Genomic DNA, 496,317 nt, shown 5'->3' with positions numbered 1-496,317 from the left:
TGAGAGGCCGCAGGTTTGGGTCCCTCGTCAGCGGCCGCCGCCCTCCGCCCCTCCCTGCGGGGGGGAGCTGCCCCATCCCGTTCCCTGCTGGTAGGGGAAGGGGCTCGGGCCCTGAGGAAGAGCGGAGCGGAGGCGGGGAGGGGGCGGCTGCTGGCTGTCGCTGTGGGGCAGGGGGTTGTGCGGCCCCGGGGTCTTCTAGGTCAGTGAGGAGAAGGAGAGCGGGGAGCGGCGGGGATAGATGCTGGGAGGCCCGTGTGTCCGCGCGGGAGGGCGGCGGGCGGGCGGGCGGTGCTCCGTGCCCGGCAGCGTCCGAGCCGGCGGCCGGGGAAGAGCTAGCGGCGGGGCGGGGGGGGCCGGGCCCTCTGGCGCCCTGCGGGGGGGCCTGTCCGCAGCCCTCGCTGCGGGGGTGAAGCTGGCTGAGCGGGGCTTGGGAATTCCTACGGAGACTCTGCTTAAAGCACCCTGTGCTGTTTTTTAAACCGTCCTCCACTGTGTTCGAGCCTTAATAACGCATCCAGTTAAATGCCCAGATTATGTAAAATAGCTCATTAAGCCTTTCAGAGGTCGCCTTTTTAACCAACGTGGTAAAAGAGTTTGAAGAACGTTACATCAATGGATGAAGTCTCCACAAGCTTTTTTTTGAGGCTTTATAAACATACTTAAAATAGCCTGTGACAAAATAATCCTCTTTATCAATCACAGGATTTCAGGATGCTTCTTGTTACTCAGTGGTACGGATAGAGAATTACTTGAGTGGCAGCTTGGCATAGCAGTAAAAGTCTGAAACAAAAAAGCAAAACCCAGCTGTGAACTCTGATTGTAAATACAGTGTTTCAGGTAAAAATAAATAATTTCAGAAATAGGAGCTTTTGCAAATGCATTTGTGGAGAAAGAGCTCTGGCTTTTCCCAAAACAAAGGTAGGCACTGTGTTTTGAACAGAGTAATGCAATGAAGCTAACCAGAAATAGTAATTTACCGAGGAGTGTTAATCAGTAATTTTGAAAGTGATTTGAACTTAAGTGCTTAGTCAAGTAACAGGTTGACACTGTAGGTACGTAAGCCGTAGAAGTAAAAAACAACTAGTTTTGTGAACACCAAAGCTAGTGAAGCATACTTCTTGGTATCTCTTACATGAATTAATTGGTGTCTAGTACAGTTGGGTACTTGAACTTTTCACTTGGTTATGGCATTCTACTGAAGTCTTACTTTCACAAAATATGTAAGTAATAATAAATCAGTATTTCTGAAATGTTCTCCTTTTGTCTAGTGTGGCTGGAACTGCCAAACAAGTTCAAAAGTTGCTGGGGAGGAGCAGACATACCCATGGCCATGTACAATTTAGCACAGAAAAGCTAACAGGATAAATTATTAACATTTCAGCAAATTGGGAAGTACAGCGTAAGGAACAAATAGTCCTAAGGAAAGCAAGAAAAAAATTATAGTCGGTGATTACTGAAACTATAATGATTAGTAGAAGATGATTGCCTGTGTGACTACATTCTTGTGAGTAGTAGTTGCTGTCAAGTAAGACAACAGCTTTTTGTGATTAATGTGGAATACAGTTTCCTGAAACTGTGCTGTGGGAAGTGGCAGTTTGATAAGAAGTTAAGCATGTCGAAACAACTGGGTGAGCAGTGACACTTGGAAGAATTTTGCTAATGATTTACTGTGAATAGAATTTCTGACTAAATGGACTGTAAAATTCCTTACGTCTGTTTTCAATGACACACAGCTGCCAGAATTTTGTATTTGGTGTATCCAGTACCTGCTTGTATACTCTTGTGTCCAAGAAAACTTGCAGGATGAAAACATACACACAGAGGTAGAGCTTATAGCAAAATTGTATCTTTATGCTGATCACTAGCCTTCTGCATGATCTTGTTATTCAGAGGTTTCTGTTGATCTATAGCATCAGGAAGACTTTTTCTAAACGGAAGGAGAATTTAGATAAGAGGGACTGTTGTCTTTTAATGGTCAGAGAATATTTTTCTATATTCCTGCCTGATATCTCTGATCATGTACTTAAAATCATGCATAGTTTTGGACTAAACAGCCTTTCAGATGTACTTCCCAGAAAGCAGTAGCCCTGGTTTTCCTGCTGGGATCACCTGAAGACAATTCTGGTGCAGGCTGTGTAATCTGTGTTGTGCCACTGAAGAAGCTGGGACAGCTTGGTGTGATTTACTCTTGACAGGGTGACTGTTGCAGCAAATGATATGATGATCCCTTCTGATCTGAAACATTGTGAAAACCTAAACAAAGTTTAAAAATGTCATTTTGGGAAAGACGATGGAGAGAAAAGCAAACAGCATGGGAAGGTGAATCTATATGGGAATGGCTTGTCATTTTTTAATCTGCTCAGTTGTTTTAGAGCTACATTTGGTACATTGTGAGGCTATGCAGTAATCCACAAGAAGACAAATATCACTGGTTTTGTTTGCAGGAGGAAAAGAAACAGGGCAGATAATATAACAATGAGAAAGGAGCAAGTTTGTTAAGCAAAAGCAAAGAAGAAAAATCAGGAGGACTAAAAATTGACTTACGTAATAAAGCCAAGAGGTATGAGACAGCCCACAACAGTCAGTTGGAGTCTTTCCACTTGGATCATGCTTATTTAAAACAGAAAATAAAAAATCCTTCCTCTTGGCAAGAATCATGTTTACCTCTACTCCAAACTGTCCTAATTGACTGCTTGTTGAGACTACAGCTAAACTAAAGTTAAATTGTACCACATATCAAATTATTGTATTAGAAGAATGCTACCGATTAATGAACCCTGCTTGGAAAATGAATGCGTGGTTTTACTGTGCGTTTTGTTTCCATAAATACCTATGCATTAGTGCAGTTACAGCTATTTTGCTGCCCTGATTAATTCAATAGCACAGTAACTGCTATTCGACAGAAACATATCAAAGGTGATAAGCTGAAGCAGCAATGAAGCAATTACACAAGAGGAGGATTCAGCTTCTAGTCTCCTAATTTCTAAAAGAACTGCAAATACATGACCTGTCTGTAGCAAGAAGGGATGCTGAGTAAAAGAGGCATTATTACTATGAAAGAACGTGTGACATCTACTTAAAGTAATTCAGCCTTATATTTTTCACTTCCTGTATCATCGCTGTATAAGCTATTTTAAATCACCCTTCACCTGTGCCAAATTCAGTGCTATAGTTTTTTGAGTTTAAGCTGTGTGTTCCATTGACAAATATATTTCCGTTCACAGTTTTTATCTGCGTTTGTCATAAAGTCATCTGTTACACTGCTAATAGACCATGACATTTCTTGCATGAAAAAAGTGTAACTAATAATTGAAGGCTCAGAGGCCTTAACATTATACTGTTGGTGTTCCTGAGCTATGTTATTCACATTTTGATCATTCTAACTGAATTACAGCTGTCCATTAGATTATGTCCATTTTTTATAAGTAAGTGAGTTTCAATTGATCATTAATGGAAAGCCCATTCTCTTAACTAGAGAAGAGTATTTTTTTGACTTAATACATTGCAATGAAGAGAGGTATGGAATTCTCGGGATATGATAAACATAATATATTACAAACACTAAGATAGTCTAAGATTTTTCAATAGAAAACTTTGATATTTAGAATGTTAAGGTTTTTTATTGTCCAGATGATACTTTTTTCATGCATGGTGAGTGAACTAAGAACCCTGCTAGCCAGCTGAAGAAGATGTTTCCACCAGCAGACTTCATGTTCAAAAACGTGCTTTGGGTGAACTGAGGACAAAGAGGGTGGTGAACAGGTTTTGCTGTTTTTCTGGATTATCATGTTGATACTTGAACTGCTGATCAGCTTTCTGTTTCTAATGGGGTTACAGGCAGTACAGAGGATCAACATCTAGCCATTTGCATTTGTCAGCCAGAGTTCACTAACTACTGATGGAAAACCAGATCAGATGTTTTAGGAAGAGCGGGAGAAAAGAGAAGGTAAACAGTATTTCAGTTATCCAAATGTAAAAAGCAGCATTCTCTGTGGTGGTGGTCCACTTACAGCTAGCTGACTCTGCAGCAAAGAAAGGTGTCTTTGAGTTGGTTATTCTTAAGGAGGAATGATGTCTCATTTATTTATTTTAACAATACTTTTATGGTAATAGACACCTGTTACTAAATTTATGCATTCTTATATAAACTTAGAACATCTTCTAAATAGTTGGTGGTAGTGACAAATGGAAAGCAGCCATTTGTTGGAGAGGAGTTCCAAGGATCTAACTATCCAGAATATAAGGAACGCAAAGAACTTCAGCCAGGCAAAGCATGTCTAATTCTGGCAAAGCTAAAGTTGAAGTGAAGTTTGGTTTGAAATTGCTAAAGTAGAATGTAGGCTATCTATTATAAAGTCTAAGATCAAAAGCTTGTTCTTCTTTCTCTCAGCTGATTTGTATTGACCTCCCCAGTGAGTAATGCAAATAGCATTTGGCCTTTGGATCAGTAGCGTGGCCTGGTAGTCTGGGATTTGTTACGGTATTGCTTGGATTCTGTGGGTCTTACTGCAGATTTCGCCAGTTCTGATTCAGCTAAATTGATCCCTGTGAGTGTAATTACAGCTGAGAATGAAGCATGCTTCTCAGAGCAAGTTTTTGTATCTGGTGATTAGGTTTTGCATAACCTGTGAAGATTATTTGGAATTTAATTGAGGCCATTTGTCATGTTACTATGCACCAGCACAGGAATATGTGGATTTATGTCCTACAGCATGAGAGGCTCAGAAGAAAAGAACAAACATTTCTTTGTGCACTTGTAACAGTTGTTTGTAATGTGTATTCTTGAAAGGACAATCAGAAACTAGCCTTGAAAGATCTTTAAACTGGAAGGCATACCTTCCAGATGGATTGAGAACAATTGATGGGACTCAAATAGTTCAAAACACAAGCTGACTACAGTTAGACTAGAACAAACCAGGATCAGTACTATTTCAGTTATCTTGGATAGAAAAAAAAGTCCTCATTAGAGTGGCAGCAAGAGAATGAGGCTTAATCAGCCATTCCCAGTGCTTGCCATCATAACTGCTACTAAATAAGTAAGGTAAATAAGAAAATAAGAAGGTACTTTCCTACCAATGTACTGCCTGCTCTTTCCCAGAGACTTTTACTTATTAATTTATTATAATAGTTTAGCAAAAGGGGGAAAGCATCAAAATGGTCTCTAGCCTGCAGTTGCATTTGGTAAAACTGTTGTACAGGTTGCAGCAAAAGTACTGATATTACATAAGCTCTCTGAATTGCAAAAATTGCTCATTGGAAGTTCTAGACTTTTCGTTTGTTTAAAAAAGAAAAACCTGTGTTGGTCATAAATTAGGATGTTCTTAAGTTTAGTGAATGTGCAGGTATGAACAGAAGTAGCAATGCACTTAATAGGTTGTCGTGATGAATCGTACTTTACTGTGAGTAACTTAGCAGCTTTCCAGAATCAGCCTGGAATATTTTTATCAAATCAGCCACCACCCATAGCTGCTTACCCCAAATACCATGTCTGAACTAGTCTTTCTTTACCTTCACACTTTCTAATAATTTTGTGAATTTTCCACATTAGAAAAGGAAACAAATTGTCCAAGCAGCAGGAGAATATGCAGTGCTCTTGGAACTAAATTCCTGGAGATTTGTTTCCTTTGTCTCCCAAAACTCTCTGCCTGTTTCAGTAGCCTCCCATCTTACACTGAGTATTGTGATCATCCCCATGGGTTGTTCAGATAACATGTACTGTCTGGGTAGTGCAGAGCTGTAAGGTTAGCATGTTTTGGCATGGCTGGCTACCACATGTTTGCTGATTAGTCATCCTGTTGGCAAATTAAAGAACTGAATCCTCTCTAATGAACTTTGTATCTTCAGTTATAAATAAATACCACTGAAGTTCCTTTAACATACGAAATGTACTGCAGCCTTCAGAGGCTTTTACATACTCAATCATTCCAGAAAAAAGGAGGAAGTTTTGCTTAGCTGTATTTAAATTAATTCAAAACCTGAAAGCACCTGCAGGAAATAGGTAAACAGTAGCTAGTATTGTTAGAAAAACCCCATAAGTGCTAGACCTTTCCTTGTAGAGGACCTTTTCAGTGCAGAACACTTGTTTAGGGAGCTCTTACAGCTAGTTTCAGTCTGGCTGTAGTATAGGGGCAAGGAAACAAATAAGATGAGTAGTATTCTCTTAAAAATTACAGATTTCAGTAAACCAGACCATACAAGATGACAACAGAACTTGCTGATGCTCATGTCTTTGCAAGTTACTCTGAGGCATATTCAACATGAGCTCGCACACCTACTGAGACTTTTTCCCAGCCTCTGGAGACTATTTCTGCTGAGGCTACACACACACACACACACCAAAAAAAAAGACATAGGACTTCTTAGTATAGAGACAAATTCTTAGATATATCAGCTAGTGCTAGTGTTTCCAGCACCCTCACTTGCTCCTTGGTCTTACAAGGTGAAAGAGAGTAACCTAAGGTTGCTGTTTTCATGAAGTGAACTGTTTCTCTCTGAGCCCATTTGACTTGTCAGTGATACATGTAGCAGTTGAAGAAATGTAACTTAATGATAGAATTGTGGCTCGCTCACTACCCTATATTCTTTAGGCAACTGAATTTCAGAGCTGAAATGCTTTGTGTTTTATTTGTTAATCTCCGATGCTTGATATTAGTAGGACATGAACAGATTTGAGTGGAGTTGACTTAAAACTCACTGTATTTAGTAACTCCTTTGAGATAGATGATGAACATTCTTCTGTGTGTTTTCTGTCCGGTTAGCTTTTTGTGCATGAGTGTAAATAGTGTATTGGAATACTTCTTTTTAAAGTTGTGGATTTTCAAAGTGTTCTGCAGTAAGCATTTTCTGCCAGCTGTATGCTTCTGTTAGCTCCGCTTCCATTTCCCACAGGTATGTCTTCCCATCTACTGGAGCAGAACACTTTAGAGAGTAGTTCATTTTACCATTCGTTTAAATAACCCTTAGTTTTTTTGTTTAGTTTGGTTTTAATTCTTCTGTGTATTTCACTGTAATAGTTTCAGAAATGTCTGTTAAAAAAATCTCACATTACACCGGACAGATAAGGTTTATACCTGGTTGCACTTACTGCCAAGTAAAACCCAATTTCTTGCCAAACTTTTCAAACTGAGAGAAGGATTGCTTCATTTATTTGAGGTAGCTAGACATAGTAACTCTTGTTTATGTGCGGCCTAACTCAAGAAAATATTTGGCTGTACTAAACATTCAGTACAGCAATATATACGCTTACTGTATTATTAATCTTGTCCCCCTCAGTGAGGGGATGAGGATACATATTCAGTAATTGAAAGAATAAAGCCTCTGACATAGAAATGTGTGATTTCTTTTCCCAAAGCAGGTGGAGCAGGCACCTTTTGCCCAGCAAAAAGGGTGCTTTATCTGTTATTCTCTATCATGGTATTTCAAGAGAGGACATTTATTGCCACTTTTGAAATTTGCCAACAAACTGAAAGGAATGTCTTCAACTAAATGCATGTAATTACTATTTGCTGTGATTAAATATGTAAATATTCTTTTATGACTAAGACTAAGTCCAAAAGTGAACCAAGGTGGGGAGTGAAACGAGACGTGTTTGCTTTGGATGAAATGGGAACAGGAAGCCAAAAGAAACATTTTTGTTTAAGAGCCCATTTGCAGGAGGTCTTCTGGGGGCATTGAGTTGCCAGCTGTCAGTTCCATCTGGCAGATATAAGCCAGTGCCTTCCTCTGGGGAGCAGGTAGTAATAATTCACCTTATATTTTTAGCATCTTGTGGGTGTGGTGGTCATGATAGTGTATCCCATAGATTTTGAGGAGAGACATTGCTTTGCAGTGGAAGTGCGCCATCATTCTGATGAAGTTTTCTGCTTTGTGGATATAGAAAATCAATTGTATTGAAGGGTTGCCATTCACTTAGTAATTCATATGACTGCCAAGTTCAAGACAGATCCTTTTTTCATCTGATTAGTCAACCTGGTCAAGTTTAAGACGCAATCCAGAAAGACTGACATTTAAAATAGCAAGTTAAAAAAACATAAAAAGGACTTCAATAGAATTTACCAATGTTACACATGCTAAAGTTACTTCATTTTTGAGAGCCTTCAGCTTCCCTTCCCTCACTTTCTGTAGAATGGAGGCAGGGTGCCAAGTTCTGTATATTTACACAGTCAAGAATAGAAGGCTGCCATTCAGAGCATGAGCGGGTTCCAGCTCCACAAGCCTGTCATTTGTCTAACATCTGACTTTCCATATCAGGATTAAAGTTATTGTTTCTCATCAGTTAAGACGCTGACTTCATTTGCCCATATGTTAAATTTTATAATAAGCACTGGTGTACTTTCTTCCACGTTCTCCTTCACATTCCACCTTCTTTGCCCACAAAAAAAAAAATAGATAAAAATTTAAAAAAAAGCTCATGGTGAGGACTGGTGCACTGCAATTAACAGGACGGTACTGTTTCCTAGGACTCCTTAACTGTCCATATGTGGTCCTCCATACTGCCTTACAGTATGAGTTCGTTTGGGGAGGGGAACCCGTCTTTAATTGTGATTGTATAGTTCCTGTTGTTCTTAGCTGCTACAGCAATATGAGAAATAACTGAATGGAGTAATGCCAGCAACGGAATCTGGACTGTGATGTTGTTTCTCTGTTTCGTACATGAAATTCATAAGCCTAGTTCCTGTAATGGCTCCAAGATAGTATCAAATGGTACATAGAACTGGATCATACTAACTGTAACTTTCTTGGTTTCAGTAAAACCTTACAGATTTACCTCTGTAAAGTCTCTGGCCATAGGTTTGCAGCCTTCAAATTATAATAGCTGTTTTGGAACGTACTTTCCTGTGGAGTCTAAGAGAAAACTACTATTAAATCTTCCTTTAGGGTAAAGATTTATAATTCTGATGCTTTTTCCTCAAAGTCCTTACTATGTGTGTGTCTAATGCAAACTCAGACAAACTCATGTGTTCGTGGTAAAATTTCCACTAACTTCCATTTGCAAAGCTGTTCTTTGTATTTCCGATTTTATCAGGCCATGACTTTGTTTGTAATAGGCTGTTTTGCAAATTGTGCCATGATCAGTTACCAGTAGGTGGAAGGTTATTTTGTGAAGGTCCAATTACAATGCGTTGTGAGACTTAAATGCAGATGTACAGGAAGATGGTAATATGAACCTACAACACCTATCATGACACATCAACTGAATTAGTGAAGTGTTAAGCCTGATGTTGAAAAGAAGAGATCTTATTTCAAGGACCTGTTTGCTTTACTCATGACTGGGTACTAAAACGGCATGAATGTTAATTTAGAAAAACAGCCTGTGAACCTTTTGCATGCTGGTACATTTGGAACAAAGTGCTTTATTATTGCAAAGATATTTGGACTTTGGGATGGAGTAGGGAAGGATGGGGATGCAGGGAATAGGCAAGGAAAAGTGGTAAGAATAGAGTTAGGGGATTTTATGTGCTGAGGTGGGTGAACATGTTCCAAACAAAATTTTCTTTGCTCACACCCAAATCAAAACCGAATATACATTGCTAAATTGATTTAGTTGTTCTTTAGTACATTTTTAAAAAATCTAAGGGTAAGTTGGAATGTGGGCATGATGTGGAAGTTACCAGAAGAATACAAGGTATCAGGGAGTTCTTAACTCCAAGAGCTTGCTCTGCATGGGGAAGATAAGTGGTAAGAACTAAGAAAAGAAGTAGAACATCCCCTCATCTGAGATAAATGTGATGCTAGCAAACATGGTGCATACAACAGGATGTTGGGGGAGAGTTGTTCTTTGAAAGGGGGAAATACTGGGTCGTTAACAGGAGTGTGGGAGCCAAAGTAGTGGCATCTGACAAGTTCACATGCAGTGAAGCTGAGGAGAAACTTAAACTGATGCACTGTGTTTAGTTCACACAAGAAAAGTATTAGTGAGCTTTTAATATTCCATTAGATAAAGAGAGCCATCAGTGGCCTGGCTGGAGAGTATTGCTATGACAACAAGGTAAAACCGATATTTGCCTACTCCAGAAATACATGGTGTTTCTCATCATAATTTCATGTCACAAATTAGAGCAGCCTACAGGTGGTGGGTTAGCCCCACAAGCAGAGTGGAGTCCATGTTTTGAATCCCTATTTATGTAGATCCTGCATTTGTAGGACCCAAGTATAGACCAGCTAAGGCTGTTTCTCTTCTTCATAGTAGGCTGCCATTTCCATTTGGATTAATGACAAACAGAAGAGTAAGATAGAGCAGCATGACTGTAATGCAGTAACAGTAATGGGCTGAGGAATCCCATCAGGGAAGGTGTAGGATCTCTGTCTCTATGAAAGCAGGTAAGGCTCTGAAATTGTATTTCTGCAAAAGGGGAAATGATGTTTGCGTCTCCACCTGGAAGACCATTCCATTCTTGCCCTATGGGGAAAAATAGCACAGAGGTCAAGTCAACCCAAACAACTCCTCTGCATGTTTGAAGTGTCTTTCTTCAGATGGGTCTGCCCACTTTTAGCTTTGCTTCGTCTCAGTATCCTGTAGTGAAGGAGGAGTATCTTAAGACATACCGAACCTTGCCTTCAGTGATCAAATGATTCCCAGCATGTTGATAGTCTGTGCTGCCACCTTCACATCTTTCAATGCAGTCCACTCCAGGCTCTCATTTTAGTCCTCACCTGCCCTCTTCCCTGAGTTTTATCAATATTTTCTGTTATTACAGAATGCAGTTACTCTTCTGCTAAATAAGCAGACAAAAGTTGGCTAATACCATTTAATTGAATCCATCTATTTGACAGTTAACCTGCCTGGCTGACACTGAGCTGACACAGGTTGGTTGTCAAAAAGAGCTGGTACGCTCCAACTGTATCAACCACATTTAATTTGCCTGTTCAGTGAATGTGAGCACGCCTTTGTAAGAACTGTTGTTACTGATGAGGAACGCTGCATTTGCAGTGGTTTTTAGTCTTGTTGTAGGAGTAGCACTGTACCTGTTAGGAGGACTTTGGGAGTGTTCCTCTTCGATTCTGCTCCTTCCTACTTTAGTGGACCACTACCAAAATTGATTCACCTGTTGGTTGTGGCCACTTTCTCTTTCCAAAACAGGGCATGTGTTTGTTTATTTCAGGTCCTCTCTGTAATTTGATTTAAATGCTCTATTGAGGAAAAAGGAAAAAGGAGGGAAAACCTGTCACTGATACATCCACTTTGTTGTCAGCAGAGCCCAGCATTGTTCAGAGTGTAGTCTTAAAAATTATTCTTCTTCCTTTCTCTAGCTAGCCATAGCCATTTTGTTCACATCACTCAAAAGGCAATGTATAAATACCATCTCTGAATTTGTCCTTTATAGAATAGCTCAGGCTCAAACATAGTTTGTGTGTAATCCTAATGTATGATTTTGTATGTGGTGGTTTTGTGTGTATGTACGTGTGTGTATATATATTTGTGTATTAAAGTCTTTCTATAAACAGACTGTTAATGAAATTTTCTCATAGATATTCACAAGTTTTTAAACTGATGGTGTTCATTATGATCTACAAATAAATTCATATCCCAAGGTGTGTCTGGTAATGCTTCCCGTCCTATGCTAGCATATACTGCCAAAGGAGGAACTTGACTTAAGGCATTACTGGGACAAGAAGAGAAAGTGGCAGGTGAAGTAGTTTCCTTTTCTTTTTCTGTAAAATATCTGAGCATCCTGAACTGATTGCAAAGCTGGCTGTTCTGCTTATCCCCATGATTGTGAGTAGCTGGATTTTTTGTGGGGATTAACAGTGACAATATGGAAGCTACGGGGTGTAGCAGAGTCCGTTTACTTTATGTTGTTAGTGAATTATCTGATTCGGTTTGAGGCATATTTATTACCTTTTTTATGTATTATGGGTAGCTTCTAAAAGATTATCAATGATGCCTACAGCATTGAAGGATGACTTCTAAGTCATGTTATCTAGTAAGGAAAATCCAATTAAATTGTATAAGAAATATAAAAGACTTCCTTGATCATAACTTGGATATTTTTTTATATATTTGAATAATTTTTTGATGCTGAGCTTATTTGCCTGAGTGTAAGCCTAGGCATTTTTATTTTGTATAATGTGTTCATTTACATTGTCTGGTGAACAATGAAAAAAAATTGGAAGCAAAATATGTAATGTAAATTAAATGACCTTGGAAGACACCTCCATATTGAAGTATCTAATAGGACTTTTCTTTTTCTCCAAAGAAGTATATGAGTAAAATGATAAGAGAATACATTTTGGTATACAGAGTCAGTTCTATCGTATACCTAACCTAGAAATGCTGATAAACTTCTGCTCAAGGAAAAGGTTAAAAACCAAGCATCAAGATCTGTGATACACAGGGCCAGCTGCTCAGGACTACACATGTGAGGAACATTCCTTTCTAATCTTTGTAGGTGATCAGGTTATGCCCTGAGATGGGACCCTGGAGTGCTCATATTACCTTAAGCTGGCTCAGCAAGTTCTGGAGTTGCCAACTAATCATCTAGTCCCTTAAAAATCTTGCAATCCATATGTGGTATATTCATATTGTAGGGAATGCAGTGTTATTAATATGAGTCCCTCTTACGTTAAATTGGATGTCCTTCAGTTTGAAAGGTGATACATTACTTCTAATTCCACAAAACAGAAGTCTCCATTAGGAACTTCATAATTTTCTGGAAATGTAACTTTTTTTCCCCAGACAGAGATTCTGCTGTTCATTATTTTATACTGTAGGAAAATCTTGGTATTCCACTGGCTTTACATTTGGTCTTTGCTCCTGTCAAGCATTTATTTATTTTAAACTGAAATAACCAAAAGAACTCTAAATGTTTTCAACAGGCTTGCATATTAATGTTTAATCCTTTTGGACAGAAACATGAGAGCTGGGAGGGAAGATTCACTGTTTGGCACCAAAGGCAGAGGGGAACAACTTACCATGTCTAACATAATTTACAGAAATCATGGTGTTACTTCTTCCTGGTTCCACACAATCCTAGGTTAATATTTTGTACTAATGACAGGAAAAATACAAATTTTGTGTGTTGTTTCAGGGTTAGAGAATCATCATGACTTAACAGGCAGGGAACTGAGAATGGTATTTGTTTGATAGAATGACCTTCGAAGTTCCCTTCCAGCCAAAATTTTTCTGTCATTTTGAGGGAAGAGTGTATGGAGTTTTGTCCAAGAAATCATGAAAGCCTCTGAATAAGTAAGAGCAGCCCAATGGTAGCAGTCTAGTGTAGCATGTGTGTTCTGTGGACAGAAGTTGCCGCCTGGAGGATCTGTTTTGGTCCATGGGATCCTATGGGCTTGGACTGGTTTGGGGCCAGCGTGAGCTAGTGGCAGTTAATGCAGCACAGAAGGGACTTCTATTGTCAGGCTCAGGAAGATGAGTTGCCCGGTAGCAATATTGAGCTGATTTGCAGGAAGGGTAGTCTGAAACGTAGTTGTACTGCAGTGCAGAGAGCTAATGCTTTCTTTTACCTGACTAGGCAGTACAAACCTGAACACCACACACCAGGCAGCAATGGCAGAGTTCATGTCACAGAAATTAATCATGTCAGAGCACACTGGAGCAGAACTGTGTGATACATATGTTGCTGGACTGAAAGCTGAAAAAAAGAGGCAACTTGAGATAATGCCTCAGTGGACCCATGGACACAATTCTTTTTTGGCTAAATTGTAGCTCAGTAAAGCAGATAGCATTAGAAATGCTGTTACGACCATACTTCTGTTACACAGTAGATTTTGCTCCTTTTATTGAGTATACGGCTCGTAAATGTGCACATTTAATAAAATAAGATTGTGTGCCTTCTTTCTTCCTCTTTTCTTTAAGTATTACCAGGTCTCAATTTTTCAGGGGCTGGATAAGGCAGAAATGTGGTAAGTGTGATTAATAGACAAGCTATCCTAGCAAACTAATGCAAGATATGATAGGGAAAAGGAGAAAACTTCATTGGCCATGAAATACAGAGATTATCTGGCTGAGCCAAACTGGTAGGTGTGGGTAGCAAACATGTGACTGTATGCTTTTAGACTAAAGTTGGCCTGCTTGAGACACTTCAGATGACTGTCTCCAACAATGTGGTTGACCCACAACCTAGATAAAGTTACCAGAGACGTTCTGAACAGCTGGCTGTCAAGCAAATGTGTGGGTCTCTGCTCACAAAGATTCCCAGGATTTGTCAGTAAAGAAAAGGTGAACGGAAAGCCTTAAATCCAGAAGGACAATTCTAAGTGGGGACTCCAGTCTTTTTTCTTTTAGAAGAGAAGCTCTAGCAAATTGCACCTCATCTTTATTGTTCTAGCACTTGTATAAACAATATTTATTTACTGTATCTTTTGTTCACCCAAGAATCTTGTTTGTATTTTTAATTGATGTTGTGTGGCTGGGATAGATGAAGGAATTTCTGAGAAAAAGTTTTATCATCTGTCCTGCATAGGGATTAGAGTACGGTCATCATGATTATGATGGGCACAGACTTTCACTGAGCTTCTGATGTATCTTGTGTTTCTTCCCCCTGAAGGTACAAAGGAGACTATTGTGTAAGATGTGACACGGTAGTGTTATAGAGAGTGTGCAATCACAATAGGATTGGCTTTCTGAAGTGCTTTGTGACCGTAGCACCCATATAAACAGAGTAGCTTCAGGAAGACAGATACTACAACAATATCAAGATTTGGGGCTGCCCCAACCTGTAAAAGCAGCCTGTAGGCAATGCTCAGAAGGCTGTCTGTCATCAATGAGAATGGTTCCCAGGTGACTGCCAGTGTAACTAAGCACCAAAGAGTGATGTCTGGTTTTGTGCCAAAATAAAGTAGGTACAGATTCAGATCAGGCAAGGGAGTGTGATCTGAATCTGAAGGGAAAGGCCTCCATCACAGAAGATCTGTACAGTAATACCTGCACATATCCTTCCGCACTCAGCCATTGTGTTTAAAACGTTTCATCTTTTTTTGAGAGACTATACTTTAGTCTAACGGTCTTTTCTAAGACACTCTTCTGAGTACCTATACTGTCCCAAAAAAGACCAAAAAAAAAAAAAAAAAGACTACTGTTGTAGTAACAAGTTTTGTATTAGTAGAAAGATTTTAAACGGGGCTGTTGTATGCATAGGGATAAAAGGTCAGGTTCTTTTCTAAGGTATAACTGTCTATGTGATGCTTAGATTGGAGAGTCGTTTTGCACTTCCTCAGACCCTGGCTGAGATCAGAGGCGACATCTGCTTACTGTGAAGTGGCTTAAAGAGCAGAGATGCAGTCTGACCTAGTGGGTTCACAAATACAGTTCAGCATTTGACAGACTTAGCAGCTCGGTTTTGAACACAGCATGTGTATTCCTGATCTAATGAGCTCTGACTCTTGCTACTGCACAGTAACTGGGGCACAGAGCTGCACTAATGCAGCTTTGTTGCTCCATGGCCTGGAGCTGGCTCATCGTTCTTGGATTTTTATGTGACATGCTGGCCCCACACCATGTTCAGCACAGTCAGAGCCTGTTGAGATCTGTCTGCACCCATCAGTGCAGAGTGACTTTGGAGGTTGTTTTCAATGTCCTTTGAATGAGTCCTGGATGAGTCTGATTGTTCTGCTCTTCAGAGCTCCTCTGGTAACTTTTTGGACAATAAGTAAAGTGTTCTTCAGGCTTGTGATTTACTAGCATTTGGTATAGAATAAAATGCTTTGTTCTAGAGAAAGTTGAGTTGAAAACACCTTACTGGACTCTGAAACAGTGACAAAAGCTGCTTTAGACTACTGGGGTTAATTTGGGGGTTGGTTTGGGTGGTTTGTTGGTTGGTTTTGTGGGTTTTCTTTTTTGTCTTTCAACTCTATTATCAGATGTGTGAATGTGCTATTTTGGCAAGGTATCATTTTTCCAGTTCATCTCTTTGGAATGCAAGAAATTTGCATTCACATTACAAACTGCTTTAATGGGTAATTGGATAAGTGCAATTTAATGAGAGAAATGAAATTTTTTAAATCAATGTTTATGTAATTCATTTGTCAAGAAAGTACCCTTATGCTATAACATAACATTAAGGGAGACAACATAAAATAATGAGATGAATACTTTATCAAGTACCAAACATTTGTGTTAGATATGCTCTTTGTTTTTTCTGGTCGTGGCTGTTAGTAATGCTTTTGCAAGAAAAGAAAATCACGATTTGGCAAATGAAGGTTTAATCGAGACTTCCATTTTGCTTCTGTCCAGATTTTTACAATGGCTTCTTTGCTAGGTGTGGCCAAGTTGTCTCCTGTCTGGGACTCCAAACAGCAATGCTCAGATGCCCAAGTCCTGGTGTACGCAACGTGGCTCAACAGCAGTCTCCTGAGGACTTCTGTTGCTGCTAACACAGTTGTTATGCTGATACATTCAGGTTTCTGCTTAAGAATGATCTCTGTGGTTCTCTTAAGAAACACAAAATATTATTTGACTTCCTGGGGATTAGAAGGAGGAGGAGGAGGCTTGGATTCATTTTGCCTGACTTTGGTGATCTGGGCTGCTTACATTCAGAGAGCGCAAAAAGGCTCTTGTCGGAAGGCAGAAGGTTTTATCTGAGGCTGTGATGAGTGGAGCTGCTTGCTTCTGTGGACTGGCCATGGGGAGGCTCTGGTAAAGGAAGGTATTTGTCAGTCTGCATGATCACTTTGGCACTCAAAATTAGAGGATGTCTTATGTTTCTGTTTGATCCTAAGAATGTTCTGTCGCTGCTTTTAATTAAACGTTAACTCACCTCTTTTCCTGAAGCAGTATATCCAAATTTATTTCTGTTTTGTATAATGGCAGTCCTTTTGGCCAGTGTTTTGGGATTTGTACAAGGGACTATTAGATGGAAAAGTGTGAACAAAAAGCCAGATTTCATACCTTAGAAATGGAAACAGACTTGTATCTATGACAGGCTGAGAGCAGAGCAGGTTTTGCAACAGCATTGCTAGGGACTGATACACTACCCCACTATATAGGAGACTGTTGACAGTGTTCAGGTTGTACCCTGTAACTCTGTCCTAGGGTGAAACTCTCTTTTATGTGATTACTGGTTGCAGTTCCCACAACTAGTAACTTAGATCTGATGTATCTAAGTAAGAGCTTTAACGGACTGCATGCACTCTTCACAAGGCAGGCACTGAAATCCCGAAGTTGCATTTGCATTCACAGATGCATTCTCTGTCATTCTGCAATAAAAACCTATAGGTAATATAAAAGTGTTTAATCTGTCACCTTTTTTTTTCTCCTCTCCAAGAAATTTTAATATCTCATCTACTCTCAAGCATGTCACTGAGACCTGAGTCACTAGCTAGTGAATTAGTCTATCTTTTGACTCTATGGCAACAAGTAAGTCCTATTTATTCTAGCTGAGCATGTGTTTACATTTTAAGACACCTACATAGCACTGCTTACTTTTTTAATAAAAGTAGGTTTTATATGTTATTTATTTTGGAAAAAACAAAAGTATCTTGCTCAAGACTACTGATCAAGAGCTTTTTTGATATATTAGTGAGAATGCCTTTAGGACTGGTTAACATAAATATTCACCTTTTCTGCTGGCAATATGTGGAGCTTTGGAGAAATACGTTAAAACATTATATCACTATTAAACTGTCTTTGAAAACAAAAGGGGAATTAACTTTTGTTTTTCATGGTCTATTTAGAAAAACGTCAAAACGCTGTAACGCAAATTATTTCTCCATACAGAGCTGTTATTTGTAGTAAGGGCAGAATGATTTTTTGTTATTTTAAAAAAAACATTTTAGAAGGCATTGTCCTTTTTGTATGCTAATTACTAGATATGTTGCACATATCCAACACTTCTTTTGTGTTCATTTTTCAGTGTATACTAGTTAACTTGATTTTAAAGATTTGAAGGTAATTATAACCATGGTGGTTTTCTGCTGTGAATATGATTTTTTGTCTCTGAGGAAGAGAAATAATTCAGATTTTAGAAGTTGCTCATTTTGTTTTCTATCCAAACTATTCCATAGTAAGGGTTAGAAAACTTCCTGAAGTTTCTCTGAAAAGATTTATACCCAACAGTAATACGCAAGTCAAGGTTGAGGAAAGATGTAATTCCTTGCCAGTTTAAGCTCCTGCCGAGCACAGTGAGGTTGCAGACTCAGTAGCTCTCAAAGCTGGCTCCAGAAGCATAATTGTGACCCAGTTTTCCTGCCCAGGTTCAGTGGATGGGTAGGATTCTCCCACCACCTTGGGGATGAAGCACTGAATGAAGTGTTGGTGATGCCTTGCTGATGAAGCACAGAGACCTTAAATACCATGACAAGTGTACTGCTGCAGTCATGTAGTGCAATACTGCAGCATTAATGGGAAGACATTCATTTCAGTGATAGTTCTGATAAACGTGTCCATCCAGGATCTCCTTGATAGATCTCCTAAACAGGCAGCACCAAGGGGAAAGAGTGCTCCTGGCTCCGCTGAGTGATTCAACTTTTTTCAGTGTCTGTCCTCAGGGCTATGTAGGCAGAGAGCTCGTTAATACGTGTCTTTTTGTAGTGTTGTTTGTCCCTTTCCCGGTGGTATAGGTAACATGCTGCTGCTTCCTTGACTTTTACCAATTCTCAAAGCGTGCATACGTTCAAACTGCCTATGCCTCTTCAATAGGGGGAAATGCAGTGGCATAATGAAATTAAAATTCGGTAGCACTTCTGGAACAATACCGTGTTAGAATGGCATACTCCAGAATACAAATACATTCTTTGGTTCAGTGTTTGGTAACTTCAGAAAAGGCCATGCAGAGCTGTTCTGTGCTAGCTGTTGTGGAATGGCTTTTAATGCAGCATCTGGTTTTGGCTGAGCTTGCTGTGTGTTGCTGGGCCAAAGGGACTGTGGCCTTAGCCCTCTGGGAGGGAGCGCATCTTTACCCTCATTTCAGAATATTTTCTTTGGCAGTTCATAGCACCCAACTGACCCAGTTGTTCACTGGCAGTCGTTCTCCTGTCCCTGCTTAAAGAAGATCTTCTTGTTCTACTAATCATTACCAGTCTATTTTGGGAAATATTATGTTCTCCTTTCATTTTTTTGATGGCAGTTGAAACTGTTAAAACTTTCTATATTCTTTCTTTCTTTCTTTCTCTTTCTGTCTGTCTGTCTTTCTTGTCATTGTTGTCACAGATGAAGACAGTAATTTAGGAAATACCTTGTAGCAATTTTTACATGTACAGTATTCTTCCTGGTCATTGAATTGCTCGTTCACTAGAAACAGAAATTTGGTATTAGACTGACTACAAAGGACTAGAGCTAAGAAATTCTCCTGGCTTCTGGCAGCCTGGATGAAAGGATGTGGGAGTCCTGGACAAATGTCCATAATTACACAGCGTCACCAGTTACTGGATATTTGAAGTTGTTTGGGACATGGAAACATTTCTGCTTTATTCTTACTCTTGAATGGAAGTTCTTTCAGTATCATGTAAAGGTAGTTACATAGTGCAAAAGTATGAGAACCTTAATAGACTGTTTAAGGATGGAAGGACTGTAATTGTAAGAGCTGTTAACGTAGGCATTTTTACAAGACTGTCAAATTATACAGTAACAACTGTGTTATGAATTAGGAGGAGAGGTAAACAGCTAAAATGTACATTTAAAATAAATATTAAAAGTGAAAATGTTAACCATCTGAAGTCTGTGTAATGCTTTGAAAATGTAATAAGGTTTTCAATGTCATGTGCTGACTCCTCAGGATCAAAATGCCTGACCAGTCAAGTACATACCAAGGGAGAGATGTGTGAGACTATTTCAATGGTGTGCTATTTTTGCAATATACTACAAAGCTGCTTCTCACAAACTGTCAGGTTTCACTGTATTCACATGAGGTTTGCAAAACTGATTCTAGGAGCACTCCGGACTCCGAGTGTCATGTCTTGTTTGCAAATTTGACTTTAATGTGCTAGTATCTTTCAAATTTTACTAATTCACAGTGGCTGAAAAATACCATCTCCCAGCTGGATTGTTTGTTCCTCTGGAAAGCAGTTTCTTAGGGAGAATAACACAGCATCTAACCTAGCAACTCTTGCAAGCTTTCCTACTTACTCTGAAAGGGTAAACCTGTATGAGGAAGAACTTGTGTTACTACCAATTTTCTTCTCTGTAAAGAGGTAAGGGATTCAGGCAATATGCTTACTGCTCATTAGAGGTCAGTAGTGAAGCACGACAGAAAGAGTTGAGCGGTCATTTAGAGAACGTTCTCTTCTGCTTGAAAATTATTCTACTCTATTTGAGACAGGAAAAAAATAATCTGGTTTCCAGATGTGGAATTTAAATATATTCTATTAAAAGAGATTTCAGGTTAAAATGCATGAGGATATAGTTTCTGAACATTGGATTCAACATAAAAAGTAATTCCTTTGTAATATTTATGTTACAGTAGTGTATCCATCACTTGAAAGCAAGCTAGATGATTTTGCAGGCAAAACCAACAGGTTTAAATTACAAATTAAAGGTGTAATAATTATCTCAGTATGCCTCCAAACAGAGAAAGACTACATGAGAGAAAGTCACATTACTGCCTTAAGGGCAGGGTGGGTGACTGTCGTCATCAGTTCTGACAAATCAGTGCTACAGAGATGTGGTGAGTACAATCTAAAAGTTTTCAGTTTTATGACCTCAGTTGTATTTGAATGTGGATGACAAATGCGAAAATGCATGCAGTAATAATAATAATAAAAAAGTAAAGCTCACTTGATCATCAGTGTCCCAAATGCACATCTGATCTTCTAGTTTTGATATGCATCGTTAAGACCTGGCTCCTCTAAGGCCCATTATGGCCCCAATCCAAACCTCACTATCGTTAAGGCTCCACTGCCTCCTACCGACTTTCTGTCAGCACCCTAAAAATAGTACTCCCCAAGAGACTAACAGTTCGTATCGGTGGAAATGGGGAAGCAGTCTTAACAGTTTAAAACCAGTGCTTTTTAATATTCTTGAATAATTTACATAATCTGAACAAATTAATTCCTGTGCAGACATCTAATTCTGGAGTGAAGAATTGCTGCGGTTTTCATTTTGGTCTTAGGAACAGAATTATTAACGTGCTGAATCAAGTAAATTGGATATCATGCAAAGCTGGGTTATTTTTCAGGATTTAATAATGCAAAATCAATAGAAGCATTTACTACATTCTGGTGCTTTCTGAACATGTTCTGATACGGTTTTTCAAGAAACAGTTTTTCAGCACTCAGGGTACTGTGTTCCTCACAAACTATGCCCAGAGACCTCTACAGCTGAACATCCTCCTTTCCCGCTCCCCTTTTAGGTTTTGACCAAACCTTCAACTAAACATTTCAGCCTTTACCTGTAAGAATCAAAATCAGCCAGTCAGCACAAATATGTGCCTCTCTTTTATGAAAGTTCAGGGCCTCATTTTATATTTTGAAAAGTTTCTATGAGCTTTGAGTCAAAGATAGAAAGGAAGCCCTTAATCCAAAAATCCAGTCCTTGTCTTCTCCACCCTATTCTCTCAGCTTGGCAAGGTGCTGAGCTTTTTCCTATTGAAATCAAACAAATCTTTCTTGATGGCCTTTTCTGGAAGTTAGAATTACCTTTATAAAGGGAATATTCCATCAGTCAATATCAGGATATATATCCATCTCCATCTACTGTCCTTTCCAAGCTATCTGGCTGCCATCGCGTTAATCTCAAGAGTAAAATTAATGCAATACCTTACTGTCATTTTTGTTTTTGAGAAAAGCATGGCTTGTGTTAAACACAGTACATAAAATACTTACTGAAATCAGCTACTCAAAACTGAATCTTGCTCTGATGGGCCAGACAGAGTTAACTGTTTATATTGAAGTACTAGGAAATCCATTAGCATGTTCTGTTTACTATTCTCATAGGAAATAGTTTTGTGTACCAATTCCAGGGACATCAACATTTTAAAAGTGAGGTAGTAAATGTCAATGAGGTAAGTCAAGATCAACTGCATTTTTTTAAAGCATCTCAGGGATTGTCTATGTATATTTGGATGCTGGAGTTGGTCCTGTTCAGTGGAAGACAGCTCAAGGTGAAGGTCTGAGTGTGGAAGCATCCTAGCAGGGAGCTAGCTGTATAAAACAGAGAAGTGTTTGGGATTCGACCCAACAGATGGGCCTCAAAGGTGGGAAGTAACTATATATGTTTCTGGGGAAGCAGAGACATACCCACACACCTTGGAAAAATAGCTAGAATAACATTCTTCAATTTTCTACGCTATGTAATGCAATCATAACATGTATTCTGAGGCAGTAAGAAAGGAAACACTTTCAGTTACCATGCGATTCTGTCTTCTCCTCTCCTCCTCTCTTCCTTTCAGCTGGATGATGGCATAGTTCTGAGACTTTGTAGACTTTGCCTAGCTGGTCATTCCTGAACTGCGTGACATATATGAAGTGCACTTAAATACTGAAAGGGCTTAACCTCTGCTGTTCTGTTAGCCTCTGTGTACATTTGGGCACAATGACATATAGGTATCTACCTACCTGACTGCCCTAGCGTGCCTCAAATTTTGTGGGCAGAACCTCTATGTGGTGCATGTGGAGGAATGATGGGGCATCATGTTCTGATTCCAGGCTGCTTTGGCTATGCAGTCTTAACTGTTTCTAGGTTAATTCAGCAAATACAAGGCCAGGTTTTCTGCTCCACTATATGTGACCTGCATAGCCAGGTAGATTTAAATTGGTTTGAATTGGCACTTGGGTTTCCCTTGTCTAGGGCTGCTGTGAGGAAGAGAAAGGAGAAGAGCAGGTATAGCAGGGGAGGTGTTTTGTCCTGCCCATCAGTCTCCTTGAATTAGTCTTTTTTTCTTTCTTCTCATTAGTACCTAGAAAGAGAAGCAGAAAGGCACAAAGACAGTTTAATATTGTTCCCCAGTCTCTATCATGTCATGCTTCTATTGCATATGCAAGAGAAGTGACTACAGTGTAGTGTAGAGATTTCCAATATTGCTTTCATCTAGCTAACAAGGGCAGTCCTAGCGCTTCACTGTGGCAGCATGGAGCTGCATTTGTTTAAATTGTGGAGGACATATATTCTGTATCTACCCTTTTTTCCTAGTTTGAAGCATGGGGAAAAAATTCCTATGCTAGATTTCAATTTTCAGCATATTACAATATAATTTGGTATTTTATCCTTATTTCTCCTTCAGTGAAGCAGCAGGGAAAACATGCTGGTCTTCCAGAGAATTTCAACTTTCAAGTACTGCTGCAAGTCACACTAAAACCCACTCTGGCTTCCCAGGCAGTCTGTGTTTCCCTCAGTGCAATTGTGCTGCTGTTCTCTTCAGCAAATGTTCTAGAGTGATGATATAACGTAGCAGGTGTGTTGTGGGCCTAACTTGTCCTTGTCCTGTATTTTGCTGGCACTTTCATCTATGTAAAAAGGTATAAAATGCACCAATGTGTTAAAAATCCTTTTGTATAAACCCTCTGCACCCATGTCAGGATAGTTTTTCCCAAGGCATTTCACAATGTAAGACCCAACCCAGAGGCAAAACAGACCTCATGCAGAACAGGAACAGATGGAAACCAGAAAGTCAGTTCAGGTATGTTCCTATTTGCATTAGCATGTAACTGTCTATAGGGAGATAAGATGTCTGAATAAAAGACCACTGAATATTTTTTCCACTCTACATTCTTTGCTTGATTATTTTTGTATTTTCAGCACCTAACACGGGAAAACAGTAAACACCAACACTTCAAGTTTTGTAAGACACCATAGGTTTATCAAATATTGTTTCTGTCTCTAGTTATATTTATAAAAACCTGTCCAGATCTGTCCTAATTCCATTGACACTTTTTCATCTGTTTTCAGGAAGGGAGGGAGTCGGGATATAATACAGATTAATACTTCTGGGAGGATGATAAAATGGTTGTGGCGTGAATTCTTTTCTTTCATAAACACTGTACTGAACATGAAGATAGCATTTCCCTTGTGTATATTATCAGACTGTACTCAGGCCTATGGTCAGTAAGAGCATTTTGAGGAACCAAACACATTTGCCAAACTACGGTGGAATTTGTTCCATTAATTATTTCAGTAATTTTTTTTATTTAGTATTTATATTTCAAAATACACCGATTTCGCACCATTGCTTGTCAGTCTTCTATACTGTAGCCCTGAAAAGTTTCGTTAAAACATCTGCTATATTATCAGTGAAGCAGAGCATTTATCTTGCTTATCCATACCATCAGCATCTCGCAGCACAGTGATTACTGAATGATGATACCTTAGAATTAGGCCAAATTTCATTGTTTCCTAAATCTCTGAATTCTGTTCCTGGAGTCTTTCCTCAGGGATTTGGGGACAGAGGCTTTTTGAAAATGAAACTGTGGGGTGTTGAGAACCCACACGCTGGCCAGAAATATGGAGCAGTGAAAAGTAATAGGCAGTTTTTGGTTCAAAATACTTTGTTAGAAAACGATCAGGAACATAGTAGAAATATAATTGTAATTTAATAGCCTTGCAAGTTTTATTTGTAACATTTACATTGCTAATAACTGCAAAGGGTTTGGGGGCATAGTTATTTTTAGTTGACATGCTCATAATACAACTTAGATGTTACCGTGGCCTTTTGCTGAACAAGGATTGCCGTATCAGGCCTTTGGTTCAAGTAAATGCAACATTAAATGTAAGTCTTGAGAAGCTGGTAAGTGATTATGTGAATTCTAAATAGCCAAAGTGATTATAAGTGTACTTTAATGTCTACCACAGCCATAGTAATAACGTCCCCCCCCCCAGTTTCAGAACTGCTCATAATTTTCATTTGTTATTTCATTCAACAGAGATAAATTGTAGAGAGACCAGAAAAGTGAATCTCAGCCATCTGACTGATTTCTGCAAAGCCAAAGCAGCTGGAGCGCTGCTACCACGTAACTCATCGAGAGGGCCCATTACCATTAGTCACACTAATGTCTGATCACACCATTAGCTTAAGCGAACTCTCAATGACTATCCATTTAATTTTTCTTTCATGAATAATCGTTTCTGTGAAGGACAGGTGGCTGGCTCTAGCCTTGACACAAATCTGAGGGGGATGCTCCTTCCCCATTTAAGCTTCTGATATAAGATTAAAGACATTTTGCATATTCTGCTCTGTGTTAGAGACAGGTTGTACAAAAGTGGAGCAAAATTAGTTTGTTGAATATTAGCTTGAAAATCCCAAGTAATCAATAGTAATTTATTGTGGGCCAAACTGTGCATAGTCTTTTCATATAACGTATGAAAGGACATGTCTGTAACATGTAGAGGGTCTCTTCTATGGCTGTTGCACGACCATCCTGACCTCAAAGAAGGAAGCTGTAGAAAAGACAGAAAGGCCTAAGTACTGCAAAGCATTCCTTGACAGGCCACACAGCAAAGGCTGGATGGTGTTTTGGTGAACACAGCAGGCTACTGCCTATGGAGTAACACAAATGCATCAGGCATGCTATGCTGGGTCTAATACTGGAGCAGGACAGTTCTGACTGAATCCTACCTCTAAGTGTATTTTTTGAAGTAGCTTGTTCCAGGATGCACAACCAAAGTGTTAACCAACAAGCCAGACGGACAGTTTCTGATCCGTCCTGGGGGACTGTAATTGTTAGGTGATTTCACAGTTTCAGCAGTGCAAAAAGAAACAGCATTTGACTCATCAAACATGAATAAAGTCACATTACTACCAAACTATGATGATGTCAGCCCAGATACACTGGAACATCCAACCACAAGGACCCATATATGAACTGCAACAGTTGGAAGTCCTTTGAGGATTTCCTCTTGAACTATTGCTCAGTTATGTGTGGGATAGTGGTAGGCAATATAACTCCATATTTTTGAGAAAGCAAGAAATTAATTAATGCTGGTATTCTTGCCCATTTCCATTTAAGCTGATCCTTCTGGTCTTGGGACTTCACAGAGTTTCTGGGATTGAGGAAGAAGGGAGTGGTGCTAACAGAAACATTTCACAGATGCAAAATTCCACCCTTCAGAGGGAAAATATGTTGGATTATGGATGATGACAGTGTCCCAGGGTCATAAGTAGGGAGTGTGAACACATCATAGCAATAATAAAGTAACTTAATACTATCAAATGAACAAGATCTTTTTATTAAGAAATGTACACAGAATATCAGTCACCCTTATGCCAAGTATCCTGCAGTCATCTGGACAAAGTTTTAGTTCTTAGCTCTGCTTTATAGGTCTCTGCTCCTGTGAGTTGTGATCTAAACTTTTTTTGAAACCAACCTTTGTGTTTTGAAAAATCAAACCGGTGCCAGTTTAGAACACTAGGAGAACTGGGTAACTGTTTTCATTTAAAAGTAAGTTAACTGAATAATGCAGTTCGGGGTGGGACGAAATAGTTCATGATGAATGTCAGGTTTGGAGAAGAGGATTATGAAAACATTTGAGAAAGCTGAAAAGCTTAATTTTGAAACATTTAGAAGTTTGAGACTGTTTCTCAAAATGGTGGTTTTGCACAAACACTTCTTTTAAATTCCTATATGAAAAAGTAAAATATATATTCTGTTCTTCCTGACAATATTTATGTCAGGAAGAATGTCAGAAATATTTATAATTCAGTGACTGAGCTGAACTCTCTACCCACACTGGGGGTTCTAAAGAATACTTAATGGGATTAAAACATACTCTTACAGCTAAGCGTATGTTTTAAGGACCTTATGCAGCATCTTTATTCAGTTGGAGCTTTGACATTGATTTTAATGAGCGAGTCTAAAAAATTAAGATTCAGCCTGTGTCAGACTGAGTTCATGAATAAGCTTCAATGTGTGTCATTGTACACGCTAAGTGGTGTAAGTTGTTACTCACTACCAGTGCATATATGCTTTCTAAATAACTTCTCCCACATTGCTGACACATGGTGTTTCTGTGACTGAACCCTTTCTTTCGGGAATCTCCTTGTTGGAGAGAAGCCCTCTTAAAAGAAATATTGTGTTAAAATACTGTCTATCTATTGTGAAGTAGATTTTGAAGTGAAATTTGAGCTGTTTCTTTGGGCTCTGGGTTTACATCCAAGCATTCAAAAACTGCATTGGCTGTGCTTTCTGTTAGAAGACACCTATGGAAATAGTTAAGAGGGCGAAAACTTTCAAGTCAGAATTCATTTACCTTTCACAATCTTTGTAACAAACTTACAGAGACAATACAAACACTTTTGGGATCTTATTTTTCTGCTCTGTGATTTTATTACTAGCCATAGAAATCTTTCAAATTCATGAAGGTAACAGATGACTGATTACTCAATGATGCACAGAAGAAATCTGTTGTAGCCATAATTAAAGACCAAATGTGTTCCACACTGCCCATGCAGTGGGCATTAAACATGTTACACAGAGGAAGCAGGCACCTTATTGATTACCAGCAGTTCCCTAATAAATTGAGCTAATTAATTTCCCCTGAGCATCTCACATATAGATGTAAGTTTAAATCAAGCAAAAATATTTTTAGAGTTCATCAGAAATTGCTAGCTTCTGTTGCTAACATTTTCAAAGTCCTTTTTGACTATGTTCTTATTCTGTCTTTTTCAAAGCCACTCCCAATCACAATAGCCTTGAAAAAAATCAATTTCCACAACTGAATATGTGTATTTCTCTTATAGCTACATAAAAGGTTTTCACTGGAATCACAGCCTCCTCAAGTAAGACCCATTGGGAGCAAGCAGTGAAAAATAAATCTCTCTCTGTCTCTGCTTTACAGGTTTCCTGATCTGTTTAACATTGCAGTGATGAGGACACTAAAGGAGGCAAAAGTTCTCCCACCCACACCGTGACTTAGGGATGGAAAGCTCTGTCAGTATTGGTGGAGCAGCATTATTTGGGATGATATCCAGCACTCCTCTCAGCACCTGGTATTCTCTCCAGCCCTTGGAAATAAGATCCCTGGGACACTACCAGCATGGCTTGCCTAACCCACGCGGTTCCTGCATAGGGAAAGCACAACTTCATGCTGAGGTATGCTGAAAAGCCATAGGTTCTGGGGCTGTTTTATTATTTTGGTGGACTCCTCCCAGGCTGGCAGCAGTAGATGGTGTGGACATTTTTTGTCTTGATTTTGGTTTGCTTCTCCTAGCTGTAGGAATCCAGATCCATGAGGAGGATCCGTGTGCTGTGTGGTCAAGGACCCTGGCGAGAAGGGCACCATGATGACATGTAGTATCTCTTTACCCTAGTGCAAGAGAGATGAGCTCTCTGCAATTCCAGGACATGAGATTTTCTTTTGCTCTCACCATTTCTAATATTGTCACCATCAAATGCTGGGCAGATAGATTTTTATGTCCACAGGCTCCTTTGCCCTGGGACATTGTAATAACAGCCTTGACTTTCTTATCTAGAACAGCTTCCTTGAACTTATCTCTCCAGGCTTTTTTAAATCGTGATCCCTACAAGAACTTAGACAGCTAATCAGGAAATAATGACCTGACAATGAGGCAGCTAAAAATAAATTACCTGCTTTCAGATATTTTTTACATTATTTTTCTCTTAAGGTAGCTAACTTAGAAATTTGACAGTATATTTTGCTTCTTTCCTTTTATATAATGCTTGTAGCAGTACTGTAGGAGGTTGCTGCTTTTGCTGCTTCCTAACTACATTTGTTCATAAAATGAAGTGGTCAGATCAATATAAACACAGCAATGTGCTTGTGTACAGGTATCTTTATCAATAGAACTTTTATTAATGAGGTTGTTTGCTGTCATAAGAGCTTTCTATACAGTTGTTCAGCAATTGAGCTGATATATGTAAGTACACATTGCAGTTATATTTTGTGGGAAAGTTTATTCTATAAAAATGAATTTGTTTGGGAAAATTCCTACTTTGGGAGGAAGCTTTGGTTCTGTAAGATAACTGGTATCAGATCAGTGATTCACCTGTGATTTTAACATTTTACTGTCATTGACTGTGCTCTGAACACCTCCAATGTGGGTACCTCAGAGGCATTTCCAGGAGATGGCAGTGAATGTCACTGTACCTGCTCAAAACATAATTCGTCTCTGCAGAAAAAGTTAGAAGTTTGTTCCTTAGAATAAATGTTTGCAGTCTGCTAAATCAAGAAATCAGGTGTCAGTCAGCTTCCAGAAGCCTGACTTCTAGATTAGCCTTCAATTAGAAAAAACTTGGCACACAACTTGTACTTCCCTTTCCATTTGGCCGGCATTTACCAAAAATTGGTCAAAAGACACCAGCAGTGATGATGTTCACTTTCAGACCGTGTTATCCTCTGAGTCTGATCACGAGTAAAGCTGTGGAACTTCAAGACAAGAGAGAGTAAGGTAAAACTGTAATCTGTCAGCATAATTATGGTAACAAATCATATTTATAGTATATCTTGGCCTAAAAGTGCCAGACCTTAATTAATCAACAGTTGTGGTTTCTGTTTAGATTTAATGACTTTCCTGAATTGCTGACTTGAAAAATGATCCAGAGGCATTTCCCCACACTTTCTTGAGGTGCTACTAACCTGATTTTGAAGAGAATTTAACATTTTGACCATCATCTCATAGTCCTTGCATCTTTGCTTGCTTTTTGAATTTGTTTCACAGGGACCTAAAAATATACAACAGCTCAAGTCAGTGTTTTAACCTCTGAAGTCTGCTTCCTGATAGTTTTGTTTGTGCCCTTTCAGGCCAGCAGGAATGGATTCGCATCCCGCAGTGACACCTGAAATACTCCTTAGAACTGGACTGTCTTGTGGTAGGTGCTGTGCAAGCAGAGTCTGGAGAACTAGATACACCGAGGTAGGTGACCAGAGAAATAACGTCAGAGTTGGGTTCAAGTAGGGAGGATGAGCAGTATGTATTTGAATGGATTTATTTCTAGAAACAAGCTCCCCCCTCCCTCCCGCGCCTAATTATCGGTATTATAGATTTTAGTTCATATTTAAAATGTTTTGTTGTAATTTTTGTTACTTGAATTTTCAGTACGATTGACTTAGTTGTGTCGTTGGTCTGTTGCATTTGACGGGTCTGTAAAGTACTTGTTGCTGACACTAGGTGTCACGCTGAGAATGTGTCTGTTTCTGGGAAGACGCAAAACCCCTTGCCAGTGAATGAGAATATACTCTCCCCAGAATGTCCTCAGTCCAAACTACTTGAAGTCAGTAGGAATGTTCGTATTGATTTTGGTGCAGTTGCATTTGTGCCCTTGATGCTCAGCTTAATTCACTCTGTGCAAGCCATGGATGCAAACTGCCAATTTGGCAGCCGCTTGGATTTGGTGTTCCCTTTCAGTGTCTGAGGAGCAAAGGGAAATGAGATTTACCTCTAAATGTTGCCCAGGCTTTTCCAGGATTTGGATATGGAGTTCATTAGGCTTTCCAATGCGGTATTCCAGCTCCATGAATAAAAGTACAAATGAGCCATCACATTCAGTAGGATAGATTCCGTCCAGATTTGCATGCTTTAAAACCCAAAGTCAGTGAACCAGTTCCTGGACTTTGGTTGGAGAATGTGCATTATTCCATGCTTCATGCCAAGACCTCAGCCCCACTGTGAATCTATGGTGGCTGCCTCTTTCCTCTGCAGTGAGTTTCATGAGGACACGTCTATGGCACATACATGCATAGGAGGGCAGTGAGAGAGGTGGAAGAACTAGCCCAGCGATAGCAGGAAGGATTATTGTGCAATAAGTGTGCAGAGCCAAAGCTTCCAAATATTTTGTCGGGAGCTTCTCTTTATATAGCTGTTTATGCAAGGTCTAAAGCTTGTTGAAGTACAGAAGCCTGCAGCAATGGTGGTGTACTTTGGATTAGGCACTTAGTGTGGACGTGAAAAGACAGGTCTGTGTCTGAAGTGTTTCCAATTGTGAACAGAGGGTGTAGACGCAAAGGTGGATGCAACAGAGAACTTTTTAAACTCTTGTATTTATTTTTGTTTGAGCTTTTCTCATTTGAGTGACCAATTTGTTCACCAGGTGTCTTATGCCAGCTTGTACTGATAAATACAAGAACTTTGTTTTGGAAGGTTCTGAAAGATTGTAGAGATAAAGCCTTTATTCATTCTTCCAGCCTGATATTCTAAGAAAAGTGTTTAAATCCTAAACACTTGCAGTTCTCCAGCAACATGCAATAGGCTCAAGTTAAAAGCACTACAACACTTGTTTACAAGGACTCAGAGAGTGAAAAATTGTTTCATTTTAAATGCTGCAGAGCAAGTAGGATCTGGCAGCTCCAGAGCCTGATTGTTCCCTGTCTCACAGCAGGGATAATGCACCAGCATAGGCATTCCTGTCACCTCAGAAAGTCCTTACACAAGCTATGCATGTGTGGGCCAGATAACATAAGAGGGATATAAGGCAATGGACAATTCTATTTCCATTCCATTCACTTGCTTCTTCCTGAGTTTTGTGGGTTTAAATATCTCAAGGGAAGATCTGCTCTAGTTTCTTTCCCATCGCTGTCTGTCTTGATGGTAGGAACAGCAGGCAGAGCTATATCTTGTATTCCCCCTCCTAAGGTAAGAGAGGTAGCAAAGACAGTGAGATGGATCTCATAGGTCTGTTAATATTGCGGGGCTGTGATACCTCTTCGCTTTGTCTTGTACCGCTCTGATACATGGAAAAAGCAAAAGAGCTGTTGATGATGGAAAATGCTCAATGTCAGGTTAAAGACATTTGAAATTCTCGATGCTTGTCTCGCCCTGCTGTCAGTTGGCATGAATTTGGTCTGTGAATTGTGTTTGCACTATCACAGATTAGATAAACAGATTCTATGGAGCAAACCCTTCCCGGCAACAAGTAGAACATGAGGACAGGTGTTGAGTTCTGGGATCAGGGCTCGCTGTTATGCCTATTAGACCAACCTTTGGTTGTATTTAATAAAAAGATAATGTTGTGCACAAATGGTCAGGCTAGTGTTCCAGACCCTGGCTCTGCCCACAGGTGTACGTTGTTCTGTCACTTGCTTACATTGAATCAGACCTAGACAGAACATGGGTTTGCAGTGCTCTGCATCCCGAACGCTGGAAGATAATGCTTAAGAGAGTCAGTCTCTCACAAATATTAAAGCAAAACAAAAACTTTCACTGTCCAGTTTTGTTCTGCATGCAGGATGCATAATGAATGTATACAACAGGCTATTTGCATGCTTGCAAGTAATGCAGGTATCACAAACTGTAGTACGTTCAGCATGTTGTGCTTCAGATATTGTAGGAAAAATGCAGAAAGTTGCATAAAATGTAACTGCAGCCTGAAGTAAGGAAGGGGGGAAATGGTCCTGGGAGAGACAGCCCAACAGCAGCATTAGTACTGATGCTGCTGCTAAACTGGCTGATGGTGTCATCACGTAGGCTTAGTGCTTTTGTGTTAGGGATGGGGGTTGCTTTTTTTTTTTTTTTTTTCCTAGTGCAGTCCTATCAGCTGTGAGACAGGAAACAGGAAAAATCATGCGCTTTTTCTCCTCAGCAGATCACACTATCCTAGATAGGTGAGGACAGCAATTCTGCAGGCCATCTGTGTGTTTGAGACCATGGTTCAGCTGGAGAAAATTTTGACAGAGTTGCCAGAGCAGGATATGAAGTGGGATATCCGATGCCTGCTAGTACTCGTGCCTTACGCTATTTTCTAGTTTGAATAAAGAACAAAAAAATAAATGGACACAATAGTATTGTGCATCGAAGACTGTTTCAGTTTTAGCCTTGCAGTTTCAATAACTGTACAGATCATAATCTGCTTTAGGATATGTCAGACGTGCTCTCATCTCTCCTACGCCTTTTATGCTATACTGGGACTTTGCTGACCATCACCATTATTCATACCATCCCAAATTTTAAATCTTTCAAAATCCACCAAACCCTACTGTGACAGAGTAGAGGATCATTATTATGCATCTGCTCATATGCCCTTGGAAAAAGAAGAGCCTCATTAAAGGAAACAATGTTTTGTGTATGTCCAAGATCTTGCTTCCTTGTTCAGTCTGTTTCTTTCACATGTATGAGCACTGTCTATCCTCAGGGCAGCTTCACTAAATTCATCACAGACCAGTTTCTTCTTGATGATTTGGTTTCCTTCTAGTAGCCATCTAGGGGCAAATGCTTCTCAAACAACTGAGTCTGAACAAAAGTCCTATGTTTGGAGCAATCTGGATTCAGAATGTTTGGTTTGGATCCACTTCCGTATTTCGCTCTAGAGCCCTTCCTCTTCACTAGTAATGCGTTAGTTGTAATGTTTTCCTTGTGCCACTTCTGGTACCTACTCTTGCCTGTATAAAAGCTCTAAGAAATTGTGTGATACTCTGAGCATCATTACTGTGACCAGTGCAGAGCGGAAACCCAATCTCAGCTGATCAGCTTCTTTCTGCTGATCCATTCTGACTGCTTTTAGACTGTTTTCTGAGGTGTTAAATTCTCATTTAGAAAGGCATTTAGAAAAATTAAATTTTACCTAAGGAGCAGCTCCTGGGAGCAGCTCTGAGTTCTGAAAACAATGTTTACCAACAATTTAAATCAGCAGTGCAGCAGGTAATGAAAGCTAAACGTGGTATGCTCTCATGTGGCCCTCTGCAGAGGTGACTCAACTCTGTTTCTCTGTGTGTTTCTACCGGCACAGTTCCAGTGTAGTTTGGTGGCTGGTGCTGCAGGTCCTTGTTACTTGTTTCCCTTTGCTCAGTTTGGGACTCAACATCTGCATTGTGAAACCATTCAAACTTAGGAATTAAAGTTTCCCTGCAGAACGCTCAGGAGCAATGCAAGTCTGCTGCATGGCTCTCATATAGGAGATTGACTCAATCAGGCTTCTGCCTTCTGTCACGCTTCCAGGCTATTTCCATTATATGGAAGACAGTAATCTGATAATAAATACAATTCTATCATGTCTGTTTCCCTGGGTAGCAGCACAGGACAGACCCGTAAGTATTACCTCACATAATGCTGTATAATTTCAACACCAGCTGATCTACACTACTAAGATAGGCAGAATTAGCACATCCGTGTTGTTATCCGTTTCATATTCTCTAACATGTCTGTAAAGTCCTGAAGAGTGTGTGGTGACTTTACGTGTGGGCTGACATCCAGATTCCAGGAGGGGGAGGACTCTGAAAGGATATCTGTATGTAGAAGCTGCTGGATATTGCTGTGGGACCATAACTTGCAGCTTTACAATTGAAATGAAAGCTAGAGAAAGGAGATGTGAGGGAACCTTCTCAGAATGTATTAAATTTTAACTGACTGCTAATTATGAAACCAACTGTTGTCTCCCTAAGAAAGTATTTGGGTGAGATTATCCTCAGTGCAGAGCATAGCAAGCAGTATGTGAAAGATGGAACAGGCACAGTATTCCAAATATATGAAAATTTGCTAGCTAGCAGGTTTTCAAGCCTGGATTAAAGTTCAACATTCAAATTTATTTGGGGCTCAGTTTTCTAATTAGAATGCAAGAACAAAAAGCAGTGCAAATCATGCTTACATAAACATCTTTTCTTAAACATCACTTCATTCCATCTGCAGATACCTTACAATACCTTGAATTGAAAACAAGAATTATCCCTTGCAGATTTCTATTAAATTCTCCCTAACTCTTTTTTACTTTTTTTTCCCCAGCTGTATAGCTGTTTCTTTCTATAACTCTTCTCTTTTAGCAGGATTCCCTTTCTGCTGCTTATAGTACAGTAATTTCCCTACCAAATATTTCCTTCTGCTTTCTGACCCCCCGAGGACCCTTTTTGCTTCTCATTTAGCTGGAAAGTCAATGCTTCTGTTTGATCAACCAGTTTTGTGGCCCCTGACCTACTGCATGTTATATCGTAAGCAGCATCTTAGAAATGCATTTCTGTTTTGATCACCTGAGAAATGTTCAGAACTACGTACGCTCAGTCTTTAGAAACACTTTGATGTGTGGGTACATGAATGTTTTCCCTTCTGGCATGAAACATTTCCAGACTGCCAATTTTTAAAGTACTCAACAAACCAGTTGGAAGAAACAGATGATCTTTTTTGCCATTAACTTTCTCCTGTGATTTGGCAGAGTTGCCATCAATGAAAAGGAAGTGTAGAAACAGGAGGACAGATTGCATCCATTTTAGAGTCCCAGGATTGTGGCTTAAGAAGATATCAACCGCAATCTCCTTTTCTTTGTTTATTATTTCTCCTCCCCTACTTATACGTGCCTAGAAGAGTGTTCCCATTTTGGTGTCTTTCACAATCTTTCTTTAATTATGCACATAAGTGCCCATAAAAACCTTGTAGAAAACCCAAAGCACAGAGCAGCACTTTTATGTAACCCTACTGCTGGATGGCAAGCTGCCACCTCCTGCCCCCACTCATCTCCTCTGACTGATCATTTTGGCATTGCCTTACTTTGACATGAGACTGACTTACTTGAAAGATAACATTTTGGGCTTTTTGAGTTTAATTTTCTCTAATCTTTCCACAGATGCTTCCATTAACTCTGCTTAGGATGTATGCTGATCACGTCTGTACCTGTTACTTATTGGTTGGCATAACACTCTTTGCTGGCTCCGTATGTTGTGTGTAGTTGTTCTGTTGCTTTGACCTTGAAGTCTGGCATTTCAGAGGTTTCCAGATTCCACTTCTCCACATACTCAGTATGAATCTGTGGATGCCTCGCTACATTTTTGTGTCAAGTTCTGCTATGGCAAGACTTACACAAACCAATCCTGTTGCATAGATAACAGGAACACACACATTTCAAAGACAGACATGACCTAGTGTTATGTGTTGTAATATCATACTAATGATATTTCTGAAAGAAAAGAGGAGAAAGGTTTTGAAGGTGATGGCATTCTAGAATACTCCTTCGAGCATAAGATCACAAATAGCTACACCTGCACTGCCCTGTAAGCACACCTACTTTGCTGTCTTGAGGCCATCTTTCCCGACCTTCCTACATACTGATGTATTTGGAATGCCAGAAGAAAAACAGAGGACAACGTGGTCTTCACAGAACCCTCTGCTGTGCCCTTTCAGGTCATCCAGATGACATTCCTTTAGGAGCACCCAGAACCTTCCTGGAAGGAAACATGGCAATGCCAGCATCAGTGCACCCCTTCTTCCATGATACGAGTTAGAGTGCATAGCTCCCTTCAACGTTAGATCGATTGCACAGCCACACAGAAAAGGTGTGCCAGGCAGGATGATTTTTCTCTGTCCCACAGAATAATCCTGCCTGAAACTCTTGCTAAAGAGCCTGTTTCATCTTCTTCATAGGTCAGCACTTAACTAATGCTTCTCAAGACCCTTGGCTTTCTAAAGCAATATAAGCCCCTTTCTCTACCCATTCCTGTAGCTACATATTTGTTCTCGTCTATACTTCAAAAGTCATTCATAGATACTCCACTTCTGAGCTGGAGCATACACATCTGTGAGTTTAGTTATTGGCAGGCACGAAGATTGAAATTCTGTGTTTATTCAGCTAATGGGTGGAACATAAACATGTATTCTGGTAGGGGTTGAAATGTTCTCCAGACTTGATAGGGTATTTTACTCGTAGTGTCTTTGCAAGTGCCTGCTAACAGACTGACATAACACAGTTTTCTTTTTTCAGCTGCTTAATTAGGCATAGTTCTGTGTCTAGTACAGGAGCAATGGATGTTGTCACAGATGAAGCAAAACTGGTACACCAGTGTCAGCCTTACTTGGTTTTGTTTTGAATGATCCAGGATGCTTAAGTTTCCAATGATAGTTCTTCCTACTTACACTGAATTTGCGGACCATTTTTTTCTAAAGTAATTAGAGAATGTGACTCTAATTCTAGTTTTCATAGTTTTGAATACCTACTTATTCTCCAGTGACTTTGGCTTCAATTAGTTTTATTGATTCAAATTCATTAATATAGAACCGTGTTAGAAGCAACTTCAAAACAAAGATTGCCTTATTGAAATTACATTAGTTTCAATGTGGATTTCAACAAGTAGATTCTTTCCTATGCTATCAGTTTATAGGCACAGGTGAATACAGCAAATTTATATATGGCTTGAGCTAATGGTAAATGCAGTTTGTATTTTCTAGTGAATCTTCCAGCTTATGAATCTGATGAACCTTGTATTCATTGGTTTTACTTTGGTAACTGGTAGTGCATTTGTTGCAGGTGTGATATCCAAAATGGATCATGGGGATTTTCTCATTCAGAGGTATATTTTTGTGTTTCCACAAACTAGTATTGTATTTGTATTCCACAAACTAGTCTAATCTTTTTGCGACCACTTTTGGCATCTGTGATGTCCTGCAAGAATTTCAACTATACATAATGTCCAAAAGTCTCTTTTCTGGGGTTGGGGTACAGGGTTTGCACCTTCTCTGTACCTCTTATGGTTTCATAAAACCATATGAAAAGGTTTTAGGAATAAGAAAAGGAATTAAAAAGGAGACAACAGGGACAATGTTATTCGTTTTCTTTTGTTTTTATGCAGCAGAACCCTGTCATGGTCCCCTCAATTACCTTCTTTTCAGTTTGAGGGATCCATGTTGGCTGACAGCTGTTGCCTAATTTTCATCATCACTGTTGCCAGTGATGCCACTTTTCCAGTTCCACTATGCTGTCTTCGGGTCCCAGATTACTGCTTACCATATTAGTGCATCGCTACATCTTTTTGCTTTCTTTCCTATTTCCTTCCAAACTATTGGTCATTTTCCTTGGTTTTGTTTTTACTGCTGTGAGGCACTGAGTTGACATTTTTATAGAACAATTTACTATAACTCTGAGATTCTGTTCCTGAGTGGTAATAGCTAGCTGAGAGCTTCTCATTCACTTTATAAAGTTAGAATTGTTCCATTTTTTTCCTGGCATTACTTCACATTTGTCTTTATTGAATTTCATTTGGCATTTTATTGCACAGTATTGTGAAGTCCTTCTGCAACTCTGTCATTTTACTTCTGTGAATGATTTAAACTTTGTTACTTTGATATTCATGATCATTTATGAATATGCCAAGTCATGTAAGGTTGAGTACGTGTCCCCTGTGGGGCCTCCATTGGTGACTCCTCTCTTTTCTGAAAATAACCTTTAGTCAGTCGGTTAGCTATATGAAGGCTTTTCCTCTTATTCCAAGGTAGCTTTTTTCTCTAGGACCTCTTCAAGGGGGCCTTTATGGATGACTTCTGGAGATCTAAGTAGCTATATCCACAAGATTCACATACCTTTCCTTGACTCCTTTGCAGAACTGGCAGAGATGTGAAACATCGCTTCCCTTCACAAAAATAATAGCTTTTCTTAAATATGTCATAGTATTAACTCCCAAACATATGTGGTAACCCACATCCTGAGAACCAAAGCACTCCAAAGAAAATGTGCTGAAAATAATGTAATGATAATGTCATGATACTATATATTGTAATGTTTTTAAACTTAACAGAAGGGAAGAAATTGTAACATTAAATTTGCAACACGTTTTAAAATTTTAAGAAACCATAACATGTGGTGAGTGCTAAATATTATTCAAGAATCGGAGGTAAGCTGCAAGGAAATGAGGCTCTCGCATCTACAGATAGGCACTTCAGTATGAGTCAGGGCCAGAGGAATGCTGCCTGGGGCATCTCATCACCAGTGTAAGACTACTTTAATACAGATAAGGCAAGCAGATGCAATGTCTTACAGATACTCTTCTTGCCAATGCCTGTCTCCTTTTGATTCTTCTTCCCCTGGCTTTTCTATTTTTGCCTCTGTGTGCTAAAGACTTAATTTATAAGCCATAATACGAGCATTCAGAAATCCAACTGAAAGGTCTACAAAAGCCTATCAGTGTTACTTTATCTCCATTAGCAGCCTTTGTGTACTTTTCCTGCTTGTTGTTTCGGCTAGAAGCAATCTGCTCTGTGCTTTTGCAGTACTTGGCATAATGGGGTCATGGTCTTTGAGCAGGGTTCCTGGGTACTACTGAAAGTTTTTCAGGGTTTATCCAGGTGCCCGCTAATTCTATTCACTGTTACAGCATTTTGCGCAGTACAGTATTATTCCTCTGATGTTCCCTGGATACCTTCTGGAAGCACATAATGTTTGCTGACACTGAGGCAATTATAAGTGAGAGGTTACACCCTGCAATGCATAAGCATTCAGCTGCTTTATAATTGCGTTCCTTCAGCATCGGTCCTGGAGTTTTGTTACTACCCATTATGTCACTGATGAAAAACTTTTTCTACTGACGCTTCAGTTTGAGACAATACTGTGGTGCATCTGCTGTTGTGTTTCGGTGTGGGACTCCACCTGAGCTCCTACATATTGAAGAGTCCTGCATGCCAAAGATGCATGTGAAATCTTCATCAACCTTTTCCGCTGTGGCCTTATCTCATGTGCTCCATTATGCCTTCATCACCTGCTAGCCTTACAGACTATCTGGTCAGCTTCCTCTTCCTTGTATATTTGAACAAGTTTTATTATTTGTTTTGAAGCTTTTTGAGAGTTGTTCCTCAGACTTCTATTGGCCTGCCTCATAGGGTTTTTGCATTTACCCTGTCAGAATTTGTTATTTTGTTTTCCTTGCTTGGAAGTAACATCAACTCTTTTAAAGAACACCTTCTTAATCTAATAGGCTTCCCTGGTAAAATGTTTAATCCTACTAGTCTTTCCTGGGTATTTGAGGAGTCAAAAGAGAAGGAAGGTTTCGGTAGATGCTGAAAGGGCTGTATGGTATCTCTTCATACTTACTGCTTTAAAAATGCAGAACTTGTTCTGTGTCATCATTAAGCAACATTTTGAATACAGATTCTTAGCGAAGAGGGAAAAAAATGATACTGGACTTTCTGAGCACGTATTATGGTTTTAGCCCTTATCCCCATGGATGAATATTATGTAGATAATGCCATTTAAAGTTTTTAGTTTAGGATCCAATGGGCTAGAAGACAACAGCCTAGAAAATCCCCAGCACTTCTTCTGGATATGAAAGGAGGAGGCAAAGAGACCCTTCCAGGCAGCCAGTGCAATATCTGGTTTTCACTATAGTAGCTGTGTCCTGTAGTGTTGTGACAATCTGCCAAGCAGTACCAGATGTCCAAGCTTCTTCTTCAGTTTCCCAGTGAAGAAAGAATCCATGATGCAAATGGGCAGTTATTTACATGCCTACTTCACACCTGAAAGCTGGCCAAATGAGATGAAAGCCAATTCCTCTTTCTAGACACTGCTTGAAATGTGTATCTGGTTTGCAAGAAGCAACTTTGCAACAAGTATTTGCTATTTTACCTCAAGTGCAAACACGCTGGGAGGGGAATTTACTTTTGCTGGGTCTGTGTACAGTAGCTAGCATAGTAGAGTCCTGATTTATGGCTGGTGTTGTTAAGGTACTGTTGGGGGCTAAATAATGATATAAATAATTTATTGTAGCAGGAACTATGGCAGGGGGGCATTCACAACTGCTTGTATAATTTCTCCCACTTGTAACCACATATAACTACAAAGAATAGTAAGACTGAAGGCTCGTTTACAAGTAAGGATAGTAAGTGAGAGTACACTGTACCCTCTCATCACAGCTGTTTTGCCACTGGCTGTAATATTTCTGTGCCTCTCACTCTCCCATTTCTCTTCACTTATCTTTCAATTCACCTTGAAAGGCACCAAGGATTATGTATGGCAAATTCTACAAGCACTCTAAATTGGAGTTACAATGCTAGCACTGTTACAGCCGGTGCTACCCACAACAAAAATCTGTGTTTTGGTTTTCTGAAGTCTTCTACATTCCCACAACACTACTTCACACGGAAGTATAGCCTGATTTGATTTTTCTTATCTGCACCTGTTTATATTCCTGATATGTAGCAGGGGATAGGAGTGAGAAATGATCCTCATTACTGTTTGAGAACAGAGGCCCCCGTCAACAGAATTTTTTGCTAGTTAAATGCTGGTACATTTACCTAAATGGGAAGAATTTTCCCATCAGTTGACAGTTTCAGAGCCGATACATACTGAAATTCAACCATCAAATGTGGAACGATAACTATCATACAGTTACTGCAGCTTGTCATGATTTTCATTGCTCCCATAATCTACAGAAGGATTTTGTTACCTGCCCAAGAGAAAATGGTGAGTCGTTACTCAAGATGCTGCATGTGCAAAAGGGAGAGGAAATTGAATAAGTAAATAACTGGCTTTTAAGGAAGCTGTTGAAAACAGGAAAATAAAGAATTGAGAATGTTGTATGGAAAATAGTTGATATGAAAATAGGTTTGCAACAGGGAGAAGATAAGAAACTAATTGTGCAAAGATTAAATTTGTTAATCTGTAAATAAAGTACATAAACATGATTTTTCATTGATTGTACGAAAGTGTTTAGAATTTTTAGATTTCTGCTACTTAGCTCACTGCATTAATTTAATAAATACAGACGTTTTCCGATTTCATGTTGAGGAACCACTTCTTTTTACCAGAAAATAGTTTCTGGCCCTTAGTTGCTCTCTCACACTGACTGTTTTTGTCAGAATGTGGCCTGGTAAATTTGAACAGCTGTGAGTGTAAGAATTCCCCCTTGTTTGTCCATGCAAGTCTTGACAACTTTTAATTAAATATGTTTGTGTATCAGCTCTTATAATGGACCTCTGATACATGATTGGGGCCCCTGGGTGCTCCGGTAATAAACTCAGAAATGTTTGAGGGGGTTTAACAATTTCAGGAGATACACCATAACCATTGCCAGAGCACAACTGTGGCCTGTCCCCTGCCATGCCCATGCTCAGCATTTCTAGTCTTGAAAATCAAGGTTGGATTTCTGTGTCCCTCTTACAAATCTTGGGCACAGCAGTGAGGTTTTTTTACTGGCTGCTAATGCAATCTGCAAAAGATTAGGATGCTGTGACACGGACCAGTTAAGACAAACCTTCAGGAAGTGATGCAGCCATAGGCGGAAGGTATGCCTGCCTGACTTTTCCTGGTGGAACTGGGTGGGTGGGGAGCTCCAGAGCCCTTTTCACAGAAAGTATCCCTCAGCTGTCCTTGTACAGCGAACTGTGATCAGTTTGGGGTGCTCCCACAGTGCCCGTGGCTCTGCAAGAGGAGGCTGTGACTTGCAGTAGTTATGCTACTTGCTACTGTTATAAATCTAAAACAGCCAATTTAGCATCTTCTGCTAATGAGGCAATTGAGTACCGACTGCAGACGTTGCAGTGTGGTGTAAGTTCTGTGGGTTTTTTTTATTAAAAGTGCAACTCCAGGTATGGCTTGAAGCAGGTCAGTGTTTAAGTCTGGCTGTGGACTAGCTAATTTGACTCCTTCATGAATAGGAGAAGAAAATAACAATTTCATGTAACTTTCACACTTGCACAACTTTTACAACGTTTTATCATGCGCAATTTACGCGGGACACAACCACTTTCAAAAGAGTGCCATCACTGATACACATCTTCAGTGTTGCAGTCCTGTGGCTCTAGGCTCACCTGCAGCTTTATTTCCAGGTGTAGCGGCCAGAGACAAACCGTTAGGAATATGGATACCCCTAGTAACTGTACCGGGAGAAGCGCTATAAAGAATAGCAACTGCAGAACCAAACATACTTACTGGTACCCAAGAGGAAGCACAAGGGCCAAGCTTGTTGAGGTATGTTAAGCAGAATGTGCTTGCAGGTAAATCCAAAGCTATATGGGATATAACATTTCCCTTTCTAATTTAAATATTTTGTTTTCATTGCTATAAAACCTGACACTATCATTGTTATTCATCATTATTCAAGACTGTCTCTAAAACAGGACAAGAATCATACCAAGTTATAAGGGACCAAAATGATGGATGCTTTAGAGTCTTCAGAGGATGTGTGTTAGAAGGTAAAGATGGAGATATGTAAAAACAGATAGTGTGAATTCATTTAATCATTAAACCCAGAAACATGTTATTAGAAACCATAGTCTAGGTGCAATTTACAGCCCTTCCTTGCCGCTGCTTGTCTGTTTTGTGCTACTGTTCACTATATTATTATGCTACTACATGATGTTTCTGGTTATGACTTTTTTTGTCTTAAGGAGAGAGAGAAGCAAAGAGATGGAGTAGCTATAGAACTAATGTATTGCCCTTTGAAATCAGACTATCTGTGTAGGGTTTTCTGGAATATCCCCATCTCTCATGATACTTTATTGCGAAGTAGTTTTATGAGACAAACCACTTACTAGGTTTGGGTTTGGGTTTTTTTTCATTTCAAAATGCAGTCCCAGAAAATGCCTGTACGGGTGTTACAATTGTAATTTAGTCATTCTCTGTTTCTAGCTAGACAATGTTCAGGTGTAAAGCTTGGTGTAATTCATCATTCTCACTTTGAAACAAATTAATACCCCAGTTGAGTCACTACAGTTTCTTTCCCAGACCCTTTATTCTTCCCTGTGTGCCATCTGTTGAATATTGCTTTGTTATAAAATCAGTCTCATATTTCTTGTTACAGCATTATCTTTTGCCTCTTTCACATATACTTCTTCCTTCTGACAAACCTCTTTCTTCTGTGAATTATTCCTGCCTTGCTCTTCTCGACTGTCATCTTTCTTCATCCGTCTGCACCAGATTCAGTCTGTGTCTTGTGCAGGGACTTAAGCATCTTAGATTTTGAGCCATTTAGGGATAGAAAGATGTCACTTTAAACTAAGTTAGTCAAGCTTCCTCAGTTGAGGTCCCTCTCACGAAAGCAATTCTATATAAATGAGTAATAATACATCATTATTGACCACATAATAAACCCACAAGCACAGTAAAGAGATGGACTTGATGACCAATAGATCTTTTCTATCTCTAACTTTTATTAATGAGCTCTAAAAATATGCACTGCTCATTAAGTCTTAATGCTTAATCATGCTAGTGTCGCTAAATAGAAAATGTATATGCTCCATCTGGATTATTACAGAATGCAAGAGAAAGGCTAAACAAATAATACATTTAATTCACTCTTTTGTTTAGCACAATAAAGTAAATTAAAATCAGTGATTGATTGTCTTTGGGAACATTATCATCACTGCTGAATACATAAACAGTGCACCAAATGAAAAGCTATTTAATCACATTCTTTCCTGTGTGTGTCTCAGTCAGTATATCATAAGCAACTAGATGCCATTTATTTTATTCAAAAGAGGAAAAGAAATGTACTTATTCAGTTTCACTGTTTCTCCCACTTCAGAAATGCTTGATTTTCTTTGAAGTATCTTTATTTAAGAAAATGTATAAAAATATTTTTAAATGTTTAAAAACATCTGGCATTGTATACAACTTCTAGCAATATCTTAACTAGGCTTAGTGCAGTGCAGGGCATCTGTCTTCATACAACGAAACAGAGAGTCCCGGGGAGTCTGAAACACTCTTCCTCAGTGCCCTAGAGTGTACAACTAGTTAGTCCTTACACCAGATGCTTGGTCAGGTTTTGGGTTCTTTTCAGTTGGAATGGGAATTTCTTTTGACTGTTATTTTGCAATGGTCTTTGTCTTTTTTTAATGCTATTAGTGCCTTTACATTAGCTATGTCAAGGCCCTCTAGTCATGTGTCTTATGATTTTCAGCTTGCATAGTTTTACATGCCTGTACAAGGCTGCTGGTAATTCAGAACTGAGGCGTGTGCGGGAATTAGTGGTGTGAAATGCTATTCCACGTGTGGTTTTTAGGAAATTTTATATATTGATTTTTGCATGTGCATTTCATACAGTAATTAAAAAAAAAGTGATATCTGCATTACAAAAATGCACAGAAGAGACATGATTTATTCTCCTGAAATAAAATTATTTGGAAATGGAGAAGTAAATTTTACATTGGTAAAATTGGTTTTGTGAATTTTAACTTGTTGGTCTAGGAAAAGCACTTTTAATCGATCAGGCATTTGCTGATATGCAGGTCAGAAGTTTGAGCTTTTCTCCTTAGCCAACTAGTACTGAATCTGTTCCAAAGTTTGACAGTAGGATCCATCCGTCAAGGTTCAGTTTATTTCTTTTCATCTGTAGGAACAGAAAGGTAATTGTACGTCAACACTGAATAGTATGGGAAGGAGTCTCCAAGAGCTCAATGGAGTTTGCAAAGCTGGTAACATCTGATCACTCATCTTTATTGTCCCTCCCAACACAAACAAAGAGGATGTGGAATCTCTGAAATTTACATTTTGTGCATTTGGTATTTCAGTGGTTATTAACTGACCAAATACCTCTTTCCCTCTTTAATCACATTGCTTCTTGTCTGTGTGAGGAAGTGGTGGAAGTCTTCTCTGGTTAAAACCCATTAGGCCATTTTGTTATCCTCAGACAGAGACACCTTGAGAGTCATTTCTTTTATGGTGCCTCCAGAAAATTGCCATCTGGTAACAGGAAAGCTAGCTACCTTTATGGATATTAGCTTGTTTGCAACATAGAAACATTTTTGAGGCAAGAAACTTTTTCAGACCTATGTGTGATCACTACTTAGCACACAGGGTCTTGAAACTGTCTGGGAGCTTTGTAATACATGACTGTAATGCAAACAAAAAATAACAACTTCTTTTCACCTGACGTCTCTTAAATGGGAGACAGACTGCATGGTCAGGTCAGGTTGTACATCCAGCTGAGGGTTTGCCCCACTGTGGCTGCAGCTACAGGATGGCTGTTTCTAGGAAGAACCTGCCCCCCACTCCCCAAATTTTACCACCAACCGCTTTATGCAGCACCCACTTTACCTGTGGTTCTTTGATACCCATTCTTGCTAGCCAACCACCACAAATGGTCTGTTACTGCAGAGTGCTCCAAGAGTTAGTTTGAATGCGGTCCGTGATGCCATCCAATCAGAAGGTAAAAAGCTTTTAGAAGGCATGGAGACTAAACTCCTGACATCTTCTGAAGTGTGTCTGGCTGAGAATTTCCCCCCTCCCACCCTATATAAATATGGGCCAGGTAAGAAGAAGGGCAACTGACTACTGGGGTGTCCTGGCACACAGTGACTTGAAAGGACTGGAACCTAAATGTCCTTCCAGAACAAAATGATCCTAGGGGAAAAAAATCAGATAATAGGGAAGTGGGAATACAGACACTATGAAATCAAAGCTACATAGGATTTACGTTTGATGGTGTATTTGGGCATGTAGGTAGTGAATGCTTTTTACTTTTTTTTTTCCAGTTGCTTGATAACCTTTTCTGGCAGTATAAAGATATGCTCTGATGTGATTTCTGAGGCTGATCTGGGCCTGCAGCTGTCATTAGTGAGGCTGGAGGGCCTGTCTGATTCTTTTCAGTTGGAATATATTGTGGCACATTAATACATTGTGAAATTGGTCATATGTAAAGAAAGGAAGGGTAGAAAAGGGGATGGAGTCAGCCATTGGGAGTAGTCAAAGTTTAACTAATAGCTAGGTTTTGACTGTCATATCTTTGAGATGTGCTAGTTTTGTAGAAATTCAATATCCCGTATTGCAGCTTCTGTTTCAGAATATCGAAACATTTTCCACTATGAAGTTATATGCACACAGTTATCCTCAACAGTCCTGTCACATAATGTGCTTCATTTCTTTGCACTTCCTGGAAACTAATGCAAAGTTGATTTTCCAGCCTCATAACAAGAAGTGAGCTCTAAGAAAGCTGAGGACTTAGAGGCCACAGCTCAACTAGGTCCCCTTGTGCCGCAGCAATCACTAAAATTCAGTGCAAGTGAGAGCAGTCTGAAACATTCTCATTTGCTCTGCAGTCAAATCTGAATTTAGCTTTCTCAGGCTAGTGGTGGGAAGGCAGCAGAGAAGCGGTTGAGAACTGCTCCTCCTTTCCTCTTAACTGTTCATCACAGAGCTGACAATACATTTCCAAGCACGCTGCCTCCTAGTCCTGTGCATATAAAGTTGGGTTCCTGAGATTTCAAACATCCGTAATTATGCACTTAAAATGTATTGTTTCCAGATGGTAATGCAACCAGTTATTTCAAACAATGAAAAATCCAGTGATTTAATTGTTTGTGACAGATGAGTAGGAAAGCTGAAGGAACAGAAACATGTAAAAGGAATGCTATATAAGGCCACTGGTAAATCTTACAAAGAATTTTGGTAGAAATGTGGATCCATAGCCTTAAAAAAAGCCTTTCCTGCAAGTACAGATTTGAGCTAATCAAAAGGAAGAAGTTTGGAATAATTTCAAACACTTTTCACATGCACAGATATGATTAAAAGTTGTACAAACAAAGGAAACGGCACATTTTTCTTCTTGAGTGCAGAATTTGGTTCTAAGGCTGGAACAGGGGATGAGCAGAATTTTTTTCAGTTTCATTGTTCCCTGCAGCATGTTGATTACAGCAGGAGCACCTTGAACTTTCTACGTATTTCATGAACCCAGAGTCTTCATCAGTATGAACAAACACATACAGAACACATGTCTTCATCAGGTCTTGTCAGTAAAGTCTTTTGGACAGATGCAACAGTTCAACAATATGATTTTACAAGTGTAAAGAATGCTGCTCAGTTCTGTGGACCAGTAGTACGCTACATCCTTATGATCTACAGGTCACAGTGTTAAGCTGCCTCCAAGAAATATCCTCTTAATATGATGCAGTGGTATTTAAGTCAGCAAGGTCATCCTGCATTATGAGTTCTCATTTTTCCTTAGCGCTGGTCACCCACAGAAGCAGTAAGGACAGTTCACCAGTCTCAGTCCTTCTCCCTGTTTTCCACTTTCCCGAAAACACAGTGAGGTGAACAGGCTATAGGTCAGTGCACCATCCCAGGGGTCCCTTGGAAAATCCTCTTGCAGCCTAGTGACCTTTCCCTCATGACACCACAGCAGCGTCACTGTCAAAGCAGTGGGCTTCCTGCCAGGGCACTGGCTCAGGTGAGCACACAGCTCATCCCATCACTGACCATGCAAGAAACTGTCAGTCGTGTAATTCCTGTACTCTTGACTGAAGAAGCATCTGTCACATCATGGGGGTGACCTTTTGATCATGTGAAAGATCCTTGATGTTCGTGGAAAAAGATGGGGTAATTTTGTGCTTTAAATGCTTGCCTAACACGCGATGTGGCTTGTCCTGCCCGGAGAGCCCTAGGGAGTGAACTTTCTGTGCACTGTAACATTATCACACAGCTATTGAGTGCTTTGTATATTCCAGAACACAAGCCATTTCTCATTTTCATCAAATACACGTTTTAAGCTCTCACTTAGCAAGTGTTCCAGTGTACCTAAACAATAAAGAGAATAATTTGCTTTTCTTGAAAAGTATTTACTTTTCTTATTTTTCTTTGTTAGTGGGCATATTTGTGAAACACAAACAGTCACGCAGCCAAACAGCACACACCTCACTCAGCGCAGAAGCAGCCTGGAGGTATGCACATTCCCTCCTATTCTGTTCTTATGGCATTTTAAAGTGAAATATACAGCCTCAGGATTGTACCAACAAATAAAGTCCACTGGGACAGTTAAGATAAGTCATAGATCAGGGACAGTCTGACTATACTCCCTTTCCAGGCGGGGAAAACCAGCTGCCAGGAGGGTGACGGTGTAAGACATGCTGTGCCAGTTCTCTGCATTAATTGACTACCCCATCTTTAGAGCTGCTTTGTGTTGGCAGCACAGTGCTAACCAGCTGCAACACAAATCTGGGTTTGCTCTCCACATCTCTTCACAAAAGCTGCACTACTGATTGCACCACTACTGGCTTTTAAACTGTCTATTTACTACTTGAGACCTCATTACCAATGAACACTCTAGCCACTGTAAGAGTGCGGGTTTTGATTGCCTTGTCCAAGCCTCCCACTCAGTGTGGCTTGATCTGCTTTGGTTCGGTTAGCATAAGCAGAAATAACCTAACGCAGTTGGGATGGGATGCTTTAACACTGCAATTCTGCAAGCAGTATAGCATTGCTGCCAAAAAGAACAGCCCTGCCCTTTCCCTGTTCCCAAATGCTTGTTCTCATCTCTGTGTAGCTCCCTGCCTGCTGCCAGTGTAAGTATCTACATTGCCAAGCAATGAACTAATGGGAGAATGGGTCCACTTCAAAGCTAACTTGAAAGAAAAGATAAGAATGATTAATTTTAATACAGATTAATTCAAATTGTTTTGCTGTTCAGCAATGAGAATGCCTTTGTCAGCCTAGAGAAGAGGGCAACTGGGAAGGCAGCAGTTTGTATTTAGAGGCAGATGAAGGGTGACGCTGCTGTTCTTGGATTACACTTCATAGAGATGCGGTATAATGTGATCCTGTTCTCAAATGCCCTTAAAATGACACTATTATTCTGTTGTTGTTGCTCTTTATCTCACAATCCTCACTTGAGGTCTTTTTAAAAGCATTCGTTAAGGTGTTTTTCTTGGCCCTTGTCATCTGAAGCACAACTTGGAGTATGTTCTTCCTGGTTTGCTCATATACGTGTTCAACAATTGAAACAGGTTTATTGACAGTACATAACAAAGAAAACATACTTTGCACGGGACTTTCTTTTCAGAGGAACAGTCATCACATAAATTCCTTTTACATATGAACAGAATATCTTTTGCATGTGCAGTGATACTAGTTTCCAGGTAAGGGATACATAACCAAAAACCAGGGACAACTTGGGTTTTTTGGCTTCCAGAGATGCACCTGGTTAGAAAGAGTGTGGTATTACTGGAATCAGGAAGAACGTGGATGTGCAGACATGAAAAAAAACACCCAGATGTTAAGTACTTTGCTTCAAATCCTATTCCGAAAGCCTAATGAGCATAGTCCCTCACCCAGGGGAGCAGAACCTGTTGAATGAAAAGATGCTGTCTTTTACACAGCTACTTCTCTCTTACCACTTGCTTAGTAATTCTTCTACTGCCAGAAAAGAGCTGGTAACATGTTTACATAACACCAAACATTTAATCTTAAATTACAGGTTTATTTCAGTTTTCAATATTTACTGTAACTTTTGAACTACAAGAGTTCCCTCACAGCCAAAAAACTGGAGCTGCATGTGAGGAGTCCCTGTGAGTCCGCAGCCTGACTCGTATTACCTTTCTGGTCCTTTGGGCTAACAAAATCCTTCACAGGCATGAAAAATGAACCAGAGGTAGGTCAAATTCACATGCAGAAGTCACTGCAGTTTCATTATGATATTGTTAAGTTCTGTGTTCCTGCTGAAAAGATGACATTTTCTATTGAACAGTGACATTTGAAAATATAAAACTAACATACTACATTTCTTCTGAAATATTTGATTTAGCAAACATGTGACAGACACATATGTCTGGTTTCATTGGCTTTCACAGAAACATTACACAAATTGTTACTTGCTCCCAAGTTTTAACCCCTTTTTTTCCTTTACATAGGCGAGTGGATAAAAAAGCAGCAGTATGAGCTGTTTGAGACAACAGCCCAAAAACCTTTTCTGGAGTTTAGTGTCTTACGTTTACCACAGAAACATTCTTTGAGACATTAATTAAGAGCCAAACAGGGATTAGTTAGTGGAGCACGGTCTCGGCCTTGAAATATTATATGAATATATCAAGACATATCAGAAAACTTTCTTAAGGAGAAATAGTAGACTCTGATAATAGACATGTCAATGCAAACATGGCCTGCATTTCAGATTGCCAGTTTTAAAACATCATATGAAAATGCACCGCAAAAGGCAATCTCAGACAAAAGCACTTAAACATTTCAACGTCTATAGCAATCAGTGCATCTGTATACAGCTTTGTTAACTGTGGTATTAAAAACGAACTGGGACTCCAGTTAACAGTCACAGCACTGTAAATTGTGGTGCATTAGAGAATCTGGCCCAGTGTGTGTCACGGTTTTTTAATTCATCTAAGGTTGGCAGGGTTTCTTTTTTACTTACATGTATTCACACCATGCAAGCTGTCAAATTGGAATTGCATGTAAGGGCTTAGACTGAGCTGCAGCTGCAGCGGTGGTGGGGACAGGGAGAGGAGTTCGCACCCCTCCTGCCCTCTCCTGCTGCCCGGGACTAAAAAGGATGCCCCATTAGCTGTTGGCCTGGTCCCGTCTTCCCTGCGTGTCAATTGAAGGTCTGCTTGATAGCTGACTTTTGTCTGGACTTTACGTTTCGTGTAATCTTAAATGACTTAGAGATACCAGTTTAATTTAGCTATGGGTAAAAGTCAGGTATTGAAGGGAATCTCCTTGCAGCATTAAATGATCAAATACCATATATCATCACAGCCCTATTTTGTTTGCCACTAGAGCAAACTCTCTTCATTAAAGCTGGGAGAAGTATTTGCAGTAAAGCATTTATTCAGAGAAATCAGCCTTTTATTTTTTTTGTTTTTTCTTATTGAAATTTATCTGCAAAAAGTCTGATTTTTATGTGCTGGCCTATTATTCAGAGTTATTCAGTGAGTTCTCTATGTAGCTGTATTAGAGTTTATGCATTACTCCTGAATTGCTCACTCTGGCCATTTTTGTCAAGTATGAGCCGGTCATAATTTGCTGTTTTTTCATTCAAATAAGTTTCCTATGTTGCTTTCATTTTCTTCCAAGTATCCTGGAGCACTGCCTAACTTAGGACAGGATCTGTTGCCTAGAGGCATCCATGCTGTCCAGAGTCTTTGTAAAACTATCCTGGGTAACATGATGGCTTTCTGTCTCTGACACAGCTCCTTCCCTTCACTCCTCATCCTGTCTTTGTGTTAGAATTTTTGAAGGCTTTCTATAATTCAAAAGGACATCCTAGTATCCTATAGGGTCCTGGTATTGCAGGTAGCTATGTGTCATCCATTTCCCTTCATTAATTTGTCAAATCCATCTCAAAATTAATTGGCTTAATTTGTTTCTCCCAATACCCTTGGGAAAGTTGCTGCAGAACCTTATTCCTGTGTTGGCTGGAGTCCTCCTAATGCCCAGCATAAGCTCATCATCAAAGTACTGCCTGCTACATTCATCTTTGAATCCTGGGACTGAGGTTTTTTTTATTTAAGAGCTCATTTAAAGCAAGTACAGAGCTTGATGCAGCAGTGAAAATTTCCAACAACATACTTAACTTTAAGCATACTAAGCATATACAACTTTCAGGAGTGTCAAATGGATGCAAAATCTATAACTACATTATCTGTATTAAAATAATTAACTAGTACCCAATTTCTCAGACAGTATTGGTCATTCAGGCTGAAAATTCATCAGTACTGCCTTCTTGACCAGTATACAGTATGCATGATAATGTTTAACAGTCAGAGTGTGTGCTATCAGATTCTGGAACTGATTTAGCTTCAATTCAACTGATGTTTTACTGTTATCCTTACACACTTAACAGCTGTACTTTGTCGTGGAGAAGACTCAGTTTATTTTTCTTTATGCAAACTAAGTTTCCTGTGTAATCACTTGACTTCTGGAGTTGGCCTTATACAACTAAAAAATATTAGCAACCACAATAAAATCATCATACTTGGTAACGTGTTGCCAGTATGTATGGACATTGAACAGTGTACTTACATACCGGTAATTCAAGTTCTACAACAGAATTAGTAGGTTGTAGAAGAATGAAGCTGGGTTAGTTAACATTGATAACATACAGCTCTGGGCTGGCCTCAGGGGCGGTGGGTTGGCTGACATAGATGAGGTGCAGCTGTGGCTGGTTCTGTTAAGAGGTTGGGCAGCCAAGGGAGAGAGAGCAGCCGAGAAAGAGAGAGGAGGAAGAAGCAGAGAGAAGAGAGTGTCCAGGGTGGGGAGAGACCAGGAGAAGGCAGCAGAGGGACTGGTGTGAAGAGTGTGTTGGTATGAGATGGTGAAAGACCTTGTTGCAGCCTGGTAGTTTGGAGAGTGCTGTGACAGTAAGTTATGGAAATATATCCACACTGTGTAGGAGATTGATAGAGAAAACCAAGGAGTGTATTTACCACACCATACATGGATTGCTATCGTTCACATTCACAAACTCTGAACTGTCTGTGAAGAATTGTTACAATCTCTAAAATTAGCGTCATAAATTGGTCTCAGACAAACAGCAAGCCTGAAGAAAAAGTTCATTTTGAAGGTTAGGGAGATACTTACGTTGTAGACTTTAGACTATTACAAGCATCAAATCTCAATACAATTTAGAGAACCAACATTATGGCCTAAGCTCTCTACACTGGAAGTGGTAGAGATCTTGATCAGCAAAAGCCACTGTAGTGGTTTAATAAACTAGACTGAAGAGTGCCTTTCAACTTCCTCCTTTCTCCCAGCTCCTAGAAAAGGATCATTTCAATGTTATCAAGGTTTACTTGCCCCACAGGTAACGCAGTAAGTATAACAAAGGAGACCCTATCTGTAAATTCCATGTAACTACATATAGACAGTGGAATACTGACATTTTATTAATAATTCAGATATTCAGAGGCTAAATTACGTTCCAGTGAGCTCAGCTATGGAAATTGAAAACTGAAAATGTATTTATTTCAGAGCGACACGTAATTATATACTTCTAGTTTGCCCTGTCTATTTTAAATTACTTTATGCAAATCTCATTTTCAAGGATTATGTATAGAGTAAAATTAGATGAGCCCTTAAATAGCTAATATAATATAATTGTGGAATTATTGTGTGTGTGCATAGCGTGCACAAAAGATCCAGATGTTAATTAGTAGATCAGGTTGATTTAGCAAACAGAAATTTGTTTTGATAAAAAACTGAGAGACAATTACTTCCTAGAAAGTTATTGTTTCTACTATGAGCTCACTGAAAGCAAAAAATTTACATGGCAAAAAATACTTTTACAAAAAAAGAAAACACCAATTAAGTCGTAGAAGTAGGAATGCATTGCTCCTAGAATCTAGTCTGATGGCTTTGTACAGAAAGGCATGAGATGTTTAACATGCACATGGATTGCGTAGTGGTAAGGCAGCTTTGTGTAGTCCAATCTTCCACTTGTGTATAGCACTGCATTTCACCTGGTGCTAATGGAGTTAGGGTAGTTTGCATTAGATGCAGATCTAGTTCCTTAATCCATCTTTTGAGGGATACAGCCAGCTCCAGAGGGTTAAAAATTCAGTTGGAAAGCATATATTTTCCCTGAAGCTAAATTCCTCTGGTGCATCTTCTTGGATGGACGCTGTTCACAGGCTTTACCCAAATGGCAACCTTGCATTCTGGAAAATAAAAACTTGAGTTAAAATATTTTAGCTTTGTAGACGTAACAAAACAAGTTTTTTTAAACTACAAATATAATAACTGTAATTTAGGTAAATGTTGTTATTTGGCATCAAGCAGACAAGTCAGTTTTGCCTTTCTTATGAAAAGCTGACATTTAATGCCTGAAAATAGCTGGAAAATGAGTGTGAATTACTCAGAGAAAAATATTGCCTCTACTGAAGTCGGCAACAGAAACTTTAAAATAATTGCATGGAACAACCCGTCACCTCAGCCTACAAGCCCTATTCAGGCCTTAGCAATGTGTTCTTTGCTTCCCAAACTCCTATTGATTTCAGTGGGAGTTCTGAATGTATGCAGAACAGGAGGTACTGCCCACATCTCCTACTGTGGCAAAACCTCTGCCGTGACCTGTGATGGTTTATCACTGATCCCCAGACCCAAAATCTCATTCAGTGGGTCACAAACACTGAGCAGAGCATGAGTGCAGCAAGTGTCACAAGAACATTGCAGACCACCCTAGCATCTAAAACCCTTTGGTTGTGAATAACACAGCTGGTGTGAGTGCCATCTTTCAAAAAGCTAATGCAAGAGCCTCAGCAAGCAAAAGAAAACAATCCATTCTGTAATCCGTTTCAGATTATATAAATTCAGCTTTGCATTTTGAAGGACTTTTTAATATAAACATGTACATGGTAAGAGAGCTGAAACATTTTTAAACCATGATGAATGGGGTCATTGAAAATGTTTGTCATCACACATCTACACCTGGATACTGTTCATGGTTTCAGTGGGAAAAAAATGTGTGTTCTCCTTTGAGTTCATTCTCATCAGGGAAATGTCAGTAAAAATAGTATTAGCATTATCTGCATGTGTCTAAAGAAATGCTTCACCAAAAAGTATCTTTTATTACCAAGAAATACTCTGAGGACAGAAAAAACTTGGCTTATTGTGTAAACACCCTTTTTCCAGCTTTCAATACTTGTTTACAACAAGATTTGTTGTAAACTCCATTCTTGTAAACTCCGCTGTACCTCCAGTCAAGTTTTTCCATACTAAATTGAGGGCTGTAGCAATGTTTGTTTACACTGAATGGTTCAAAACAAATCACTAACTGACCTGCAAACAAGAAGAAAGCCTTATTTATCAGCTTTTTGTTCCTGTAATTAATATGAGAAAGAGTTGCAAAGATCTTGTGCTTTATTCTAATCTGGCTGTTCCTGCCTATAGGGGCATGGAAGCATGTGTTATACCAACAATTAAAAAACAAACCCACAAAAAATAAAAGAAAAAAGAAGAGGGAAAGCCAGAAAAAACCAAACCCATAGCTGAGCTGGTGTCTACCGCTGACAAACCAGAGTGAGCTACAGGGAGTCAGTTGGGGTACTTAAGGCACTCATGTCTTCAAAACTGCTTTCACATTGCCAGGGCCCTGAGGGCACCACCAGCCCTGCCTGTCCTTGCCCACCCGCCGGGGCTCCCCTCATTGCCCATGGCCCAGGACCCCATTTCAGCCCGCCATGGGCCATCAGTCCCAGCCAGAAGGACACCTCAGCAGGGTGTCTCCAGCTCCCCCCAGCCCCACATTCCCAGCCGTGAGCCCTGCATGTGGGCTGGTGTCCTGTCCTGGCACTGAGCCATCCCCATGGACCTGCCCAGCCACTGAACGGCTGTGCCTGACCCTGGTCTCCCACATTGCGCCTGATCATTTAAACCACTATTTTTAAAACAGAAAACATCATTCACAATGAATATATATTTCCATTCTATAAAGTACTTGAATTTTAATGAAGAATACAGTTTCCTAGCAGCAGGTGTTAACATCGAAATGAAAAATTAGATCATTATATTGTGTATCTGCCTTCAGAAGGATAAATTGAAAGTAGGATTTACTAAAAACACTGATAATATCTTGAAACGTTCATTTGTCTTTAAAGGTATATTAAATTTCATGGGGTTTCTTGTTTGCTTGAGGTATTTCAAGACTGCTTAGGGAATACAGAGTGGAATGTTTTTCTAAGCTATTACAACTGTATATGTGCCTAAAGTGTGACTTGTTGATAGTCATATGGAGGTGTATTTTGATCCCTATATCCTCTCTTATTCTTGGAAAGCTTTAAAAATAATTGCAAAGCTTCTGATTCCCAGTCTTTCTGTATTAAATGCCAAAATTAAAGGTGAAATCTGAGGCCACAAGAATCAGTTCTTAAGCTCTGATTCTGCAGACCCTGAATGTACTTAGCTAATCTCTTGTACAACACCTAGGGCTACTCAGTGTTTAAAATCAACCAAATAGGGAAATCTTTCCAGGATTAGTGTATGACACTGTCATACATTTTTATCAGTAATTTCCTCTGAATAATATTCATGACCAAAGATGGCAATGTCAGGCTATGAAGGAAGTGTTTCTGCTACCATCTGTGATTATTGCTGTAGTCCAATGGGCATAGTTAACAAAACACAACTTCTTAAACCCAGGTCAGTGACCAGATAAGTTTGGTGCAGGTTGAGGAAAACTCCAGCACAGGCAGACGAGTAAATGGCCCATTAGATGAATAGTATACAGCGTTCAAGAGCTACAAGGACAGTCAAATACTATGAGTTTCATTTTGTCCTCTTGAGATGAGAACTTTTACTGATTGTTTTAGTTCTTAAAAACTAAAATCTTTGTGTCTTCGGTTCTGAAGAATATAACCTACCAAGGAATAAACCTATAGGAAGCAGAAGTCTCTACTACATAGTTGTAATATCTCTTATAGATATTTGTGATGCTATTTTTCTGCAAATGTGAACAACCTTGGCTTTCTGCTTTGAATGCAGTGACATTAAAAGCACAAGCTCTGACGGCCTACAGTTATGGCTGTAGCATAAAGAATCATACCATTATGTCAGGGTATGGCCATGTCTACGTGAACGTATCATAAAGCTTTTGAGTACATGCTTTCTTTTCAAGCTCACTACATTTTCATCCATATAACACATCTTGTTAGGCTTTAAGCTAGTCCACAGGGCTTTTTAGTGCTCACACCACTTTTGTACCTACTTGGCATGCACAGTGCTGTATTAGGGCTGTCTTCATTATGAAGCTGAAAATGAATTTCTATGGTTATTTGACTATCAGCTTCTCTACCCAATTCATGGCTAGAGAAATCTATAAAATACAGTTGTTCCCCTTTGCTTTGTACATTATGTTATTCTTCTATTGCATCCTCCGATATGTTCTAGAAATCCTATGCCTTCTTGTAGCCACACTTCATTTTTAACCTCCTCCTGACCCAGGTTTTCTCCCCTGTATCTCTCCTATGCCCAGAGCTTTCAGCTGCAGAGCAACTGCATTTTAATAGCTTAGATCCTATCCTTGTGCTCCTGTGGAAGTCACGTTCTACAGCATTCTCTTGTTAATTAACATTTTTTACTGCTTTGCTGACCAGGTAACATTTTTTTGTTTGTGGAACCTTATACTCAGGAATAAATATGCTTTACACAACTGTCCTTTTCATTTTGGGATCAGTTTTGGCTAGCTAGAGGACAGAAATTGCAAAATACCTCAGCAACACAAGAAAGCAAACAGCAAAACATTAGAGATTCATAGGGCTCTATGAAACTTCTCTCAGTTGCCGTGGTTTAACCCCAGCCAGCATCTAAGCATCACACATCCGCTCACTCACACGCACACACACACACACATGGTGGGATGGGGGAGAGAATCAGAAGGGTAAAAGTGAGAAATCTCATGGGTTGAGATAAAAGGCAGTTTTAACAGGTAAAATAAAAGCTGTATACGCAAGCAAAGCAAAACAAGGAATTCATTAACCTGTTCCCATCAACAGGAAAGTGCTCAGCCATCTCCAGGAAAGCAGGGCTCCATCATACGTAATGGTTACTTGGGAAGACAAACACCACAACTCCAAATTTCCCCCTCCTTCCTTCTTCTTCCCCCAGCTTTATATGCTGAGCATGACATCATATGGCATGGAATATTTCTCTAGTCAGCTGGGGTCAGCTGTACCGGCCATGTTCCCTCCCAGCTTCTTGTGCACCTCCAGCCTTCCTGCTGGTGGGGTGGGGTGAGAAGCAGAAAAGGCCTGGGCTCTGTGTAAGCACTTCCCAGCAATAACAAAAGCACCCCTGAATTATCAACACTGTTTTCAGCACAAATCCAAATCATAGCCCCATACCAACTGCTATGAAGAACATTAACTCTATCCCAGCTAAAACCAGCACATTCTCCACCCCTTAATCCACACCATTTATGTCATGCTTAGGTACAACACTATGCAATACAACCTCATTACCTCCCCCTCCCCATCCTTTGATACAATACACAGATATCATTCCTGTAGTCTATGAACCACCCCTGTATCATGTCCATAAAATGTCCACTGAGTTCATTTAATTTAGTCAGCGACTTTGGCCTCCATCTGTTATGGTGGTCACCCAGGGCCAGAGAGGTGGTGTGCTGTGTGGAGTTACTGGGCACCAAAGCCAGCTCAGGCTGGGTCACTGCTGTGCTTGCACTGCTTGTAAGGCTTGTTCTCCACTGATTCGGGTGGTGCTTGCTACAGTAATTCCTATGACATGCGACTCACATCCTGGCTTACAACAATTTAAAGGTATTTCCATTACAATCTCCACCCCTGGTCCCTTTGGAGCAGACCACAGGTTTGAACATTGCAATGGACTCCTCCCCTTGCCCCTGCTCCCACTTGGATGTACCTACAGACCGCAGTCCCTTAAGGGTGTACCTGCTCCAAGTGCAGCCTTATCTATGAGCCACAGCCTCTCCAGGGGTATACCTGCTGCGGCACAGACTTATCTGCAGTCACAGATGCTTTGAGGTGCACGTGTTCCAGTGTGGCCTAATCCATGGGCCACAATGCCTTCAGAGATATACCTGCTCCAGGTGGCCTTACGCACAGCCACAGGAGTACCTGCTCCAATGTGGTCTTACTCATGGCTGCAGTCCCTCCAAGGGTGTACCTGCCCTGTCATGGGTTTATCCACGGCCACATGCTTTGAGGTGCTCCAGCACAATCTCATGCACATCCACTGATGCTTCAAGGTTTACTTGTTGCAGCATGGAGTTACCCGCAGCCACAGATGCTTCAAGGTGTACCTTCTCCAGCACGGACTTGTCCTTGAGCCACAGTCCCTTCAGAGGTGTACCTGCTGCGGCACAGGCATAACCACGGCCACAGACACTGCAGTACCTGCTCTGGCATGGGCTTATCCATGACCCCAGAGGCTTCGGGGTGTCCTGCTGCCGCACGGACTCATACACAGGTGACAGTCCCTCTGACTGGAGTTCCAGCCTGTCCAGGACAGCAGCACAGACACACCAGCGATGCCCTGGCCACCTGCCAGCCCCAGCGCATGGCCATTGCTGTTATCAAAATGTCCCCGGGCACAGCAGAGTAAGACGATAGGTGGCACGGCCGTACAGCAAGCAGCGGAAGCAAAAAGCAGCCACTAACAAGCACTGAACTCTAATATACAGTAAGGGCAGCAAGCCCCATGGCAAGCATAGAAGTCTGCCAATTAATATCTAAACAGCAATAACAGTTATAAATTCAATCTAGCACATTCCAAACAAAACTGTCAGTGTCTCGAACCCTTCAAGACCCATACTGGGCACTCCAACTTCCAGCCCAGGCCCATAAGGCTTGCTTGCCACGGGTGGAGAATGTGCTGGTTTTAACTGGGACAGAGTTAGTGTTCTTCATAGCAGTTGGTATGGGGCTATATTTTGGATTTGTGCTGAAAACAGTGTTGATAATTCAGGGGTGCTTTTGTTATTGCTGGGAAGTGCTTCCACAGAGCCCACATTGTAACCACTATTGGCTTTATCTTTTTGTTTTGTTTGGGTTTTGTTTGTTTGTTTGTTTTTTGTTAAAAAGAAATTTTCTGCCTTTTGTAGTCTGGAAGACAGCTTGAACACTGCTGGTCTCTGAAACAGCAATACCCACTAGGTTCTGCAGGTCGCTGAAACAATAGCTTAAATAGGTGAAAAGTGCCTTGTGTATTACCCAGGTCTTCAGACAGTTCTGCCTTAACAAAGAGCACGGACTAATGTCAGCTACTATCCTAGTACCAGAAGGTATCTGCTTTCTTGTGAGAAGGAAAGGTAAGGATTTAGCTACTTCTCAGAGGAGCACTACCCCTTGGGAGAAATAGAGGGAGAAGAGTTATGGATCTCATCCCACTGATGTACAAGCAGGGGCTGAATATGGTGAGTACAATTAAAATCTTTTCAGCACTAGCTCTTGGCATTTCATTTATCTGGTCCCTTACCCATCCTGCAAGTCTTATTATTAATCTCTGTATTACTGGGTTTAACTAAAAAGATCTTGTAGTGTATTCAATACTTCAGTGAAGTCCAGAGAGATGATGCCTGCTCTGTATAGAAAACCAATTACCCATAAAATTTACCAGTTCAGGCTGGCACAATGTATTTTTGGCAACTATCACCTTTTCAATTTACTTTCATATCTTCCAAGTATTCATTCTTCAAAATATGTGTGTTCTCAGAACATGTAACTTTAGTAACGTTTAGCCCCAGGTAGAATTTTATCTTGAAAGCCATACATAGAAATATAAATCGCAGGCTGTTTTATTGAAGTTTTGTATATTGTGCAATGTGGGTCACATACATAGCTAGTCAAATACATATCCTGGATGAGCAGAATCTGCTTCTTACTTGCCTGTCTTTTGTTCCTTCAGTTTGGTATAGAAAACTATCTTAATGCTTTTCTACTTAAGAGGGAAGTGATAGAAGAAAGCAGCTTTCCAAATCTAATCTGACACAGTAGTATTTTGCAGTAGTTCTGTAATTGACTATTGTCACTACCATTTAATGCATAAATTAAAAGTTGTATGCGGTTTGGGGACACAGTACTGTGTATTTCATACATTAATCAGGTATCTCGCTAGGATGCCTTGCAGAAGGTAGGTGTGTTTTTTTCCCTCAGGGTAAGCTTCAATGTTCTTTGGCAGAAGTCTGTGTATCATGCAACAGCAGCTGGTAACAGGCTGTAGGAAAGCACTGTCTGCTGAGTGGAACATGCCTTAACGCCTGTACAAAATAATCTGATTTATCCACTCTGTTGGGGAGGGAGGGTAGTCAACACTTTACCCATGTATAAAATTTTTTTAAGAGACAGTGTGCATATTTGTATCTATGAGTCCTCTGCAAACATGTCGACAACAACGTGCATACACCGATGTAGGGACCTGTGTATCTCCACTGAACCTACTTCTCTCGGCTGCCCGTGGAGAGGCTTCTGGAGAGCAGTGGTTGTTCATCCGTCTCCTGGCACGCAGGAATTCTCCGCAACTCCGTCAGCCCATTTACCTCTGCCGAGAAAGATTATGGCCGGGGCCGAGCCGCTCCCCCGGAGGCCCTTCCCAGCTCACGCCCGCAAGGGACGGCAGCAGCCAGCGGACTCTCGTGGCACAGTGCCGTTACGGGGGAAGGAAACTCCCTCCCCCAGCACCGCCTGTCAGCGGCCGGGAAGGGGATTCACCAGCCGAGCGCCGGGCTCGGACGCCCAGGCCCCTCACCGCCCGCCGTGCAGCCCGCCGGCGGGCCCGCGCTCCCGCGCCGCGGGGAGAGGGAGGGAGGGAAACGGCCGCCCTGAGGCACCTCCCGTCACCCGCCGGCCCCCGCTCTGGCGGCCGGCACCCAGCCCGAGGGACTCCGTGGAACGGGGGCACGGTGACCTCCGCCGCCGCCTCCCGCCCACCCTGGGACCCCCCTCCGCCCCCGGCGCACCGCCGGCCGCGAACAATGGCCCGCCGCCAGCCCCCGGGCTTCCCCGGCCGCCGCACGGGCGGGCCGCTCCGGGGCCGGCCCCGCCCCGCCCCGCCGCTGGGCGGCCGCCGCTCCCCCGCCCCTCCCCGCCTCGGCCGCCCAAGTCCCTTGAACTTTCCCCGGGCGCTCGCAACAAGCGGCCCGCGCGGGGCTGCCTGCGCCCCCGCCGCCCGCACAGACCCCGCGCCTCCCGCCGAGCCCCCCCCAAGCACCGGCTGCCCTCGGAGCCTCCGGAATCCCCGCACACCGCCCGCCCAGGCGCCCTCCGAGCCCCCTCCCCCGGCGCGGCGCCCCCGGCAGAGCCCGCCGCCGCCTCCTCTCCTCTCCCTGGGCACCCGGCACAGCCCCCCGCCCTCCCTCGCACGCCCACGCGCGGCACCCCTCCACCCCACCCCCAGCCCCCCGCCTCCCCACACGCGTTCCGTCCGCCCACGCCCGCCCCGGTCCGCACACGCCCACCCCGTCCCCGTCCCCTTCCCCAGAGCCAGACCCGCGCCGCGCCGGGCGGAGCCCCCCGCCCTCGCCGCCGGCTGCCCCCCGGGGCCGCGCTGACCTCCGCGCGCTCCTTCCCGCCGCCGGGGAGGGCCCCCCTCAACAAAGGGGGCGAGCAGCGACAGGCGGGACGCGCGCACAGACACGCGCGCCCGGGCGCTCCGTCCGGATGCGGTGAGCCCCCCGCTTCGCCTCCGGGGCCGCGTCAGCGCGGGCGGCAAGAAGAGGAGAAGCGGCGGCTCTCCGGCGGCGCGGCGCGGCCGGCTGCCACCATGGGCTGCTGCACGGGGCGCTGCACGCTGATCTTCCTCTGCTCGCTGCAGCTGGTGAGTGCCCCGCCGCCCGCCACGGGGCACGCTTCGGCTTCGCGGGGGCGGGCAGGGACGGGCGCTCTCCCCCTCCCAGGGCGCGGCCCCCGGGGGCGCGGCGCGGCGCGGAGCCGGCCGCGGAGCTGTCCGCGCCCGGTGCCGAGTGCGGGCGGCCGGCCCCGCTCCCTCCGCCCCCACGGGCCGCCCGCGCCCGCTGCTCGCCCCCAGCCCCCGGCCCGTAAGTTTTGCGGTGCGGCGCGGGGAGGAGGCGGCGCGGGGCGAGAGCGGCCCCGCGGCCGGGGCGGGGGGAGGCGGCGGGCCGGGGCGGGTGCCGCGGCGCCTCAGCCCGGCCGGCTGTCAGCGCTCCCTGCCTGAGGGAGGGGGAGAGACTCCGCCGCCCCGGCGGCGCTTCGAGGCGGTCTCGCTCCCCGCGGGTGCCGGGCAGGGGCTTCCCCCGTCCGCTGAAAGCCGGCCCGGGGGCGGCACGAGGGGGACGCTGCCCCCGCTCGGCCGGCAGCCGGTGCCCGCGGGGCGGGCGGCGACCGGGGTCTGCGGCGCCGGGGCCGGGGCCGGGCCGGGCATTGCTGGGCGCTGCCGCCGCGGGCCGCCCGCCGCCCCTGGCAGCGCGGCGGGGGGTGCGGGAGAAGGGCCGTCGCCGCTTTTCTTTTTCTGTTTTTCTAAACCTTTGTAAGAGCGGCTTGTGCCGGCCCTCTCCTGTGACTTTACTTGGGATTGCTTTCCTCTGATTAAATATTCCTCAGCGTGCAATTGAAGCAACAGAACGGTGCATCTTCTCGTCTTTGTTTACTGAAGTTGGCATATTTGTTTCAGAGAAAGAGTTGTTGAGACAAAACCATCGCCGAACAATAATAATCCTTTCTCTGGCTCATTAGCTGGATGATAAAATAATGCTCTTCCTTTAACAGCAGTCCCTGGTCCCAAGGGTATTTTAAAAGATTTTTCTCTTTTTCTAGTGACTCAGAGTCATCATTTTGCCACATGATCTTTTTTAAGATGAGTGCTGTTCCTTGTGTGTGTGTCTGTAAAGAAGAAAAGTGGGATGCATTTGCTGTTGCTTGGGTGTCCGTCCCCCCGCCCCCCCCCCCCCCAGTCCTTTGCTAATCTAGTTTTCTGTTACAGCACTTTGAAATCGCTTCTGTTTCAGGGGTAATACACTTAAATGCAGAATGTACAATTACTTCAGTTGAAGGCCCTCGTTCATTTCCAGGGCTTTATGCCAGATTCTCCGCCTGTGTAAACTGGTCTACCTCCATTGTTTCCAGTGTGAGTCTCAACCTTCCTCAGATGTGCTTTAATGTGGTGGAGCTAAGCGTGGTATAAGTACTTCAACAGCACAACCTTGTCAAAAAGCAGGGAAGATGCGTGATTTGTACTTGAGCGTGAGGAAAGCTTTGTTTATACATTTTTGGCCTTTTTTACTCTTGTTTTGCATCAGTTTTGCAGATACTGTCCTATCGGCTGCAGCAGGATCACTCCTGATTTACTTCAGTGTATGTGGGAGGGGAAATGAACCCTTTTTCTTCAAATATATCTCTCTGCCAGTTATGAAGGTTATAATAACTGTATTTGCTATTGTGTAGAGTTACTTGGAGGGTATAAAAATTGAAGTGAAGTGTGAATAGCCACCATAATCTCCAGAGAAATGCATATAAAGTCTTTCAGGAACAGATTCGTATTTTATAAAAGACCTATCAGATGATACAACAACTTTCAAAAATTACTTTAATACATAGTTTTTTCTGCTGTGCTTACCTGTTTTATGATAATGTTCCACTGTCATATCCGTGTATTTCAGACACTGATAAATGTCTGTATGGAAAAATGCTTTCATTTTGATTTATTTTCATTTTAAAATAGAAGTCATACTTTGGAAAGTAATCTAGTAGATGTGAACTTAAAGCTCAGGTACTTTCCATGATCTCAGTGACGGTAGTGTTCAGTTTATGTCTGTAGAAGTTGTGGCCGCGGGCGGTTTTAGATCTTTTTCTAACATCTCAGGGGTCATACGTATAAAGCATGCACAACAAAACTGCATCCCCAGACATTACTGTCATTAAGCGAGATTTATTGTACCTTGCATCCATTTATAGAGGGTTGAAAGAAGTATTACTGACTGTGGACAACATTTAGATTAAATGTTACAAAAACTAAAGCCCTTGAAATACTTATTTGTAGCATTTCAGAAGTACAAATGATTTATGTGACTTGAGGAAATACTTAAGAAGAGACAGATGGGCACGTTTTTTAGAAAAGGAAGTTGTTTACCTTAGTCATAATAAAGATTAACCTTTAGATATCACCTGAGAAAGAGGTCTCTTACAAAACACAGCTGGCAATACCTTTCATAGCATACATATACTATGTAGGTTGTCTTTGGTATAAGGTGATGTGAAGTAAAAAAGCCAAATTCCTGGAAACATACTAATACCAAAGAACTGGTTCTTGTTCTGAAGAAGGATGCAGTGTTTAGTGGCCTCAAAGCACAGTTTCTTGCTTCCTTATATGGCTGCATGTTTCTATGTTGCTGGGATGAAGAACTGTAAGGTGAAAACAGTTACTGCGTGCCAGTCAATAAATATCTTTTCTTTAATGATAATACGTTAAATGTATTACGTTCAAGATTTGTTTGTAGTTTCCAGTTCTGTTTGTCAGTTGAAGAATTTGACATAAAAATGACAATACCAGTTTTCAGTTATGTTTTGATTCATGAAAGTGTTTATTTCTGACTGACAGCTTTTACACTTTATAATAAACACATTCTAATGTTGAGTTCCAGTAATCCCAAGGACAGTCTGTAGTTAGTCCTCTATCGTTTCATGATAGCCTTATTTTTAAATGTGAACCCATATCATTATGTGTAATACAGGATTCTGGGAAAAATCACCGAGATAGGGGGCTAGGCGGCACCAGCTCAGGAAAAGCTGTTAGGTACAGGGTTTCCTTGAACCTCTACAGGTGGATTCTGCTTCTGAAAACTAAGGGAATTTTGTGAAAGGAGAGCTGTGTTGTGTCCGTGTCCCCCCAGCCCCCTACCTGGCCCCATCAAAACCCTGTGATCTTCCACTGTTTTGCGCTTCCTGACTGAAGCATTGTCATATGCCATTCTGAAGTTGACAAGCTAAGAACTCAGAAGTGTATGTATATCTTTTTTGTGCATAAATCTGTCATTAAGATTATTAGGACCTGTGTATACATCAGGAAAGTATATCATGAGGATATATGAATCCTTTGGATTACAGCCATAATTCTTAGTGGTGCCACTAGAAGTCTCAGATGTTGGCCTTGTCTGTACTAGAAAATTAAAGCAGCTGCCAGAGATGGTGCCTGCGCTAGTGTTGCCACCAAGCCATACAGTACTGCAACATGAAAATATTTGCAAAGTAAAACAAGTTCAAAAAATACTAAATTCTGGAAGGGGTAAATTGACAACAAATTGCAGGGAGATTTAGCTGTGTGAATCCAATTGATGTTAATACGTGTCACACAGTGAAAACCTTCATGCTGCTTTGAAAATGTGTTTTTTAGAAACTTCCATTGCAGGGTAATTTTGTTTCAATATTTATAGTAAGTGGAAGTTTTTGGTACCTAGGAATATACAGATATACAAACACAGAGAACTCTAAATAACAGAGATGGTGAATGAGATTTTTCAAAGCAGTGAAGGGAAGATTAATGGAAAGTGTATGGCTAAGTCCCCTTCACTGCTTTGACAATCTCATTTCATGTGTTTATCCTTGGACTTCCCTGCACTGTGTTCACTGTATAGATCTTGATTTAGAAGTGTATGTTTTATCCAGTACAGTTAGTGTAAAATAGGCTGTTCCCTGTTTAACCTGTTACTTTCCAAATAATTTAAGTGTCAGCCGACCACACTGGGAAATTTTTCCAGTGGAAACACAGCTTCTGCTTGTTACTGTTTTGACTAGCGATTATTTGGGGAGTGCAGTGGTTCATTTTAACAGACTTAATTCATCTCAATATTCAGAAGATTTATGTTTGTGATTGCCATTAACATTAATTATAATGATGAATGTAAATCCTTACACTTGGAGATGAGACTGTATCCATTAGACTGAATGATAACATTTCATCATTTGTTACTGTACATAGTGGAATTTCAGCAGTTATGTGGCAAAGTGATATATGTCACGCATAGATTTTAATCTCATTTTTAAATGCTTTATAAAGCTGGAAACTAACTTATGATTTTGGCTGTCGGTGCTTGTATGTTAGAACTGACAACAGTTAGACAGTTAACAGCTCAGGGAGTAAAGGGATTTGACAAATTTGAGAAAGTAAAATCTTTGAACCGGTAAATTGCTGCATCTTTTTATGTTGGTTAAGGTATTACTAACCCATTGATCTGGAGATGAAGCGTCTGTCCACTGATAAAGCAGGAGGAAGTATGAGGGGGTGCCTATTGTACTAGCAGGGGTGGAGGAGGCTTGGGATTGTAGCCCCAAACAATGCACTGGTTGCAGGATGTTGCCCTTTCTGTTAAGGCAGCTGACATGGGAATGGTGTTTTGCTCCCATAACTCAAATGACACCCCCAAAACATGTAATCGTTGCTGGTGGCTGTGCCTAAGAGGCTGATACGCTTGTGTACTGGTGTGTAATTGAGTTTAACATTAAGATTGGAAGTAATACATTGCTTCCAGTAGAACTGCTTGAGTTAAATCTTTGCAATCCAAAAATGTATGAGACTATATAATTGGTAGGATCTCTCTTATGAGGGACAAGAGAGTAACAACTAGCAATAAGTGTTTTTCACTTTGTGTTTTTGGTTTATTTTACAGGATTTTGGGGAGATACCTGTTAGTAAAACACACATTCCCAGTGCATCAGTACTATAGCGTTTAACCACTCCATGCACCAGCAGTATAGCCTCAGTAGTGAAATCCCCTCCTGCCAGAGCTGCATATAATATTTCTTTCAGTTCAGTGATCCAAAGTTGGGAATTCAAAACTTGAGGAAACCTGAACTTTCAGAGCTCTCGGAAATTTCTGAACTGGGTCAATTTCTTAAAGATGCTGTTTAGCTCTTCCTTAGTTTTAGGCTCTGTTCATCACAGCAGGGTGTTTTTCTGCAGTTCCTTGCTGCTCTGTGACTGATGATCAACTGTTATAAACACCTAAGTGATAAACACTTATTATTTTTAAAGTGATGAAGTGAAAGTGTTGAGATTTCAATGATAATAATGGCAATTGATTCTCTGAAATTTGGGAATTGCATAGCTATCTTTCCTGTGTATAAGATCAGTAGGTTTTGGAAATAATTATTTTAAGAACACTGGAATATGCTGCTGATCTGCTTCTGTTTTGAGATCTGCTACATTCTGCCAAGAAACAATTCTTGGGACTAGGAAACAAGGGCTGTGTTTTTTGGAAATCATTGAAATTCAGAAGGATTGTATTCTTGGATTCAAATGGAATTTGGGTAGGACTTACAGAACTTGAACACAATAGGTTTATTTTTGGACATCATATGGGATCGACTGCACTTGCAGTTAATTATGTGGTGTTTAAATCTTGCTGATTTTGTGAAGTTTGGATCTGAAACAAAAACTTGTAAGACTAGGTAATCTTAGGTCATGTTTTCAATCTGTATGTATCTTACACGCAACTTAGACCCTTTTAGTTTTGGGGGTTTTAGTTCTAGTTCTGATAAGTTGACAAATAAGTGATAAAATCACAATTCTTTAATTTTTCAGGTAAAAGGTTGCATTTTGGCTCCTCTACGATATCCAATGCTTAGTCTCCACAATCAAATAAGTGCATTTAATTGGCTAGGTGAGCAGAGAGAGGATCAAACCAGTCACACAGATCATTGGCCCTGATACTGCACAAGAAAGGTGAATGGAGGTTTTACACTTCACTTGAATAGGGCTGGAATCAATTCATGCATTCAGTACAAATACTGGTAAGGTGGTCTCTTCTTGGATGTGCTCAGTGAAAAGAGGAGAGGCAGTGGACTAGGATGCAACAAGGGGGAAATTATGATTAAATATTAGGAAAGAAAAATTTACAGTGAAAACAGTCATGCATTGGATCATGTTTTCCAGAGAAGTTGTGGAAACTTGAATTAATTCAAACCCCAGCTGAACATAGCTGTGAAATACCTGATCTAACAGAATTGTATCTGATGTTGAATTTGGCCCTGCTATGAGTAAAGGTTTTACCAGATGACCTCCAGAGATTCCTTTCAACTTAGGTTATCCCATGATTACATGATCTTTCCAAAGCATAAGGAGTAAAGGCTTTTAATTCCTTGTTGGGAGAGTATTTAAAGTACACAGTAATTTGAGTTGTTTCAAAATAATTAGTTTCTTAATTTGTTGTGGGCATAATGCTGTGGAAATAGGCTTGATACGGCAACAACAATCCTGGTATTCAGTTTTACCTCTTGGTATCAAACTTTGGTGTTAAATTAAATGAGAAGTACCTGTAATAGCCTTGTCATCTATTATTTCACAAATAATAATTCTGTGATACAGTGTAGTATGTCAGATCTTTTAACTTATTAGTATTGAAGCAAAATATATTTTATTCAGTCCTATAATTAATTGCTTAGCAGTCATTTTGGGGCAAAGAGCTGTTATTTCTATCTGTACAGGGAAATGAGCTGCACATTTTTGGTTCTAGATGAGTAAAGGAGCAGTAATAAGTGACTGCGTTGTTCATGAAACTGATACTATGACACAGAGTTTTTCACCTCTAGGTCACATTTTGAAATTCACTGCAAGTTAGATGAAGGCAAATGTCATTATGAAATGTTTATACAAAATGTTAGTGGTCTTGATATAAAAATACCATCTCCATATTGGTCCTAATTTCCACTTCTTATGTTACACTCGGAGAGTTGAGGTTGGTGGCCATGGTTCTGTGAAGACTATGCTTTCTTCAGATCATCTTTTCAGGGGTGCTAGCAGGACAGCGTAATGAAATTTGCACTATCTTTGCTCATACTGGACATGGTATCCTTGCTAGGGATGTCAGCATAGGGAGACATTTGTAAGCTTTATGAGTCACATTAAGTCAAAATGAAAAATAATGCTGATTGCATTGATTTTGTGTAAATTTCATCTTTTTCACTGGTCAGAAAGAACATTCCTTATCTTTTTATTTAGTGCATTTTGCCTTGAAAATAGAATTCGGGCAATAACAAATTGAAAACGTCTCACTTTGAATCTTAAAGCAGCTCAGATTTGTCTCAGGTGAAAGAGTTTTGTCCTCATCTATCAAGAGCAGTTAATGCATACCTTCCTAAAGGGTATGCCAGCAAGTTTCAGATCACACATTACTACACCTAGTGAGACCTGCAATTCCTTAACAGAGCAGTGCCAGCAGCACTATTACAAATTTTATTATGTTATGGGCTTCCCCCCTCCCCCCGCCATGTGCAACCAGTGAAATCCTTGTAATCTCGCTATGGATCTGTGCGTTTGGTAGGTCTGTAAAAGACAGTAGTAAGCTGGATTTAATCACTGTTCTCTGATCTTAGGAATATACAGAGTACTTAAGACTCTGGTAATAAAAATGTAGTAAAAGATTTTATTTTAGTCTTTTTACCTTTTACTATACTTCCTTATCATCTCTTCAAACACAGTCATACCTTGCATGTAATCTCAGCTCAGATGGACTTTTTAATGCTGTGGTGATGTGGGACTTGTTCTTACGAGTTGCTGAATGCCCTCCAGCTCTCATTAAAGTTGCTGAAAGTCATTCTTTTACGTATAAGGTTTTTATAACGATAGGTTCCATCAAAAGCAGCAGTGAATCCCTTCCACATGGTGAATGCCAGCCTTATGGTAAAAGAAAAGGAAAAAGGAAAGTTTTCTACTTAATAGAACAACCAGTTTCTTCCAGACAAATATCCTTTACAGAAGTTAACATCACAAAGTAGTAAGTTTGAGAATTTTCTGAAATTAAAAAGGAAGATAATTGTAAAACAATTATTTATGTCGAGAATGACTCGCTTGAATAATTACAGTTGGTCTTTCCAGAGATATCTCCAAAGGGGGTTGAGTGAAAGTTTTTCTTTATTTCATCATACAGAAGTTTTGTCTGAGAAGAAGTATAAATATATATAAAGAGCATATGTTTGACAACGAACCAAATGGAACTTCCCCAAGGAGACTTTTGACACACTCCAAAGAAGCTACAGATAAAGCAAAGCAAGAATAATAATTAGGAAATGAACCATGAGCAGAAAGAGCCTGAAATGCTTTTATAGTGAGGGAGATTATGTGGGAACATGGGATGAAAAGTATAGAAAGGCACATTCAGATGAGTGTGAAGAAAGTGGGACATGGAGGCCCTTTTCGGCAGACAGATGAAAGTTGGCTCTATGTGTGGGAGGAATTCCTGTCCAAGGTTTCACTGAAAACAAGATCTTACAGAAAAAAAAAAATATCTTTTTTTAACATGCCACTGCTGATGAGCCAGTTTCTCACTATTCTGTTGTAAAGCAGCTATGTTAGTGTCAAACCTTTTGAATAAAGAGAGCCAAGGAAGTGAAACCATATGATGATATTTTTTAGGGAGATAGGAATTAATGAAAGTCTGTCTCATCCAACTTTAGTTTTTGCCTTTGGTTGAACCTTGAATACTCTGTGCTGTTCTGGGAATGCTGCAGCCTCCCTGCCTGTTGGCAGTTCCCGGAACATGTGAGCGGAGTGCTCCTGGAGCTTAGGAGCGTGCAGCTGAAGCTCAGCACAACCCACACTGGAAATGAGTAGACACATAAATCCCTGTCAGCCTTATGCATCCATACAAAAGGAAAAAAACCCACAGTTAAATGCAGATTTTTAGATGGATTGAAAAGAGCTCATAATATGTCTAAATGCATTTTGGAAACAGGATTCTGTTAAAATGGATTACATGGAGAAAAATCCTTTCAGAAGTTTAGTCTCCACAATCAAAGAATGAAAAGCCGAAGAATTCTAGAGCTGGAAAGAGTAGTGCATTATAATGGAAGAATAAGATCACAAAAATATATAGTTCTGCTTTGCTTATGATCTATTTATTTTTTCCTGCTAAAAGCTTGCTGTATCTTTTCCATTACAGAGTGAGAAGGGTGTTTCATTTCTCTAATACGTATTTTTTTAATGAACTAAGTAGACCTCATCAAGGTAAGTGTGTTTAGATTTTAACTGGAACAGAAACCTTGCTGCTCCTATAGATTGTATGTATAGTTTACATCACAGAAACCTGAAAAGCCTCTCTGCCTTCTAATGCAGATGGAGCTACTCTGAAAACTGAAAAGACGTGGTCTCTTCAAAGAGATCCTCTGACCTACTGAAGATTCTTTAAATCAGTCTTAGTTAGTTACTTGTACATTTGTAAGATGCCTGTTTTAGTGTACCCACTAACATGTGCATTCAGGAAGCCTTAAAAATGCCCAGATTTGGAAGATATTATCACCAGTTCCCACTGTTTCCAGTTAATTCATATATTATGGAAGATTGCAGACTGGTGCTCAGCGTCATCTTTCTTCTGATAAACAATCCCTATTCTCATCTACAGGTAACTGTTGGCTGTAATGCCTAGCCGTGAAATGATACACGATTTCCATTTTCCTGCTTTTGAGCCTGCTGATTTGTTCTCAACTCTCCTCCCAACTATTTCAAAACAAGTTCCAATTTCTGATCTTCGTCTGTTTTATCAAAGTAGGATTCAGACCCTGTCCCCCCCAACCTCAAACCAGTCAAGACTGTTGGAATTTACTTGTGGCTGTAAATGAGCCTAGTGAACATTTTAAGGAGTTTAAGGTTCTCCCCATCCTGAAAATATCCTTCACTTCTGTGGTTGAGTTCTCCTATTACCCGTGCCTAAAAATACTGCATCATTCTAGAGAACTGGAAGAAATGGTAAATGTGTTTGCAGTTACAAATGACAGAATTCCTCGGTTAAAACAGATGGAGTAATTAATGCTGTTTGGCAGTGCACTTTCAAAAACAAGGATGACTCTCCAGTCTTGGAGAAATACACGTGTAGGTCCTTAACTTCTCTTCCAGCATTATTACGAAAAAGCAAAGGCATGCGGAAATGCATTTATGCTACTGTGGTCCATTTCTCTTCACTTGTAGGAAGATCAAGTGTGTTGTATGTATGACAGTAGCCAAAATCCAAACTTCATGCAAATGTCACAAATTAGTTGAAGTATATTAGATACCATGAATGGCTTTATGTTGTATTATTAATGTATAATTTAATCATAGTGGTTTGATGAAAGCCAAAGCTGACAGAGTTGTGCCAGAAGTAACCACAAAGTGCCAAAGATTATTTAAATTACATTAAGTAATTTAATTACTTAAGTAATTAAATAACCCCTTAATTTCTCTAATACGTATTTTTTTCATGAGTTAAGTTGACATCGTGAAGATAAGTGTGTTTAGATTTTAATCAGCTGGAATCAGTTGAATGCACTGATGACTCTTCCAAAATGTAGCCTGTGCAGCTGAGATGCAGTGTGCTGCCTTGCACAGCAGTGATGGGAGGTGCCTGAAGCCTTGTCCTTAACTGCAGTGTGGAGCAGCCACACCAGGATGTTGCTGAGTACCGTCACATAGATATGTGTACCTTGTTGCTTGTTCCCGTTGTTCTAAACCTGTATCCACTCTGATGTGCTGAAATTTTTTACACAGGCTGTGTTTAAAAGAAGTGTATTGCATGATGTCTGAAGAAAAATACTACCTATAAACTCTTTTGGTCCCGTTTAACATGCCTGGATTATCTAGAAAGTGTGTGGGAGAAACTGATGTCAAATAGTTTTTGTATCCATGAAGGGTTCCAGGTTTCAGTGTTCAGCCAGTATGTGATACTTACTTCACTGAAAGCTGAAGAACTGTTTCTGCAGAGGCTGGTGGCCAAGAGAGTGTCCAGGTTAATCAGAAGTCTCACTGAGCAACAGAGATTCTGGCCTTTTCTTTGTACAGGTAATAATTTAATTATTTGTTGTTTAGCTTTTTTATGTATTTGGTTCCTTTGGATGGTCTGACCCTTGAAATTCTTGGCCAGATGAATCTCTTAGCTTTCTGTGGGATTTCTGGGCTGTAGTTAAGATTTCTAGGCTGAACTATAGCCAGTGCACATGCCAGACATGCTGGAGTGCTCCAGTACTGCTGGGGTTTCACTGTGCTTATTAACATAGTGAGAAGATGAAGTAATTAGTGCCTCAAATCCAGTGCTAGGTTTTTAAAGATCATTTGAAGCTGAGGTTGGCTGGACTAGGACATGTATCTGAGATACACCTTGCCCCAAGTGCTGACAAACCAAAACAGGGGATGGAGTTAGAAAAGGAAGCATGCAAATATTTTGCTTTAGGCCCTACAGAAAGTCTCTGGAGTCCTAGTTGAGGCTGTTCTTCTACTTGGTGCTTCTTCATGTTTCTGCATATGGTTACCATAATTGGCCACAAGTTACTATAAGCATATTAACATTTCAATAGGCAAGTTCTCTGTATTTGAGTGTGCTCTAATTTGGAGAACAAGTTTCTTTTTTTAATTCTGTACTTTTTGAGAAGTCGTTTAGAGGTGCTAAAATTCATTGCAAAGACAAAAATCTCTTTCTGTTTGAGGAGGAATGTAGTAACTATGGGTTCTTTTTTGGAAAGATTATTTTCAGGTGTTGACAGGTTTGAATTGATCCTGACATGATTAGCTCTCCTGCAAAATGAGACTTGCAAATATCTACACCTGCACTGACTGCATGCTTAGTTGGGGATTTCCCCTCGCATTGCCACCTGTGGACACAAGGTTTTGGAGAAGGCAGGAGTCAGTCTTTTAAGGGTGTTTTGAAGAACAGGAAAATAAAAAAAATGTCTCTAAAATGCTGGAACTGACCATCTGCATATGAGGAAAGGACAATTTTGAGTCAGGGAAGAGTTTTTTTTTAATTATTTTCTGGTGATAGATAGAAGCAATGTTTAATTTGCACTAAAAGAACCATGAGTTCATTGTTTTCTTGATATGTTACCTTTGTCAACCCATTTGTTCAGTTTTTGGTAACTGGAATTGGTTAAAAAATTACAGCATGTTTACTGCAATAGGAAGAAGAATTCCTAAGCTCTTGGGAGGCAAACCTTCATTTTTGCAAGTACCTTTTTCTCTGAATGACAAAAGCACATCTGACAGTGAATCCCAACTATCTAGGCAGAAGAGCAATTTCCAAGGCAACCCATTCACATTCAATTCCCTTCCTCTAAAACCAAAGCAATAAATTATGCTGGTGTTTAAGGGGTAATCTCTGTGGCTTTAAAGAACATAAACTATCAGAGACATACAGTCTTGACTGTGCTAAGTGTTGAGCACCTCCTTTGCTGGAGTGAGTAACCTCATCTCCCACCGAGGACATCAAGAGTTACACATACTTGTGCCCTTCCGCTCGCGCATCCCTATCCTGAGGGACTGAGCTGTAACCAAGGCAGCTCTGCCACTGACTGGCCTCAGTAAGTGCAGGCACTGTTAGAGGGTGCCATTAGATGAAGTCATTGAACCATTAGGAAGCCTGCAAAAATGAGTACCTTCTTTAATCTGAAAAGCGTTGTGGTTGAGAATATACCCATTGGACATCCTCGAGGGAAGATTTCTTTCACACATACTGATTCTGTCAGTGTTACCAGCCAGCATTTCACTAGGATGAGACTTAGCTTTGTAACATTGCATGGATCCTACATCATGCTGAGTAGTACTGGTCATCTATTATTAATGTGCTCACATTTTTGCTAGACTAAAAGTATCTCATTATCCATTTTCTTATTAAATCTTCCATTACTTTAAGGTGTTTTCAGGTCCTGCTCTGCTCTCATTTTATTAGTTGGGAACAAAGGCTTTTCAAATGTCAGAAGCTAGTATATGCTGATTTCTGGATAAGCAAGAAAATACCTCAGATTTTGTGGCCATTTTTTATATAATGATGTCTTTGAGCCTTATACACAGTTCTTATAAAGTTATTTCCCTTTTTCCTGTTTGAATACATATCTACATGCAATTACATTTTTGCATTAGAAGTACTGGCTGTATGGCAAAGTGAGACTTCATCCAGTCATCATAACCAGTTATTCTTTGGCACATATATAGAGTTAAAAGAACTCCTAAGTTAGAGAAGTAACTTTGTGTTTGCTTACACAAGTTGATGGAGACAGTCACATGTTTTCTGCTTTGAGACGGCCAGAAGTAAGCCAGTTTGCGTCTGGGAAATGTGGAGTTAGCATGGAGTTAGTAGGCACAGTACAGTGCTGATCCATCCACAAGGCATCTGGACAGAAGCTGGCTTGTATCTGGACAGGCTGGAGTATAGACAAAGCAGTGTCAGACCCACTGTGGGAAAGACATGCACCTTGCTGAGTTTAATACTGTTAGATAGATACTTATTCTTTAAATGTCGTTACCTGAGTTTCTTAGCTACTGACATTGAGGTATTTCATGTTAATTCTGATTGAAGAATTGCTACCAGAGCACCAAAGTATCGAGATGATGTTGCCAGTGAACAGCCTTTGGATTCCAGTGATTTCCATCTGCTAGATCCCCTATCAGGATGCTTAAACCAACCAAATCAGAGACTGGGAAGTTACTGATCAGCATGCGGAAGAGGGAAAGAAAAAAAACTGTAAAAGAACAAAAAAAGAGTAAGAAAGAAACTCTAACTATATTGAAACGGAATGGTTACACCAGATACACTCATTTGAACCCATTTTAAAAGTGCTGTGAGCAAAGAAACCTGACTGAGTTTTTTCAGACTTAAGTCAAAACTAAGGCCTGATTCTGTAGTGTAGGCTGGGGTCACAGCCACCCATTGACCAGCTCAGAGATGTAGCTGGTGTACATGCAACACAGGTCCCTTTTTGGACTGCATGCTTCATTCCATTCTCATGGGGGAGGGTAACGGGGCCTTTGTGTGTGGGTCTGGGGTATTATCAGGGTATTCACCTAAACATGGGAGTTAGGTCAGTGACCTGTCAACCAGCCTCATTGAGATTTTTGCATTGATCAGAGTAATATCAATATTAGTTACTTACCCCATTGCCATAAACAGAGAAGAGTTAGCAGAATGTGAGGACACACATTCTTTGACATGTGCAGGATGTGGGGCAGCTGTTGCAAAGGGGTACACTGGGAGAGCAGGCTGGGTCCACCCATTACTGCTTTGTTGGATTTCATTTTATTGCTTTGGTGAGAACCTGATTTATCATAGAATCATAATCACAGGTTGGAAAAGACCTTTAAGATCATGAAGTCCAACCGTTAACGCAGGACTGCCAAGTCCATCACTAAATCATGTCACTAAGCACTGCATCCCCACATTTTTTTTAACACTTTCAGGGATGGTGATTCCACTACCTTCCTGGGCAGCCTGTTCCAATGCTTGACCACCCTTCTATTGAAAAAAATTTTCCTCCTTCCTGCCCTTGTAGATGGGCGTCACATTTGTTCATCTGAGTCAGGTTTCTCACTTGTATTGGTTATTCTTGGCAAGCAGAATGGAATTTGCCATCTTAATCCATAATGCTGTTGTAATGTGGTTTTAGGATTAGGGAAACAGTAGGAATGAAGAGGAGTTCCGTGACAGAGGAGAAGCACGCCAGCAGAATATCAGGACTGCTGCATTAATACCCTGCTGTTGATGGCTGGGTTTATCTGGAGTGGTTTTGCCTTTGTACCACTGTGGCAGAAGCTCAGCAGAGGGGCAGATTCTTGGAACCTGGTAGGGAATTGCATCATGCTTTGTAGAGTTCCCCTGCAAATCTCTTGCTATTTTGATTTCTGAGTTCTGTTTTCTAAAACGCTATACGGGAGCTGTTAGAAGAATAAACCTTCCCCTTATTATTTAGCTGTTGTAGGCCTAATTTTAAGTGCACCACTTTTGCTCTGTTAATTTCTAGATTCATTCTCACCTTGAGTCATAAGCCTAACACAGACATTGAATGTTACCAATAGCCCTTCCTGCTTTGGTGATCTATTTTTTTCCTGTTCTCTTAGCAAACTATTTTTAATCTTTTGGGAACTGTGAACTGTTTCCCACAGCTATGCTCCAAACTGGATATGTAGCCTTTTACTGCCATTGCTGCTAGTAGACCTTGCTTGAGGCCATAGGGAAGTTGGGACAAAGCCAGGGAAAGAACCCAGACTCATGTGTCCCAGGCTGTGTCTTAAGAAGCACAAGATCACCATTTGTCTTTTATAAGGCTTTCTTGTCTGGTGCTTTCAATTTTTCAGAAAAGTTGGCCTTGAGATTGAAGCATTCATGCTTTTTCATAGCGCACAGATAGTTTTCCTTGAGAAAGTTTGGTCGTGTCACGCTTGTCTGTTTATGAGCAACAAGGTGTGTGGTGATGATGCAACTGAGATCATTATCACTTGCTTTTTCTATTACTTGATCATTCAAAACTCAATTTTTCTGGTTCTCTAGCCTTTATAAATCCATTAACACCAATGGAGTGATGGTAATTTATACTTGCTGAATATCAGTTTTAAGAGATGACAACTGAATACTTGACAGTAAGTGTCCTTCACATATTTGAAAAAAATTGCTTTGACAATGAGTGTATATTTTTAGATATTTCTTACCTCCACATTTATTGAAATGCTCAGTAGAGTCTGAGATTATAGTGGTGTCACTGGTTTGAAACATATATTTTAGTAGTTTCTCATGTCAGTATCTTCATTAGGGAGTTTGTCTCTGTCCACTCTGCCTCCTTCATCCTTGTCCTATTTTGGAAACTGTAAAGATACTTAATCAGCAGGACCCTCATGTTTTTTAGCAGAAGACTGTTGTTACAGGGAAGACTGAGAATAGTTTTTTTACCTTCTGACCTTTCCAGAACATGTTTTTATGTCTCCTTTGAAGGAGCATGGAGGGATGATGGTAACAAAGTAGAAGATAGGCCAGCAGAACTACAGTTATGTTCAGGAAATAGTTTCCTTTACTAATACTGAAAGAAAAAAAAAACACCTTTCAAAAAATAAGGACATAATGAAAAACCTATTGGAAATCGGTGGAACAGAACTCACTGATCTCAGGTTTTGGAGACAGCTTTGCACATAGTTTTCCGCAATGCTTTTTGCGTTTTCCTTTTGTGTTTTATTTTTTTCAGACACTTACATGCACTTTATGCGAGAGGCAAAATCTAGGCTTCCCTTGCCGTGATTTATTGAAAATCTCAACCGTAACATTGCATTAATGGAATCCTTTGGATTTAGCACTCTTACTTGGCAGGGTAGAAACTTACCTGTGTCTGGAATTGTTGTCTAAAGACTTTCCAGAGGTGTCAGAAGTACATTAATTACGCATTCTTCACCTTTCAGGAGAAAGCTGTAAGGCAAACCTGCAGCTCAGGGCTGGAACCAATACATGCCACAGCATCATGCTGAAATAGTGGTAGAAAGTAAGAAGCCATAATAAATAGTTGCTTTTCTGAAAATGTAAGACATTTTTGAAACACACATAATTTCATTTCTTATCTCAAGGAGTGGTAAGAACTGGGGCAGTGGGAATATCAACAAGAAAGGCAAAACCTTGTTTTAACAATCTTTTCAGACACAGGTGCACTTTTCCATTTATGCAGGTGAAGAAAGCTTTGGCTTGGTTGTCCTTCTTTTGAAAAATAAGAGAAATATACTCACCAAATTTAATGGGAAAAGGATTATGATTCCGGTTTGAATGGTGCACATTTTCCCCTGTCCCATCTTCTGAATTCCATTTTTGCTTGCGAAGTATAGATATTATATAGGTTAAACACTGCTTCATCTTTACTTTTTCATGAAAACAATAAATTTCTTAGGGACTAGGGGTTCTGTTACAGGGCTGTTTGATCAACAATGTATTGTTTGAACAGTTGATTCTGTCTTGAGGCAGATGATCTCTTGTGACTGCTTCTGACCCTAATTTCGGAAACAACTGAAAGGAAATGTGTACAAGGTGAAGAAAAACTCGTGAGGACTTGCAACATAAATAATATAGACCTTGGAACATGCAGATACTGTAGTGATACATATTGGTTAGGTTTTGCCTAAATTGCAGTCTGCAGTCTTAGCAATTAGAATTATAATTATATCTCAGAATTATATCTTAGAATTATAGAATATCTCAAGTTGGAAGTGGCCCATAAGGATCATCAAGTCCAACTCCTTGCTCCTCACAGGACTAACTAAAACTAAACCATATGACTAAGAGTGTCATCCAGATGCTCCTTTAACTGGCATAGCTTCATTACAAGAGCCTTTTGGTGTAGATGTGATACATGCCAACAGGATTTTCTTTTTTCCTACAGGCTGTTATACCACCTTTTCAAATGTATAAGCTTAGTAAGACAGCTCTTACCTACTGATGCAGCCATGTCCATATCAAGGACGTTGCCATCCTAGAGCTGTGGTTTTGTAGTTTTCATGTGGGCTAATAAAAGCACAGGGCGGTTATGGCACAACTTTATGATGTAAACTGAATAGTGCCTGCCTGTGCAAAAAAGAGCAACGTATTCAGCTTTTATCAGTTCTAACAGACGAATGTGAAAGCTGTCTGTGCTACTTCTATTCCATACAAAGTTATAAGGCAACTCTTTCTTCTTTTAAAATAGTGAATTAAATGGCATGTTTTGAAGAGTGAGAATCTCATTAATGACAAACAGAAAATTGTGCACACCATTTGAACACTAAATCAGGAAGGCCTTTTGTTAATTAAGAATCAGGTCAGATTTGTTTTGTTTTATGCATGTATTAATGTTGCTGTAGAAAGTAAGTATCATGCATTCTAATAATGGCAGAAGGTAAGCAGCTGAAATAATGGGATGGCAAGGCAAAGGTGAAAACAATATGGGCCTGCTTTTGCATGTGAGGATTTTGTTTCTGTTGCTGTGTCATTCCAGCCTTACTCTTTTGAAGTATCACCTGACCTCTGATAGACTTATGAATCCAGGAGCAGTCCCTGTTGCTCAGACTCTTAAGTAAAACAAGTGAATGTGCAGGGGTCAACTTCTCAGCTTCTATGTCTTTAGTCTGGAGAGCTCACAGTTTCTCACAAACTTGATAAAAGGCCCGTTTCTCCTAAATGTCTGGTGATGACTTAGAAACCTATTTTCTCAGTCTTGGATTTTAGGATAGTTTTCTTCCATATACATGTGGTTCTGTTAGTATTAACCAAATGTACAAAGATGGCCATGGATTAGACTACTCAAAGCCATTTACTAAGTGGGTATTTTTCATATTGAATCATATTTTATTTTGAATCATTCCTGTCAGCATGGGTTTATGAAGGGCAGGTCCTGCTTGATGGACCTGATCTCCTTCCGTGAAATGTCACCTCCTCAGTGGACCTGCTCTCCTTCCATGAAATGTCACCTCCTCAGTGGATGAGGGAAAAGCTGTGGATGTTGTGTACCTGGACCTTAGTAAAATCTTCGACACTGTCTCCCACAGCATACCCCTAAAGAATCTGGCTGCTCATGGCTTGTATGGGTGTACTCTTCACTGAGTGAAAAGCTGGCTGGATGGCCAAGCCCAGAGAGTGGTGGTGAATGGAGTTACGTCCAGCTGGTGGCTGGTCACAAGTGGCATTCCCCAGGGCTCAGTACTGGGGCCGTCCTGTTTAATATCTTTTATCAACAATCTGGATGAGGGGACTGAGTGCATCTTCAGTAACTTTGCTGGCAACACCACGCTTTCAGGGGAGTGTTGATCTCCTTGAGGGCAGGAGGCTCAGCAGAGGGATCTGGACAGGCTGGACCGATGGGCCAAGGCCAGTTGTGTGAGGTTCAACAAGGCTCAGTGCCGGGTCCTGCACTTGGGTCACACCAACCCCACGCAGCGCTACAGGCTGGGGCAGAGCGGCTGGGAAGCTGCCCAGAGGAAAAGGACCTGGGGGTGCTGGTCGGCAGCCGGCTGAACGTGAGCCAGCAGTGTGCCCAGGTGGCCAGGAAGGCCAACAGCCCCCTGGCTTGTGTCAGAAACCGTGTGGCCAGCAGGACCAGGGCAGTGACCGTCCCCCTGCACTGGGCACTGGTGAGGCCGCCCCTCGAATGCCGTGTTCAGGTTTGGGCCCCTCACTGCAGGAGGGACATTGAGGGGCTGGAGCGTGTCCAGAGACGGGCAGCGAAGCTGGTGGAGGGGCTGGAGCACAAGGCTTATGAGGAGCGGCCGAGGGAACTGGGGGTGTTTAGCCTGGAGAAAGGGAGGCTCAGGGGAGACCTGAGTACTCTGTACAAATACCTGAAAGGAGCTTGTAGCAAGGTGGGTGCCAGTCTCTTTTTCTAAGTAACAAGTGATATTAGGAAAAATCTCTTCACTGAAGGGTTTTTCAAGCATTGGAACAGGCTGCCCAGAGAAGTGGTTGAATCACCGCCCCTGGAGTTACTTAAAAGCCATGTAGATGTGGCACTTAAGCATTTTATGATCTTAAAGGTCTTTTCCAACCTAAATAATTCTATGATTCTATAAAAAGTCAAAGTTAGATGAACTATCGAGACTCAAGTAAGCCATTACTGAGGCCTCAGGACAGTGTCAGCCGATCTTTGTCTAACCTATTGATAAATACCATCTAGTTATGGAAGTCTTGTCATTCTGCTGCTTAAGTTTCCTTACAACTAGAAAATGTGACCCAGTGCCTCTCTCAGACACAGATTTACTTGGGAATGGTGGGGCAAGTATCCCTTTCTCTCATTAGAAGCGTCTGGATGCATGGTGTGGCTATGCTGCTCATTCATACTGCCATTAGATTCAGTCCTGGTGTATGTTAAGTCTCTTCTGTTGTAATTTAAGACAATTATTTCCACTTTTCCGTATTGATGAGCAGCTTCTCTACAGGAGTCATTGATGTTTGTTGTTATTATAAATACCTGTTACCACAGTTTTCTTCAGACAGAACAGTTCAAATTCCTCTTTGGTTATGCTTCCTTGTTTCTGATTTCTCCTGTTGCCCTCTGGATTTTTACCAGTTGATCCACACTGTTCTTGGAATATGGCTCCCAAATCTGAAGTCAGGCCTCCAGCTGAGGCCTTTTCATTGACTACAGAGAAAGACTTACTATGTCTATTTTGCAATTCTTACTCGTTGGTACATCTCTCTTTTTTGGGGGTTTGTTTGAAGTGGTGTGACACTGATTACTTATTTGGTTTATCTACTGTAAACTGCAGTCCTTTTCTTCAGAGCAGCTATCTAGCCAGCTGTTTCCAGTGTGGTATTTACGTATGTAGTGGTTTACACTGTATTCATACGTAATTACCATGCTGAATTTCATTATTCATTTTAGACCATTTCCCCATTTCATCAAAAGAATTTTAAGTACAATATTCACTTCTAACATGACTACAATGGTTCCTGCTTTCATGTCATCCATAAACTTAGTCAGTATATGTTTTATTGTAGCAACCATGTCATTAATGAATCTTCAAGATAATTTGCTCTGTGGAACCAAGACAAACCCTCCAGCAAGCCCAGTTAATCCATCTGTCAGTGACCATTGGTTGAAATTCTGTTGTTGCTGCTTTGGCTTTGGCTTTTACAGCTTCTTTGAGGACCTATTCTGCTGATGGATCCTGAGACATCATCTGTCTGAGAAAGTCTAGCAAGAACATCTTTGCTAACCTGGAAAGGGCGGCTTCAGGTTATGCTCTGAACATGAGCTGGCAATGTGCTTACAGCTCAGAAAACCAGCTGTGTCCTGTGCCCCATCAAAAGAAGTGTCACCAGCAGGTCGAGGGAGGTGATTCTCCCCGACTACCTCAGACATTAATTTGTGGAGTGTCTCCATTACTACATTGGTTTAAGAAGAAACTACTCACCTATTTCTAACAGTTGGTAAGATGTGTTCCCTGTGGGAGAGCTTCAATATTAACGATAGCGCATTGTTCAGCCAGATGTTTTAACAGCTAGAAAAGCAGCAGGATTTTTGGTAACTACTGATAAAAGATCTGTCAATATTTTTCTTTTTAATCTTGTCTTTAATGCAGACTTTAAAAGTCCTGATGCTGTTGCCATACAAAGTGAAATATTACATATTCCTCTACTGTGTGATGGTATTGGTTTACTTAAAATTAGAACTAGTAAAGAAACAAAAGCAAAGAAAAGGTGCTTTTTTAATACACAAAAATATCTTCAATAAGAAATTTTTGACAGAGAACATTACCTTTATTTAGAAATTTGATTGTGGTGCCTCTCTGAGAGTCTTCACCGTGGATGTAGATGACTTCTGCTTTGTGTAAAGTGACATATTTTCCTCTGTTGTCATATGATGTGAATCTCTGGTCTTGATGCATCACGACAGATACAGTACAGGTGAAGAGCACCTAGAAGAAAGAGGACAAAGCTGCACAAAAATTGCAAAGAAGCATTAAAAAGCACTGTCAAATTCAGTTTGTTTGAATTTTATGCAGCATATTTTAAACTGAAAAGTCAAATTTTCACATGATGCAAAAATTGTAGTTTATTCCAAAGTGTGTCTGTGGTTTAACAGTTATTACAGAGAAACTCCAGCCACCCCTGTAAAAGATACAAGCACATACATGTGTGGAACAGGAAAACGGAAGTATTTTAGAAGAATGTCACTAAAGCTAAAGAAGTTACTGTGTGTGTGTTTGTGTGTAAACAGTTTTTCATTGCTTTCTGCTGCCTACCTCCCCATCTGGTTGACTCTTGGGAAGGAGTTGCTACTTGAGGAATTGTTCAGTCAATCCCGAAAAGCATTGGCACAAGGAATTGTCTGGTCTGGGCTTGTAGAAAGCCCACCTATTTTGTTTCTGATAAGATTTTAACAGTTAATGGTTTTTCATGGAATAGCTTTATTACTGTTGAATCCGTATTTTTGGGTACAAAGTCTTCCGCTGTAAGATTTTTCAATCGGTTCATTATTCATGTGCAACATTTAGACTGCGTCACTGCAACTGTCTCCATAATTCCTTAACAGTCAGCATGTACTTAAGCACAAGCCTGTGAGTAGCGTCTTTCATAATAATGAATGCAAAGTTCAAACATGAATTTCAGCAGTCACTGATTAGGTTGCTATTAATTCTGGGTAGGTTCAGGGAAAAGAGGTATGTACAGAAAAACAAACTAGTATTTGTTATTTTGTGTAGGTTGCCAGGCACAAAAGTCAGGAGATTCATGTAGCTGAAGTTAAATGAATACAAGTGGGTGTCTAAGACTGGGCTTTAATCTATGAGTAATTCTGCCTTACCAGTTCTATCAGGGCTTTTTTTTTTTAGTATAAAACTGTATATTTCCTGAAAGGGATTGATAAGCAAATTGTGGATGTGACATAGGGGCTAAATACTTCGTACTTAATGTATCAATCTTATCATAAATTGTCTGGAGACTAATGTCTGCAGGAAAATTACAGTAGGCACCAAAAAAAGCTGGCAACTGCATTTTCATATTTATGGATGGAAATAAAAAATAAGTAATTGTTGGAATTCTATGTTGTGTGATATATTCTTGCCTAGTCTTCCTCTTCTTTCTGCAAAGGGATTAATTTATAAGTATATGAAAAAAGACAATTTTTGTGGTTTTGAGCTCATAAACAATTTTTCATACACCTCTTATTTCTTAATGTTTTCTTTAGGACTTGCAAATATTTAAGAGGTTTCATAGATTATTCTCTACTATATGTGGCTCTCATTCTTTCCGTCTCCTGTTAAAAGTAATGTGGAAGGTCAGACTCTCAGGTTGCAGCAATAGCAAGGAGATGTATTTCAGTCAGTGTTGGATGTAGTTTCTTTTTGATGTGAATGTGATTTACTAGGTTTCATATATCCCATAAAAAAACTCATGACAAACATATGATAGAAGCAATGGCTTTTCTTCCCTAAACCTTTGACGGGGCTGTTCTCTCCACTGCCTTTCACTAAATACAAAATTTATGCTAACACTTGCCCAATAGATGTTCAGAAGTATGTTTTAAATGTGTCAGAAACCTGTGAAAATATTTTTTGGGGTTAGTTCTGTTCATGCTGACAGACACGGAGATGATTTGTGTGAAGTTTTGTTCCTTCTGGGGGCAGGGCCAATAGTTATTTCAGCATAGGTGAAATGTCTTCCACCCTGACCAAACCTTTGCTAGCCTTTTTTCCCCGATCACCTTAGCAAGTAGTTCAATGTTTCCCTACTTTTTTTTTAATCAAAGGACTGTGTATCCTTTCTGAAGAGGCTGGAAGGTGTAGAAGGTTACCACAGTTCTCATGATTCAAAATCATTCTGAATACCTTTTTTTTTTTAATCTTTTGCCTAGTTTTGCTTGTTTGTGTGCTTTTGTGTAGAAGATCATGTCTATATAATTAAAATAAAAATTCCTAATTATTTTGTAGGCAATTTTGAACCACCAGTTCTGCAGCAACTCTCTAGACTGCTAACAGTTTTGACAGAGCAAAAAAGGTCACTTTGGAGATGATGATGAACAATATTAACAATAGCAGCGTTATAACAGAGTTGTTTTAACTTTACACTACTTTTTAGTGAAGTTTCCGGAGTGGCTAGCTGTGGCAGAACTGCAACATTAGAAGATTATAAACTTGAAACTATGAATCAAATCAAAACAAAGAATGCTGGATACCTTTGTAAAGCTGAAACTATTCAGAAAATCGCAGTCAAATTGGGTTCCCCTTGCTCTGTGGCATGTATTCCCAGCAATAATTTTCATTTGTGGAAACTGGAAGCCTAAGGAGTACAAATGCACTATATATCCTCTTTAGTGAGAGAAAATTTGAATGAGCGATGCACGATTTGGTCAAACATGAGGACAGAGTGGAGACAAAAGGTATAGTTCTGCACTGCTGACCTGACTTCTATGTAACTAGTTGGTACTAAAGCAGGCTCCAAACCCTGTTGGTTTATACATTGCTTTCTTCTGGTTTAGTTAAGCGTGTGCAAACTATTTTTCAGAACTGTGTTTTCAGGAACTATTTTTCAGGGAGCATTTATGATAGGTGAAAACCTGCAGGTATTTCCAGTAATGATTTTTTTGCAGTAAAGCAGGTTTATCCGTGACTGCTCTTGATTGGATATTGCTTGTTTAGTACCTTCTTCTTGAAGACAAGCAGACAGGTTACTTGGGCAGTAGCATGGAGAAAGCAGGTGTTATGTGTTGTACTTCAATAATCAGATTCCCTGTAGTAAAGCCAGAAGAGTTAAAAATGTAGTAATTAAATCTAACAGGAATAGATTCACCATAATGGTTAAACATTAGAACGTATGAAAAGAGCTGGAGGCTGTAATTGGGTCTTTAGTCTTTGCTGGTATTATATCTGATCTACAGCTGTGTCAAGTAAGCAGTGCTGCATCTGTGTATGTTAACATCCAACCATGGCCAAATTCTGCTCATTTGCAAAAGAATTTAAATCAGTTATCTTTATGATGACGTTATATTTGATGCACCTACTATTTTGGATATTAGTTACTAAATTTCTGTTCCACTGTTGCAAACAAGTAACTCAAGACTATTTCTTGGTAATTTGAAGTTATATGTACAGTCCAGGTCGTGCTAAGGAGGAGTTAATGTTCTTGCTTTTGCTGTAAGTTTTCTCTGAAAATATTATAAAAATTAAAAATAAAAACCTGTTTTTCCATGTTTTCTAATTGTTTGAACTGACAACAGCAGAGTTAGCAGTGAGCTGTCATTTTAATGTGGTACTGGAGTTCTCTTTGAGCAGAAGTACTGTATCTTAATGAAAATGGCATGATGTAACGTGAATTACTCCATGAAAACATTTCTCATGGGTGTTAACAATTTTAGTTTTATTTCTTTCCAAAGCTGATTTTAATAAGTGAATAAGATAAATATGTAGTTTCTTATTCTTTTCTGCCAAATATACACATACACATATATGTGTATGTATTTCTGTACTTCCTGGCTCATAACATTACTTGCTGTCATGTAGGCACTGGCTAGCACACGCAGAATTTCCTGTTCATGTGTTCCTGTTAGTTTGTAGTAGTGCCAAACTGTTTGGGAAGGTGTGGGCAATATAGAAGGTTAATGTAGCCCCTGTAAATGTCACAGTTTTTGACAGGCAGGTAATATTTGTGTCTGGATCAAGCTGGTAGGGTCAGGTCCAGAAAACAGTTGCAGTAATGCTTATTGTCTTCAAGAACACTGATAATGCTAGCTGGAAAGCTCAGGTGAATGCTGGAGCTTTTTGATTTGGGGCTGGCTTTTGGTGGTGTTTTTTTTTTGTTTTTGTTTTTTTGTAAACGGTTGTTTTTTGGGGGGGATTGAGTTGTTTTGTTGTTTGGATTTTTTTTTGTTTGTTTTTTGTTTTTTTTTTTATACTTGCATGCATCTCCTGAAACTCTGGCACTGAAATTCAATGCAGTGACTATCAAGCTCAAAGATGCAGGAGCTATAAGTGGCAACTTCTTTTAAGAAAAACAAACAGACAAAACCAAAAGAAAAACCAAGAAAAAGAAAAAGTTCAAATAAGTGTGTTTGGGGTTTTTTTTGTTTGCATGATAAACGCCACATTCTCTTGCTTTCTGTCCTGAGATGTACATATATTTTTCTATGAAGTGGGGATGGGTCTGCAAGGTTTAAAATACCTGGAAAGTAAGACAAATATTCTGAATTAATAATCACATGACTACTCTCTTGTATAACATGCTTTACTGAGTCCCTACAGTTTTCACATGCCAAATATTGGTGGGATATATTTCCTTAAGGGGGGTTAAATTTTGACCTCCTTACCATGAAGCGGTGGGTATTTGAAGATTCAAGTGCATTGGATAGAGATGTTCATAAAATGCCGATTAATATAGCTAGCCCCCTGTTATTCTGCACAGACTCCTGCGTGGAAGAGTCTCTCCACAACTGGTCTCATGCTGTTGTACTAGTAAAGAACTGGCCACTTCTTTTGAGCTGATCTCTTCCCTAAAATCTAGTAAGACAGATGGATTTGGATATGGGAATGCAAGGTGGGCATAGGGCATATATACTTCACATTGGTCTACTGGAAAACTTGGAAATTCAGTATTAATGGATTGTTAACTGGCAAGCCAAGTTTTCACCTCTGGAACAGGTACGAGTATTTCTGCACTCCCAGGCTGCTGAAGTTGGAAATGTTTTGGGGTAAACATCCAATCATTGACTAAACCCACAGAAATACGGATTCTCAGTCCAGAGGATATCCAAAATATGGAAAAGAAGATGGATAAGAGGGATGTCTTTATGGATGAAAAGTATAAATTTTTAGGCTAGTGTATGTTTACATGTCCTGAATCTTCTATAGTTCTCCAATTACAGCTTTTATTGCTTCTTAGCAGCTTGGTATGACTTAGGCAGAAAGTAGTTGATGATGCATGAGAGAAAATGGTATCCACTAGGGTTTTTTTTTTCCCTCTTCATTTTAACACAGTGCATATGGGATATCTTCAGTGTCCCATTTTATGTATTTTTACTATCCATGCAGAGAAGTGGAGCAAATGCGAGCAAGAATGTATTTCATTTGCTATTCCACTACCATTATCCTGTTAGTACTTTATTACTTACTGAAAACCTATCTTGAAGTAATGATATGGTGCTGCTTAAGAGCAAAGATGTGATTAATGGCAAGGTTTTGATCTTTTTTCTGTTGTAATGGGGGAATGCTAACTTAAAGTAGAAGTTATGTCATTTACCTTATTCACTGAGAGTTTAATGTAAGCAGCATGGAAGATGCCTGCTGTTTGCAGTAGAGCTCATGACATTACTCATTAGATGTATTTTCTTCCAGTGGATGGAGGCAAATTCTGCACTTAGAGATCTCAGTTTTTATATCTATGCATTATTCAGGATAAGTGATTAAACAATTTACATGGATGTCGGCTGTTTGGAAACCACTCACAGTGGTTGTTCTAGGTATCAGAGTTACATGATCAGTTGCCTAAATCACACGGGATTCTCTCTATTTCCCAACTGGATGAGCAAACCTTACTGGGCATGCAACAGAGACAAAGCAATGTGATAAGGACAACGTTGCCCTTTCCTTTTCTTGTCAACCACTGTCTGACCGTTCCGATTTCCTGAGAGAGTGGATGGCCATGGTTAGGGCAGCATTGCCAGAAGCTCTTTGGGGAGGTTCTTCTTGCACCTGCTGAAGTGGTCACTTTACACTGAGGCATTCACTGTGCTGGAGAGATACAAAGAACTGCTTGAAAGTACATGACCCTGTCACTTGTGATTGAGGCTGTTAACACTGGAAGGGGTTATGGATGTTGTCAGGGCTGCTTATACATTTCAGTAATTGCCCAAAATACAGCAATCAGCCTGGAGAAGAGCCTGAACTTCAGGTGGCCTGATAAGCTCTGAAATACGGATTTATGTTCTCTGTCCCCAGCAAAATGAATGAAGGATACCTCTGCTTCCCTATCCTCTTTTAATCCTTCTTTTCTTCCCCATTCATAGTCGCTGTCAGATTCAGACTAGTTGACAACCTAGTGTTTAGAATCATGGGTTTAACGTTTTGAATGCTGAAGAAGGAATTCAGCTTGATTCCCATAATCTAGGCGAGCACTACTACTGCTCTGGAGAGAAAGCAGGGAACTCCTCAGGATGCTTTTAAAGAAGTGAGTGATGGATGCTGCTCTGAAAAAGTGTCTCTAGTAAGTGTGAAAGCTCCAGAGTGAACATCCAACTCTGAAGTGCCCAAATTAGGATGTTTCAGATCCCCTTAATTTCTGGAGTCAACTTGATTTAGGCATGAATTAGATGTGAAACACTTCCTCCCTCTTTTAAGAAAATTTGGTATAAAGCAGAAAATTACATTTTAAAGAGCTGAGAGAGATCTAAGGAAGCAGCTGTGGCTGACAGTGATGTTGAGAATAGTCATTAACTGTTACCAACAATGGAGAGTTTATCAGGTTCAGAGATAGGCATCAAAATCCTCACAGAACTTTTCGTCTGCAATCTTAGAATTGCTGATGTAGCTTGTTTTGTATTCTTAATATACTTCCTTTGCAGGCAGCAGATCTTTAGGGGATCATAGGATCACAGGTCCTGTATCAGGCTTAACACTCAGTTCATAAAAATTGTTTGTTGAAATCTGTTTTGGCATTAAATACTTCCACAGTGCTCACAGGGAAAAAGAGTTCATCAACAGAAATGTTGCAGAAGCAATGAAAAGGTGGTGCAAACCTGACCAAAAGGAAATGTAGTTCAGAATCTGTGGGAAGAACTGTGGGTGGTTTTGCTTCTCTGTCTGACCAAACTGATCCCAGGACCCTCTCTAGTACTTTGAACTGCCTGCTGATATCTTTGTACTTTCCTCCCATGCTTCTCTGTCATTTCTGGAGTGCTCTTCCATAGCATCTAACATCCTTGCATTGTCCTGTCAAAAACTCACTTTGGCTTAAGAAAACCTGTAAGCCATAACTTAATTCCTACCCACAAGGATGTATGTATGCCTGGTGTAAGGAGCTGAGAAATTGCCTTTCCTTCCTTTCTTAGCCATACTTGTACAAAACACCAACTGCTTAGTTCTTAATCCTTAAAATACCATGTAAACTGCTTTACTGAAGTCCATGGTATACTTACTTGTGCAATTACTTGTATGTTTATATACAAAAGCAAATTCCATATCAAGTTACTTGCATACCAGAGTGAATGTAGAGAACAGGGCCAACAATTCTTTACTGATTTCCAGCTGTGTTTCCTGTCGTAAGCTTAAAGCAATTACGGGATGGATAAAATAAGACCTAAAAATCAAAGCAGATTTACATCTTAGCAGAATTAAATAGTCCAAGAGCGGCAGCACAAAACTCAGCTATCTTCTTCATCATTTGTGGCATCTATGTGGTCCATACATGAGATCAGGTGAGAATGTATATCTGGCCTAGGTGTAAGAATTTTTCTTCTTCTTTGCTACATGATTTAGCGTGTTTACATTTGGATATCTATGTATTTAAGATAGTTTAAGAAGGACTAAAAGGAATTAACAAATATTTTTAAATAACTAGTGCATGGACTTGAGCTATCCCAGTGTGTGTTACTGTCTTACTTTTTGTGTTTTATCTGAAATATACTACAGATGTTTTTCAAGACAAAGATTTATTATTATGGTGCTCTCAGGGAATCATTACTGTCGTTCTAGCACAGGTGCCTGTAACCTTTTGAGAACTGACTGCTATTTAGATGAATTGTCATCTTGTTTGATCTCTGAAGAGCCATGAGAGGATTACAGGTGACATGGACATCACACTTATTTGATAAACAGCTTTTCATTGACCTGAAATATATGTTGCTGTGTTTTTAATTATTCAAGGTGCACTTAAAAATGCAAAAGCAAAAAGAGAAGAAGGAAATCTGAAGAAGCTATTAATGACCCCAAAGTAAAAACAAAACCAGAGCATATATAAAGTAGGAAAACCAGTCTTCTGTTAAATAGTACTAACAAAGCCAGCACAGTTAGACAAGCCCTGTAAATTATAACGATCATATTCTTTTTTGAGAGAGATACAGGAAGTCACCAAGAGAAGAATCCAAGAACTTGGTACTGACTGCTGGAACCTAGTCTGATAGAGTATACTCAAACAATTTAGAAGACAATGTGTTTGCCCAATGACATGGATTATAAAAGTCATGCTATTTAGATTTTAGGTTATATTTTAAATCTTTGCAGCAGTTTATAAACATTAATGAACTAAATCTTGCAGCCTGAGACAGGTATGTGTATTTTTACGCATAGATAGGCTATGCATAGGTTTGGTCAAGTTCACTGGGTAGTTCAGTCTGAACTAAAAATAAATATGGAAATTCAAAAATTGAAACAGGTCATATAGCATTTTAAAAAAACCAAACAACATGGTAGCTTTTCAGTGACTTAAAAATTGTACAATGTTAGTGGCCCATGAAGTCTGCAACATAATGATAAATGATATAGAAGGGAGCCGTTTAGAAAAGACTGATAGGAAAGCTCCAACACTGGCCAACTTTTCTAGGCAAGTTTTCTGCAGACTCATTTAGTATCCTAATTATGAAGCTGTAGAACATGAGACATTATTAATTTATGTCCTCTGTTGAATGGTAACGAAAGCCTTTTAATCACCCCTATGTTTCCAAATTGTCTTTGGTTTTATTAACACAGTTAAAAATGACCAAATAGGAAACCGTTTTGGTTTTTTTTATTCAGTAAAAAACTGGAGCAAATTTATTTTTGTATTGATCTGCAATAACGGTGTATGTATGTATTTGTTGGAACTGTCAGCAAGGCAAAGAAAGATTTTTGCTTATTTGTCATCACAACTCCTTTCTGAAGTATAAACAGAAATTTCTGCTTTAGAATTAGAGAAAGGGGTGTGGGGTGTAATAAATTTATTAAGGATGAAGTTTGTATTATAAATTTGAATTTATAAAATTTTGATTAAGAAGTTTCATGTTAATTTTGGTGAGAGCATACGTTACTCAAAGCTTTAGTATTGTTTATCTCTACATTATGTAAAAGTAAAAAAGTCAAATAATAGCAGGTGCTTTTTGGTTGTCTGAGGATAAAACACTTGAGAATTACTTGCAAGCACAGTCGATATAAAGACTTAAATTTTAAACTCAGGAAATACCTAACAAGTTCTTCTGTAATAAAGGCAATACTGTCTCTTGTTTTGAAGCCCACCATTATCAGAGGTTAAGTTCCTTCTTGAAATCTACAGTAAAGAGCTCTTTACTGTAATTACCTTGAAAACATGAAAGATGAGAATATTAACACATTTGCAGCTTTGGGGCAGAGATTAAGAGCTTTGTTTTCCATCTCCCTGTTTGATCTCTAGATTTGAAATGCATAAAGAGTAAATCTAAGTAGTATTGTAAGAACAAACCCTTTGACAAACTGTATTTATCCCTTTGGGAGAAAACAATTAGGTTAGAAAGGGTCCAATTGATTTTCTTGTTTGTCAAAAATTTACTACTTCTTTTTACAAGCATAAATTGATTATTTGGAATATGTAAGAAGCCTATAAAGCAAAGACTTTTACCATTTTAATTTTTGCAGTTTTGAAACTGTTAAATAAGCTTTTTGCATTTTTCTAGCTTTGTAGAAAGTTAATACACATTTTATGTCCTGAATATTATTTGTGAATAGAAGTTTCAACTCAGATTTTCAGTAAATAACATGTGTCAGGTTTAAAATACATGAAGAGAGTTAGTGCTTCATGTTGGAAGAATGTTTTCTATGTATCAGATGTCCATGTAACCCTTAGAAAAGAAGACACTTGTTTTCTGAAATATAAGGAAATGATACATTTCTTCTGTATTGCAAACACTAGTTGAAATTAATCAGAAGTAAAAGGGAAAAGATACACAGAGCAATTATATATTGTTTCAAGTATACGGAATATATATTTATATTTTTTTGAATATATATTTTTGTATAAGTGCTTATACAATATTAATATAATAGCTTAACTTCAGTTGAGCCGCGGCAGAAGCAAAACTGGTGTTACTGATGCACGTGATTTGTATGATATGGAGGATGTTTATCAGGGTCATAAGCAGGCCATTTGTTTTTTGCAATACTTTTAAAACAAAAGAATTCCAGCCAGGAACAATATGGCATGCTTCTTGTTCACTGGTGCAGCTGCCATATTCTGAGCATTAAAAAGTAATATGGACAGTGCCTTCTGAAAAGGTGTCTGTGGAGACTTTCAGAAGTCTGGGCTGGACTGTGGCCCAAACCCGAACTTCCTGTTTTGTTTCCTTGCGAAATCTCTTGATAATCAGGAGAGCCTTGGTGCTGGTTTTAGAGTGTTCATGTAACGGTGGTATGGCCCAAAGCGTCCCACTTTGGAGGATCATTACAGGTGAAGGCACCTAAGTGCAAGCAAGATCTGATCTCAGTTTGAGTCAATTGTTAGGAGCTCAATGCATCTGAAAAATAGACAGTTGGCAGGTAGCTGAGGATCTAAAAACCTACATTGCATCACACGTTTGTGAAGACTGCCACTGTTATACATCAAAGTAATAATGAAGCTATGAATCAATCTAAAAAGGTACACAAGGCTGAAGCATAATACCTACGTGCAATCAGATCAAATTAAGACTGCTTAGGTGACTGCAAAATTCTGGTTTCCTAATGTCTCAGGGCATTCAACAGCTAAAATTGAATGCATTTGAGCATTACTTTACATTACGTTTTGAACTCTTTTAAGTAGATTAAATTTATTTCTCATTTTATTTCCATTTGGCTTTTAAGAAAAAAATAAAAGCAAAAGCAATTTAATTATTATCTTTTTCTTAAGTTGCTGTAAATAGTTACAAGTTCAACAAGTTAAAGAATATTCCATATAGTATACAACTGAATGGGGACAGTAAGCATTTGTACTACTAATGTGTAGTCAGGTCAATTTAAAATACTGTTTCTACAGATACAGTGGAAATTCTTATTTCACGTGACCACTCAGGGTCATGAAACCTGATCTCACAAATATTTCTAGAAAATGTCCACAAGAAAGTGGAAGCATCACATAAAGAATTGATGTATAAAACTGAGGAAACTTTTTCAGAGTATTTTTTATCCTTATTACTTCCCTTGCTGTGAATTCTCTTAAATTCAAACTTTTCCTCCCTTAACTTATATGTAAGCAAATTAAGTATAGTCCTGGCTAATATTCCAAAATATATTATGGAATTTCAGTGGTCTAGCAATAAATAATCTTTTAACATTTACATACATTATATTTTCAAAATATACTCAAAGTATATTTTGTATTTAATACTTTATAAAATACCACTGTATATGAATCTTAGTGTAGCCCTGGGTTGTTTTTTTTGCAGTATACAAGAAAAGGCATTTAATGTCTAAGTATAGTTAAAGACAAACTGTAGTTTTGAAGCTGAGAGCCGGCCTTGTTTTCTAAATGATCTAGAAGGCAATTATCTTGTACAAACAAAAATGTTGGCAATTGCTGTAGTAAATGGCTCTTGGTAAACTCTGTACAAACACTGTTGCCCTCTTTGGAACATTTTAAATTTCCTTGTTTAGACCCAGTAGAGAACTGTTAGAAGAAAAAAATCCGGCATTTTTGTTCTTAGCAGCCATCTCCCTTAACTGACTGAGTGTTTCTGTCAAGCAGAGGTTTTTAGTGTGATGGAACCACCAGGCTGAGGAGCTGTCAAACACTCTGTTTCACAGCAAATGGGCTCGTGATGGATTAGCTGTATGCCTTCTACTGGAGGGTGACAGGGCCAGAGGACATGAACTGAGGTCCTCTGCCACCACGCCAACAGGTCAGTGTCCCAGGGAGACTGATTGGGATACCATTACTGTACAGTGGTCTTCAAGGCATGAATTCAGATCTGGAAACATAATCCCCTGGATAATTGCTCTTTCCAATGTACTTCAACACAAATGAACTTTATCATTACTTCTCACAAATAAGGATGCCTTGACTTCAAAACTTTGGTTCCTCTGTAGACAGATATTGGTATTTCTCTGAACTTGATTACTGCTGGCAAATTTTAATATCCCACTCATATTGCTGTCTGTCTTTTGATATGTCTGCATCTTTTATTCAGGAGGGCTGTTTGATACTGCTAATTTGTGGTACATTAACTGTGGACTCTTATTGTAATGATACTCAGAAGAACAATAACCTCACAGCAGTTTACAGGAACCCAATATCATGTGTTAGTGATTTAATTGCAAAGCTTATGTGTTTTCTTATGATTTTGTCTTTGTATTTAAATATGTATAAATGGTACAACAGTTTATAAGTGATATATGTTATAAATCAAGTAACAAACCCACAGAATCTCATATGTGAGATGCTATTCAGTAAAGATGAAGGCTTTATAACTACGCTGGGCTTGATGTTAGTGTGTTGTATACATAGAAACTCTTGTTTTCCTATTCTGTCTTTTTTGTTTTCTATGTGGCATCCTCAGTAAAGTGCCTCACAGTGAAGTCTTTTTAGTCTCTCAACTCAGCCTTTTGAGCTTCATCCTCTCATATCGCCCATCTCCTTTCTCTGTGGAAGGGGAAGCAGTTTCATTTCTAAGCAGACCATCAACCCTTTTATTCTCATAAAAAAAGTGTTGGTATGGCTTTCAAAGTTAGGCTCTGTAGGTACAATTCACTATTAAGTTTCCACTGCTGAAATAGAGGGGAGTCTCCCTTCAGGACAGCAGTTATTTTATTATTCATGGCTCCATGTTGTCCCCTTCCAAGCAAGATGCCTACTCCTACTTTTTGTGTTTCTTGGTATAATGTGAAAGTCTTTATACAAATCCCCAGTGGTCAAACATTTTTTTTTTTTTCCCCCACCCCTACACCACCACCCCCCCCCAAGTTATACATAGAAAAGTGTCTTCCTAGATACTGAAACATGGCAGTTAAACTTACTTCACCAAGGTCCAAGGGAAAAGCGTCCATGAACACTTGTATGCCATGGCTAACCACCCTGTGAGGGGGTCTGAGTGGGCTGATGACTTTCTTTGAAGGAGGAACTCACATCAGCAGTGTAACTGCGTTCAGCAATGTCACTGCATTCTAGCTCAGTGGGATGAAAAGCCTTCCAAGGCTACATGTAAGATCTTGTTGTTTTGTGTACAAAGGGATGAGTTAGACTTCACCATGGTTCGGATTTTGTGTCCCTTCATTGTAGGATGCTAGCAGATTCTGACTGCATCATTATCATGGACATTAAGTATATACACACACAAAAAACCTTTTGTTTTTCCTTTGCTGTTTGTTACTTGTATGTTTCTACAAAATATTTAAATTGATAGGGTTTTTTTCATTTTTTGCCTTCAGCTGGGATTATTAAAATAAGGTACACTTAGATGCCCTCTTTTTTTGTGCAATAACATTAAAATCAGTTAGGAGAAATATTACTAGTAGTACCAGTTGTCTAATTACAAGATTAGGATATAAATAATTGCTGTGTGGCATCTCAAAGGCATTTGATGCAGCCGTATGGTAACAGAGGTTTCCTTCTTTGGATGAGGTGCTCTTGAAATGTTTGGTAGAAGGGGAGACCAACAGTCATTAGCACGTTTAGACAGCAAATCATTTAGGCTTCTTAATGTAGATTTGGGGAAGAATGAATGGGACTCAGTGTCATGAAAGCCCGAGAGATTCATTATAAATACATGCAAAGCAGTGCACACTGGGAGTAATAATTTGAGATGCCTTGGATCCAAATTCTTTGTGTCTACACAATTAGACAGTTCTAACAACCTGACTTGTTCTGTGGTTTTTTTTTTTTTAATCACAAGGTGACTGTGCCACTTTGCTTTCTAGAATTAGTACTTTCACAGTAATTAACAGTAATTACTAAGGGTACTAATACCCTTGTGGTTTTTTAATAATGAGATACTTCTTTAGAGCCAGCTTCTCTGAAAGGAGACACTTCATTGGCAGGATTGTTTGGGAGGTCAAATTGGAGGCATGGCCCTTCAGGGAACATTTTGGAGCCTGTGGTTCTTGCACAGTACTTGAAGTGTGCACTCAGCAGCAGTAGCCAAAGGCAAAGGCATGGTGAGACAGCTGCCAGAAACTCAGGAGCAATCATCAACAGGACTCGTTATCTTAACATCAGTAGCTCAGTTATATAGGGAAGTTACTGCTTTACTGAAATAGATGGGATGGCTGCAGTTCAGCACCATTCAGCTGATTAGCAGGTGAAATGTAATAGTGAGCTACTACACAAAAGAAGCAAAGGGTCATGGAGAAAGCATCAGTGGATGAAGGCTGGAAGAAACGCTTACCCAGGGAGATCTAATCAGTACTCATGTGGTAGGGAGCAGGGATGGCCAGTTTTAATTAGTCCTGGGAGACATGAGAAACATGTGGCAAGCTACTTGCTGTTTGTTTTGGATAAACAGGAAATAGAAAATGCCCAACACTACACTTGAGGCTGTAATTAAAGCTTACCATTTTTCATGCTGCTGTTTACTCAGTCACTAATTGCCACAGTCATGTGCTTTAATCTAAGCAGGGTTTGTTTACCTAGCTGTCATTAAAGTTCCTGGTTTTAAGTTTTGGCAACAGTAGATCAAAACTGTGGAAAAAGTACCAGACAGACAGTGACCTGTTGGAGCAGATCCAGAGGAGAGCCACAGAAATGATCGCAGGGGTGGAACAACAGTCCTATGAGGAAAGGCTGAGAAAATTGGGGTGTTCAGCCTGGAGCATAGGAGGCTTTAGGGGGACCTTATTGCAGCCTTTCAATACTTAAATGGTGCTTGTAAGAAAGGTGGGGACAAACGTTTTAGTACAGCCTTCAGTAGTAGTACAAGGGGTAATAATTTTAAACTAAAAGAAGGTGGATTCAGACTAGATGTAAGGAAGAAATTCTTTACAATGAGGGTGGTAAAACACTAGAACAAGGTGCCCAGAAAGGTAGTAGATGCCCCATCCCTGGCAACATTGAAAGTCAGGTTGGACAGGGCTCTGAGCAGCCTGATCTAGCTGAAGAAGTCCCTGCTCACTGAAGGGACGTTAAGCTAGATGATCTTTCAAGGTCCTTTCCAACCCAAATCATTCTGTGATTCTATGATAAATCAGTTAGTTTACTTTCATAAGCCAGTTTTGTACCACTGGAAAGCAGTTCAGCACTGATGACCTGAAGCTCTCCTTCGTTATAATTCAGCATATCAAAATGGAGTTCTACAGCCCCACACTGAGTTGCTGCTTTCTTCCCCCTCATTCCTCTGTCTTCACGGAAATCCCAGGAATTATTAAAAAAAAAACCCACCTAAGATTATGGTGATGGCTTTCTCTTTGATATGTCTGTCCAAATCTAACCAGATGTATTCTAACTTCATAACCAGCTCCTATCCAAAGTAAAGTTTTGCTGTGTAGGATTGCTTTTCTGAAAGACCCAGAGGCGGTGTACTCAGAACTGAAATCTCATATGCTATCTGACATAGCCACAGATTCAGTATCATGCCAGCTAAAACCAGTTTTTCTTACAGTAGGTTACCTCTTGTTACCTCAGCATGCTTTAGCAAGGAAAAAGCTCAGCATTCCTGTATGAGTTTATTCATGGGAAAATTATAATTGGTGAAATATGGAATAATCTATTACAGATGTACTGCACATTTTATTTTAGAAATCCCTGTATTCCTTTCTCATGAGACGATATTTAAACTTCAGGTCTACTATTGTATCTTTAGTACTGTATCATTATAATGTATGTAGTAACTAAAGCAGGGGATTGTATGGGCTAAATGATATTAATGTTAACAGAAGCACAGCTAGACAAACCACAAATGTGCTCAGGTATGCTGTCTGAAATAAATGAAGTGGAAATTTGCTAATGTGAGCTGTGCAGTGTGAGACACAGTACCTTCTCATTTGATTGCAACTGATCTTCAGGCATGTCCACAGGGTGCAAAGATATCTAGACATCTTTTGTTTGTATACTGAAAAAAAAAAAGAAAAAAAAGAAAAAAAAAGATGTCATTCTTTTTAGTGTATCCTGAGGAAACTGGTACCCTGTTGGTACAGAAAGGAAGGAAGCACAATGTATCCTCTGTGGGTTGTTTTCCATGTCCTACACGTGGAGTAGGTAACCCAAGGAGGCATGGCAGCACTCGTGAGGCACAGTTCCTAGTAAAGCGCTCCCCCTGTTTGCTATTTCTTTTTAAGATCGTACTCAAATTTAATGTGGTACTATAGTTAAAGACGATGAGGGATCTTCTGGGAAAATATTTCAGCTGAAAAATAGATTTGCCAGTCCCACCCCACGAAGGACACCTGCTTGCAGAGAGTGTGTTTCAGACAGAATTCCTATACTGGAGGCAGAAAAAAATGAGTTGTGAAAATGTCCTGTTTTACTTCAAAAAAATTCAGATGAACAAGTAGCAGAATAGTGTTTGTGAGCCTCAGGCTGAGAAGTCAGCTTGTTTTGTGCTGTCTGCTGCTGATAGGCCATAGTTTCTCTCTGCTATGTAGACTTGAATGAACACAGGTGTACAGATCCACATGTACAGCATTGCATAAAATACCCTTTCTGGGCTTACATTTAGTAATGAGAACACATGAAAAAGGTCTATGTAGCAATTCTGAATGTTTTACACTTTCCTACTCAAAGTCTCCAGCTTAAGCCGTTTCTTAATGACTTACTCTTCCAATGGCATCTTAAAAACTTTTTCTTCATTTTTTCCTTGGTTGAAAGTCCTTAATGGTTCCTTTCCGTCCATCCCATTGGATCTTCACTCTCCACTGAGAAGTGTTGCTTTCATCAGCTAGTCAGCACTGTAGTCCCCTATTCTTACTCTTGGTTCTTCACCTCTTGAGTGTTGAAGAACATTAGCTTCCTTACAGTTCTGCCTCGTATGCTTAGAAGGCTCCTCGATTGCTCACAGAAACAACTACTGCAAATGCGCTCTCGATTCCAGTATTGGCAAAAATTGTGTGGAAAACCAGAGGGAGATGGTAGTTTCCAAAGTATAATCAATCATTCTAAAAAGCAGAAAAGCAAATTGCATGATGTTATAGGAAGGTGTGGCAGTGTCTGTTGGGGCAGGAAAGACATTTTTCACTAGGTTGGGGATCAAAGGAAAAGTTGTTCAGGAGAAGTTTAACAAGTGCGCTGCGTATACAGAGCTGTCGTTCTTTCTGTTGTTTGCTACTTACACCGTGACTGTGTTTACACTGTCACTGTGACATATTTTTTTCAAAATTAACATGAATAAGGGTTTTGTACTCCAACACTGGTATTTCCCTGAAATGTATGTGCCGTTCTGGGTTAAATAAGTGCAAATATTTTCCTTCAGGATTGTGTCAAATATGCTTGGAATTTCTTCACTGTTTAAGTTCTTTTTCTGCCCCTACAAATGTACAAATAACTAAATACAACAGTTAAGTAAACAGACAAATTTTCTGATAGAAACTTTGTCTGCTCCTAAAAATGAGGAATTGTGCTGTGGAGTAACTGAGACACTGGGGGTTTTATAGTTTATTTCTACTTTCCACTTGCATTCTTTTCACAAGGACTAGGAGCTTTTAGAAACTAGGAAAAATAACAAAATTTCATTTTAATGAGGACACCGGGGGTCAATGGATGAGCTTGAACCGGAGCATCATCCCTTTACAGTTTATGCTTACCTCATTATATATTTATTCCCTTTGCTTGCCTAAGTCTGATGTTTTGGAACTCAGCATTGTCCATATGGATGCCTGTGTTATTGAAGAGGTTTTGATTGTGCATCTGATTTCTGTATTGCAGTTTCAGTTCCAGCCACATGTCCCACAGCTGTGCCAGCAGAATGACACAAAGAGCGCTCATGGCATGATCATGAGCATTTCACTGTGCCTGCCTTGTTGCACAAAAGACAGCTACCTGCAGGGGTTTGAAAGCTTCCATTATTTATGTATGTGTACAAGCACAAATTGAGGAAACTGATTTAGTAATTTGCTCTTTGATAGGCGTTTTCTATGATTTGCTGGTCCTGGGGTGGTGCCATTCGACAAGGAAGCATAGATGAATTGATTTTACTCTTCGGTGTTTTTTCAAGTTAATGGAGCTTTTCTCGTGTACATGAACAAGGTCAGAGATTATGGCAGTTTTTATGGACTCGATTCAGAGGGACAGCATCCTCTGTGTTTGTCAGGACAGGAACCTATGAAGTAAAAGGATGACGGATATGCCAAGCTACCATTGTTCTTCCTGTGTGGTTTGAGTTGTAGTCTTCCTTGTACTTGTAGTTTCCATTCTGGTGCCGTGTAGTACCTCACTCTTTAAGAGTACATTGCAATCTGTCAATCTTATGCTGTATTTTACTATCCCGGAGAACTGTAAGGAAACAAAAAAAAATTGAAATCAGGTTATTTACAGAAGATCATTATAAAAATCTTTGTTACAGTCATGTCCATGCTTGTCTTCAGCTTGTGGGTACCCATCAGGCTGTTGTATTGGGCCACAACTTTCAAGATGACTGAATCTGAGGAATATTTAGAAACTGGCCTTATGTCTGGACTGAATATGGAATACTGCACTTCCCTGAGGTGTGGAGCTCTGAGACTGTCTGCCATACAACCAAAGATCAATGGTGAGAAGTCAGTTCCTCTTTATAGAGGATACAAATACCCCTCCAGAGCTCTGTGCTCATAGATGTGTTGCATTACTATTTCACTGTGGAAGGGTCTTATGGCAGTGTAAGCCATATACACTCTATCATGCACATGGCACAAGAGACACTGAGATATGATAGCTGTCTACTCACAAAATCTTCCTCATTTGCTTCCTGACAGCCTGTTTGGGGCTGCTCGGTGTCTTCCACAGACGAGGCTCCCCTCCCTGGCTCATGGTTGCAGTCAGAGCCTGCTTTTCTGTAGCCATCTCACACTTTCTTCTTGAACTTTCCCCTCCTCCAATCTTCAGTAAAGTTAGTCACTAGAAAAGCAATAGCCCTGGGCTGGTGGTCTTCATTGTGCTACTAGAACAACATTGTGCTATGAAGACAGGATCAATCAATTGCTGATGGGTCTTTCAGGGACAGATGAAGGGAAAGCCACAGCAAGTAACCTTCAGGAAACCGTTCCAGCAAGGTTGTAAACTGGAAATGAGGGCTGGAAGTAGATTAATTTCTATGTCGTCAGAGTTTTGATGCATTTTAAGGATGCCACAGGCTAAAGCTCCTTAATAAAAATGAATTAGTATTTGCTGGGAAAATGTATTCAAATACATTTTTTCCAGTTGTTGATTTAACATTTCCTTTGAAAGCAGCTGTAGTCTTTGGCGACTAATTCTGTGACAATTAAAATGAAATGTGTAAAAGCGCTGAATTATCTCTGTCTCAGCACAGTAAAACTGGACATACTTGCTAATGTAAGTAGATATTTTCCCTTCTAATTTGCTAAGGTTATTGCAAGAGTCTTGAAATACAGCCTACTTGTGCAGGTCTAATTTCCAGCCAACTCAACCCCTACTTCATGTTTTTTTAATATTTTGTACAAAAAATAAATGAGATATTTGAAAGGAACTCACTATATTTCAAAATACCCTTTTGCTACAGAGATCATGCTACTTAATTGCAGATAACATTGCTGCAAAACTGTGGCTCTTGTTTAGGATTTGTAGTTTAACCTGTTTGACAGGGATATGTCCCTAACTGAGTAAAACCAAATGGATGGCTGCAGGTGTCTTTTGGACACTTGGGATGGGAACTAAACAGATCTGATGCTGTTTTGCTTTTCCATATATTCTGTATACATGATCAAGGCAAGTTTTAAAATCTGCAGTTTTCACTGAATGGTGGCTATGCTGAACACTTCATAATTTCTTCTCACATCTTCCCTTTCCCATTACTTTATATATATATATGTACATGTTGTAACATTGTCTTAGTAAACTTCTTGGAGCAGGTACTGTGCCATTGCTGGCTGTTTCAGTAATGCTTTCAGTGAGGGAAGCCCGGTATTTTAGGTGCTTCTTCATTAAAATAAATAACATTACCCCTTATAATGATAATAACCTCTACATTTAGAAAGATGAAACATTGTGCCTTAATGGAATGTTGATAGTTTAATTTTGATTGGGTCCTAATTGGAATATTTGTTATTGTTTAAAAAAATCATAAAGTATAAACTTTATATTCAATTTTCAAGCCTAAATTCTACTTCAGATTATATGGATATAATCTGCGTATGTACATGCTGCTGCTTCAGGCTTGGGTATTCACAAGGTAGAATAAACAAAAATTAATACAAAAGCATATAATGTAAGTTGCGAGTTTGTGTGGGGTTTTTTTTGGTGTTACCAGAGTGCTACTCTTTTAAAGAATTAAATCCTACAATTAAAACCCCAAAGATTATGCATAGGAAATGGTCTTTTAAAATGTAGATTATGGCAATTGGCCTAAGTACTGTAAGTTTAGTAGGAACTAACAAAAGGGGAGGTGGCAGCTTTTTTGGAGTGTGGAATTGTTGATGTAGGGCAAGGATATGGGTCTAGTGCCTTCAAGACTGGTTTTGGAGCCAGTTTTAATGTTTCCATTGATGATCTTGCACAAGATGTAGCACTTGTGAAATGTGGTGGTGGATGAAGCCAGGAAGCATGGTCAAATCAAAGGCAAGGTGACTGAATGGAGGGAAATGGGTTGAAATTCAACCATGCAAAATGCAAGACCTTGTATTTAGAGACTGGTATTGGGATTTGCTGTTCTCAACATAGAGCTATTTTTTTGTAAATAGCTGAGGAAGAGAGAGTCATCGTCTTATCATTTGCTAAAAAATGTTTATAGCCAGTTAGGAAAAAAGTGTGCTAGCAACAGGCTGGATGTGATGACCCATAAAATCCCTCTCAATTGATCCCTGTATCAATTGATGATTTAACAAATGCGCATACTATTTGAAAACAAAAGTGAATACAGAAACATTTTTTGGATTACTGATGTCTTTAATATAATGAATATACTTTTACAAGCAATATTTTGAATAAACTAGCATGTAGTGTGTAACGGAATATTGGCACTTATAATTAATTCTTAATTTCTTCTTGCTTAATACAGTGTTTCTAAATAGAGAATCATCAGGTGATAATATTAAAATGATTGATTTTTTTCCCCCTTCATATACTGGCATGCTAAAGAATGCACATACTTTACAGCTGCTTTGGAGAAGACTCTGCAGCTTGTAAGTAGGAGACATGAAGCTTCAGGGAAAGTTAGTAAAAAAAGAAAAAAACCCCCAACTTTGGAATAATAGATGGGATGTGAGAGGCCACCCTATTGCCTGGAGCTTAGTGTCTATGTTTCTGTATTGATTGAAATACTTCAATTTTGCATTCTGTCTCCATTACAGTTGTACATCCAATACTGCAATTATAAGGAAGAGAATATTCTAGTTAAATGATTTCTTTTTTTTTTTAAAGGGAAGTGTTTAGTGATACACATGCTTGTGTGATTACTTGGAACTCTTATCTTGAGTGCCAGCAAATGAAACACAAGATAATTTATATCATGTATTGGCATTCATATAGAGTATCACAACATGATTCTGAAGGAAGTGACTTCTAAACAACAGAGACAAAACAAGCCTTTAAGGTGTGATTTAAGGAGATAAATTGCCTTTGTGGCTGAGAAGGGAGGAAAGGACTGAATTACAGACAAAGGAGGTAGAGGAAGCAAAGCATGACCTTCCCAGCTGGGGAGGGTTGAGGGACAGCAAAAGGGGTGAACGGGGCACTGTGAGAGGGGGTGGGTGAGCATGAGATCAGAGCGGTCAGAGGTCAGCAAGAAGTTTTACATTACAGGAATATATGAAAACAATGTAACTTTTTTTCCTTTAGGTTCAGTTGTGGACAGGCTGAAAATAGGAGATACATCTTGGTTCACAAAGGAAGATACCTATTTGGCTAAGGCGTTTCTGATGTTGTTGAAGTTGAGGGTAGAGAGACTGGAGGAAAATGAAAAAAGAATGGTGGTAAGCTGGGATGTGTTGAGGAAGACAGTCCTACAAGCCACTGCATGCTCCCATGTTTAATCTGTAAAGAAAGATATATCTCATCTTTGGTGATTGTATGCAGTTTTCTTTTTTAAATTTCAGGGAGCAAAAGATAGAGCACACTAAACTGTGCTGTTTAGCCATGTATCACAAAATACCTCCCATCCTGTTCTTGGCTAAAAGTAAACAGAACATGAGAAATATTCAAGGACAATATGTTTATATATTGTTTCTGCTAAGACATCCGGTGATAATTTACTATAGAATAATTCTTGAAATAATTTTTCTGCCCTCAGTGGAGCTGTTGAGGGAAGCTCAATCTGATGGACTTCAGGAATTGAAATTTTTTGAGTTCAGTCCGCTAGATCCAGATTGCTGTGGTCCCATGCTTCTTGGTTCCAGCAGGAGAAAGGCTGAGCATGTATTTCCAATGTATGCACACAGCTAGCCACCAGCAAAGTAACACATACAGGAGAACAATGCCAGGTCTGTTGCCTCATGTGTAGATCACAGAATCATTTAGATTGGAAAAGACCTTTGAAATCATCAAGTCCAACCATTAACACAGGACGACCAAGTCCATCACTAAACCATGTCCCTAAGCAACCCACTTGTAGATCTTCGATAAAGACATTAAACAGAAGTGGCCCCAGCACTGAGCCCTGGGGAACACCACTTGTGACAGGCTGCCAGCTGGGTGTAACTCCATTCACCGCCGCTCTTTGGGCTCGGCCATCCATCCAGCTTTTCACCCAGCATAGAATGTACTTGTTCAAGCCATGAGCAGCCAGCTTCTCCGGAGAGAATGCTGTGGGAAATGGTGTCAAAAGCTTTGTTAAAGTCTAAGTAGACAACATCTACAGCCTTTTCCTCAACCACTAGGTCGGTCATCTTGTCATAGAATGTATGCTGATATGACGTGAATGATAGAAATGTGCTGATCCTTTTCTTTGCATCTGGCTAATCAGACACCAGCCGTGCTAGTACATCTCAGAGTCATGCATCCGTACATAAAGACTCACACACAGAGATGTCTCCAGACCTCTGGTTCCTGAGAATAGCCTAGTCTCAGCCTCTCCAGACCACGCTTTCTCTTTTCCGGTAGGTAGCTCCCTGAATTCTTACCCTACTCATTGGCTAGTCCAGCATGGAGATTGCTGAGATCTCACACATACATTCATACGCAGAACAGAAAGTACATTTAAGCGTAGTTATTGAGAAGACAGTTAGGTCTAGAATTCTAATAAGATGGGGTAGGCTGCTGATAAGGTGCTGGGCTTGGCCAGACAACTGTACTGACCAGCAGCTTGCTAATACTTGGCTGGGCCCTTTTATCTCCCGTTCCCTCCATTTTTTTCGATGCTTGTTCTGTCCCCACCCCACCCCACCCCCCGCCTTTTTTTTTTTTATCTTTCCCTGTCTCTTCCCTTGCCTCCTTCCCAAATAAAAACAAAAATCTCTAATTATTTTTCCACTGCTAATCCGTTTCACTACATCCACACCCACATTTGATATTACTGACAGCTGGGTCTTATCAGCCTTACATAGTATCACTAATACAGCCACCTAGGTCCTCTGGCCTTGCAAGACTCTTTTCAGAGGTCCCCAGTATTCCTCTCCACTTCTGAGTAAAGTTTAGCTATTTTTCACATAGCTTCCCCTTAAATAACCATGCAATCCAACCATCATTTATGGCACAGCTTCTGTCAGCTTCTCACTCTGCTGTTTGTTACTGTCCTGCAGTTTCTTGTGTCGTCTCCAGAGTTCCTCATGTTCTCTTCACTTAGCTAAAATCAGGTCACCTGAAAGAATGGTCACCCACCTGCATACCATAAAAAGAACTTCTACTAAAAGCAAATTTACTGCAGATTCAGGTGGGGCAAGGTTCAGGGCCTTCTTTTATCAGACAAATAGGGACAGTGAACGAGCATTCCCTATGCTCCCCGAAGGCATTGCAGCTCTAGACTGTTCTATTTGTGTATGTGGGAATAACTCCGATATCCATCTATCTAACTCTGTAAATATAGATGCATTTTCACTTTCATTGTGGATTTGGAGGGAGATCCTTGTGAGAACCAGGTGGCTGGTATAATTTTGTCTTTAATGTATACTATATAAACCTTTTTTCTTAATCAGCTATAAAACATTATTTTTCAATTTGGTATAAAAAAAAAGCAGTTACACTTCTGACGTGTTTACCATTCAGTATGTTGCAATACGCTTTAGAAATGAGGTATTTTTATCATTACAAAAGGTTATTTCAGCATTATACACTTCAAAGGGTGCAGTTGCACATCTGTTCACTTTAAATAGTGAGCAGCGCATTTTGTAGTATATATGAAATTATCTACACAATGGTCATTTTTGCATTGTCAGCTTTAAGCAATTTGCAGCTCTCTTGAAACTGTTGGTATTTAATAGAGTAGAATCCTCTACTTCTATCTTAATTTATAACAGTTTTTCTTCACACATTCTTGTCATAAAAACCTGGCACATAAGCATATCCTTTCTGCTGTCGTGTGGTGAATTTTGTAGTTTGCCTAGGAAATGTACACTGTTTTGCTTTTAGCATACTTTAAATAGCCATCAAGCATATGTAGAAGATAAACTACACATCAAGAAATTCTGCCCTTGGTCCAGCCCACTGAATGGCAATTTAAGTTCTGTTTCACCGCTCAGAGAAGCTTATACAACTCATACTGTTTGAAGAAGCTCCCTTGAATTAGATTAACTATGTTTTGAGAATGTGGGCTATTCCATCAGAAAATGTTGAGGAACCTTTTGCATGACCAAGTGCTACAACTAATGGTATGATATCTAATCTGTGTATTCTGAAATCTCAAGTACCTCAACCCTTCAGCAGAAACATAAACAAGTATCCTGAGGTCTACCAATGTCTGTATAGTACGCTGATGAGAGATTTTCTTTGTAAAATAAGTCATTAGTCAATTTTTGCTTTCTGAACATAATGTTTTAGATTGTGTGAGTGATACAGTAAATCAGTCTGGATGAGTCACTTTATTGAAGTCAAATTGGAGATTTATAAATACAGAATAATTTTCATTTAATACTGAGCTTTACATGCCACGTGGAAAGTTCAGAAAAAAAATGGCTGTTCAGCTATATTGTTGTTGAAACACAAATGTGACACTTCAGTACATTTATTCATAATTGTGTTGTAAGACAAGAGTTTCTTTCTACTTAGGTAAGTGCCCAAGGGCCTGTATATCAGAAATTTCATGAGAATTCTTATTAACAGCTCAAAGGTGAAAAATTAGAACTCACAAGTGGGAATCTTGTAGATAGGAAAAACTGTATTCACTGAAAAAGGAGATGCTTTCTGCTTATATGCCTTCAAATAAAAACCCAACAGCTAGTTGAATTTCTACAGGGATATGTGAAATATAGTCTTTTTGTCCAGTCATCTTTTTCAAAAGCTTTGTCCGCTATGAACGTGTTTGACTACGTTTTGAGAAAGTACAACATCATTTAATAGCTTCAGACCTGTTAAAAACCTAGGTTTCTAGATCTTAGCTTTTTAAGATAGTGTAGAAAAGCACACCATGTTGAAACCTGAATTTTATATACTGGTTATGAATGAAGAATTAAGGCAAGTCTGCTTCATGTGATTTATGTAAGAAGGCCTCTGATGCATTGTTGGCCCTCAGTAATGCAAAAGTGTGCATATAAGGTAAATGTAAATGCCTGGCAGAATTCAACAACAAAGATGAACTTGTTTCTTACAGGGGACGCCCAATGCCTGGTTTTAAACTATGAAACTTGGTGAACATTCTCTGTATGCTAAATTAGGCTCTTTCTTATATAATTCCACATGATTTTATTGTCGCTCACTGTTGTGTCTTTGCTCATTCTCTCAGATGCATTTCTAGCATGTTTCTCATATGGGTTGAGCAGCATCCTGTGCTTTAGCTGGTGTTTACAAGCAAGAGACTTACTTTATCAGTTGTTGATTGATTTTTTCCGTTGGTCATTTTCAACCTTCTGTTAAAAGAATGGAATGATGGAGTATCATGTTGAAGCTCAGGGATGATGCTTCAAGAGAGAGGAAACAGATCACTGTGGATCATTAAATGGAGAGCATATTCCAGTCAGATAGAAGAGGTTGAGAAAATTGCAATCGCAATACTGAATTAATTTACATGAATACTGGTAGCTGCTGCTTTGCTGCTTTCAGTAATTTTCCTTAGGACAGAAGACAGTTTTCAGAAAGGATCATGGAAGAAGTGGAGTGGAAGCAGGATTCAAAACTGGTGTCACAGAGCTAGCCAAACTATACCGGGAAGAAATAGGAATCAAGTTTGGCTCAAAGACTAGACCACTCAGTGCATCTAGTTACATTCTGAAAATCGTTGTTTCATATGCTGACTTTCATGAGAAGGGCAACACAGGCAGTGTATGGGCCAACCAGTAGAAATGAGAAACCACGCCTGCTGTGCTTACATGGCATAATAGGAGCGAAGCCATCCAAACGTGCCTGCCGTTTCCACGTTCAGCTTTCTCTTCCTGCACTGGAAAGTATAAAGAGAAATCACTCACAAAAACCTCTTAATGCAGGTAGTGGCTATGTGAATGTCAGAGGGGCACTTCCATTTCCCTCTGCCTCAACAAAAGAAAAATCCAGGGAAGTACTTCTCAGTTGCGTGTTACTCCCTTTTGTGACAAATCCGCACGTTCCACTTCTTTTGTTTCAAACCAGTGGAAGGTTGCCTATATTGCACAATTTTGGTAACCATGTGTAGTAAATTCAGTTCACAAATCCTCAAGGCAGTTAATAAAATCACTGCAGCAGACCTCCCACTGAATTCTTCTGGGGCTCCTGAGAAAAATAATTAATCTCAAACCTACTTATTTCAACATTGTTCACTCACTGAACAAATGTGTGGAAAAAAGACCTTCCTGAAATAATTACCTAGTTCACAGATTATGTTTCTGACTGAGAAAAGTACTTAGCCATAATGGAGACACCAGGCTACTTTTCTTATCATTTTCCTGGTGTAGATTGCCTAAAGGGAAGAGTGAAGCACAAAAGCTGGTCACTGAGAAGATGTATTATTACTATTGGTATTATTTTTACTTTTGTAGTGATATTTAGGAGTTTGTATAAATCAGGTTCTCACTTTGCTAAGCGTTTTGTGTGCAAATATTGAAAAGAGATTGGCTCTTCCTTTACAGGGCTTACATCATAAATTATAAGATGAGGGGTCCAGCAAATTAATGAGCAGCTGAGTTCTCTCTGGGGAAAAAAACAGATTAGAATTGTGGTGCTTTGTCTCGAGTGTTTTCCCTAATATTTAAATATGCAAATTATGCATTATTTTTGCACATTTTTGGGGAAGCAAAGTTCAGTTCTGTGTTACATATTTAAAGCAGAATATAAAAAGTGTGGCTTGTGAGGCGCTAAAGGTATGTGGGAAGGAGTTTTCATGGCCTTAGTGATTCCTTCACTGACAATGAAGGCAGCATGATCAGTAAAAATAATGTGAGCATAGCCCTGTAGCTGGGGAAGTTGTGGGCCAGTTCACAGCCAAGCCTGTTGGTCCATGGGGAAGGAAGCAGAGCAGCCTCTGCAGCATGGTTGCATTCCCAGGCTGCACAGGTGAGTGAGAGCTGCGAAAAAAAAGGGAAACAGGCGAAGCCTTGGCTTTATGGTTGTCACTGCAGGACGTTAAGAAATCCCTTGTGCAATGATTTTCAGAATATGTATCTGTTGTCCCGCTGTGGGAGATGTAACGCCAACACCTTGCATCAGCCATAGAAGGTGGCGCTGCTGCCTGATCAGGTATTCCTCTCCAGCCCAAGCCTAAGGACTTGGTACTTGGATACTGTTGTTCATTTCCAGTTTCTTATCATGCTTAACTCTCTTCTTGCTGTACCACCTTTCAGAAATAAAGTAGAAAAAATGGACTGGTTTCTCAGCAGGTCCGTGTGCCTGTTTGATATCAATCTTCAGTGGGGTGTGTGGTTTGATTTTTGAGTAAGAGCATCTTGCCTAAGAGGAGTGTCTCTGCAGTCAAGAGCTCTGTGCCCTGTTCTGATGGAGCCAGCTGGAAGTTTTATTTGACTTTTAATAAATTTCTCTTAAGGTTTGATTTTGCTCTCATCTAAAGAACAGTAGGTAATCTTTACTGTGCCAGGGAAGTCTGGAAGGAGGCTTAAAATCCCAGACTAGGCGGCAGTGTAGCACAGCAGGTTTAAAACCATCGTGCAGTGCCTGTTCACTCAGCAGCAGAAGCTTTGAAGATGAGCAGTGTGATAACATGACAGTACCCTGCTGGCAAAGGTGTCGTGCCACATGCTGTTGCTGGCTATACTGACCAGAAAAGCAACTCCGGCAGCTGCAGCTCTAGGTGCCTTGGCCAGTGCTTGTGTGCCGAGTTTGCCTGCAGGCACCGTGACTGAAGCTAGTTCTTCTTTAACGGGCTTAGCTATTCTGAAAACAAATTGGACTACACCACAGAAAACACTTAATTTGGAAATATTTATTTGTAGGCAAGTGAGCTGTGAAAATATAAATTTCTTGATAAACTCTCCCTGATGTATCAACATTGATGGTACACAAGGCAATTTCTTGCTGTGCTCTGTTCTTTCATGGGAACCAGAAAATCTCAAGAAATACTCAGTTTGTCTTTAAAGCACAGCACTAATGATCTTGTTACAAGTTTACATCTGACACAGGAGCAACTTCCTCTGTGTTTGCAAGTGTTTTGTTCCTCTTGTGAAATAAGTTCAAGCAGTAACTCATTTGAAATTTTAACAGGAGACTTGTAGCAGCATACAATAAATTAACTATTAATTCAGAGGATCATTTTTTGAACGGTAACATTTCAAAACAATTAATAGTGATTTTTCATATTGGTTCCATCTTCAACACATTAACTGCACATTACATCTTTGTATTTTCTATTGATCCATCTATTATACCAGTTTATTCCATTCTCCTGCTTACCAATTGCACCCATGAGCCTGAATTTATTGGAACAGTTAAATGACATTTAATGCACTGTAGCTGGGAAACAGAGCCAGTAGACAAGCTTATTATTATACTAATGGAGTTTTTCAATTACATCTCACTAAGCTCAACATTATCTTACAAAGTATCCTCGAACCCAATGACAGGTGGGACAGTTTAATATCTTTTGAGCTGTGTACAGTTCTGATCTGTTTGCTTAATGAACCTATAGTTTCAGACATTGTTTTTCTTTATTTCTAAAGAAGCTTAAATGTTTAAAACAGTCATAAACAAAACAAGCAAACAGAAAAATTGTTCTGGACTGTGGAGGTAGTTTTCCTTTCAGACATCTGAAAAAGCAGCAGTGCACTGCCCCTATTTCTGAATAAATCAGAATAAAATTAGTTGAGCACATCCTTCTAGGAACATCATACTAGTCTAAATAAGGACAACTCACCTAATTTCTGTGGAATTATGCAGTTAAAAAATGAATTCTGACCGTGGATTGAAAGTTACATTTTGGAGACGTAGGAAAAACCCCACCCAAGATGGAACTTCTCGTGTCTTTGCTGAGAAATAAGAACAAATGCTTTAATGTCTGAGTAAATAGAAACACTTGATCTCAGATATTCCTGACTTAAATTGCTGATGATTACCTTTGACTAGGACTTTGTATAAGTTTGAAGAAGATTAGACAAACCCCAGCCCACCAAATCTTTCCCAGTTCAGATGATTCCTCTTTTTTTACGAAATTCAGCTGGCAGTCTCACTGGAGAACACTTTGCCTTCTGGAGGGTGCAAGGCAATGTTCATGCTTTGGCACCCATTCTCCTGTAGATAAACAAATACAGAACAATGAACCTCGTTTCGTCCAGTGAATAAGCAAGCAAAAGCTGCCAGTCAGCCGGAGATGAGAAAAAATACTTCCTCTGCAGTTGAATAACTCCTTTTATGTTCACTGAGCATGTGAGCAATGACACATTTAATTATGTTTGGCTTTTTAGCTATAGGAAGAAATGATGGTCCACCTTATTATTGGTACCATCAACAAGAAAACAAATCTCTTTGGGAATATGAGGAGTTTTACTTGTGAATATAGTAAATATAGTTTTAGCTGTATTAGCTTAGTTCTTGCCGGTTTGAGGGAGGCAAGCATGCAATCGGGCTCTGTTGCTGAGGCTCAATACTCTTAGTAAAACTCATTGCAGAGGTGACAAAACCTCTCTTGAATGTGAGCTATCCGTGCAGTCCAGATGCTCTTCTTTTGTAACAGAGCTTTTCACTCTCTCACACTCTGCATTCATGGAAGCAGTTTGCATCCCCTTCCCTTGAACAGGGGAAGGCTCATGGTTCCTCGCTGATGCTGGAGCAGGGAGGCTGCTGGCCAAGGGAACTCCCAGAGCTTTTAATTTTCGTGATCTGGTGGCACAGTTACTCGGCTCCTCTTTTGTTGATGATCTGGTTGAAAGAGGGGTTATTGCAACAGCTGCTGCCTATGTAGCACTGCCTGCCTACGTTCTTTGTCACAGAGCCTGAAAAGAATATATTACCAGAGCCAACAGTTGTCTTGGGTTGTCAGTCAGTCCTCCAGTTTGGAGAGAGTTGAGGCTGGAGAGTCACCTTTCCCCTGTCCCCCCAGCTTTATATTCATGAGGAGTGTTCTGCAGAGGTGTCAGGAGAAGCTGCAAGCAGTGTTAGAAAGCAGACAGTAGACCTTGCTTGGGATTCAGCAATGAGCTGAAAGGGATGACAGTTTGGTCTGCACCTTTCTGAAAATCAAGTAAACGTATCCCATGGATCATGTGTTGCTGAGAAATAGGTACACCAGTCCAAGTTTCATCTTTTCAAAAATCTCTGTTATTTTTAGTTCTACGATTGTTTCCTTTCCTGTCACATGCTTTTTCCTCAATACCACATCTGTTCTCCCAGTAATAATTTCCACAAATTCAACAAGCCCTTTAATATCTGAGGTCTTAGCATGAACTGTCCTGGGCCTTGTATGGAGTTTACTCCTATAAGACTTAGAAATGATCATTCTTTGCAAGTAAAGAGAAAGCCAGTCTTTGAGTAACCTATCTCAAATTAGCATTATTGGCAGCTTAGCAGTTATTAATAACGTAATTATCTTTCCCACAGTCACCTATGCCAATTTGAATGTATGAAGCTACTTTTTTCCCCCTAAAAGAGACCTAAATATCATCTATGTGGATAAATCTGGGGTTTGCACTCCAGATTCATTTGCTTTAATTTTGTTTGAAATATCAATGAATGAGGTTGTAAAAGCACATATCTTTTCTATGGTCTGTCAAGATCAGTGTGTCTTAATGTTAGGAGTATTTAGATGTGGTTCTCTCTGAATCATTCTGGTTTTCATGTAAGAAAATCCCTCTGGAATTTACACAGAATTTCAATGCAGTCCTCTACTGGAGGACATCCAAGATCAGAATATACATCTAGTGAAGACATTAAATATCTATCTCAGCCTAGTAACGTGGCAGAACAGATTGAAAAAGGATGAGCATCCTCTTAGTGGCTTTTTGTTTTCCACTTTGATTGTTGCAACTCTTGGTCCCTGGTATTTTTTCCAACTTTAATTTCTATACTGTTAGTGCCACTGGGAACTATTGGTGAGTTGAGAAAATCAGAATGGCTTGTCTGTGACATTCAAGGTGACGTTTTTTAAAAAAGGGTAACAAACTGTCTAGCAATCACTGTAGATCTATGTTAGCTGAATTAGGAAATGGTTTTCAGTACCAGGAACTTGGCAGGAATTTGACCCAGATCATTTCAGTACAACCTTGGTGATAGGAATCAAAAAGTTATTAATCCAGGAGAGGTCTGAATCATTTGTTATGGGCAAATTTATGTAGAGGGTTTTTTTCTAATGAGCAGTTCACCAGCAGATCAAGCACAGCTTATCTATTATATTTACTTTCCATAGAAATGAATACAATATAAATATAAATGTATAGACTTCTTATGTAAATCTGAAACTATAGACTTCTGCCTTTGATGGCAGTACATTTCTTGCATTTGCTGTAGAGCACCTGGTGTGGTTTCCCTTACCAGTTTTTAAGAAAGATAAGGAGAAATCATCCATTTCCTTAGAGCAGTAACTGAAGAACAGAGCTGGGGTGTTAATCTTTTTTGCAGAAGATAGCATTGATCATACAGTTTGTGGGTGTCATCTCATCTGAGCTGAGGAGGCTCAGGTTTTACTGACTTTATTATCAAAAGTCATTGATTTTTGGTGAAATCAGCTAACAATTAAGGTGCTCAGCACAAGATGCTTGATACCTTTCAGGACTGAGCTATTTCTATAACCCTAGATTTAAAATGCCTCATCGGTCATGAGAGTGAACGTGATATACAACACTTACTGGCTGTTGGGTAGATGCTATAGTCAGCATTCTTCTCTCACACGAGCACAAAGTATTTATGTTTGTATTTGCATATATAGTGCCATTAGTGAATGGTGAGTTTTGTCATTTGTCTCTGTTATATGATTAATTGCCTGAGCACCAGGGCTTTTCTCAGGACTTTTCAGGCAACTCTTGTGTATTCCCTGATTGGCACATCTGATAAATTCAGTAATTAAACTGTATGGTGCTATCTATGCAATTGCTTAATTTTATGTGTCCCATTTGCTTATCTGTGTCTCCCCCAAAGCTTTAAGTGTGGACAATAGAACTGCTGAGTGTTCAGTATGGTGATATTTATGTGTCCACCTATGAAGTTTGCTAAATTTCCATCCTTTGACTGCCACCCTCACTCACTCACCCCCAATCACGAACCCGTCTGTCGCATTCAGGAAGCAGCAAATGTAATTCACACTCCCAAATGAGACTCTTTCTGCTATAAATGTATCCTTCTCTGCAGTTTACCTCGTTTTCCTTTCTGCCCTCATGTTGAAGAGGTATTTCGATGTTTTTTTGAGAAAGCTAGTGATTTTGTTAGCTCTTTCTAGCTGTTTATCACCATCACTTCCAAACACAGGCCAGGTAGGCCAGTCAGTTTAGGATAGACATGATTTACTTGAATGACAAATGTAAGAAAAGTTGTGTGACTGGTTTTTCATCTATATTCTGCAGTGCTACCCTCCCAAAGACAAGGGCAACCTAGAGGGTGTTCTAAAATATTAGGAGATGTCTTCATGTAAGCTTCATAATTGCTTTGTTGGAGAGGGTTATTCTGTTCCAGCCTTACAGCCAATACAAAATTCACCTGGTTTGTCAGAAAAGGAAAAAAGGAACTGTTTTTTTTATTTTTTATTGCTCATTCATTTGAAAATGACATAGGAATATTCTTTATAAGGACTTGTCTGAGGAATCTGAGCAAGGCAGGTTAAGATGCCAAGTAACTAGGGAAAGTAACTGGAAGGCACAGGACAATTGAGCATTAATCTTTTATTTACATTTTCTTCTTTTATTTACATTTTTATTTTACATTTATTGAAACAAATGCTTAAATATTAATGAAATTGTTCTGTAAGGTAGATGTAGATACATCCCCATTTCAAAACCGCTGTCTCGCTTTTGGCAATATTGGCATTTCTTTTATTAACTGCTCTTCTTCAGGTCCGAGCTTGCTCATCCGGTTTCACATCTTCTGTACGGTACCTTTCTTGCTATTCTAGCATGTGCAAAATCCATGTACATGATACCTTTGCATACCAGTTGCAAAATAGCCATTGTTTTAGCTAGTCTTGCCAAGAAAGTCTAAGACTTTCTTGCTGTCTTTTGTTCCAGCTGTAGAGTCAAATGAGATGCCAAAATAGGTGCACAGTTATGACATCAATGAGATTACCTTTTCATACTTTACAAAAAGGTGAAGGCATTTGATGAGAGTTATGAAAATGCTGGGGACAGCAGTGGAACCACCCTCGTGGGTTTCAGCGTGCCCCCTGCAATCCCTACGTGGCACTGATACTGCTGCCTTGTGAAGCACCAAAAGCCACCAGGCTCTGTCACTGCCGAGTTGTGTTACTTGTCTTGAAGTCCATAAGGAATAGGGCATTTGGTTCTTTGACCATACTGCTCAACAGCAGTTTAAAAATGCTGGTAACACTCTCTTCTTGTGGGTAGAGCCATAACAGGAAAGGGATTATGGGAATCTGGTCCAAATGCCACAGGCTGAGGGAAGAAACACCAAAACCTACCAGAATAATAATAGAAGCTCCATAATTTGCAGTTGTTGGGCTGAAGTTTGCTGTTAGCATCTCTGCCAAAACAGACTATATTTACTTGGGAAAATTAGTGATTTGTTTGGGTGCAACAGAAGAGAAACGCATGAAGCAGCTATAGCAAAACTGTGTGGATGCATGGTTTGTAGAACAGCTGTTCCTGATTAGTCTAAGTGGAAGATTGCAGTGCAAAATAACTTTCAAGCTTAGACAAACCATAAAGCATACTCTGATGTTAATATCATACTGAACTTTCTGAAATTCATAAAGCGTATTGTTGGAACTAATTAATATGCTGCTTTTTTAATACTCCAAAGACCGGAAGTTAGTAGTTTGATAATTAGGCTGTGTTATTATTTAGACACATATTGGAGATTATTAGAAATGCTGAGGTACCATGCAGGTCAAGTGTGCACCATTATTTGAGCTATTTAATGCATTTTAATGGTAGCTGATAGGGTGCAAAGTGCTTTGTAAGCCAGACAGAAAGGTTCTTTTCCATTGTACATTAAATCTGTAGGCATAAATAGATTAACATTTTTCTACTTCAGTTAAAAGAAACTGAAACCTTTTGTATGATGCTGTAACAAGTAACCGACTACTGCTGACAGCGGAATCTCCTCGTGACTAGGTGTTGTTAGGCTTTTCAGGAATGAGTTGTCATTTTGTACTTTGTGGGAGGGTGGAAAAGAAAGGTGTTTTTTAACAGTGCTACATCATGTCAGATAGGTTTGCAGAAAGCACAGTTTCTTAATTTTCATGGGCTTAAGTTGAGCTGCCTTTATCTTCTGCTGCCTACTTTCTGTTCCATCTTCATCTGCTGCCAAAAGGTATTCAGCTCTGCCTGAGGTCTGTGTCAAGAAGGGCTTTGATACAATCTTCTGTCAAATACAAGCTACAGGATGGATGTGCTCTGCAGTAACAGAAGTAACAAAGCTACAGAAATTTTAAAATATAACAACAAAAATTTCAGAACAATTTGTAAGCTGTCTGCTCCAGACTTGAGTTTTTTGACATTTTGGACACTCATCCCTGCAAATCAAACCTTTTCAATATCTCAAGTAAGGAAAACTTATGAAAGTGGTAGGAGCAACCTAAAAAGATTTTTCTGCCAGCACCTCCAACTACTCCACCTGCCAACTGTTTCTCATGAATTTTCCTTAGTGTTAGCATGTCTCCAGTGCTTAGAACTTAAATATTTTTTCAGAAGGGCTATGTTGCAGATCCCTATGGGAGAGGGAAAGGATAACGAATCCTCAATTGTTTCAGTGGTGGTTTTGCCCTTTTTTGAGGGGGAATGGAAACTGATGCTGACCTATTCGGAAAACAGCAGCTTGCTTAGGAGAGACCAGACCTCCAGCTCTAGGGATAACATAATACAGAGGAAAAGAAGAATTGTTTCCAATGTCAAATTTTAGAGTGTTTAGAAGCAGGTCTTCCCTTTGGGTAGGTTTTTAATTTAAATTGCTGCATGGGAACCTCCACTTGCTAGGGAAATAGATCATGCATAGACTCTCTTTGTGCAGAATCATTCCTCCTAGGGCGTTTTTGGTGGGTGTAACCAGGAGAAGCTCTTACAGGCTAGTGATAAGTATGAGACAGGAATGAAAAATTTCTGCTCCTGTTTTCAGTATCTTTTACATCTGTAGAGGGTACTTAACAGAAAAGTTAAGTGTTATTTTGACCCACAGTATAAGACTTGTGATTTGTAATGCAGGGTCAAGTTTCTAGACTGTGCTATCTTTTATCTTCCTACAGGTGTGTATTGGCTGGCATACACTCTAAGGATGCTGAGAAGATTAACAGTTAACTTCTTAACCAGTTTTATTTAACTGTGAATACAGAAAAAAAAATCTCACTTGTATCTTTTAGAGCTTCATAGAAAAAACAACTTGTTCCCCTCTTTCTCTGCGTAGGGCAAATGAGAACATAGGCCCTAGAATGATGATGAAAACAGAACAAGTGGAGTCTAAACAGTGTTTTCTAATGCTTTACGTGATGGCATTCTTTGCACTAGTACATTGTGACTAGGGATGCATATGCATCATGATTGAATAAAGAAAGGATTTGTAATGGGGAGCCAGCTGAGAGATACTTCTTGAGGGGAAGTCAGTGAATTGAAGCTAGTACAAACTCTTTCACCAGGCCTGAACAGTTTTTGTTGTGTGGATACTAACCTTTATGATGCTAGCTGTGACCAATCTGTCAGTGTGAATGTGGTGGTCAGTAAGTACTGGGGTAGCGGGGAGAAATGACTGGAGGTATCCAAAAATGTTGACGGTGGAACAATATGGGATCTATGTGGTTATCTATAGCTGGGGGAAAGAGAAAACTCTACGCTCTGCAAAAAACGGAGCAGAAAGAGCTCATCTTCAGGAGCTGAAAGTTAGTATGGTTTGAGAGGTTAGTGCCTTACGTAAAGCCAACAAGAAGTGCCGTGTCAATGCCATATAAGCACAGATTCCAGATTTCATTTCTGCTGTCTTACACTTACCACAGCAACTTCTATTAAATACAAGAACAATTTGGAAGAGCATTTACAAGCAGGTTTTTTTTCTCTTGAGATGGAAGACTTCTGTTGTTTGATGGTTTTGGGGCGGGGTTTTTTTGTTTGTTTGTTTTTTGGTGTTTTTTTTTTGTTTGTTTGGTTTTTTTTGTAAAGGAAAAAATGCTTAAAAGCTTTCACCTTTATCCTCCTGTTTGTATCTGCAGTGAAGGGGAAGACCATGAAGCTGTTCTGGATGTTGTAACTTTTTTCCTTCTCTTTTCTCCCCTTCATAGTTTTCTGACATTTCTTAGATTTGTTAATTTAATTCATTCCTATATTTATTTATTTATCTATTTTTAGTGATGCAGATTTTTTTGGTTAACTTATTGGTCATCCTAGACCATCATGTGTTGGTAATTTACACCATTGCACCAGTTACACCACTGAGTAATTTACAATCCATGGCGGAAAAAATTATCTGTGATTTTATAAAAATATTTTCATTGAGATATTTGTTGTTGAAATTACTTACTTAATAACTTTTAGGAGCAGCTGAAGGTCACTGGCTAGTGTGGAAATAGCTTGTGTAAGCATTGCAGAGATTTGGCAGTGCTTATGAATTTGTATCTATATGTATTCACATATCTATATTTATATCTGTCAATAAGTATTGCCATTTTGACTGCAAAATTTTAAATCAAAAGTACAGATTCTATTTGTTAAAAGTCAATAAGGGATGATACAACATTTGACATGTCCATTTATGCTGGTAGTACATCTTGTGTACAGAGCCCAACAGAAGCTGGCAGTACCCACAAGTCTTTTGGTGTGTGACAAGTCTGTTCAATGTATTTGGTTTAAAATAACTATGGTAATTTTGTGTTAGTTGTCTGATTGAAAGGTTTTAAGGTCACAGTCATGCAATGATCTTTGCATAAAGATAACCAGGGAGATCACTGTATTGTAATCCTAGTGTTATATTAATGGGGAAAAAATGGTAGGAATGTTCTAGTGCTGCTAGTACTATTGTTTGCAGTTTTTAATTCTCATAGAATATCTACGCATATAAATCTACAGATTTAGAAAAAACAATAAATCTCATTCAGCTTTTTTATCCCTATAGCTTATCTCAGTCCTTCCACAGTATTTTTGTGTCCTCAGTGATGTACACAATTCTTTCAAAATTTAATTTCACGAAGTCTGTAACTATGTTGGAACGGCAACAGAAGTCAGTTCAGGGCATGAAAAGATGTTAGCTCTTCTTTCTAAGACAAAACCAGAAAATTGACCTATGCAGTTCATTAGACCTTCTGGAGGAGAGTAGTGAGTGATGGAAAAGTAATAAGTTTCCAGGTGGTAGCTCTGGGAATATTGAGAGCCACCAACAAGAATGCAAACAGCTGGGATTTCAATTTATGCCATTTAATTTCCAGTCATTGATATGCTTTAGTGTACATGAGGACAAATATTCTTGTTATTACGGTGTTCGTAGGGGAATATTATATATAAAGGCCTGAGATTATGTTTTTTTTGAAAATGCATACAAAAAAGTTCCTAGTCTCTGAGGTTTCATAGGGAACTTTGAATATTCATGACGTGGCTGCTTCACCACTTCTTTATTCTTAACTTACAGTGTAATGAACTATAATGGAACCAAGCATGGCATCAGATTCCTACAAAAGTGGAAGGAATGTGTTGGGGAGAGAATACCCTCTGCTTCAGTGCCATGTGGATTTTGCAGATGACTTGGGGCCATGGAGGGAGTCACAGTGCAGTATGGGGATGCAGCTCTACAAGTTTCTTTTCCGCTCCTGATTCTTTAATACTTGCATGCACGAACTAAAGATGCTTCCCCTGTCTAAACAGAAACACATTCATTGAATCTGTCATCCCTGATATATTCGGTCATGTGTTTAGTCAGGTTCTTACTTCTATCTTGCTGTTTTTCAGCCCAACTGAAGCAGCAGAAAGCATTCAGTGATATATGTAACAATGTGGAATTGATGCCTGCTGGATTTGTGTCTCACCATTCTTCTCAGTTTGACAGTTTATTACGTTTCTTTTCTCATTCTCTGCTGCACATGCATTCCTTCTATATTTCTCTCTCATGTATATACACCCTTCTTGCCTAAAACCAGATGACAGGCGTGTATACTGAATATGTAAATGAGTTCATAATTTCTATAGATGCTGCATTTTGTTCCCATTAAGTGAGGGCATTAAAACAAATTAGAACATTACTTAATGTGGTGTAAAATTATTACCATATGAGCAGTCAATTAACAAGATAAAATTTGCAATAATGCCTTAAAGGTGAAATGTGAGAGCTTTTAATAAAAAAAGAAAATGGAAAAAAAAAATCCTTCCTGGTCCTCAAATCATTATCAGAATATATCAGAATATACAGACAAACAACCATGACAAGTACATTTTATTACAGATGCCTTAAAGATCTCTTCCTTCAATACTGCTTTATCAAGGCTTAATTGTGTGCCCGTCCTCACTAAAGCTCATAAAGCTTAAGCAGGGAAGACAGCTCCAAGAGGGCAGAGCCAGGGGGGTGTATCGTCAGTGGGTGCAGAACTTACCTCTCATCTTTGGGCACTAGAAGTGACCTCCTTTTCCGATATTTCTGACTCCAAAATTAATCTGAAAGCATCAAATCCAGAGATGCAGGCAGCACAGGTGATAAGATGGCAGTTCTCCCAGGACCTGTGACGGTCAGCCTTTTACCCTCGGTGACAGGGGGAGAAGTGCAGGCGCTTGCCATCACTCACTGATGAGTGTCTTTAGGGTGCCAAAGGTCTGGCAATCCACCTAGCAAGCCTGAAGTCATGCCGCTGGTGGTGCCTTCCTTATTTATGTGTTGACAGTTTTATTTTATTTTTATTTTTATTTTAAGTACAACTCATACCATAGTTCCAAAGAACTTTAAAAGAAGGAGGTGATGCATTGCTTGGGTGCGTCTACAAAGATGGTCCAAGGTGCAGGTCAGACCCTGCACATGGTGTGTGATCATCCCTTGCCACAGCTGGATGTCTGTGACTCTGCCTGACTTATAAGAGTATTTACCAGAAGTCCACTTAGAAAAAATACTATGTAGAGAATGTGTTATTTTTATTTTATCTTCACTCCTGTGGTATTTAATATGATTCCACTAGAAACGTTCCTGAGTCAGAAGTGTGTTTTTCAGTAGACCTGATTATTAGCGTTTTCCCAAAGGTGCAGAGTTTTTAATGCTGTTTTAATGTCCTAGCCAAAAAAATGTCCTGCATACAGAAGCTATAGGATTTCCATGACTCAGTTCCTTTTTCTAAGTTCTGTAGGTTTTTCTAAATGACAGAATGTTTCTTTAAATGCATTTAAGGATCTGTAAAGAAAAGGGATTTGTTTAGTGGTGCTTTGTTCTTGTATATACATGAAGTCCTTCGTTTCTGTGTATGTTCTTTTTAGCAGTGTGCATGCAAGTTTTTATTCAGCCTTCTGCATTGTTGCTGTTCTAATGCAGGCTTCTGGTGTTCAGTGAAGATTTTGTTCTTTATGAATAAATTCAAGTCCTAAAGACAACCTGCCTGATTAAGAGTGCATGAGCTTAAAAACAGTAACTGCTTTCTCTTGTACAGAGTAATTTTAGCAAATATTTACTGTGTAATAGTTGCACAGAGAAATGAATCAGTCAAAACCTTTGCTAAATATCTTGTCCATTCAGCATTATTGTTTATTGCAAGCACAATTCCAAAATATGCTGGAAGTTGTACAGAAGGATAAAGAAACAGTCTCTGTTTGAAGAAGCTTAAAACCTAAATAGATGATGTACAAATGATGAGACATAGAGCCCAAAAAATTGAAAGTAAATTAACAGTAAACTGTAATTTATGTCTTACTGGAATTAAAAATGAGAGGCAGTTACTGACACTGTTGCTGTCCAAGCTTCAGTGAAGGGGTAAAGCTAAAGTATAGTGGTAGCAAACGTGTGTGCGTGTTTAAAGAGATGACTACAAAGAGTCTGTTACAAAACATATAGATTCCTTTTGATACTGGTAATAACTTTTATAATATCTGGCACATTGCTTTTCCTTTGTAGATGAGGTTGCAAATTAAAAATGTATTACCTAGATTGACAAGCAAAGTGCTTCCTGATCATAAGACTTGCAGACTCTTAATGTATGGTTGCTATACCTCTTCGACCTGTACAGGAAATCAGCAGGATGTGCCTGACTAGGAGAAAGATCTGGATTTCAGGGCACTAGCTGTGCATATTTATTTATTTAATGTCTGATATTTTTTAACATCTCCCCAGTGCGGCAGCATCAGGCTGTAGAGGTGCGCGCTTGTAAACCTATTTGCAGATGTTATTGTATGTGGGTTGTGGAATGCACAATTTGACGTAGTACGCTTCTCTTCGCAGATGTCTTTGTCTGAAGGATTTGATTGAATGAGTTGTCATATCAGGAAACTCAGTAAGTCAATTTGTTATACTGATATTCCTGTAAAATATGTGAGGACTGAGCCAAAAGCTGCTGTCTTCCAAGAGGTGTTTCAACAATCCTGTCTGATAAATCAGATTGAATTGCATTCGGTAAGTGCTGTAGCTTGAATTTCCTTCCACTCTGACTCTAGCTCAACTATGAAGACAGGGTTATACAAAATCTCATCACAAACCACATGGCTTGAAGTGTGAGAAAATGGAAAAGAAAGAGGCAGAGGAAGAGGAGGATTTGTTTGATAGTTATCAGCTATGCAGCCATTGGTCCTGTATATCTGTGCAGAGTATATGTGGCTGAAGTCTTGAGAAAACTGTTCCATGAGCAATAGGAGTAATTAAAATGTCACCTGCCCAAAATTGTGAATGGGAACAACAGTGCCTATTGAAATATACTTAACTATTGCCAGGGACCTGGCAATTTCATTCTTTTGTTCTGTAAAAAACACAGTATCTGAACGGACTATGAGTAGAAACAGCAGGTATCTGTACCATGTTAGCTTATGTCCTATCTGATAAGGGTATCACTGTATAGCTTTATATGTTATTGCATTATCAGTATGTACTGTGAGGGACTGGAGTGCAGAACAGTACCAGAAGATGAGTAATTAATTACTTTATTGTATCTGAATCAGAACCTGATGGATAAAATACGCCCATCTGCAAAGTCCTGAGAAATGTGTCATTTTAAGGTTTGCAGACCCTAGAGGAAGCCTGTGAGCCTTGGCCCAGAAGTGGGAAGACAATTTACAGACCATCTGAGGAGCACGAAACTGCCTTGTGTGTCTGTGGTTGACCCGTCTGATCCTTACTTTCTTTTTGACGTTGGCATCTGAAATACAGTTTTGCAAAGAGGATATAGGCCTGTGTAACCCAGAATTAACTTTTTGCATTCCACAATGCACGGACTTACTTTAGAACTGAAGTGCAGTACAGTTGCGCTTCAGCTTCTTCAGTCGTTTATGTACTATGAGTAATTTTGATGATGGGTTTTTAAGATCAACAAGTACTTGAATAGTATTTCTGGCTTCTGCTATTAATCACTTTATGGCCTTAGATCTAAAATTATTATTTACCTTTAGGAGGAATTCTACTCATGATGCATGAATTCTTTGCCACCTTAGTCATTCTTTAGGTCAGGGTCACTCTGCCTGGAAGATTTCAACCTCACTTGGGCATAATCCTTGCTACAGTTTATATACAGCTTTTCTTTAATTTTTGTTACTTTGGATAAATAATTGAAGCTGGTTAGGAATGTCACGATAAGGATATTTTGGAATTAGAAGACGATTGCATGGCAATTGTATAGTTCCAAAAAACTATGGTTTTCCAGCAAACACAAGATGCAGGATCTATTGCAAGTGAGAGGCTGATTTGACTGGGAACACAGAATTAATCAGGTGCTTACCTGGGATGTGGGAGATCCTGTCAAAGCCCTGACTGAGATTAATGAGAACGGAAGGTCATGGTTGGGTCTTTTCCATCTTGGGTGAGTGCCCTAAGCACACAACTATTTAATGTCCTTACAGAAGGATGAAAAAGGGGTAGGTGGTGGAATAAATCCCCCTGTTTTTATGGGTATTTTTGAAGTCTTTTCCCTCTCCTTATATAGATACAATTTGTGTGCAAGTTTTGGTCAGATTTTCATGGGGTAAGACTTTGCATTTAACGCCATCTTTTCACCAGTTTCCCACACATATGTATTATAACCTGCTGCGCTCGAGAACTATTGTTTATGTTCTTCCAGGCTCCTCCCATTGTGGTCTTAATCCTGTTTGTAACCGTATGTCACTGAAGAAGCTGTACGTGTAATTAGTAATAGTGATGTGAGCAGATTTTAGCCCATCAGACGGACCTTCCTTTTGTTTTTATTCCTGAATGGCTTTCAGAAGAATGCTGTTTTCTTAAGTAAAAAAGGTAAAGTTGAATGTATCTTAAGCCTGTTGAAAGTATCTTATCTGAGTGAGAGAAAAATAAAGATGTTCTCAGAGGGTGTTGATAAAATGTAGACAGCTAGCTAACATAAGTGAACAAGAACTTTTTTCTTTAAATGGGGCTATGCCAGTTTATGCCAGCTGAGCTTCTGGTGTAAGCGTAGGTTTTTCCATTTATACAATTCTCCTGATCATAAAAGGAATTGGGCTAATCAAGCCTAAATTTTTGATGCTACATAAGAGGACCTGCACAGTCTGTCTCCGTGCATATATGCTTCCCCTGCACTTCTTTCTTCCCAACTGATTGCAGAAAGATCATCTTTACAAGGGAAAATACAGTTTTGACCTTCCACATCCTGCCTTCTCCAATGGGATTTCCAGCCGGACCATCAGGTGTGAGCCAGATTTTCTTTCATTATCAAGAATAAAGCAAACATTGTTACAGCGGTATCTGATCATCAGTTACCATGTGGAAGGTACACTGGGCTTTTACTGTCTCGTGTCATTGGACTCTAGTGACCCAAAAGCAAAATGGTTTGTTTTGCTATAAAGCCACTCGGCATCTCCTCTTTGCTTTTCAGCAATGGTGAATGAAATCATGGGCCGCATTTAGAGCTCATCTCTATTGACCAGGTCATTGTCCCCATGCAGCCGTTGTTGGTAAAACTGCAGTGCAAGAAAATGGGACCTCATCCCAGGGATGCTGTGTGAGGGGGAGGTTGGCTGGTAGCCTGTGCTGCTCCTGGGTAGGGAGGCTGGCAGAGGCATATGGGGGAATTGCCCTGGTCCTTTGGCCCAGTTACCCGGGTGCCTGAACTGAAGAAGGAGGCTTCCTTAAGGATTCTCCCCTAGAAGGGAAAGGCTTCAAAAGACGTTTGCATGGCAGAGTGGTTGTTGGAGAGGCAGGAACACAGCAAGGCCTGGGAGCGCGCCCAGAACAGCACAGATGTCTCTCCAGTGGATCACTTGAATCATGCCTAGGTCATTGGGGCAGTGGGGCTTTTGCTTAAGCATTCCCTGTGGAATTGCTTTCGAGTGAAGTTTAAGGCAGGTGCCTGAGCACAGCTAATACCTCATTTTCAGTTTGTTCTGGTAGTGTAGCATCTGGGGGAGATCAGAGGAAAAGTGTAGCTTTTACACCAATCGGTTTTCATCAGCTTCCCTCACCTGCAGAGGCAAAATATATATTGCACTGTTCCAGCCTCTGACCCTAATTGTAAACCTTTACTGTTTCCCTTCTTTTTTTCTACTGTATCTTTCTGATTTCTGCTGGGTGTAAATAGATGGTGCTTCTGAGAACTGTCAGGTACCCACTGAAGTACCATGAATGAAGAGGCTTTGTTGGTGATAATTCCATTACTTGTAATGGGCTTTGGAAAGATACATGCTCTTTCTCTCGTACTAATTTGTCCTTTCTTCACTCTTTTAGCTGGGCCTCCTTATGACTTTTCTCACCTATCCTTTCTTCACTCTTCCCAGTTTCTTTAATGCATTGCAGAATTTGTTCCCTCTTCTCCCCCGGCTCCTCAACCACAGCCTCCCCTAATGGAGCCCTGTGACCAAGAAAGAGTTTTAGAAAGAATAAAGGGAATTATTTGCCCCTTTTAAGTTTATGTTTTTCCTTTTAAACTTTTCATTTGTGAGATTAGAATTAATTATTTTTCACTATCATTTTACTGGCTTTTTACTCACTGGAGTTATTTATTTGAAAACAGAGAATTTAGAAAAGCAGGTGTTGATAATTGTTGCAAAAGTCATAGTTGCCTGTGTCTTACTCTGCCGCATGATAAGTTTGGCTTGGGAAATTCTGAGTTGGGGCTGGAGATGTTACCCTGTTATCAAGAGCAGATGATAGCAGGATTGGATGCTTCTATTATTCCTGCATCTCCTCTAGAAGCTGTTTGCAATGCTACAGAAATAGGGGAAAGAGAAACCTTTGTAGCGGGAGCATTTCTTTACTCCTGGCTGTTAGGGTTTGAAAAATGAATATATTCTACTTCCTTTCAGCCTTTCTGCAGGGGAGCATCCTCTCTCTCCCTTAGTCTGCCCAGCCACATGGCTTGTTTTAAAGAGACCTTGATGCTATTTACATATTACAGATTGTTTCCCCCATTCTTGACACTGCCTCTGAAATTTTGGTTTTAGATGCCCTCTTATTTTCTGTCCTGTTGATCTCTACTGTGAAATACTAGGAGGGTGTTGAGTTTTTCTCTCTGCTCCTAGAAGACGTAGAGAGGAGATTTTTTCCCCTTACTGATCTTTTAAATAACACTTTCTCTCCAGTCCATGCAGTTTAGCTGATCAATGATGTGGCAAAACAGCTATAACCTGTGAGTTTGTAAAAAACCTACATGCTAGAAAAGGTTTGTGTAGCCTGCTTGCCAGGCTATTATGTATAACCTCTTCTCAAATAATTCACGAAACACCAACACAGTATTCATAGGAGAAAATCCAATTGACTCAATTTCTTTTGCATCATTGACAGACTAAGCATGCACAGCTATTTATTTAGACGACACAGCATGTTTTGTAACAAAGCAAAGTAGTTATGTCCTCTAAAAAGCAATGACAACAGTGCTGCAGAACATACGGATTCCCCCATCGTATGCAAGGTGGAATTCTAATCTGTACTCAAATCAGTCACTGGGCTCTCATCCTCAGTATCATGAAGGGTTAGCTTACAAAGTATATTTTCAGTGCAATACTGACCTATGCGTTGTCAATATAGCCCTGAAGGCTGAATCCCTTCTTTGAATTTTGAAAATACAGCCCTCGTTTAAGTGTATTGGTTATCAGCTTTTGAAGAAGTGATGCTATAAGATGAACGCTCTTAAGGCAAATATCATCCCTGAAAATCACCTCTAATACAGTTTTATGTACAAGGTGAGAGCCTTCCAGAAGACTGAATCAAATTAATTAGCTCTAGCTCTGTAGCACTGCTCCCATCTCACTGAACTGACAGCTGAACTGAAAGGCATGCTCAGACTGCACAGCACTGTTACATTATTCTGCACCTCTGGAGGAGTCTCAAGGGTCAAAACCAAAGAGTATCTCTGCTGTCAAAGGGAAAAAATGGGCAGAACTTGCTGCTTTCTGAAAGTTCCTAATGCTGTTTCTCACTTTTACCCACAATGTGAAGGTTACTGGGAAGCTGTAAAGGGCTACAAGCTTATATACATTCTGCTTCAGATTTAACGTTATTGCTGCCCTTATGCAGCTAATAAGCGAAGTTGTGGGAATTAGGACATTGTTGCAGCCAGAATCTTTTAAGTGGTTTCTAAGAGATTCTTCTATCAGCTTAAATGAATAGCTTCTGCCTACCCACGGTAGTTTAATTGGTGTGTGCTGCCTTCAGAGCTAGCCTAATGCTGACTGTATGGGAAGATACTTCACCTTCAAGTACTAAATACACAGTTGGTGCACCTGCTTATACCAAGTTGCAGGTTAAAATGCTTTCTCAGCCAGGGATCTGAATATAGGTTTGAACAGGCAAGAACTGATGCAGAAGTTATTGGAATGAGGGGACAGCCTGTGTGGTGATGTGCATTGTGGGTTTTAGGAGAGGATGCCATTAGAGTGCCAGGAAGGTCTTTAAACTTCTTAAACATATGGGAAAGAAAATTCCTTTCAGATTGAAAGGAAATAGTTAAGAGTGAAGGATTCAGAACTTCAATAGTTAAATGTTTTTTAAATTCAGGGCATCAGTTTCAAATGAATTTGCTTATTTGTTTTAATGCTCTAAAATATATTTAGATACATAGAGACATTAGAATTGTATTGGTTTGTGTGTATATATATACACATAGAGATTATAAAAGTTACAATTTCAAAATTGCTTCATTTCAGGCAGCCTGTGATTTTTTCTTTTTTTTTTTCTTTTTTTTTTTTTTTTTAAAACCTCGAACCCTAAGCCCAGCCTAGATTAGAAAAGCCCTTTCAGGATTCTGCATTGTGTTTCCCTTGATGATCGTGGTACCTGTTAACCCCTGGAAGTACCCAAACAACACATGACAATTTTCACTATCGCAGATTGTGGTTATAGTCCATGTAATAGAATCGTGTCTTTCTCAAAGGCTCTTGATTCTTAGCACAAAGATTAGTGACCTCTGAAAAGTGCTGTGAAAAGAAAAAGTTGGGAAGTATAAGTCACTAAAGGTGCAGACAGTCCTACAGGGCAAGAAGGAACGAGAGAATGATGCAAAATTACAAGGTGAAGAATTACTTGTAGTGAACTTTTGAAAGATATGCACACATTCTCTACTGAGTTGTGCGTGTGTATATATACAAATGCCTGAATACCAATGTGTTCTGAGTTCATGTGGTATGATTGATCTTGGCCATCATACAAGTCCTAAAGGACAAATAAAGTTTTTCCTTGACATTCACTTCTGTACTCAGATCTGGCAATGAATTAGTTTTTATAGGCATTTTTCATTTCCTGCACTTCTTGAGTGGTTACAACCCAGAACAGAAAAAAGTGGAAATAAAAATGAACTAGAATATGTCTGGAGTCATGTAACAGTCTCATTCGGGAATGTGCTTTGTAGTTTGGAGGGAAACTATTCAGAGGTGGTTATGTGGTTGAAGGTTTTTCAATGGTGAAAAGAATCCTTGAGATATTTGTCACCTTTTTTTTTTTAAATAAATGAGAACAGAATCTTTCTAGAAGAATCTAATATACTAAATATTTCAATTTGCTTGATATAGTAGAAAAGCCAAATAATAAAGAGACTTGTACTGTAAAGTACAGTAGAGGATGAATCATGAACAGAGGAGTAAAACAGCAGAGATGATACAGGGCCGTTTCCTTTGGCCAGAATGATTTCTGTAGGGGAGGCAGAGAGAGACTTCTAGGCAAGGCCTGTAGTGACAGGACAAGAAGCAATGAGTTTAGTCTGAAAGAGGGTAGATGTAGACCAGATGCAGGAATAAATTCTTTATGATGAGGGTGGTGAGACAGTGGAACCGGTTGCCCAGAGAAGTTGTGGATGCCCCATCATTGGAAGTGTTCAAGGTCAGGTTGGATCTTTGAGCAGCCTGGTCCAGTGAAGAATGTCCTTGTCCATGGCAGGTGAGTTGGATGAGATGACCTTCAAAGGTCTCTTCAAACCCAAACCATTCTGTGATTCTATGATTTTGTGAATAACAGTCCTTGATTTCATCAGGGGCACTGAAGGAATGGAGAGAGAGACGCAGAGGAGAGGAAATGGTGCTGGGGCAATATATTGAAAAGTTCCTTCACAGCATCTCAGTAGTGAAGGATAGTAGTAATAAAATATTAGGCTATGAATCACAGCCATACAGCAGAAGATCATAATAAAATTTTCCTCCTTCTTTACCTGAACAAACCTGGAATTATTGGACCACTTGGATAGGAATTGAGCACTTAATTGAGTATTTTTTTTAAGTCAAAAGGAAAGGAGAGTTAATGACAGACTAAAGTTGATAGCACTTCTCAAAATCTGTTTTAGTGGGATTTGGTTTTGAACAGAACGTAGGAACCAGTTATGATTTTTTTTTCTTTTTCTCAAGCATCTTACCATAATAAAGGCCAAGCTGAGAAAACAGAAGAGATGATGCTGTGTCCACATTCATCAGGCTCTCACAGGTTGTACTGAAACAGGGAGTTAGCAGCCCTCTCAATAGACAGATAACTGCTATATTGCTTTTGGAGTCTGTTAAATAATACATATTACATATGTTAAATAATACATAATACATAGATACCTTACTGGCAGACACCTTAAGACCCATTTGCCAAGAATCCTGAAAATACCTTCAAAAGACAAGCCTAGAATTCATGGACTTGGTAGAAACAGTTTTGGCACATAACAATTTTCCTCGTGCCCTTCTCCTAGCTAAAGTGATCCTGTGTAGCAGTCAGTAATTGCCTCTCTCTTTTCTCACTGTCCCACAGGGGCAGACAAGCTTTTCATCTGTCTCCTTGCTAGATTTGCTCTGCTTCACAGAGGCCAGCCATTCTCTTCCCACAATCAGTTATCTAAATGATTAACGTAATAAAGTTAAACTAGGTGCAATTGTTCCCAAATTGTATTTAGCCTGAGGGTAAATTTGGCATGGAAGTGGAGCTGGTATTTCCAAACTCCTTTTTTCTTTTATTTTAGGTCTATCAGTTGCTTTACTTTGAGTTCTTTTTTTCTTTATAGATGAGACCCTTAGGTCACCATAACTCATTCCATGGACCTGTAAAAACTCAAGATCAGAGGTAGTGGCTTGCCTTAAAAGCACAAATTATTGATGAGATTGTTAAGAGTTTGTAATAACTGGTCAACAGTATAGCAACTCAGCCAGTGCAAACAGTTACTGCTGTGGTCTTTAGAGCTGGCAAACATTTTGTGAGTGATGTTTTTGTATTTCTTTATGGGCAGAGAATAGGGAGAACAGATTTTAAAATATCTGTGGTTGAATAAAATTGTGGCTTCTCCTGGCTGAACTGGCTATTTAGAAGAAGAAGAGCAAACTACCTAAGTTTTAGAGCAGTCATATCGGTAAATAATTCTTTTTTTTGCCTTTCCTGTTGACACAGATTAACACTAGCCAAGTTGTCCCTATTTTTCATAATTACTTGTGTTTCAAATGTTTCTGCTCCAAAAATTCCACAAGGCTTCAGTAAGTCGTAGCCCTGTTGTACTAAAAGCTGAGCAGAGCTGTACTGAGACAATCCCTGACCTGGTTCTGGTGGTTTAAATGGAAACTTCATCAAACTGGTGATTGTACTAGTGTAACATAAACTAACATGTAAGCAGTTCGTGCAAAACCCTACACAGAACATTATTTCTCTTAGTGTAGCCATTTCAATTAGAGGTAGGAGTTAACTGAAATAGATTTATTTATATATGCTTAAGCTGTGTAGGTAGATGACTCTGCACTGATGGAGCAAAGAATCTTAAATTGCAAAATTAATTAGTCCAACAGAGTGTTGCATTTAATCTCATCCTATAATATTGCTGGGAATGAGCAACTTCAAGGGAGAATATGGAAGAGGAGGGAAAAAGAGGGATTGGAGAAAAAATGTAGTGGCAATTTGAACTTGCTTTCTACTAGTTAGTCACTACTTCCAAATAATATTTTTTTTCCTTCACATGTGAATGATGCTGCTAATTATGCTGGCTGCCTGCTCAGTCAGGCTGGGCTTGTTTCCCCAAGTGCTTGTGTTTGGTGTGACTGTGCAGAACCTGCATTCAATTATTTGCCGTAATTTGGGGCACAACTCATCTTCTAGATGATTCTTCATGCCACAGGTGTTGAAGTGGTTCCTTTTGTTTAGCAAAACAAAACTGAATTCTAATGAGAAAATTAATGTATTGGAAAATGACTCCAAATGGAATAAAATTGCATTTTGCTAACTAATTAAATTTATTTTTCATCCTTTAACATAAAAAACATAATCATTTCCAGAGCCTGGTATTTCTTCACTTTCAAGGCCTTCGGGGGATGTATTGGCACTTGCTCTCTATCTTGCTCTTAATTCAGAAGTTTGTTTCAAATGGAGACGTATTTCCTTTGTCTCAAAGATTCCTATACTTCTCTTTCTATTACCAGGTTTCTTTGTATCAAGAATTCTTGCTTTCCTTTGCAATCTGTAGAGCTTTTGTGCTATACACCTTCTTTTTTGGAGGGTTGTGGGGTTTTTTTGTAGGGTTTTTTTTGTGTGTTTTTTTTTTGTTTTGTTACACCATTAAAATGCAGTCTAACTTAAATCAGTCAGGTGTTAAACATCTAATTTGAGTTTTCTTTGATTCTTGTGTTGGTGGGAATGCTGAAGAGTTCAGCACTTTTGTTACGTTTATTATAGCTTACTGGTAGTTTTGATTTCATCTTGCAGCTGTTGGAGAAATAAGAACATGGGATAAGAGGTCCATCAAGGGTGCCAGAATTGCCTTTAAGATATCAGTGCTTCTATGTCACTTCTGGTCTACAAATGAGTGACTTCTGGCAATGTCATGCTGGACCAGAAGGGCAGCAGGTAGAACTGAGAAATGTGCATCACTTTTCCTTATTACATTGGAGAGCAATCATGAGAAATGAACTGAAAAATAATCAGTGCTTTCATTCAACCAACATGCTGAAATTTGAATGTTCAGTTACTGGCTTGAAAACTTTCCTGGCAGTCCTGGAAACACAGGCTTTCTATAAAATGTTTTGGCACAGCTTTCTTACAAGTATCACAATAAAGAAAATCTCTCATTATACTTCATTTTCTGATGGCTTTCAGATTCATTCAAAGGCTGGAAGATCATTGAAAGGTTGTGGGTTTTTTAAAATACTAAACAATTTTTGTAAAACCAAAAAGATACATGCTTCAGTGATGATTGACCACAGACTGCTGTCTGAGTACATGATCTAAGCTCTTGCTGGTGACTGATGCTACAGAGATGTCTAAGTGGAAGAGATCTTCCAATCTTTTATCCACTCTTCCAGTCTTTTCTTGCTCTTTCCCATTTTATGCCCTGGCATTGTGAAGTTAGAGAATGCAAACTACTGTGAGTCAAATATGATGGCAGTTCTGGAGCTCCAGGATGGTTCTTCTCATGTCATGGGCTTCCTGACACATGGTAAGGGATAGGTTCCCAAAGTCTGGGACCTGCCACAGCTGAAAGCTTTTGATTCCCATCATGAACAACATCACAGAAGGACTTGCCTCCAGGTGCACTTCCAAGACCTCAGCACGGTCTGCCCTTGCACAGATTTGTGGCAAGGAGGCCTCTCAGAAATTGCTGTTCTCCTCTGGGGCTTCAGCCTCCTGGCTTTTTGCAGGAATGCCTAGAAGTCAGAAGAGCCTCCAGGACAAACAGGGTGGCCAGTGAAAGGTTATTGATAAGGTAATTCCATGAAGCACTTCAATTTTGTTTAAAGGGCATTTTTAATGAAACATTTTTCTAATTGGCTCTTGTGTTAGACAGGTGAAATTTTAGTTTTTGATTTACTAAACAAGGAATAAATCCAAGGCTTTAATGTACCTTTCAGAGGAAATACTGTACTAGAGAAGGTTTAAATAAAAATACCATTGGATTTGGATGTACTGCAAGACCCTGACATCCTTCTCTTGTATCATTTATGTACACTGGCATTTAAATACTGAGAATGCTGTTCCTTGAGGATATATTTTGTAATCTTAGCTCCATTCAGAAGTATCCATAATTTATATTATTCCAAAAGAATGAGGAGAAGAAAAACTAATGATATAAAAGAAATCACCATGGGTATATTCAGATATAATTCACCATGTAAAGTAGGAACTATTGTATTACCTTAAAACAACGTCGTATTTATGAAGTGCTAAATGGTCACTGATTTTCATATTAAGAGGTATTGTTTTCCAAACAGGGTTTTATAATTGACTTTGCAAAAAACCCATTGAAACTTGCTTTGACTTTGGCTTTGAGTAGCACAAATTTATGAATATTTCTTGGAAATGTAGGGTTATTTGAGTTACTTGCCATGACATTTTAAGCATTTCAACTCAAATGAAGCATTGTGCTCTGCAAAACATCAGTGATTGAATTCTGGAACTTTCTAGCCCTTTCAACACTGAGACTGTTTCTGCAGTATTTATCTGCCTGCTTTTCTGATGTCGGATGCTGTATGTATTTGTAATATGGAATGGAATTTGCTTAGATATTCACATAACATTGCTGATTTGCCATTCTCCTCTCTCTAGCCTCTATTGCCCCACCAGTGACCTTTCCCAGGAGGAGCTGGGGATGCTTCACTCCCTGTCGTCTTGCTTCAGCATGCGAATAAGCCAAAGAGGGTTTACTCAAAGGAATGAGTACAAGGCCTTCCCTTACCTTTTTCTGAACTGTAAATCACCTGCACATCCCCAACCCTTTTATCAGGTTCAGCCAGAGTAGTTTTTGTGTGAAAAGCTACTACAAGCTTTCAGGTAGCTCTGCCATTAAAATTATTGCTACCATTGCTATTTCCAGTAAGATTAGCAATGTGTCTAACAGTGGTCTGACCTTTATTCCATTCAGTTCTTGGGATGTTCAAGTTTAGAGAGCCTGACAAGGGGAAAAGAAGAAAAGGCTACATAGGAATTTCACCCCTCTCTTGTGGATATGACAGTGTAATTAATGTAGCTATGCATGACTTGCTGTTTTAATTAGTGGCCTGTTATGTTACATGTAATGAGCCTAGATAGAAAAGAGTCCTAACCTAGCTACTATCATGTACATTGGGATGAACATTTCTCTGAAATCAGCTTAAGATTTGGGTCTTTTTAATTTTTAAAAATTAACAATTAATTGGAGCAGTAGTTAATTAAAGTGGAGTGGTGGGGTTAAGTTAGTTGGCAAATCCTTTTTCTAATAGCTAATGGGAAGCATATGCTTTGTTTACATTCCCTGGTATTTGGGAGAGAACTTCCAAACTTTCTTCATTAGCTATTGGTTTAATTACATGCAGTTTTGTACAAGAAAACAAACCAGGAAAAGATGTAGTAGATGCAGATTGCCTCTGTTCCTTTCCATAGCTGTAGGTACCACAGACTCAGAGGTGTCTGAAACTTCAAGTGAACTCTTTTTAACAGGGTGAAGCACCATCTTTATTGCCATTTAGGCTTTTTCTGCCGCCAGTGGGAATCTATTAAAGAGCACCCTGTGATAAACAGTACTGTATCAGGGAGGACTACTAACTTATTAGCACCAGCCTGACCATGGCTTCACTGCTAGCATGTGTGAGTAGTAACTTGTGTTTAGAAAGTAAAAACAGTGAAGCTGTCATGAGAACAGCGGGGTTTAGTTTTGTTGTTCAGGAGAATCACAGGGATTGTTTCATTGATGCCTAAAAGCCAGTTCTTCTTTTGAGGAAAAGGTGATCAGTGGGAGGGTATTTATAATTTTAAAATTGATTTTAGCTGTTCTACCTTATTAAAAGTCACAGTAAAAATTTAGACTATGTTCTGCTTAAGCATCCAGATTGTGCTAGACCCTGCATGAAGAACTCCAACAAGCTTTCAACCCCAGTCACTAATTTTTCATGAACTTTGTGCAGGTGCATTTTTACATCTGACGCCAAGACATCAGAGTTTCTACCTTTGTGTTTTGAACAGAATTAAGGGAAAAACCTGAAATAAGAAAAAGAGCAGAGAGAGCACAGGGCAGAAAAAATGCATCAGAAATGTTTCAAAGAAGTGGTAGATGGATTTCAGTAACAGCAGTTGTGACTGTAGGACCTTTTCAGGGAAGATGGTAGCTGTATGTAGATATCCATGCCAAAGAACTCTTGTATTGAAAAAGTAAGTCATGAGCGTAATGAAGTCACTCATGATACATGAGCACTGAGTGGCAGTTAGTATCTATGTGATAGTCCTGTTCTTTTTTATGTCATTGACATTTGCTTCTGGTGCTTTGTCATTTTCCAAGAACTGCCGGACAGCTTTCTAGTCACACTGGCTTGCTGCACATTTGAGAGCTCTTGCAGCTTGTAGGAAAAAACAGATTAAATACAAAGTCCAAGAGGTTACTCCTTCTTTAACTCCAGCTGAAACTAGTTGGATGTCATGTAAGTAATGTATCTAGAATTGGACCAGCTATAGTGTTTGGCACTCTCTCTGAGCGGTCTCTTGAACATTTAAAGAACAATCATACACACTTAAATACTGGGAAACAAGGGTAGAAGTGACATGTGCAGGCAGATCATGTAAGTCAGCGAAGAAGCCACAGATAGAATTGCTGCCCCTGTTTTCCCTTCTGTTTTAGAACACCATCCATAGTCTTCAGGAAAAGAAAAGCCATGAAGGAAAAGCTGAACAGGGCTTTCATTCCTGGTAAAAGTCTGTGGAGGGAGTAGAGAAAAGAGAAAGACCATCTCTCAAGCTCAAGGGCTGATAATGTGAAATAATATTTATAAGCTGAGATCTTTAGGTTGCTTTAGTTACAGTGACAGGGGACAGGTATCAATTAGAGAAAATTTCCATAACATAATTAAGAGATAACACTTTGCTGCTCTCTCTTTTCTTTTTTTTTTTCTTCTTTCACTTGAAAATTCTCCATTGATTTTAATTAAGCTTGTCTTGGACTCATGACCATAATCAATGTGATTTTTTTCCCCAATTTAACAGCTAGGTTTGCTCATCAAGGGACTTTTCCCAGGTGTAACATGCTCCAGTTATGAAGTTTCATTCTGTGCTATTCAAACTACTAGTTCGTAGAGTGACTTAAAATGCCTTCAGAATGTAGAGCTAGAGCATTAATAAGTTTAATTTTTCCAAATTATTAAGTGCATATTCTTCCTATGAATGCTTTGTTTTTCCACAAAAACCAGATACTTTAAATACTATGTGCCTGTTGGAAAACACCTGAATATATTTTTTTTCCTATGACATCTTATTAAGAGAAATAGAAAAGGGACACTTGCTAAACTCTTACTTGTAAATTTGAATAATCATTGCAATTTTTGTCATACCAATTTGAGCACTGTACTTACTGTTTCTGGAATCAACATAAATGCTTTTATTCTACCACAGTATATAGAATAATCCTGCCAAAGGATTCTATATTGTTAAACCAAATTTCGTATGCTTGAATTTTAAATAAAAAGGTATGTTTCCTTTATAAGGGATTTTTGAGCTCCCTTGTAAGGAATCTTTTTAGTTCCTTGTGAATATTTTTGCTAAGACTCCAAACCTGATCCCTATTTCTATAGTCTGTCATCATTCCTATAGCAGGAAGTAACATCTACTGCCACTGACTTTCTTCACTTGGGGAATTTCAGGCAGTGACCTGTAGTATGGGCTCATGTCCTTTGTGTCTGATTAAATTTAGCTAAGAGACAAAGGATCCACTAGGTGTGCAGATAGTCAACAACTTTGTAATGGTGGGGAGTGTGCTAATAAAGCACTTATGCTAGTAGTACTCAGTTCTTTTGAATATGTGGTTATTAATTTCCTCATGGAAATACTCAAGAGCACTTTTCTGCATAATCAGTGCCTCACAAATATTAAATAATTTCTTCTCAGAAAACTTTAGTAGGAGAGTTGTTTTTCAATTAAGTAAATTTTCAAAAATTACACCCCACCCCCCCACCCCCGGCCCGGGGTAGGTATTTCCTTCCACTGGAAGTTTTTCGTTGTTTAAAAAAAAATATCCTAGGAGAGTCTCACCTGAGTACCAAACATGGGAAGTGTAAGAATAAATGGTTACCTTGAAAAATTTAGATGAAGTTGCGTCCAAGAATATCCTCTAACTCAGATACTTTCGAACTTCTGAATATTTGCTGTAAGGTTCTTTCATAACACATAGTGATTTGAAGTTCCTTATGTTCACAGACTATTTGAATAATTTTTAATGTGTATAGTTTAACAGCACTGTGAAATAAGGAAGTACAGTTACTCCCATTTCACTGACTGTGAAGCATCAGGCTCTCAGCTAATGGATTTATATTGCTCTGGGATCTGAGCTCCTGGCTCTTCCTGGTACTCCACTGAGCCATATACTAAATTCCATCCAGTCTAACTTTAAGCACCTAGCTGAAGTGCTTCAGCAAGAAAAGCCTGATGTTATCCTTCTGTCAATGGATAATTAGGGACCTCTATATAGTACAATTTATTACATTTAAGGTGTGAGGTACCTAAATGCAAATTAGATGTAATGTTATGTACTTATTGCCATTGATTGCAGAGGGAGACTGTCGTCTTCCCTTAGATTTAGCTAAGCTTAGTACCTGAACTGCCACAGCAGGTAATCCAAAACTAGCAAGGAAGATTGTGAGGAGCAGTGACTGACAGCCAGCCATGGGCTAGAAGCTATTAGTATGAGACCTTTGCCCTTGTCTTCTAATACAGCTTTTGTACAGTGCAAATATAAGGAGTCTGTATAGGAGCATTGCAAAACAGATCTGTCTAAATAAACAAGGAAGAAAATAAATCCCTGTGACCCTGATGTACTCCTACAGGCCCCAGAGGCTCTTTGATTAAGTAAAACTGTCACCTACCAGTGTTATCTTTTCACTTTCATTTTACTCATTAATCTTCGGTACTGCTAACAATAAGACATATTTAATGGGTACATTAAGTCATTTGTAGCCCTTTATCTGTAGATTGCTGGCTCCTCTCCAGCTGCTGTAAAAGTGATTAAAACATGTTATCATCTCATGGCTGCTCAGGCAGTCCAAGTCCTTCCACCAGCGTATGAGCGCCCACATCAGCTAGGCTCAAAGGAGTCTTTATCCAGTTTCTACCAAATGCAGAGTCTGGCTGTGACTGTGGAAACAGGTCAGTGATGCTGTGTGCTTCAACTCCCATCCTCTTTTCTGTCCTGTGTCTACTCTATGCCTGAGAGAGCTCTTTGACCTTTAAGGCTACCAGTTGAGGACCTTCTGGGGACTGAATGATACCTAATAATAATTTTTTTTCACATCAGGAAAAAAATAGCTTTTACCTTTTAATAATTAGGGATGCTATCTCAGTTAAATTTCACTCTGGTCTCACAGCTCTGGAGGTTTTGTTCATTGTCCAGGATCCTAAGGGCTGCCTCCTGGAGCTGCCACCAGGCTGTATTCAGTGCTCAGTCCCTTCCCTGGGAGCTGCTACTGTGAGATCAGAGATTTGAGGCTTCCAAGGCAAAACTGGGTATTCATGCATTGGATGGATCTTGGCTCCTGGCTCTTAGCAAAATTCTCGTTGAATCATAGCTTCACAACAGGGAGGCTGGAGGCACAAAGGTCTACTGAAATTGACGTTTTTAGCATTTCCAGATTGCCTACCGTGAATTCAAGAGCATGGAAACCTAGGAAGCTTTCAAAGAGGTTTGGCCACCTTAGGAAAGGCTTGATCAGCTAGATGAGTTAAAATTTCTGGATTTGTAGTTTTCATGATAAGAACCTGAAAATCTGGATCCTTATTCTGGTAGAGGGAAAATTGAAATTGCCCCTTTCAGCTAAAAAAGAATCAAATATTTTTTGAAATGTCAGGATTTCTTGAGAAAAGGGAATTTTAACTTTTGAGCAGCTTTACTGTAATTACCTATTCATCAGCTTCTGAACTAGTTGTAAAATGGCCAAGGAATGGCCTTTTGTTTTTCATGGTTTTTATGTTCAAGTTCAGTTCACTTCATTTTACTCCACCTTGGCTCTTAAAAGTACAGCAGTAGTTTGGTTTCTGCTGTTTTTTTATTTTTTAAAAAATAATTTTTAATTTCTTTCTGACTTTCAGCTAAGGGAGGATATGCAGAGGAATCATAGTAGTTCAGGTGGAAGAAAAATGTGTATGAGCTGTCTGAATACAGAAAGTACTAATTTAAGAATATGCATTATAAATACACTTTTTTTCTAGAAGGCCACAAAATTGATTGGCTGAAGCAAATTATTTTTTTCTTTGCAGTGGTGGTTAGGAAGCAATGTAGATTTTAGTGCTCAAAGTACTGTAGGATTAATTATAGTCCTGAAACCATCGGACTTTAAGGAAATAGAACCTGATCCTTGAATGAATGGCTTTAAAACTGTGCAATTTGAGTATGCTGGTAAGAGGTTGAGAAAGAATGGCTTAATCTTTGCTTAAAAAACCCCTCAGTATCTTACAGGATTAGGCTCCATATTCTTATTAAGGATATGCATCTTGAAGAGTGAATGTTACTTGAGATATAGTATGGTTGGGAGCAGGTAACATATTCATAGGTCTGTTGAAAGGCATAAAGCTTAGTTTAAAAATAATTCAGATAAAGTTTTATTAATAAAGAAATTAAATGTTTATAACATTTACAGAAACCTCTTGGCTTATTAAGTTAAAAAAGTCATTTTGCTTGCTAAACCTCTTGATTATGCAAAGAAAAGCAGCAGTGTATTATATTCATTGAACCATTAAATGGGAGTCCAGCAAGTGATTAAAATTAATAGGTCAGCATGAAACTTGGGTGGATACAGAGGAAAAAGCCCAGGGTGACTAGCTGTCAAAATGCTGCATCTGTTTGTCAAGGTGAATGGTTTAAGCCAATTTTTTTATAATAGTCTTTGTATTTGGGCTTTATTATAATTCATGTGTGTTTGCCGTCTTTAAAGTCTTAGATTAGAAATAAATGGGAAATGTATAACTATTCTCTGTAACAATATACCATGGAATATATTGCTAGTTAACTTCCACAAAAATTGATTCCTCTTCAGTGGTGGTAGTTTCTTGAACTAAGGTAAGATAAAATAGGTAAGTTACATTTACATTAAAGACCTACGCAGATTTTACTGTAGGTTTGCTAGCTTGAAAGCTGTAGAAGAGATTGTAGAGCCAAAGGAAAAATACAGAAGAAAAGGAAGCAGCTGAATGTGTGATGCACTTGGTAGAAATGAACAAAATGAAATAGTGTGATTGCAGTTCCTAGTGCTATCTGAATAGACTGATGCTTTGGCAAATGAGAAATATGTAATGTCAGACAGGAAAATGTGGTGTGTTGCTGCTTACTTAATTTATATATTTTTTTCTGAGAAGAATAGTGGAGCTCCTGCATATGAAGTTTTTAACCCATTTGCTGCAGAATAAACAACAGGTACGTCTGTTAGATTGCACCACACTGTGCTACTGAATCCTAACGGTCACCGCTTTTGGTGAAATACTAATGGAACATCTGCAGCACAGCAGGGAGAAAGCTGGGCTCACAGTGAAACGATTATACTTTTCTGCAGGTTCTAATGCTTATTAGTAAGTATTTTGGAGTCCTAGCTCATTTACCTTTCTCATTTGTGACAGTAGACAGCTTTCCTATTTCTCTTATACCTTACTGTGTCTAAGCCTTACATATGTGATGTCAGTAACTCTATATCTTTTGCATTCCAGGGACTTCAATTAAACTTCTAGTATGGGTAATACATGCATTTTGAATTAAAATGAAAGAGCAGTGGATAGATACTGAATGTTTTTATATCATGTTCTAAGTTGGCAATCTGAAACAGGCACTAAATTGCAAAAAGCCTGACATAGTTTAATCCTTTAGTAACAAAAAAAGGCGCAGAGCTCCATGTCTGAGTTTAATTGAATTCAAATGACAAGACTGGATTCTCATCACAGTTAAGCAAGTATGAGTCTGAAATAACTTTCCTGATAGTGTTATTGTGGATTTACACTAGTGTAATAGAGAATTGAATATGGATTTTGAACTTAAATCCTTTCACGTCTCACTTAAATTTAAAAGTAATTTACCTGAGCCTTTTGCTATACCAGTTTTTAAGTCTGGACAGCTCATATTCAGTGCATGATCCGTTTGAATGACAGCAGGAATACCACCTGCAAACCAGGCCAGGATGCCAAGCAAGTTTACAGATGTGGTTAGTACTATCTTAACTCATTTTGAAGCATTCTCTGAACACACCTGCAGTACACCTTCAGTCCTTCTGAGCCACCACAATATTCCTTCCTAGTGCAGTGAACTGCCTTCATTTTAAATCTTGTATATTGCCTTCCATAATAAACCACAGACTGTTCGTGTTAGCAGAGTAGATGGTGATTCATTGATTATTGGTTTGACCTAATTAACTCCATGATGTTAAACAACAGTCAGTGGTAGAAATAGCTCACAAGTTTGTCTTTATTTAATAAAGTTGTTGGACTCAGATCCTGTATTTTGCTCCTGCTGTGCATTTTCCACTGTAATTCTTAGGAATTTATTAAAAGTCATCTTTGAACCTAAGATGCCACATTGCACTGCTGGTTGAAGGTGGATAGGAATCTTCTCAGGCACAAGTCTAAAGTCTTCCCCTTTGCCCTAGAGGGACTTTGTGATTGCAGAAATGGTCTTCTAGCATGCAAAAGGAAAGGCTGTGTGATGCTTTGAGATGCAGAGCTGTACCTGGCCTTGCCTTTTGCACGGCATGATATGCCATCTTGATGCAGGCCATTGCAAAACCCTGCAGTTGTGCAGGAGAAAGGAGGCTGAATTTGTTTAAGGAAATTTACCCCTTCCATTGGTCGGAGTATGTAACTTCTGAGCAAACAGGAGGATCTCAGTGTGGCTGTGGAGCTGCCTTAGCTCAAGTAATTGTGATGGGATGATTTTGTAGGCAAAGCAATAAATCTACTTCCGTTAAAGCACTTGGCATGGACATTGGTAATGAAGAATGTGTCCATCAATATTAATCTTCATTATCCAACTGCTTCATGCATATATATGTATATGTTTGTATACATAGAATCCTTATGTTAAGGATACTTTTGTTAATATTCCTTAAAAAATGTTAAGGAGCTCAAAAAAAGCTTACCCACAGCTTAACTACAACTTGTCTGAATGATTGTGCTGTTTATTTTCAGACGCATTTTCACTTACCTCCAATTTCTGCATTTTTCCCCACCTCTGTAAATCCTGTCTTTATAAGATCTAGGAAGGTACAATACAATCACTTTATCAATTTAGCTCAGCTAAAAATCCAGCGTTATTATACATGGGCACAAAAATCTATCAAGGCTGGTCCTTTCAGGTATGCATTACCCCCGCAACAGACTTGATGAAGTAAGTGTTCATTACGAAGAGGTAGGGTAATTAGGAAGAGAATTAATTGTGACTTGCAAAGGAAGTTTCCAAGCTTTCTCATTTTCTTTTTACAGATCCAGAACTGATAAAGAAGTAAAGTGATTTTCTGACTGGGAACATTATGCTTCTCTGAAAAATAATGAACATGTGGATTATATTACCATACAATCTGTGCTTTATTAAGAGTAAAAATAATACCGTGTAATTGTGCAGTTCATTTTGAATAGAAACCACAGGTTTTTTTGCAAAAGTAACTGTGTTTTGCAAAAATGAAAATTAAGGACAGAGAGGTTAAATACCTGAATTTTAGAAGTGTGGAGGGTTTAGAGTTCCACTTGAAGTCATGGTGAGTTGTAAGGAGTCAGCACCTCAGAAATTGTAACTTGTCCAAGTAGTCAGCCAAGCCAAGAGTAGAACTCGGGTCTGTTCACCCTCTTGTCGGTGCTGAATCCCTCAGACTATGTGTATATTCCAATATCGTTTTAATGACTAAAATAGTAATTACAAATCCATATGGTAATTGGTTTTAGTTCTCTTTGATGTGGATTTACAAAATTATGGGTAGGTGCCAAGTGTCTTGGGAGGTCATGGGTGGTCTCGTGGGGCTGTCACCATGGCAACACTGATGGATGCAGAATTCCCAAGCAATCGGTTTACAAAAGAGAGAAAAAAAGACGACTCTTACGCATTGTGCAGATTGTCAATATGTATTCCAACACAGGGAATACAGATGGAATGCTTCTTAAGAAAGTTTTTATTGTATTGCCTTAGCATAACAATAATGCACTAAAAACTATTGATTAGCAGTTGAAGCTGGAAGTAAATTCAAAAGCAGTGGTATGTAACTCTCTGCCATATCCTAATTTTCTTTGTAGTTGGTATTCTGTCTGTCCTGTAACTACTGCAGTGTGGCTGCACAGCTAAAAACACTAATATTGGAAAGCTGTTATATTTGTGATTTTGTTTGTATTTTGATACTGAGCAAGTGGTCAAGTCTTCAAGTGGTCACTGAGTTCCCGCTGTGAAGGTTAACCATGTTTAGAGATGGGTGGGAACTTTTTGACAAAGTTTTGGTCTTCAAAGACACCAGTTTATTGAAGCCCAAATATTTACATGCATTTATAAACTTTCAGGAAAACGCAAGCATGAGAACCTTCTGAGTTTTTTGATTTCCAGGAAGACAACTAGATGCATTGCCTCAGAGGCAGCGATTTGAAGACTTGCAGCATGCTTCCTGCAAGCTGGGAGGTGGGGATCTGGGATAACCTGCGCTCCAGGGAGGGCTTTTAGATTCAGCTCTGGCTTTGGAGTAGGAAGCTCCAAATTCCCCTCTGCCTCCTTCCCCCCTGCCTGGTGTCATAGTTTCCAGACCTGTTGGGTTGCTGCTCCTTTGTCCAGGGTGCTGCAAAATCAGGGGGTCTTCCGTGTTATTTGGATGCTGTGGTTTGATTAGAATAAACGGTATTTTTCCTCCTCACTTGAGGAGTTTCACAAAGTCTAGCTTCTGTTTTGTGTCAGAATAGATTGTGTCATGGTTCTGCATGTGGATCTCACATTTTCCTCTAAGCAAGGTGTCTTTGTTCTGCTTCTTCCGCACTATCTGCTCTGAGGGAAAGGGACAGGGTGAGGAAACGAGGAGAGCAATAGGAGAGCTGGGAACTCCCATATCACAGTGAAATGCAGCTCTAAAAAGAAATAAAACAAGTAGGGTAGAAGTTCCCCTTCGCTGGCTTTGGATTTGCAGTTTCACTGTGCTGAAGAACAAGTGCAAGCCCCAGCCATAAAGTGTAAGGACAAACTGTCACTGCAGAACACGTGCTGACCTTTCCCTTTTCTTTATTTATTAATTCAAGGCTACCCTTGTCAATCTGCAAAGTGTAACTTCTGTTACTGTAAATCTGAATGGTGACCATGTTTTCTTTGTTGTTTTGCTTCTGCTGCTTTAGATTTCACTCTTTTGTAGTGAGCTTTGTTTGTATCTCCAAGACCGGCCAAGAATTGTTTATCTGAGATCCCCTATTATTAAGATGATGTGCACTTTTAAAGTGCACTGTATTTAGGGATATTTGGACGAGTGATTATCTACACATTAAAGACATAAAAGAGGAGAATTAAGAGATGAACACTGCAGGAGGTATATAAATGGATACTTAAAGGCTTTAAAATGGTCCTTCTTTCTTTCATATTCATATTTCTTAGCACTTTAAAACTTAGAGCTAGCAAAATGGTTGTCACAGAATGTTTTGCCAAGAGTTAAATCCATCTAACCCTTAACCAAGCCTCCTAAACTATTAAGTCCTTAGAAAGCATATTTGGCAGGGCAAAGACTTAATTGTTTCATTTTGCTTCTGTGCACAAAGCTATCGCTTCTGTATTTGCCTTTCTGTCTGTTGTATGTTTTCTGAAATTTAACTGACATAAAATTAACGGTACAGGATTTCTTTCCCCACTAAAACCTTGGAGTATCAAATGTAATAGAATGCTGTAATCCTGGATATAATGTGTCCCCTCCTGTGAACCAGGATGTGCGTCTGTAGGAGATAATGTCGCTGTTGGTCTCATCTACTTTGTGGGGAAGCAAACCGTTGGTCTTTGAAATGGATGCTGTAGAAACTTGGATTTTGAAAAGAACCCCACATGAGTTTGTGGAATCATAAATAGGACAAGAAGGGATTGCAAGGCTTCATCCACTCTAGAGGACCAAGGCTTACTCTGGTCTTGATAGGTTTTTACCTAGTGTGCTCTGGAAACATCCAAGGGTGGCAATTCTACAATGCCTGACTATCCTTGCCACTAGGAAGCTGTATTTTCCCCTCAAGTCTTTTCTGCTTGTCCGCTGCTGCGTTTTGAACCATTACTTCTCTTTCCATTCTCAGAGGGGATAGGGAGATGAAAACATTGCCTTTCTTTTTAGAACTTCCCTTTATATATTTAAAGACTGTTATCCTGCCTCCTCTCAGTCTGAGTCCTGATTTTTCTCAACCTTTTGATCATTTTCTAAATGTGACCGTTCTTGCTGTTTGCTTCTTAATACCTTTGGGTAAGTCCACATCTTTCCTGAAGTACCATGCTCAAAACTGCAGTGCTGCAGCGTGGCTTTTACCCATGTGCAGGTGAACATTGATTAACATTGTGTACCTCACAGATGCTATTGCTCTTTTATACATTCCAGGTAGTGTGAAACTGTTGGCAGCAGGAGAAGGGAAAGAGGAGGTTTTTAAAGGCCAAATTTCTTTCACCTTTCTTAAATGAATGATCCGTCAGACAGCATTGGGCTAATCGCATGAGTAAAACATGGAGGAGTCTGACTTCAATAAATGCTATCATTTTATGTCATCTCAATGTTTTAAAATACATTGAGGGAGTTTTAATGCATTTTTCTATCTGATTTTATTTTAATATAGTTTCACATCTGGCTAAGTAGAGATAAGTATGCTGGTTATTTCAAAGTTTACGAAGTTGCTAGGTCAGTATTTTGCAGCCAGGGTTTCGTAATAACCATCATAACACCAGAGCTCTGACAAAGTGCAATATGCAACGGTAATCCATGGAGAATCATATTAGCATTTCTGCATTGCTAATTCTGACAATGGTAACATACTTCAATTTAATAAGAATTTCATTAATGCAGAATGGGCCTGTGTCCTAGTTTTACGTTGCTTTAATATTAATGACAATGTGCCTGAGACTAGATCACACTTAAATGTCGGTAGGATTGGTGGGTGGACCAAGATGAGAATAAATTATTCACATACAAACAAGTGCATTAATGATTTTCTGTAAGACTTTTAACTTTTGGGAATGGCATTTGTATACCTGACAAGAAGCACTAAATATGTCTGGCAGGAGAAAACTGCAATATGGCTGGGTTTTTTTGCCAATCTACAGGAGTAACAGATGTCTGTTTAGCTTTCTTATGTAAAGGAATAATTTAAATTTAACCTCAGACTGTAAATATCAAAGATATTTTAAACAAAAAAGGCTTTTTTTATCAATTCAGGGAAAGGTCACCTATAAATATTTCATTAGCCAAATTCATTAATTTCAATTACAGAAAGATTGAATCAAATCCAATCACTCTTCATCTCAACTACAATTAAAATATAAAATGGGCTGAATCCACTGTGGGATATTCAGAGCCGACAATTAATAACATAATATTTCAAATGAATTTTACTGTGCAGCGTTACTGTTTATATGAAATACATTGAAATTAATAAGGGCAGGCCAATTTAATTCCTTTTCAGCCTTGCTAGTCTTGTAAAGGTATGTTTGGTCTGAACATGAAATTTGGCCTGGTTTATTTTTCCCAGGTCCCTTTCATGTAAGGATATACAATATGCAATGAGAAAAGCAAAAGTGTGATACAAAGATTTTCTGTGCTAGAAAATTTAACAGAAGATGAAATACTGAAGACCTGCGAATGAACGACATGACAGACTTCTTTCTTGTACTCCTCCCAGCCCTCTCGATCTGTGTTTTTTGTCTGAATGAGTTATTAGTTTCTCCTCGAGTTCCCTTCATCTGAGTGACACACTGCATGTACGAGCTATCAGGAATGTGAAGCAAAACGTAGAATTAGCCTGCTGAAATTATGCATCTGTGTTCAGGGTTTTTTTCCATGTTCAGATTTCATGTTTAGATTTTCTCAGCCTGAGTGTCACGTGTAGCTGTCACTGAACTGTCACTTTTACCATTGCCTGGATAAGCGTTTTAATTAACTCCTTGCATCCAAGAAAGTGGAAATTTCAAATGTTACAGTTTTGAGAGGGCCAGCTCTGGACTCGAGATAGATTCCCAAAGTGCACATCTGGAAGCTGGGGGGAGACTGTGCTAGAAGCAGTCTGAACCATTTTAAAAAAGAAAGAGGTTATTTATTTTTAAAGACAGTAAATGTAATACATATTTTCTTCAATTGCTCAAAACTGTATTGCTCAAAACTGTATTGCACAGTCGGTGGGGTTCTGAAGAGCGTGATGGAAAATGCACTGATGCCAATGGGAGTCTCTCTGTTGGTTTAAGATCAGACCTTTAATAAGAACTCTCTGTTCAGTAGTGGAGGAATCATTGGCCTCACTCTCCAAAATGCCAGTTATGGTGGGACTGTTGATCTGGGATCCCGACCTCAAGTGAATGGAGTTGATGTGCTGCGGTATCATAAGCCCAGATTTTATAAAGTCTCCTTGCTTCTCAAGTGTGTCGTGGCACTGATTCCTGAGAGAAATAAGACTTACGTAATTACTTAGGCACTGTGTGTGAATATCGTCAGGCTTCCACTACCGAGGTGACATTAGCACTGAATTTTGTTTAACATGCAGATGTACTCCTGAGAGAAGATGCACCTCAGGTTTTTGTGCCAGCATTGTAACTGAGGAAGCGGGTACCAGCGATGGGGTAAACGTTTCCCGATCTCTCTGGGAATCATCATGGTACTCCAGACAGCACCAGTGGGCACTGGAAATGAAGTGGGTGAAGGGTGGTTGGGGTGGGCTCTGCACTCAGCTGATTGGATTTGCCCGTTTTAGACAGGAACCAGCTGGACTTTGAATTTCTCATACAGTTGTGAGGGAGATCCTCTGTTACTCTCATTCCCACCTTTATCCTGACGTTTCTCCGTTGTTTTTTAAAATGAAGCATTCGTTATCTTTTCGTCATCGGCTTTGATAGAAGTATTTGTTTGCCAGCAATATGGTTTAGAAAGACCTGTTGGGTAGGACTTCTTTTACTCGTGAGCTCTGAGTTGCAAAGGACTTCCCATACTGAATGACTTGTCTTGCTGTGTCCAGAAATATCTGTGGAGAATGAAACCTGTTTCAGGGGTCTCTTCTAGCTTAATTTATTGATTAGTTATGCACACACAACTGTAGCAAGATAGTTGCAAATGTGTGTGCTGATTATGATAATAATTTCTCATTAGAATGTTGTTTTTTCAGTCTTTCCTAATTAGAAAAAGAGCCAAGAGTGATGCAAAGGGGAAAAGAAACCCCCAAAAAATAGTAACAGTCATTTCAGTCACATAAATACCTTAACAACTTCTTATTACTATTGCACAAATCTTGACTCAGCCAGCAAAGTGTAAAAAGTAAACGTCTAGTATGCTATAAGTAAATTAGATTTAAAAAAATCAGGTTTAATATTTCAGAATAAGATTATCGCAGGGAAGAAGGCTTTTTAATATGATTATAAGGTAGCTGCTATGGGTTTTTTACATGATTTGGGATGTTGAGAAGAGGAAAATGTGATATTAATCTTTAATATAATTTAAATGTTGGGGAGGGAATTTGAATAGTTATGGCACTATTGAGTGTGCTGAAGAATGTAGAAAACAGGGGTTTATCCAATATGTAAGTTAAAAACATGCTTGGCATATGTTTCAACCTCTGTAATTGTTTTTATGAAATACTTGCATAAAAGGAAGGTGGTTTGAAAGACTCACAATCATTAGCCTAATGCTGCAGTAGCTGATATCGTCATAGTAGTTACTTTACCATGTCTGAAGATTTTCAGTGTGTATTCTCATTGGTTTGTAAAAATCTCCTTTTATTTAAATGCTTACTGATACAGTGAAAAGTGAAATAAAGTCTCCATTACATGCCTCAGGTCTAGAAGACTGGTACCTACACAGCATGTCTGTCTGCAAACATAAACCAACTTGATGTTTGCCCTTACCAGGGACATCACACTTAAGATAATTGGAAGTCTTAACTGTTTCAGTTAGAAGCATAGATTTAAGACTGATTACTCTAGGCTGAAAGATTATTCCATTGATGACCATGGTAAGAAAATTATATTTCCTTTACTGTATTGATGGTTTTGTTTCTTGTGTAGTTGAAGACCCCAGTCCAGAAAAGGAAAAGCTTAACCCTACCAAAACATAGATGCATATTTGTTGATAACCTGACTGTGATTCATGCATGAACTAACTGAATCTTACTTCAAAGGCTTGGAATTATGATCAAGTCTGGGCTGTCTCAACCTACAGAACTAAGATGTAAACAGTTCATCTGCAGTTGTGCATACAGAATTTCTTCTTTTCAGAGTGCGGCTTTTGACTGCATTGTTAATACTTACATACAACATAGCTGTATGTAACGGGCAATTACTCTTTTCAGATTGATTACAAATAAAAAAAAAGCAGGCTGACAGAAATACCCGTCGAGCTGAGTTTTTTATTGGCTAAGATGCCACACCCAGCTCAGTAGATTGCCAAATCTAATAATTATCACTATTAATCCATTAATCTAATAATTATCAAAATCCATCATATTTAATTTTTAATCCAGGGTACATCTTCAACTGAACGTAGAAAGTTGAGAAGTTTGTTTATGCTTTACTAAAATATTGGCATAATAAAAAGATATGCCTCCTTCTGCAGCTAAAGGGCCTAATGAAAAGCATCAAAGTGAAAATGGTGAATCCAAGAATAAACAGTGGCTGTGAGAAGCTGCTGGAAGAGATTGCCCAAAGAGGTGGTAGATTCCCCGTCCCTGGAAACATTCCAGGTCAGGTTGGACGGGGCTCTGAGCAACCTGATGTAGTTGAAGATGTTCCTGCTCATTGCAGGTGGGGTTGGACTAGCTGACCTTTAAAGGTCTCTTCCAATCCAAACTGTTCTATGATTGTATGTTACTGTTGTTATGGTGAAATAGACATCTAGTTAACTCACATCACCTATATAAGCAGTCCAAGCTCTTCACCTGTGCCTACATTTACTTCTCAATAAGTGCTATATCAATTTGTACTGTGCAGTCCACAAGCTCAGCAAAACTACAAGTCTGAGCTGTAAAGATTTTATTCTTTTACATAAATAGGTCTATGTTGACAAGCTGCTAGTTTCTTTGCTCTTATAAGATCTAAAAATATAAACATGATTTGTTATTTTTAAAAAAATAAATGTGCATGTAGTAATGTCTCTTCTTATAATATACTCAAGGTTATAGTTTAGGAGAGCATTCGCACACCTAGTTCAAAATGCAAGAAAAGTGGTTAAGGACATGCTGTAGAAGAATCTTTCTTAGGGCCGTGTGTGCTTTTGCGTCATGAAAGAATTACGGCTCAATACTTCTGTTTTTTCAAAACTAGGGATTGCCATCCCAGTGTGGCACTGTTTCTAGCCTGCTGATTAGAGCACTTTTGGGCCCTGTGGGCAGAAGGGTGAGTTGGCTGTGCTGCTTGTGCATTAAGCAGCTCGTCCTGTTCTGGATACTGATTTGAGTCAAATCAATCAGACAAAAAATGTCCATCAGTATCTTTCTGAGAGAAGGACCTAATGAAGGAACTCTAGAAGGAGTGGTAAAGCACTATATGCATTAAGGAACCACATTATTTTGAGCAGGGCTGTGGTAGGGTTATCTGTAAGGAAGGACCTTGATGTACAGATCACGCCAAGCTGTTCAGTGCTGCCAAAATACTGGAGCACATTTATCCCAGTACAGAGCTTTAGCCATCTGAGGAATTCCACTAGCAAAAACTTAGATGAAAGGTAGGTGTTCAGGGTATCTTACACCTAGTTTTCAACACCTGTTATGTAAAAGAACAGAAGAGCTCTGTTTATGTTATACATTCATCAGGTGTCTGTTCCTGGTTTTGATCAAGCAGTGCTGGGTGAAGCATTTGCAGTAGAAATATGTGTGAGATACAGATCCTAGCAGGCTGAGGAGGTTTCAATAATGTTTCAGATGAGAAAACAGTAAAGGTTCTAGGGTGTTACTTAGATGATAGCCCTGCTGGTAATGGTCTTTTGAAGGGATACAGGAGGAAAACTGAGGAATGCTCTTCTTCTGTTGAAGCTGCATAACTGTGCAAAAAGTCGTGTGTCATTGGATCTGAAATGAATTAGTGATGCATGCTTGGGAGGAGGGAGATCTGCGGTTGTAGACCCAGAGTATGTGTGTACTGTGGCTGAAAGCAGAAACACCCTGGAGAAAGGGATGATGTTTTCATAGCCTTGATCAGCACAATTTCTTTTGGTCTGCACTACAAAATTTTGCTGGCCTACAAGGCTGCGGGGTCAGATCATTATTTGTAGAGTCTAATGGCTCATATTCTGGGCTCCTGCTCATGAAAAAGTTTTTACATTCTAGAGGTAGTAAAAGGCGTTTCCTTATTCAGTGTCATCATTAAGGAAGAATATACTTTGTTTCAGCTGTTCCACTGTGTTAACTAAAATGCTTTGTTCTGTGCTTTTTGCAATGGGGAAATTGAGCATTTTACTTTGAGTTCAGCTAGAGTGGTCAGCACTCTGTGGAACATTTGCTGGTCACCAAACCTGAGCTCTCTTCAGTAGGCGACATGGCTAATGTTTGTCATATATTTTCTCAGCAGATTCCTTCTCTTCACCCGATGAAGCAAGGGGTCAGCAGTATCTTTCAGTCATTTCACTGTCCTTCATGACTGCAACTTGCTGAAGTTTTTTTATTTCGGTTCCTTAAAAGGTACACATTGTGTATGTGCCAGACAAGATGGTGTCAAAGCAGTATCCTGTGTTCTAGGAAGAGAAAGTAGTAAGACCTGTGACTTTGCTTAACTATTCAGAAAGTTCATGTCCAAATTCCCAGTCACATTTCCAGTCTAGATAAGTTTTGTTTTCTCAACCTTCTGCTGTTCCACAGCAGATGCTGTCATTAAACAGAAGTGTCAACTTGCAGTGTGAGAGGAACTTTAAACTTGAAGGAGCAAGATCTTGTACCTGATGGAAAATTTCATGGAAATCAGTAACAGCCTACAAGAAAAGGGCTTGGTAAGCTCATAGTAACATACTTGGCAGTGGAGGTGTGTTATAGTGATCTTTACTAGTTGGCAATTCCTAATCATTCAGGGTTGCATGTCCATTGGTGTGCCATTACCATGGTCCAGCCAAGATATGATGAAAGTGTGAGCAACATGAGTCATGTCAAGAGTTACCCATGTTGCAGTCACAAATCCTGCATTTCTAGGAAAGATGAAAAACATTATTTACTGCTATAGGGGAAGTTAGTTTCAGGCAAGAAACCAAGAGTGAATAAATGATGGGTTGTATATCTGGAAGGGTAACCAAAAGAGGCTGTGTTGCATCTTCTTTTTCTCATGACCATAGCAGTCTCACTTGGTGCAGTCTGAGCAAGGAAATTTTAGAACTTTTCTTTCTTTGCTTCTTTCAAATCCTTTATGCTCTCATTATCACTTCAGAGAAGTTCTGTACTTTTACTCCTTTTGTGAAGAAACCAATACTAAAATGAAGAGCAGTGCTCTCTAACTTATTTTATATTTCTGAATGTAGTATCTATAATACTCCACAGAATTTGAATAATGCTGTGTCACAAATAATGTTACAAAAAAAAAGGCAGAAAGTCTCACGGTACTGGTGTTGGAAGCCTACTTCTGAAATTATGATAGTAATTTATAAATATCTAAGTAGTGTTTAATTTCTTATGTATGATTGAATGACTGAAAATAAATAGATATTTCTTATTTTTAAATGTATTTGTAAGTACATTGGACAGTGTTTGTTGCAGAACATCATATATTATACTTAGTACCGTTCTCCACTCTTACCAGGAAGAAACTGAACACAGATTCAGTGAGATTTAGTGGTCAGTGTCCTGATTTCAGCTGGAATGGAGTTAATTATCTTCTTAGGAGCTAGTACTGTGCTGTGGCTCTGATGTGAGAACAATGTTGGTAAGGCACTGATGTTTTTAGTTGTTGTTGGGTGATGTTTATACTAAGTCAAGGACTTTTTGGCTTCTCAGGCCCTGCCAGCCAGAGGGCTGGAGGGGCACAGGAAACTGGGAGGGGACACAGCCAGGTGAGCTGATCCGAACTGGCCAAAGAGGTATTCCATACCATGGGACCTCATGCTTCATATATATACCTGGGGGGGTTGGCCGGGGCAGGCAGATCATTGCTCGGGAACCGGCTGGGCATCGGTCAGCATGTGACGAGCAGTTGCATTGTGCACCACATGTTTCTTTCTTCCTTTCCCTCTTTATTTTGTTCTTTCCCTCCCCCCTTTCACTGTAACTGTTTTTGCCATTGTTATTATTGTTCATTTTTATTCTGTTTCAAGTATTAAATTGTTTTTATCTGAACCCTCGAGTTTTACATTCCATTCCAGTTCTCCTCCTCACCCCTCTGGGTGCTGCGTAGTGCTTGGTTGCTGGCCGGGGTTAAACCACGAGAGTCAGTATTTGAGGAAGGGATTCAGACATTGTGTTCTCAGCTGATGGCACTGTCATTGTAATTTTTTGTATCCTTTTTAATAAGTGAAAAATGAAAATAAAAGCAGGTGGGACCACCTGCAGTGAGGGCAGCAGTCCCTTAATTATACTTGTATCAGCCCCGGAATTTGTGTCGAAGTGAGAATATGGGAAGTAAATGCATAGGAATTTGTATATGAAACAAAATAAGCAGCAATATAAAACGCAACAAAACAAAACCAAATGCATTTCTTTTACTAGACTGACATTCATTCAGAATAAACATAAACTTCTCTACTGGTGGCTCAGGTTGATATTAGGTGATGATACAAACATGTGCTGACCAGTCAGAGAAAATCAGCAGCAGCAGCAACAGCAGTGGCAGTCTCCATGGTGACAGAAGAGCTAACAACAGACCAGCTTTTTAAAAGGGATAATAATGCTTTTTGTTGCTTTTAAAAGAAAGTGATGTCTCTATGACAGGTTCAACAGTTTTGAATCTCTGTTTATTCACCTTTGCAGTACTAAGCATGCAGGACAGCAGTACTCTTACATCTTTTTTTCTTTTCTTTCCTACATTCCCTCCTTCTCCACATTTTTTCTATAGACCCTGTCCGGCAGCCTGCTTGGTGCACTTGCAGAGCACAATTCACTACTGGGTTTCAGAGCATCAATTAAAAGATGTGATATGGTTTCTAATTTGGGGCAGAAGTTGTCTAGAAAGGAATATTTGGGCTGTAACCATACGTTTATGGAAAAAGTGAGAGATCTTAGCCAGCTTTGTCAAACTTGGGAACCTAAAAATAACTACTTAAATCCATCCTGAAACATGTTAAATATTTGAAAGTATTTATGTCATGACCTCATACAGCATACTTGCTGCCCTTCTAAGGGTGTTTTGGTAGAAGCAAGGAAGTGAAGTGAAAAACCCGTGTTCACAGATGTGTATCATGACGCCAGTAGGTGAATCTGTCTTCTTTCTTCCCATTTTCTCTTCTCACTCCAGTTCCGGTGAAGATTAGAGATATTTTTAGTGCAAGTTTCCTAGCCTCACCAGGAAGAACCTCCTAGAAACCGTTTTCAAACACATTGAGGACAAGGAGGTGATTTGGAGTAGTCAGCATGGATTTACAAGGGGGAAATTGTGCTTAGCTAACCTGAATAGCCTTCTACGATGAAGTGACTGGGTTGGACCAGGGGAGAGCAGCGGATGTTGTTCACCTTGACTTAAGGTTCTTATAGACAAGCTGATAAATACAGGTTGGAAAAATAAACAGTGATCTGCATTGAAAACTGGTTAAATGGCTGGGCCCAGACAGTTGTGATCACTGGCACAAAATCCAATTTGAGGTGAGTCACTGGTGGTGACTGGACTACTGACAGGTGTCAATACTGGAGCCAAGCTGTTTAATATTTTTGTCTGGATGCTGAGACCTACTGTACCCTCCGGAAGTTTGCAGATGATGCAAAACTGGGAGGAGTGGCTGATGCAGGAGAGGGGTTGTCCTGCCATTCAGAGGGACCTGGACAGGCTGGAGGAACGGGCAGAGAGGAATCTGATGAAACGGAACAAAGGGAAATAGCAAGCCTGCATCTGGGGAGGAATAATCCTTGGCACTAATACATGCTGAGGGCTGACTGGCTGGAGAGCAGTTTTGCAAAGGACATTGAGGGGTGGGCAATAAGCTGACCGTGAGCCTGCAATGCACACTTGTAGCAAAAAAAGGCCAACTATTCTGGGCTGCATGAGGAAGATAATTGCCAGAAGGTTGAGGGAGATAATCCTTTCCCTCCACACAGAACCGACGAGGCCACATCTTGAGTGCCGAGCCCAGCTCTGGGCTCCCCAGTAAAAGAGGTATGTGCATTTACTAGAGCAAGTCCTAGCATTGCTATAACGATTGAGGGACTGGAGCATCTGACATATGAGGAAGAGCTGGCAGATCTGGACCTGTTCAGCCTGGAGAAGTGAAGGCTTAGGAGGGATCATATCAATGTGAATAAATGTGTGATGGGAAGGAATGAAGATGAGGGAGCAAAGCTTTTCTCAGTAGAGCCTACTGACAGGACAATAGGTAATCGGCACAAATTAAAAACATAGGAAATTCTATTTGAACTCAAGAAAACACTTTTTTATTGTGAGGGTGGTCAAATGCTGGCCCAGATAGTGCAGAGAAGTTGTGGAGTCTCCATCTGTGGAGATGGGTTTTCTATTACTTTTGGCCTTCCCTTGGTCTCCTCAACCGTGGATACAAAATACACATTTTGATGGAGCATTTAAATCTGTATGAAGTACTTCAGATTCTTGTCAATAGTGAACGGCCCTCAACTTAACCTGGTAGCATTTCCAGTGCACAAGCTAGTACCGGAGTAATTACTTCCTTGCGAAGTGTGTGACTGGATGGTGCCACGTGGTGCTGAGAGGACTGCTGAATGACACAGCTTCATCCTGTTCCCACATATTTGCACAAAGAGAGCATCATTTCTGGCTGGTGGATTCATAGCCTTTGCCATGTGTTAACGGTGCAGTCCTGGAAATCAGATGATAAAGGACAGACCTGGCTTTAAATAGAGGCAGATTAGGCACAGTGCTTATGGTAGAAAGCAGACAGACCACATTTTATCTATAATCAGGATCCCTGAAAATTCAGATTGTCAGCTAGTGCTGCCATTACTTTCAAGTAATGGATGGATGAGATGTTATCTTCTGCTGAAGCAGGAGAAGAGATCCTCACAGAGGTTGTTTCAGTTATCCTTTATATTCCAGTAACTGCCTGCTGCTTCTCCCTCTTCTCCTTTCCCTACAACCATTTACCTAAAAGGAGTGACCCAGTCCTTGCCATGTTGTGAGGCGTCTGCTTTCATGGCAGAGCTCATTTTATGTATCATAGAAGTCTTGAGCTGGCTTTTTGTAAAAAAAAAGTAGCAGTCTTTTGTATCTCAATCTTATTGTCTGTGACAGTGTTGCTATTTGTCTTATTAATAGCACAGAGAAATCATTCTAGCTTCAAAATAATTTTATCTTTATTGCTGTAACCTTGTTGGAAATACTGGTTGGATTATGAAGACCAGATTTAGAGATGCTGGCCTCATGCTTCAAACAAAAACCATTATGTGTTCACAACTTCAGTTACTATCCCTGCTCCTGTCTTTTCATATGATCAAGGCAGGACTTCATATGGATGCAGAGACATACAGCAGCATAACTAACAAGTACAACCAGTTTCTAACACAAGTTCATACTCACATATTTCATTCATGATTTTACAGAAGCTTGATTAATTTCCTATTTTTTCCCCTACAAATTTCTGTTGCTTCAGATCCACTATTTATCCAGAAGTCTTTTATCAGTGTACCATTTATCCTAGGATCATTGTTACCTCAAACTTTGAGTATTACTGTAGCTAAGATTGTCTCTCCGCAACTAGTAATGAATGACTTGGATGTTTCTCCCTATTAACTGTTACGCTGTTATGGGATCATTATCAGTATATAAGAGTTACGTGCTGAGGTCTGAGCACTGCCTTGCCGGTCAGTCAGGTGAGTGTTTTGTTTATTAGTTGAGTTAAGCACCGGTGAAATCATTAGCATCTGTTTGTTCTGTTTGTGGTCTAGCCAGGAGATGGCTCTGCCTAGCCATACCCAAGGGATATTTGCGTTTCTAGAGTGAGCTAGGGGTCCGCTGATAGTCTTGGGAGAGGAATATGAAAACTTGATATTGTAATTAATTTTCACAGTCATGAATCATGGGTAGTCTTCAGGAAAGTCTGAATAAAAGAAGACATTCTTTGGGGAAAATGGGTATATGCTTATAAATCCATTTGGAGATGGTCCTCATTCAGTGAAAGCGATTCATGGCATAAAGAACATGACTGAGAATTGGATCCAACTGCCAGAGCATCCCAACAGCTTTTTAACTGGATGGAACAGAAAGAAAAGCTCTGGGAGGTAAACTGAAAAATCGATGGCTTTAATCAGTACTTTTTTACAACTCTGTTAAAAGAAAACCTAAAGTTCTGTTTCAGATCTAACTCTAGTAATTTAAAAAAAATGTTTATAAGATAATTTTAGTCTTCGTTTTTTATTTTTATGGTTTTTAAAAGGTGATTTAAGGTGGCAGGTTATGTAGTAGCAGTACATGGAGACTGCAATATCCTGCAATACTATACCACAATAAGCAGTGGACTAGTCCACACTCTAGTAAGCTGTTGTGTTGTACAGAAATACTGGGAAGTAGTAGTGTTCTCTCTGAAGGTGTGTGGGCTGTTTCAGCATCTGGTAAAACAGATTTCTTTTTTTGGGAGACAGAAGGGCAAGCATTAGCTAGAGAAGAGCTGTGAAGAATGTACAAAAATGCTTGAGCCCTTGGGATCTCCTGTGTATCACTGTTTAAGTCACGTGTTACAAATATGTGGTGGATATATTGCAGTTCATCATCAGTAAAATTCTTGAGTCCTATCTAGGTGAGTGCCAGACTATCCTATCTACTTAGCCGCATATGTATCAGCTATGGGAAGATCAAGGAAACCAGTTGAACAAAAGCACCACCGGTGTCTGCAGCTTAATCATAGGAATAATGTAAGAAATATTTGTCAAAGGACAAACAAGGACTTAGAGAAGTACTTGTTGGAGTGCTCACCCAAAAATGAAGTGCATGTGCAAACTTTCATGGTATCGGGATCTTTCTTAGGAACAGCTGTCAAAGAGCAGCAACAGAAATGAGTGCAAGAAGAATGGGCAGTGTCTTGACATGTGTCTCTGATTTTGAAAGCATTGGCAACGCATCTTACGCCAACTTAATGCCTTTTTGTGGGAATAGCTATGTCCTTCAGATGCAGTGTCAACCTCTCTCTCGAAGAATGGATAATGGATAATGAAGGCAATTTAATTTTCTTATTTTGAGTATCCAGTTCTAATTACAGTCTTTTTCACATTTTAAAAATATCCAGAGTTAAAATTCAATTAATGCATCTGTGTGCTAGTATATTTATTTGGTCGGGTTTCTGTTTTAAGGACACTGACATAAAAGGAACAAGCAAAGAATGTAGAGAAGTAAAACAGAATGACAAAACCGCCATGACTTCTGTATAAACTGATTTGTGTACTTTGAACAGTATCATAGCTAAGTAATCATTTTAATAACATTGCTTTTTTTTCCCTGTCATCGCTTTATTCTTTGTGATGTGTCAGGCACATTCAGAGCAAATGTCTGTACAAACTCTGGTTAACCCAAGAGTTCTTGCCATGACACTCACCCGGTACTGGAGTCTGTGAGTTTGCATTTGCTACCGTGTAGGGGGCAAGAATCCAACAGCTGAATGCGCAAGTACACATTATTCTTTCAGGTACATTAAAGGTTTTGGAAGGTATCTGATGTCTCTCTGTGTTCATCCTCTCCATAGTCTTGTATTTGAAATTGTTATTCACTTGTGTTATATTGATTGTTTTTTCTCTATTTTTTATCAGCTATAATATTTTATATAATCAGGTAACTTAACACTAAAATCTAATTTATTTTCTGCTAACTATTGTTGGTGATCACTGTGAAGACTGACAGTAACAACGGCTTAGCGCTCCAGTTACCTTGTTTTTAGAGAGTAAAAAGAAGTATTTGAAAAAAATCTTAATAAAAAAAGGATGAATTAACTTTTTCTGCAAAATACACCCTTGCCGATTATAGTTAACAAGTAATTTGCTTAGATAATACATGAAAAATCAATACTTTTTTTGTGGATCTGGTAAAAAATAGAAGCAGGTGAATCCAATACTCAAGAAAGTACAAATGGTTTTCTTAATGACAAACACTATGTAATGATAGATACATTTCAACTCTTTGACTGTATGGGCTTGACAGGCTATTCATCAAAACTGACACTTGGAGTAGAGCGCTGTTTGCAGGGAAAATTTAATCATTCTTGAAAGACCACAGACATTGTTCTCATGATAAATCAGAGGTACAGTAGGTTCAGAAATCCATCAAAAAATGAGCATTTATTGTCTGTACATGATATGTCAGGAACTTACACATTCACAAAGAGTGTACTTCGCCTCTCTGAGAACAAATTCCAGCTGAAAACTTTCATCTAGCTTAATTTTCGAGTTTGACTTTTCTTCCCAGAAGTCCTTGTTTCTGTACAAGTCTCTACTCAAGCCAGCAGGACTGGAAGAAGAATTTTCAAAGCATATGTGTGGCCAAGATTACTTTCCTATATCTCTACAAATATTTTTAATGAACTGCTTCTGTGTCAAAAGAAGATGATGCCATGCCTTTTAATTTGGTGACCCAGAAAACTGTGATGTTGATGTGACCTAAGGGCTTGTACATTAATATTAATCTGTGACAGACACTGGATATTAACATGATATTTGATACCTTGTCATAGTAGTTTTAGTCTCTTATGTTTTTCATGTTGTCTCTGATCCTTTCTGGAGGGCAGAGTTCATGGCTGGGAGTAGCACTCTGAGAGGAAATGCAAGTGTGCAGCATGCATGTGCAAACCTAGACAAAACTGCTTTTATTTCTGTAAAAGTGCATACTTGTGCTTGCTGAAATTACAGAATGGCTAATTCTAAAGGTGGATGAGTATCAGCTCCAGATGATTGACCTGTTCCTGAAGTTTAAAGTGTTTAATGAGACACAGATAAGCAGGATGCTGGTCGCTTGCAAGCTTCCCTTTTAAAAGCATTTATCACATTGTTCCAAAGCAAGGCCTTCAAGTATTATTCAATTAAAATGACCTCCAACTGAATGTGGAATTGCTGTCTTTAGTTTCCGACCCCTGCCACCCCAACATCTGCATTTAGGAATAGGTGCCTGCCTTTCCAGTTATATACTGTAGACCTACAAGATGGATGAGGCAAACAACGGTGAACAGAATCTATGCATTTCTATCAGGAGCAACACAGAATTTTACTTCTCATCTGGCAGCCTATGCTAACTTAATATGCATAAGCCAGGGGTTTTTTGGTTTTGTTTTTGTCTTTTTCCTTGTGCTGGAAGTTCTGTCACCCAGCAGCAAACCAGTTCACGTCACTAATAAGGCATAAAATTAACTCCACATAATGAACAAACCACTTAGTTTGATGCCAGCTCACTGGACTGAAAGGGTTCACAGTGTGTCAGAGCAGCATCAGCTAGTGCACAAGAAAAGGACTCAGTGCGGCTGAGGTAGCTGAGCACCCACATCCTAAAGCTAGTCCTGCTTGATAGTCATGTGTTCATCGTCACGATGATTGTGGCATTAGTTGTGAGTCAGCAGCTCTCTGTACTTGTATAAGTATTGGCTTGGTTATTCAAGGGGCAGGAAGATTCATGGTGGTATCTTTACATGAAGCAGGTTGAAATGGTAGTGGAGAACATCTTTATGCTGACTCTTTGGGATTCCAGATGTTCTAAAAGTATGTGCTGACCTTCTTTTTGTATTGATTTTGTTTGCACAGACAAGCAGTAGACAGGTATGCTATGTGTGCATAGACCAGAGATGATTAGCTGTTGCTGTTGCAACAAGTCCCACGTGCAGTGGTCAAACGGGCTCCCTTGCCCTGTGAGGGCAACATGGATGTTGGTCTCTAATCTGTACTAACGCGTTAGGCTTTGGGAACTTGTGATCTAGTAGGATTTGTGGCTGTTTGAAAAGACACAAGTTATGTGGCCTATTCCGTACGAAATGAGTTTAGCCATTCAATAAAATGGCATTATGAAAGGCAATCCAAACATTGCTTGTTATTTCTTCTGCTTGTTGTTAAAAGACACATAACAAAACCATTATGTTAACAGGTAACAGCAGATTAGAGATTTTATTTTGGGACTGTTAGCTTTATTTATTATATCAGCAATTCCCTTTTATTCTTTAAAAAAAATCTTATGAAATAATTACAAGATTTTGCTTTTGGGAGGGTTTTTTTTTGTACCATGGCAGAGGATGTCTGGAGGAGTGGTTTGAAGTGGCCCCAGTTTTGAAAGTTAAAGTCAAAATACAGCTGAGTCACCATATTTTTACTCAGTTGTCACAGATAAAGTCCTCCTGAGAAATGATGGTTTGGGATATGTAGAATGTTTTAAAAACCCCAGTGGTGTCTTAACTGTGTATTATTGTGCGTGGAAAGGACTGGTGACTCAAAATGGTAGAATCAGCATTTTAATTACTTAGATTAATTATATAGATCTTCTGATTTGAAGCATAAATTGTATTGTCAACCTGCAGAACAGGAGCTTCTCGGTGGACAGTTAACAGTATGGATTAGTACTGAGAAATCAGAGTGTGAAATACAAACTGGGAACATGATTTAGTAGTATGAAAAAAAATATGGGTCATGTAACAGTGCTACAGGTTTATAGAGACATGATAGACCCTACCTCTAGGAAGATATACAAAAGCACTGGAAGGTTTTCTCATTGTGTGTCCTGGATAATGGTAGAGGGATGGTCTGAAGCAAAGTGCTTGTTAAAGGGAAAGGTTTGGTCTTCTTTCTTCTATTCCAGACTATTCTGAAGAAAAAGATAAGGCATTTCAGTGCACGCTTTTTTTTTTTTTCATTGACCTGTGGTGTCTGTTGGATGCAAGGTGGATACCAGCCTAGGCACTGGGTGAAGGTGGAGTGGTTGCATCTTATGTTGTGCCCATGGCCCAGGATCCAGATGTGCAGCTGAAGTGGGCAAGATACAGTCTTACTCACTCCTGCCTTAGAGGTAAATACGGTGTGCAGCTGGATGGATGCACACTGGGTGAGTGGCATGTGGCTGGCACACTCTTGTAATCCACATGTTCAGGTTTTGTGTTTTAGCATTCTGTGAACTTGTGAGGGTTGTGCCTTTTGATTATGATCTTTGTGCAGTAATGATCCATATTCACTTATATGGCACTATCACTTGTTCCCTTTTTATGCAAGTGAAATACATGTTCATAATTTAACCTTTCATGTCTTTTTTTCCATGATCCATTAACATTGTGAACTGTAAATCCATAATACATAAAGATTACATTGGTTTTTAAATGAGAAAAACAGCTTGGTTTTGGAATGGAGAGCCTAATAACTTAGAGAATTAAGTGAACAAATCAGGCAGTGGAAAGCTGAGATGGCAACATCAAACAGTATAATGAACAGAGCAATCATTCTAGGAACAACAAAAGAACAGATAAGAGTGAAGTTTATCTTTGCCCTTAGGGAAGCACTATGAAACAAAATACAGGATTGCCTGCTTTCATTAGTGAGTTAAAAAAAAGAGAAAACACCTTATCAGTTATGGGAAAGAAATTTGTTCTGCTTTTTAGATTAAATTTCCTGAGGCCAGAAAAATATATAATGTATATTAGTTAGTACTTAGCGGATTTCCTCTGTGCACAGTCTTTATTTACTTTTGTTAAAATGACAAGATTGTAACACTGAACTTTGATCGGTAGATTCTGCATCTGTTTGCTGTATCTCTGGAGCTGTATATCAGAAGAAACTTAGGGGATGAAAGGCTGTAGTACTTGATGAGTTAGTTAGGTGGAATGATGGATTTTATGTCCAAATCATTGAGAATCTGCAGAATCATGGACAGTCAAGTTTTAATGAAGAAAAACTGCATAAAGATGAGTTTCGACAAAATTTCTTGAAAATCTAAATTTCAGACTTAAGTCACAGGTTTAAATTTTCTTGGGTCCAAACTAAAGGGACAGTTTACACAAACCTCTACAAAAAGCCATATTCACTTACATATTGGTATATTGCACTTCTGTCTTTCCGACTATTAACACTTAAGCTCATTTATCTGAGGTCTAGTGTAGCTAGCAAGCTACAGCAGGTATCTCAGTAGTAGACCATGTCTAAACATCATAATTAAATCAGCATTAAATAGCCAAGCAGGCTCGTGAAAGTGCTCCTCTGGCTATGCTTCAACAATCATAATTCAGGAGAGTGGTTTCCTCTAAGTTATACTTGATCTAATTTGCTTTTATTAATTATCATACAGTTGTTACATGGAGAAATGCTAAGTTCTTGCTTCAAGCATCTCCCAGTCAAAAGGCCTGACCAGTTCTTGCTTGAGTTAATGAAAACGCTACTACTGGTTTTGATTGTTTATTTAGAATTTTAAGACATTATTTATGGGATTATTGGAATGAAGAGATGGTAAAATGGAGAGCTGGCAGCCTTCTTGGACTTCTTAAGTGGCAGAGGTGGGAGTGCCAAGAGCAAACAAATGGCGTGGGTGAGACATGGTTCTTCAGTGCCAAGTTTGGTAAGGTCTGTCATTTTTGTCAGTAAGTTTCCTGATACTGATCCCACTGCTAATATTGTTTTTTTCCTTGAGTTTTGAAACATGCCCAGACAGATATTAGAAAACTTCATCTTTTGTCTTCGTACAAAATAACAACGATCTTCATTATATGCCTGCACATAATTAGTTACAAGAAAAGCACATTTGACTCCCTGGAATAATTCTTGTCATTCTCCTGGTTTTGTGCTGCCCCTTCCTTTTGTCTGTAGCTATCACCTAGGGCTGTAAATCCTTTGGTGCCGAGATCCTCTTTTGCTTTATGTCTGTAAGTGCTACCATTTCAGTAGACTGAAATGGAGCCTAACTTTCATCTGCACCTACAAACACTGCAGTAAGAGCATGCTTTTTCAAATCCTGCCTTTATCCAGTGAGAGCTGAAGTTGGCAACTATATCTAGGGCATTATCCATGAATATTTTTATAAATAGAAACAGCAAAATCCATTCAATGAGTTTCCAAATCCGGCACTCAGTCAATGTTCATAAATTTTTGAATGGATGAAGAGTCATTTGGATTTATTAGAATATTAATGAACATTGACTAAGTTAACATGAAAGTATGGGGAACCTTTCATAAATGAAGAGGCACTCATTTATATGTGAATACTAATTTTCCTGTCCAGTAATGTGTCCCTGCTGGAACATATAAGAAGTACAATTAGTCATCATGTCAGGAGGCACAATAGTATTATTTAAATGAGTAATAGAAAAGCACGAATAGCAAATGCAAAGAATATTGTAAGGAGTAAGATATAAATGTAATAATACGATATAAGCATCTAATATTTTAACTTAAAGGGTACACTGGACTATTTTGTTTTCAAAAAGGATTTGTAAAATTATATATATCTTTTAGAAACAGGAAAAAGCAGCTGGATTTATTTTTAATAATCTTCTTTGCTATTCCCAAATTTGGAAAAAAATTTCAAAAAAGAAAATAATCGAGCATCACCAGGACTATGGATTAAATTTATCCAATGAGGAACAACTTAAGGGAGATATTATTGCTAAAAACCCCACACACTTTCAGAAGTTACTGTCTTCATACTAAAAATCTGGGCTAGTAACAAACTGCTACACAGAGAAAGTGTTGCTCAATACCATCTGACACATTTAGGGTAGTTCTGATTCTTCAACCGTTCTTGTCCTGTGCAGTGAAAGATTCACATGATATTGTTGCCTCCAGATTTTATACATGCTTATGAACACTGTAAACAAAACTTTCATTTTCACTGACACTTTTGTTCCCCTGTTCATATAAACTCAAAGACCTTTTGCCAACTTTATATATTCTTTAGTGGATTTTTTCCTATTTGTTTTTTGCCTTACCCCTTTTCTGCCTTCCTGATTGAATGTAAAGTTAGATCTCTAGTGTGTAGAAAAACAGGGAGCAGGGTGGGAAGCTCCTTTTCTGAAAGGTGTTTAAGAACTTAAGCGTTTCCAAGACCGAGGTTTTCTTCGTTTGGGAAAACTTAATTATCCTTTTACTTATTCACTGGAGCATTTTTGTACACCTCCTTTACTGGTCACCAACAGGGTTCAGAAGATGAAACAATTACAATTTTACATTTCTACAACTTTATTTAGCTGATTAATAGTACTTAATATTCTTTAGGTCATTAGTAAAAACCAATAAAATCAAACACATCCTCCTGCCTCCCCCCTAGTCAAGCAGCCAGGCAAAGGAAATCTAAGCATTATACTTTTCTGCATTTGGAAGAAAACCTAAAGCCTAGTGACCTCATCTTCTCAAGTTCACTTCTTACTGATATGAATAAGTGATGACACTGCTAAATAATTCTGAATATTAGGCCATGTGTTAGTGCCAAAATTGGACTTGGATGAAGATACTTTTAGTATGTTAAGTATTCTCTAAGAAATCGTAAAGCTTTTCCTGGTTTTTTTAGGTGTTTCTTCTACCTTGCATACTTCATCACAGCTTTTAGGGAATGGCGAGTGCCCTTCCCCCTTGCAACTAGCAGTGTAGCTGTAAAAGCACATAGTGGAGATATGGGACTGAAAGAACACCTACCCACTGAACTAGGAGCAAGTTTGAAGCACCTCCTTCAGTTTCTACCACACAGAGTTCTCTATTGTTGTATGAATAATTAAAAGCTTGACAAAAGCAAGAAACCAGGACAGGGATCTCCAACATCCCATGGATAATAGGACCTCACTTTCTCATTTTCTTAAACTGAAACATTTTCATTTTACTCTTAAAGCATCTGAGACAGGCACCGTGGTCCAGGGTGTATCACACTTGACAGGCATGTGGGTACCTCAGGCTCACAGTCCTACCCCAGTGAATAGTTCATTAGTTATACAAGGTAGAACAGGTCATCCCACCCACAAGGACCAATAACCTGATCGTAAATGCATGCCCTTAGGCCCTGAAAATGAATTAAACAGTTTGTAGCCTGTGTTAGGCAAATTCTCATGTTCAGGAGGAGTAATTTTAATGTTGGTCATAATGGCTGTACAGGGTAATTTGCCTCTAATCCTGCTGTGGACATGGCTGGGGAAAAAACCAAAACCGGAATATTTTTGCAGAGTTTCATTTTCATCAGATTGGCTTCTCTCTGGAAAGTGTATTCCTGAAAATATCTCCAAAAGCAAGCACTGGATACTAACTGGCACAAATCCTGCAGCAATTTAAATGGTCCTGTGAAGCAGGCTGGGTTTTATGCCAGTCTCCCCAGGCAAAGGAGAGTTACATTTCCTGTGGAGTTTCTGAATAACTTAGTAATAATAGGTGGATTTTGGGCTGAGTAGCACTCTGCGAAGGTTTAGCAGGTGGTGGGATGTGACCCCAGCCTGTGACACTAACTATAATGGCTTCACATTCACCTTGTGTTGCCCCACAGGGTTTTGGAGGCCTTCGTCTGATACTCCCCGCATTGCAGGTGGATTGTCTTCTTGTGGCAGTGTTACCTTTTCACAATATATATACTTTGTTTTATACCAAAAGGCTAAGCAAGCCCTGATGGTGGCTTTTACATGCAGCTGCAAAATAAATAATTCAGCCCCAACAGTGAAAAGTATTTTCTACTGAGACTGTTTGCTGGTGATATGAGAAGCCACGTTACAGAAATACCATGGGAGCTATTTTGTTTTGCCTCTGCCTGTGCATCTCTCCTCTCTCCATTTTGTTAGGAGCATGGCTCTTGTCTCCCATGTGCAGAGTGAATCACTGACTTGCTGACTTGTTTGTATAATGGGCCAGGGAGAAAACATTGAAAGTTAAAAGTAGGTTTCTCTGTTCCCAAAGCATTGCCTTTACAATACATATCTCACCTCATCACTTCTCTCCTTTTCCCTCCATTAGGTACTCTTTCCCTCATGCAGCTTAGCTCAGCTGACCTTTTTTCCCTCCTGTTTCATGGGGATATGGCTTCTATTAAAACTGAAAGGGAGACACAGAAATATCTGAACTCCTCCTGTTTTGACATCATGTTTCTGGTCATGGGATTTTTAGACTGTTCTTTCTCTGTAAAAATGGTATAGTAATTTCCTGCTTTCAAGTATGACTCACGTAGTCAGGATGGCTTACGATTCAGAGTGGTTTCTGTTTCTCTGTTTACAATATTTTTCTCTGCTTCCTTCTTCGTGTTTTCCTTCAGTTTTTTCTTAAAGTTCTAAATTTATTTTATTGTTTCTTTAGGTTTCATTGTCACATAAAAATAACAATATTCATCCCTCTGTACCTTAGTTGCTGTTGGGGCTATCAGGTGGGTTTGGTGAAGAAATCAACACAGTCTGTAGTTGTTTAACGTACCTGAAACTGAACAAAATAGTCAAAAAAGACAAGCCTACACTTTACAGATACACTTCTCAGTAGATATGCCCAGCTCTAAAACTGACTTTAATCAGGGCAGAGGCCAAATTCTCTTCTGATTTGTTATGGCCTCTTTCCCCCAAAATTCCATCTCAGAACAGGTGCAAGATTTCACACTGCTCTGATGCTAGGAGGGAGGGCTTGTAAGACTGTGTGCAACAGTATCACATGGGAAAATTCACCTAAGTTTTAATTAAAAACATTTTTAAGTTCTCTTAGTTTTCTCCTTCTTTTCCAGACTAGCTAAACTTGACTTTGCTGTCCTGGTAACAGCTGGCTTCAAGATGCTTTTTTCATCGCAAATTGCTGTGATAAGTCAAAATTGCATATTTGACCAGAAATCATCTGTGTTGTCAGTCTTTGCCATGTATTGCTTGTGATGTTTGTATTATAGGAGGGTTTTCCAGTATTCAATCAGCATGATAGACAAGGATAAAAAGTTATATAGTACAGAGCTGTAGCAAATTAAGATCTTTTTCAGCAAGGATTTGGTATTTCATTTAACTAACCATGTGCTAAATTAGATACTCTGGTGACAGTACAGTCAAGGCGTCTAACCTGTACTATTCTGGGACAAGGATCTTGGCAACAATATCCAACTTCCCTTCAAATAGCAGGAATTTCCAAATAGTGACAACTAGACATAGAGAAGAACTTAGGCAAGTGGGAGAGTATGTTTTAGAGTTTCCTTTGAAAGAGATGATACTGTGCTTATAATCAAAACGGTGAAGCAATGTTCATTTGCTGTGTGAAGATGTATTTATTTTTGGTTTATCATTATGAATGACAGATGTAAATCTGATGTAATCTGATATCTTGATTTTTCTTTTTATGTGAAAAGAAAAAAGACATTTTTAATATATTTTGCATAATGAGTTAGTAAAGTGACATGGGAAGCAGAGACCAAAGAACTGTCATATGAAAGGAAATTTTATTTACTCAGGTTATGATCTCATTTTGCATCTAATGAATAATGACAAAATCCCTGAGGACAAGCAAGAAGCTAGAGTAAAAAAGAAATTTCTTATACACAAAAATCTCTTTTAACGAGAGACAGTTGGAATAATGCCCAATTGTATATCCATATGATCAAAACCTATCGGTTCTGCATTTCTTCAAGGTACAATGTATGTGTTCAAAATCAAACCAGAATTATTTTAACATTGTAAACATTTGGGCATAAATGGATAAACATGAACAGGGCCATTGGTGCTATAGACTGTACCACACAGGGAGTGACTGGAGGTCACAGCTACCTCGTCTGGGCATATTCTGCCTGCAGGTGACATATAGCAGAAAGGGTATCCATGGGAGTAATGAGGAGATGCACATACAGAGCATAACAGCTGCTTAAACTGCAGAAAATTTTCCTGACTTCATGATCCGTTTGGTATGTGGAGTGGGTGCGGAAGGTAGAAGGGAAAATGATGAATTTCATGTTTCTGTCCCCTTGGACATCCAAGCCTCCTCTACCAAGAGGCAGTCTCTCTCCCTGGCCCCGGTCTCGCCTACCTTTTTCCCTTCACCTTCCTGAGAATGAGTTTTGCAAATGTCTGGCCAAAAGCTGAGACGAAGGTTATCTGTGTGGTAGCCTCAGCTGTGTTCAAGGCACAGGGCCCTGGCTGTGTCTGAGGTGCCCTGTCCCTGCTTGGCCACAGTGGAGATTCAGTTTCTGCTCTGAGCACCTGCCTTTGCTTTTTACTTTGTAAACTCTTTGAGACTGGCCTTGTATTCTAATGAATTTGTGTGTGAATTCTCTGTATGAGCTTATGGGTATCGCACAATGCGCTGTGACCTCAGTAATGGCCTCTGGATGCTAACTGAAGGAGCTAATTATCATGATGATTGAGTCTTTCTTAAACATCACTGTATGGCTTTGCTCTGTACAAGCAGGCAAATGAAATCCTTAATCTGAGCTATTAAAAATATAGATGAAGACACAGAGAGGCAGGATGTACTACAAAGACTGAGGAAGGATTTGTCTCAGAATTTAATATCTGCTATTTGTTTGCTTCTTCGGGGCATCGTGGAAAAATTACTCTTCAGGAGGGATGGGTATGAAAACACCAGTATATCAGAATGACATGTAAGGTACAATGAACGAGAGGGATTGACAAAGCGGGAGAAAAACTTGAGGTTTATTTCATTGCAGGGTTTGTTAGTGAAGGGGAGGTAGAGGATGAAATATGATGAGCTCTGATATTCAGCCTGTGATTTAGCGTGTGCATGTGCACTACTGTGTTTTCTTCTTCCCCACATGATGCATAATTCAGATATTCCATTCCATGCTGATAAGGATTCAGATTTATAACAGTTTTAATTTCTAATCTACTCCTGGTGCCTATTATGCCTATATATTATGTCCATATATTATGCCAATTATGAAAAGCCCTTTTTCTCAAAGCCTGCATATGTGCTGTAGCTGGTGTGTATGCTGAACATCTGTTGATATGGTTAGGAAATAGAGTTTCCAGCTCCTTACTAAAAACATCTGGAACATTCTGACACTTAATGCATGAAAGTTCAGCATTCAGACTGATTGCAGTGTATGACCCTGAAAGCTTTAAATAACCTAGTAAGTATTTACTGCAAAACCATCAGGGAGTAGTTGGAAATTGGCTGGATGGCCTGTTTCGCCATTTGCTAGTGTAACTAGCTCTATTTAACACGGTGAGGGATAGTAAAACAACATTCTACTATTGACACTCAGATTATTAGACATCAATGTACAGTTTTGATTCCTCCTCTCTCCACAGTCTGATCCTTTGGAGAAACAGGGTCCCATTTTTCTTATCTCTTTGGTCAGTAGAGAGTCTCTCCCACGGCTTTATTGAAGGGACCATCTGAATGGCATCTGTGTTCATAAAAGTTAAGAGGGAGTCCTGGGTGTGTAATGGGAAGTAGGGACGTTAGTGGAAGACCTTTGGATGGGTGTGCATTTTTTTAAGTACATATGTTGTAGTCCTCCGTGAAAGACTATCTTCAAATATTGATAGAAAAATAATAATTTTTCATGATCTCATGGAATAATGATTAGAATTTGTTCTGTACCTGGTTTAAAAGGATAAGGAAATAGACTTTTAAATATAACCATTGTAACTGAAATGATGAATGTATGAAGTTCAAAAACTCCAATATATCATTACTCTGACAGACTTAGGAATCCTAATGGAATTCAATACAACTATATGCAATTTCAGGCATTTAAAATATTGAATGTAAAACTACAAAGACATAAAGGAATAATTTGTATAAGCTGTCAGTCAGAGTAGAAATACATGTTGTACAAATTTTTCCATTTGTCATAACTGAAGGAAAGGAGACGAGACGTCAAGGCACACTTCTGGAAATGTGGTTTATTTTAAGGGCAGGCTAAATGAGTTATGACTCACACAGTTGGTAATGAAAAAGAGAATCTTCTACCTCAAAGCCCTGCATTTAAATCCCAGTCTAGGTTGCTGTAGTCGCTATCACCTGAAGACTGCTGGGGACCTTTTTATCTTGATAAAGAACAGGGCGAGGTACTTAAAACAGGAAGATGAGCAAGGAGATAGATGTAACGACTTTGTTGCTTTCTGATGTCCTGCAGTAAGCTAGAACTCTAACAGTGCTACCTCTCTGATACATATTCTGTTTGTCCAGCCTTTTTTAATGTCTAGATTTCTACATTGTAATCTTTATCATGCTCACAGTGAGACCAGAGGTCATCCATAAATGTGAATTATTAGTACCATGAGAAGGAGTACATATCCAGTCCTTATTGCAGGTCATTTAGAGCCAAACGCGTTGTTATATAGACTTACGTGTTTTCCTTTCTCAGGCATGATATAAAGAACATTGTAACGAGCAAATATCTTTTCTGCTATCTTCGGTTTGAATTCATGGATTTGAAGGTTCCCAAAAGTTCAGTTGAATGAAGGCCAACGCTCTGTTCATTTAATCCACAACTAGTACTTCTGTTTGCTGTGAATGTTTCTGTCCTCATGATCTGCTACTTTAGTCACTTTGCAGTATTCTGATTTCTTTCCGTGTTAGACTGAAAACATTAACAAATGAGGAAGGCATAAAACATTTAAAGCCTATAAGGCACTGCAAACATCAAACTGATCTATTCCACATGTGAGGCATTACACTAAGTCTTTTAGGACAGCATTTGCAGCTTGTTAGCTATAACCAGAATTGCTTATATATAACCAATAATTTGTTACATAATATATTACAATATAATATAATATAACCGAATTTGTTATGTTTCACTGGAGTCCATCACAGAAGTAAAAATAAGCTTGGGAATACACATTACAATCCCAGTCTTCCTTTCTCACTTGCTTTTGGGTTATGCATGTTGGATTCCAAAAGAGAGAGTAAGAGATTTACTGCATTGCCTAATGAGTGATTGAAAATGATTGAACTGGAAGTAAACCTTGGAAAAGCTCTAAATCCCTCCACTCATTTGGCTCTTGCTGTTTCTATGTCTTGCTGAGCTCTTTGTATGAGCTGAAATATTTTTATTTAACAGAACAGGAGAGCAAGTCAACCTAAGGTTATAAAACTTCCGTTTGGGTCTGAAGGAAACTCATTAATGTCCACAGCATGTGGTCCTCTCACGCTAGGACTGCCACCTGTCATCGGCTTAGCCTGAAAGCTTTCACTAAAAGAAATGTGTGGGAGGGTACATATATAAATTGCAGACTATAAAGAGTATCGCTGTCCCTAGGGAAGAAGTAGAGAACATTTGAACCAAAATGTCATTTAAGCTTCCCCTGCCCACTGTCCAGTTAAAGCGTATTTAGAATTCTGTAGCTTTTTATTTTCCTTATCTGCAGTCTCTTCCTGTGCCTATATCTTTGTGCTAAGTTGTCTGGAGTTCAGAAAGCAGAAAAAAGTAGTGCCTTAAAGTGTGTAAGAGCCTAATAATGAAAATGAAGAAGAATTAAGCAGGACTGTAATAAACCCTACCAACCTGGGGAAGTGCCCTATTAAGAAATCAGAAGAGCAAGGAAATCAGTAAATGAATCAAAATGTGTCCTGTGTCAGTACTAATAACACTGTGCTTTAAGGAAGGGCTTTTGTAATGGAAAGTATTGTTAATAAAGAAGACCCTTTGCAGCCATTGGGATTCTTTTTTCTTAATAACAGTGGTGCCAGTTGGCACTGGATTTCCTAGGTAATTTTCTATGTTTCTAATGAAGTAATGTATTAAAGCTACTGTAGGGATGTGCGCGCACAGGTTTTTGTTGCTATCGGGTTTTTAGTTCCCCTCTTCAATGCAAAAGGTCAAAGGACAAATATTTGACTAGACAGAATCTCCTGTGGGTCTGCAGTGGAAGTTCCAGCTTGTTTCTTACCAGAAATGGGTCCAGGGAGTGTCTTAGCACAGCTGTAGCTGCCAGATTGTACGCATGGAGGTCCAGCACACAAAGAGGATGTCGTGGCTGTCTTGGCATAGGAGTTTGCGTGGGTGAGGTTTCTTCCACCCATTTCACAGAAGGTTCATCTGCTAGGTCAGGCTCTCAACTGGTATAAATCCGTATTGCTTCAGTCACATTGTAGACTGTAGAATGACGACTGCCAGGTGAGGTTTTTGCATCCTTAACATCCGTAGGTATGTCAGCAGAGGGCTGGTAGGCCTACAGGCTCCAGCTGGTGTGTCTGGTCCATTATTGCCAAGAGCTTGATGGTACTACAGTGGTTCTCACAGATGTCTCAGAGCTTCAGCCTTAGCACTTCTCCACTGTACCACAAGGTGTTTTGCCTCCTTTCAGTCCCACGAAGAAACCTGCTTTGTCACTGTTACAGGTGTAACCTGATGTGTTCTCATGTTCCTTGTCCTAACTAGGGGTGTCCAAAATTTCCACAGAAGCTTTGGTGTAATGGTGTGTTCCTGACCTGCCAAAATTGAGGTTGTCCTGGCTGCACTAACTTATACCACTATCAACAGACTTTTCTACCAAAAGTAGTAGAGTTTGGTGTGAAATTAAATTATATCTTGTTATAATTAGTATTTAGTCCTATATGGTGGTCGACAAGCATGGCTATTCCTAGTATCTTGACCTTTTCTGCTATTAAAGAGCATACCGTCTTCTGATTGCATTGCTACCTGAGGAGATAAGAACTGATCAAACATGAGAACTGAAAGGAAGGCAGCCACAGTCAGTCCTTTTTTTTCCTTAAAAAGCCTGTTCTCAGAGTTTCTAGTTCAATGGAAAATTTTATGGGGAAAAAAGGTTCAATTTGGATTGAAAACAAATTCTGAGCGAACATAAATGTTTTGTGAAAAAGCCATCCTGCATTTTAGCCAGCTTTGTTCTGAGTAGATACCCCTCATTCGTGATGTAATCACTTGAATCTCATAATTTTTGTACATTGCAGGTAAAAGCCAAACCCTCATTTGAGTTAATTGACTTCAGTGATATTCCAGAAGGTACAAATCAAAGCATATTGTGTCTACTTGAGAACTTCTTTTTAAATCATTCATTCACTCTAATGAATACTGCAGTTCAAGCAGAAAAGGAGGAGAAAGCTGCTGCTTTATTCTGCATTCATTTTTTTTAGAGTATGAACTGGATGTTAATCTCTGGCACAGAAACATCTGAATATTTAAACAGAAGAGGTTGCTTAGACACTTTTCTGGTGAAGCTTTTTTGCTTTTATTTTCCTGTCTTGTTTAATTGCATTTCTCTTGCAAGGAAATTTTCCTTTGAGCTTCTTTCATATGGCATAGAAGAAGAATGAGCATGACAGTTTATTAACTTTACAACATTTCTTGGCCTGGTTTTCTAATATGAAGAGGAGACATTTTTTGATCATGTAATTTAAGCGCCATTATCTTTAGACTTATTTGAGTATGAGGTACAATATGCCTAGTTACATGCCTTCGTAGTTCAACATCATATAATCAGCAGCCCCCTATGTGATAGTTATTTAGGAACAGATTTTCTATGTTTTTCAGATTGAGTTGTATGTTACTGAAAAGTATCCCCATTCAGGAGAATATCTTACTTTATTGAAATGAGTAAGATATTATTTTGTATGAGAAAAGGAACTTGACCCAAAATAATTGTAGAGTCATTAGGACAGAATTACAGTGTTATTATGACAGTAGCTTGTTAGGAAGATTTATTTGCCAGCACATCATGACTTACAGTTACTCTTTCTGAAAAATAACTAAAGAAAATTTACTATTCATTGAAATAGTTTTGATACTTCAACATTTGGGACAATTTTGTAACTAAACTTAAGACATTTATTGAATAATCATATTCAGAATCATACTTCATAGATCTAGTTTTGGCTAAAGATGAAACCTATGGATATCCAAAGGCAGAGTGCAAGACATCTTTCATCTGGCTAAGTAAAGTACTTACGTAGGTGTGTTATTCTGCATAAAAATCATGTACTCTTTCTGACTAACAAGTCTTTGCTCCTTATTCTAGCTGTAATTAATACAACAGTTACAGAAAGAATTTATCACTGATTCTGCTTTTCACCAAGGAATTCGTTTATTTACTTAAGGCAAAGAAATATTTTAAACTTAGCCGATTACCTTATATTTGAAATTGCTTCATCTCAGTATTAGCATCAAAATTTATCCTTTGCTTATCTACGTAGCATGTACTAGTATCTTGTTACTTCTGTATGTTAGACTAATGTCTAGAAACCACCTGAGTAACTGCAGTATTTTCACTATTGATCATATAGTGATTTTCTGCCCCCTTTGTTTGATTTATATCTCTATGAGATCTTCAGAAATAACCAACATATATTTTATAAATCCATTTATGGCCAGTGCAGTTGTAAAAAGGTTTAGTTAATTGTATGTGTGTCTGGCTGTGCACTTGAATTTGTCTGTTACAATTAATCTTTACTTTTCTGTCCATTAAATGTTGCCAGTATAAATTCACATTTTCATCTTCTCTGTTTATTGGTGGCATTTTATATGTCATTCACTGAATTTAGATTTCAGACAAGAAAAAGGAAAATCAGAAAAATGAGGGTACTAATGTCAAGGAGTTGGTGGATATAGTGTTTGTAAGGCGTGCCATTGTGCAGAGATGTCGATGTCCTGCTGTATATGTGGATGTCACTGTTCTCAAGTTTATGACACCTCCTCACATGATTTTTTATCAGCCATGATCACCTTGTTGAAGTAGACAAAAGCGTACCTCAACATAGCACTTTTTTTCTGAGAAAACTGCTGACATGTTACTAATTTGGTTTTCCTTTTCTGTATTTTTGTCTTGTCTAAATGTTTTTTAAGAGTTTGGTGTAGATACAGACTTACCCTGTGAATGACTTTTCCTCTGTCCAGTCCTTAACAATGGGTTTCTTGGGGAATTACATCAGTCAACAATATTAGGTCAACTATGTGAGGATCGGCATCCCTATCGATAGAAGGAAGGCAAGTGTTGATGCAAGAGCTTTATCACATCTTGTATATTGTTATTATGACTGATTTCAACTTGTTTAAAGGAAATCAACATATTAATAGCAACATATTACATTTTTAGTAATACTTACCAAAAAAATTCTTGAAAAAGACTTGAAAATGTTCCAGAAACGTGTATTGGGGAATGTCCTTGTGTGCACATGTATGAATATGAACGTGAACATGTATGATCTTTGCAATTTCCCACTTTCATCATTGCCTGCTGAAAAGGAATGCTCTGATATGAAGGTCAAAACTGCCCTTCTTCACATTACCTCATTGCAAAATAAGAAGAGACCCTCTAAATATCTTATTTTCTGGTTTGGGGGTGGTTTTTTTCTTCTTTCCTTATAAATAATTCTTGTATTTCACCAAACAGCTTACCAAGGCTGTTAGCCCAATCATGTTGAAGAATTCTTTACTCTTTAAGTAGCATTTTACTGATTCCTAGTAAGAAAGTATACTTGCTGTGAAGGATGATGAGAGAAGAGGGTGCTACAAAACCACAAGGTTTAAAGTGGGATGAGGATGCCTCTGAAGTTTGTAGGCTGAATCTGGACCTTGGAAATGTCAGAAGAACTCTTCCCAGTACTTGTGTGATGTGTGGTCAGAATGAGAAATGAGTTAACAGTCCACCTGTAATATGAAGTCAGTCTGTGTTGCTCTTTACCGAAAAAACAAGAACTAGATGACTGCTTGAAAGCACACTAGAATGATGGAGCAAGAAGAGGCAATATAGCCAAAGTCCTACATATCGCAGCATCTTGTCACTGATGGTATAAAGTGACCAGACTACTTCATTGACTATTTCTATTTTTAAAAATAAATTAGTATTTTTTTAAAATACCAAAATAGGAAACTCTGATGCCTTCTTGATACTATAATTTATTGTTTTGCAGTGCTCTGCTGCTGAAGGATACCTACTCCATTTTTGTGGGATTATTCGTGAAAGAACTTGTTACTTATTGAGAGCAGGGGTGCTAGATAAGGATATAATACCAGAGAGAGAGATGCAGGTGGAAATTTTGGTCCCAGGTATTTTTCCCAATAATTTAATATAAATCAGACATATATTAAAGACCCAAGCGGTTTTCTGGAGCTGGAATGTAGTTATCAATATGTAGGGAGAAGGCATGAAATTGGGGGTGGAATATTATGAGGGGTTGATGAAAACAAGGGTGAGTAGCAGAGAAGAGTCATAAAGAAAGCGGGTGTAATGAATGAAGATTTTTCTGAAAAGCCATGGATGAGATCTTTAAGCATGTAGATCAAAGAAGAAGCTAAAGGATATTCAGAAAGTGGAATGGCTTGTTGGTTATGAATGTAAACAAGTAATTCAGAAAAAACCTGAATTACCTATAAATTGGAGAATCACATAATAACTGAGGTGGGAATGGACCTCTGCAGATAGATAGTTTAGATCGCCCCCTTCCACCCTGTTCTCAAAGCAGGATCAACTAGACCAGATTGCTTGGAGCACTGTCCAGTCTGTTTTTTAGTATCTCCAAAGATGGAGACTGCACAGCTTCTCTGGGCAGCCTGCACCGGTGTTTGACCACCCTCAGAGTAAGAAAGTGTACTCAGTTCAGGTAGAATTTCTTGTTTTTTTAATTTGTTGCCATTGCGTATTGTCCTTCCACTGGGCACCACTGAGAAGAGTTTGGCTCCATCTTCTTTACTCCCCTCTTTAATTGCTAGCAATGCTCTGCCTAATGCAGCCCAGGAGGCACTTGGCCTTCTTTGCTGCAGGGGCACATTGCTGTCTCGTGTTCCATTTGGTGTCCACAAGGAACTCCAGGCCTTTTTCATTAAACTGCTTTCCAGCCCCAGGCAGTTGTCCTTCAGCCTACACTGGTGAATGGGGTTATTCCTCCCCAAGTTGAGGCAGTGTTGAGCATTTTAGTCTTTTCTGTGTCCTTTGTCACCAGGTCCCCTGCCCCATTCAGCAGCAGGTCTTCCTTTTGCTGCTGATGGACCTGTAGAAGGCCTTCTTCTTACCCTTCACGTCCCTTGCCACATTCAACTGCAGAAGGGCTTTGGCTTCCCTAACGCCATAACTGCAGGCTCTGACAGTGTCTCTGTATTCCTCTTGGGTCACTTCACCCTTCTTTCGCTTCTGGTATGCTTCCTTTTTATGTTTTGAGTTTGGTCACGACCTTCTTGTTCGTCTGTGCAGGCCCTCTGCTGCCTTTGCTTGACTTCTTGCACATGGGGATGGACAATCTTGGTCTGGATATCCTTGAAAATCAACCAGCTGTCCTAGACCCCTCTTCCCTCCAGGATCATCACCCATGATGATCACCATCAGGCCACCCCCGAACAGGCCAAAGTCTGTTCTGAAGCTGAGGGTTATGATCCTATTCTTACCCCTCACAATTGTGAACTTCACCATCCCATGGCCACTGTGGCAAAGACTGCCCCCAGCCTTCACATCTCTGACATGTCCTTCCTTGTCCACAAGTGTAAGGTCGAGCAGAGTAACTCTCCTCTTCTGCTTCTTGATCATCTGTGTCAGGAAGTTGTCTTCAGTGGCACTCCAGAAACCTAGATTGTTTGTGCCCTGCTGTGTTGTCCCTCCAGCAGATACAGAGGTAGCTCAGGCATCATTACTTTTTATTGTTAAATATTACGGCAGCTCCTCCAATGTGGCTGCTGTGTTGGATATTAGATAAGCATGTAGAATGGAGGTGATTTTTATCTCAAAGAATAAGGGGAAAGTTTTTGGATGTGGAGAGAAAGCTTAGGACAGCTCTTGGGTTGAACACTTAATGAAACAATGATGAAGCTACCAGCAAAGTATTGCCTGTTGAATTCAGAGAAATAGGTCTTTGTTTAGTCATTGTGGGTAAGCAGGATCACATTACATGTAGAAGAATGAAGCTGGGTTAATTAACATTGATAACATACAGCTCTGGGCTGGCTTCAGGGGCGGTGGGTTGGCTGATGTAGATGAGGTGCAGCTGTGGCTGGTTCTGTTAAGTGGTTGGGCAGCCGAGGAAGAGAGAGAAGGAAGAAGCAGAGAGAAAAGAGTGCGTCCAGGGTGGGGAGAGACCAGGAGAAGGCGGCGGAGGGACTGGTGTGAAGAGTGTGTTGGTATGAGATGGTAAAAGACCTTGTTGCAGCCTGATTGTTTGGAGAGTGCTGTGACAGTTAAACACACCAGACCCCCTTATTAACGTCTCCTCAAAATGCAAAAGTTTTACAGAGCTCTGGAATTTGTCTAGCATCCAAAGGTTAAAAAAAAAGGAGTCATGATTACCCTTTGCTATATTCTTTGTTGTTTTTCTTCAAAACAGCTAATATTTTGATTTTCTTTTGCTAAACAGTATACTGGATAAATAATACATTGGAGAAAATTACTCTCTAATTAATTCCATTAGAATAGCTTGACTATGGTGAAGTAATGTAAGGGGTGCATTTGACTGATAAAATTTACATACTCTCACAAGGACTTGTTGTTTTTCAAGCTGTGTAATTGGAAACCAAGCAGTTACTACAATAGGTCAACAACTGTCTATTCCATGAAGCGCACATCATATTGTTAGAGGAATTATAGGTGGCTTTCCATGCCACTGCACAGTGCTTTGTGAGATTAAGCAAGGTCACAGAATATGAAATCTGGAAAAGGTTATGGTGCCTTCTTTTTCTCTAAAGATGTGTTTTCATCGTGAGTTTTACCACTGTAAATTTAAATGTTGGGTGTTTTTTTTCTTCCCAATTCTATTTTCAAAGTGTTTGAGAGAATCTCTTCTTGCAAGGTTGGTTGCCACAGAAGCAAAATATATGGCTGTCTTACTGAAAGAAGAATTTGACAAGATAATGCTTTTCAATCTCCTAACTGTACCTTTTCAGTCCCTCATAGATAAGTAATCTTATCCTACTCCAGACTGTACGAAAAATGTAAATAGGAGAGACTTCTCCTGGGCCTAAAAGATTTTTCTTCTTTCAGTCTGTTCCATCAAACATTGGATAAGTTCACTCATGACAAAACTCAGTATATATTAGTAAACTGCCACCAGGGGTTAATATTTCCATATGTTTTCATTCTGAGGGCTTTTCCTCAGGATACACAAGTCTGTCTTTTACACTTTTGTAGATATATTCCTGAAAAATTAAGAAGGAAGTAATGATAAACTCAAATAGGAAGAATCAGGAAATAAATGACAAGAAAAAAGGGATGTTAGAGTGGCTTATAATATTTATCATGTTTCTACAGAAAAAATGAACAAAGAAGAGAACCAAAAGGACCGATAATGACCTAATTGACTTCTGTGTGCCACTATTCAATTGTCATTTCAGGCCCCTTCTTTCTGACTGAGGAATGCAAAGCAGCAAGTTGAACTCAAGGTTTGAAACTAAAGCAAGAAGATCTGTCTGGAGTACAGTCAAGACTATGAGAAAGGCAGCTGTCCAAAAAAATCAGCTCTTACTTTCTTTAAAAAATCTCCTTTACTTTTAATGTCTTAACTTCCCAGCAAATTCTGAGTCTGAGCAAAGTCTGAAGAACCAAGCGTAGTGTGATTTTTAATGAGCAGGATGAACTATACTTGGGAAGGTCTTCAGTTGAAATGGGGCTGACTATGATGCACAAAGATCTCAAGTTGTGTATTTCAGTCATCCAGGAAATAAGCAGCATTTTTGTCGCTTGTAACTTGGAAAGCTGTAGCCTAGCGATCGAAGGATGGCTTAACGAGTAAATAGCTATAAGTAACATGCTAGTGGGATGAAAGAAAAAGAGAATTGTTAGTAACAAAAATTGTTATTATGTAACAGCACATGATGATTTTATTAGTAAGTTGTATGTATTGGTTTGTAATGGTCAAAAAATATTTTTCAGAAACCCCACACAGATACATAAATATATTCCTATTGGTCACATGAATCCTAGTCCAGCCTGCAGAGTATTTCCAAGTTTATTTTTGCCGAATCACTTCCTCACTTGAGAAGCTGGTACTTCTTCACTTTGTACTGGTACAAAGCTGATACTCATTTCCTAGAGACACAAACCAGCCAGACTGATGAGCAGGAGATTTATGGTACATGGATATTTTCCAAAAAGATAAGGAACTATTTTGTATATTGATTGTGTTGCAAGGAATCCTGATCAAGGACAGTCAAGCTAAAATTCTGCTAGCTCTAGTAATTCATATGGATTTTGTATCATAACGAAAAGTAAAGACTGTTGGTTTAGCACTGCTAAAACATGTTGTGTTTAAACTCTCAACATAGAATTTAAATAATGTTTGATATATTACATAGGAATTGGAGTGCAAAGTATTTGCCCAACTACAGCATACTGTTACCAAGCCCATCTGTTTCTGGCAAGAGCTTGTGCGTGAGAATCCTTCTCATGTAATTTAATATGCAGATGAATTTGTACTTGCTTTTCCTAACCTGTAACCATTTTTAAGTGAGCAGCTAGGGGAAAAAAATTGCTAGATCCTTTCATTTAAAAGGAATTGCAACGGTCCCTGATGCAAATTTTCACATGTATAAAAAAATTAAAGTCACATTTCCCTGAACCATAGAAGACATCATTTTCTACTTTAGGCTAGAGTTAGGCTGATCCCCTACATCTGACATCCCAAATACCTGCTGCCTGAGGCTTTTCAGATGAAAACTGATCTTTGCTTTTTGGTCTGTGAGCAACTCAGTGGGCCACGCTACCAAATGCTGAGTGAGGAAGTAACATGGACAAAGACTTTCTTAGGACTTTTTGTGCTGTAACTGTTTTCGTTTGTCACTTGCACTGTTTTGACCACAGATTTGAGAGGGAGAGGCCCAGCAGTCACCAGGCTATGCAGAGCCTACTACTAGTACCTTCCCAAGACTACTTGACGTCTAGAGAGCCTCCGGGGTAGCACAGCAAGTGTTGGTGGAGAGGGCAGTCCCCAGATCTGGCTGATCCTCTTCCTTCTTCCATTGGTTCCTCCTACATCTCCCTAGCTACTAGTTGCCACTCAAGAGCACAGGGTGCTCCTGCCGTATCTCCAGACCCACGTGCTCCCTTGCTCTGCAATTTGAAGCCTCTTTATCAAGAACTGCTGTCAAGCCTCTTGAGGACTCTGGATGATCCTGTCCATGAACATCTCCTGAGTCTACCTTCTGTCCCTCCTCTCTTCTTCACACTGCCTCAGACTAATACTACAATATGTTTCCTAGGATAGCATTCTAAACATACACAGCTTCCTGACTGAGGCAGTGTAGGGCTGAGGTACCGGAGGCTAGGGGTGGAAACTGGAAGAGGGCAAGGCTTTTGTGGCTCACCTCTGTGGAGGAAAGAAAAGCGAGTCTGTGCTGCCTACAGCCATCCACCCCTAGTTCTCTAGGGCACAGTATTCTGTGTATTGAGCGTACCCAGTAGTTCTGAGATTTTACCCATTCTGTCTCTTATTTTTGAGCAGGTGAAGGTATGCTCTGAGCAGGATGCCTACCTGAAACTGGTGAGTTACTTTTATGCCATGGCCCGCAGCATGCTATGGAAGTCTTTCTTCTGTTACCTGCTGGTCTTGGCAGCTGGAAAAGACAGGACAGCTAGAGGTGTTCTCATGCTCCAGTAGTAGGAAGGCCTGAGGTAGTGAGAGTGAAGAAAACCAGGAAAGAGTTTCCACGATTATGTCATGCTTTGTTTTATGAGAACATGTTACTGCTTCAAATGTCCCCAAAGGTGGAGGGTGAGGCTCAGGGCATTTTACCACTGTTTAATATGAACTTGTTCGACACCAAGGCACTCCCCATCCAGCATGGCGAATGGGATGATGTATTGCAAAGACTGTTAAAAACACTATGGCTCCTTTTGTCGTCAGCTACTTGAAACTGTGCCCGATTCACAGTCTTTCCTACATCTCCGTCTTCCCTTGGGCTATGGTATGGCACCCCAGGGACTTCACAGGGACATGTTAGCAAACAGGACAGAGCTTCCTTTTCTGTTTCTCTCCCTTCCTGGGGACCTGAAAGTTAAGTGGAGTAGAAGTACATCTTTTCTGCATACCAGACTGAGACCAGGTGGCTTTCATGTTTGCCAGAATATGAAGGAGGAATATGAGAAGAGTGTTACTGGTCCCAGGCTCTACCCCAGCTGCCAACCACCTTCTATGCCAAATAGACAGATCTGCCTCTCATCCTCTACATGTGGTAAATTTCAGTTGGGAGGATTGTTCAGATGTATTCTTCAGCCCCCAGTCCTGGGGAAACCGCAGTCCTTTTGATCTTTGTGGGCCTCTCTGCACTCGCCACAGATAGGAAGGCACAAGAAGAGATTGACAGTTTCAGATCCTGTTACCAGTACATTGATGTCACTATTCACTGGAAGACTTTGTCACAGTGGAGCACGCTGCTTGGTTTGGACTCTTGTGATTCTCTACAGTGCATCTGCCAGTCCGTTTCATCCTGAAAGAATCTAGTCCACACACATCAGAACCTTTCCAAGAGCCGAACAAATACATAATAGGTGGGAATGATCAAGGGTTTCACTTAATTTTGCTACTTCTCTGAAAGAAGGAACATTAATATAGAAGTACCCATAGATGATGCACCTGTTCTCCATGGGAATGTTATTGTACTTAGGATTTTTATTAAGATTTAACTATGTATGTCTTCTTAATCACGTCTACCCATGCTTGTATGTCCCTTCTCTGTATCAGTGGTGGAGGACTATTCTTTCCTTCGAGTCCACCAGGTATTTGATCCAACAGTTTTTGCTGCTACAAGATATTCAATTCAGGGGAAGAGCAGTACTCGGGGGACACAGACTAGGGACAAGAATGGTGGGCTGCCCTGGGTAAGGAGTAATTTGAGTCCGTAGTGTGAGAGTGGCAGCTGTGGTAGAATGTCAAGCAAAATCCAATTCCCATAGAGGCAGTATTTCTGGGCATTGTGTTTCTTAGCTGATAACTGTATTCTGCTTTGCAAACTTCTTGGGAAACTTAATCATTGTTATATTTTTCTTTTTTCTAAGAAGAGAAAGGACAATATTTTCCCGTTAGCCAATTGAACCTCTTCTTTTTTTGGTATTCTAAAAGACACAGCAAAAGCTTACTTAAACCAAACAAGAAAAAAATGTGGATGTGGTATAACACTGATGGTTACCAAATAGAAAGCTGCATAATTCAGTTATTACTTTTAACAAATTTATTTCCAGCAGCAAGAGCAGGATTCACTTCTGAGCTGTGCCAATAGTTGCTCAAATTCGAGTAAGTTCGTTGCTCTGAGCACTGTATCTCAAACGCTGGGATTCAGAACACTGCAAAGGTCTTTCCTACCCATATTCCACTGTGCCAGATAAATCTTGCATTAAGCATTCCACATTTTGCATACAAAGACCCTTATATTTTACTTAATCAGGGAATCGATTCAAAACTTGTTCTTTACACATGGCTGATTACTTCAATAGATTGTAAGGTATTAAATGTGTGAAATAGTCTATAAAACAGCTCCAGCCAATTAATCCTAATTTCACAACTCCAAAGCACAGTTTTGAAAGTACCTGCAAATACTTTGTTAGTGACCTTTCTGATATGTGTACCCTACCTGTCAATACCATTTATTACTACTGCTATTTAATTCCTCTTTTATTCAAATTAAATACCTTCCAGCCATTCAAACATTGAATTATGTTGCTGCTTCTTGCAATTGTCACACTAGTTAATTAGCTCTTGGCATGCCTGAGTGTCTTGAAGAAATTGGGAAAATGATTTGTAATTGTTCACTGAAGTACAAAGAGGCACTTAAATAAAGCCACATAAATGCAAAGGAATAGATGCGTATTTCAAACTAGCATAGGTGAAAGTTTTTATTTTATCAGCAAAAATTAGAAAAGCTCATTTATTTTATATGCAAGCTGTGTGTTTACCACCAATGCCTGTACCTGAGCTTAGCAACATTATAAAATGTAATGAAAATGGTGAAAAAGAAAAAATTGGATTTTATAGAAGTAAACTGCCATATAAAATTTTAAAGAGTTCCTCCCATCCAACCTCTGACATTAAATTGATTCTTATTGCTAGTTTATATTAAGTGAGTTATTTGGAAATATTTGAATATTATAGCAGCTGGTACCTGGAGATCTGTGAAACCACAAGCTGCCATTTCTGGGTTATGAGACCTCTTAAGGTAACTTTAGGAGTCTTCATTGGCACAAAGTAGCGTTAAAGCCAACCCAAGTAAACAGAAGAGAATTTCCTTGTACCCTTCCTTCTGGCAGCCATGGGACTTGAGAAAACAAAGGCAGCAGACAATGCTTTTTCTTTTCTCAGTCTTGCTCCTCACACTTGTGTATGTGATGGGGAGACCTAGCAAGCTTTCAGTGAATCTCCCTGAGTGATTTTGTCCTCCCTGTTGCACAGGGGATGACAAGCCTTTCATCACTACTTTAAGCAGTGTTATGTTTGAGATGGCCATGTCTTACTGTAAACCAACACACAGCCAAAGTTAATTTAGCCAAAGAAGAGGATTACAGACATGGGACAGTTCAGTGTAATCGGTCTCCTTTACAGGAAATCCCAAAGCACCTCAGTTTTGAAGCGTGTTTCACTAAAGCTGCTTGTTAGACAGCTCTTTTTTCCTTCCATGTGCAGAGTGCATGGTGTGCACGCCAGGAAGCATAGTGTGTATACACTGAGAGAGAAATGGAGCCTGGGAAGTAGGAACTTCAGGAGTCCTGTTGTCTGTAGCTTGTTCAGCAGAAGATTCACATATCTACAAATGAGGATGCCAAGTGCCTTGTTTCATGTACTGCAACAGTGGTGTCTGGTAATTAGTTTGACAGACCAATAGATTTTCCAGTAAAACTGATTGTGTACACCTTTTTAAACTATTATTATTTAGAGCAGGCATTGTAGCTTTTTGATGAAATTAAAATCAATCCAGAAATAAAGACTCAGAGTCTGTAGGCATGCTTGTAGTTTTGGTCACCTTGCCTAAGAATTATCTCTGGCTCACTTCCCCTCACTGCTTTCCTGCTCACTGTAATTCCTACTTCTTTGAGAAAAATAAGCTGTTAGTGGTACATAAATGCTATAATTTGATCAAGAAAGGCACTGTAGTGTGGAAAATGAATTTTCACAAACAGTAGCCATTTCAAATAATTTTGCAGTGTTTACAGTTTAAATTTTTCAAGTAGCAAACTACTGCCTTTTCGGACACTCCAATTTTACTCAATTTATGACTTTTCTGAAAAAAATTACTGTATAAAATATAGCAAACAAACTTTTTATTCACGCTCTGTCCTCTGCTTCGAAGCATAAGCCAATCTAATTTAAATGTTGTAGTTGTTGAGGGTCTATGATGCTGCAGCTGGACTTGAGTACCTCTGTTGAGATGACAGCTTGGAAGCTGTGGCCTCCAGTGAGGTGGGCTGGTGTCTGCTGCTGCCTCCCCTTCTGCGGTACACCTCAGGACCAAGCCCATCCTGGTCACGTTGCAAATGAGAACCAGTTATGATAAAAAACCACATAAACAGAGCATTCACCCTGTAATGGGGTACAGAGATGATAAATGACCACAAGTGATGTTTATCCCCTGTTATCTCATTAGCAGTTTGACTTCATATACATAGCATAAGGCAAATAATTTGCAATAGGAGAGAAGCGAGATGATTTCCTAGAGGCATGTTGGTATTGCTTGTGTTGAGACACCGTTGCTTGGCTGGAGTTGCAGGGCAAGCATGGGTGCAGGTCAGCTGCAGGTACAGTGCCTTAGCAAGCAGTTGTGTGGCAGTGAGCTGGGGAGCTCAAACCAGTTTAGGTTGTTATTTCTGCATAAAATAATTGTCCACTACCTAGAGTTTTAACTGGCATCTAGATACATATTCTGTGGAACTTTTCAGCCAGGTAGATTTAAGATACAAATGGAGTGTAACAAGGACCCATGGAAAGAACTGCAGGCAAATCACCATGTGGCCAGTGAAAATGCAGAGATTTCTTCAGAGCCCCTCTTGGAGCTGCTGGGAGGAGTGGGGGCAGCACGATAAAATGTCCCCTTAGTAGATCTGGCTTAAAGATCTACTTTATCTTTATACAGCAGATGCTTTTATTTGAATTGGATTTCCCAGGACAGCTTTATCTCTGTTTTTTACCCCAGTATTTCTTCTGGGGTGAAACAGGCTTTGAAAGCATGCCTGTACCTTTGTGGCAGAGTGGCATGGGAAGGTGGGCGACTGCCCTGGGGGGAGCGTGAGCCTCCTTCTGTGGGCAGGCTTTCTCTGCAGGTGGTGGGGACTTTGCCTCGGTCAGTAAAGCAGAATGTCTCTCTCAGACTTAGTCCTCTCCTTGCTTTGTCTCCTGATCTTTCTTTCTCCTGTCTTTCTCTGAGATTGCAGAGTATGTACTTTCCCCCCCTCCCGTTGCAGTCTAACAGGGTTGCAGATGCTTTAAAATGAATTGCAGCACCAGTATAGCAGCAATACGAGAGACAAAGGAGAACACTCTGATGGAACGATGAAATGACATGTGGCTTGGCTACCAGTGCAGAGACAGCTTTGATTGAAGTGAAGCACAGGAAAGGCGTAAGAGCAATCACAGGGAACTATTGCAGATCTCTGAGGGCAGCATGAAAAGGTAGACTAGAAAATGTTTATGCAGATGGAGGCAGCAGCTTTTTGGAAAGGCTAGGACGCGAAGCACGGGGGATATGTTCAGCACTCCTTTGAGTCAAAACTGTAATGTTTCCTGTAGTAGTTCAGTGGGAAAAATTTCAGAAAGGATTTTCGTGGACTGCATGAAAGCTTTAAGATATTACTGATACAAATGAGTTAGATGATGTGTTACTTCTCCATTAATAGTCAAATTTGTTAACAAGGGTGATAACCAAGGGAAAACCCAACACAAACAGTTTTTCTGTGGGTTACAAGTGGAGTAGTGTCAGGATATAACCATGGCAGGTGCTTTTGCTAGATACAGCTGCTTTATTAGTCTGCCCCATATGCAAGTCCATGGATATTTGCAGTGCCTTTGGCAGGCTGGGAGAACCTGGAGTCCAAAGCCTCCTCCTTTAGGTGAGCCTGCAGCTCCTCTAGAGCAGCAGCTGGACACTCATGTAACTCCATCTGTACAATTTACTTCTGCTCAGTCTGCCCCATTTACTACAAAATAACTGATGAGCAATTTCTGAAGCATTTAATATTACAAGGGACAGTAGTTAGTGATCGCAGAAAGTCCATGAAGAAAAGAAGAGAAATAAATGTTAAAAGGTCTGAGACACTGGTGTGTTCAGAAGGAACATTTGTGAAAGAAATAAAAACGGATGGGAAATCAGGCTTGCTAAGCTTCTGCATATGTTTTCAATAATCCAGAATGAACTGTTATGTTTGGCAGAGTGCCATGGAAATCAGAGGGTATAATCTTATAACTAGGAAATTAGGAACTATAAAATGTTTTAAGTACACAGGAGGGAATAAACATATGTAATAAATTACTGTTCAAATGAGGAGAACTAGCAAGACAGCTCCTAGGCAAAGGGTGAGAATGAGAAGAAAGATGGAAACTAACTGAATCTTTGTATTTTGAAAACAAGAAAACATTTGTCAGTGGCTTCAATAGCTTAAAAAAAAACAGCTCTCATGGTCTCTTTCACTGCAGTTCCTATTGGGCCGGTGCAAAGGATTTTGAGTTGTGTAGACAGAGTGTGTATTTATCATCTCACTATATTTAACTGAGGTGAGACACAACATCACTGTAGTGCAGCTGGTATGGTTACATGGCTGTCTGTTGTGGCAGAGGAGGCTGTGGCCAAGGGAAGTTTTATTTCTTGTACAAGGGTGGATTCTTCCAGAAAATGAATTTGAAATGCATACTTTAGTCTGATGGATAATAAAAGTTGAGGGTATTTCATCTGGTGCCAATATTTTTGGATTTCTTGTGTCAGGTACACTGAAATACCTGCTTTTTTGCAAAGAACACGATAAAAGCACTGTGTAAAATGGGAAACTGAGATATTTCGAGGATGTTTGTTTGTACAAGCCCTGGATGAAGCAGGCTGGAGTACAGGCTTTATGTCTCTGCCTTCTGTCTTTTCAACCAGACTCTTCAGTTAGATGTGTCTATCTTTGTGACAGAGGTCAAACAGATAAAAATCTGCCATTTTGGGGGACAAACCATCAGAATAGTATTATCTCTTTCTAGTGGGAGGGATTCCGAAAAATTGTGTTAGCTTTTATATTAAGCCTCAAGTTAGATTTGAAATGAGGTGGTAAAGATACTGGGTGCAAATTTCTCTGAAACAAAGCTATTTCTATCTCATCTTGGTAAATGAAGGCAGGAAAAAAAACCCTCATTGTTTTTTTTATTTTGTTGTTGTTTTGTTTGGGAGAGGTTTATGCTATTTCCACCTTTCTCATTCTACAGTTTCTGGTGTAGTGGCATCTCTCAGTTCAAGAAGCATTTTCCCTTTCTGTGGTGCATATGAGTTGAAGCGATTTTTTAGAATAAAAATACTTATAAGTGCATTGTACTGATTTCAGTGTATATCTTGGTGAAAAACGTTCCTTGTGAGATGTGGCCTGTGGCATCAGGTTTTATATCTAAATAAAGGCAAAGAAGAAGAAAACTTGAGTTCCTTTGTATTCTTCACATGCTGTTAAGCATCACATTAAATGTTTGCCCAAATCAGGGCTAAAGCATCCAAATATGTTGAACATCTTTCTAATATGTTTATAGCTTAAATAGATATATTTAATAAATACAATTATTTTTTAAGTAGAGGCAAAGTTCTGTAAAAGTTTATGATAGCCATTATCACAAATATAAATATCCATTTCAGTGATAAACAAATGCAGTTCTTAAATATTGTCGAATACTGGGAATTCCAGAAGTGTCTTATAATTATGAAATTAATAATGATGTTACTGTTAAGCTGTCTTAATGTTGCATCTTTGAAGTCTGTCCTTTGGTTTTGATGCCAGGCTCAGTGTTACACCCAGCAGCTTCAACTAAGCCGTTTGTAGCATTTAATTGCCAACTTCAAATTATATATGGAATAGGAGGGAGGAATGAAGACGGTAAATCAGGCAGAGGTAATTGGTGTCTTACAGATAAGAACTTTATTGTGGGGACTTTAACAGGGTGAAGTAAGCAGGTGAAGAATGACTTACTGGCTAGAAAAGCAGACTCCACTTTTTTTGACTAATGGCCTGTGGTCTGCCTTCATAATTTCTCACCACCTTGATCATAGTCATGTATAACTGAGAAGTTTGTGAATGGTGGTGTTAATACAGACTGCAGACTCATAAAGAACTATTTACTCTGGTGTCATGAACTGGGACCACAGAGTGGTCTATTCTATTTCATGTTAAGTAATTCAGGCTACAAGCTCGAGAACTGATCTTGTTTAAATTGAAAATGAAATTGGAAGTGCACTAAAGACCCGAGTTTAGAACAGTAGATGATTGTACAACTTTACTGAATGTTTACTTCTATAATAATAACAACAACAACAACAATAATAATAATATAGCAAGGTATCATATCTGTTCCTGGTTTTATCTAAATGTATGCATCATTAGAATGTCAAAAACTGCCTAGACACAAATAGTCCATACTGTTTAAAAATATATAACAATATAACATTTATTTAAAACTGTGAAAATATACTTTAACAGAATTTATCCCAATGCTTGTTTTTTCCTGCATGTTTTTTTATAACATTTTGTATAACAATTTGTATTATTTGTTACATTTTTAAATTTTTGTATTTTTTACCTGACTAAAAAGAAAATTTATCGAAGTACCCAGTTTATCAGAACATATTTTGCATTTACACATGCATCTTTTTGCTGTAAAAGGTTTTTGTATGCAACTTCTATCCAGACTTCAAAGAATGTGCTAAGTGACCTCTGATCAATTACAGTTTAACTCAATCGGTGAATAATGACTGGGATGTATTATCACATACCTGTTTCAAACCATTTAGACATTAAAAACTGGCATAAACACTGAATACTCTGAATACTGTACACACTGAAAAGAATGGAAATCTCCGGGCATGGGTGCCTTAGACAAACGACAGGTTAAGTTTCTCTGATAACATGGTCACTATGAATTATTTGCACCATCCTGCTCATTGTACAAGATTTCTGGTGGAATATTCTGTTGCATAAAACATGCTCCCTCTTTCTTTATATGTTATGGCAGTTAGCTTAGATCTCTTGGGAGAAATAAAAATTGATATTTATTTATATTCTGACTTCTAAACAGGCAGAAGGAAGCTGCCTAAACCAGATATTCTCTTTTTGATGAATTGAAATGTAAGTAGAAGTACAGAAAATGCTGGTTTAGCTGAGCTCAGTTCAGTGGATCATACTGTTGCATTCCAGCAGCGATTACAGGGGAATGGGCTGTCAGAATCCTCTTTGAAAGGTTTATAAAAAATCATGATTTAAAAACCCTGAGACCTCCCCAAAGAGACAAGGAATAATCTACAGATATAACAGTTGAAAGTGGGACAAGACAGGAACTTGATGAAAAATCTGTAGAAAATGAAGGATGAGAGAGCAAAATTTTGCTATGAAACAGTGGACGCAGAACATGCTTGCTGGGTTATAATATTACAGACAAACTCAGACCTCCCCATATGATCAGAAGTGTAGTTGCTACTGTATGTCAGAAGAGTTTCAGCAAAAGATGGTCAAAGAAGTGCGAATGCATAGTAGAGGCATCACAGAGCACCAAGAGAGGAAATTGATGTTCGTAGTCCCAAGGCATGAACACTGTCTTGCAACTTGTGACCGATTGCATTCTGTGGTGTTCGTCACAGCTCAGCTTTAGAAGAAGCCAGACAAGCGTGTCTATTCTGGGTGAATTCATTAATTGCATTTGAACTGAGAAAGAGAAAAAAACCAGACTTTATAGGGCAGTCAGCAGAACAAGATCTAATATCCTTCAGTGCAGTTCTAAACCAGTGCCTAGTCCAAGAAATAATTCTTAGCTACTACACAGTGATAAAATTAAGCAGTAGTTCAAGCAGAAAATACCAGCTCATCTTGATTGCAGGAAGTGATCACAAAGGCATGGATCAGCCTAATCGGCACCTACAGCCCCTGAAATATTTTTCTCCCTGGACATTTCTTTAAGCCCTCACTCCTAGGCAGAAACGCCTCAGAGATCACAGGGCTGGTAGCAGTGGTACATGCTATTCTGTTCACAGCGTCTGTCTTCCGTAGTAACCTGGCAGCTGCTCCCCTAGTTTTCCGCACCACCCTCCCTACGGCTTCCCTCTTTATTCCTCCCCATCTCTGGCAGCCAACACAGCGTGCTCATGCTGTGCACATCTGGCGTGGTGCAACATCTCCTCCCCTCATCAGACTGGCACAGCTGCCTCTTCTAAATGGGACCTGGCCAGGCAACTGCTCGTAATGATTCCCCTGACAGCTCTTTTCCACTTACTGATCCAGCTTTCCTATTCACCACCTGCTTGATTTCCCTTCCCCAAACACCCTGGCTGCTCAAACCCACACTCCAAACCCTCTGCTCCCAGCAGCTTGCACACTTAAGCCATGCTAATGCTGTTCTCCTACACCTCCAGCTCAGCAGTTACTGCTGTTATTATCCTTGGATTTAAATTGCAAACCAATGAACGAAAGATTAGTTCTTTTGCTCCCTGTTTTGCTGTTTTCTGATTCAGATCATATATCTGCAGGTTAATACTAGAAATAGGACAAAGCAATGCTGAGGTTCTGAGTTACAATATAAAGCTTGGAAATTGGAGTCTTGAGTTGACTATTGGGCAACCACTATCTCTTACCCTGTGAAAAAGCTCATTCTAGTAGCTGTGTCCTTTTGTTGTGGTGGGGGCTGTCCCATAGGTGCAGTCAGTCTTATAGTTCACTTGTGTAGTAATGACCTTGGGCAGCAGACCTATGAAACACTGAATCAACCACCTTACCACTTTCTGAGGCTTAAATCTGATGCAAGCTTTATTTTGGAAATTCATCTCCATTTACTCTTTTACCACAGAGCATGGCTAGTCAGGAAATTTGTGACAGTTGCTTTCCATTTTGGTAGGAACTGCTTTCCTTTCTGTTTCCTATTTCAAGAGGAAGCATATTGTATTCCATAACTGCGAGGTTTTTTTTTCTCAGAATCAGACAAACCCAAGACCCCAGAAATACCTGGAGCCTGGAAAATTCAGCCAGGATATGGGGATGCCCACGTGCAGTGCTAAGTTCTGAGTCAGACTAGGGAAACGGACATCAATATCTCATATTCTATATGAAGTCCATCACCTCAGACTGAAAACTTGGGCCTATCCTTTGTATCTTGTCTTTTGCACTTTGAAGTATAAAAGAGAAAAATTAGTGTGCCAGAACACGAATGGGATTGATTTAATCTGTGTTAGGACAGTTCCCTTCGATGCAGGACAGCGAGATCTAAGTATTGAGTCTGAGTGAAGTCAATTACAAATATGACTTCAGCTCCTATATCCCTGGCTAGGTCCCTAGTTGCTATATTACCACTAGGACCGCATTTGCCATCCCTGTTTTTTTTCCAGAGAGCTGGGATGAGCACAGATATTTCCAGTAGATATCGGGAACATTTTTGAAGTCTCAAAAAAATTTTAAAATATTGGGAAAAGTATTCCCTCCTAACACTACTGCATATGTTCCTCCTGTCTGTGCTTTTTACGGTATGCATTCCAAGCCTTGAATGGTCAGTAACCTGTTATATGCATTGGTGGATCGAAATGATTACAATCAGTTTATATAGCCAGAATATTACAGACTGGAACTTTATAGCCTTTTAAAGCCATCTGAGGCAGTGCAGTAGGAACTCCTGTGCTGTTGAAGGGGTCAGTCCCTGGTTCAGAAGCCATTACAGAGGATAAAGTAGGGGCACAGGCATTCTGGCAGAAGGGAGTGGAAAGAACAGGGTGTACCCTCTGGAAAAATACAGAGACTAGGAGGACCACAGTGATTTTCTTCAAAGCAGGCTTTGTTGATGCCATCAAATGTGACTCAAATGAGTAGACCTAATTCTAACATCTCCTGCTTTTCAGTTCCACTGACTTCCTGTCATTTTTGTGAAATGAGTTTCTTAGCAGGGAATGTTTCAATTTTCTTTCCCTCGTTCCCACCAGTCTAATGATTCTTTACCATTTTAATAAGTACAATGAATGTGCTCCATTAACAGACAGGGGCATTAGAGAGTAATGTCATTTCTGAAAACTCTGAATACATTTCACAATTAAGAAGGCATTGATTCAAGGTCTTTTTCAAATAGGAAAAACCCAAGTCATTTCCATAGTGACATTTACTGCCCTATGAGAAGTGGGTACTCTAGTAAGAAAGTTTCTTTGATTTTTTTTCATGTTGGTTCTTTTGGATGAATCAGCTTTGCCTGATCCCAGAACCTGGCTGAAATACTCTTTGCAAATAGCAAAGGGCTGTTTGTATCAGGATTGTATTCCAAATTTTAAATTCCAACTCACTTGTAAGTGCAAGTGTTTGTGTTTTTACATAAGTGAAATTTAGATCTAGTACTATCAAGTTTTTGAAGCAGTAATTATTCTGTGTCACAAATTTGTGATGTACTCTTTGTTCCATAGTTCCTCCTCCATTTTATTCTAATAGATGGATGCTTTATTGCAGTGCTGAGCTCTGCTTAAGGTATGAATCTAAAAACACCCACTCAACCAAGCACTGCCCCTTTGACAGTGAAGGGTGTGTTTATCCAGTCAAGTGCAGACAGTCATGGCATCGTGAACTGGTGAAACATGAACTATATGTAGTGCTAAATTCAGGTAGACACATCAGCATGTGATTTTGCGTTGCCTTGTAAGTAAGACTCACCTTTCAGGTCTTTCAGGACTTCATGCTCATATAACTCAACTCAAAGCAAGAGTGGAGGTATCTTCACATAACCATGAAGACACATTCAAATTGCTTTGCTGAAACGGCCACACATAACCGTCCCACTGAAGCCTATCTGCATGGACTTGTGTGCATGAAAATAAGGATTTTCTTATGTGTGGTATTAGAGTCTAAAGTTCCAGGTTCCTTCTTTGGGATCTAATTCATACTTACTGAAATACAGAACTACTGATTAACTTCCTTTTTCATTGAAAGCAAACTTTGTGTCTACATTAGCATTAGCGTTAGTGCTTCTGAAGGGAATATCCTGACTGTCTCTTGACTGCACTTTGCTTTCTGTCATGGAGCACTCTCAGAATACATGAACAAGGTTTCCTTCAAATGAAAACAAACCAGGAGCATTCATTCATTGAGACCACGCTAGTTCAAAGTAAGACACTCCATATGCTATAGACTGTATGTTTTGCTCAATAGACCTGCTTCTACTACACAGCATTGTTTGTTGTATTGCTTCTATTGCACGCAGGAGCTTATCTGTGCTACTAATGAGTCTGAATGGAAGAGATGGTAATTTTTATTTTTTAAATATTCCTCTTGAAAAGGAACAGAACTCATTTATTTCCAGTCTCAGCCAATATTGCTGCATGTGATTTTTAGAATATTTGATATATCTAAGTAGCTTTGCTTGGATCCGTGCCAGCTGCTGCTTATGTTTATTCTTGAAAAATACATCACGGGCTGGAAAAACTTACCAGGTGCCTAAGGGTTGCCTTTAATTTGCCTAAAATTGTCATCATGTATACCCTTTAACATGCTCATTCATTGTATGCATGAACTATAATCACAGCAGGCTAAATCCTCTTCTATAAAATCATATATAATATAATTCCTGCAAATTCTTTACATTCGGTAGAGTCATGGTCTTATTCAGAGCACTTGGTCTCCAAGGTGTGGTGCGATGACAGCATTCTTCATGAAGAACCATCTTTCCCTCTCTCTTACTATGGCTAGTACTACAAAACTGGTTAACAGTTTAATTAATCTCTCATTATTTCTTATCATGGTTGAGGCATATTGAGAGGACTGATAGCATCAGGAAGATAGATAACTTATGATTAATGTGATGAGAAAAACCAACATTTTCTAATGTAGGACATCACTCACAGCAACAGACCCTATCACTCTGAACAGGTAAGGTAAAACTCAGCCATCTGGAATACTCTTGGCTGACCTCCTTTAAACCCGTTAGCAAGACAAGGCCAGGGCTGGTGATTTTTGCCATTCCCTTTCCATAGGTTTTAGGTTGAGAGTATGCAGTAGGTTCGAATACATTGTAAATGTCTGCACTTAATTTGTTTTGTGATTGTGTAAAATTAGAAGGTAACAAGAGAGTCCTGTTTTTCTTTTTCATAGTTAGTAGGGATTAAATGCATTATTTACTAAGACTTCTAGACAGCTAATGACTTCTTACACATGAGAAACAGGAGCTTTCTTGCCAAAAGCTGAGTATGGGTGACTTTCAGAAGTTTTAAGTTCTGAAGGACAGTCTTATGAAAGAAGTAAAAAATGTGTTTTCTAAGTAGAAAAACATTGGGTTTAAGTGGCTAATTAATATAGGTAAGGAAAAAATGGGCATTTCTCAAAAGAATACATTTGCAAAGAAATATATTTTGATTGATTTAATAAAGCAAGTTTTATTTACCTATATCAGAATTTGTTGCGGTCTCTGCTTAGGTCTGTACTACTGTTTTTTTTGGTTAGTTCCGCTCTCGGGTTTTAGTATTCTGCCCATGGCTGTGTCTTTGAGAGCGGGGTCCTTCTGAGTGTCCAGACACATCTAGATGTTATTGCTGTTATCCTGGCAGTATTACTGTTGGATAGTTAGGAAAGTGTTGTGGCCCCCCTGTAATGTGTCTGGGGTTGAGATACAGCGTGGTGAAATGATATGTTCAAGGTTATAGAAGGACATAGTACCAAGAGCTCAGAAAAAAACAGAGGTTTTTTTGAGTTCAGTTTTAACATGTTGTCAGTAGAACCAATACTTTTTCCCTCTTGGCCAATTTCTGTGGTGTCTGGATTCCTTGTGCTTCTCTCTCTATCTCCTGTTATGTCATTTCTGATCTATAATGCCCTCCTTTTAAATTCCCATCATTGTTTTCTCTTCTGATTTCCTGCTGACTGGATCTACTGAGAGGGAGAGGAAAAAAGAAAAAGGTATCTCTAATCTTTCAACTTGCGATACCCTACCAGGCCATGTTTGTTCCTAAGATTTTGGACCTTTTTGCACAGGTACAATTTTGGGGGGGTGGAGGGGTTGCGGGTGGCACAGAAAGGGAATATGAAATCTGAATTCATGTGAACATGTGCAAAGGTCCTGCAACAGATGTGAAACTTCTTCCAGCTGAACAGTTTATTCTGCAGTACACCATGTGGCACTGCATACTGTTAAAACAGATGTGCTATCAACAGACTTTAGTGCTTGAGTGATTTATTATTTGGGGTTCTCCCACAGAAAGTGGCTTTCTATCAAAATGTAATACAACAGCAGAAGTGTTAAAAATCCTCCTTTACAATGCCGGTTACATTCAGTGACAAAACTACTTAAAGGCAGAAGCAGATACCTTGTCAAGATATCATTGGTAAGCTTAATTGTTATAGATTGTAAGTATGTAAATGAACATACTCCCAGGAAGTCTCAAGAAGTGCTCAACCCCTGTTAGAGAACTGTCAAAGCATAGCGTTTTATGATTTGAGCACTTATCATGTGATAGTGAGATGTCTTATGTCCCACTAAAATGTGAGTTGAATAAATGTGCCTCTTAGGTTATTCAAGGGCCCTATAAAATAGCTCAGATCTCCTAGCTAAATAGGTTTATCCTCGTTATGCCCCATATTCAAACCTTCCTCTGCCTGTTTGTAAAAAGGCATTGATTCTCTGGATGCTGTAAATAAATATTCTGGTCTATAAACTTTGACATTAATATATTCCCCTCTCTTTACCTAGCTGGGCTTTTGCACTCAAGAGTGCAGTACGCTGATCCTTTTGTGATCTGGTTGTCTGCTGACCATACAGAAGAGAAGAAACATTTCGATTTCTTTGATTCTGTCCTTCCCGGCTGTCACAGCAAAGTAGCAGCTTTGCAGTGATATTCTTGGATTCACTCTCTTCTGAGTGAATCCAGCCTCTGTTTCCAGGGTTAGTACAGCAAATCCCTTGGAGCTGTTCTGGGGCTGAAAAAGCCAAAGCTTCCTGTGTCAGAAGTCGTTGTGTCAAGATGTGTTTCTAAGTGCCTCCTGCCAGGTGTAGATCTTCAATTGGAGTGTCTTGGGTTTTGCAGTAAACGTTAATGTCAAACATGTGATGTTGAAATGTTGTTTAATTTTTGTCTCTTCCAACCAATAACATAGTGTAGATGTGGTTCATTTGCTACTTATGTATGTTGGAAGCTGTATTATATGGTAACTTTTTTGCTCTTGTTATGTATTAATGAAGTTCATAATTTTCTGTAATGTAGTGAAGACCACTGGGATAAATCACCATGAAACCTCGTATTTGGGATTAGCCTTTGTTGAATTCCCATACATGAGAAATATGCTGTGAAATCCAGTAATTCATCCCTCCTTCACTACTTACTCACCCATTGAGTGAACCTAAGGCTACTTTACCTCTCGGTACATGGGTTTGATGGGCAATGGAAAATACTGTGTCTGCCCTCCCTTGTGCTATACTCTTCCTATGTCTTGCTTCTCCTCTTCACTCCTTTCTTGGGTTCCTGTAGGCTTTCCTGGGGGAGTCACCCAGGTTGTGTTACTGCTTCTTCCACTGTCCCTTTCAAGTTTTTTTTCACTTTCTGTATTTGCTTCACTAGAGGCAGGCTCCTCACAAAAAGATGTGTGTAGTATTCATTCTGCTCCCTACTTGCCTTGAACGGTTTATTTATTTTGCCTGTTTTTCTGAACTCTTGGGCAGTTCTGAATATGTGGAAAATCCATGTAGTATCTGTGTTTTAGGATATATATCTTGCCTACCATCTAAGACTTGTAGGCTGAGCCTGTGTGAGTAAACTCAGCCATACTGAGCAACGCTTAATGCCAAAAACCCTGCTGAGCTCTGATAGCATTTGATATTAAATTTCTGTAGAGAGATGTATACAGAGAGATGAAAGCTCCATCTCCACTCTACTCTCAAACTGGAGATGGCCTCACTGTGTTCCTCAAAGAAAATGAACGAAAGAAATGCATTGCATTTTATTGCCTTCCCTAAAACATCCCTGAAATTCCTGCGGTAAGAGAGCCAGACAGTGTGAGACCTCTGGTTAATGCCTATCTCTAGTTTAGAGAAGTATGCATAAGATCTCAAATCCCAAATGAATCTCAAGAGCTTGCATGCAAGTTTCACCAAGGAGTTTGTGCTCACTTGAGCAAAGATGGCACATCACATTACTACACTAACAACTAAATCCTGGACCAACAGGAGTCAACTAGAGCTCCCTGGTTTCCAAGTTTTATGTTCACAGTATACAAGCTTACACAATTAACCTGTGGACAAGGACGTGCCCTTTGGCTATGTTGATAAATGCTTTCTCTCACTCAGCCTGCCTGGTCCCTGGTGGAGTTAGTCAAAGTGCTTTCACTCCTACTGGACATACTGGACAGGTATATAGCAATTCATTTTTTTGTGCTCTTTCCTCATGCTGATACAGGGTTTATTTTTTTTGGGGGGGGGAGATGCACTGAATCCTGTGCCTCTTTCTATGTGTGTTAATATATTCATCTTTAGCTCATTTTTTAATACAAATCTATGTTCACTGTTTTCTTGAAGTTACGTGAAGTCACTGGTTCCACTGAAGTTACAGTCTCTCTCAGTGGAAGCAACAAAGCTGAGATTGCTTTTGTTCTAATTTTTATGAGTGAGGTCTTCTGGAAGACAACACAAGGACACAGCTGTGACTTCTTTGTCCTTCCTGGTGGTAAAGTGCTGCTGCTTTTCCCACAGATGGTTCAAATGTGTCAGCAGGTAAAAAGCCTTTTCTTGGTGAGATCTGTAAGACAGCAGACATCTGACTTGAGGCAGACCATTGCAAATGCCAGCAAGGGAGCCACAAGCCTGTAGAAAAGAAACACACAAAAAGGAAAAGGTGAGAGAGAGAGAGAAAGCACATTAAATGACATTGGGAGATATGGTAGCTGGTGACTGTTGGTGACCATTACTGCCAGGGGTATTTTTTGGTTTTGTTAAGTGGTGTAAATATTGGAAGAAAGATTCCATTTTTTCATAGATGACAGGTCTGGTATTGATGATTTTGGGGGATTGCTAATATTACATGTATGAGTGTAAATTGGCACTACAGAGAAGTGCCTCCTTGTTCATCTTCAGTGGATGATTTTTTTGTAGGTACAGATTGTGAACAAAGTTGGACTGCTTGTATTAAAATTTAAGAAAACTCACAGCAGGATCAGGGATGCTTTGACCCCTTTTCTCTTTATACAGTTTTGCGTATCACCTGTTGTTGGGGTTGTTTCTCCCCCATTCATTTTCTTATAAAGAGCCTGCTCTGCTCTCACTTTTCTGTCCTTGCCATCATTTGGAACTTCACAGAGGACCCTCCCATAACGAACAGTGTTTTTTCCTTCTTTCTCCAAGTGAAACTGACAGTTCTGAAAGCCAGCCCTGTTTGGTGTCTTCCATTGGTCTTGAAATAAAGACCTGTCCTCCTTTAAACCTGCCCTTACACGTCTCCATTCTGGCCAGTAAGAAAAATCCTGCTTCTTTGCTGGTTTTACTGAGAATATATGTAATAATGACTTCCACACCACGTTTTGTCCCAGCCCTTCTGAATGTCTTAGGTAGGACTCAGCCACCTGCTCCCAAACCAGCTTTTTCTGACAATGATTGTCTAAAGAACAGAGCAAGTGTGGAAAAAAACGCTGGTTCCTTCTCTCTGATAGCTTGAGCTGCACTGAGTAGGGCTGGTTCGTGATTTTTGCTTTAAAAATCAGGCTTAACAGCATGTGGGAAAGACGAGGGCAAAGGGCTGAAGAGGATGGAGAAGTAAAAGTGAAAAAAAGGAAGGAGAAGACACAGGAAGATGTATTCAAAGAAAGAGGGTCGTTTTAAGGGTCACATTTTCAGAAAGGACAGTGATTTCTAAGCAGAAGTGTATTCTCTGAATTAAGCACTTTTGGCATCCTCATACCTAGGGCTGGCTTCACACCTGTCTGCCCTCATGAGGCTTGAACATTTTAGGTTGGGGTTTATGGATGCCAGACCTTGCCTCTCTGCTGCGGTCAATGGAGGGGAGGTAGTCACAACACTTAGATTAGACAACCCCCAAAAGAATATGTATGTATATGTCTTTCGATCAGCTAATTATATACCTCAGTTGTTGGTTTTGTATATAATTGCACTTTCCCTGTACCATATACTGCTACCATGAACAATAACATGTTTACCATGGAAGTGGTGCTCCCAAGAAAATGACGTAAGTATTCATAACTGTTAGATTTCTCACTGCTGGTGCTCTTAGCAGATACTCAGGAACTGTTGTGGGAGTTTCACTGAAGTACTGTTAGACCATTTCTTCCTCCAAACGTATCTGTGTCCTACAGCACCACATCACAAAGCTGATGCTTTACTGGGTTTATATGTACACTCTGATATATCAAGGACATCACTCTTCAGAAGGTATATATCCTTTACAAAGGCATATTTTCCCCTTTCATTCTGACTTTGGAATCATGCAGCCTGGGGCAGATGAGTTGCTATGTGCATTTTTACCCCAGAACAGACCAACTAGCAGATATATAGATATAGATGATAGATACAGATACAGATTTATATAAATATACATATGCATATGCATATACATATACATATAGATGTATGTATGTTACAGCTCCTTCTTGAACTGCCTGACTCAGTATTTCTATTCCAGCAACAGCAGAGCTCCTTGAGGGCTATTTGCTGCCGGAGTCGTGGGTATAGTTTACTAACTTAAATGCATAGACAAAGATGTGAGCAAAATAAATGGCACTATCTGTATTTTACCCATGGGTCACTGAGAGCCAGAGAAATTGAAGGCCAGGTGTTTAGCAGTAGTTGGGTCCCTTAAAAATGGGGTTTAAGTGATTGCCTAAAGCCATATAGGAAGTCTGTGACAAAGCCAGAACTGAGCCACGGTTAAGTCTAAGCTTGGCAGTAGAAATTTATTCTAGCCTAGGGTTTTTTTAAACCACACCCAGTCCTTTGTTTATCTATCTGTTTTCACTCCTTTTGAGTCTTTTCGATCTACTGGCCCTGTATAGGAGCAACAGGAGAGCGAGCCAGTCGAGGCTGTCAGTCAGGAGCTTCCTATCAGACCTGTCACTTCACTGGGCGCTACAGCGTCCAGGTACAGGCTGCACCCATGCCCGCTTCGTCCTTTTACTTAGAGAACTGCTACATACAGCATTTTGCTTTATTGACTCCATAGGTATTCCAGTCATCAAGACTGCATTGCCTATATACATTACTATGGTATACGCTTGGCAGTGTTCCCAACCCAGTTCAGCATTTTAGGTCAGTTTGCAGGCAGAATGTTTTCATTCTCCCCAGAAATACCTCTGCAGAGTAAGAAGCCTCAAATGTGGTTCCAGTTCATCTTGCCCTCTGTTGGCTGCTCTGCTGAGGACCCAGACCGTGGTTTGTGTGACGGGCGCTTCTGGCAGGAGCGTGCTCTGAGTGTTACCTGGCACTGGGAGAAGGGACACATGCTCAGGGAGGCAGGGAGGGAGAGGAGGGAAGGCAGGCGGTGCTCCTGCACGCCTGGTTGTCAGTCCCGTGTGGTCAGGTGTCAGCCAGGGCAGCTGACAGATGCTCACATGTTTAGATGTAAGTGGTTAGACGTAACCGGTACAAACTGGTCGAAATCTCCTTTCCTCATCATTTCCTCTCTGCAAAATGGCAGCTCAGGTATTTTGCAGTCGTTCCTTTTCTTTGCCATTTTAAAACCTGTCAGTATGGTTATCGAGCTTTACAATATTTTAAATACTAAAGGTCTGTAATACAAGGATACCGTCTGATATAAGCAAACATATTTATCAGCAAGTCTGGCATGTGTGTGTAATGTATTCTGGTGATTATGTACAGAATTGCCTTAGACTACTTCTGTGCTGTTGTTTTTTGTGTTTTGTGTTTTGAGGATTTTATGGAAAACGTCAAACAGACTAAACATTACAATTTTATGGTAAAGTCCTGAATAGTGCTTAATAACAGTACTGTCAGCCATAAAGGAAGTGCCTTCCATTTACTAGTAAATACACATTTAATAAACAAAAAAATAATTTTGCAAACGGTACTTAGAATATGGTAAATTACTTTAAACAAAAACACTTACTGAGTCAAATGTTGTGCCTTCTATTCCAATTGGTTGCTGTTACCACATTGTTTCATTTTAATATGCATATTTCAGTATGCTAGTATTCACATAAACACATTATCCTCTAATCATCTTTCAGAGATAATTATTCAGTACCTATTTTGATTATAATACACAGTATGAACCACTTAATGGCTTTAGAGCTGAATATAATACAGACATCTTCGTTTCTTTTCAGATTCTCTAAGCATGTTGAAAATGGAATTTTAGTCCTTTCATTGACCTGTGCTGTTGACTTTCTTCTAGTGAAACAGAAGCCAAGAGAAACATATAAGTGAACAAATAAAATACCTGTATCTTCTTTATGCGTTGCACGATGAGTCACTTTTCCCTATTATTGAAGTTAAATACGGATCTTGAAATTCCCTTATTAGTGCACCATGATGAACTTTCACCTTATTATACCAAATTGTTGGTTAATTGATGCTAATTTAAAAGTTTAACTATTGGTTAAATGTTTTTTTTCTCAACACCTTTTAGCCTATGGGAGGGAGAAAGGTTCCACTTCCATAGGAATACCATAATGTCATCCATACATTAGATCAACTGAGGCATTCCCTAATACATAAAACCTGAAAAAAACACCCATCTCAATTCAAAGATGTCCAGAGAGCAGAACCCATCTCTCAAAGGGCCTGAGCCTGTCGGTGCTTTAGCTCACAGATCTAGCTGTGACCCTTGTTACCGCCATCCTTCCCTCCGCACCCGTGTTTGGTGCTGGTTGTCTCTGTTCAAAGCCAGCAGTTTTCCGTATGACCAAGAAACGAGCTGAGCTTCACAACCACAACCTCCTGCAAAGTCAGCCATCTGAGCTTCCTTGCCTTTCTCTACACTGGTGCTGAGACACACGAGTTGGGTCTTTCCCTTTCTCCAGGCTTTGCAAGGAAGTTTATGAGTTCTGGACAGAGGACTGGGTTTTCTGCAGGTTTGTCTTCCAGGTAATTGACTTTGGTGTAGGCTTTTATGTAATCTCTGCCTCTTCGAAGTGGGACTCCTTGTAATCTTTTCCTGCTTAAGATGTTTCTTTTACCTTATTTTCTTGAAATACTATCTTAAAGACCTCTGCTCCTCTCTTATATTTCAGTATGCTGTTGAAATAGGCCATGCAAGGAAAAGGGGACTAGAGGCAGGGGACAGACACAAGAACATGCTTGTGCATAAGGTGATTACACACATGTCCATAGTAAATCATGTTAAAAATCAAATGCTGAAGTGTAAAGTGTAGTGTTTATTTCTGCAAAGTGTTAGAGATGTGCTCTTCTTATAACAGCATCTGTGATATCTTCTAGCATAGATGCCTAGTTAATTTTTTAAGATTTAAAATTACTTCTGATTTTATTTGGAGTAGCTTTTTTAGCTCACATTGACCAATGTGCATATATATATATAATTTTTTTTTTTTTTAAATCGATGTTCTTGAAATATACTTGAACATAGCGTACAGCTTTGTTTGCATGCAAGAGACATTCCTGACAAGACAAAGCAGGTCATACAAATAGCAAGAAAGGCTGCTGGTCTGCTCCATCAGAATGATTCCTCATCATTTTCTGCCTGTATGTGTGCATTGGGTTTTTATGCCACTAGAATAGTAATAGCAATTCTTAACTCAGAGCACCTACTCAAGTGTTTAAGCTGGTTTCAGAAATAATTTTCTTGTCAGGCTCATCACTGTAAACCTCTCTGATACATCTACACTGCCATATGTTGATTTATATAAAGTGTGTCACATTCATGGTGAAAATAACCCAGATAGAGAGGCCTTAGCAATAAGCCTCACTTAAGATGCTAAAGCAGAACTTAAGTGCCACGCAGGTGCTCCCACAATTTGTCCATGTGGAAATGCATTTCAGCTACAATTGAAATAGTAATAAAGATCTCTGCTGCAGCTTCTTAGGCAAGTAGCTGGGATAGATGCCTACTTTGTATCTGGTCCCATCTGATTACACTGACATTTTAATATCTGCAATTTTTCAGCGTGTATCTTTGAAAAGCAAAACCATTTTTTTAAGACTGTGCTATCATGGCTGTGGAAAATGCTTGTTTCACAGGACACGTACAATATATGGTGATGACGCTTTCATCAGGTTAGCATTTCTTTCTAATCATGCCATAAAAGAATATGTGTCAATGCCAGAAAAATGAAAGGAGCAGAGGAAGAAAAAACAAGTGCACTTTTACAGTCAGTCAGAATTATGGATTTTGCAATATTCTTTGATATTTTTTTCTTGTGAAGTTAATGATTCATTCTCTATTTTTCAATTGCTATTAAAAACCTGGATATAAGTAAAAATTGATTGAGATAGAGCTTGGGAAAAAAAGATTCTATTAATTTTGTATTTTGAATGGAATCATTTAATATGTTTTCTTACAGCTTGTCAATAGAATTAGTCAAATCATGGTGTTGAAGCAGAGTTTAGCTAAAATGTTAGTTGCTAAGTGTTTTTATACACTAAAATTTTTGCATATATATGGAAGGTGCACTTTGAATTCAAGTATTAATTTAACAGCAAAAGATAGTTCATTACAAAGTTCAGTACATTACAGTAATAAAAGGTGGGTTTAAAAAAAACCAGCATAACGGGAATGATCAAATTATTATTAAAAAGAAGAAAAAAATCTTTAACACCACTATCTAGAAAACTGTGCTAAGAATGATGTTTCCATGATTTATAGTTCTACACAGGATAGATACACAGGAAAAGATAAATCATAGAATTAAATTCATTCTTCTGAAGAAGATTAACACAGAGCTTACCTGTCTCTTCAGTACTTACTGAAGCCTCATTTTGAAGGGTTAAATTGGAATTTATGATGCAGAAACCACTCCCTCTGGCTCTTTGCAGAGGAATGGATTTCAACTCCCTCAAGAATATCTCAGAACCACCACAGCTGATTACTTCAGTGCGGGAAGAGCACAGACCACATATGAAGCACAAGAAGTCCATAAATATGATACATAAGTGATATATTGAATGAGTCTCCAACAAGTCAATCCACAAAACCTGTATGATTTGAAAATAGCTGAAACCAAACTTTGTGTATTGATTAAGCATGGTTTAGAACACAAAGACAGAAATTTCTGATGATTTTCTAAACTCTAGTTCAAGACAGAATAAAAGATTTGAGTTGCTAAATATGGAACTAGTTCCTTGATTCACGCCTTGACATCACTGAGCCTTCACAATGTCATTAGTGAGAGAAACAGCCTCAGGTCCTAATCTTATTATTATAAATGAGAAATCTCATCTAAACCAAGGGAATCTCTTCACTTTCTGTCTATAGTATGTTGTCTAGTGAACAAGAACTCATTTCAGAGTTGCCTGCAGAAATTTATAGTTAGTGTGCTAAGGCACTTGCAGGATGCTTGAATGCATCCCCAGGCATTAAATCATTATGGACCACCTCTGTTAACATCAACCCTATATTTTTATGATCATCTTCAGACTCTATCCAGCTGTGGGGAGCAGGGCCATGACAAACATTTTGAACTTCTGTAGAAGTGTCTTATCTGTTCATAGTGTGCTTCTATTCAAGAGTACGAAGAACAGACTTCACAAGAAAATTTTGTTATCTAGCCAAGGTTCACGATCTAGCGCAAAGCAAATATAAAACACTTTAAGATCATAGAGTAGTGCTGCTCTTGACATACCTTCAGTAAATAACTATTGCCCAGTGGCTTTTATGGGAGACAATCCAATCAATCCTGTACTTGTATAATGGACACTGCTCTGGCATATGAATGATTTGTTTTGCAGACATTTTGTTGATGTTAGATTGATGCAAACACTTTGAACATCCCCCTTACTTGAAACAGTTATTTATTATTTACAATAGATGTTTTAAGACATTACTCAGATAGAATTTCCTTGACTTGGGGCTTAACATTCAAGACAGCCTAGAAGATAAAAACCCAGAGAAACTGGAAGGAGACTGGATTTGGTTTGAATCCTGATGAGCTGCAATGGTGAGTCTCTCAGCAAAGCCTGTGCTGAGGAGCTGCACTGTCAAAACAATTTCCAAGTAATGCCCATAGAAGTTAAAGCAAATCAGACATGCTGATAATAAAATAAACGCAAAATGAACAAAAATAGGTGGTTTTAACTCAGGCATTATTCATGCAAGATGCATTGTGAGCCTCAGAAGAGGGAAAACATGATTTTCTGGTAGACTAGGAATCTGTGTAGGCAGTCTAATTTCACTCCATAGGTTAAAGTTAAGGAAGCAGCCTTAGTAATGAAGTTTCATGTGTTTCAAAGAATGAGACAATGAGACCTTTTCTCAGATTGGCCCCTGACAGGAGGAAATAATTTAAAAAATACACTTGATCTCTGAACAGATGAGAAATATAGTTGAGCTATGAGGAACAAGAGAAAGAATGCAGAAGAGAAATTTCTGAGTCCTCCTTCCCCCTCTAACCCTTTTGTCCTCCATATTCTTTCCTTTAGAGCTTCTAATGTCCTAAATCAAACTTAATGAAAAGAGCAGATAAGTTTTTGTAGTGGTGATTGCTCTCAAAACCCAAAATATATGATACATTTTATTTATGTTGGGTTTGTTTTTTTTTTTTTGTGGAAAAAACATACAAGCAAACCCTCACTGATGGTGTATTATCATAGTACTATTGATTTTACAGAGCTGTGATATTTACACCAAGCAAAGATCTGTCTCCTGGGATTTATTTTTTCTCTCATTTACATTGTTTTAAGCATGCCTAACTACTTAACATTTCAAGGGGTTAATACTAATTTGCCACAGAGCTAGATTAAAATGATGGTGACCTTTTCCTTGCTACACTAGAAAGGTGTTTGTTTCATAATACCTCTTCTGAATAACTACAGGATGGGGAAGACTTACTCTTCAGTTTCTCCAAGGTTAGGAATATGGCCTCTCTCTAAAGTAAGACACGAGCAGTATGTGACATTTTGGTGAAAGACAAACGATCTTGATACCTGGGAGTTCACTTTCAGTGCTTTGTAAGGCTGGCCCTATATACATCCCAGGGTAACTGTTCTCATTTATTTTTGCTTGTTTCCTTGATTCAGATTTTGCTTACCTACGACCCTTTCTGTCTAAAAGTATGCAGTTTGCTAAACTGTAAACTAATCTCACAGTCTGAATTTTTCAGTAATTTATATGAAATGTGTTCTTGTCTGTTCTAGGTCTAAGTTAATTTACATACCATTATGTTTATGCAAAGACTAGACATTTCAGGTTTTGTATCATCAGGCTACAGAGACAGACCTGCTTTTTAAAACAGAGTTTAAACATAAACAAAAGTTTGATTATATTTTTCTGCTTTTATGAAAACTTGAAAATAAGAAAGTGAGATTTTAAAACATAATGCCACAGGATAGATAAAAATATCTTTGTTTCTAAAAAACTTCCAAGGAAAATGCATGTTGGATGTGTAAAAGAAGTCTTCATATTAGCGTCATATGCCATCTTTGCCACAATCTTCACCTATTGATCTACTTATATATAGACATATATCTCTATACCCTCCCACCCTTAGTTTTTCACATATCACACACGTTTCAAAGACCATTCAAAAACACATTCTGACTACAGAATTTGGGTCAGCTGCCTATTATTAAGCAGATATCATTAATGTTTGGATTTTCAAAAGGTGGTTGGAAATTTTCTGATGTTGCTAAAACAAAATGAAAAGGAATCATAGATTGTGTCCATTTGGAGAGATTTTGACTGAACTCTAGGAGGTTTCCTCTGGAAATGTAACTGCTGCCTAGTTACATCTCTGCCTGCCTGCATACCAGGATCTCTTTCTGTCTGTTGGTTGGGGAGGAATCTGGGACCCAGAAGAGTTTCCATCTCGGCAGGAACAGGAAAATATTATGGCATTTCAAAATGGACCCCCCCCAAAAAAAAAACAAAACCACAAAACCAACCATCGAAAACAAACCAAAACCAAAAAATCACACCTAAAAGTTTTTCTTCAGAAGTGCTATTTGACTTTATATTTTGCTCTTGCTCTATCTCCATCCCCATGTATGGGAAATAAAGACTTGGTCTACTCCCTTTCCCTTCCTAATTTCCCATAACAGTCAGACATGCACATCTCCTTTTATCTTCCACTGAGATTCCAGAAACAACACCACTCCTTCAGCTGATGTTTTATATTATATTTATAATTATTTTTCATATTATATTTATAATAGTGAAGGAGAGTACTCTCCATTTTAACTAATAAAGCTGCAGAATGTCTCTGAGAGCAGCTAAGGAGACGATGAGATGGGGAAGCTTGTTCGGTTTCAGACCTGACTGCTCATGCACACTGATACTACCTTGGATAAAACTGTGGTTTTTAAGCACAAGCTTGAGCAAACAATGGTGTGTAAATTGCATCAACCTACAAATAGCTCTGGGAGGCACTGTGCCTCATACCACAATTAAGAATAATTGCTTACTGGCTTCCTCTTGCTCTTGGGGGATAATAATCAGCTGCTTACCTCTGTCTATAGTAAAACTACTAAACATCAGCACAGAAAACCTAACATAAATGTATGTTTGCTCGTCTGCTTCATTTAGCTGTTAAAGCTTTCATATCACTCACACCTTATTTGATGCATGGCAAGCAAGTCCTTACTCACTTTCCCCATAACCATACAAAGATTTATTTTTTATCTCCTTGTACGCGTATGAAGTTCAAGCAAAGCTGCAGCCTGTAATTGTCTGATCTCCCCCGCCCCCATTTGTGGAATGGAGATTGTAAACCATATTCGCATTTCTAAAACGCTTAAGAAGCACTGATTCTAAGTTATATGTAGTATATAAAATGCACCATGTTTATGTTATAATGCCATAATGGTGTAAAACATCCTGTCCCATATATGAGAATCAATCTCAATATGAGTAACGTTTAGTTATTTTTCCATGTGAAAGGGGTAGAACTCCATACTGAGCTGTGGAAGATAAGACACTAAGAACTTGATGTAGTTAATAGCTTATGTCACTCTGTGTCATAAAATTTGGTATGTTATCCCTGAATCATTAGAGGCAGTTCTAAACCCCATTGTAATTTCACACGGAAATATACTTACTGGGTTAGTAATTTGTTTTTAAATTTCCAGTGCCAGTTAAGAGGCATTTCCTTTTTGCAGATAAATACCCCCGTTCTCACCGGTTTTGAGTTAATTATTGATTGACTGAAAGAGTAATTCGGTGACAGTACTGGCAAAATAGGGTTTATTAATTTCTCGCAAGTACATGACCCAACAGGAGTCATTCAAGAACTAGGTTAAAAAACACAATTTTCCTTCAGCTTGAGTGGTTCTTTGGTTTTACCTCCAAAACTTCTGGTTGACTCCTGCAGCCCGAGGCAATTGCACCAGTATAAAATCCCCTTGTAATGTATGGCATTTCCATGGCTTGCCAAAGTAGGCCCTGAGGATCTTCAAGTTGTTTTGCTTTCCTTTTAAAGCCTTTTGACATAACAACTGTGATATTTATACTCTTTTATTCTAAAGAGCTTTTTCCCAATTCTATAGGAAGCTGAGACGGCTCTACACTTGCTCCCAAGCACATCTTGACATTTTGAAAATTAACAGAGGTCCCCGGAGGACACACAGTGTGCTGAGACTGAGCAGCTGTTCCAGTTAGCAGTATGTACAGTCAAATTGAAATGTATTAATTGCACATCAGGATTAACACAGACTTGAAGTTCTCTGAAATCAGAGCCTACTAAAATACCAGTCCTGTACCCTATCGCCTCCACCTTCACTGGTGCCGTTACAGGAAACAGGTGAATATGCCCATATTCATTTCTTCAGCCAGCACCAGCTTTATAATTCTACAAGTTTAAAAAACAGAGTTAGCTGTAATGGAGAGCAGTATGCTGAGCACTCTGCCACAGATCCTCATAATGAGTATTAATAATATCAAAAGTTATGGGTAAAAGTGGTCTTATGTGGGAATTACAGACACGCCAATGTTAGCATGAGCAACTATGGAGGGGACAGAAGGGTTTTCAGCAACGCACAGCACTTCGGTAGTAACAACTGCTACAAAACGTGTATTTCAGTCTCCAAAGGGATCCTGGGCAGTGACTAGTTTCCCTTCATCTTCTTCATCATCTCATCGTAACTCCATATATGTATTTCAACACATGAGAAAAACTGCCAAGAGTAGCAATATTGGCTTACTCCTCTGGGCTGGGGAGTGGACTTGGCTCATTTTGTTTGATACTGCCATCTCAGAACGGTTTTGTTCTGAGGTCTCATCGTGTTGGGGCAATTCTTCTGGGCTATTAAAACTTTCCTATTTGCATCATAGGACATTGTGAAGGAGAGGTTTCATCTGTTTATCTTTAACGGTAATTATCCAGTTTGAAAACCAGTGGACTTGGATCTGAATTTAGTGGCTATACAGCTAGTTACTAGTGGTGCCGGCTGGAATATAATTCCTTATTGCTGATGGATTTTAAATCTTTAAACAAAAGCAAGTGAGCATTCCACTAACTTAAGTGCATTCTGTCTTAACCTTTAAATATATGGGGTTCTGCAGCTTCCTGATGGAAAAAGAGCTGAGACTGGATGCAGAACTTTGAATAGGCTTGGTCTCCGGATTAAATGTTTTACCTCAATTTCATCACTAGCTTTGATTTTGCTTATAGTGAGAGGACCAATTATTTACATACAGTATTTTTTACAGATACTAAACCAAATGCAAAGTCTTGTGACTTTTTCATAATGCATTTTAGGTGAAGAGTAATACCTCTGAAATGCAGGCCTTTGACTGTAATGTGTTTCTCTCAACTCATTTGTTGTCCTTTTTCTAAGCTTGATTCAGATACTTGCTTAGTAAATATTGTCTGGCCTTTTGCTGCATTTCCTTGGAAATAGCAGCAAAAAAGTAGAGCAGTAAACTTTAAAAATATGGCTGTGAAACCTGTAGTTGTACATCTCCATGTTAAATATGATTTTTTTTAAGAGCAGCTATTTATTATTCACCCTGTCTGCCCTTTTCTGCACACACATACTCATACTCAGTAGAGATTTCACAGTAGTTGTAGTTCCCCTAGGGCTATGTTATGAGGACCACAATAAAATAAAGGCCCAGAATTATTGCTAGCATAAAACAGTTTGTAGCAACCAAAAGCCTGGTTTGCAACTGATTATTGATTGGTGTCCTGATGTAAACATTACACTAATATGGAAATATAGGAAATTGCCTGAAAAGGAAAGGGAAGCAATGGCTGTATGTAATGGGAGCTTTTTCCCCAGTACTTCTTTATTTTGCTTAGCTCAAGAGGTGCAGCAGGGTAGCAATGAGGAGAGATCAAAGCACAGTAGTTTTGTAATGTTTTACTAGGTTGCTCTTGGGGCTATTTTATAAAATCATAGAGCAGAACAGTTTTTAACAATTCTACAAGTATTTGTCATTTCTGTAAAAAGGTCTAGAGAACAAAATTTATGCTAAGCTACAATGAACAAGTCCCTGTACCTAGGAATGACTGAAAGTTTTCAATTTCACATTTATTTTTTTTTTAAACATGTACAACATATGGAAAAGAATAGCTATACAGTGGTCACATTATACAACTCACTGGGATTTTAGCTAAACCACAGAATATACATCGTGGGCCTTCGGAAAGAATTTGTCTTCCCTTTACTTTCCCTTAAAATTCAACAAAAGAAGTTCAGTTACAAGAAACAACCCACTGCACTTAGCTTTAGGTTAGCACAGAAAATATTAAATCTAATGTAACCAATGTTAACATTTAAATGTACATGCTGGAAAGGAAAATGACAGTACATCAGGAAAAGATAAATATATATTCCAGTATGTAGCAAGATGTGTCTGAAGCGAAATCTGTCAGAAAATGGCTAAAATCATCAAAAGAGTGCAAGGAAGAAAACTGTGGCAGTGGAAATAGGGCATGGAAATAAGTATTAATGTGTTTGAAGTAAAAAGGATGTTAACAATGATGTGGGTCTCTTCAGTGGTGATAGAATAGCCAAATTGCTTAAAAATGTAGAAATGACAGAAGTGATCACTCAGTATTTCTTCTCCATCTTAAGGAAAAAATTGAAAGAGGTAAATGATAGAGGTGTTTGAAGAGATAATGATGATAAAACATTTTTTGATCCTGTGAGAGCATGTCTAGCACTGAATATTAAAATGATAGACGTTTTGAAAAGAGTGTGTCCCTGTATCTTGCATTCAGAGGTTTTGAAAGAATTAGGCGAGGAATTCTTTCAGTTTTTTATCTTGGTTTTCACCATATTTTGGAACACCAAAGAGTTCCAGAAGAGAATTAATGTTACATAATAATTTAGAAGGAATCATAAGTAAATTATTTATTACTATATTCAGTGTTTAGTAACGTGCATAGTTGGGCACTTTATGAAATGTCAATCCAGAAATTGAAGTGTCATCAAAATTACATGGTATACCTTAAATACACTAAAAATACATTAACTCTAGTTCTAAAAATATAACCCTTTCCTCAGGGATTTCTGTTTAAGAATACTATGTTTAACGGCTATATTCCTAATGGTTGTGTAGGTGCTTTGGATCTTGTGCTGCCAAATATTTCAATAATGACCAACCGAAAACCTAAAATTATAATTTATAAGACTTGCAGGAATGCAAAACTAGGAATTTGGTAAATAATGAAGATAAATATTAAAATTCTGTTGTTCTTGTGTCCAAAGAGCCGTGATCCCCCCAAATTATTTAGAATCCTATAAACATTATATCAGGATTATTCTGTTATTTTCAGGTCTTTTTAAAAAAAACAGCCTGAATCTGAGCTGATACCTTTTCATGTCTACTAAGAAAACAAAAGCTTTATTGCAGTAGCTTTCAGAATGGGTTAATCATGTCTCTTGGGAAAAAAAATCTAGCTTACTATGTTGAGGTGCTTTTGGACAAGATGGACTTTATCTTGGTAACATGGCAACATGTAACATGAGGCTAATTGCAGTGCTTTTTATCAAAGAAAACATCTTTGGGGAAAGATTCATGAGGTAGTTTTGAGTAATTGCCTTATGTCAAGCTGTCATTGTGTCTGAAGAATCAGACTTTCCCATTTAAGTAAATATTTTCTCACATCGAAGTGGATAGTGAACTTCTTGGAAAAGAACTACTACATTAAGTTCTCTGAAAGGAACTACTACTGCTATGGTAGCATTGCACCCTAGATTAATCACTGAAAGATAATTTTTCCTTATAGAAGACAGATAGTACATAAACCTTGTTGATTTCAAGACTTATTTTTTTTATTTCAAATACAGGAGTTTAATTCTTAGTCAGGCAATGTTAGACTTTTTCAAATATGAATCCATAACCAATTTTACAAAGTTTCTGAAAGCAGGTAGATGTGAAATGCAAACAAACATGCAACAAAATACACCGAAGAAGTGAAATTAGCAGATACGTAGAGAGTTGTATTTGATGTAAGAAGTCAGTCTTTGCAATAATCGTGTCACATAGGGCCAAAAACCCCTTCTGGCAGAGCTGTCTTCAGGCATAGAAAATTGCTTGGAGTTGCAAGTTGCTGTGTTCAGGAAGGGCTCCCTGAAGGGAGAAGGTCTCCACCTCCTGCCCACACCTTTTCCTTAACCTGTTGCTGTGGGTGTCTCCAGGATTCTGTGGGACAACAGCTACCATAGCTTAGTTTGTCCTGGTGCTTGGTGGAGATGAGAAGCCACAAGCCAGTTCTTCCCCCTTGAACAAGGACCTCACAGCCGATGACTCAAATCAGTGCTGGTGTGGGGACAGTGTGGATTAGCCTGGGTAATCCTGGTGGTGCTGGTGCTGCTGGAGGATGTCAGGCATAACCCTGTCCTCCTCACGTGCAATGTGCACATGCTCTGCTGAGCCTCGTAGTTCTTCTGGGGGAAGAGCTTATGGGTTAAATCATTTCCCTAATATTACAGTACTACAATTTTCTTATTCATACCATTTGCAGCATTTCCATTGTTCAGAAAAGGGAACAATTTTGAATCTAGATAGACTGGTTGGGGCCAGACCTTCAGAGTTTTGTACAGTTAAGTATCCAAAGAGTCAGGGACACAGAATAAATTACAATTGTGTGTGTGTGTGTGTGCGCGCGTGCACACACACATGTGTGCATTTTATATACATATATGTTATGAACTAGCTCCCTGCACATCTGGGTATTTTCATGGACATAAATGACTTGCCTTTGTGTCTGATGCCAGCCTTCTCCAACAGACCATACACAGCTTTATGGGGAGAAGTGCAGAAGCCTGCTTTAAGTGTCTCCTTTGTTTTAACCACAAGACTATTCCTTAATCATAAAAAAAGGTTTGGATATTTTGGGATATATCATAAGGGAACACTTAGAAGTAGAAATCAAAGAAAGAACTGTATTCTGCTTCCAGCTTTTCTAAAGACTTGATTGAATGACTTCAGTGAAACATTTTCTGATAAACGATATATTCCTATTTCTCAGGCTTCTATTCTCTGTAAGACCTCTTAGAAACTTTGGATGGGGAATGCAATCTGATAACTTCTAATACCATGGAAAAAAGGAAATGAATACTGAAGGTGGCTGAGAGTGCAATGCAACAACATAATCTACATAAAGTTACATAAACTTTGCAAACAGTAACAAATCACACTCGTGATCTAGTGTTCCCAGAAAAACTCAGCATTTTTCATTGACTTTTAAATGAAATCTTGGCCTTGTGGTGTAGTTTTGTGTTTGTGTAACAGGAATAAGTCCTCACTAAAAACTAACTGGAAGATCTTTATTCCCAGAGAAATGCGTAAAGACAGAAACATGGGATGTGAAGAGAAAAAGAAGATAGGTGGTGGTTCTGTGTGTGTTCCAGAAGCCATACAGCATCTCCAGGCTTTCAATACAAAGTGACAGCTTTAATTTGAGTTTAGAGAATTTTTATAGCTCTGAATTGAATTCTTTTATGTGGGTTATACAAAGAGCTTATCAGAGTAAGCACATATTTTAAACCACAAGGCACTTTAAGGTATACACTGTGAATTCAGAAGTAGGATCTTGAATTTACGTTTAGAGAAAATACACCATAAGTTGGATCATTAGAGTCAAAAGGGAGATAAGATAAAAGGTATACCTGAGGACATACATATCCTGTACATTATCCCTGTCCTATTATTCCTACCCATTCTTCACTTTAAGAAATGAATTTGCCTTTGCTGTGGAGAAAAATAGAAAGAAGATGGGTATCTTACCTGGTTAAACAGGTGTTCATTGCAGAACAGGCAATATATCTAATAGTTACCGTAATTTGTGTTACGTATAGAATGTTAGAAACTTAAAATTTAAAAACGGGGAGCCTAGCAAAAGGCCCTGCAAGTGCCAGTTGAACTGAAACACAGGATACATCCATCCTACCAAACAGAGAAGGAAAGAAGCCCAGCAGGATCCTCTGGGCTCTCTGCGGTGTGCCTGTGGTGCAAAGGCATAACTGCCCTGGCTGTGTACGGTTTTCCTCTCTTCCAGGAGTCTGATGTAAGCTTGAAATAAAAGGTGAAAGCTGTGTTGCAGCTCCTCAGAGTTGTGTTTTTACAGCATAAAAAAAGAGCTTAATGTATTTGTTGCCCACCACTGTTAGGGGAAAGATGGAGCTTGGGTACTAGACTATGTGGAAGTGCTTGAAAATGGAAAACCTCCTGGGGCCACTTGTGTGCATAGTATTTTTAAGAGTGGGTCTGGAAGTCTACTACCGTTAACAAGTAATCAATGAGAAAGCTGAATTACATTTGAGAAAGTTAATTAGGATTCTGTCCTTGTCCTTTTAGTGTAGGGGAAGTTACCTATTTTCTGGATAAATATTGTGCATGCATCCAGGTCTTCCTCTGAGTATGAAAGGTATTTCAATTCGAGCAGCAGTCTTCTGACTGTTGTAGAAGAACACATTACATTGATGGAAATATGATGAGTTCACAGTAATGAATGAAGGTAGTCTCTCACTGTATTTTGTAAGTAGTCATAAGACAGAGATAAAGGTTGATATTTTATTAATTTCACTGCGTTGCAATAGCCTTGGAAGTAGTTACAGATTGCAGTATATTACTCCCAGGAATTCAGGAACATTCAAGAATCTAAGAATGACCATACTGGATCAAAACATATACTTAGGTAATCCACTTTCCTATCAGAAACCATGCTCAGATTTTTAGGGAAAGAGTGCAAAAAACATATAGGGACTTTTGGAGGGTTTTGACGGTCAGAGACTGTATGAAAAGACAGCCTTAATACATTGTCCATTTACAATCAGACAGGATCGTTAACTAATTTTACCAAAGAATTACAGTAAGAAATATTTTACCCCTTCCTAGCACACTATGCAGCTGAATCTTGAGCATGAAACTGCTTCTTGTTCCCCATGTTTCTCTTGTAGGGAATAAGGGATGGAGAGGTGGCAGAGTGCAAATGGCACAAAACCCAATATAAACTACATCTTTCCTGTGGTTCTTTAGTGAAAGTAGAGGCAAGTCATTAAAATTGATCATTGCTATTTGTCTCCAAAGTTGCCCTAGAGCAGAACAGAACAAGAACATCAACCCTTCCTTAAGGGTGAGAATAAAAGGTCTGTAAGGTATAAATTTAACAGTGAAAGCGTCCACATTGTGGCATATTTGTGAATAAAAAAATCTGTTTGTCACCTTGTTGAGCATTAAATAGCAAAACATAACTTATATATTTGCTGTGCGTTTTTGGAATGCAAACTTGTTGACAAACATAAACCCACCAACAGCTTAAGGTGTACATGGTTTACCTCAAACTCTAGGAATCCATTAGAAATACCGAGTACACCAAATGGTGGGATACCACAGGTGATACAAAAATGCAACAATCGTTGTTAAGGTTTTATAGAAAAGTGTGTTGGAGGCACACGGGAGGTAGTTGGTTCTAAAGAAGTAAAAGGGAGACCTGTGAATTTAGTGGGCAGTGTGTCCCAGAGGAGACGTGAGCGTGCAAAGACATTATGGCAAGATGAAACAAGAGATGTGACAGCTCAGGTGGTAGCAGGAGTGAGCATGTTTGCAGCCTCTCTAACTCTGAAGTTACAAAGAACGTGAGACAACAGAAATACAGGGAGCATGCCTCACGTGGAGAAATACGGTAGGTTTTCATTGTATTGGCTTCTTCCATATAACTCCGATCTGCTGAATCACTGGATTAAAGAGGCCTCTTTTCTGACAGTGGATTTTCTGGAGCTCCTACAAGATAATGAATGTTTATCATTTCATGCCATGGCATCAGATAAGACAGGTTCACCTTGTCTTTATACCTATTCCAGCAGTGATAAGAACAGAGATTACATCACATGTTCCCCAGGGTCTGAAAACTCCGTGTCACAGACTGATTGCTTAGTCCTGCTGAAAACAGGTGTCTCTCGCCAGGGTGATGAAACTGGAATAAATAAGCCTACAGTGACTGAAACCTACTGGATATATAAGTATGTGACCACCTAATGTGGTTACTGATATTCACAATGATACCTAGCATTATATTTTCTCTCCACAGACTTCCCTTTCTGAACTTGCGCAGTAAAGTTAAATGAGGCAGAAGGTCTGCAGCAGGGTTTTTTCCTTGGTTTAAAGGCTTCCCTTCACATTTTGTACTAATCCTTTTTGGTAGATAAAATGTCACTAAGAAAGGAAGGCAAGTAATATACTTATCTGCTCAGTCTTTTCAAAGGTTCTTTTCACTAACTTTTAAGTATGACTTTCACAGCAGTAAGACCTTCAGACAAATATTATACTAAAGGTGAAACATACCTATTTGCTGGTCAAAATTTTGTGCATCGTATTTTCTCACTGTTTATAGTATTTGTGCTGAAATAAGAGTTTGGAATCTTTTGATTTTTTGGGTTTGGGTTTTTTTTTTTGCTGAAACATGGAATCAAGTCATAATACTGAAATTTCAAGACCATAACCCTACTACTGGGAAGCAGATTATTGTGCTGCAGTTACAAAAATCTGCCATCATATAAATAGTACAACTTCTTGAAAGTCTTCAAGTACGTAGAATTTAGTAAAGTCCAGTTTGGTAGAGATACTCTCTCCATCCTTACACTTGTTGGGCAGCTAAGAATATTTTGTAGCACTGCAAACTGTGCAGGCAAGCTGTGTCTTTTGCTGAAAATTAGGCAAAGTAAATGTTCTAAAGCATGCTTAATGACCTGTTCATAGGGGAGACAAGTGTTGTTGCAGTCTTCCAGCTCCATGTGCTGTCATTCATATGAACTTCAATAGTTTTATAACAAATACCTTTAGATGATATCATCCTGAAGTCTCACTGTGGTCTCTAGTCCCAATAGTTCTGGTATGGCAAATGGTATTCTGGTAGCAACTGCTTTTCCCACGTGTAATTTATTTCAGCAATGGAGCAGGCAATACTGTTTTCCTCTAGAGATGCTTGAGGTACATGTACTCAATCCTTATCTTACGTTGAATTCACTGATCAGTTGATTGGTTCGTCTTACATTTTTCTTCACTGCAAATATCTCTAATCAGATTCTGATTCATCTGACATTCATTTCACTTAACATCATTATTTTATACAGGAAATTGCATAGTGCTGTGATGCTCCACATTATACAGATCTTCTTCCTTTATCTCATAGAGCTGAGGATGCATTTTGGCAGCACACTTACCATTCATTTATGTCATCCTGTAGCTCGTATGTTCCTGAACAGCCCCATCAACTTCATTGGGATTACCGCTGAGAATGAGGGTTTCAGGTTCTGATGCTGGTATGACTGCCCTCAGTTTTGCCAGGTCCTTTGCTCTAAACTTGTCTTAGCTTCTTATTTGTTACTTTCTCCTTTTGTCCTCCTTATGAAACACTAACTTGCTCAAGTTTACAAATTTGATCGTGATTTAGTCCTATCAGGTCTGCCACAGCAATAAAAATAGCATGCTTTGAAGACAGAAACATGCCGTAGAGTTTCTTGTGCTTGCACAAAGTTACCTCTTTTCCACAGGTACTGTCATAGCACATCTACTGAATTCATTAGAAATCATATACTGAAGGGCACTGAAAAAGGAAACATTTTTAATGTGAGGGTGACTGAGCACTGGCAGAGGTTGCCCAGAGAGGTTGTGGAGTCTCCATCCTGGGAATATTCATGTCATCTAGATGTGGTCCTGGGGGAACTGCTCTAGGTGGCCCTCCTTGAGCTAGGGGGCTGGACCAGATGACCTCCAGATGTCCCTTCCCACCATAACCATTCCATGAAGCATTTTTGCACTGCTAGCACTCAGCTGGGACCTGTGCATTAACCTTAACATTGATCTTCTACAAAACCATCCAGTCTCTTCATGTTTCCTGTGAGGCAGTTTGTACAGTTTCAGATGATAGCTGGGAGGTGTTTGCACATCATCTGTTACAGTAATGGATTGTGAGGTCTCTCTGACACAGCTCTGGCATTTTTGTTATCCATAAGTAGCCTATGCAGTGCAAATAGTCTGGAGGATACATTATTGTGCTCCAGCTCAGTAAAACACAGCACGTAAGTGTGCTGTTTTACAACTAATTAAAGCTGTTGCATTCTTACCTCAGTTGTATGGGAACATTACATATTTTATGTTAACAGAAACACCTCCTTCTGATGATGCACTGACAAAAGACCAGCCACCTCAAAGGTGTGTGTAGCTATGATGGAGCCTCTTGCATCCCTCCTGGGAGTCCTGCGTGCCCCATTAGCTGTCTGAAATGACTGTACACCAATGCATGAACTACAGGGAATAAACATGAAGAGCTGGAGATCTGCGTGTGATCGCAGGGCACCCAGATCTTATTGCAGTTACAGAAACATGGTGGGATAGCTTGCATGAGAAGAATGCTGTCATGGACAGCTATATACCTTTTAGGAGAGACAGGCCAACAAGGAGAAGTGGTGGAATTGCTCTTTATGTGAGGGAGCAACTGGAGTAAATCAATCCCTCCCTAGGGGTGGATGTAGAATGAGTTGAGAGCTTATGGGTAAGGATTAAGGGGCAGGCTAACACAGGTGACACTGTTGTGGATGTTTACTACAGGTCACCTAATCAGGAAGAGGAAGCTGATGAGACCTTCTACAGACAGCTGGAAGCAGCCTCTTGATCCCAGTCCCTGATTTTCCCGGGGGACTTCAGCCACCCTGATACCTGCCGGAAAGACAAGACAGCTAGGCACACACAGTCCAGGAGGTTCCTTCAGAGCGCTGATGATAACTTTTTGATGTAGGTGGTGGAGGAGCCAACGAGGCAAGGTGCGCTTGTGGACCTTGTGCTTACAAACAAAGAAGGACTGGTTGGAGATGTGAAGGCTGAGGGCAGCCTTGGCTGCAGTGACCATGAGATGGTGGAGTTCAGGATCCCATGTGGAGGAAGCAGGGCAATAATTAGGCTTACAGCTGTGGACTTCAGGAGAGTTAACTTTAGCCTCTTCAAGGACCTACTTGGAGGAATCCCATGGGTTAGGGTTCTGGAAGGTAAGGGGGTCCAAGAGAGCTGGCGTCACTTTCTCCAAGCTTGAGATATGTGTAAGAAATCAAGCAAAAGGGGCAGGAGGCTTGCGTGGATGGGCAAGGAGGTTCTGGCAAAACTCAAAGAGAAGAAGGAAGTTTACGGGATGTGGAAGAAGGGACAGCCCACTTGGGAGGAATATGGCAATGTTGTCAGAGTATGCAGGGATGCAACAAGGAAGGCTAAGGTCCATTCGGAATTAGATCTGGCAAGGGATGTCAAGGACAACAAGGAAGAGCCTCTTCAGGTACATCAGTAGGAAAAGGAAGACTAGGGAAAACGTGGGCCTGCTGCTGAATGAGGTGGGTGCCCTGGTGATGAACGGTACAGAGAAGGCAGAGTTACTGCATGCCTTCTTTGCTTCAGTCTTTACTGCTAAGGCTGGCCCTCATCTTTCCCAGACCCTGGAGGCAATAGAGGAAGTCTGGAGCAGACTTTCCCTTGGTCAAGGACGATCAAGTTAGAGGTTATTTAAGCAAACTCAATACCCACAAATCCGTAAGTCCCAATGGGGTGCTCCCCCAAGTTCTGAGGGAGCTGGCAGATGTTGTTGCTAAGCCACTCTCCATCATCTTTGAAAGGTCATGGAGAACAGGAGAGGTGCCTGAGGGACCAGAGGAAAGCCAGTGTCACTCCAGGAGGACCCAGGAAACTACAGGCCAGTCAGCCTCACCTCCATCCCTGGAAAGGTGATGGAACAGCTCATCCTGGAGGTCATCTTGAAGCATGTGGAGGAAAAGAAGGTTATCAGGAGTAGTCAACATGGGTTAACCAAGGGGAAATCAAGCTTGACCAATCTGATAGCCTTCTGTGATGGAATGACTAGCTGGGTAAATGAGGGGAGAGCAGTGGATGTTGTCTACTTTGACTTCAGCAAGGCTTTTGACACTGTCTCCCATGACACCCTCATAGGTAACCTCAGGCAGTGTGGGTTAGATGAGTAGGCAGTGAGGTGGGTTGAGAACTGGCTGAATAGCAGAGCTCAGAGGGTTGTGAGCTCAGTGCCCTGGATGAAGGGCCAGAGTGTGCATGATTTTTCGCTGATGAAGTTTGCTGATGATACAGAACTAGGAGGAGTGGCTGACACACCAGAAGGCTGCACTGCCATTCAGCAGGAATGACAGGCTGGAGAGCTGGGCACGGGAACCTAATGAAGTTCAACAAAGGCAAGTGTGAGGTCCTGCACCTGGGGAGGAACAGCCCCACGCACCAGCACAGGCTGGGGGCAGACCTGCTGGAAGGCAGCTCTGCAGAGAAAGGCCTGGGAGCCCTGGGGGACAGCAAGCTGGCCATGAGCCAGCAGTGTGTCCTGGTGGCCAAGGAGGCCAGTGGGATCCTGGAGGGTTTCAGGAGGATGTGATCATCCCCCTCTGCTCTGCTCTGATGAGGCCACATATGTTGTTCTGGGTCCGCTTCTGGGCTCCCCAGTTCAAGAGAGACGGGGAACCACTGGAGAAGGTCCAGCGAAGGGCTACAAAGAGGGTGAGGGGCCTCGAGCACCTGCCTGAAGAGGAAAGGCTGAGAGAGCTGGGCCTGTTTAGCCTGGAGAAGAGAAGACTGAGAGGGGACCTTATTAATGCATACAAATATCTCAAGGGCGAGTTTGAAGATGGTGCCAGGCTCTTGTCAGTGATGCCCAGCAATAGGACAGGGGGAAACAGGCGCAAACCAAAACACAGAAAGTTCCCTCTGAATATGGGGAAAAACTTCCTTATTTTGAGCATGGCAGAGCCCTGGCACAGGCTGCCCAGAGAGGCTGTGGAGTCTCTCATGGAGACATTCAAAACCCACCTGGACACAACTCTGTACAACCTGCTGTAGGTGAACCTGCTTTAGCAGGGGGTTGGACTGGATGATCTCCAGAGGTCTCTTCCAGCCCTGAGTGTTCAGTGGTTCTGTGAAACGCTTAGGGAATTTTGAAAACCTTTGGAATCAATACCCTGAAATCCAAAGGAGAAATCTTGTACCATGGGAGTCTGTTATATTGCATGACTTCAGAGCAGTCTCTCTTTTCCCATTTGCCTGTGTAGTCTTGCTGAGCATCTCTGGGTAATTGGTGATAATTACCTCGAATCTTTGAACAGCACTGGTGTATTTCAAGACATTCTGGTAGCCCCCTCTACTTTCCTCATTTGTTCTGTTCCAAGCATTTTGAGAGACAGTTGACAAGTCTGGGTATGTCTGTCTGCTGGCTGAGCTTGGGAATGGACAAAAGAGCTGCTGGAGAAGGTTTGACGGGTAGGATAAATAGAACACTGCCGAGATAAATGAAGAGCTCCACCAAGGATCACTAGCTAACTTCTTTTTGTTCTTTTGTTTTGAAATATCAGCAGTGGGCCTAGTGGAGAGTGGCAGGAATTGTGAAGCTAAAGGGAGATAATTGCTCCATCTGTGCTTTGCAGGGACAGGGCTAGATAAACTTCTTGAAAACCTGCAGGCCAACTGCTAAATCAGTGTTCTTTGTCAATGAGAGGTCATCCGAAGGAGAAAAAGCAGAAGTTGGAGGATTAAGTGGAAATAACAAGACAAATGGAAGTAAGTCACTGAGAGATTAATTAAGGTCTGTTAAAACCGGAGTAGAAATGTTAAGATTAAACAATTTGAACACTTATTTTATGAGAGTTCTCAATATACCACCTATGAAGAACTTTTGCATTTCTTTATGTATACCTTTGAGTTTCAAAATGGCCCCGGAAGGTATCATTCCTACTTCTAAATGCTTGTTTTTCATTATGATCATAATTCATCTCGCTCTGTCTTATGAAGTACCAGTTAGTGCCAAGCAAAGAGATGAGGCTTTTTTTATTTGATATCAAATGAAAATAGGTATTTTCATTGAAAGATATCATTTTGGAACAGCATTCCAGAAGGGGATTCTGAGATCAAACCAGTTTAGATACAGCCTAAACTATTTTTGAAAGGAGTAATAGAGTGGAATTGCTTTTGGTATCAGGGAGCTGGCTTAGCTGAAGACATTAGCCCCATGTAGCTCTATCACAATCAATCCTGCAGCATTTTCTAGAGAAAGTCACCAATAAGTGGCTTTGCAGAGTCCTGCGCTCAACACAAGACACCATTTTTATGGCAGGGCACTTTCACGTTTAGGACCTCGTTCTGCATAGTGTACACAGTATTTTATGCTTCTGTTGGCAACTTTCTAGTAAACCACATATGTAGTTATATATATTCACTTTGAAAATTTCTTTCTCCATTTAACGTGAGGATGCTACAAAATCACCTAAAGCAATTGGAATTTGGGGTTTTATTTCTACAACAGAAGGGCCAGATCTTTCAATACATGTAAAAGAGCAGGATTTAAAGCGGGATATTGCTGTTTTGTCACCCATCTCTACTACAGTTATGTTCTTCCATGTTTGAAAATAACCCCAGACCTCCCATTATTTTAATAAGAATGTTCTTACATGTCTACATGAGCCACAAATGCCCTTTTAGCCTGCCTATCTGTATGCTATATATGTGCCATTCCCTATTTAGGGGAACTGGGGTCTGTTCATACATGATTAAGTTTACTTCCCTGCCTTATGAATGTGTTGAAAGGGCACACTGAGTATACTTTTTCCAGCCAGATTGCTTTGAGCCCTGCTTTTTACATTCACTTTAGGCGCTCTTTAGCATTCTTATTTCTAAAGTAGCAAAGTAACAGGATTAACGTGTCAGCCACTAACACTAATTTGGGCATTAACACAGTACCTTTCTTTTCCCAGTTCTCCAATAAACCTATAATTCATATTTCAATGAGTTTAGTACTCACTCTTCTCTCTCTTGTTCTTCACAGAAGCAGGAAAAGCTTTGAGAGTCAATGCAGAAAGCTTTGTAAAATATAGCCCCATATTGGAAGTTATTCATACAATAAACTTTGTTGATGAATTACTTTAGATAAGAAGAGGTCAAAATAATTTGTCATGCTGTTATGCAGGCTTATCTTTTTCTTTCCCTTACTGGGAGAGTTTAGAAAAAGCAAACTGTTGCCCTACTTTCTGTTGATAGCAGCTGGCAAGAGGATGCTCATGGGATGTTGCATATGTGTCCATGCTGCATGATCAGATATTTGATATTAAAGTATGGTACTTGAAAAAGTAAAAAAACGGATTTAGTGCAAAGGGCTTTCCACATAGAACCATTGGTGGTTTGTATTCAGCCAGTTACCTGGATCCGTAGGAATTAGGAGATAGAAGCTGGTATCTACCAGTCCAGGTCCTGCTTTGTGATTTGAGAGTTTGTAGGATTTCAGCATACAGCAGGCACAACTGCTAGAAGCACTAGATATTTTTGATTATACAGAAAAATTAACAAAGAGCAGCTTTGTATTTATTATTTTGCAATAATGGGCTTGGTCATCTGCTCTAAATGTTGCTGCCTTAGGTCCAGTTACTTAAACCTTCCTAACAGCAGTGTAAATTGACTTGCTCAATTATAATGTCATGAACAGTCTTACTGGACTTACCTCAAAGGGGTGAGCTGGGCTGCTTGTAGGGATGAGGGAGAGCTCTGAAAGGAGGAAAAGAAAAGACAACAGTAAAGAAGACTATGGAAGACACTCAGGTCAATTTGATACTCACTAAATACTTTTTTGTCTCATAAAATTAAAAAAAGCATCAGCTTTTTCAGCATATGGAAGTAGCGAGTGCGTCCTCTGTGCTCACCACAACCCTTCTTGGCCAAACAACTCATGAGGTAGAGAGATATTGTTGCTGTGCTGTGAACAGGGAAGAACATTTATGTAATTTTTGTGGCAACAGGAAATGATCCAGTATCAGAGATTCTCATCAAACCCATATGAAGAAGCCAAAGGATCTATGATTGTTTCTAGTTTGCTTGAACATGGCATTTGACAGCAAGTGAATGAAGTGCAACTCAGGGATTGATTTAAACGCCTTGTCAGACTTCTGACCAGTGCTAAACTGCTTGTTTTTCCTGTGTGCATCTGGTGAATCTTAAGCAGATGCATTCTTCCATTCTTCTATTTTTTGTATAGCTGGGACTTAAGAGAGCACTGGAGAGAAGTTTTCTGGGGAAAGAAGTAAGTTATTTAGGCAGACATCTGAATTCCTCCCTGCTGTGGAAATAGGCTCTGTGCTGTGACTCAAATTAGGGGTAACAGGCAGCACATGATTTTTATTACTTTGCTGCCTTGGCTTAATACTTCATTTTGCCTGAAGAGAGTTGGTCGTTTAAGATGTACTGCCTCTTTGGAACCGCAAACTAAACCTTAACAGAAGATGCACCGTTCTGTGAGAAACCTTAACGTTTCACAAGATCAGGCATGAATCAATTTGTGCTGTTTGATGTTTTATGCCAAAGCTCGTATCTAACAATTTGAGTCAGTTAAACTTGGACCTTGAATGAACTGTTTGACTTGTCCAGCTCCTTCTGAACTTCCTTACTCATGGAAGAAGAGCTCCATTTGGTTTAATTTCTTTCTTCTTTTGGAGCCTACATTAAAAACTGGGGGTTTAAAGGGCCTTAAAGGGTCCTTGATGCATTTTGTAAGAGTAGCAGGTTGTTCTTTAGCCAGAAGGAGCACACCATTCATCTACTAGAGGCTGTAAATACTGTTTTATCTGTTTTCTTTACCAGGTTTTCAATTAGTCTCATGCCTTGCAGCCTGGGTGTCCATCTAAGCCTCTCTCCCCTCACATGCTCACACTTGGACTGTTTATTCTAAGAATGGATTTGGGTACAAATCCTGCAGCAAGTGTTCTCAGCTCTTTCTTTTTCTCTTTTTATTATTTTTTTCTGGCTGAATACCATAGTCATCAGAATCTAGGAGGCATCTGGGGCTGTCAGCATCACTGTTATCAAGTGCTGGCATCACCAGTTACCTCCTTGCCTTACCTACTATGCCCTGGGAATTCAAAGTAGAAGTAACCACTTTTGTTTCTCACTATTGTTAGTCAATAAGTACTTTACTCCACCATTTCTTAAGCAGCGATTGAGGAAGCCTATAAAGAAGGTATTTACTGGATGTGTTCAAATGTGCAAATGAATGAAAAAAAAACCCCAAACCTTACCATTATGAGAATTTAGGATTTGACGATATGAAAGGATATAATCGTGTAGCAAATAAAAGCTTTCTTTTGAATTAGAGCCACTGCATATGTAGCTTGATATAATTACAAAGAAGAAAAATTTTAATTTTCTTTTACTTTTTATCTAATATCTTTGACTTGGACTTTGTCATTCATGATAAGATAGAAATCTTTAAAGATCTTTAACCTATAACCATCTCTTATGCTGTTTTTAGCTTTATGTGTGCTGGCATTTAAATGAAACAACCAAGGGAGTCTTAAATGCCATTATAAGCATGTTCATTCCAGCTGTTTGCAGGATTGTATAGGTCAACCAGCCAAGGGGCTTGACTTCAGTGTTTTGGGATCAGTTACAGCTTCATTGGAGGGTTGAAATTCAATCTTAAATCACTGGGCTGTAACGAGTTGGCGCTGCAGGGTTTTATTACAATAGTTGGCTTCTTCCCTATCATGGCTACCCACAGACTGTGACTGCATTTTTATAGAGTCTGTTTGGTACAGATGTAGCACTCAGCCTCGGGTATATCACAATGGCACCTGTAGTTTTCTGGGAAGTGGGACTATTTAATGCCACCTTTTATATGACTGCAGTCAGGCAACCCTGCAGAACAAATATTAACAGACTCTTCCATGCTGATGAGCTTCTTCAATAATTTACTGTTGCCTTTCTGAGCCAGGTCCTGCAGCCTTGATGCAGTCGCAGCTTCTTTTGACTTCTGCGGAAGTTTTGCCAGAGCCAAAACTAGAGGCTTATGTTGTTTTGTGAAAGTACTCAGCACCCGCATATCAAATTCATCACTCAAAAGCTTCCTGCACACCACTGGTGTAGCTGCAAGCCTTTTGTAGTACACGTAACTAGGAAAACAGTTTTCCTTTAAGAATTACCTTTGTTCTTTGCCTGTTGGATAATGTTACATAGTGATACTATATATATATATATATATTTGTTAAGATGTGGAGAAAATGAGCTATTGAAGAGAACCCTTTCAGCATCTTATAATTACATTTATAGATTTCCAAGATCTGGCATTTACTAGCTCTCCTTATTACACTATGGACCAAATTCTCAGATAAGATCAACCACTTTGCCAGTGGTGTAGTGGTGGCTTGTTCTGAGACATTAGTACAGTGTATTGGCTTCCAAAAATTGAGCCTATATGCTTACTACTTACCTTTTTCTTAAGCAGTTATTGAAGAACTGCTGGTAAAACTATTGGAGTGACGCTTTTTTTTCTCAGAAAAAATACTTTGAATGATTTTGCTAAAAGCATGATGTCTTCTGCAATATTATGCGCTATCACTACATCATCCTCCAATAACTTATTCACTAAAGCACTTACAGGAATGGTGGAAAGACTGTTACCTAGTTCTCAATATTTTCCATATGAGTTGCATAGTTGAATAACAGAACATTCACTGTGAAAGGCAACACAGACCCTCTTAAAATGAAGGGACTTTTTTTTTTTTTTTTTTTTTTCTTCTTATCTGCCCTTTTCTTTGTTTCTGTGCTTTGGCCTTCTCTAACCTTGGCTACTATTCTTTTATTGAGCTCTTTCAGCATATATATATTTTTTGCATTTTATTTTATGCAGTTCTACAGCTAACCAAGTGACAGCCAATTACCTATCTATCTGACCAACACTGCAAGAGCACTTTTGATATTAGATCATCAGGGCTTTTTTTCTTCTTTGACAATTACTTGTCAGAAAGCTAGCAGTTACTCTTTTGCTCCATGAAACTGAACTTACTATAAACATTAGTGATTTACTCAGAACCTTCCTTGAAATTCAATAACCTTCATGCCACATAATCTTATAAATGTATTTAGTGAGCTGTTACAAGGGATTATCATCTTAAAATCACCCAGAAGCTAGTGTTTCACCTAGACAAGTGAATTCAGATCTAATGGGAATCTCCTCCGGGGTCAGATGATTGCTTTAACTGTCACCGAAGGTATAAAGAAGTGATTTAAGTCAAATTTTAACATTTCACAGTAACACAGACTACACTCATCTTTGGTTATGAAGCCTCTATTGAAAGGCGGTATGTCACAGGTAAGGGGGCTGTAACCTTTAGCTGAGGGACTGTAACTTCCTAAATAGTGTTCTTAGCCAAGAGTGATCATCTGACACCACCCTTCCACTTCGGATTCAAATGTTCTCCCCTCCATTACAAACCTGGCATTTCTCTCATGTTAAATCTTATGTTCCTTCTTGCTGAAGTCAAGGCTGTCAGTAAGATTCTGAAATTACAGCAAGAGTATAAAAAACGTATAGAAACTCTTTTATGCTTTACTGGTCAGTCTTTGACACAAATAAATTTTTATTATTATATTTTTAACTTTCTTGCTTTTCTGTTAGAAACTTTGGATTTTAGCATTTGGTAAGTCAGTCTTTTACTCTCCAACGTTGGGGTTTTATTCAGACTAGTTTGGTAGCTTTTTGATGTCTTTTTCCCTTAAATTAGAAGGTACCTATTCTCCAAAACAATGTAGAAGTACAATGTGAAAATTGTGCATTTGCCCCAAGGTTTTACAAAAAATGTTTTCTGAGTGGAACATCTGTCAAGGAAAAGGAAATGCACACCTAAGAGCGCTGGAATGTGAAGACAGGGCTTAAAAGTCAAATGTGGCTAGTGCTAAAAATGACCTTGATCCAAGGTCTTCTCTATTCCAGCCAACTACCCAGGCTACAAGGTGGTATAAGCAGATCACACTGCTCCTCACCTGCCTCGACATTACTCTCTTCCTTGTGGTGGTGTGTAGCTTTTTGGGGATTCACAGTCATCTGGGCAAAAAACGGAAGGAAGGAGGGAAGAAAAGAAGGAAGGAAGGAGAGAGGATGGGATGGGACGGGACGGGACAGGACAGAAGGATGGGTTGGGAGGGAAAGATGAGTGTACTGCTGGGCTCATCAAAGATGTTCTGGAGTTTCAGAACAGAGGGTCCTTAAAGCTCCAGGTGGATTTTCCTGGAGGAGACTTGTGAACCAGTTCAGTTTTTAACAGTTGCATCGGCCAAACTGGACCAAAATGTCTGTAATTCAGCGTGGCATGTTGGAAACTAGTGGTAATAGTAACAGGCACAACAGTCCTCAGAGATTCATCTTGTCCAGGAAAACCTTCCTGAAGCCACGTGTTAAATATATGACCATAAAATGAAGCAGAGAGTTTTGCAGAAAACATCTTCATCCTTGGGAGCAATAGTTATTATGGTTGATGAGATGTGCACTAGCACTTCTTGTGTGATAATTATTAGCAGCATCAGCCAACTCTGACTCTTACATGCCTAATTCAAATGTTTCAGATCATTCCTGACTTGAACTTAGAATATGAATGCTCTGGACTGTAATTTTTGGTTTCACCATTTTTTCTATACTATTCATTTTTGAAAGCTGGGGAAACAGTCCATTTGAGAAGTCATAATAATTTGTATATTTTTCCTAGCTTTTATATTGTTTTTGTTTCAAAAAACATTTCACAAACTCTGTACTTTTACAGCTCTGCAGTTATTATGTATTTAATTTTATGATTGCTGTTAGATTTCTTCAATACAAGTTTTTTAGATATAGAATGGATACTTTTCTGATTATAATTTCTAGGGATTGTCTTACATGACAAATTAAAGCAGCTTTTTGATATCAGATGCAAAGTAGATTATACTTGCATAATTTTGTAAACAGTAATTTATAGGTTATCAAATTTTCAGCTATTTCTATATATCATTAGCCTTTTATTTTTATATTAAGCAGTTTTATGTTTTTATATTTATATCAAGTCACTTTTAGTTTTTTCTTTTCTAAAAAGATCTGTTACATATGAAACCGCTTCTTGATCCAGTTGCTCCTTCTGTTACGGATGTAGATCTATTTGGTCGTCTCAAATTAATGTGTCATTTATAAAAGCTTTTCCATTAAAATATAAAACTGACTTATCCAAGAGGTTTCTGACAGAAGCGAAAATTGGGTTTTTAAATTCATTTTGAAAAGTTGACTTTGTAACTCTGCTGTAGTGTCTCATCACTCAGACAGCTTCTGATAACGTATTTTGAAGTATAATAGGACCTGAGCATTTAGAGGAGGGGTTTACTCTATAGAGGGTGTTGAAGTCTGCTCTCAAAAATGCTTTTTGATCTCTCCATTGGCTAGGACCATCTCAGTGATTTCTTTCTGTAGAACCTATGCAGCATTGCTGATTGCCGCCTTACCTTTTATTTTGTTACTCCTTAACCATAAGCAGCATATGGGGCATTAAGGCTACAGCATCCATACTTATTCCTGTTCAGGATGTTCCAAATGTGCTGCACTGGTTGCTCCATCTAGGTGGAGAAGCTCAAAATTCAAACAGATTAGCTCACCTAAAATTTATGCTGCTCTTAACAGAAAAGAGCTTGGGCATGGCCAGCAGAGAAAGTTCAGCCTGTGTGACTTTAATGCAGCCCAGTCTTGCAGCTTAGGACCTTCTTGCACTCTGCAGAAAGAGGGACGTGGCCTGGACAGACTTAGTGAAACAAAGAGGTAAAAGAACAAAACAAATGTGGCACATCTTCATTAAGTGATCTGATGTAGTCCCACTAGAGCATTTTACTGCTAATCCTGGTCTCCTGAGTTGTGCACTTTACATTACAAGATTTTCCATGCTAACGATGACTAAATAACAAAGCGCTCCCTTGGCAGCAGTAATAAGAAATATTATGTCTCATTTTCCAAGTGTTGTTATGATAAGAAAATATTATTTTCTATCAACTTTGATAGATTTTTCTAAGTTCTCATGAAAATTTTTACACAACTGGACATCGGTTTCACTAAAAACAGACCTCCAGTATTTAATTTGCAAAAACTGAAACCCTCTTTTTTTAGGTTTGGGTTATTATTCCACTTTTATGTTAATCATTAAAAACCAGCATCAAACAACAATTTATGATGGATACTCCCAAAGTTTTGCTATCTTAGTTATGACGACTAGTGGAGGTGCCAGCTGCTCCTAATGTGCTTGTTAGGGAAGTGAGTTGATAGTAAACCCCAGAGGAACTCAGCCACATCAAGTATACCCCATTTCTCCAGCCTCAGACTCCTCTACCCTACTAAGTTGATACCTGTCTTCTAGCAATGGGAGAAGTTGAGCCAGCTAATTTTGGGAACCTCTGCCTTGCCTTCAGGGTTCAGGCTTTTTTTGCTGTTTTCAGAGAAATCTGAAAATGGTGATGAAAGCAGAAATCCTTGAGGGAAAACTTCTGGATAAAAGCAGCCTCTTTATCATCAAAATGTTCTTGGTGAAGCATTTCAAACTGCTGACATTCACATAACTCCAAGTGAAACGGTCGTAGCGTCTGCTTCTTCCCAACTGCACCGCATGGCACAGGTTTATCTGGTGGCCACTTGTGGCTACTGGGATTTTGGATCTGTGCAAACAGTACTGACTCTTCAAACCTGTATAAAACCAGCCTGTAATTGTGCACAGCTACCTGTTTCACTCACTTGATTCTGATGATGTCTGTGCAGTGAATTACCTGAATCACAGACTGGGTTAGGGACTGCTTTTGTTCATCTGCACGGAGCTGAAAAGTCTGTGGCTTTCACCTCTGCTTGGGGACTGTTGAGTGAAATACTAAACAAAAGAACAGCAGTGCTTATGTGCTTTCTCTGTTCAGTGCATATTGTCCATGGTATAAAGAAAACAGAACTTAATGTTCCTCTGCCGTTAGCATGTATTTTTAGGTTTTTAGTGCCTATCTGTGCTGTCTGCAAGAAAATTTTTTTAATTTAGAAGAGAGCAGCAATTTAAGCAGGACAGACATGCCTCCTACCTCTTTCTTTCTTTAGGTTTTTTTGCCCCACTAATGTATTCTGTGGGCTTTAAAGATGAGACAAATTACTCGGTGTTGGCGACAAGAGCAAAATAAATGAGACTTAGCTGCACAGCAAAGTCGTACTGCATAGCCTGATAGTGAAAGGGCTTGTTAGTGGGGAAGCAATAGTGCTATATGTTTGGTGTCCTGCTTCCAGCACTCCTTTGGTGGTTTACATGCTGTGACTGTATATAAAAATAAAGAAGGAGCCCTGCAGGCAAGAAATACAATCAACTCCCCCAATCCTGGATAAGTGCCATAAGCAGTAGGCTGTAGACTCATGTTTCTGCTTGTGCTCTTTTTTTAACTCACTAAATACAAATTCGTATTTTTTGGCTGGTGACAGAGCTTCAAGGAGAAGCTTTCTTCCTCGGTATCCTAATGGGTAGGAGGTGGGAGGAGAGGGATGGAGACACCTCGGTAGGCAGCAGGAGAGGAAACTGAAACTTATTTGTGTTTGTGGTGGGTGCCTTACCACAGTAATCCATAAAAAAAGCTCTTTTTTTTTTTTTTAATGTGTATGTCTGTCTACAGTGCATATACACATTTGTACAACCACCTTTGGGAAGATGCTTGTGGCTGCTGTGCTGTTTTGTGGGAGCCCGGTCCTGCTAGATGTGCTCAGAGCTTGCTTGGCAGATATCAAGGAGGTACACATGAAGGGAAACTTTCTGCCTGGTCCAGTTTAGGCATCAGCTGAGTACCAAGAGTGTTGACATGGGTCTGTTGGCAAAGCGCAGTGGCTATATTCATTGACTCTGCAGTACTATGTCTTTCAGGCATTTAAGGTGCTGATCTACATGGCTCTAAAATTGCTCCTAAGGACCAGTTTAAGAAAGGACATACACTAAAAAGCTTCATTCATATCTGTGCTGCAGGCTTCTGTCTGACAGCTGTAGGTGTTTCAACACTACATAAAACATCTAAGGGCAGCCATCACTTGCAGTGAACCAGCTGTGTGAAATGAATTTTGTAAATACCCACTATGGTCAATGTTCTCTATACCAGCAAATTCACATGTGCCTGGGAAAGAAGCCAGACAGTGGCATACCACTGTGGGTGCTGGTCAGCAATTGAGAGTCCTCCATCATGTTAACTGGGCTCCTTGTGACCAGCGGTCATCCCAGACATTTCACCTGTGCCCAGGGACCATTTTGAGTAGATAGGTATGTAGTTTGCAGATGGCTGCCCTGTTTCAGAGCCAAGGACACAACTGGAGGCAATCCTAAGCGAGCTGCCTTCCATGCTTGGAGTGTTGCAGGGCACCATCAATTTATTGGTGCAGGCAAAGACCTAGGCTACATGACAGTTTTAATGAATGTCAGGGCAGAGGTGGCTGATAAGCAGATTCTAGTCTGATTTGGCAACTCCATCCATATACATCATGTGCTGGTGATAATTTTCATTTATATATACTGGGCCAGATGTTTCACTGATAAAAGTCAATGTAACTTCACTGCAGCGGAGCTGCATCAAGTTGGTGATTCTATCTTTGTTCATTTCATTGTTTAGATTTATATTTATAACCTCAACGTAAAGATTGTGTTTTTCGTGACTGGTGTAAGGGAAGATTTTTGTACACGAAGTATGGATTCTGCTCTCAGTGACACCTAGGCCCATCTTGTAGGTGAGGATTGAATCTGGCCATGATGAAAAATGAAACGTTTTATGTGAAATACCTACATATGAGAATACTTACTTTGGTATTCACAGGACCATGCTTATTCCATCTGTCTCAGTTATAAATATTTTAAGTGCATATTTTGGTAAATTTTAGGGTTTGTAACAATGTAGTAAAATCAAGTAGATGTGTAATATGTTTTAGCAAGCACAGAAACTCAGCTTTTTCTCAGTAGGATTCTGTTTAGATGCTCAAAAAAGTCTTGCTATGGCTGGAACAATATCGAACCAAGTTTAAACGTCAACAGGTGTGCTGCTGAGAAAGTTGATTTTAGCATCTGTAGAATAATAGACTGGGTTGTCAGAAATAAGTAGCAAATGTGTTTGCAGAAGAATTTTAATCTGGCTTTTTTTTCCCCCCTTTAACATTCAGAAATGCAGAATTACCTAAGAACCACATGCTGATACAAGGATAAAGGTTGATGTTTCTTAGCCTACTGCATTTCCACACCAACGTAAATCCACCTCTGGCCCTGGGGACAGTGCGAAGAGAGTCCTTAGGCTGCCACTGTGTCTTCCTGATTTGCACTTGCCCGAAGCAACCTAGCAGATTATGGCAGAGCTCAGATAGCTCATTTGGCTGTTGATTTTGAAACAGATTACTCCAAGGTCTTCCAACTTTTTCTACAGCCTTTCACTACCTGAACCTCAGTCCATGCTTCAGGTAGTGTGGAGATCCCAGCAGTCTTCCTGCATTAGGGAACTCCCGGGAACATACCCAGTAGCCTCATCTGGGACTCCTCTGAGCCTGCTCTGCCCTTTTTGGTCAAAATCTGTCTCCTTTAGAAATAAACTGAGAAACTTGCAGTCAAGTCTAGTTGAGGATAAATCGAAGAAAACAAAGACATGGGGAAGGGAGGGAGCATGATGATACTTCAGTAACAATAGCAAGGTTTGCATGGCTTTGCTCAACCTAGGTGAGCTGCTGTTTAAGACAAATTTTGTATTTAAATAAATATTGTCAACCCTTAGAGTTTTCAGCATATAAGAATAAAACAAAGCTTGTCTGCATTTGGTTTGTAGAGGTATTTTTGTACTATATAAGGGTTTTAAAAAATATTTTCTTAAATTAAAGTTTTTCCCAAGTGCTTTTTTTATTAGATGTTTTGTATGTTGACTGGTAGCTATCTTCAGATACCAGTGTACTGGCAACGCTGACAGGAACCATAGTTTCAGAATTTTGCCATACTTTTATCTGGTTAAGCCTAGTGCAAGTAACAAAATGTCAAGTATTCTGTCTCACCTGTAATTAAAAAGTGGATGTTCTTTTTATGTGTTTTCTTACAGCTGGCAGCATTAGAGAGACAGATCTTTGACTTCCTTGGTTTCCAGTGGGCTCCTATCCTTGGCAATTCCTACAAATAATAGTTGTCATTTGGGTTTGTTTGGAACCATCAGTTTAGCCTCGATATATAGTTGTGGTAAGTCTCATTTATTATCTATTATTTTTTTTGCAATTGGTTTTAAAACCTGTAATATTACAATGCAGAATTTTCTTGGTTAGAAAACACCAGATGGTAGTTCCGTAGAAACTTTAGAAGTCTCCATGTCTTTTTGCAAATTTAGAACTAGTGAGTGGCATTTCTGTGATTTTGGAAGCTATCAAGAGCGGGTATCCTAGAGAAAGTGCTGCCAAAATTCTGACCATGATAAAAGTCCTTAGTAAGATTCTTTAAAGAATGGGACTCTTTAAAGACTCATGGGGAAAATCTACAATTAGACTATGTATGAATGAATAAAAGAAATACAAAAGGTTGCTCTCTGCAATAGACAAGCAGAATCAATGGACATTTTAAAAACCATGTATTTGTAAGGGTCAAGTTGTATTTAACTACATCTTCATGTTAAACAGGGAGAAACAAGGACTATAGAAACTCCTTCAGTCCTGTGACCTGTGGGTTCCAAATAAATCTCCTTCTCACTTACATCTAATTTTGCTAAGACCTGTATTTACAGCCTTGACCCTAAATAGTTAGAAATCGTCTTGATGATTGTAACTTGAAGCGTCATGGGTTTTTTTCCCCATGTTCTCAACATAGCCAGGAATAAAAAGACCTTCCAAAGCTGTGAAGGAAACTGCCAACAAAAAATACCACTTTTCCTCCCCCACAGTCTCTTCTGAATGGATGAATACTGTGTCTTTACCTGGCAGTGTCTGTATCTGGAACATTTCAGTTGTGTTGTCAGTAATGGACTTAAGGAGGCTAAAGCTTTTATTTTTTCCTCACAAAAGACTGAAATAAATGTCTACAGGGGAAACCTCATTAAACAAATACTTAAAAAGCTTTTCTAGTCAAGCTTGTAATCCTGTAATTCTTTGTTATGTCTTAAAAGAAAAACTGAACAAAAAGTGTACCCAAGGTTCCTTATACTCATATTAGCTAGACTTCTGAGCAGACTATAAGTAATTGAAAATGGATTGATGTAAATAATAGCACTTTTCTCTATACCTGTGGCTGGGGAACTATATTGATGAATCACCTTTCTGCTTTATGTTCTCTTTTTTATAAATAAGACATCGGAAGCAAGTGACGGTAGGCATCTGTAAAATTACATAGGAAATTCATGCCTGAAGTGGGTGCAACATCCCAAAATCTCTTGCCCCTCAGGTTCAGCACTGCTGTTCAGTGGTGGAATCTGCTTTGGTTTTCAAATGAAGCACAACAGATGTTCACTGTTTCTGTATCTTTTCCAATGTAAATGAACATTTTAGACTATGTGAAAGTTGTTTTAATGTAGAGGTAGAAGTCTCTTAATTAAATTAAGAAACACCTCATCCAGATACTTTGTCTTCAGATGTAACTGAACTCACATTCTGATTTAACTTTAAGCATATATTTAATGGCTCAAGCTATAGCAGGTGCAAATACTGTTTGGGAAGATCAAGACTTTAGAGCAACTTCTATGGCTACTATAAGGTTCCCAGTGTAGCAGGAATAGTTTGAGCCGAATCCTGAAGTCTGAAAAGTGAAAGTACACAGGTTGTCTGGAACCATCCTCACAGCTCGATACCAGCAGAAGGGGGTGGCTTGCATGCCTCCCAGTTCCCACTGTTCTTCTCCCTGGCTGAATACTTCAAACCCTCTCTACCAGTTATGGCAGCAGTTAACCAGACCCTTCAGTAAGCCGGTTCCACTCCTAAGCTGTCAGAAAACCAACCTAGCAAAAAGTGGAATTTTTTGCTAGACTGCTGAGCTGAATCCAGTCTGTGAGGTTCCCAGTGGGTGCCGGTGCCATCACAAGGCAGGGAACTGGGACTGCACAGTCAGGAGCAGCAGTGTGCGGGCGGAGGCAGAAGGAGGAGATGCAATAAATTGAAATAAAGAGAGAATCACGTCGGATACAACGGTTTACTTCTGTAAACTGTCTACACAAAATTGATCTGGCACATGTGGGCGCAAACTGTCCCCATGATATTCTGTCATACCCTGCTAGGGATCTTGATTTAAGATGACCAGCTCTTGGGTCCTTGGTTTGACCTCAAGAGAATGTCTTTTATCTATCTTCTGTGTGATGAGGGCTGTGCCTTGACGTTTCCCTGACAAAAGAAGTTACACAAAAGCTTTCACTTTGCCATCTTATGCTGTGTATATTGTGTTTTCACCCCTCAAAATTTAATATACAGTAGGAGTGGGAAAGTAAGTGAATAAATGTAGGACCATAACTTGAAGCATCTATACTGCAGTCAAATATGAGGATAGTTCTGCAGGCATAATTAAGCAGGTTTTTGGTGCAGGTACCTGGAGCCAAAGAGCTCAGTGAGGGCTGCGACAGAAGCTGAGTAAACACAAAAGCAGTTGCATGCTTCTAACTCTTCCACTGTCATTAACCCAGGCGAGCTAGTTTATCACTAACAGTTAATGACTACATAAGCTGCAGTCATCTCTTTGACAGCAGCAAAAGCGTAGCCATTGTAGATTAAAAGTATGAATAAATAAATTACTTTTCCTTCATAGTTTCAGTGGTATAAAATTTGGTCTGAGATCTTTCTAACAAAAAAATGCCTCACCCTCTAAGAGCTGCCATGCAATGGCTGTGTCATGAAGCATCTCTGTTGAATACAATTGTCATTCCAAGTAGATAATGATGGTGACGTTCTTTGTCTACAGTCCGTCAGATACAGGACTATAAGGATAGTGATTCTGAAAGAAATCTGGAATTTCCTTTTCCATATGTAAAGTTCTGAGTCCTCAGAGCTTAGGAAACAGAGACACAGAGAGAGGGGGAGCAACAGCATTAACTCCAAGTGTCCTAATTAGTTTAAATTCAATAATTATTTCTAATAGTTTCTGTATTAATTAGTAATTTAGATCTATTTTTATGAACAATTTGTCCTGTCATGAAGCGGATGTGCTTTTTCAATACTTGAGTGTTTTGTGGCTGAATTAAATCAGTGCAAAGTTCCCAGGGGACATAAAAGTGCAGAGCTGATTTCTAATTTTCTCATATTAGCTCATTTGAAACTTACCCAAACATTTGCAAAGAATAAAAAACAGATAAATTTAAGTTCTAACTACTCTATAACACACCTGTCATACAGCTTCAGAGCTCTGCTATGATTCATTTCCCTGTGCATGCTTTTCCTTTCTTAATAGAACTTGCTATCACCAGCAAGATTTTCAGGCTGTTAAAATTGATTAAAGATGATGACAAGATACTTGTTAAAGTTGGGGGTTTTTCCCTTCTCCTACTTCTGATGTGAGACTTCAAAAGCCTTCTGAACGATGAGTCATGTAGCTTAAAACCGCACAACCTGGCCCAAAGCTTAACATAAATGTATTAATGAACAGAGATGAAAATAATGCACTTCAATAGTAGGAATATAAGGTGGAAGTCTCTGCTTTACTTGCTTTAATTTAATTCATTAAATAATATGATATATAGGCAATGTGTACACCAGAAAAGTCAGGAGGCGTTTTCTTAAAATAAAAAAAAAATAAAAAAACACACCAAAAATGCAGAAAAAAAGGCTATACAGAACACTTTATACAGTATTCAGGCAAATGTTATACTCAGAACACACGTGAAATATTTAGGCAGCCAAAATTACTCCTTGAACATCCTTCTTAGTAAGTCCTGAGTTGTCACTGTTCCATCACGTTGATTTATGCCATTTTCCTTGTCATCTTTCACAAATATGACTTAAGTAGGGGCTCTGCAATTACTGATGCCTCTGAGGCACAGCCAGGTATTACAGGGGGTTGATCTGATGACTCAGTAGTTGCTGCCTTTCCTTGAAGTATCCCTGAGCCAACATTCATTTCTCCTAATGCCAAGACACCGTCAGAGGAGGTGCTACGCTTCAGATCAAGTACCCACTTGAGACAGTTTATTTGTTAAAACTTAACTTATCCCACAATCCTTGTAATATTCAAACATAGCATTTTCCCTTTTCTCTCTTACCTTTCAGTTTAAGCAGCCATCCTTTGCATTTTTCCTTAACCCTTTTTTTTTTTTTTTAACTATGTCCCTCTAATATCAACGATTTAACTCTAGAAGTGGTTTTATTTCACTGGTACATGAAAGGTATCTCTGCACCGGTTTCAGTATGACCTGCAGAGTCAAAAGAGGTATAGAAATATTACTATTGTAGAGAGTGGCATTAAGAAAGGGGATCTGAAGGGGACCTACTGAGCTGGACAATAATTTAATAAACTTTTAACCTGTAGGAGGCTGACATTAAGAAAAGGGATCTGAAAGGAACCTACCGGGTTGGACAATAATTTAGTAAACATTTAACCTGTAAGGTTTAGGGAGTACTCTCTCCACATAGTAAGATTCCAGATGCTTCCTCACACCACATAGTATACAATACTTAGTACAAAAGACCAAAAGCAAGAAAGTATACAGTGCATCATGGGGAGAAATCAGTAAAGATTATCACCGGTGTCCTGGGTCCTTCCAGCAGAAGGAATCTGTTAGGTGAAAATGTCCAGGTGATTTTTAAGTAGTGCGTCATATGGGGTATAAAATAACCCCCCCCATTCTTCTTATTGATTCAACCTGTGTGGAAAATTCTTTCTTTGTGCCAGATATGGTGAGAGTTGTGATGCTGAGCATGAGACCAGCGAGGCCAGGGCGGGTGGAGTGTGGCTGGCCAAAGAACTGGGGCAGGGATCACTGGGTGTCAGGGAGTAGGAGTGAGCAGACACAGCAGGACAGTTAGGGTATAGCGATCAGGACATGGGGCTGGAGATGTTGAATGGCAGCTCAGGTCATGAAACAGGTTAGGTGAGGTGCCTTGGGAGGGGAATTAACCCTGAGGATCAGTATGGACCTGAAGTTTCAGACCCTAACTACTCTTCCATGGACAACAAATGTCTTGCCAACATGCATGATGTCCCTTCACACAGAGGACAACAACTTGGGACTGCAGGCAGTTTCTCTGCTAGCAAAAAGGAGAGGTCTTCATCATGGTCTAAACATTACACCTCTCTTCATGACCCAAACAGGTGTTAGTGTGATGCCACATAATATTGTTACAATTTGTTTTTAAACCATGAAAGTATATACATATAAAGTTACACACATGCGCATAAAGTTCACAAAGTAGTACAAATTTTTCAGTAAGAAACACTCAAAAATTATGAAATGCTTTTACTGAAGCCCTCATGTGCAATCTTAACGTGATCCTTTTACATATTTGCAGTTTTGAACTGTGCCAGGTGCATACCAGTTTTTTTCTAGGGGCACCTCCGTTGCCATAGAAAGGGCAGACATTTGGGGTGTTCTGCTGATTGCAGCTATAGAATAGAAACTTGATTTGCAGAAAACAGAAGACACGAGAAGAATGAGGCACATGGCAGCAAGAATTAGATCGCTTTTGTTATGAACCTGTGCTGGGTAGCTGAGTTTTACCTCTGCTCTCAACCACCAAAACCTTTTTTGACACAAAGCAAGTCACTTAAACCAAACTTTTCACATGCTTTGTTTTCCCCTTGTGTTCTGAGTTCTTGTCTTGAGACCTTATGGTCCAAGTTGCACAAGTGCTGAATTCTCAGCCAACAGGGAGCTGAGCACTGAGCTTATAACGCACTGTATAACCCCAAGTGTTCTGAAAAATGAAGTCTTAAGCATCTCAAGTTGGACGTCTATAATGTATGAATACTTCTGAATGTAATCTCTGCATGTATCAGAACATCATTTGCATTCTGAGAGCTGTATCATTCCCTTACAACACAAAATAAATTAGTTAATGTTTATGCTGCTCTCACACATTACAGTGATGAACATCTTAGAAAACCTCATGAGGAAATGAATATTCAGTCCTCAGAGAAGAGTCTGAGTGACAAAAAGGAATGAAGTATTGAGTTAGCTGTTCATAAAATGTATTAATGGAGGCAAGGTCTTTTAAAGTAAAAATATACCTTTGATGATTTAATTGTTTCCATGGTATTGCACATTCACAAAATAGAAAAATTAAAGTGGCATATATAGCCCGAATTCTGGTGTTTCCTGATTTTGCTTTCTTGCTTTTGCTGTCTTAAAACCTTTCTTTTAATGTAGTCTTTCTTAAGTACCTATGAGGCTATACAAGGAAAGAATCTGCTACTTGCATATCTGAAAAGATGTGTTTTCAAATGTGGAGAATAACTTTCTCACTTTTAACAGTTATATAGTACTAATTACTGAATATGTAATTATTATGTTCTTAGAGCAAATTAAATCTATATTCCTACAGTTCAGTGAGAGTGTAGGAAGAGCCTCTCCATACCCAGCAGCTGGGTTGCAAGGTACACCTGCCTTGCACCTGCACTTCTCTTTCAGTAATCCTCACAGTGGATAAGGAACCAAAAAGGTCCTGACTGTGTAAACTAGCATAACCTGGCCTGGGAAGGCACATTCAGATGGCTTTTGCCTGCATGGTTCATAGTGGTCATTGGTGCCCATGGGACAGAATGAGGCCATTAACAGATTTGCCTTGGCCTGGCAGATCAAGTATGTTTCCTGTTGTTGTGATGACAGATTTCATTCATGGACAGATAAAACATTATTTGTTAAAAGGGGGGAATCCCCTGAATAGTCTGAAATATCTTTTTTTTTTTTTTTTTAATGTGCAACTGAGCTTTTATTAAGTGTTCATTAATTTTGAACATACTGCACCTCATGTTCTGAGGACATATGTTGGAATATTGGGCGCTTTTAATGAGTTACTACGAAGTCAGCAAATGTGGTAAAATCTGATAGCCTCTTTTAAGTTAATCTTATGAATAGTACAGACCTTATACTGCTCACAGACCACAGCAGCTTTGTCTATTTTATAATAACCCAGCCTTCAGGGGCCACACTGCCCTTCTCTGTAAGCCAGAGGAAACAGCCCAGGAGTATTACCCTCATTTTGTTTATTAATGACCTACTTCTTATGCCATAGCCATCTCCAAACTACCTAAATACCTCACAAGAAATTAAATTAAAGCAGTTAACCTGTTTGGTGTACAAAAATGGCTATATGCATGTAAGGGTCATCAAACTGGGGAAAAAAATTAACTGTCTTTGCCTGAACCTTTCATTGTACATTACAGGGAGGGGAAGAAAGGGGGGAACATAACCCAAAAGTGCCCAAGAAAGCCAAGCTGATGGTACCCGTGCAATGGAAATGGGATCCAGCATGTTGCAGATTAGGGTGTTGAGCTTTACTGATTATATTGAAGCAAAACAATAGCATATTGGCCTCATCTGGTCTCAGCTAATTAGACTTTCAAAGGCACTTGGCAGCCGTTCTCTACTGTGAAGGTTATAAGCACATAAATATAAAGTGGCAGTGCTGCTGCTGATGGCATTTTTCAGGTGGGTGTAGCTCCAGCGTGGCTGTGTGCACTTAGCCCCTCAGACAGAAATGCTGCTGAGGTGTACTGCTTGGGAAGTTAATTGGGCATAGTTTACAGTCGTATGTAGGTAAACAGTGCATCTGTAAGGAAATAGTGCCAGTCAATTATGCTGAAAATTAAAATGCAAAAGATAATTGCAGGTAGACAAATTGATCTACCGTTCATGCTTTGGGTGGAGTATGAGTTCAGTCTTGCACTAGAGTAGGACGCTGGAGAACCTAGAAGAGATATGGATAACTTCACCTGTAAGAATGCGTTGTAGGATCAGGTTCATGGCCACAAGGGCTGGAGTAGTGACCCATTTTTAATGTAAATTAAATACTTGTTACTTAAAGACTCTTAAGAGATCAGATTTACCCTTTACCTGTTTGTTTAAAAAAATATCCAAATTATCACATCAGTAGCTCTTCTGTTTTATTTGGTGGTGTTTGATTCTTGTGTCTTTCTTCATAATATTTAAATACTATTTTAATACTATTTGTCTATTTCAATTATTGTACTATTCTGGAATCTCATTTAACAGAGTTAAATCGTGATTTACGAATGACTCACAGTTGCCCCAAAACCTGTGTTTAAGTCAGCATTTTGGATCTAATTGGTATCAGTAGGATAGTGTAAAACAGTAAAGAATAAATCTGTTTTATAGGTATTTATTTAGACCAGCAATGAATATATTTGATTTGTAATTTCCTATGGTTCTTAGGGGACTTCTGCAGGGAGAATTCCTTTTCTGAACTCTCTGTGCTTGGCTGTTCCTAGAAGAACAATGCTTATTAGTATCAGGGGGTTTATTATTGATCTGCTCAGTATAAAGTCCTTTCATCTTCACATTTTATTTTTCTGTCTTTTTTGCTTTCATCCGGCTTTGTGTTTAGTACACGGTGTGGACTGCCCTGTGGGTCACCTGGAACGTTTTCATTATCTGCTTCTATTTGGAAGTAGGCGGACTTTCTAAGGTAGGTCACTTTTCCTTCTTCAGGTTTATGGGAGGGTGTTTTAACAGCAGGACTCTCAGAAGGCTGGAACTACAGAAGAAAATTGCGGTCGTCTGAACATACAATTTGATCTTCAGAGTTCCCCTCCAACAGGAACGCCAGTGTTTGAACTTGTCTCTGATAGTAAATAGTCATGGGTTTGAAGTACATAAATGCAACGAATCTGAATTACAGTTGCCTTCTGAAGTACCGTCTGGGGGAGGAAGGAGGGGAGGTTATTCAGTGGAAAATTTGAGGTTCTTTTTGATTGTTGAAAAACAGCCAATGTCATTTTTTTTGAATTTTCAAGTGTGTATGGAAAGTGTATCTGAATTTCTGAGACTGCTTTGAAAGCAGCTAAAGAAAATTACTAAGAAGGTTAATGTAAAAACTTGTTGAGCAAATTGGTCTCACAGTGAGAATGTTAATTCCTTACAAAAAAAGAACAAATGAGAAAGGGTGACTTTTTTTTGTATCTGAATAAAACTTTCCTTTCCATGATACTCAGTGCTCTAGGTCACCGATTCCTTATTCAAATCTCCGATTAGAGCAGAAGTGTTTGCTGGAAGTATCGAGATACATGTTGTGTTCATACAAGGTAGCCTTTATGTTAGCATAGGTTATATTTAGCATTGTATCTACAGTGAGTTCCATACAACGTCTGCTGGTTTTTATCCTCCTGTTAGACATAGATGATACTGATCTTTGTTTATCACATTCATACTTAAATGATTCCAGGCACAGTATGCCCATAGCACATGCTGATCCTGGTATTATTAATAAAATTAATTTCCCCATTATTGGTTGTAGGTTTAGTGATACGAACTACATCACTGTTTATTCATGCAACGCTTTTAAAGAATTGTGAGCTCTACTCAGTTCTGATGGGAACATTTGTGAGCTACATACTTTTTTGGGTTCAGCATTAAAACGCCCAGCTTTTGGCTGACAACAAACAGAAGACTGGTGAAACCGATTTAATAAGAAATAAAATTTAATTTATTCAGTAAAAATTCCATTAAAATTAAAGCTTTCAGTGATAGCTTCCTTTGGTGATAAAATTTCATAATGAAAAGCTGAAACAGTTTATTTTTTCTCCAAATATGATGTAGTTCACCAGAAGTCATAGGCTTTATGAGGAAATTAGTGCACTTCATAGACAATTAAAATAAATGATTGTATTGATATGTTTTGACTTAAAAATCTATTTGATGAACAGAAAAGCAACATATAGAAGCGATGAACGCCCAAAGTTATTGTTCATTTTCATTATACTTCGTATTTTTTCAGTCAGTTGGGTGATGAGTGTTTTTATAGTGACTATTATATCTTTATAGATAACTAGTGTTTTAATCTAAGTGCTTAGGAAGTGAAGCAAAACTTTTAGTCTGACCTGAGTGTGTGAAAACTTGAGTTGTCTTTCCATTGTTTGCAAAGGATTCTGATCATATCCTTAGTGTGAGGGGATTATACACCAGCAAGCATGAATTGAAATCTCGTATCTTCCAGTTTCACCACTATGTTTCACTTTTAGGTCTTCTTACTTAACATACATGACAAATCGCAACGCAGAGAAATAGTAGCTCAAATATTATTCAGCAGCTCAGAAAAATCCCTTTTATTAGTATGTACTTAGGTTGATGTCAGAATTTTGGTGGAGTCTTTGTCTTGTGGTTTATAATGGCAACATTTGAAAAGTAGTTTCTCAACAAGGTGATAGACACAAAATTATTTCCATGGAAGTTAACTGCTGTTGTATAGGCTACATCAAAGGCACCAGTATCAGGACCAAGCTAGCAATGATAAAATCGAGAATTTTGTTCAGTAAACCATGGAATTTGGGGTCTGTTTAATGCTGTTTCTGAAACCTGTGCTAGAGATGATGCCGTCATCAAGAGACTGAGATCTTTTTGCACCATATGCATAAAATCCAGAGTATTTACAAGTTGTTGGCTATTTGACAACTGATTTAATTGGGACCCACATTTTACCCAACATGCTAGCTGAAAAATTTCATCATTGCTTTCCATGAATATGTTCCTGTGTTGTCAGGCATGATAGAAAGGTGCTGTTATCAAGGTACGTTAGTGTGGCTGGGAAGTCAAATGCGATTAGAAGCTTTTCAAGGATGTTTGTTTTCTCGACGTTGAAATCTTGGCAGAGAATAGTCACGTTTTTTCTTGCTGTCATTCTATTTTTGTATTCAAAAAATGGTTTTGTTTCTGAAATGAATGCAGATTGTTTGTAATTTTTTAACTTCTGTTGACATACTATCAGGGAAAATTACGATGCTCTCTGGCAGCTGATTGATTTCTGTTGGTTTGTTTGTTTTTAAGTGCTATCATGTTTATATTTGCTTTGACCAGAATTAGCTGTTGCTTGGAGTCCCATGAATTTATTATGTCTTTGATTATGAATACTATCAGCAAATATCACTTGGTACAATAATAAATGGTAATTTTAATTGAATATCTTAACATGGAGTATGCATACAATGTGGACAGACTTTTCAAATGTCCTAATAGGCAACCCCCACTGCTGAAATTTTGCTCAGCTCTTAGTCTTGCTGCAGAAGAGAAGATCTCCTTTGAATATTTGTTGTTTGAATTGCGCCAAGAAGTTCCACTGCAGTTAATGAAAAATTTGAATGAGAGTAAGAACAACATAGGTAATTTAGGCCCATTTTTTGCTGTGAGAGTTTGAAACTTCTTTTACTTCAATTATAATGCATAATGTTCAGGTTTTCCTAGAAAACTGATTTTATGGTTTTTTTGAAAGGAACAGTTTTATATTTAGTTTAAGGTTTATGGATCGAGTACACCAAGATCTTTAAACTTTTCTTGACAAGAAGTAATGAAAACTTCTGCATGATCCCTCCCATTATCAAACACGATGTATGTGATTTGATCCTTTCCATTCTTTCACAAAAGTATGATGTTTCTTTGCCAGGGTGACACAGAAATTATATTTTTAGTTGCAAACACATTTCGTGTTCTAAAGTAAAGGCAATTTCATACAGAACCAAATTCCCAGCAAATTTTTTTTTTAATAATCCGGAGGGCCAAACTGGTAGACCTGAGGGGAGGAAGCTGGTGGGGAGGGGTAAACTGGGAACTGGAAGGCTATATATGGCTCCAGGCTTGTTGTTGAGGAATTCGCTTGGGTCTTAGTCCCTGCTTCAATTAATACCACATTATTTTATATAGTGAGGGAAAGCTTCACAAAAGAGCTTTCTGTGGAAGCACACCCCTATAGCTACAGTATGGTAATCAGGGCAGTCTCCTGGGAAAAGGATGGTATGGATTCAAGTTGTCTCAGGTGTAAAAGGGAAACAAACCTGGCTGTCCCACAGCCCAGTGTTCTAAGTAGAAGCCTAATGAGTAAAGGCTTCCTCTGTAACTACTTTATAAACAACTTATAAGTCAAGCTCTTTTTTCACTTATGTTACAGATGTGCAAATAAAATGTTAATACTTTTTTCAGAAAGTATTTTTAAAGAAATTCTATTCAATCAGAAATAAAATAAATATACCCATATAAATCTTTTTTTGTTTGTGTTAACTTAGGATTTTTTCTGATTTTAGCAGTGAAAAAACTGCCCATATGAAAACTGAAATTTGCCTGTATTTTTCATTTACTACTTTTAGGGAACTGAAAGCATAATTTTTAGTGTTAACCACTCTGTATGAGAGAAACAAAGCTGCTATTATAATGTGACCTTTTAATCCTCCGCTGCAGGATGACAGATTGCTACATCCATATATGAGCTCATTAGTTGCTTGGATCTTACTGTATCTTGAAATGAAAATGTGTTGTAATTGCCACTTTCAAGAGTATGGGCAATTTAGAAAGATATACACATAAACACAAATCTCAAGGAGCCAAAAAAATTTCTCTAAAGAGCATTTGAAAATAAACATTGATTGTATCCTACCTGATACAATACCAGAAGCTGTTATTTTGAACTTTTGGATATTCTTCTTAAATATGGACAAGAGCCAGCCCTCCATCACCAGAAATACATTCTTTTATGTACTTCTGTAGAAAGAAGACTTCATTTGTTTCGTGTGTACAGTTGATATTTCTGTCATTTATATCCCTCTGGTATTTCAGATCCAGCGTGAAAATAGCTGTGCTTATTTGTATTTATCATTTGCTATTCCAGCTGGTACTTCCTGATAGACCATTTTTCTACTGCTTGTTTTGTTGTGAGTTAGTGATACTTGCTTTGTTAATGTGTTAATGCTTTTATTGTTAACTGTTAATGCCTTTATTCAGTAAATGTATAGCAGCATTCCCATACTGTGTACTCCTTTCCCGTTGTTTGATATACTTTACCTAAGCAGCTGGGCAACATTGATGAGCTCTTTTCTTTTCCTATGATGTTTCTGCTTGTTCTGCCTGGTTTTCGGTGGACTTTGCCTCATTCTGGATTACTTTTAAGTTTAGCTCTCAGGCTTGTGCTCTCTGTCAACTGACTCTTCCATTGCTTTTGGCCAAGGATTTGCATGAGAAACACTGATGTATTCAGTAGCAAACTACTTCTAAACCAGCTTATGTTGATTATCTGGTCCTTAGTTTTATGTAATGAATGTAGGTAAACGTGGACTAAAATGTGCTTGTGACTCTAGCTTCATTAACCTTTCGCCTGAAGCCAAAGGAGCTTTTACATGTGCTAATTAATAAAACTATCATTTTTCAAGTATTTTTTTCTAATAATATTTACTTTTATCAATGGAAGTTCAAAGTCTGTAGGGCTCCCAGCCAACTTTGTTAAGCTGGAGACAGAACTAAAAGCTAAATTCTTACATGGATCTGTAGTTGGAGGATATAATTATAACCCTGTTAAGATTAATGATTTATTTCATCCAAGGACAAAATGGACTAATAAATTAGTAAAACGCTGTGGGAATGAAAACCTAATACTCTTTTCTAAACAAAATACTGTACATAAGAATGGGGGCTAATTATGTGGACTTTATCCCATCTACTTCTGGAATCCTATTTGTTCCATCTGGTGCATGTCAGTCCAGTCCTTAATTGTTGTGCAATTATATCTAATCATCTCAAGTGGAGTAAGTTAAGCTCAAAACCAATGCCATGTTGTAATTAATAGAGTTGTAAAGGTGTATGCTGGGGCTTGTGTCTTTTTGGGTTTTTTAATGTGAAATGAGAGCGTAAGTGTTGCTTGAATTTAGGCTAACAATATGAAAGAAAAAAGTGATTCTCATTCTACCTTGTGCTGATGTGAGAAAACAGAGACAACTATTTTGGTGTAATTGGCATCGTAATAAGCTTGTGGATAAAATCGGCAACGTCCATAAAACCTATATGGGAAATCAGCAGGTGGAGGGTAAAGGACTTCCTTAGTCTAAGCGGAAGACTGAAGGTAGGTCATAGGGCAACTACTCACATGTAAGCAATTTTTATGTGGAGGAAAGTGGTCAGGTTTTTTCATATCTACTGGGAAGAAGGGCAAAAAATAATTTTCTGAGCATTTGGTAAAGAAGATTTGGTTGGAGGTCAGGAGTTTTTTAATAATAAGGTCCCTGAATAGGATCTAAAGCTGTTACAAAGCCTTATTGCTGGATAACTCTTCTGCTCTGCTCTTTTTAGTCTATAGAAATAAGCCTATGTCAAGATAAAAACCCAGGTTAATGTCCATGGGTGATTTAGGGTAGGAGTGTCAAAAATGAAAAAGCAAGTACAAGCTGAAGACTCAAAACCCCATCTTTAATCATGTCTGAGTCTTTACTTCGGCAGGAGCAGCATTCCAGCTGGGGAGCTTGGGGGGTCTCTGGCTTTTTTCCTCAGCAGGTGTGTAGGGACACAGAAAAGGGGGGACCCCAATGGAGGCTCCCAGGTGGGTGACAGCAGTTCTTGTGCATGTGCAGGTGAGGTTTTGGTGTTCAGCTGTGTGACACCTAGTGGGAGGCAATGCTGTCATTGCTGTTCACTCCTGATAGAGATTAGACCTCTGTTACATCAGCTGCTGCTAGCTGTCGTATGCACAATAATGGATCATACTAAAGCCGTGGATGTAGCTCTAGGCATTCTGCAATTTCTAGACATTACAAGTGACTAGTTTTATAGCAGTAGTTAAATACAAACTCTTCCTAGTGTGTGTGCTAATAAAATTCAACTTGCAGAATTAAACCTGATGAAAAGACCGTTTTCATTTCTTCAAGGTCTGGGCCCTCTTGCCTCCTCCTCCTTTCCCTACTATTATTCCAAAAGGGTTTAAAGAATTGTTGTTTTAAAGGTAATGTTCCAGAATCTTCTCTGACATGGAAAAGGAATGCTAATTAAACACCATTGAAGTAAATACAATTAAACTAATACAAAGGCAAAGAAAACCAGACCAAATACTAGTTTTAATGCTTGTGTCATTCAACTCATTTAATTCCCTTGGCCTTCACTCTTTCTTTGAACAATCTCTCAGAACTAAGAAGTGGTTGGTTTTTTTAAAAAAAAAAGTAATCAAAAGTTTTTAGGACCAGTTCCCACCTTCTTGTTATTCTTGTGCCCTTTCCTACAGTAGAGGTTCCACTGAAATGCATTTGCTGAAATATGAACTTCTATCACCTTTCATATGCAAGTTGCTCCTCCCATCCTGCTGCTTTCTCGCCATAAAGAGAAATAATCTCCAGGTTCAATTGTATTTAATACTTTTCCATAATGTTCTGTTCAAACAGTAACCTTTTACATTTTTAATTACTTTGGCAATAAACCTGGAAACCAATTTACTGTGAAGTTATGCAGTGTAATATTGAACAGAAACAACATTTCAGCACTTCAAAATAATAGCACTGGCCTTGGCTGGTGCTAGGTACTGTTAATCATAGATATGGTGTGTTGGTGGTGTGCCTTTCAATGGTATTTACAAACAGTATTTTTTGATGTTGTGTTAGGTTGATGTCAGTACGTGCAGGAGTAGAAACTGCATGTGGTAGGTTCTGTTTAGAATACCATGATTATTTCCATGAAAAGTTAGAAAATAATTAGCCAAGAACTGGGAATTCATAATGGTGAGGCTATGGAAAAATGCATTATCTTTTTATTTGCAATTTATACTTCTCAGCCCAAAAATGGAACAGCTACACATTCATGCTTGCTCTTTGAAAATAAAACTAAGGGAATGCTACCTGGAGAACGCTTAGGAAGATGACTTTAATACATGCTCTCTTAAAAAAAAAAAAAAAAAAAGGCAAATTAAAGAGCAAAAAAATATTAATCTGTTAGTACTCTAATATTGAAATCAAAATTTTCCACAATGAATTAGCCTCAAAGACTTCTGTTTTAGCTGAAGAAACTTTGTGGTTGGATTTTGATGTTCCAGATTTCATGTAACCGAAGTAATTTGTTATTCAGTCTGTTTCACTCTACTGTGTAAAACTGTAGCATCATGTAACTTTTAATGAAATACATGCCTACTTTTGGAAGGAGAATTAACATGCAGCTAGCTTGGTGGCACATTTTGAGCATAAGGTCATTCTGGAAAAAAAATAGTGTGTAACAAATAGGACACAGATAAATGCCACCAAAACTGCAGAATGTGTCATTCTGATGTTAATTAGTTTGTTTAGGTGATACAATCACATTGCTGAACAACTTAATCAGGAGTAGATTCCAGATGGTGCAAAAATTGAATTTCATATCCTTTCAGGTGACATTTACAGTGGTTCATAATACTATAAACAATCAGCACCATTAAACTATGTTTTTTCAAGCAGAACTGGTGTTCTTATGTAACCCCTTGATGCTAAATTATAAGGCTGATATTTGGAGTGTAGGCCACCATTGTCTTCAGTGGTTTACATAACTGAGATATCTTTGTGGCTTTTTTTTTTTTTAATAATCAATATAATATATCCATGGCTGACTGGCTTTGGGAATAATGGGTGTGATATATATTGTTAGCTAACTGCTACACAGATACACCTATGAATACAAACATCACATTCCTATTTGTTTGAGTTCATTAGCTTAATTTCTAGGTTCTTGAAGATTTGGGAGAAAAAAAATCCCAAACTCTAAAATGCAGCCTCATGGGGAGGAGGTAAGTAGCTTGAGTAGCTTGCAAAATTTCTCCAAAGACACCTTTGGATATAAAACAGAAATAAGGATGCGATCCCAGTCTGAACTGGGTTCTGTTCTGCAGGAGTGCATGCTACAATGGCTAGTGATGCAGAGAGGGTAAATCCCTGAGTACCTATAGTATACCTGAAGCACAGAAAAATTTGAAAAAGAATTGGTTGTTTAGATATAGAATAAGAACATACAAAATAAGGAATCAGAACATATAAGAAAAGGAAGGACCATCTAGTCATCTATTCTAACCTAATGTATCTAGATAAAGTTGAATTCATTAGTTTGTTCCTGGGGAGAGGAAGGGAAATTTCTCTAAGTTGTGGTTTGGTTGTATGCAAGTGGCAAATCCATCTGCAGATAACGGTGAATCTAGGTTTCAGTGCTTAAGGTATTATTTTACCTACATATTGACAATTTCATCTGTTTTGTAGTGATATGGTTTTTTTGCAGAAAAAGGGAAGACTGTTACTGATATTTTTATTTTCTTCTTTGTAAATATGATGTCCTTCTGGCAAAACTGCAATGAAATATATTTCGATTATTTCTTTAATCATATTGTTTTTTAGACATTGCATCAACCACATCTGCTGTCTGTCCAGCAGCTTCAAACTACTGACAATGGTGACTGCTGTGTGCAGATGTTGACCCTTATGTAAGACAGTATACTTACTTTAGTGCTAGTGCAGGTTCTGTTTATTGCCTGCTAAGGTCAAATTGATGAGTTTAATAATTTCTATACCATACACTGGTTTACTGCTGTAATGTATCCTTTGGAATTTTAGTTCCTATATGGTCCAGGTAAGGAGTTCTTCCTATTTATGGGGAGGCCTGTAATTTCATCAGTCATCTAATAAATAATTACATTCAGTTGATGTCCAGTTTTAAGACAGTTTTACTATTTTGAAGGGAGTTTTGCACTGATTCACAAGTTGTTCGTTGGGGCTTTTCCTCCATTTGAAGACAATGCTTGCTTGGAACAAAATGTAAATGTTAAATGGTTTTTGTAACATTTTACACATAAGACAGTCCTAGACCTCGATGAAAGTACAGAGGATTTATTACTGGTGATAGCAGAATCTGAAAAAGTTCTTCCCAGAAATGATGTTACTGAATTGTGTGGGAGTTTTGAGTATGCCAAATGCTTCTTATGAGACTTGATAATAGTGTAACTTTAGGCTAATGTAGAGTCTCTTAGTTTGGAAAAGACCTTTAAGATCATCAAGTACAACTGTAAACCTAACACTGCCAAGTCCACCACCAAACCATGTCCCTAAGCACGGCATCTACAGGTCTTTTAAATACCTCCAGGGTCGGTGATTCAACCACTTCCCTGGGCAGCCTGTTCTGATGCCTGACCAACCCTTTCAGTGAAGAAATTTTTCCTAATGACCAATCTAAACCTCCCCTGGCACAACTTGAGGCCATTTCTTCTTGCCCAGCACTTGCTGGGAGAAGAGACTTGACACCCATCTCACTGCAGCCTCCTTCCAGGCAGCCGTAAAGAGTGATAAGGTCCCCCCTGAGCCTCCCTTTCTCCAGACTAAACACCCCCAGTTCCCTCGGCCGCTCCTCATAAGCCTTGTGCTCCAGCCCCTCCACCAGCTTCGCTGCCCGTCTCTGGACACGCTCCAGCCCCTCAATGTCCCTCCTGCAGTGCGGGGCCCAAACCTGAACATGGCATTCGAGGGGCGGCCTCACCAGTGCCCAGTGCAGGGGGACGGTCACTGCCCTGGTCCTGCTGGCCACACGGTTTCTGACACAAGCCAGGGGGCTGTTGGCCTTCCTGGCCACCTGGGCACACTGCTGGCTCACGTTCAGCCGGCTGCCGACCAGCACCCCCAGGTCCTTTTCCTCTGGGCAGCTTCCCAGCCGCTCTGCCCCAGCCTGTAGCGCTGCGTGGGGTTGGTGTGACCCAAGTGCAGGACCCGGCACTGAGCCTTGTTGAACCTCACACACTCAGCCTCGGCCCATCAGTCCAGCCTGTCCAGATCCCTCTGTAGATACTATGTAGATAGACATGTTAACATGAGCCTATCTTTGACCTGTCAAAGAAACATGAGAAGCAGGCAATTGCTCATTATCTCTAGATGTCATCCAGGTGCCTGTACTTGCATCCTTTGGGATTCATGAACTCTACCTAATTTAGAGGAAAGGCCACGGAGGATATAAGTTTGGTTTAGTTTTCATAGGTCTGCATTTGACAATGAAAGAGATTCTTCTAACTACAAGGAGCCTGGTATCCACTCAAAGATTTCCTGGTTCTTCAGGATTTTCTAGTATATTGGCATTAGATGTGCATAGTCTGGAATGTTCTGCGTTAATATTTGCCTTACATTACTTTGGTCTGGGAGTCTGATGTTGGCATTTTGCCTTTGAATTTTACAAATTTTGTAAGTCTACCTGACTTTCACCGGGTATTTTGAAAGAGCACCTGGAAGAAATTTTTGCCATTCAGCTCCTGTTGAGTGGTTCAATAAGTGCACAATAAGGGGACTGTAGGGCAGTGTCCCTGCCTTACTCCCAGTATCCATTTCTTTTGAAGGCTTCAGGAAACAAAAACCCTATAGTTAGTTCAGTAGTGTACCTTGGGTAAGCCTTAAAAAGCCAATATATCTGGTTTGACCATTTTTTCATTTGTAGAATGCTTAATGTTTATGTTGTGTTGGTCTGTCTTTAATCGGAAGGAGGGTTTTGATTCTGGAGGTCACAGGAAGTAGTCTCAATCTTTATGGTTCGAGCCTTGGAGCACGCTTATCTCCTTAATTTGGTTTCTGTGTAATAATTTACTTAACCTCCATAAGGTGAATGGGGTTTGAGAACTCCTTTTCAATGCACAAGCGAATTGGAGGGTTTGTTGGTTGTCTAGATTATTATTCTCTCTTCCTTTTTCAGCTGTCCTTCAGGGAAATTCCTTGCTCGTGTTGATGATGTGACTGAGTTTATTATTCATGAGTATCAGCACTCCTTTGAGCAGACTTCTTCAGTTCGGATTAACGGGGAAAGAATGAGAGAATCCTGTTGGGGATTTGACTGCCCTCCTGCCCTTTGCTTTGCTAGGAGGTTTATTGTCAGGGTGGCTTTACTATACTGGGAATAATGCTGGGTCTTTTTGACCTAGCCAGTCAAATGGGGAAAGCAAAAATGTCGGAAAAGAAGTCACAGAGATGGCAACAGTGCTTTCCTGAGACTGTGTTTCAAGGGCAAATGGTTTATGAATAATTTGATTCTCTCTGTATTATAGCAGTGTTGCATTCTGTATACTTAGATTCCCTCTCTGCTTAGAGGTCTTTAGAGAGCATGTAGAAGTTCTTTAAGATGTTGTTTTGGAAGAGCTTTTCCATTGCACCAGGAGAATATATTATACCTTTCTTCCGAGTACTCCTGCTCTGTGTTACTGTTATGGATCTTACTTCTGCATGCTTGCACAGATCTTTTTTCTTTTTTGTTTTTTTCCTCCTTTGGTTGATGAAAAGATTCAGGTGTGATTTGGGAGTTTTGGCTGAAGATTTTCCTTGTTTATCTCAAAGATGTTTGAAGGCTTGGACATCTTTTATTCTGAGAGAGTTTGAACTCTGGTTAACCCGTCTAGTCTGCTGCAAGGGGCATAGGTGTTATTCTAAAACCCAGATTACTTCTTTGCAGCAGGTATAACGCAGTTGATTAGTTTTACCTTTTCTCCCTGTGAATGATGGATAATATTTTTGCTTTTCAGCTTTATTTTCATTCAGTTCAGTACTTTCCCTTGGTTTGATCAGAAGTGACCAAACTGCTGACCAACTTTCTCACTGCCAGTATTACCAGGGCAGATGATTTTCCTTCTGAGTCATCTCATCTTGACTAAATTAATGTTTCTTTCTCTTTAGTGGCATTCACAAATAATTCACAAATGCTTATTTATTCCACTTCAAAGGTGGGCTGTTGAATAAAAGACTACATTCAGTGAGGAAAAAAATACGTACATGTACGTACAACTGTGAAGAAACTGATTTCCACTAGATCTTCATCTCAAATACACTTGTACATTTTTTAACTTCAGAAGTCATGCTGTTTTGGGACTGTTTTCATATGCTTCATATCTACCCTGAGTTGCAACTATGGTTTGCTTCAGGGTATCTTCTGTCCTTACGTCTTGTTTTTCACATGAGCTGGCTATTTTTGTTGTTCGGTATTGTAGGCATGTAGACATTGTGTATACCCTGCAAACTTCAGCACAGTGTAAATAGCTATTTTGGAAAAGCCAGTGATATAACTTTCTTAATAATCACTTTTTTAGTTTGTACTTCTTAATATTTTTACCTATTCTAGGTTTAGTTTGTATATATTTTACTCTTATGAATCAAATGACTACCTGTTGATTAGTTAAAAATATACTTTATATTCTGGTTTTAAAACTACAATTTTCTGTAAAAAATTGAAATAATCTTTAGGTCTCATTTTCTTTTAAAATTTCTTGCTTCACTCTGATAAATATGCTAATATCTGTGAAAACGTTGACATATTAAAATGTGCTTCAGACACAAATGTATCGAGTTTTAATGCTTAAAATAACCAAATGGTTTTAAAAGGTTGTTAGAGAGTTTTAAAATGTTCCTAGATGTTAGCAACCCCATCAGTATCCTAGGATTTCTTTATTCATAAATGTTTCAGATCACTTTTTACATCTGTAACTAGGTAGCTTGCTTAAATATTCCAGGATCATATTAACTTTTATCCAAACATTTTATTCTCTAGAATGCAGTTTGCAATTCTGTTGCCTGACTTCTATTTCCTGCTTCCAGGCTATATCACTTTGCTTGTGCCTATAATTTATATGTTTTTTGTTTCGCTGATCCCAGCTTAACAAGTACTCCAGATGGCCCTGTACAGCTGCCTGCCTTTTCATTATTTACCCTCCTCCCTCTCTTTGTGTCATCTGCAAATATATCCACTGCAAGCAGTGATTTTGTATTTACTTCTAGATCACCGATGAAAATGTTGAATGACATCTGACCTTACATCAATCCCAAGGGAGTCCTGCTAGAAACACTTCTATTCAGCTTTGATTTTCCATTGATAACTATGTTAATTAGGTAGTTTTCAATCTTTTTAATTTTCAGTCCATTAAAAATGTACTGCCATTCTAATTTTTTCAATAAGAATGTTTTGTGAATGCCTTATAGGGGTCTAAGTATATTCTTGCACCTGCTTCTATCAACTCAACATTTAACTTCTTGAAGTAATGAAATTGAATTTGTTTAATAGGTCCTAATGTCTTATGAAATCTTGCTGACTGGCGTCAATTATACTGCTTCTATTGGTTCTCAAGCATCTGTTTTTAAGTCATCTTTCCCCCAGTTACTTTGGGACTGATGCTAGACTAACTGTCCTTGAACCATTGCATGTGCATGTTTTGAAACTTACATAAGCTTTAAAATTCTTCAGTCTCATGAAGTTCCCAAGATTTATTAAAAATTAAGTCCTTTACGTTCATAGATCTCTATATTCAGTGGTTTTGTGTTGTTGCAAGTTGTCCAGGCTTAAAGAATGAATACAATTTAGAAACTGGTACGTCATTTACTGATGGTTTAGAAAGTGCTTGTTCCTCCTCTTCTCATTCTGTTCTTTACCAAATAAGAACAGAAACATTTATTAAAGATGTCTGCCTTTTCTACCTCTAAAAAAATCAGAGTCTTCATCTATTAGTAGGCCTAGATCATCTCTATAATTTCTTTTGTTCCTAATAAGCCTAATGAACAATTTATTACTGACTTTAACCTTGCTATAATGGATTCTGCCTGACATATTTTTCTTCCCTGTTAAATATTCTCCATTATATATCCTCTAATTTATATTGACTGGAGTCTTTTCTCCATTTTTGTTGTGGTTTCTTGAGGAACTGGCTGACACAGTGTTTACCTGTGTGTTTTGCCTGGCACTGGAAACTGTTGTACCCATTGACTGCAGAAATTTTCACAAAGGATGGATCTTTCATAATTAAATGCTTGCATATGTGTGCCATTACAAATGAAAAACAGGTAGCCAGAAGAAGGGACAGAAGAAACTATCTAGTGCCTCCATAGAGAGAAAAGTTGGAACCTCACATTAGAAACTTCATAATTGCTGTCTTTAGTTTAAACCAAACCAGAAGAAAGACCACAGTGGAGAAGGGAAAGAGACCCTTTTGTATTCCTTCCCAGTTTCTCTCCGTCCAAAGCACCCTGGCTCTGGACCTGGAATACTCCTTAACTTATTAACCCTTGAAACTCAATGTGCCACTTACCTAAAGACTCCACAGCCCTTCTCCCTGACTTGCTCAGTACCATGGACTTTCACATTCTCTGAATCCCTCAGGACAGTAAGATAAAGATGTATTTTCCCCTGTTGAGAGGTCTTTGCTGCGTTCTTAATGTGCTACCTCTACATCTGCTTCAGAAAGAAAACGAGAGCAGCACACACCCAAAGGGCTGCTACCAGCCTAAAGCACAGGGGTATCATGTGCAAATTACAGTGATTATTGTCCTATAACTTTGTGTATTCCCACTACTTTTATTTCTGTATGGTTTTTTTTCTGCAGCTTCAGTACAGCAAGACACATGATTAACTTAAAATGCATGAGTAGTCTCATTAAACTCAATAAAATTACTCACGTGCTTACTATGCATTTAAGTAGTTTGCAGAATCAACATTAAAATAAGAGGCAATCCATAGACCTCTCCACTTCTCATATATAAAGTTCGGGAAAGGAAGGAGGCTTTAATAAAAAAGCTTAAAAAAAAGCCCGAAGTATTCATCAGCTAGAAAAATCTTGTCTTATGCAACAAAGTTGAAATGCAGAAGTTTGAGACATATATATATATATATAATGTGTTAAACAAATGCTGATTTATGGGTCTGTTGTTCTATATTTTTATATTGTGCATATCACAATATTGCCTAATAGTATCTCTTAACAGCATTTTCAAGTCATCTAGATTGTATTTGCTTGTATTGATCTTGTATATATTGCTGTGACACCTCTTGTGTTGTGTTTGTCCTTTGTAAATTCTCCTAATACATAACATGATGTGAGAGCAGTTCAATTAATTGGAGTCGGAAGAGGTCAGGGAAGGATATGTAGATGATGGAAGTTTGTGTTAATATGTGGGGTTTTTTTAAGAAATCACCTGCTTTAGCTTAGTATTTCAGTGCATCTCTGAAATATTTAGTGTTTTAAAAACCTTAAGGATATAGTCCTTATAAAGAAGAATAAAAAAACACTGAGAATTAAAACCATTCTTAGAACCAAAAAAAGGATTCAGAGCCAAAGAAAGCATTAGGTTTGTGTGAAAAAGATTGCACAGTATGTTGCTTTTTATGATCTGCAACCCACCCATTACAGTTTGTCCTGCTACATCACATCACTGAGACTGTGAATAGTGTAATAATCTCACTGTTTTTTAATTTAGTGCTAGAATGTGTTCCTGCATTTAAATGCTTTGCCAACAGTATAGGAAGTTTGTGCATGGAATAAGTATGTTCTAATACTTTGCAGGTTGTGTTCTGCCTTGCTAACAGAATTATCACTTCCTTTTGCTTGTAATTCCACTCATCTTAATAGATTATTTTGTCAGTCCATTGAGTGGCTTTTTAATTCAGGTTGTACTGTAGATGAAAAGATACACAGGAGTTTATGAGTTACAATAAGATAAACAGAAGTTACTACATAATAACTATAAATAGTACTGAAAACAAAATACAGTATTTCAATACCTGCAATTTTTTCTACAGCTCATGTGTAGGCTGTAAATACCATTTTTAGGAGGGAAAAAAAAAAGTTTTTATTTGGTGGAATGTTGTTAATATTTCAAAGTTCTTGGCTTTCTACTGAGATGGTATAAACTGGCATAGCTACAGGAGAAAGCATTGAAATTCTCATCATACAGATTAGATAAAAAATTGGTCTTGTTGGCTTAGTTGTTTTTATAAAGAAAAGGAAGACACTTCTGTGCAAAGTAACCTTTAAGGAGAGACAGGGTTTTGTTTCCTTTTCTGAGGTGGAAGAAACCCTGGAGTGCAGTGATGTAAAGCTAACGACATCAACAATGCATTCTTAGGGATGTGGTCACAGCTTTCACATAGGCCTTTCATGGTCCAGGATGGAGCTTCTCCTTTGAAGACTCTGCCTTAGTGGCAATGCTGGGAAGGAAACGGTCTCTCTGTGAGTCTAGGTGCCACTCCAGAGGGAGGAGAAGGCACGTTCTGTGTCTTCAGATCTTCTCCTACTATGCCTTTCCGTAAATAGACCATACCTTTTCCCATCCATGAAGGAGGGGTGCTGCAGTCCCACCTCATCCATCTACCAGGGTAGAAGAAATTTTGCTGCGATGTCCTTTTTCCGTAAAGCACTCTCCACCAGCTCATGCCACTGCTTTCCACCCTGAGCTGTGTAGCTTTCCTCTACATACTTCTTTTATCCCTTGCTTTCCAGACAGCCATTGCTTAGATACTTGACTCATGGAAGACAACCTTGGCTTTAGTGTGTTTTTAGAAGGGACATGAATGCTGCAGTGTTCTGGGTCACCAGAATGAATCTCTTCTGTATCCCTGAGGGACCTGAAGTACTATACAAAGATAGTCTGAAACATTGTTTGTGTTTGTTGGATGTTGGAAAAAGATTGGCCACTTATGTTAGATGAGTGAGTCCTGAAATACGTTATAGATCTTGGATACCTGGATAGACTTTCAGTCTTACATTTGAGAAGTAAAAGTCAAATGTAAGATTTATATTCATCTAGTAAAAAGGCATACTACAAGTTCCTGAAATCAATTACACTCAAAATTGCCCAAACATTGAATGATATGCATGAATAATTTGACTGTTTTGTTAAATGTGCAAAAGTCAAGTTATCCTTGCAGTGAGACTCATTGTAAATCGCCAGCAATTTACTGTGTTTTTGAAAACCACAGACAGCAATTTACAGACAAGATTAGGCCTGTTACTATACACATGTGACATTTTCTTGATTTAAACTGTCATTCTGAAAAGCTGTTAACTGACAGCCAGAGTTTGGAATGAGGTTATAAGGTTTACTGAAGGACTGCTTACCACTGAGGCTGAGCTGTATTTCTGCTTGGGTAGAGAAGAGCACGTAGACCTCCTACCGCAAATGAAGTATCTATGCATGCAAATTAGCGCTTTCAAGGGAAATTATACATGATCTTTTTAGACATTCATGTGCTGCAGTGGTGTATGGTGCTGTGCTGACATTTTACATCTCATAAACACAGTAATATATTTCCAAAATACCTTCTTTCTTCTGAGGTATGTCAGAAAATCTGACTGTAAGTGCTACAGATGGCTGGCACTATAGCAATACACATCAGCTTCATCATTTTGTCTGCTCCCTGTAAGTGATGTTTATCGAAGTACTTTCTGAAGATGATCTGTTGGATTCCAGAATATCATATTGGGCCCGAGGGGGGAGTATTTGCCTTGATTTACTCATTTTTTTTCTTTTCTTCTTAAATTATCAACTAAACTGGAAGTCTTTCCACCACCTTGGTTGCCATTATATTTCCATGGCATATAGACATGCGGTACCTGACCTAAGGAATATATTTCTTCATTGTCTTGACTACCTTCTCTTTGGTGTCGTGGGAACAGTTTCAGTATAAGTGATACCTTCTTTGTCTTTCTCTAGTGACCTTCGGAAATGCGCATGCACTCAGACATGCACTAACTTAGATACCCTGATGTTCTCCAGAGCTTATTTTTGACATGAAATAACTCCTGCTCAGGTTCTCTGTCTTTTAAATAATTGCAAAGTACTTTCTGGTAGTCACTCATATTCAAAACCTGGCCAGTTTTTCAGGCTATTGGTCTGGATAGGTCCTTGTTATACAGAAGTCATTGTAGCCAGTGAATCATCCAGGAACTGCCAGAATGCAAAAAGTGAACTTTGATTTCTTTTGCTAAAAGCCCATCTTGTAAGATGTGTTCTACAGGTATAATAAATCTTTCCCAAAATTTTTACTGAAAGCTTAAATCTGAAACATCCTTTTTTGTTATCAGGAAAACAAATTATTCTTATTGGGGATACGACATCCCTAGATTTTGCATAAAAACTTTTTTTGCATGAAAACTTAATTCAGCTCTGCTTTCAATAACTTTTTGAGGAGGAAGAAAGCTGTCAGCCTAAAATTGCATTGTCTGGAATATTGTGGACATGGTGTCCAAGTGAGTAAAACCAGAAATTAACACTATTGACAGGAGATTCTTTCCTTCTCAAATACCCTTTCGATACACCAGACTCTTCTTCCCTAGCAGATGGGCCTGAAGAAGAATGTCTTGTAGTGCTGCTGACTTGAAAAATTGTTTGACCAGTATGATTCAGAGACATGAAACCATTACGGTAGAAAATGGTCATGAACACTGGAGAACATTTTGAAAGGTGACCGTGAGGAGGTGCACTGTAACTGGAAAGTTCAATATTGTCAGAAGAATCTCTTGGGAAAAGAGTCAGATAGTTTCATATACAAAAAAAAGACAAAGGAAAAGATGGAAGTGACTGGGATCTGAATTATAGATAGGAATGCATTGGATGAGAAGATCCACAGGCGGTCCTGTTCAGGTGTATGGGACAGTGATATCTGAGAGCTGATGAGCACTTGTCTTACAGGCAGGTGGTAACAAGAGACAAAGGAAATGTGTGGCAAACCTAACAGAGATTAGAGTAAAAGAAGAATTGACCTCTTTGTAAACCAGACAAGCTACAGTTGTCACAGGCAGGTGACAGTTTGGTCATCTGGGAACTGGCATTGCCACTCCTATTACTCCAGCCAAACTGGTGAGAGGTTTCAACCAGTATACATCTCAGGTAACACATCTTAGTTGCTGACAGTGGATTCAAGTTTGTTTATATGGAATGAATGGATATTGTTGCTGTTGTTGGAACAGTGAATTCAATGTTTTGTCTGCATTTTGTTGGTATTTGTACCCATGTGTATTAGTATTCACAGATGGATTAGGTGCTGGCCTGGGATCCCTGGACCTTCTTCAGCCATGCCAGATGGAGTTGCCTCTGGAAAATTCTGCTTTTGTGAAGTATTTGGTGAGAGGGGAAAAAAACAAATGAAGAGACAGGCAAAAAAGGCAAGCATCAAGGAAGAAATCAGTTCTCTTTCCCCTTATACTTGAACAACTTTGTAGGAAGAACAAACTAAGCCAATAAGGTTGTAACACAGAGAATAGTAGATATTGAGATATTTTGTTACAAGTAGGTTCTTAAGAATATTAATTTGTAAACAGTGGGGAAAATAGAATTAACTGGATTATCCTTCAGTAAATAAAAGTATGGCTTCAGAGGGGACCTGGGTTATTCATCATACTGGACTAGACAGGGTGTTGAAAAAATGTCAGTTAACATCTGGGGATCTAGTTGTCCCCAGCCAATATTTTAGTCACTTTCCCACTATCGCAAAAGTCCCTAGTCTCTGATTTATTGAAAAGACAAAACCTTATAGCAAAATGTCTTGCTCTGACATTTTACTTAGGCATCTTTGATTTATAGTTCAGTCCCTGTGCCCAAAATGTATACATGCATAGGCACAGAAAGGCTCCTTTTCCAAATTGCTTTATTAAAAGCTCCTTTTTTAGTTTTTGTGAGGTGGGTATACTGTCCACGTAGTTCTCTTTCCTTTGGTGGAATATTAATCAAGTCTGACTGCATGAGACCTTGTGGCAATGCGAGGTGGTAGAGGCCACAATGCTAATGGTAATGCATGGTGCTGCTGCACGGTGCTGCTGCACGGTGCTGCTGCTGTGAGATCTCCTGCCTCACATGCAAGTACATGGATTGACCTCACTGAGTGCTAATGTGAGTTATGCGGTCTCCCAGGGAATTTGGCAAACCTGCTTTGTGGATAAGCAAGGCAAGAATAAACTCTGAAACTGTCCTAGCGTATTTTTTCTATTCCTTGTGTTTCAAATGAGCCTACTCCAAATTAGTGTCTGCTTTCATCTTCGGCTTATCTGAATGCCAACCCTCACCTAACTTTTCTCAAAAAGGAAAGCTGTGACAGTTCTTTCAAAAATTACTGGTTTTCTTTCCCCATCTAACTTCCATGGACAAGAACAGAAAATGTTAGAACTTCATCAAAGGAATTAAAAAATGAAGTGGTCAGTGAATACTGATTTAATATTAGCCCATTATTCTGGTATTACCTGAGTTATTTAGTAAGTCAGATCAATGTTACACAAGGTAGTTTTCAGAGGCCTGTGAAATCTTTTATCAGCTTTTGATTTTTCAGAAGTATGAAAGGCAGCTTTAAATTGGGTCTGCAATAGTAATTATTTTACCAGCCAGACCTCAAGCATGGAAGATATGGGCTGCATGTTATTCACAAGGTCGTAAGATATGACCTGATAACAGAAGTATTACTCTGAATTATGTGGAAGACACACAGTTCTTTAGCTCATATTCTCTTTAAAAAAGAACACAAATGCATAACCACCTTCTCTTATGACAAGTGACTGAATGCAGATTTCTAGCTGGTTTGAACTGTTATAAACAAGCTCTGTTTCCATTGTTGAATCTGAACAAAGTAGGCTGCCAAACTGATATTTGTAAACACATTTTAGAATTAGTATTAAATACTTTCTTTGCATGTGTGAGCTCATTTACTTTCTCTCTCTTTGATACACTAGAAATGCTAGTCCCTCCAAATAGCCATCCCTGGGCTGTTTGCTGTTGGTCTCCCTCTGATCTTGTGCAATGCCTTACATTGTTCTTAGCCACCTGACATTACCAAATAAAAGGTCTTTATTAAATAAATACTTGTAAATACCAAATAGCTCCACAAAAGAGCAATAAGCAAGAAACAATCTTAAATTGCTACCATACCTATTGCTCTGTCTCAAGTATAAAACTTGATTTAAAAACCAGTCAGATTAAAAGATTTTTATTTAGAAGATGTGGTTTTATAAAAGTTGATTATAGCATTGTGGCTAAACATGTCCTTCCAATACAGTTGATTATTCTTTTATGTTTCTCAGTTTATACAAGCACTGCATCTGTTTTTGATCTGAGAAAGGTGCAGTCAACTCTTACAATAAATATCTTAAAATGTTATTAAAATATCTTATAACATATATATGTTATAAATATCTTATAACAAATAACTTGGAATTGCCAGCTCCAAAATGTTCTGTAATAAAAAGTGATCCTGCAAAGAAACTTTGTTTCTGTTAGTTTCATTACAATTTTAAATTAAAACATCTCAAAACAGTGTTATCAAAACAATAATAAATAATGAGAGTGAAAGTTTAACACTTAGTGATTTGTTGAAAGATCCTTGGATTATTGGATCTAATTAAGAAACTGAGTAACATCTCATGCTATTCTCTATCCTATCAATTGAATGTCTAAGTCATGTTTTACAGTGTTCTGGGACACGTAATTTATAACTTGTTCTTACTGTCCGTTTCTGACTCTTTGGCTTGTTTTATCTTCGTTTTTAAGTAAATGCAAGGAGGATCTTATTTCATCTGCTTCCACAAAAAGAACACTAATGGAACAAGTGACTTTGTGGAAACCTCAGCTTTGTGAAAGCCACTTTCTGCTGTCTGTGGATTTCTGTTTGAGTGTCAGGCAACATCTTCCCTTAAAATCTCTGAGTGCTCTCAGCCTTGTCATCTTATCACCAGTTTTTATATTGGAAAATGTAAGCTGCTTTGACATCTACCTATCAAAAATATTTGAGAGGCATAAGTCATCTGGGGTCAATTCACTAGGGAAAATGCTTTTTGATGAACAAAGAAGGCAGAAAATTGCTGAAAAAGATTAAAAAGCCTATTCTTTGTTCAGTAGTTTGGGATTGCAAGATCTTTATGAAAATAACCAAGGTAGTTTGCAGTGAATTTATGGAATATGTTGTAATGAACTAGTTATTTTGTCCTGTATTGCCTTTGAGTATTTTGTTTGAACTCATGGGCTCTGCTATGAAAATGGGAGAGAATATTATTAATGAAAAGCAGGATGTGGTGCTGGTTGTAGACTCCACACGAAGGTGGACAAAGTATGTTAGTTGGAATTTAGTGTGTTATTCTCTTGATCAAAACTTCCATTCCTCATTCTATCTGATCTGCAGTCTTTGTACATGATATAGAACCACGAGTCTGCAGAGAGGGACAACACTATAAATTCACCGGACTAATTCTTTTTGCAAGTATATGAATCCAATTAAATAACAAATATAAACAAATAATACTGGCATTTTCTACATAAATATTAAGCTTTGTTTTACATTCTGGAGAGGAGAGAAATATTAAGAAAATTTATGAGATGCACAAGCAGAATTCCTGATTAAAGTATGGTTCAGCTGGGAACAACTTGTGAAGGGTTAAGGGACCATGGCCTCAAGCTTGCCAGGTACTGTTCTCTAGAGACCATCCTAAGTCATAATGTGATTCCTCACCATTAGCGATCCCAAATCATGTCTACATGCTTTCTGTCTAAAGCCAGTGGGTTTTGGGGGTAATTCATTAATTGTGTATTGTGTTTGGAGGGGTTAGCATTTATTTTATATAAAAACTTTTAATGATTACTTTTTGAATAGAATGGAATATTTCCATTAGAAAGTACCAACAACAATTATCTAGTCCAACTGCCTGACCAATCCAGGGCTGACAGAAAGTTAAAGCATGTTGTTAAGGGCACTGTCCAAATGTCTGTTAAACACTGACAGGCCTGGGGCATTGACCACCTCTCTAGGGAGACTGTTCCAGTGTTCGACCGCCCTCTCAGTAAAGAAACGTTTCCTAATGTCCAGCCTGAACCCCCACCTCGTCCCGACACAGCTTTGAATCATTCCCGTTAGTAAAAAGAAAACCCCTCCCCCCAAAAAAACCAAACCACAAACAAACAAACAGTAAACCCCCAAAAACAACAAACCAACCAACCAACCAAAAAAAGAGCCTTGATAGTTTGTTCCATAATCAGATTCACTTGTATCAATGGGACAAGGTGCCCTCAATTCACAGGCACATCTACATGTATGAAGAATAGAGGGAAAGTTAATTGAAATTTGAACTTGCTTATGTTTATTGTATCAAAACAAGCCTTTTTGGGTATGACTAATTGAGAGTAAGAAGCTGCTAGTTTACTCATAATCTTAAGTCAAAAAGGTCTATTAGTTCTAGGGTTTTTGTGAGTCTTATTAAAGCAAATGTTTCAGTTGTTTTTCTGGATATTTTGTTTCTTGTTTCTGGTAATTCAAAGTTCAAGAATGTTTATTTAGTTTTAGAAGAAGCCTTGAGGTTTTTTTTATTTTATTCAAACCTGTTTGCTCATCCAGACTGCCTTCTAGGTTGACGTTATTAGAAGAATCTGTGTGTTATTCTTTGTTTTATACTGCTTTCGGTTTTTGGCTTCTTATGATAAAGTTAGTGTGACACATCTCAATCTCCATGGGCAGCTGAGGATACAAACAGGCCCTATAGAGATGGCTCATTTGGAGAGTTTTGTACCTTCAAAGAGGGGCAAAGAAAATGGCTGCTTCTTGTTTTTACATCTTTGATTGTCTAAAAGTACTTAAACTCCCTCATCTTGATGGAGTTTCAACATTCCAGGTGCTGGTATCTAATATGTTGTTATTTTCATTAATAAAACTTAAAGAACTTTTACTTTCCTGATCCACACATTTCCATTTGAATTACATCTTTTACATTAATTGCCATTCAAGCCAGCCGTGTCTTTTATATAGGAAAATAGTACATATGACATATAAAGTCTTTTCTTGGGCACACTAAGCAGCAGCACTACTATTGCTATAGCTGGAAGAGAATGAAAAATATAATTTTAGTTTTCTCTGTTCCCCTTAGAACTCCAAAAGCTTGACCACTTCCCAGCTGTCAGGCTACCGACACACCTTTCCCTGACGAAACTGCAGATATATCAAACTATGGTCTTAGAAAGGCTGATATTTACATACTTTTTTTTAGGTCAATGATTAAAGTAATGAAAGGTGCCATTTTGTCATTTGAGAACCACAAGATACATTTACCTGAAAGGTCAGGTAAGTGAAGGAGCTGGCACAGAAAGCTGTACATGGTTGGACATTAATTCCAGTGGGTTCCTTGGTATCGATTACGCAGATTGCAAGTGCTCATTTGTAGGCCAGAAGGCAGATATGTCTCTTTGCAGGCCATTTGTCTCCTTTAGTTTCTTAATTAATATCACAGATTTGAAAACTTGTGGCAATGAAATTGGCCTGTTAATTAGGTTAGTCTTTAACAAGAAGGCTTTGATATCTTAGTTTTTTTCCAGTCCAGTTAACGGCAGTCTTGTTAAAATTTATGCTTGTTTCTCTTTTGCGAAGTTGCTTATAATTGAAATAGTTATAATGATGTGAGGAATTAACACATTCTGTGCTTGGTAGCTGTTTTAGCTTTAGATTTCAGAGAAAAGTACTGATTTAAAAATCTTGATTTTTCGCTGGATGTTTTTAACCTGCTGCTTTATACAACTACATTAATATCTTACATGGAAAAAAAAAACTGGGGGATTTTTTTTTTCTTTATTTTGAAAATCCAGCAATATTTTGCATGATGTAAAATACTGTATCATGATATTCTGATGGACCTTTCTTTGCCACAGTCAGTTTTCTCTGATGATTGTGCAGGTTTTTTCCAGAACAATGGAAGAGTTGTTTTATTTCTTTATAAGAGTAAGAAAAAATGTAAGGCATAGCCAAAAAAATGAGAAAAGGAGCAAGGGCACCAATGAGATATATACTTAAGACTTCTTAGTGAGTGTTTTGTAAGGAGGATGTTCTGTTTGGTGTAGATTCATTTTCTGGTTTGATATTTGCCTTCAATTAGAAGACAACACTTTTTTTAAATTTAATTTTTTATTTCTAATAGGTTGTGACTTCAAGTAAAAAAGTAAATAACAACCTTTTGCCCAATGTTGAATTCTGTAGAAGTTCTCACTAGAAATCAATGATGAAATCCCATATATGTTGACATCTTTCTCTGTGTCCTGCATGCAGCCCTTGTGGTTCACAGACAGAGTCACATAATCTTTCATTACCTGCTAATATTTACATCATTTAGGTCACCAAAATGAGTATTGCTTTATTTTAGCACATCATTTTTGGAGTGAATTATGTTTACATCACATAGATGAGAAGTGTAAGTCAGAAAACAGGAGTGGATTTATTAGAAGTGTAATAGCATTAAGGTCAGAAGACATTTTCACATGAAATACTGTAATTTTTGGATCTCCCCTAGGAGAGATGGATGTAGGCAGTTGCAGTAGGCATAACTGTTCACATACACAGACAAAAACAAGTATCTTTAAAATGAATGCTTACTTTGGGTTTGGGTGTTTTTTGGTTTGTTTTGTTTGGGTGTATTTTTCCTTTGTGTGCTGTGGTGATCTTCCTTTAGGAAATGTCCAGGATACTGTGTTATTTTAAGGTACCTGGGATGGGTAGAAAATATTGGGGGAACCTGAACATCTTCTAAATAAACTGCTCAGAATAAAGGAGTCTGTTAGAAAATGCTTTTGTGAAATCTGTGAATAATCTTTCACAGGCTATGACCTTATGTATACTCAAAGGTAAATAATACATGTATCAACTCAAGTGATGAAATAAGGTGCTTATTCTTTTCTTGAACAACTAAAGAATAGGTTGCCATACTTTGTTCACATTTTCTGAAAAGCATGATTAGGAAGAAAGATTAAATATATCAGCTTCCTCAAACCTGACATTTAAATTGTTTTGTAACTCATAGCAGAAATTGCACACTACTTTCAACTGTAATATCTACCTCTCTGTTGTACACTTTACACTACTTTTTCTGTACATTTTAAACCAAACAGTAGAATTCAGAAAACTTGTAATAACATCTCATACTTGGCTGCCAAAGTAACTTTACTAATTGAAAATTTCATCTCAGTGGCATTGGTCTTGCCATTTTTAATAAATCTTGACAGATTTCACAGTTTCTGTCTTTGCTTCATAATTTTTTCTTCAGGGTTTTCTGAAGATTTTTCCCCTTTTCAAACACACTGTAATATAACAAGGCTGTTGGATAAATCTAGCAAATCAATTAGTCATGGCCCATGCAATGAGAGACATATCCAGTTGATATTTCATCGGGCAGCCGAGTGAAGCAAACATCTCAAAGCAGAAAAAAAAAATAATCCAGGAAAAAATAGCATCTGATGGTGCATTAAGGATGGTTCCATTTTCTGAGCTAACAGGTAAAAGGGGGCTTGATTAAGAAAAGTGGACATGAAAGACACTCAGTCATCATGTGCAGTGTTTTGCATAACTAACAGTCCTGTCATATAATCTCTTTCATAAACTAATCAGTTTATTGTTTATCATGTAATTCTATGATTCAGTGTTGTTTTATTTTGCCATATCACAAAATACATAGATGTTATGATCCGTGTACCGCATAATCATCTGCAGTTGCAAATTTTGGATTTGTTGGATAACATGATGGACTCGATACTGGTTTTGATGATCTTAAGAAAACCCCTTAAACATCTTGTCTCTTTTTGTCCTTTTTCTCTACCCTTCATCATTGTAACTGCCTTTTTTGTACAGAGACTTTTACCTAAGACCTCTGCTTTATAAATTCAGGGCACCATCCCACCTAGCACAGGAGAAGCGTAAGGGTGGTTTTGAACTACTTCTGTCAGACTGCGATTTTTACTTCCAGAGAATAACCAACAGGGCATATTAAGGAAAACAGCTGAATCCTTTTTCAGATAAGCAATTGGTGACAACAACGTGAAAAGTGCCTGTAATAGTTGTGTATCATTTTGTTCTTAAATTTAACTGCACCACGGGTCTGTAGATAGATCTGATAAGATTACAGCTGAGCCAGGGCGATTATATTGTTTTAAAGGACTGTTACAGTTACACTGTTCTAAAGCAAAAGACTCATTTTCTGTATTCAGAGATAACTGTAAAAAAGCAAGAAAAATGGACTTCCTTCAGTGCTTTCAATACCGAGAACAGTTAATTACAAGCCGTATCTTTGCATGAAGTGCACAAAGTACATAACTTTTCTTCTCTCCCCTGATTTTTAGCCTTCTCTCACAACAGAAATATGGAAAATTTTAGCTCATCACTTTTGGGATGAGAAATGAAAACCAAGAGGAATTGGAAAGTTAAGACATGGCGTAAGTGATCTTTTGATGTATGTTGGAGAAATATTAAATACACTGTTCTCTATCCTAGAGTCACGATGTGCTGCCTACAAGACTTTCTAGCTTTGCTTGTGGGCATAGAAAATTAAAAACATAAAAATAAAGCCAAGACTTTCAGAGGAAGGGAAGGGTGGTATTGCCTCCTGCTCATTCTGACAACAGTGTCAGTACTGTTGCCTCTGGTCAGATATGATTGGGACCACTGTTTTGAGGTACAGCTTGAAGTTATATTGTTTTATCTAGTACATTCTGGGTTACAGCTTTATCTCTGACCTCACTGAGGAAAGGGTAAACGTGAAATATAAGAATATTTTTTTCCTACTGTATCATAATTTTTTTCAACACTTATGGTACAAAATGACTGTTCCACATTGAACTGAGATGATATTTAGAGCCATTCAGTGCTCCCAAAAGGGTAGCTCGTATAATATTGTACAAAATGCAGTGTTTGTTATGATGGACAGAGCTTTGTATGCCCATGAGAAGTAGATCTGCAGATACTAAGAATACTTTTCAGAGATAATTTAAAATTTTCAAGATACATAAATGGAAAACTAAGAATATCCCAATGAAGCTACACGTTTACTTGAAATCTGATAGTTTTTACCCAGAAGTGCTGCTGCAGCATCTCACAGAAATAATAGGCCAGCCTCCTGTCTCTAATCCTCTTTCTGATCTGAAGATCTGAAGTGACCACATCCCATGGTGAACAATGTCTTCCATTCTCGCTGAGCCGTTGTGACACGATGATCTGTAGTCAGCTGAAGGGAACAGGAAGAAGAAACAAACTGCAGTTGCCATTAACATCAAGATGGTATCTCAAAATCCTTTCTTTTCCACCACATACTCTTTTCACAAAGCTAATGGTTGGGGGAGTGTATGTCACTTTATGTCTGTGTATTAAACCTAAGATATCACTAAAGAACAGGCATTTTTCACTCTCCAAGAGTGAACAGAGCACCCCTATAAAAATAATTTTAACACAGCAGTTTGAAAAATGTGTTTGAATAATTCTGTGGTTTGATCTAATTTAAAGGTTTCTCACCTTCAACATCTAAATTGAAGTAGTAAACAATCTATTTATTTCAGTTCTGTCGATAGCACCCCTGTCCATAGAGGACAGCTTATAGAGGTGGGACTGGATACAGAGAGTCATTATTTTCTGGAGCAGAGCCCAGCCATTAGGAAGTCATTTTTAATACTGGCTGAGAACTAATGAACTGCATTTTAAAACATCCTTTTTCAAAGGCAGTAACTGGCACCATTCCTAATGCTGACATTAGAAAAAAAAATTGTTAAAAATACATGCACAACATGTCATATATATAGACACACATACCTTCACTATACTAATATAGCATTAATGTGTTAAAACTAGGGTTTGGTGCAAGAATAAGATGTTGTAAATATTTTAGGAGCATTTTCTGCTATGTAGTGCTGCTCTACAGGAAGCAGAAGCAGCCATTCTGTACTGTTCTCATCAGGTGAGGTATGAGGTCCATTAAGTAGGTGAGAAGTATGCATTGTACATACTCCTATGCCAGCTCAATAAGCTTGGTTTAGCATCAGGAAGAAAGTATTTTGTGCTCTGGATGGACATAGGTGGGTACTGTAGCAAATTCTAAGTATTCATGGGGGTTTTTTTCAACAAAAGATTCATCTGCTGCAAAGCATCAAGCACCAAGAGTGAGCCCAACTCCCCCAAAGTTTCAGTAGTCTGTTTTCTTGGAGTTTTTTTCCCCAATCTAGATTCACAAACTCAGTGAAAATGGTAATGCTACTCTCTGCTTTTTTATTCAGTCATCAATGGTCAGAGCACATAGCCACAATGTAGGAGAGAGGGGTTCGTGGTCTAAACTGCTAGTGCACGGAATGCACTGCCTAAGTCACAAAGGCAAAACTGAAGAAGGGATATTTGAAACTGAGTCACAGTTCATTGGATTTGAAAATTACTAGTCACAGCTGGCACTGAAGGGGCTCCGAGCAAGAAAATCATAGGGCTCATCTTGAGAGAGAGGTGATTCTGGGCAAAGTAGTTGGGGAACTGGTGGTACAACAACTTGTATTTCTTAATTTTACTGCTGAGCAGACATTTTTGTGTCTGTGCTCCCTTTTGTGGTTTAGGTCTGCTCTGGATAGGATCTATTTGATTTAGTGCTGATATTTTTCTCTCCCAGAGTCGACCCACAGCTCCCACAAGGACTCTTTTTCATTTGACACAAAGTAAAACATCTCCTGTGCAGTGGAATGATTTCAAAAGGAAAACATCCCCCAGAAGAGTGTGTAGCTTGTGTCAAAGGAATTTTCTTTTTTTAAATGCAGATGATCTTCATTTAAATGCCTCCTTTTTGATCCAAAAAAGGGTAACAACCTGATTTTACATAGCCTGGCTGAATGCTCTAACAAAATGGTTGCTCTAAATGGGAAAAGATTCTTATTTCTAGTCACCTTTGTTTGTGACATTTTGTTTTTTGGTAAGGATGTGCCTGAACTAAAATATTCTCTGTTGAAGTGAAAAAGGTATTTGATCCAGAACTACTGTTTCTTTTTTTGCTTTGACTGGGAAGACAGATCAGCAATTAAGTTTATCCAAAAGAAATTTCAGAAAATGCTTCACAGTAAACCCAGATACTAATAATGGTCTTTTTTTAAAAAAGAAGTACTTAAAACCTTAGAGTTTTCTAACAGTGAACAGCATTTTCATCTCTGTCATACCCTGTGAGGGACCACTGCTCAAACCTGTGGTCGTGCATATGGTGGTTGCAACAACACCCTGGTCTATAGCTTTAATCACTAACTTTCCCAGAAAGTTAACATATTATTAATGGTTTATATTAATGTAGCACTTCAAAATCTCCTAAGGAGCCCAGACTCCCTCTCTTTCTTGTGCTGGGCAAAATAAAAGTGCAGTGTCTTTCCCCAAAGTGCTTACAATCTAATTTTAACCTATTATATCAGTTTTCATTAAAAAAAATATTTTCTCCAGCCATTCCCATTTTATTAGTCTGTTTCCATTCTAAGATGAGTTTTGCTGCTCAAATCTAAAAAAGAGAGAATTGTTTACAAGAGTTTTTAAAATTTGTTTTTTCTAGGTGAAAATTGCCAGCATAGAGCTTTTTTAAACAGCTGACTCTTCATTTTTAGGAATTGTTTCTAAAACTTACTGGAGTTTCCATGTTTTAGTTATTTATATAGGCTTTTAATGTATGTTGCAAATAATCAGCTATTATTAATGGAAAACAACAGGTATCTTTAAATCCGCCTTAAACTTGTTTTGAACAGTTTACCAATACATTTGGACACCAAGCATAGCCTTAAATTTATACATCATTTTTTTGGTTACGGTGGTGCTATCTACAGCACTTGGACATAAGGGCCCTGTTTAGGATAGGATGGTATTTGTATTTGCTTTTTTCTAAATTAGATGCTGTTTGCAGCAGTAATCAAACCAGTCTCTTGTTGTGGTCTCCACAACAGACACACATAAACAGGAGGCAGATTATCTGGAAAAACAGTTAAATTGTTCTTTTTCCTGTACATCAGGCCCAAACCAGTCAGTGTTTGTCATGGTGCCAAGAGGTGCAGCACTACTAAAGTTGCCATCTTCTAAAAATCTGGTTTTGCCCATTTGTCATCATTGAAGATGCCGTGGCACAGTTAGCTTATGCTCAAGTTGAGCACTCCAGTTCCTGTATCTGCAGCCCCCATAGTGTTTCGACATGATGAGGTATTTCTTACTGGTATTAAAAAGATATGCCCTATTCCCACCCAAGAGACTGCTGAAATAATTCTTCTGTAGATGTTCCAGTTTCTTGCTGGGCTATATTTTAACATCAATTAATATTGATAAAGAAGCTGAAACCACTGTTTAAAAAGACAACATATTTAAAAAGACAACAAGATAAGAAAGCACTGCTGCTTTCTCTACTTCTGAGGATTTGTACCCACTCATAGAAAATATTCTCTACTTTTACACCACACAAATGCTATATAGAAAACTTCGAAGGGAGGTGGCCTCCCCCAGATAGGTACCCAGATTTCTGAAGAAGAGAATTGCTGCTGCAGTGGACTGCTTGCTTTAGTGAGCTTTGAAAAAGATATATTGGATGTCAGGCACCCTAGACATCGAGCAGCCATTTAGTGGTCCAGCAACAGCAGATTATGCTGTGGCATACCTGCGCTGTATGTCAGAGGAAGACACTCTTGTGTATTACTCAGTCAGTAAGATCTGTCTCCGAGGGAGCCAAGGATGAAGGCACGATCTTTCAGCTCTCATGAATGGGAGAGAGAGGAGAAGATTGTAGGAGATCACATCTTTCATTTGTGTTATAGATTAAGTGCCAGCAGTCCAATGCCTTGCAGGCCCCTTTTTCAAGCTTGGTTCAGCAACCACTTTCTCCTCTGTTGGCTCTTATATATTGTTTCAGCACTAGATAAATGGATAAGGATTACTAATCACATTTAGTACCTCATTTGTAGGAGGGGAGCAATCCAAAAAGGAAGGCAGAGATTTTCCACAAGACCTCTGGGTGGATACTATAAGTAATGACTTAAAAGCACAGAAAGTGGACACTGTATGAGAAGACAGAAAGAAAGCTGAAGTTGGTGGCATGTGGTTTTGCCTTTTGAACAAACAGATATGACTAGACCTCTTCTGCCTCCTTATGAAGGCAAAATAATCTTTCATACTTTGACAGCTCCTTGGGAAAGTCTCTTTCCCTTCCAGTTAATATGAATTATTTCAAATATTCAGATCATTATGTTATGTTTTTAAAAGAGAGATGCTGCAATAACACTGTCTAAACTGTGGGGGTCATTTGTCTTATGTAGCTAGGAGCCAGAAGTTAGGTTTTCCTTAGGTTCTAGATAGGAAGAACTGAAAAATTCCTATGCTTGTAAAGTAAAATCTATAGCAAACTTAGTGCTGGATGAAGATGTCAGTAGCATTTAATTAGAGATTTAACCAGCTTGGAGGAAATGTTTTTTTCTACCTCAGTTTGAAAGATAGGGAGGAGTACGCGTGGTGGGGTGCTCACCACTTCTAAACAAGCATGTTGGCAAGGGGGAGCTAATGCCATGTGTTCATCTACCAGAAGCATGGAAGGAGGGAAGCCAGTTAGCGTTTCCTCTAATCATGAACTAATAACTACCTCTCAAACTCCCCTCACTCTATGGCAGAGCTCAACACCGTGGGTATGGCTGGTGTACCATCTCTACCTACACAAGTGAGCATATATAGTGTTCCTGACTCCTTGGGAGCGGTTCACATGGCGGTGTGGCTGAGCACACCTTGGGCTGACCCAGCTCCCCTGGTTCTGTGAGACCCTCCAGGTGAACACTGGCCATTCACACTTGCTAAGGGCCTGCCCCCTTTCCTCCCAAGGCCTGTGTCGTGGTTTCTGCCTCAAAGCTGGGATGGTGATGCAGCTTTGATAGCATTGCATACTGCCCAACTTCTCGAATAGTGGGCCTGACATTGATCTTGCCATACGAACTCTGAAGAGCATTCAAGAAACAAGACAGAGAAGTATGGCTGAGGTGTAGGGAAGGGATGGATGGGGACAATAGGCAGCTCAGAGGGAGAACAGCAGCAGCCATAATTCTTATGGTCACTATCGGTCTCATTTCATGGACTCTTCAGCTTGGAACACAAAACCCAGTTATCATGAGACTGGATGGAAGGGTCAAGTATCCAAGTCCCCTGCCACACTTTTTAGTGAAATAGATGTACCACATGGCTGTTTTCTTTCCTTTAGTGTCTTTTAAAGAACCTTCAAACTAGGGAATATACCCTGTGCTGTAAATGATTCACAATTAATAATAAATACTACCAGAAGGAGAGGGAATTAAGGGAGAGAGAACAGGTACATTTTTAACTTAGTCTAGAAAACCTCTTAAACTCACAGTAAAACATTTTTCTAATGCATCATTTTGATTTTGTTTGTTGTTTTTTTCACTTTGCTTCAAGCAAGGGGAAATGACCTGGGCAATTACCTGGAAGGTTGAATCCACCGTGGAAAAGACTTTAGAGTGGCATAAGATTAATATTTTATTGCCAGTAGCTAGTATTTTTTCTCAGCTCTCAAAACAAAAGAAGGAAGGTATTTTTAATAATATTAAGAAATTTGAATATTAACTTAATATTATTATATTAACTATATAATTGTATATATAGTTAATGTAGTGAAATTAATATACATAAATATACATAAAATTATTGTGTTATATAGACTTAATTTTAATAAAACTTAGATAATATAAGTAATTTTAAGAAAAGGTACTTTTTCTTTCTAGCTGGGGAGCTGAGAATTTTTGACGGTATTAAGAATGGCATTAAAAGGTTGCATCATTAAAGCATTATTACATTAACAGGTTTTAAATCTAGGTTGGTCTCACAGGCTTACTATGGAAAACCTGTGAAGGACACTAACATTTTAATTTATACTAGCTACTGTATCTTAATACCCACTGTGGAAATCCTGGGCACATAAAATATGTGAATTAATTCAGTTCACTTAATACTTTCTGATATCCACACCAAGAGTTAAAAAAAAGTAGATAGTGTGCAATAGGCTAGCTTATTTTGGAGCAAATTCTCAGAAGAGGCATGTATTCCAAGAAGTCCTTCAGCTTCTGCTAAATAGGTGCATTAGCTCTCTCAAGAAACATTTCAGTGTGTTTAACAATTTTGTCTTGTGATTGAGTTATTAAGTAGCAAAAAGTCTCAGCTCAGTTTTCCTGAATGTCAGTTTCTCATTGAGCTACTTGCTGCAAACCAGTACAGAAGTAAATGTGCTCTTAGGCATTAGTGGATTACTGATGAATTTTTGTTATTGTGATTAGGCATTTTCCACTTAATCTCATAGCTGCAAAGATGTATTAATGACGATGAGTGCAGCCTGTATTCTACAACACTAAGCTTACTCAGCAGCTCTCCTTAAAGAAATCTGACTTTCTGGGGATGGAATTTAGCTTTATGTTATAGAAATCAGAGCCATTATGAGCACTAAATATTTAGTTCCCACTGAACAGTTTCTGCAAGTGTCTTCTTGGTTTCTGGACACTTTCTACTGTGAGTCACCAAATCAAACACTGTAGCAGCCTAAATCTGTGTAAAGGCTTTTTTCATTTATTCTGGGGAAGTGAGAGTTGAAGAAGAGGAACTGGCATAGCTGAAAGTGGTCTGAATATTGTTCTTCGTATTCTCCCTCCCATGCTTCCATCTCTTGTAGATCTTAGACATGGAAGGCATCTGTCAAACATAATACTGATTCCTATGCTGGAGGTTAAGATTTTCTGTCAAATGTTCTATACGGGGTCCCACATGGAAGTTGCTGAGGTAGAAGACTCTGAGAATCTTTAGAACTTCTGACAGACTTTTCCGAGACCCAATAGTATAAAGCCCTGAGCAACTTGATCTGATCTCATAGGAGACCCTGCTAGGAGCAAGGAGTTGGACTAGAGAACCGCTCAGGTCCTTTCCAACCTGAAGTATCCTACAATCCTGTAACTAATCTGATATGATAGTTTATCTTTCTTGCAGTCTGGTTAACAGACTTTGTAAGTTGTACTTCTATGAATCTTCATATTGTCCTTGCCTCTCCAGTAATCTGGAGTAAGAGAACAGTTTTAATTGCCACATTTAGGAGGATGCCTTCTGTAAATACATTTGGTACCAGCTGGACTTCTGGAGACTCTGTTGTGCACATTTTTCTTTATCATGGAAGAATGGGTCCATCTGTGATTTTAAGCTTTCTCTTCCTAGGCTTCAAATGCTCCCAGCAGAAAGAAAAAGGGGAAAAAAGCTAGCTGAGGCCTGCAAGATTTCTCGTAATTAGAGCAATCTGAAATTATAGTAGAATCATTTCTCAGTGGTATAGACACATCTATGTGAAGTCTTTTCTCATTTCTTTTGATTAAAGCTTCAAATCTATTTCTTGGTTTGTGGGTTGATTTGTCTCTCAGCAATTGAGTGAAATGTGTTCTTCAGTCTCTCATTAGGCCAGTTCTCAGAAAATTGTATGAGCCCAGCTGCTACAGTATCAGCTGTGACTGAACAGGCGGAAATGATACCGGATTATGTGCAAAAGTGTCTACTGCCTGGAGCCACCAGCTATTGTCTAAAAGCTCTTCTTGGGCCCAACTACTGCAGTGGTTCGACTAAAAAAAAGATGGGTATAAGTGTGGTCTCACAACCCAGCATGCCGATTTAGCAAGGCCACCTTCACAGCCGGATGCCAAGAGCTGCTCGTCAGTCAGTCCATGGCAGGCGGCTTGTGTCTTCCCCTCAAAACAGCATGAAGCAGCTGGTCATAACCCTCAATCCTAACAACTACAATTTTTCATAAAAAAAAGCCTCAGTAAGGACATTCAGCCCCCAAACACACCTTATTATTGGGTTTGGCTATGGCCATCAGGGGACCCTGTGCTTGTGCCATCAAAGCATTACCACTTTGCTGTGGTTTCCACCAGGCTTTATAAGCTTTGTGGTCTGTACTGCAGCTTTAGGGATAGTTCTGGGTACAGGGGAGCACAGTGCTGTACCTGCCCTTCATTTTAATCCTTACAGGATGTGTCACTGCTCTTTCACATCTCGGCCAGTCCATAATGGACAGGCTTCTGCTGGGAAACATCTGTCTCTGTGGCAACCCTGTCTTCCTATCACACCTGCAACCCCTTTCCTGTTGCTGGATAATCCATTAGTGACATCCAGGTAGATGAAAAGCCTCTCTTAACCCTTTAGTAGCTGACAGAGCACGAGACAGTTCCAAATACAGCCATCATAACAGTCATTAGTTGCGTGTTCCTCATTTTCTGATTTACTGATGAGAAGCAGAGTGGCAGAAACAGTGAGCACTTGCGGAGGAGGTTAGTTCAAGATCTGTTCTGCACAAACAAAGTGTGCGTTTTTGCTGATGCTTTCAAAAGCAGGAAATATGCCAGATACCTCAAACAGTGTTGGTCTTAGTCTCTTAGAGCTGCTCTACCTCTGTAAAATGGGGATGGTGATACCCCTTCATATCCCAAGGAAGCTGTGGTGGCAAATTTAAAGTGTGCCACTCCAAGCAACATCCAGTACGAATAAGTAGATTGTTTACAGTAAAGATTTAGGATTATGCATGAAATAACACATATGAAAGGAAAGAGTGAATAATTGAGCAAATTTTTATTATAAAGAACGTAAATTCTCCAGGGGAAAAAAAAAAGCATGTGTTCACAGAAATAAAGATTGTATCAAACTGCAAATGCACAAAGGGGCCAAGTAAAGACCACATAAGCAATTTTAATTCTTGCACTTAAGAACAATTTGTGCTTGATACTGCAAAATTCACATGCTTTGGACTTCCATGGAGGACTTCGCTAAAATGACTAACTTCGTAAATTAGGTTGCTCACGGGTGAAAATCAGAAAGAACTAATGTCTTTAAAAATAGCACTAGTAAATCACAGACTTTGCTGTTTTGGGGCTTATGAAGCATTAATGAGATTTGTAGGAGCGATTGTTATTTTAAAAAATCACAGCAATTTATTGTTGCTAATTACTCTCTTGGCACCACATGTATTTAAGATTAATTGGAATGTCTGTACTCAGTAATGAGGTCCCATGTAGTTTACACTGACTGACAAAATCTTCCTTTATCTGGAAAATTACCACACTTGAAAATTTGTAAACAGGGCAGTAGCTCTTGGCAATCAGATTTTGAAAATTTTACTTGATACAGTAGCTCCTGAGTAATGATAAAAAGATCAGACAGTTCCAGCAGTTAATAATAACAATAAAAAAAATCCACAGGAATTCTGTCATGAAGATATAACTTACGCACAGAAATGCGTGTTTGACTCCTACGCAATCAGACTTAGCATTCAGACAGAGACCTGATTTCTCAGTATGATACAACATCATGAATTAAAACTGCAGCATTTCTCAAAGATTTATTTTTATCACTGTTTTGCTACTGTAAATTTTGTCACGTAAAGATGGATGCTGGAAGAGCAATCCTTTCCATCTTGAAAAGCTGTGAATAAATAATAGTAGGTGTTGATGACAAAGCGGATTATGTTGTAGCGTGCTACAAGAATTTCTCTGAAATGCTTTGTATGTGTGTACATGTTTGTGCATGTTTCTGCATTTTAATATTTCTTTGGCAGCTTGTCTATTTCTGTAGTTCACTTAAAATTGGGAAATTTGTGTTATTCCTTCTTGGATATATTTTTCAGGTGGAGCTGATAAAGAATCACTTATTACAGTCTTCTCTGTCAAAAAGTGGAAAATGAGTGCTGATGTTAGAATTTATTATTATTATTTGAACCAGAAACGTTGGTCATTCTTGCATTACAAACTTGAAGCCACACTTAGTAACTCTATCAAAAAAAATAATCGCTTTCTGTGAGCTCCTGATCTCCTTATAGAATTCCTCGATTAATGAGGAGGTCTTTTTGCAGAAGCTATAGCAGTGCAAATTTTCAGGTAAGGTTTGGAAAATTCAAACATCAACCATTTATTCTGGCCGCTTTCCATTTCCATATGTTATGCAGTCAGTCTTTAAAATTTCAGTTGGAATTGTCCAATCAATCAGAATTGTCCTGAGCACTTCATAGATGAGCCCTTAATAATAATAATAATAATAATAATAATAATAATAATAATAATAATACAAAGTTTTAATGTTAATGAGCAACACAGTGGTTTATTATCTGCATCTTAATTTTTGTGTTTAATTTTACAATTTCTCATAGGCTTCCTCTCTGCTCAGATGGTGGTTAGATGAACTGTTAGTATGGAAGCTATAGCAAAATTAGGAGATATAGTAAGAGCTGTGCTTGCTTGGAACACCGTGTACCCGAGTATTATTGTTGATGTGTGAATTAATTTGGAATTGCATTTTAAATGGGAAAATCATGGATATTTACACTGATGTTTAATGAAACTGAATTAGTCTTAGAGCACAGTTCTATTCTATTGATTTTTTTTAAAGGAATGGGGAAGAAACAAGGTCATGACTGGTCTGGTGATTAGTTACACATCTTCAAAGAATTTCACATCTAAACCATGCATAAGGCAATGTGTGTTGGTACGCATTAATTTTGAGTGGTTCTGCCCAAAAGAGATAACAGCATGCATGCATGTTCTTTGTCAGCTGGCCAACCCCCCAGCATCAGTCTGGACTGTGGCTGAAACTCTGCTTCTCATTTCCTGGGCACCTGTGGGGGAATTTGCACACCAGGGGTTGGTAGAAGAAGCTGGCATTGGTTTCCCCAAAGCCTGCCTTTGCCCAGAGGGTGCAAAAAAGAGCAAAACTCCTCATATGCTTGTTTATAGCCTTGAGCATCTGGGCAAGGGCCAGGAAAAGTCTCTCTCTTGATTAACAGCACTGTTTATTATATGCCAAATGTTCTTTTTCTCCTTGGTAGCAGCACTCTGACCTTGCTCAAGTGGCTCAGAAAGAGTGAAAACAGAGGTGCTGTGTGACTTTGTGCACCGTGGCTAAGCGTGGTCAGGTGCTTTTCCTTGCTGTCAGCTCCCATTGCAGGCAGCCAGAGGAACCAGGGATGCTGTCCAACTAGGTCAGTCTTGTCACCCAGTGCAATCTTAAAGGCTAGGTGCAGCCACTAGAGCTGTAGAAGATCAGGACCTATCTACATCCATGCTTCAATACTGCATCTAGCTTTTTTAAGCATTTTTTAAAAAATTACAGCGGCACAAGTGGAGATAATTACTGGATGAAAATGCTGCAATCCCTCTGCATTTCCACTAATGCACTAAATCAAAGCTGGCACTATATCCTATCTTAGCTGTATAGATTTCTACAGGTTTTTGTGGTGGCTGTTGTGTGCTCCTCGGTGGTGGTGCAGAACCTGACAAGTGTTGAAAATTAGTTATTAAATCTCAGACACAAATGAGAAACTCCAAAACTTCTCAGCAAAATGACATTCTGAAAGAAAAAATACATTTGAAATTAATAACCAGGTTTATGTTTTGTTATGTTGTTTTTTTTAAAAAAAAAAAGTCAACAAACTAACCCAGAACAACTGAGTATGAGTCTTGCAGATTCCCAAGCCGTTCTGATCTGAAGAAATGCTATTCCCTGGAAGGTGGGCACCTTTTGGGAAATATAGTCATAGCAATCTCCTGATGACAGACAACACAGAGACCCTGATAATTTTGGCTCCTGGAGAGTCAGGACTTTCAGGACTCCATTCCTTCCAGGCTCCTGGGAGTCTGGTTTACCTACCTCTAAGGCATTTTAAAGCCACTCTAAAATTTAAAATGCTTGAGTTCCTTGGTCCAGGGGTCTTTCAGAATCATGTAGTGGTGCTGCCCAGTAGGCAGAAATTTTGAGAGCTTACAGAACACGGTGTCTTGCAATACAGAAGGTCAGAAAACCGAAAAATTTATTATCAGAAACCTCTGTGTGTTACCCAAACCAGTAACTTCTGTAGGTAATACCTTTTGTCTGAATCATTTTGTCAGATAGCTCCTGAGTAGTCCCACTGTGTGGTCGTGTGACGTGAAATGACTGTACATGCATCCTTGAAGTCTGGCAATTATGCATTAATTCTGTATTGCAAAAGACCCAAGGATTTTTAAAGCCCAATTATTTATTTAGATTTTTTTTGGTTTTGCCTATCTTTCAAAAGATTTTAGTCCAGCACTATCTCAGAATTATTGGTAAGGTCGATTGTTAACGCAGACAATCAAAAGTAATGAATCAAGGCCAGAAAAATAATGATATTTCAAAATAAAAAAAAAAAATTATTAATTTGCTTTCAGATGTCTTAAATCTCTGGGGTGTTTTCGTAATGTCCTCTATAACAAAAGTTAAACCCTTGCACTTTGAACAAGGTACAATTCTTAAATAAAACTTCTGCCAAAATGGTAGTATAGCATATTAATATAAATAATACGATAATATATAAAAATTATATTAAAATATAATAAGTGTTTCAGCTACTGGTAAAGTCATGAGAAATAGTTACAGAGGGGGTTAAAATAAGCAGACCTATTGAAAAGAAAATAAGAGAGGAGATTCAAGATGAGGGTATGTTATGAAAGCTGAATCACAGGGTGCGTGGGAGGTGAGTCAGGCGATGTCTCATTTTGCCCTGGGAGTACAGTTCTGTCCACATGAAGTGTTAATGGAAACAGATATCAAGGCAATTACACAGATCAGCCATCAGGCACTTTTACCCCACAGATAGCTTAATGGCTCCAATGGTCTGTAATGCAGCACTGAAATTAAAGGTTTACAAACATTCCTGTTGTCTCTGAGGTCTGGATGAAGCCATCCAGGTCCAGAAGCCTTCACTTAAGTGCCAGAGTCTATTAGGAGAGCTGCCTGCTGAGCTGTTCCGGTAGAGGTGGTGTTCCCAGACGAGCAGATGAGCAATGCCAACAGGTCTACTGAAGCTTCAATATGGGAAGTTTCTGGTTTGTAGTAATGAAATAAAGGGATCATTAACTTAGGCGTGCATGCTTCTAGTGAGAGGCATTAAGAGGCCATTGGCAAGCTGCACTTCTTAAACCTTAAATTTTAGAATTACTTGACAATGCCTTGGTTTGAATATTATATCAAAGGAATGGGCAGTTATTAACTCAGATTAAAATCAAAACAAAAGTAGCAAAATAACGGAAGCTAATAATGTAGCACATTATTTGTCCTTCATCCTCTGAAATGTATAAAGATTACCTCCTAGTGACTTTCTAGTAAAAGGATTTGAAAACAATGTGGGTTTTTTTCATGCTAGAAATGTCTGATTTTCAGGTCCAAACCTGTGTCAATGAATCCTGGCTTATTAATCCTTAATTCTTATTGCTTCTTTCCCAGTCTCCAATCTCTTGATTAGAATTTTGTCTGCTTCGTTATTTGCAGATGAATTGGTACATTGTGGTTTTGTGCATTCAGAATTATTAAAGCTGCAGAATTGAGGGTTTGAGTTAATTTTGTAAAGCAGTGAAACCTATGACTAGTTTCAGCTCTTGAATGAACATGATCTTAATCCCTTAATAGCTTCTTAAAGAGTTTTCATCTGAAAATTTTCCCTCTGTAGGTTGACAGCTTCATTAGTAGCCATCACCCAAGCAAATCAAGCTGAGCCCGGTCACTCCAAAATAGGAGATTGTCTTTTGATTTTTCTGAAGTACTTCTTCTCTTTCCCGGTTATGTTAGTCTTTCCTACAATTAGCACCTCATTTTATGCATAGTGATTTTGAAAGTTCAAAAGTAATGTTATTAATGTTATTTAAAAAAGAAGCAGATTTGGGCATTTTATGTGAAATGATGATGCTTCACTTGTTGTTGCCTCCTTGGGGGTTCCCAGTGTATGGAAGATAATTTGAACCATGTGGAACTCAATAGTTGAAGGCGTTAGAAAAGAAAGTAATGTCACCCTTCCAGGCTTTTCTTTTGAGAACTCCTTAAAAGAGAGGAAATGAGTGAAAGATGTGTTCATTACCATTATGATCTTAAAAGGGGGGGAAATACTGTTTTTATAGGCCATAAGGGCAGTTAAAGCAATATTAGTGTAATATATAATACTTCATAGTAATATGTAGCTATTCAGCAGCTTGTTTTCTTGATGCTACTTTGTATGTCTTTAGCCTTGCAGGTGTATTCTATGGTAAATCCAGGTAAGAATGACTGTCTGCTGTAAATAGGCTGCTCTGGTAAGTGTAAGTCTTTCTGACCAATACAGGGCAGCAGATCCCATAGCTGCACTTGTGAGAAACGGTGGATGCCTTAATAAAGTGGGGGCTTTTTAGTCCAAGAAATGGATTCTTTATTGCTCTTCTAAGAACATCTTGTGGAAAATGAGAGGATTCTTCTTGCTATGTTTTGACTTGAAACTAAAAAAAAAAAACAAAGCATGAATCCCCAAATGGTCATTTGTTTCTTGAAGCAGTCATCTAAGAAAAGACTCATTGTCTGCTTTGTCTCTTCCAACATTTGAAATAAAGTAAGTAGCCTGGCAGCCATTCTGCCTTGTTGTGCTTCTAAAACAGATTTCATGCCATCTGCAGTTCCTTTGCTTGTATTAATAGCACCTTATTCCTTACATGCCGTCTGACTACTTTGTTTTTTAGTGGGACTGGTAGTTGTAAAATGCATCAATTCAGCTGATGTAGGTCGGGTGCTCTTGGTGAGGCAGCTGGTTGCATAAATGAAAGCTGCAGCTTGTGCATATCTCTGTGGCTGTGTTCAGTCACCCTCTCCCTCATAATTCACTTGGGGATGTGGATTCCACTGTTATGCTTTTATTTTCTCAATTTGTTATGGTATTTGCACCTTCATTCTCTGGAACCAAATAAGGGGCCTCTGAAGTGAGACAGTGCTACTGCTTTGGGGATCTGTTGTTTCAGGAAACATTTATCTTTTCCTTTTTTTCTTTTAGAGTGTTGTGGGGTTTTTTAACACAGGTTGCACATCAAGCTAGAAAGGCAGTTGCAAAAATGGTTTGAAGATCATCTGTCTGTGTATTTGCTATGAGGACGAACAGCAGTCTGTGAACTGAGATAACAGTGCACAAGCATTTATGTGTAAGCTCCAGGATTAAGAGGGAATTTAATCTCTTATGCCCTGTCAAACAAAGAAGCAAGTGTATTGTATCTTTTATTTTCTAAAATATCAAATGCAGATCACTTTTGGAGACAGGATACCATGACTGCCCAGTAAGTAACCAGACCTTATAAATCAGGTTTTTGTACCTAACAGTGAAGAAGGTAGCAATAGCTCAGACAGCTGATCCATCTGCCCAAGTTTAAAAAGTTACTCTACGTCCTCTAAGCTGCAGTAACAGACAGCATAGCTTTTATCTCACAGATTAGATGAAATTTATCAGTTTTAGTCACCTTTGTTCCTAGTTTCAGTGGAAAAATTGAAAGGAAAAGCAGCTGGGCTGCTTATAATGCACAAGACTCAAAACCCTTGAAGTAAAGTTGCCAGACTTGCCTGTGGTTGTTTTTGGTTTTGGTCCCTCTATTGGTGAATGATACCAAGGAGCGTGTGCGCCACACACCTTCAGCAGATGCTCACAGATGGATTACACTTGTACCTTAATTTATTTTTTCTGCCTGAAATAAAGTAACAACAGGTCCATTATTATATTTTTATTCATTAATGTGGTATTTTTTCCCAAGAAAATCCGTTTTTAATTCTTCTGTTTGCTAAAGTTTATTGAGTGAATATCAGTGTCCATTTGAAGAAACAGAAGAAGAGATCCCATGCAAACCCTAAATTTTTATGCTGTTTTTACCCCATCTTAAACAGATTTTATGGTGAGTTTTATATGGTTCACTAGCATTTGTCTGTGTAAATTTCTACTGCCTGTGTAAATTTCATCCGTTTTTCGACTGATGCAAAATTAAGAAAACTTGAAAGAGGATTTTTTTTTTTCCTGCAGCTTTAGTGCCATCATGTATCTTATGAATTCCATTGTGGTGAATGAAGAACAAAGCTCAGGAGAGTAGGTGTGACTGGTTACTTTTTTAACTCTTGTATAGCAAATATTTGTGCCAGTATTGGTGTACAAGTCCATATCTGCAGAGGAAAAAAACCCCAACAAACAGTCCCAGATATGTAAGGTCTTGGGGTCATCTCAGCTCAAACTCATTGCCTAGTACCTGTTTGAATCTGACTGCTATGCTTACGGCAACATAAATGTGGTTGGATACTTGTAAGCTGGAAAGCAGGGGTAAGTGCAGATACTTTATTATTTCTCACAATACAGACCAACTTTCAGCCAAACACTTCAATGCATGACAGACTTCTGAGTTACTGTTAAATCCAGCACATTCTTGAATGCCTTGATGAATGACAACCTCAACAATGAAATGTGCCAAATACACAGCAAGCAAATACGATAGCAAAGTATTTCACCTGAGGAGCATATATGCGAAAGTAGTGGTCCCTAAATTTGCTGGCCAAGAACCAGTAAGAGCAGTAATGTACTGCAGAAAGCATCATCTGTTGCTCTCCATGTGGCACTCAGTTTTCTTTGTTTTAATCTCCTCGCTCATGAAGTACACCAGAGGGTTTCCTGGGCAACATGCTTGTGCAGTCCTTAAGCTGAGGGACGTGCCACCAAATGGCTTATGTGTACTATGAAGATTATGCTTGCCACTGATGCCATGAGTAGATATTTCCACTCTAGATCAGGACAAATGGCATTCACTTACAATCATTTATCTGAGGATGCCTAACACTGCTTTTCCCTGTCTACATTTGCAAGTGCTTTCTGAGCTTTGCCAATTGAGCCATACCTCTTGCTGAGGCATGTTGTTGGCAGCAGTCACTTTCTTTTTCAAGATGTATGAGAGCACAGGCAACGTAGCCTCGAGGTCACTGAATTTTATCAAGTATATTGTTTCACTCCTTCTGCGCTGGCAGAAGTGGTAATTATCACATGCTGTTGTTCCACTATAGAAAGAGGCCTCAGAGTCATGATGTACAGTTGAGCACAGCCAGTTTACATTAAAACTAGGTCTAAACAATTAAAAATTACCCAATCTTTCCTCTCTAGTTGAAAACATGCTGTAGAAGTGCTGCTGAAATGTGTTAAACCAATGTATTAAACTAACTCTAAGTGTCTCCATTCTAGAATAGTTTTAGTGTTGACAGACACCAGGTAATTTTTATGTAAACTGCCTATTAACACACAAGCTATTCATCACCACAGAGATGGGTACTCTAGCTACATTCCCTAATAAGATCAGTAATACTTATTTTTTTAATTATTTTAAAGCCCAAAAGCAAGGTATAATAATATAAATATAAATTTAAATAAAATTTTAAATTTTATTTAAAAATAAAATGTGTTTCGTTTGTTGCTAATTTATGGTGTTGTCTAAGAAGCATCTAGGATTCTATGAATCCTTTTAATCTGGAATAAGTAATTGTAGCATTCAAATATAATGGTTAAAGTAAAAGTAGTGGTAAGTGATAGGTGTACATTAGGGTATTCTACAGGAATGCCAGAAGTCCGTAAATAATGTAATAAATAAGCAAACAATGGTAATTGATAAAACCTTTGAAGACAGAAAGGAGACAGTGAGTTTAGTTCTATGTTTGCATCCTCAAATCTGGCTTCATCTTGCCGATACACTATAAACCCTTATGCAAAATGTTTTGCGTGTAACAGCCATTAAAGTATTTACTTTTTCAGCAAATACTCTGTTTTCTGCAATGCTCCAGCATTTTTTTGTACCATTACCACAGCATCTGGGCTATATGTTTAATAGCACTGTATTTTGGCTCCTGTATATGTATGTGTATGTATGTTTATATTGATAGATATCCATGTGCATCTATCTGTCTATAAAAACATACCTACATTTACCTGTATAGAGGTGTCTAAGAATACATCATAAAATCTGTGAACAGACGAAGAAGAAAAAAAGGACGTTAACTACCCTAACTCAGGTACCTCACATTGTGCAGAGAAGCTATTTTTTGGGTCCTGTTGGCAGAAGCTCGGGTATGGAAGCTGCAGTGATGACAGCTACAGAAGAGCAGATAAGGCAGGAACTACAGACGACCCCTCAAAACCCAGCATTTAAGACACATGGCACTCATACGTCTGTTCATGTTTTTCTAGGTTGCATAAAGTATGGCTTTATACGTATAACCTCTATGATTTGTTTTTGCTACACTTAAGGGTGATAATCTTGCTCAATCTTGCAAGTGGTAACAGCAATTATATGAGAAAATGTTTAAAAAAGTTTATCCAAGTAACGTGGTTTTTTTTTCGTTTCTCCAGTTGCAGTTAATTTAAATCTGCTGCAGAACTGAGAATCAAAGACTCTAAATCAGTTGAGAAATATCATAGTCAGGTATTATTCAGCAGGAAATAAAGCTGCAGTGTAACAACTGTGCCTGAATGGAGAGCGGTGACATTTCTCCTCAATAGCACATTGAGCAAATCTCGTAACTGTGTAAACAAACAGTGACATTAATAGAAAAACAACTTGCTGCAGGAAAAACATCATAAAAACAAATGTTTTAAGAACAGTAACAAACAAAACACATCAGAGTAATAAATGTTGATGAAAACAGAATTAAAATTATAAATACATCATTCTCATAATTCCTTTCTCAGAATAAATCAGTTTAAGCAGCTTCTAATATGAGCTAATAATATGAATACAATTAAAATAAATAAATTCAATATATTTAATACTGGAGATAAAACATTCAGTCTCTGAAAACCTGACTTTTGATTACATGAGCTTGTCTTATGTTTTTCTGTGGCATGGGGGAGACTTAGGAGGTGAATGGATATTTTAATAGCGTTGTGTTGCTGTAGTGTGATAGTGAAAGGGCACTCGGGGCTGCGTTAGCTCCAGCATGGAGCAGGAGCTCACTGAGCAGTGGCTGCAGCTGGGAGAGCTTCGCTGTGAAGACAACGTACTGCTGTAGGGTGCAGGGCGACATGCTGGTGACCACCCCACCCCACCCCCCCAGGGTTCCTGTACCATCCAGCTTAGCTCCACTACAGCAAATGGAGAGAATTCAAATGTCTGCTCCAAGGTGTTTTCCTTGTGCTCGAAGGTGAGGCTTCTGGAAAGCAAAGTCGGGGGCCTGATTGCCGCTGGCACGGTAGGTTTCAGGGGCTTCTGGTTGGGGTGGCTTTCTTAGGTGGAGATGGTTGCTGAAAGGCACCAGAGAAAGGACAAGCAGTTGTTGAATGGTCAGAGTTGCTCTCATTCCTTGTTTTAAGAGGAAATGTCTTTATCTTTGGGGATTTTTACATTGGAAATGCTGTGGCTTTCATTATCTTGACTGGTCCCTGCCACCCTTGTTCTTTTATGGCAATGGCAGTACTTGGAGTAAATGCCCTGTCTAGTTAATGCATTAACCCAGACTGTGAGGGAACTGGTGTAGGTGCTGTACTTGGTGACTCACCAGAGTCAGTACTGGGAGGTACTATTTAGGTTGCTTTGAGAGAGAGGACTTCCAGATGCGGTCACCACATGGGCCCAGTACACCCAGTTTGTCTGAGAGTTGTTCTTCCAGCTGAGACTGCCAGTGCTCCAGCAAAGTGCTGCTGCACCTAGGCACTGTGGAAGGACTAACCTGACAGTCCCTGTGTAGACCCCAGCAAGACTGGGGAGATGTGGGCAGTGACCACAGCAAAAGCGTGTAAAAGTGTAGAGTGTGCCTTCTCTGTATTGTTTCATGTGTTCTCACTTGCTTCAGGGTTGTTTTTTAAAACAGAGCGGTTGGTATCCTGCCTCTGCCTCCTCTCTCCTCTTCTGCGAGAACGAAGAATATTCTGAATGAAGAAAACAAGTAATCCTTTCGGATAGTCACTAATGTTTGTAACCACTTGGTGCCAGAACTGTAACGAGTGACAGGTTTGCAGAACATATAAGTTTAAATATTACATATTGGTGATTCTCTCTCTGTTTGTTTATTCATCGCTTATGGAAGATGTTTGAAAATAAAGATTTCTGTGGCTCAGCTACACAGATGGAATTGGCTGTGTAAGACCTTTCTTTTACATTAACAGTCTTTGCTCTCCATGGAAAGAAAAGGGCTCTATTAGAAGTGCCTCATCTTAGTCTCTTCTTATTGTCTTAATGGAGCCTTTGAATTGCAGTCAGTAAAAGCTCACAGCAAATACAGTATCCAATCAGATGTGTATTTTTAAATTAATCTACATTTGAATACCTTCCCTGATTTCCCACCAGCACCTGCAAAAGAAAAAAAAAGGAGGGGGGGGGGTGGGGGGGTGGGGAAATAAAGGAAAAATGTTTGAAAAGAAAGGGAATACATTTGCAAGTTTAATTTCCCTAGGGAGAAGAGAGCTTTTCAGAGCAACTTTGATATGTTTCTTTCTTCTTTGTGTAACCTGTAGTTTAATTTTTGTTCACATTTTTTGCATTCACATTTGCATGATAAAAGAGGTTCCACTTTTCTTTTAAAGATTGTTCCAAAAAGTCAAAATTATTTGTAGGAGAAAACCAGTAATAAAATGAAAATTTGAAAATTGTCTCCCTTTTCAGTAATTTACATATATAGTCCACTATGATTTCCAGTGCTTTTACTGATACGAGCAGACGGCTATGTTTTTCAGAATACTGTGTGAACTATTGTTGCATTGCTATTTTCATGGTGATTCTGTAAGTAGAGTGTGCATTTGTTATGGAATGAATCATCCCAGAGATGGAATTTTTGATCTTCGATGTTGAAGATATTTTCAACAAATTTTCTCCAACTTAAGCAGATGCTTGGCCTGTTCAGCATCCCTTCTAAAAGCTTCTTTCACACTATCCATCCTGTAGCTGAGGTGATTGTGAAGCTGGGAGTGAAAGGACATAGAAAACCTTTGGAGCAGAGCAGAAGATTTCTTTGATCTGTGTTTGTTAGAGCTGGAGGCCTGTGGTTTATTTCCTGCTGAGGCATGTTTTACACAGAGATTTCCTAGTTTTCTCCTGACCACTGAGAAAGCAGAAGCAGCACAACCTGGTAATATGAATACATACACACGTCTATACATCTATACATATATGAGACGAGATAAGAAAACATTATCCCACAGGATCTGTGTTTTGCTTTCCTGTGATATATGTCGCGCAGATATATGCGGAGCTTAGTTTGGGGACCTCTGTTTAAACATGTTTTTGGTTTTTCCTGTGATGGCTGCCCCTCCTGCTGGGTTCCTCAGCCTCATCAAGTGCAGCAGGAGGGTTGTCAGGCGATATAGCAAGCTGCCGAGCAAACACCCCATTCATATTATACCTCAGGAAGTATGGAGCACAAAGAAATTTCTAGCTGTCCAGAGCTAGAAATCAAACATTTACTAGTCAAAGCTTCTCTCTACGTTGTATATTCTATGGCATTACATCCTAACTTCAAAACATAATTATAGACTTAAGGTGCACAAATATATATGTACATATACATGTCTTCTACCACCAAATAATGCCTGCACAACCTTGCCATGTTTGGAGTAGCTCCACCTTGCAAGTGACCTGTTGAAGGAATGGCATATATGTGGTTATTTGCAAGCCCAGCTTCAGCTGAACAGCTGTCCCCTTGTGTCCTTTGCCTGCCGTTGTTTAAGTATTACCCAGCGTTATTTAGCATTACTCAGCACCGTACTGGGTCCTGGCTGCCAGCTTCTGTCCTCATTATCAACTAAAACATTGCGGTTGTATAAACCTATATCATGCGCTGATTAGCATTCTCACCTGCAGTAATATGAACTTTATAAAGCATAATTCTATGTGTGTTAAATATTATCATGATGCAAATAGTTTGAATCCTCTCTGTTTAGATTCTTATGTGATAAAAAAAACACATTGTACCTGAGCAGGCCGTGGTATTTAATGAATAATGAGTAGAGACCCTTTGCTCTTTCTTTTCCCAGTCTGGCTGCAAGAGGAATAGCTTGGGTAATAGAGACACTTGGCTCGCTTATAGCTTTTAGTGAGTAGAGGTAGAAAGATAGCAGAGTGTGTGAGAGAGAGACAGGGAGAAGAAAATATATTTAGGAAGTTAAAGTCCTGCAAATGTTCTTTTTTGTGCAGCCATCTGATTTCCTGCTTGGTCAAGTTCATATTCAAGTTTTTGTCTTTTGCTTTAGAGAATTTTTGTTTCTTCTTCTGAGTTTAAACTTTTAAGTTGTTCCTCAGTTCAACAATTTTGAAGTGTACATCATGTCTAGCTATGAAGGGCATCAAGTATCATAGGAGAGATCTTGGTCAGGGGCAAAGGGTAAAGGGGAGCTGAGGTCAAAGTAAGCTGAGATATCCAGTGGAGAAACCAATGTGTTTACTATCTGATGGTAGTTCTGTGGGGTTTGGGGGTTTTCTTTTTTGCCAGTACCAATCAGTCCTGACTGTCACATGTGTGAGGATTTTTGTTTCTGTTCTCCATTCAATTGCATTGCATCAAATCGTCTCCCCAAGTCCTGTTTCTGGACATTCAAGAGCACTGTCTGCTTGAGATTCAAAAGCAGCTCCCAAGTATCCTGGTGTTTCAACCATGGTGGAGATCCCATCCATAGTAGGGGATGCTGTAGAGAAATCACATTCTTCAAAGAACATTTTTATCTCAGTAAACCCATTGTTTCAGTGTTTTGCTAAAAAGCATTTAACACTTGAGGAGCTTTCTTTGGTCATCAAGAAAATTAAGAGAAAGGTGGTTCGTTTTTATGTAGAGGAATTCTTAAGCATTTTTACTTTTAGAAATCAGCCTGCGTTATCTTAGATAATTGCATGCAGTAGCAGATGAACCTTTGGCTCTTGCAGAAAAAAGGTTTAAGGCAGACAAAATATTGCATGTAGGGGTTCAATCTGAGTGGTATGAGTCATTTAAAGGTTGTTCCCAAACATCCTTACAGACTCTTCAGATAAGGACAAATAAACTTGGTGTGTACCAGTAGCTAACATCAAAGAAAGCTCCGGAAGACTAGTATGAATCTACACCTTACTGGTCTGCAACACCAGGTGACACGTTTGGATCAAGCCCTAAATATGGCTCAGAATGAAAAGCTAACTTACACTGCTGGTTCCCAGATTAGCTCACGGGTAATAGAGAGAATTCATACTGTACAAGAAGTACAATATTGCTTGAAGCAAGAGGGTTTCACACACCCCTGGTAACACTGGCCCCATGTATTGCTTCTGCTCAGGAAGGTCAGGGTCAGAGCTATGGCTGATGGCCTTGATTGCGTCAAGTGCTGGTATCGTGCTACTGTGAAAGCAGATGCTTTTTACTCTTAGGCCCTTTTTTTATGGGGTGGTGCTGGTGTTGTTCAGGTGGGGTTTTTTTCTTGATGACTGTCAGGCCATTAAGGGGGATGATATTGTGTTATTCTTCAGTCCCTCCTTTTGTGCTACTATACTGTGCAAGCAGTTCACCTTGGGCAAAGAACCTTGCTGCTTTGTCAGTAGAGTTTGTGCTTCCACAGCATTGATCACAAAAGCCTTTTCCACTGTAAATTTCACACGCATCCTATCGATACACTAGGTATGTGCAAAAATTTTAAATGTTGAAAATGTAAAAACTTTTTTAAGAGCCTGGTGTATCCTTGAAAGAAGTAGGTTGATGCGTTAATTGCTTTTCACACTTAAGTCTCTTTTCCTATTTTATCAATGGTTTTATTCCATTTGAAAGCTACACTGAAGGTTTTTTGTTTGTTCAGGAAACTGAGCAATAAAATGGTTATTGCTTACACGTTTCTTTGTTTTCTGCTTGCTGGATAGTTTTTCCTTTAGGTCCTTGTTAGTTATAAATTGTAGAATGTCAGTTTTTTCTGTATATTTGTGTTATCCCACAGTTTAAATTCAGAATTTACTGCATGAATAACAGTGACAAAATACTGTCCAGGATGTAGAAAAGGGTAATCTTAAATAGAAACCTTACCACATAATTTTAGATTACCATTTTTCTTGCTGGCTTTTTTTTTTTTAAATCTCCTCATTGATGTATGTACATATATCCACAGAACCAAAACCAAGGCTTAATAATAGGATCACAAGAAACATGTCATCTTATAAAAAACAATTTCATATTCTGCTGTGATCTTCAGTGCTTCTAAATTATTGTCCAATCTAAAGCCTTTCTCTTCATTCTTTACTGTAATAAACACAATAAATACGTATCTTCCACAGGTTTTCAGAAGTTTTTTTATCCACAGTTCTTTACCTGCCAGATGCAATGTCAGATCAGCTGCAGTCATTCCTGATTTCTTTTTACTTTGCCAGTTTGTATTTTGAAAAGGTTGTCTACTTTACCTTAATAAACAAGAAGATTCATTTATTTGTGTAAATCCAAATATTATTCAGTTTCATTTCGTATAATTAAGAATAGGAAAATGGCTTGTAACTTCTTCTGTATCCACCAATATATCATGATTTTTCTCCTGCCTATCCCCTTCTTAAACAAAACCTCACTTTTTAAAAAATAAAATACTTTTCCACCAGATAGGAAAACTGTGTACTATTGATACAATAAATTACCAAAGCAAGAAAAGTACTATGTCTGTATGAATAATAAAACCATCTGGTGTCAGAGCACATTAACAAAAATGTCGTTGCAGGGTTTGGAAGTGTGATGCTTCAATTTGTAAAACCGAAGTAGGACTAGGATTCCATTTTTATGGGTGGTGGTTTATTTTCAATAAAGGACCTGTTGCAATTTCACATACCTTCCCTTGAAGTTCAGTCACTAACCAGTCCTATGGGGATAAAAATGCTCCAGGGTAGTTCTTTTGTTTTCATGATGCTGTGTTGGTAAGGAGGAAAAGTAAATTAGTCCCCACTCTGAACCAGCAAAGGTTGAGACTTCCCAGTGCATCATGTCACTGGTTGTGAAGAGGACGTAAAGAAAAATGTAGTTTTCGGTACAAGTCCAAGCCCAGATGATCTGGGGGCATAACACAAGCAAACAAAAAAGGAGCAAGTACCATAGTGGTATCTTCAGTATTAAATATTTCTGCTTGGGGATTTTCGTTTAACTGATTTAGTTATTTATTTTATAAAGAAACACATCCCACTTGCCATGGAAAGAGACAAAAGCATTCAAAGGCTGTACAATTTTTCTGTTACAGTTAATTTTGAGAAGGAACTTGTATTTGGCCATAATAAATCTGCTAAAATGTTAGAAGTAAATTACTTGGCTATAAAAGAACTGAAAGTAAACTGATGAGATTAAGGAACTCCTGGCATGATGCAGCTATTCCCTGCCAATTGTGTGCAAAGGAACTTGCTGAGAATGAGGTTTTCCTTTGTTTTGTTCACTTAACAGGTGGATGATTGGGTTAATTTGACTTAATGATGCATTACAACACAGATTTCTTTCCTTGCAGTCAAGAACAGCTTCCCTATATGAAGGGGATATTGTGGTATGGTCTGCTGGGCAAAATGAGGAGCAATCCAGTCCCGAAGCCATTGTACACAATTTTGTCCATGCTTAGTGCTTTCTGATCGATATTTAACAGTACGTTTGATCACGTTGAGGTAGAATCTTTCTGGCTAAGTGGAAGTTTTTATGTTTAGATGCATTTGAGCAAGAGCCTGTGTGCTTTTACTGAGTGATTGTACTGTGTGCAAAACCTCCCATCTGTCTGTAGGGTGTGATTGGGAAATGTCAGTTCAAGGAAGCAAGGGCCTAATGCATAAGTTAACATTTGGCTAAGACGTTTTAAATGACTGAAAATACCGCTTATGTGGCAGCGTGGAAATGTGTGTTAATGTTAATTGGTTCCAAGGTGTTGATCATTCTTGTCCAGCCTGGGAAAGCAACTGATTAGTCCCACTAAAACTGAATTTATTACGTTTGAACACTTTATCTGCTGTTCACAGTTATTGTAAATAAAAGTGGTAATTTTATTTTTTTGATAAAGCTATTTATGATGATCATTTTCAGACCTGATGTTTGAATTATCTTAATTTGAATTATTTCTGGAAAGTTCCAGTTAAATGGTTCAGACACAAACACTGATTACTAAATAAGTTGAAAAATAATTTATTCCAATAAAATGTTACTTCCTTTTAGGTAAAAAGTCATTAGGGAAGGTTATGGCTGTTCTGCTAATCTTCCAGGATTTTTTTATTTTGGAAAAAGATCATGACCTTTTAAGCAGTTTGGAGAGTACTTAAGTACTTGCCAGGAAGAGAATTGTGTTCAGGATGTGTTAATTGTTTTATACAGAAATTATTATTCTCAAGTGTATTTCCAATATCAATGGCTGACTGAACAATACTGGTCATGTTGGGACATGAGGTGGGGATTGAGAAGGGGAATAGGGAGAAGACACGACTGCACAATCTCTCCTGCACGAGGTGCAACCAATGGGCCTCTGACATCTTTGGCCCTTCTCATCCCTGCACCAGTTCTGCCTTTGCTGTGACTCCTGCCTCTCAGCTTTGAAAGCAAAACTTTCTTCATAAAGCCTGCCATGTATATCTCTGAAAGAGTATCTGAGCTGACCTTGTGAAAACAAGACCGTTTTGTCATGCTACTTCCCTCCATGATTATTCCAACCCAGTGTGGCGGTGTTCCTGCATATCCTTAACTTTTCAGAGTAAAGCGTCCTGGAACAGACTCATGGTCTTTAGGTATTTAGGTTATGGTGTTGACTCTTGGGGATTTTCATAAGTCGTCTTGTCCCCAGCAGAAGTTAGCTAGTCAGCTTTAAAATAACTAACTTGAGAACAGAAAATGTTGCTATTATTGATTATTGCTATAACGGCAGCAGCATGCTGACACTGAGTGAATCCTGCTGTGATCATCCTTCCCCTGATTACTGTGCACCACAGGTCAAAGTGCAATAGTTGGTGCCTTTCTACCTTTAATCTTAGCACAAGATAGATCCTGCAGATGTTAGCCTTCTACTGCGTTCACTCGTTTTACTTGTTTGTAATAATATAATTTGTGCTAATATATTAATGAAACTGGAAGATACATTGACAGACTCTGAGCCCTGCCTTCAGACTGATCATTATTTTGCTCCATTTTAATGAACAGTTATATTACAGTAAATGTGCTTATTATGTACATGTTAACATGTATATTTGCTTGCTTAGGCTTTTAAATAAAATCCCTTAAAAGCATGCAAAGCTAGTTTATTCCATTACCTTTTAGTATAGTATATGAAATCAAAGGCCGTAGGTGACCTCAGATCATAGCTTTAGAAGTTGCTTTCCTATGCTTCTAAAAATAAATCTCCAGGTCCTTTACAGGGGCTGTGTAACCCATTTGTTTAAAACCTCTGAATGTTTTCTGTAAAATGGATCTTTCACAGAGCAAAATTTAAATGTTCCACCCCGCTATTTCTGAGACTTAACAGACTTAATAGAAGATTATGTTCTCTAGTTTTCTCTGGCATTAATTTAAGTAACATTTTTAACTTCCCTTTAAGTGCGGAAACTGTAGGAAAGGGATTTGGGATTGGCTTGACTTGTTTGTTGGGTTTGGTTTTTTTCTAGTTCATTTTCTGAATAATAAGATAATAGGCATTATGCATGCAACCCTCTGCATCCAACTGTTGGACCAGAGACCAAGATCTGCCTGCTTGTATTCATTTAGTTTGCTGTCAGTACTGCTTAACCCTGTTTTCTTTATTGTATTCTCAGTTCAGATGCGAAAGACTTAGTATGTCCTGCAATGCAATGTTCACCCTAATGTCTCTACTATAGAAATAAATACTGCAAGAACAGCAGACAGATTGACTTGAAGCAGGGTGAGAAAGAGAAGGATTTCCAAGAAGTGCTGTAGTGTCCAGAGAGTTTATATTAGGCTTTCACTGTCTTCTTTCATTTGACTGCTTAGAACAGTTATTATTTTGCATCCATTTCGTTGGTACAGTTGTGTGGAAGGAGCTGTGCTATGATGGATGGAGCTGTCTTAAATCCTGCTGAGCTGGGTATTTAGCTGTTGGGCCAGTGCGTTATGTTTACTAACAGTTGTATGGTAGGAAGTCTGAGCTGCCTTCCCCTCCCCTTTTCAAGGTAATAAAGCAAAGTATAAAGGGAAAACCTATATGGATTTGGAAGTAATTTAGGAGGTACTTTTCGCTTCTGTGCAGGCTAAGCGTGTCAGACAGATGATTTCACAAAGGTTCTGTCCTCAGAGATTTTCACTCAGAAATGAATAGTACCCTTCTAACCTAAACACTGATCAAAGATGGATCCATGACAGTATCACCTGTTATTGGATGGAACTTAGAGATGGAGTCTCAAGATTCTGAGTACTTTAATGGAATGAGAAATGTAGTGTCATGAAAGGACAAAACAATAATACTTTCTGTTTTATGGACCCTCTTCTAGTTCTTCCTTCTAAATCATATCACTTTGACATTTCAAATTAAAATACTAGGTGCTTTACCTTTAGATAACTTGCCTCAGTCTCTCCTTTCTGCATTCAGGGGAAGCTGCAGTTGCATATTCTGTAAGTCTCCTGAGTGATGCATTTTAACTTTATTCAAAATGTCATGAGTCCTTCTGTAATGAAGAGCATGGATATTTCCGTATATTTGCTTCTGGAGTCCATAGGCTGTAGCAGACTCATATATCCATAATTACTTTAGATTTTTGTATTAAAAATAATTTTTAATGTAGTAAATGTAGTAAATCACTAAAATGTTTATGTTTTATTGTAAAATTAAATAATGAGGAAAAAAATACTAACCTGCTTCCTTTCACTGATTTGATAATCTTTGCAACCTGGGATGTGTATAATTTAGAAATCTTCAAAGTTGTGTTAGGTAGCAATAGCCTCATTTTATTCATGGTGAGAGTTAATTTCATATAGTTGGGCTGTCTGAGGAAGGCACCAAAGAAGTGATCTGATTTCCAGAGGCACTGAGCACCCACAGCTTGAATGTATTCCAGGGAGCTTCCTGCACATCTCCTCTAGATCCTAGATTTTGGCTTCTGATCCTGATTGTGATCCTAACTAATGCTAATCAAAGGGACACACTAAAGTGGCTGGTGTCAGTGATGGGGATGTGTTCCTGGTGATACCTTCTGCTGCCCCGACACCAGCGTTTTTTCTCTCTTCCCTCGCTCTTTTCCCCTGATCAGTGCATACACTTTTTAGCCTTCATTTTCTTCAGCCTAAATACGCCAGTCTTCTGGTCTCTTCTCACTCTGTACTTGCAGATTCCCCTGAGCAGCCCCTTAAATCTTTACATCTTCCTCAGCTTCTGAGCATGGATGGTCTGAACTGACCACAGGTGACCTGGCCAGTGCTTTGTGTCAGAGCCTCCCTGTTTCTTTGGGAATTACCTCTGGGGGATCACAGCTGTCTTTTCCTTTTTGCACTGGCATTTCAGAGTCATTCCAAAATATACCAGCATGTCCAGTCCTGCTTAAAGCTTGGTTATTTCCAAGTGATCATTTTATAGCACGTGAATTTTGTCATTCCTTAAGTGAAAGACTTTAGGACTACTGGATTTCATCTGTTACTAAAAATTCAGTTGATTCACACCATTTATTGTTGTGATTCTCTTTGTTTTACTGATACCTTCTACTGCTGGTGTGTCCCAGAAAGTAAATTTTGCTAGGCCATACCTACTTTTTGTGCCTGAACCTATATAAACATCTGTTAATAGTGTGACACTGATTATCATCATCTTTGTTACCCCTGCTAAGATTTGATAGTATGTTGCTTTGTAGCAACAGCTTAAAATTGTGCATAGAAAAAGGCTAATAAATTAGTGGGTTTGTGCTTCACAAGGACTGAAATAGCAATGAATTATTGCAGCCTCCGGGGGTCTGACCCATATCTGATAAGGAAGAAGGTGATGGAATTTCTCAGCATCCAGTTTTGATGTTGTGTGCTATAGGATTACTCACTCCAACAATACCAAACCCTGCTTCAGACTGTCCCCGTGAAATATTCAATAACAGTTTTATTACACAACTGATTTTGCTATATTAGATATTTTCCTGGGGACCAGCTTCCTGTGGTAAGGATGTTTTTTATGAAGTTCCTCCTCCCTCTGAAAACAGATCTTGAGAGGTAGATTTGTATGAGAAACTATTCAAACTGAAGATCTTTCCATCTAAAATTTCAAATTTGTGTGAATTTCAGCTAAAAAAACCCCAACAAAACACACAAAGACCCCAAAAATGTTTAGTCCTCAAGTTGCCTGTAGGTGAGGAGCCATTTGATGAGTTATGCATACGGTCATAGAAATGTGTTCTGCATGTGGAAAATTGCCTAGAGATGAATGCATGTGCATCTGGAGTTGATGACAGCCTCTGCATTAAATAGCGTCCAACCAACACAACCTAGACTGGAAGAAGTAGTATAAGCACTAGACCTCAAAATATACAATAACGATATTATTTTGTCTGAAACTGTGGTTTATTATTTTTGAAATTCTTCATTTAAGAGAGAATCTTATTTCCCTTCAATCCAATTTGTCTCTGTTCTCTGAATGAGAATCAAGAAATGGGTCTCTGAAACAATTGCTGTTGCGGCAGCCACAAATTACACTGTGGTGCTGCTAATTCCTTGTGGAGCAAAATGCATTTGCAGCCTCCTTTTTGTTATTGATTCTTTCTGTTTCTGTACTGAGCCCTACAGTAGAGCTACAAAATTTCCAATGTAATTTGTAGCAGAATTTTATTATTTTTATTATTGTTGTTGTTGCTATAATTATTATGTGACCTCTGAAGATGCAATATTGCCAGAAGAAACTAATATGATTGCAGGTTTCATCTATGGGTAATGATCTGTTTTCTTCAATTATTTTTCTGTGAGGTTTAAAGCAGCTAGTGTGGCCAAGCAAATCCCAGTGTTCTCTCTCCCTTTATTCTGAGTGCCTTTGGTTTCCATGCTCATTAAACTATTCTCTGATGTGCTCTTCTGCCATCTTTGATTCTCTGGAAGCAAAGTTTCTTGGCCACAGTTGTGAAAAAAAACCCCAAAATGAAATTTCAAAGATTACAATGTAAAAGTCTAAGTCATTTAATTTGTAAATGATCATCAACCCAGCCTTCACATTTAAGCCCTCAGGTCTTCATGAACCAGTATTTACACTGCAGAAAGCCGCCTCTGCATGTATATCAATCTTATCTGCATGCAGATAAAATAGGTTCCTTCCTACCCATTTTTAAATGGTATTTCTATATGCAAGTGCTTTTCTTTTTCCCCTTTTTTTAGCATAGACTGTGCACCGAAAATTGCAGGAATATAGAATCATGAAAATTACACAGGGAGTGAAGAAGTCCATCAACAAAAGCTAGTTAAGTCATCGGTCCATCTCAGTCTTTGACAATGTATTCTCTACACAGTGCTTTGTCCTCTTTTTTTTCTTTTTTTTTTTAATCTGTCTTAAGAAGCAAAGGCTTCTTAGTTTTCCTTAAGCATCTGCAATGTTACAAAAAGCATTTCAATGCTTTATTTCTGTTTCACTCCCTTTTCTCACCCAGTTTGTGTGTAAACCCTTTCAAGGTATGTACCATCTTCCTGCCTGCACAAACTGGGTAAATGCACAGAGGAAGGGAAACTCCTGGTTTTTGTAGGAATGACATTTTGGTTAGAACTTACATTAAATAATAATTTCATTGTACATACCTAGCCTTTGTTTTCTACTCTTTTATATCAGCTCCTCATTTTCTATACTGCATAACACAGCTCCCTTCAAAGAATTATTTTCCACATTTTCCTATCTATGGTATATTATTCTCTATTTTGGAAAGGCTAGGCTGGTATTTTACTCTAGTCTCCTTCCTCTTCAAGGAGGAATTTCTTCTCAGGCTTCTTTCTAAACGTCCTCACCCCATCCCACCCCCCAGCCCCCAGCCCTTTTGATCCTCCCGCCAGGAAATTTTCTGTTTCTTTTTGGCTGAGATACTTAGCCCTCAATTTATTTCACATCTCTTTGTGATACTTCTCCTTCAACAGTTAAGTCTTTCCATGTTTTTTCTTCCTCTCCCTTTCTTCTTATTTGTTTTTTACTACTATGCTAGCAGACAAGAGGATGTAAAGGAAACTGCTAGAAATTGTCACCACGCTCCAAGTGACAGCGAAATAATGTCTTCTTGCTTTCCTTGGTTTTGGTGTGGCTTCTCACAATGTTTTGGAGAGTCTCTGGTGCTGTGTGTAGGTGGGAAGGTGAAGAAGGGCTGCCCTCCACCTCCGGCACACAGGAGAGGTGCTCTGTCAGCCTGAACCAGGCATGACACGGACTGGAGACCAGGCACAAGTGAGGGAAGGAAACAACATTAGCTGGGTGGTTGGGTGGTTGGTTTTACAACCGTGGAAAATGTAGGATGGAACACAGGGCAATTATTTAATACTGATGGTATTTAGGCTTATTTTATTCCATGGTAGGTCATACTGTGAAAGGTCTCCCGTGAGAACTACCTGCAGCTACAAGAGAGACTGGGGTAACAGACTGGTCATTTCATTGCCACGACATGAGGATTGGAGAGTCAGCCGCCTCTTTGGTTATTCCCAAACAGTACAAAAAAACCCAGTAAAACAAACTTCTCTGGCTTTGCCAGCAATCTCTGCACTAGTCATGTACAGCAAAAAATACCCCATCAAAGCGAACTGTTCTCTGCTGCATGCAGCCTGCTCTGGAAACTGCAAAGGGCTTCTCTGTGGGAGCTGGCAGTCTTGCCCCAGCTCCCTCTTGATCCGGGTTTGGACACACAAGGAGCAGCCGGGCAATGCATCTCAGCTCTGCAGCCGACTAGGAACTGGTCAGAAATTTCTGACAAAAAGGGTCTCTGTAGAAAACATTCCATCGACAGAATGAAATTTCAAGAGCGTATGGATTTCAGCTGGTATCTTAGTAAGATTGTTCTCAAACCTTTTCATTTTGGTTAGGTCAGGAAGTCTTACTTTCATTGTACTGCTTCAGGTTCTGTGTTGCCCTTATATGACACTGTTCTATGAAAATTAAGAAAGGGAAAGAAATTCTTAAAACTAGTTGCGGTTATTTTCATGTTTCTAAATACAGAATATTTGGAATATCATTCTGTTTTTTGAAAAAAAATCTACTTGGGCAAGAGGAAATTGTGGGGTACTAATTTTTCACCAAAACAAGTTAGAAATGTTAGGGTTTGACTGATGGGCTTTTTTACACTTCTGTAACACAGTTATGTATGTCTAGTAATATTAACACATGGATCGTCATTTAGATTTGAGCTTTCTGATCCCTGGCATAGACCTCTACCACTGTAACTAGTAGATCAGCAGCTGGAAAAAGTGGTTTGACATTTTGGTGGACCAGAACTGGAGTGGGAGAAGAAAATTTGCCCATGGGTTTTGCAGAGGAATGGGAGCCCTTGGATTCCATTCACAGGCAGAGGCCAGCGTGCTTCAGGAGGCACAGAGCTCTGTGGTGGTGAAGTGTTTGCCACTTTCTGCTCTGTCATACCCATTCTCTCTTTCTTCTCCCTGTGCCTTTCTAGTCTTCTCCTCCTCACTTGTCAGCCCCACTCCACTGTGCAGGAGCCTTATCCTCTACCTGGTTTGTATTCCTCTGAAATCTCTGTCTTTTCCTGCTTCCTTCAGTGTTGCATTTCTGTCAAGACCAACAGTCCCAATCTCCCTCTTAGGACCTTTTGTTCCCTTCTCCTGCTCTCTCCCTTACAGAGTATCCTTCTAAGCTACTCCCAGCTCTCCAGCTGCCCATAAATCCATTTCCTATGCTGCTATTTGAAACATTTTCTAGTTTGGCATCTTACCTGAACTTTGTCACTGATAACAAACTCTCTCTTCCAGATCATCAGTGAACACATGAAATATTACAGAGACAGATTACATTACATACGCTTGGCAAGAAAGGTACTTTGTGAGGGTTTTATATTTTATTACATGCTTCTCAGCTGTTGAAGATCTGGAAAAAAAGAAAATTAAATACACTTTTACAATGTCAGAGCAGTAAGTCAAAGAAGGTAGCATTTAAAGCTTAAATTTGGATCAATCTGGCTAACAATTCTGCTTCCGTCTTGTTTCCAAAACTACTAAGAAGTGCCCAGTATTTAAAAAAAAATTGAGCATGGGCAAATAAATGTTTGGACAAAAGATCGCAGAAGAGTCTGCAGCACAGTGAGGTAATGAAGAGACAGAACAGAGGAGAAAGAAATTAATGTGCTCACAAATGAATTTTAAGTACCTTTTTGCTAACAGCTCATCACAGTAATGTAATTTTATGAAGAGGTGAGTGGGTATTGGAGAACACAGCAAAGTGATTCTGTGTTTGGCAGGATGCATGGTTGTGAAGGTCAGTGTAGCTTCAATGGGGATATGTTTCAATCAGTGTCAGAATGGAAAGTAAGGGAGCTTTTTTTGTAAGTGGGCCTGCTTTCCTATATCTGTTTTTATCTCTAGTGTTCTTTCTCCCCTGCTCACCTCTCTTTGTCTTTGTGTCCCTTTTATCTTCTTTCTTCCTTAGGCTTCCTTGTGTTCTCTGCTACTGCTGCCTTCTCATATTTGCTAGTGCTCTTCCCTTCAGCTCTAGCCCTCTTTTTGTGCTATCCTATAAGCCTTCCACTAGCTCAATCCATCTTCCTCTGCTCCACTATTATGCCTCATTTATTTCTCTCCAGTTCTAATTTGATTCTGTTCCAATGCAGAGTCAGAAGTGAGAAGAATAGAAGTAGACATTGCTGTTCTTCCTCTTCACCATTAATTTTCCCCGTCCTCCTCCTTTTCCCACTTAACTGTGCTTTTAAAACAGCTCTTTCTCAGTTGGACTTATTAAAAATATGTTTTTGCACACTCACCATCGTACGTTAGTGATGTCTGTCATTCTGTCTCTTATGGTGCACACAGAGAAGATGATGGGATTTGCAGGAAGGCCAGGGAGACAAACCTTTTTAATGCTCCCAAATTAGTTGGCTCAGTTCCTATGAAAGTGAGCTGGAATGGCTTCATGCTGCTCCTGAAAGAAAACAGTGCTGAGATCCACAGTTGTCTGAATGAGGCAAAGAACCCATTTCAGATCTGGGCTACTTCATCAGCAAACCTGAGTGTCACTAAGAAGGGAGTGAAAGTGATCTCCTCCTCTGTTGCAGCAAGCAAAGGGTGGTGTTTTGGGGGGAGTCAGAGCCATTGGGACAAGTATCTGATCATGGTATTTGGCAGGTATACATAAATGAGATAAGGCTCAGATGCCCCAAATCTCTCCCAGCCGAGGTTTACTCTGTCAGCCTGCCAGGAGCCCATCTGGAAGATCATAATATATACAATAAAATAAAATAGATTGCTCTTGGCTTTATAGTTCTTCATCCCCAAATGGAGTCCAACACACTGGTACTGAGACCTTAGCTCTGTTTCAGAGATGGGAGGCAGGAAAGGGACGTTCCTTTGGTGGTATGGACCTGGAGTTGAACAGTTTTCCCTAAAGAAGTGTAAGAAAATAAAAATTAACAAACTGTATTGGAAAAAAATGTTGGATGTGTCAGCTATTACACTGTGAAAGATGCACTGATAACAGGGTGTTTTTAAAGACAACAACAAACTCACAAAAAACCCTGCTTTAGGGCAACAGAGCATTACATGGCATTGTACAGCTCCAAATTTTGATTTGAAAAATCCTCCATGAAAGCATAAGACAAAGGGCTCTGGACACAAGGCAGTTTCTTGAAGTACGTCTATACATTCAATTACGTCAGCACCATGATGAACTCAGAGTAACTAAGTTATATTTTTGCAATTTTTGCTCTTTTTAATTAGAGGTTTTACATTTCCTACAAAGCTCTTGAAAGAGTTTTATGGATAGATATGAAAATACATGGAAAGATAATCATGTAGACCTTTCTGAACTAAAAATCTATTGCGTAGTTACCCATGGTTGTAGAAAGCCAGTGTTCATAGCTCTTGTGGCTCCTTCAAAATACCTTTCCAGGTTCCATCGAAGGTGAGTTAGAGGATAAAACAGCTCAAGAATCTTCCCTTTCTGATCTTTCTCATCTGGAAGGTGCACATTATCATCATGGCCATGCTAGGAGTTTCTGTAACTAAAATTGCTGAAGTAAATTCACTAAGAGGGATTTTCTCTAAATATGGGGGGGGGGGGGGGGGCAGGGGGGAGGCATGGGGATGACTTTTAGAATCTTTTTAATTCAGAAGGTTTGTTTGGAAGGTTTGTTTGAGTTTTGTTTTTGTTGTTTGGTGGGAGTTTTTTTAGTGTATTGGTTATGGCTTCTTTTTTAGTTTGGAGAAGGCAGAGACACAGAAAGGGGATTTGAATGACTTAAAACCATGCCTTCTTCAGCTGTCAGCCAAACTTTTCAGTGTTTCAGAAGAGTAACTCCTAATAACAAGCATTTATTTAGTGATCAATGTAATAATTAAGACATGGGTTGCTAGAAACTAAAGAACTAGCTTGAGATGCTACAAAAGATCTTTGTGTTGCCTTCCCATGCATGGTTCAGTGTGGGAAGCACTTGGTGTATTTCTCCCTGACAACATTCTTAGGTGTTTGCAAAGGTATTAAAAGTCATAATCCTGGCAGTAACACCTGAAGCTGGTGTCTCTCATTGCACATAAATCCAATTTCATATCAGCAACAGCACTCTGGGAGTGCCCTCCCTACTCGCTTTTGCTGGGAGGGGAAATGATTCACGCCTTGGCCTTACATCTGACATCACTACTGAGTCGGGGTCCTAATTACACAGCCTCACTGTGCGTCAGCTCTTATTTTTCTATACAATAAGGTAATATCTACCTAATTATACTATAAAAACTGATGACACGGTATCCCTAGTAGTACATAATTATCCCTTTTTTTTTCCCCCTGTATTCAAAAAATTTTCATTTTCATGAGATCTAAAAACTGCAGTCTGCATGATAATTAGTCGCTGAACAACTGAATTATTTCAAATATGGCTGACAAATGTTCTGCAGGAATAGTAAGTTGCTTAGAATGTGTAAAGCATTTCTCATCAAATTATTAAAGACCTTTTTTCATGTTGATGCATGCATTGAAAAAAAAAAAACTGGGTAAGGAAAATTCTCCCAAGTGCTGTAAATTAAAGCCATAATTTCTCTGAAATTTAGTTCAGCAGTGACTTACTGCAATAGCCATTTAAAAAGTTTATTTACATTAATGTCATCTTTGCCAGTGTCAATTATATAAAGATGCTGCTGGTAGCTTCAAAATATACCTGATTACTTGAAGATTATATTTTCCATTATTTTGTATTTGGGCATCTGAGAACGTAAGTTTGCTGGCAGAACTTTGCAGGTAGTGTGCACGTGCAGTCCTTTGTCATCCAAAAGGAGATACAAGGTTATTTATAAGGAGATAAAGGACATATCAGGTGGTGTTTGATGTCAGAGTTGCTTTTCATTTATTTGAAAATTCATGCTGGTACAACAAATGTTATTTGTTAAAAAAAGTTATTTTATTTTTCAATTAACCAATGATCATCCTTCTGTTAGCATCCACAAGGGGAGACACAGTGTTGTTTATGGATTTTGTACAAAGTAAAGTGTGATGCCAGGCAACAGAGGGCAAGTTTTCCAGAGGTTTGTTTTTTTTTTAAAGTGTAGCTTTAAGTTGAAATTCTCAACTGAGTATAATCGTAGGAAAGCTGCAGTTCATCTTTTTCAGGGAGGTATTCCTGTTTTGGTTTTGCTTCACTACTCTACTACTCTACTCTAGTCAAGAAAGAGCTCAATGTATTATTTTCCTATTTTGTTCACAAACTTATTGAAGGATGTAGTTTTCGTAGGGGTGCTGGGTCAATTTGTGCCAAGCACAACACGGTGAACACTGACACCGCTGCCAGGAAAAGCCAGCAATTAGAGGTGTGGTACACATCAGACTGGAGCATGCGATACATCTGCTGTTACAAACAGGGAACTTTTTTTGTTGTTTTGTTTGGAAAAATTAATTTGGGCAATTGTTAGGATTTTGATCTTTTAAAATAGATCCTGGGAGGAAGCCACCACATTTATTTCTGGTTTTGTCCTGAGCCTGGACTCCAGTGTGGTGGAGGAATGAAATACACTGTTGCTTTGTCCGTATGTCACATAATCTCTGCAATTTCATAGCTATTGCATTTCAATTTCATACCCATAATCTGGATTCAACAGACTAAACATAACCTTACGTCGTATCTTTCTCTCAAGGTATGCATAAGAACTTTTTTCTGAACTAGTCTTGGAACATGTATCTTTGAAAGAATAATTCAGTTAGTGTAATTAATTTCTCTTAACATTTATTCTCCCTTGGCAACCATTTCCATGAGGACAACTATTCATGGCAGCCTTTTTGTCTTAGGAAAACGTGACTTTATACCACAAGAGAGCAGCCATTCTGCCAGATTCAAGTCTGTATCTTTTCCTATGCAGATAAGGCTGGATGCTGTTCGGAGAAACACTAAATTTTGTTTTGTTTGGTTTCACAGATATTTCTGACTATTTCTGAATATGCTAGAGCTGCTGTTCGATGAGTGAACAACCTAACTTTGCTAACTCAATTTGCTTTCAAGTTACATTGGGGGGAAAGAATTACATCTCATTAGAAGAAATACTATTTTCCTTACTTTTTCTGCAAATTTTAAATTGGAAATTTTAAGCTGTAAGTGATGAAGAGTTAGTGAAGAAAAGTACTGAATTACTGAATAATTTGTTTTCATGCTATTTTTAAAGACCTGTTTGAGGTACTTTTTCTATCATGTATTCATCTTCTGAGGCAAATACTTTGAAGTCAAATTTCTCTTTGGACTTGGAGTGAACTCTCATAGATATTCCTTAGCATTATCCACTGCCCTCTGTTCACTGAGAAAATTGCTGACTCAGACATAGAGTATTTTTCATATTTTACACAATTCTGTAACTGGCACTAAGTGCAGAATACATCCAGTCTGCTTGCAAGAGTAACTGCAGCTATTGAAATAGATACACTCAAAAAATATTGGCTGGTGGACATTTCTGGTTATTTCAGTTTTATGGAGATTAATGGTGTGATTTCTGTGCCTAGAAGCAGAACAAGAAGGAAATGTAGGAAGTGACTTCCTTAAAGCATTAAGGCTGCTTTTCTGGAGAAAATTGGAAAGCAGTATCTTTGCTGATTTGTTTTAAAACCTACGTGTAGTAGGTCTGCAAAATTTTATATAGAAAAGAAGGTTAGGGTTAAATCTAGTTCATTGTAATGCAAAGAGCAGAAAGGATTATGCACCCCCAAGGAGAGGATTTTTTTCAGTTTGGTAAATGCACCATCAGTTATTCACTACAAAATGACAAGTCATTCTAGAATAAGTACACTGATGTTTGTGCTGCTGTCTACTTCAGGAGCGCAAATTACGTTCACATTATGTGGTTTGGAAGGAATCAAATAATTATGAAATGGTTATTGTGTAGATACTGATAAACTGTGAGTACACAAAAAAGAGGGTTTTTTGCCCAGATGTGGTGCAAATATAAATGAATGTAAGTTATGAAGAAATTATTCAGCCCTTCCAGAAGGCCTTGCTGGGGACAGCAGAAACCGTGGGTTGTAAAATGTCTGGTACACCAGGAGAAGTAAAGTATATACAGCAGGTGTCAGAGATCAGGTTAGACAAAAAAGGAATGGCAGTCCCATGGAGCAGTCTGAAAGCAGCAGAGTTTTAGTGTTGGACCAGCTCTAAACTTCAAAGTGGAGGGATTTTGGCAATCCACACAGAAGGATGACAATGTGACAATACCACACATATTTAGGGCCTTGTTTGCCCTTTCTGTGTGAAGATGGATTATAAAGTTTCTGTTAAAGAGGAAGCTTGAAGAACGTGACATTTCAGTGGTTTTTTTCAGCATTTGACTGTTCTAGGAACAAATTGACCCCTTCCTCAGTGGTTACTGTTCAGAACAGTATGGCTGGAAGGCTTGCAGCCTTGTGGGGCTGCCCAGTGAGCTGCCCTTTGCTGTGCTGCCACACATTCATTGGCTTTCTGCTTAGGACCCCATTACACTCCTGTAAAGTGTCCAAATCCAGTTTATGCACTTGAACATACTGTCCGACTTAGGAGTACCTGGCACCCAAAACACTTAAGCCTGTCCAGCTGCTCTGCTGGGCCCTTAGAACAGACTTTTCATTCCTTAATCATTTTATTTCTCTTCTACTTTATGTTGTATTTGTCAACATCTTTCAAAAACTGAAGAGTCCAGAACAGCATTATTTATAGCGGGAAATTGGATTAGGTTTGCACCACTGGAATAAAAAAGATAGAAATGTCAATCTGGAATGAAGTGTCTTATTAACTGAAAATCTTATTATTAATAATTACTAATATAATTTATTAGTGTGATTACTATATTTAAAGAAAAGCAAGCTGTTGCCTACTTCTTAAATTACTGTATTTCAACTTTTCAGTGTGCTATTTAGAAATATGAAGTCATCACCTTATTATACACCATCTTCCAGGATCTGAAAGCAACTTACACATATAAATGGATTTAGCCTCATCCGTACCTCTAAATGATGAAAAAAAATGCCACTTATTAAGCAAATGCATCTAGTACAGATCCTGTCTGCTTGATTTAAAGTCTTGATTTACATTTCAAAACACTTTAGAGGATTAATCATCTCAGACTAGTCTAGGCTGATTATGTGGGCTCCTTCCATCCTCAGCAGAGAGAGACATCCTCAAGAGGCCTCTCACACTACTTTTAAATACCCTTTTGTAGGAACAACTACCCTTTAAAGGTACATCCCTCTTTCCAGGAGGGAGAGACAACTGGATGAAGTGAGGTACTTAACTTTTAGACACTTCAGACCTACTGAAGATGGGTGAGATTGATCTCCTGTGAGTGTAATCATTAGTTTCCTTTTGATAACCTGTAGAAGAACTCCTAGTGTGTGCTATTTAAATGCTTCAGATAAATGGTGAATGGACTGCATGGCTCTACAAATTAGATCCATCTAATGAGTAGTAAGAATTGGTAAAATTAAACATAAGCTCTAACTAATGAACTGATAAAGAGAGACAAAATTCTCTTTTTATCTCTGTTGCCTCTAAGATGCCCAAGATTTTTTCTTTACCACTGTCTTGCTACTAATTGACTCAGAAATTATCCTCCATAAAAATCTTCTTCTATTTTCTTTATTTAAATGGAAAATAATGGAAACCTGCATCAGTTCACCCTTCCATTTAAATATTAATTTGAATCTTTTTAAATGGCTATTTTTTTGATATATAGTAATTGGAAAGTCAAAGTTTCAGTCAGAGTGGGACTGTTAAAGAGTAACACTAGATATTACTTGCCTGTTGTCACTAAATTTGCTACGCTGAGGAGACCTCCTAATTAGAGACAGCCAAGTTACTATACCAGCTGATTGCTTTTGTGACAAGTCATATTAGGAACAGTGCAACACCTTACTCTCAGGTCACCGATTTGAATACTTTTTTCTATTCTACTCAGTTGCATTGTCTGTACAGCCCTCTGAACTAAGTGAAACAACTTTAACAAACAGTAACTCTTTTTTCTCAGGTCCGCTATCATAATCCAGTCTTCAGCAGTTAACAAATAATCTTTTAATCCCCCAGTCTATATCATCAGCAGTTAGTTTTCCTTCAGTTGAGTTAAGGGATGGTGGGTTTTTTCCCCTTTTTTAGCCTTTGAACTAATGGTAGCTTTTGTTTTCCTTGGGGTTTGGCTTTGGTTTTGCTTTTTCTCTTTTGCCTGTCAAGAATGGGGTTTATGTGCCTTTATGGTCACATAGATAATCAAGCATCTTTTGTAAGATTTTAAGGAAATTATAGTGAAATCTATGAAAAATATGATGTAACAGCTGACTTTGGGGCCAGGTAGAACATAGAACCAACATATGAGAAAGATGTTAAACTTCTAAAAAAATACAGTCCAATACTGTATGAGCATGCTGGAGTTTTACCAGGGATAAAAGGTGTATGAATGAAGAGACTATGATTGCCCTTGGGCTCTCTTGAGTAACCTTTCAGCACACCTGAGCCCATGTTTGTCTCGAGATGTAGCTGGGTCCTTGGGGAACATGCACACAGCTGCCCTAATGGGACTGCAGAACAAATGAAATTTCATTGCCGATACAGAACCTATTTTCTCCGTAGGATAAATAGCCATGAAACAAAAATGGGGCCTCACAGGGCCCATTATGGGTTGTGGTTTTTTAGAAACTCTTTAAGGTTTTGAGCTGGAGCCTCTACTCAAAGGGAGGAGAAAGGGCTGTCCTGTGGGGATAGCGGCCCCTTTAGCCATATAAAGAAAAGAGAGGACACTCCTACGTTGTGTGTTGCGCAAAAATTAATAGTCCTCTGCAAAACACAAAACTTCCGTATGAAATAAACAAGCACTTTCTTAAATCTTCTGTGGGTTGTAGAAGAAAATGTAATTTTTCTCAAACAATTTTGTGGTCCTTTTTTTTTTTTTTTCAACTAGGATTTTCTTTATCTTCCTCTGCTCACAAGAAGACAAGTTGTTTTTAGAAGGAAGAATGGACTACAGGAGTGTTGGAAACTGGCTGAGTTTTGCACTGTTTTCAAACTTCTGTAGTTTAATTTAGTTATACAGTGAAGTAATAGCCCGTTGGTCTCTATAGCATCTATCATTTTACTGTGGGACATCTTGGGAAAAAAAACACTAGAATATTTGCTATCCTTTTGTTGTGTCAGAAATGCGGGGACTCCATGTACAGTGTGATGTCCTCTTCTCTGACTGGCAACACTGGGAATAAACACAATGACACTTGTGAAGCCATGAAAGGATTTATCATAACATTTATTTTTTAACATTATGTGGCTATAAATCCTGAGCAATAAGAATGGAGATCTTCTAACAATTAAATTTTATGGATTTAAAAGTTTGTATTTAGGAAATTGAATCTGATCCTTCTACCATAGAAAAATTATCCAAAGCATTAATGCCTGGTGTAGGGGAATGAAGACAGGTGGTTGATTGATATTGATAATATGCAGCTGTGGCCTTGCTTTGACAATGTGCAGCTCTGATCCTGCAGCAAAGTGGTTAAATGGCTCTGAGGAGTGTGGGAGAAAAATCTGGATGAAACAGAGGTAAGGAGGAGTGTGGTCTGGCCTCTGGAGGATGGAGAAATGGCATGGATAGTAGAGTTTGATCAACGGTAAAGCATTTTGCTGCTTACTGTTTTATTTGTGTTGCGTTATTTCCTGACTGCCATAACTCAATCACCTCAGCCTGCGACTGTACTTTTTGTGTCTTGACCATAACTATTGCTTCCATATTACAACTAAGGACAGAAACACAGGAGACAAGCTAAAAATATTACACTGAGACAACAGAAGAAAGCATCTTAACTGTGTTGAAGATCTGTCTGTCACAGGCGTCTGCTTCTCCACCTTTTCTGCTCCTGGTGTCACAACTGGCATGTTGGGAACTGGAAGGTGACATGCCTGTGGCTTTTGTGAAGTATACTGTTCTTGTTCTTACTGACTAGCTGGATTTTTTTTAAAGGATAAGTAGCAGACACAGCATTTCAAATGAATAGATAGAAAGCAGCCTACCCACTGTGAGTAAATGTAGCTCTTCTCACTGCACCTCCAGTGAGACTTCATTTTTAAGTGCAGGCTGTTGTGCCAGGGCAGATGTGGAATCTGGGAAACTTTCCAGAGAAATCATTAAAAAATGAGGTTCTCAACATAAGCTGCTGTATTTACCTTTTTTCTTTCTTGGAGTGTCACTAGCAACACTGAAAACTACACTGGAAGATGGACTGAGAGCATAAACAAGTTGCAGAAGAGAACTGAGGCAAGCACTGTGTTTTCCAGTACACTTAAAGCCTTCCTCAGCAATCTGTAGCCATTTTCAGTGAATAAAAGAGGTCTTTCGCTGCTATTGCACTATTTGACCATGGGCAAACTAACCACATCCTGGAAAACTGAAAGTTTAAGCTTTTCCTGTGACATCTCAGAAATGATGCAGTAGGAGTAATTGTGTGATTGCTGCTGGTACCGATGATAACTCCCTGCCTGGCTGGTCCTGCTAATTTGTTTTACGTTATCTTGTACTTCAGGAAAATATCATGCCTAAACTGAGGATGAAGATGTTAACAACTACACTGCCTCCAGCATTCTGCTTGTGAAAACGTCCTACTGATGTTCCTGTTGATACAGACTGTGTCTGTCAGTTGCCACTTCTAGATATTTCTGAAGAACTGGAAGGACAAACGGAGGGTGGGAGAGCTGCCACTCTTCGTTGTACTTCTTTGGAAAGATCTTTTTAAAAAGTCCAAATAATTCTGCTTTAAATAAGTGGTTGAAGATTTCCTTTAAGGTTAGAGACTCCTGTGTCATGAACCTACCTCACTTGCTCACAACACTGAGAGGTTTTAAAAAAATGCTTGAGAAGTGCACTATGTACAGGAGAATCCATTAAGAGGAATTTTAGCTGGTGGAATAGGAAGTTACAAAAAGATTGCTCTGAATTAGCCTGACACAAAGATTTGGCAAAAGTGTAATGTCTATTTATAGCTGCTTTCCCCCTTTCTTAGACAGCCAGCATGCATGTAAAAACTGAACCTAAGCATTTCATAATAAGCAGGGCTGCAATGACCTTGGATTAACTAATCAACATTCTGAATGAAGTATGATTGCAGCTTTGGTATTTTACACCGTTTACAGAATCAAATACTGAAATAAGAGAAATATTTGTGATATTTGCAATTTTATAATTTCAACTATTTTTACCTGTACAAATACTTCTCTAAATCCACCCTAATAATCTGAAAGCAAAGAAATAGAAAAACAGACTTGTCTGAACACGACAGGGATTAAATATTAACAAGATAATGTAAGCATCACTCTGTATCTTTCCAGTCAGACATGTGGAATTATTCATGGCAATAGATAATGCTGTAAAATATGATGGCAGTAGTTATTTGTCTGTAAGTGTAATGTATAACAGTAAATCTCAGTAACAGGAGATTTTTAAACTTTTAGTAATTACTCCATGGCTATAAATGACAATGGCATTAATGCCTAGAGTGTTGCTGCTGCAGAAACTCTAATTACCCAAGTGATGCTGTCAGTGTTTGCAACTGTTGGTGTTTCTTATTCTCTTACTGTTGGCTCTTCTGAGCTAAAATCCAATGCTGGATTTTTGTTCTTCCCTGACTACAACATCCTCAAGGCCTAATTTTTTAGCCAATTAAACATTTTTAGAATCATAGAATCATTTAGGTTGGAAAAGACATTTGAGATCATCAAGTCCAAGCATTAAACTAGCACTGCCAAGTCCACCACTAAACCATGTCCTTAAGTGCCACATCTACAAGTCTTTTAGATACCTCCAGAGATGGTGACACAACCACTTCTCTGGGAAGCCTGTTCCAGTGCTTGATAACTCTTTCAGTGAAGAAAGTTTTCCTCACGTCCAATCTAAACCTCCTCTGGCACAACTTGAGACTGTTTCCTCTTGTCCTATTGGTTGTTACTTGGGAGAAGAGAATGGCCTCCACCTTGCTACAGCCTCCTTTAAGGTAGTTGTAGAGAGTACTAAAGTCCCCCCTGAGCCCCCTTTTCTCCAGGCTAAACACCCCCAGTTCCCTCGGCCGCTCCTCATAAGCCTTGTGCTCCAGCCCCTCCACCAGCTTCGCTGCCCGTCTCTGGACACGCTCCAGCCCCTCAATGTCCCTCCTGCAGTGAGGGGCCCAAACCTGAACACGGCATTCGAGGGGCGGCCTCACCAGCGCCCAGTGCAGGGGGACGGTCACTGCCCTGGTCCTGCTGGCCACACGGTTTCTGACACAAGCCAGGGGGCTGTTGGCCTTCCTGGCCACCTGGGCACACTGCTGGCTCACGTTCATCCAACTTTCAACCAGCACCCCCAAAACAATTCTTCTTAGTATTCATTTCAGTGTGGGTGCATCAATGCATTTTATTGCCTGTTTTCTCTAGCAGAGAATCTAAGCTGGGGGGGAAAGAAAGGCAATATGCCAGAGAGACAAACTTTTTCCCCATCTGTAGCATAGTCTTTGAATTATGTTTTCTTTTCCTTTGTTGTTTATGTAATATGGAAGGGCTTGCATCTCTTTGTAACTTTTAAAAAGAGCCAAGTTTTCCACAGTGCATACATTATAAAAGGAGGTGCTGTTCCATAGTGCCACAGCCTCATGTTATGTTCTGGAGCAGTAGTTCCCATGACTACATATTTTGTTTACATATTTTACCATGGTAGAAGATAAATTATCTGATTTATTTAGAGAAGAACATTTTTAAAATATTGTGAGTTCTAGTAGATAATAGTTGTTTTCATTTATTCTTGTTTACTTCTTTAGACATTAAAAATGCACAGAAAAAACACCTAGTCTGTGGCAAAATTTCAAGGACCAAAGACTGTGATAGGAATAGCAGTCCAGCATGGTCGCCAAATTGGGGATGAGTAGGCACTGGAAGACAAGGATGAATTTCAGTATAGGATGTGGTAATTTGGGTGGAAACAGAAGCAGAAGTAATGCAGCTGGAGTGAAACTTTAGCTGCAGTGGAATCAGCAGAGAAACATATGTTGGTTTCAGTAGACCAGCATTTCACCAGATGTGATTAATGTAACTTTTGCAGCTATTTTCTGTACAGATCAAAGTATGCAAGATGGATATATGAAAACAGAGCAGTAACAAATAAGTTATTCATATCTGCTGAAGTAACAGCTAGAACAAGATATAAATCCAAAAAACTATAAAGACACACAAGACCCAAATGGTTTCTTTAGGATAATACATGTGGCTTTAAGTAGAAGTAATGGTGAGATATCAAAAGAAATTATACTGAAAGTGAGTATTACAAAATGCTTCTAAGTTGTACTGGAACTGTCTTCTGATTACTTCCCTGCTTCATACTGGGGAAAGAATTGTGTTTGCTGCTACATACAACAGTGTAAGTTATATAAGATCGGTTCTAAGCACATTCATTTCCTTGTATGCTTTCACTTTTTTCACTCATCAGTACCTTCTGGTCATGACAGACCAGAAATGTGGTGGAGTATTTTTCAGATTTTTTTATGACTTTGTCTTATACCACCCCGGTGTCCAACTTCTTTTTTTTTTCTCCTACTGTGAAATTTTTTACTTTCTCATCTTAAATTTAAGCTATATAGTCTTTAGCATAGCAACCACTGTTTACAGGTTTTGGAGTGAATTTCCTGGTTTCCCATTCCATCTTCCTCAGATCACCAGTTTGTATCTGGTTGTTTATTAACAGACTTTCCTCTTTTATTTAAACATGTTTCCTCCCAAAACCTAAGTTGGAATCTTGTTGCTTTTTCCACATGTCTTTAGATATCAAGGGGATAGGAACTACCAATCCCCCTTGGCTGGGAATAGGTGCTAAAGAGCTGAGAGCCATTTTCTCGAAAAGCTCCCTTTTCTCTTTTCAGGACACCTTCTTTCAATCTTTTTGGGAGCCTTCCTCAACCCAGTCTTTAAACATTCCTCTCTACCCATAAAACTCAATGACAAAATGCTTTTTTGCTGCTTGTTCTCATTGCAACAACTCAGGCTGGCCAGCGGGGCGGATTTCCTTTCTTGGTCTTTGGTCAACCAGTAGCCATTTCCAGGATTTTAAACCTCTTGCCTCATGCAAACTGTTTCGTTTCAACTTAGCTTGCTCTTAACAGTATTTTCGTGTAAGTCCAGCACCCCTGGATATCCTGCCTGAATGCAGCAGGCAGGAAAAGGTCAGTCTGTACTTCTTGCTTCCAGTGGGGCAAGCTTTTTTTCTTTCTTTCTTTTTCCTTTTAATGGGTACATAATAGATAATGCTACATTGAAAACAATTCACCATTTCTGATGGCCATTCTCCCAAAAAGGTAGTAAATTCATTGCTTGACATTTAATCATAACATTGTTGAAATTCTAGTAAATATGCAATATAGGTAGTTGTATGAGCAGTAGAAGTAATGATGCCTCATTTTAAATTTGTGCTTTGGCATCAATCTCCCTTATGGTTTCTCGGATATCAGAAAAAGGCAAACTTTCCCTAGGGTCCTTCCCCTCTTCCTTGTTTCTTATTTTAATGAAATATTTAGGAAAGTTAATATAGATGAGACCTTTCCTCATTTGCAAATGTGTTAAAATGCCCCAAGGGGTTTGGGAGACAGATACGTGTACGTACTGAGTTGCTATGAGCTTGCTTTCTTTATGAAACCAAACAAAAACTGGATAGGATCAGCCTAAAAAGCTTACCTGATTTATTACACACCTGTGAGTATTGGCCATTCAAGACTGATAGGTCCCACATTCCTCACAAGGAATGTGCTGCAGATGCTTAGCTGACCTGAGAGACACAGCAAGCTGGACAGTCTGCACAACGTATGTTTGATGTTGTGTTGCTCTGCACATAAGCTGCCGTCATTTGTTTAGGATTTCCAGAAACTTGATACATCACTTTCAGAATTTAGTAGATTACCACCCAAAGCAATACTTTATCCATGTATATTGGTGAAGCTGTGAGGTACAGATTGAACTTTCTCATTTCCTTAAAGGTGACTGTAAGGACTGTATGCAAAAAACCTCTTTAGTGGACTGCAGTGAATGGCCAATTGTAATTTTGTTAGGGCTTTTTATATGACACTTGCAGGGTAATTTACTCCTTGATAGGCCATTTTACAGTTTACAGGGAGTAAAGGCTTGGGCTAAACAGCAGTAGCACTACAAGAGTTAGGGGTGAAATTTTAGTTTTAATTAAATTATTGAAATGGTATAGTCACCACAGTGGTCATTATTATGCTTTATATTACAAAGCTTTCTCATTCCATTATGGTTTATTCTCCATACTGTAGCACAATAAGAAAGACTGTTAAACTGCCGTTATAACATTATAATTGTTTCTATGGCAGTGGAAGTCATGCCAATTTAATTATATCAATTTAGCTGAAATAGTACCACTCTGTGACCAGTTTTTGGCTGTGGCAATCTGCATGATTTACTTCTGTGTGATTTACTCACGCTATGTTAATTGAAATTTTTTGTTTTGTCATGATTTGGATTATATTTTTCTTTTCATTCATGAGTTAGCACAGTCTACATGAGTGAAATTCTTAGCGATTAAAGGTTATCCGAAGAATCGTGTGTGCCAGCATTTAGAATGAGCAGGAGCAAACCTCCTTTGTATAGGGCCGTTTTGTCTTTTTTCGTTTAGTAAGAGAACTCCAAAGAGTTTGTTCTACAGACATAATGCATGTATAAAGTTTGTCAGGCTTTATGATTTTTATTTCAGGGAAAACAAATTGTTTGCTTTCTTAGAAATTAGGTGTTCTGTAGGAAGCTGTCTTTTTTTATTATTAGTCACTCCTTCTTGGCCTTTCTGAGATACAAACCTTAAAATTTAAAAAGTTGTGGGAGGGATTGTACTTGAATTACGTGTAAATTATATAGTGTAGGTGGTCTCCCCACTTCTAAGAATGTGCACCTTCCACAAAAGCAATCAGTTAAGCTAATCATAGCTATTGAAACATCCTTTTGCTGACAAGTCCATCTGTATAACCTTGTTAAGGCAATCACAATAACATTATTCTATCACAGCATTATTGACTCCAACTGACAAATCAGACTAAGACAGCTTTTGAAAAACATAGATATTTTCCCCAAATCATAGGAAAGTGAATTTTAAAGCATCAGTGTACTAATATAGGAAGAAAAAGAGAGTTATGCCTCCACGAATTGTAATGCTGGCATAAGGCATTGCCCTCATTTGTACCGATATTTTATTCCTCTCATTGTGTAGTATCACCTGAGTATACTCCACTGTGGAAGTACATTCCAATAAAGCTCGTATTAGGATGTAAGAGGGTATCAGTCATGACAGAACTTTGCAGTTTAGTTGCTTCCTTTCTGCAAACCACTACTTAAAATTGCTTAACATGTGTAAATATGTTAATTCCATCATCTGTTTATGACTTCCACATATTTTTTACAGTTGAATTAAAAGTAGTCATCTACATTTTAAGGTAATTAATTTGAATGATCTCACTTTTGATTTAGGAATTTAACGATGGCCTTAGAAGATATTACTGATTCACAGTGACTTCAGCAGTTGCTCATTCTGCTATAAACATAAGCAAGAGAGGTAGCCCTGCCATATACACTTACATAAACTGTGTTTCTTGTACCTAAATCAGTGGAATTATTTAATAGAAGCATAGAATCACATGGTGGTTTGGATTGAAAGGGACCTTTGAAGATCACAGAGTCTTGGAATGATTTGGGTTGGAAGGGACCTTAAAGATCACCTAGTTCCAACCCCCCTGCCATCGGTAGGGACACCTTCCAGTAGACCAGGTTGCTCAAAGCCTCATCCAACTCAACCTTTAACACTTCCAATAATGGAGCATCCTCAACTTCTCTGCGCAGCCTGTTCCACTGTCAGATTTCAAGCTACACCAACAGCACATCCAGTCCACTGTGCCGTTTCTGAAAAGAAAGCTGAGCAGTTTGGTTGATTATAAGATTAGGATTTCTTTTGCACAAATATCTTCTTTTGTGGCTTCCAGCACTCAGCAGCCCACAATAAATCCAACAGGGAGAATTTTCTGGAAAGTGAACAGCAGCTGTGGACTTACAGATATGAACTGCAGCCCACAGATTTTACCTTACTAAAATACAGTGCAGTAAAGTTAGCATTTTACAAGACTCGTGCTTTCTGAAAGATACCGGTACAAATAATTAAAGATTCTAATTTTTTTGCTCCCAAGTAGAAACTGAATTTAATAAAGTATAACAAGTTAATTGTAAAGTTTTTTGAATATTTTGAAAACCAAATAGCTTTTATTGACAAGTTTTTTCACAGAGAAACTCTAACCAGATCACTAACTTCAGATTCAGTAGTTCAGAGAGTTCAGTGAAATCTTGAGAAGGGGCATTTTAAAGGTGAAATCTGAAACATTTAATTTTTTGTTTCAAATTCAGACTCATTTGAGTAACAACTTCAAAATTCATGTGAAATAATCATAATATTTCTATAAGAAACGGCCCAGTAGCAAAATTATACAGTAACAAATTCTAGATTACGTTTAAAGCTGTGAAATTAGATCAGGTCTCTCCTTCAAAATTCTCCTTTTCATGAGTTTCTAATTAGGCAATATTCTTTGTTCAGAGATAAACCTTGAGACATATGGTCTTTTTATTAGTTGTTTTTAGCACTTCTGCTTTGGAAGTCTGTTTTCAGCTGAAAAATTACTTCCTTCCCAATGCATGTAAAATGAAAATGAATGTGAACATTCAGGGTGTTTTGTTTGGCTTGTCTCTTTTTCCATTAAGCTATTTCATTTTTCCATGTTCAGGCCATAAGTCTTTGCTGTGTAATATTCGCTTTTCCTGTTGGCAATAGAAAAATTCGTATATAACAACTTGATTTTTTAAAAGGATCGTCGAGGTCAGATGTCTGCAGTTGTTTGCCTTGTTTTCTAACTTGCAAAACTAAATATTCCCTCCCCACAATGTTCTGCATGCTGTGCAAAGACATACCTGATTACAGTATGTGAACAACTTAATGCCCTCCATGTGTTTGCGTGAGTAACTGTATTTTAAAAAAAAGGAAAATATCAAATTGGCAAAATCTATTTTGATTCCAGAAAGGAAAGTTCGGTGGGTGGCAGTGAACATCCATTTGCTGTTTATGCATGTCGACATGCCTCTGTAGCTCTCCATCTGTAGTTATCCTGTCATCTCAGATCCTTCTGTTTTAGCAGTGTGTGCTTCGCTGTCCCAGAGGTGGGTTGGAAGGGATCTAATTTGAAGCTGTCTGAAGTTCCTGAGGGTCTGTGCTATCAATGGCTGCTCGGCTGTATCATGACTATGCAACTTAGATTTCAAACCAAATCCATGAACGTGTAGGCGTTAAGACTTGCAGTGCTATAGATGTGAAGGTGTGAGTTATCTAGAAGTACCAAGAGGGGGTAGCATCTGGTGAGGTTTTTCCCATCATCGTTCCTGGTCCCTAGCCCTGTTAGACAACATCCAAATACGCCATGCTGAGGCGGCTTTCCCGGGCAGGGCTGATTTCTGTTCTTCCCCAGCTGCTGTCACCAAAGCTGGTGCTGCTTTGATGCCCACAGACGTGCAGCCTGTGCCCAGCCAGCAAGCAATGAAAGAGGACCTGTCCTCTCTCACCGAGCCAGCCCTCAGCAGTGCTTTAAGAAGCAGAACTATTGTTCAGTCTCTGGCTCTGAGAAGAGGCAATTACTGAAAGAACAGCAGTGGGGTAGTCTGCGAGGACCAGGGAACGATAAGAGGCAGGAAACTTTCTCCCATCCTACTTAATATCTCCACATCTCAAAATTTCTCTGCTTTATCCTATCTACTGTCTCCCCCCAGACATACTTAGTGCTGAATTTGTCTATATCTTTGCTATTTAGTACACAGACGTTAGCTGGCTACAAGCAAGGAATAAGGTAAATGTAAACATCTTCTGCTCTCTTCGTGCTCCTTCCCCTCTCCCAGAGACTGAAAGGGAGATTAAAATTATTCTTAAAACAGCAGCAGTTGCTCCTGAGACTAATATTAACATCCACTACAGTAACCTATGGACTGTTTTCATGGACTTAACTAGAATTTTACAGCAAAATATGCCATGTATTAGTTCAAGAAAACCTTTTTCTATGCATCAGTGCACTACACAACTCTGTATAGAACATACTATACCGAAAAGAAATTCTGTATTCTATCCAAGATGTATACAATTAGGCTAGTAAGAATATAGTCATGTGTTCTTAACTTTCTCATCCTTTTTACTCTCATATCTTTCTTATTCCCTTTCTTGCTAGCCCTAATCCAGCAGATATATGTAGATCCCTAACATCGGTGGGGTGCTTGTTGAAATCAAGCATGTGTGTGCATGCTTGTGGAATTCACTCTGTAGCTTTGTAGGCTTTCATCTGCCTTGTGGAGTCACGCTGACATCCTCGTATCACTGCTTGTAAAAGCAGCTTTACAAAGTAAAAATGCTAGTTATATTAGTAATTACTGATATTTATTGTAAAGGTTAATGATCTCCAGAGTGTATTGGATTTAGTGGATATTTGGCAGCTTGCAGAAAAAGACCTCATATTGACAAAAGTTTTGATTATATTTTTTTTCCCTCAAGCAAACTGAAAATTCTTTTTCTATTACATTGGAGGAAACTCTTTATGTATTAGTCTTGATTTTTAATTCAGTGTGTAGGTAAACTGAAGTTAATATTACTTGTCCTTTTACAGTTGTATCCTGCTGTCATTCACAACCCTACCAGCCTATCTAAAATCGATTCTTGTTCTTCCCTTTGTCTGTTAATGTTATTTCAAATTTGACAGTTAAATGAAAAGTATCTTTTCAAATCTCAGTATGCTTTTTTATCTTTGCAGTGGTCTAATTTTGTTCTTATTTATTAGAGCAGGATATGTTAAAATTGCATGATGAAAGATTACAGACAAGTCTGTGATGTTAAAGAGTGAGCGGATCATTAGGCTTCTCTGTGGCTTTATTCATCTCTCGAAGTGACCAGATTTATAGAACAACTGTTAACAGGACCATTAAGTAATCCACCTAGACTTGGAAGTTCTTAACAGAGCCTTTTATAGTTCCCTCTTGAATTAAAAATACATTTCTGGGGAACATATTCAACGACATTGATTAAAGGAACTTCTGTGAGAAATTTCTTCAGAATGAAAAAAAATATATAAGTAGACTTAGCATCTCGGTGATTTCTTTTACATGAAATTATCCAAAGGTTACTGGACACCATTAGATCCTTCTGATTAATCTCATCAAAAGAACTTGAGAAGTTTGATTATGATGAGTGTATACTTGCTATAGAGAATATGTCAGAAAAAATGAGTCCTTGTTCCTGGAGGAGTGTTCTGAAAATCTGAAAATTACTGCAGAGGACAAATCAAAACTTCCTTTTATGTGAATGTCTGTGACAGTTATCGAGGTTTGGAGGTGGATTAAGCTGCAAATGAAATTAATCTGATTAAGGCCAGGGTATCGTGCATTGCTGAAGGAGATTATTAAAGCTGCCTTCTTTGGCCACGGCTGACAGCTGTTCTCAGGAAAGCGCTGTGGAGTCATTAGCTTGTACAGGTAAATATAATTATACATATACTTAGGGTTTGTATTTATGTAAATATATAAATATATGCATGTTTTATATACATAAAAAATACATAGTCTACATATATTTATATATTTACATAAATACAGAAAATGTTTTAAGGAACCTAAAATGTGGACTGATGCCTACAGTCAATCTGAAATGAATAATTAAATAGATCATATAACTGAGTTTTGCAACAGCAGATTCTCTTTTCCATAGTCATCAGTGCTTCACTTCTGCTAGGTAAGGGAGGACTCCAAATTTCATCCTCTGACCTTAAAGTTTCTGTAGAGACTGTCTTTGCTTTTTTTAAAATGTGTATCAGATTAATTTTGGAGACTGTCATTGTTCTGGCAGAATGCATGTGAGGCCTGCGATTAAAGGATTACTCTGCTAAAGCCAAGGTCACCGGCAAACAGCATGACAAAACTTGAGGGTCTGGCAAAAATATGTTACCTGATATCACTGACAAGAAATGTAGAAACAAAAGCGTCATGAGGAAGTATGTGTTTCTAGGAGCATCTTGTGCCTCACTGAAATTAAAGCAGTAAGAAAGGAGACCCCTAGCAGTTCAATATACTTCTGCTGCTTATTGCATCTTGTCACATTTTGTATTCTGAGTTTTCACGAGGGCTTCAGCAGTGCAGATACTCACTTCTTGGCAACTTGTTAGTGGCAGATAGTTCTATTCAATGAACTGTATAGGAGTTCACTCAAAAGATGCAGTGAATTAGCACATCTTTCTGGTTGCCCTTTGTACACACTCTAAAATAAGAATTAGAATCTCCTAAGTTAGAGAAGTTCCATGAAATCATTCAGTTCGATTTAAATATCAATAAAATTGGGTATTCACTATGACTGTCTTTTGAGATTTTTGGGGTGCACGTGGGTCATTCACTTTGATCAAGCAGTTAAAAAACAACTGGTCCTTTCTTATACCCTGGTGGATCCATGATCGTCTGAGATGGGATACTATGGCACATGGTGCTCTGGATAGCCGTGATCTGAATGGTTGATCTTCCCATCTAGATTCCAGGAGCACAGCTTTAAGAAAAGCAGCAAGTAATGCAAGTTATAGCACAGACTGGAAGTGCCTAGCAGTAGAGCTCATGGGTTTTGAATCTTTTACTCTTCAGCTCATTTTCTTGTAACAAGACAAACTTCTTATTGTAATCTCATGTCCCTGGGAATGGAGGCTTTAACAAAAAATGCTGAATGTAACCAGGCTTGCCGTAAAACAACAAGAGTTGGCAATATTGTGAGCAATTGCATTGCTTCGAGCAAGCAAAGCAGAGAGCGTAACAGCAGTTGCTTAAACTGGCCTATTAATCTTTAAAAGTGTTCCTGGATGCAGGTAGGAACATTCTGGTTATTCTCAAGAGAGGGAGTTATTTTTCTTGTCAGAAATTCTAACATTCAAGTGAGTTTTCAAGTCTTTTTATAGTGCTTTTTAATGTCATTAGAGTCTAGTACAGACCCTTAAATTTAGGACCCACTCTTTGGTGCATTTATCTCCAGCGTAGCATTTCTCTTCTTGTATAACAAGAGATGTTACGGTATTCTTATACTTGGACAAAGAGACAGAGCACAGAACCCACCAGAAATGAAGGAAATTAATAAAATTAACTGTACTATTATTGCAACATTTTATTAATCACACCTTTACCCCCATACTTTGTTCACAACCACTGTATACAAAATACAGTTATTTCGACAATAACAAAGTTGAATCCTGTTTTGGCTAGAGGCTACGTTGCATCTGTTCCTCATACTGGATTATGTGGGCTTTTGGCGCAGTGTCTCCTATTTGCATGATTTCCTAGTAACAGTAGAACAAAACCCCCAAGGAAGAGTCGGTTTCACAGGGTTTGTTACGTTAGGGTGTCCATGGTACAAAAGATGGAGAACTACAAGAAGAATGAATAGTTTTAGCACGATCAAGCCAGGCCACACCTTTCCATTTTAAGTGCAGAAATCCAGTCCCCATCAGCACTGCAAGAGTCTTCTCGACAGATACGTACTTTCTCATTTGTGGAATGCTTAGAGGCTGTATACGGTGGTGAGGAACTCAGGCACATGAGTCTGATCCTTTCTGCTTTTGCTATCAATAAATAAAATACTACAAAATAGTGTGGGAAGAGCTTTCTGTAGCTGTTTGAGGCAGTTTATCTTTGAGGGAAGGTATGTTGGTGGTGAATTTTAATTTTGTGGTATTTCAAATGCGTGTATAACTCCACAGGGATCTCAGCAATTTTGTTCTAAAACAACAGCAAAAAATTAAAGTAAACATGATAGGTTAAAATGTTCTTGGTGAGACCCAAATTGGTTTACATTATAAACTCCTCTTTCAAAATGTTCATAGTTCCATGAATCTTTGGGACATAGTTTTTTTTATGGCCCATAATTAGAACTTTTCCACTTTTTTTTTTTTATAGCAAAACTTCTTCAAGCTTTCTTTTACATAATTAGAACTTTTCCGCTTTTTTTTTTTTTTTTTTTTATAGCCAAACTTCTTCAAGCTTTCTTTTACCTTTCCTGACTCTCTGCCCTGAGATGTTTTCCTACAGCATTTCTGCTTGTGGCTATATATGAGCTGCCGATGATGTGTCTAGTTCTTCACTGTTCAGTCTTGTCTTGATGCATCTTTTCAGTCAAAATCACGTATGTCTTGAGTATGGGACACACCAATCTGAATAAACTCTTGATTTCACAGAAACCCTTACCCTGTTCCCAGTCTTCAAAACTTGAAGACAAAACCTGTGTTGTCTCATACCTCTGCATCATAAGAGGGAACTGGTGAGAGCAATTTTCAAACTAAGTGCTAGACTTAATCTCGTCAAGGACTCCACTGGAGCACAACAGCTTTTCTGTACAGTCTTTGTGCGCATGTTGAACTTCTGTGCTCATGCTGAACTTCCTATGGTAAGTGATGACTAAGGTTCATATTGATTCAATCACCCTTTCTCAAGCCATTTTTTCCTTTGGGCTTGGAGCGTATTTCTGCCATACTGTGTAACCTCTCTGGGCTGTTTCTTGGACAGAGAGACTGCCACAAAAGGGAGGGAGACCAAGGAAAAAGCATAAGCCATGGAGCTGGTATTTGGGCATGAATATTGCCAGAGATCAGAGCTCGTGTTTCAGGGCAACATGGTTCAGAAAACAGCCCCTTGCTGGTTCTTCTGACTTGTTTTGTGACTGATACTATTACTACATGAAGAAGACAGCAGTGGGCTTCTCTTGTTGACTTCTTGCCTTCTGGCTTTCTAAAAAAAAATCACTTTAGTAATAAGTTCAGTAAATAGAATAATTTTTAAATTGCCTGTTTTGCAAGGCAGGAAATGGATCCCTGAGCATGTGGCAAATTAAAGAACGCAAAGAATCTATTTTTATCATTTAGGGTAGGTCATCTGCCTGGTTTTCAAACAAATTTCCGAAAGTTCTTTTATCACTTTTAAAAAATAAAATAAAATCTGACAACACTCTCTATAGCCCAGAGAGTAAAAGTAGTTAAAAAAAGGAGAAGACAGTACTGCCTAACTAAGACTACCTGGTTGGTTGTGGGGTTTTTTTTTTGCGGTGGGGTGGGTAGGATGAGGGGTGTCCTGTAACCAAATGGTTAACAAATTTAATGTGGATTGACTGGGAAAAAATTAGGTTAAACCAGTGTAACTTTCTAACAGCAGTTATGCATGATATGGAAATCTTTTCCTTTAGTCATGGTCCACTGTCATGGCCACAGGATTTGCTCAGCCTGTGAGCCTCCAGTCTCAGTGAGTGGGAACATGAACATCTCTAGCCCCACCACCCAAAAGTGACTTTGCCTCTTTATCTCTCTTAACCACTCTCAGCCAGTGATGCTAGGGTGACCTCATGGTCTATGCCTGAAGATCTTGATACTGTGAATTTTCTCTTTAAGTGGTAATTAATTTAGATGTATCACATGGTTCCTCTGGTTTAGTGTGCATTGGGTTTGCTACAACAATGAGACGGATTTGCTAAGTCCAGTTTATCAGCCAGTTCGGACAGCTAAATAGTCCCAATAAACTCAACACATAAGCTTCATTTTAAGAACGCTCTTCATGTCATCTCTTCACCAGCGTGCTCGGGATGAGGATGCGATATTGACTATGTTATATTTTGAGCAGCCACCTCAACCTAGAGAGTTTGCCTGGAAGCAGCATGGGTCGTTGTTGCATCCTGGGAGGACGTCACAATTATTAAGTAGGCTGTCTCCAGTCTCTAGCTCATGGGGCAGGTAAAAGCCATCTGTGTAACACTGAGTTAAGTGTTTAAAGACAAACAGAAAAAAAAAAAAAGAAAAAAAAAAAAAGAGTCAGTAATCAATATTCAAAAACAATCATCCCAAACAATACAGTATGGGAGCCAGTCACACAAGTTTCCCTATTTGCCAGTGGACTTCTTCAGTATTATCTGTCGTGGCCTTCAAAGCCCGTTTGTTCAGTGGTAGTGAGAGGAGATGGAGCGTAACTGCTCACATGTGGAGCAAGCCGGGATCAGAACCTGTGGTTTCAGGGTAGAAAACTAAGGTTATGCTGCCAATGGAGGTCTTTGCCTAACAGCTGATGCTCATGCTTCAGAGTACTTCTACAATTAAAGCAGGTTTCATTAACGCTTAAATGCATCATTTGTATCTAATGAGGATTAATGTCTCACTGAAATGAAATACTAAGGAATGTGTGTGTCCCTTGTCCATGCCAACACCATTGCATCTTAACTACCAGTTTAATTGGGCATAGGGAATTACAAGAAAATGTACGGGTTTTTTCCTAGCATTATGCGTATTATTTTTTATTACCTGTTGACAAGGTGTTTGAAAATCTTTTCTCCTCACTGGTGATAAAAGTAACTGGGTAGCAAGTCAGAACTATAGCATCCTTGTTACTCTTAGGAAATGGGATGGGAATATTTATTGTGTCAGCCTAATTAATGTTTATTTATAATAAAAAGTATAGTATGTATCAATAAAAGTGTTATAAAGGGCTAGGTACTACAAAAGCAGCCATAAAGTCAAGATCTCTAACATTATGCTTTGCCAGGCCTTTGTGCTCTTGCACCTTTCTGAGAAATTTCATGTTGACTGCTGTCTTGTGGACGAAAAAGTGCTTCTCCTCATTCCCACTTAACAGAATCATGTCCTTTTTATAGTTTTCTTAAGAGTGCATTTTTCAGTACTAACAAAGAATGAAAGAAATATAAAATAGCATGTCATAAAGCAGAAACATAGAGTGAAAAAAATATTTCTACAGTGCATAGTTGTCATGTCACAGCATATTTGTTTGTTATACAAGGCAATCTTGGTGTGTTGGTTTTTTCCTGGAGTTTTAGCGTCTTTTCTTTCTTTACATCTGGTGATTTTAGTTAGTCTTAATTTCGCATTAATTTTTTCCTGTTGTCGTTAGGCAGTGCACATAAAGTGTACACAAACAAATGAAAGGAACATCATCCTTATTGCACTTCAGTTTTTAAATAAACTGTGCTATGCTATTATCTGTTAAAATTTATCTAAATTCACCACCTAAAAATAGAATCATAAAATGACGGACTGGTTTGGGTCAGAAGGGACCTTTGAAGATCATCTAGAACAACCATCCTGCTGTGGTCAGGGACATCTTTGACTAGACCAGGTTGATCAAAGCCCTGCCCAATAGAAAATGTCCACTTGAAACCAAATGTAGAATTTAAGCAGATATAATGAAATTAAACATTATCTCCAAGCACTTAGTATTACTGAGACTTAAAGGGATTACATCTCACCTAAAAGAAAGTACCTGCCATGGTACATTATGGAATGATTTCCCATAATGATCAAAATTAATCCTTGAGCTGAGAGCCAACACAAATCCTATACATAGTTTAAAAGCTTAAAAAGCTGTAGACAGTTAAGTGGGACTCTGCATCAGTAAGAAGTGTGATTATTGGGCTGATCATACACTCGGGAGCAAACTGCTTACCACAAACTGAAGTATTGCTTTAGTGTTGTCTGAAAAAGGGAGGAGTAGGGCATAGGATTTCCCTTCCCATCTCACTTTCCTAAATCTCACATGATTTTCCAGGAAGTCCTTTTATCTGTGTCCTGCCCCCTTTTCATTTATGGCATCTGTCTGATAGGTTACCAGCTGAGGAAGTATAGTTTATCCACTGATGTACAGAGTTAAAGCCAAGATATATGTCATGAGTCTGAAGCTCAAAAGAGCAGTTTTCCATCCGTGATGGAAATTTCAATTGTTAAATGAATCCCCACTGGATTCGTTAAAGAGATTACTTGATGGCTCCAGTAAAGAGCCTGAAGTTGAGTCTCTTGCTATGAAGCAGCAGCATTTTTTATAAAAATATGCAGTTTACATTACATCACCTGCTGAATATTAATTTTATACACATTTGTATAATGATTGCTTGTGGCTTTGGAAAATAATACATGATCTGTTGAAAAACTTCAAGCATCTGCTTGTGCATTCTGGAAGAATTCTTAACTTTAATAAACATACAACTAAGAACAAACTGCTTGGGCAGCAGCTTTTCCATTATGCACAGGGTTTCCAAGTGCCGAATTCACAAACACTGAAACATTCTCAGAAGTTCATTGATGTTTAAAAGCTGTACACTCAGGCAAAGATTCTTTGGATTTTCTATATTTCTGTAAATGATGATAAAATACAGGTTAATTCTTTAGTGCCTGGTGCATTTGACTCACTTGGTGGATTAAGAATCTCCAAGAAGATAGACAAGAGTGTACTTTAACCACTGGGGAAAAAAAAAATAAAAAAATAGAGGATTGATTTTTGTCAGGATTTCTTTTATTGATTGGCAGCTTAACATTTATCAGCTCAAACAGCTTATGGCTGCCATTTTGTGAAGTGGTATTTTAGAGGTCAAGCTAATGCACCAGGTGGTTTTATTTGCATTTCTGAAACCGATCTTTGTTGGGCCATCATTATCCGCTTTTACCTGCTTTGAGGACTCAGAACATAATACACACAGTGAAAAGTAATTATGAAAAGCTCTTCTCACAGCCTTTATCCATAATTTCTGAATAATGATTTATAAAAAAAAAAAAAAGGCAGCAAGTGCTGTGATGGCATCTCTTTTGTTTTTAGTCAAAGAATTTTAACTACACTGTTGCTGTTTCCTTCTCTCACTGCATCACCAGCAGACTTGAAATATGAACATGACCATCTAATTAGGCATCTCTAAACATGACCATCAAGTCAAGCAATTTTTTTAATCCCCCCAAAGAACCAAACATATCAGTATTCCAGAAAGGAAAGATTTTATTTAGGAGGCTGTTTGTACTGACGACGTGCCAAATTCTTACATTTTAGATGTGTTGCCAACATTTATCAAGCTGTTTTCCTATGCAAATGTACCATTTTCCTGTGTTATTGGCTATGAACTAGTCAAGCACAAAGACTGAAACAGGGCATAATAATTAAAACTTAAAGAAAAAAAAATAGAGAAGAAAAACATGGAGAGCAAAGAAAGCTGTGACACCAGCCCCACAGACATCACATTTTATTCCTACAGTTGTGATAACAAAGCATTACCTTGCAATATTTGATACAACACTGACCCACATGGCAAGTCCATATTCCTACTGCACAAAGAGTTACTGGAGTAGATGAGAGCGGGTATATGTGTGCTGCTTGACAAATGGCGTTTCTTACAGTTGGCAATTGTTAAAACCACTTGATAACACTGTGCAATCTCTGGCATTGTTGTACAGAAAAAGCCTTGGCTGTTTCCCATGACCATATATTTATAATTGTATTTTCATTAAACTGAATTATCTGTCAGCTTCTGATTTCACAAGTCATTTTCATATTGCAGCTGAAAACTTTCTAAACCAGTAGCAAGGAAACATGCAAAGTTAAAAGGCAAATGTATCATCAACTGTAAATAATGTTCCAGCAAGTCTGCATTTTAAGAGTAAAAGTTATGGAGACCAGCAGATCACAAAGGCAGATTTCTTGCTGCTAACTAGCTGCAAGAGAGACTGACAGGTTTTAATTCACCTGTTAATTTTCAGGTGTGGCCAGAATAAAGGCAGTTAACAGAGAAAGACAATGAGAGTTGTCTACAACTGCAATCTGCATGGAATGTCCTTTAATTTGGGGTGAAAGCCACAGACAAACTGACAGGACAGATTTCTGGAGTGGGATGCAAAGGGCGAACCAGTGTCTTGGCAGTCTTCACAAACTGGCATGCATGGAAACACAGGTGTTTTGTGAGCATCCAGCTGATAGTCTTGCACACATTTTTTGCAGCTACCTTGAAGCTGAGAATAGGAAACATGGAAACATAAATCTGAATTAATTATTTAAAGTATCAACATAACTCTCATTTATCTCCAGTAAGGAGAGGTTATTTTGCATTTCAATGGCATCAATTCAACTTCAGTGTATTTTACTCAAGCATGACATAAAGACCTAAATCTATTGTTAAATCAGAGGAATCTTCCTCTTTGTACCTCATAGGTAAACTGTTAGAAAATTTTTAGTACATTAGCATGTTCGCCACTTTCACTGCTCCAAGTGGAAGTGGGATGGTGTTTATGAGAATGCCCAGACATTGTACATACAGTGTGGGTTACAATGCGGCCGGTACCTGTGAGGGTGAGACTTAAGACCTGATGGGACAAGCTGTGGTTGAGGCTGAAGAAGACTAGAGTGAAGAGAGGTTATTGCTTTTATTTTAAACCCAGATCAGTTCACAGAAGCAGATTTCTTCACTAAACTGAGAAGATTGTAATCTGGGTTCGGGGGCACAGGGGAGAAAAGAGAGCAGGGTGCTTGGCTGGAGACAAGTTTTCATTTGAATCTCTGGCAGTTGGAGCAGTCTGCCTGGCTGTGGCCCCACTTAAATAATAGCTATAATGTATAGTTAATGTTTTAAATAAATATGGTGGAAGTTTGGTTTAGATTGTCTACAGTACCATGGGGTAAAAATGTCTCCTGCTGCCTGTTAAAAAAATTAATTCTTAAGAGACATTCTAATCAAGGAACAACTAAATTGCTTTTCAGGCTGTAAGTCCAAGGAGACACAGGCTATGCGCAGTGTTTTGTACAGTACCTGGTACAGCAGTTCTGCCAGATAGAAGCTCCTATGTGGAGTTACAAAGTAAACGATAAATGTTTGCAATTTCCTTTCTCCGCTTTAATGGCCTACTTTCATGTTAAAATTACTGGGGTAAGGAGAAAGGCAAGTTATTTCTTTCCTTTTCCTTATAATAATTGAAAGCATCTATTATTTTCCTTGCTTTACCTTAAATAACATAAAGTTAGAGGTTTTCATACATTTTCCCCTCCCTCTCTCCTAGGAAACTGATCTCATGACTTTTAACATCTCAATGCACCGCTCTTGGTGGCGGGAGCACGGGCCTGGCTGCATACGAAGGGTGGTGCGTCCTTCTGCCCCTGGCATCCTGGAGGATTACTCCTACGTCTCCGTGACGGGCTGCATAATTGATTTCCAGTACCTAGAGGTCATTCACAGCGCTATCCAAATACTCCTCTCTGTAAGTTGCCGTTTGTTTTTGTACTCAGGTTCTGGCAATCCTTTCGCATGCAGCCTGCTGCTGTGGGGTGTCTCTGTCCTGAAAGGAGGATGTTGTAGTTGATGGATGACAGCACAGATTTTAAACTGTATTTTGAATTAGAGAATTACATTTGCATTATGAAAATGTGCACTGCTCTTTTCTTTCCTTACATCTCGTAATGCTCTGTAGAGGCATAGTCCCCACCCTGGTCTTTGCTGGGACAGAAGAAAATTAACTCAAGTTCTTGGCTCTCATTCATTGAGACATGTACAGCAAAGGAGAGCAGACTTGTCAAAAATTAATTTGCGTAAACCCTTCTGAAGTTCACAATCAATGGTGGTATTTATTCAGCCCTGTATGTAAATGTATTTTACATGATACATAGCTAAGTTTCTTCCCAAAGTGAGATATGGCTGTAACACTTGAAAAAGGTTAGAGAACTATCAGTAATTAAAGTAGTCATTTACATTCAACCATGTTATTTGTTCTTTCCTGGAACTCTGCATTATCAGAATACTCCACCTCCATGATCCACATTTTGTAGTTGCAGTACCAGTCAAAAACTGCAAATACAGGAAGTCATTATAAAAAGTCTGCGGCACAGGGAAGCATGGGGGCTGGATGACTTGCTTTGGGAGCAACAGCCCAGTCTTGGCCACAGACTTTCCTCAATCTGATGGCTGCTTCTGCTTGCGATTAAAAGGTTGTTTAGTGCGAGCTGCATGTGATCTCCTAGAAGTGGTAGTTCTTTCTCTAGACAGCTGTGTGTACTACCTCGCAACCAGCCTAACCCAACTGGCTGCACGTAGGTCTGATACATTGCCTATGTCCAGATCTATTCTGAGAACATAAGTGCTTGTGGATCATGGTCCTAACTATGGCCACCAGTGCTCGTCAGACAGTGGGAGAAGACATGCAGTCTGCAGTCCATGCCTACTGGCCAGATGAGCTACCTGGTCTGAGCAACCAGAAAGGCTGGATATTCCCAGTCTATTCAGTGCCGATTTACTGACTGACCGGTAAATACTGCCACGAGCAAAGTACAAGGGATCTGTAGGATAAGTCTCACTCATTAGTTAATAATTATTTTCAAATTTTAATGTTTATATTTTTTCAAGTTAAGGACATTTTTCTTTTGAAAGAAAAAAAGAACAGTGTGTGTAGTTACACCTATCATCCTGTCCAGCTCTCTAGAACAAAGCAGTCTAAAAGTTCCAGATAATTTGTTGGCATTACTAAATGCCTGATGTAAGATGCTGAGAGCTTTCTCCTTGCCACTGCTTTTAATCAAAATTTGATGAACTTGTATCTTACATCAATGATTAATGAACTCGCACTCGGCAACGCAGGTCTGAATTACCGCACTTGGTCAGTGCACCGGCGACATCACATGCACATACACAATCCATGTGTCTGCTCCTAGCCCGTCAGCTTTGCAGGAACAAACGCCATCACAAGGACCTACACAAGCCTTCTCCTGTCCTTCAGTCAGGTAGCAAAGACTTTGAGTCAGGATTGTTTCCAGTGAAGCCAAAAGTACTTGAGGCCCAGTCCTGTGTATGTCAACATACACTATAAAACTTCTGTGAAAGCCTTGCAGAAGAATTTTGCCCACTGCATTGGCAGAGCTTAATTTGGATGCACCATCCTTACTCTGGTGGGGGCCTGATACTCCAAGCAGGTTGCTTCTCCCATGAGCTCTTCATTTGCAGCAAATTCCCCTCGCAAAGCAGTTCTGGTCATTCTGCTTCAGCGAGCCTGTACAAGGGAAAACTGAAGTGTGGTTGGTTTAAAAGGAGAAAACCATAAATATTTCCAATGCTTCCTTACTTCTATAAGAAAAAAATATATCATGTTAGAAATTCTTCTAGAATTTTTGTGATCGGAAACAAACTTAGAGTTCCATGAAAATACAGCCGGTTGTTAAAATCAGAACTTTTTCCTTCTGCACTTATCAGTACAGTATATTCTGGTCAAAATTAACCAAATGACAGGAACACAAATATTAGAATAATAAAATAAAAACATGTAATACATACAAGCTCAAAGAAATACAAAAAAGGAAAAGTATAAAAATTATGTAACAATTATAAAGTGTAAGATGTGACAGGCCTTCCCCTTCTTACGGAGTGACTGATTGCCTGGAACAATCGTAAATAAATACTGGATACAATTCATTGCAAGTTCAAAGTGTGCCAGGAACTTGTAAGGCTTGACTGTGAATTAAACAGTTGCCAGTTTCAGATCTGCTTTGATCTGATATATGCAATGTTAAAATTAAAATCCCATATGGAAAGTAAGGTTTTCCTTCGGTCTTACTATCTTGCTATTCCATCTGTGGTGCTTTATGGTTAGCATATCGTGAGCTTGCACTTCAGTTTCCATTCTGATTTGTAATTTAGGATTGTTTAATTTACTGTCACACAGGAGAGAAGTTACTGCCCAGATTATCAAACTTGTTGCAGTTCCCTCTCATTTTCTGAGTACCGTTGACCTGAGGAAGTTCCCATTCATTTTGGATGCATAACTGCTTTCCTAATTGGGGTACCAATTTCAGTTGTTATTTAAAAGGTCGTGTAGGTTGTCTTTTTTACAGTACTGAAGAATTGTAGATCAGAAGAGCCTTCTTTTTTTCTTGTCCTAGTAGCTAGTCCTAAAAGTAGCCTATTCCTTTTTGGATGTTACAACCTACTTAATTTTCATAACATTTTTATGTAGCAGTAGTAGCGTAACAAACCGTTTTACAGTGTAACAAAAACTTTATTGGCATAACAAATCATTTTATCATGCTAACCCTTGTCCACACAACTGGGAAGGTGAGCACTTCCATTTGGTAGGGAGTTAGAGTCTCCATAAAAAGAAATCCCTCCAGGGGTAAATATTGGATACCTGTCGCGATACATAACTCACTAGCAGCCATTTGCTGTTTTTGAAAGGCGACTTTTTATTGAAATCTTTTTTTTTAACTGGTATAAAATTTTTTATATGCACAGAATGCTGCTGCTGCTGTGACTACATTAGACCCTGCTTCAGGGAATAAGCTCGACAATCATTTATTTAATTCTAACACACTAAGGCTCTTATTGTATTTGCTTTATAGTTGTTTCTAAAAAAAAAAAAAGTATATTTTATGGGTGGAACAGCAACTTCATATCTCATCCTGATTCTGGGTAGCTATTGAAGTGATTGGGAGTTGAAGGTGTTAAAATTTCTTTAGATTGGGGAAAAATCAAGAGAAATGTGAGAGAATGGGATGCAATTAACAGTGAGGAAGACTTAAATTTAAATTGTGCATTTTAAATCTACATTTATTTGATGTGTATGGCACCGTATATATTATTTTGATGAATAAATCCTTCCATACAACACCTTTAATTTTAAAATGCAAGGCAGATCATCTTTACCGAATTTTTGGAGAACAAATTAATATTACAGTCAAAATGGTGACAGCTTAGCAACCGTGAGAAGGGCCCTTCATAGAGCCTTTTCTGTTATTTGAAAATAGAGAATTCACACTGGGAGTATTAGATGCCAGGTAACACTGGCTTCAATTGCCTGAGTTTTAAAAAGTTCTCCAAGTGGTTGCAGAGATTTTTTTATCAGACCCTGAGCCTAATGTCACAATAAGCTTGTCCAACAGCTACATTGTGAGGCAGAGACCCCCCCCCAAGCTAGGGCTCACTGAGGTAGCTCTGGAATTAGCAGCTGTGTAACTTCATCAGTGCTGAAATAGCAAAACAAATTAATTTTGGCAGAGCGATAGGCTGACACAGCTAGACTGCTTCTCACAACACTGCATTGCATAAGGTGAGGTTAACTTTCCACCCATTCTTAGCAATGTGCAGAAGAGCCGTAACTAAAATCTAGACCTCTGAAGGAAGAGTGGGGGGAAAGAAAGGAAAAAACCTAAACCTAAAAACATGCAAAACATTTATGCTGTTTGGCATGTTGATGCTGACTAAATGCAGGTATTTTGAAGAAAAGCACTGCTTAATAAAGGTCTGTCTGTTGTCTCTCATAAGTGTCAATTATTGTAACCCGTAGGTGACTGTTGGACCTACAGATGAGGATCACTCACAAAAAAAACCACTTTTACTGGAGAGTCACCACATTTTCGCTACCCTGTAAAGCCAGGCATGATGTAGGGAGGTTAAGAGTATTGAATATTTTCCATAGCAGAGTGATAAGCAGTGAGCATACCTGCCTAAGGTAAAGCTGGGGACTAATCAGCGTGGAACGGCTTATCAGTAACACTACCAAGCACAAAACATAGAAAAGTATATTACTTTCTACAGAACACAATGAGGTTGTAATATCACAAGTGTAAGAAAAAGCACTCCTGGCAGCCAAATTGGGAGTTGGATACTGTGGTCACTTTGAGTCCAAACGATTCTCCTGCAAGAGAGACTGCATCTATATACATAAATTAAAAGTGCCAAGGCAGCTGCGTCCTGTGGCCAGCTGGCTCAGAACAACTCACATCTCTGCTGATTGTCTCAGCCTCCAAAACAGGCTGGTGCGTTCAAGCCACCCAGCAGGAATAATCCCTGGGATTGTTCTCCTGACCAAAACTGTGCCTGGGAACTGTGTGGGGAGAGCGGTGGCTAGAGCAGGCCAACCTGATGCATATGCAACATATGCAATGGCATGGGTGATGGCATGCCCGTGCCAGGAATGCTCCCAGGTCTGCAGGAATTCCCTCCTATTGATGCAGCCATTGAGGGCAAACGTTTAGCTGCAATTCGTTCCTCAGAGTGGACTGAGGCAGGAACTGGCAGGGATGGTCTCTTTACCCACAGGGGTGTAAAGAACATTTTATTTTTTAAATCTCTGCCAGAGAAATTTATCCCCTACCTTTTTGACATGGTAGAGAAAGGTATGTTTTCATGTGACATCTGGTGATTACAGTGACATTTATGATATTTATTGAGATGGTGTTGAATTTCCATTCAGGAACATTCTGTCCTATTAAGCTCTTCTACCATCCTAATGAGGGAATGTGTGAACACCTCCAACCTTGCATTAAGCAACATACACCTGTCTTGTGTCCATAGTTCTACCATCTTCTCCCCAGCTGAAAAATGGGACATGAAGCTGAGACTTTGTCTGGATAAGGATTGAGTTTCTGTGCTGTTTCTGAGTGTTCTTTCACTCTTGGATGTGTGCCCTCTTGATGTGAAGACAGAAAACAGAACTTTGGGTACAAATCTACAAGGATTGAGATGTACCTCGTTTATTGTGGTAATTAATTTAATTTATATTTGGCCTCATTCTGACTGTCAAGAAAGGTTTGTCTTATGGTGAAGATGTTATCAATAGTAGCTGCTGAGCTTGGTTTAGTCTGAAATTCTTTCTCTGGTGCCGTAGAGACCATTGGGGCCAAAACCATTAAAGAGTTTGAAGATAAAGAAGTTGATCTTCATTCAGTATTGGTTGCCTTGGTCTGGAGCATGTATTCGCTCTGGTACAGGAATGCTTCCAGTATGGATATAGCAGCGTGACAGTGCTGAGGCAGCTTGCATCACTGTATAGTGGTTAGAGAAGGGCTTCATAGCTGGGTATATCTAACCATGATTCGGCATGCAAGAGATGACAAAACCACATGTTTGTGTCATGTCACTGTCTTCCAGGATTTGGGTTAGACAAGAAGAGTATATAAAACATATCTGCTAAAGTATGTGCCCTGAGAAGATGTCTTCCCAGTGCACCTTTCGATTCCTGAATTTATAGATGTTGTGTGCTTTCCTCCAAGAGGCGACAGAATTCTAAAGCAGCTTGTAATACAGTGTCAGGATGTTCCGTGACACATCTACCACTGGTAGAAAAATTGCACTCTGTGTTACAGAATCATGCTGAATAGTTGAGGTTGGAAGGAATCTATGGAGGTCATGTGGTCCAACCCCCCAGTCGAGCAGGGCCACCTAGAGCAGGTTGCCCAGGACTGTATCTAAACAGCTTTTGAATATCTCCAAGAGGGAGACTCCACAACCCCCCGGATAACCTTTGCCAGGGCTTGATAACTGTCACAGTGAAAACATGTTTTCTGATGTTCAGAGGAAACACGTGTTTCAGTTTGGGCCCATTGCTTCTGCTCCTGTCACTGGGAACCACTGACAAGAGCCTGGCTCTGTCCTGTTTGCAACTAGCTTCAGGTGTTTATATAGATGTTAATTAAGATCCCCCTGAGCCTTCTCTTTTCTAGGCTAGACAGTCCCATCTCTCTCAGCGTTTCCTCATAGGAGAGAGGTGCTCCAGGCCCTTCATCGCCTTGGTGGCTTTTCTTTGGACTCTGTCCAGTATGCCCACGTACTTCTTGTACTGGAGAGCCCAGAACTGGACCCAGTGCTCAAGGTGTGGCCTCACCGGTGCTGAAAGGGGAAGGATCACCTCCCTTGATCTGCTGGCAATACTTTGCCTGATGCAGTCCAGTACACCATTCATCGCCTTTGAGGCAAGGGCACATTGCTGACTCACGTTCAACCTGATGTTCACCACGACCCCCAAGTCTTTTTCTGCCGAGCTGCTTTCCAACTGGGTAGCCCTTAGCATATTTCAGTGCATGCGATTGCAGGATTTTGCACTTCCCCTTCTTGAGCTTTATGAGTTATGATATGCCAAAAAACCCCACCTTAATGATATTTCTAGTTCTTACCACATTTTCTGTAAAAATAGTACTTACCTGTCCAAAAAAAATCATAATTATTGATGTAAATTGATGCTGAACACTTCTAAAAATGTAATTGTTAATGTGCTTGGAGTTGTCATCCTTGCATTTGCAGATTCTCCTGTTTTAATTAACTAGGTAGAATGATTTCAAATATTTTGAATTTTCATTATTATTGTGATGATTCATCATAATAAAGTCATGCTTGTCATAAAGAACATTGCTTCCTCTTGTTTTTGAGGAATTAATTCCTCTTACTTTTTTCTCACAGTTCTTTAGCGACCTAAATGTGTGTTCTTCTCCCCAGAACATACACCATCACTTCCATAGGGAAATGGTAAACAATGTGATCTGATTACATTTCCAAATATCTGTCACCAGTCAGTGCCTCATACTGACCCCATGCAATTTCCTCACTTTGTGAATTATTTCTGTCTTGCTGTCTTCAAAGAATCTGCCAAATTTTGATCATTTAATATGAAAATGAATTATGACATTTGGTAGACAAATACTTTTTTCAATAGAGAAAAATAGAATCTAATTAAAACCATATTTAGCACAACAGACATTAAAGTGGAGGTTATGAGTCTCATGTAAATAATTAATCAAGGGAAACATTGTAGCTATTGAGCTATAGAGAGACCAAGATCAGGGGCAGTGGTGGAGTGGCTTTAATGAATTTCAGTTCATTGACCAAGCTTTTACGACTGAGCCACAAGCTTGAATCCTTTTTGGGTTAATTGGATGGCTCTTCTTCTATCCCCAGTGTTAATATTGCCTTCTCTATGCCATTTGAAAATCTACAAGAGTTGCTCTGAAAGAGGTTGCAAAGCAGCTTTTGCCCCTCCCTTCAGGCAGCCAGAGCTGTAGTTCAGTTCGTATTCATTTAAATGTAACAGAAGAGCTAATGATATCAATATATAATGTGGTTCCTCCAGGGCACTGCAGCAGCCCCTTTTTTCCCATTAGTTATGGCCCTGTTATTTTTATAATTGGACAGAAAAGGATGCTAGGGGGACTATCATGTATGTTGTTCTCCAAAGAAAATCCCTGTAGGTGCTGACACCAGTGCTCTCTTTCCATTTCCTTGAGTGACATGTGATTGATTAAGAAAGCCAGTCAACATCAGCATGTGACAGAAAAACATGAGGTAATTTAGTGTTAAGGTCCATGGGAATGGTAAAATATAGTTGTCCTGAAGGTATTACATCTTTTCTTGAAATTTTGCTTGCAACTTTTTCAACTTTTTTGATTAGGAAACTGTTAACATATCTTATTTTCATAATAAACAATTGCACAAGTGGCATGGAAAATTAAATCTGCATTGTCTGCAGAGCTGAACTGCAACATTACTCCAAAAGAGGGTATGAAAGACATGCCTGTTCTTCATCATCATCCTCACAACAATAATAGCCAGGAACACTTTCTCCTAGCCATGTGAATAGTCAGTTAAGGTAGGCTGGTGGCTTCTCACAGATTCATTAGTAAGTGTGGAGTGATCACAAGATTATTGAAAATCAGATTTTTTTCAGCCTGAGCAATGTTACAGAGGAGTTGTTGGTCTCTGGAACAGACTGCAGAGAGGCTACAGAAGCTTGTGCAAGCCTATGCCTTTTGACATTACTCCCAATATTTTATAGTAGTTGTCTCGTATTTTTATCATACTCTGTGCCTGTGTTCCTCCAGTGTTTAGCGTTGGATCAGGGATGCATACAGCCCTTTTCACCTTTCCCAATATCAAGCCTTCAGTGTTAAAAAAATATAACCAAGAGAAACAAAATTAGTGAGAGACTGTATATGCACCTGCATTCCAGTTCTTGTCCTTTTTCCATTAGATTTAGTTAGACCTCATTATTCATGGTAGCGTGTAGGTAGTAAAATACACAAGTATATTTGTCTAATTACCAGTCTGGGTCAATAAAGCAACTCTGAGACAGAATCAAAAAAAATAAGTGTTTTCTCCATCTCAGTTGTCCTTTCCAGGGACGTCTCCTTTTTCAAGCAGCTTATTTGAAAAAAATTGAAACCACTGATATAGTTGTTTGCATGCTCATTTATTCATTAACTGTTACGATATGGATTTGTGAAAAAGAGTTAGGCAACTCCTGCAGCAGAGCTGGCTAAAGGTGAGGGGATAGTGGACAGCAATTTAAGCATTAGCAATATGGTAGTATGTTCACCTTGTCAACAAATCGATATGAGAACTAAATCATTCTAGACATTTTGTAGTACCTGATATAGATTTTTTCCATTTTACATGAAAATTACTATGACATTTTTTCAATATTGTACAAAAATTTCAATGAAATTATGTGCAGATATTATGAGATATTTTTATTTACATGAAAAATATTTAGAGTAAAAATAAAAGTTGGTTGCTTATTTATTTATTTTTTTTTAGTTCATTGATATTTCAATAAGAATGATGGAGAAGCACTAGAGATAAATGGAAGATTTGGAAAATATAAAATTTTTTTCTCCTTCAACTTTTGCCCAAAATTACCTCCCCCGTGGCAGAAGCAGTGCCTGCCTGTAGTCTGCAATGTAGTTACTGTGATTCTCAATTAGATAATTTCCTTGCGATCCATTTCCAGTATTTTCAAGTTAACCTGAACTGCAGCTGAACAAGGAACTGCAGTGGCCCGCTGCACAGCAAACTGGGTGGTCACTGATTCCAACACAAGGCAAGCTTCTCTGCAAATAAGGAGGGGAGGTGGTAGAAGAGGTAAAGACATGTTAAAGTGTCTCAGCAAACTTGTATGCCTACATGCTATTTTTAGAACTGAGCAGAATGCTGAATGTTGCACTAGGAATTTGGAAATTCTAAGAGAAAGTGGAAAGTGTACCACAGATTAGCAATTTAAACTTTGTTTTAGAGATCAAGGAAATGTAACATTTTTCATTTAGAAAAATTGAAGCAGTATCTCCTTCCCTTCCGTAGGGATATTTTATTGACTGTATTGTCTGAGGCCGTTAACTGATGGGCTGCTGAGACACTAAAGATGCTGGAAACTCATAAAGCCAAAGCATGGTGCTCCCGAGGATATTTGTCTTCATGCCTCTCTGGACACTGCCGAGGTTTCAGCAACCTCTGTGGCAATCAGTGCATGATAGGTGCCTTGGAAGGTGGAATAAAATTCATACCCTTCTGCCAAGCTGCATTTGAGTGCAAACAGCTCTGCTCCATCTCCAGCAGCGTGCTGCATCAGGTCTGCTCCAGTAGCAAAGTTGATAAACCAAGCAAGGAAATGAACTCCTTCTCTAGGCCGAGTGTTTGCATGGTGATTGACAGCTCTGGCTGAATAGGCTTGACTTTGTTGGTTCTTTTTTTGTTTCTGGAAAACACAACTCTAATTGATTTTTACATGCGGATGTGCTTTAAGTAATGAAAAGGTATTTTACTAAGAGGGTCCGATTCCTTAGTCTGCATCTGCACATGTAGTGGTGTAAAGCACACGGGCAAACCTCACACTACAGCCTCACTGATCCTAACAGCGATAGATCTGTGCTCACTCATACTCATCAGGATGATTCCTTCTGCATATCATAGTTGATAACCATGTGACCAGACTTTCTTATACAGGGGAAAAATATTCACTGATTAAAACCCATCTCTGTGTGAGCTTCCACTGACAGGACATTTTTCTTCTAATCATGCACTGAATTCACAGCCTAGCTCTTCCATTAAAATTTGTTGCTTGAATGTGACCTGACTGCAGAAAGAATTCTTCTTTTCTCTTGACTGTGGTCCCTGACGATTTGCAATGCTCTCTGCTTTGTCCTAGGGAAAGATGAGAAACCAGAGCAGGGATTTCACTAAACAAGCAGGGAAACAGCTCATACTCCTCAAGCTTTGTGAGAATGATAGTTTTCACTGAGGAAGAAAGTCAATGTGTGTATGTGCTTCTCTCGGAACAGCTCACAGAAAGACAGACAAGGTTTACTGGGAAAACATATTTTGATTTAGGAAGATTGTGATTCAGAGTAAGTTTTAAAAGGCCTGTGTTCTATAAATGCTGCCTTCCTAGCTTTTATAGCTAACACTTCTGGCCCAAATTCTGTAATACATCTGCATGTCTTTTGGCTGTTCTTTGTTCACTACCTACTATTGTGGAAACTGTTGAAAAACTTATTTTAACTGTTTCCTTTATATTTCTGCAAAGCGGAGCAGGGAATCCCACCAGCAGGTGCAGTGTCCAGCATGGGATGTGCTTCCTCAGCACCCAACTGCAGTGGCAGGTTTGGAAACAGTGCGCAGTGGACTCATGAAGCTGTTCCATCCTTGGCTACTAATCCCCTTGGCTCCTATGGGCTCTCCCGTATGGGGTGCTGGGCCTGGAAACAGCCCAGTTCATACAAACTCCTCTGCCACGGTGGGCAGGAAAAGGCACCGAACTGTAGTAGTGGCGCCAGAGTCGTCGTACTGCTGCCCCAGTGCCTGCAAGCAGAGCTGGCTGCCGCAACGCTGCATTCACAGAGCAGGGGTGTGTGTAGGTGCGTGGAGGAGGAACGAAGGGGGATTATAGTCCACAAAGGCCACACAGGTAGCAGAGAGGAGAGTTTGGGTGACACTGCCATATAACAAGGGAGACTAATAAAAAGTGTATATGTCAGTACAGTCAAGATGTATGTTGCTAAGTACCTAAGAAGTGATGCCTTATAGTATCACAGTAGTAATTTACATAGAGTTGCCTGATGAATTTGCTTTTTTTTCAGTTTCAGTTTGTTTTTTCAGTACATGATAGGCTTGCCTAAGGGAGTAAGCACTTTTAATACACTTTCATAGGACAAAAGAAATGAGTCTCATATCATGGAAAGAAAACCGACAAACATGGGTGAGGGCAGGGGTTGAGGCTGTGGCTAGGAATAAGTATATATAAGGATTGTTATGTTCTCTGAAAGTTCAGAATAGTTAAAGATTGAGTGAAATGGGTGCTTGAGGCATTTCTTTTCTGTGGTTTGATTATGATTTGAACAGGTAAATTGCTAAAAATCTTGAAAGGGAGAATGATATGAATTACTTTCAGAATGTAAGTTTTTCTCTGGTATCAGTAACTATTCTGAGAGAACAAAATCACCCTAAGGTACAATCCTGAAAAGCAAATTTCATTTCTTTTCACCATTGTATAATATGTAGAAGGGTTCAGTTGAAACAATTGCCCATGTGGAAGGACAACAATAATGAATAATGGTGGTGTTCCATAATTCTGATGTTAGTGTGAATCAAAATAACAATCGAATATATCAGGTGTTGCAAAAGACATCTACTAGATCTCTGAATCTATGGTATAGATAAAGATTTTTCAAGAAATCATTCCTAGTGATGTGGAACTTTTCTCGCTTAACTTGCCATTACCTCACATGTAAATTCCTGCAATGTAAATTAATTGATAATCATTTTGAATGACAGTAAAAAGTGGTAGATAATCAAACAGCCTTTTAAGATAACATGATAATTTCCATTTTTATTTGTGATTAGTCTAAGTTATATTTATCTTGTTTATTAACTTAAAATGCACCTGATATATTAATACACATAAATGTATACGGATTCAAATAAACAGTTGAAATGCTAAGATCAACATAGAAAACTAAAGCTACATTCTGGTCACATACCAGATAGTTTGAGTGTTTTATTCAAATAATACACTGATTTCCAGAAAGTCTTCAAGAGTTGAATCCTGCATGGTGGGTATTTGAAATACTCTCCCCAGTACCTGTAGGCTTTTCTTACAAGTTTGGTCTTCCTGGTAGCTCTCATCACTAACAGCCAAGGATTGCCAAGTTCCCCCTCCCCTGATAGTGTTTTTTTCACTCAGGCAAGCAGGAATGAACTGCTTGACCCAAATGTTTCACTATTCCCTCTCCCTTTCCTCTTCCTGGGACCATGATTTCACCAGTAACACCACATGAAGGTGCTCCCCCTAAACCAGCCCACAGAGGAGCAGTAGCTTTTTCTGAATCTAGAACACAACTGGACTGCAAGCTTTACATTTCTTTTATTTCTCCACTTTATTTCCTTATTTTCTCTAACACTTGTGCAGTGAGACCTGCCTTAACTATAAAAAAGGCATCTGTTCCTTCACTGCCATGACTTTGTCATTGCTTTAGGCAGCTGAAATCAATTTCTAAATATTTTGTTATGGATACAAATGACCAGGAGTGGGAGTGAGTTACGGGAAGCTATGCCATACTAGGATTTCCCACCAATGACCTCACACGTAACAGTACATGCTAGAAAGAGGAGCTATATTTTCTGGCTCTGCTGTTCATTTCTACCTTCTTTCGTCTGTGTTTATCTTGCTCATCTGTAAAAAGTCTGGCATAGACTTTATTAGCAAGAACAGCTACCCCAGACCATTTCACCTAACTTGCTTTAGAAAGCAACTGTAATGCTGTGCCTTCAAATTTCAAATAAAGAAAGGGATTTTTTTTTTTTAAGGAAAAAAAAAAAAACCACAGGTTTACTAAAGTAATTTACTTCAGCTCCCCTCTAGACATCGTAGACATACTCTGAAGATCCCTTTCACACCCAAAATGCAGAACAACATCTGGGACTATGCATGTGTCATGCCCCATAGTCATTCACCCGTCTCTCCCCAGGGCCCCTCTAGACTAGGCAGGTGATAGGGCAGGGACATGCCACTGTCCGGAGGCTTGCCACCGGCATGTCACATGCCACACAGCGGTGTGTGTGTTCAATGTGGGCGGCTTGACCTGCTGCATTAAGGCTCACCTCTTCACTCTCTCCCAGTCAAACCTAAGGGAAAGAAATACAGCATTTTTGTGTTTTAAATTGAAACTCTTCCTTAATATCTTACATATCAAATGTTTTGTCAGTTTGTATTGCTAACGCTACTAAAAAAGACATACAAAAAGATACAGTGAAAAATAAGCCAGTCTTAATATGATACAAAAACCCAGTTCATGCTTAAATATTACAATAACAGGCAAAGATTTTATTAATGTTTTACCCCCTCATAGGTTAAAAATACCTTTTCTATCCACATGGCAGGATTTACAGGCACTGTTTAATGCTCAGTTCCTTACATCCACAAGACCTAAGGATGATTTTGAAACCAGCCCCCTAACCTTGTTTCTATCAGCAACAGTTCTTGTACAGGAGAATAGCAACGTAGGATCAATATTAACTGCCTGGGGACAACTTTATTAATGTTTCTTGGCAGTATTGACAGTTCTTTTTGTGGGAAGGGGAGATTTTAAATAATATTTGAAGGTTTTAAGTTTTTTGATTTCTCTGCGTTTCTGTGGTTTTAATCAATATTTGGGGGTTTTTGTTAAAATTACTTGAAAACTTGTAAGAATGACAGTCTATGATAAATTGTTTTATTTTTACTTTTATCCAAAACTAAGTCAAACAAATCTACTGTAAATGAAAATAAGATATATCTGAATAAACTACATAGACATGGGTATCAGCCAGATTCAGCAGACATTTGAAGCTCCCCCTGTGTTCTGGAAGGCACTAAGTTTCGTGTCCATGTGAGCAGAAAACAAACCTTCAAAGTGATTTTTGACCAAAACCTAACTATAAAAGAAAATTGTTTGTGCTCCATTTGTTGTTTTTAGAAAGTGCTGGAAGCCATGTTTAATTCATTTGTGGACCCAAACCCCAGCCTCATTTAAACACATTTCAGTCTTCAATAATGGAAGTGTTGATAGCTGTGCCACTGTGGTGTTCGCTGAGAATGCAAACCCTATCTGCCTCATGCTACCAAGCTTTAACAAGTGATACGATACAATCATTTATCAATATACAATCTAGGACAGGCTGGAAATCTGAGTAGATATTATTGCTAAATTTAGTGACTTCCTTGAGAAATTTTCCCATTATTTTCTTGGGCAAAATCTACATAAATGACATAAAGATGGGATCTTAATCAGTGCATGTTGTACCAGAGTTTGTCTGCTTTTTCTAACCTCAGAAATTTTCTAATGCAAGCTAGAATACTGATATAAAATTATATTGATACAGTATAATGGGTAATAGTCTTAATATTATCGTATGATATATAATTAATATTAACAGTAATATAATTCCCCCTAGCAATCTTACCTAACTACAATATGATCCAAGTAATTAGACTCCAAGGAAAAAGCACAAAAGACTTCAGGATATTTTTAATCTGCTCGTTTTTCCACAGTGAGCTAAAATAGAGTGTGAAAGTCATAAAAGGACTGGTTCACCATTCCCCTCCAATGCTCTGCTTTCTGTATTGGTCATAGTTATTAGCAGGATGTCCTCATGTTGCCAACGTACTAGGTGTGCATTGCAGAATTTCAGTAGCCCCACCTAGACCAATGAACCAAACAGGGCCAGAAAATGAGTTTGAACATCATCCTTTATGACCCGTCATGTGTGAACGTTAACATCATGGGTTTGGCCGTGCTGACCACCAATGTGGGCACAGTGCAGGTCAGGGGCTATGCCCAAGAGTCAGGGTGGATGAACCCACTCCATTTGGGCTGTGCAGGAAGAGAGATGGGGAGGACATAGGTGCCACGGTGCGAGCCATGCCAGCCACACCACGTACCCTGGGGCAGCTGGCATCGTGCCTTGGCCCATTTTATTTACTCCTGCCGTGTAGCCCGTGGAAGCAACAGTGCTGTGGAGTCTCTTTGCTTAGGTTTTTCATGATTCACCGTCACAAATGGGACATTTCCATGGTGTTTGTGCCTGATGCAGTTAAAAAAATGGTGACTATTTTGGCCTTTTTTTCCCCCGTTCCCCTGTTTTCCACACTGCCTGTCCAGTTTTCATTGGTACAGGGAAGGCTGCATTGGCCAGATATGAGATTACACACAACCCCACATTAGCTAGAATTCGTGCTTCACCTCCAGGAATTCCTGAGGAAATATACTCAATTTCACAGGAATGTGACTGCATGATACCATGTCAGTTATTTCATACAAACACACTCTTCAGCAACTATAGCAAACATCGGGGGGTGGCCAATTTACTCTTGTAATAGAGTCCTGAAAGGGTCGGGTGTTTGCTTTCAGTTTCAAGCCTCTTGGAAATTCTTACTTTACTGATTTGTGGATTTTGTCCCCAGACAATGGGGATGGGACTCCATGGGAAGTCTGTAGACAAAAAGCATAAATAACATTGAAATCTCCCAGGTGCTTGTTTTTTCATGATGTTAGATTTGCAGATTCTCATACCTCCAAGCAAAGTATATTTTATAGCCACTGGTGTTTTCTCCTTTGGTCTGTTAGTTTCAGTCTAGAGATGCTGCTTGAAAATAGCTGATTAGGGATTTTTCTGCTTCCTAGGGAAGTCATTCATTTTTATTAAAATATTGTAAACTAACACCGCTAAAACACATCACCTTTTTCACCAGAAATAATTCCGGTGAAATAAATGGAAGTATACAGTTATAAAGCTGATGCAAGTGAAAAATAAGTCCCTAGGTGCTCATTGATAAAGAATTTATATAGGAAACAATGAATAAAAAGCAGATTGCCTAGACCTTGCAGTTTCCAGGACTTTCACATATTTCCTAGCAGCATTATTGAACCTAGGGCACTCATTACAATAAATAGCTTGTTTCTAGATGCTCATTCCTTTTTAGGGTTTTACAGATGGAATGGAGGGTGTATTCCCTCTGGAGAGAAGGATGCATCCACACATTTGCTGTACAGGGTGCCTGATTTCATGAAAGACCAAAGGGAGTATCACTGTGATATATTTATTTCTAACTACCGGCCACAGTGTATCAAGCCATCTGAGGAAGTAATGTCATCTAGAAAAAGGCTTTATCCACTTAAAGCTCTCCTAACTTGCATTTATTTTTGTGTTTGAAATGCTTCGAACAGAAATGACCTTGAAAAGCACTTGATCTATAAACCCTTCCAAACCACCTGTTTTGCTTTCATATTAATAGTCTTGACCTCTTTCTGGGGGCAGGGAGAAGTCTCAGCAGTAGATGTCAACATGGGGACTGTATCTTTTGGGGTCTCCATTAGGGCCTGAACAGAGATTCAAAGACTTCAAAAATGAAATGGAGAGAGCTGGCAGATGAAGAGGCACCAGAATTTTCTGCTCCAGGTCACTCAGGAAAGTTTTACCAGTAAATGAAGGAATGTTGTAGTTCCGGCTGTTTCTCTCCTCCTTTGAGCAAGCCACCACAGACACCATACCAGCTAAGGAAGCCTGCAGCCAGGTGATAAGGAAACAGGACAGACTGCCTGCTCTCAGCCCCATTTTTCAGGCTTAGGGACCAGAACAGGCAAAAATGTCCTGCAGCTGGGAGTCAGACCTTGCTTTCGTCAACATCTGCATTGCAGGCTGAGTGACAATGACTGTCACATGCATCAGAAATAATTACGTTTCTCTGGCTGCTCCTGTTTCAACATCAACACCTGCTCTATAGATTAGGAACTCCCTGATCTACAGAGGAAGAATTTTTGAGCATGGTGGAGATTGATGACTTCCATCCAGTGAGAAATTAAAGCACTTTATCATGTAAAATAAGGCAAACAACACAGTAAATAGAAATAGCCTCAAATGAGTTCGGAACTTTGTAACTTACTCTGGTGCAGACAAGCTGGACTTTTGAAGAAGGTTGTACAGAAGTTTTTCAGAGAATAAAGTATGAGCTTTGATTTTGCTTTCACTTGAGCAAAATTAAAAATGCAAACAAAGCAAGTGGGATGTGGGATTATCTGTACAGCTTTGAAGTGGCAGTTGGAGCGCATCCATTCTTATGATCCAACATATTCAAAACAATAACGATAAAAGTAATACTTTACATGGAACATCATCTGTGCCTTTAGCATATGCAAAGACTTTGCCTTGAAGAGTTTAGCACATTTCCATGGTGAATTAAACCCTTTTTTTTTTTTGTCAGAATTCCTTTCATTTCAGGAAACAGAGGCTCTTGAGAGTGGAAGTGCATCTGCACAATACAGACTCCATTTCCCACTCCTTTCATGTCTTATTTTTCAGTTTCTAATTTGTCACTGAAATCAGCATTTCAGTCTCTGGCTCAGATTATGATTTTCTGATAAAAGAGAACTTTCAACATCAAATAGACTGAATAGTGGGGAACAGCCAGAATAAATACAAAAAGACAAGACACATTTAGGGCTGAGCCTGACTGTTCACACCTGTCAGAAATAGCAGACCTTGCAATTACCCCATTTGTGATATGTTAAATTGAAATTTACATCCTACACCTGAGCCATGCTCATTTTGAACATAGAGTAATAACAAGCAAGTGCAGTATTCCTTTCTTGAATCTGTAGTGTTAAGTTGGTTTTGAGGGTTTGCTCTACTTGGTGATAGAGTTCTCTACCAGGACCAAAAATACAGGATGTACGTATATAATATATTGATTTGTCCTTACAGAATACATTTATGTGCATATAAATGATATGGTGTATAGTTTTGCCCTTGAAGAATACATGTACTTCTAATCTGTAAGATGCCGTGTCCCTGCACAATTACAGTTCTATATTGCCAAGCTCAAATTCTAGGTGCTTCAAGAAGCTCAAGCACAAATTTAAAAAAGAAAAACGTGTTTTGTAATTGTGTCCTGTCAGACAGACTATATAAACACAGGAGCTGGGCTGGTTTACATCAGAATGCATTTGGTTATTCACTACACAATGGACTGCCTAATCCTTTAAATATTTATGAGTAAACCACAGAGGATTTACTCTTTCTTCCAGCATGTGGAGATTTTATAATGTGCACCATGTTAGTTCAAAGTAAGACTTCATATTTTGGTTACTACTTAATACATCTAACAGCATGGCTCTGCATCACATATGCGCACTCTAGACAGCTACTCACAGGCAGTATTTTGGGGTGTAATTCAGAATTAACTAGTCTATGACCACCTAATTCTCAAAGCCAGTATATGCAGCATATGTTGGGGTTGAAGAGGATATAAGGTAGGAGCTGCTTTGCACTTTGACCTGAAACGAGATTAGCTGGGTTCTGTGCATTAGTAGTTTTTAAATGAGTAGTTCAGGCTGAGCAGTAATCCTAGTGGAAAGGAATGGGACAATTTTATTATTTTTTTTTTTTAAAAAGAAACACCAAAAACAAAACCAGAAGAATCAAATTAGACTTTATTGGTTGGATTTTTACAGGTGCAATGGCTTTAAGAATGCTAACTGCCACCTCGGGGGGCCTTATGGTCTGCAAAGTCACCCTGTTCCTGAAGTGCACAATTCATTTGGTTTCCGATACTATCGCATGAACAAGGCCACTCTTGGTTCAGATTTAATATTAATATCTTTCAGCTGAGAGTAATTTCCATGCTTCCCTCATCTACCATTTTCATGATTCACCTTTAGACATTAAATAGACTGCAATCTACCCTCTTTGTAGAGCATGAAATTTGCTCTTTTACCACTTTCCTCTTACCTATCAGCTTTAGGACTTCTTTTTTTTTCATTTGTCAGTTGTTCCAAACTGAGGGTTATGTCATTTATGTCCCTATTTTGACATTTCTCTCTGCTGATGATCAATCATGTCACATATGTTCCAGTCTGAACAGAGGATGTAGGCAAATGTCATTAACTCAGGTTTCTGCTGAACACCAAATCAGGTTCTGTTGACATCAGAACTTATAATTCTGAGAACAAGAGATGCCAGGTTAGCCCTTGTGCAAGCAAATAGAAGATTAAGGTGTCCAGAACCCATGGGAACAGGGTAACATTTGATGGATAATGTAGTTACATTTCTTGCAATATTATCCGTAGTCCTGATAGCATGTATTTGTATTAATGTTTCATTTCCAGTGAGAGTTGGCTTTTACAGCACGTCTCTTAGCTACGCCAGGTTGCTATGCTGTCATTCACATCAGGGAGATACCTCCAAGTACGAGCTGGATTCCCTCTGCATGAAACTGAACTGGAAGATGAGCTCCTGGAGGACACATCAGGCATGAAAGCCCCAAACGGGCATTCATCTGGTGGGATCAGACCAGAGCCAGTCCAAAAGTTAAAGCCAAACCAAAAGAGAAGAACTTGATATGTATGTAGTGTGGGTATGAGGTTCTCAGGTCCAACTGTTTCACTGTACAGTTCTGTGCTTGTTGGTCTGCAGTGCTTGCTCGTGTAGACACTGCACTGGTTATCATTGTCATTAAGGTTGCCTAGCTTTATAAAATATTTTCCACTAGCATATCATTCTACCAAGTTTGAAATATTCTGCATAAAATTTTCCCTAGTATGCTAATACCTGAAGCAAACTTAGCTCAACTATCAAAACTTTTCTGAGAATGAGACTGAGATAAAATTCTTCACCCTACCAGTCAGGAAAAAACAAGGAGATCCTTGCTGTAGAACAGGAGTTTGAAGTCTGCTGGGAGGAAGAGATGAAGGGGAGTCCTCTAGTATTCAGTATTTTTGGTTTCTGACTACATGGAAATCTGGTAGAGTCCTGTTTCAGTAACTTCTCTCAAACACGTCACATCTCTCTCTGATGACTTTGTTAATGCAGAAGGCTCCAGCCCCCTGAGCTGCCTTGCACTGTCCCCAAGGTGAGCTGCAAAGGGCCATCAAACCTTTCACTTACAGGAGCTCCTCCAGGAGCAACTGAAAGGCATTGCCTTTTGCTCTCATGCTTTTGCTGATGACGTGTGAGGAGGCAAGGTAAGCAAGGACTGGTAGAGAAGGCAGAAAAGTGAAAAATGTATGAAAAGGCTAAGTCGTAACAGAGGGGAAGTTCTCTGCGAACATTAGGTGTGCTCTTCAGAGAAGACATATAACTGACACAGAGCAGTGCATTCACATCCCATATGAAAGAACAGACGGTCTATTTCTTGTACGTATTTTGATCCATCCTTCACAGTTAGTGTTAAGCACGTTTCCGTATCAGTACCTGAACTATCGTTCATGCCTAATCTAGCCTGACATTTTTGGGTTAAGTGTTAGCTACAGTTACTGTGTCTGAATTCAAGTGAAAGAGCATTATTAATTAAGCACCAATTTTGAAATACCCCAGTTCTCTTAACTTTATTCTTCTATGCATTTATGTAGGCGGTAGTTGACACTGGGCTATTTCATACCTACTCGTACAAAGACTAATTGCTGTTTTCTCTTTTCCAAGAATAAAAAAGCATGCAAAGGTTCAGAAGAGTTGCTAGTTGCTGCTCAGGTGATGTGTACTGTAAAATCTAGGGCAAATTACACTATCATATTTTTTTTTCCTTTGTAGTTTCTTTGGTAACTTTTCTCTCATCTGTCTGATTCTGAAAAAAAAATGCTGAAGATCTTCAGAATGTGATGAACACCTTCCAGATCAAATTCTTTGATGTAAATGTGTTGGCTGATTAATTCTGTTTGCACTTGTCCACACAGGTAAGCACAATGCCGTTGCTTAGCAAACAGAAACACAGTCATATGCCAATGAATAAAACAAGGCAGCCCTGGAAGAAAGGTGCTCCTTATAGCAGTGGTCAGACTGCTTGTATGCACCACACCACATGATACCATAAGATGGTTTTTCCCACTCTTCTCTCTCTCCTTTTCTGTGGTCAGCAAGTGCTTGAACGCTGTGTTTAGGCTTTATCTAGTAATACATAACTGAAAATAAGTGGACTGCTTAAGAGAGATTGGGTCACTGCTTTCACCAGTTTGTTTGCCTGACGTTGGGCTACTGTCATATAGGCACAGGACACAGTCAGTGGTGATCAGAGACTTCCCAGAGCTTTTTCAGGATAATTTTGTGGCAAAAAAAACCTGGTTTAAATACTGAGACAAATTTATTGTAGAAGTTACAATCCTGAATAAGCAGGACACATTGCATCTGACTGTCATTTACTAATTGGCATTTTGACTTTCTCAGAACATTTTCTCACTCTAGTTTTAGTATTGTCTTGTCTGCGAATTATGATTTACAACAAGCCAAGGCGAGACACATGGGACAAAGCAGACAGAACAGCGATGCCTGTCACACAGGCGTGTACTACTGCTTTCTAACTACCAGACAAAGATTTAAATGAGCAAGGAGCCTTCAAAGAAAGCATCCATCTCAGAAAGCAGTAAAAAACCTACTGTCATTACACAGTTTCAACTGAGCAGACATACTCAAAGCGATGTTGAAGATTCTGAGACCGGACAAGTACAAAGCATCAAAGGAACGCATAGACACTGTAGAAATTCCTCATGGCTTTTTGTTAGGAATTATATCACAAAGAGAGATGACAACAGTACTCAGCTAGATAAGAGAATTTTCTGGTTCTTTCCCACCATCAATATTTGTGATTGTGCAGTCATAGTCTGGTTCTGTTAAATTGGAGGAATATTTAGAGGGCCAACTACTAGCAGCTAATTGCAAATAAATTTTTCCCACATTCATTCATTCGTAAATAGACTGTGATTTTTATGATTTTGTGATAGAAATTTATTCAGGAAAACTTCCACACAAATAAATCTTAGGCAGTCAGTTGCCTGCACAATTTTTTGATTCCACTAATTATAAATAATTATCAGCTGGAAATGGGCTTTTCAGCCATGTGTTCCAAGTCCTGTTCTATAATTATATGAACATGACTGTAATAAAGAAGACTGCTAAGATCAAGTGCTGGAACCCTTGATTCTCTCAGGGAATAAAAAGGAATACTTCATGTGGGGATGAGGATGTGTTTGAACTTCAGATTTCTTGTGAACTAGAACTTACTTTTATTGACATCTTTTTCTTTCATAAGTCATTTCTGTGCCTGGGTACAGTGTGTCATCTTCAGGAGCATTATCACACTTCCTTTGGAAACTGCTGGCTTGCCCTTCTTGTTAGCAAGCCTAGATGCCCTCTTCCCCAGAAGGTGACATGCAAAGACCATGCCTTCTCCTGGGTGTCCTGCCTGTGTTTGCCACTAGTGCTCTGAGACCACGCTAGCCCAGTGTCACCTCCTTGATGAAATGTGTCTTCTCAACCCCTACACAGAATTTATTGGTTTATCCTTCCTTTTCTCCATGCCCAGGGTGAGAGGACTTCACAGGCTGACAAGGATAACATTCAAGGGAAAAAAAAGAGCATTTATGGCAACAGACAGAAAAAAGTGGCAAAGGAGAGGGGGTTGTCTTGTGGTCACATTTAAGGACTTTACTTTGAGCTGATGTGGAGTATTAAAAGATGAGTTATCCATTTTTTTTGTTATTTTTATGTAGTCTGAAGTGCCCTGCATGTTGGTTTGCAGGTATGAAAACAAACACTGCCAGTGCCCTGTATTGTCTCTCCATCCAGCACAGAGCCCACGCTGCCAGGCACTGCCATACTGCTCTCCTCATCCTGCTGCCAGCGTTTCTTTGTACCTTCCTCTTCCGTACTAGCACTGGGGAAATAGCAGTAACCACCATGGCCTGGTTTTCTTGTTGCCTTTCTGCAAAGAGCTCTGCAGTGCCTTTTTTGAAAGACACCTCCAAAGAAACAACAACTTCAAGACATGCACAAGGAATTACATGAATTATTTGCTTTGCTTTGAACCTTTCCAAAGTGTTATGAACTCACCCATCAGCAGTTCATGGAGACATATAGGTAATTACTAGCACCTGCCTTATCTAACCTACAGCCCATAAGGAATTCCTTAGTGCTTTCCTGCTGTTATCATACACCACACACATACTTATTTACTTTTAGCTTGCTAATACACATTATGCATTTCATAGAAAGACATATGTGTGAAACCATTGCTAAAGCCTCCAGGACTCTGCAAATTCTTTGGAATATGTATTTATGCAATATCTAAGAAAAGCAATGATTGGACATTGACTTATTATCCTCTTTGTATCTTTTTCCTATGAGAAAATAGTCTATGTGGTTAAGTTACCGCAGACATAGCTGCTGGGGATAAAACGTAAGCAAACAACTGACCTGGACACATGGCCATGGAAACAAAAAACCTGCTCTCAGTTATCCTTTTTCTGGTCTGCAATACTTATCAATATGTCTCAGCACTACATACGTTAGCTAAAAAAAAAAAAAATAATTAAAAAATCTACTACTGCTTGCCATGCTTATTTTAGTGCATGTAATGCTTGTTTATTAAGACATCACTGAATATCTGAAAAAAGTTCCATGGTATTTCAAGAGATCATCAGGTCTCACTTTTTGCACCAAGGCAAGATCAAGTAATCTTCACTATCTTTTATAGATGTTCATACAGCCTGTCCTGCAAAGTCTGACCGTGCCAGCATTTCCAGTCTTCCTAGTTAGCAATTTGCATAACTAGAAAGCTTTCCAACCTAAATTTTCTTTGCTAAAAATGAAAAGCATTTTTCCCCCCACATTTTTTCATTCAGTGACCAAGGAAAAAAATCGATTACATTTCTGTCTAGAATATTTTTCACATCTTTGAAAACTATTCTCATACATCCTGCTGATTACCATAGCCTTGTCTTCCCCAGATTAGCTGTACTAATTCTTCCAGTTGCGACTTTAGGTCACTCTTGCCAAGCCTGTGATCATTGTCATTGTGTTCTGGATTCTCTTCAGTATTTCCGGAAGTGTGGTGCCCAACAGAGAACATGGTAGCTCAGGTAGACTTTAACCACTGATGTCTTCTTATTTCATCCTTGCACTAAATTCCCAAAATGCATCATTTAAAAATTTCACCCACTATGTGGTGAGTTGAGTTGAGTGGTGAGCCTCGTTTATGCCTTAGATAAAATGACCTTCTTCACAGGTTGCTTCTGCTCTCACAGTGTGACCACAGAGCCTCCCTAAGTCTGGCCCTCTTCTGTTTTGCCAGCCTCACCTTCATCATGTCTCTCTGCTGGCATCTGCAAGGCTCTTCCCAGGCACCTACAAAGGTTGTAAAAAACTCAGAAAACAGAAATCAGACCAATGGTTGTAGCTGGTAAGAACAAACAAGGCTCCAGGTACGTGACTCCTTTGTGTCCAGAAGCTGACCTGATAACAGGTATTATCTTGCCTCATGTATACTATTTTGCTACTGAGGGAATCACTGAAAGTCACTTTCTCCATTCAGAGGCTCCTTAATATGAAGGGAGCATTGTGTAGCAATCCTAGGAAATGTCATTTTCCCATATTCTACGCAGCAGCCAGAGGCAAAATGATTTTTCAATAACTTTTGCTGTAAATGAAATATGCAGAAGGTATAGAGTCTCTCCTAAGGAGGTCAGGAATAGAAACAGTCGTGAACCAGTGAGAGATGTTAGTAGCACTACCTTAGGCATCCCTTAGTAAATATTTGTGTGAAATGTGTTACGCAGCAGTCTAAAGCAGCCTGAAATCACGGTGCAGATTAGGAGCAGGCGTGTTCCTTCTGCACACAGGCCGTGGTTTGCCTGCTGCCTCGTGCGATGGCTTGGCAAGGACACGTTTTGGTGGCTGAGCAGCACCTGTCTGCAGAGGGGAGCTCGCCAAAATCCAGGGAGTGACACTACAGCAAACATGTCACCAAACGTGTAGAGAGGTGACATGGCCTCGCCCACGAGCATCTGCTGTGGGATTTTCTTCCCTTGCGAGGCACTGCCAGTGTCATTGCTTCCCCAGCACTGGGCTCGCCAGCTGTTACAGTGTTATTAACTGGTTTGGTCCTGCGACCTCTCTCTGTTCAGTGCTGATGTACACTTGTCACGCATATGTCACCGTGCTCACACTATTAATCACAGATCAGTCTCTTTGACTCACTGCTGAGCTTCAGGTAATTGCAAGACAGGTAGAAATTAAAACAAAAGCCAAGTAACAATAGGGTTAATAACAAACAAAAGTGGGATGTGAGTCAGAGGCATCAGACTGGCAGATGTGTTTCACACAAGCTGTCAGTCTAATTTGGAGTAATTGGTGTTCCCTTTGAACACAAGTGCTTGAGAGAAACATCAAATGAAATAAAAAGCTCAGAGCAGCTTCCAGGCTGCTGGAAACTTGCAGCAGGCGCCGGCAGCCTTGCAAAGCAGCAGCAACAGAGTTGTGAACTTAAGGAAATCAAGTCAAGCTGGCGATTTCTGATATGAGTCAAACATACTCTCAGGGGTGTTTGACTCCCAGCATTGATCAGTCAAGCACAAAGCTGTGCTGATCTTATCGTCTGGGCGACTTGATTGTCTTCCTAGAGGGGCTTTTAGAGCCAGGGAGCACTCACCTTTCCTCCCTTAACCACAGTCCCATGTCCTAAGTCCTCTCAATGAGGCTGTTACTGAAAGGATGATGAAAGCGTGGGCACAGCTGGTAAAGCCTTTGATACTGTTCGTTAGGATGAGGCATTGCAATGGCGCAGAGTGTAAGGTGGCAGGCAATTAAAATCACTTTCATTCAGAAAACACAAACCCGCTACTCAGCCTCTGCTTTTGCAATCAGGCTTGCTCACCATTATAACACTGCACTAATGAGTGCTTCACAGTTTGAGCATAGACCACCTTTTATAATTTAATAGGCATCATAAAAAAGTCTAATTGAGCGCCCACATGCTTCAAATGAACCTGTGGGACCAGTGTCTGAGGACGACCTGCAGGTTGAAATGAGGCTGGGAAATGATCCCAGTTTGAAATAATCTCATTATATTGGTGCTGTCTGGAAGTGTGATTCACATGTATGCAGGCACTTTTCCTACATTTCTGGTTTTTTCTGCCTTATTACCTCATTGTAAAATGCTTTTACAAGCAGAAGAAAAAATGAGAGGGATATTGTACCTTGCCAACCTGTATCTTAGCTTTGTAATGTTCAAAATACTCAGGACTATACAGTCCGCATGTGGAATGCAACTTGATACATATCTTGAGGAAAGAAGCAGCAATGTAAATAAATGAAGATTTTCGTAAGATACTAATTGCATTGCAACTTTACATTCATAAATATTGTCCTCCTTGGAAAAGCAAACTTTTGCAGGAATGTTGTTGCAGCTGTCACCCTTTATCAGGCTTTGTTTCACTGCTTAATCTAGTTGGCTCCATGGACCAGCTGCAATCTGCTTCCTAAATATTCAGAGAAAAAATTCATATGAACCTGAATGTGTAAGATGAATGAGAACATATGTTCTCAACAGTTCTAGTATTTCCGTCTGTCAGCACTTTGGTTTTGTGGTTGAATTATACAGATACAAGCCCTTAGAAGAACAACATATACAATGTATTATTATAATAATAAAATAATACATGTATACATATTGCAATATAGCCAAGATATATTAATAAGTATATACATTTATATAATTACTTAGGAATTCTAGGCTGGTGGGAAGATGTTTAAAAGTGGGAAGATCATTTTCCTAAAATCAGTTCTAATTGTGCTTTGCTACAACAGTGAGTAATGACATCTTAATTATTTGTTTTGCAAAGGGCATAATCGAGTTTTGTTGGCAAACTCTTGCTTCTTTTTTTAGCTAAACTGCCAAGTTTTAAAATTATTATGACCTATAGCTTGCAAATAGAGTTGACTGTAAAACGGAGAAAAAACTTAAATTTACAATAATGTTTGTGTAATTTTATTTTCAAAATTGACTTTATTCACTTTTAATCGATTAATATCTGTTATTTAAATAAGGATTAATTTAAAGGGTTTGGGGGGTTTTGTTGCCTTAGTTTTGGATGAGATCTTTTTCAATGATCAGATTGGAAAATTGCTTTCAGGGGAAAGAAGTTATATGCTGAAAATGCAGTTCCCTATTTAAAATAAATTAGCAGGAAGTTTTAGTGTGCATAATTCTGTTTGAAGAATCACCAGATATATTTGAAAAAACTTATTTTCACCAGATAACAGCAAGCAGCATCTGCTGCTAAATTTGCAAAACTCTGAAACTTGTTATACATATGCTTAAAAAGAAGTGTTCTTTGTTTTGGTCACTTTGATAAAAAGACCCATTAATTTCACTTAAAAAAGAAAAAGCAAAGGAAGTTCTGAGGCCCAGACTGACCTTAATCTCAAGAGATGCTTGACAGTGTATTCAGAGCAGGCTTAAACTGCATCCTGGTTCAGCTGTGCACCCTCCCTGTTATCCCACTGCTTGCACAAGGCTTTGCCTGCCTGCTTGGCATCTCCTCCCACCAGTCTTCCTCATCCTTTGACTTGCTGTCACATGTATTGCTACACTCACTTCCCATGGTAGCCATCCTTTTTAAAGGGGAGATGCCATTCCCTGCTTGGTTCAGGTCCCTTCAGAAGTTAAAGGACTGTAAGCATGAGGTTGTAGAGGAAGAAAACAGGTAAGCACCAAAGGTTTCACATTGCAAAAGTCTCTAACAGCAACTCAGTAAGCGCACAGGTGAATCCTGGCAATGCCATCTGGAGAAATTTAAGAGGTTACTGCCTAAAACATACTGCCAAAGGAATTGTCTGTGGGAACTTTTTGTAAAGAGAAGTGATAAAAAACTGGGTTTTTTTACACCAAAAAAAAAAAAAAACCACAGGGAGAAAGATATGTCTAAGTGTTGAGCACCTCTGCATTCTCAAAAAACACTGCTCTCATTTCTGTAGAACATCTTTTCCTGTGTGATCATTCATGTATTTCTCACAAGACTTGTTTTTCCCAGTTAAACATCTGTGTTGGAATCAGAGCAATCAAAAGTATCATAGTCAAAATGTGATGGCCTTGAAAATCTACCAGAATTGGATCTAGCAAAAGCTTTGAAGTGGCCCTTGCTTTAGGCTTTTTTAGGGGTAGGTCTCTGATCAGCTAATTAGTTTGCCTCAAAAGTCATTATCGCTAACAAAAGCTCCAGAAGGGGTCTAGGGTGAAATGAAATACCTGCTCTTTTCATCACTAATCCACTCTTGCTTCTTCAAGATATTGAGCAGTTATGTTTTTTTATATTTATCTAAGACACAGATATTTATATACAATACCTGTGTTTCAGAGCACACACAATTTTTAGCCATTAATTTTAAATTCTCTGTACGCTAGATCTTAGTCATGCATTTTTCTGCCAGCATTTCTAACTAGCCAACTTTGCCTAGTTGACATTTTCTTTAATATGAAAAAGAAACAACAATAAAGCACTAGGGCACCATCTGCAAATGCCTCCTGCATTACCCTAATGAACCCAAGGCACTGTTCATCAGTCAAGTGCTTGGTTAAAACCATCTGACATTTTGTTCTGGGCACGGCTATAAATTGTGGCAAATCTCTCAGGTTTAGAAGAGAAAGATGCTTGCGGAAACCAGAGAAATTACTGGCTCGCTGCCCTTGAGACTGAGTGATCAGTGGAAACTGGAACTATCAGGAAATACTAGGCAACCCTAATTTCTCTGCACAACCTCACTGATTTTTGGATGGAAAATGGTGAATCTGAGCAATTTGTCGCCCTCCGTCTTGCCCTGAGTGGTGACGTAGAACCTGGGCTGGCTCTGCCCTCCTGCTCTCGTTCTGTCATTGCCCTGTGTTCTTACAAGTGAAGGTAAAAATTAACAATACATTTAAATCATAAATGCAAAAATAAGAGTTCCTCTTTTCAACATCCATACAGGGTCAGAGAAATCTGCTTCAGAAGATATTACCCAGTTCTAAATGTTAGTTATAATATTTCCCGTTGTTTAACATAGGGGAAAAAATCTGATTCGCATTCTATCTCAGTATCACAAGTATTTTCTGATTCTTTCATCTTTTTAATCTTTAAAGTTTATTTACTTAATTATATAATATATGTGCATATAAATTATTTTGATATACTTCTCAAAATTAACACTCTGGAGCCAGGAAAGATTGCTACAGCTGTAAGAGGAGCAAAACATGAGCACTTGCTCAGAACACACTGAAGTGCAGAAAGTCTGAAGAAATGCTACTTACTATTCAACATCTTTGAACAAATTTATTTTTTCTTCTTCAGTTTTTTACCTTCTGAAACATACGTATATTTATTTATTTATTTTGTTTCAGCATTTCACCTACACAATGCATAATGGCCAACAACTGAAAATAAAAATTAAAGGAACCTAAAGTGGATTCATCTGCCAAATTTAAATCTGTGTTAATAAGTTTTGTTTTCCTTATTAAGTAGCTTTGCTTTAAAGGTGTGAGGGAGTTCTTGTTATGACAAGCTAATACATTTTCAATATATCTTACATTAAGGCATAGAGCTGTAAATTCAGGAGTCCGGTGTTACATTCCCATTTCTAGAGTCTTGGGGGGTGGGTGTGTGTGTGTCATTATTTTCATCTTTCCACATGTAAAAACACATTTTTTTCTCACATGCATATATTTATTTATTTTCCTCAGAATTTCTCTCTGTTGGCATCTTCTCATACTGAGATGGAAGGTTCTAGATGTGGTTTTATTGGTGCTGTGTAGAAAGGGGCTTTTAGTGTCCTAGTACGCACTGTTTATGCATATCCAACTCAAAATCGTACTGCTTCCTTCATTTCCCAGCACAGATTCACATCCAGTTTATGACCTATATCTTCCTTTAGTCTCTCCCAGCATTATTGCTTTACAAATATTTCCATCAGAAAAGTCCTGGTTCAGATTATTTTCAGAAATTTTTTTTCACCACTTTTTTCACCACAGAATCTCAGGCTCCTGTTCCTGCCCATATTGCCATCTTCCTCCTTTTTTCTCTGTAGCTTTTCCTAGTTTAGCATAATGTGCATATTGGGAAACTATGTATCTTTTTCGACACTACCAACAAATTAGTCTGCTCTTTCCTCTGAATAAAACATTAACTGCTGCACTGACTGGACGGGATGGTTGCTGTTCCAGGAAGCTCTCTGAGCCTTGCTCCAACTTACCACCTGTATTTAGAGCAACAGACCTACGGAGCCTAATTAAACTTATGCCTTCATTTAAGATTAGTACTTTTTTTTTTTTTTTTTTTTTTTTTTTTCCAAATAGTTCTAGGGTTTGCGGCTTGAATAATTGAATTCCTGAGCATGCAAAAATACTCTTTTTTTTTTTTCAGCCTTCTAAGGCTGTTTTAGAAGAGTGAAGCAAGGTCAATTTACTTATGTGCAACTAATTTATGGAATTGTGTCACACATATGGATTCATTCTGCTGCTAGTTGGGAAATGTGAATAACATAATTAGCTAATGCACATATAGATTTATTTTCATAATTAATATGTTTATTACATGTATTCACCTTGTATATATTTTAAATGGAATATTTTTTGTTTAGGCAATATATATTAATGATATTGGGATGCACAAAGAGCTATAAATTATCTGATAGGCAGTTGTAACGTGCTGTTCAAATATTAATGAAATCATATTAATTTAATTCCTAACCTTGCTCAATTAATCTTAAATGGAGTAATGCTAACAGTCTCACAAGGATAAAGCCTGCACAGATATTGCCAACAGAGTAAATGAAGAGAAGAGGAGCACATGCCATTTGTTTAACTGCATAATGAAAGCTCCCTCTGGACCAGGGAGAATAAAGGTCTAATTTTCTGCCACTAAAAGACATTTTCTCTTCATGGAGAGCTGAAGGATCTACTAGTCTCTATTCATCACTGCTGCAAGACTTTGTTAATATCTATTTTCTGAGAAGCCCCAGATAATAGCAAAAGGCTTGGGCTGTGTTACAAAGGCTATGAGAAATGTTGCTTAAGGAATTAACATGCATTTTTAATGAGTATGGCCTTGCTTCACTCTCATGTACATCCTGTGACAGATTACTCATTCCAGTTTTATTGGAGCATGCTTTGCCCTTCCAGATACTGCCCTCCAGTTTTGTTGCTATAAATAGTTGTAAGTTCATTTTTGAAAGAAGGAGGTCCAGGAAGGCTAAAAAAGAGAATGATTTGTTGTTCTGACAAAACACAAAGAAAAAATAAAACCATAACCGTATCACAGTTTTAGATAACAGTGGAGGAGAACAGAGGAATTTAGAACAGTTATAAGGGGAGAAGTAAGAAGATTAGTTTGTGTGCAAGAATACTGATATGAACATAAAAGGAAGGAAGGAGAGGCTAATCAAAACCAACTTTAATATTTTCTATCAAAGTAACAGAGATAATACAGTAGTTCTAAAAAAAGGAGTATGAAACTAGCTTCTGCAGAAGAGGTGCAGCAGTTTTGCTTTTGGAAGTGTCAACATTCCTGAAAACAGAGGGAGACATAAAATAACATGAGCAGGGAGTCACACCATGGATGAAGAGATGTGTTTGAGAGCCTTGACTGTGGACAGCATACAAAAGACTATAGGAACTGGTGGGGATGAGTAATAAAAAGGTAAGGGGATGAGGAAAGACCATGAGAACGCCAAGCGGAGGAGCAGAGAGGTAGTGGAATGGGCAACACCGAGACACTGAAGCCTCCACAAAGAAACAGCCAACATCACGATTGCAGGGTCTGAGACACAAGGAATGATGGAAGATGGAGCAGAGAACACAGAGAAGATGTTTTAGGAGAAATAAGATAGACAGCTTTATGAGAGATAAAGGAATTAATGAGGGACAAAGAAAAGAATGTGTACTATCTCTGTCATGGAACCTCACCAGAAGAATCCATCATATCATCAAACTATAGAGAAAAGTAGTAGAATTGCAGCAGTAGGATATACAATGTCTGTTTGACAAGTATAGGGCTAAAAGGTGGTGTGTAGTAATAGCCTGTGATGTTTAGAGTTCCCACTAAGGAGGGGAAATGCAATATTCATTTTATTGTGGTTAGCAGCGCCTATGCAGTTTCCTTTGGCAGCCTCTCTATTTATCTTGAGTTTTAGTTGAGTAACAGGCTAGATTTCTTTGTTCTCCACAATGTACATGGGAAGAGTTGCCACTGCTTTTATCTTCTACTTCTTTGCCCTGAGAAATCTTGGTTTAGGAATTTATTCGGGTTTAAAGGCTATTTTCAGAGAAAGGAGGTCTCATGGCTCTGAAGAATAATGTTTTATCTCCTTTTTAGCAATACTGCACTGTGGCAACTGCCTTTCAGACATTTAGACAGAAAGTATATCCCAGAGCTCCTTCAAGAGTTAAGTAATACAGGGCTGCAGAGGAAGAAAGGCAGATCTTTTTTTGGCATCGCTGGGAATGTGTTGGGCACACACAAACTCAATTTTTATTGAAAATCTGATGACTCTGACTCTGAAAACAATGGAAGGTGTGAGATGAGGTTAAGGAGCTGGAGACAGTGCTAGAAATCTTGGCTCATGTAAATAATCCTTAAATATGTTCATGGATTTATCAGCTTAAATTATGTGGCTCTAGTTACTGGTGAAATGCTTGTGCGAGAAAAAAAAACAGACTGAGGGTTAGAAACACAGTTTCAAATTGTATCTGGGCAACTCCATTTACCAGTATGTATAGGGAGATTAGGCTAGCCTGTAGTCCTGAAACTGATTAATGATGAATGCTGTTATTTTCTATCCTTTTTAACATGCTTTCATTTTTCTTGCGAATTTTTAAATGCAAAGCCCACAATGAATTAGTTCCTTAAGATTATCAAAAGACATACTGAATGCAAAACTACTGAATACAGAGTCATAATATTCTCATTAGAAATGGGCAGTTAGATTTCAGGAATATTTTGTTTAATCAAGCTCAATGGTAATGGCAATCTATCCACTGATGTAAATTTTTAGCATCTTGTAAAAGCCCCTGCTAAAAATTGGCAAGCTAGACTCCCGCTAAAAGCATAAAATACGGATTCCAGAGGTAGGCACAGGACAGCTGCAAAATGAGTTAAAACATCATAAATATAGAATGAGGATGCAGAAAAATGGAAATAATTTTGTCTTTTTAATTAGGTCCCTTTGAATCCCTTTCCTTTCTCTCATTACTTGATAGTGGCTGTGAAAAATCTGGCCCATTTTTATTACATACATACTTAAAGGATATGATTGTGAAAGATCAGTCTGTAATTCTGTGTGGTTTCATGCACATGTTTAATTGGGGATATATTTTTATCCTGCAAAGTGGTATGTTCAGAATTAAAACAAGATTAGTTTTCTTTTCAACACAGGGTTTGCTATTTAATTCAAATGTGGTCAATCGATGTAAATGTATTTTAACAGAACAAATGCAAAAATCAGAGACATGGAAAACCACATAAATGCATACATTAGAAGGGTTAGGAGCTGACAGAAAAATCATCTCAAATTAGTTGTGTATGAGTGTTATTTTTAGTCCACTCCAGGTAAATTATTCTGTTCTTGCTAGATAGTAACTCTAGAAGAAATAAGTTCATTAAGGAAACCTGAAGGAAAACAAATACGGACCAGGTGCCTAAAACCTGCAAATCCATTAATATATTGAAAGCCATGACTATGAGAAATGGTCCAGCAGTCACAGCTGAAGAAATAAGAAGACAGGAGCTGCTAAACAACAATTAAGTGACACCATGAGGGAGTGAAGGATGGTGAAGTCCACTGCTAACAGATGAAAGAAGTGTTGAAAGTATTTATTATTTCTGCTTAGCTCTCTTCCTTTCATTTATCAAGATAATTACACTCTGAGTTGTCTGATTAGAAAAAAGAGAGAATGGTTAAAGTTCAGAGTTTGAATGAGCACTTGAAAATACTCAATGAGCTTTCTAGCAGTCCATACTTTCTGCTTACCATAATAATAAATGTAACATGCTATGCCTCTTACTGATTTCAGGAAACTTTGTATCAGCTTTACAATGTAAGAGGGTACTACAGTCTCATTGTTACATGTATTAGACATCTGCAAAGTAATCACAGGAAATTACAGAGTAAGATGGTGATGGCTCATAACACTTCAGTAGAGCACACTGAAAATACAGCTCTTTCATGTTCCTGTACACTCGGGCAGACCATTGCTGTCTGGAGGTCCCCCAGAATAAAAAAGATGAATTGCAGTATGTTCCTACTTGCATCACTGTTAATGGTTTCAAAGCAGTCAGTAATTTAATTGCTAACAAAAATGAAAAGTCAAGAATGCCAATTTTATGTAGCTTAGTTCACTCATACAAAACAAGTGTACATTGACAGCAACCATATTTGAGTGTAAGCAGCAAGGCTTAACTGAATCCTAGGCAAACATTTTTCTTTTAAATTGATGATTAAAAATATTGGGCTGGATTTATCAAAAGAACAGGTATTACGCAAGGCTTTCATTGTTTTGAAATTATATGGCAGAAATATTTTTTTTTATGATATTCAGGCACAATGGCTAATGGCCAGATGTCGTTCTTTCCAGAAAACAGATGCATATGAGAATACAGAAGAATCCAAATTAATGTGTATTTAAGTATTAAAAATGGCATTTTTACAGCAAAATCCTTAGATACGCTCTTTGTCCTATTTTTATCATATACTGCTCTCACTATCTCCTTTTTTAGGTAACTGAGCAGAATATGATCTCTTGCTATAAAATCACAGCCTTTCATTAAATACTAGTGTCCATCTTTTCTCTCATGAAAAATACATAGCTCTGTGACTTTTTATGCACTCATTTATTTATGGTGTAGGGAAGCTCCTACTCCCCAGGCCATAACAGCTCACTCTTTGCTTCTCCACTGGGCATGTTTCTGGAGCACCAGATCAGGTTTTCCTGATGTTTGTTTTGTTTTGTTTTGTTTTGTTTTGTTTTGTTTTGTTTTGTTTTGTTTTGTTTTGTTTTGTTTTGTTTTGTTTTGTTTTGTTTTGTTTTGTTTTGTTTTGTTTTGTTTTGTTTTGTTTTGTTTTGTTTTGTTTTGTTTTGTTTTGTTTTGTTTTGTTTTGTTTTTAAAGCAATGAGCCTCAAGGAGAGAGGTTAAAGGGAAGCAAAGAGACAGTCTGCTTGCCTTCTCCTTTCATTTCCTCTTTCCATTTTTCTGTGGACAGCTTTCACTGCTAAATGTCTGTCCAGTGACTCCTCACCTTTTCTCCAAGAACATTGGGTACTCAAAAACAGAGTATGCTGTACTCTTACAGCCTACTCTGTCTTTTATTGCACTCAGGCTTCTGACACATATTTCTAAATGTTTCTAAGATACAATGATGACCTGCATTTCTTATATGGATTATGGAAAATAAAACTGAATGAAGCCTTAGTGGAATGCAAACTATAATAGTCTGGGTTTTTTTCTATATAAAAGAAAGAATTTGAAGTGAGAAGTGCATGTGATATTTTCACAGCCATAAATATCTTGTCCCACTGACTGCAGTGGAGTATTTCAATCTCAAAACATTTTCCTGGCCAGTTTTCATTTCTATTCTGTATACTTCCGAGATTTCTGCTTGGCTCTATAAAGAAGTGCTATCATTCAATTAAAAGATACTGCATGTCTATCAGAAGTGACTCAATATTGCCTCTGGCTATCAGGGTATCAAAAAGACAGCTATCTGTGTTTTCTTGGGACTGGTCCGGGTTGCTGGCTTTCTAAACCACTGCAAATAACTCTGTAAGTGAGATAGTTAATGAAAATAGCAATTGTCCTTTACTGTATCTTTCAGGAGTATATGGCAAACCAATCCCTACTCTAAAGTGTCATTCTGCATTAATATGAGTTCTTTTATTGTGTGCCAGGCAATATATTTTATGCCCTTGGCAAAGATAGTGTCTTTGGTGCTGAGAGAACAGCACATAATACTACATCTCAAAAGAAAAAAAGCTGTGCCAAAAGGAGAGTATGGGCTTAATTCTCACTTCCCACTTATTTTATGTTGCTGTATTTCTGCTGCTGTTAGTTGAGCAGCCTTTGATTTATGCTAGTTTAAGCAAGATTAAAACCATGTCCTCTATATCAAATGTTGGCTTTATGTATCCTTTTATCATTTCTACAGAAATGAAAACCCATGCAATTGAATTGCCTAGATACAAAGCTTGTTGTTTTGGCCAAATTAGGTGTGTATATAATTAGCACCCCAACATAATTTGTTTTCTTTATAGGCAGATATTAATTTCCTTTCCTAAAACCATGTTTGCCTTATTTCTCTAAAAGTGAAATATAGATAACATTTTTTAGCATCTATACATTAAACTGGTATTATGTCAATCAAAAAATGGAAGATGCAAATTACTTATTTCATGGTCTAGCTGATTAACACAATCGTCTGATATATGTCATTGAATTCTGATTTAAATAATTCCTATCTCCATCCATGCAGTGTAGTGTATTTGTCTTGAGCAAAAGTGTAATAGATATATTTTATAACTCTAAGACTATCCATACATCTGCAACCTTGTGAAGAGTAAATCTGATTTTTTATTGGGCAGTCTTGAGCTTTCTTACATTTGCTATTAACAACAGAAAAATATGTAAATGAGTGAAAGAATAAAGTAGGGTCTATTTACAAAGATGAAATATAAAGAAACTGATATAAAAGGTCTTTTATCTAGTGTAATGCAGCGCTTCTGAAACAAATTGAGCCTTTTAGTCACCATATGGCACTTTTAGAGCTCTATTATTGTCCTTATATCCTAGACCTCTGCTCTAACCAACCAAATTTCCCTTTGCATCGTGCTTTCTTTACTTTGTTATATGTCATTCACATTTTCCATTTGACCACTGATGCTCATTGGGAGGAAGGAAGTGATTCATCCCATAAGAACAAATGAGGATGTTAGCAGAGACAAGAGCAGTAAAACTAAGCAGCTGTCTCCTGATTTTTTTATCGAGAAAAAAAAACCAAACCGTTTTCATCTGGTAGATAAAACGAGAAGCAAAGTCTGCTGCCTTGCAGAGAAGTACAACATCCATTCTAAGCACAAAACACCTGAGATACTGAAGTATAGGTCTAAACATACATCTACTGGATTAAAAGTAGTCACAATAGGTATCATGATACAAGTACATTATCAAACATATAATTGAAGAGTTGAAGAAGATGGAGCACAAATAATGCCTGATCTGGGGAACTCTCAATCAAATCTATAAAGACATGACTTATGAAAGCATTTTCATTATCTGAATATCTGTTTGAAAACAAACACAGTCATTTATTTCCAGGGAAAATTTCGCACTCATTCAAAGTAGTGATGAAAGAGCATCAGAGGGCAATATGATTTTGATCCATATTTTATTAAATAAAAAGAGAACAAGAAAGAAAGGTGGGGGGGGGGACCTGAGGGCTGAAGACTATTTGAGATCGTAGGTCATTTATGTGAAAGGAAAGCCCTGTTAAGTTAGAGAATTAAAGAGATCATGTACCTTTTACATAAGGACTTCCAGAGCTTCTGTGCCCCTTCTGTGAGTTACTGATTCAGAGTAAAGGTACTTAGGTTTCTATATCACATAGGTTCACTTGTCAACAGAGTAATAATGAATATGAAAAGAAGTGGGAGAGAAAATAATTCTATATCATCGGTAAATATTTTACAGATTTAACCAAAAAATGAGAAAAAGAGCCAAGCATTGAAACCCACCCAAAGCTTCAATTCAGTGAATGTTTCCCTTGCAGAAACAGCGTGATAGGGTCTTGAACAATGAAAACATAGTAAGAAGTGAAAATTCAAGGTGAATGCTTTGCATGGCTGATCACTGCACGCCGGGTGCAGTGGGAGCCTCACCCTTCACAAGCCAAGACTTTCCAAGCAGGAGGAGCCCCTCCAGGCACAGCAACACCAACCTTCTTTCAGAGCCAGAAAGCCAGTTTTGGAAGACAGTGTTCTGACCCTGCATGCAGCAGCTCCCTGTATCTTTACTGGTGTAAATTCTTGTGCTGGCACACTTTAAATCTTTTACTTTGCTGATTTATTATTTTAAAGATTTTTTCTTCACTGTTTTCAGAAGCTTGGATGTTTCTACTGTCAGTCTTACAGCCTGTATGCACAAATAGCACCAGCAGCATAGCTAAGACAAGAGCCGCAGATCATGCTACAGGCAAACAGGAGACACCAAGGGGGATTCTTGATAAGGAATCCAGTGATGGAAGTGCCTGGGTAACTTTAGCCTCCTTTGCCAAAGACTCTGGGTGCTGAAAAGCAACATGTTTTGCTTTTTTCCCCATATAAATGAGAACAACCAAAGTCTTTAAGTTACCCCTCTTGCTCCCTTGTCAGATAACAGATACAGATGCACAGATACAAGGAAAGGGGAGGAAGCTAGTTCCTAGGATGGGAAGTTATTTTTAGATGCCACTGATGTTAGCAAAATGAAAAGCAGGAATCTGAGGGAAGCTAAGATTATGGATGAAATCCTGGCCTTGGTGCAATGAATTGCAAAACTCCCACTGGTTTAAATAAGAAGGGATTTTTTTTCCTTTGCATACCAATTCTACCACATACACAAAATATATTCTGCAATGCCATTTAAAAATCAAAAATGCTGAGAGTTTCAGTGAGAACTGTAGCTTAGATTAAACAATAACAGTGACTAATGAAAAGAAATAGCACATCATTCTCCAGTAAATTTTCAGGTACCATTTCCTTACAACAGCAATAATAACCATAATAATAATGAAACGGAGAGAAGCTCTTCTCTCAATACATCAGTCTGCTGCTGGGAGCGTGGCAATAATTACAGAATATCGTATCTTAGTCACTTTCAAGCTAATTCTGCCATCTCACAGAGTTTCTTGTGTTATTCCCATACCCCAAAGTGCTCTCTTTCCCTTTTGTGCATGTTCCTTGGCTGTCAGTCCTTCTGTTGTGGCCAACTTAACTGAGGCCACCCAAAGTCTGAAAGCAAGCTTTGGCACCATATCAACTACAGAAGCTTCTCAGCAGAGCAGGCAATGTCTATTGCAAGGATTTTAGACTCTATGAGATACACATAAATCCTCTTAAACGTATAAATAATTCTTTACTCAATTGCCCTTCATGTCTAAGTATTGAAAAAAATCTGCCAAAAACTCTGAACAAAGATGAGTTTCCAGTCTAAATCAATTTTTAAATACAACAATGCAAAATAATTTGGGAAAGTGCCCTGAGGCCTCCTCAAACTGTTTGACCTGCTGTATACCCAAACATGAAACTTGAAGACTTTGTTCTGTGTTTCCATGGCTAAGTTTGCATGTGAAATACCATATTGTTTAGTTCTGTTGTGGTGAAGCTGTGAAGACTGAAAATATGAAAACAGGCTTTATTAAGGGAAAATAGCTCCAGTCTTTAAAGGCTGAGACTAATTCCTCCAAACAAACACACTATTTAGTGGTATTCTGAAAACCCAATCACTAATTCTGAAACACTATATGAGATAATCCTTAGAAAAACACACAATGAACAGGAAGAGAGAGTGCTAAAAACCATAGTGACAGGGCTAAAAAGGAAAAGATTGGAAGCCTGAGAATTTCAAAGGAGAGCCTGGTTTTGCTTAGTATTGGGTTTTGAAGCCTCAGCAACATTCAACCACTTGCAAGTGCTGTGTAAAAACTAACATTTTCACATTCTTCTCTACTATATTGTGACTCATCCTTAGATCATCTTTCATTGAGTAAGGAGGGTGGAAACCAGGGAAATAACAGAAGGACATAGGGCCTGAAAGGTGGGACAGTTCCTGCTGCATGGCTGGCTAAGCACAATGAAAAAGCAGCTTGGGGAGACTTTTTCCGTTGCTCTGAAGTATGATTGGGAGTTTCTATATGCAGAGGCAGTCAACAATGCATCTGCACATTAGCATTTGTGCAGTAATCTGCTCTACAAATGCAATATTGATTTCTAGAAGAACATAGCATACACCTTCACAAATTGTCGCTATGTGAAGAGATCTTTGGCTTTTTGCTTTTCTGTCCCTTGCAAAGGGTTGCACAACTTGAAACAGGCTCCCTGGCTACAGAATTTATTGCGGTGTAGTTCTGCTCTTCTCTTACCCTTTAATTTGACCTTTCTAGATGTAGTCTAATAATTTTCTGTCCTATAAAGTTAATTAAGAATTGAACATTCCCACCTGTTAATGCAGTAAAGTGCGGTTGTGCTTTTGGTAGAGCATATTAATAATGCCACTAATTGAGACAATAATTGTCATGACACAGGATCCCTCTTTTTGCTCTGAATGAGTTTTACTTATGGGAGAAATAGGCTATGACTGACATGGGAGATGTAAGCTGTACTGAGAAAAAGTGTTATAATCACCCTGTAATGCTGGGATACCCACAGCAGAAACAATCAGCTGCAGGCAGAAGAGTTTCTGTGGGGCTGTAGCATCCACACGCTGTTAATAGGGACTTTGATACAATCATCCAGTTAATGTGGTGCACCCTTATTCCCTCACCTTTCCTATGGAGGAGTACAGTGTTGCAGTGGCTCAGAACCCTGCACTGAGCAGATTTTCCTCCGGGGAGCGAGGCGTAGGTGTAGGTGGGTGGTGTGTCTGAAGAGCCTTTGGGTGAGATTGGTTTTTAGACTAGCTTTTCAGGACAGCACAAGCTTCAGCAGAACTGCACCTCTAGGGAGTAGCCGAGAGAGATGATTTCAAAGCCTTGGGTGATGGGATGCCACATCCCTAAGAAAGAGGTACAGCCTTTTACTTGGTTTTACTGATGCAATAGGTAAAACACAGCATACTGGACTTGGTGGGATGATTTAGCAGATCTGAGAGAAGAAGCCAGATTTCTTTCATGTCAGATCAGCTTGCTATTCACTACATCACAGTACCTCTCAGAAGCGCCGCTTGCAGTGTGTTTATTGGTCATGAGATTAGATTGTCATCTGCTTTGCCTTGGAAAAATCAGAAGTATTTTGTAGGCAACAAACAGATGGGTTAGAGACCTGATGTGCACCTGGGAGTTTTGCCTGTCCTGCTGAATTTAACACAAGATTTGGGATATTGGCTAGCATGTGACATGGGGTCAGGATTTAGGCTTCCCTTATTCTGCCAGGCCGTAGTTAAACTTTATAGTACGATTTTAAGACCTCATGTCTTTTGGGGCCTTTATCACAAAAGCTCTAAAATATGTTCGTGAGTTACCGTTATTTGACTTGGTATCTTTTAACATACTGTGTACCTTTAAATACTGAGGCAAAGGCTAAGTCATTTGCTGGTGGAAACATGTAAACTAATAAGTCTTGGTCCTTACTCTTGTTCTGTGTGACACTGGGGGTGGGGGGAGAGAGGGTGGGGGAGAGGGCAGAATAGTTTAAGAGTTCTGCTTCCATAACCATTCAATTCAAATATCAGCTATGTACCTCATATGAGGATTAAATAGCAATGTTTTCATTTATAGAAGTAAGCATAATTTTTGCATTTCTGTGAAAGGAAGGAGTAGAAATTATCTATTCTGGACTCATTCCAGGTTGAATAGCTTTTGTCCATGGCAAAACGGGGACGGTCTCTTGTCATATCCTGTCAGTAGTGAAATGTTAGAGATAATGAATGTTTAGTGTGATCTTTGTCTATAGCTAAGTCTTGCAGAGAGTGTTAAAATAAATATTTGCTAATCCTTTATATATGTACTTTTCAAGATTTGAAGTCTCAGCCAGGTTTCTTCAGCAAAGTAGGGAAAATCAAAAGCACAGCTTCCTACATTAGAAGTGCATTATTCTTGGCTACAGTTGCTTTGCTTTAATGTGCCGTTACCTTCTACCTGAACTCAGTGCACTCAAGCGTTCTCTTGACGTTCGTAACTGCTGCTGCCTACTGTTCAGATATCTTCATCAGTCTCTTCATGATTGTTCCTAAGGATTTTCTTTTCTTGAGGATCCAGGCTGTTCAAAGCCCGTTGGTGTGTTAAAAGTCTGATTAAACTTTCAGTGTATCTGACAGGACTATCTGTGGGGATTCCAGATTAACCACCTGGAATCATTTGATCTTAAACAGTATTAAAATAATGTTTCAGTAGAGGCATGTTTGAATGCTACCATGTTTGTAATCCAATAAATACTATCTCAGTGTCATCTTTTATTCACTGAAGAAATGACTTCTCTGACAGCTGCCTCAGCTGCCATTCCAGTCAGGTTTTTTAGAGGTTTTGCAAATTTATCTAAGCAGGCTTAGGTATCCACTCTATACAATAGTGTGCCATGTTTTTATTCAGTGCTTGCTTAAAACATGCTATAAAAGTAACACTTCAAACAGGCTATTATAGGGCCTTATAAACGCTCTACTGAATGTTTTAGGAATAGAAAAGTTTCTATTTACACTGGAACAGTTTTTATGGTCACCCACTCTTCTGTTGATTAATCAGTCAATCGCTAGGACAGTCCAGCTGGATTCAGCTAAGATCAGTTGTCCTCCCCTAAGGACCCCAGCAGTCTCAGTTGTGTCTTTCCTAAGGGCTGCCAACCTGATCTACTGTTAGAGTGAGATGCCTTTTTAAAGTAGAGAAATCACTTTCCTTAAGTGCTTTTCTTTGAAATTAGCTGAGCTTTGACCACAGGATGCTTTAGATATATAAAGCCTAAATCCCAAGTTCTCTCTTTCTTTGATCTTGACTTACTGCTCTCACTACAAGTTAACTTCATGAGAGCTAAAAACAGAAAACAACTAACCACCATGACGAAGGGTGTCCTTGAGCTCTGCAGCTGGAGACACTAACTGTAACATCCCAAGCATGCAATCTATATGCAATATAAATAAAAAACTTTCTAATAGATCCTTCTTTGAAGGGGAAAATAAGCAAGGCGATAGCATTAGAAAGCACAGTTAGTCTGAAATCCTTGCTAAGCTGCATATTATACACAGCTATTTCCATAGCCCTTTGTGGAGTCAGCTGGCATCCTGCAAGCAAGCAATAAGAAAATGTAAGGAAGGATTTTGCTCTGGTTTAGCCAGTCCTCTTTCCCATATGACCTCTAGTTCACTTCTAGTAACTCTTCTTTTTTCCCTTTACTTCTCCTTTCTGTCCATTTTCATCATGCAAATAAAATAACCTTAGGAAGTAGGATAAGATAACTATTAATGCCTATTGCACATCAGTCATGTTAAACTAGCTAAGCTGGGCAGAAAACAAAACTGAAGTCATTTACCTAAGAGAAGATAATGTCTTCATATGTACTGCACCAACCAGAATTCATTCTTCTTGCTAGTCCATCACTTTACAAAGGAAAGATATTTTAAATAGATGGAACTGGGTCTGTAAAGCACTTTACTGGGACAAAGGATGCATTGTACTAATAAGATGTTATTAAAAATATGGGGAATGCGTGATAAAAGAGTTGTTTACCTAGCTGCCTATATGTCAATATCTTTTTTTTTCCTCTTTCTGACTGTAACTCAGTGCCTCAAATGATGCCCACATGCATTAAATCTTTCTTTGAATTGTCTTCCACACGTAGGAGTTCTGCTACAGTAGGGATTAGTTTTTATATAACATGATACAATAATTGTTTTCTGCACAGCTCACCTGAGGAAGTTTTGGATGAAGTAAACACTTTTGGGAAGTATTTGGGAGATACATAAAGCTGCAACTGACAGGAAACCAAGCTAGAAATACCAGTCAAAATATCTCATTTCCCAGGGTTCTGTACAGACAAATAATAAGAGAAAATTCTTCCAGCCTGGATATCTCGCCTTCTGTAATGCAGATAGGATATGGCATAGGTACAAAGCAGATAGCATAGGTATATATTGAAAAGAAAATATAAGAAAATGTAGTAGGGAAATTGCATTTATTTTTAGTAGTGTTTACTGCAAAACTTACAGCCTTCTTTTCTGATAAAAAGATAAAACAATAATTATTTTCCTAGTGTAACCTCTTGATCTATCTTTGAAATCTAAGATGGTTACAGCTTTCAGGAATTTTTGTATTGAAATGTTGCAATTACAAAATACTGTCATTCTGTATCATAGAATCATAGAATCATTTAGGTTGGAAAAGACATTTGAGATCATTAAGTCCAAAAGTTAACCGAGGACCACCAAGGCCATCACTAAACCATGTCACTAAGCACCACATCTACATATTTTTTAAACACCTCCAGGGATGATGATTCCACTGTCTCCCTGGGCAGCCTGTTCCAATGCTTGACCACCCTTTTACTGAAGAAATTGTTTCTGATATCCAGTCTAATCCTCCCCTGGCACAACTTGAGGCCTTTTCCTCTTGTTTTGTCACTTCTTATCTGGGAGGCTTGTCCCCACCTGCCTACAACCTCCTTTCAGGTAGTTGTACAGAATACTAAGGTCCCCACTGAGTCTCCTCCAGGCTAAACACCCCCAGCTCCCCCAGCCGCTCCTCATAAGCCTTGTGCTCCAGCCCCTCCACCAGCTTCGCTGCCCGTCTCTGGACACGCTCCAGCCCCTCAATGTCCCTCCTGCAGTGAGGGGCCCAAACCTGAACACGGCATTCGAGGGGCGGCCTCACCAGCGCCCAGTGCAGGGGGACGGTCACTGCCCTGGTCCTGCTGGCCACACGGTTTCTGACACAAGCCAGGGGGCTGTTGGCCTTCCTGGCCACCTGGGCACACTGCTGGCTCACGTTCAGCCAGCTGTCGACCAGCACCCCCAGGTCCTTTTCCTCTGGGCAGCTTCCCAGCCGCTCTGCCCCAGCCTGTAGCGCTGCGTGGGGTTGGTGTGACCCAGGTGCAGGACCCGGCACTGAGCCTTGTTGAGCCTCACACACTCGGCCTCAGCCCATCGGTCCAGCCTGTCCAGATCCCTCTGCAGAGTCTCCTGCCCTCAAGCAGATCAACTCTCCCACCCAGCTTGGTGTCATCTGCAAACTTACTGAGGGTGCACTCAGTCCACTCATCCAGATCATTGGTAAAGATATTAAACAGAACTGGCCCCAATACTGAGCCCTGGGGAACACCACTTGTGACCAGCCACCAGCTGGGTGTAACACCATTCACCACCACTCTTTGGGCATGGCCATCCAGCCAGTTTTTCACCCAGTGAAGAGTACACTTGTCCAAGCCATGTTTCTCCAGGAGAATGCTGTGGGAGATGGTTTCAAAGGGTTTAGTAAGGTCCAGGCAGACAACACCCACAGCCTTTCCCTCACCCACTGGGTGAGTCATCTTGTCATAGAAGGAGATCAGGTTGATCAAGCAGGACTTGCATTTTATAAACCCATACTGGCTGGGCCTGATCCCCTTGTTTTCCTGCACATGCCGACTGATGGCACTCAGGATGACCTACTCCATGGTCAGGCTGACAGTCCTGTAGTTCCCTGGATCCTCCTTCCCGCCCTTCTTGTAGATGGGTGACATATTGGCTAGCCTCCAGTCTTCTGGGACCTCTCCATTTTGCCAGGACTGCTGATAAATGATGGTATAACACTACTGTGTTTTCAGTATAATAATCATTCCTGTTTGTAAACTGTATTGTAGTCAACTAAATCTCAATAAATCTATATAACCCTATTTGTTCAAAGTTTTCACAGGAAGAACCACCATTCAGTAGTATTTGGATGAACTATGCAGATAAGAATAGGATTTTTAGCAAGAAACTATCCAACCTACATTGTAATTGTCACTTCCCCACTTGCTGTAGCTCATATTGCTATTATTCAGCATCTTTCTCTGCTCTCTAAAAGGCAGTTGGACTATATTTCAACATATTCTAAGGTAAGAATTTTACCTTTTAGTACTCTTCAGCCAAGCTTGGAAAGCACACCCATTTAATTTTACATACACTTTCAAAAAGGCAGGCAGGTATGCACTGATGCAAGAGTAGGACAAATAGTCAAATCCTGATCCTTAACTGGCCTTTTGTTGTACAGCTCCTCTTCTCCAGTCCCCCCACCAATAAACACTGAGAATCAAACTGTTCTTGAAAACAGATTTGTCAGATACACACACAGAGCCAAGCACTTCTGCTTCCCTTTTACCTTCCTTCACCACCTTCTTTGGACAGCTGACAGCCTTAACTCTGCCCTAATGCTATTTTTTGCAGATGGTCCTGAGAAAGATGATGCAGGAAAAGATGTAAACATGGTCTCATGTCACTCCTTTGAGGGTCGAGACCAAAGAGAAACATAGTGCCTGAGCTTTGTGTTCATATTTCAAAACTTAGGGCATAAACCAAAATATAACAACTCTCCTATTCTTTATCAATACCATCTTGTAATCAGATCATTCCTGATTCTTAGCCTGGATTAAGATTGTCCACCTTCTTAAGTGATTAAATGTCTCTGTAGATACATACAGGACATGGCAAACTGCCATTTCAGGCTTGGATGGAATGTGTTATTTTCCCAGTTCAGAAGGTGATCTCCATAGCTTGCACAATATTTTTAGTACAATACACATATGTCAGCCATTCCATGTAGCTTTTAATGTTGAAGATGTTTACTGTTTCATTGTGATGATCTGTTTAGCCTATTGGGAAGGTAATATCCCATCCACCATCAGAGAATAATACCACACACACCCCTTATTTCTGTTTTCAGCCTTGGACAGATTTCCTGTGTGTCATATTTCTTTATAATAATTGGATCTTGCCCACGCAGTAGCCAGCACAAAACCTGAAGTGATCAGATTCTGCTTTGCATCTCGTCTGCTCCTGTTATAGCTGTCAGACAGTTATGCTCTGTCTAGATTTGTAATGACTTTAATGATGTTTTTCATATATTGGCCTGAAAAAAAGGCAGTTCAACTGTCTTAAGATTTTCCGTTACAATGGGGACTCACAAGAAGTATGAATGATTATTGACACACTCAAAATAATCTTTCATGCTGCTTTAAACGACTAATGAGAAAACCCTCGAGTCTTTTGATATTAGTAGATGTTTCATATTGTAATTGAATTTGAAAAGCTCTGTTAAGATTTTTATCCTCTGACAGTAACTTATTATTTCTAGAATAAAATTGCTTGATAAGTGGTTTAGATGGCAGCAGTCTGAAGAAGCCCTTTGCATTTAATCTTTCTATGAACAATGTGAGCTAACAATACACTGTAAATGCAGTCTCCCAGATCCAGAAGTTTTAAGGGAGTGTGTAATTTAGTAACATAAGCTTTCCACAGAGGTCATGTTTTCTAGATGTTTGATCATCCTTATATTTTTCATCTGAACTTCCTTTAATTAGTTCTCATCTTTGCTGAAGGTAAAATCTCCAAAATATACGCAATCTGTCCATCGATGCCTTACTGGTGCTGTGTTCTAAGGCACTCCTGATTCACCTTGAAATCCTGTGGAACTGCTACATAGCCTGCTGTTCGCCCTATTCTGTCTTCGAGTACTTCATTATTCCTACTTAAGTCTACTAATTTGCACTTGGCCTTACTGAATCACATCCTATTTTTTCCAGACCCTTTGTCAGTTTGTCAAGATTATTTTAATTCTAAACTTGTCCTCCATGGGACTTGCAACCACTGCCAGCTTGCTTCTATCTGGAAGTGTAAAAGGAATAGTATCTCTTCAGCTAAGCAGGTGACTACTGAAACTACTGGATAGTACTGGACTAAGATGGAATTCTACAGAGCCCCATTGGCTACTGTCTTGTAATGTGATGGAGAACAAAATGAAGTTAGGGATATAATTCTGTGTGTCCTCTTTTGCTTTTCATTGTGTAAAGAGATAGGGACAGTTGGACTTTCTGATCTTCAGCCTCTCCTGTTTTAATCAAATTCTCACAGGGATGTTCTAACGTGCTTGAGCTCGCTTTAGCCAGACTTCAGCCTGCTTTGAGGTGAGCTTACCGGGGCTAGTACATCAGAATTTCTTCAGTTTTCTGATTTATGTAAATAATCAATAGCATATTCTTCCTTATTCTTACCTGAGTCCTTCATTAGTGTCAGTGGCATTACTTCACTGACCACAGTTAATTTTTCTACTGAAGCAGGGAATAAAGAAAAAAGACACTGGATTTTTCAGCCATCTCAAGGCCATGGTTCTGTATTCATTCCCTTGAAGGCAATGCCATTTAACATAGCCAAACCTCACATCCAGCTGCTCAACCCCATGCCTTCTGTCAGCTGGAGGAGATGATTGCATAGCTGCAGTGTGCTGCTCAGCTGATGGGTGACCTGCCCATCTGGAAAATAATTACTGCTGCCCCATGCACCTATAGCCTCAGGGTCACATCACTGAGGACTGTGACAGCTCACTGATGAGCTCACTCTTTATTACTAATATGCCAGTGAGTATTTTCTGTTACGCTTTATTCTCTCTTTTAGTTGTATCTTGAGTCTTGACCTTTCTGAGTTTGTCCATATACACTTATGGTTTTATTTTATATTTGTCTCTGGTAATCTGTATGCAGGTCATCCAAGAGACCATTACTGTGCCAAACCCATCACTTTCTACGCTTCTCCTTGGAAAAGTTCATACTTTTTCAGTGAGTGTTGTTCCAGTCAGTCTGATTGCTTTCTTGAACTTCTCTTTCTGATAGACCTGTTTGCTCCTAGAAGCTGCCTTCCCTCCCGGGTCACTGCAGTCTGATTCCTGGGTGTTTGCTGTCTTTGTTCCACTGCTCTCCTCCTAGAATCATTATGTCCAGTAGTTCACGGTTTCTGTAGTGCAAGCTGACTTTCCATTTATTGCTATTTCTTATAAATGTTATCAGTTTTATTCACTTAACATAAAAAGGAAATCTGACCCTTTCACAGGACTTCCTGCATGAAAGTGAGTAAGATCACAGATTTTAAAGTTTTCTTAGTATCAGTTCTTACCTCTAAAGGAATATAAGGAATAATTACATTTTTTTCTTCATGGTGATGCAGACTTTTAGAGAAACCATATAGAAGACAAAATTAATATGTTCTTAAAAAAAATAATATTTATCTAAGTATATTAGAAGTTTAAAAGAAATATTAAGTTATTAGGTTTGCATTGAGTTCCCCAAATTGCTAAATTTAATATTTTTTAAAAGTTATATGAGAGTTTCACAAGCTGAAATTGTATGTTCGTTTTCCATGTAGAACATTGTCTGCTCCATGACAATCAGAAATACTTCCAATTATAGAAGAGATTACTGACATTTTAGCATTTTGTTACACAATAATTTATAATCCTTCAAAAGCTATTTTAAGAATTTTTTCTTAACTTTATTTAATACATTAAAGATTTTTAAATAAGTTGTGGTTCATCTGTATTTTAATTTTTTCAACAGTAAAGATGCACAAGCTAATTTTTGTCTTAAAGGAACTATGCGACAATTATTTCTTTGTTTAGATTGATTTGTGAAATTGTATTATACTGCTTTCTTTAATTCACTATTTAACCATTCTGAAATACACCTGTCACTTTGGACACAGTCAAGTGCCTTGTAAGTATCTTCTTTAACTGTGCTTGTGTTTATGATCCATGTTGCAATCCGAGAGGAACACTTATTCTATAAACTTATTATGGATTTTGTTGAAACATTTAGCAAACAAATAGGAGCCTAAGCAAACATATTATTAAGACAATTTACTCCAATTCAGCTAATGGAAAGGTTGGAATATATGATCAAATCAAGACTACAATTAAGACTGAGTCAATGAACCAGTGAGTTCAGTTTCTCACATCATTCAGCTAATATGCTATCGGATAACCAGATTGGATGCTAATGGAAATAATGATTTGTTATTTCTTTAGAGTCCATTTTCCTTCCTGCTTAAGACCCTTTAAAACAAGACCCTAAGACATTTTAGCATAAAGACATAAGGAGCCACAGATCCCAGTTTAGGTACAACTTACATATTAGTACTTTGGCTATTGAGTATTTCCCAGAACAGAGATGTCCCTTGGCTCCATCACAGTAAGCTATTTTACTGTTTCTCTCTTAAACGTCATTCTTACCAAATAGTACTGGTTTATTTGCTCTGTTTCTCTTTTCAGAGTAACATAGAATCTTTCCCCTAACTTAAAATAAATGAAGGTGATGTTCAGCATAATATGAGGTTTTGGTTGATAATTATTTTTAAATACTTCATGTACATATAATTTAGAGATTAAAAATCTTTGTTGTTTAATGCTGGGAATTTTTGAATGTGTCATTTTGTAAGCACACACATTTTCCCATGTACACGTGTAAAGAATGAGCCATATCACTAAGAAAATTCAGAGAAAAATTAAGGAAGAATGGGCTTTAGTCAAGCTTGAGTCACAGTTGTCAATATCTTGAAACAGGTAGTGGGAGTTGACCTGAATGAATATGAGATCTTTAGTTTTAGTAAACTTACCAAACTGCCTTAACTAAATCCTCAGGTCATTTGCCTTTTTCTGGAGAGCGTAAACAGAGAAAGAGGGGGATTGAATTTTGTAGGGCAATCTATAAGAAAATAAGATACATAATAAAAGAACAATTTTCTTGTAAGTACTCTTAACTTGGGGGTGGTTTTCTCAGGCCAATTTTCAGGACCAACTAGTTGGTATCCTGGATTATGAATACAGTTCAGTCATCTCCCACTGGGCAGAATTCTAGGCCTTTGGTCTCAAAGGAAAGTTGCTTCTGTGTACAACCTTTCATGTCAACATATCTGCTAAGCTGACCATGGATGAACTAATTCTACAACAATCTGAAAAGTACAAAAGGCTCATTGGTGATTGGTACTCGGAAGACTGATGTCAGTTTTTCAGAGAAGGTTGTGTATATGAGTCCCACAGTCACCTAAATAGTACTTTAGAAATGTAATCTTTAACGGAACACATCTCTCCATTTAAGAGGGCTTTTTTTCCCCCTGCAGTTGTTTCAGTTCTTAATTATTAATGCTTTTTACCAGCAAAGATTGGCTGACTTCTGTGACTTTTTGACTTTTTAAAGACTTCAGAACCAAATCCGTATTTTGAAATTTTGTTGTAGCCAATTTACTCATAATTAAACAATAAAATATTTCCTGGCCCAGCTCAAATCATAACCCATATTTCTCATAATTAATAAAGTTGCAAGAAAATCTTGCATTATGAACAGCTGAGAGTAATTCTAGAAAACTAGCATGATAGCTGAGCTTCATCAGATCTATTCTCAATATTTTGTCTCTAAACTGGAGGGATATGGATTTGACAGATGGACCACTCAATGGATAAGGAATTGGCTGCATGGTCGCACTCAGAGAGTTGCAGTCAATGGCTTGATGTACAAGTGGAGGCCAGTGACAAGTGGCGTTCCTCAGGAGTCAGTACCGGGACTGGTGCTGTTTAACATCTTTGTCAGCAACACAGACACTGGGATTGAGTGTCCCTCAGCACCCTCAGAAAGTTTGCTGATGACACCAAGCTGTGTGGTTCAGTTGACAAGCTGGAGAGGAGGGATACCATCCAGAGAGACCTTGACAGGCTTGAGAGGTGGGCCCATGCCAACCTCATGAAGTTCCGCAAGGCCAAGTGCAAGGTCCTGCACATGGGTCAGGAAAATCCCAAGCACAAATACAATCTGGGCAGAGAATGGATGGAGAGCAGCCCTGAGGAGAAAGACTTGGGTTGTTGATGGATGAGAAGCTCAATATGACCTGGTAATGTGCACTTGCAGCCCAGAAAGCCAACCATATCCTGAGCTGCAGCAAAATAAGCATGACCAGCAGGTCAAGGGAGGTGATTCTGCCCCTCTACTCTGCTCTCGTGAGAGCCCACCTGGAGTACAGCTCTGGGGCTCCCAAGGTAAGAAGGACATGTGTCTGTTGGAGAGGGTCCAGGGGAGGGCCCTGAAGATGATCAGAGGACTGGAGCACCTCTCCTATGAAGACAGGCTGAGAGAGCTGGGGTTGTCCAGCCCAGAGAAGGAAAGGCTCTGGGAAGACCTTATAGCAGCCTTCCAGTGCCTAAAGGGGCCTGCAAGAAAACTGGAGAGGGACTTTTTACAAGGGCATGTAGTGATAGGACAAGGAGGGATGGCTTTAAACTGAAAGAGGATAGGTTTAGATAAGCTATTAGGAAGAAATTCTTTACTGTGAGGGTAGTGAGACACTGCAACATGTTTCCCAGAGAAGTTGTAGATGCCCCATCCCTGGAAGTGTTCAGGGCTGGCTTGGATGGAGCTTTGAGCGACCTGGTCTAGCAGAAGGTGTCCCTGCCCATGGCAGGGGGTTTAGAACTAGATAATCTTTAACGTCACTTCCAATCCAAACCATTCTATGATTCTATGATTCTATGATTGATTTTATGTGGAAGTATCTAACTTTATGTCTTCCTTTTCATCTGGAGTAGGTAGCATGCCTAACTGAATCATTTCATACGGATTCCAAAATCTGAATAAAATCAAACTTCAATTAATGCATTTCAATTCAACAAATAGTGGGCTGAAATTATAATACATACGTTAAGCCTAGAGGTAATATATTGATCTCTTTCCCATTGTGTAAGTTAGACTTCCATACTTCTGATTTTCCAGCAATGTGATTTACAGCTGAATTTAGTAAATGTAAATAATAAATTGGCATATTTAATGCAGCACCATGAGTGCTTAAGTGCGTAACATCTCCTGGCAATATTGCCTGGGATTTCCTGGGACAAATCTGCTGTAGCTGAAATCTTGTTTTAAATAGCCTTCAATGAACATCTTTTCCCTGAATATGCCTGATCAGCTTTTGACCCATGTCTCACCTCTCCAGCGTGTTCTGGGCATTGAGTTCCGTGGTTTAATTCTGATTTGTGTGGAAAATGTCCTTCCTTCAGTTGGTGATGAAAGGCAACCCCTTAGCCTGTGATCTGATAATTTGGTTTCATTTTCCATTGTTCTTATATAACAAAAAGTGGGACTAATTATTTTGTATTCATCGTTTCCAAGCCATTCATGATTTTATTTTTTTTCTATAATTCTGTCATCAGTTGTATGTCTCCTTATTCTAAAGCCACCCATATCTTGATTATCTTTGACACCTTTCTCTTACTTCTTCTGATTCAACTACTTCCTTTCTGAGATGAGGAGACAGAAATGTGCATAGCACTGAGGATGCAAGACACAAGGGATTTGTACAATGGCATAATGATGTATTCTACTTTCTTTTCTATTGCTCTTCTACTATTTGATTCTCCTTTCTGACTGCCAATGAGCACTGAGCTGGTGTTTATAATGAACTATTCACGAGTTTTCCAAGAGGTAATAAAAAATTTAAAGCCTATTGCTATATATGTGTAGTTATGGTTGGTTTTCCTTATGTACATTACTTTGCATTTATTGACATTGAATTTCAGCTCTAATTTTATCACCCAGTCACTCAGTGTCATGAGATCCATCTGCAACATTCCACAGTGGACTTTTTATTTTGCATTTTCACCAACCTTGACTGAGTTCCTCTCTCTATTTCCCAGTCTTCCATGAATACTTGAAATGCTTAGGGCTGAGCATGATTCTGTATAGAGCACTACAGATAACTTTCCCCACTGTGGACACTGGTCTACTCATACACCATTTACATATCCTTACACTTTGAGGGTGCTGGTCAGCAGCAGGCTCAATACAAGTCAGCAGTGTGCCCTGGCAGCCAAGAGGGCAAGCCACATCCTGGGGTGCATCACACACAGCGTAACCAGCCCATCACAAGAGGTGACCATCCCACCGTTCAGCATCGGTGCGGCCTCATCTTGAGCACTGTGTGCAGTTCTGAGCCCCACAATTTAAGAAGGATGTGAAGGTCCTTGAATGTGCTCAGAAGAGAACAACAAAGCTGAAGAAAGGGCTGGAAGGCATGTCCTGGTGAGGAGCGGCTACGGGCTTTGGGCTTGTCTAGTTTGGAGAGAAGGAGGCTGAGGGGCGACCTCATTGCTCTCCACAGCTTCCTGAGGAGGGGGAGTGGGGAGGGAGGTTCTGGTCGCTTCTGCCTGGGATCCAGTGATAGGACACATGGGAATGGTTCAGAACTGCACCAGGGGAGGTTTAGACTGGACATTAGGAAGCATTTATTTACCAAGAGAGCAGTCAAACGCTGGAACAGTCTCCCTGTTGATGCCCCAAGCCTCAAGCCTGTCAGTGTTTAACTGGCATTTGGACAGTGCCCTTACATTTTAACTTCTGGTCAGCCCTGAATTGGTCAGCCAGATGGACTAGATGATTGTTGTAGGTCTCTTCCAACTGAAATAGTCTAGTCTAGTCTAGTCTAGTCTGTTCTACCCTATCCTACCCTATCCTATCCTGTTCTATTTTTGTGTGAATCTATGAGATTGAGACTAATCCTTTTTATTCCATGACAGCATATAATTCTTAAAAAGGTGTGATTAGTGATCTGGTCAACAAATTTTTTGAGGTGTAAGTGCTCTGTATAATTTGATCACTTATCCCCCAAGGGCTTTAACATGGGACATGGGTTTCCCCTTCCATTATCTTTCATACACCATTCTGTGATGTTTGTCATATTGAGTAATTATAGTTTATGCCAGTTTTCTTATTACAGGAGTCAGAGTGCTTCTCCTTCATTTTCCTTCTGATGAAAATTGGCTTTTGTAAAAGTTAACATTTCAAAGAATACAGAGAGTTGTCAATAAAATAGATCTACCTGCGTTTCCTTGAAATGAGCTAGCTCTACTTCTGCTCACAATATAAGGGTATTGTAACACCAGGGGGAAAAGTGCCATAAAGTTTAACCTCCCCGACATTTATTCAACTAGTCCATGCAGCACTGCAGGGTTTAGTAGGCTTAAACTTATTTGTACTTGCAAGGAAGCAAAGGAAGAGGGTTCAAGCAAACAGCCAGTCCAACAGAAGCAGAGGAACCCTAGAAATGTCCTCCAGATGTCCAAAACTGCCTGTTCTGGTGACGTGTACAGCCTCCACGTGTATATTAAGGTTTCTTCCAAGGACTTAGGACATACTCCTGAGGTCCTGGTGTCCCCCATGTACGGCAGGGAGATTTCTTGACAAAGATCTGTCCCAGCACTGGATGCAAGAAGTGGGCTAGCATATTCTCTGCCTGACTTCCTCTCCTTCAGGCTGTGTAATTCAGAGTCTGTCTTCATGTAAGAACAAGACACAAATAAGCACCATCACCTATATCCTAGATTTCTTTAAATCTGAGCTTGTTTTCTGGAAAGTAACTCTACGTACTGTAGCCAAAAGCTCAGTCTGGGTGAGCCAGAGTCATGGAGCCCAAAGACACTCTTCCAGTTAATACATATCTCTGGTCAAGACATATTCTCAGGGCAGCAAATTCTGCTTTGGCTCCTTTTGCAGTTGCTTTTACCAGGTGCAGACTCCCTTGCTGCATTTGCATTTCTTTGTAGCAGTAGCCTCACGGCAGGAGTTAGGGCCAAATCTGCCTCCTGTTTGCTAAAACATCCTGACAGCTGGCTTTAGGGCGAAACATTTGCTGCCACCTGTACACCCAGTACATGGAGGCATGGTCACCAGCCATGTAGGGATGCTTATGCCAGTTTTGTACTGACAGTGGGAGACAAGGTCCTTTCAAGAATGGCTCCAGTGTAGCTTGTGTATTTGCATGCTGCCTGATTACAGGCTAAGCTTAGTCTCGTTGGAAAAAGAAATATTGATTTTGGGTGCACCCTGGGCTTTGGGCGGCAGAATCAGACCCAGGTGAATGTACAGGGAGATAAAGGGGGATGCAGCATCAAGTGAAAGCTGTTGGTAAGAAACAGGAGTGAATAGGACACAACATACATACGAGGACCATATACTGCAAGCAAATAAACCATGCCAGGGGGATGTGGTACAAGAGATCACACTGGGTCAGATATGACTGGAGAAACAGCTGCTGAAATTCATTAGGCACTGATAGAAAGCAAAGCTTCATTGCAATTCTTGATAGCTTTTCTGCCCAGTGGGAATCCCTCACAAAAGCCTTTTAGCACACAGTTTAACTGGGAATACCTGAGCAAACTGATAACGTTGCTGCTTTTATGGTAGTCTTGTTTCTCAGATATCACAGCAGACTACTCCACAAAGCATTATAAGGATGTATGTGTGTGTGTGCGTGTGTGTCTTTATGTACCTCCATCTGCACATTCAGGTAGCAACTTGAAGGAATTAAACAATATTATCCATTGTAAGAACAACTACAGAGGGAAAGATATCCATAAAAGAAAACCAATGATCAAACAAGGGGTTTTCAAAATGACCTGCATTGCTGTTATAGTTCTTTGTGTTGCACAGTTTTAGACATTACAGCTGAGTGAAGAGACTGCTGTGTTACCTGCCAAGCACATAAATCCAGCCACATTTCTGATTATAGTATTGTTCCTTCCAAAAAGCAAAACCAGTTCAACCGTGGCTCAAAATCAAGTCATTTGTTGTGTGGTTTGAATACAGCAGATTCATGCACAAGTGAAAACACACATGTGGTAGATCATCTACTAAATATCTTGTTAGATGGAAATTGATTAGGAAAAACAGTGATGATCAAGAAGGAGTTTCATCTCTTCTATCTATGATAAACTATTGTTCACCACTGTAGTATTTCAATGGGCACATACAAAAAGGCAAAACAATATCAAAGTGTGGTGGACATTAAAGTGATTTGTTTCTTTTTTAATTTTCAAGAATCAAAAGCCATCATCTGTTTGCTTGTTCTGTCTTTTCTTACCTTCTTAAAAATGGAGGTAACCTTACTTTGCCAAGAATAGATGTATTTATAATCTGTAGTCCTCGAAGGAAGATAAGATTTTAAGAATTTCCAGTGTATATTTACACATCAAAGAAAAAATATCAACATTATTATTTCTTTTTGTTTTCCTTGTCTGTATTGAAGAAAATATTAATGTAAAAATAAAATTGAAATGAACAATGTCCAAAAATAATTTGTACCTGAGAACAGAGAGAAATACTGTATGCTGCTTTTCCAGCTCCCCCTGCAGACTGGACCGTAAGAAAAGTTTTCAGACAATCTGTGTTCGTCCATTCTGTTTTATATGAATTTCTACACTTGTGAATTTTCACTAGCTCTTGGTTATTATTCAAGCCCTTTTTTTCCCCGTGATTTAATTAGTGCTCGATCTAAGCTGATGCATGTCTTTCAGGCTTTGGAGCTTACTTCTGAGGTGCGTTTCTGTGTCTACCACTCCTGAAAATCCTCTTTGAGTGTTCCACTAGGGGAGCTAATATGAGCAGCCTGGTATAGGTAGAGATTAAATCTTACTTTGCAATTCATCAGATCATACAACATTTTCTAACATGAGTTAATATGATGGCTTATGTTTTATCTGTGGGTTGCTTTTGTTGTTCTATTTTTCCCTGAGGTATGCTCTGGCATAATTGTTGTTAGTGAAAGCTTTGCTTTTTTTCCATACAGTTTTCAAGCCATGTTTATGGATTAACAGGAGCTAGAATAATCATGTGTTCAGTCTTAGCTATCATTACCTAGGTATTTAAGAAGCTTCTATAAAGGAGGTTAGACAATAGTGGGGATCAGACTGTAGTAATTCTATTCTTAAACTCACTGTCACCCCACTGAAATCTTGAACTAGTCATTTTTATTTCTGCGTCACAGTTTGTCTGTCTTTAAATGGGTACTGCCTCGTGGTGATATAACAGTTTCATGCATATGTTATTTACATCATGCATGAAGAGAAAGAAGTGATTCAGTAGAAAATAAGTATTTCTTACAGATTGCAGTGCATTGTTGGAATTAAAATGCATTTTCTGTGTCTGTTGCCACAAGGAAGTGGAAATAATACTCTCATTATGTGCGTTCTGATCTAATAAGGAGGGAAAAAATATCTTTTGGCATTCTGTCAACAAAGGACATCTTTCATAATTGCAGTATAGGCAGTGGAAGAATGGTAAAAGGAGTATTAGCATAAAAAATGGCCAAGATTTGCAACATTCTGCTGTTCTGAAAGAAATTTACTTTGGTACCCCCTGCATGCATAATCAGTTTACCTGGGATTCAGAAACCTTCTCAAGTACCTTGTCACATGCCAAACAGATTTACATTGGCTCTAGTCACTGGCAGACATTTCTTTCATTCTTTCTTCTGATTTTGTTACAGCTTCCAAAGTGGTACATGAAATTTAGTGGAGGTGAAGTCATTACCTGATGGATACCTTGAAGAAACACTTCAGGTTACAAGACACCATCAAACCTGAATTTCTTTGCTATATCAAAAGAGGTGAAATGTCGTGTCATCTGCAAGTAGCTCTGAAATTATCCTTAACACTGACAAGTTAAGGTAAAAGCAAATAAAAGCAGTTATTTAGAAGATATAAAAACAAATAACAGAAAGTCAGGTTTACAGAAATGGGGACAAGCCCTCTTTCTGTCTGCTTATTTTAAAGTAAGATGTAAAGGGTTTTCTCACTCCCTGTTATTCAGCTGACAGGCTAGTCATTAACCTAAATATGAAAACTTTGACCCCATTCTTAGAAGAACTTTTATTTTCTTTACACACTGGAGGGAAACTAAATCTAGAGAAAGTCTTGCTTGTTTATCCGGTTCTTTTCTGATGATTTTGTTAAGAGTCTACTCAGATTTAGATCTCCTTTCTCTCCCTCTTCCTTCTTACCACCCTCATCCCCTTCACTTTCCATCATTTTGTTCTTTAACGTTCAAGGTTTAAGGTTGGCTTTATTTTAAACTGTATTCAGTTGAATCATTAACAAGCAATTAATAATTAATATATCACAAGATAAAACACTGTGTTCTAGCCAGTTGTGTTTAAATAATGTGTTCAGTGTTTTTACATATTGAAACTTTCATTTCATTCAAAATTAATACTTAGGTATCTATCACACAATAGACAGCCAAATAAGTAAGGATTAAACTTGGGTTCTTCTTTGTCTTGTGTTGGGGAAGGACAAAGGTTCCCAGATCTCTCCTGTGGACATAACTCATCTGGAGCACTAGTATGCCAACCCAGTCTGTGAGGGATGCTCTGATGACATTATCATTAGGCTACCAGAGAATCTAGATTAAATTCTGTGACCTACAGAATTACACAGGAGTCTGGATTACACCGTTTGTTCCAAATCCTTCATCTTTCCGTTGTCAGGATATATGATCTTTTTTCTAAAGGTCTTGCAGCAAAAACAAAGGAGGGAGAATAAGCCATAACTACGCTAAAGCAGGAGAGGGGGAGAGAGTATGTATGATATTTTCGCTTGTTTTTCTCAAGCCCAACAAAGCTGGGACACACCTCGACAGCATAACACATCAGTCCTCCTTCTTAACTGGTAAAATTATTTTGGGCAACTGGGCAGTAGGGGTAATTATATGTTTATGCTGCTGGAAAAACAAATTCACAGATCTAGTGCAGGCAACGATGGTTCAGATCTGGGCCTGGAAATTAGATTGTAAAATACAATTTTTAATTTCAAGATGAAGGGATGTTGTGGAAACCAGGATCTGAGAGCAGCAGATACAGGGTAGGACTTCAAAAAGCATGGTAGCTAAAAGGTATAGTCTTTTCCAGCATGCTTCTCTCCTCTCCCAGCATAGGTAGATGGCATTCAAGAATTACTTTCTGCAGTCTCAGCCAACAGCAACCTCTATGTATTTTAATAGACATTTTAGTGTCTCTGCTCACTTGTCTCTCCACAAACAACATAAAGCAAAAGTACCTGTAAGCCCCTGTCACCCACCATTAGAGTCCTTTAACACATTTTAAGGTTTATTAGAGCTGTAGTCTCTGGAGCCCTCCACTACAGCTGTAAACAGCACAGCTGGACCAGGTTGGCTCTGGGTCATGCTGATGAAATTGGTAGACAATGCCCCTGAAGCCTGAATTTTATTCAAGTCGAATCCCATAGATTTTAGGAAGATGAAGGAAAGAAAATAAAAATCCTTAGACAACATATACTTCAGGCATTGCTGCTACCATATCATGCTATGTTTTCTGGACATTTTTCCAGTTTTCTGTCTGCTTTTATGGTTTTAGATTTCTAAGCACTTTAAGGTTGAGGCTTCTGCTGCTACCACTGTAAAATATTGTGCATTTCATCATTTAGTTCTAGAAAACAACATACCTTTGAGGCTGCCTCTCTTTTAACTCAAAAAATTACATTTCATTTTGAAAATGTCATTAGTTATACAGTTTTACAATATATTTCTAATAAAATTTATATAATCAAGCAGTTATAGTGTGTAATTATATACTTTCATATAATTGGATATCTATATACAAATATAGTATATAATCATGCAGTTATAGGGGATGGTTATTATCATATTACAGCTATATACTACTGTTAATCTTGATCCTGGTTCCTCTGTCATTGTCTTGAAATACGTGGAGTTATAATTTCTTTGTGCCTGATAATCATAGTCATATTTCTATCTTGCCGATCCACATATGCACACAGATACTGGGATAATATCCTGTTTCTCTTATGTATCTCTCATTCAGTTTTAATGCTTTTCTGGTCTTTAATGGAAGAAAAGGGCTTTACAGTCCTCTTTGAAGAGTATTAAAAATGTTAGTGGCAAGTAAGTTGCTAAGAAGATGAACTACTCATGTTTCACTGTTGGCTCTCCTGAAAATGCTGATGATGACAAAGCCAAGCAGAAAAATTTAAATCAAAATTAACAAATCATCAATTTTAATCAAAAATATTTCAGTCTGCAGAAAATAGCCTTGATTTAAATAATCACTTCTAATTTTATTTTGCATTTGTCCTTGTTTTCCTAAAGAAAGGTTAATCCACATTAACTGGTAACTATTGAAATACATTAATTTGAAGTAAATATAAATTTTATACTCAGTTTGGTTCTAATGTTTAATAGGATGTATTCTAGCAATATTCATTTATTAAAGCAATTATATGTCACAGCATATATTTGCTCAGATGATTAGGTTTTTGATTTCTTACATGTTTTCATAGTTTCTTACAGTTTAATGATGGACAATTATACAATTTAATTTCACTTCCATTAAACTAGGCTTTTATATTTCATGCAGATGTCCATAGCTTAAGCCTAGAGATTGTAGTTAGACTAAAGCATTTAGGTCCTCTAGAGACTATACTGCCTGCACAGGAGAAAAATAACAGACTACTACTTAATTTCTACCTAAGGCTATCAGCAGAAAATACATTGTGCATCAAAAGCCTTGATAATAACATCAACATGGGAACATGGGAAATGTACCCGTGTTCCACTAATAAATCCCTTTGTGCACTTCACACTGAAGTCTCTGCCAGCTTAGCCAAGGTGACAGTTGTTTCCCACACGCTGAGCCTGCTCATCGCCATGGTTTGGAGAATATAAGCAATATTTATCAGTGAGTCACCGAAGAAATAAGGCTTTTGGTATGAAAATAGTGGTGGTTCTGAAAATACTGGATGGCTGCGTCCGAAGAGTATGGCTCTATGTCCACATGGAAACCAGTAACAAGTGGTAACCGTCAGGGATCTATACTGGGACCAATGCTACTTCATATCTTCATTAAAGACATAGTGGGATCGAATGCACCCTCAGCAACTTTGCGGATGACACCAAGCTGAGTGGTGCAGTTGATATGCTGCAGGGGAGAGATTCCACCCAGGGGGACTTTGGCAAGATGAAGGAGTGGGCCGTGGGAACCTCATAAAGTTCAACAATACCAAGTGCAAGATCTTGCACCTGGGTCAGTGCAATCCCCGATATCAGTACAGACTGGAGGATTAATGGATTGAGAGCAGCCCTGTGGAGAAGGGACTTGAGGATTCCGGTGGATGAAAAACTATATATGAACCGGCAATGTGCACTTGCAGCCCAGAAAGCCCATTGTACCCTGGGCTGATATCATCACAAGCATGGCCAGCAGGTCGAGGTGATTCTGCCCCTCTACTCCACTCTTGTGAGACTCCACCTAGAGTCTTGCATCCAGCTGCTGGGTCCCCAGCACAAGAAAGATGTGGATCTGTTTGAGCAGGTCTGGAGGAGGGACATGAGAATAATCAGAGAGAGGGCTGAGATAATTTGGGTTATTTAGCTCTGGGAAGGCTTTATTTTGGCCTTTCAATATATAAAGGCGGCTTATAAGAAAGACAAAAAGGCTTTTTACCATGGTCTGTAGTGGGAAGACATGGGGAAGTGGTTTTGAATTGAAAGAGGTAGGTTGAGATTGGACATAGGGAAGAATTTTTTTAAAATGAGGGTGGTGAGATATTGGAACAGGTTGCCCAGGACAGTTGTGGATGCCCCATCCCTGGAAATGTTCAAAGTTAGGTTGGATGGGGCTTTGAGCAACCTGACCTAGTGAAAGATGTTACTCTCCATGGCAGGGGGAGTGAACTAATGACCTTTAAATCTCCCTGCCAAACCAAACCATTCTGTGATTCCATTAAATATCTGAGTATTTTATGTATTGTTTATTGTCTCCAGAGCAAGATGTGTACCTTAACCACTGTGTGGCAGGATGAAAGCAGGGGACAACAGCCTCTTCCCACAGTTTTCCACTTGATTTTCTGCAGAGTAGCGCTGGCAAGTGTCTTCTGAGATAGTTTACTACACTGGGCTCTGCAGGCAAGACAGGCAGTCCCCTGTACAGTGCAGGGACCCCAGAAGGTTTCTATGCCTTGAAACTCAGCACTGTCAAGACAAGTCCACCTTGGAATCTACATTGCTCTCTGGATCAAACCAGAGGCTCCCATTTATACTTTCAGGGGCTAGTGACTTTTGATGCCTTGGTCATCCTATTCCAGCCACTTCATTGGTCCCTTTGAATCATTACTGAAACTCAAGATGAGCAATTCTCCAGCTCATTTACATCATATTGTCCTTAGTTATCAGGGAACACACATTTAAGTCTATCACTTGGTGCCAGGCCAATAGCCAACATTTTCAATATCATGAAACCAGGCAGTATACATCAGTCAGCTCACTGCAAATTGGCAATTAACATGATGGCTAGATGGGTTCACATGAGCATAACTTTATTAATTAAACAGCAGCTGGGTTAATCAAGATAGCAAAAGTAATTTGTTGGAATAAATATTTTATTAGTGTGTCCATCAATAAAGCAAAATAAGATGTTTTAATTAATTCATTTATAAAAATATTCACAGTGTGGTGGCTGTAATTCTAAGTATCTAGAAACAGGTCTCATCTGTAGAAGGGTATATTCCCACTTTATCACTTCATGTTAATTGTACTGTATATATCAGTTACCCAATTATAATTACTAGTATGTCAATTACAAGCCAAACATTGCTGTATGCCTCTGAACAGCAATACCTGACAATTGATGCTAAAGGGTCCCTTTTCTTTCTTGTTACTTTATTCTTTCAGAAATGTGCATTCTGCCATTTAATTACAAAAATACTTTCTTGGAAGATGGTGGTTTATGATACCTCCCAGCGTGATTAGAGACCTGATCTTTCTTTTTCCACTGGAAAAGACCATGAAATTGTGAGAGGGTGGATGTATTTTTTTATTTCTCCTGGTATCAATAACTAAACAGATGGGGGGGAAATGGTGTATTTTAAAAAAAGTATATGCCATAAACACAACAGGTGGCAGTGATTCCTATCTGAGTGAGGAATATTTATCTACTAATGCTTAGAAAAACAAAGAAATACTGAGAAGCAGAGACGCTGCTGATATTGCAAGAAGGCCATAGATTAGACAAACTGTGTTTCAAACACTGAAGAGAGTGGGAAAAGATTTACTTCAAGGAGAAGATCTGCTGAAAGAGCAAGGTGTAAGCTGTTAGGACTGTTAAAACACCAGGCTTGCCATGCCCCATACTTTTTGGACAGAAGACCTCTTAAAGTAATTTTCCCTGTTGCTTTCTTCTTTATAGTCAGGTGGTTTATTACATACTGGAGTGGAAGTCTCTTTCTGTGCTTTAACCACCTGTCCAACATCTGAAATGTGTGAGAAATTTGCTGGAAGCCCTCACGGATAGATATCTCATTTAATATGCATGTATATGGAGTACACAAGTACATATAAAGAAGGAATGGCATTCATAAAAGTAAAGTTAATTTAATACAGAATTCTAATAAGAAGAAACAACAAAGAAATACATGATTGGGATATGGTAAATAATTCTAAATATTTGATCTTCCCTCACAAACATTTAACCCATAAGCTGTACTACAATTAATTTTTATCTTGTTCATTATTTAATCAGCAGCTTTAATTGGTCATGTTTAGGTAAAAGAAACACACCCAAGTGACTTACAAAGTCAAACTGCAAAACACGAATGCTAAACAAGAAATATTGTAACTAAACAGGTGTCATTCCCTCATGAAAAGTCACGTTTTCTGGTATTTGTGTGGTACTAATGCAGGTTTTTTTTAATCTATGTACCTCAAGGATGATTGTTTTTTTGGTCCCTGGGAAGCCTTTGTATCATAATGCTTCACTTATCATACCTGAAAGATGCTCTAAACTGTGACATTCAAGGGAAAAAATTTGCTTAATCCATCAAGGAGTCTGTAAGGCAGTGCTGGTCCTGGAGGTGCAGGGCAGCACAACCACAAGATCCCATTTTCAGTAATAGCAGGAGGCTGGGCTCCTCTCACCCGCCCACAGAGTCCTCAGCTGGTAAAGGTGGGCTGGCACGGAGCCAGCCAGCCCTGGCTCTAGGTCCCATCCAGCGGCAGGTACCATGATGCAGGGCACAGTGTAGCTCAGGCACAGCCTCCTGAGAGCACCTCCTCCAGAGCTGCTTTGCGTTTAGCTGGCTCAGAGCATCAGGACAAAGTGGTGTCCGTCCACCTGACAGAGGCTGTGGCAATACCACCCTAGTAAACGGGACCCAAAAACGAGCCAAGGAAGCTGCTGATCCTGCCGCCTGCTCAGAGCCAGAGGAACGCTGGGTTCAACTCACTTTCCCAAAAGACCAGCGAGGTGTTTGCCCTGGGGAGGCAGCCCTGACAGGACTGTGCCGCGGGGCTGTGGGAGCTCTCAGTCACAAGTAACTCAGCTTTAGCATACTGTAGCTTAATTCTCCGTGGGGAAGATTAATCCCTTGGAGGAGGATTAAGCTGCAGTGAACTAAGGCCACTTTATTTCTGAATGGGAAAGGCCACACAGGGATTTAATGTACTTTATCTTATGTGCATTGATTTCACAGCTTTAGTTAATTCATCGTAACTTCCCTGAATTCCCTTGTGTGGACAAGCTTTTTGTCTGCAGAGAGGCTTTTGGAGCTGCTTGTAAAGCTCCTCATGCAGCCCAACCAGAAAGCAGGTTGGAATGATTTCTGTGCTTCTGAAGGAGCTTATACCTGTCTAGATACTATTAAATTACCTCTTTCTCAGATGGTTGATCCGTGACACCCTTAAAAGAACTATTTTAATTAGATTTTTTTGAATGGACCAGAGAAAAAGGAGTTTTCTTAAAACTAATCTCTGGGTTATTTTAGAAATCTCTTATGAACAGTCTTTTCAAGGCTTTCAGATAGCACGAATTGTGTACAGCTGCACAAACAATATTTTCTCAAGGATGGACGTGTCTGGGCAGTGCAGTTTAATAGGTTTCCTGGCCCAGTGGGATTTTCTTCTTCTTTGGTGGTAGGCATAAGAAAACATTTTGTCTATATGGAAGGCAAATGACCAGAGTTTCTATCCCCTGATCCTAAAGATCTTAATCCCTTCCTCTCAGTGGCACAAGTGACACAGATCGGGTTGAGGAGGATGTTTTTGTGGAACCTTCTTTGGAAATAATGGTATGATTTTGCTTGTGTTGCCCTTTGAGGAAATAAGCCTGCTCATTTTTTGCATAGTTAATGTGATTTACTGATAAGCCCTTCTGATAAGGTATGTCCTGACGCTGATGAATCCTAACCCAGCTTTACTGTTCAGCTATATCGTGACACTTCACATACCAAATTAAACTTTCGCCAAACAGCTCTTCACTGGAACACTATATGCAGCACAAAACAACATGTCTTGCGGATTCCACGCAAGCTTTACTATGTCAACAAATATTTTATCTTTTTAATACATAAATTAGGTGCTTAGGGGGCCCACATTCATATGAACAAAGTCATGTGAAAACAGAGGCACTGAACAAACAAAGGAATGCAAGTAATAGATGAACATCAAGGTCCAAGTGTTTTCCACCAGTATTACTCAATAGTAGTATTCATCAATACTGATCTCAGTGGGACAGGGTGAGCAAAAGAGAGAAAGTCTCTTTAATTTAGCTGTTTGTGACCATTTGCACTGAAATCTACATATAAATACAGGAAATGGAAGCAAATCTTCTTTAAAATTTATCTGTGATGCTTGTATTTAATACCATTGTACTAAAAGCTTAACAAGTGTTCAATGTGTTCTAATGATTGCTTTTCCCCTTGTTTCATACAGCTGATTGGATTTGTGTATGCCTGTTACGTGATCAGTATTTTCATGGAGGAGGAGGACAGCTGTAAGTACTGATACACACCTCTCCATCTCTGGAGCCACAGTACCTGGGGTGAGACTTAGTCTTGCATTAACTACCAAGGCGAAGAACAAAGTTTGAAAAATGGCAGAATCTGACATTCATGTACTTAAACAATTGTGCTCAAAGACATACTTATTTTGGTAGTAACACCTTATCTAGGTGTCAGGATTGTACTTACTAAACTTCTTCATAGAGTTCACACCATGAACACCTTGCGTGAGCCAGTCACTCTGCTGAAAACTGTGTGATCAGTGTTGCATATACATATATATATATATATAAGTCTTTATGTATGTACATTTAAATTTGAATCAAAGCTCCTGAAGCCATTTAGTCTGTTCTTTCCAAATGACAGCTTTATCAACAGTAAAGTTAATGGAGATGACAGATCAAGCCATTTACAGTGTGCAGTATCGCTCTTATCAATGATTAGACAGACCTGTTCAACACTTAGAAGAAACTAGACCACACATCTAAAATGCTAACCACATGCTCTTAACCTACCTACCATATTGTTCAAGAAGTTTCAAAATGTGCACACCTTTAAAAAAATATTTATTGAAAGTCATTAAATGGACATTGAAAAAATCTGAATATGCTGAACATTTTGGTAGGATGCTGTGTGAAAAGAGATTGTGAGGATTCCCTAACAAGGTCACCATACCCGCATGACTAGCATGGCAATTGGTAAAAGCAGTGGTGATAATGGAATAATACCGGATGAGCAAAGAGGAGAGGATACAAGAACAAGTCTATTTAAAAAAGGGACAACGTATGATCATGTCAGTTACTTCCTCTTGTACATGAGGAGTTAAGCAGTAAAATATCTTACCTCTAGGTGAAAAAAAAAAAAAAAGGGAACAAATGCCAATACCATTTTATGGCTTTAGGATAAATAACACATGAACAAACTTTTATTCGTATACTTTCATTCATAAATCTCAACATAGTTTTGTTTCTTCACAGAATAGCACTAGTGGATGAAATGAATATAGTAGAAAAAATTAATTCATTTTGTAGGAAAGCATTTGATAATATCTGGGAAAGTCTTATTGAAAAGGTAATTCAAGTAATTCATGACTGTGATGGCAAAGCAGACTTTTTGATTGAAAACAGTGTGAAAGACCATAAACAAAACACTCTTCTATTGCTACAAATTGTACAACTTTCGGTTCTCCATCATAATGTGACAGATATTAGTGTCAAATCTATTTTAACACTTTCATTTAGATTTCTAGAAGGAAGAAAATACATCAAAGAGATTCTCAGATAAAACAGAGTGGGAAGGAGTCATAAGCATGGTGTACACATAGTGCACCGTGAAAAGGTGCAAGAAGCCTGGACAAAGACTGGTGCTGGAAAGGAGAAATATGAACAGTTGGAGAAGCAACATGAAAAGTAGGTCCTAAGGAGGGGGAACAGCCCCGACAACACTCGCTTGGAAAGCTGGGAATTGCCAGTCAGTCAGGAACCAGTAACACAGGGTAACAGCAGAGGACAGCGCAGCAGCAAGGCAGCTTTGTAATTTGGGATGTATAGACAAGAGGGTTTGGTCATTGATATCCAGAGACAACTTCTTTCCGTATGGATGTGGTGGGTCATGATGGTAGCTAGGGCTTCATACAGATACCTGGAAACTTCGTTTATAAGACAATTGTAACTATATTCCTGGAACAGGGAGGCTTCATTAACTTATTAGGAAGGCTGGCAGACTGATAAGGAAGACACAAACTACACTGCCTTTAAAAGAGTAACAGTGTGTGTACATGCATATCCACATGCAAACACAAATATATCTGTACCTGGGAAGACAGACTCTTCACTTTTTACACAAGTATGCTGTATTATTGTTGGTTTTGTTTAGTCCTTTATAGCGTGCTTCACACATCTGTGCTTTATGCATGTGTGAAAGAAAGACAAAACTCACACCAAAGAATACAAGATCATGGAGAATGCAGTCACCTGATAAAGAGTATGTGTGGTTTATATTCAGGGCCTCACAAGAGGGTTATTGTCAAGTTAAGGGCCTTTTTCACTTAGAAAACTTGTCTGTTTCAGAAGAGTTGGGCTGAAGTCTGTCTTTGACATCCAAGGCCTGACCCACTTTCTTCTGACTGTGAGCCCACCTTACTGTCTTTTGAGATTTTTGTAGGGTATGATACCAATGGACATTTAAACCACTGAGAGTGGAGAGCAGCTGATATATTTATTAACCAGTAAAATACATCAAGTGCTAAGGTGATCTGGTATGTAAAACTAACCCAGTGCCTGTTTTCCACAAAGGAATCAGGTATCTGCATTTAATTTCTGCTTGTCTTCCAGAAATGCCAATGTGGTGTTTTATTGTAAGTGAAAATCATCTCACTCATTTTGGAAAGTATGATGTAATTTAGCTCAATGTCCTTTGTTAGGAATAGGCAAGTTTGCCGTTTTCACTTGTACCTTTACATAAAATCTTCTAGACTCCTGTGTGAATAGATATTTTTAATTAGCAGAGGATGACCTAGGGCAGGGGCCAGAGCAGCGTGCTGGAAGTGGAGCAAAGAAGCAGAATAGATACAGATAGGAGATTTTACAACAGTGGAGGGAAATAATTTCTGATTTGTTACTTTTTTTATTCCCTTCTAAGATCTCAAATCCAATCCAAAGCGACTAAATAGCCCTTCAGTATCTCACTTTCTGCTAACCTGTGTCTTAATGCCCATTTGTGTTTTAGAGTCCTCTGTGCTTATAGATAAATACGTTAATGACAAACGTTAACTCATTCATAGCAATGCCACAGATATGTTTTAAGTGGAGAATCATTTGTGTAAGGCACAGTGGAAAAATGTTTCGGCCTGGTAATTAGCTGAGAAGAACAAGACTTACTCTGTGAAAATTCACATTGCTAACTTGCAGCATAATGAAGAAAAATGTATTTAAGAGAGAAGTACCGTGGTGCTTCCAAACAGTCAGGTTAAAAGTAAACAGTGATTACATCAGGATAAAGATCCAAGAAACTGCAACAAAAGAGCATTTTAATGCGATGCAGCAGATTCTTTTCTTAGGTAGATGCAGCTATTCTATCATATTTTTGCAGTAGTTTGCACAGAATAAATCCTCAGCCATCTGAGAGTCAAAGCCTCCCTAATTAAATATACTCTGCAATATACAGTGTATCAAGTTAACCCCAGTTCTTGGTCTGAAACCTGTCAGGCAGACTTAAAAATTAATAATAGCTGGCTGTTTAGCCTCTGTGCAGTGCTTAAATGGATTTTGAGCCTGACATTTCAGCTGATGGACACTTTTCTGAACAGTAATAATGCTTGTGGAAACATTTATTTCCAGCAATTGCTCACCTTACCTACATTTCAGATCGTAGTTAACTTTTACTTAGAAGGGAGATGATAGCAGGTCAAAAGGAATGAGAACGAAGACATGTAAAAGGTATACTGCTGTAGTGGGGTTAATACCTTCCATCATTCATCCTAATGAAAAAGTCTATTTATATCTCTTCCCTTCATTTTTTCATTTCTTTCTCTGTAGATCTATCAATCTATATAAACCCTTTTGAAGGAACAGAATATGTGAAATCTGTAATCATAAAAGCCTGTCACTATCCTGTTTGTGAATCATTTTCTCCTAAAAATGAAGTCAGAAGCTTGTTGCCACCTTGTCAGAGATACTGAATGGTTTTAATAAAGCAGAGCCTGGAGACTAGGCAAAATACATTGTTAAAATCATTATTAAATTTCTAAGTAGTTTCTGGACTTTTTTGAGAGACAGTTGATGGAGTTATTGCTGCTCAATACTAGTTCATAAATATGACATTGACACATGTCAGAAGTGATAGTTCTGTACTGTATGTGAATTTCGGGGGTGGAAGCTGAGTTGCATACAAATTGCATAAGGAAAAAAGTGTTAAATCAGAGGGGAAGATTTGCCACAAAACTACAATTGTGATTTCAGCATTTATTATCAAAACAAGACTGAAGCACCAAAAGGTCAGTCCAAGGAAGCTCAAACCTCTTCCGTGCATGAGCAAAGATAAAGAGCTTTCATTCACCACAGAGGAAAGCTTTATCCCCTAAATGAAACCACAAGAACAAAATTAATAAACAAAAAATGTGGGGTTTTTTCACTCCCCTATGTTAGTTGTACTCACAGCTCAGCTGTACTTTCAGAACAGAGAGGAAGATGAATCTGTTTTTCAAAAGGAAGAGTTTCCCATACTGTGGTATCAATAGGAACCTCCATATGCCATCATTAGACAGTATTAAGTAAAGCAAGATACATTATTACCACTGCTGAAAAACTACTGCCTTGCCTTATCTGGCATATGGCATTACATTTATACACACCATAGAGCATCTGTTGGCAGTAATCAAACAAGAGAGAAAGAATATTTTCCTCACATTTAATTTAATATTTGTAGTTACACAGTTGGTCCAGCTGTGATAAATTTCTTATAAATGTACTATTTTTTGCAAAATGAATGAAGAACTAGCAATAGATAATATTAGGAACAGACCCATATATGTTCATATGTGTGATTACCTTGATATATAAATATGCAGTTTTCCTTAACTAAGGACTTTTTGGGAACCCACTACTGATATCTTTTCAACAATTGCAATTGCCCATGTGGTTGAGTCCATTTACCTTCTAGTAAATATAGGTTTTATCATAAAATGGTGAACATCAAGGATGACCAAGAAGGATGATGCTGCACTACATTTCTGTTGGGCAATACAAGAATCAAACAGCCCCAAACAATGACTATCTTAAATTACCTCGCTGAAAATGAGGACTTAGGAAACTTGCCAAACAGCAGCCAGCTGCACAGATCATCACTGGGCTTTAGCACTCACCACTCTCACCTGTAGGCCATGAGGACTCGAGATACTGAAACAAAACGTGTTGTTACTGACCAACAGATGAATATGTTTGACAGAGACTTTTAAAATTATAATAAATTTTACTGCCTGGCACTGAAAGAGTACTATAGCTGCCAGGTTAACAGCATTCTCCTGGCTTTGGAGACTATCAGGATTTTTGGAAGGCTTGAAAAGCCATTTGCATCTCTCTGTTCATCTGGACAGGCAACCCAAAACCCCAGAATTTTGATATACTAGTTTTGGTAAAACAGCAGCATCAGTTATTTTCTCCAGACATAGACTATATGTATTGCTAGGCACAGAAATGTAATGAATCTATAACAGAAATGTATTCTGTGTTTATTCAACTGAACAGTTTTCTAAAAATAAACGAATGTGGGCTCCTGCAGAGATGAAGAGTCTAACATAGCTGTACTCGAATGTGGTCTGTGACATGTGGAAAGCCAGGGAGCCCAGCCAATGCCATAAAACATCTGGCTGATGATAGGTAGGTGGTTCCTGCTGTTCCTTGCATTGAGGTGCTGCCCACATTTCAGTGTGGCTGTTCCAGGGAGTGACTCCTTCCCTGCCAGCAGCTGCTGTCATCACCTTGCAGATGCCACTAAGAGTTGAAGAAGAGGTTGAAGTGTGATCAGAAATAGCACCAGGAGTATCCAGGGGCTCCCTAAGTTCAGCTGTGACCCGGGCCAATCCTACCAAACATTTAATGGAGACAAATGTCAAGTTACAGTTTCTGTAGGCTTTAGAGGTCTGTCCAGCTGGAGTTTGTTGATTAGATGCAGACTTACCTATTTACTATCCCACCTATACTGGACTCCACTTTCTCCCATACAGGAAACATAAATTATAACTTCTTATTTTAACAACACTCTATAGTCTTACAGTCCTCCAAGTTATCATTAACCTTTAATGTATGAATGAACTGAAAATGCGTGCTCACTTCTACGCTAAACTAACACAATGAATTCTGAAGTATTTAATAAAGGAAGAAATATAGCAAGGACATTATGCTTAATTTCCACTACATACTATATCAATTTTTCTTTTTTTTCCTATTTTCATGAAGTTATTTTACATTGTCTGAGCAAGCATTTGTTCTAGATCCTACAGAAATGAGTGCATAGATATAAAGCACACAACCATGGGTAAAACCTCAGAGGTGGTGTAAAATAAAAGCATAACCGTATGGAAGAGGAGCAGCCAGTGAAGAGGGATCTGGAAGAAGCAGAGGGAGAGGAGAGAGAGAGAGAGAGAGAGAGAGAGAGGTTGAGAATCTGACCAACGGTAAAAGACTTGTTGCAGCCTGCTAGCTTGTTTGTGCTGCAACAAAACAGAAGAGAGAAATTTTTTCCTGAAATTCAGAAGGGAAGAAGCACCTCAATCACTTTAGCAAAATTTATTTCATTATTTCTTTCATCAAATTAATTAACAATTAATTTCATTGTTATTTCATTAACAAATAATTATTATCTGATATTCCCTGGAATATTAGTAGTTGAGAGCAGTAGTGAACACATGGTGCGGCTTTGCAAAGCCCCTGTGCAAGTGAGAAAACCCAGTGAGAGTACCCAGAGCCAGCTGGCTGGCACTACAGGTGGCTCCGCACATTATACGTACTTTCATCTGCTTCATACATCGAAACAGTACTTGGTCATTTTGATCAAGTCAGAGTTACCCACTCATTCTTTTTTGTACAAAGTTGAGGGAGAGTTTAGGAGCATAAGATTAAATATTTTTTTAAAAGATCTCTTGTATACCAATGAATTGTGTGAGCTTTCAGATGCCAAAAGGTACAGAGCTGCAATCAGTTGCTTCCATCCATAATTTTGGGTTCTGATTATAGAAATATGCACATATATATAAAATGGATTAAATGGGACTTCAGGAGTACAGATGAAGCATTTAGAAATATCTGTATGGAAAGCAAAATATTTTTTGTGCATTATTTGCACAAAGTACTAACACATTTCTCTGAATAGAGCAATGTGTCACAACAATATTGGTTATATGTTGGACAATTTTTACCTGTTTGAATAAAGATATATACGTGTATATAATATGTATATATGTGTGTAGATGGATATGTATATGTATATGTATATGTATGGTTATGTGTTTGCATATGTACATGCTCTGTTTCAGATGTAGTTATATACAGACTCCCCTTAGCTTTGAATTGATTTCCCGACTGATAACTAGAAAGGAGAGTTTTAAAACACTAGTTCACTACTACCTCATAAATTTCTGTTTTGCAAATGTAATTCATTTCTGCCGTTGATGCTGAATATTCAGACTAGATATAAGGAAGAATATTTTTACAATGGGTGTGGTGAAACACTGGAACAGGTTGCCCAGAGAGGTGGTAGATGCCTCATCCCTGCAAACATTGAAGGTCAGGTTGGACAGAGCTCTGAGCAAGCTGATCTAGCTGAGCATGTCCCTGCTCATTGCAGAAGGGGTGGGACTAGATGGCCTTTAAAGGTCCCTTCCAACCCAAACTACTCTCTGATTCTCTGAATATTATATGCCATATCCCATATATATACTTATACACACATATATACTTGAAACACAATTAACTTCAAATAGAGATATAATTACAATCACATAATTTTCCTTAAACTGGGGATCATAACTTCCTTTATGGTTTCTTGGTTTACTACCATAGTAAATTTATTTTCTTAATAAAATTGAATTGTTCTGATTATAGGGGATATATGATTTACTGAGAGTTCCTTGACATTTCTTAGGTGCATGCGTTGCATCGCCACTCCCAAATACTCAGTATGCCCTGTTTTTAAATAGTTGATTTGATTCAGGCTTCTGCTTAGCTCATTTAATATTGATTTTCTTTTAGTCTCCACCTTCTACCTCCTTGGCCTTTCTGTTTAAATTAAATCTGCTTTTAAATGGATGGTACCCCAAACCCCAGTTGCCAGCACCTTAGCCTTTTCACTTAAATTGCATCTGTTGTTAAATCAGTCTTACTCCAGCACCCAGCATCCCTCTCCCGAGCTTTCCACTTGACATCACATGCAGGCCTAAGTGGTGCCTGTTCCTGTCCCTACCTTTCACCCATCTTCTCCATTAAAATGAAACCTCTTTACAAATCCATTTTCCACTTCCAGTACTGATCTTCTTCCTTCTTCATTTCTAAGTGGCCACAGCTTTGTGTCTGTTTTAATTTGTGGAGCTTGAAAAGAAACTTATAAAATTCCCACTCTTCTGGGTAAATGCCATCTCCCCCAGGTCTTAATTTTCATGCAGATGAGTAGTCCTACTTTCTGGGCCTCACCTTAAGTAACATCCATTTCATTGTTACTGTTGCTTGAGTGCTAATTTCTCAGTTAGCACATCATGCCTAAGAGCTCTGTCTTGTAATATCTGCTGCCTTTGGTGGTGTGCCCATGTCCTAATGCTGTGTACTGCATCAGGGAGGGTACAGGATTAATCAGGCTTTACACTGGGCTGTAAGTTACCTTGGAATCTGGAGATTCTGTGAGCTAAATTGAGACAAGTATTCCCACAGCTTCCCGTTATACATATCTCCACGTGTTTAACACACTCAACAGACTCGTGGATGGATTAGCAGTTTAGGTGGCCAGAGTTCTCAATGCCTTTTCCTTTATGCCCATGTTTGGCCTGAGAGAGTGATGGTGAGGTTTCATTTTAGAAGAAAGAAATGTCCTCCCTTTTTCCTTACAGACAATAGCTCCAAAAATGAAAACAGATCCATGCAGATCAGGTCAGCTGAGAGATGGCCACTGAATTTTCCTGAAGATGAGGTTTATTCACAGTTCCTTTCTAACAATATTAAGCTTTGAAATACAGCACTAAAAAAGCCAAAGCTGCTTATTTCATGTTTTAAGGAAGTATCCATTACAAAAGTCATACAATATGGGGCCCACTGTATGTACTGGATCCCAGTGTATGTAATCATACATTGTAGCCTTAGAGGCTATTCAAACAACCACTTTGCAAAGCAGCTACTGTATGAATTCAAAAGAAGATGGCTAACCAGCACAAGTCAGTGAAGTACTTTGAACCAAGCCACAGATTTCAGGTCACAGTCCGGTAATTTTGGAAGATCATTTTATTTGGTAATGTATACTTTCTCAAAATGAGGCAAAATCAAAAAACTCAAGAATTAACTATCCACATTCTTACCTATCTTTGCAGATCTCAGCTCCAAATCTCATAAATCTAAAAGCAAACAGCATGCTCCACCAAGAAAAGTTGTCAATTTTGTTTGGAAAAGATGTTGATTGTTGATGAAATAAAAGTGAGAGAAAGACCCTTGCAAATAAAGTATTACAAGGATTTCTTAGAAGAGCAACAGTCAAAAAACAAGAGAAAGGAGAAGACATTAAAAAAATAATTTAAGGGGGTTTGGCTGAACTCTTTATTCTGTTGAATTTTTACCTATTCTTTAGGTCTTTTTACTGTATTTCTGATTTCATCACACCTTCAACCCTTCATAAAATAACCTTTCTAAATGTCTCCTATTTGTAAAACTGGACCTTTTTGTCTATATGTTGTACTTTTCAGATTTCCTAGTTGTACTATTTCAATAGCCTTACAGATTTCAGGATATAAGAGAAGCAAGATTTATAGCAAGAGGTGTTCTCTTACTGAAATGGGTGATATAGCTAATATGGTTTTTCTCAATATTACTGCAGAAAAACCTAGTAATGCTATGTCACCGTTTATATGATGATTTATTTCTTGGCATTAACTTCTACTCATTTTCTTTTCCTCCTTAACCATGACAATGTGTTATTTTAGAGGACTGAAATTTGAGAGTTACAAGGTTTTCATAGAAGTGTACTTTTTACTTCATCTTTCTTCAAGGAGAGGATTTTTTACTGATGAAGTCAGTATTGCATTATCTTTCTTTATCATTTGCAAACTGATTCACTGGTAGCTCCAAAGTGAGTATTAATCCTGTTACACACTCTATTCCTCTTTTGCACATTCATCTTTCTTCTAATATGAAATTAAACCAACTTTCTAACAACAAGAAAACCATTTCCCTAGCCATCACATTTTCTGACATGCATGACAGTTCTTTTTTCACTCCATCATATATGGGAAGACCACTGGCCATTGTAAGCTCCAGTTTTATAATGTTCCACATTCTTAGCTCTATTTTCAAAGCTGAAAATGCAGTCATATTATATTTTGGGGTTTTGAGGAGCTAATTTGAGTTGGTGACAGAGATGGTAATGCCAAAAGAAATATTAAGAGATTGGCAAGACAAGTTGAAGGTGAAGATAAAGCAGAATAAAAGTAATAAAAATGTCATGTGCAGTAAGTTTCCCCATTTGCAGAGAAACACTCACAGAGACAAATAAGTACTCGTTGATGTATTTGGATGTGATTGAGTGTAGACTTAGCAGATATAGCCACAATGGCTCTGAAATAGTGGATGGCCAGATATTCTGGGGCAGACTGAGAGTACCATAGAAGGACTTGATAGTGCATGTACTGGGGGTAGAGAAGGCTGGAATGACACTGACCAACAGAAGGGATATTTTGCTGGCTTTCCCATCTTCAAAAACTAAAGGCAAGAATGAACAGAAGATTAGAGCTTTCTGGTTTGTGATCATCCACAGAGATAAAAGATTGAAAGGAGAGGACTGAGAATCTGGAGATCACACAAAGAGTTTATCCACTGTTTCTGATCCGTAGACTTGAATTCAGAGAAGGCACATTAGGACCACAAGGTTGCCTACTGGGAGGCGGAATGTGGGATTTTCTGCTGGGATGTGGAGAGGAAGACTGCAGCAGCACTGAAGGCAGCATGGTCTGCTTAGCAAAGGAAAAAATGTGGTTTGGAGTTTAAAGAGGCTGAAACCCTGGAAGATGTGTTGTAGAAAGCCTTGAGGTCTGCCTTCTCAAGAATTGAAGCAGGCCACCTCTAAGCAAGGTGTAGCTGTGAGCAGTGTAGTTGCAGAGGAGGAAACGCATACAGTGCTCCACACTAAGGAGCAGATGTTCAGTGGTGAAGCAGGATTTCTACACAGGAGGTCACTGGTGGTCATGGAGAAAAGGCAGGATGATAAATGAGGAGGATGAGGAAATGAAAATTGCCTCATCTGAGAGGGAAATGTTTTACAGTGTTAATGTGTTTGATATCATAAAGTGATATCACCAGATCAGTATTCTTCTAGAAAAGCTGATACCTGACCCTCGGGCTACTGGGAGAACACTATTTAGCATGTATATCAAATTCAGTCAAAGTAGCAAAGTCAGCTACTAGTAAAGGAAGGAAGGGTCGGGGAAGAAGGAAACTCTCCTGGCAGTAAAAGACATCAACAGGCAGAGATGTTAAGCAGATTTTAAAGCAAAGATTTGAAAACAGGGCTATAAAGGAAAGACAAGAAAAATTGCAACATGGGCTGAATGTGACAGAGCTTTAGTCAGCCACATCTTTGAAGTGCATGTGCACGCTCTTGTTTATAGAAAACTCCCGATGAAAACCACAACACAAAACTCAAAAAAGGCAGAATTAATTGGATTATAAACTGGCACACTTCTTAAATGGAAAACTCAAAGTTACCGGATCATAGAGATTACGAATGAGAGGCTTATAACATTTACTCTGTTGTTTGTGTCTGTGCAGATGGAGGACTATGATTCCCATTTGTGTCCTAACCAAGTCTCTGGCTGTAGAGGGATGAAGCTGGGTTAATTAACATTGAGAAAATACAGCTGTGGGCTGGCTTGGGGGGGGGGGGGGGGGAGTGGCAGGTTGGCCAATGTAGATAAGATGCAGCTGTGCCTGGCTCTGTTAAGAGGTTGGGCAGCCAGTGTGTGTGCATGCATGCACAACTTGGGTGAGGAGAGACCAGGAGAAGGCAGCAGAGGGACTGGCATGAAGAGTGTGTTGGTATGAGATGGTAAAAGACCTTGCTGCAGTTTGATAGTTTGGAGAGTGCTGTGACATTTGGCTTTTTGAATTGCAGTAGACTCTGCTTGGCCTCCTGAGTCCTTAGCAGTGCTTTTTTTCCATCATTTCTAAGGTCCACCTGTTTTGCTGCTCCCTGCTGCAGCCTCTGCTTGAGGAGCAGGTTGGCAGCTCCTTGCCTCTCTGGCTTGTATCCTGTGCTGTGCCATGAACACAGACATGCTCTCCTGAACATCCTTCACTTGCTCCTGTTCACTCTTTGTAAGACAAGGAAAGATACAAAAACATGAATACCACGTCACAGAGGATGATAGCAGTAAAGTTCAGGAACACTCTTCCATCCTTAGGAAGGTGGAAGTAAAAATCCAGAATTGTTCAATGATAAAAAGAATCCCCCCAGTCTTGTAACCTAATTTTTAAAATAAAGTTAATATTCTCTTGTGAGTAGATGATGTGAACTTTCTGCTATGCATAGAAATCCTTTCTTCCAAATGTCACAAGTGTTCTGAAAGGCATGGCTTTATGTCATGTATTTGATCTTGTAAATACTTTGCTCTAGGAAGTTTTATCTTTAATTATTCAGTAGAGTTGAACAGGGTCTGCATTATATAAAGGGGAACATTATTTTCACATACTAAAGCATCTGTGACTTGTAGTTAAGGTTAGAAACAGAAGCTGAGATATCCTTGGATATATAATAACCAGGCAGATATAAATACTTAAGTGTTGTCTCAAAAATAAATAATTGGATCATGCTGACAAATAACTGAAGCAAAAAGACATTGGTATGGATACAAAGAACAGCAGGCCAGAAATAGAGCCCAGTAGGACTCAACTGATAGGAATAAAAACAACTTGAAGGAACAAAACACCTAACTTGTGACTTAGCAATGAACTGTAAGTGGAACAGATCAATTCCAATTGGTCCTAGCATCTGCACTAAATATTTTTAAAAGAACTCTGTAGTTTATGGCATCAAACTCAGCAGAAATATAAAGGCATGCTAATACATAACGTATAACCCTGAATTGGAATACCAAAAAAGATCAAAGCACAACTTGGCAGATTCAGAGTTCTGTCTCTTCTGCAGCCAGCTTGGACACATTTATCATGAAGATCATGTGTCTGGAGGTGTGACTGAAGCTGTAGCAGCCTTCTGTACAACAGCCTTTACTCTTAACCACTTGAGCTGCCATTTTAGTGGATTGACTGGGTATGTGTTGCGAAAACTCAATGGCATCGTTTCTTTCTTGGTATTGTGCAAATGTAATCGATAGATGTAGTTTCTGGGCATTTAGTATCTTTTATGCATGGGTTATTTTTCCTTTGCTAGTGTAATTTGTGCATAGGCAGTATAGTAACTTTAATGGTAAGAAAAAGAGAGAATCCCAGAGCACTCTGCACCAAAAGGGTTTAGATCAGAAAGGGTGCTAGAGGGGAAAATCAATAATTAGTGAAAACAATTGAGCTAAGACTTTTCACATATCCAATTTTCTTACTGTATAAAAATTATGTAAGACATTGTAATTGGAACTGTTTGCCATTTACTTCAGTCATATGCAGAAAGAAGGCTACCCTTCACTGTATCTGAAATCTTATTCTATAACTAGCAATAGTACCTTCAAATACAAGCTCATAAAAAAGTTTGCTTTGTTTGCAGTCTTTAAATACAACTTCCATATACTTTTTCCATAAATAAATAACAAATCATTTAGTTATTAGTCATTAGACAAGTATGTTAGTCATCAAGATAAAAATTAAAGGAAAAAAGTTAGTATTCTCATTAAAATGTTAGCATTGTCATTAAAATGAGGAGCAGAAAAATAGTGACCTATATAGAAAGAAAACATATCATCAGAAATATTTTGTTCAAACAGCATCGCTGATGAATAACACAAGTCATAGCCAAGTATGCTGAGGTATATGGGATGTTTGATGCCCGAGCTGATGTGCTTTGCCAGAAAGATTAGGCTCTGATAAGTGTTTAGTGAGAGCACAATATGGCATTTTAAACTGAAATGGAAAACTATTCCTCATCAACTTAAACTTTGCACATGGGTTTGCAGATAGCACAGCATCATGAAAAATGTGTGTTTGCTGAAGCCTGAAGGAGAGAATTCCTACATATCTGCAGCTTAAAGTATATTATTTTCTAATATTAAATCAGTGATTATAAACTTGTGATAAGTATTTTTCCTATAGGCTTTATTTGTGACAACTGTATTCTTCTAGGGACTTTTACCAGTCCAGGGGTCCTTAATGACTTGGAAGTGATTGGGAAATACTTTAAGAAAAAACACATAATCAGGCAGCCTGTCATTTGACTTAGTAATGAGATGGTATGGCTGTAAATAGCTTTCAAAGGCATGGCACAGGGAATATTTTTGAAAGGTGCTTTCAGATTTGGAATGACTGGGGGTTCTTGGTTGAGAAGGTTTGAGCCATTTTCACTGCCTCACATCTTTGATCTTCCTCACACTTCCTTCATCTTACCAGGCAGTCATATCCTAGGAGAATAAAAAATCTCTGAAAATCTGATATTGGTATATTAGATGTCACAGCACCAATAAAATGAGGAGAGAGTTCAGTAGCCAAGCTCATAGTTAAAATTTGCTTACTAGTGCCCTTGCTAAGGCAGCTTGTTGAGAGGGTGCTTCTTTCAGTGCAGTCCTGCAGAAAAATGTGGTACTTAATACAGGGCAGTTTTTAAAATGGCAATCTATCTCACTAGGTGAAGACTAAGAAGCAAATCCAGTGCAAAATCTTAATAATTACTGTGGAACCCTGAAATATTCCCCTTCTAGCTTCCAGTAATAAAAGTTTATGGAAAAGGTTCTCTTAGCAATTTTCTACCACTTTATCCTGTTTTAACCTGATTACTGCCTGCTAGTACTTTGTAGAGACAGAGCAGCAATCACGATGCCTCATATGGTTACTGATGTCTCTTCTTCTCCCTCTCTTAATTGTCTTGCACACATTTTTCTCTCCTGTAGTCCTCGACATAAATGAGAAGCTATTCCTGGGATCCTGCAAAGGAATGTGTGATTCTTCTGCTACATGACTCGAGGCTTAGGTGCTCGGACTTAATACGAAGAGGGGAAAATAGGTATTATTGGCTCCAGACAGATAGCTGGGTCAGTCTGGCTGGTTCAGGGAAGGGTGTGAGAACCTTGTGTCTCTTGAGAATGGAAGGCAAATGAAAAAATAAACACCCTAAGAAAGAAACATGCTTATCTGGAAAGTTTATGTAAGCTACAAATGCAAACATTGAAAAGTCCAAAGTTTGGACTTTATGCATATAGCACTGTCTTACCATCAATCTCCCATTTTTGCTCCCTTTTTCTCGTCGACTTCAGCTCCTTTTCTTACTACCTGTCACTTACGTGACCTGGTTACACCCTCCCCAGTTACATACCTTTCCTTAATGAATGTAATCGCAGTAATATATTGCCATTCAAAAAAATCTCAGCACAAGGAAAATAATGCAATGCAAACCAGTATTTGGAACCTCATAGGTTAAGAAAATCTGTACATAACAACACAGGTTGAGGCAGCTGCTAGCCTGCCTCTCTCTTGCAAAGGGGACAGCTAGAGGTGCCAGCCGTTCAAGCTGTCAGTTTTGGGGCTTACTCTCATTTATAAAAAGCGGAGGCCAGTATCGATGGGATCTAAGGTATTCCAGGGCAGGAGGCTGCAGGACTTACTAAGAATTGTGCTATCTGCATATTGCTGCTCCGTTCATACCCCACACTTCCAGACACGCTTAAAATTTCCTGTCTTTGAAAGGGGAAATTAGTAATATCCCAACAGCTGACAAGCTCTGGCAGCTGTTTGCACAAGGCCTGCCAGCGGGTTGGTGGGATATTGCCAGAGAAGCTGAATTCCAGATTAGAGGGTGGGAAAGGAGAAAGGATTTTTTCAGAGCTCTTATTCTTCTGCGCTAACTTCAAAGGGAAGCACGTTTTAACAGGCGTAGGGGCGAATGCGCTGGATTAATAACAGTAAGGCAAACCTAAATGTCATCTGTCTACGAAAGAGTAACCCTCAGAATTACTGATGGCAGTGAATACAGTTTCTTCAGCCAGCAGCGTATTGCACTTTTCTCACTCAGGCAGATTATGACAGCTGTTCCTCTGATATGGCCTGTGAGGGAATGAACATCATTTTAATGGACTACCTGCGGTGGACAGCCAGCACAGATCTGCACTTTCAAGCCCAGCAGGTAGTGAACTCTAAAGACACATTTCACACTGGCCATTAAGCATCCAGCATGACCACAAAACTGAGGTGACACAAAGAGAGAGCAATTCCGTGGGAATATAGATCATGTTTTGCAGCCAGCTGCAGATAAAATAACTAGCTTCTGCTGTAACCTGCTATTATCTGTGGGGTGCTAAAAAATCCTCCCACTAGGATTTTAAGTTTCTCTCTGCATGACTGTAGTTAATGACTGGATTCCATGGGGTGTTCCTTGTTTAGTGCCTGAATATCCCTACTGCTAACAAGTTGTGGGTTTCTTTTTTTTTATTTTTAATTTAATGCATAGCATTATAGAACCGTATACAATACTTTTTTTTAATGTAATTGAACTGTCTTCCAGGTTCATGCAACTTTCTGAAGTTATTGTAGTCCTATGAATCTATGGCAGAAATTATCCATAATCCATTAACTAGGCCAGAAATACACAATATCAATTATTTGATATCATCCTTAAACCAATGTTTTCCCCTTGGGAAACCTATACAAATGTTGCTGCTATTTATTTTTGGCCAATTAACAGAAGGATTTACGCATATGAAAAGTTCAGTCAATGTAAAGTTTTAAAGTATTTGATCAAAGTTTGATGTCTAAAACGTCTGTTTGAACTGAAATGTACCTAGTAATATCTTTGTATTGAATGAAAGAAAAAATTCAGATTTCTGTATTTAATGTCTTAGTCCTGGAAGTCTACTAGATACAAGTGGTGAAAATACCAGTTAAAGTCAAACTGAATTTTAAAAACTAAAAGTAACTTATAATTCAAATAACTGACGATGAACCTTCATATTAAAGAGCTATCAGCCATAAAATCGAACACATAATGAAAAATGGCACATTCCATTTTCTTGTGTGATAGAGCAGCTTCTTGCTTTGAGAATTAGCTTCACATGAATTTCAAGTTGAACTTCAACTTTAATACTGTATAACACATCTTGGACTGCAATAAAGAAAGCCACAGCTAAACAGGTTTGAGCATCTCAAAAGTTGTTGGATGGAGTTATTGAATATATTTTCTTTGTCAGATAAAGACATGTCTATGTTGTCCATCATTAATACGCATTGACTTCAGTTCTTTCTCCAACAGATTTGTTGGCAGAAGGACTAGTTACTTTAAATTCTTTCCCAGCTTACAGTTGTGATGCTTATGATTGCTGAGAGAAATAGTGTCTAGTTCTGAAGTGGTGAATTTTCTCAAAAACATAATTTTAAACTCCTTCTATCACATGTCCCTAGTAAAAACAAACAAACAAACAAACAAACAAACCTTCAGAAAGCAGGGAAAACTAAAGCATATCACCCCCCAATAAAAAATAAATTATATCACTGTGGACACGATTTGTTCTAAAAACTGAATCAGTAACTATGTCTTACACTAGACATCTAGATATTTTACAAATCAACTTTTACAAAGATACATCTGCAAACATGTCTCTTTGTAAGGGTTCAGTCCCATTAATAATTAAGTCAGATTTTATGTATGTTGTTTTATTTAATTACAGCATTCTGCAGGAGAGCTGCAACATTAAGGAAATACAGTTTAAAGAGGAGGTGCGGATAGGTGAGGGCTGGCATTTGGGCTGGGCTAGCTCATCAGCATTATGTCCTGCTCAGACAGTTTTTGAGAAAACAGTCTTGTGGTGCTCTATGATTGAAGTACATCAAGGTCCATTTTCAGCCAAGCCACCCCTTTCCTGGTCTCAAGAGGAGAGGCAACAAAAATCAATAGGAGCATTTCTACAGATTTCAGTGGGTATTTCATCAGTACTTCAGTCTCTAAGCCTTATTTCCCCATCCTCTCATGCTGGATGAGCACTCTTTGTCTCTTTGTTTACCTAGTGCATACATTGCCTGGGAAGGGGCTGTTTCTTATGTTCTTACATTTGTACGGTAATTAACACAATGAGGACCTACATTCTGCTTAGGACTGTGGTGTATATATGCCTACATATAAACAAATGAAAGCAGTTGCCTTCCATGCCACCAAAGAATCCTAACATGCTGTAAATTTGTCAGATCTCTGCACAAGTCTGCAAAAAGCCCTTCTAAACCAACAGAAAAATAACCTTCTCTATGAACCTGCTTTTAGGATTTCTAGGACAGCTTGGACAGGTGGCTTCCTGAAGCTGCTTCAAATCTTACCAAAAATAACATGACACAAGACTCAGACTAAAATGTCTTATTTTAAAATCCTTATGACCACAGAAGGAACTAAAAACGTCTCAAGAGCAGATATCCCTGCATTATTTCTGACATAGAGATCTTGAGAGGAAGTGGAAGGATTCTGAAAAGGCTTCATGTCCCCACAAGTTTTTCTGGAGAAGATACGGCTGCTTTTTCACATTCAGTTCTAACCTGTGTGTTCTTAACTCAGCGAACACACCTTCAGTTTTTGTTGGTGTGTCACATTCCTGTGAGTCCTTTGAGTCATAAGAAATTAGGTGAAATTAGGTTCACGAGCTAAACTATTTCCACTGCCTAAATTTCTAAACACTTCAAAAGCAGTTGAAAATGAATTATGAAATATATTCTATGCTTGCCCTAAAGAGAAGCAGCTACATTACCCCATAGCAGTTTGTGCTTATGTGTTCTGCAGACCCGTGAATGCTCCTTGTGCACGCACGCTGGCAGGGGTGTGCAAGGCTGGTGGGCCAGCTGCTTGCCTGTCCAGTCAGGGACAGAGCTAAACAGACCCCAAGGATGACAGGGTGCAGAGCCTTCTCTAAGCAGTTCCCACAGCAGCTTTACCTACCTGATTTATTTCTTGTATGCAAACCTGTGCATGCGCTTACTATTTTTTTTAACATAATTTGTCCATATTTCTTTTTCAGTTGACTTATTTTCATTTCCATTTGTTCATTTCTGGAACTGTTGTATTTTCAGTTGATTTCATAGGTGGACTTGACACATACTCCTACCGACAGCCCCCCCAGGAACATGTTGAGTTAAAGCCTGTAGGTAAGGTTCTGGTCCTATGGACCACATTAATCCTTCTAACTGGACTGAAAGCTAACCTTCTCCTGAAATAATTTTGGCATCAGGTTACTAATAATTGAATTATATTTTAATTAGAACTTGATTAAAAATTAATCCATATAAAACATGCAAGTAAGGACACTTTGTCATTGATGACATAACCACTAAAGCAAGGATTAGTAGATATCACCATGTCTACCATGTCGTGCCTCCGCTTAACGCAAGGAGAGGCTCTCAGCGAAGGATGGAATTGCTTCCCTGCTGACTTTTTAGCAAGAAAAGAGCAGGTTTATGGCTGCTGCTGCTGCTGCTGCTGCTGCTGCTGCTGCTGCATAAACCTTAATGAGATTAACCCATTTATGGAAAAGCAAAAGCTTTTACATTTGTCTAGCTACTGAAAGAAAAATGTTTGCTGAAAAACTGCTAGTCAGTTTAAAATTCATCTATCTGTAGAGTTTGTCATCACTTATTTGCTCCCACCATTAAAATCCTGTTTTCATTGGCTTTTCCTACTCTGCTACCTAATGAATAAGTTTGGATGCATATCTACTCTTTTTATTTGGAATAAATTAAGATATGGGGAGACATTACTAGTCCATATATGTTGGCAGAAGCTCATGTAACTTCAAATAGATAATATTGCAAAGTATTATTGGTAAAACAGAAGAAGTTCCTTTAGAAATTTTCTGAAATGCTTTTAAGTTGTTGCCCTGGTGCTTCCTGTCTTTAAATTTACCTTTGGGCCTTTCCTGCATCTTAAATGCAACATGAAACCCACATGCAGCTAATTGACTGAAACTGATTTAATGCTTACTGTATTTTACTTACCAGCTAACAGAACTAAAATGGGTTGGAAGGTTTTTCCTGGTGTACGCATGTGTGCCTCCGTTGGGAGTTTTCATTTAAAGTGGACAGTTGCTAACCTAATATTTTGCGTCAGCACTTGACACCTGAACTTTGCATGTGACTTCATTATTTCTTGCATTTTTAAAAATATATTTTTTTCATGCTGCAGCTTTCAGTTTGTAGAAATAAAGACGCACAAAATTTTACTCAAACTTAGTGAGTAAATATTATAGGATTATGAAGGCCCAAAAAGGAGAAAAGCCCTTTCTCAGTATGACTGTGTGTGTTAGAACAAGAAGAAATATCACATTAAGACAACAAAATGAAACAATGAACAGTTTGACATGCTGTTAAGTACACCCTCTACACTGGAATCTGCATTTTCAGTAATATTTTATTACATGCCAATTTTGCTGCATTTTCTGTGGGAAAAATGACAGAAAAATGGGGTTTTGACCATTCTGAATAAGCCGCTAGACTGAAAAAGTGAACTTGGTATCCAGGAGGAAGAAAGCCACAGCTACAACATTTACATCTCTGCATGAAAGATTTTAATCTCTAAACCTGCGTTCAAGTTAAAGTATTAGGTGCATACCTGTTTATTACTTTCTTAGCAAATTTACTGTCATTAAAGGAGAGGGAAAAAGACCACCATTTTCATACGTTCCTGCAAAATATGTTCATTTGTTTTGCAGTAGAAAAGTCACAGAATCTGAGAATTTGTTCTTCAATAGCATATTTTGGTTAAGTAGCTCAAAGGATTTTGGGGCTGTTGGTGAGCTTGCAGTACTAAAGAATAATTGGCATCTTCCCATTTCCCATGTATGGGCATTGTACAGCTGGGAGGACCCTCTCTGGCCCCTTTATTGCTGCTAGAAGTATAAAACTGGAAGAAAAACTGTATTATGGTTTCTTCTTTATTGGTGTTTTGGTTTAATGCGCTGAAAGATACAGAGAGGATCTTTACCTAAGCAGGGAAGAAAAATATTATTGGTGACAAAGTCTGAATTAAAAGCCACATTGCTGGAAACAATTTGAATGGCCAGTGAATTGTGCCAGAAATTTGCAGATGCTTATCTCTCTGCAGCATATCAGCCTTCTTGACTTCCTTTGGTAAGTTGATTGCTATCTGCATCAGTTACAGATCACCTGAGAATCCATAGTATCCCTAAGCAATGGATTTCAGGCTGTGAAAAACTTGATTTCTATTCTCTTAGAATTGAATATGAATGATGTTTGTTAAATACATTCAAAGCCTTAATAAAGGTTACAGATCTTTTACTATCCTTACAACTTCAGTCATGGGAAAAATTAGCATGATCTTTTTTAAGGATGAACGCTTGGCTATATTTCCCTTTTTCTCACCCCTTTTATTTCCCTTATTTCATTCATAAATTAACTAAACATAGTCCATTGAAAATACAAGGTTCTGTCACCTCATCCACACTATGTAGAAGACAGTCTGTTTTCATAAAATATTCATATTCAGTATAGCGTCTCCCTAGCGCTGCCATAATTATTAATGATGATTAAGTCTAAGATAAGTTTTCCTTTTCACCCCTCAGACAAGGTTAAATTTGAACTTGTTCTCTTGGGGAACATTTTTTAATGCAAATATGAATGATCATAGCTTGCCTGTTTGCTCTTCATTCTGCCTATAATTCCATTAGTCTACCAGACAAGGAGAAGCAGGATCTTTGCCCTGAACTGTGCAGTTTCAATTAAAATGTGTGTAAGGCAGGAAGACAACAGGGGGAGTAGAAAAAAATCTTCATGTTCCCTTTGAGACTAAAGCACATGAACTATAAAGAAGACTGTTGTGGTTTCATCCATTTCAAGCACAATATCAACAGTCAGGACACTTGTTACTATTTAGAATGACTTCCTGTACTGCTACATGGAAAAGAGAGGAACATGGGGGTTAGAAGAAAAAAAAAAAAAATTAGAAGTTGCATTTTAGCTTGCATTGGGGTTTTTTATCTTCGTTATTGTGATTAATAGTTTGCAGAAGTTAAAGTTTACATATGCCCTATTCCTGTTTGGATGAGTCCATCTGATCCAGGGCTACTATAGCTTTGAGCAACCCTGTCTGGACAGACCCTGAATCCCTAATTCCAGTTAGGGATGTCCCTAGCATTTCTAGGGACAGATTTTCCAAGATTAGCAGCTGAACATGGTTTACAGGGAGTCATGTGAGAATACATAGCTTCAGCAGGCGTGTGGTTGTGGTGAGGACTATGAATAGTGTGATTTAAGGTCAAATGCACTTGTTTGTAATCAGGTCATATCAGAATTTTATAATGTGGTTATATATATATATATAAGAATTATATATATACACACACAAAGAATATATATATTATATATATAAGAATTTTATAAACTATATCTTACAGTGTTAAGATATTCTATTCTAAAAATAATCTATTATTATGTGAGCTTCAGACATGTTTCACCACCTGAAGGATTTTTCTCAAAATTTTTTTTACCTTTGTGGTAGGCATGATACAAAGCTACTTCTTTGTACCCAGCCGTTCATTCTTGACCTTATATGTGGGTCTTACACCTGAGGAAATTAGTGACCAGCGGTGATTCGTTCACTTGTTCATTAGTTACTAACCTGTCAGATGGTGTGAATTTACATGTCGCAAATTAGAAGATAAACAGAATGGGGTTTCATTTGTAATTCATATAATCTACTTTTTAGGTCGAAGTAAGTAATGAACATGGACTCAAGACTCAAGACTTCTGCTGCTGCAGCTGAAGAAACAGATTTTAGAGGAAAAGACCAACTTTGTGACTCATCGTTCTGGAAGAAGCTCACTCTCTGTTCTTGACGACATGTGGATTGTTCTTCCTACAGGCTCAGTGTCATTATCAGCGTTGTTATTTCATAGATCCTTGTAGATGATCTTGAATTTTTCAATAATTTACCTATATGGACACTTGTAAATTGTAAATTTTTTCTTTTTTAATTTCAATATTTTTACAACATTTAGTGTTAAGGCATGAAAACAAAACAACCTGTGAAAACTAGGAGAAAGGTGTGTCTTTCTCAAAGAAGTCAGTATTTTTTGACTGATAGAATCATACTGTGCCTGGTCAAGATTGTGTCAGTAAACAGTAATTTTGACTCCAAAATATGCAGCAGGAGTCAAACCCTAGCAGTGTATAACAGATCATTTCCATGCTGTGTTTAGAATTTACAATGTCTACTCCTTGCATTGTTTGAACTGCTGTATGCAGTAGGAATTGATCTATGACTCTTCTTACCCAGATGTTCCAGCACTAATGTACTCATCTAATTATTGCAATTCACATATGGCTCCTTCTCCCTTCCTAACCTCTTTCGCCCTGAGCCCACCACCAGTAGCTGTCTCTGATTTGAAGAGAAGTAGGATAACTGCTGTAAGGATGTCGATCTCTAGGAACCCTTACATCCAGGGCTCTTAACATATCAGTGATCTGCACATTTTTAAACTCTTTTCTTCCCTTCTCCCAGGAAGAAGCCAAGCATGAATGTACAGTACAAGGCACCAACTGAAGCCTTAGAAGCCTCTGGGGACTAATTTTGCTCTTAATTTAAATGTAAACAAGCAAACCTGAAAATGTGTGTAAAAATTTGTAAAGTTATTGTAAATACTTCTAGACAAAGAACATGTATGTAACTGTGGTATTTTGTTTTCTATTCTGTCACCACTAGCATAAAGTGATACACAAAGCTATTTTATCTGGGGAACTGGCAGTCTTTTTAACAGAGCACTGTTCCTTTCTTCTTAATTACTTTATACAGTGCTGTGCACAGTTGTATGCCCCAGAGAATTATGTCTCTCCACAGAGCCTACATGCCTCAGCATTCAGCAGAAACTTCATCAGGGTCTTGGGGCTATTTCTGGTTTTGTGCTCTCTCATTTTATGGTTTCTTTGGTGAGGCGGTCAGGAAGGACATTCCTTCTGATATGTGTATCTCTACCTCTTTCAGAAGCTGAACAGAGGTCCACCAAGTTCCTTCATAAATATCCTAAGCAGTCTTCAGCTAGTAATTTCTGGTCCAACAACATTTAGATCCTAAATTTGCAGTCTTCTCTTGAATCATGTATTTTCAAGTCTGAGCAGATGAGAGCCAGAAGGCAGCTTGTCTTGATTCTTTCCCTTCTAAAGTCTATTTGTGTTGTTTATCAATATGAACCTAAGGGAGATGCTAATAAATACAATGGAGGTAGAGTCTATCTTGGGTGACAAGGCTCTTGTGGTGCATCCATCTGTTTCCCGGTTAGTTACATCAAAGACCTCACCATCTTCGGAGAAAACACAACGTGAACACAGGTTAGCCTTCCCTGAAACTGAGTATGAAGTAAGTATTAAGACAAAGTCAACAGAAATGACAAGTAAATCCTTTCTTGGTGTTCCTAGGACTGGCTGTACCTCAAATGGTATGTCTTTGTGTGTGAAATCTGACTGTGCTGAAAAGAGGGATGCTTTGTGTGACGCTGTCTGTCCTCGTGCATTTGTGTGTTCCCTCATGCACTCACTCTTTCCCCCTGTCTTCTAGAATACTGCAACGTACCAGCTTAGTCCTCATCTTAGCACTATAAAACAGGTAATTTGTCACAAAACTAATACAAATAATATCATTTTTGAGGCACCATGAAGAAGATAAGAGTGTCAATTGCTTTATAGCTTTAATATTTTAGTAAGGTGAACACATTTTTATCTGCTTCTCTAGTATTTGACTCCTGCTTGGCACAACACATTATTTGGTTTCTTTACATGACACCTTAAAGAGTGATGATGTTTACCTAGCTGGTGTGGGCAGCCTTCTGTGTTTGTGATGGCTCCAGAACTTCAGAGATGGGGATATCTGAGCACTGTTTGGTGTCTGACAGTGTCCAGAAGCTGCCTGGCTTCAACTTCCTCAAGTACAGAGAGAGCCCAGGATGTAGGCATCTAGCACAACGATTCCTATGACCAACATGGTTCCCATTTGGGCTTTACATTTCAGCATTAAATTCCCTGCGCTAATTATTATGGGCTAGCAGGTTAAAGGCCTCCAACTGAACTTGTTGCTATCATCAGGACCAGGCAGGAAGAAAGGGAAGGAGTGCTACATCCCTGTTGGTTGCAGACACACTCTGTTCTGGCAGAGCTTTGGAAGCATGTAAGATGGACACGTTGGTCTGCTGGACCATATTTTACAAATTTGCCTGGATGTGTCTAAACCCTGCCTTTCTGTGGGTCCTTTAGGTTGTCAGCTTGCTAATGAAGAGCTGTGTACATGCCACAAAACTTCTGCGAAAAGAGAACCTGACTTCTCTTCCATCTGAAATAGCGATCACTTTTTAGCTGGGGAACACAAACCAGTATATCCCAAATATGCCTAAAATCTCAGAATCGTTGCCAATACGGTGAGTCTGCCATCTGTCTCAGTTAATGAACAGAATGATCCTGATGGAGAGGAATTTGTCTTCATTAGAATGAGCCAAAATGCACACTGTAATGCCAAAGGAAACTGTCGTTCTTTTCTAAACTGAGACACAAAAAAATGGTACCAATCAATCTGTACATGCTGGGGAAAAAATCTTGAGAGCAGTAGATGGATTTGAATGTCAATTGCTTTGTCCTCCAATACAGTGGAACATATTGGCCAACATTTTTGTAGGAAGCCTTGAACAATAATTCCTTTTTTTTGGCAACATATACTTTTTAGTAAGGTGTTAGGTGAATCTCAGATCGGCCAGCTACATGGGAAATAAATGTTGGCTTTCTGAATAAACTTGGATAGCTTTCTTAAACTTAACTGCAACATGCAGTTTCAGAAAATTACTAGGTTTGTACTGCAAAACAGAATTTGCTGACAATCTGAAAACCTCCAAGAAGATTACTGGTTGGTATAAACTATTCTGGTGGCATTAATAAGTCATACTGTTACAACTTAGAACAGCTGAAGACCTGTCCTTCAAACTTTTAGTCTTTTTTCCTTTCCCCAAATTTCTGCTTAATTCAAGTTTTACAGAGAGTCAGATTTGCAACGGTACTTTAGCTGACAGCAAAACCGGAGACATGACTGCAGAAATACCAGGTACAACAAGTTTCGTAGAAGAGCAGCTGATGTATTCAGGACCTGAAGACAGGAACTATATTGAGAAATTAACAGATTTTTGCCTGGCACAGTGACATAGAGTGGTTATATATTACAATTTCTGGTGCCGCTGGAAGAATTACTACTTGGGCTGATGCCCCTAGCTCTTTCCTATCCATAGAGATCTTTTACACAAAAATTTGAAACAAATAAATTAAAGTTCAGTTATGATCTAAAGGAACTCTATAAAATGAAGGAATTTTTTAGTGCTTGGATGTGCCATTAACTACTACAAATAATTTTCAATAGAGCTTTACCAGTTAAAACCATGGGAATTATGCCTGTATTTGTTTAACAACTGCTTGCTTTCAGTAGTGCAGAAGATGGTATTTACCATATATCAGCAAGGATATTAGAGTTTGAAGCTAGGGGTATGGTTGCTGGATAGCATGCAACAAGACTAACTTTCCGTGTTTAAAACCTGAGAACACGTAACTGGGCCACTCAAAAGCCCATAGTCCTGCCCCCAAAATGGCAGTTTTTAGCCCAAACAACTTGTGGCTTGTCTCTTTAAAATAACTTTGTGTGAAAACTTTCTTTGTTCACAGCTGCCATGCAGGGGGCTCTTCTTTGTGTCTGGATCTTTAGTTTTACCTCTCCATCCAGTTGTCCACAGCTCAGGCATTGCAACACCGTTGTCACCTCCGAGTGCCACATTGGCAGGTGCAACCTTTTTTAAACACGAACTGCAATGTGCTTCTTTGCAGTCGGCTGCCTGCCTGTCTTTCACGTGGGCATTATCTGGTTGAAAAGAGCCAGCACAGCAATCTATCAAGCTCCTTTAACAGACTTTGACAGTGGCAAACAAAAATTGACGTCCCAAACTAATTGGCTTGCCTCCTTCTAGTATCAGCCTCATCTAGTTTAATTATAACAAGTTACAACCTGGGAGCTCTTTTATACACCGAAGAAGTTTCTTTTCAAGTTGGGAAGATGTTCTTTCCATGTAAATCTCCAACATGGGCAGGACATTTTTCACAAAAGAGTTCAGCTCTTACCTTCTATGTTGAGTGTTTTGACAGAAACCTGTTCTTTAGTGCCCAACACAGGGATGGGGCCATGTCGTTGCCTGCCAGAACAGTGCTTTTACAGCAGGGTGGCTGGGTGGCACCCTGAGGTCATGTCAGAGGTTTGATGGGGTAGGGCTGCCCTTGTCAACGCAGCCTTGAAGAAGTGGTGTCTCCTCTCTGTCCAGGGAGCTGACTATCCCTGCAACCATAACTGGGGATCAGCCTGAAAGATTAATTGATTTGCAGAGGGTTCATGAGCAAACTAATATATGCATGATGGACAATCAGGGAATTTGGATCTGTGAAAATGGGCACATAAAGGAGATATTTCATATCAAGACTACTGCTGCAGGGTTTGCCCCTTAGAGCTATGTCTGCATTGCATGCTGGTGGTGTGCTCACAGCATGTCAGAGCAGCCCTCATCACCCAGTACCAGCAGCACTCTGCTTCACTGTAGGGGGGCACTAGGCTGTTCAGGACCCTAAATAATGATTTAGCAGCTAAGGACACAGATCTAGCCTCTACTGCATGCTGTTTGACAGCTACATATAAGATGCACCATTTTCCCCAGACTAATAGGCAACTGCTGATTTCTTGCCCTAATTTCCATTCCCTTCATACAAGTCATAGTTTGAGTGTTTGTTTTTGATTTTAAACAAATCAAATACCCGTATTTACTTCCTGCCTCCACATGAGTATCTGCTGGTCAGTCACACAACACAGTCCTGGATGTGACAGCTTTGTGGAACAGCTCCCTTTGTGTGGTCTGTTGCCTCTCAAAACCAGCAACAGACTCTGAAGATAGTCTCACTAAACAGCGGCTATACATAAATAATACCAGAAAGGCAAAAAAGATTGTCCTTGTTTTGCTTATCTTCCTAGGACCCAATATTACTTCTTTAAGTTTTCTGTCCCAGTTTCCTATTTATTTCACACCAGTCATATGCAACCGTGCTCTCCAAACACTCCTGTCAGTGCCAAGCAGACTCACTGAAGCTGAATTATAAATTGGCTGAACGCAATTCCAAAAGTAATCTAATTTCTCTTTTTCCACAATATTGCATACCTGCCCAATTAGTAGAACATCATACACAAGGAAAGCACATTCCGTAGCACATGACATAGTTGGAATGAGAACTGTGTTACACACGAGCAAATAAATCATCTCCCCCCTGCTTTATCTGTGTAGCCAGAACCAGAGTGGCAAGCAGGTAGAGTCCCAAGTGTTGGGGCAAATGCCAGCCAACTACTTGTTTAAACAACTTTGGTCTGATATTAATAATCCACACTGCAACGTGTTGTTTTTCTTAGCAAATAAAGCTGCCTGGCTTATAGGTTGCAGCCAGATCCTCAGGTGTGTGATAACCAGTAACCTTCTATGCCACGCTTACACATACATACTCACAGTCATGTTTTGGTTTCTAAAGGCCTTATGATTCAAGTAAGTCTGTTTTCCCTGAAGTTTAGTGTAGAGGGATGAAGCTGGGTTAATTAACATTGATAATATAGAGGTGTGGGCTGGCCTCAGGGGCGGCGGGTTGGCTGATGTAGATAAGGTGCAGCTGTGGCTGGTTCTGTTAAGTGGTTGGGCAGCCGAGGAAGAGAGAGCAGCCGAGGAAGAGAGAGTGTGTCCGGGGTGAGGAAAGACAAGGAGAAGGCAGCGGAGGGACTGGTGTGAAGAGTGTGTTGGTATGAGATGGTGAAAGACCTTGTTGCAGCCTGATAGTTTGGAGACTGCTGTGACAGTTTAGAGGAGGCTGTATCTAGACTGCTGTAGAAGCGTCCCTTGCAGCATCTGGAGACTAGAATAACACCTATGGAGACCATTGTCTCCCTATGGGAGCATCCCCGGGACCCCTCCTGGTGCCAGCACTGGCTGGCAGCTTTGGAGGAAACCCAGAGGAGCCCAAAGCTCTGAGAGGAGCAAGAAGGTCTGACTGCCACAGCCAGGTCCCACCCCTGGGCTCTGTGACTGGAAGCAGCCCTGGGAGACCTCCTCGGGAACCTCCCCTGCTTTGCTCAGGAGCTGCATTTCACTTCATTTTAAACCTGGGCTTTGGACTGTGGCCGTGCCTGCACCTGGCCAGGGACCTCCCTTGATTCTAACTCACTGATGCTTATTTTCAGCTCCACTTTGGTCTTGCCTCATCACCGCCACCTTTTCTGGTGATCTCGGGATGGTGGCTGCTCTTCTCCTTGGGCGCAGGGTGACAGGAACCCATTGGTACATGCAGGGTCCTTCCAGTCCCGCCACCACCCACACCTCCCAGATTGTCTCCCCTGGTCAAGCATCCCCCTTCCGTGGCCCCCAACAAAGGCTCACATAACACCTTTGTCCTGGCCCCATCTCCTCCATCCTCCCACTCCTCTCTCTGTTGACTGGGGAGGATTGTGAAGTATCCTCCACTGACAGCTTTAAATTACTTCCCTTTTTCATCCCTTTATCATAAGGTGCTTCTGTGATGAAAATAAGACAGCTGTAATAGAGATTGCGTTTACGAGGGAAGCAAGACCCATGGCATATAGTCTATTTCCTGATTTATGGCTTGCCAGGGAGTTTCCCAAATCTGCAAGAAGTCTTTTTGTGCTGGATTCTATTTAGGATTACAGAATCTTTGGCCTATTTTTTCTTCCAGCAAGCAAATATAAAAAGCTATACTCAAAAAATGAGTTTCTGACGCACTTTTGGTGATGAAATATGAAATTCATGCACTCCAATAAAGATGTTCTTCTTATCCAAATTAAGACTTCACCTTGTTAAGGTAAGCTGTGTGTTTGGGCAAGTATTAAACTCAGATACGCAGTTAAGATATGTGTAATATGTACCTGATTTAAAAGACACTCCTATTAATCTGCCTGTTTAGTAAGAAATTAGACTTATGGATATTCTTAACTCATCAAATCTATTTCACATCACAATAATCTGGAAGAAAACATGGAGAGGCTAGCCCTGTGAAGGAAGAGAGATTTGGGAAAATAAATAAATGGGACTTAGAAAAGGCAGCACGCTAAAAGCAAAACTACATAGTGGAAATCAAACTGAAAAAAAAAATAGGGAAAGAACTGTGGTTTTATTTTTAACATCATCATATAGCAGCATGATGAAAATTATTTGTTGCTAGAATGAAGAGCACCACAACATACACGCACACAAATATGTATGATCTTTGTCATTGCTTTTATAATAGTGTAGGATTTCTAAAAGCTGAAGTAGTTTTACAGCCTGTCTTTCACCATTCAAATCTAATATGCCAAGAAATATGATGTACAAAGGAATATTAAAAGGAAGGTTTGAGTGCTGTTCTGCTGTGCAGGTTATGCCACCTCATGGTTACTGGCAGAAATACCACCACATTCTTCACAGTGCTGTTTCAAAAATATAGCAGAGGAAAGAGTAGCACATCTCATTTATTGGTACGTATTGCTGAAATGTCACAAGTCCCACTGGGATCAATCATTGCAGAGTGCTAAGATCAAAACTGTGAATTATATAGGTAAAGCACAGCAACACATCCCCTTTTAACAGTTAAATTTTCTGTTTTACTGCAAATATATTGCTAACACGATATGCAATGCAAATCTGACCTGGTACTATCCTATAAACAGCTCCTCCAGTGGAGCTAGATTCCCATGTTTTAACTTGTTTCAGTAGGTTGCCATTATCTAGAAGCCCACAGTGTAATCCACTCCAGGAAGCATCATCTCTTTGGCTTTTCAATTCAGTAACAACAAAAATTCTTTACTTACAGTTGGATAACCACCATGGAATTCCAGTCATGGATGTGTGTAAAATACACTTAATTATCGGACTTGGATTTTCTCATGACCTAAAAGTCTTAAGGTTAAAAAATATCCAGAACTTCAGAAGAATATGATTTTCACTTGAGTCAGGAGTTCATAATATACACTAGCAAAGACTGGATTACATTTTTACATTAGAATAAATTATACAACTAAGCAGAAATGGAAGCTGGGTGAGTCGATGAGACCTGGAGGGCATAGCCCGTGCCTAGAGTCTCAGCTACACTAAAGTCACTTTGGAGAAAATGTTTGTTAATCCCAATGGGTTGGACTCAGATGGCTCATGTATGAGTAGAAACAGATTAATCTCACTTACGTTTAGGCATTTTTATATGAAATATCTAAATTTAGGAGTCCGTTTACCTGACATTACCAAAGGAGCAGGAGGAAGGGAACTGTGTCTCTCTTGCTCCAGTATGGGGTTTGTGGTAAATCAAGCTCTTGATTTGTGCATCTCAGTCCAACCCAGAGTCAAGCCAGAGGAATGTGAAACAAGCATACATCCAAATCCTGTGCGTTTGCTTTCCTTATTTTTCAATGAAGCACATTCAGCTTCAGACAGTTCAGAGTGTGGTCAGCTCCTGAGTATCTGAGGAAATCTAGATAAAGCAAAAATATTTAAAGCAAAACCATTTATTAATTAGGCACACATGCCGTCTTGAGAAGTGAAAATGAGGCATATAAAAGTTAGGTCTCGGGGGGGTTTTGCCATGACCTAGTTAACTCACAGACCAGATAACCCATCTAGAACACACGAGAAATAACCACACACTGTGTAAAACTCCACTTCTAAAGGGTACTACAGTCTTTCATCGTGACAGAGAGTAGAGAAGTTTACTTGGTTTATTTGTCAGCAGGAGACTTGTAGGTTAATTTTGTAAAAGTGAATGTGAAAGTCAGCCACCATTTGCATTTTGAATATTCAGACTCTTTTATTAATGTAGTATTTTTAAAAGTTGTTTTGATGCCATCTAGTTCAAAGATAATAAAATACTTTTGTTTTGTACATCTAGAAAGGCTACGGATGGGTTCTTTCCCTCTTATCCAGGGAATGCACTTGTTGGAGCAGTACAAAATTACTGATGCAGTTAGGGATCGTCCCCATTTCTCTGACTTGCCAGAAAGTTCATGTTCCCAAAGGATGACTTACCATGCAAACAAATTAAAATTGCAGCCTTATTAGAAAAAATACTAGATATTTCATGTTCAGAAGGAATTGCTCAGAAGCAAAATAAAATACTTTTATTGGTAACTATGCCAGTTTTTAACCTTACAATGCAGAAATATCTAATCACCCTGAAACCTTTTTTCTGGAGATTGCTTAAACAAGGAGGTCATGTGTGGAGCAAATGCGACATCCGAGTCAGAATCTTTGGAGAGTAAAAAAAGCTATAAATTGTGCATTCTTCCCCTGCTTCCAGTTTCTGGGGTTAATTTGGCCAGCCATGAATAATGCATTACAAGACTAGCTTCCTACCTTCTCAGATTCATTCTGTTCATCCAGTGTAACTATTATGACTCTCGGTCTGCTCTGTGTGACATATAATTTTGCATAACAGTAGTCAGTATGTTGGAAGCAGGGTCTCCTTAATAAATAGAGTTTCTGCTTCCAAATTACATACAGATGACTTCCTGGAGGTGGCTGGAATATACACTCCAAAAGCTATCTTCTGAAAACACTCATGTCCTCTATAATGACATTTAAAATGACTGATGAAAACCTGCTTTGGCCAACACATTAGTAATTAATGGTGTGTAGATATGTCATTGTTGTCCTGAAGAAGAATGAAGACTTGGTGGCTTTGGTACGTGACTACTTATTTTACTTTAACACAGCTGTTACTCTGAGGTCCAAGCCTTACTGGAAAACCGAGAAGAAAAAACCTTTTCCCTTTGTGCTAGGAAATTGCAAGGCATTCTGCTGGCCATATCTGCCACGGAAACTTTAAAGCAACAGAAGACAGGCTGAAGAAGTGGCACTGCCTGCTGGCGAGACCTCACCCTGGTGGCCCGAATTGCATTGTGGCTGGGACATGGAGTCCCACCATGGGACTTGGACTGTAATATTTAATCTCTGGGTATCGTGCTCCTCTGTGAAATGAGAACAGCGATAGCTATGTAGCACTTGCCCAGAGAAACAGGATTTTACTCAGCTTTTACTTGTTTTATTTAGCAGAGCTGCTCACTACAAAGCGTGACGTTTGCGTGGCAGCCATACTCGTAGTTCCCAGGTCACCCTCTAAGATGCAGTTTCTGTTGGCTGAAGATGGCCATTGCCACGTAGTTGCAAAGACGAAGGAACAAGGCTGTACCTCCTCTGGAAAGCAAACCGCACTGGGCCAGCCTCCTGCCGTCCCCTCCATCCCCCGGGGCTCTCCAATGAGTCTCTCAGCTGTTGAGGCTCCGTACGGCCTCGCACACTTGTGTGGGACAGGGCCCCAGGCACCAGCCCTTGACTGCCATTGCGGTGGCATTGCCACTAACCCTTGGCATGGTTTTGAGTAGGGCCAGCTCAAAGTCCCAGCAAAGCTGGCCCAGACTGAGAGAAACCAGGGGCGAGGAACTGTCCCCAGCAGCCGGTATGGATGGGTATGCCCTGCTCTGGGTTTTAGCGGCATGTGAATGAGGTGTGCTGGGCTCCTTGGGGAAAAAAGAGCATGGGCCCTGGCCCACTTTATTTTCTGTACTGGTGTAACCACAGTGACAGCTCTCCGTAGCTTGTTGAATAAACTCTTATGTCACGCATGTACTCACAGGAGCAGGCATGGCTGTGGTACCACCAACCACTCTGCAAAACTTCAGTGCCTGGAGCAGACAACATCCTCAACCAGATCACGGGGCAGGGGCTGGAGGCTCACAGCATCCACAGGGCTACTCTTCCTTCAGCCTGGATGGACAGGACACAGGGAGAACATCCCTGTATGGCATGGGGGCTGAATTTTGGCTGCACTTGACCTCAAAGCGGGTAGAAAGCTCACAGGCCAGAAGGTCTCCCTTGCCTTCTCTTGAGCACTTTATTTTCTTAATTTATGGACACAGACGTGGGGGTGATAAAATGAGGTGTGAGGTGGGGTATGGAGAAAGCTTTGAGCATGGGTAAATTTGCAAAGAAAAGGAATAGCGAAGGCAACATCACAACCCTCCTGTGAATCATGCCATTTAACTGAAGAGCTATAAAAGCTCCACTGCTTTTAAGGAAAACACAAGGTAAGGACAAAAAGAAGGAAATGACATGGCATGTGACACAAATCATAGAAAACTGTGCAAAAGATACAAATTTTGGAAGGTGTCTCAAAGAAGAAAACATAAGGGAATATTCCATATTTGGAAAGAAGAGTTTATTTAGAAAAATATGCCAATTACAGACAGATTAACTCCACAGGCTGCACAAGGAGCAAACACAACAGAAAAGAGCTATACAGGACACCAACAGAGAGGGTAAGATTCTTCAATATATTTAAGTTTCTGGTGGCTTTTTTCAAGGCATGGTATGGGTGTGTGCAGATTGATGGTGAATTTCCCCACTTTTATAAAAAAAAGAGGGAAGTATTTATACCTTTTTAAATATGAAGTTTATATACAAAGGATTGTGCCACTTTCTTCACACACAACTTTATTGGGTATTCTTTATAGACGTATTAAAGGATTTAAGTTATTAGGAGCTATACATTAATGCATATTGCTGTAGAGCACAGGGTTTTCTTTTTCATTTTCAGCTGGACAAACTTATTAAGCATAGCTGAGTTCAGGAACTAAATTGTTATTTGCAGGACTGGGTTTTATCTATGTCTCTTTTTCCCTCAGGGGAAAAGTGAGAGAGGTTAAAAAAAAGCAAAACCCCAAACAAAACAACAGCAACAAAAAAAACAAACCACAGCACACCACACACCCCCATGGAATAGGTTAAAAGACCCAAGCAGAAATACATTATTCTTCACTGTAGTCAAAAGTGCTCCTGAACACTTGCAGAAGTTTAGAAACAGTCAGGAACTCTGACACAGTTCCCAGGCTTTGCTTCCACTTTGTGCTCCGTTAAAATACGTGAGCAATAGCACTCTGTGTACCTGCTGCTGTTAACACCACATGAGCTTCTATTGCCCACACCAAAACCCAGTGTTAGATTGGTTTGCTGTTGTTATTTTTGCAAAATCAAACAAACCCAGAAGTTTATCAAATGGCTTTCCAAAACAGAAGAAAAAAAAAAAAACTTTGCTGAAACCTGCTCAGCATCATTTGGGATCATCATCTGAGGATTTGGGATATTTCCCAGATTTCTAGTAATCTCATAATCTTTCAGGGACTTTGGCTTGTAGTATTAGCTTTGATCTGGCTATAAAAAAAACAAACTTGGTTTGTTCAGTTTGAATATACAGACTGTTAGCACAGTAAATCTTAAATCTAGTGCCCCTAGGGCACGTGCACCTTGGACACAGCACGTTTAATGCTATATCACGTGCTTATTTGGGCAACCCTGCAGACAGCTACAGGAAGGTCTTTGTCTTTGAAACTGGCCCCGTTGACAGTAATAAAGATCATTACCAATGATCACAGCCACAGTGAGAGCTGAGTTAGCACCCACCGCAGTGACAGGTAGCCTATCCCTTCAGCATACTCGGTGAGCCTCTAACACTGCTTGCACTGGATTACATCTCTGTCCAGCCTGGGAAGAGACCATCATACACTGGAGTGCTTCTTTGCAGATAAACCAGGCACTCTGCCTTTGCAGTCCTCTTGGTTTAATACCTGCATTCTGTATATTAAGTGGATAAGGTGTGACCACAATGGTAAATTAAAACAAACAAAATAAAAATAAAATAAAATAAACCGAGCTAACTTTCTTGTGCTGGCTTCTCTTAGTTTACAGTGGGGTTGTGATACTACATGCAGTGCACATACTGCACTGCGCAGCCAAACACTGGATTTCAAAGTGCAGAGGCTGCTGCGTGACCAGTAACATACACAGTTGCTGACTGCACTGTGCTCTGCTGCTGCATCTCTGCAAGGCATGAGGAGCAGGGAGGGTTGTACAAACACAGATGGCAAAAGGGAAGCACACAAGGAAAGCAGGAGTGCATAAAATACACCTGGACCCAGCAGGACACTTTGATAGTCTACAGCCATTCTTTTGCATCCATCAGCTCCTGTAACTGCTCACCTACCTACTTAGATGTGTCTAGCTCACTCTGCTCCGCATACCTGCATCAGGTCTTGGCTACTCCTGCAGTGCGAACGGGAAGTGCTGGTGCAGCTGTAGGTAAAGAGAAGCCCATGAAAATTGGTTAAATGCTTCACAAATGAGAAGCTGCATGCTCCAGTGTCACCTTTTCCCTGAGACAGATGAAACCTTTGCTGTGTGGCACCAACAACTTCCCTTCCATGCAGCCAAGTGGGCTGACTGATGGAGGAGGGGGAAGCTGAGCAGTGCCACGCGCACAGGTAGTGCGGGCCAGCTACCACCTTTCCTCAGAGAAAGACAGTTCGGTGGTGTGATGGGGCCTTGTACGAGCCTCGCTTACCAAAGTGGTACCTCCCCACCACCACTTTTTTTCCTCAGGGGGCTTAAAGAGGCCCACAGAATTGGTGCTACATAACAGGCTCCCTGCAGCAGAGGGTTAGGGACTATTCCCCTTGTGCGTGGCCACCTCCCGGCATTTTGCTGGTGGAAGCAGTTTATCAGCACTGAAGGTCAGATGGTAGCTACGCACTGACCACTGCCATTTCATCCTTGTCCTGATCTGTAAGGCTGAGAAGAAATAATCTCTAAAGATTTACAACTTCCAGACACTGCAGATGGCAGATGACTGAAAGCCACAGGTAGTTGTTCAAATCAAGAAAAACAAGAATCAACAGGGAAGTCCAATGCCTGAAGTAGCTCAGTGTTAACCAACTGCAATTGCTTCATGTCTTGCTTCAGCTTGCATCCAGGACCTAAGGGCTAGTTTCTTTTATGGCACTGATGTACTCCTCCTCACTTCCATATGTTTGCTGTATTACAGCAGCTGTCCCAGCAAATCCCAGCATGCTTGTTACTGTACAAACACGTTAACAGCTTCCAGCAGACAGAAAGCACAGTAGGCAGAAAGGCAAAAGGAGGCAGAGAGGACAGCAGCTCACCACCAGCTGCATGGCAGCTCTGGATGATGCTGACCCAAGCTGGGCTTTCTCCCACATCTCCTTGCAACGCTGGTTCTGCCCGGCAAGGGCTATGGATTCTCCTTGCCCTTGCAGGAGGGGAAGAGGCAGCACTAAAGCATGGTTCAGCTCACTTCAGCGTGATGGAGGGTGTGAAGTAGGGAGCCAAGGTGGCCAGCTGAGGTGCTCACCAAGGTGAGTCCCTCCCTGGGCTGCCTGACACCCACCTCAGCAGACGCAACTTCCTCCTCCATCTCAAACTCCCTGCAGGCTGTCACACTGTCCCGCTCGCCCTGGCACTGTTAGGCCATGAGCTCACTGCGCTGCGGTCTGGGCTCCGGGCTGCTTCACAGTTCACCAGCTGAGCAAGGGCCCCAGCTCCAGGTGGAGATTTCTGCAGTGTGCTGGGGAAAGAACCAGGTTAAGTGGCCCAAATGTGTTGAGAAGGACTCAGCCTGGCTGCTGTCACTTGGCCAGTGTTATTCATCACACCAAAGCAGTCTGCAGCTTAGCTGTAATGGTCAAAACAGAGGTGTTATGGACAAAAAACGGCAAGATGATCAGGCCATATTCAGAAATGTCTAGAAAGCATCAGTTTTTTGAACTGGAAATTTTCATGAACAAATTCCCACAGTTACTGGCATCAAATGAAAATACTTTGCAGATGCATAATATACCAAGGCTCAGTGAATCTCGGATCAGCAGATGGCTTATATACATCTGAGGAGTTTTTTAATATTAAACAAATAAATGAAGATTGGAGAGGAGTGTCAGTCACGCATCTTGTTGGATGTTTAATCAGGCAGATAAGACATTCCAAATTTTAATTGCCTCTATTTTTTAGTGCTCCAGTCTAATTTCAAACTGTATAAATGAAGCTCTTTAATTTTTGTCTGGTTTGAAGTCTTGGTATCTAGATGATAATTTGTCAATGAGTTCTACAGGATACAGAGAACAAGGCAACTACCAAAAATCCTGCTACTCATGAAAGTAAGAGATCATGTTTCTTTTTAATTACTTCTCATATAATTAATCATCCATCTGTCTGGATTATATTCTTCAATATTATAGTCATGAGTTAAAAAACATACAATGAATTCATGGCAAGCTTAGCAGGAGATAAGCTGTGCTAAAGGAATAAAAATGATGTGTGGTAGTGATTAAAAAAAAAAATGCCCAGCAAGCCCTGCTGTTCAAACAGGTGTTATTGCGTGGATTGCTATTCCCCATGCTGACATGATGTGATTCAGCTTCTCTTAAAATAAAACGTATGTATAAAGATGCATTTTCTTCTGTACCACAACTTCTCCCTACTCACTGCACTAAGGCATGGCTAAAAGCCACAGTATATCCACAGTGCAAGTTTCACTTCTCTCAGTTAAAAGAGCTGGAAATTACTCCAGACTAATTCATTTCACGTGTCTCCTGGGTCCCTGGGTGTGGAAAGTAAAGAGGAAACCACAGACTGATTCTGAACAGCTTTTTTAGGGAAGCCTTGCAAATGCAGCTAAGGGAGGGCAAGAGTGTTGATAGTTAAGAATAAAAGGACATGAAAGACATTTACGTTAAAATACTGGCTGCCTAACCGTAGCTCAGCCTAGGATGGCTTCAGTTGCAGCTTCAGCTGACACAAGCTGCTGCTTCCTTTCCAGCATCTCCCCTCAGCACAGTGCAGGAGGCTGGGCTCCAGCTAGCATGCCCACAGACCAGGGAGCTACTGGGCTTTTCTTAAGCATGTAGTGTGCTCATGAACCCAATTCCCTCATTTGCAAGCATCTGAAGCAGCATGGTCAGTAATTTGAGAAGACTATGGCAGCTGTAGCTGGAAGAAGTAGTGACTGCTGGCTATAAGTTATGGTACAGAGTAACCAAGCTCCACAAGGAGTTGCAAGAAACAAAGTGGGAAAACCACAGGGATGTGTTCTAACTCATCCTTGGGAGGGATGAGAAACCTGAAGTAAAGCTTAAAAGCCTAGGGATGAAGGGTGAACTCGCTTCTGTTTCTAGCAAGCACAAAATTTTGTTTTCCGCTTAGTGGTGTAAAGAACAAACAGAACTGTTGCGGCTATGACTCCAGTGACAAAAGGTTTACTGGCACTTTTCATTGAAGGGTGGAATGAGATGCTTCTTGCAAATATTAATGAGAAATATTTAGTACAAATTCCTCAGTTTAAATAAAAGCAGGTAATAAGGTTCTTCAGGTTTCTCTCTTTTCCTCTGGAAGCGTAAGACATGGTTAGATCTGCTTTGAGAGGCTGCAAATGGCCTCCATCAAACATGTCGATGGTACTACAGTGTAAATGCTAGTGATTAATTTGGAAGCCTAGAAGGATTGCAAGGACTGACTCCATCCAGAGTAAGAATGGGTCTGGCCAAGATCTTTGGAGTACTTCCATTCTGGCAGGGACTCTTTGGAAAACATCTCAGAAATTTTCTGTAAACTATTCATTGTACTTGGTGTCTCCTCTGCAAGACTAACAGTATTATTCATAAAATGTCCTAATAATATTAACAATTAGTAATTAATATAATTGAGTAATTAGTCACAATAATGTGTCTCATTGTCTTTTGAAAAAGCAGGCACTTAGGAGTTAGCAGCTCTCACAGTAGGCTGGAGTAAATCCCAGTGAAATACAGGTACGTTTAGTTTAAACTTCCCAGTCTGAATTTGAATTCAGGTGATTACAACCTGCTTGTACTGGTGCCTCAAGAAGCTCACAAGGAGAAACTAATTTCCTAACGTGCTCCTAGCTAGAAAACTGCTGGTTTAGGTTATCTGGTTTTGCTGATCTACTCTTCAGGAAAACAGTAAGAAACTACACACATATAAAATCAGCTCTCGGACTTGTACAAATGCAAAAACACAGTGAAATAATACCTTCCAGTCTAGATGATCAAAGGAAGCTTGGGAGGTACATACTCCCAGGCTAACAGTACTCAGCCCAATCGCTTTGATGATCGGAAGCAACAACTGCTGGAATTTACTCCTTTCAGCCTTTTGGTTTGTTTGCTTTTTGCTTTTCATTTACAGAAAGCTTGGTTGTGAGGGATGTTTGTTCACTACATGTCTGAGAATCACAAAGATGAGAAGTTTTGAGGCTTTTTGCTTAAATTTGGAGCAAATGCCTTGTTCAAGTGCTCTTTCAAATGACAGCTGTTTTTAGATGGTCTGGACTTTTTGGATGAAAGGGTCTTGGAAACTTCTGGTTATATAAGAACTCACAGAGAAAGTTGGCTCTTAAAACATACTGCTTACATTATGAAACAGATATGAGGAAGTGATGAAAGCTGGAGTAGTATCCTTCTCAACAGGTGGCCCTGGGCAGGATATTCCTCACCATTTACCCTATAAGTAAGCATTGGATTAGGAAAAAAGCCTGCCCTGGGGAAAGACACAAGACTAACGAGGGAACGTAATCAATCACCTCACAGTATCTCTCAATCTGTCTTCCACGTACTCAAACCAAAATAATCTGAACAGGCATACAGAAACCTTAATGGGACTTGAACACTAGCCAACTCCCATAGCTTTTCTGATACCACCACCACCGTATACATACAAGTGAACTCCGCAGAAGGAAAAAAAAATCAATTCAGATAAAGTAAAATAAAAATTCACATTCATTACTGTGATAATAGTGCCTGTGATATCTTCTTGTGTACACCCTCCCACCTTACACCCACACATTCTCGAGTATGCATCCACACGCAGCCTTCAGCTGCCTGACCACACACAGAGCTATTTCTCTCCCATGGGGACTCCTGCCTTGTAAGGGCAATACACTGATAACACACAGCTGGGAAGGAATTTCATTATTGTTTCTCCTGGTTGTTCAAATCATCCCCATACTTTCCTCACTGTTCCAAGAAAATAACCACTATGTCCCTAATAGGCCATTAATTTCTACGGTAAGTGCAGTACAGCCTAGCTTTTAATATATTTTTGCTGAGTGGCATCCATAGCAATAAATAAGGTGGCACCGACGACGAAGGGAAAATGGTTAAAAATTAGCCTAAAAATTAGCCTAAAAATAAGCTAGTCAGCATTGAAGTAGAAATAGGGTCACGGCCTGCTCAGATACCGATCCCTACTTTGCATTCACTACTTTACTAGGAATTTTGCACAGCTTGTCAGCCCAGAAATGGTGGGGATTTGGGTGGGTTGTTTCGGGTTTTTCCCCCACAATCCAGCTTGTGGGTTAGGCTCTTCCTCTAATGTAGTATTTAGAGCAGTTACTCAAGATCTTTCTTCCTTGTAATTTCTTCCTTACCTGAAGGAATTCAAATTGGTCTTTCCTACCTCCAAGGCAAAAGTTTCCTAAGCAGAAGTTATCAGTTCTTCCTATCTAAGCTGTACTGTTCTGCATGAGCTAGTTTCATATTTATAGAAAAGAAACCAAGACAGATTCTGTGCCTACAGGGGAGGAAAACCCACCTGAAAATAGGGACAGCATTCCAGTCACCTCCAGCTAATGCTCAAATGTTTGAAATATTCACTGGAAACAAGATTTAATCACAGCTGAATTAATTCTACGCTCATGTATTCTCTGTTTCTCTCCTGCCAATCTGGCCAGCTACACCAGTAAGACTCCAGTCTTATTCCGTCTCCTCCTTCCCCCACACCCTGAACACCCTGATATATAAGTAAACACCACAGTACAGTAAATACCTTATTCAACATGTCACTTTAAACTCTTGAGACAGCACCACACCCGATCACAAAATTGCACAAAATACTGGTTCTCGTAGGCCATCTAGTGGTAAAAGCAGAATAGTATAAAAAGAAATCGATTTCAAACTTTTCCTTCTTAAAGACGATTTAACATAAACTGCAAGACACACAGGGTTACTTTGCTGATCAACAGACCTCTTTCCTCACACACGGCAGCAAGCAAGATGATTAGGTTCATAAGCCATACTCTGAGTAAGATAACAGTATGGCCACAGGCTCCTTTTCTTCTCTCTCCAGCATTAATCCTAAAAAGTACGTTAGAAGTTCTGTCTGAGCAATGGAAAACTGTATTAGTAATCACTCAGAGCAGAGAGGAAGTCTACTGCAAGTTCTTTAAAACAAATTTTCAAATCCTTTATTGTGTGTGTTCTAGCCAATTCTGGGTTCCTGTAGTTTGCTTCTGACTGGAAAAGGACTTGACTTGAAGATGTCAGGCATCATAAGGAACAGAAGTTCTTCCACTGAACACTGCAGACAGCAGTTGTTTTGCTTACATTCTCAGAGCCCTGAGAGCATCCACTGGTTCTGCAACCCCCTTCCCACCTTCGCAAGGGTTTGGCTGCCCATGTATGTGCAAGCAAGCTCTGACACTCTACACCTGGGATAAGCCTGCTGTGAAAAGGCTGCGTGAGTAGAGCTGTGGGAAGCCTTTTTGAAAGCTTCTGCCCCTTGGCTCAGCAGCTGCATGTAAGTGCATTTAAGCTCAGGCCCTGGGCATCGTCCCTGCATGAGCTGTGCTGTAGGTATGTCTGTGCCAGGCCATGCATCTCACTCACTTGCTGACATGACCGCAGCAGCCTCTTCATTTGTGACTGTCACTGATGGAAGTAAGAAGACTCGGAAAAAAAATATGACTGTTAATGCTTTATCCATGGTATCTCTAAAAGAGAACAAAAACCACCCATCTGCCTGAATAAAAATTTATTTCATGTATCATAGAAATTCATGGACACCATCAAATAAGGCTTTGCAAGATTAAGGATGTAAAGGAAAGACACATACAGATTCACAATATACACACTGCTCTCCCATCATATTACACAGTATTACTTGTAATTACACATTTAGGAACTAATTGCCACCATTGCAGTTAAAAGACATTTCACTTGCAAGACTGACCCCTGTTTTTAAGGCTTAATCCTGCCCTCCTTACTTAGGAAAATTCTTAGAGCTATTCTGAAGAAACAGCCTGAACAAGAAGTAGAAGACTAGTCTTGGTTTGTATCTTAGCTGCTACATTTATATGCAACTGTAGAGCATAATTCTCTTCTTACACCTGGTTCTACTCATCCATCAGCTAATAAAGTTAGCGTTATGAAGTCACCTATGTTAAAAGCGAGTTCCATTTACTGAATTTGGCTGATGTGACAAATGTAGAAATAATCTGCAATATCACATTTAATTTGTAATTACCTGGTAGCGTATTTCTGGTAGTCACAGTTAATGTTTCCTTATAGTTATGTAGTTGTTCCATGATAAAGAACAAGTTAGAGAGTCTTTTACTTCAAAAACCTGAGAAATGTACCAGCTTTATTCAGATATGGTACTTGAGAGTGGAAGTTACTATAACACAAAGCTGAGGTATAAACCTGAATTCTTCATAAAATCCAAATCCCTATTGATGTTAACAGAGTTTGGAAGCTGTGCGATACAGTAGAGTTATATTTGATTGTCTCATCTTAGTTTGGACATCACACAAAAAATTTTCACTATGTGCAGCAAACCAAGGATGAAAAAAAAAAGTTATCACAGTGTATTGAATGCAACTGCTGTTACCACATTATGTCAACATTAACAGGTTTTTCATATACATTCATCTGCTGTTTTAATTCTAGCTGCATTAAACTATTCAACAGGACAGAAAGAAACTACTGTCTTTACTAAGTTGATGACAAACTACCTCTTGACTCAAAATGAGAATTCTATCCAGTAGATACAGAAAGTCAGACTATGTAAAGAAAAAACTAAGCTTACATTCCTTTAAATACAAAGAACTGGATGTTTGCATCTCGTATCTGCCTTTTGACTTGGGTTACTCTCAGAGGGATTCTTGGAGGATACATAAAACCAAATATGAAGATAATAGAGAATGGAATCAGCACTTAACTATGCCCTCCAAATTTTCTTATTTTACCTGATACTTGCAATGCCTAGTTTACGCTGCATCCTTGTATTTACGTGGACTTCACAAGGCATAAGCACTCCAAACAATGCTGAACTTAAAAGAGAAACAGTTTCACAAATGGGATAACACATGTGCTTTTAGACAAAAATGTCTCTTTGCTCTCATGCTTCCTTACTATTTTGGTCAAATTTTCAAACAAAATAGTCCCTGTCAAGAACTTGGTTACATACACACATTTACAACAAACCCAAGAGTCTCATTTGTTAAATATGATTTGAAAATGACAGGATTTTACTAAGCAATGTATCTAAGCCCTCAGTGCTACCATAGTCCACAACATTTTACAAAGATAACTCTCATATTTTAAAAAATAAGAACACTGTGTTTTCCCTTGTACTAAGCTTGATTACTTCCAAGTTTATAAACATAAACAAGACCTCTTCCCTCGAAGAAAAATGTACTTTTCTTTAGCTTGCATTTAAGTGCAATCTAAGACAATTATTATATTATTGAATGTAAATTTTTATATTAATGGTCCAACAGTACAGAAGAACAGTACACAAGAAACACAGGATAAATCATTGTAAAGGAAGAGAACTATTCTGGCTTTCTGTCACATGCAGTGCACTATATCAGCTTAATTACGCAATATTGGCAAATAATTCCATTTATAGATAGTAACACTGCACCTTTGACACGATACTCAATCAAAAAAATAGATTTGTTGAAATGAAGAAAATGTTCCTGTATAAACTGGAATATAATTATAAATCAATTCTTTTGTTTCCTCATCTTCACTGGTGAAACGGTGCAGGCTCTTCCGGGCTGTAAAACATTGTAAAAGTACAGATCACTTTACTGTTATCCTCCTTGACAGTATCTTTCTTGGCAAAGTTATTTTGATCCGTGTAGCATAACAGCAAATGGAATTACAGTAACTTGTATGTGAAGAACTGTGAAGACAGATCTTCAGAAAGCTGGTTACAGCCTATCCTATTACTGGGGAGGGAGAAATTCAATTATTATTTTAAAGCCAAGGCTGTACAAAAATATTTAGCCGTAAGATTCTGGCAGTATCTACCATAGATACCAGCACTTGTAATACTGCAAGAAATGCAGAGTAGCAGCCTACTGAAAGTTGCAGCGCTAGCATAGACTGTGCTGGTGAGGACAATAAAAACTGAATCTTTGCCTGGTTTATCATGTTAGCAACAAGCTAAAATTAATGACAGATGGGTATGAAAATGGTGTTCTGGTAGAATGGTTTAGTTATTAAGTGATCATAGATGAGTATATTTTTGCCAGTTGAAAACAGTTTATGTTTTTCATCCCGTGGTTTATTTTCAAAGTTAAGGAAGACATTCTGCCTTACATTAGCTAAAAACATCGATTACTCGTTGCAGTGTTATGGTATGAAATACTCAGTAGGACCTGTACAGATTGCAGAGGTAATGAAGAATAGCTTATGATTTAGTATATGAGATGGGGGGTATACACATACAGTTCACTGACAGAAGTTTTCTACTAGAATTGGAGGTCAACAGATCCAGAAGAACTCATGTGCACTGTTTCTCAATAGGACTCGGAAGCAGAGCTGGCACTTATTTTGCCACATTTACTTGGATAATGGCCTGAGCAAACTTATATCTGCCTGTAGTACAGCGTGCAGACAGATTACTAGAGAATGTAGCAAACAGAAATAGAAAAAAAATGCTGCATTCCAGTATTAGACTACAAGAAAAAAGGCTCATACTATACTTTCTCCTATTTTCCCCTTTATGTTTGCCTCAGTCTCCCACATGTACCCTATCAAAATCCTTAAAATACAGGAAACTTAACAGATACTGACAAGGAATTTTACATGATATTGCTCCCTTCTTGCAAAGGAGAGTAGGACTACATTGCACAAAAAAGAGCCTTGAACTTGTAAGAAGCACAACTTTTATTTCCACACTCTTGTTGACCAGGTCAGCACAAGTTGCATTTCTTTAAATCACTGTCTGCTTTCTCCAACTAGTTGACTTTTGATTAGAGATCAAATCTAGAGACCCAACTAAATCAGGTTATTATGTCCTTCATCGCCCAAATCAATCAGGTAAGAAGAGAATTTCATAGTCAATTTAAAATATGAAAACGGTATTTCAGCAGAATAGTTTAGTAAGTATAAACAAAGGAAAAAAGTAAGTTTGACCCCTTCAAATACTCCTGTATTTATATCCTACCTAAGACCAGAAGTTTCATGACTTATCACAATTTTACACTTACTAGTATAGAAGTGTGAAGGGTATAAACAAACAAATTGGAAGCTCTGTAAAATTCAGAAACTTCTTGTGCTGTCTACAGAATGTAACTGTTGGGCACCATATGGCACACCTTTGATACGTCCATATACTGGCCAAGCAGTATTTACAATCTTGGTGCATATAGTTTGCAAGCAAAGCTGAGAATACATTGAATAACTGTAACTTAGTTTGGGACTGAGGAAACCTCTGGAATTATGAGTAGAGTACTTTTTTTCATTCATCATCTCTGTGCAAGGGAAGCTAAAATGTTACAGTGATCATTTGAACTGGTAGAAAGTCACAGTACAATGCTTTTGAGCCAGTCTACTGAAAAGAGTTTGCGGAATGCCCGACCTTTTGATGTCCCTTTTACTAAGCCATTCTATTTCTAGTATCCCTTGGTTTTTTATAAGCCTATAAAGCTTGCAGAGTAATCTTCTCAGAAGGCAGCACGATGTACTGAACTTTGACAGCTGAAAAAGAGGTCTGTCGTCTTCAAAGATTTTCACTAACGCTTCACTCTAAAAAACTACATTTATAGATAATAAACTTTTTACCTTCATTAACAAAGAAGTCAGCTATATAATATGCTGCTTTTACAGCTGCTGGGGAATGTGGAATGCCTGGTGAATTCTTCCACTCAAAAGGACTTTTCTCTGGATGCCACTGGACACCATAAATTGGATATTTGTATGCTGCAACAAACAAAGCATGTAAGCAAGGTCTATGCTTTAAGAATTATGTGCTTAGTCTTACTGCAAAAGAAACTCAAAGGATAAGCTGCAAAAATACCTCATTTATCAAGTTTCACAAAAGATTAAACAGGAAGTTGAAACTCTTAAATAGTGGAGCTGAAGAAAAAAATAAAGAAGGATATTGTAAAAGAAGAGTCTCATTCCATGCAAGCAGATTTTTGTACATCACCTTTTTGATTATTCATTTCAGAACTGATATATATACACACTAAAAAAGAATGGTACAAGTGTATCAGTCTCAAAACTTCCTACCTACTGCCACTCAACATACAATGTTCCCAGCCACACAGGATATCCCTGGCAGTTCCAGGGGCAGATCCAAGTCTTAGGATCTCCTCACAGGCCCAGTCAGTCCAGGGGCAGCTCCCATCTGCTCTGTGCCAGGCCTCATACAGAGAGGGGGAAGCCAGTCCTTAACTCTCAGAGAGAATAGCAGCACAGCAGCTGATGACTGCTCTGTGATAAACCGCTTGCAGGCACAGGAGATGCCTGTCATTAGCCTAATCAGGTTTTCTGATCAAACTGCTATTCTCTTCTGGAGGACAGCCAGCATGCCATACAGAAGAATCCCATGGGCTGACAGCTGAGCCTTACTGAAGGGCTGCCAGCAGTGTGCTGGTCAAGATAAGCCCATCTCTAAAGAGGCAACTTGTTTCTTGAACTGAGCAAGCCTAGTGCAAAACATACACAACAGAAGTAATACAAAAGGCTTTGGAGCGGGGAAATTAGCAGTATTGCTGCTAAAATAATGACGGATGTTTCTGTCATCTCAGCACCCTGAATTGTTCTTCCCATACAGCAGATACAGACACAGGAATGCAAGCATAAGCAGACAGGCAGAAAGCAAGGCGCAACAGAGGCACGCTGCGCTGTAGAGGGATTTAGCTACTACAGGACAAGTGCTGTACTCTTCACATCACAGCACTCAAATATTCTAGTACTAAAGTGTAACAGCACCTGGGAGGGGAACAGCGGGTGAGGGAAGTAAGTAATTAGGCTCACAGACATGTACTCAAAAGGTAAAATATCCCTACAAACAGAATATGCTTCTCACAGCCAGAGCACTGACAGAGCTGATGCTAACCCTGCTATTCTCACAGCAAGCTTGCAGCACAAATTAACATCAATGCCACAAAACCTCTAAAGAACCAGTCTGTTTCAATCACAGTTTATAAAGGAAATTAATTTCCCTACCTTCCATGGTAGATATAAACTCCACTTCATTGTCGGTGTTAGTGGTCAGAACATTATAGAAACTATGAAGCTTTTCATTCTTTGTGAAATTCTGTGATAACGAGGGGAGGGGGAAAAAGATGTTATTTGCTCATCTATTTCTAGGTTTAACAGAGCAAATGTGTTTGTGTTCAGGAAACAAAATGATCAAATACCTCCATGGAGAGGCTCCACATATGAAAGTTTGATGTCAATGGCTCAGTAGCAAATGCATGTAATACATCGTCAGGGAAGTTCTTGAATAATCTGCTGTCCTTTGCAGCTATTACAAAGAAAAAAGAAAAAAATTATATTGTCCGTTACACAAGCTGCTAACAGACGGACTAATACTGAACAGAAGACAGATACAAAAAAATACTGCATTAAACATTTTTTTCTGTAGCATAACTTTATGATTCTAGACTACACTGCAAGGAAAATCAGTGAAACAAGCTGCAACAGGTTTCCAACATGCTGTTACCACTGCCCTCCAGTCTTGACCCAGAGAGGACCCAATTTTGCTAGCTAAGCTCTCACTAAAAAAAGCATCATTCTTTGCTACTCATTTCAATGACCTTTCCTACATAATGAACAAAAATGACAGAATTTGTGAATGCTGCATGGTACGCAGAGAAATTACTAACAAACGTAAAATATCAACACAGGCCACATTTTACCAGTGCTGCTGAGTGGCATAGCTCTATCTTAAGAGATCTCTCCAATTTCAATACTGTACAAGTGGGACAGCAATACTAATTCTCATCCTTAGGAAAGATGCAATTCAAAAAATCTAAAGTCACCTGCTCTCCAAGTTTGATAGGTTTTGGACCCCTGAATTTTGTTCAACTCTGTAACAAAAAGGGACCTAAACCCACATTATTTTTATAGGTCCAAATTACCAGATGACTCAAAGAGCCACAACTGTGGGTTTTGCCAACTGCTGTTGGTTTCAAATGGCTTGTGCTAACATCTCTGCTTTAGAAATAATAGAGCTGCACTAACTTTATAAAAACAGTTACAGCAGTTTAATAAGAAAGAATTTAACAAGATAATAATCAGAAACCTCCCGAACATTGACCTCGCATATTTTATCGTGACCAAAACAAAACCTCTCAGCAAATCTCAGACATGAGACGTACCTGAGGTAAAGTTCAGCGGGAGTGCAAAACCATTTGTCTTGGTGTTAACAAGTAAAACTTCGCCACTTGTGAGATATGTAAGCTCTTCATGTCCAAGACACGTTCCCCATACTGGGAAATAATCACCATTGTCATTAGCCTTCAAAATAAAAAGCAACAACATCAGGAGAAAGTACTCAAGATTCACAGAAAGAAAACCGAAGACAATTTCGGATTCTTTTTGCTTTCCATTACGTAGAGAGAAGAAATTACTACAGTAGTACAAATTCCTACAGGAGGAATTATAACAGTTCAATTACAATTGAAATAAACACAGACTCCCTTAGTTTTTCTCTTGAAATATGAAGGCTACGGAATATACACATGTCCATTAAAGCTGTAAATTAAGCTTAATGTTGATAATAATTTGACAGTTCTGTTCTACAAATAAACAATGTTGAGAGCAGCCTAAACAAACTACAAAATTACTACATCTCTATAAAAAAGGCAATCATAAGAAGGGACATAAACCAATCTGTCACCACTTTGAGGGAAAGCCTATTCATTACAATTCACACTTTCACATGAAGCACATTATGAACACATGGCAAGGGCCCTTTGCAATGTCTGTACACCTGTGCCCACCTACCTGTCTTAAGAAAATATAAATCCTATTACTAGCATAGCTATGGTCTTAAGTGACATACTTATATGCTTGTTTAACTTGTAGGTTTGGACATGTTCCAGAAAGATAAATTGTGAGCTTAGGCAACATAAAAAAGCAGCAACTATTTTCAAAATGCAAAGATAAAAATTGGCAGGTAAGCACTAAAACAAGAGAAAAAAGCAAAAAGGAGGTAAGGAAAGCAAAAAAAGACAACACAACCAACTTCTTGTCACTTAACTATATACAGTGCATACACACAGTGGAAATTTGCATTTTTGTATGGTTTATTGCTGATAGGAAGCTCATGTTAAGAGACTGGTAAGTTTCAGAACTGCTGACCTTGTGAAATCAGAGTAGTCTTTCTTAACTTGTTTCTAAACATTTCTAAGTTATGCATACCACACCCACCCCCTGCAAAGAGTTGCTGCTCAGAAGCCATTTTTGAGAAAGCTGAAATTACAGGCTTCGAGTAAGCATGTTACCCTACTGCACTACTGATAGTATGGTAATAAAAGCCCATGTAACTACTACTTCTCAGAGCAAAACACGGAAGATTTACAGAAAGAAGGCTAACAGTACTGCAGAGTCTTCATGACCACCTATCACGCACTGCTAGACACAGGATTTGCAATTCCACTGTCCGTCTGTCATGTAAGTAAGGAATACAACCACTAAAGGCAAAAAAATAGACTAGTTTAAGACCAATTACAACTGAACCATAAACATTTTGTGGTCCCCTCCTTTTTCTTTTAATAAACTAATATTAGCTGGGAGGCTGAGCACATATTAAACAACATCCAAGATATCACATTTTTACAACCAATTTAAAATCCGGAAAACAGTATTTCATTTAGGGTTTTGCCTAGCTAGTGAAATCCTGTTGGCTTGGATGGGGATTTCCATTACACATTCTCCCTGTCTCCGTCTCCCTCTCCCTCTTTTAATGCAGAGCCAGACCAAGTCATTTCACACTGTGAACATTTGCAAACAAAGAGAAAAGGAACCCTCGTAAGTCTTATAAAAAACATAAATTTCAGTCAATTTTGTACCTGCTAATACACTCTTAACTACTGTAGCTTACCTTACATTAGTAAAACTACAGTATTTTATAGTGCTAATTAAGCCTCAAAAGATTAAAACTGAAACACACAGTCATCCCAAGTAGCAGAGAAAAATCCCAACTTACTAGTAAGGGTTACATATGATGAACTGAAAATTATTTTCTGCCTTTCACTCACCTGAAGTACACATACCATCTAATAAACCTGCCTCTCTGATCGCAAAATTGACATATGCAATTCAGTTATTCATTGTGAAATGTAAATAGTATTTTGTAATAGCAGCGCAAGCACACAAAACCCTTGCCCAATACTGAATAAACAGGCTGCACTTCACAGCGAGCACTCTGAAAGCGACAAACGAGATGAACTGTCTCACATAAAAGTTATATAAGTCTTTGCAAGATTCAGGTTTAAGGTGACAGACTAACAATCACCGCAAATAAAGACAGACAAAAGAGTAACAACATTGGCCATAGGGACTGAAGAGTAGAAAACAATTAATTGCAGCAGCTGACTGGTCCCGTGAATGCCACTGCCTGCAGTTTCCCTGCCTGCTGTTGGAAAGTCGGCAGCGAGGGTAGAAGAGGAATTCCTCACTGCCAATGGACACTGCTACCATTGCAAGTTTCAGCCTGTCATACTTGTATATCTCTCTCTCTCATAACTGCCTCTTGGGCAACGTTTTCCAAAGTATGACTTCTGTGACAATTTTAATCAACTTTAGCTGAAAATAAAGTCAGTAAAGAGGAAAAAAGGAAGAAAATTTAAACTTTTATTAAAATTGAATACAGAAGATCCTTAAAAAAATCACAGGGACCGTATATAAAGCTCATTAAACATCCATGCCTTTCCACAATGCAAATTTGACTTCAAAATGTGCTGATTAGTATCTGAAAAAAACCCACACCAAACCCCAACATCTTTTAAGCTCTAAGAGAATTAAATCTGCAATAAGGATTCAGAGCCTTTCTGATATGCTTTGAAAGAAACAGCTTTTCCATAAATTCAATCTCTTCTTAATAAAGCTAACAATCATATAAATTATGTAACTATTAACAATAATATAACCTTTCAAGCATTTGTCCCACCTTCTTTTCATGTTATAAATTAAGCTAGTGTTTACTGTAAGAATCTGCTATATTTACAGGTACCAATGCATAGAAACAGGTTAAATGTTATGATGTGCTAATGTAGATCCCTCATCTGCACCTCCAAAGATATATGCAAATCTACTTACAGGTAAGAGAGAATAAAGGTGTTTCACTACTGTAATGTATGGGTGGAGGCCTTGATGTCGTATTACCGTAAATTGGTTTATTTGAGAGTCTCGCTAGAATTCCCTCTAAGTCTAAATTTCAGTTGTTTACACTTCTACAAATGATTATGTTTATTATTAACTTTGTTCAACATCCAATGTCAATAGATACTCTGAGCTTTTGGAAAGCATTACTGTTACTTTATTGCAAGTTGCACACACCCATAAAGCCTCAGGTACAATGCATAAATGATACCGTTCTCACTTGAAGAATTTGGGAGTTTAAGACCATGACACAACATAGAACAGGAGAGGGTGCCAGAAGTCCAAATCTTAAGATATTAAAAGATTTTTTTATGCAGAAGCCAGCAACAAGCTACTTATTGGGCTTACAGTTAACGCACTGGATGCCAATGTAAAAATAGGAAAATATGAGCCTCCCTGTCATTTTGATCTCTGAACAGTGACAATAACAAGAACAGACTGTTCCTTAGTAATTAATTACCTCTAATGCCTTGTGGTAAAATATCTTAGCAACCCTGGAATATTCAGAAGTCTTAAGATCCACACCACCTCCTGGAAAAAGTACCCTGAAAGGCAACATCCAAGAATCTGATTAGCAATGGCGATCAAACTAAAGCCTGGACAACGTACACAGAGAAAGGTCTGACAGTGATTTTAAAGGTAGGATTCAGGTCTAGGTTAAGACACCCACATTTCAGAAACCTATAGATAGGCATCTAGACTTCCATTATGGACAGCAAAGATCTAGTCAGAAAAGTCAATGGAGACTCAATTAGGTTTTCCAGAGCAGACACCTAACTGGTTGGAAGGTTGAACAGCCCTGTAGGGGCCACTGACTGTGCTGACTAGCTTGCCATTTATTATGTGAGTTCACACAGCTAGTGCGCAGGAAGACAGCTAAGTTTAGGTGTCTTAGCCTTTAACTGAATCATATGCTAAATCTGAAGTGTTCTACTGAAGAATGCTCACTATCATAAAGCAGTGACAGAGCCTAATGCAACATCAGGAAGAGGAGAGTAAACAGAAAATACAGAAAGCATACAGATTTCAGCTGGTATACAAAAGGGTTGCTTGCCGTGACTCCATCACACCCTCTCCTGACTCTTAGCTGGCTCTCCCTACCACTTTAAAATCCCGGCCCAATCTTAATTCATCCTGTTCAACTTCAGTAAAGAATTATTGTGGCCCTGGCAGAGCAACCTTCTTATTACAGACAACACAGATCAAAAAGTTCCTAATAAAAAGCAAAAAAAAAGTACATTTCGCCATAACCTTTGGTCACACAGGATCTAACACAGCCAAAGAAGACAAAGCAATCTCAGGGACAATTTCAAAGAAACAGCTCATGATCTTTTTCCACCACCAAAAAAAAAAAAAAAAAAATCAGCAATGGCACTTCTCTGTGTGGCTCCCTAAACACAAATGCCACAAAGAAAAAGACTCAGTATTGTCTAGCAGAGATTTCACACGTACACATGATGACACAGAAAGTAATCAAGTACCATCAGAGACAGTAACATGAAATAAAGGGAGTCTCTTCTGGCTGTAACTGGAACAGTATCTGCAAAACTGACAGAAATTAATGCGTAAGCCTCCCTAACCCACTGCAACAGAACCTCAATTAGATTTATGCAAGCCACATCTATCAGTTGCTGACTTTTTATCAAAATGGCTGAATGATTTCCTCTACATTTCTGTGTTCTGGAAATGGCCACCCCTATCAGGGAGATACTATCAAGCAGCTAGAAACAACTAATATCTCAAATGATCCCAAGCATTTGCAGAGCAAGTGTGCATTTAAATCCTTGTGATCGGGTTTATTTTAAGATGAATGATGCACAGCGATCATGCAAAAGCCGCTAAGTATTTGACGGAAAAGTAGAGCAGCATTCACAAAAATATAAATCAGATTACTCTCCAGCGACAATATAGAAAATGAATACAGCTGAAGGTTTTTTCAAAACAGATTACAGATTTCTACAAAGATCTAGTTAAGATAAATGAGGCAGTCCTTACCTGGAAAAGGTGGAAAATTCACTTCACCTGTTCCTTTTGTTTAAACCAAAAACTGGCCAACACTAATTAGGCAAAACAATTGTCATTTCTGCTAATGCAGAAAGGAAGTAACCCATTAAGTAGCAATGATAATGGCTTGACATTGTCATAGGCAGATTAAAATGCAACTGCCTATACTCTAGTACCTCTAACTGGTTAGAGCTGGAGACATACACGGTGCATTTCAAAGGCTATCTCAGGAGTACACTGCTATATCCATAAAATCCTGTCTCTACTATTTGAAGAGTCACGTAATCATCAAATAATTTCCAACTGCAAAGAAACTGGAGCTAAGCTCTTCCAATGTGAAATGTCAATGTATCTCTTTCCTATTCTAAGTTTCCACAAAATGGAAAGCCCTTCCCTCCAGAGATCTTATTTGTTACTTACACACAGCTATATTGTGGAAGCCATTAGCTGACAGTGGAGGGCAACAAGAGGAAATAGACCATTCTTACCCACCTACACAGCACAATCTAACTACCAGTCACTGCAAAGACAGAAGGATAAGGGAACTGGATCTACCTGCCTAACACCCTCTCCTGCATCAGCGTAGGTGGTTAGGTAGAAAGAATGGCAGACCCTATTGGTGAAAGTCCTTCTGGCAACCAAAGAGAGGCTGGCGGCAATGAGAAAAGGGTGAAACGATTAAATTTGTCTCCCATATGAGGAGCCACAGGAAAGAAAGTGTCACTGTCTTATACTTGCTTATATTGCCAGACTGTAAAGACCCACATCTCAGTGTACAGGGCATGCTGTGGAGCGTAAGAGGACAATGCCCTCTCGAGACAACCAGGTCTGAATCTGCAAGTTCTACGCATGTTGATTAACGTTCTAGTATATGCATAAGCTTAACAAAAATATTCATGGTTTAAGATGCTCATCTCATGACTACAAGTAGCCCAGCCACATGCTGTGGACTCCCATACAATCATGCCTGTGAAGTGTAGCATCAGCTGATTTAACTCTTCTAAAGTGCACTTTTAGCACAAGGCAAATATAAGAGGTTTTGACTTCATTTAATGCAGTATTAAAATGTGCAATAATGTGATCTAATTTAACATATTTAAAACGCAGGAAGAACACATGGAAGGACGGTTGCTATAGTCAGCTGAAAAGTTAGAAGACCTAAGCCACAGAATTACAACAGGCAAGACGGACCATTCAAGTAGCAAGAGAGAAAGCACCCATAGAGAGAATAGACTGCAAATCAGAAACTTTTATGATAGAGGAGATACGGTGAGGCCTGGAAGAGGGAAGAAAGGGGGGATGAAACACCCAGTAAGTGCTTATAAGTATCAGACTTAAGGTGTTCACTCAAATGAGGAAGAGAGAAAAATAAAATGCAGAGGAAGTGGTCTATTACACTTGTAAAATTGTTAACCACTATAACGCCACTTCCGTCTGCCTGCAGACAAGCACAAGAGAATGCCAAGATGAGCCTGGGCACAGTTGCAAATTATCTGACGTGTTCCTCAGGAAAAGAAAGGCAGCAGACCAACATCGGATGAAATAGTGCGCTCTCTGACTTAGAACATATTTACATGCCCACAGCGCTCAGCATAACTTCTCAAGACAGTAGAAAGACAGTGTTCTTGGGAATACAGCAGAGCTCAAAACCAGAACTATCAGTGCTGAAAACTTACCCATTAATAGAGTGGAATATTTTATCGTATTCTTCATCTGAAAGATTTAATCTGGAAAACCGAAAACATATGAATTATACATTTTTTTAACCACAAAAATATCATTGTTGTTGAACAGAAACATGAGAGACAGAAAATACATAGAAAGCATGATTTAAACACGAGTAAACCAGACCCGAATTAAATTAAACATTTCACTTGAAACAGCTCAATCCGCAAGACTGGAAATCGGGCCCTGGCAGATATGGTTCAGTATTAGGTACTCAAGACCCCTTTGCAGACACTTATTAAATTTAACATTTACATGAATAGTACAGTTATTATTTCCTGTAGACTGGCAATTCCGGTTTCCAACCGACTCCAACAAGGGCAGAGATGCTAACAGTGTGTCACACCCATTGTTCAGCAAAAATATGGTTGAGGTGGAAAGATGAGAAACTCCTCAGCATCAGCAAACCAGTGTACTGGGTACACTCCTGCAGAATTGACACACTGGGTATATTCAAACATACAGCTTCGCTGCATCTAATTTTGATGCCAAAATTAGAAGCCTCCATTTGTCAGCGAAGCTTCAGGTCAGCAAGCATTCTGAAAGCTCCACCAGCTACATGAGGCACATTGGTTTCTAATTCAGGCACTTAACTGGTGCTCTTATTGGACTGTGTAGATACACCCGATTGTGATTTTCTGCAGCTGGATTACTATCTTTTGCAATTCTGACAATTGTCTTTTTAACATCTGATTTCAGTGCATTTACTATTTTATAGATAACTGTTAGCTATGAAGTACTGTCAGTTCTGTTACTTACTCTGCTACTTTTTACCTAGAACCAAAATACAACACATGGCATTAGTGAACCACAGTTTCAGCAGAACTGGACTTTGGTTTTTTTCCAGGAGTACCGACAGCCTTCCTCCATTACTTGAATCCCTGGACTACAGAACCCGACAAAAGGTAGTATGTATACGTGTACCTAGGTATCTACTTGCGTTTGTGGTGCACTACACATCAGAATGAATACAGCCAACTTCAAAAACCACAGATGCAAACCACGGAGGTAATTTTACAGGTAAAAAGAAGCATTTTTCAAAGAAATGTTATTATTGTAAGAAGAAATACTAAAAATGGCATATTCCAGTTTGCTTTTATTCTGATTTCTAAAACTCCCTGCAAATCATACCATCTTAAAATAAGTCTTTGAGGAGCAATAAACACTCAGAAAAGCAATACAACTGCTTTCTGTGCCTATAAGATGATACCCTTACACTGAACTATTAATACCCATTTGCAAGGATATAAAAATTTACCTTATTGGCACAACTCGGGCACCGGCAGATTCCAAAAACTTCACATAGGAAGCTGCAATATAAGAGCTTCCAAATTTGTGGAACTTCTCGAAGTGACATTCCTGTGACAATATCCCTGAACGGTTCAAGAAAGAGAATTAGCTCAATACAAACAGCAAACGCTACACGCTGGAAGAAGAATTAAACTCCAATTTCCTATACGCCAGGTTACAGCATTCCATTTACTGCCTGAAAGAATTACACACGCTACGACGATGGGGCACCGATTACGATGCCTAGTCACAAGGTACCAAATAAACACATTATCTGACTAAGGCTCACCTTCCCTGCTTTAACTAGTTAGTACTATAACTCCTCTTAAATCAGCTGTAGTTACTTTACGATTTTTAAGCCAAGCACGTATAGCGTAACGCTGCTCAGGCAAGCTTTCACCAGACCCACCCTCCGGGAGACCTTCGGCCCCGCGCAGCAGCCGGCAGGGCTTCACGCCGGCCTGAGCCCGCTCCCCGCTCCCGGGCAGGGAAGGCAGGTCCCGCCGCTGCCCCGGCCCGGCCGGTACCGCTCGCAGGGCACGGCCGCCCCCCGCTCGGCTGCCCCTTACCGATGATGGGCCTCTCGTTGCCCCCCGCCCGGCGGCCGCGCAGCACGAGGGCGGCTGCGGCGGCGCAGCGGGGCAGGAGGAGGAGGAGGAGGAGGAGGGTGGCGGCCGGGAGGGGAGGCAGCCCTGCGCGGCGCCCCATGGCCACGTCGCCCGCTGCCCGTCAGCGCTCGCCGCCCGCCCGCCCCGCCGCTGCGCCGCGCTGCGCCGCACAGCACAGCGCCCGCCGCCCGCGCCGCGGGGCACGCCGGGAAACGCAGTTCCGGCGGGGCGGTGGGCCCGGCCCTGCGGGGGCCCTTCGCCGCGCCCCGGGAGCGCCACCCTCGTCTCACAAACACCGACAGGCGGGGCTGGTTCCGCTAGAAAAAGTTTATTAATAGAATGGTGTTAATCCATAAAAAAAATTACAAAAACCGTTGTGCATTACGTTGTGCTTGCAGTCAGTAGTAAATTACAGTTGCATCATTTAATAGCAGCTTGCTTTCTTTAGAGGCACTCTTGATATTCCTAAAGAACAATGCACTTGGAGATTTTTACCTTTTCTGTTGACAATACAGCTCAACGCTGCCATACCACCACTCAACATACTAATTAATACCTCTTCCATTAATTATGCAAATGTTCTAATTAGCTGGTGTCCTTACTATTAGCAGCAACTGCAGTTACAGTTCCTACCTTCTATATATCATGTAAACATTAAGAAATAATTAACAGTTCATGAAAAAATAACTGCACTCAGTGCTCTGTTGTTATGCAAATATAACATCATTTAGTAATAGATTCAGGATATTTTTTAAGACATTTAGAACTTCATATTCATAGTGCTGGTGTAGTCCCAATGAAGATTTTAAAAAAGCTACATTCTGTCCATCTGCATATACATATGCAATCACATGACATCTCTGCTACATAAAACAGCAACGATTAGAGATCAGTTTCATAGGAAAAGTTTAAATTTTCCCATTCGCTGCAAAACAGTTCAATCCTTTATGTGGTTTACATTCAAGGATTAAAACTGAAGAGCACAAAATTACGAAAATAGCTTCAGTTCTCCAGTTTGTAAGTGATTTGGAACTTGAGATACACACTTGAAGAATTGCCAGATGCCTGACTACTTAGTTTATTTTCCTACAGTGAAGAACTAGAGCTTCACTGAACTCCTCTATTTAAGGAGCTTTGTATTACAAAATAGTTCAATCTGAGAAAAAGAAAGATATATGAAATACACGAATATATGAAAATGTATCTGAAAAAATATTTCCTTAAATTTAGGCTCCGTATCAAAGACATCCTGAAAGAGAAGAATGAAAAATGCACTTAAGGAAATGAGGGAACTGAAAGAAAGAAAAACTAATTTAAATGCCTGTCGGTTTTGCAAGTACTTTGTACCTGGCATTGACCGTACCACAGCAGAAGGAACTACAACCAACGAGTACTCTGTGGGCCTTTCATAGATGTTTCCCTTGCTAATAATGAACAGTTCCCAGTGGCTTTTGCAACAACACAGTATTAATGATCATCTACCATAAGACATTTCTGATTTAATAGAATAGTCTCATTTCTCTCCCCTAAGCACGTAACATCCCAATGTCCTAAAGATCCCAAAATAACTGACATTAGCACTTCTAGCTGCCTTAGAAACAAAGCATTTGTTATGGATTCATTTATACAAAGACTCATATGGAATGCTTAAATATATAATGCTTATCCAAAGATCACTTAGCTTATTACAAAACAAGAGTTAAAAACTGGGCAAATGAATTCTAGCAGTTGGTATGCTAACAGTTTTTAACAAAAAGCTGAGTGAAAAGTAAAAGAATTGTTTAGATTATTAAATACTGGGGATTGCAGGATGATACTGCTATGTAATGTGAGTGACAGCTTTTTCACATGCAGTGTTTGTATCTGAATAATGTCCCTTAAAAAAACCAACAAACTGTTTTCGATAAGTATAAACAGATTAATATTTTTTCCTTACCCCTACAGAAATGAAGAAGAGGGCTCAACAAAAATTAAAACCAATTTCTTCCAGTGCCCAACAGAAGACAGACTGGCAAGTTGCCAGCTCCTTTTCTGAAAATAAAATCAAGATACTCAGCATCTTCTATGCTGAGGTCCAAAGTGACCTACGAGCACCCTTAAACCACGCAACAGGTATTTCTAAAGTTCAGATCCACGAAGGGTAATCTACTTCACCCTCCAAAACAGATACTGCTAACAGCTAAGAGCTCTTGACCTCTGTAGTGCTCTACAGTAGGAATTAAAGGTGACCATAACTGGAGTTGCTCAAAGCTTCTCCATAGACAGTATCTCTTTGAAGAAAGAAAATCAGAATTTTCAAGGTTGTTTTGACTCTCACCAGTTCCTCCTCCTGATTCATACTGTCCTTTGAAGAACAGGTACATGATGTTTTCCCTATCTTCCTCTATAAAACTGGAAGATTACTGCGTTAATTAGCACAAAAAGGGAAGCTGCAAAAGCAGCACAAAGATCAACACAAAAGTCTCACTATTGCTCACTAATTTTCAATTTGACACAAACTAACAAAACAGCCTTTTTCCCTGAGAATCAATCTAAAAAGCAGCCTCTTTTCACCCCTTGCAAATTAGCCTTGTAGTCATACTTCTGCAACAAACTAGTCTACCCCATTCACCTGTTCCTTTTTGTATACTATTATCTTGACAAGCCAAGATACAAGAGCTATACATAAGGTTCTGCACTACATTACTACAGCTGAGTTGTCTCCAAAGACTTAACAGGAGCAGTATCAGTCTCTAATATCCAACACACTACTCAGCTTTTTGGCATAGAAGTTAATCAATTACAAACAGTACTGCAAATATGTAGAACTCATTAATCTCTTCAGTCATACACACTGGTAAGACTCCAGTTAGTTTAAAGTGCAGTCAATCTAACAGTGCCCTGCAGAGACATACCGCTTTCATTTACAGTAATTTCACGTTACACAAAAGATTGCGTATTAAACTAATTTCCACTTCCAGGTGTTCAAGAATTGATATAATACTGTAACAAGGTTATTCCTGGGCAACCAGAGAAATGCTCTGAAGATAATCTGCAGATGCCATTATAAAGTCAGTCCATTCCTTGGCCAACTCTTCAATAGAGACTTCCTCCCCCCCATATTCCTGTGGGAGAATGCTGGCTGGGAAGTGTTCGGTCAGACTCTGCATGTAGTTATTTCCATGCATATAGACCTAAAACAAAATATGAAAAGCATTTAATTGGGTATGAATGCTAGAGAACTGAGTGCAAACAAGCAGCAAAGAAACTCAGCCTAAGAGCTGAAGCCACCAGCTTGGTTTGACTACACAAATGTACTTGTCCATAACGAGCTCCTTAAATGAAGAAGGAAGTACCACGTAAGCGAGTTTCCCATAGGAGCTCACAGTCCTGCTCAGTATCTGCAGCTTGATGAAGCATGGACTACAACCCCAGATCTGCATTTTATGCAGCTGTGAGCACTGGAGCTGAAACTAACTACACACTTGTTCCAGATGGGTTTAGCAGCACTGATAAGGGTACACACTACATCCGAACAGTGAGCTAAAGCACGGGAAGACTGGAGTTTGGTCTTGTCATGATAGGTATCGTGTTTTTCAGTCATTTTCATGAACAGCACAGTGTTTGGCTCCTGGCCATTACTATCTGGTCCAGTCACAGGTATTTAAAACCAACATTATGTAGTATGTAGGTAGGTTCAGACAGGTGCCAAGAAGGATATTCAAAAGAATCTGTATCTCAGTCCTTCCTTATGTTTCAGTTCCAGCTGAAATTAGATCCTGGGCTACTCCTCCACTTTAACCCTTGTGATAGTGTAGTTCAGGTTCTTCTCTCCTTGCTTTATTGTAGCTATTTTGAATACTTGTCCATTGCTTCCAGTCAGACACTTTCACAGGCCTCTTTTTAACACTTGACAAGAGATTTCTGCAATTATTGTTACATAAAAAGTGCAAGAATATGCACTCGAAAGGTAGTTGGCTGCCTTTTATTCTAACATTTCATCAGGAAGTAAAATACTAAGTGAATAATAATTATTCCTATGAAGGATGGGGAACTGGCCCTTAGAGGGTTTTTTTTCAGATCATACCTGTAACTCAAACCAATCTGCTTCTGTTCCATTCCATGAACTGGGATATCTGGTTTGTTTTCTTTCATGCCTTTAATGTCCATCTGCCCTCTTTTCTGCTTTTGCAGTTCTAACCTGAGACATTCTGAGCCGAATCAGGTGTGTGTATGGGGGGGTTGCAGGTATTAATGTGAGAGAAGGGCCACAGTATCAGGCTGCTGGAACATGCTCCCTTTTTTAATCATCTTTTGAGAGTGAGGGACTGTACAGGGCCACCTCTCTAATGTAAACACAACTGCTAGAAAAAGGGGACTGCCAAATAACAGTTAACAGTGACCAGAAAAAACTGGATTTACTGTCCCGGAGTGCAATGGCTACTGCAAATCCACAAGATCCACACGCTGAAACAAGGGGGCTTCAGAGTGGAAATAATAGGCAGGGCTGTTTATTTGTACCTTAGTCCTGTGTTAGCTGGTACAAAAGGAGGTACTGTGAAATGTTGAAACGTCCAATATTCTTCCTATGCTACAATAAACCAGAATTCTTGACATGCTTTTCCATCCAACTACAAACAGGTTTTCAGATTTGAAACTGCAATACAATTTAAAACAACTAAGAAGCTATTTGGAAAAAAAATTTTTGAACTTAAGCCTGTCCTATTTTTGATGCATAAATGCCCCCGCTGGTCTTTCACAACTAAAAAGTTGTCTTCTTGGAGCATATCATCACTGTTCAGTAACAATTTCTCACTGTCATTTAAAGGCACAGTGCTAGGAGATCCAGGACCTGTTTCTTCCTAGTTCTTCGTAAGAATTGTTGTGTGATCTCAAGCAAATTATTTAACCTCTCTGTGTCACAGTGTTTTTTATCTTCAGAGTGGTGATAACGGCAACCACTTGCAACTCTCATGTTAGTGACAACTGCAAATGCTTTACAGTTAGTTTCTGGAGGCCTCTATGGCACTAACACACAAAAATGATTTATGCTCTTCAGTGCTCAGGAGTGCCCAGATCCTAAGAGAAGTGCTACAGACTGTCATGTAAGGATTTTGTGGCAGAAAGAAATATTTGTGTGCACTCACCCGTTCCTTTATTTTTTCAGTGAGAAAAGGCTTAATTAGAGCGAAGACTGAGTGGAAGAATAAAGGCTCATTAATCAAGTGGATACCTCGAACTTTTAGAGGAAAGGAATCCTGTCAAAATACGTGAAAAACAGTGTAAGGAAAAGCAAATATTGGAAAGATTCTACTGTTAAGGACAAGTCTGTGAAAACTATCTAGTCCATAGGTTAGAGTATTCCTCCTGACTTTGCCAGTTCCTGCACTTTGGAGTGCTCTTAATTTACACTGCCCCAACAACACTTAGAAAAATCATATATATCCCATTAGGAGGAAAAATAAAAAATTCAGTAGGAGGAGAGGATATTAAAAAAAAAACTAAACAGAAAATCAAACAAGAAAACCCTCACCCAACTGCACATAAGTAACATATCCAAAGCTTGTGCTCAGCCTTTCTTCGGAGGTACAATCCTTCACAATAGAGATTCTGCTGCTGATTTACCAAAAAGCTATCTAGCCATGTGCTTTCATTGGCGATTCACAGCCTGAAGGATAATATGCCAATATATATAAATATAAACCACTGAAGCTACTAACTTTCAGTTAAATAATTTATATTTATAATTTAGAGACAAGCCTTGAAATTACTGGGAATTTGCCCAAGCCAGAAGTTCAGCTTTACAAAAAGATTACTGTCATAATGAAAATAAAAATTGTATCTGCTATATACAGCCTTTATAATATGAAATACTTCTACTTGCATTCATTTAGAAGTCCCAGACCTTTGAAAGTTAAAAGAAAACACAGCAGTGCTCAAAGACAGCATTATGCAATGGGGAAATTATAGCTTCCATTCACATCCAACCTGATACTACCTCTGCAACCAGAGGATTTCTGCTAATGTAAGTGCTACTTCTCACAAAAAATTCTCCCCACTAGTACAGCAGCTCATCTCACATAATTTCATGCACGCTTCTCATTCTTCTATAAGTAAAAAAACCCTAAACCCCACATATTTCTTAAATGCAACTCCTTTTAGATTTTAATGTATGATAAAGATCTCAAAACTATCAGATTGTAGGTTTACTGTACATTACCATGTGTTACCGTATACTTAAGGTCTACTGTGATGTTTTTCACAAAACAATTTGGTTTTGCCAAGGGTAATAGATTTTGCAAGATGATGTCACTTACTATTCTTACTATGCTTTCCATTCCTTAGTACATATTTCCTTTCTATTAACTTCTGTTTCTTCACACAGGATAGTAATTTGCAAGACACATTTCTTAAGTAAAACACAGGGTTGAAACTAAGGTTCCTTAATTTTTACTTAAAAGCATGTTGAGCAACACTAAGACAATCTTTTGGCAAAATACCTGAACCTAATTAAAGCAATGAAAGGAATCTGAAAAAAAATGAGTTTAACTTATTTCTCTTCTTAGAAAAGAACACTGGAAACACACAAATTTGTTGTTGTCTTTTTTTTTTTTTTCCCCCAATAGCTATTAATAAGCATTGAAAAGCATGCAACAAATCTGAAATAGGTCAAGATGGAAACATCATATTCAGAGAATTTCCCCGCTTGAGATAATGGATTGAAACCTTTAGATGCAATTGCAAATCCTGTTCTACCTCCTTTCTGCTCTATTTCAAAGTGAAAAAAATACTAGCAACTTGTTTACTACCTCAGAAATCAACTAAAACACTCTTACTAGTCCTATTCTCATGAGATCTTGCCCAGAATCAGATGAACATCAAGATTTCTTATTCCAGATGTGAAAAGTTGGGAATACCTACTGGTTTCACTTAAGTTCTACAGCAGATACCAAAAAGGAAGAACAACTGTAAGTTCTGACGCTTTGATTGAACTTCAAAACCTTACAAAATCAGAGCAAGAGATTACCTCCCTCACTCATTTCCACATCACAAGCTAACAGTTTTATTATTGCTGACTTTCAATCTAAATTCTGAAGGAAAATGTGTTTATGGGACTATACTGAACCTTGGCTGTCTGTTCTCTGTCCCCTTCTTTCATTCTTTTGTTCTTCCCCCTGAAATCCATTGGCGAAGTTCAACCAAATTTGACAGCAATGAACAAGTCTTAGACAATGAAACACCCACAAGCTTTGTGAAAAATAGGAATTGAGGTAGTAGTGAATGCACAAAATAACCTTCATGTTGAGGGGGCAAAAAGCAAGCAGAACATAAACATTATACTTTCTGTTGGTAGCAGTTGGAAGATCATGTAGCATCATCCATGCTGGTAAAAAGTTAGTACTGTCTTGCTCTTAACTGCTCTTTGTGCATGCTATTTCTCATCCTCTCTAAGTGTCAGGGAAAAAAAGCTTTGACTGTTGAGTTAATGCCGAAAAAAAATGGAAGAGAAGAGATTAAATGGGATAACGAACAGAGATCCTTACAGAACTGGGCTTCATGGGCACTTACGCTCATGAAATTCTTGTGTTGTAACAGGTCAGTGGAGTTCTTATAAACATCAGAGGTTAAAGGTAATTTTCTGCTATACAAGAACATACTTCAAGTCAAACCAAGCAAAACCTATGACTCCTAATGGATTTAAGATTTTGTTCTTTAAAGCTGTATAGACTCTAAGGAGGTCTACAGAAGGAAAATTTACTATAGCTTGCAACAGATGAAAAATTGAGAGTTAAAGCAATGAAGCAGCATGTCATACTTACTGTGAGAACAGCAGCAATTTTCTTGGCCACTGCTGGACTGATTTGAAATGCATGAGCAAATCGCCAGCCTTGAAGATCAAAGATAGCCTTGACTCCATTCCGCTGAGTCTCAATCTCCTTTACAATGAGTTCAGATGTGATGAGGCTTACACGAAACACATCGTATGCTGTAAATAACTTGGGATCCCACTGTCCTGAAGAGTGAATAGATTACTCTGCATTACCATGAGAACATCACATAAACCTATACTTTTGCTTGCTACTGCTTCTAACGTGCTTCTCAGGAACAAGTAACCAGCAATATCAAAGGTCCTGAAATAAACCAATTTGGCAGTACAGAAGTTATTTTGTGTGCCTGCTCCGTCACTCACCCTTTACACTCTCTTTGTAGATGGTACCACCTAATGGTAGATGGGTGTAGATGCCACCTAACGTAACGTTCCACCCATGGATGTAGCCTCCAGTACAAGGTTTTAACAGGAACAGCTTAATTCAGTAACAGTCAGGCTAGCAGAAATTACAGATCATCAATCCAATCAATTCATAAACTTTTTCTTCAGTACAGTAATTCTGCTAAGATTTGGCGAATCTCACTTGTTTTTCTGAGGCCTGAGCAAAGAATTGCATGGGACGAGTCTTAACCCTAGACGAAAGCTTCAGAGCACAACCTTCAACTAGACTAGCTGATAATAAAGCAATTATTTGAAAGCTAGCAAAAGTAACGTCCCTGTCCAAAACAAGCACAAAGAAATATGGTAACGTGATCTTTTAACTACATCTTTTTTTTAAAGACTTTTGGGAGTGCAAACAAACAAACAAAGGACCTTCAGATTGTTGTTACAAGACTCTGGCTACGTGTGAACAGTGAAAATCCAGTGAACTTCTCATTCCCATCTAAACTGAACATCGGTACAAGACTAGGTATAGACCTATTCTCACCCCTGTGCTGCACCTACCTGAGTACCACAGTCCTAGCACATGGCTTTGAAAATTCGTATGGAAACATAATTATTAGGACACTCAGACCCAAACAGACACATATTCTTAGAAGCTTCAGGCTTTTACCTTTAAGACTTCTTTTGATGTAGACAACAATTCCACTACAAAGAATGTAAGTTTTTCATAAAGGATTGTACAGCTTTAGCAATATCAATATGTAAGTCAAATGATGTAATTGTTCTCAATAAACTCACCTTTATATTAATGAAAAGGTATCTCTAACAGGGAACTTAAATATGTTAACTTTCTAGTTAAGACATTCTGATATTATCTGATTGCACCAACCCCTGGCGTTGCACCCATACAAACACCGCCACCCACTCCACCCCCCACCCCCCAAAAAGAAAAATAAAAATCAGTGACAGAGCCAGGTGTGAAACAGGTCCAAGCAATTTTGTCACTCACCAATCCTGTATACTAGAACTTTGCTTCCGTGTGGGTCCCTTGATCTCAGGACTCCATGATAGCCAGCATGCAAAAGACCAAGAACAGAAGATGGTCGTAAATCTGCACTTATTTCTGGGCATTCAATTCTCCACTTCTGGTAATTCTTCAATAACTGGAAAAAAATAAATGTGGATGTCAGACAACCATTAGGTATTTTATGAAAAGCACACTTAAAAAAAATATGTTTTCAACATGTGGTCACAGTCATGTTTAATTCATTAAATTAGCTATAATTTAATTGTACATTTTAAGCAAATCACTCCTAGAAGCAGAAGGTTGCTATACTGGATCAAGTAAGTGATTACGATGAATTCAGAACCTTGTCAAATGGTTCATGGACTGCAGTTGTCATTTTGTGTCAGAAAAGAAAACTGGAATATGTAGCAAAAGCCTGTTGTTTCTACGTAAAATATGTCTAAACCCCAGTTTTCTTACTCAAGTTACCTTTAGGGTTATTTGGTTTGACAATGCATCAGATTCATTCAGGATTTTTTGCATTTAGATGTCCAAAGTTTTACAGACAAACATTCTCCTTCACCCACCCACCCGCCCCCTCCCCTCCATAAAGTACAGGCCCATTTCATACATACAATCATTAACAAATCTAGTTTACTATTTACAACAGGTATGATCATCAGCATATCCAAAGCGCATTTTTAAAGTCCCTCCTACCCCTCTGAAATGGAATATAACAATATAGTGGGTCCGTTACCCATTAGTCAGTTTCCCTCCCTCAAGAGTGGAAATAACCAGAACCTGTTTTGTTAAAACAGAGATCCTGTCCATTATCCAGGACATGATCACCCCAGTTCCTTAGGCTGAAAGGCAGCATCATAAACCAGTATGTCTAAGACACTGGAAGAGCTGTGTGTTGAAGGGACATGGCCTGACTCTAAGGAACAGCCAGTTAAAGGCGTTCCTTTCTGAGGTAACATCTATGTAGAGGAATTACAGGTGATACTGTGAAAGGTCATCTTAGACACAGACTGAGTTGATGATCAGTAATTCTAATTTCCAAGTCTAATTGCTGGTTTTCCTTTAATATTAATGAAGTGGTGGTAGGGAAAATGAACTGCTATGCCCTACTACTAAAATCTGTTTAAGATATTTTGAATAGGTAAGTGGGAAGCTATGCAAGACTCTCTTCTAAAAAGCTTCCTTTTGATTAAACTAAATTCTGCCTCTGCTATATCACCCATGCTAAGTTCTCTAGCACTGATTCTGGAGGGTAGAGGAATAGCTATGGCAAGTAATTTAGATTTTGTATTAAAATTTCCTAAACAGCTACAGTTTAGACTTCTAACCTGAGACCTTTGAAGAAGCTAAAAGACTCAGAATTTTTCAGTAACTTGTTTCACAACAAACTGAAATGTAGACTTAAATCTTAAAGGTAGCAGGCACAGGCTAGCCTTTAAAATTGTTACTGTATTTCAAACAGCAAAGTCAACTGATCTCAGCAGTTTCACAAATTAAATGCATTCACCACAATGAAAGCATTAACCAACAGTCTTTTATTTCTATTGATCTGTATTGAGAAACCAATTTTTATTCATTTCTCAATTACTGCATATTTCACAACTGAAATGTTATTGTTAAAAGAACTGTCAGCTCCAACTAATAAAACACAACATTAAACACATTACAAATTTCTTTGATCTATGCAAGTATAATTTTATTCACCATTTTAATAGAAAGAACCTCAGTTGTTCTCAGATCTATCTTCTCAGATACTGAATTCATCCCTTGGAACATCACAGCATTAGCTACACTGATGCTTACCTACAGACTCTTAAGAGGGACACCTGAGACTCACCGTCCTGTACCTCATGGCATGCTTGTATTAGATAACTAGTCTTATTTCTTACCCTTCCCTCTACTTTCAAGTTTCTTGTATCATTGTACATAATCATATACTACTTCTTCAGCTTAAGGCTTTTCTGCTCAGTTGAAGGTCTTGAATTGTTTTGAAGGTCTCTCAAATTGTCATGAGGAAACTTTTTATAAGGCATTATTGTTTGTCAGCAGAATTTACTTACAGTTAAATGACACACCGATCAGAAATTAGCTATAACCTTCACGGAAATAGCACCTATAAATACGTATTGTATTTATTTTTTCATTCAGAGTTCATTTGCCATGTTGAAGTCCCATTTGATTTGGCAATAAGAAAGTTGATAAAAGCCTCAACCTAAACCATACACTGTAGAAACAAACTTTTACTCATTAGGAGAATTTTACTAGAAGCCTTTTGACTGCATTAAGCCAATTATAGTCTAGGCTAACTTGAAAACAAGCAAACAAAAAAGGCTGGGGGAGGGAGTAGGGAAAGTAAGTTAATTTGTGGAACAGAAATTCACTATAATTGCAAAGACAGGCCTGATGAGGTACTCTGATTATCTCACTCCTGGTACTTGACTCTTTACAAAGGGCACTGTTTGAGCAATCCCAACCACTTTGTGCCAACCAGGCAGCACTGTCAACATACTACATTCTTGTCCTTGGTCTTCCCAACAGACACTTAAATAGCAGCAACATACAAAAACACCCTCAAAACAACTATACAGCATCTGTAGCTTTGTCATTTCTCCCTGTTCTTCTAAAATCTGTGGTACTTAATGAACCCAATTAACAATTACATACATACCTTATACATCTCTGAAGAGCTGCCTGACAAAACCAAGATAAGAGTAAAAATGATAAATTCATTGAATACCCTGAATAATCCTATCTTGTCAGTACAGTTAGTTTTCATGAATATTCACTTTTTCCAAGTTGGAAACAACAAGGATTTAAGATCTAGATCTTAGGAGAAAGGGAATGGCGTTCACAGCTTGTGACACACTCAAGGTCCTTATGGAAGACACTGTTTACCCACTAGTGAGTCCATTAAGGACTAAACATATGGTTGGAGTTTTCTGATACCTTCCATGACATGGGCAAGCTGTATAGCTTTTAGACATATAACATGACTAAGCTCCAAACATACGTCCCTTGGCCAGACAGCCATAAAGTGCTGAAGAATTCTCAGACTTTGAAAATTAATTACCTGAAATTATTTACTGATTCAATGATTTATTCACGACATCTGAAGCCCAACACAGCTAGTTCCATGAGTAATCCGCAGATCCGTAATGGAATTCAAAAACTAGTAGTGGGTACTTCCAGATTTATTTTGAAAATTTCTAGTTTAATGTTGTGTAAATACAGAAATTCATGTGAAATATTAAAACAAAAAATGGGCCTGTGGTTTTTTTCTAGTAAAGACAGCAAGGAAAACCATAAATATTATATATAACAATCGGTCTGGATATAGAAGATGAAGCAATCTAGTATCAGGAAAACCAGGAGCATTCATTACCTAGTATAAAAGGTGGCTCATGTAGTTATAACACTTCTCAATGTATAATTATCTGTGTTTACAAAACGAATAACCTACTTAGCATCTGCTCAGCATCTGAAAATAAATGCAAGGTAACTTGATAAATGGGGAAAGCTGAATGAAAAACACCAGAGTTTGGAGTTTAGCATTAATTAAGAGGGTTTTATCCTGAGATCTGTTGGGGATAGTTCCAGATTTCTGAACATCAGAGATGATAAAGTTACTGATTAATCCAAGATTCACGTGCTACAAAACAAAGAAAGGTAAACCTAGTACTTAGAATAAAAAGAACTAGAGAACAACACGCTTGTCACAAACCAATGTATTTGTATACGTAAATTAATTATTTTTTCTTGATTAATAACTATATATTCATATTAACAAGGATGCTAGACAGAATTAGGCCCCTACTGTCAGCAGTTGTACCAATGCACATGATGTTTAGGAAAAAAATGTTTTCTATTGGCGATATTTGGAGGATAAACCAATAGCTCAAACTTTAGAATATAAACATATATATGTAAACACACACTTTTCTGCATATATATATATGTGTGTGTGTGTGTGTGTGTGTGTGTGTGTGTGTGTGCATATAGCTACACACAGAATTTAAACACATGGTATACACAGACAAAGAATTTAAAGTATTTTTATAGAGACACAGAACTTTCCCCATTTCACATACATTATTCCATTGCCAGTTGGGAGAGGGCTGGCACATGCCTAAGTTGAGACATTTGGCTTAGCACAAAGGGAAGACTGGCCGATTCATTTTTATTTCCTTAACAGTCAGCCCACAGAGCCTAACAGGGGCTCTTCCATCCTTGTTGAGGAACCCCTCTGGGTTGATGGAAGAAAAGCAGCCAAGTACCTGATTTAAACTTGGTATTTATATTTGAATGATGTGAAGGACCTCAGAGATAATGCCCCAGACTCAGACGTATGTTTGACATTATGGAAAACAATCCTTCTTGTACAGCACAGTTATTCTCAGCAACTTACATGCAGTACAACACATCAGGAAGCCTTGATTCCTCCTTAAATGAAATGCAGAGCAAAGACACAGTCTGCCTATATACCCTTGTAGCAACCAGAACTCCTGAAAGGATCCTAGATATTTAGACTGGTTTGAGTGCCATAAAAACAATGCTTACAAAAAGTCTAAGTCATATGCTAGGAACACAACTCTTGGCATAGAGTTTCAGTGTGGCATTTTTACTGAATTTAAAGATTTTCATTCTTTTCCCCAGAGTATAACCTACTTCAAGTACAAAAGGACAGTATCCCCAAGTCCCTGAGAATTAGTATTATACAAGAGTTGTGGGATGTAATGCAAGGACATAATAAAATGCACTAGGCAAAAAGATTTACGGAGGAAAGGAGATGCTCGCTCTCCAGATTTCACATATCACTACTGAATCCAAGTGACAGTGGTTTTGAGTGCAACAGTGAAATCAAACATAAACACATAGCTGGTACATTAGAAAAGGGATATATAAACGCATGGCTTTTGGAGACCCGTTGTCCTGCTTCTCCATTTACAGAATATATAGTAAGTAGGTGTATCTTCACAAATTCATGAGCAAATAACATGCTCAGCTTGGGCACAAATTTATATCCAGACTGAAATCTTTTGCAACACTAGCATCTCATCCATATCTGTATCGCTAACAGAGATCACAAAAGCACAAAAGATGCTGTAATGATATAGCACCACTGTTCCTTCTGAGTGTTAATTTTTGGTAGGCAGGTAAGAATTGCCTAGAAGTCTCACAAGACAAGAAAAATTTCTTATTTACCTATTGAAGGTTTGTGATGGTGTTTGAAAGTTATTGTTAGTCTGTGTCAAAGAATTTTCTGTTCATTTCTAAAGACAAATCTCTGCCGGTATTTCTTGTAGACTGACTTAACACTTTCTTACTAATTAACATTCATGCATTTGAAATCCTTTCATGGAATCTACCCGCTTAACTTCATCTCTTCTTCTGCAGCCTGTATGTAAGCGGCTCGGATTCATGCATACATCTCCAGCCACTTTCTAAGACAAGGCACTGGGCCAAGTTTAATCCTTCCTGTGATTCAAAATGCATTAAAAGAATTATCTTCTAACTTGAGAATAGTTTGTTACTGAGCTTGAATGAATAATCATTGGCTCTAAAAAAATTACAGACATTTTTAGCTCTTCTTTAAACTCTTCAGTGCTAGCTACCTGTTTCAGTGGTGGATTTTCTTTGCATGATATACATCAATACATCAGTACTTGAAAGCAAGTCTAGAATTGTCACTGGAAAAATGTAAAACATTCCTGTTGGAATAAGTCATCATATAAGATTCATAAATTGAATGTCATGCCACAATCTACCTGATTATTATTTTCTGAAGCATTTCCAGATGTTGATAAATTTAAATCAGATAAATCTGTGTCAAATATTAACCACGAACATATCAATAAGCAGTCTGGTCAGTTGCCAGACTCTTATTCATATTTAAGGCTAAGTATAAGCCCATACTAAGAAAGATACCTGATGACCTTTTGTTGTAAGCATTGACAGAGCAACAAATTTTGATCATCCCTTAGCTGCTCTACAAGTACCGTGCAGTAGTACACAGGAGCCCAGTGGGCAAAAGGGACTGTATCAGCCTGAACTCCAAACTGAGAGGCAACATCAAGCCAGGACAGAAGCAAGCAGCCACTGTCTGGACTGATGGCAGGAGGGCTCTGTCTAGGATGAAGTATTAACATAACCTCTGCATGTGGTCAGACTTGGGTTAGATGAATATACATGACCAGCACAGAGTTTTGCACAATAATTCTCTTGGGCCTTAATATACCAATTGCAGATAAACACATTCCTTAAAAAAAAAAAAAAAAAAAAAAAACAAACAAAGAATTGCTTCCCATGCTGTAACAGAAGTAACCTAGAAATCAGTGTATTATTATGAAATATGAATATTAAGATAAAAGATTAAGTACAAGTAGCTACAGGATTTGAAGACCTGAAATTCTAGATGGAAAGATTAAACACAGGTGGGTTTTGAACATCAGAATCTACTAATTCAAAGGGTCCAAACAAGAAATTTAGAAACTTAGCAGCCTGTGGAAAGCCAGAAATTCTGAAGAGATTCTAAAAAGACCTTGTTTTTCCAAAGCAGGTCCCCAGTCACAGAGGGCTGATTCTCAAGATGACTATAGGAAATTTGCTACTTCATAGACTCCCATCCATAAACTTAGCCTGGATTCCACACTCTTGAAGATTAGTCCCAGCTACAATATATCTCACAATTAATAACAAGAAAGTGCAGAAACATACCGGCCAAATTCTAAAGTGCCACTGTCCTAGCTATAGGATTATCAATAACAACCAACTGCAACGCAATTAGGAGTGGATATTTAGGAGCGCATACTGTCTTCACATTAAGCCCTACTTTTTGGAACCATGAAATACATGAAAACAAAATGTCTTTTGTTGGGAAAGAAAAAAAGGCATGGTCCTACAATTGTTAGTGCACAGCTCCGATACAAACAATCTCATTAACTTCAAGCAAACATAAGATCTGTAAATATCCAAAGAAATCTGACTTGACTTACTAGTTCTTCTAATGAGGAGGAAAGGTTTAAAGCTATGATGCAAGTCTCATGCGCCAAATGAAAAGAATGCACGATAAAATTTTTAAAGCTATTTATGATTAAGGGCTTAATTCGATTTCTCACAATCTTTTTTAGCTACCCTGATCCCGCAATATATCCATATGCAAATAATCTTCTCTTATGGTGACTAAACTTGGAAAAATTTTAAACTGTTCTACAGTACAGAGAAGTCAGAAATTAAAAGGTGAGGTCTGTTGGGCAATGCTATGTCATCAACATCAAATTCCACTGAAACACAGCTTCCAGTTGGCACAAGTGAGGAAATGTTTTTGCCCTGGGAAGATTTGGAAACACTTTCTGTTCAAAAGGGTCAGTGGTTGTCAATCTTCCTGTAAAAAAAGGAACAATCAATAACAGCTTGTACTGTGGGATATTAAAAGTACACGTGCTGTCTGTATGGCAAAGAGCCATACAAATGGCCAGGAAAGTACCAAAACTTAACAAAGCCCAAAAGGAGCGTTGTAAATGACAAAACTCCATGGGAAAATAAGTTTTTACTCATAGCTTTATGTCAGAATAATTATAAATCTGCAATGAAACTAGTATCATTACTAGTAACCAGTAACCTGAGCCTGACAAGGATGTCATTTAAAGGATACTGTTTCCTGATGGGAGTTGCGACCTTATCACACTGGCCGTAACCTCTACATTATGCGACTGTCCCGCACTTACCGTAACCTCCACGTTACCTCACCAAGGCCGCACAAAGCCAGCCCCCACACCGCACATTTACACCGCTCTGCCACGCTGAAGACACGCGTGACGGGCACTTACACCCCGAAACGGCCCGCTGAGCCTCGGCCCACCCAAGCGCCCACCCGACCCGCCACACTGACTCCGCCCGGGGCCAGCAATTATCCCCCCGTCCGCCCCAAGACCCCCGGCCTTCCCGCCGCCTTCCCGCCCCGGCACACCCCCGGGCCACCGGCGGCGGGGCCGCGGGGTGCGAGGCCCGGTGGGCCTGCGGGACCCCGTCCCGCCAGCGGGCGGCTGGGGCGCCCCCGGGCCGAGGCCGGCTGGCTGGTGGCCGCCGCGGGGGCTCCCCGGGCAAGGGGCGAAGCCGCCGCCCCCCCTCACGCTCAGCGGACGGCAGGAGCCCCCCCAGCCCCTTCCCGCTCCCCCGGCCCTCCTTACCCTCCAGGCCAGCTCCAGGTGGAAGTCTCGGGCACGCAGGAACCTCACCAGGAAGGAGTCGGTGAGGGGCTGCAGCCAGCGCTGGCCGGGCTCAGCCTCCGCCCGCCGCCGCAGCTCGGCGACGGCGCTGCGCACCCGCGGCGAGTGGTCGGGCAGGTCGTTGAGGCGCCCCGCGCCCGGCAGCCCCTGCGACATCCCGCCGCCCGCCGGCTCTCAGGCGGCGGCCGCGCTCAGCCCCGCCGGTCCCATTGGAAAGCGATCGGCGGCGGAGCCGGGCCGGGCTGCCTCCGCCCCCGGCGGGGCTTAACCCCTGAGCACCCTCCCGGCCCGAAGGGGCAAAGGGGAGGAGGCAGGTGTGCCGCGTCCCCCGCCGGCCCGGCCGCGACGGTTGATCTTTTGGGACCGTCTTCTCACTTTCATGTTACGGAGTTTGACCATTTTTTAGGATTCTGTGCCTTAAGCCCATCTCGTGTCCTTGGCTTGCACCTCCAAAAAGGAGCTGTGCCCGCTGCTCGGCGGGGGGAGAGGGAGACCCTACGGCGCTGGGCCCGGGGGGGGGGGGCGGGGGGGCCCGGGGGGGGGGGGGCGGGGGGGCCCGGCGGGGACAGGGGGGGCCGCGCCGCCTGCCGCAGGCAGCTCCTGGTCCTCCCGGAGGCCGCTGGGGCTGGTGGTCTGCCCTTCAGGCGAAAATAACCCATCTTCAAGTACTCGGTGGCAAAAACCTGCAACCTCCTTGCGGCTGCTGGGCAGAGATGGGTGCTGGTGGGACAGGAGCACCTGACGGTTACGTGAGCACGCAGCAATCGAAATATATCTGCTCTGTCTGGAAAAAGGATGGCAAAACCGAATTCAGCCTCAGTCCAGCTTTGCTGCCCAGCAGTGAGTTCAGTTATTGAAGGTGCAGAGTTCAATGAGGCTGTTAGGATTTTTTATTACAACCACTTCCTTTGATGAGGTTTCCCTTGAGATCTCTCTGGCCTACCTCACCTAAAAGCCTTACAACAAATTGCAAACATGCAATTTGTAAGGCATACTTAGGCCTATTAAAAATTTACAACACTTTGTTCCAGGTTATCTTCCCCTTCTCTGGCTTTCCACATGTATGCTTAATACTTACTTTTTGATTGGCATTTCGGTCATATCGAGCCATGTCGTGTACTCTCACATACTGCTGAAATGTCTACAGGTATCCCCCTCAGCTTTATGAAGGTAAAAAAAAAAAAAAAATCTGCCTAACTAAATGCAGGGAGGTAAAAAGTGGAGGAATGTGAATGATCTTGCCAAAAAGAAAGAGATTAAAGCAGGAACTCAAAGGACTGAACAGGAAAGATAGAAAGATAACCTTGCAGGGGGCAAGTGTTGCAGCAAAGGGTAAAAACTGGGAAACGGGTGTGGCAGTCAAGAGTATGTAGAGGTGGACATGTAGGATGGCAGGGAGGTGTAAGGAAGTATGGATCTGCCCTAGATCAGGCAGAAGCCACAAGCTGGAAATGAAAGGAGAAACAAAGAGAACAGAAGTGGAGAGGGCAGTAACAGCAGGTTGTGCTAAACCTTTTGTTTCTGGGTAGAGCTGGACAGAGCCTCCACGGGAAAAATGGCACGCAAATGTGTAACCCAATGATGGGTGGCAGGGCAAAAACAACGGGATATGACAGTAAGGTCATACAGTGCTTTTAAACACCACTTCCTAATTTTTGAGCACTTAGTTCTGCCATCTCAGTGTTCTTATAACTTAGGGTATTGCTTGTAAAAAACAAAAAGGCTGAAAAAATACAGATGCTTTTTATTACACCTTTCAGCTGAGCAACTCATAGCTTTTAACTACCTTTTCTACAAAATCTGGATTGCGATTTTGGCTTCATATTTGACTAAAGTTAGTTTTACTAGGGGTTTCAGTGATCCCCTCAAGAAAAAGTCGCAAAAATATCTGTAAATTTAAGGTTTCTATAAAAATTCCACAAGTGAGACTGTATTTGTAACACTAATGAAAGCTCCTATCTCTGACAGGGTTTCATGCAGAGGAGCCAACATGTTGAAGACTTGACCCTTCACCAGAGTAATTATGACCTGCTGCAAGATGAGGCCTGTAGGTATAGGGGTTTATTTTTGTTTAGTTACAGTTGCAAAAGAGCTCAAGTGTCTGAAAGCTGTGTCTAAATAAAATACGCCTGTTTGTAAACTTTGTGTCCTTGAACTACGATATTTACTGCTACAACAAAGACTTGAAACTGTGGAACTATCTCTTTAGATGCTCCCTTTTGGTGTATTCCTGTGATAAACAGACTTTTCCCAGATAGCTGGAATTTGCACTCCAGAAGAAGAAGATTTACATCTGTTGAAACCCACATTATACTTAAACAGGACTTCCGTGGCAAGTGTTGAAGAGCTGTGTAGGCAACTATCTTAGATCGACTGTAAAATATACACGTACCCGAGCTCCTTTCTTTTACAGGACACTATAAAAATCGCAAGTTTTTCAAGTTTCAACTATACAGTAGTTTTTTCTGTGAATTATATGGATAAATAGAAGGACCTTGTCTTTCATGCACACGCATTTAAGCTAGCATTAGTACCCAAATTTCAATAGGATCAAGATTCAACTTTCATAGCTGCTGAACACTTAATTTCAGTCACTGAGGATAGCAGGTAATCAGCATGTCTATAAATTAAGTTCTAGTTCACTTCCTTAAACTTGTGCAGAGAAAGCCATCATGGAATATTTGATTTTCAGGTCTTTGATTTTTTCCCAAGAATTCACGTATTTCAAAAGTAAATGCAGAGGTATGAGTCAGGAAATCAAGACAACAATTGGAAGAGTTGTTTTACAGGGTGCCAGGTGGCTTGCTTTTTCCTCTTGCCCTTCTCAAAGAAGCATACACCAGCTAAAACAAAGTAACCCTGCTCTACCACAAAATATAAGTTAAGTATTTATACTTCAAGCTTATCACATATTCTAGGGTGCATAGGCACCTGGGAAGAATTATGTTACCATTTATTAACTAGAGTGACACAAAACTGCATGTCACATGGAAAAATATTATTTATCATTCTGGTATTTATTATGTATGGGTAAAAAAACCCCACAGTCCTGTACAAGCAAATCCATGTACAAATGCAAGCTTCCAGTGAAATCCAAAGCAGTCAGATCAGTGGGACCCCCAGTTTGTCATGGGAATCTGTTCACATAAAGTACTTTGGAATATTACTGTGGAAGAAAGAAATCTTTCAAGCTAAGCAAAATTAAATTGAGAACCCATAACTGTGTCTAAAGGTTGACTATTTTGTGCAGAAAAAAAAAAAAGTGTATAATAGTTGTCATCCTTCTCTGAATCAATACTGTAGGAATGCCTCAGGATAGCAGTGCTGAAGATGTCAGCCTTTCAGCACAACTAAACCCCCAAGTTCTAACAGGTCTGCTTGTTGCAGTAAATTATTTCTGATTTTTGTCTGAATTTCTCCATGACCCATCCTTCTTCTTGTCTATCTACTCACTGGTGCTGATAGCATTGCTCAAAACTTTGGCAAATGTTTTTCTGTTGTACTAGATCTAAAAGCAGGGTTGGTTGGTAACTCAGCAATTTAGCAATAGCCTTTAAAACTCTTTATAATATAATTTAGCAATCTCAGCAGATAGTTGATGATAGGTATATCGCAGAGAATTTGTCTTTCATTTTGCAGCACAATAGATGATTTGAAAAACTTTCTTGGTGTAAAAATATTAAAAAAAGAAAAAAAAGTGTAGTATAAGTACAGCCCAAGCTTCTATTTAAATTTAATCTGGTTTATTCTGCTTTTTAAGACACTGTAATCCTTGATGTGTGAAGAGATGATGAAAAACATTTATGATCAGGAACTGGCAGGGTAACTAAAGGACTGAGTGCGTGATGAAGGGGAAAGACTTTGATCCTGCTCTCTTGCTGTAGCAAGAGTATGAATCATCTGCACCATACCATTTGCAGAAGTGATAGTTTATTTACTGCCAGATTTATGGGTATCCCCTCAATGTCTGGGCATGTTATGGAAGCAGTAAAGGCTAGCTAGATCCAGCCCTGACACATGGCTGGGAGAATATGCATCACACTATATATGTTTAAAGAGAGGAAAGACTTGTGTAGGTTCCTTAAACCTCATCTTTCTCAACTTAAATCTCAACTTTCAAATGAAACTGTGCCCATATATATAAGGGGAAGGATTTACCCATTGGCTGTATATTTAATTAAATACTTCAGGCTTTAATTTCATCATTCACAGTTTTCCACCTATCACTGATTTTCAATTGAAACTTATCTAACTGATTTCACTGGGTTTTCACTGAAGAGCTTCTGTAAACTGGTGGTGGTAAGGAGCCAAAAAACCACCCAAAGCAGAAAACACAACAGCCCTTCATCAAACTTCTTGTTATTCCTTGCATCTGTGTGTTTCACAACTTCTGTCTGTGACCATCTGTTTGGTCTGGCTGGCTGTAGTGTCCCTCCCTGGGACCTCTGCTCACAATTTTTTGCTGCTTTTGCAGCTTGTCAACATTTCCACTGTATAAGCATACAAGTGATAAAAGATGCTAGCTCAGGTTGCTGGGGCTGACAGCCAGTGAAAAGCTGGGAACAAAATCAACAAGCAGAATCGATAGGGTGAATATTTGTGCATTCACATGCCTTGTCTTTCCTGCCTGCATTCCAGCATATCATTACTGCCTGTAGTGTAGCTGCAGCAGCAGTGGTCTATGGATTATGATTTGCTGTAGCACATTGCCCTTTCCTGTACCTTTAATGCCAAGTACTCAATCAAAGTGGGTTGTTTCAAGGTGTGGTTCTTTGCTGCCTTGTACTGCACTTGATTCCAGTCTGCAACCTCTTCATCCTGTCAGCTTTCTAGTCTTCTTTATGATACGCAGCAGGATATGCTGGGTAATGAATACAAGCATAGAAGTATTGGCATAGAAGCAGTATCCAGTGCATCGACTTAACAGATTTTTGCCTGGGAAGATGACTTTAAATGGAGTTTTACTAGCCAGGGAGTTGGGTGCTGACTGCACTCGCAAAATGTGCCCATTTCGGAGTCCTGTGCTGGAATTCTGCACTAAAATATGTCAAAAAGAAAAAAAACACACAAACACACCCAAATAAATAACATTTTTGGCAAATAAGATGGCACTGTGAAGACTACTAAAAGCAATTTCCAGGGAATTAATTAGTACATGGTAAACTTTGTTCAGTGGAGGTTATGAAGCTTTGAAGACATTCACCTCCCTCAGAAAGTTAAGAGGTTTAAAGATTCCGAGTAAAGCAGTTGGGTCTACTGCGTGCTTTTCACATGGGAATATATAGCATAGATTCTCTGAGATGTTGGTAAAACCATTTGCAAGCTGAAGCTTGTAAAGAAAAACTTAACATTGAAAAGGGCATCTGCAAATACTGAAAAAACATATCAAAGTGTACCATAAGCATGTTAGTGCATGCAGAAATAGAAAAACTAAGCCTACAAGGTTACCTTTCACTTCCATACCAGATAATCTGATGCATTTTCCTCTCCTTCTTTTAGTTTGGTGACTATTATAATACTATACATCCCAGCAAGCTAAACGCAAACTTTTCTTTGGGTCTTGTGTTTTATTAGGGTTTAGGTTTTTATTTGGCCTATACTTTAAATAAATCATCTCTGCTAAGGAATTTTTGTAGCTGTCATTCTGCTTGTAAATATGAGAGAATCCAGTATATGATACTGTAAAAGAATGAGACACACAACACAGTCATTCTTCTTAAGTTATATAGAAGAGAGATACTTTTATTTGTGGAAAACACTGAGATATGTGTTAAGCTGTGATCTGCTACTACTGATATTGTTGGAGTTTTATACTAGGATATGGCTGTACAAATCAATTCTTACAATAAACAGACATTATGCTGTACCTAAAATTATAGCTATTCCTTTCACAATACAGAAAATGCAGTATTGCAGTTTCTTATTTTCTTTTTCCTTTTTGAAAATAACATACTCAGTATTTTCTTTTATGAAACCCAGATTTATTTTGTAAATCATGCTGTTTAAATCAACTCTGTTAGTAGGTATTTTAACAAGCAGTTCTAGGATACATCAAGCCAATTAAATGAGACCAAACCACCATCCTGTTTGAAACAATGGGCATCTTCTCACCTGGATAAGCTTTGGACCACCAAAACATAAGTGCTATGACCAGAATCAGGCCACTGTAACAAACTGCTTTGTAGAATCTATGCATTGTTTACATTATCCCTGAACTAAACTAGTAACTTAAGCCCTTGCATCTCTTTATGTACTAAGCATCAATGCAGCAGGTATTTCCCAGGCCTTGTCCCTACTGCTAAACAAGTTTGTGAGATGGAGAATATATTGCGTTATTGCCTTTTACTCCAAGTGAATAAAAATCACTTGCTTTGTCATGATTTAGGTACTTAGATAAAAATCAGGCATCAATAAATGCTGTGTCTTTGCTGGAAAAGAAACTGGTTATTCCAGATAGGTACAGCACTGGCTTCAACTCTCTATAAATATTCTTTACAAATATTCTTTTGAATAGGTAAGAAAAATAGCTACTCCTCTATCTCAATTTTCCTTCCATATACTGGATTAAAAACACCCTCCGATTGGTACTGTCTCAGCACAAAGAAATCTTTAAGATGAGCCATTGACAACCTAATTTTATTTAACACCAGTTTCTCTGTTCTCAGCTGAAGGTCAGTTGTCTATACTGAGTTTCATAATGTACTTTTATTTAGCATGCAATAGTGTTGTCCACTGCCTTGATGACATAAAGCTTCATGGGCCTGGGCATCAATATTTTATTTACAAAAAAGCCTGAGTTTGAGAAGTCAAGTAAGAGCCACGGCCTGTGGATAGATTTCCATTCCTTCCTCCCAACACAGTACCTGTCCTGTGGGCTGATCACCTGGGATCAAGATGAGGTAAACCTGGAGCATGGAGAAATACTATCCATTGTGAACCAAGACTAGATGACAGTGCATCTCCTGCTGGTGGCACATCGCAGAGCCAATCTAGACTGGAGAACCTTCTACAGGGTAGGCACTGATGTCAGCTCTTCAGTACAGCTGGTGCCACTGGGACACATCAACATTTTTTGTCCTTTGCAAGACAGAAAAATTGTAGTGGTCCAGAGAACTAGTTTTAAATAGATTCTGTTGATGCCATTTCAGAGGAAATGTGTGGTTTTCAAGAGTGTTTTTCCAGAAGCTGTGTTTAGAAGCTGCTGTTCACTGTTGGCTATTGGAAGTTAGCAAGTGACTGGTTTTAGACCAGGGGTCATCAAACTACGGCCCGCGGGCCGGATACGTCCCCCCAGGGTCCTCAGTCCCCCTGCTCCCCCCTGCCAGGGGTTGGGGGGGAAACCAAGCAGCCGCAGATGACTGCCTGCCACTTCATCCGTGCGCCGGCCCCCTGGTTAAAAAGTTTGAGGAACCCTGTTCTAGACGATGAAACCGATGTGGCCCAGTTTTCAGTGGACCTGTGTTTCAGGTTCTTCCACCATCCTCAGCAGTGTTGTGCCAGCTGCCTTGTCTGTGGGGTTTGTTCCTGAAGCTAAGGTGAGACATTCTGTCTGTCAGAGATGGTGGTGCTGTGCTGCTGTGACCAACACGTGCTGACCTGTCAACCTGAGCGGACAAGAGAGAAGTGAGGACAGCTGAGCTTATGCTGCAAGCTCACAAGGGGAGACAGAAAGCTGCCTCTGCCCTTTCTCCAATTGTTACACTTTGTAAGGACTTACTTAATACCTTCGGGCCCTTGCCTTTCTGTCAAATGTAGTCAACATTAGCTGTCAGGTTCAAAAGTTTTGAGGGAGACAGACAGGTGGAGACTGATGGACAGACAGATGGGCAGGCAATATGTTCACAGGTATTTCCTTGAGAAATCAGATCTGTAAGTCATAGGCAAGACTGTGGATTGTATGTTGGTGGGAGGGATTTTCAAAAGCTCCTAAGACCCAGAGTGGCAAATTTATTTATGCACCTCATCTTAACTCGGATTAAAGGAGAATTAGGTACCTAAGTCACATTAATCGTCTAACCTAATGACTTTAACAGGATTTGCTGTATCACTTGAGTAGCCTTAATCCCACTTGCTGTATTTAAAATGGTACATGATAGGAGTTTTGGTACTGATTTAGAAGAGTCTATCATTTTATAAAGCTTACATAAAAGCAACGATAACGCCTGAAAACCTTGAAAAATTTAAAGTTACATCATCAGGTGCCTTCATTCACACATGTTGTCTTAATGGCAAAATATCACCAGGAAAACAAACCCTTAGGCTGGTGCCGAACAGTCAACATTGAAGCAATGTTCCTACAAGTTTTCACATTGATCCAGGCAAAAAAAAAATAAAATTGGATAACCCATCTCCCATTTTCTTTAGCCAGTTAAAATATATAGTATGTCAGAGAATAAGACCAGTGAAATATTGCGAAGGCACAGTCAAGGCAAGTCTTCATTTGGTTTGCATTACTTCTACATGTGAGGTGTGTAGCAAAGAGCCACATGCAATGGTGTCAAGACCTGTGAGCAAATTCTGGATGATAACTATTTGCAAGGATTGCAGAGGAAAGTGGGCAGAGTGACTACAAGTATAGATGTAATACCTATGTCTGCTGGGCACTGTGAAAGTAAGAGTGGTGTGCACCACTATCAAAATTAATTTCTCCTAGTCAAATGGAAAGCAGATTCTGTCAGTGGGTCCAACATCTCACCCTCAGTATTTTTTTTTTTCCCAGTAAAGTTTCTTTTTAAGAAGAAGACTTAATAGTTTTAAATCATTTTTTTTGACTGAGAACAAGTGCTTTTTGTATTTTTCAAGTCATCAGTTTAAGCTAGGGATGTAAATATATCTATCCAGAGGACAGCCATCCATTTACTGCATTCCAAGATTACAAAATTTGCTTTCATTTTATACTGGAAAACCTAAAACCTATGAGAGCATACTGTGTTAAAATATTTGGATTTCAAATGTCAGATATATATTGAGATACTGCACTTGAAGTGACTAGACAGTCAACATGGAACATTTCAGGAAAAAAATTCAATCCAAATTTGCAGATCTCTGTGCAAGCAGATTGGTAGAACTCTGTGAAAGCTTTGAGTTTAAATGAGGAATACCTTCTGCAAAGAAATGGTTCTGAGTAGTTGTACTGCAAAACCTAAATGAATGGCTTCATTTTCAAAAGTGCTTAAACTGGCACAAAGTACCAAAGGAGGATAAAGGAGTTCTGAAAATTATAACATTTACTGAGAAGCTTATCTCTAGGAACTTATAAAGAAGTTGGGCAGAGACTAAGCAGTGCAAATAGTTTGACCCATTTAAATTCTAAGCATTAGGGCATTATTTGCCCATCTCCCTGACAGTAAACCCAAAGCTAATAAATAACCACATTGCATTACCATTCCTTGTTACCTTCAGGGAAATCCTGTTTACTGAGACCCTTGCCTGCCAACTGAAACAATATTTGAGTTCTTGAATGACATATAAACTTTAATCCAGGTTGGCAGTCACTGGCTATTCACTGACTCAGCTGAGTTAATAAATTAATTCGGTATTTTTATGCTTGATTTTCTTTACCATTTTTTCAGTGAATTCAACTAAAAAGAATGATGATGCTTCCTATACTGCCTATCCTAATCATATTCAGAGTCTCTATAGAGGCACCATTGAAGGAAGTATGCTAGAGCCATTTCTATCTTCTGTCAACATTTTCCTTTCTTTTAGTGCACGAAGGTAGCCAAAGGACAGAGCTAACCTTAGACAATGAAATAGTCTTTCCCTGAGAGTCCTTTCAGCTGTTCATGCAGGGGAACTTGGTATCATATCAGTGAAATTAAATGAAAGGCATGAGCACAGAAGGACTAAGAAGGTAGTTTCTTAATGTAGCTAACCCAAAAAGATGTCTGTGATTCCTAAAAAAAATGTAAAATGACTATTATGTATGTGTTGTTGGTATTACTACTATAGTTGCTGTTACTGCATTACCCTATTCTCTTAGGTTCCGTGCAGACACAGAACAAGTTGGTCCCTGGCCTCAGAGCAACTAAATTATAGCATGCCTGCAACCTAGGTCTTGAGAAGCCTGGAAATATCCCAGACAAGAGCTTCAAGGAGGGACTGAAAGGTGAAAACTCTTTATGGAGGGTTTCCCAACAGTGATGGCAAAAGAGGGGCTGCACCCAATTCTAACTGGCTGCTAAAGAAAAGCTGGTGCTGTAGGTTAGATGGCAACAGTATAAAGTGCTTTGTTTTGAGGATAAGCATCTTAGGTGTGATGTGACAGAGAAATGGGAGTATGAGGAGGAGCTGCACAGAGAGCTAGCACTTTCAGATGTGCACAAAAAGCAATCTTTACAGCAGCCTTATGGGTAGGTGTGAGCAAGGCAAGACTGAATTTGACAAGACCAGAAAAAGTTCTCAACAAGTGAGACAACCCTAACATGAATGAGAACTTCAGTTTTGTGAGTAGACCAAGAGAATTATATCCTGGATACATTATGCAGACGGAGTTAGCCAAAAAAAAAAAAAAAAAAAAAAAAGAGGTATGAATTAGGGATGAAAATACAGAGGAGACTGATAGTTGTTCAGCTACAGCCAAAATGACAGGCAGATGGATGACATCTGCCAGAGCATCAAAGAGGATGCGGAGAAGGATTGGGCTGCAAGGGAGAGACTGTTGGTTAATTATCTGTTAGAGGAAGCCAGGAAGATATAGTAATATTTTAGTTGCCAGTAATAAATATTTTGGAGGTGAGAAATGGTTGTGACAATCCTAAAAGTGTATAACCAATTGCATAGAAATAAGTGGTATTTTATATGTATCTGAGAAGCCAATATAGCCACAAAACAGAGCACATACCTTACTCTATCTCAGAATAGTTATTAGTCAACTCTGTCTTGTTGCAAAGGGGCGAGGTATCTCATCTTTGATTTCTAACGGAGTTATTTCTGTCTCATATTAGCCTATTTTTAGATTAAGTGGGTAAAAGGTTTTGCTTCCAAATAAAAATGATATGATCTTAATGCAGATCCCTGGGATGGCCTGTTACTAACCTCCTTCTATTTGGAGAAACAGCCATTCACTCCAGTTTTTTGTTTGCTTGCTTGTTTGTTTTCTTTACATATTCAATGCTTAATTCATAGCAAACCCCATGATTATTCATCCTCTTTATTAATCTTCATTCTGTGAGAAAGCCTGTTGAAAAAATGCAGAAACTATGTTTTTAGGACATCTTTACCTGCTACTTCACTAGCTTTTAAAAAGCCTGCAAAGCAATGTGCTTTTTTCCCTGTTTGCAAAGGTTGTATTAGTCTGGCTTTTGATCAAGGCATACTTCTGCAGTTCTGTCCTCAGAACCTCTCTCTAAATTTTCCTTTTTCTGTCTTACATATTGCCACAGAAAATGTTTCTAAAACAGTGACATTGCTCAGTTGTCTGTAATTACAAGAAGAATGAATTTGGCCTGGTTTAAAACAAATAGCAATTTCAGAATATGGCAGGGGAAAAAATGCCTTACTTAAACATTTTTTTAGTTAGCTTGCATTGGAAAATTTACAAACTGACTAATGAAAACATCACGTGTCCTACCTTAGCATTAAATACTAAAAAAGCCATATTTTCTTCTTCTGACTCTGAAACTTAGTTATTGCTTTTATTCCCTTTTACAAGAAATTATGACTAAACCACTTGTTTAAACAAGTGAAAATTTACATAAACTTATGTCAGTGAAATAGAAATTAACTCTTGCCTGTTCTTAGCTGAGGTCCTACCAAGGTAAGACGTATTCAGTGCTTTTTCAGCTCAAGCCTGAATTTTGTCTTGTCAACTTAAATTATAGCTGGTAACAGTAAGTGTGATGTTAAAGCACAGAGATGAGAGTATGTTCCTTCTGCATTTGGGTTTGAAGATGCTCTGTCCTGAGCCCAGCACAGAGAGTAGCTCCTTGGAAGACTCACAGAGCCAAGGGCTTTTCTTTGTGGCTGTCTGTTGAGATGACGACCTATAGTTCTGGCCCTGGCTATGTGGCAGACTCACATCACCACGAAGAAAGATTTTATTAGTCTCCTTTCATGAAAATGAATCAGAAGTGTTAAAATAAGACTTGTTTAAAAAGGTTGTTAAAAACCCCCACAAACAATAAATACCTAGGCTAATTAAAAAAATAAAGTTAACTAACCCTATCAATCCATGTGACTTCTGATTTAAAAGAAAGACTTTAATTTTTGGCAGTATACATACTGAAGATACTCAGATACAAAACTAAAATTGGTGTTAAACTTTAGCAGCAACAACAAACTGAAGAAAGAAAATAGTGTATATATATATATATATATATAATTTGTGTATCCATTTCAGAACTACAATAACAAAGAAAAAGGAGGAAGCCTTTGAACTATCCACTTCATATTAATTGAGGGTTGCAGTAACATTTTCTAATCTGCATATTTCAGATTACTGGTATCAGCATTATTCCAAGATGCACTGCAGATAATTAAGCCTATTTTTTTCATGCCCTATAAATCATCTTTGCACAAAATGCCGAGTTCATGATTAAATTCTCTATAGCTTTGAGTGACCCAAATCATTCTTTTTTTCTGAGGGATCAATATTCTTAGGCAGTTTCTTCATAGTCTATGTTTTAAATAAGAAAAATACCTGATCTGATGTAGGCATACGAAGTATGAAATATTAGCTTCTCACGAACATCACCCTAGTTTATATATCTTGTTCTACTTCCCACCCTTGTGGTGAAAAGAGCCTTTGTGCTTTGGACGTGAGCAAAACAGACTTTTCGTCACACCTACATGACACATTTTGTTTAACTGCAGTGCATTTATGAATAACTAGGTCTGAATTCTCTGGGTTTACATGTGCACCCTTTAGAGACTTTGATGACATACCATGTAGAGTCTCTCCCACTGGCAATTCACACATGCTCTTCCTTCATACCCTGCCTCAACAGTAATTTAAAACATTTTTTTCTATGAATACAGAAGCCTGGCTTACCCTAAATTTGTCCTGTGTCTCTTAAACTATTTCAGCTGTGGTTACTTCCAATTTCTTAATCGCCACTAGTGAGCACGTCCGATTCCTCCCCAGCCCTTGGTGTTACCTTCACTTTCTCCCTGAGCTCTCCCTCTCCAGCTCCCTCTCTCCAAACCTGAAGCCCTCCTAGACCTGCCCTGGCAATCAGAGCCCTCTCACGGGTCTCCCCTTTGCCTGCCTACTTCTTGGGCAAGACTTGCACAGGCTGCGTGAGCATCAGCACTGCACAGGTACAGCCCAGGCAGCTGCCCTCAGCCACCTGCCTGCCACCATAGGCAAGTGAAAAGGATAGGAACACTTTGATCGCATTTCCTCCCTCTCCTTCTTGGTCTATCCCCCACTTGCCATATGGGTTAGAGGAGTTTGTTCGACTGGGGTCTGCAAAGAACAGATGAATGCCTTTTGAGGGGCACTTCCTTGAAAACCATGTGCCGAGTGAAGCCTGGATCACCAGCGTTTCACCTTCAAGGCAGCGGCAGAGGAAACTGGAGTGGCCCGAGGGCTGAAGGTGTCACGGCATCTCCTGGCAGCTGGATGGGCTCTGGAGCTCCCACTGGGGCACTGGGCAGGTGTTGGACAGGACTAACAACCTTTTTGATAGAGAAGCAATGTCAGGAACAAACGATTACACTAGAAGCTTTCACTGTCAGATTGAAAGGCGGGAAATTTCAGGCAACTGTCTGCTGCATAGCTAACCAAGAAGTCTGCTGCAGCTGTGCTTTTTTTAAAGCTCTGACCAAGCTGGTTTACATTAGGAAGAGTGATTGCACAGCAAATGGCTGAAGGATAACCTGAGAAAACAAGCCTTGGTCTCCCTGAGGAATTTGGCACAGTGTCCAATATATACCTATGTAACTGGCCATACGTGCCTTCCTGCCCCTTTCCCCTGGCACGTGCTATAACATCGCAACAGTCTTCCTTCATTTCTTATTGGAAATTAAACTTCTTTCTGGAGTGGTGAAGCACTTGGGTAATGCCAAGCTTCATCTTAACGTATTTCAAGACCTGCTTATCCTTGAGTCAGGACATAAACTTTCTCTTCAAATGCGAAAAACACTGATGGAAAATTATCTGTTTTGAGAGTACTAGAGGTGAAGAAACTGAAATTTATAATGAGGAGCATTACATCTCCATAATGGTGAACACCTAGTTTTACTTCTGAAACAGAAAAGTCGATTTTGGAAAAGGAGGAATGCGGCACTTAGATAGCAATCTTATTCCTGCTGCCAAGAAAATTCCTGTTGAAGCTTTAACTAATGAATTATAGTTTAATATTTCCCAGCCACAGTAATTCCAGTTGCCTCTAGATTTCTGAGATGGGTTTGGCAACCCTCAGTCACAGCCGGGCAGCTTATTTCAAGCACCATCTAGTGGATCTGTTTAAAAGACACACACACACAAAAGGCAATTGACAAAATAATTTAGCTTTTGAAGGTAGGAACGGCAGCTGTCAGTCTCCCCTCTTTAAATGTTGTTATTTGATTGCTATTCCTCAGCATAGGTCATTCTCTTCCCAATTCATTAGGCCCAAAACATTAAGAGAGACATGTCCTTTAATGAGCAGAATTCCCTGAGTAAAAAAAAATTAACTTCTGCTTTTAAACGAAAACAAGTGAGAAAGACTGAGATGTCATGATTTTAATAATGGAAAATAACCAACTCAAGAGAGAAGGTACTTCTAATCTTGTTCACTAGTCAGTAAAATGTGGCTATATAACTACATAAGTATATAGTTTGTAAAATGTAGTATATTATGCTTAGAGACCCTTGATAGGCCTACTATCTGAGTAATTTCCTAAAATAAAATACAACATGAATCACTACTGTAAGTTTATTAATACTTTTATTGGTTTTGTTGATTTAAGTATGGAGGGATGGTTACTTATTTAAAATTATGTATTTGATCTGAGCATTGCCTTATAACGTATGTAATTCATACATTAAATATTACCTATGAAGAGCATTTTTCAGCAAGGCTTCAGATTTATTGTTGCAAGAAACTGAGATTTGATTAAAAATATTAAAATGTTGAGATCTTTAAAGTGATAGGTTGTCAGCCTAAAGTAAACTGAGTTTGCCCTGACTCAGGACTGGGACCAAACCTTGAGCACCTGAGTACTTGTGCCTTGTCTAATTAGGGGGTTAGCCAATGGAGACCTTGCAGTTAAGATTAGGGAACAGAGATGGACATGA

At 39.2% G+C, this 496,317-nt stretch overlaps 3 protein-coding genes across 3 annotated transcripts; 1 reads left to right on the top strand and 2 right to left on the bottom strand.

The window, feature by feature from the left end:
* Window positions 1-62,135: 62,135 nt before the first annotated feature.
* NKAIN3 (sodium/potassium transporting ATPase interacting 3) lies at window positions 62,136-429,409 on the top strand. Its single transcript, XM_037382143.1, is given in 8 exon segments — window positions 62,136-62,451; window positions 239,574-239,634; window positions 239,637-239,707; window positions 247,990-248,070; window positions 339,175-339,372; window positions 405,742-405,802; window positions 424,748-424,822; window positions 428,394-429,409. Coding segments are annotated over 8 exon segments (615 nt in total). The 5' UTR covers window positions 62,136-62,397; the 3' UTR covers window positions 428,408-429,409.
* Window positions 429,410-449,012: 19,603 nt separating this feature from the next.
* On the bottom strand, window positions 449,013-463,804 carry GGH (gamma-glutamyl hydrolase). Its single transcript, XM_037379792.1, has 9 exons — window positions 463,610-463,804; window positions 463,009-463,123; window positions 461,702-461,752; window positions 458,482-458,566; window positions 455,015-455,153; window positions 454,052-454,158; window positions 453,858-453,948; window positions 452,466-452,603; window positions 449,013-450,451 (listed from the first exon to the last, which is right to left on the bottom strand). Exons 1-9 carry the CDS (start codon window positions 463,746-463,748, stop codon window positions 450,330-450,332), a joined length of 987 nt encoding a protein of 328 aa, XP_037235689.1. The 5' UTR covers window positions 463,749-463,804; the 3' UTR covers window positions 449,013-450,329.
* A 153-nt stretch (window positions 463,805-463,957) lies between these two features.
* TTPA (alpha tocopherol transfer protein) lies at window positions 463,958-481,299 on the bottom strand. Its single transcript, XM_037379946.1, has 5 exons — window positions 481,056-481,299; window positions 472,852-473,005; window positions 471,448-471,641; window positions 468,775-468,885; window positions 463,958-466,821 (listed from the first exon to the last, which is right to left on the bottom strand). The coding sequence occupies exons 1-5, from the start codon at window positions 481,248-481,250 to the stop codon at window positions 466,642-466,644; spliced, it is 834 nt and encodes a 277-aa protein (XP_037235843.1). The 5' UTR covers window positions 481,251-481,299; the 3' UTR covers window positions 463,958-466,641.
* Between the last annotated feature and the right edge of the window lie 15,018 nt (window positions 481,300-496,317).

Source organism: Falco rusticolus, chromosome 3 (assembly GCF_015220075.1).
Source record: "Falco rusticolus isolate bFalRus1 chromosome 3, bFalRus1.pri, whole genome shotgun sequence".
In the NCBI taxonomy this organism is placed as follows: Eukaryota; Metazoa; Chordata; class Aves; order Falconiformes; family Falconidae; genus Falco; species Falco rusticolus.
This window is presented reverse-complemented; position numbering and strand designations above follow the sequence as displayed.

What these genes read in the sequence shown, in the direction of transcription:
- TTPA (XM_037379946.1), bottom strand. Translation starts at nt 481,250, where the DNA reads ATGTCGCAGGGGCTGCCGGGCGCGGGGCGCCTCAACGACCTGCCCGAC. An exon ending in ACCTGGAGCTGGCCTGGAGG is followed by an intron (nt 473,006 to 481,055) that starts GTAAGGAGGGCC and finishes ATTTTTTTCCAG; the next exon opens with TTATTGAAGAATTACCAGAA. An exon ending in AGTTCTAGTATACAGGATTG is followed by an intron (nt 471,642 to 472,851) that starts GTGAGTGACAAA and finishes TTCACTCTTCAG; the next exon opens with GACAGTGGGATCCCAAGTTA.
- GGH (XM_037379792.1), bottom strand. Translation starts at nt 463,748, where the DNA reads ATGGGGCGCCGCGCAGGGCTGCCTCCCCTCCCGGCCGCCACCCTCCTC. An exon ending in CAACGAGAGGCCCATCATCG is followed by an intron (nt 463,124 to 463,609) that starts GTAAGGGGCAGC and finishes TGAACCGTTCAG; the next exon opens with GGATATTGTCACAGGAATGT. An exon ending in TTTACCACAAGGCATTAGAG is followed by an intron (nt 455,154 to 458,481) that starts GTAATTAATTAC and finishes TTTATTTTGAAG; the next exon opens with GCTAATGACAATGGTGATTA.